The 576,716-nt window shown below is 40.0% G+C and overlaps 1 protein-coding gene, 5 long non-coding RNA genes and 2 pseudogenes across 12 annotated transcripts, besides 13 other annotated features; 4 read left to right on the plus strand and 4 right to left on the minus strand.

Annotated features, from left to right (window-relative positions):
* Positions 79-272: a silencer, noted in NCBI's record as "fragment chr5:72895316-72895509 (GRCh37/hg19 assembly coordinates)". NCBI's record gives its function as "represses an EF-1alpha promoter that drives an FKBP-Casp9 reporter gene in an ReSE screen in K562 erythroleukemia cells {active_cell/tissue: K562}" and the evidence as "EXISTENCE:reporter gene assay evidence [ECO:0000049][PMID:32094911]".
* Positions 26,493-26,582: a silencer, noted in NCBI's record as "silent region_16091". NCBI's record gives its function as "represses an Ori minimal core promoter by ATAC-STARR-seq in GM12878 lymphoblastoid cells {active_cell/tissue: GM12878}" and the evidence as "EXISTENCE:reporter gene assay evidence [ECO:0000049][PMID:35858748]".
* On the plus strand, positions 26,784-342,578 carry ARHGEF28 (Rho guanine nucleotide exchange factor 28). 5 transcript variants are annotated; one of them, NM_001080479.3, is made up of 37 exons: positions 26,784-26,910; positions 85,429-85,472; positions 150,425-150,572; positions 153,497-153,790; positions 174,443-174,626; positions 177,104-177,284; positions 181,264-181,333; positions 194,990-195,042; positions 195,919-195,979; positions 232,926-233,047; positions 241,068-241,348; positions 246,856-247,063; positions 249,564-249,675; positions 253,238-253,280; positions 258,244-258,367; positions 258,675-258,807; positions 265,405-265,460; positions 266,553-266,601; positions 268,464-268,608; positions 268,688-268,815; positions 270,657-270,797; positions 273,587-273,834; positions 283,060-283,182; positions 284,355-284,472; positions 286,438-286,692; positions 288,191-288,267; positions 292,640-292,818; positions 293,785-293,876; positions 294,981-295,163; positions 298,550-298,681; positions 301,772-301,872; positions 304,810-304,848; positions 304,946-304,993; positions 310,000-310,485; positions 311,863-312,163; positions 323,675-323,752; positions 341,432-342,578. In NM_001080479.3, the coding sequence occupies exons 2-37, from the start codon at positions 85,440-85,442 to the stop codon at positions 341,599-341,601; spliced, it is 5,196 nt and encodes a 1,731-aa protein (NP_001073948.2). In that variant the 5' UTR covers positions 26,784-26,910; positions 85,429-85,439; the 3' UTR covers positions 341,602-342,578. The 5 variants fall into 5 exon arrangements, with proteins under 5 accessions (NP_001073948.2, NP_001171164.1, NP_001375005.1 ...); NM_001177693.2 differs by lacking the exon at positions 323,675-323,752; NM_001388076.1 differs by lacking the exons at positions 153,497-153,790; positions 323,675-323,752.
* On the minus strand, positions 43,086-48,836 carry LOC107986423 (uncharacterized). Its single transcript, XR_001742743.2, has 3 exons — positions 48,764-48,836; positions 46,777-46,928; positions 43,086-43,341 (listed from the first exon to the last, which is right to left on the minus strand). It is a non-coding gene; the product is annotated as an uncharacterized LOC107986423 (long non-coding RNA).
* Positions 94,070-94,694: an enhancer, noted in NCBI's record as "OCT4-NANOG hESC enhancer chr5:72989307-72989931 (GRCh37/hg19 assembly coordinates)". NCBI's record gives its function as "activates a minimal SCP1, AML or CMV promoter by ChIP-STARR-seq in primed H9 embryonic stem cells {active_cell/tissue: H9 hESC(primed)}" and the evidence as "EXISTENCE:reporter gene assay evidence [ECO:0000049][PMID:30033119]".
* Positions 147,757-148,338: an enhancer, noted in NCBI's record as "NANOG hESC enhancer chr5:73042994-73043575 (GRCh37/hg19 assembly coordinates)". NCBI's record gives its function as "activates a minimal SCP1, AML or CMV promoter by ChIP-STARR-seq in naive H9 embryonic stem cells {active_cell/tissue: H9 hESC(naive)}" and the evidence as "EXISTENCE:reporter gene assay evidence [ECO:0000049][PMID:30033119]".
* Positions 149,112-149,406: a silencer, noted in NCBI's record as "tiled region #14272; HepG2 Repressive non-DNase unmatched - State 15:Elon, and K562 Repressive non-DNase unmatched - State 22:ReprW". NCBI's record gives its function as "represses a minimal TATA promoter and a strong SV40 promoter by Sharpr-MPRA in HepG2 and K562 cells {active_cell/tissue: HepG2 | K562}" and the evidence as "EXISTENCE:reporter gene assay evidence [ECO:0000049][PMID:27701403]".
* Positions 150,512-150,806: a silencer, noted in NCBI's record as "tiled region #14554; K562 Repressive non-DNase unmatched - State 21:Repr". NCBI's record gives its function as "represses a minimal TATA promoter and a strong SV40 promoter by Sharpr-MPRA in K562 cells {active_cell/tissue: K562}" and the evidence as "EXISTENCE:reporter gene assay evidence [ECO:0000049][PMID:27701403]".
* Positions 196,629-197,828: an enhancer, noted in NCBI's record as "BRD4-independent group 4 enhancer chr5:73091866-73093065 (GRCh37/hg19 assembly coordinates)". NCBI's record gives its function as "activates an origin of replication core promoter dependent on BRD2, P300/CBP, MED14 and CDK7 cofactors, and independent of BRD4, by STARR-seq in HCT116 cells {active_cell/tissue: HCT116}" and the evidence as "EXISTENCE:reporter gene assay evidence [ECO:0000049][PMID:35650434]".
* On the minus strand, positions 203,886-204,189 carry ATP5PFP4 (ATP5PF pseudogene 4; annotated as a pseudogene).
* Positions 228,600-228,661, minus strand: RNU7-196P (RNA, U7 small nuclear 196 pseudogene; annotated as a pseudogene).
* Positions 280,235-280,735: an enhancer, noted in NCBI's record as "H3K4me1 hESC enhancer chr5:73175472-73175972 (GRCh37/hg19 assembly coordinates)". NCBI's record gives its function as "activates a minimal SCP1, AML or CMV promoter by ChIP-STARR-seq in naive H9 embryonic stem cells {active_cell/tissue: H9 hESC(naive)}" and the evidence as "EXISTENCE:reporter gene assay evidence [ECO:0000049][PMID:30033119]".
* On the plus strand, positions 346,686-383,420 carry LOC105379034 (uncharacterized). 3 transcript variants are annotated; one of them, XR_001742745.1, is made up of 4 exons: positions 346,686-348,085; positions 369,161-369,243; positions 377,390-377,503; positions 382,953-383,420. It is a non-coding gene; the product is annotated as an uncharacterized LOC105379034 (long non-coding RNA). The 3 variants fall into 3 exon arrangements; XR_007058819.1 differs by lacking the exon at positions 346,686-348,085 and adding an exon at positions 368,205-368,268; XR_001742746.1 differs by lacking the exons at positions 346,686-348,085; positions 369,161-369,243 and adding an exon at positions 372,249-372,473.
* Positions 390,972-391,266: a silencer, noted in NCBI's record as "tiled region #15608; HepG2 Repressive non-DNase unmatched - State 23:Low, and K562 Repressive non-DNase unmatched - State 24:Quies". NCBI's record gives its function as "represses a minimal TATA promoter and a strong SV40 promoter by Sharpr-MPRA in HepG2 and K562 cells {active_cell/tissue: HepG2 | K562}" and the evidence as "EXISTENCE:reporter gene assay evidence [ECO:0000049][PMID:27701403]".
* Positions 433,205-436,365, plus strand: LOC124901003 (uncharacterized). The gene is made up of 3 exons (XR_007058820.1): positions 433,205-433,490; positions 435,799-435,906; positions 436,282-436,365. It is a non-coding gene; the product is annotated as an uncharacterized LOC124901003 (long non-coding RNA).
* Positions 434,851-503,716, minus strand: LINC02122 (long intergenic non-protein coding RNA 2122). Its single transcript, NR_183289.1, has 3 exons — positions 503,328-503,716; positions 484,635-484,755; positions 434,851-436,600 (listed from the first exon to the last, which is right to left on the minus strand). It is a non-coding gene; the product is annotated as a long intergenic non-protein coding RNA 2122 (long non-coding RNA).
* Positions 435,685-436,884: an enhancer, noted in NCBI's record as "CDK7 strongly-dependent group 2 enhancer chr5:73330922-73332121 (GRCh37/hg19 assembly coordinates)". NCBI's record gives its function as "activates an origin of replication core promoter dependent on BRD2, BRD4, P300/CBP, MED14 and CDK7 cofactors, with strong dependence on CDK7, by STARR-seq in HCT116 cells {active_cell/tissue: HCT116}" and the evidence as "EXISTENCE:reporter gene assay evidence [ECO:0000049][PMID:35650434]".
* LOC105379035 (uncharacterized) lies at positions 440,639-455,033 on the plus strand. The gene is made up of 3 exons (XR_948476.3): positions 440,639-440,965; positions 442,664-442,749; positions 454,282-455,033. It is a non-coding gene; the product is annotated as an uncharacterized LOC105379035 (long non-coding RNA).
* Positions 464,619-464,819: a silencer, noted in NCBI's record as "peak5281 fragment used in MPRA reporter construct". NCBI's record gives its function as "represses an SCP1 promoter by STARR-seq MPRAs in K562 erythroleukemia cells {active_cell/tissue: K562}" and the evidence as "EXISTENCE:reporter gene assay evidence [ECO:0000049][PMID:32103011]".
* Positions 470,440-470,940: an enhancer, noted in NCBI's record as "H3K27ac hESC enhancer chr5:73365677-73366177 (GRCh37/hg19 assembly coordinates)". NCBI's record gives its function as "activates a minimal SCP1, AML or CMV promoter by ChIP-STARR-seq in primed H9 embryonic stem cells {active_cell/tissue: H9 hESC(primed)}" and the evidence as "EXISTENCE:reporter gene assay evidence [ECO:0000049][PMID:30033119]".
* Positions 497,499-497,699: a silencer, noted in NCBI's record as "peak5282 fragment used in MPRA reporter construct". NCBI's record gives its function as "represses an SCP1 promoter by STARR-seq MPRAs in K562 erythroleukemia cells {active_cell/tissue: K562}" and the evidence as "EXISTENCE:reporter gene assay evidence [ECO:0000049][PMID:32103011]".
* Positions 503,717-576,716: the final 73,000 nt, after the last annotated feature.

Consider the following 576,716-nt stretch of genomic DNA (forward strand, 5'->3'; position numbering starts at 1 on the left):
CGGAAAAAAAAAGAAGAAAGAAGGAGTCAGTGGTCAACTGTGTCTAACATTGTTGAGAGCTGATAAGACAGGAAGAAATTATCAGGCCAAAATATACATAAATACTGAAACCTACAGAGGTAAAGAGAGCACTGGAGCCACTTTTACCTGGAACTTATTTGCCGATCTCAGCAAACTTGGACTTCAGTTTTGATGGTCTCATGGGGTAAAGGAGACAAATGCCCAGGGCTGGAGGAGGGTCGGTAGCCTAATGGGGAGCTTTATCAATAAGAGTGTATCTCCACTGGGCTACAGTCTCAGGGAAAGGATTAACTGGAAGTAAACCCACTCTGTGCCCTAACCCCTGACCTCCAGAATACTATGAAGTTTTTTGTTTGTTTGTTTGTTTGTTTGTTTGTTTGTTTGAGATGGAGTCTCACTCTGTCACCCAGGCTGGAGTGCAGTGGCACGATCTTGGCTCACTGCAACCTCCGCATCCCAGGTTCAAGTGAGTCTCCTGCCTCAGCCTCCCCCGAGTAGCTGGGATTACAGGCATGCACCACCACACCCAGCCAATTTTTGTATTTTTGGTAGAACAGGATTTCACCATGTTGGCCAGGCTGGTCTTGAACTCATGACCTCAGGTGATCTGCCCGCCTCAGCCTCCCAAAGTACTGGGATTACAGGCATGAGCCACCGAGCCTGACCAGAATTTTTTCTTAACTCACAGCATAGTAAGAGAATTTACAAACATCCCCGAGAGTTGTAATGATAATGCTCCTTTCTTGCAGATTTGCAGCACAAACTTGCATTATCTGGATAGTCTTAAAAGACCTTCACCACCCCTCTTCTTCAAAGCCCCCCAGACATAAGCCATAAATATTATTTAAAGCTGTTTGGCCTACTAACACCCCCAGACACTTGGAAGAAGCAAATGAAATGGGTAACAGTACCCTTAATCCTGGCCTCAGAGAATACCCACATAGTATGTGACTTTTCCAGATTAGTGTCTTTCACTTAGCAATATGTACTTAAGTTTTCTCCAGTGTTTTCATGGCTTGGTAGTTCATTTTTAAAAACTGCTAAATAATATTCCATTGTATGGATGCACCACAGTTTATTTATTCAACGATTGAAGGACATCTTGGTTGCTCCCAAGTTTTGGTAATTATGAATGAAGCTGTTATAAACATTTGTGTGCAGGATTTTTGTGGGCTTAAGTCTTCAACTCATTTGGATAAACATCAAGGAGCATGTTTGCTGAATCATATGGTAAAGGTATGTTTAGTTTTGTATAAAACTGCCAAACTGTCTTCCAAAGTGGAAGCATTTTGCATTCCCATCAACAACAAATGAGAGTTCTTGTTTCTTATTGTTGAGTTCTTTGTACATCTTAGGTACCAGTCTTTTATCAGATATTTGTTTTGGAAAGATTTTCTCCCAGTCAATAAGTTAACTTTTCATTCCTCTCCCAGTGTTTTTCACAGAACAGAAGTTTTTAATTTTAATGAAGTTCAACTTACTAATTTTTTCTTTCATGAAGTGTGCTTTTTGTGTTATATCTTAAAAAGATTTCCAAGCCCTGGGTTATCTAGATTTTCTCCTGTGTTTTTACCTACAAATTTTAAGTTTTGTACTTTACATTTAGGCCTATGATCCATTTTAAGTAAAATTTTGTGATAGGTATCAAGTCTGTGTCTAGATTTTTTTTTAACATGTGGATGTCCAGTGCAGTTGTTTCAACACCATTACACCATTTTTTAAAAAGACCATTCTTTCTTCATTGAATTGCCTTTGATCCTTTGTCAAAGATCAGATAATTATATTTGTGTGGGTTTATTTCTGAGTTTTCTATTCTGTTCCACTGATTTATTTGTCTGTCCTTTTGCCAATATGACACTGTCTTAATTATTGAAGCATTATATTAAGTCTTGAAGTAAGTAGTATTAGTCCTTCAACTTTGTTCTTCTCCTTCAATATTATGGTGGCTATTTTGAGTTTTTTGTTTTGACATAGGAACTTTAGAATAAGTTTGTCAATATACACAAAATGGGATTTTGATTGGAATTGCATTGACTCTATAGATTAAGTTGGAAAAAACTGACATCTTGACAATATTGAATCTTCCTTTCCATGTACATGGAATATCTCCATTTCTTTGGATTTTTAAATTTTCTGTCATCAGTTTCATAATTTCCTTCATATAGGTTTTACACATTTTTGGTAGATTTATACATATGTGTTTCATTTTTTGGTGCTAATGTCAATGGTATTGGTTCTTAATTTTAAATTTCAATTGCTAATTGCTGGTGTATAAAAGGCAGTTGACAGTTGTATATTAACTTTGTATCCTGCAAGCTTGCCATTATTGCTTATTAGTTCCAGGTGTTTGTTGTTGTTGATTCTTTGGGATTTTCTACATAGACAGTTGTGTCATCTTCAAACAAAGACAATTTTATTTCTTTCTTCCCCATCTCCACACTTTTAATTTCCTTTTCTTGTCTTATTGCATTAGCTAGAACTCCCAATGTTATGTTGAATAGGAGTCATAAGAGTAGACATTCTTGCCTTGTTCTTGATATTAGCAGAAAAAGATTATACATCACGACCAAGTGGAGTCTATCCCAAGAGAATGTAAAGTTGCTAGTGTAGGAAAATACAATTGACTTTTATATGGATCTTGTAACCTGCAATCTTGCTAAACTTGCTTATTAGTTCTAATAGTTTTCTAGGTAATTCCTTAGGATTTTCTCTATATAAGAGGATGCCAATTCAAAATACAGATAGTTTTGCTTCTTCCTTTATAATTCAAATGTATTTTATTTCTTTTTTTTGGCCTAATTGCTCTGGGTAGAACTCCCAGCACAATGTTTAATAGAAATGGCAAGAACAGACATCTTTGTTTTGTGCCTGATGTTGGGGGAAAAGCTTTTGTCTTTCACCATTAAGTATAATGTTAGCTTTGGGTTTTTCATTCATGTTGTATATCGGGTTGAAGGAGTTGCCTTCTACTCCTAGTTTGTTGAGTGTTTTTATAATAAAAGGATGTTGGATTTTGTCAAATGCTTTTTCTGCTTCTATAAAGATAATCATGTGGTATTAGCCCTTTATTTTATTAATGTAGTATATTATATTGATTGCTTAATGTTGAACCAACCTTACATTCCTGGGATACATCCCACTTGGTCATAGTATATAATCCTTTGGATATGTTGCTGGATATGGTTTGCTAGTATTTAGCTGAGGATTTTGCATCTATATTCATAAGGGAGATTGGTCTGTACTTTTCTTGTGATGCCTTTGTTGGCTTTTGGCTTCAGGATAATACTGGGTTCATTGACTGAGTTGGGAAATTTTACTTATTTGAATCAGTTTTTGGTCTCTTTCAACTTCATCTGTGCTTCACTATATCCTGAACAAATTTCCTAAAGTTTGTGATATGAGATTGTTTTAGCAGCAAGGATGGTTTTTTCCCTACTTTGTTTCTCACTGATTATTATTATTATTATTATTATTATTATTTTTTGTGATGGGGTCTTGCTCTGTCACCCAGCCTGGAGTGCAATGGCACAATCTCGGCTCACTGCAACCTCCACTTTGCGGGTTCAAGTGGTTCCCCTGCCTCACCCTCCCGAGTAGCTGGGATTACAGGCGTGCACCACCATGCCTGGCTAAATTTTGTATTTTTAGTAGAGATGGGATTTCACTGTGTTGGCCAGGCTGGTCTCAAACTCCTGACCTCAAGTGATCCACCTGCCTCAGCCTCCCAAAGTGCTGGGATTACAGGCGTGAGCCACCGCGCCCGGCCTCACTGATTATTTTGGTCAGTTTCAGGGATGGACAGTTCTGAAGTTGCCTGGCTTTATAGAGTATGCTTACCAGCATTGTCTTAGGTGTAGGAATAGAAGGAAGGAACACAAAAAGAAGTATAAAACTCCCCAATTAGCAGTAATCTATAGGAGCCACTCTCTGTCCTCTATTTTAATTCAATATGGACTTTTAATATCTCTAAACAGGTGAGTATGCTCCCCACTAAAGACCCATGTTAGCACTTGGAAATCTCCCACTTTATGTTTGTATGTTCTCGTCTCAAGAAAAGGTAATGTGGATTCGTTTGTAAAATATATCAGTAGCTTTGTCCCTCTCCTCAATCCATTGTGCCATTATCAAAAACAGGGTTAAGGATTCAATGGCTTCATGATATCAAAAAACAACCTTAAGTGGGAAAATGTGAGAGCTGAGTTATGGAGTGAAGAGTACATTAAATGAAAGTTCCTAGGGGTCATTGCTTTATAAAATTTCACAATGCATTGTTTCCTATGAAGGCACAGGAAATGAATATTACCCCTATTCTGCAAGAGGAGAAATTGAAGTACAGTTGTTGCTTGGACAACACAGGTTTGAACTAAATATATTAAAAATTTTTTTGGAGATTTGCAACAATTCAAAAACACTCGCAGATGAACCAAGTAGACTAGAAATACCAAAAAATTAAGATGAAGATATGTCATGGATGCATAAGATGTATGTATATACTAGTCTTTTAAAAGTCATTTGCTACTGTAAAATATATACAAATCTGTTATTCAAAGTTAAAATTTATCAAAACTTATACACACACCTACAGATGTTACATAGCACCACTCACACTAGAGAGAAATCTAAACAAATGTAAAGATGCAGTATTGAATTTTAATTGCATAAAATAGACTGTAGTACATACTGTACTACTGTAGTAATTTCATAGCCACTTCCTGTTGTTATTTCAGTGAGCTCAAGTGTTGCGAATATCTGCTTAAAACATCATGTGATGCTAATCGCCTCTGAGTGAGTAGCTCATCTCTCCAGTAAATTGCCATCTCTCTCGGTTCTCGCACATTTTTCGTCATGTTTAGTTTCAATATGGTAAACTTTGAATAACACCATGAGATCTATACAGAGTACCACTAGTGATGATGGAAGTGCTCCCAAGAAGCAGAGAAAAATCATGACATTACAATAAAAAGTTGAATTTCTTGATACAAACCATAGATTGAAGACTGCAGCTGCAGTTGCCGCCATTTTAGACAGATGATTCATCTTATAAACAGATGACGTAAACTTATGATATTGATAAATACAGTACTGTAAAAATATTTTGTCTTTCTTATGATTTTCTTAATAATATTTTTCTTTTTCTAGCCTTATTGTAAGAATACAGTATATAATATGTATAATATACAAAATATATGTCAATCGACTGTTTATATTATCAGTAAGGCTTCTGGTCAACAGTAGGCTATTTGTAGTTAAGTTTTTGGGGAGTCCAAAGTTGTATGCTGATTTTTGACTGCATGGGGGGGTGGGTGTCCCTAACCCCTGTGTTGTTCAAGGGTTGGCTGTAGTTAGTAGGGATACTCTGCTTTGGACTTAGATCACCAAGCTCCTGATGTAGTTTTATTTTATGATCTTTTCTTGTTTTGTTTTTTAAAATAATCTACCATTGCCTAAGTCAATAGGTTTCTAGTATCTTTACTACAAACTAGTAATGCTTGTTGCAGTTTCTTTTTTCTTTTTCTTCAAGTCATAATGATATGATGATTTCTGTCATTAAAAGATGATTCCATCAAGCTCTTGCGAAGAAACCTTAGATAACTGGTTGTCACTATAAATAAAACACTGTGCTATTGCTATAAGTAGGCCATGTTATCACTTATACATTTTCTTAGGAAACAGGACATGGAAGTCATTTGATAGAGGAACATTAATGTAATGTTCAGGTCTACTGATACAGGCTTTATATCAATAGTCCAAATAGTAACATGTATTAGTTTATCTCTGGATTTCTTTCTTAACAGCATAGGAGATAAGAATATGGATCTCCTGGATCCATTCTGGAAAAACAGGACTAAGGGCAATATTTCACATGTGAGCAGTGAGTTACTTTCCCAGTAGCTGACACGGGTTGAATTGGTAAGAGAAGTAAGCGGTGAGAAGACAGGAACCATATCAGCCTCACACACAGGGTGTGACACGCAGCAAAAATAAATGTTTGCTGCTTGGATGTTGATTCAGGGAGGGAGGAGGGCAAATGTCAGACCTGAGATGGGGTGAGCAGGGCTACCAGAGGGAGGTGGCTTGCTCTGTCTGGACCAAACAAGGAAATGAGTCTTTGATCTCTTGAGAATTAGACAAAAATGGAACTTTCAAGGATAGAGAAGGCTTTAGAACCTTAAAAGTTTCATTTTATTTTTATTTTGAAATCCTTTGGCACTTACAGAAAAGTTCCAAGAATAGTGAGGCTTCACTCCACCTCCCCTAATGTTAACAACTTACATAACCACAATACAATGATCAAAACCAGGAAATTAACATCGGTGTGCGCTATTAACTAAAACATACCGGTTTCACCAGTCCCTTCCTCCTGCACCCCGTCTCCTTTTTCTGTTTTAGGATCCAATCCAGGATGCTACATTGCATGTAGTTGTTCTGTCTTCTTATCTGCTACAATCTGTGATGGTTCCTGAGTCATTCCTCGTTCTTCAGCACCTTGTAACTTGTGATGAATATTGGTCAGCTATGTTGCAGAAAGTCTCCCAGTTTGGATTTGTCTGATGTTTTCTCATTATTTGATTTAGGTTACATGTTTCTGGCAAGAATACCACAGAAGCAATATTGTATCTCTTTCAGAATATCATATCAGGCCTTCCTGATGTTCATGTGTCTTTTTGCTAGTGATGTTAACTTTGATCACTTAAAGTATTGTTGGCCAGGTTTCTCCATCATTAAGTTATTATTATTTTTTTTGTAATTGAGAAATATCTTGGGGGAGATACTTGAGAGTATGTAAATATCATGTTTCTGCTTAAACTTTTGTTCACTAATTTTAGCACCCGCTAGTGGACCTTGCCTGTCACAATTAATACTAGGGGTTGAAATGAAGATTATCTTTTCCCTTCATGACTGGAATTCTTTGGTGATGACGAGTTGTCCCTTCTACCCCATTTATCCATGAGTATGGGCTCATGAATATTTATTTTGTTCTATGGGTTATAATCCAATACTGTTATTATGTCTTTTGTTGCTCCAGCTGTTCCAGCTTTGGTTATTGGGAGTTCCTTCAGGCTGGCTTCTGCATCCTTTCAACATTCCCCCATCCTTTTTCGAGCACTTCCTTGTTTGCTGGCACAAAATGTTCCTGGTTCATCTGATATTTTTGCTGCTCCAGCTCTGCAATCAAATACCTCTCCAAGAAGTTATTGGAGAGTGATAGAATGCAAGTTCTGAGCTCTAGGTGTGCTCATTGCTTCCAGGGTGTCATTACTCCCAGGCTCTTTTGTGTGTGAGTGTGTGTGTGTGTGTGTGTGTGTGTGGACAGAGCTGGAAAATATATATAAATGTATACTGGTACACACATATCTATGTTTATGGTTTGTTTTTTTTTTGAGACATTCTCGCTGTGTCACCCAGGCTAGAATGCAGTGGCATGATCTCAGCTCACTGCAACCTCTGCCCCCTGGGTTCTAGCCATTCTCCTGCCTCAGCCTCCTGAGTAGCTGAGATGAGAGGCATGCACCACCACACCTGGCTAATGTTTAGTAGAGACAGAGTTTCTCCATGTTGGCCAGGCTGGTCTTGAACTCCTGATCCGTCTGCCTCAGCCTCCCAAAGTGCCAGGATTACAGGTGTGAGCCACTGTGCCTGGTCCTATGTTTATGATTGTGTCTGTTTATCTGTGCACTGCTTCTTTCATACTGCTTCTTTCAATTTGATGCCATAGGGTTTATTCTACTTTACTTCTTTTTTTTTATCTGTAATTTCTTTCTCCAACAATGGGAAACATGGCTTTCATCTATAAATACTCACTTACTTGTTTAATCCTAGCATGCATATAAAAAATGTTGTAGAATAACCTATGCCCAGGTGAGATATAGATTTATTAATAAGTCTATGGCATTTGTGCACAGTTCTTTTTGTTTTAAGCCTTATAGTATCAAAAGCTTTTCAAAAGCACTTAGGCTAGTTTATTTCTTCCACAACCCCTGCAGTGTAGTTATATTTATTTGTAATATGATTCATTTTATCTGTTACTGTTTGTATTACACTTTGGGTTTCCTCCATATCCTGGTTGATTTTCATTCATTTTAAATTTTTTTGGAGTATGTGAAAGATCATTATGATTTTAAGAGTTAAAGCATCCACCTCATCCCTACTACCCTGTTCCCATTCTCCTCCTCTCCCCATCTTTTCACCTCTTTTTTGTCTGTCCTGTGTAGGTAATCAGTCTCTTTCGCTTCTGATTTACTTTCTGTTTTTCTTTTTCATAAATGAGCAGATACATGTGCATTTTTTTATCCCTTATTTTTTACATGAAAGGTAGCATACTATAGATATGCCCTCACACTTTCCTTTTTTCATTTAATGGTGTACCCTGGAAATAACTATATCAGTTCATACAGATCTAGCCCATTCCTTTTACAGCTGCTTCGTACTTCAGTGTGGAAGTACATAAATTTATTCAATGACCATCTTGTGTATGGTCATTTAGATTGTTTTCTTTTCTTTTCTTTCTTTTTTTTTCTTTTGAGAGAGAGTTTCGCTCTATACCCCAGGCTGGAGTGCAGTGGCACAATCTCAGCTCACTGCCTCTGCCTCGTGGGTTCAAGTGATTCTCTTGCCTCAGCCTCCCAAGTAGCTGGAATTACAGATGCCCGCCACCACGCCCGGCTAATTTTTGTATTTTTAGTAGAGACAGAGTTTTGCCATGTTGGCCAGGCTGGTCTCGAACTCCTGACCTCAGGTGATCTGCCCACCTTGGCCTCCCAAAGTGCTGGGGTTACAGGTGTGAGCCACCGCGCCTGGCCAAATTGTTTCAATATCTTGTGATTATTTTTAAAATGCTGCAATGTATAAGCTTGTGCATATGTACTTTTGGAGGTATAACTTAAGGGTAAATTTTTTTTTTTTTTTGAGATGGAGTTTCACTCTTGATGCCCAGGCTGGAGTGCAATGGCGTGATCTCGGCTCACCGCAACCCTTGCCTCCCGGGTTCAAGAGATTCTCCTGCCTCAGCCTCCTGGGTAGCTTGGATTACAGGCATGCACCACCACACCCGGCTAATTTTTTGTATTTTTAGTAGAGACGGGGTTTCTCCATACTGGTCAGGCTGATCTCGAACTCCCGACCTCAGGTGATACGCCTGCTTCGGCCTCCCAAAGTGGTGGGATTTACAGGCGTGAGCCACTGCGCCAGGCCAATTTTTTTTTTTTTTGAGAGGGAGTGTTGCTCTGTCTCCCAGTTAGCCAGGATGGTCTCGATCTCCTGACCTCATGATCTGCCCGCCCCGGCCTCCCAAAGTGCTGGGATTACAGGCGTGAGCCACTGTGCCTGGATTTTTTTTTTTTTTTTTTTTTGGAGACGGAGTCTCACTCTGTCGCCCAGGCTGGAGTAGAGTGGCGTGATCTTGGATTACTGCAACCTTTGCCTCCCAGGTTCAAGCGATTCTCCAGCCTCAGCCTCCTGAGTAGCTGGAATTACAGGCACCTGGCACCATGCCCGGCAAATTTTTGTATTTTTAGTAGAGACAGGGTTTCACCATGTTGGGCAGGCTGGTCTCGAACTCCTGACCTCAAGTGATCCACCCTCCTTGGCCTCCCAAACTGCTGGGATTACAGGTGTGAGCCATCACACCTGCCCAGGATACATTTTTTTAAATGAGATTGCTGGGATCTAAAGGTAAGTGCATATTTAGTTTGCTAGGTATTGCCAAATTTTCCTGCAGAAGGGCCGTACCAATTTGCATTTCTACCAGCAATATATGAGAGTATTCATTTCCCCAATGCCTTGCCAACACAATGTCAAGTCTTAAAATTTTTGTCAATCTGATTGAAGAGAAATAATATCTTAGTATTATTTTAATTTGAATTTCTCTATGAGTGAGTTTGAACGTTTATTTCATATATTTGTGGGCCAGTTTTATATCTTTTTAATGAGTTGTCTGTTCATATACTGTCTCCATTTTTTTCTTTCTGGAAAAATGTGTTTTGTCCCTCAATATTTTTTTTTTTAATTTTTTTTTTGAGACAGTCTTACTCTGTAGCCCAGGCTGGAGTGCAGTGGCATGATCTCAGCTCACTGCAATCTCCGCCTCCTGGGTTCAAGCGATTCTCCTGCCTCAGCCTCCTGAGTAGCTGGGATTATAGGCGCCAGCTACTATGCCCAGCTAATTTTTTGTATTTTTAGTAGAGATGGGGTTTCACCATGTTGTCCAGGCTTGTCTCGAACTCATAACCTTGTGATTTGCCCGCCTCGGCTTCCCAAAGTGCTGGGATTACAGGCGTGAGCCACCACACCCAGCCTTGTCCCTCAATTTTTAAGGGTTCTTTATTTAAAGGGATATTATATATCCTTTTTTTTCTCCCATGGTACATATTATAAATATTTTCTTCCAACTTGTCAGGTGTCTTGACTTTGGTTGTGGTGTTTTTGCTATATAAATTTTTATTTTTATGTAGTCAAATTTGTCAACCTCTTCTTTTGTTGCCTCTAGATTTTGAGTCATAGTTAGACTTAAAAACTCCATACCAAGATGAATACTCCCAGATTTTAAATTTTTTTAAGCTCTGAATATTTGATGAAGAAAATGTCTCCTCGAGTACCAATTTGCCTCTAAACAAATATTTATAAGGCAAGAATACCAAAATAAACCCACGTGAAGTTTTTGTTTTTGTTTTTAAGATGGAGTCTTCACTCTGCCACCCAGGGTGAAATGCAATGGTGCAATCATTGAAGGTTCAAGGCTCACTGCAGCCTTGAACTCCTGAGCTCAGGCAATCCTCCCGCCTTAGCCTCCCAAGTTGCTGGGACTACAGGTGTACATGACCAGACCAGCTCCCCCTGATAACCACAGGCAACCCCTCAATAAATATTGAGTGATTTAATGATGCAGAAGAGAATATTTTAAAGGATATTACAGTGGCTCACAGAATTTTCAGAGGAACCACACAATCAGATTAATGAGTCTGTACCTGCTTTCTCTTTAATTCATTTTTGTGAATAAGTAAATATATGCTGTGTGTGTTTGGGGAGATGGGTTGATTTGGCTGTAGGTCACTAATACTGCTTAAATTAGACTTGATATTTCCAGGATCTTATCACGTTCCATCTGGATAAATTGAGCTCCAACTATCAGATCAGGAGGAGGGTGACGGCTCTTTTCCATGTACTATTTCTCCTAGGATAGGGGACTGACTTTATGGGGATTCTATGATTACTATGGGAAAACATTTCTAGGGCATGCTCTCACCTCCAAATGTTGGCCCTTGCTGTTCCTGCTGTGTGAACACTGCCCCCATGTACACCAGGCATGCTCCTTTGTTCACATCTGCTCAAATGTCACCTTTTCATTTGGGTGAGATCTTTTCTGACCAAGCTATCTAAGATCGTAACTCCATGGCTCCCCTTGGCACTCCCCGTTTCCTTTCCCTACTTCTCCAGCATATTGTGTATTCATTTTACTTATTTGTAAAATAAATTTGCTTCTACTGCCTATATTAGTCCGTTTTCATGCTGCTGATACAGACCTACCCAAGACTGGGAAGAAAAAGAGGTTTAATTGGACTTACAGTTCCACATGGCTGGGAAGGCCTCAGATTCATGGCAGGAGGTGAAAGGCACTTCTTACATGGCGGTGGCAAGAGAAAATGAGGAAGATACAAAAGCGGAAACCCCTGATAAAACCATCAGATCTCATGAGACTTATTCACTACCGTGAGAACAGTATGGGGGAAACTGCCCCCATGATTCAAATTATCTCCCACCAGGTCCCTCTCACAACACATGGGAATTATGGAAGTACAATTCAAGATGAGATTTGGGTGGGGACTCGGCGAAACCATATTATTGTCCTTAGTATCTGCCCTGCTTCATTAGAATGTAAGCTCTCCAAGGACAGAAATTTTTGTTTTACTACTCCTGTATTGCCAGCACCAACAACAGTGCCTGGCACACTCAATAAATATTGAGTGAATTAATGATGCAAAATAGAATACTTTAAAGGATATGAAAGTGGCTCACAGAATCTCCAGAGGGACCACAGAATTAGGCTTGGAGTCTACAGAGCAGGTGCAATGCCCAGGTGATACCATCAAATCATCAGGTGAGCCCCACCACTGCCAGCACGGGAAGGGGGCCTGCAGCCTGTACTGTGGATGCTGGGCACTAGGACCCTCTGTCAGAGCCACTGGTGAGATCCTGGGGAGTTCTCATCGATAGAGTCTCTCCTGTCCTTGGCAGAATTGATCCCAAGAATCACAGTCTTTTTACCTCATTTTCTTTGGAATTAAATCCTTAAGTGAGTGCATCTGATTGGAAGAACTAGGTCACTTGCCAGAGTCCAGCTACAAGGGAGCTGGGAAGGTGAGTTTCTGGCTTTTACTTTGACTGAGAAAGTGGGTCTCAAAGGTGGAAAATTTCCAAACATAGGATGCTTGTCCAAAAGGGAGTAGTAGGCAGAGAAAAAAACCCAATGCACAGCCAATTTAAGTACCTATTACGACCAAACAGAGGTGTGAGCCAATGTCTCCAGTTAGCAAGTTAAGAAACAGACCACAGAAGGGTTCACAGTATCATGTGGTATATGGAGTGAGACTGAAAGGAAATGCTATGGACAAATTGGGTCAGGAGGAGAAGGATCTGTAAAGCTCCTTTCTAAAATTAGGGTTTTAGGCTGGGCGCAGTGGCTCATGCCTGTAATCCCAGCACTTTGAGGGGCTGAGGATGGTGGATCATTTGAGGTCAGGAGTTTGAGACCACCTGGCCAACATGGTGAAACCCTGTCTCTACTAAAAATGCAAAAATTAGCTGGGCGTGGTGGCGAGTGCCTTTAATCCTAGCTACTCAGGAGGCTGAGGCAGGAGAATCTCTTGAACCTGGGAGGCAGAGGTTGCAATGAGCCAAGATCGTGCCACTGCACTCCAGCTTCGGTGACAGAGTGAGACTCAGTCTCAAAAAAAAAAAAAATATATATATAAATAAATAATAGGGGTTTATTACTGACTTCTACTTCAGAACACAATCATCTCTTAATCTTAGGTCATGTGATACAATTGAATCAAGACAAATCATCCCATTAATAATAAGAATTAAGTGGTCACTAAACTTATGTATGCTATTGCTACCAGGAAATGCAAGTGACTGGCTTTGAGGTAGCCAAGAGCCCCCTGAAAATAAATCCACAATTTGGGGAATATGAGTGAGTGTGCATTATTTTGCGGTGAAGGTTGAGCGTTTTTAAGATTTTCAAGTGGGTTTGTGACTACACTCCTTCTCCCCACTGAAACCTTAATGCTTTAATGGAACCTAGTGGGCAAACAGGTCATTCTTTTTTCGTTACTCAAATCTGAAATACTGGGCTTGGCAACATTTACAGAGGAGGATAGAATAAACTTTCATTCAAGTTGATCATTTTAGTTGGAGGAAAACATGCCATACCATAGACCAAAGATGATAAGTTTCCCTTTTCTGTTGCCAAGTGCACAGGTTTGGATCAGCATTGTACCATGGGGTATGTTTAACTTATAGAGAAACGATTACGTTTTGATGCCAACAGAAAAGCAAATACCTGTTTGTTATGATTAATGATACTTTTGCGCTTGGAGCTTTAATCTTGCAATGTGGTGTTTACTTATTATGGTTTATACAATTTGTCATGCAGTCAGTATCAAAGGTGAAAGTCAAACTGCAGTATGTGAAGGGTTGTACAGAATACCATTTCCATTCTTTCTTAAACACTTTAAGCCAGTTTCTTACTGCAGCTTATGCTGTACAAAAGAGGAATGCCATGTTTTATACTAAGGAACCTTTTGAAGACTTTATCTCATATTTGTGATCTAAGTCATTTTAGTGGCACATTTCAACAGTGCCAAAATGACTGGCCAAACAAATAGATCTTGTCCCACATAAGTGCGATTGGGGTGTAAGAATGGTGGTAAGATTTGATTTTTAAATAGTAATCGTGGAGTACATCATGAGTGTTCTAGGGGATTAATAGAAATTATTTATAAAATTATTAATAGAAACTATAAGAGAATATTTGTTATTTATAAAGCCAAATGCAAAGTCTTACAGAAAAACTGTCAAGGGTAAATGTCATTGTGTGCTTTTTTCTCTCTTGGCTGATTTATCCCCTTGACTGCTTGTTGTGATTCCATTGGCAGCTTCTACTCACCTCCTTTATCTGTATCTCCTTGCACTTCACAAGACACAACTAATTCTGAAGACCTTAAATTTTAGAAGATAAAGACAAGGAAGTTTATATCTACAACCTTTATGTTGATGACAGCTGTGAAGGGTTTTCATCTGTCACATGTCTGTCTCCATCCAGAGCCCCCAGGAACCCCACTTCACCTGTTATAATAGGTTTCCCACCAATAAGTCCAGGTAGGGCAGAAAAAAGAGAATGTAAAGGTAATAAAGAGGACTTTCCTGTTAGAAAAGTTGAAGTTTGAATGGGAGCTTATCCTTTCCATATTAAGCAAGACTATTATGTTCCTGGCTCCTCAGCTATAGAAAAAATTAACATAATTATATTGAGGCAGAAGGTTGAAAGGGAAAATAGGAAAAGATAAAATAATATGAGTCTGTATTTTCTGGAGATAAAGTCTTAATAGGGCCTTTGGAAGATAGATGTCCCATCTTGCCCCAGACCCCAGGGATAAATTACTAAGCACTTCCTGTAAATTGAGGGATAGAAGTATCACTGAAGCCAACATTGTTTATTCAACAGTTTCTATGTTTCTTCCACAAGATCTTTCACCAGGCATCAGGGAATCAAAGATGACTGAAACGTGCTTTTGACCTTACTCAACCCTCTGCTGAGGGAGATGGAGGCAGAAACAGACTATCAGAATGCCACATGGTAAGTTTGTGATCAAGATATGCACAAAGTAGGAGGTAAGTATAAATAAAGATGCCTAACCCAGCTTGGCATGGGTGGGGGTGTTGGTGAAAGTTTTCTGGGAGGAGAGCCTGAGCTAAGGCTTAGGAGATCTGTAGAAAAACAGTGGGAACTGCAATACTGTTTTCAGAATTTATGCGGCTGAGCAGACCAAAGAGATGGGAGAGCTGGGGTTGGTGGTGAAACCAGGTGGATCAGGGTAGCAGTGGTTTGCACAGTGATTTGGGTTGGTTTGGCCACAAAAAATATGACTCCTGAGATCTTCTGACACTCACTGCATGAGGCCATAGAGGATATTGGTTAAGAATATGGGCTCGCCTGGGTGCGGTGGCTCATGCCTATAATCCCAGCACTTTGGGAGGCCGAGGTAGGAGGATCAATTGAGGTCAGGAGTTTGAGACCAGCCTGGGCAACGTGGTAAAACCCTATCTCTACAAAAGGTACAAAAATTAGCCGGGTGTGGTGGTACGTGCCTGTAGTCCCAGCTACTCAGTAGGCTGAGGTGGGAGGATCACGTGAGCCTGGGACGTGGTGGTTGCAGTGAGCCGAGATGGGGGGCCACCACTCTCCAGCCTGGGTGATAGAGCCAGAACATGTCTCAAATAAATAAATAAATAAAAAGAATATGGGCTGGGTTTGAATCTAGGCTTTAGCACCTGTTAGTTTCTTCCTTGACAAAAAGGAGACACCTCTAGTATCTAACAGTGTTGTTATGAGGATTAAAGGAATTATGTTAGAGCTTAGAAGTGTGCCTGGAATATGTTAAGCATAAGTACTGGTTGCCATTATTGTGATTCTGAGATTGTGATGCATAGTACAATTCCTCGCAGGACTGGGTGACTAAGACCAGTGGCCAATGAGAAAGTGGCTCCCTAGAAGCCATTGCCAAGAGTAGCTCTTCAGAAGGCAATTCAAGTTATGCTGTTATTTCCCAAGGGCAGAGTCAGGGAGGAGTCTAACAGAATTACCTGGGGAGCATTGTCTGGGATTCACCCTGGATCGGCTGAATCAATATCTCCAGGGGTGGGGCCCAGGCATGAGTAATGGGAAAAGGCTTCTGGTGATATGTCTTCCCAGGTCTCTGGCCTGACAATGTCACTGGTGCTGCCTAGCCTTGGGATATCAACTGGACAGGGGAATTCATTTAACATAGATGTGTGCTGAGAACAATATGCTGCTCTGTAGTTTTTTTAAATACACAGAAGAAATTGTCTTCCTTTCCACCCTGCAATTTAATGCTTCAATGTGCAAATGTCAAGAGATAGGGAGAGACAAAAGGGAAAATGATAGGAGCAACAGAAGAGTTTGCCACCAAAGGGGATAGTAGGGTGGAATGACCTGGGCTTAGAAATTTGACTTCGGAAAAGCAAGAGATGGTCTGAGGAAGAATTTGCAGCAGGCTTTGTGCATCTTGCATCACAACCACCCATGGAAGACACTGAGTAACATGGTTAGCTGCAAATGGGCTCCCAGGAGGAAGGGACGTGAGATGGGACTGGCCAGGCCTGAACGCATCTCCACATCTGGTACTGGGAGGGAATGTCCCATGTGGGTGTTTGGCAGGAAACGCTCTAAAACAAGCACTCTTGCCACAGCATAACTAAAGGTATCTTCATTAATATAAAACCTATTTATTAAACTATGAAACATGGAAAAAAAAAAAGCAACAATTGTTAGGTGTTTTGAATCTCAGAATTTAAAACGCCCCACAAGGAGAATTCTACAATGTCACTTGCCATCCTTGGGGGTGGTGTAGTTCCTATAATTTCCCACCTGGCTCTGGGGTAATACGATAGGCCAGTGACATTCATTCCACCAGCATGGGCTGGCCTGCATGCTGCTGTTTCTTAGAGCTCTCCTGAGGCCTGCCAGGTGACCTTCTCTTTGCTGAAATGACCCTTGCCAGGGCATTCAGTAGTGTGTTAAGACACTGGGGGTTCAGGTAAAGATACGTGAGACTTTTTTTTCTATTCCATAACGTTGTAAATAATTTTTAAGTTGCCTTTAATTTTTAAGAATTATAGAAGGAACACATTCACATTGTAAAAAACAAACAAACAAACAAACCTGCCCTTAATGACCTTGCAATCCAGCAGGGAAGATGTAATAATAACAAAAGGCCATTTCCTAAGTTTCTGCTGAGTAGTAGGCTCCAGTCTTCACCACAACCTCGGAAATGCCTCTAAGAGTCATACGATGTTCTTCATTTTAAGGGTGAGGAAGGTATGTTGTAGAGAGTTAAGGGAACTTGCCAAAGGAACATAGTCAAGCTAGCAAGTAGAAAGTTAGGTCTGTCTGATGGCAAAGTACTTGCTGCCTTTTCTACTCAATTACCTTGCCTTTTAACCAGCAAATGATAAGTAACTAAAGCATGATGTGATAACTGTTATTATAATAGTATCCCCAAAGTAATATGGGCATATGACTGAGAGGGGAGAAAGGCTGATTCTGGCACCATACACAGACTAGGAATCTACCCTGTATTGGTTCAAAAGTGGTGTATAGTTGAGAGTTAATACATCTCTCCAGAAAATTGAAAAAGGTCGTAGAAGGTTGAAAATGAGTGAATGGAGCAGGGCCAATCAATCAGCTACTTTTAGAAGAAAGTAGCTATTAGAGTTTTTCTTGTTTGTTTTTCAAGCTTGTTTCTTCTATGCTTTTTAAACTCTAAGTTTATTCATTTTTCTACTTTTTTTTTTTTGAGGTGGAGTCTCGCTCTGTTGCCCAGGCTGGAGTGCAGTGGTGCAATCTCGGCTCACTGCAACCTTTGCCTCCCAGGCTCCCAGGTTCAAGCAATTCTCCTGTCTCAGCCTCCCAAGTAGCTGGGATTACAGGTGCTCGCCACCATGCCCAACTAATTTTTTTTTTTTCTGTAGTTTTAGTAGAGACGGGGTTTCACCGTGTTGTCCAGGCTGGTCTTGAACTCCTGACCTCAAGTGATCTGCCCGCCTCGGCCTCCTAAAGTGCTGGGATTACAGGCGTGAGCCACCATGCCCGGCCCTTTTCTACCTATTTCTTCATAGATAATAAGTCATTTGCTAACTACCTATCCTCCTCTTTTAAACTTAAAATCTTTTGTCTGCCTTGTTTTCAAAACCTTCATAGTCTAACATAATTATTAGGCAGACATAGTGAACAGCCCTTTTTCTTTACTCCTAGAAATCCTGTATTAATAGGAGCAGCAATGCACTCAGCTTAAACAGCTACATGTTTCCAGCCCCCTGTAATGGATAGGGGTAGCCAATGAGATGTAAGTAGGAGTTGGGTGAGGCTTCCAGGGAAATCCTGTAAAGGAGGCTGACTGGACCGGGAGGTATGCCTCTTTTCCCTTGCTGTTTCCTCCTTTCTACTGTGTGGAGCATAGTTATGATGCCTGGTGCTTTAACAACTATCCTGCAATTATGAAGCTAACTTGAAAATGAAAGCCAGTACTAGAGATGGTAAAGCAGGAAGGTAAAAGGAACGTGAGGCCTTTCTGATAATGAAACTATGAACATAGCCCAGGACTGTTTACCTCTGGACTTCTTTGTCATAAAAGAAAAGCAAAACTCTCTCTTGTTTAAGCCATTGTTTCTTGAGTTCTCTGTTGTATGCAGCCAAACCTAATTTATACCAACGTGATTCCTCTAATCTGGATGGGTAACACTCTTCACCAGTGCATGAACGCTGCATGCTCATTAGAATCAGTGCATTCACTCTTGCTGGTTATCTGGCTTATAATGTTCTCCTTTCTGCCTTTGTAAAGCCTTACTGTCCTACAAAGTCCACTTCTTCCATGGAGCATCTTTGGCTTCTCCAGCCTTCATTGGCCTCTCTCCTTCCAACTTCCAGGCCTTAACATACCGCACAATTTGGCAGGAAGCCGTACCACCGAGCGCTGGTCACTATTGGCTCTCCGTGTGGGTCTGCCTTTCTGACTCTTCTGTAAGCTCCTGAAGGGCAGAGCCATGTCTTTTGCTGCTTGTATTCCTTATCTGGGTTCACGTCGTTCTCTAATCAAAAATTTTCTTTTCTTTTCACCTTGACCCTTGGTAATCTGCTGCTGATTCCCAGAGATACTATAAAAAGAAAAACTTTTTTTCTGTTCCCTAACATTGTAAATAATTTTTAAGTTGCCTTTAATTTTTAAGAATTATAGAAGAAACACATGCACATTGTAAAAAAAAAATATAGACATATGTAAATGCAAAGTTAAAGGGTTGTTCGTTAACCACCCTCTGCCCCAATCCTACTCCTCTCCTGAGATACCCACTGTTGACAGCTTCCTGAGTAGCTTTGTAGACCTGCTGCAATCCATTTGTAATCATACATTGATCTATAAACATTTTTTAATATAAAAATGGACTCCCAGTAAACATAATGTTCTGCAACTTGTTTTTCTCCCTCAGTAGCCTATCCTGGATATCTTTCCATGTTAGTACATCTAGAGCCGCACTATAATTTTTTAAAATTATACTTTAAGTTCTGGGGTACATGTGCACAACATGCAGGTTTGTTACATAGGTATACTCAGAGCCACACTATAATTTTTAAACAACACATAGTATAGGTGTTCCATAATTTATCTAACCAAATAACCATGTAAACAATTAGGTTGTTTTCAATTTTTGGTGTTACAAAAATATTGCATTGAGCATAGTTGTATATGTATCCTCATGCCCTTACATACATCTTTAGGATAAATTATTAGAAGCAGACCTATGTTCCCCTGAATTCTGAGCTCAATAATATTATATCTTTAATAATTTATTTCACTCTCTTCTCTCTCTTCTCCGGGAATTCTTTTTAGTGGGTTGTTGGCTATGTGAGATTAATCTTGAACACTTTCATTTGTGATTTCATATTTTCTGCGCATTTGTATTTTTAAAAACTTTCTGGGATATTTCCTCAACTTTATCTTTAACCTTCTGTTGAATGCTTAAAGTTTACTTTCTCATATTTTTAATTTCTCAGTACATTTTCTTGACCTCTGATTGTTCCCTTTTCATAGTGCCTTGTGCTTGTTTCATAAATATATTATTTTCTTGTATACCTCCGGAGTATATTAATGAAAACTTCTGCAAAGTTCTCTTTTTTCCCCTGCGTTATCTCTGTTTTCTTTTTTCTGTCATTTAATTCTATAGCTTAATTTTGGACTCCCAACTAGGCAATATGACTAGCTGTCCATCTTTGAGGGAGGAGTATCCAGGCGTCTGTGGTTTTTAAAATTCCCTGGGTTATTCTGAAACAGTTCCAGTTCCATATTTTGGCTATTAATGGTGCTGCAGTAAACATGGGAATGCAGATATCTCTTTGATATATCGATTTTCTTTCTTTTGGATATATACCCAGCAATGGGATTACAGGATCATATGGAAGTTCTATTTTTAGTTTTTTGAGGAACCTCCGTACTGCTCTCCATAGTGGTGGATATACAAATTTACATTCCCACCAATAGTGTATGAGGGTTCTCCTTTCTCCACATCCTCAGCTGCATCTGTTACTGCCTGTCTTTTTGATACAAGCCATTTTAACTGAGATGAGATGATACTGCCTTGTGGTTTTGATTTGTATTTCTCTGAAGGTTCCAAACTTAGTTCTTGGGTTATATGTTATGAGCAGTCAAATATATCTGAATGAATTTTAAAAAGACTTAGTTAAAATATTTATATATAATCTTTTTGAGGGGTGGGAAACTGATTCATACCAATTTTATTTATAGATTTTCCTGTCTTTTCCCTTCCTTTGCCCGCCCTTTGTAAATAGAAAAACAGGATCTTGATCCTCTTTAATGAATAATAGCTGTCCAAAGCTATACGTGCATTTTGCAGCTTCCAGATGACATCATGTTCAGAACATGAGAGCTTCATTCTCACCATCTGTCATGTCACCAGAAGTCTTAAATATAATTACAGCCCATGTGACAGTTGCACACCCATTATTTCCCACATGTATTATCAGTGACTAGTTGCAGCACCCTAATTAAAATGGTGTTAGTGTCTCAATTATCAACTCTGTTTTTTAAGGGTTTTTATTATATAACTATGAAAACTTGCTCTGGGCTGAGATTTAACATGTTTATGTCAGTGTTCAGCAGGTGTTAGAGGACTGGAGAAATCCTAGATTTTGAGTTGTTCTGCACACCTGAGCACTCTGGTGGTGCGCCTGGAAACAAAACTGCTGACTAATGGAAGATTTATAGACAAACCATGCATTTGGAACATTATCCAGCTGGCCTGCCTTGTACAGTTATGTCCTGGAGATCAAAAAGGGGCCTTTGAGTTGTTTTAAAATTTAAGAAGTTGGCTACAACTTGAGGATACCTGGAGCCATTTTGGCAAGAAAAAGCAGTGATCTAAATATTCACTTTCTGAGATGAAGATTGTTCTAGATCCTAAGAAAAACCTCTGCAGTTACTAGCCCTTCACAAGTCAAAAAGGTCTGGCTCTCTGAAAGGCCAGGAGATATAGCCAAAAGGTGATTTCCTAGAAATTTTGGTTTGGAAGGTTTAGAAAGGAGCAGAGTAACTGATTGTCTATGTAGCTGTGGATCGGTTGACAGGTGGAAAGAAAAAAATGTGTCTGGGCTAGAGTCTAAATACTTCCCAAACTACCCTTGTGTTTCAGGATGTTCAGGAAGGGTGGTTCCCTCTCTACCCAAAGCCCTTTGAAACAGGACTGTGCAACAGAACTTTCTCTGATGATGGAAATATTCTTGATCTGTGCTGTCCAATGGGAACATGTGGCTATTGAGCACTCAGTATGTGGCTACTGCAATGAGGAAATGAATTTTTCATTTTACTTAATTTTAATAAATTTAAATGCCACATGAGGCTAATAGTTACCATAGTGGATAGTGAAAGAGTCAGTAATTTTTGTTGGGGTTACTGCATTGAACAGTGACAATGGTGATGTCCTTTAGCTACAAATGGCCACATCTCAGTATTTAGGAACTGAATAGAATTGGTGTTTCCTATAAAATGGAATCTCTTTATTATATTTTCCTCTTTTCAGAGTGAATCCCCTGAGAAGTTCTTGAGGTATGGTCCTGGCTCTAGCGGGTAAAAAATTGCACCTAAAAGAAGGTCAGGCCTGGCGCAGTGCTCACACCTGTAATCCCAGCACTTTGGGAGTTGGAGGCAGAAGCGGGAGGACTGAGGATTGCTGGACGCCAGGAGTTTGAGACCAACCTGGGCAATATAGGGAGACCCCGTCTCAACAAAAATAAATAAATAGCCAGGTATGTGGCACATGCCTGTGGTCCCAGCTACTTGGGAGGCTGAGGTGGGAGGATTATTTGGGCCTGGGAATTGAGGCTGCAGTGAGGTGCAGCTGCACCACTTTATTCCAGCCTGAGTGACAGAGTGAGACCCTGTCTCAAAAAAAAAAAAAAAAGGTCAATATGCAAAGGAAGGGTCTCAATAATGTGAATCTCTAGAGACTGGCTCTGGAGGTGGAGTAAATCTCTAGTGATAGAATTTTAGACCCTAAGGAATCAGCTGAAAAGAAACAATGTTTTGTCAATGGAGCATCCCCAGTGTTTCCAAATTGCACACGTGGAAAGTGTTGAACTCTTCATAATTATTGGGCTGGCTCCACTCAAAAGGCGTATTTATAATTTCCCCAATATCTTCCTTTTGCTCATGTAAATACCAACATGAAAATATCAGCCACAATGAGTTCCATGTGCTTTCCTAAAAATACCTGAGACTAATATGGACTTCAAGAACATAGCTGCATTATGACTTTTGTAGGATCTGGGCACTTTTGCCTTCATACGCACCTTCCTCCAGAAAAATAAAAATGTAGATAAAAAGAAAAATTATATTTCACTATTGCATTGTTATAGATACAAATATATTAATATTATATGCTAAAACATTTTCTTTGACCTAAAAGTTCATTTTTCTCTTCTGATTTTAAAAGAAATTAAAATATTTTTTGGCCCCTATAAGTATTATAGACCCTAGGCACTGAGCTTGCTATACCTGACAGGTAAGTTGCCCCTTTAGGGAAGACCTCATACTGAAAACTGGCTAAAAACAACCTATTATTTTCTTCAAAGATTGCAAAATATTAATTTTTTGCATAGTTGGTGCTCAATAAATATCAGTTGATTAAAAATATTCAGAGATGTTAAGACTTCTCCTGTAACAAATCTGAATATTTCTCTCTAAATCTATTATTTCGCTCCTCAGAGTATGGTCCACAGACCAGTAGCCTCAGCCCCAACTCAAACTTATCAGAAATGAAGAATATCAGACTCCATCTGCTACTAAGTCAGAATTTGCATTTTAACAAGATCCCCAAGTGACTCATATGCAGATTACACGGAAGCCCTGCTCACCTGCAATTTAAACCTGATGGTTTAACATTGGAAATGGAAGAGCTGATTCCCCTTAACCACATATAATTGAGTGCGATCCTCACCCTCCTCCAGTGTCAATACATTCAGTTCCTTTAGTCCAGTGGTTCCCAACTTTGGTTGAACATTGGAATCACCTGGAGAGCTTTCAAAAAACGACCAATAACATGGGCCCAATTTTCTGGAGATTCCGAATGATTGATCAGGTGGGCGTTCTGGGAATCAAGATTGTTTTAAAGCTTCCCAGGTGATGCTAATGTGTAGCCAGAATGAGAACTACTGTGTGGATTTCCCCATGAGATCTGTCCCCTGGTTTTAATAATGTTGGCCTCTTTTCTCTGTGTTCTCCGACCTTCCTAGGCTGGACAACCAAGTTTATAATCCAGAAATAGTTTCTTGTCTTGGGGTCTGCCATGCCCTATTAATTATCTCAAAGCTCTGAAGTGTTCTCCTAATACAACCATACACTAAAAGATTAACTGCCACTATTTTCCACATCCTTATTATGTGTCCTGTAATCACTTTCAGTCACGTAATCCTCACAATGATAGTATATGCTGTTCTTATGCCCATTATACAGATGAGGAAATGGAGGCTTAGAAAGGTTGTATCTTCCCAAGATCATCCTATTTGTATTCCAGAGTTTGTTCACCTCCTATTAAATCTACCATTTTCTAGTATCTTGCTTTCACTTAAGAAACACTAGTAATTCCCTAACTCACGTGGCTAAACATCAGATTTACAATTATCCAATTTTTGAGAATTATTGACAAAGGAAATATAATGAAGGCCAGGAAATAATTAAATAGATAATATAATTAGCAGTGGTTATAATTCATTAAAGTTTGAAAATGGTGACATTTTTCTTCTTGCATAATGGATGTGATAGTTCAATTAAAAAACAAATACTAAATACTCCAGAAATGCCCTGTGTTGGGACTGTGAAGATTACAGGGGTAAGGAACAGGTTTTGTCCTTGAATTTCAAGTTGAAGGGAGGATAAGAGCCTACAGTTGTCCAACATGTGACAGTTAATATAATCAGGTGCTACACTGTGTAGTAAGGCCATTATGCTTTGCCAAAATTCAGAGGGTAGCAGAAACCAGGACAATGTAAGGATTTATGGAGGAGGTCTATCTGGAGTGAAGTATGTAAGGATGAATGGGGATTGAATCTCTAGAAAAGACAGAGCTGAGCTAGGACATTGGCATAATACTCACTAGGCAGTTAGAATTTCCCTAACTGAATGGCCAGCCTGGTTTCTTGCTGGCTGAATGTCCCTTGTCTGTAGAGAATATATAGTCTTTGAATTCAAAACAAATGCTGTCCCAGCCAAGCTTAGTGCCAGCAATGTCCTGAGTGACCTATATCTGGAGCAGTGAAATCAATCAGGTGCAAAGGGTTATTTACACAACTGATAGCTTCCTGCCTCAGATAGTCACGGCTTCTTTTAAGGTTGCTGAAGCAAACACTTTGCTTAATATTTGAACCTAGAGAAGTTGAAAGCCAAGTACGTATTTAAATATTGATCAAGCTCAGGGCTTGAGAGCAGGCAAGAAAACTGCAGCTAGCATTGTATGTCCTTGGGTGGTGAGAGTTTCACAATTACTAGTTTTGCTGGTTTCTTTTTAGTGGGGAAGGGGCTTGGGGGTAACTTCTTATAATATTTGTTCCTCTTTCCACATTTTTTTGTTTTTTAAAAAAAGATACATACCTGCCAGAATTAAAAAAAAAAAAAAAAGAAAAAGAGGGCTTCAGTACTAGTGATATGAAAAAGGACAATAACAACAAAGGCTTCTAACACATCACCATGTTTATTCACCAGAGTTTGGAAACCATTTTTGTCTGGCATGTTGATTCAGTTAATCTTCAGTTCAAGTGATTCTCCTGCCTCAGCCTCTCGAGTAGCTGGGATTACAGGCACGCACCAACACACCCAGCTAAATTGTGTGTTTTTGTGGAGACGGGGTTTCACCATGTTGTCCAGGCTGGTCTCGAGCTCCTGACCTCAGGTGATCCACCCGCCTCAGCCTCCCAAAGTGCTGGGATTACAGGTGTGAGCCACCACGCCCTGCTCAAAATTTTTTCTATTTTTGAAAAGAATATTATTGCTTTTATTTTTATCTTGTGTACCTTGACACTGGGCAGGATATATATATATATTTTTTTTTTCTTTTTTTTTTTTTGTGGCAGCGCCTGAGGCCAGGCCTTGAGTTCACAGCTCTGTGGGGCTGAGGGTGGAATCAGCTGGGATGACAGCCCAGGTCAGGAGTGCAATGCCAGTGTTGGGGTCCCTTTCCCAAGGCGGAATTGCAGCCTTTGCCTTGGAACAGGGCTAAGGCATTCAGACACACGATGGTCTTTCTCTTGCTAATCTCAGCCTTTCTCAGCATTCGTATCAGCAAGGTGGGCTGGGGAAGGTGGCGGCTGGAAGGGAGACAGAAAAGGCCCAGGCCCAGGAGAAGTGGTGGTGGCAGCCTGGGAGCTGGGCTCCATTCTGGCTTGGGATCTTGGTGGCCAGCTTCCTCGGGCCACACCTTTGTTATGGTTCTGTGCGTAGCCAGTCTTCAAAGGAAAAACAAAGCAGAGACTCAAGGTGATTTTATAAATTTTATTAGAAACTTTATATTTCAATACTAATTTCCTTACAAATAGTCTTAACTATAACACTTACTGCCACAGCAGTCTCAGATGGGCAATTTTACCTTTAAAGCTGCAATAATGGTCTTAAGTCTGTATATGAGAGCCTGGCTGATGAAGAGGCTTGGCTTCTGCTCTTGGGGCTGTCATCACATCTAAGAGGAAAACTGCTTTGGAGGATAAGGAAGTCCCTTCACATTGCTGTTCATTGTAAAAGTGGTTATGGTTTTCATACGTTTTTGAATTAAGACTTGCAGCCACTTGCGTGCATAAACGTGAAGGGAATCGCAGCTTGCAAAGCTCTCGGCCAGGGAACATGAGCTTCAAATAAGAGGGCAAATGCTGTTTTTAAAAATAATATTTCCTATTGTAATAGACCCGGGCCGTATTATGTCACGGGTGTGGTGGCTTTTGGCTGGGAACAGCCTGAGCCTCCCTCGGGCCTGGCACAACTCCTTTCGCGAGCGGGCAGCCCAGCGCCTCCCTCGGGAGGCGCCAAGGCGTGGGGGCGCCCGGGGCGCAACTGGCACTCCTGTGGCCCGCCAGGTCCGCGCCAGCCTCCGCGCCTCCGATCTCCGGAGGCCAACGGCCGCAGCCCCGCAGCGGGAGGGGGCTGGCGGAGACAGCGCGGTAGGGGCAGCTTCAGGTTTCCTCCTGGAGCCGGTGTCGGGCGCGGCCGGCGGGCGGGCCTCGCCATGTGATGCGGCCGCCGCGAGCCGGGCCGGGAGGTGGGCAGGCGGGGATCCAGTGGCAGCGGGGAGGCGCGGGGGGAGCGGGGGGAGCGGGGGCGGCACCCGCTGCTGGCGCAGCCAGCCGGGCCCGGGCGCGCGGCCGCGGCTCCACCCCCTAAACCTTGGCTTCAGCCCGGCCGCCGCCAGGCGTTGGCATCGCCGGGGAGAGCCTTCCGGACTCCGGGCGGCGGCTGGCTGGGGGCGCGTTCCGAGGCGCCCTCAGGCAGGGCGCGGGGGCAGAGCCTCGCCTGGGTTCTGGAGGCTGCGGGGCCATCGCTCCAGGTAAATGCTCTTTGGGACTCCATCGTCTGCGTTTCCCTGCAGCTCTGGGCGGAAAAGTTTGTCCACCTGAGTTCGCATCCGCAGGGCCACTTTCTCCAGGGTCCCCAGGGATGCGAGGGTCAGCAGAGGTGACCGGGGAACCGCTGCAGGCGCTGCGGCGCGAGGGCTGGGCGCCGCCTCCCGCTCCCTCGGGAGCGGCAACAAGTGGAGAGGGCGGCGCAGCCTCGTGCGGCGGCGGCAGCTGCGGAGCGCGGGGTCGCTCGGGCGCACTGAGAGCCGGGGGCTGGGCGGGTGAAAGCCCCGCCAGTGTCCTTCGGGAGACAGGGAAATAAACAGCACTCCTGCGGTGGAGAAGGGAGAACGTCGAGAGTTGGTGTCCGCCCTTCCCATCCATGCTTCAGCTCCGGGACTGAGGGTGCTTGGCAGGGCCAGGACCGCAGAATGCAGACGGAACGCAAGCTCAGGACACACGCACTACCACTTACTCGTGTGGAAGCATCTGCTGTGTTTCAAAAGGCATTTATGGTTACCTTGGTTGGGAAAGGTGGTCAGAATTATGTGGGACTCCTTACGCTTATTTTATGGATTTGTTTCCCCTTAAATACCCGGGGTGTATGTGGTGGTGCCCCAGCCTTCCCGTGCTTAGGTTTTCCGAATGACAGGCCGGTGTTTGGCCAAGAAAGCACCATTTGGGTCGAGGGCTGTATGGAAACTGGGTGCTCAGGCGGCCCTGGATACCCAGCTTTGGTTTCCCAGAGACCAGTTAGATTTCTAAGAAAGAATCCATCTCTATAGGCCCACAGCGTCCCCGCATTGGTTGGCTGGGTGGGCCGAGGAACAGTGGCAACATCTGTGTTTGTGCGGCTTCTCCCGCCTTGACCCCTGCCTGGGTATCCACACATCTCCTCACACCAGGAGTTATAGAGGTTCACCACGGACCACACCAATTGGGCAAAATCCAAAGAAAGTAAGATCTTTAATTTTCGTTTATAAAGAACTGATCATTTGGGGTTCCATGGGGCCCCTGGCTTTCTGAAGCGTTGTTATCTTGTGTTCCTAGGCCCTGAAGCTGTCAGGTGTAAGTGAAATCCTGTTTTCACTGCAAAAACAAATCAAGGACCTACCCTTGTTAGGTTCTGTGGCATCTACTTTGTACATGACAATCCAAGCGTAGTGATGACTTCTGGGAAACCTGGGAAGGTTTCTCTAGATCTGTCCTGGGTTTTTAGTTACACATTCCTAAAGCACATGGGTATTTGCCTAATCTTGATTAATAGCCAAAGTAACCCCTTTGGAGTATTTGCAGAAAAGAGATGAATATGGCAAAACCCTTTGGAATTTTTAATACAACATAGTATTTCAATGTAATGTTCTGATGTGGACTCTATATGTGATTATTGGGCTGATTAACTTTGATCAAATAGGAATTTGGCTAGCATCAGATCTTATAGCTAATGGTTAGGGAAACTGAGGCTCAGAGCTAGCTATAGAGTGTGTGACTCAGATGAATGTCTTGGGTAATGGGAGAATGGAGAACAGAGAATCAGTGTTTGTCCTGCTTTTGACTTTTTTTTTTTCCTTATCAAAACCACACAATCTGGCCAACTAAGAACAGGTTGTATAGCAGGCGTGTCATTAGACTTTCCTCTGAAGTACCCAACTGTCCTTTAAGCAGTTTATAAACACTTAAAGGTAAAGAAGAAAAATAGTAGTTAATAACTAAGTTTCTATGAAATGTCTCAGAAGCCTCACTTGGGTGGGTTTCATACTTTTTTTTTTTAATTATGTGAGTACTGCAGAAGAGTTTGGAATGTTTTCTTATTGTGTTCTTATAAGAAACTACACTTGTGGCTAAGACTTAAATTGGGCAGGAATTTCAGGTGAGCTCTGATACATGACCTCCTTTAGTATGCCCCGTGAGAAAAGACTATGTGTTCTAAGTAGGTATTAAAACAAATTGCAGCATATACTATTACTTCTATATTAAACATTCTGTACACCACTATATTGGTACCCAAGCTCCAACAAGTCCTGCCAGTTTATGACCAAGGACTGAATTCCAAGAAAAAAAGATTCATGATATAAATGTTGGAAAAGCCTCACCACTTGGGCATGGCTAGGATGGTACTGAACAGAGCCTAAATTACCTAGGCTGACTATAATTTTATTATGCTTTTATTTACTAATCAGATATGACAGATCTGGTTTGTGTAGGTTTTGTGTAATTGCATTTGTATTTATGTTGCTTTTAGTGAAGCAGAGTAGCTCTGGGATCCCCCCACCGGCCCCCGCCCATAACCTTAAATAAGATTTGTTATGAAGAGGTGGGTCAACCTGGGCAACTCCTACTGAGGATGTAAAAACAGTGTTACATTTGAAGTGCACCAAATTCAGGGAATTCTGCCATGCTAAAGTTGTGCTGTAAATATGCCACCCTGTCAGACTTGAGTCCACATCTCTACTTAGGCAAAGCTGGGCTTTGAGATATTTTTCTTGCTTAAGAAGTGTAGGTCAGGTCCTGTATCACAGAGCATTTTGCTCCATTTGTATGATACTCTGCCATTTTGTCCAGTCTCTGTGACCCTTAGTTCTTTTGTTATTATCATGGTATTGGAAGTTCTCGGAAGCCCAAGGCAGTGTCACTCTACTATTTTGCCATTTTGACAATCTCTATTATGGGGCTCTCTTTCTATGAACATGTTCTTCATTTACATTCATTCAACTAATATTTGTTGAAGTCTTACTATGTGCCCAGCACTGCTCTTTGCTTTGATTCTCTGATCTTTGGATTCCGTGTTGAAGGTGACACTTTTCTGGCTTTAGAGTTTTTAGGGTCTGTTGCATTTTCGGAGTAGACTTTTGCACACTCCACATTAAGACATTTGGCTGGCCAGGGTGGGGGTGGTGGCTCATGCACATAACCCCAACACTTTGAGAGGCTGAAGTGGGAGGATTGCTTGAGCCCAGGAGTTCAAGACCAGCCTGGGCAACATGGCAAAACCCTGTCTCTACAAAAAAAATACAAAAACTAGCCAGGCATGGTGGTGTGTGGTGTGTGCCTATAGTCCCAGCTACTTGAGAGGCAGAGTGGGGAGGATAGCTTGAGTTGGGGAAGTAGAGGCTGCAGTGAGCTGAGATGGTGCCACCACATTTCCAGTCTGGGTGACAGAAAAAGACTCTGTCTCAAAAAAAAAAAAAAATTAAAGACATTTGACTGGCAAAATAAGTCATGTAACTTATTTTTTTAATGTGATAGTGCATCTTCTTAATTGACTTCCATTTTTCCCTTGAAATTTGATCTCAGGCACAATAGTAATTTGCTTATTTGTAACATTATTGCTCCTGGACTTCTTCTCCTGGATAACCAAGATAATGAGATCTGACATCATTTTTTAATGAGAGAAAGTAAAAAAGTATATAATTGAATAGTGGGCATTTGTTCCAGTGATACTGGTTTTGAACACTTGTATAAAAATGTATTTTAATTTTCAGAGGTGTTTTCTCTTGTTTTAGTTTAATCTTTCCCTCAATTATAAATAACTCGAGGTCTGATTTCTGTAGAAAGTTAACATACAAGCGATGTTCTCTTAAGAGCAGATGAAAATGTGTCTATGAGTGAGGACCAACAGGCAGAAATCAGCAGTGGTGGCTTTGCTCTCCATAGTAGCCTGTTCAGAAGAGACCTTTCCAAAGCCAGCAGGCAAATAGCATTCTGCCTATTTCTAGTGGCAAGCTTTGTGTGACTGCTGTGCACATGATCATTGTGCCTTTAAAAAATATACACTTGAAATGTTAATATGCTTCAAATATATATAATAGACATTCCCTTAATAAATAGATGAAGCGTATATTGTATATATTAATGACATTTATGGTTTAGCTTTTCAATTCATTATCAAACACTAGTGACCATGCCCTTTCTGTTTAAGACTTACTCCTTTTCTTCCATCATTTTATAATTCAAGAAATTATATTTCATAAACTCTCATGAAGGGGGTTAGAATGTGGACTTTGGAGCCAGACTGTCTGGGTTAAATAGCCCCAACTTTGCCCTGGCTATGTGACCTCTCTCTACCTCAGGTTTTTCCATTTGTAAAATGCGGATAATAATAGTAACCTGCTTCAACTGTTGTGAGGACTCCGTGATTTAATTTACAGAGAACCCTCCTGGTAGTGCCTGACAGAGAGTAAGTTGTAGTTATAGCAAATGGAAAATAACCATTTAAAAAGGATAAAAGGGTAGCAGGTTTTTCAGCTTTCAGAAGGTAGTGAGATGTCAGTGTGACCCCAGGAGAAATTGCCCTAGGCTGGGAGTTGGAGGAAGGGATGGAGTCCTCTGGCTTTCCAGTTTTGTGACCTTGGGTGAATATTCCTACTGGAACCCTATCTGGTCCCAGTTTCCTCATCCAGTAAAATGGAAAGGATTAGACTGGATGACCTCTAAGAGCAACCCATTTTTTAACATTCTACTCAGTCTTGATGAATTGAATGTGAATGTGATGTATTTGTCAATTTGCTTTACTTGTCTTGGTCAACACTACTGGAAAGGTACTGTCTAAAAGGTTAGCATTGTGCCTGCAATAGGCATTTGAATAGATGATGAGCTGTCACTCTTATTCCTTATCTCTCCTTGACTACCAGACAGTCATCAGGTTTAAATGACTTGGAGTTATCTTCCTGGACTTAGTCCAAAGAGATTTCAGACATGCAAGTCCAGATTCCTTGTGTGGGCCATATGGCTGCCCTAGTCCTCTTCTTCTGAAGAACCCCTCATGTAGAAGAGGGGTGGTATAGCTCTGGAAAGAGGAAAGACAAGTGGGCTGACTGTTTAATTTTATGATAAAAATAATTTCTATCAGGCAAAGAAGTCTCATGAAGGACTTTTAAGTATGGTGAAAAGCAAGAGGTTTCATTGGGCTGGATGGTTCAGACAAAGTCCCTCGGGGGCTTATATTTTTGTCTTTTCCCACTAAGACCCTGATTTACTGTCTGTACATTGTCACTGGTTCTTTTTCAACAGTGCTTCTCCTTTTCTTGCTTCACCAGCCTCCTGGTTTGCTGTATGATCAGGTGTTAGAGTTCTGAAAGGTAGAGGATATTCAGTGATTAATGAGACTACTGACTATGGGTTCTTTACTTTGAGCCTCTAACCCAGGATTTCAAGCCCTGTTGTTCACTGGAACCACCTGGGTTCAGAATCTCTCAAGTGGACCTGGCATCATTTTCTAAAGAGGTGATTCTAATGTACAGCTGGGTTTGATAGCTACTTTCCTAATCTTTAGGTGTTTCTGGCTTCCTACATTGCACAGTGCCTAGGGAAAGGGTAACACCTGCTATTTCTCATGGTGTTACTGTTATGCTGTTGGTGTGTCAACTGCCTCCTGCTGTTTCTCCCTTGTGAACTCTCCAGTTCTGTTAGCCAGGACTAGTACTGCCTATGGAACATGTTGTGTGTTTCTGACTTCTTTGACTTTTTCCTAGTGGGCCCCTTTTCCTCCCTTGCCAACAAGTATTGCAGTCCTCAAAGCCCAGCTTAAACCACTTTCTGCCTGTAACCTTCAACTAACTTAGTAGCAACTGTGCTGCTTTCCCTTTTGAACTCCTACCACCCTCTCATTTTTTACTTACCACCTGTCCCTGGGTTCATTTTGTGTTCCTGTATATAAGTCTCAACTTTACATCGTGACTGTAGCCCATTAATGACAGGGACCCTGATTTAGGCTACTTTGTAGGGTGCTCAAAGTAGAATATACACGTGTTGGTCAGTTATTTAGTTATTTTGCTAACTGTCGTCTCAAGTCCTTCTTGTTTGCAGCACCACTGCAAGTACTAGTGGTGGTGTTTTCCTGGGTATCCGATGTGGATTGCGTTGGAAAACACTGGGGTACAGGGGGAGGAGGGCAAAGTTTGCTCAGGAATTAGACAGTTAGTCCTTCCCAGATGTAAATGGGAGACCTCATGGACCTCTCTGAGGAAACTGTATCAACCTGCATGGGGAAATGAATGAAATTCTTGATTAAAATCTGAGTCTTTGGATTGAAAGAAACCTAAAAGTTTTTCTCTAGTCTCCAGAAGGTGCACAATTCCCCTGCATGGCCTATCTCCAAATGGTTGACCAGTCTGTCCTTGAATACCTTCAGTGATGAGGACCTCATGACCATAAAGATAATCCATCTATTTGGAAAGCTTAGACTTTTAAAAACAATTCTCCCTTATCCTAAGTTTGTCACAGTTCTGCTATGTGGAGGCCATTCTGAACAATTTCTCTTATATGGTAGCCTCTAACATTTAAAAAAATTAATTATATATCCTACCTTCAAGTCTTCTTTTATTGAGGTTAGAAAATAAAAATCTGTTTCTTCAGCCCTTGTTAAGTGACATGATTTTGAATCCTTTCACAAACCTGAATATTGGACATATTCCAATTCACTATTTTCTTTTTAAAGTATAGTTCTTCCAGATGCTATCTGACGGTGTAGAGCAGCAGTCCCCAACCTTTTTGACACCAGGGATTCGTGTTGTAGAAGACAGTCTTTCAATGGACTTTGGTGAGGGGGATGGTTTCAGGATGATTCAAGTGCATTATGTTTATTGTACATTTTATATAATGAAATAATAATACAACTCACCATAATGTAGAATCAGTGGGAGCCCTGAGTTTGTTTTCCTGCAACTAGATGGTCCTACCTGGGGCTGATGGGAGACGGTGACAGATCATCAGGCATTAGAGTCTCATAAGAAGTCCCCAACCTAGATCCCTTGCATGCACAGCTCACAGTAGTGTTCGCATTCCTATGAGAATCTAATGTTGCCACTGCTCGGACGGGAGGTGGAGCTCAGGCAGTAAAGTGAACGATGGGGAGCAGCTGTAAATACAGATGAAGCTTCACTCTCTTGCGTACTGCTCAACTCCTGCTGTGTGACCTGGTTCCTAACAGGCCATGGACCTGTACTGGTCTTTGGCCCCAGGGGTTGGGGACCTCTGGTGTAGAGCACAGATCTGTCCCCCTTTCTTCTAGGGAAGAAGTGACACCTCATGGTTAAGATTAGCAGCTGCAGGTCAGAGAGACTTGGGGAGACTCATGGCCTGCTGCTTCTAGCTTGTCTTGGCCAAGTCACCTAAACTTTTAGCCTCAGTTTTTGTCTATTTCTCTCATAAGATTGTAAAAAGGACTCAATAAGATAGTCTATATAAAGTGTTTAGCACAGAACCTAAGAGAATAACTCCTCAATAAACAATACCTTTAATTTTTTTTTTTTTTTTTTTTTTTTGAGACAGAGTCTCGTTCCATCACCCAGGCTGGAGTGCAGTGGTGTGATCTCAGCTCACTGCAACCTCCGCCTCCTGGGTTCAAGCAATTCTCCCGTCTCAGCCTCCTAAATAGCTGGGATTAGGGGTGCATGCCACCATGCCCAGCTAATTTTTATATTTTTAGTAGAGACGGAGTTTCACCATGTTGGCCAGGCTGGTCTCGAACTCCTGATCTCAGGTGATCTACCCCCGTTGGCCTCCCAACGTGCTGGGGTTACAGGCATGAGCCACCATGCCTGGCCTAAAAGTATTTCTTAACTGTACTGTTGAGTTTCCACGTTCATAGTCATCTCAAAATTAGTTTCTTTTTATGTATGTTGCTATGGAGCCATATATCCTCATTCATGGAATTGTGCAATTGGGTTTTTAGTCTTATGAATAATCTTAATATTTATCTTTCTTGAATTTATTTTCCTGTATTTGACCATTTTTTCCTAGTCTTTTAGAGTGTTTATACATTTTTCATATTCACTACCCCTTTTAGTCTCAAGGTATCCATAGGTTTGATAAACATTTATTCAATGCCTGAGGAAACAATAAAAGTGTTATTTAGGCTGAAATCTAGGGCAGAGCCATTTGATGTGTCTATGCAAACTTCAGTTCAGGTTGATGTTTATCAATTTCAAGTAGGCTTGTTCAACTAATTACTACTTATTTGTATCAGCATCTGGTTCTTAATCCCCCATCTCCTCATAAAGATATATACTGTGTCTATTATATCTCTTTGTCTAACAGTCTGGTAAATTATCACCACATAATAAAATGGGGTTATTCTCAAGTGACTTATTCTTTGGGAGCACACACTGGCTCCAAAATGCCACTGCTTTTTCTTCGAGGTCCTCATACACCACACTTTTAATAATCTGCTCTAGAATCTTAATCTAGGATCAACATGAAATGCCTTCTGTCTATAATTTGTAGAATCTGCCGTTTTGAAAGTTGGAATGACATGTGCTTGTCTCCTGTATCGAATCCCTCTGTCATTGTCCACAGTTCCTGATGGATTATGGTTAGGAAATCTCATCAGATTCTTTACTATCCTGGCATGTCCAGCAGCCTGGAACTGATTCAGACCAGCTTGATGCTCTCTTACAATGGACTTTCTCACTTAGAGATGTTCTTTCTCTCCTTTTTAATTAAAAAATCATTCCTTTCTAAAAGGAGACAAAATACAAATAGACATGGAGGAAATCTCTTTTCTTGATCAGTCTTCTATGCTCTATCACCAGCCCCAAGCCAACCTATTCCTTTCTTGACATTCTGGTTTTAAAAATAGTTGAAATAAAAATTTTAGTATCCTTAGATTTTTAGGAAACCTCAGGTTATTTGGGCCTTTAGACTGTCTGATACAATTCTAAAGAGCATGACTCCCTCATGTTTGTTCTTGCAAAGGGCCAGGGAAGAGAGTAAAAAGAAAGCCATTCATGGGCCGGGTGCAGTGGCTCACGCTTGTAATCCCAGCACTTTGGGAGCCCGAGGCAGGTGGATCACCTGAGGTGGAGAGTGCGAGACCAGTCTGACCAACATGGATAAACCCCGTCTCTACTAAAAATACAAAATTATCCAGGCATGGTGGCACATGCCTATAGTCCCAGCTACTCGGGAGGCTAAGGCAGGAGAATCGCTTGAACCCAGGGGGCGGAGGTAGCAAGTGGGCCGAGATCGCGTCATTGCACTCCAGCCTGGGCAACAATAGTGAAACTCCATCTCAAAAAAAAGAAAGAAAGCCATTTTTTTTTTATCATTTATGTATGAGTGGAAAATAGCACACACCTAGGAATCAGGAGACCTGGCTTTAGTCTTGAGCTCATTGAAAGTAATCTCTTCATATCTCCAAGAATCAATGTCTTTTCCAAATAGAAGGACTTTGGTTGTTTCTATAAACTGTGATGATTTCTTTAGGTAGTGATTTCATTGGCTATTTATAAAGCTTGGTGGAGATGGAATTTGGATATGGTAGTGTAGTAGGGAAATTAAAGTCCAGGTTTATCACTCTGTGGAATAACCTGTCTCCTTTTTTATTATCAGAAACCCACATTTAGGTATAAGAATCAGCTCATCTAATGTAAGTGTTGTCTTTCACGGAGTTGTCAACTTTGCAACTTGTCAAAAACTTCAGGAATGGATTTCTGGAAGTTGCTTTTATAGCAGTTATCACAGCCCCTAGAGATGTAGCAGGATTCAGCTGGCCATTCCTATTCTTGGAGAAAAAGAACAATGCACAAAACGCATTGCCAATGCTTTAATAGGGTTTTAACTGACGGATTTTTAAGGGGGAGTGAAATAGAAGTATTTCTCTTAAGTTCTATGTTTCCTGACATATGTAACTGTTATATAAAATACATGTATATTGTTTCTTCTCCCATTTGATCACCAGAAATATTGATATCTTGCTCACTGACAATAAAACAGTATCAAGGACTCCTTGATGTTTAGTTAGAAAAGTTCCAACTTGGACAGAAATTTGTTTATTATGAGACAAAGGTCTTATGTCCTTTGATTTTTAGTCTTCTTGTAAAAATGTTTTAGTGTTAATAAAAAGGTGCTTAAGATTTCAACTATAGATAACTTAGGTTGTTACAATAAAAATGAACCCTCTAGGTTATCTTCTTCGTATCTACAGAAAGTCCCAAATTAACTTTTCACTTGGCATGCTTGTCTCACAATGGTAGGGCTGAGCTAGAGAAAATTCAACTTTACCAAGAACAGTTTAAAGAAACTACATCTTGACATGAATGTTAACAGTAATTTGGATATTGTTTATTAGAGGTTTTTTCGTATTAAAAATAAAGAGTAAGTTTTTTTCCCCTCTCACATTTATGGTAGGAAGCTTTATCTTCATCAGCTGTGTTGCACCTTTGTGGACAGCAGCAGAAGAAATTAGAAGTAGAGAGATGTTTGATGTTCAATTCATTGAAAAACAGTCTCTTTAGTGTGAGTTGGAAGTGATTGCTGGTGGTTCACACCATTCATCATAGTGGGGTAGTAGAGTGTGTGCAAGATGAAGGTTTTAAAAAGATTGTCAGTCTGAATGTAGCAAAGGTTGGACCAGAAGTAGATTTGGGTTGAAGTCTTAGCATTGCCACTGATATATAGGGTGGGTCATATCACCTTTCTCGGCTCTGGTGACCTCATCTGAAACCCAAGGGGCCAGGGTCAGACCATCTCCACGGTGTGTTCCATCTGTCAAGTTCTATGTTTCTGTGGAGGTAAGGATGGTGTCTTAAGCCTCCCTCACATTACGAGCATCACGCTTGGCTCCCAGAGTGCTTTCAGACACTTGACTGGCAACATCTAGATTGTTCAGGAAGTTGAGTTTGAAGATGGTGCTTCAGTGTTGCATCTTTATGGGGAGAAATGGTTGCAAATACTTTGAGATTACCCTGTCATGGCAGCTCATGTTATTGTTGTCAGAATACTTCATGAGCAGTGAGGTGGAATCAGCCAGTAATAATCAAGTAATTATTTTTAATTGAATTTTAGGATGAATGAAAATGGGTATTAATTTCATTTTAACATATTGAACTTAATGTACCTAACCCCAGTGAGGCTGGGTGGAGAATATGCTCTGAAATGTATGGCCTTTTTGATAACTATCAGTTTTTAGCTAAAATAAGAACTTATATAATGGTTCCATCCCCTCTCTCCCTTCCCCTAACCCCGCTCCCATCTTTCTCTACCTCTCCTCCTTCTCTCAAGAAACTTAGGGATTTTCCTTCTGTTTAGTCTCACAATTTTTTTCCTCAAAAAGAGATAGCAAATCTGTAAAACCTCTAGTATTTTATGTAGTTCCTACCTAGTGGTATGAAAGAAAACACACTTGTGCTTATAAAAAGGTAGTATTTTAAAGCATGACATCCTTCCACTTTTCACAGAGCCTCAAGATAAAGATATTTTATTATATTGGTGATTTGGACAATGGATTTATTCTATTTGGGATTTTACTTGCTGAGTGTAGGGGCTCTAAGCCCTCTTATCATTTAGGAGTTCTTTCCAAAGCTTTTTTACTTCAGGGAGTTTTGGGAGTGTTATTTGATTTTTTGAGCCTTTATTGAGTTGGGTTTAGCTAGTAATTGCTGTAAGGCAGACATATGCTGCATGCTGGAGGTTCAGAGATAAGAAGCTTAGAGGTAGCTCTTGAGGAGCTCTCAATGCTGACAAATTAGCTGCCATAAAAGCCAGTAAATACATTGTGATATGGAGAAGCAATGGACCAGCGTGCTCTCAGCAGCCTGAGCAAAGGCAATTTTCTGGGAGCCGTACCTGGTATAATAGAGATCAAAGTATTGTTTAGTTTTTTTTTTCTTCTTTCCTGTTATGGTGTTCTAAATGTAATGTATATTGTAAATATGCATCTGCTCCAGTGATGTTATAGAAACAAGTGAATTTAAGAAATTGATGTTTTAATTAAAATCTGTAATTGGAGTGATTATCTTTCAGACGTTAGAATGCAACCACAAACTGTAGCACTTGCTTTAAAACTATTATTTTTTGAACATACATAATTACTTGCTGCTAATAATTTTTTAAAACCCTTTCAAAGTTGGGCTTATAAATAAATATTTACTGTAGCTATTTGGTGGGAGGGAAACTCAAATATTATCAAACAGAAAAGATGATTCCTTTATATTCCAGTTTGTTTTATTGTGGCAATATGCTTGCCATGACTTTACATCTTAACTTTGTATGGAAAAACTTAGTTATACATGTGTGAATCTATTTTTATAACTGTAGATACTTGAGAATTGAAACAATTTTATAGAATCCTGGAAATGTTTGATAAAGGTCTTGATGTTGTTCTTGATATGTCAATAGCAAATTGATTCTAATGTTTCAATTGTTTGAGGAGAGGCCTCTAGTCCAGGGCCAAGTATCCTACAACTTTGAGTTACATTGAAGACCACAGCTTAAGCCAAAACTAAACTAGGGAAAGTAAATTATAGTGCATTATCTTGCCTTTGTGACGTTAAAGAATACTGTTGTGAATATAGTGAGTACATACTGGTTTTTATTTATTTTGGGGTACAGGGTGATTTGAACTGATTAGTACCTAAAATTAAAAAACATAAAATCCTTCTCTGCCACAGTTGAATACCACTGAACTTATGGAACATTTAAAATTGCACAGTATTTAGAAAATACTAATCGAATGAATCACCACCTCATGTGTTGTTTTGATAGGAAGTGTATCACGTCTCAATAATTTCCTTAACATTTTTTCCTGCCAGGTGCCTGTTTTCTTCTTGTTGTTAACTTTTTTCTATAGAATTCCAAATATGTGGTTGATTTCCCCACTGATATATTTGCACAGTTCTTTTTCCTTTTTTCCCTTCTTTAGAGTAGCTGGCGCTTGTAGCTAGTGTTTGTATGCAAATCTAAGGCTTCTTACAGGGAAGAGAGAATGAGCAGCTGTTTTGGAGGCTGATGTCCAGCCTAATGCCTTTTTCTGGTAGGAAGATCTTCATGGCCCTAGCACGTAGGATTTTTACAAAGTAGGTTTTCAAATGTACCATGTCTTAAGGCCAAACTTACATGAAGTATTGTTCATTCAGTCACCTCTTGAGAGATTAGGGAGGATTTTCATTTTCTATTACATATATATATATATATAATATATATACATCCTTTTTTTTACAATGAGCATGAGCTATCTTGAAATAAAACAAATTAGAAATCATCTTTTTCTAAATCAAAAAATTATACAGATATGTACAGAGAGACATTTGTAATTAGCTCAGTAACTTGTGCAGCTGTTGAGAACATTCATATGTTTGTTTTTGGATATTTGGGTCAGTATATTTTGGCTAGTAAAAAAATGTGTGTATGTATACATATATATGCACACCATAACTATAAATTTATATACATTTTACCATTTCTATAAATTTTATATTTTATTGATTTTATCAGTGAATTGTTAGCCATAGTCTCTTTATTGAACATAGGATTATTGCAGTTTGAGTACAAGTATACAATAGATAATTTCTAATAATGAAAAATAAGTGGTTTCTTCTACCAGAAGTCTTCCTTTGCTTGTAATGTAGGACTACATAGCATAGTAAGCCTTATATCACTAGACATTTAAAGTCATATAACTATAGTGTATCCCATGTAAAACTGAAGTCTATAAATAGATTTGAAGAAGACGTGTTGGGGGTTGACATTTATGCAATTAGAGGCATTCCTGCTATTCAGATTAGTGGTATGCTTTTTCACATTTGTGCTTTTTCATTTTCTTATTTAGAAATAACAAATTGTATAAAAATGAATACTGTGTATTGGCAAATCAATCAGTGGCTTTATAAATGTCAATACTGTAGTAAGTGTTGCTTTTTATATTCTTAACGCAGATGAATGTCTAAACCAGAATATGGTTAAAATGAGATGCACATACGGGAAATAGCTAGCATTCTTGAAAATGACAGGTATGGGACATTAGTACTATAATGTTGTGACCACTAGAATAGAGTAGAGGATGGTAAGCTAGGCCTGGGGTGGACATTTCTTATCTGGGCTCCTGCTCTTTGTCTCAACTCTCTTCCTTTGATTCTTCTCTGCTTTTCTCTTGAAGGGATCAGACAGGTACCTGGACATAATCCCATAAGTGCTACTGGTATTCCAGTCCTCAGTTTCCTCATCTGTCACCTTCTGTGATTCAATAAGCAATATATGAATAGTTGCATGTACAATGTGAAAAGCCCCTAAGAAAGTTAAACAGCCTTATTAAGTATCTTTCATACTTCTTACATCAGAATGCCATTTAGCTACCAGTTTGGCAGAGATATGATATTTATAGTGCCAAAGGAAGTTTAAGCTAGTGGAGGGCAAATGATCATATACTCTGTTTAAGCCAAACTTTCTTCTGTATTATTAATGTTAACAATTTTTTAAAAATTAAACAAAAAAGAAGAAATTATTATCTCTACAAGCCAGCCAGCTGAGGATTTATTAGCAAGTTTTGTCTAAAATACAGCTGTTCTTACTTAGAGTCTCAAAATTAAACTTGAGGAGGGTTTAAATCTAGCTTAATTTAGATGAGTGTTTTGCATTTCCAGTTTCCTCATCTATGAAATGGGAATAATACCAGCCCTTTAGATAAAACTGGGTAGTTTGCTGATGAAATGAAGTTATAGAAATTAACTTTGGAAACACTTTCAAAAGTTTAAATGATATTTAAATATAAAACCAAAAACTGTAGCTCCATTTGCAGAGAGTTATTTAGGACATAGATTTACTATTGCTGTAAATATGTGTGTGGAAAAGCAGGGAGTGTAATCAGTTGGTACTGTGCCAGTTCCTAAGTCTCTTTGTCAATTTAGCACTTCTGCGTTTAGTAACATGTAAGAAAAATGTGGAGCCAATTCAAATTAGGGGAAGAAAGCCTCAAAGAGGCTGTTGTGTAGAAGGAGGGACTAATGAGTGGCCATGTTCTGGTAGGAATCCCTGGTTCTGTACTCATGGTCACAAAGACACTGTTCTTACATTCTTCCATTGTTTAGCTAGAGGATAAGACCACTTGAGAAACAGCATTGTTTAACCACAAATCCCTCTTTCAGGAAAAATGAGTTACCACCAAAGAGATTTGTGTAAGTACATCTGTCATATATTGGTTTAAATGGTTTGTAAATGCTTGCCTTCCTCTTCCATGAGGAAAGACAGTTTCAGGGTCCCCAAGCATTAGTCTCTTCTAATCCTTCAAACCTGGTGACTAAAAGACTGTCTTCTCCTGGATTAGTGGGCATAATGAAAAAATAATGGCAGGGGAAAGGCTTTTTTTTTTTTTTTTGGCTCATTTCATCTGTATTTGGAGTCATGTTCATTTATAACAATAACACTCTTAAAAAAATTAGTTGCTTCTCCATATCAGAAATGTTTAGGGCCTAAGTACACTGACTGTCTTGGAGTCTTGAGTTTTTGTTGCCTCATTGAGAAGGATATGGCTTTTTAATATATTTTTAAAAATTATCGCATCTGGATCTTGTCTTCTGGGGATGAGTGGTATTCCTACCACAGAAGACAGGGATCTCTCATAATTAGCAAAGCCTCTGAACATATTTGCGCAGTTGTATAAATGGAGCTTACGAGGTTTAGTCAACCATCTAAGCAGTCCCTGCAGCATTTGAGGGCTGCGTTATAGGGAGTATCTGGTGACATTTTCATCAGGTATGGAAAGATCACTTTGTATCATTTGGAGTTTGGAGTTTGATATTAATAATGAAGAGGATGATGGCCATTTATCGATTGCTTTTCCTTGTTAGGCACTGTGCTTGGAGCCTCATGCTACTACCTCGAATTCCTGCAACAATGTTACTATTCCTGCTTTGCAGATAAGGGAACTAAGGAGCTGAGAGGTTAAGCAACCTGCTGCGGGGTTTGTAGCCTGTTTATTGATCCCTAGTTTGTGGGGCTCTAAGCCCTTGCTCTCATCACTTTCCTTTGCAGCCTCTATAGAAGGCTTGGAGCGGGGGAATCCTGCTTGTCCGCCTGTGAAAAAGACCAGAAGAGGTTATGTTCCACTCAATCCACTCAACTGATCTGAAATTTTTCCTGCCTCTACATTTGCAGATTTGTCTTTATAGTGAAACTAAATGCCTTAATTGTTTATACTTGTCACCGTCTATGTTAGATATCTGTCTGTGTTTGGGGATCTGATTTGCATAGTTTGTCATCCTAAATATTTCCAGGTGTAAAACAGGGTTTTGTTTTTGTTTTTTTAACTTTCCCCCTAGAGTTAATTGGCTATTTGGTTGGTCAATTATGACTTCTCCAAGTTCATAGTTGTTTTTTAGAGGAAAAGCTTCAGACTAGACACAATAGTCTTGACTCAGAATTCTGACCTCTCGATACCTGTGCTCTGTTCCCAGTGTGTTTAATGCATTCCAGGAGTCTGTTTGCATTTTAAATGCATTGCATTTTGAACTGAGGGTGACTTCTCATTCGGTCACTCCCAAGGATTACCCTGATTTTTTTTTTTGTTCTGTTCTACCACACTGAGCTTGTTCTTTATCGGCCTTGATTCCGTCTTCTTGGTTCTTTTCATTTTCCAGTGGTATCCCAAGGACAGTGGGCACACTCCTCTGCTCTCACTCCCAGGGTACAGACAGTAAGGGGTGTATTATCTGCAAAGAATTTAAAAACACTTTAAGACTGATTTTAGTTAGTTGGTTTTTACTATCATCATGCTCTAATATCTGTTCATGTGGCTGCTCCCTGAAAAAAAATCTGTTGGTTTAAGTTCTAAACAATTGCTGCAGTCACTGTTACATTTTAATATCTATGTAAACTTCAAACTTGTACATTTTAATGACTTATCCTTTAATACATGTTGTATTCGACATGAAATTTATGTCCATGACAGCTCCCAGTTATATAGTTGGGTCCCACACATGCTATGAGTATTTGTTCTGAGAGTAAATTCACAAAGGTTTGGCATAGTTCAAATTCACATCATGAACAAGTGTTTGATTTCTATAGTATTATTTAACAGTACATTTAAATGGTAGGTTTGAAATAAGCAATGGTAACACGGTGATGTTAAAGACCAAAACAAAGCTTAGGTTACTTTAAATCTGTCATTCTGTGTGACCACTTGGAGTTTTTGTGTTTAAAATGTTAAGCAGTGAAACAGAATGAGAGCTGTGAGTTATAATATTTTAGTTTCATAAGTGAACATTTTATACTTCAAATAATTTATTGAATTTGAATATCTTTTAAACTGAAATTCAATTTCTAAAAACTGAAAAATGAATGAAGAAAAGAAAACATTACATAACTAGTGCAATTTAGTGGTTGCCTTCATTATATTTTTGGAAGACATTTAATAGTTTTATTTATATTTGCTTTATTTTTTTATTGGCACAATTATATATAGTATGCAGTTCAATAAAGTAAAAATTTGGGCTGGGCATGGTGGCTCACGCCTGTAATCCTAGCACTCTGAGAGGCCAAGGCAGGCGGATCGCTTGAACACAGGAGTTCGAGACCAGCTTGGGCAACATGGCAAAACTCCATCTTTACAAAAAATGCAAAAATCAACCCAGCGTGGTGGTGTGCACCTGTAGTCCCAGCTACTCAGGAGGCTGAGATGTGAGGATCGCTTGCACCCAGGAGGCCAAGGCTGCAGTGAGCTGAGATTGTGCCACTGCACTCCAGCCTGGGAAAAAGGGTGAGGCCCTGTCTCAAAAAAAAAAAAAAAAAATTCACTGCATTCCTTTTCTGGTCACGATTACCATGCATTTTATTTTGAGATTATCACTGGAAATATCTTTGTCATCTAGATGTGGGGAATGTTAAATGACCTGCCTATTTGAGCATCAGATGCACTAGGTGTGCCACTGCTAGGACCACTCAGTATGTAGCTCTTGTGTCTCCCATGATGTATTATCTGCACAGTTAGTGAGAGTCTGTCTTATAGACAGCATCAGATGCACTAGGTGTGCCACTGCTAGGACCACTCAGTATGTAGCTCTTGTGTCTCCCATGATGTATTATCTGCACAGTTAGTGAGAGTCTGTCTTATAGACAGCATCAGATGCACTAGGTGTGCCACTGCTAGGACCACTCAGTATGTAGCTCTTGTGTCTCCCATGATGTATTATCTGCACAGTTAGTGAGAGTCTGTCTTATAGACAAGCATTTAAACTAGCAGACCCTGAGTTAATTTCTGTGGAATTCTTCCTCACCTATGTTCACCTATATTTCAGATTTTACCATTTCTCTGGGTTATTGTGATGATTTCCTGGCTATAGTCTGTGTTTCCATGCTCTCGTCTACCTGTTTGCATCCACCTCTGCTCCCCCAGCACCATCCATACTCCACTCTGCTGTCAGCACGAAGTTTCTAAAATGCAAACCTGAGCATGTCCGTTTTCCACTTTCAGTCCCTCACTAGCCCTGATAATCTTCAGTCCTCATGACCCTTCAGGCTCTGGCTCCTGTATTCCTCTCTGGCCCTGCCTCCTGCCAAATAGATCTCCCAGGAGCTCCTTGAACATACACTGCTGCCTGATTTTCTGCCTTTGCATTTACTTTCCTTTTGCTTATCATTTATTTTTCTCTTGCCTGTCTCCTCCCTGCACAAACCTGGCTAGCTTCTGTTGCTAGTCATTAGAACCACCTGGAGAGGTCTTTGAATTACAAATCCCTGGGCACTGAGACCAGTTGAATTAGAATCTCTGGCAGGTGGGAGCTGGGAATCTGTATTAAACTCCACTGATACAGTTTATTTTTTGCTTAGGAAGATTTTCTATGGAAATCATGGTTAATTATTGCTATTGCTTTCCTTCTATCCATTAGTTTGCTTCTCTGTACAAGAAAGAGATTTTAGTAGTTTTGCGGAGTTTCTTCTGTGTAAGAAAATAAAATTTGTATATCTTTTTATAGTTTTTAGAGGGCTCCTATTAACATTTCATTCAATCCTCAACAATTCTGGGAGGTAGGAAGGTAGGTCAGATTTGATCGTTTTAAATATCTGGAAATTGGAGTTCAGAGAATTTAAGCAACTTGGTTAGGGTCATTTAAAAAAATCAAATTATTAAGTTGTTTGTTTGTTTGTTTGTTTGTTTTTAGAGATATGGTCTTACTATTTGCCTAGGCTGGTCTCATACTCCTGAGCTTAAGCAATCCTTCCACCTCTGTCTTTCTAGTAGCTGGGACTGCAGACGTGTACTGTATCTGGCTTCTCAGGGTCATATTTTTAAAAAGTATTTACATAATTAGGTTGTTAGGGTTTCCAATCACTGGCATTTTTCAAAATTCAGAAATGATGAAATTTCTTCTCAGATTGTTTCCTAAAAAATAGCCAAAATGAGTATGTAAGTTCTGAGAAAATACCATACTCTGATAGTTTAGAGTAATAAGAAATTACTCACTATGAATTTCCATCTCCCTTGACTAATTTTAATTTTGAATAAAACTTAAATGGGATTATATCTTGATATGTCTGACCCTTCCTCAGAAAACATGATACTGAACTAGAGAAAATGAAGTATTGTAAGCTAGTTGGGATGTGTTATTATTACTAACAAAATTAATGCAGAGGTTAAGAAAGAACCATTTTGAACAAAAGTTTTAAATTCTTGTAATAGCTTTAACTCTTTTATTCTCCATTTCCCCTAGAGGTCTTGTGCATTTCTATTTTCCCACTTTTTTTTTTCTGAGAGCCTGGAGAGTTTCAGCAGTGTCTTTAAATTCTTGTGATTTTGATTAATTTCCCCTCCTTTCCTTTCCCCCCTCCTCCCCTTCCTCTTGGTTTGGATGTCCATATCTGTGGTCAGTGGGTAACTACATAAATGCCCACTTGAAATCTACATCTTTGATATGATTCTGGTACCATACTTAAGCACTGGGTGAGGGGAATCTGTTAATGACATGATTTGGCACAAAGGCTGACATCTTAGGCCCAGTGTCTGAAACTGCACCCCACTTCCCTGCTGCACCAGAAATGGCTCCCCCTCCTGCCTTCCCTGCCCTGGATGTTGGCACTCTCTTCTAAGCCAGATACCCAAAAGTCTGTTTTTACATCTCCCTCTTCTTTATTCCCTGGGATGATTTTACCTGTTGCACAGGCTTTAATTCTGACACATCCTCTTCATGCTGTATTGCTGCAACGCAGACCCTGATTATATAGTGTCTGGATTGGTGCTATTCTCCTTGACTTCAATCTGGCCTCCTGAAAATCTGTCTTCACTGGTGCCAGCATGATCCATCTGAAAAGAGATTTGGCTGTTCCCTCCTTGAGTAGGATCCTCAGTACCTCCCTATTCCTACACAAAAAAAGTTCAAGGTTCTCCAGCCACCAATCAAGATTTTCTAGGATTTGACCTGCTTTTTTGCAGCATGTTCCTTGGTGTTCCCGCTCTCCATCTTTCTGTGCTCCCTGTCTCCAAGCTCATGCTCCTGTCTGAGAGCTCACTGTACACATCATGTGGGTCCTTGGCTTTCTGCCTTTGCTCTGTTGTCTCCTCTGCCCCAAACACTCTTCATCTTGCTTCTGGCCCTTCGGATCAATATAACCACTCTCTTTCCCCTGGCTGACATCTGTTCTTTAAGATCTCCTTAAAAGTATTTGCTCTTTAGGAATCTTTCTTTTCTACTCTCCTGGGTTAACTAGAATATAATTTAGGTTCCTTTAAAGAGATTTAAACAGAGGCTTAAATAAGATAGGAATGTGTCTCTTAAGTAAAAGTCTAAGCAGTACACCTACTCATCTGGAGAGTAGAGTGGCTCATCTATGAGGCTATCTAGAGACCATGTTCCTTCTATTTTCTTGCCCCGCCATCACTAGGACATTATGCTTATTGGTGTGGTGGCAGCTGGCTCACCACCACTTGTCTGCGTCTTGCCAGTAAGAACAGAGAAGGACATTGTGGTGGGCATACCCCTTCCTTTGAAGAGCCCAACTCAGACATTGTATATACAGGTTGAGCATGACTAATCTAAATATCCAAAATCTGAAATGCTCTACAATCTGAAACTTTTTGAGGGCTAACATAATGCCACAAGAGGAAAATTCCACACCTGACCTCAAGTGATGAGTTGTAGTCAAAATGCAGTCAAAATTTAATTTTATGTATAAAATTATTAAAAATATTGTGTACAATTACCTTTAGGCTATGCATATAAGACATATGTGAAATGTAAATTTTATATTTAGACTTAGGTCCTATCCCCAAGATATCTCATTATGTATTTGAAAATATTCCAAAAATCTGAAAAAATTCAAAATCTGAACCACTTCTTGTCCCAAGCATTTTGGATAAGGAATACTCAATCTGTGTTAGTCTCATTAGCCAAAACATCACATACTCACACCTAACTTCAGGGAATGCTGAGTGATGTAGTCTTTAGCTTAGCGCTGTCCAATATTAATACAATGTAAGCCACATAATTTAAAATTTTCAAGTAGTCATATTAAAAAGTCAAAAGTGGTAGGTGAAAGTAATCCAGTATTTTTAACCTACTATATCTAAAATATTGTTATTTCAATATGTAGGACTAGCCACATTTCAAGAGCTCAGTAGCCACATGTGGCAAGTGGCTACCATATTGGACAGAACAGCTTTAGCTGGTTAGCCAGGCACCCTGCTAAAGTTGAGGGAGCCTGCCATAAAATGAAGGGGAGAATTGATATTGAGGGTCAACCAGTAGTCTCTGTCATATCTTCTCTTAATTACTCTCTACTCCTACCTGTCCCAATTTGATCCTACTACTTGATGTTGCCCAGGACATGTGCATGTAATGATCTGTTTTAGTCTGGATCAAACATCTGAAAGGCAAAGATTGCATCATCTTTTCTTGAGATCTTTGCCTGTTAATCAGTACATTGATACATTTTAGTTGAGTGAATGATTGAATTAATTGAGTGAAGCTTTTATAAAATTGCTCAGCTATTTTTGTTATTCTTAGGCAAATGTTTTGACTCTTATCCATCAAAAGTTGTAATATTTTAAGAATAAAAGCAAGTATATAAAAAAGTTCTAATATTATTCTTGGGGGGATGGATTTACTTTGATTCTATTTAGTATACTTGCCATTAACTTACATTCAGAGATGCTTTTGGTTGACATTCACATTGGAATATAATGGCAGGTCTCTGTTTCCACAAATCATGTTTCAGAAAACAATATGTCCAGTGTCTGGGAAATCCATATTTTCCATGAAATATTGAATGTTGCTTCTGTGGAGGGTGTTTCTGTACTATAAAAGATCAAGATCGAGTTGTTTATGTGGAACCCTTATACTGTCAGTTCCTGTTCTGTCCTTTGGGAAATATGCCATTTCTAGGAAATATTATTATAAATCTATTAATGTCAGAAGACAGAGGCAGAGGATAATATTTTACATGTGAAACAGTATTACCAGAAGTCAACAAGTCAGCAAAACTTATCAATGATTTCTGGAATTAAATGAATCATGAATGCAGATTCTCATTAAATGAAATGGAGGGCTGAATGTTCCCTAAACAAGGTAAATTCTAGAAGTTACAGGCTGTTTCTGTCTCTCACATGCCTGGCCTTGCATCATTGCAGTCAGGTGGCTACAGGAATACCTTTCCTGGGCTGGCCCCTGAGATATCACAGCCCTTCTCTCAAGAATGAAGAGCAGTGAGGTGAGGGCTAAGAGGAAGGATAAATGAATAGGACTGCACCTCTTCCTCCTCCTCTTCATTAACAGCTTCCCACACCACTCATCCTGTCTCTCATTCTCCCTGCAAACAGAAACTTCACTTCTCCTTTCCATGAATGGTTCTCGGGATGAATTTCCTAGGTTGGCCAACCTCTGGGGAGTAATCTCACTTCAATCAGGCAGTGCCATCTTTCAGGAAAATAAGATTTATAGCAGTCACTGCCATCACCATGATAATGGTGTTATAATGTGTGTATGTGCCAGGTTCTTGCTAAGGTCTTTATGTGTGTTACTCATTTATCCTTACAACTGTCTTATGAAATAGGCATTATTATGTATGATCCCCATTGTATAGATAAAGACAGATTAAGTAGCTTGCCTAGAGTCATAAGCTGAGTTGCTAAACAGATTGACCTGCACATCTGAATCTAAATCTTGGCTTTTTGAACATTAGATGGTCCTGCCTCCTAAATGTCACTCATGTGGCTTTTGATATATTTATTTGTGGTGGAGGGTGAGTAGGAAAGAGGTGGGGAGTGGAAGGGGGACAGGAGCCCTGGAAGGAGCACCTGATCCAGAATTGAAAGAGTCTAGGAGGGTTTGGATGAGGCTTTTTGGGAAAAAGCATGCCTTGTTGGTAGAGCAAGGAGGAGCCAGAAATATCAGACTCATTTGTATTCTGAGTATTGGAAAAACTTTCATTGTGGCCCTTTTTAAGATGAAGAAGCTGTAGCCATAAGGTGGTTTGACTGTCTTGTTCTATCAATCACGAAATTGGAGCTCAGAGACATGAGATTACTTGCCCAGGGGCATGCTCCTAGTGAGTAAAGTGAGTTCTGTGTACTTGAACCTACTCTTTGGTTCCATATTAATTTTATTTAGTTATACTGTTTTACCCTTATTTGTTATTTCTGTTGTATGTTGCCACTTGTTACCAGTGGGAAAAGAGTCTAAAAAATATCAGAAGGGAGTGTGTGCTTGCTTCAGGAGGAATAGCAGGGTAATGGAGAAACTGGGACAGAAATCTGTTCCTCCATTGCCCAAGTAGCCAGAGAAAAGACGGGCTGGCACAGTGAGTGGTGGCAAAGAAAGGAGGCTGGTGGGCGAGCCCTTCGTCCCTCTGCAATAAAGTGGGGACAGACCATTAAGGGGAGACCCTCAGAGTCCCTCTTCCCACACTGTGGCAACCTGTGCCCAAGTCCTTTTTCTCACCTGATTGGGTGTCCTGGTTTCCATAGCTCTGTGTATGTGGGGAGAGGGAGAAGTGTAATCCCACTGCCAGGGTTGTGTCAGGAGAAAGTATGTTCTTGGAATTCTTAAACAGGAACCCTGATTCTCCTGGGAAACACGGCTAAACATGCTGCTTAGGACAGTACTCATGGGACAGGATATGAGTTAAAGTGGCTCATGTAAGCTGGTCTACTGTAGTGTGTATGCTTGTTTTAGAGCTGCAAGTAATCCACTTATAGGCATTGGAATCTGGCCCGTTCATCACCTGAGAGATGTTTTCTTTCTTTCTTTTTTTTTTTTTTTTTTTTTTTTTTAGACGGAGTCTCATTCTGTCACCCAGGCTGGAGTGCAATGGCATGGTCTCAGCTCACTGCAACTTCCGCCTCTTGGGTTCAAGTGATTCTCCCTCTTCAGCCTCCTGAGTAGCTGGGACTACAGGCGCATGCCACCACACCCAGCTAATTTTTGTATTTTTAGTAAAGATGAGGTTTCACTGTGTTGGCCAGGCTGGTCTTGAACACCTGATCTCGTGATCTGCCAGCCTCGGCCTCACAAAGTGCTGGGATTACAGGTGTGAGCCACCGCGCCCAGCTGAGAGATGTTTTCTAATGATGGAAATTACCTGTATACATAGGCTTCTTCTTCCTTCTTCTTAATTTTTTTTTTTGACAATGTCTCACCCTATCACCCAGGCTGTTGCCCAGGCTGGAGTACAGTGGTGCAATCTCGGCTCACTGCAACCTTTGCCTCCCGGGTTCAAGCGATCCTCCCACCTCAGCCTCCTAAGTAGCTGGGACCACAGGCATGTGCCACCATGCCCAGCTCGTTTTTTGTATTTTTGGTAGAGACAGGGTTTTGTCATGTTGTCAGGCTGGTCTTGAACTCCTGGCCTCAAGTGATCCACCCACCTCAGCCTCCCAAAGTTATAAATACCTTCTGATGTATCCAAAGAAAAAGCTTTTGTAAACGTGTCCCAACAACTAGTGCTTGGAGGAATTAATAGTAGAAACTCTGAGAGACCAAAGTACTTTCAAAAGACAAATGCTACAATTAGTTCTTAGACATTTAGGAAAATTAGAATGGGGGCTTGAACTGGGTAAGATTTCGTGAGAACTCAGCTCTGACCTGTTTACATATGTGGGGTTTTAACAGTCACTGGGTTTGGTTGAGCCTAAGAAGAAGGGAATGGAAAATGCTCTTGGAGGTGTGGTCCAGGTCATGAGCTCTGGAGTGAGATAGACTTGGGCTTACTTACCAGCTCGACTGTGTTTTAGCTGGTGACATTGGACCCCAGTCTGTTTTCTCATTCATAAAGTGGGAATAGTAACATTATTTATGGATTGTTGTGCAGAATACTTACACTATGTTGAAGCAACTCCAGATTTTCCAGATAGCAATAATGGAGGGAAAATCATTGCATTAGAAGATCTTGTTTTGAAACCAAACATGTTGTTTTACTTAGATTGATTATTTAGGGAAAGCTGGTAGAGATTGTGGGGAATGTTAATATGTCTCCCAAGCTATTCTTGTTGCTTTTACTTTGTGAAGTGCTAACATATAGGGCCTGGTGTGTAGAAAACCTGCAGTCAATGACAGCTTGTTGTTATTTCTTGTGAACACAATTGAGATCATCTAGTGTATACACTGAAAATCTTTTATTTTTCACTTTTTACATTACTAATTTTTTTATGTTATTAAATGCCCTTTAAAAATGATCATATTCAGTGACTATATATACAATTATCTGTTTCTGTATTATTCTCATTGTGGGACTTTTAGGCTATTTCCAACATTTTTCTTATAACTCGTGAAGTATATCTTTGTCTGAACTTATGGCTCAATTCTTGCAAGGGGAGAGGCAATTCTGTTTTAACTATGGTTGTCAATGGCAAGTCTGAGTCAGAATCTGATGCCACAACCATCCTAGGCCCAGCTACCATGCTCTGTTGTTTGTCATTGACCTGTTTGTTTCTCAGGCTTCGGAGACCTGTGAAGTTACCTCATTTTGGTTCCGTTGGGCCTCAAGTGCAGAGTAAGTGCTTGTTAAAGGTTTGTGGAGATAAATTGAGGATAAAAGTTTTGGGGTTGCAAAGAGGTTTGAGAACTGCCAGTCCATGTTCTCCTTCTCTATGTTGTAACTATTTTTAAGTGCTAGGGAATGGGGTATATAAAAGACAATATGATCTCTTCCCTCACGAAGCTTATTATCTAGTTGAGAAGGTCACACTAGTGGAAAGTAAATAATTAGAGAAGTTAGTCAAGTCATATAATGGCAACTAAAAGTCTGATGAGGAGTTTAGAACTAGCAGAAAATTCTTACTGCTATAGACTCATCAGAGAGGGCTTCATGGAGGAAGTGAAGTGAGGCAGGTTTTAGGATTTAGCTATTCATAGAGAGAGAGGGTCTGTGGGATTTTGGGCAGGAGCACCAGCATGAGCAAAGGAGCAGGAGTGGGAATGAGTGTGGGACATGAGAGGGCACGGTATGCACATTTGGGGGAGCAGAAGGAAATAGCATTAGGGGCTAGGCAGGGTGGGGCCACATTCAGGAGGGCTGGAAGCCAAACAGTTGAGAAGCATAATAAGAAATAAAGAGTCTTTGTAGGTTTATGAGTGACATGAGGAAAGTGGTTGAACTGGAAATTCAAAGGTGGTGTCAGAAATATTGCTCCGAAAAGGTCATTTATAAGTACACAGATATTTGGCAGTAATAATATGTTATACATCTGGAATCCTTTAAAGCTTCCACAGATCTCACTTAATCCTTGTATGTCCAGGAGTGGCCAATGATTATTATCCCCAATTTACAGATGGGGAAACTGAGCTTTCAAGTGGTTGAGTGACCTCTCAGTATCACACAGTTAGAAAACGGGCAGATGGAGGAACCCAAATCTCCTCATTCCTGGACCATTGGTTTTTCAGTGATGCCTCAGGGTGCAAGGGACACATCTTCCATTGTTAAGGGAACTACTTCTTGGAAAGAAAGATGCCGTCAGTGTGTAGTTAATGTGTATCAGGTACTTTACATACATTTGGCATCATCAGCCTAATGGTCTTGTAGCTGTTGGTCAATAGCTCTATTTTACAGATAAGGAAACTGAGGCTTAAGGAGGTTAAACAACTTGCCCAGCGCCACACATCCAGTTAGAGGCAGAGTGAGGGGCCCTGCTCCAAGTGTGCATGACTGTTTCTTGCCTTGGTTCTTCCCACACCTGACACTTGGGCACACTGCAGCTACTTCTACTTCTTGCTTTGCTCAGCGATGTGAGGGGTTGATTTTCAGGTTACATATACAAAATTAAATTATTTTGGAATGAGTTCAAAGCAAGTGTCTTGGCTGAATATTACACCGTATTTTATGGAGGTGTCTGTATATCGAGTATATTGAGTGAATATTAGTAATTTCAAGAAACTAATTAGGAAAAGCAGAAGTTTGATCTCTGGTAGGAGTTTGAGGATATATGCTTATGCTTCTTCTAAGGCTCTCTTAACTTCGGGATGGAGATTCCTGTCCTCAGTGCAGCATGCAAGGTGCCTAGTGAGGAGACCCTTGCTTATGTCTCTCGTCTCAGCTTCTGCCTCCTTGTGTCTTGCACATAGCTACATGGAAGGAATATCAACTCCTGCACAGAGTTTCACATGTTCTCTGTGCTCCATGCATGTGCTGGAAGGTGCTGAAATGTGCCTCCTCTCTATAGCCCCTATCTGTCCTTCCCTTTAGCCTAGCTAACTGTGTTCATCCATCAAAACTAAGCACAACATCCAGTCTCCTCTGGGCTTCCCCTACAGCTCCTTTCCAGCCCTTGGACCAGGTTTGGCATTCCTGCCCTCTGTTCCCCCCCGTCATGGCACTTCTACTCTGTGTTTTCCAGGAAGATAGCACAGAGGTGGAAGTGTATATGTGGTATGCAGGGATACTCAATCGGCCACCCTGGGTAGAATGAGTTTGCATAGAAAAGGTGTATGAAAGAAAGGGGCCTCAGTCATAGAGTGCTTCAGCCATTTTGGGTGCAAACAACATAAATAGACTTTTTGGTGTCTAAATATCACCCTAACTTCTCTCCTTAAGTTAGGGTGCTTAAGTTATTATCTGCTTAAGAGTGGACCCCTGCTTAAGCATCCTAGTCATGTACCAGCCCCTGGCTGCACTGGGGCAGGGAGAGGGACAATGAAATCCCATTGGCTTCTGTAAGGACAATGGGATCCTACTTCCTGTCAGTGCTATTCACAATGGGGGATTTCCCCAGAAGGGAGATCCAGGTGCTAGCAGAAAAAAGGGAAGGATGCCAGACAACCAGAACCCCATAAATGTCTGCTCTGGAGAAACCAGGAAGGAAGCATGGCCTGAGGCACTCGAGGGGCTCTCAACACCAGCCTCAAATGGCAGGTACAGGGAGAGGCCTTTCCTCTCTAGGAGCCACTGAGAGATTGGCAGTAGGGGAGTGGGCTAGGCACCCAGAGCAGCATTTTTAGAAGCTGAATCTTTAGTCGTGGGCCTCATGGCCTGGAGAGAGCTGGGGCTGAAAGTCTGAAAGTGGGGGGACCAGTCAGGAGATTAGTGTCTGTGTGCAGTAAACACGGAACCAGAAATCTGGAATTCACCATGAGTCATTAGCAGATGGGGATTAGAACTCATTGACCTTGGGGAAGTCATCAGACTTTTCTTGCCTCAGGTGAACACAGTGGCATAATTATGCTGGCCCACCCAGTGAAATGCTGCCAGAATGAACTCAGTCATCTCTTTCATCCAGATACAGATTCATCATGGTGTCAGGTTTAGCTCATTGCTTGTTTCTACCCCTTGTGTGTCTGATCATTTTCTAGTTACCACTCCTTTTTTTTCTGAAATGAAAAGTCAAGGCATGTGAAAACCTGACGTTCACAGTAATCTAAGCACATCCTTGCTCTGTCAGGGAGAGATTCTGCCTCCAGATGGTGCATTCATCTGGTCTTTGGCATGTTCTGAGCCAGGATTTAGACAAAATGAAAGGTTGTTTGAATACTAATGTAAAATCTCATTGGGCAAGGAAAACTGTCTATTTGGATTATGAATAGAATCTGTACAGTGGCCTATTCACTTCAATGTTAATTGTCACCATTTAGTGGAGCTGGACAGCATTTAGAAAATGAGGAATAACGCCTTCAACAAAGCTCTTTTCATGGACAGCTTTTACAATGTGCTCAATTCTATGGCTCTTGAACAAAAGTCCATATTTTCTCCTTGGGTTTGTCATGCTCTGAGCTTGCACAACAACTAGGAGTTTGGCCTAACTATGGTTCACAGGTCAACATGTTTAACCTTTATGTGGAGACTTACAAGAGTGACAGCTTCTTGGTAGTTTTTAATGATTTTTGACCTGTTTAATATTGTGTTTTATCTTGAGAAATTATTTCTACATATCCTTACATTGGAACTGTACTTCACAGAGACCTTTAACACATTATCTCCTTTTATCTGCATAGGCCCATGCAAGAGAACTCCTGGTATCTTAGTCTAATTTCCAGTGGGGTTTGTAAGAAGAGGGTTAAAATTGCTCTGTCCTTAACACTAAGAATAGAATTTCATTGTCCCTTTATTTGAGTAGCTCATAGTATTTTATACACACTAATTCATTAACCCTCAACAAAGTTCTGTGTGTAGGCAGTGGAAAATATTCTTTTCCCTGTGGCAGTATTTACACATTGAGAAACCAAGTCACGAGGCACAGCAGGGTTGGGCTGGTCCACAGGGAGCCAGGGGTAATTTGGGCCGCCCAGTTCTTAGTCTAGCCCTCTTCCTTGACCATTAGAAAACCTGAACATGTTTTTCTTTGGAAAATAATCATGATTTCCAAAGAAAATAGCCCTGAAGGCCAAATTCTACCCGGAGAACTGAACTGTAAAAGGGAAGAGTTTGGGGGCGGTTTTCTCACAAAATGGTTGATGTGGTTTCATTTTCTTATGTTGTCACTAAGTGTTTTGTCTGCTGTAGCCAGGAACCAGATGGTCAACATGGCAGTATGTTTTTGTTTCTAAGAACCAGTTTTTGAATGTCCCCATCTTGTTTTGCTGCTGATACCTTTCCAAGTGTCAGATGAGCAAGGCAGCACCTGCTGTTCCAGCTCAGGCTCTGCAATAGGTGCCGAAAAGCCTCCCTTCTTCCCTTCTCAGATTTCAACATCCTTAAGGGCGAGAATGGTCTCTAATCTTCCTCCTTTTTACCTCTTTTCTTGTTCCTACGTGTGCTTTGGCAAGAGAGTACCTCAGTAAAGGATTTGGTGGGCAGAATAAAGCCCAGATCTGTATATCTTGGTATCCAGGAGGCAGCTCGCCACATGTGGACACCTCAAACTTACTGAGTTACTGATTTCCATCCAAAACAGAATTCCTGGTTTCCTTTCCCAAATCTGTACCATCTGTGTCATTCCCTATCTCTGCTAGTGGCAATTTCATTATTTTCTCAGACGTCAAACTTGGGAGATTTTTGTCTCTCTTTCTTTCATATCCCACTGCCAAATTGTCAGGAAATCCTATTGGCTCTCCCTTCAGAATATAGCCAGTTACTTCTCACCAGCACTTTGCTACCCTCAAATCTCAGACACCATCATCTCTTCCCTAGATTATGGCAACTGCATCTAAGCACATCCTCCTGCATCTACCCTTGATCCCTCTTAGTCTGCCTGTGACTATTGTCAGAATGATCCTGTTTGTGTGTCTGTCAGATTATGTCACTCAGCTCAGAACCCTCAAATGGATCCTCTGCATACTCAGAAGAAAAGTCAACGTCCTTAGGAGGACCTACAAGGCCTTGCATAATAGATCCTTCATTTTCCTCTGTGTCTTCATCTTCTATTACTCTCCACTTCACTCTGCTGCAGACATACTGGCCTTCTTGCTGCTCCTATAAAAAGAATGTTGGAGGCTGGGCGCGGTGGCTCATGCCTGTAATCTTAGCACTTTGGGAGGCCGAGGTGGGTGGATCACGAGGTCAGGAGATGGAGACCATCCTGGCTAACATGGTGAAATCCTGTCTCTACTAAAAAATATATAAAAAATTAGCCAGGCATGGTGGCGGGCACGTGTAGTCCCAGCTACTTGGGAGTCTGAGGCAGGAGAAAGGGGAGAACCTGGGAGGCAGAGTTTGCAGTGAGCCGAGATTGCGCCACTGCTCTCTAGCCTGGGTGACAGAGCAAGACTCCGTCCCAAAAAAAAAAAAAAAAAAAAAAGAATGTTGGACTCTTCAATTGCATGTTTCATATTTCTTAGCATCTCTTTCCCATTTTTCACCTTCTCTAGCTCTGTGCTATATTCTGGGTAATTTCCAAGATTCAAATTCCAATATATTACTGACATTTTCACTTTTCTTCTTTGCTTTTTAACTTGTCCAGTGAAATTTCATACACGATACTTTTATTTTTAGGAGTTCTGTCTGGTTCTTTGTCAAGTTGGCCTGTTCCTTTCTGATGCTTTGAGTTATTTTTTAACATCTTTATTTAAACATAGTTATTTTACAAAATATTCGATCAGTCTATCATTTGAAGTTCTAAAGGGCCTGTTGTTTGTACTGTCTTTTTCATGATGGATAGTTTTGTCAAGTGTTTCATAATATTGAATGGTGAGCCTATGTCCAATGAAACTTTAACTGGGGGAGTCCTGTAATTGTGAGTTAACCCCAAATGCATTACCAGTATGGAACCATTTTATATGTTAATTTTTCAGTTAAAGGGCTCCAGGGAACCCTTCTTTCCTCACTCATCAAAGACTTAGGCTGAGACCAGAAACATTTCTTGTTTTTTCCTTTGGCTACTGGTCATATTTTTCTATTATCATTATTTGAATAAAGACATGGCCCTTTGGGGGTACTGCCTTATTTAGTTCTAACTCCTTACCACACATGGGCAAGATGTCTCCCCTTCCCTCAGTAGCCATTAAACCCAATCTTCTGGGCTGCTGAGACCATTAAAACACTTCAGGCAAAGATTCTTCGTAGGACATCACTCTGTTTTTCAATGAGTCTTTATTTTATGACTTTGGGAGTGCTCCCTTGCTTTCTTGGGAGAGCGCAACTATGCATTTAAGTAATTCTGAAACAGAGTCCATCCAATGCTTCAAGCAATAAGGTTCTCATGTTATTCAATCCATTATTTGGGTAGAAAGGAAGTCCTTTTTTTAAAAAAAAAAAAAACTCAATTAACAAATCTTTATCAAGTCCTTCTGCAAGCTCACCCTGCCCACTCCTGGCAGGATTAGTCCCTCTCCTGTCACCCCATTTCTTCTCTTTACTCTAATGTTCATTACCTGGCATTGGCTGTTTCGCCCTGTGCTTCTTCTGATAGACTAAGAATTCCTGATGGCAGAGACCTGTCTTACTCACCTTAGAATTTCCAGTGCCAAGCACAGGGTAGAAGGGGAGGGTAACACTGAAAAGGGAGGATTTGAACACACCAGAGAAGAAGGGACTATTGTAGGCACACAGTCCCTCAGCTATTAGGAATGAATGGGATTCGGCCACAAGAGGAAGGAGAAGAGATGGATGGAGGGAATAGATGCAGAGCCAGAAAGGAAGAGTTTCAAAGGCCTAACCTGTGACCAGTTGATGAAAAATGTTGATTTCAAAGTAGAGAGTGATATCTTCTGTTCAGAGTGAGGTGGGATCTTAAGGATGGAGGAAAACTGAAAGCACCACTGTGGTTCTTTTAAAAAAAATATTGCAGTTAGGTGTAACTGAATTGGCAGAACATAACCTGGTGTGAGCTCATGACAGAGAATTGTACAGTGGATTTAGTCTAGCATTGGTATTATAGACTATCTAGCAATAAATCACTGATTATAATTGAGTTTTGCTAGGCACATTCCACATCTGGGGAATTTTGCATAGTATCTGTGTTTTACTAGGTGCTCTGTACATTCTCATCTGAAATGAGTTTTTCTTCACAAATGTGTAATATAAATGTATAGACCACATACCTAGACAGGTCTGTGATGCATGCAGGTACACACACACACACACACACACACACACACACACACACACACACCACACTCACAGGCAGGGGACTGTATATTTCTTGTAACTTGGCTAATAGGCCTGCTTGCCCCAAACTCTGTATACTGACTGCCTTCTGTGTTCCCATCTTTGAGTCAGTGTTCTGAATCAAGGTATAGGCTGCTGGTAGGAAAGATCAAGATTTTAAACTCATTACTACTCACTGTCATATTAACTTGGGTTATATCACTGAGTTAATTAACTATCACGTAGTACAGAATATGAACTTAAAGCACTAGTGAACAAGATAGGTAAAAGTTTGTTATGTCACTTTGGGAGGCCGAGGCAGACAGATCACGAGGTCAGGAGATCAAGACCATCCTGGCTAACACGGTGAAACCCCGTCTCTACTAAAAATACAAAAAATTAGCTGGGCATGGTGGCGGGCACCTGTAGCCCCAGCTACTTGGGAGGCTGAGGCAGGAGAATGGTGTGAACCCAGGAGGTGGAGGTTGCAGTGAGCCGAGATCGGCCACTGCACTCCAGCCTGGGTGACAGAGCAAGACTCCGTCTCAAAAAAAAAAAAAAAGTTTGTTATGTGTTTGTGAGTGCATGTACATGTGTATGTTGGTAGTGGGGTTAAGATGAACTAAAAGTTAGTCCTATTAATGTGATGAAAAAGTACTGATTAAGTAATGACCTTATACAGGCATATCTTGAAGATATTACAATTTCAGTTCCACATCACCACAATAAAGGAAATATTGCAATAAAATGAGTCACATGAGGTTTTTGGTTTTCCAGTGCATATAAAATTTATGTTTAAATTATACTGTAGTCTATTAGGAATACAATAGCACTATGTCTAAAAAATGTAAATACCTAATTAAAAATACTTTATTGCCAAAAAATGCTAAGGATCATCTGAGCCTTTAGTAAGTCAATTTTTTTTTTTCTGGTAGAGAGTCTTGCCTTGATGTTGATGGCTGCTGACTGATCAGTTTGGTGGTTGCTGAAGGTTGGGGTGGCTCTTTAAAATAAGACAGTCATGAAGTTTGCTGCATTGATTGACTCTTCCTTTCATGAAAGATTTCTCTGTAGCATGTGATGCTGTTTGAAATAGCATTTTATTCATGGTAATACTTCTTTCAAATCTGGAGTCAATCCTCTTAACTTTGCCTATGCCTTATAAACTAAGTTTATGTAATATTCTAAATTTTTTGTTGTCTTTTCAACAACGTTCACAGCATCTTCACTAGGAGTAGTTTCCATATCAAGAAACCACTTTCTTTGCTCATCCATAATAAGCAACTCTTCATCCACTCAAGTTTGATCATGAGATTGCAGCAGTTCAGTCCCATCTTATCGCTCCACTTCCAATTCTAATTCTCTTGCTGTTTCCATCATATCAGTAGTTATTTCCTTCACTGAAGCCTTGGACCCCTCAAACCCTCATCCACGTCATCCACGAGGGTTGGAATCAACTTCTTTCAAATTCCTGTTAATGTTGCTATCTTGACCTCCCATGAATCACAAATGTCCTTAATGACATCTAGAATGGTGAATTCTTTCCAGAGGATTTTCAGTTTACTTTGCTCAGATCCATCAGATTAATCATTATTTATGGCAACTGTACTTACAAAATGCATTTCTTAAATAATAAGACTTGAAAGTCAAAATTACTCGTTGATCCTTGGGCTGCAGAATTAATATTATGTTGACAGGCATAAAAACAACATTAATCTCCTTGTACATCTCCATCAGAGCTCTTGGGTTACCAGGTACATTGTCAGTGAGCAGTAATATTTTGAAAGAAATCTGTTTTCTGAGCAGTAGGTCTCAATAATGGCCTTAAGATATTCAGTAAACCATGCTGTAGGAAGATGTACTGTCATCCAGGCTTTGTTGTTCTGTTTATAGAGCACAAGCAGAGTAGATTTAGCATACTTCCTAAGGGCCCTAGGACTTTTGGAATGGTAAATGAGCATCGGCTTCAACTTCAAGTCACCAGCTGTATTAGTTCCTAATGAGAGAGTCAGCCTGTCCTTTGAAGCTTTTAAGCTAGGCATTGACACCTCCTCCTTACCTATGAAAGTCCTAGATTACATCTTTTTCCAAAAAAAGGTTGTTTTGTCCACACTGAAAATCTGTTGTTTACTGTAGCCACCTTCATCAATGATCTTAGCCAGATTGGCTGGATAACTTGCTGCAGAGTCTACATCAGAACTTGCTTCCCTTGCACTTTGATGTTCTGGAGATGGCTTCTTAAACCTCATGAACCAACCTCTGATAGTTTCCAACTTTTCTTTTGCAGCTTCTTTACCTCTCTTAGCCTTCATACAATGGAAGAGTTAGGGCTTTGCTCTGGATTAGGCTTTAGCTTAAGGGAATGTTGTATCTAGTTTGATCTTCTATCCACACCACTCAAACTTTCTCCGTATCAGCAATAAGGCTGTTTCACTTTCTTATCATTCGTGTGTTCCTGGAGAAGTACTTTTAATTTCTTTCAATAACTTTTCCTTCACATTCACACCTTGACTGTTTGGCACAAGAGGCCTGCTTTCAGCTATCTTGGCTTTTGATGTGCCTTTCTCACTAAGCTCAATAATTTCTTGCTTTTGATTTGAAGTGAGAGACATGCAACTCTTCCTTTCACCTGAACACTTAGAGGCCATTGTAGGGTTATTAATTGGCCTAATTTCAATATTGTGTCTCAGGGAATAGGAAAGGCCCAAGGAGAGAGGCAGAGAAGAGGGAATGGCCAGATGGTGGAGCAGACAGAACACACATAACATTTATTCAATTCACCATATTTTGTGGGTACAGTTTATGACACCCCAAAACAATGACAATAACATCAAAGATTACTGGTCATAGATCACCATGCCAGATATAATAATAGTGAAAAAGTTTGAAACATTGTGAGAATTTTCAAAATGTGACACAGAGACACGAAGCGAGCACATGCTATTGCAAAAATAGTGGGGATAGACTTGCTCAATGCAGGATTGCCACAAACTTTCAGTTTGTAAGAAACACAATATCTGCACAGAACACAAAAAAGCAAAATGCAGTAACTTGAAGCACAACAAGACATGCCTGTATTTGGTATGCACAAGCTTGCGTATCCTGTTGCTGCTAATGTTAGTTTCTTGGATTACATTTCTTTTCCAGAACAGGTAGAGAGTAGTTCAGTTCATGACATGTGAAGATCTGCTTTCATTTGGCGTTTACTGACTTACATTCTGTAAAACTTAGCATTTAGTTTCTAGTGTCTTTATAATAGTGCATTGGCCAAAATATTGAGCTTAGTGTTGCTTTAGGAAACACATTGATATGGGAGAGCCATAGGAAATATGATCTGAGAAGGGGACTTTTAGTTTTCTGAGGATTTGAGGATAAGTTAATACTGTGGAGAAGGAAAAAGCCCAAGTTCTTTCTGCCTCACAGCAAGCATGGCATTTTTTGGAGCACATCCAATATTAAGAGTTACACACTTGTCCAAGTGAAGATTGCCTGGAAAGAGAAAACCTTATTCTTTGGTTTCTCTTGGTGTGAAATATCAATAAGGAACTTATATATCACAAAATAAAACCATGTGCTGCAATGGAATCTATGCAGATTATACATTTTTAATTTTCTTCACAAAATATTTGAAATATTAGAATACAACTAATATGTCTTCATACCTTACTTAACATGGATTTTAATATAAAGTATGAGTTATCAATTAAATTATAATGTAAGCTAAAGTATTCAGGATTTTATCTGGTAGGTATCTTTTAAGACAGAAATTTATATACTACTTTCCTAGGGGATTACACTAAGGATTTTATTATGTAGTTAACTGGTATGACTTTCCTAGAATGTAGGAACCTGCCTGTGAGGAATACTCTTTCTGGAGAAGTTTTGGAGGGAGCTAACCTTTTCTCTTTGCTTTAAGGAAAAGGTACAGCTAAGTAACTGAAGCAAAATTAAAATCTGGCTAAATTTCTTTTTTAAAAAATTGTTATTATTTTGAGACAAGATCTCACTCTGCTGCCCAGGCTGGAGTGCAATGGCCCAATCTCGGTTAACTGCAACCTCCGCCTCCCAGGTTCAAGCGATTACCCTGCCTCAGCTTCCCAAGTAGCTGGGATTACAGGTGCACACCACCACACCTGGCTAATTTTTGTAATTTTTGTACAGACAAGGTTTTGCCGTGTTGGCCAGGCTGGTCTCGAACTCCTGATCTCAGATGATCCGCCCACCTCGGCCTCCCAAAGTGCTGGGATTACAAGCATGAGCTACCTTGCCCAGCCAAAATCTGACCAATTTTCAAAGAAGGATGTGGAACACTTCTTCAGTGTGCAGGACTGTTCCTGTTACAGGACATTTAATATCTGTGGGCACTAGGCACCGAGTGCTGGATCTGCTCTCTCCAGGACTGGTGTGCCCTCGTTTCTTTCCTCTGTCCTTGCAAGCAGGCACAGGTCTCCACTAACTTAAAGACCAACATAAAGCAAAAGCTCCCTTCATTTTATATCCATTGCACTTGAACTGGTAACTAGCAGCTTTCTGGTTTACAAAGACTATGGCCCTTTTCAGTCCTTGTCTTTCTTGGCCTCACCACAGTCCTCTGTAAGCTCCGAGCATTGTGCATTACTATTAAACTATTTGTTTAGCTCTCAATTGTTGGCAAACAGTTCATGTGTTTGGACTTGGCTGTCTGTAAACTTTTCAAGGGCAGGACCTTGTATTTCTTCATGCCCTTTGTAATATTCAGGACGATTTTTAAAAATAAATATTTGTTAGTTGAAGATTTCTTTGTAACTCATTGGAGTGTTGTAGGAAAGTTCTTTTTTGTTTTAACTTTGGATTTTAAATGCTGACTTTCACAAGTCTGTTTTGTATGTGAGAGAAATTTGTAGTTCTTGTTCTCAGCATATGTAGTTACGTTTGTGCAAGTTACAGGAGCCCTAGGGTAGAGGTGGATTTCAATCACAATAGCAATTTTTTGACTCACCTTTCACCAGTGAAACCATTTGATCTTCAGTTCTCACATTGTTTCTCCTTTCTTAAAACACCACTCATGAGTCCTTTTCCCAGTGCAGGCTTTTCTGATGACTTCAGCCAGAAAGCCCTGTCTTTTCCTGAACTCTCACAGCACTTAATGTTTAACTCGGTCATCCCCACATTTCCCTCCTTACTGCTCCACCTGCCTAGGTCATGCTACTTTTTCTACCAACACAGCTGTGGCCAAGGGGCCAACAACCTGTCAAATCATGGAACCAGTGGGTTCTTTTCAGTTCTTTTGTTTGTTTGCTTCATTTACCCTAAGACATTTGCCTTCTTGTCCATCTATTTATTGAAACTGTCTCCTTTCTTGGATTTTGTCATATACACCCCTTCTACATTTCTAACATAGCAATGGAGTTGGGTGATTGGGAGTGAGGGATCTGGATTCGAATCTTGTCTAGGTTTGAATCCTGGTTCTGTCACTTTCTTGTTGTGTGACCTTGGGCAAGGTGCTCAACCTCCCTGTGCCTCACTTTCCTTATATGTAAAATGGGGATAATAATAGTAGGTATAATATATGGTTGTAAAGATTAAATAAACTAAGAAGCACTCAGAACATTGCCTAGTATAATAGAGTGCTCAAAAATGTCAGCTCTGATTGTTGTTTCTTGGACTATTCTTTCTTGATGTCTTTTATGAGCTCCTCTTCCTCTAGTTTTCTCTTGGAGTTCTCCAAGTTTCTGTTCGAAAATAAGTAATTTTGGCCTTGCAAGTAGCAACTCCCTTGATTAACTCATTGATTCCCAATGGCCTTAACTACTATGTCAGATCAAAAATCTTTCTTTCCAGCCCAGACTTCTCTTTCTGAAGCTCCAGAACTGTGTTTTCAACCCTTCCTAGACACAAGTCATCACATTTCATTTTTTTCTTCTTCTCATATGCTTCTCCTTGGTCAATGGCACCATCCACCTAGTTTCCCATGCTAGGAACCAAGGAGTCACATTAATTCTGCCTAGTTCTTATTTCCCACTACTTCTAGTTCAGCACCAAGGCCTGTCCATTTTGTCTCCTAATATCTCTTGAATTTATCTTTCCCCTCTGTATGACATTGCTTTCACTCAGCCTCTCAGTGTCCTTTGCCTGAAGGATAGCAGTGGTCTCTTACTTGGTTTCCCTGACTTTGATCTTTCTCCTCTTCTAGTCCATCCTTCACCTTCTGCCAGAAGATCTTAAAAAAACAATTTGCCTCACATCCCTTCCCCACTTAAAAATCCACTTACTGGCTTGAAGTTCACAATACTTAGTAAAACATATCATTGAGGTACAGAAAAGGTTCCCATCCTTCTCTCCTACTACCATTCCCTTAGTCTATTTATTTATTTTTTTAGAGACAGGGTCTTGCTCTTGCTTCCAGGCTGGAGTGCAGTGGTGCAATCACAGCTTACTGCAGCTTCAAACTCCTGGGCTCAAGAGATCCTCCCACCTCAGCCTCCCAAGTAGTTGGGACTGCAGGCACCTATTATCACATCTGGCTAACTTGTTTTTGTCTTAGTCTGTTTTGTGCTGCTCTAATGGAGTAACACAGATGGGGTAATTTATAAAGAAAATAAATTTATTTGGTTCATGGTTCTGGAGGCTGAGAAGTTCTAGCTGGTGGGGCTGCATCATCTCATGGCAGAAGGGCAAGAGAGCATGAGAGAGGAAGAGGGGGCCAAACGTCCTTTTATAACAAACCCTCTCATGATAATAAACCCACACCCATGATAATGACATTAATCCATTCATGAGGGCAGAGTCCTCATGACCTAATCACCTCTTAAAGGCCCACCTCTCAATACTGTTGCATTGGGGATTAAGTTTCCAACAGGTGCTTTTCTGGAGGACACATTCAAACCATAGCATTCTGCCTCTGGACCCCCCAAATTCCTGTTCTTCTCACAATGTAAAATACATCCATTTTATCCCAATAGTCTTGAAAGTCTTAACTCATTCCAGCATCAACTCAAAAGTTCAAAGTACAAACTGTCATATAAATCAGAAATGGGGAAGATTCAAGGCATGATTCACCCTGAGGCAAGTTCCTTCCAGTTGTGAGCATGTGAAATCAAAAGAATATGTACTTCCAAAATATAATGATGGGACAGGTATAGGATAGACATTCCCTTTCCAAGAGGGAAAAGAAGGCAAGAAAAAAAGGGGTACCTGCTCCTGAGTAAGTCTAAAACCCAACAGGAAAAATAACATTTAGTCTTAAAGCCAGAGGATAATCTCCTTTGATTCCATGTCCCACACCTTTGGCACACTGGGGTGGGGGTTGGACCTCCAAGGTCTCAGGAAGCCCTGCCCTATATCTTTGTTGGGCTCACTCAACCCAGTAGCTCTGACAGGTTGGAGGCTTGTGCCTGCAGCTTGAGTTGCAAGCTGGTGGCCCTACAGTTCTGGGGTCTCAGGCGTTGCCTCACTGTCATGACTCTACTCGGAATTACCCTAGTGGAGGCTCTCTTTGGTGGCTCCATTCCTGTGACAAGTCTCTGTGTTGGTCCCCAGGCTGTCCCACGTGTCCTTTGAAATGTAGGTGGATGCTGCTGTGGCCCCACAGCTTCTGCATTCTGCACACCTGCAGAATTAACACCATGTGGATGCTGCCAAGATTTGCTGCCTGCACCTGTCAACTGTAGAATGATGAGGTTCATAAATTTGAAATGAAGAACTTTATTTCTCATAAAGGGTTGCAGCCAGCAGAGTGGCCATTCTGACAGACTGGAAAGGGAAGCCACCTGCCAGAAGCCCAAAACAGATACTTTGAGAGAGGGACAAAAAGAACAAAAGTGTATGCTAAGTGAGGTGGCTGAATATATATATTCAATAAGCTACAGGAGAAGTTATGAATATTTATGAAAGGAGAAACATGAGCATGCACAGTTGAGCTTCATGTCCCTTCAAGGGTCCCATGTTCAAAAACTGGCAGCCTTAGCATAATCCAAGGGTGGAGTTTTTGGCCCTCTGACCTCAAAAGCCGTAGCAGAGGGCACAGAAACCCTTACTGTGCATTCTCTGTAGACTGGTCAGAACCACTCCGTGGTTGGTGGTCTCTTAGGCAAAAAAGGAGGGGCAGCATCAGGTAGTTGGTTGATATCAGTGGTGGAGTCTTTTGAAAGAGCTGTAAAGCCTTGAGGAAAGAAAACCTCATTGTGGTTAGCGAGGGAGTGGGTGTTACAAGAGGTGTGTCTGAGCCTCCCTCCTATCGTGGCCAATAATTCAGTTTTCAAGGTTACTTTGGGGTCCCCTTTGCCAAGAGATGGTCTGTTCCATCAGTTGGGGGGCTTAGAATTTTATTTTTAGTTTACATACCTCCTGAAGTTTTGGCCTGAGCCACACTTGAGTCCCTTGAGCCATACCTGGTATAACTAAGGAGTGCTGCCATAGAATATGGAGAGCAAAGACTTGAGGACAACACTGGGAAACTAGCCCCAAGTTCCCAAGGATGCCCTGGTCCTTTCTTTTGACATATTTCCTTCTCCCAGGACTTGGCACTCTGGACCTGTGATGAAAGAAGGTGACAACAGTAATCTCCAAAGTGCCATCAGGGTCATTCTCCCATCATCTTGATGAATAGACTCTGGCTTCCTTCTATCCGTATTAATCTCTTAGCAAACAGTTGATTGGCCACACCTTTAGTATTCTTTCCTGGACAGCTTTTCTCTTCTTTACATGGCTGGGCTGAGAGTTTCCCAAACCTTTATGTTGTATGTTCCTTTTAATTATAAATTTCATTTAAAAATTGCCTTCTCTCATTTTATTATAAGTGGCCAAAGGAATATTATGCTGCTTGAATATTATGCAGCACTTTGAATATTATGCTGCTTAGATATTTCTTTTGACAGATATCCTAGTTCATTGCTATTAAATTCTGCCTTCCACAAAGTCTTAAGACATGGACATAAATTGAAAAGTTCTTTGCAACTTTATAACAAGGATGACATTTACTCCAGTTTTTAATACCTTGTTCCTCATTTCTGTTTGAAACCTCATCAGAATGGCCTTTACCATTCATATTTCTACCACATTCTGGTCATGGCACTTAAGGAATCCCTGAGAAGATTTATGCTCTCCATACGGCACTTGTCTTTTTCTGAGCCCTCACCAGCATTGCTTTGAATGCTCCACTTACGGCAATCTAGGCTTTTTCTAGCTTGCCCCTCCAAATTCTTTCAGCCTCCACCCATTACCTAGTTTCAAAGCTGCTTCATTTTCGGGTGTTTGTTATGGTCAGTCCCCATTCTCAGTACCAATTTCCTGTCTTAGTCTGTTTCGTGCTGCTGTAGCAGAATAACACAGATTGGGTAATTTATAAAGAAAATAAATGTATTTGGCTTATGGTTCTGTAGGCTGGGAAGTCCAAGATTGGGAGACCACATCTGCTGAGGGCCTTTGTGCCACACTATCCCATGGTGGAAGTTGGAATGGCAAGAGAGCATGACAGAGCAAGAGGGGGCCAAACCCACTTTTATAACAAACCCACTCTCATGATAACAAAATCACTCATCCAATAACCACATTAATCCATTCACAAGGGCAGAGACCTCTTAAAGGTTCCACTTGTCAATACTGTTGCACGGGGTTTAAGTTTCCAACCCATGCTTTTTGGGGAACACATTTGAACCACAGTAACCACCCATATACATTTTTCTCAATAGCCCTGGAAGTGGTTATAGCCCTATGAATAGGCTGCCTGAAAATGCAGACAAAAGAGAGAGGTGGTGTTGTCTCTGAGTAGTTAGATTTATTAACTTCTGAGTACTCTTACTTGGAAACCCTTCTAAGTAGCAGGAAGATTTTTCAAGTGCCTGTGTGTCCACAACTACTCTTTCTACCTCCACTTTTTTGTCTGTTCAGTCTATTCAGCAGTCTTTGGTTTAGTCTCATGAAAATATAACTTTAGGTGAGTTATTGCCCCACTTCAAACGCTTCAGTAAATTCTTGCTGCCTTTGGAAGGAGATTTTTAACCAGAAGAATGTTTTTTTTTCTCTCGATTCTCACAACCTTAAACTAAACCCATGATCTCCCAAAAGAAAACCAATCTCATGATTTAGCAATTTCTTTGTATTTGCCCATAAGTGGCATATCCTACCTTGTTCATTAGCTATATTCTGTAGGGTGGGTGTGAATTTTTTAATATATTTTAAAAATTCCAATTCATTCTTAAAGGATAAAGCTTTTCTGCCACACAAAATAATCCAAACAACATGTCACAAGCTGTGAAATAAGTTCTAAAAATGTTTTCAGTAGTAGCAAACTCATTGGAAAATGTAAATAATAATACTAAAAAAGAAAACACCACCTATAGTAGCCACCACAAAGGAGAGAAAACTAATAGGAGGCATACATTCTAGCATAATTTTTAATTGAAATTTTAATTGATGTAATTGTAGACCCACATGCAGTTGTAAGAAACAGTAGAGATACTTTGTATACTCTGCCCAATTCCCCCAATGGAAACATTTTATAAAACTATATTCAGACTTCTTGTAGTCTTAATATAACAACCAATCTAGACATTGACACATGTTATCAATTGTAAGAAACAATAGAGATACTTTGTATACTCTGCCTAGTTCCCACAATGGAAACATTTTATAAAGCTATATTCAGACGTGTTGTAGTCTTAATATAACAACGAATATAGACATTGACACAATTTTATCCATCTCATTCAACTTTACTAAGTTTTACTTTATTTATTTATTTATTTATTTAGAGACAGAGTCTCACTCTGTCATCCAGGCTGGAGTGCAGTGGCACAGCTAGCTGCAACCTCTGCCTCCCAGATTCAAGCAATTCTGGTGACTCAGCCTCCCGAGTAGCTGGGATTACAAGCATGCACCACCACACCCAGCTAATTTTTGTATTTTTAGTAGAGACAGGGTTTTGCCATGTTGGCCAGGCTGGTCTTGAACTCCTGACTTCAAGTGGTCCACCCGCTTTGGCCTCCCACAGTGCTGGGATTACAGGTGTGAGCCACGGTGCTAGGCCAGTTTTACTTATATTTTAGTATGTGTGTTTTAAAATTTCAATAACATTTTGTCATTTGTGTAAGTTCATGTATCTACAACCACAGCCAAGATACTGAACAGTTCCAAAACCACAAGGATCCCTCCTGTTACCCTTTTATAGTCAGAGCCATCTCCCTTCCCCCAGTGTGGTGTCTAACCTTTGGCAACCACTAATCTGCCACTGTCTTCCGTATCTATAAATTTTTCGTTTAAAAATATTATATATATGGAATTATACAGACTGTAACCTTTAGGATTGGCTTTTATCGCTCAGCATAATTTCCTGAAGTTTCATCCATGTTCTCGTATGTATCAATAGTTTGCTCCCTTTTATTGATATGTAGTATACATTGCTCTGGTTTCTGTATTATCTATAATACTGAAGTTTAACCATTAACCTGTTGAAAGACATTTGGGCTGATTCTAATTTTTGGCTATTACAAATAAGACTGCTATGAACAATCATGTACAGGTTTTTGTGTGAACACATTTTATTTCTCCAAGGAGAAAATGCCCTTTTGCACAGTTGCTGGTGGCAGTTGCATGTTCGGTTTTAAGAAACTGCTAAACTGCTTTCCAGAGTGGCTTTATTGTTTTGCATCTCTACCAGCAAAAAAACCAGTTTTTCCATATCTGCTATAGCATTTGGTGATGGCACTTTTTTTGTGTGTTAGCCATTTTGAATGGTATGCATTGATATCTCATTGTGATTTTAATTTCCATTTCCCCAATGGCTAATGATGTTGAAAATATTCATTTGCCATCTGTATATCCTTTTTAGTGAAATGTCTGTTCATGTCTTTTGTCAATTTTCTAATTGCATTGCTTGAGAGTTCTTTATATATTTTGCATACTAGCCCTTTGATGGATATGTGGTTTGCAAATATTTTCTCCCACTCTGGAGCATGTCTTTTCATCCTCCTTACATGGGCTTTCACAGAGCGAAATTTTGATGTCTGGCATGGTTTAAAAGAAGCATTCTTAGCCTTTTTTTTTCAGGTCTAACGGGCCCTTGAGAATCCGATGAAAACTGTAGAATCTTGACAGAAAAATATACATGCACAGAATAATTTGCATCTAATTTCATGGAATTCATGGCCTCTATAAAGTTTGTTGATGGACCATATGTTATGAACTCATGGCTTAATTAATGTTGCATTAATTTCCAGCAATCCCACATAAGACTCTAGGGAGAGTTACCCTCCCTCATCAAAGTAAAAAGTGGGAAACCCTGTAGCTTACAAAAGTAAGAGCAAGTTTCTCAGCCAGGCTTTATCTAGGACCTGACCCAAGTGTTCCTTTCACAGTAATACATTCCTTTACTTCTCTGGGAGACATTGCCAGATTGCTACCTTAAACGTTGATAGATTGAAGAGCTACTCCACAAGAAGCAATCTTTTCATACTGAACTCAGACTTTTAGGTATCAGCAAATGAATGAACTTTTGGGCTTTTGTACCCGCCAGTTCAGTTTTAGCAGCATGACTCTTGTCTATGTGATTTATTACTTTTCTTGCTCTACCTTTATAAAAATGAGGGGAAAATAAATAGAAATGAGATATTGATGAAGAAGCAAGGATCTGATAAATTTGATATGATCACATGCAGTTGTGAGAAACAATACAGCGATACTTAGGTGTGCCCAAGCAGAGAATTGTCAGTATCAGCTGGGTTTTCATTGAACTTGATTATATATATATATATATATATATATATATATATATATATATATATTTTTTTTTTTTTTTTTTTTTTTTTTTTTTTTTTTGAGACGGAATCTCGCTCTGTCACCCAGGCTGGAGTGCAGTGGCGCGATCTCAGCTCACTGCAACCTCCGCCTCCCGGTTTCAAGCGATTCTCCTGCCTCAGCCTCCAGAGTAGCTGGGATTACAGGCGTCTGCCACCACACCTGGCTAATTTTTTGTATTTTTAGTAGAGATGGGGTTTCACTATGTTGGTCAGGCTGGTCTTGAACTCCTGACCTCAGGTGATCCACCCGCCTTGGCCTCCCAAAGAACTTGATAATATATTTCATTGTGAGGGGAGGGCAAAAGTAAAGCACATGTAGGAAAAGCTAGAATATATGTTGTTGAAAATTCTGGCTAAAAGGAAATGTGTAATTAAGAGTGTTATTGCTGGGTCTCTGGCAAAAGGACTCCTGGCCCCTATAAGTCTATTCATTTTTGTCACAAATGTAGTATGTGTGTTTTAAGGATGGATTATGTATAAACATAGGAGGCTGATGACGTTTGCTCTTTCTGGTTCATAAACCTATTGCTTCAACCCCTCAAACTCCTTTGTGTTTCCTAAAGATAGCATGTCCTTATCTGTCTTCATACTGAACTCCGACTTTCCATTTACAGAACTTCTTTATCTGTTTATGCTTGCCTGACATTACCATGTTCTGCCAGTCCAGTGGTCTTCCTCCTTGCATCCTCTAGCTTCTCATGGATGTAGATCATATTATCCCAACTAGATTCTGAGCTCATCAATGATACAGTCAGCATTCTATATATTTTAATATCCTTCCCTAGATGGCCTGCATAGTGCTTTGCACATAGTAAGTGACAGTACATTGGGTTTTGGACATGAAAGACATACTTTAGAAATTTATTGCTAATGAGGAAATTGATACCTTGGTAGGTCGTATCTTGCCCATGATGCTTGAGTGATGATTGAGCTTTGCGTTGACATGAACAATACATTAAACAGACTCATAGCATAAGTAAGATTGTAAAGGTGATGTCTGATAGATTGAGAACAAGCTTTTAAAGGGCTTAATCACTTTGTGTGCAAATATATCCTGCGAAATACAAGTGAGTGTGACAGGTTTGGCGGAACATTTTGTTAGCAGCTAGCTTGTGCTCCTCTTTGTACTTTATAAACGTTAGGCTGCACAATTTCAGACTGACTGGCTCTCCTTCCTCCCTATCCCCACAACCACCATTAGTTTGAATTAATGAGATCTTAGTGAACAGTTACTTTGTTGTTTCCTTTCTAATCTTCAGACATCTCCCCACTGAGTTTACCAAATAATTCAACCCTTTCACTTAAAGCAGCTTAGACCTGCATAACTCAGGTAGATAACTGTAGTCTGAAACAGGTCTATAGACACTGTTGTGTGTTCAATAATAGGTTTATTTCAAATACTGTCTCCCTACCCATTTCCATTGTGCTGGCATTGAAGGTTTTTACTTAGACTTGGCCTTATCTCCCAGCTGTTTACTGTTCTTTTCCAGTTAGTATAACAGTTGTGAAATGCAATTATAAGCCTACATTCCTAGGTTAGTATAAGGAACTGTGAGTCAGCATTTCCTTCCAAATGCAGAAAGTTTCAAACTAACATGGCAAATAGAATTACCTCAATAGTTGTTGCTCTGTCCTTTGAATTTTCAAACTGTAGGGGGACCATTCAGCTCTATAAAATCAAATAAAATTCTGTGGAGCTTTATGTCTTACATTTATTTGGTACAATGTATTTGGAATTCCTGATCCCTGGAGGTTTCTCTGGGCCATCAGGTTTAGGCTGAGCTGGGTAGGCCTATTTCAGACCCTCCTGGCCCCAATTACCAGTTACTGCTGAGTCATTTTGGTCAGTTTAATATTTAGAGATTCTGAGTGATTTCATTTGAAATAAATATTCAAAGTCTTAAAAAATCCTTTTATATACTTAACATGTAATAATAATAATAATAGTTAATAGTTGCAACTAGCATTTAGTGTTTCTGGTAGACACTAAGTTTTTTCTCTTTTTACCCTATCAAATCTCTTAATCGTCACAACAGTCTTTGGGATAGGTACTATGATTAATTCTACTTGACAGACGAGGAACTGGCCAAGGAAAGTAAAATAGTGAACCTAAAGTCATGCAATTAAGACATACTGTAGGCCGGGGCAGTGGTTCACACCTGTAATCCCAACACTGGGAGGCTGAGGTGGGAGGATTGCTTGAGCTCAGGAGTTCAAGACCAGCCTGGGCAACAGAGTGACACTCCATCTCTTTAAAAAAAAAAAAAAAAGGTGGGTGTGGTGGTATGCTCCTGCAGTTCCAGCTACTCAGAGGGCTGAGGTGGGAGGATCACTTGAACTGGGGAGGTCAAGGCTACAGTGAGCCTTGATTGTGCCACTGCTCTCCAGCCTGGGTGACAGAGTGAGACTCTGTTTCAAAACAAAAACAAAACCAAAAACAAAACATACCATAGCTGAGATTCAATGCAGCTTGTTCCCAAGCCTGTATTCCTAACTGTGAAGCTTTTGCTGTCTTTTAGCCAAGCAAATCACTGTCTTTCAGACCAGTTGTATGTTACAAAAGGACTTTGTGCTGAGGCTACAGAGAACATGGGATGGGATCAGACAGGCTGGATTTACATCTGCTAAGCCACTTCTAGCTGCTGGACCTCAGTCAAGTGCCACAACTTTGCTGAGCTTTTCTTTCCTCATATGTAAAGTGAGGACAGGAACATGCGAGGTCCCCTTATCTGAGGATAGCAGGTATGATATTGTGAAACATACACGGTATTTTGACTTCATTCTTTCTCCTGTTTCCTGGCATACAATGCCTAAACTCCTTAGAATCTCCCAAATGATGTATTTTTTATGCTAATGAGGTGACTGGTGGCTGGCAGCCCCTAGGTAGTTTCAGGATAGGCACTGGTCACAGGAAAGACTAAGGGAAGATTAGAGGATTGGGATTTTCAGCTCCACCCCCCAACCTCTGGGGAGAAGAGAGGGGCTGAAGACTAAACTGATCACAAATGGCCAATGATGCAATGAGTCATGCTTATGTAATGAAGCTTCCTTAAAAACCTAAAAGGACTGGGTTCTTGGAACTACTGGATGGCAGAACACGTGGAGGTTCCTGGAGGGTGGCACACCCAGGGGAGGGTAGGGAAGCTCCTTGCCCTTTTCCACATGCTTCACCCTATGCATTTCTTCATCTGTACCCTTCGTAATATCCTTTATAATAAACCAGTACATGTAAGTGTTTCCCTGAGTTCTGTGAGCCACACTAGGAAATTAGTCAAACCCAAGGAGAGGGTTGTGGGATCCCTGATTTATAGTCAGTTGGTCAGAGCACAGGTGAAACAACCTGAGACTTGCATTGGCATCAGAAATGTGGGACAGTCTTGTGGGACTGAGTCCTCAACCTGTGGGATCTGATGCTATCTCCAGGTAGTATGGGAATTGGAGGACACCCAGCTTGTGTCTGCTGCAGAATTGCTTGCTTGCTTCAACAAGCAAGGAAATTCCCCATCCCCCTGCTGAAGCATGTTGTGAGATTATAGTAGAAGAAACTGTTTTTTTTCTACTGAGTGGGTCACAGGGATGTCCCTTAATGTGAATCTCCTTAAAATGGAGACCAACATTTCATAGGAAGCAGTGGTGGAAAAAAGACTTGCCTGAGGTTCCATTGTGTGAAAATGAAAATAAAGTATGAAAATAAGCAGCCGGGTGTGGTGGCTCACGCCTGTAATCCCAGCACTTTGGGAGGCCCAGGCAGGCGGATCACAAGGTCAGGAGATTGAGACCAACCTGGCGAACACTGTGAAACTCTGTCTCTACTAAAAATACAAAAAAATTAGCTGGGCGTGGTGACGGGTGCCTGTGGTCCCAGCTACTTGGGAGGCTGAGGCAGGAGAATGGCATGAACCCAGGAGGTGGAGCTTGCAGTGAGCCAAGATCGCACCACTGCACTCCAGCCTGGGTGACAGAGCAAGACTCTGTCTCAAAAAAAAAAAAAAAAAAAAAAGAAAATAAGCATATTTATAAAGTTTATATTTCAATTCCTTGGCTAAAAAGGAACATAGGATCATGGTTAGTGGTACAGGCTGCATTTGAACACCATTTTCTAACTATGTAGTCTTATGCAATTTTCTAACTATGTAGTCTTATGCAAATTATATTTTTCAATTTTGTGGTAATTCTAGGAATGGATAGAACGTGAACCGTGTGTGTGTCTGTGTGTGTAGTATATGATTAATTAAGGAGGGGGGTGTGAAATTTTCTGATCAAATTGATTGACTCCGCACCATACAATCTACCAGTCACATTTGATTTTCTTTTCTTTTTTTTTTTTTTTTTTGAGACAGAGTTTTGCTCTTGTCACCCAGGCCAGAGTGCAATGGTGCGATCTCGGTTCACTGCAATCTCCTTCTCCTGGGTTCAAGTGATTCTCCTGCCTCAGCCTCCTGAGTAGCTGGGATTACAGGCCCCCACCACCACACCCAGCTAATGTTTTTTTTTTTTTTAGGCAGAGTTTTGCTCTTGTTGCCCAGGTTGGAGTGCAATGGTGTGATCTTGGCTCACTGCAACCTCTGCCTCCTGGGTTCAAGCAATTCTCCTGCCTCAGCCTCCCAAGTAGCTGGGATTACAGGCACCTGCCACCACACCCAGCTAATTTTTTGTATTATTTTAGTAGAGATGGGGCTTCGCCATGTTGGCCAGACTGGTCTCGAACTCCTGACCTCAGGTGATCCACCCGCCTCAGACTCCCAAAGTACTGGGATTACAGGCATGAACCAACATGCCAGGCCTCACATTTGATTTTCAAAGCATGATTGTGAGGGTCATTTTTATTAGAAATACCCAAAAACTTCTTCCATTTTCTCAAGGAGGGGGAAGGTGCTCTTATTTCTTTAATATGGACACTGTTATCTTTGAGACCTTTGTCTTATCATGATTTTCTTTTTAAGTTGTTAATGGGTCTCTGCCACATTCTCATTTAACTTGACAAGGGTTCATTTAACTTGATAAGGGTACATTTTGAAGATCTGCCTCTAAAAAGTGAGTCTTTTTCCCTAGTTGGCAAGCTCTAAGTATTTTTCCCAGTAGTTTTCCTTCAGGCTTTGTAGAATTAGGCATGGCCTATGGTGTGTGGCAAGCTTATCAAGTAAAATTCTCATCGAACGATAGCTTCATATATAATTTCAGCAGTTCTCATGATACTATTCTTTATTAAAAATGCCATGCTTTAAAAAATGTTCTAAATGTATTGTAAGTTGATTTGTCTTTTATTTACACCATTCAGTAACAACACCAAGACCAATGCAAACAAACAGTATACACAAAATCTGTTCTCTCTAAATATGGAATGATTAGAGAATAGATGCCAGCATTGAGTGGAGTGGAGGGGAATAGAGAATGATCGGGGAGGCAGTTGCTTGCGTAAGCTTTATTTTCTAATATAAGCGTTCAGTTCATTTTTTGAGTATTTTTATCTGTAGATAGCATTGGCTTCTTCATATAACCTTGTAATGGCAGGGACTTGGAAAGGAATCGTTAAGTAACAAGGACTTCCCATATATTCCTTTCAAGGCTGCTATGAGGATCATCTGAGATGATAATTGCGGAATATTGAGCAAGGTGCCTGAGTATTACCTGTTAATTAGTTTTGTAAAAGGCACACAAACCAATGTTTATCGACATATTCAAAGACAAAATTAAAGTGATAGGTTTTATAGTCATTCTGCCTTAGAATATTTTATTTAGATGAAAAATGTGAAAAATTCAGAATTTCATAAAGTCAAGAATTGATATTTTTCCATGTAAATGTTATATTTACTTTCCTCTTTTATTAAAAACATTTTTAGCCTGTTTAAAATAGTCTAATACTTTTTTTTAGAGTTAACAAACAATAAAAGATATTTGGATATTATGTATTCCCCGTAAGTCTATAATACTGTATCTTGATGTTCTTTTTATAAGAGCTTCCCCCATTTGGGGAACAAACTTAAAAATTCTGGCTGTGTACTAAGGCCCCAAGTCATCCCCTGGTGTCTGCCAGCAAATGTTTGGAAATACTTTGGTTTTTTTATGTCCCAAGAAACATTTCTGGAAAATGTGGTACAATTTTTTTAAGTACTTGACTATGAAAAACTTGGTAATTGCAGATGAAGAACTCAAACTTTCACAGATAGAATGAAATATAGAGGGTGGCATTTATATAGTGAAAAGTGACAGCACATCAAGGACTTAAGCAGTTGTAACTTGCCTAGCAAATACAAATTTGTTTTATTATCAAACTTGGTGTGAAAGGAGGCACAGCATGGTTTAGCCATGTGGCTCTGCAAGTGAGCATGGAACTCAGTGCTCTACTGTGAAAGAGGAATTAACTTGGGGAAAATCCAAATGAGAATATAAAATTTTAAAATATATTTCAGTTTGAAGTTTCCTGGTTTTATTGAGTATATATTTGCTCCAGCATATTTTTTTCTACAATTAGTCTATGAAATTCTATAGGGCTTTTAGAAGGATTAGGACTGAGGGTGAGTACTGTGGTGACTTTATTTTTTTTCAAGGAGTGAAAAGTGGTTGCTCTGAAAAACAAAATTAATTGCTGTTCAAATGGTTTTTAAATTTCTGTACTGAAAAATGGCAAATGGTAGAGTAATGAATAATGAAATACAAGTTATTGGCTATAAAGTGAAATGTAAATAACATTGTCTAGCCCTTGACATTTCACCTTTTGCTGAGATCATAGTATAATCCAAATTTGAGGGAGGCCTTTGATACAGCTGGTTTCTTCTTGACTGAAAAGTGCAAAGCGTTGGCATCTGGGTCCTTCGTGAAGCTGTGTGATTCTGGACTTTGGACTGTAGTCCACTGTAGCCTGCCTTCTCACTGTGTAAATACATAACTACATGGGCTCCCGTGAGCTTGCCACACGCCACAGGCTATGCCTAATTCTACAAAGCCTGAAGGAAAAATACTGTGAAAAATACTTATAGCTTGACAACTAGGGAAAAAGGCTCACTTTTTAGGTGCAGATCTTCAAAATGTACCCTTATCAAGTTAAAAAAAAAAGGGGGGGAGTTAGCATGTACCCTATTTAATGTATTTATTTATAGTCATTTATAAATCATATTACTGTAACAATGTATATATATTTTGACTAGGGACAGGGTCTGGCTCTGTTGCTCAGACTGAAGGGCAGTGGTGCAGTGGCACGATCATACCTCACTGTAGCCTACAACTCCTGGGTTTGGGAGATCCTCCTGCCTCAGCCTCCTGAGTAGCTAGGACTACAGGCATGCACCACCGTGCCCGGTTAATTTCAAAATTATTTTTGTAGAGATAGGGTCTTGCTATGTTGCCCAGGCTGATCTCAAACTCCATGACATGTTCTCTTTGGAAGATTAAATAAAAAAAGTTAGAAATCTCTTTCTCCAAAAATTTACAGAATGCCATGTGAGAGCTTTTGTAGGTAGCAAACTTTAAATGATTTTTTTGCAACAAAAGCAATGGAAACATGGACAGATACTCTTTCAAAATGTTGTTACTGGCTGGGCATGGTGGCTCATGCCTGTAATCCCGGCACTTTGGGAGGCCAAGGCAGGCAGATCACCTGAGGTCAGGAGTTCGAGACCAGCCTGGCCAACATGGCAAAATCCTGACTCTACTAAAAATACAAAAATTAGCTGGGTGTGGTGACACACACCTGTAATCCCAGCCATTTGGGAGGCTGAGGCAGGAGAATCATTTGAATCCAGGAGGCAAAGTTTGCAGTGAGCTGAGATCACGCCACTGCACTCCAGCCTGGGCCACAGAGCGAGACTCTGTCTCAAAAAAAAAAAAAAAAAAAAGTTCTTACTATGGCATGTACTATCTATATCTGTAATCTGTTTCTTTTGAAATACATTTTCTCTTTCACTTATTAAAATATCACTTTTTTTTCTGAAATGGCAGGTCAAAAAAAGAAAAAGAAAGTATTACTTTTTTCTTGAAGGAACAGGCTAATTGAAAAACCAGTAGGTTTATAGCACTTCTATTTTTGTAAGAGAAAATTATGTAGTACATGTTTAAGTTTGACAACTTTTTAAAGTACTTTGCCACAATATAACCAGCACGTCTCAATGTAGTATAGATTTTTATGGTTACTTCGCATCTCATTACATAAATTGCAAAGATTTGACCACATTGGAGTTCTTATTTCCACAAAATTAACCATGTTGATTGATTAATGTCCCATAGAATATTTTGTGCTTTTGGCTTCAAGTTCTTTGTTGCAGAACCTTGCTCATGAATGACAAAGTGAATGAGTCTTGTGTGTGGTGTTTTTAAAACTTCTTATAAGAGCAGCTGCCTTACCAGTGGTTGTACTTGAACAGTTTTCGATAGAACACTATTTTTTATTAAAAAAATAATTCACAGCTGGGCACCATGGCTCACACCTGTAATCCCAGCCCTTTGGGAGGCTGAAGTGTGTGGATCACCTGAGGTCAGGAGTTCAAGACCAGCCTGGTCAACATGGTGAAACCCCATCTGTACTAATAATACAAAAATTAGCTGGGCGTGGTGGTGGGCATCTGTAGTCCCAGCTACTCAGGAGGCTGAGGTAGGAGAATTTCTTGAACCTGGGAGGCAGAGCTTGCAGTGAGCTGAGATTGAGCCACTGTATTCCAGCCTGGGCAAGAGAGTAAGACTCCATCTCAAAAAAAAAAAAAAAAAAAAAAAAAAAAGGGATTCACTCTTCAGAATATGTCTCCATATTCTCACTTAAAATGATGGGTTTTGGATGGGAGGGGAGTGAGGGATAAAAGACGACACATTGGGTACAGTGTACACTGCTCGGGTGATAGGTGTACCCAAATCTCAGAAATCACCACTAAAGAACTTATCTATGTAACGAGACACCACCTGTTTCTCCAAAAACCTATTGAAGTAAAAAATAAAAATTAAAAAAAAATTTTGAGTATATTTTATCAGATAAAATCTAGCAAATACCACAAGTTGAGTTGTGAAAAACATCTGTACTTTTTTCTAAGTGTACAGCAAACTTCTTGCACAATTAAATTTGCTCTAATAGACTTGTTTCTTAAAATATTCAACAGTCTTCAATAGTTTTACTCATAAAGAAATTCCTTTTATCTTTTTTTTTCTTTAGAGATGGAGTTTTGCCATGTTGCCCAGGCTGGTCTCAAACTCCTGGGCTCAAGCGATCCACCTGCCTCGACCTCTCAAAGTGCTGGGATTACAGACATGAACCACCAAGCCTGGCCAAGGAATGCATTTTAGTTTGCTGCTTTATTTCTCTGTATTCTTTCAGCTATTTTTTTTTAGCTTCCACATTTCCTATAGTAATGCATTTTTTTTTTTTTTTTTGGCTATTAAGTGGAAATCCCAAAGTACTGGGATTATGTACAAAAATACATAAGGATCTTCTAATTTTATCATCAAGTTAAGCAAATTTTGTGAAAGACTGGAATTGTATAAGGCATGACTATAAACATAGATGACAAATTGCTAATATCTTGAAGTGCAGCAGACATTTAAGGTGAGGATCATAGTATATGCTAGTGGATATAAATTAATTTTTTAAATGCCTTCTTGATAATTTAGAATTTTGGAAGGATCAACTTGTTAATGTTCTTGGGTTGGCCATTATTTTTATTTTATGGGTGGCTGGTGAACAATTTATACTCGGAATAGGAGTCTCAGTTCTTTCATATTCTTGTTAGTATTATCTTTAATTTGAAGTTTCTGAGACTCTGGTTTGTAAAGTTAGTTTCATTAAAAATTGATGATTATAGGCTGGGCATGGTGGCTCACACCTGTAACCCTAGAACTTTGGGAGGCTGAGGCAGGCGGATCACTTGAGGTCAGGAGTTGGAGACAATCCTGGCCAACATAGTGAACCTTGTCTCTCCTAAAAAATACAAAAATTAGCTGGGCATGGTGGTGCATGCCTGTAATACCAGCTATTCGCTAGGCTAAGGCACAAGAATTGGTTGAACCTGGGAGGCAGAGTTTGCAGTGAGCCAAAATCATGCCACTGCGCTCTAGCCTGGGCAACAGAGCGAAACTCTGTCTCAAAAAAAAAAATTGATGATTATTTTCTGTAATCCCAGCACTGTGGGAGGCCAAGGCAGGAGGATCACTTGAGGCCAGGGGTTTGAGACCAGCCTAAACAACATAGCAAGACCCTATCTGTACAGAAAAATACAACTTAGCACGCCTATCATCTTAACCATGTGGGAGGCTGAAGCAAGAGGATTGCTTGAGCCCAGGATATCAAGGTTACAGTGAACTATGATTGTGCTGCTGCATTCCAGCCTGGATGACAGAGTGATACTGTTTCAAATAATAACAATAATAAATGGATTATTATAATCTATAAACCCATTTAAGTGGGTCCACATAAACTGCCATAGGGGCATGATATTTTAAATAAAATTGAGGGCTGAGAAGGGCCCTGTTGTCAAACCCTCTGCCTTGTAGGACCCTCACTCATCTCTCAAGATGTCTTAGGAAACATGACTTGGGACCTAGGAGGATGCTATCACCAGTGTGTATAGGAAGTATTAGTAGAACTTAAATGGTTTTATAAAAAGTACCTCAAAATAGAACTTTTCATATTCACTTTCTTGCCAAGTGTATCCTCTGGGGATTACTGTACTAAATATCACAATTCATTCTTTTTTTTTTTTTTTTGAGATTGAGTTTCACTCTTATTGCCCAGGCTGGAGTACAATGGCACAATCTGAGCTCATTGCAACCCCTGCCTCCTGGGTTCAAGCGATTCTCCTGCCTCAGCCTCCAGCTGAGATTACAGGTGCCTGCCACCCTGCCCAGCTAATTTTTGCATTTTAGTAGATATGGGGTTTCACCATATTGGTCAGGCTGGTCTTGAACTCCTGACCTGAGGTGATCCACCTGCCTCAGCCTCCCAAAGTGCTGGCATTACAGGTGTGAGCCACCATGCCCAGCCCCACAATTCATTCTTAAGAGAAGCCTCTAAAGTACTGCAGCAGAGCTCTGGCTGGGCATGGTGGCGCATGCCTGTAAGGCCAGCCACTCGGGAGGCTAAGGCACAAGAATCGCCTGAACCTGGGAGGCGGAGGTTGCAGAGCCAGGCTTGGCCTAAGGAGCAGAACCCAGGCCTCAAATGTGCAGTGGGAGGGAGGCAAGGGTGCAGGGACAAGTGAGTCTTCCTGTCTGCCCCATTTAGAATTCTCTTGCAGCCTGCTCCTCCATTTCTCCTAATCTTTCATTCTCTTTCATTCAGCTTGGAACTCCTTGAGGGCTGGACCACTTTCTGGTGGACCCAGAAGGCATGTCTTTATTATCTTTGTGTAATACCTGGCCCGCAGTTGGTGTTCAGTGAGTGATGCTGGGTTTTTTTTGTTTTTTTTCTAAGTAGGAAACAAGTTTCTAAGTGCTATTTGTTTACTTTTAAATTTTTAACTGTGGCAAAATAGACAACATAAAATTTACCATCTTAACCATTTTTAACATAGGCCAGTAGTGTTAAGTATATTCACATTGCTGTGAGACCATTACCGTTGTCCATCTCCAGAACACTTTCATCTATGCAAAACTGAAAGTCCATATCCAATAAAGAATAAAGTCCTCTGTGTCCCACCCCTGGCAACTACCAATCATTTTTTTTTCTGTTTCTCATGTCAAACTCATGTTTGATTACTCTAGGTACCTCATATAACTGGCATCATATAGTATTTTTCCTTTCTGTCTGAGTTCTTTCACTTAGGGTAATGTTGTCAAGGCTTGTCCAATTGTAGCATGTGTTGGAATTGTATTCCTTTTTAAGGCTGAATAACATTCCCCTGTAGGTGTATATCACATTTTGTTTATCCATCCATCTGTGCTGTTTTTAAAGGGGCAGGCACACCGAGAGGCAGATCCAGGTGCACACACCTGGCAGAGAGGTTGGTTAGCTTGACAGTGGGCTGCATCCTACCCATGTGTTCATGCAGCTGAACTCTCTGGCCCTCTGTGTAAGGGAGGCAATAGAACTATCTTGTCACTATGCTATTCTGCCTCACCTGGCCAAAAGTGGACTCTGACTTTGGAATCACCTGGAGCCAAGCGATGAACACAGGTGAAGCTTTCAACATGCTTATATTGACCTTTCTTGGCTTTCTGAAATATTTTTATTTTAGGAGCAGTCTATGGGATAGTGTCTGGGGTCATAGGGTTTCCATATGTGTGGAAACTAATATAAAATAATAAAGGTGGTGGGATATATATTTTTTCAAATTCAAATTGTTTTTATTTTGCCTCATGTAGACACTACATGTACTATAATTACTATGATTTTTAATTTTGATAATATATAGAAGGTTTACCATTTGAACCATTTTTTCAGGTACAACTCAGTGGAACTAAGTACATTCACATTGTTGTGCAACCATCACCCCCACCAGCCATCTCCAGAACTTCCTTATCTTCCCAAACTGAAACTCTATGGCCATTAAATAATAACTCTCCATTCTCCCCAACGTCCAGCTTCTGGTAATCTCTATTCTACTTTTTTCTATGAGTTGGACTATCTAGGTACCTCATATAAGTAGAATCATACAGTATTTGTCCTTTTGTGATTGGCTTGTTTTACTTAGCATAGTGTCTTTAAGGCTCATTCGTGTTATAACATGTACTAGCCTTTTGTTTCTTTTCAAGGCTGAATAATATTCCATTGCATGTGTATACCACATTTTGATTATCCATCCATCCGTCAATGGACATTTGGGTTTTTCTATCTTTTGGCTATTGTGAATCATGCTGCTATGAACATAGGTATAAAAATTTCTGTTTGAGTCCCTGCTTTCAATTCTTTGGGTATATACCTGGAAGTAGAATTGCTAAGTCATATGGTAATTCTACGTGTAATATTTTGAGGGGCCATCATATTGTGTTCTAGGGGAGGATATTTTATTTAGATAGCATCTTAGTCCTTTATTCTTTCATATTTTGTCTCTGCAGTTTTCCTATCTAATGAGTTTGCTTCTCCCTCCACAATATTGATAACTGGAGAGCTCTGCTGGTCGGTTCCATGGGGCCTCCTGCAATAACTTCTCTTGTTTATTATTTTCATTGCAGATGCGAAAGCCATGGAGTTGAGCTGCAGCGAAGCACCTCTTTACGTAAGTTGCTAAGCACGGGGCTTCAGGTCCAAGGGGCCCTTTCTTAACTCCAAACCATGTGACTGAAGTGGGGAGAAATGTTTTTCTTGCTATTGAGTTAAGGCTTTTTAAAAACAACACACTGAGCGTTACTGTCTAGTTCAAGTATTTGCATGGAGCGTTTTAAAACTGGTTGGCTCCTGTTTTAAACTCTGGATTTTATATTTCCCTCAGTATTTTTTTAAGTGTGTAATTTCTGGATTCAAACACTCAGTTCACTCATATGAGTGGTGTGTGAATATATTATTTTATGATAATATCCTGATAATAGTCAAGAACTTTTCTATGTGTGTCTTTTTGAGGGGAAGGTTTCATGATAATTGTGTCAGCTAAAAGTATGAAATAAGAATTCAAACAAAAAGTGTTGGGACATAAACAGAAGTGGGAGTTGGCGCTGGGGGGGACAGGAATGCCCAAGGAGATTTGTACTTAGATGTGCCATCTAGGCCCAGGAGGATGCCATTCTGAGAACAACTCCTGGGGGTAACAGGGAAGTGAACAGATTGTTTCCTCACACAGAAAATGGCAGATGGCCTCATCTTTCCTCCTTCCTTCTGATTTCAGACAAAACTTCCTTTCTTGGGAAGGAACTGTGTTGGTGTGAGGTGGGGCCTGGGCAGGTGGGCCTGGGTGTGTGAGGAGACTGGAGTTTAGAGCAAAATTTCAAGGAATTGAAACAAATTTTATTTTTTTTATTTTTTATTTATTTATTTATTTTGAGATGGAGTCTTACTCTGTCACCAGGCTGGAGGGCAGTGGCATGATCTAAGCTCACTGCAAACTCCGCCTCCCAGGTTCAAGCGATTCCCCTGCCTCAGCCTCCCAAGTAGCTGGGATTACAGGCACATGCCACCACGCCTGGCTAATTTTTTGTATTTTAGTAGAGATGGGGTTTCACCATGTTGGCCAAGATGGTCTTGATCTCCTGACCTCGTGATCCGAATGCCTCGGCCTCCCAAAGTGCTGGGATTACAGGCATGAGCCACCACACCCGGCTGGAATTGGAACAAATTTAATCAGAATCCTCAATTGATGAGAATAGATTCATCCACTTCCCACACTTCACTACCCAGCCAAGTGCCTACTCACTCACCCTCACTCCCTTCTACACATGACACATACTTCTCTGGAGGAAGACAGAGTCATAAACCAAATTGATTCCAGAATAGTAGAAAAGCTGCCCCTTGAGTTGCCCAGTGATCTCTAGTACTCTCTCTAGGTTGTGATTTTCAGGCCATAAAATGTGCCTGTAGACAGTTGGGTTTGGCCCAGACATGATTAAAGATTAAAAAAAAGGCTGGACTGAGGCTAAATTGTAAAGTACTCCCAAATCTTACTGCTGTTTTTTCTGTGTGTGCCTTCCTATTCCTCACTCATTCCACCCTCCTCCCCTACCTCAAAACAGACAAATCCACAAGCCTAATCGTGATAGAAGCCTTGTAGCTGACCGACCTCCTCATGTAGCTATTTTGACCATAGACTTACTAGATTGTGACCAGATTTGGGGAAAAACCAATACACATTGCCCAAGGAGAGAAGAGATTTAAATGAACCAAATAAAAACAAAAACAAGTTTTTCTTTTTTCTTTTTCTTTTCTTTTTTTTTTTTTTTCGAGACGGAGTCTGGCTCTGTCACCCAGGCTGGAGTGCAGTGGTGCGGTCTCGGCTCACTGCAAGCTCCGTCTCCCGGGTTCACGCTATTCTTCTGCCTCAGCCTCCTGAGTAGCTGGGATTACAGACACCGCCACCACGCCCGGCAAATTTTTTTTTGTATGTTTTTAGTACAGACAGGGTTTCACCGTGTTAGCCAGGATGGTCTCGATCTCCTGACCTCGTGATCTGCCTGCCTCGGCCTCCCACAGTGCTGGGATTACAGGCGTGAGCCACCGTGCCCAGCCAAAACCAAGTGTTTCTAGTTATTAAAAAAATGCTGATAAGAGTAAAATGAAAAGTACAGGAAAGTGTTAAGAAAATAAGTCATAATCTCACCCCCATGGATAATGTTATTATATTAAAATACTAATATATTTTATCATTTTTAAGGTGTAATTTTTCTTCTCATTTTAACATCTCTAAAATTGAGATGCTCTTACATTCACTGTGCTTCCTGGCAGATGTCATTACCTACACGTGTGTGACCTTGGTTACAGGGGTTCATATTGTTGTCATTTCAGTTTATTTATATACCTTGCTGGTGCTACATAAATTAATTGCTTTCAAAATGACTTCACCATGATCTAGCATTATAAGGCAAAGTTACTATGTAACTAGAAAGACTTGGAAATAACAGCATGTTACATGATAAAATCTATGTATAGATTAATTTAGAAAAGGTCTTTTAATAAATATAAAATTCTAGGTAATTAAAAATTACATCCTAGTTGGCATTTTTTCTAGTAGAATATTAAATGTATATTATAAATAATGATATCTTAGATAAAATATATGAAATATATTTAACATAACTGACACTACATATGATAGAGTATATAACATTTTTTAATTTAATTTAACATTTCTGGTCAATATTATTGCAAAATGAATTAAGCCAATCTAGCCACTTGGCCTCATCCAGCAAGAGGTCATTAGAGATATGTCATAATGAAAATGAGTCTTAAACCAAAATCTACCAAATGGGTAATGTCGTGCAGACAGAGCAGACTCAAAACTGTCCTACAATTTGTTTCTGTATTTTGGGGAAGAACCTGCTCTCTGCCCTTCTATCTTCAGAGGTTTGGTAAATATTCACTTCTAGTTTCTCTTAGTTTACTAAATTTTTGTTCATAAGCCCTTAATATTTTTTCTTATTTATATATATTTATTGTAAAATATTAGAAAGAGACCCAGCAAAAAGAAAAAATTAAAACCTCATGTTTAATCCCATGGTGAATGATAAGCTCTGTTGACATTTTGATACAGATTTTTCCAGAGTTTTATCTATATCTCTGTTGAATTTTATCAAGGGTCCTTTTGACATTTATTTAGATGATACAGTGTTTTCTCATTTGATAGTGATTTATTCAATCTCTTAATTTTGGTGACTTTATGTATGTACTTCAAGTAATCCTACTTAGTTATTTTGACTATTTCTTTTGGAAAAACAAAATAACTCTGGCAAGTGTGTAATAAAGATATCCTCTCCATTGGAATTTGTGAAGAATCCATTACATATTGGGAGGCTATATTAAAATTATAAAATAACACTATGCATAATTGTATGTTAATGCACTAGAAAATCTAATTACAACAGACTTTTAAAAATATATAAATTAATAAGATTTACCTCAAGGACAATTAGATTACGTAAGTGGAACAATAATCAGGAAGGAAAAAAATTGATTGAAATTATTCCCCAATTTCTACCCACCTCTCAAAAAAGGGCACCTCATTCAGATAGGTCTTATAGGTGATTTTTTATTCCTTTGCTTATAACCTGTTTTGATGGAATTCTTATAACATTTTTATGGCTAAAATTCTTCTTTGTCTCTATTTGTCGGGTCACTTTAGAGAATCTTTCCTGAAGATGATAGACATCTTTATACCTATAGAAAAATCTATGGATGTAAATATTTTCTTAAATTCCCCATGCATTTTGCTTGGATTGATAAAGAACATTTTTTATTTTTCTTTTTAAAGATTGTTTCTTCCACTATTGTTTTCCCCTTCTAGACAGAACAACTAATATCCAAAGATTGGATTGTTTTTTTCTTTTTGGGGAGAGAGGAGGGTTGCATTCTGGAAGGCTTTTTTTTGAGATGGAGTCTCACTCTGTCTCCAGGCTGGAGCACAGTGGCACAATCTTGGCTCACTGCAACCTCAGCCTCTGGGTAAGTGATTCTCCTGCCTCAGCCTCCTGAGTAGCTGGGACTACAGGTGCATGCCACCACGTTCAGCTAATTTTTTTGTATTTTTAGTAGAGACGGCATTTCACCATGTTGGCCAGGATGGCCTCGATATCTTGACCTTGTGATCCACCCACCTCGGCCTCCCAAAGTGCTGGGATTACAGGTGTGAGCCATCACACCAGGCCAATAATGTTTATCTTTGTTTTCCACTTAAGTTTTCAGTAGCATCAAGTTGTTTTGTTCCTTGCTTGCCAGCACAATTTTAGATTCTATCACTTTTAGTTTTTATGTAGCTTTGTCAAATCTTGGCCTTTTTATGCCCACGTAGTTTTATAGAGATAATCTTTTACATTTTATTATGAGCACAAAGCAAGAATTAAATTTTTGTTTTTCTGTACCTTTCAGGAATCTGTTTCAGAAGGAGGTGCAGTCTTTGGCTCTGTCTCTTGTGCTGTAGAATTTTTTTGGCTCATTTCTGTTTGCTCATTTTTAGGAAGGAGACTCTATTTTCTTCTTGGAGATATAGTAATATTCCTGAACTCAGCCACAGATTCAGTTAAATTTTTATTTGATTTATTTTTTTAAATTTATTTTGAGATGGGGCCTCACTGTTGCCCAGGCTGGAGTGCACTGGCATGATCTTAGCTCACTGCACCCTCGACCACCTGGGCCCTAGCAAGCCTCCTGCCTTAGCCTCCCCAGTAGCTGGGACTACAGGCACATGCCACCATGGTCAGCTTTAGTCTAATTTTTAAAAGAATCCATGGCAGTTCCCTGAGTTGCAGTTGCAGAAAAAGAGAAACACTACTAAGATCAGAGAAGAAGCAGGAATTGGCAAGACTGGCAGCCAAGAGCTTTATAATATCACTTTGTGGAACCTAGGGATATATATGAGCATTGCAAATCCAATTTTTAGTCTCTAAGCAGCTTCCTGCATTCGTGCTTGAAAAGAAACTGAAGGAGCAGCACTGGAAGGCTAGTCTGTTTATTCCAAGGAGAAAAAGAAAAAACAAAAAAAAAAAACACCAGAGGCCTGCAGTCTGGTTTGAAGTCTAGGCTTAGTTTTTAGACTGAATGGTACAATAGTATTAGGAGGTGTATTTTAAGCTGGAAAGAATTGTGGTGGTGAAGCTAATGAGAAGTGCAAAAGCCTGGAAAAGGGTAAGTTAGAATCAGTGGAACCTAAGGTGTTTATTTTTCTGGCTGAAAATTCTTCAGTTAACACCACTTGGGAGCTTAAAAGTTCTGTACTGGAAATTATAAAGATATTTTTATTTTGGTTTTATTTTTAAATTAATTATTTTAAGATTTCACGTTGCCGTGAGAAAGTAGATAATTTTATTTTTAGATTATTGCTCTTAGTCTTCTTTTTCCTAGTTTGTGTGTAAAAAGAGATAGGAAACGATGCAAGGACAGCTTAAGAGGAGAGATTTTGCTTACTGGGCATTTAATTAAACTTTGAGAGAGGAAGAGATTTTGCATTTACAAGCCAATTTGTGTTTTTGCTAATGAATGCTTTTTGATTACATTTTATATTGAGTTTTCTCTACATTTTGTAAATCAAGGAGAATTATAAAACAAATACCTATTCTACTTATTTATCCAAGAGCTCCTTTTTTTACATTAATTATATTTTATTTTTGTATAAAGTATAATTGGCTGTGTGTGGTGGCATATACCTGTAATGTCAGCACTTTGAGAGGCTGCTTAGTCCTCCCTAGATCAGCCTGGTCAACATTGTAAGACTCTGTCTTTACAAAAAAAAAAAAAAAAAAAAAAAAAAGCCACGTGTGGTGGCTCAAGCCTATAGTCCCAGCTACTTGGGAGGCTGAGGTGGGAGGATCACTTGAGCCAAGGAGTTCAAGGCTGCAGTGAGCTGTAATCACACCACTGCACTCCAGCCTGGGTGAGAGAGCAATACCCTATCTCAACAAAAACAAAAGCTGTTTGTAAAGTATAATTAATGCTAGTCTTTCTGAAATATCAGTTTAGTGCTGTGAATAAAACAGAAAAGTCTTGCTTGAGAAATTGTTGGTTCCGAAGATTTTTCCATTTTTCCTCAATTAAAATGGCTTTATTTAAAATGATTAAATAACACTTGCTTATTATAAAGAATATAATAGTAAGTAAAATTATTAAAAAGAAAGTGAAGATCAGTTGAAGTTCCACCTTTTTTTTTTGAGACAAATTCTCGCCGTGTCATCCAGGCTGGGGAGTGTAGTGCGATCTTGGCTCACTGCAGCCTCCACCTCCTGGGTTCAAGCAATCCTCCTGCCTCAGCTCCCAGAGTAGCTGGGACTAGAGGCATGAGCCACCACACCTGGCTAATTTTTGTATTTTTTGTAGAGATGGGGTCTTGCCATGTTGCCCAGGCTGGTCTCAAACTTCTGGGCTCAAGAGATCCACCCACCTTGGACTCCTAAAGTGATGAGATTATTGGCATGAGCCACTGTGCCCAGTGAAATTCTCCTTTTTAGAGAACTTTATTAGTATTTTGGTAAACACTAAAATTTGTTTGGCAAATGTGTACACACACACACACACACACACACTCATGATATTTCATAAGGAATTATACGGGAATGCTGTTTTTATTATAATGGACAGGACCCCATTTCCCCTCACCCCCATTTTATAATTCCCGTTCCTGTACTCTGAGCTAACCCTTAGAGTCATCTCCTGCAGGGGTTCTTAGCAGCATCAGCATCCCTAGGAACTTGCCAGAAATGCAAATTCTCAGACCTCATGCTGGACCTACTGAATCAGACACTCTGTGGATGGGGCCCAGCAATCTGTGTTTTAATAAAACTTTCAAGCGATTCTGCTGTGTGCTAAAGATTGAGAACCATGGACTTAGTGCAAACATTTTCATGTTCTTCTGTATTCATATATACATATACAAGCTTTAGTAGAAGGATCATATTATGTGGACTTCTGTATCTTTTCCAACTCAGTGATACTTTGTATAAACTCCTATAAGCCATCAGACATAGCTCAAACTCACTCTAATTAATGAATAGGTATGGGTCAAGCTCATTCCCTATTGATGGCCATTCACTTTGTTTCAGTTCTTGGCAATCATGAACAATTATTCACCAGACATCCTGTCCATATGTCCTTATATGTTGATACTTTCATCTCTATGGGATAGATTCCTAGGAGTAGAATTGCTGGATGAAGGGCATACATATTTTAAATTTTAGTGGATTGCTTTGCAAATGAGATCTAATAGTTGACATTTTATTCAGCAACTTTCAGAAATATTTAATGTCTATTTCTTTAGCTTTAATAACTGATAATTATGTAGCTGGGGATTATGTTCTCATTTTCATTGTGCAAAGAAAGGAGGGATGTTAAATTTTGTATGTTGATTAAGTTGGTGAAGGGTTAGAAGTGTCCTTTATTTCTCCCATTTCTCAAATTCTGACTAATATGAGCATCTATTAGTCAGAATTTGACTAATCCGTGGAGATTTTTTTTAACATCTGCAGAGGGTGCATGTGTGAGACTGTGTGTGTGGGCTCTTGCTCCCTTCCACCCTTCTGAGGTGCTGTGCAGACATGTTAATCATAGCCACTGACTGAGAAGAGTGTAATCACTTTTTTCTCTGGAGGCTGCAAATTGTATAACCATTTGGGCAGTGGGAGTTTTTTGCTTCAGTAGCTTGTTTCCAGCTGGATCTAAGATACTTCGCTATTCCCTTAGCATTTTATGTTTATATTATTCTTTTATTCTGAGTCACTGTCTCCTGCTGTGTTTGGTCCCAAGAATGTTGGTTGCTGCTGGGCTCATTGTGGGTGTTGAAGGTATAATCTGATGTCTAGAGGTAGTGGGGGAAACTCTATCCTATTCAGCCTTTTCTAATTTCTGGATGTTGGTATAGCTTCCATGAATACTTGGTGGAGCATGCTCCCCTTGGTCCCAGCCTTCTGCAGGGAGGGCCGGAGGACAGGGCCCAAGTTGTCTGGATGGACTCTTCCCCAGCTCAGGGAAGCAGCTTCTTATTGAGGTAGTAAGTGACTTGGTGGCTTTGTTCTGGGGTCACCCAGCAGGGGCCTTCTTCCGGATCCCTGCAGATTCCCTGTGGCTTTTGGGTCCTGTGGAAGGAAATCCTGTCCTCCAGACACTGCCCTTCTCTCTTGGTGGCCCTCCATCCCCCAGTGGGCTACCTATGACTGGCCTCATGCCCATCAACTCGAAATATTAGTCTATGAGGGCATCTTGGGGACCTTTGCCTGGGCACCCTCACTTTGCTGATGAGGAGATTAGTCTCCAAGAGGGAGATTGACTGGCTTGACTAAGTTAACTCAGCTGGTTTGACACTCTGGATTTTAAAATGCTCTATTAGAAGTCATAAGAATAATTTTTTTTGACTCAGAAAATTTGTTAGTGGCAGATCCCACAATAAGCCTGGGGTTTTCCGACCTTCACTGGTAACGACCTTCCCCACTGCTCTGCCACATCTCCATTTCCTCATTGACCAAGTACTCAAAGGCACCATTTTATCCTTTCCTGTCCTGCAACTGCCTTTGAGCTTTCTGACATGAATGGGGCTCCTTCATGGACCTTAAATTAAAGGGTCTCTCTTTTCTTTTATCTCACTAGAGGATGCTGCTGGTAACTATGTCTAGGCAAGCCCTGACCTTCTGAAGCTCATTTGCTCACAAGAAGCCAGACCTATTAATTGATGGTCATTTGCTCCATTCAGTTCTTCCCAGCTCAAAATAATAGAAATTTTCATTAGCTCAGGTGTCAGAGGGTGGTAGGTAAGGGTGTCTTTCAAAACAGGTTAGTACAGCTAAGTCTAGCTTAGCCAATGGAATCGGGCAGGGCTTTTGCCTGAATGCAACTTCTAGATCACGTGTTTACTTTGTGCAAATTTGTTTTTAGCGAATTATATTAACTTTACTTGTGTCTTTATTTAAAACACAGCAGCATGTGCATCTCAGAGGATTGCCACCTGCTGGGGTGTTTCTGCCATTGTCAGTTAATCTGTGCTCCCTGAAGTTGGTTTTCTTTGCTGGCTTTTGTTTTCTACTAACTTAACTTGACCTTTTCCTATCCTCTCTGAATGGCCTTGCTTTTATCTCTTTGCCTTGTCTCCTGTTTTCCTTCTGAGGGGGCAAACAAATTCCAAAGCAGCAGTTCTAGCCATAGAGCAAAGAGAGGACCATGGTAACTGTTTTACCCAGCCTGGCCAGCAGCCACGAGATGTCAGTTCCTGGGAAGTCTGAAGCTCCTTAGCTGCTGCAGGAGATTGCTTGGTAGTTCTGGCAGGAGCAGAGAGGAAAAGCTTCTCAGACTTTAGCAAAACCTTTGACTTACAAACATTTTACAAATCCTCCATTAGCTTCATCCCATTTCACATTTTGAAAGAAACAGTTCCCTCTTCTCTCAATACAATGCCACTTTATGGTGCCCCCTCCTACTGTCACAACTGAGATGATAAGCTTCTGGGGAAAGGCCCAAAGGTGAATATACAACTACAGAAGACCACAGGAAGAGTCAGCCTAGCACCCAGCTTTGAAGAAATTTCTTAGTGGGTGTGAGTTTCAGGTCCGTGGGTAAGTAAGTGCCAAGTGTGCTTAAAGTCTGATGCTGCCTCACTTCCTGTATTTCAGTGACAGCTCCCACAATTTGGGTGGTGTGCAGCCTGTATTTTTAATAAAGAACTTGAAGTAGCCGATATTTTTGTTCTGTTTGAGTTTTTAAAATGTTTTACCATCTAAGTAAGGATTTTAGGCATGATGGAAATGGGTTAGAGTTTTCTCTGGGAGAAGCCTCAGTAAAAGAAATAACGTGATCCAGGTAAAATGTTTTATTTCCATATTCCAGAAAGGCAGCCCTTATAGAAGATGTGATTTAGCTATACTACCTTCTCAGCAGTTCCTCCTGCTTACACCTGAGGAGGGTGTGCATGTTTTAAATAAGTGTCTCTAGCTCTTGCCTTCTTTTCCTCTCCATATCTTGATGCTGTTACTTTTATCAAAACGGATCTTATGAAGGTCACTAAGTTTGCTCTTGCTTAATCTAAGGTGTTTATTTTCTCAAGTCCCCATTTAGTGCCATGCACTGTAAGAGCAGAGAGTGAGAAACAAGGTCTCACGTCCCTGCTCTCGCAGAATGCACTTGGGAGTAGGAGACAGAAAGTAAGTAGGTAAACGAATAAACAAATAAGAATTTCAGATGGTAGTATGGGTTAGGACAATACAAGGCTATGACATGGCAGAGAATTGTGTGTGTGTGTCATTAGTCTCTCTGGGATCTCCTGGAGAGCAGTCTAGTAGAGGGATCAGAAAGCACGAAGGCCCTGGAGTGGAAATGAACTTTTTGTATTTGAGGGACAACAAAAGGCCAGCATGGCCCTTGCATTGTGAGGGAGGGGAGAGGAGAGGAGACAGGTCAGAGAGGTGGGAGGGGCCAGGTCATGCCCATAGGTTGGTGGGGGAGTTGCATGATTTGATTTATGTTTAAAAAGTGTACTTTCAATGTTCGTGAACTCTGCTGGTTCTTTTTCAAGTTATCTCTTTGTCTATTGTGCTTTCCTCTCCTCTGTTGTGTGGGTGTTCCCCAGGGCCCTCTGCTTTCCCCTCTTTTTCTCGCGAGCTCATCTATTCTTGTTATTTAGACCACCACTCCTCCTGAAAGACTCCCACATGTGGGCCCTCTCGTCTTGACCTCTGCCCAGGCCTCGTCTTCCATTTCCAGCTGGCCTGTTTGCTATTATCACTCAGTTAGCCAGGATTTGACTTTAAGTTCAGACTGTTATATTTTTTAAAAGTTTTCCAAGTTTTCCTCTAAGCAACTCCTCTTTCCAACTTCCTGATTTCTGTTACCATCCCACCACTCTCCCAGGTGTCCTGCTTTAAGTTGAGTTTTTGTAATTCCTCCAACCTTTGTCCTCTGTCTTGATCAGTCATCAAGACCTGCTGATGGCCATGGCTGTCCTCTCTCTCTCCTCAGCCATTGTTCTAATTCACCTTTGGATTATTGCCCCTGGCCTCTTCAGAGTTGCCATTTTCTCAGAACTGGTGAAGACTTTATCATGTCTTTCAAGTATTATTTCCCTACATTCATCTCGCAACTCGCAGCCATATCATTTATCTGTTCTAATCAGACAAGTCCTCTCTACCCTAGTGGACTTTCCTCATTCTCTTATTTCTAGGACATCACCCAAGCTGTTTTCGTTCCATATCCAGGAATGCCACTAAGGTAGGAATGGGATGCAATATGGTATGTTGGTTATGACCTTGGATAGCTATGCATTTGGCCGTGCATCCTCTCCTGAACGCAGATTGTTACCCTTCATTACATTGCAATACCTAGTGCAGTGCCCAACGCACTGTAGGCTTTCACTAAACGTTTGTGGATTGAGTTTCTGGAGAATCATTGAGGGGAGGCAAGCTTGCTCTCTGACCCTTTATAGGAGCATTCCAGGCAATGGCTGTGGTCATTAGGGGGAGGGTCCCATTGACAAAAGTGTTGATAATTAAAGATGATTTGGGGTCACATATGTAGGACTGCAGAAACCCTTTACGCCATAAGCTCCAGCCATACCCTTCTGCTCTCAGTTCTTCGTGAATGCCATGCTTCTTCCTGGCCAGGACCTTTGTATGTGCGGTTGTCTTCACCTAGCATACTCTTGCTTCCTTCCCCTTTGTATAATTGAATTCTTACTCATTTTCCAGATTTCAGCTCAAATGTCACATCCTTAATATAGTCCTCTAGACATTTTCTATTTTGAGAGAGTATTGTTGTTATTGTTTTGTTTAGTGTCCCTTCTATTGTAAGCACCAATACAACAGAGACTCAAACATTCAATTAAAATTTGTAATTTGTCTTTATAAACGAATATTCATTTTCAATCTAATTTTGTTTTTATAATTTTATTCCTTTTCTGAAAGGAAATCCTTCCAATGGCATAATCTTCTAGTGGACAATTGTTTTTGTCCACTGATTTTCCAACACTAGTTTAGTGCTTGGCATGTATTACATAATAAATATTTGTTGAATTAGTACACAGTTCTAATTTAGTGCCATTCAATAAACAGCGGTTGAGGCTCCTCCTGGAGCACTCTTTAATTTTGTTGTTTGCTTATTTCTGTACTGTGAGTTTTCCCAGCAGGTATGTGACCATCACTATTTTGGGACTGGGACTGTCATTTGAGTTTTTGTATTCCAGCTGCACGAAGAGATAGAGAGATGGTCCAGCAGGAAGGTGCTGTCATCATAATCTTCAGTAAATTTGGAGGTTTGGGGAACATGTCTCAGAGTTTGAAACTTAACATTTTTAAGGTACTATATGGAATATGTAAACATTATGCAATAAAAAATTAAGGAAGTCTTTTCGAGGTAGACAATTCCTGGCTGAGAACTAGAACTTAACAGGAAGTTTTGTTAAAACTGTAGGGAATGAAAAGCTTACTTTATCAGACAGGAAGTTCCTGAAGAATCTCCTAACTCAGAAAAGATTATCTGTGAACGATGTCACATGAACTCTTTTTACCCCCTTCTTTAGCATTCTTTACTTAGTATCTCCCAGCACTTATAGTTACTGTAATTTGCATCTTTGAAAAAATCATTATGTTAATCTGTTTTCCATTACTTATAATAGAATACCTGAAACTGGGTAATTTATAAGAAACAAAATGTATATCTTATAGAACTAGAAGCTGGGAAGTCCAAAGTTGAGGGGGCACGTGTAGTGAGAGCTGCCTTGCTAGTAGGGACTCTCTGAAGAGTCCTGAGATGGCAGAGGCCATCTCACCTGAGGGGCTGAGTGTGCTCACACGATAGCTCAGGTCTCTCTCCCTCTTCTTACAGAGCCACCAGTCCCCCTCCCACAATAACCCATTAATCATGAATAGATTGACCTATTCATGAGGTCTCTGCCCTCATGATCCAATCACCTCTTAAAGGCCCTACCTCTCAATACAACCACATGCGGATTAAATTTCAACATGAGTTTCTGGAGGGGACATTCAAACCATAGCAACCATGAAGTTACTACCTTAGTTGATTAGAGCATCTCATGGTGCCCTACAACATGTTTTCACACATTAGCCATTTCATCAGAACCACACATCGTTTGGCAGTGGAGATGAACATGGTGATGTTAAGTGACTTGCCCCATGTGCATTTGTATGTGCATTAATTCACATGACAGATTTTAAGTTTCAAATACTAAGTGAAATACAGGCAGGGGCAGATGCAGGTTTTGTGAGGCCTGAAGATTATGCCATTGGAAGGATTCCCTTTCAGAAAAGGAATACAATTATAAAAATAAAATTAGATTGAAAGTGAGTATTCATTTATAACGATAAATAACAAATCTTAAAAAGCTGGCAAATTCCATAAACGTAACATTTCCAATTCAGATTCCTCTTATCCAGGTCCTGAAAATGCCCTCAGACATTCCAGTGCCACCCAACAGGAAGGAGAGTGTGTCCGAGGGGAAATTGAATGGAAAGAGAAAGCCAGCTTAACAAATTGTAGTTAAAATACCCCACCCCTTACCCTGCATAGAATACTTTTAATTTCTCTGTAACATCATCCACCAAGAACACTTTGGATAAACATCAAATTACAAGCTAATCTTGTGATATTCTATGTTGTTATTGTTGCTTTCCTCTGATGGAAATCTGGTGACCACCCCTGATTTGTACAGGTCAAATTTGATCCATTTTGAAAAGTCTCTTGCTACTGCAGATTAGAAGGAAATGACTGTATGACCATTTTGCTTAGGGTCTTCCCTAAGCATTGAAAGACGTCTTTGGGAGCCTTGAAGCTTCATTAGTGTGATATGGAAAATCTGCCTCTGGTTTCTGAGTTTTTTTTCAAAGATGGAGGAAACTGGCTGCCCTGCCCTTGAGAATTCGCTACTGGGGAGGCAATCGCATCATTACAGAAAGTGATTATGTGTGATAATTGTGATAAGTGTTGGATAAGAACATGCTGAGAATGCTCCTGAAGCCACAGGAGAGGCAAATGGACTGCAGAGCCTGTGTAGGAGCTGGGTTCACAATGGAGACTGGAATTAGCCGGGTCACAGGCAGGTGAAGGGTGGTCCAAGGAGAAGGCGTGGTCTGAGAGAGGGTGCCTGCACTGGTTGGCACCGGCTGACTGGAGGGGAGGGTTGCTGTGAGCCTGGGAGAGGAGGCTGGAGCCATCACACTTCTGGTGAGGGCAGTGCTGGCATTGGAACCCATGTCTTCAGCCTCTACCTGCATCACCACATTATATGATGGTCCTTGTGTTCTCCATGTACTTATACTTAATTTTGCGAACCCTTTTCTTTGAGTGTAGAGAAGAACATCAAGCTTTGCTTACAGATGGTGGAATTATTGGTGGCAGAAGAGGCAGCCCTAGTTTCTCCCCTAGAGCTGTGTGTGTGTGTGTATGTGTGTGTGTGTGTATGTGTGTTTGTGTGTGTGTGGTGGGGTGGGGAGTGCAATTTCTGAATAACCGTGAAGTTATGGTCATGAAAGGTGGCCCTGATGTGGGAATCTTTTGAGGTGCATGGCTAGCAAGGTTCCATGTTTCCCCAGGGACTTGTCTTCAGCCCTTCCTTCTTTTGTGCAGATCAATAATAAGGGGAATCGAGAGAGAGAGAGAAAGAGAACGAAAGAGAGCGGGGGGAGGGGAGAGAGGAGAGAGAGATTGATTTAGGGGAAAACTCTAAACAATTTAGGAAGAGTTGCAGGTATACACCATGTCAAAGACTTACGGTTGCCTTTTATAAAGTTGCCAAAGACTTTTGTGCCACCTTGGAATTAGAAATGACCAGGTTGTGGAGTAACATATACGGGAGGGCTCTCTTTGTGGGCCATCTGGGTGTAGAAAAGTGCTGAGCAGAGGCGTGCTGATGGGAGGGAATTTGAAAATCTGGGTTACTGAAACAATACATTTAAGCATCTAATATAACTATCGTTTAGATTATGGCTGTGGTTATTGAAAGTGACTGTGTAGGAAGAGGAAACAGCTTCTTGTATCCTTTTGAGAACAGACAACCATGAATCTACAGAAAACATAAAGTGATTAATGAAGTATTCATTTTCAGCAGATTATCTAATAAAGTTCCATCATTAAGGCATTAATCTATTTAAATTTACTTGACCAGTCATAAATTAGATTTAAAAAATGTGTGAGTCTCACCTGCCAACCTGACCATACTGCTTTCAAAAGTCTATTCTCATCAGTAGAATCTATTTTGATCACTTCTAGCCAATGAAAAATGTAAGCTTTTAGGAGAGAATGTTTCCTAGGACTCACCCACTCCCATTCAATGTTCTAATATGTAAAGAAAGTTACATATAAAATACTGGGATCAATCACAATGTCCATCTTTAGACAGTTGGTTAGATCAATTATCTGGTCTTTGAAAAGAATGATTGAGGTCTGAATGTGCTGAAGTGGAAAGATATCTATGAAATATGGTGGTTTTTTAAAAACACAAGTTGTAGGAGAATATGGGAACCCGTGTGTGTGTGTTTTTAAATGAAAAATACTTATATATTGACGGAACACTTCTAGAATGATACCCAAACTCCTGGAGTGGGGGTGGGGAATACCTTCTATATACACACTTTTCTACTGTTTGAATTTTTTACTATGAGCCCAAACTGTATAATCTGTTTTTAAATAGAGGAAAAAAGTTAAAAAGAATTTGTGAGTCTAGCAGGAATCACAGATTTTTTCCATTTAAAGTCATAAGAGAGAGGAGAGGATGGGGATAGGTTGGTCAGTGGGTACAAAGTTGCAATTATAGAGGAGGAATAAGTTCAGGTGTTCTATTGCACAGTTGGGTGACTATGGTTAACAGTAAAGTATCGTATATTACAAAAGAGCTGGAAGAGAAGCTTCTGAATATTCTCACCACAAAGATATGATAAGTGCAAGAGGTGATTGAGTACACGAAGTACATTGATTGGATCATTGTACAATATGTACATATCAAAATATCAAAGTGTCCCCTATAAATATGTATAATTACAATTTATTGATTAAAAATTAAATTCATCCCTGAGAGGTCTGAAAGAAAATTAAAAAAATAAAGTCACCATAAAATATTGTGTGAAAGGAATAGTGCATATTTTCGTAAGAAACTGAAAACACTTCCCGTGAGTTGAGACAAGAATATCCCAAGGGTTAGTGGAACAAAATGAGTTAAATAACTTTTTCAGTGGGAAGTCCAAGATTGGCTTTCATAATAATGCAGTTCTCTGTTTTTATTTTGAATTGTGACTTTTATTGTTCTTTACATCTTTACTGAATTCTTCATTAAGAATTTATTAATAAAGGTATTTTAGAAAAGTTACCTATACATAAAATCCTGTTTTAGCAGTACAGTGTCCTCTTTAATAAAACCCAGTGGTGAACACTTTTGATAAATACACTAAATTGTATGTTTGAAATCAGATTTTTAAATACTAGGTTTGTTTTGAAGTGGGAACACCTTATATGTCATTGTGTTTTTGAATTTTAAAAAGGTATTTATGCATGGATGGCAGGGGATTAAATGTGAAAATATATGATATTGTATCAAAACTTCTGACTGAACTCAATAGGGAGTTTTCCCCCAGGCAAAGGGGTAAAAAATAAGCCATATAAGGTGATATCTGACACATTGTCAGTGAGATTTCTATTGGTAACCGCCATTGTGCTCTTAGTGGAAGTTGGGATGATGGGAGGGGGCTACTAGCCATTAAATTGCATGTGGTCTTTAGTTAAAAATGGGGGTGCAGAATAATTTTTGAAGCATTTTTGATGGCTCAGAATTGCAAGTATCTTCAGCTTTCATCGATGAGTAGATAAACTATGGGACATACATATGCCCTCACTCCCCTCCCCCCACCATTCCTAACCCCTGACAACCATTAATCTGTTCTTGATCTCTATAATTTTGTCATTTCAAGAATGTTATATATGTGTGAAGTAATACAGCTTATGATCTTTTGGGACTGCCTTTTTAATCACTCAGCATAATGCCCTTAAGAAACAACCAGTTGTTGTGCGTATCGAGGGCTCATTCTTTTTTGTTGATGAGTCATATTCCATGATATAGGTGTCCAATTTGTTTAACCATTTCAGGTTTTTCCAGTTTGTTTAACCATTCCACTTTGTTTAACCATTCCAGGTTGTTTCCAGGTTTTGGCTCTTATGAATAAAACTGCTATGGACAATTGTATATAGGTTTTTGTCTGGACATAATTTTCATAACTTTTCAAATGTGGATGTTCTTGGGATAAACGTCCAGGAGTATGATTGCTGGGTCGTATAGTAAGTGTATGTTTAGTTTTTAAAGGAACTGACAAACAATTTTCCAGAATGGCTGTATCATTTTACATTCCAACCAGCATCATACAAGAGAGCCAATTTCTTTGCATCCTTTTGAGTATTTGGCATTACTGCTATTTTTTATTCTAGTTATTCTGATAGGTGTATAGTGATGTCTCATTATGGTCTCTGGTATAGATCGTTTTTCTTTTCAGAAATTCTGGTAAAATATAACATATCATGTATTTAATCAATCTTTAAGTGTATAGTTTTGGTGGCATTGAATACATTCATATTGTTGTGCTGCTGTTAGGACTATGCATCTGTAGAACTTTTCCATCTTCTCCAGCTGAAACTCGGTATCCTCTGAGTGATAACTCCTCATCCTTCCTTTTACCAAAGCCCCCGGCAACTATCATTCTACTCTTTGCCTCTATGAATTTTATTACTCTAGGAACATTAATGTACAAGTATCCGTTTGAGTCCCTGCTTTCAATTTTTTAGGTATATACCTAGAAGTAGAATTGCTGGATCATATGGTAATTCTGTGTTAGCTTTTTGGGGAACTGCCAAACTTTCCTACAGTGGCTGCACCATTTTACATTTTCAGCAGCAGTGCACAAGTGTCCTATTTTCTCCCCGTTTTTGCCAACACTTTTTATGTTCTGTTTTTTTAAATAATAGCCATCCTGCTGAGTATGAAGTGGTATGGTATAGATTTTGATAGAGATATTTGAAATGATTATGTAGCCCCTTTGGGAGTAGGGATTTCTGATTAGGGTCCTTCCCACCTTTCAAGTTGCAACCAATCTTCATCCTCCCTCAGAGTGAGATTAAAGTTGATTTATGCATCACTAAACTTGTAGGCATTCCCTGACATCTGAATGTGTTTGGATCCTGAGTTGAGATAGCAAGAGTTTATATGGTGAGTTTAGATAGCAAAGAATATCTAAATCTGTTTGGGTAGGAAAAGTGATAGATCAGATAACAATAGATTAATCTAAAAAGTTACCTGAATCCAATTGGAAAGCCAGAGTTCAGAGTGTGGAAGTTTAGAGAATGGAGGTTATCTCTATTTTAATGTCAGTTGGCACACAGACAATATAGTAGGGAAAGCTCAGTCAGTTTATGCAACTCTGTGTTCCATGGTTAAATTGATAGCACTTAGTCAAATTGCCTGAATGGTACTGAAGACAATAATAATTTCTATAATGCCTTGCAAATCCAAATCTAGATTTTTTTTCAGGGGTTGGGGTTCTCTGATTCTCAATGTATTGATTCTTTACTTTGATTCCTAGAAGGCAAGCTCTTAGGAGGTATGAAAAAGTAGGGTAGAATTTGGCTCCTTTTGGGGGTTTCCCGTGGGAACAGGACGGCACTCAGGTGGATCTCAGGCCCTGGGCCTGGCCAGACTCAGGAGTCCCGAGGAAGAGGAGGTCAGGTAGCCCACAGGAGTATTTAAATAAAATAAAAGTCTATTGTGGTCACCTGCTACCTTCAAGGAGTCCAGGAGGGAAGGTTATAGACTTTGCCTGCTTTCCTCTCTCTCTTTAATTCAGTTACTTGAAAGGCTTTAAAAATTTCTACTTATCCTTTCCCAGCATTGTGTGTGTGTGTGTGTGTGTGTGTGTTATGAGTTTTGTCTATCTTCGTATAGAAGTATAAACTCCACTCTTTTTTACAAGTCTTGGTTGGTATAGAAGATAATTTGTGACCAGGCGCAGTGGCTCATGCCTGTAATCCCAGCACTTTGGGAGGCCGAGGCGGGCAGATCACAAGGTCAGGAGTTTGAGACAAGCCTGGACAATATGGTGAAACCCCGTCTCTACTAAAAATACAAAAATGTGACGTGCGCCTGTAGTCCCAGCTATTTGGGAGGATGAGGCAGGAGAATCGCTTGAACACAGGAGGCAGAGGTTGCAGTGAGCCAAGATTGCACCACTGCACTTCAGCCTAGATGACAGAGTGAGACTCTGTCTAAAAAAAAAAAAAATTGTAAAAATAAAAGTCACTTAATGTGGATGGGAATATGGGGAGGGAATGGGGAAATGGCATTTAGGACATTTCCTGCTTTGACTAAGACAAGTTGCTGGGAGGTCTATGCTTCTCCCCAGATAGACTAGTGAATGTTACTATGTTGTCCTCATGATGTTAACAGCCCTTTGGGAATCTACTCACTTACCCAGGGTAGGTCAGTGAATTTTCTAAAATAACTAAAGGACATCATCTACCTGTTAGAAAGTAACTGCTTCAATCTTCTTATTTTCATAGGTTGTCACATGGAAAAGACCAAATAGCCTGTCTAACTGCAAACATGACCAGTGCAGAGGCAGGAAGCCTGGCTGTGAACCCACAGAGGATTATTATTACTATTATTTATTTATTTAATTTTAGTTTTTGAGATAGGGTCTCACTCTGTCACCCAGGCTGGAGTGCAGTGGAGCGACCTTGGCTTACTGTAACCTCTGTCTCCCATGTTGAAGTGATTCTCCTGCCTCAGCCTCCTGAGTAGCTGGCATTACAGGTGTGTGCCACCACACCTGGCTAATTTTTGTATTTTTAGTAGAAATGGGGTTTTGTCATGTTGGCCAGGCTGGTCTCAAACTCCTGACCTCAAGTGATCCACCTGCCTCAGCCTCCCAAAGTACTGGGATTACAGGCATGAGCCACCACACCCGCCCATTACTATTATTTTTTTAAATAAAGGCAGGAAAACATAAAATGTGTGCCCAGAAAGGCCACATTTTGCCTCATCATACAGTTGTTAAACCTCTTTGGTTGGGATTTGTGATTGGCCGTGATGGCCACCACGGTGTCATCACATCTGAGCAGAAGTCCCATAATAGTCAGGGCACTTTGGCTCACTGGGATGTTATCCTGGTGTGTTGTGATGTCTGCACTACTATTTGTCAATCTTTAACAGAGACAGGACCGGAAGGGGACAGGAGGTTCATGTACACAACTTGGAGAGGTAGATGGAACACTTTCATGTGCATGTTGAAAGAGTTAACATTTTGAGAACTGAGGTATTTAGACATTTTAGAACTATGATATTTCTACTTGTGTCCTGTGATCTCTTTTCTATAGGTGGCAATTAACCCCTTGATTTGCTCTGTCTGCGTAAAGCATTTAAAACAGAAGTGGAGGTGCTTTTGTCTATTGAAAGCCATTGGCACGTTGGGACAGAAGCAACCAAGGCAAGCAACCCAACCACTGAATCAGGCTTAAAAAACACTTTAAAGATACACACTTCACTGCCACCTCTTTGCGTTACACTCTTCCTCCTCTGTTCTAGCTCAGTTTCAACCTTCTTTACTCATCCATGGCTCTCACCTTCTCTGTTGATGCCTGCCCACTTTATACCTTCCACCTACTGTCTTTCTCTTTCTGGCTGTTTTTCTTTTTAAACTATGTGACATTTGATGTGAGCATCAAGCAGCACATGGCACATAATAAGCACTCAATACATGCTTATTGACTAGACTATTCATACTGTGATTAGCACTGTCCTTCTTGGTTTTTCCATAAATTAAGACCACCTGGTGGCCATTGTGTGCATGCCTCTGAAAGAGCTGGCCATGTGGATTTGTGTTTTGATTTAATGGGATGGGAAGGGGAGCTGGGGATAAGGGCAGCCTGCTGAAGGAGTCCTCATTTTAGAGTACTTGCTGTGGGCTAAGGGAAATCCAGTCTCTGGCTAGAGTTTTCAGAGATTGTGATTTCCTGGACTCTCCTAGGTGTTTGAAGGATATGTTTTCATAGACCATGTTGTCATCTCAAATGTTGACCCCCAATGATAGAAATGACCCTGGCAGTGAATGAAGTGACTTATTGGTAGGCAGGTGAGTGCAAACCAGTGACTCCCTGTCTACCGTCTGCTTAGACCCAGGTTTCAGAAGTGCTGAGCACGTGGCGGTGTTCAGCAACTACTGCGTTATTATGCTGGTACACTTAGCTGAACTCTGGTGGAATAAACTGTTTACCCAGAAGGGTGGAACTTCCAGCAGCCATCAAAGCTCTGAGTGGAGCTGAGCCAGAGAAGGGGCTTGCATTTTCACACCCTTGGGCCACACTCCTTCAGGCAGCCTTCTTGTCCGAAGGAACTGAAATAGCCCGGACAGGAAGCAGACAAAGTCTAGTTTGTTGTCCTTAGCCTCTAAGGTAGACTATTCAAATGAAGCCCATTAAAAATAAACCAAGAGAGACAGGAGAATCGCTTGAATCCGGGAGGCAGAGGTTGCAGTGAGCCGAGATCACACCGCTGCACTCCAGCCTGGGCGACAGAGCAAGACTCTGTCTCAAAACAACAACAACAAAAACAACAACAAAAACCAGAAACAAAACCACATTGACGATGATTTTGATTTCTCTGTGTTAAATATCCCATGGAGAAACATATAACATTGAAAAAAAAAAGAGTCTATTGAAGTTCATGTATCACAATTAGTTTGTTTTCTCACTTGAATATGAGCTCTGTGAGAGCAGAAACTTTGCTTCTGGTTTTTCCTGCCGATTTCTGGATACTGTGTCTGGCACAGGGTAGGCACTCAGTAAGTATTTATTGACTGAATGAATGAATGAAGCTTACATAAAAGAAAATGATACTTAGTTTTATATTTATAAATCTCAACTTTTAAGGAAGCTCTAGGTCAACTAAGAAAACTGGGAGAAAACATCCCAGTGTGTGCCCTGAATAAGACCAGAAGTCATTACTTAGGGGAGGTCAAGATGCTGCCAGCGGGGCAAACAACTTCCTTGGTAGGTGCCCTCTCTCCTCCTCCCCGCTTTCTTCTCTCCTCCCTTCCTGCTATGGCCACAGCATCAGCAAATATGATTATCTGAGGATGTGTATGAATAATGTATGACTTGAGTCCTTAACTTGCAGGGCTGTTTAGTGAATAGGGGTACCCTACCTTGTTCTAGACTAGTAGCCCTGTCCCTGTACAGCTTGGGCTCTGCAGAGCTGAGAGTGCTAGAATTGGGATCCTGGCCTGGTCACTTGAAATCTGCTGTTTTCTGGTCCATCTGAGTCTGACCTCCCTGCTGACCCCAGGTCCTCCCCTTGGACTGTGTGGCTGCCACCTTGCCCCCAGAAGTAAAGCATCACATGCTCTACCCTACGCGAGCAGCTGGCTAGAGTGGGACTTTATAATCAGTGTCCCCTAAGTCCTGGCTCTTCCTGGCTGGTCTCATAGCTGCCTGTGACCAGAGCAGAGAGGCAAATTCAGAAGTTTGGAATGTTTGGAAGGCACGTTTGTTTTGTGACGATAGTGATGGTGTCCGTATGTAAAGTGTGGAAGGAAATCCACCTGGCAGTAAGTGGATGGCTATGGTTTGGCCATCCAAAGCTTAGTGGGGATTCATATCTGCCTCTGTCCAGGAAATGGCATTCCTATCTCAGTCTCACATAGGAGAAAGGCTTGATAGAGTGGGCTAGCTGGGGAGTTCCAAAGAGCAGGCCTATAAATGGTCTTTTAGTACTGAATCTGAGCAGAAATTGGGGAATTTCCAGATATGCAGATGCAAATTATTATCCTATGTATTCTTGAATATAGCCATATGGTCAATTTAATTTAACTGTCCCTGACTAGTATGCAGAGGCAAGCTCATGGATTTCTATTTTTTTTTATTTGTAAAGTCATTTTTAACTTATGTGAATTTTTTATTGTCTTGGAAGAATCTCTCTCCATTAACCAAAGAAAGTCATTAGTTCTGTTCTAATTAAGCTAAATACAAAGAGAAAACCCAAAATGAACATAGTACCTATTAATGGCAAAATTTTTTGTACTTTCTAGTATGAAAAGTTATGTATATCTCTGGAAAATAGAAGTTGATGAGTAATCCTATCCTGGCTGGTATTACTGATTTTTTTTATTCCAGTCTAATACCACAAAGTTCATTCTAGTATTCACTCTTTGTTTATGACTTTTTCTCTGACAATGGGAAATTTGGCTATCATGATCTACAATATATTTACTATATTTTCAAGCCTAGTATACTTGTAGTTTTATATTGCTAACCTCTACCTTCTGAGAGAATATAGACCTGTCCCCTGTTAGAATATAGATTTACCAACTAGATAAAGAGTTTGTATATGGTTCTTTTTGTCTTACAGTCAAAACACTTTAGCTTTACTGTCAAAGTTTTTTTTTTTTAATTTCAGCTTTTATTTTAGGTTCACGGGTTATATATGCAGGTTTGTTACATGGGTATATTGCATGATGCTGAAGTTTGGGGCACAATTGATCTCGCTACCCAGACACTGAGCATAGTAGCCAATAGGTAGTTTTTCAGCCATTACCTCCCTCCCTTTCTCCCCACCTTAATAATCCCCAGTGTCTGTCATTCCCATCTTTGTGTCCATGTGTGTTCCAATATTTAGCTCCCACTTATACTTGGGGACATGCAGTATTTCATTTTCTGTTTCTGCATTAATTTGCTTAGGATAATGACCCCCAGCTGCATCCATGGCCCTACAAAGGACATGATTTGATTTCATTCTTTTTTATGGCTGAATAGTATTCCATGGTGTATATGTACTACATTTTCTTTATTCACTCTACCATTGATGGACATCTGGGTTGATTTCATTTCTTTGCTTTGTGAATAGTGCTCCAATAAACATACAAGTGCATGTATATCTTTTTGGTAGACCAATTAATTTCCCTTTGATTATATACTCAGCAATAAGATTGCTGGGTCAAATGGTAGTTCTGTTTCAATTTCTTTGGGAAATTTCCCAACTGCTTTCCACAGTGGTTGAACTAATTTATATTCCTACCCACAGTGTATAAGCATTCCCTTTTCTCTGCAGTCTTACCAGCATCTATTATTTTTTGACTTTTTAATAGTAGCCATTCTGACTGGTGTGAGATAATATCTCATCTCTCTAACGATTAGTGATGTTGAGCTTTTTTTCATGCCTTTTGGCCACTTGTCTGTCTTCTTTTGAGAAGTGTCTGTTCATGTCTTTTGCCCACTTTTGAATGGGGTTATTTGTTTTTGGCTTGTTGACCTAAAACAAGGCTGTATAGGTCAGCTCCTTTCTTTACAATCCTCTTTGGTATGCTTCTGTCATACGTTTGTAATACAGTTAGATTCATTGCTACAGTCTATGTTCCACTCTGGATTCTCCTGTAATCCTGGTTGATTTTTAAAATGTTACATACAGCAAAATTTACTTGTTGTGTTGTAGATTTCTGTGGAGTGTGGCAAATGTACAGTGTTGTATCCATCTCCACAGAACCATATAAAACACTTCCATCACCTATCAAATTTTCTCATGCTGCTCTCTTACAGTCAAACCCTGCTCCCACCTCTAATCCCTGGCAACCATTAATCTGTTTTTCCTTCCTATAGTTTTGCCTTTTCTAGAATGTAATATAAATAGAATCCTATAATACATTGTGATGGTTACTATGGCACTGAACAAAGGGGGATGAATGCAGAAATGAAGACAAAGCTTGTTCCTATTGAGCAAGGGCCCTGAGCTTCTAAAGCCCTTCATATTTATTGGGTAGAAAGAGCAGGGAGGAGGAGGTAACGGTTGGTCAGCTGCTTGATTTATCACAGGTTCACATGATTGCTAACAGGCTTCAGATGTGCCTTGTAGATAATCACAAGAAACACTGCACCTGGGGTATGACTGCCCTCAGCATTCCTTCTGGGCAGCAGATGCAGTTTGTCAGTTTGCCAACAACCTGCATTCATGAGCTGTTTGCTCATAGAGCCTCCAGTGGTATACTGAGTTGGTCATGACCCGCATTCTTTCGGCCTCCAACAATGCATAGCCTTTTGTATATGGCTTCTTATACTTAGCAAAATGCATTTCCGATTTGTTCCTGCTTTTGTGTGAAACAATAGTTTGTTCCTTTATATTGCTGAGTAGTATTCCATGGCATAGATGTACCACAGTTTGTTTAACCACTCATGTGTCGAAGGCCTGGTTTTTCATGCTTATGAATAATGCAGCTCCAGTTATTTGTGAATAGGTTTTTGTGTGAACATAGGTTTCAATTCACTTGGATAAATTACTAAGAGTAGTATTCCTGGGTCTTATAAGCTATGTTTAATTTTATAAAAAACTGCAAATCTGTTTTCCAAAGTAGCTGTTTTGTATTTCCACCAGAAACATGAGTGTTCCTCCAGTTGTCCCACATATTCACCAGCATGTTGTATTATCAGTTGTTTTATTTTAGCCCTTCTAAAAGGTATGTAGTAGTATCTTATTGTGGTTTTAATTTGCACTTCCCTAGTGAACAGTAATGCTGAGTATCTTTTCATATGCTTACTTGCTATTTATAGCTTTTCTTTGGTGAAGTGTCTGCTCAGATATTTTACTCCCTCTCCTTTTTTATTGGATTGTTTTCTTGTTGAGATGTAAGGGTCCTGGATACAGCTTCCTTTTCAGATATGTGATTTAAAATATTTTCTCCTAGTCTCTGGCTTATATTTTCAGTATTTTAATCATGGTTTTCACAGAGCAAAAGTTTTAAATTTTGATAAACTCAGTGCAGTCTATCAATTTTTCTTTTTGTAGGTCATACTTTTGGTGTATTTAAAAATGCTTTGCTAAACTCAAGGTCATGCAGAGTTTTAAAAAAATGTTTTCTTTTAGAAATCATGTGGTCTTACATTTTACATTTAGATCTGTGATACCTCTGAATTAATTTTTTTTAAGACAGAGTCTTTCTCTGTTGCCTAGGCTGGAGGGCAGTGGCATGATCTTGGCTCACTGAAGCCTCTGCCTCGCGGGTTCAAGTGATTCTACCACCTCAGCTTCCCAAGTAGCTAGGACTACAGGTGTGTACCACCCATGCCTGGCTACTTTTTGTAGTTTTAGTAGAGACAGGGTTTTATCATGTTGGCCAGGCTTGTCTCAAACTCCTAACCTCAAGTAATTTGCCCGCCTCAGCCTCCCAAAGTGCTGGGATTATAGCCACGAGCCACCGCTGTCGGCCTTAACAAATTTTAAATAAGTAGTTCAATTGTTCCAGCACAATTTGGTGAAAATATTGTCCTTTCTCCATTGAACTGCCTTTGTCACTTTGTCAAAAATCAGTTGACTAAGGCAACTGATTTTATTATTTTAACGTATTTTATTAATATATGTACATTTATAGGCTATGTACCGTGTTTTGTTGTTCCAGATTATATGCCATTTCACTGGTATTATACTGTATTAATTCTTATAGCTTTATTGTCTTGAAATTGAGCAGCGTTGGTCCTCCAACTTTCTTCTTTTTCAGAATTATTTGGACTATTCCTATTTTCCTTTTCACATAAATTTTATAATCAAGTTAACTATATATATGAATAAAGCTTCCTGAGATTTTGATTACAATTGTGTTATATCTATAGATCAAATTGGGAAAAACTAAAATCTTAAAAATATTGAGGCTTGTGGTCTATGAACATTGTATGTTCTCCATTAATTTAGGTCTTATTTTATTTCTTTCATCAGGGTTTTATTGTTTTTAGCATACAGATCTTACACATATTTTGTTAGATTTATACATAAACATTTTAATTTTTGGTGCTATCATGATGTTTGTTTCTAAAATTTCAAATTCCAGTTGTTCATTGCTAGTATATGGGAATACGGTTAACTTTTGTATTCTGTAATTTTGCCAACCTCACTTATTAGTTGTAAGAGCTTTTTTATTGGTGCTTTGAGATTTTTTTTACAGAGATGATAATCTCTGTATTTTTTTTGTAGATGATAATCATGTCATCTACAAATACAGTTTTATTTCTTTTATTCCTATCTTTGTGCCATTTTTTTCCATATTGAATAGAAGTTAGTGAGAAAGGACATACTTTTCTTGCTTTTGATCTTGGTGGGAAAGCATTTAGTCTCTCACTGTTAAGTATTAGTTCTAGGTTTGGGTTTTTTTTTCTGTTTATTAGGTTAAGAAATTTTCCTTCTAGTTTACTGAGAGTTTTACTTTTAAATTATGAACAAATGTTGAATTTTGTAATGCTTTTCCTGCATCTATTAGATGGCATGGTTTTTCTTCTTTAGTCTGCTAAGATGGTGAATTACATTGATTAATATTTGAATATTGAACGAGACATTTCTGGGATGAACCCCACTGGTTGTGATGTATTATCTTTTTAATGTATTGCTGGATTTAATTTGCTAATATTTTATTGATAAGTTTTATATTTATGTTCATGAGGACTACTGATCTGTAGTTCTCTTGTAAAATCTTTGTCAGGTTTTGGTATTAATATAATTCTATTTTATTTGAAGAAATGAATTCCATATAAGTAGACTAGGAACCCTTTGTCCTTGTGAATTGTGAGGGAATAAAATGGTAAATAATACTGTGATACTATACATAGTCTACCTTTTTTGACTGAGGTGAAATTGTAGAACTCTTGATCTCTGTTCATCTTTCTCTGCCTCTTGGTAGAGTGCATGCTTTCTTCTCCTCCATAAGTGGCTTGGTACCTACAGTGCTAGCACCAGTGCAGGCATATATCTTGTCGCTAAAGCTGTGCCAGCCTTCTGCAAAGGGTAGTGTTTAAAAATTCCAGAAAACTGAGACCCAATTTGCATAGAATTTTGCATGCATGTTAGCTAGTGAGGAGAAATGAAAAATAAGTATTTGGAACTGGCACAAAGTTCAGTGAACTTTTCCCTCGAAATTATCAGCATGCTTCTATTATACACAGAACAATAGAAAAGTCCTCATTAAACTAATAGAACAGAATCATATTCCCACTACTTGCATTCCAGGCTCATAACCTAGTTCATGAGTTGCCCTTCTTTTAATCTTGTTTGGAGGAAAAATGGAAGGAAATAAGTAAGTTGTATGATAATATAACTTTGTTCTGGGATTGGAGATCATTACTTTGTTTATCAATCTATTAAATGTAAATATTTAAATATAAATACAATGAGCATTAGTTGAGGGGGTTTCTTTATTCACCATTTATTGTGGTTTCCCCAAATGTAATTATATTTTCTTTCCCTTTCTCTTGCAGATGGGGTAAATTCACCCACCCTAAGGAAATGAAATAAAATTACTGTATGAAGACCAAATTTATATGAAAATGAAGTATTTGAGGCAGTCAATATTCTAATTGTGAAAAAATTTTAAGTTCCCCACAAAGGGTTTAAGTCAGTGTAGAAAATCTGTTTGTCAGTGGTCAGCCTGGTGGAACGTATTTCCCAAGTGAACTCCAATGACATATATCCTCAAATGCATGCAACCATTCTCCTAGGTCTTCTCTCTATTTTGCTTTCTTCATACTTGTTTTTCAACATTCTTATTTGTTTTTATTATGTTTCTCTATCTTTATCTCTTTTCTGTCTATTAGCTGGTATTGAGAATTCAGGGCTAAGTATTAAATCCAAGATGATGTCATTTTCTTGCAGTCACAACTTACCTTTACCTGTTGGAACGGGTGAGAGATGTACTTGATGGGGAGAGTGAGAGAGTTAAGAGGAAGATGGGCCATAGCATCTTTTCAGTCCTGTTTACTTCAATTCTGAACAGATAGAAGTTCTAGCAGAACTATTTAAGATGTAATCTTGACATGTTTGTGAATATTATCACCACTCAGAAGTCTGGAAACACAGAAACATGTTTTTTTGGTGGGGGGAGGGTAAGCGAGAAAGGTCACTAAAGGGTAGGCTATTCTGAATACATGTTATTTATGAAGTAGACTTTTTAAACTTAGGAATGACTATAGAATTTTGCATGGCAAATTAAATATTTTTTATGCACATCTTAAAGGAAGACATGGACTAACAATATATACAGCTTCTGGGTTGAAGTATCCTTTTCTCTTATTTTGGCATTATTGATGTTTTTCAGAGAGAGAGAGAAAGAGAGGAAATATTTGCAAAATTAAAAATTGCAAATAGATGTCTTTAAACAGAAATCATTAATTTATCATCAGGGAAAATGAAGGAAAGAAAGAGGCTAAACATATCTTGGATTTTAGACCTAAATAAGAGGAATGAGCTGGGTGGTACAGGTCAAGCTACATCTCTTGTATTAGCACTTAAACTGGGGACTTTAACCGCCCTGTGTCTTGGTTTTCTCCAGCGTAGAGTGAGGATAATGTGTAGCACTTGGCCATGTAAAGTGCCTGCATCAGTGACTGACAAATAGTTAATTATCGTTATTATCATCTTTGGGACCAGATAAGGAGAAGATCAAGGTCACTTGAAACTGATAGGAAGTATGAGGGCAGGATATAAAGAACAAAGAAATCAGTTTCTAGCTTTGAGTATTAAGATGTAGTGAGGTGGGGAATGCAAGACTGAGCTCTTTCTGTTGGAACTTTTTCGAGTTTTTGAATAAAAGGTTGAAGGTGTGAAGAAAAATAAAACTGGAACTGATCACGTGGTCCATCCCCGGGAGGCACTAAAGAATATCACCGGGTGTTGAAATGTGTCCAGTGATAATTCTTCTATCCTCAGAAGAGAATGCCCAGGAAAGTCCAAGGTCAAAGGAGAGAGCAAGCACAAGTGAAGATTATTCTGAGGACATCCTGTGTTTGCTTTACCACCAATACTATGGTATCTACATCAACACAATTTTTGGGCCATATGTCCCTATATCTCTGGGTGTATGACTCTGTGTGTATATATGCATATTTATTTATTTAGATAAACTTCTATGCAGTCATATGCACAAATCTTAAGAGTATACATGATAAATTTTTACAAATATGTACACCTGTGTCACCATCACCCAGAGCAAGACATACATTTCTAGCACCCCAACGGTCCCTTGTGCCCACTTCTGGTCATTACCCTCTCCAAAGATAAACACCATTTAGACTTGTATCATAAGAGATTAGTTTCTTGCAGTAAAAGGTGTGAATAGAATGGTTTTCTCCCTAGCGTGTGAGTGTTGAGAAAGTAAAACTTCAGCAAGACACGAAAATGTTTAACTTAGGAAAAAAAAGGTGAGATCTTTGATGATATCTTTATCAACAAATATATTATCACTCCTTAATACAAAGTGAATGCTAATTCATGAGGTTTATTCATTTCTTACCACCCTTGTGAAAACATTTCTCCCCTTGTATGAATCAGAGCTCTTAATTGCAAGCAACAGAACTCTGATTTAGGCAAAAAATAAAGTAATTGCGAGGTGGCTGGAAACCAAGCTCAGAAAAGAGATAGGAACAACAGAAAGTCACCGGACCCACAGTCAAAGCCTTGTCCTGTCCAAGGTGGAGTCTGGCTCTGGTGCTGTTGCTGCTGCTGAATTGTGCTGCTGACTCAATTGTGGTTGCCCCTGCCACTACCATGAATAAGCTCTAAGGACCCTGGGCCTTTTTGTCACTCACTGCAAATTCAAAGCCTAGCAGGAGACACAAGAGTTGAGCCTAGGTCATATGACTGCTAAGGACCAAGAGAGGAAATGTCCACTTCCGTATTATAAGGTAGGGTCTCTTCTGCCACTGAAACTCACACAATGGGTGATTCTCTAAAAATAGAAAGGAAGTTTGGATGCTGTTCAGAGAAAAAAAGAAAAACAAAACAACCCAAAAGGCAAATGTCTACAATACCTTAAAGTTTCTTTTATTAATGTTATTTAATTATTGCTATTTTGATGTTATTTTAGAGCCATAATTTACTGCCAAAATAGATTTTACCTATAGCTCATAGCACATCCAAAGTATAATTATGTGTTGGATAGAAGATGCCAGGTACCTGCAGAACAAAGTGCTACTATCGTGATACGCTGTTCACTTGCATATTTAACCATTCATGGAACTCCTAACAGTCATCTCTGAGGAGTTGTGCCTTGAATTTTCAAATAAAATTATTTCCATGTCATTTCTTTGCATCTGGCTTTGCAAAGAAGGCTTGCCTACAACTGAGAGGTGACATGTGCTAATCGGAGTTCCATCTTCACGCACTTACACGGGTATCAGCTACTGTCGTTCAGTTCAGCAGTTGCTCAAAGATGAGGCGTTATCAGTTTAATTTGTTACAAAAGGAAGGGAGGATAATCTCTTCTGATTAAAACTATAGGTTTGTTTTGGAATGAAGACCAATGTAAATTTAATTTACTTGTCCTTAAGAAGTTAAAAACTATCCAGGGAAGACTAATTTTTTTTTTATGACAAGCTGTAATGCACCGGCACCTTTATTTCCTAAATTAATGTTGTCACCTAACCAGTCATGATTCTGTTAGCTGAGAATTATTGTTTTTTGTGTTTTGATAGCAAATCTTGAGAATCAGATCAAAATTCTGTGCAGTGTCCATGCCAGCATGAAGGGTTTGGAATGTTGAGGGCCTGTTTGGAGACATTCTATTCTTTTTATTCAGGATATTTGTTTCTATTAACAGTAGGTTTCTTCACCTGTTACATAGCCTGTTGTGGCCTGGATTTTGCTTATGTTTGTTTTGACTTGAGTCAATTCAGAGGAAGATAATGCTTATTGCTAGTGCAGCCAGTGTCCTATTTAGGGCAGTAGTGTCCCATCCAACTAGTGTTTGCAGGATGACTCTGTGGCCCTAGGAGCGTCCTCATTGTGGGGAGAGTCTGAGCACCTGAGCTCAGGCCACTGTGTGTTTCAGTTTGCTTTGTTGTGGATACACCACTTATGTCACACCTAGCCAGCCCCAGCTACCGCAGACTCTTAGTTACCTTCTTTAGACTTTTTCAGAATGCTTGTTTTTCAGCATTGTCCGTAGTAATATCAGTGCTCAATGATGAAGGCAATTTGAAGGATTATTTGATGGCTTGGAGAAAATGTCTGTTTCAGCTAAACAAATTTTATTTAAAAATATTTAGTTAAACTAAATACTAGGAAAAGAAACTCTGGATTCTAAGGATTTGTGACTATTATAAAGTTCATGTTTAGCATGTAAGTCTTGTTACTAAGAGATGCTCTATGCCTCCTGTGCTTGGAATTTCTACTGGTTTCCCAGTATAAAAAGGATACTGCTGCTTTTAGATGTGACTTTTTAATATCCTTGAAATGTATTCTTTATTTGAATCATTGTAATTGCTGACCTTAGACAATTTCTTGAGACAGAGGATCCAGAATGAATTTTTTAGAATCCTGAAAAATCCACCCAAACAAATCCTTAGGTAGCTCAGGTTAATTAACAGAATGCGACTCCATAATTCCACAGTGATAGTTTGTAGCTATGGTCAACTTTGTAAATGCAGGCCTGTTGCTACTCTAACAAAACAAATTATTTAGTATGCTGGCTTTGTTCCCATTGTAGACTCAAGCCTGAGGCCTATTTGCCCCCTCTTCCTCCTCTCCGTTCCTTATCTCCTGACTGTCTTCCTGGGAATCTGCTTATTAAATTGTTCATGTCAGTTGGATGGTTACCCTCCTTTATTTCTCTCGTCTTTAACCTTGTCTTCTTCACATTGTAGCCAATCTCCCTATTCTCTTCCCTGTAGCTGCCACCATCTAGTCCTTTCTGGGAAATCCCTTTATATAATATGAATATAATATTTGCGAAAACTGTAATGATTACAATAACTTAAGTTTCAGGCAGTATAGCCACACCACCAATAATAATAATGTAGAAAGTGGTTGTGTTTTTATTTGTTACTGAAAGTTCATCATTTGTTACTACTTTCATTTATTCAGTAAAAAGTTAAAAGTGCCAACTGCATGTCAGGTATTGCACTAGGTGCTGGAAATACAACAAGAAGAGAGCTCATAGATAAGGTAGAAGAAAGGTAAATCATGATGATAGTGTATAAGCCTTTGAAAGAGTGTCATGTGTAAGTTTATTATTGTATCAATCAGAGCAATAATGAACTGTTGCTGTTGGACATGGAAATGATGCTATTACACTGAAAATAGTATTTATCAATATGGAATTTGTCTTTTTTTGTGTGTGTGTGTGACAGAGTTTCACTCTGTCACCAGGCTGGAGTGTGCTGGCGCGATCATCTTAGCTCACTGCAATCTCTGCCTCCTGAGTTCAAGTGATTCTCCTGCCTCAGCCTCCCAAGTAGCTGGGATTATAGGCACGCACCACCATGCCCAGCTAATTCTGATTTTTAGTAGAGATGGGGTTTCACTATGTTGGCTGGTCTCGAATTCCTGACCTCAAGGGATCCACCCACCTTGGCCTCCCAAAGTGCTGAGATTACAGGCATGAGCCACCACACTGGGCCAAAATTTGTTTTTGGTATGTATACTAGTTAGCAGGATTATAGACCTCCCAAAGTTATACTCAGGTATGAAGAAGAATGTAGTTTCTTCAGGTCTTTCTGAGAGCCATTTGATCCTCCTGATCCCCTGTCTGCTGGGTAGCAGAAGATGACAAAATGACTCTGCTCTAGGGATGTTGTCTGATGCAATGATCTAAATAATTTGTTTAGGTCTTGCATGCTCATTTACTTAGATAAAATACTCAGCCTCCTAACTATTTGACTTCTTACTCTGCACCTTTCCAGGATGGTTTCCAAATGTATGGGGACAGGGGAGTGTTGGAGGTGAGGGATTCCTTGGCTTCATGCAGTCCTCAGTGACTCATTCATCTTTGAGTGTCTGCTTGCATCTGTGTCTGCAGGCATAGACGGTACGTTGGTCTCTTTCAGCCATGTCTGGGCCCAGATGTGTTCCTGAGCTGACCTTGACCCCACTTCCTCTTAGTTCTTGCTGATGCTGTTTGGACCCCTCCAAATCTCTGTCACATTCTCCATACAGCCCATGGCCTAGGATGTCACTCGTGTAATCACTCTACTCCTGAGGGACATCTTTCTTCTCACCAGGCTGAGCCTGTTGCCACTCAACTCACTACTATCTTCATCCTCCCTAGGGGTGCACAGGGACTTCTGGTCCCATCCACACCGCACTAGAACTGAAGCTGGCTAGGGAAAGCTAAACACTATCCTTCCCTCACCCAGCCTCTCGGCATTGCTGTGTTTACTGTGCTCTGTTCATCTCCTGGGCTGACGCAAGAACAGCCTCCCCAAATCACAGAGAGTCAGCTGCCACTCACTCAGAAGTGTGTCATAATTTATCTGACAACCATTTCCTTCTCTGGGGCCAAAACCCAGAAAAGGAGATCAAGACTCAGCTGTTTTGCCTCCTGCCTCTCCTTGTAATTCCCTGGTTCCAGAAGCCAGTCAATGTTGGGCTTTCCCCCTCTTTTCTTCTCCTATCCTAAGGCAGCCATCTTCATCCCTAGCATTAATAAGAAGCTTTGTCTTCCACAAAAGCGACCATGATCAACCCCATCTCTGCTAAAAAGACAAAAAATTAGCTGGGCATGGTGGCAGGCACCTGTAGTCTCAGCTACTTGGGAGGCTGAGGCAGGAGAATGGCGTGAACCCGGGAGGCGGAGCTTGCAGTGAGCCGAGATCACGCCGCTGCACTTCAGCCTAGGCGACAGAGGGAGACTCCGTCTCAGAAAAAAAAAAAAAAAAAGACACCATGATTTGAATTTTTCAAACTCTGTTCTTCATAAGGCCTGCATTTCCAGCCCATTGTCTTGTTGTAAAAATCATACTTGGGATTTCAGAAACTGACATTTCTCTTTTCCTTTCTGCAGCAACAGTGCTAAAATGTTTCCTCTCCTCACTTCCAGCCCCAAGAGCCCCAAGGCAGGTGGATGTTTCAGGCTGACAAAAGAAAGCTCCCATACACAAAATGAGAAAGAAAAAAAGATGCACATCATGATTTTTCAAATGTGTTATAGTAGATGTCAGTGATTCATAAATAATCACTTCTGTACAAGTTTGAAAATATGTGCATAGCACTGTAGTATGTAAATATGCGCAAGGTGAATGCTTGCCATTCCACAGCAGGTGTCTGTTCCTGGAGGCAAGCCCTCGGTTGTGCCACTATAATGGATTACTAGTGTAATCGAGGCAAGGCAGTTTACATTCTTACACTGGGGATTTTATCTCTAACTAATTACTGGATATGACTAGTTGCCAGGTGTCATTAAAGGAAAGCTGCTGAATACCATGCAATGAAGAAAAACTATAGGCTGAAGAATGAGCAGGCACAGATTCCAATATTAATTCTGCTTGTTGCCGCAGAGGCGAATAGTAAAAATAAAAAATGAGTTCCTATAAAATACAAATGAGTTAATGTATATTAAGGTGCTTTGAGTATGGCAATTTTCCTAAGGAGTATTAGTTATAAATATTTAAAACAACATAGACATGTATTTCCAGTTGTGCCATTTTAGATTGTAGAGATGAATAATCATTGTATTTTACAGATGAGAAGGGTCAAATTACCCCATGAATAGACATGACAGGTGGTCCCTGGAGGAAGTATGGTCTTTCTCTTTAAATGAATGAATGACAGAACCTTGGAAAACTAAGGGACAGTTGAAAAAGAAGAAAAAGGAAGGGAAAATGGTAGTTTGACGGGAGGGAAGTGTAGAATTTTGACAAAGGAGTAGTCATCAAAAATAGCAGGCAGAGAGAGGTCAGGAGAGATTGGACTCAGCCTCTAAGACCTCAGTGGAGGCTTTGATCCAGGGATTTCAGAGGTGAGATGTCAGCCAGAGTGTGGCGGGTTAGAAGGGAAATAGGGAAAATGCAAGAGGAGGAAGGGGAATGACGGGTGGGATGGTAAAATTCGACAAGTTGGAAGGAGGCTCACAGATGGTGTTTGAAAAGAGAAATGTCCTCCTCTGAGCCTTGAAGAAAGGCGTGAAGGAGAGTCATGGGCTGGATGGACCAGAGCTGTGCATCCAGGTCTTCTAGCCTTGTTTATTGTTCTTCCTGCTGACCGATTGCTCCTTACAAATGGCACATAAACATGTATGTCTCAAAGTTGACATCCAAACAACCCCACAACAACCTAAAGTGCCAGCTCTGAGAAAAATCAAAGAAACATATACTTAGTGATTTTGCTGACCACATTAGGATCTGAAGAACCTTTGGGAGAATCTGAAAGATCCATGCCTGTTCAAAATAACGGCTTATATAACATATTGCTTCTCAAATTTCTTCATAGCAAAAGAAGTTCAAGCTCATTCCATTCATCATTAGTTTTAAAATAGAGGTTAGAGAATTTTGTTATTTTAATTCTAACTAAAGTCTTTGTTTTGAGAATCTGAAGAACAGGAAATTCTTGAATCTGGACATCTCTTTCCTTCTCTCTCTCTTTTTCTTCTCCCTTTGGCCTGGAAGAGCAGGGGAAGCCACAGAGGCTGCTCTCCACCATGTATGAGGAAGGATGGGGGCCTGGGAATAGGCTGGGTTGCATTGTCCTGCCATGGTGTCTGTGGGGACTCTGTAGTATGAATTTCTACTTCAGGGCTTTGGGGACACCTATTAGCTTCTTTCTTCAACCTTCTCGCTTTTACCATCTTCTTGAGTCACTGCCTACATGAACCCTCTAGTGAAACCCTTGAGAAGTAAAGTAAAAGCATTACCTACTTAGATCCTGTTGAATGTGCAAATAGGGAAAAATCTGAAACCTCTATAGTGCCTGGGTTTGGGCTACTGGTCAGTGACTTCAGGTATATTTTCCCCCCAGAAGCTGCCTCTGCTGTGATCACTGTTGAAGCCTCTGTTTTAAATGAACCTGAAATTGGCTTATTAGGCTAGCTGAATTTTTTTTTTCAGAATCAGGGTCTCACTCTGTCCCCCAGGCTGGAGTGCAGTGGTGTGATCATAGCTCACTGCAGCCTGGACCTCCTGGGCTCAAGGGATCCTCCCACCTTGGCCTCCCAAGTAGCTGGAATTACAGGTATGAGCCACCATGCCCAGCCCTAAACTAGCTGTTTTTGATTGAGAATTGCCCTAGAGGTTTTATTTATTTGTAAAATTAATGGTATCCTTGATTTTTGATCACATAACTAATAGTTGTCAGGCCAGTGCCCTTTGCATGGGAACTATTTAGGAATCTTGTTACCATCTGTCGGTATTCCCTTTGTTAGAGATGCTCTTGGTATAAAGGGCTCAGCAGCAGTTTTGTCATGAGCTCAGTGTTGGCCCCACCCTAATCTAGAAATTTCTTTGCAGGTTTAGGCACACAATATCTAATGAGTATATCTGGGAGCCTGTCAATTATGATCTTTTGCTGCTATTCAGTGGTAATTGAAAAATAATTAAGCAGTAGCACACAGATATATCTGACACATGTGACTTAGAGATAGAAAAGCTTGCTGCTATGCTAAACTATTTAATAGGCTAAGCAAAAAGATTCGTCGTGAATATGTAACAATAGCTTTTCCGAAGGAAGGGAGGGAAAGATAATTAATATTCTTGAACATCCATGACATAGCAGACACTGTGCTAGCTGTTTCATCAACCTTTTATTTAATTCCCATTACTTACCCAGTGTGCTAAGTATGATTTCCTCTCTCTAAAACTCAGAGAAATTATAAATGCTGTGTCCAAAGCTGCACAGCTATTTACCAGATGTCCTGGGACTACCAGAGTGTAAGGACTCAATAAATGTTTGTGCTATGGATGAATGGAATGTGAATGAAATGGCCTGCAGCCCAGGCAAGTTTTCACATTACCATTTGTCTCTCATCTCACCATGTGTTTCAAAACATAAAACGCTTTGTTTATCTTTTAGGAAGACCCACTTTTCTTTGAATGGGACATGAAAATAATGGGTGTGGATATTCTTACTCCTATTTATTGTTGAACATTTGGTTCCTGATTTAAACTTCAAAGTACGACTCCTATGAGAGTTTAATCTCCAGAAAATCCCTGATGAGAAACAGGCAGATAGATATCTATTTTATGATAAATCCTTATTCATTCAGAATTTCAGAGGCAATGAAGATGAAAAAGGCAAATGCATACATATCTCTCTCTATCCATATATATTAACAAATAAGGCTAACCATGTTTTAAAGTAGCCATTTTTTGTGATCTGTTTTAATGAACAGATTAGTATAGTACTGTAGTTTTTTATGTTTTAATTTAGACCGTCATCTTGAGGCCTTAAAATAATTTAATATCTTAATTAGCCAAAGCATTCCCTTTCAAGAACATTAGCTTGCTAGCCATCCTTTCTTATGTAGTATGAAGATATATTTTAGTCCATATTCTAATTTAATAAAGTTTTACATTATTTTCAAAGTGTCTCTGAAAGAGATTAATGTAATTGTGGTTCAGTAATTATTCCTGTCCCTGTTCTAGGTTAGTCTCCTCTCTTATCTTCTCCATAGAAAATGGGTATCACTGTTTTCCATTTGAAGGAAAAGAATTTTTTTTTTTCCTTTGTGATGGAGTCTTGCTCTGTCGCCAGGCTGGAGTGCAGTGGCACAATCTTGGCTCGCTGCAACCTCTGCCTCCCGGGTTCAAGCAATGCTCCTGCCTCAGCCTCCTGAGTACTGGGACTACAGCTGCGTGCCACCACGCCCAGCTAATTTTTGTATTTTTAGTAGAGACGGGGTTTCACCATGTTGGCCAGGTTGGTCTCAATCTCTTGACCTCATGATCTACCCTCCTTGGCCTCCCAAAGTGTTGGGATTACAGGCGTGAGCCACCACACCCAGCCCCAAGAATGTTTTTTAAGAAAAACAATTTCTTGCTTTATGAAAATCAGTTTCACATCTTTGGTCTAATTATGTTGTTTTAATTTTCAACAAAGATCAGTTAAGGTTTATTTGTATGCTTTTCTAAATGAAGGGGGAAGAAAAGAACAAAACAAAAAAACCAGTTCCCCCATTAAGCTCAAGAGGAAGTTTCTTGTTCTCAAATCCATTTAAGAGGATAAGCCATTCAAAATCTCCTCTGTCACCTCTCAGACATATTTTTCTAATATCACAAAGGCGTGGAGGGCATTCTAAGCCCTAAATTGAGCAAAATGAATTGGCCTTGTGACTATTTATCCATGCATTAATTGGTCTAGGAATGGTTCTAGCATGAGCATGAAGAAAACTAGAAGTATTCAACTACACCTAAATCCACTCTCTGGAGTAGATTCTGGGGTTTGCATTTGGGGGCAGTTCCCAAAAGTATCAGGCCTCTGTCTCTGTTCCCTTTTCTCTCAAGCTCCTTGGAATCCCTGGGTGGTTGTCCAGTGGTCCACAGAGGTACCTGTGCCAGGGTCTGCGGGGGCATCCCAGGCAGGCCTGAGCATCCTGAACCTTATTTCATCCATGCACCTCTGTTAAAAATTCTCATTCCTCTATTAAAATGTTGTGGGAATTAGACCAAAGGTTGATGAAACAGCTAGCACAGTGTCTGATTTGTCATGGGTGTTCAAGCAAAATTCTCAAATCTCTGTTTAAAATTCTCTATTAAAAATTAAGAATTCTGTGCCTACTAGGTAATAATTACATAATCTTAAAAATCAACCTCTTTTTTCCCTTAGGAAATATAGATACATTTTTGAGAAAGAATTGCCCAGAATCTAAATATAATCTGGACATGAATAGAATTTCAGTTCTAAATGCATGATTCTTTTGAAAAAGGCAGATACTATATGCAGTGTGAACGTGCATATAGTAAAATCCCCCCCTTTTTAGTGTACAGTTCTGACTGTTGACAAATACACAGAGTACTGCAACCAAATATGGAACATTAACATCACCCCAAAATTCCCTGTGCTGCCCCTTTGTTGTAGCCAGTGCTTCCTCTAACCTCAATCCCTGTCAACTGCTGTTCTTTTCCCTATAGCTGTAAAAGATAACATTTCCAAGATGTCATATAATTGGAATCCTATGTTATGTAGCCATTCAAGTCTGGCTTTTACCATTCAGCTTAAGTCATTTGAGATTCATCCATTCGTTTCATGTTTTAAAACTTTGTTCCTTTGTATTTCTTAGTAGTATTACATTGTGTGGAGGTAACACAGCTTATTCACTGAAGGATATCTGAGATGATTCCAGTTTTTGGTGATTACAAATAGAGCTGCCATAACCATCCATACACAGATTTCATGTGAATATAAGTTTATACAACACCTAAATAAATACCTGGGAGTAGAATTTCTAGGTCGTATGGTAAGTTTATATTTATCAAAGGGAGATTGTTAAATGTATTTCAGATTTTATTTTTCTTCTAATTATAAAAGTGATGTATGTTTGTTGTAGAAAACTTAAAAAATATAGAAAAGTACCAAAAAGGTTAAAAAAAACCCTTAATTCCATATGTATTTCATTGTCATCTGGGTATGTGCATAATCTATTTACCAATTGTTTGGTGTCCTATTTTTTGTTTCACAAATATTTTCTGTGTCATTAAATATTAAATAACTTCTGATAATACCTAAGAAGTACATTTAATGATAGGAGTATCATAAACCATGGCAGACTGATAGAGGAGATATTTTTGTACAGAGGAACTTAGAATCTTTGTGGTTGTTTGAACACACCTTCTCATATTTGCGTAGTCCTCTATTATATGAATTCATTTAGGAACAGTTAAAACTAATATGGCCAATTGCCTTGTATAGATACGCCCTTTAGGTTTGAGGCTTATAGGTATGAATAGAATGTTGGTCCACTGGACGTTATTTTTTCCCTTGGATAAACTCAATACCTCTTAACTGTTATTTAAATGGTGACTGTAAGAACATTATTGTCCTTTACTTTCATAAAATAATTTATACTAATCTTCTTAAGTGAAATTAAGGTTAGGGACTATCATGTTAAATAACCAGCTAATCACTAAAAATCTTTTTTATTTTCTTTTTAATGCTGCATTAGTGGTTCAAGTGAGGTCTCTGTTTTGAGAGAATCAGTAAGTTGGCTGTTTTCGTTGGTATTTGGGAAAGCTAGGGATATGCTTGGGGTGTGGTGTAATTCATTCACATGCCTGATTTGTAAAGCCAGGTCTATCTTCCTGATTTTCTGAAGAATAGGCTCATGACATTTGACTGGACAATGAGGAAGAGTAGAAAAAGGGTCTGAGAAGAGTTTAAAGATTTGGCTACTATTTTGGATGTCTGGAAACTTTTTCTTTACCTAAGTATCAACCCTTTATTCTTTCAGGGCTCAACTGCAAGACATACATTTCTGAATTAAGAGAGCATTAACAATAAAATTCCTGTCAGGGTCAATTGTTAAACTAGCAGTCAAGGTGACTGACTTGGGCAGTATGTAACTTGTGCAGTTTCCCCCTGTGTTGAGTGGTTTTAATCTAAATTTTCCTATTAGCCTGAGTTTGGTTGCAAAGACCATATCCCTAAAAGTTTAAACCAGGGGAGAAAGTGTGTGTGCATATGTGTGCCTGTGTGTGCACAAATACCCCTCAGTGAAAAGCTCACTGCCAGCCCAGAACAGAGTAGGGTTCAGTCTTCAAAATGACAAGGAAGTCCTTTGGAACTTCTGGGCACTGCACTCCCTGTCTGCCAGGTATGACTAGCCAAACTGCAAACAAAATTCAAGTTACATAGATACCAGTTTGCTGTCTTGTTTACTGACATGTTTTATCTAAAACCAAGCTGTAGCAGTTACAAAAAAATAATTTATTTTCAAAGAGTTGATTTAGAGCTTAGCTTTGGTTTTATTTTTGCTAGGGAAGCATTTAAAGAGAATCTAAAATATGCTATCCAGCTAACTAAGATATAGGGAGTTTTAACAGAAAATTGATTGGCCCACAAATAGGTAAATTAGTTCGGTGCAAAAGTGTATCAATACAGTATACGATGAACTTACTAAGCACAGTGTAAGTTGCTAGGAATAAGGCCATCCAGAATTCTATGCTGAATAGCGTTTCAGGGTGACTTTGTATTTTGGCAACATATCCCAGACAGTTAGTGGAAATGAGAGAACATGTTTTATTTAATTTGTACTTTGGTACCTTTTATGTGAACGAGGCATGTTTAAGCACTTAATGTTGTCACCAGCCTTTTAAAACTATCTTTTTTTCCCGCTGCCCAACTGTAGTTTCCCTTCAGTGTTGAGTGGTCGTAATCTAAACACATTAAGTTTTTGTCTTGTTCTTTCTGCAGAGATAGAAAGCTGGGTCTGAAAATAAAAGCAGAGCTTTTATACAAGGAGGTCAGTGTTTGTACTCAGAAAAGAAAGTATGTAAACCAGATTTCTAATGGTTTTTATAACTGTTCTGAATGACATTGGCATTTAGAGATTGGAAGCTTTTAAAATTCTTTGCTTAATATTTTTCCTCTGCAAATATTTTTCTTCATTACCTGTCCTCATGTCAGTTTTCTTCCTGTCATGATCATTACAAAGTCCATTTTGGTATCCATGTGAATTGGTATAATTGGAGCCGGTGAAATTCAGATTAGGCATCAGGAAGAACTTTCTGAAAAGCCAGAACTGTGGGAATACTAAGAAGATGGGCAAGTTTCTTCTTAGAAACATATAAAGAAACATTTTAAAAGTGATCTTCTTGGGGAGTTTGTCTCCTTGCTTAGACCTGAGGGGGTGAGTGAAATAATCTTTTGTGACCACTTTCACTTTGTGCTTTTGTGATTCTCTGAATATACATATCCACTGTAAGTTTGAATGATTTTTATCATGGAATCTTATGTGTAGCAATTCCCTCTAATGACAGGAATAGATGGTCATCTACTCTCCTTAAGCTCTTCTAATGGTGACAAGAACCCACTTTCCTGGATAAGGAAGAGAGTCCATATTTGGACAGTTCTACTTGCTATAAAATAATTTTTAACTGTGGCCTAAAATCTGCCTCTGGTAATTCTCTCCACTTGCTCTTGGTTCTGTCCCCCTGAGACATTGTGTAGTAACTCTGTTTTTTCTTGGATATCATCCTTTAAGACTTTGAGAACAGCTGTCATATCCTCTCGTTAAGTGTCCTCTTTGCCAGAATAAATCCCTGATTTCAAAAGCCTTTCTTCTCATAGTGTGGCCCTCAACATCCAGTTAAAATGCAGTGCCTCTAATTGAACAGAATCCCTCAGCAGGCCATGGCCAATGCAGAGGACCATGGGGTCATCACCTTCCCTGTTCTGCCTACTGTCCTTCAGTCTCAGGTAGTCTGAGTTCATTTTGGGTGACTGTATCAAACTGCTGCCCCATCCTGAGCTTACTGCTGTCTGAAATCTCTAGGTCCTTTCCACGTCAATGCTATTTATCTGGTCCTCTTGCATCCTGTGTTGTGCTGCTGAGTTTTCTTTAACTTAAGTACAGCATTTTCATTGTTAGTTGGTGAAGTTCGTCTTGTTAGTGTTGGTCCTGTTGAGGTCTTTCTGAGACTTGATTCATCCTGACTGACCCTTCCAACTTTGCTTCTACCATTGGTAAATTTGATAATGATATCTATGCTGTCATTGAAGCCATAAGTAAACATGTAGAACAAAGTAGAGCATTGCTTGTCTTGTGGAAAGCCTTCTTATTTTTAAAATGATAATTTCTTTGTTTCATCCCAATGTAGTAAAGAAATGGTCAGGCTAGTGGCTGATTAAATGGGTCACAACTGGTGGCTTCCCTTTGTTGTGCCCCTACAGACCTTCACTCAAATTCTTAGCCTTGCAAGTCTGAAAACAAGTTTTCTTTCAAGTCAGATGTGCTATCTAAATCAAGTGTTGGAAATTGCTTTGTAAAAAGGGTTTAAATTATGAAATATTGGAATCATAGAGAATAGTACAGCAAGTAATATAACAAAGCCCTCTTTTAACTTATCACCTATAGTTAAGACAAGTCGAAAGGTTAATGTTTTTCCTTCTCGTCCAGAAAGCTAAAGAATGTTGTCAGCCACAGAGAGATGTTGTGGCACCCTGTACTAAATACACGGTACTGAATGTTCTGGCCAAAGAGAAAACGTTTCTCATTGGAGAACCCTGATGAGATCAGCCATTGAGAGTGCTGCCAAACGACTCCAGGTTGAGTAGGTTCTGCAAATCATGTTGCTTTCTGTGGCTGCTCTTTCCAACATATATCTTGTGTTCCAAAGGAGCAGTTTTGGTGCAGGATAGTTGACCATAGGTGTGTGAACTTGCCCCAAGAAACAAAGGAAGACTACGGTGCTGGCATTAAAATGTGAGCTTTATAGCAGTTCAAGGGACAATCAAGAAAATAAATAACAAAGAAAAGCAGAAAATGGCAGAAAGCCCTGGATATGATAAGAGGCCTCATAAATATCACTGCAGTCTGAAGGGACTGACCCACAGTTGTGGATAGCTAGAGGCAATTCTTGGCTTCAAGGGATTTCAAGAACCTGTAAGGATTGCCAGTGTGTGTAGCTGCATCGCTGTGAGGACTTGGCTGTGAGAGTTTAAGAGACTGCCTGGCTCAGCCTCCTGACAAGCTGTGTGATCTTAGGCAAGTTATTTAAGTGCTCCCTGCCTCAGTTTCCTCATTTGTCAAATGAGGATTATAATAGACACCTACCTCAAAGGACTGTTGTGGGATTAAACTGATCAACTGAAAGCTGTTAGAACTGAGATTGACAGGTTGGCTAGGTGATGATATGTGTTGCTCTAATCATGAGGATGACCATGTATAGTGCTGATTTTATTTTTAAGAACATATCCTCTGGGCTAAAGGAATGCTGCCTTAGGGGGAGCTGCAGTATTTACTCTATCTCCTGTGAAACAGAGTGAAACATTCATGTTTGCTGGCTGGATCTTGCCCCAAGGACAATGCTAAATAAATATTGAACAATTCTCATTCTTTAGATTTTCTGTTTCTAAAAGTCATTTAGATGGCCATACTTTTGTTTGTATTCTTCATCACAACATCACCCTTTATTTAAATACACAGAATGTGTTAGATTTCTCAAGTTTATTTAGTCACCGATCACATTTCAGGCGGGCAGCTTCTTTTGATATTATGGAGGCAGATACATATCTTTCCTCGATAAGGTGGGTAGTAAGTAGCTAATTTTACTCAAATTGTATAGACTATTTTTGTTAGTGTTAGAGAGTAGAACTTCACAAGTTGGGAGTTTGTCTTTTTGGCGCCTTTAAATACCTATGAACCAGTTACACACTAACTATTGTTTTAATCTTGAAATAAGAGCAAGGAGTAGATAGTAGATAGGCCTGAATTCGAGTCCCAGCTGTGACCTTCCAATTTGTACTATCTCACTTTCCCATTTATAAGGTGGGAATAACAAAACCTAGCTTGCAGTGTTGTGAGATTTAAACGTATTGCCAAATAGTGGTTTCCAGAGTTATTCAGTGAATATATCGCCATCTAATTCTGATCTAAAAACAGTTTTTCTAAGGTTCAAGTTTAAATGTAAAGCATTAACATGCATATTACTTATAGTTTGTGGTTAAGTTTATAGCTTATAGTTCTGTTTATAAATTTATAAAATGAATTTAATGAAATCTACTCAACTTATCCTCAAATGTAGAGTTTTTTAAATAGTAAACTGTCCCAGTCAGATATGTTGTATATATCTGTGACCCGCAGAGAAGTAGTTGGGGGTAAAAATGCTTCTTCCCCTGTTAAGAGGTGCTCGCAAGGCTAGGAGAATGACTGGTGATGGCCATGTAGGTGGTTAGATAGGTAGGGATGTCCTACTTATCTTGTTGGATTCCAGTGTTGCCTTGCATCGGTAGGCACCTTTAAGGCAAAATAAAGGAAAATATATTTCAGTAGACTGCTGACTTGATCATGTATGCAACCTATAATCAATATAGGTTCAAACTGTCCACCATAAGGAGGATTTTTTTTTTTTTTTTTTTTGTCAGGGTTTCATCTGTTGCCCAGGCTTGAGTGCAGTAGCACGATCACAGCTCGCTGCAGCCTCAGCCTTCCTGGGCTCAGGTGATCCTCCTACCTCAGGCCCCCGAGTAGTTGGGACTACAGGTGTGTGCCACCATGCCTGGCTAATTTTTGTATATTTTTGTAGAGACAAGGTTTTGCCATGTTGCACAGGTTGGAACTGTTTTGAAGGTTGATATTTTTAATGGTTTAAAATTTTAGATTTGAAAATGAAAAATTTATTCTCTAGTTTATCCTAAAAATTAAGTAGCTGTTTAGAATCTTTTGGTTTTTTACTTGCTCTGTGTTGAGTCTTTAATTAAACAGTTGAAAACTAACATCTTAGATGTCTTTGGGACAGTATGTACTGAGCTAGATTTTTTTTTTGCAATGATCAGATGAAATTCTTTAATTTTTTCTTCTTCTCTGCCTTTAAGCTAAAAAAAAAAAACCCTCTAATCTCTTATGCAGAAAAGTAGAAAATTCTTGATGTTCTCTGTGACAAGAATAATCCATTTTTAGTAACTGTGCTCAACCTAATTTAGCATGTGGGACTTCAATGGGAATGCGTTAGTTTCTGTGATTGTTGGGAAGATGTTTTTATTGACTTGGTAGTTATGTGTGCTTTCATTATGTGGTCAAAAGGTTTGGAGTTGTATAGTTTGGAAGGAGGGTATAACCAGTTAAAAAAACAAAATGCGGATCTGTGTCTATCTTGTCAGGAATGAGATAACTTAAGGGGTTGCTGTAACTTAAGGATTTCTTCAGTTAGACATATACCTTGAAAAACTCAAATCATCATAAGTTTTGGAAGCATGCCTTTGCTTGGCTATTAAAAAATTTGTTCAAAGAGAAGGGGTCTTATGTAATACATAGTGGCCATTTGGTTTTAAGGAAAGAATTGGGATACTGTGGCACAGTCATCAGGATATTTGACAAGTTACTGTGTCATAATGTACTTCCAGGGAAGACCCATAATTACTGTGTGGCCAGCAAACTTCTCTTTTAGTTGTTTTTGAAGGGATAGGGTGGTCATGGAATGAGAATTGCTTTCCTTTCTGCTAGGTAAATTTTAAAGTCATGTGTCTCTGGAAAGCTTTTTGTATTCATTACATGTGCTGGGGTTTTGGGTGATTTCAAGAGGCCCAGAGTAGACAGCATAATATTAATATAATCTACAGTGTCAGAAGTATGGTAAATTGTTAGAAATGGCATTTAAAATGATACAGTTTTTCTTTATTATGTAAACAGTTATTTATCAATGAAGCTGTTTTCTCCTAGCTCTTCTCATTTCTGAATTAAGGGACACTTGTAGAAGTACATCTAGCACTACATTTGGGGTAAAATTGTTGAGATTGAGAGGGAGAGGGTAGTGTGTGTGTGGTCAGCATAGCCTCCCCCAGTATCCACATCCCCCACCAGGAATATCACAATTTAGTGAACTTTTTTTTTTTTTTTTTTTAACAATTGATGAACTAACATTGACACATCATCATCATCGAAAATCTGTAGTTTACATTAGGGTTCACTCCTGATGTTGTATATTCTATAGGTTTGCACAAATGTATAATGATAAAGTATCCACCTTTATGGTATTACATAGAGTGTTTTCACTGCCCTGAGAATCCTCTGTGCTCTGCCTATTCATCCCTCCCCCACCTACCAACCCTTGGCAACCACTGGGTTTTTAACCATCTCCATTGTTTTGCCCTTTCCAGAATGTCATAGAGTTGGCATCATGTAGTATGTAACTTGTTCAGATCAGCTTTTTTTTTTTCACTCAGTGACATGCATTTAAGGTTCCTTCATGTCTTTTCATGACTTGATAGCTCATTTCTTTTTAATGCTGAATGCTAACGCTAATACCATCAACTGGATGTACCACAATTTATTTATCATTTGCCTACTGAAAGACATCTTGGTTGTTTCCAAGTTTTGGCAATTCTGAATAGAGCTGCTGTAAACATCCATGTGCAGGTTTTTGTATGATGTAAGTTTTTAGTTCCTTTTGGTAAATATTGAGGGTTATTCTACTATTTTTAATTCTCTGTATAGCACTTATCTGATATTTTCTTACTTTATCTTTCCAACAGAAGGCTCTAGACCATGAGAACAGGGATTTGCTCGGTTTATTGCTGCATCCCTTGTTCCTAGAACAGTGTTTTGAATATATTTTAATAAGGGCTTAATATATGTTTGATGAATTAATGTATAAAGCTACATTTTACTAAGAAAAAAGTGGTATATGAAAGCATAGCGGAAACACACAAACAGTAGGAAATGATTCTTTTGGTTTACAAAAATGTTCTCCCATTCTAGTTAATTAACTTTGAGTCCTTTTTGTGCATAAGAATATTTGAGGGAAATTTGAGAGGAAATAATTACTTTATATCCTGCTTTATTCATTTTTAGCTTTTTAAAAATTTTTTATTTCAATAGGTTTTGGGGAACAGGTGGTGTTTAGTTACATGAATAAGTTCTTTAGTGGTGATTTCTGAGGTTTTGGTGCACCCATCACCCAAGCAGTGTACACTTTACCCAATGTGTAGTCTTTTATCTCTCACCTGCCTCTCACCCTTTCCCAAGTCCCCAAAGTCCATTGTATCATTTTTATGCTTTTGTATATCCTGTGTTATTCCTAAAATAAATTGGAGTAGTTTAACAATGAAAAATAAAAAGACTAAACACATAATAGGGTCTTACTCCATGCCAGGCAGAGGCATTCATTATTACATTTGACTGTCACTAAAATCTAAAGGACTATATTTAATTCCATTTTCAGATGAGGAAAGGAAATTAAGTTACAGAAATTAAGCCAGTTGTTTAAAGCTAAACAGTGATAAGTGATAGAGTCAGGCTTGGGATCCAGGCCAACTGACTCCAGATCCAGGGCTGGCTGACTTAACCATGATGCTCTCTGGCCTTCATTATGTGGGAGGGTCTGTTAGTACATTCTTGCATTGCTATCAAGAAATATCTAAGACCGATTACACTAAAATCTCAGAAATCACCACTAAAGAACTTATCCATGTAACTAAAACCCACCTGTACCCCGAAAACTATTGAAAGAAAAAATAATTTAAAAGGAATGATGGAATTAGAAAATCATCATTTGACAACTATTACAGCAATAATTCATTAAGGCAAGAAAAATCAGATTTTTCTTGAAATTAAGAAATGAGATGAGGCGTGAAAAAGAAGAAATATCTCAGAGTGGGTAATATATAAAGAAAAGATGTGTAACTGGCTCACAGTTCTGTAAGCTGTACAGGAAGCATGGTGCTGGCATTTGCTTGGTTTCTGGGGAGGCCTCAGAAAACTTACAGTCATGGCAGAAGGTGAAGGGGGAGCACACAGTCACATGGCCAGAGCAGGAACAAGAGAGCAAAGGGGGACACGTTATACACTTTTAAATAAGATTTTGCAAGAACTCGCTATCACAAGAACAGCACCAAAAGGATGGTGCTAAACCATTCATGAAGGAGCTACCCCCATGATCCAATCACCTCCCACCAGGCCCCACCCCCAACACTGGGGATTATAATTGAACATGGGATTTGGGTAGGGACATGGATCTAAACTATATAAGAGGGTAAAAAAAAGGATGGAAGGGGCATAAATTGGTAAAATGAAGGCCTGTAGTGTTGGCAGAGAGAAAAGAGAAGAATAGGGAGGGACAGTTAAATACTACGAGACAGGTTGGGATGAGATGGCCTGAAATTCAGAGGGACATCATGGGCATGCCCAGAAGAGTGGGGCCTTCCAGGATAGCTGGGGTTGGGATGAGCAGAAGGGCCAGGGCAGCATGCTCACTGGTAATGAAAGGTATGAAATCCTGAGGATTTCACTTCAGGGTCTTTGGGGAGACAGAGGAGCAGGACACACTTCTAGGCAAATGTGCTGATAGAATTTGTGCATTAAAGAGGAAGGAAGATGATCCTGTGTCCTTGGAAGGCCACATAAAGGATAGACAAAGTGAGGAGTTAGCATATAGCACAGGTAACATTTCTCTGTGCCCTCATAAGCTAGTGCTTGTACCACTTTATATCCCAGAAAAAAATCAGATACACAACTGAGGTAGATTAAGATCCTGGAAAATGAGTGCTCTGTTGATCTTCTAAACAGATGGTAAGTAGCATCCAGTTCCAGAAGAATGCAAGAACTGATACCACTTTGCCAAATTAGAGTGAACTGTCTTCAGGATAAAAATACTTCTGTTTTTTCTTTTTCTTTTTTTTAAGTTGTGTTTTTGCAGTGGAGAGGGAAGACTATTTTGAAGTAGAGAGGACTTTCATTTATAAAATGGAGTCTTTCAAATGAGTGCTTACTACACCTTCTATTTTATTTCTCTGAATCCTGTTTCCAGCTTGGAGAACTTGAGGAGGGTCATTGTAACTTTGGTCAAATAATGTAGCCTTCTAAACAAAATATCCTCTTCTGTAAAATGAGGGTACTGATGCTGCGCTGCCGACCTCACTGTGCTGTTTTGAGAAAGTTGAGGAAACTGCCTGGCACTCATTAGATATTCAATAAATGTTTCTTCAATGAACAATACTGAATAACAAGAGTGATATTGATTTTAGTAATCTCTGAGTAGCTGGCTAATTTATTAATTTATTAAGTAATTAATAAATTAATACATTTATTAATTTTTATTAATTAAATTAAAATTAATTAAATTAAATTAAAATTTATTTATTTATTAAGTGTCAGAAGTGCTATGCAAGTGCCGATATATTTTATTTCATTTAGCAATGTTAAGAATTTCCTAAGATAGGCAGGCACTGTTTTTATTCCTGTTTTACAATTTAGTAGCAGAGGCAGCCAGGATTGGAGTCCAGGTCTGCTTGAATCTTTGAGGCCTTACACTTTTCACTAGAGCTTCAGGAGGTGGCTAGAGATCCAGACCAGTATCTCTGGTCTGCATGTACAGTCATTGAGCCAGACCCATGTTTTTCTAATCTCTAGGTTATTTTTGGTACTCTTAAAAATTCCAGAGCAGCAGGGTACTGAGAAAGAGACTGTAGCTCAAGGAAAGCCAATCTCGATAGCAGCCTTCCTGGCATAACTGCCTGTGTCTCCTAGACTGGTCTTTGTAAAATGCAAATCTGATTGTGTTACTCCCCTGCTCAAAACTCTTCCAGGAACTCTTTGTCTTCCAAGCCCTCCATGCGATGGCCTCTGCCTTCATGTCCAGCTTCTCCTCCTATCCTACTTTCTACTTCAGGAATCACAGCCTGGCGATAATAAACTGTCATTCTCCAAATGAGCCATTCTCTCACTGGTTTTCACGCCTTTATTTGGAATTCCCTTCCATTCACAGCATCCTTTCCATCTTCAGAGAGGCCTTTCCTGACCTGTTACTCCCTCTCCCATCCATACAGAGACTCTTGTGCTCACTTGTGTTTGTTTAAGCTCTTCTCTTCCTATTAGGCTGTGAGCTCCGTGAAGAAAGAAAGGATAGGTCTTGTCGTCTTCATACCATCTGTGCCTAACACAGTGCCTGACACACATCAGGTATTTATTGAATGAAGGAATAAGAGAAAATAATCTAAAAGAGGTCATAATATTCACAGTCCTTGAACATGGTCATTTCTTCGAAGTACTCAATGGATACTCATGTGTAACTTCTTAAGACTTCACTGTGGAGTTAGGTGTGAGGAAATGGTCACGGAGCCAATCAATGCACCGGGCTGTCTCTTGTTTTCGGCAGAGGCTTTGCTGTGGGGGACGCAGCACTGACCACAGTGGCAGGGCTTGCTGGGAGTTAAGAAGGAAGCATGGGTTTGACTCCTGCTTCTTCCTGACCCTCCAGATCACTGTATAATTATCAGGGCATTTACCTCTCGAAGTCTCTCTTTCCTCATCTATAAAATGAGGATGATGGTTTCTACCTTATAGGCCAATTGTAAGGAATTAATGAGATAATTCACTTAGAATGGTACTTGGTACATTCAAATGCACAGTACTGTTAATTAAAACACAAAGGGTCCTATCATGGCCATTTTTATCCTTATGTGTTCCTAAGCAACCACAATTAATAAACTGATAAATACTACTGTTTTTGCATTAAGGCTTTCTGTTAGGAAATGAGAAATTTCATATTTAATGTGAGTTAATACAGTGCCTGATGTCCCTTTATAACTGAGATTGCTTCAGTAACATCTATATGGTAGGAGTTTGATAACAGTAAAATATCTGCAAATAGGTACCTGCCATGGTAAGGTTTGTAAACAACGTCGAATTTTATGGGACCATTGAAAGTTGGTGAGGGGAGGGAGGGAGGGAGGTAGAAGAGGGAGAAAGAAACAGTGAGGGGCAAGAAAGGACAAGGTCAGAAAAAGGAGCTCCTTCGTTTTAAAGCCATGGCTGCTTCTGCCTAAAGTGGCTGGGAATGAGAAAGGAGTCCCCAAGTGTGCTCTCCTTTCTCCCTGCAGGGTTGTATGGAAGGATGGGCTCCCCAGAATGGGGATGTGCCATTAGTAGGATGTGAGTAGTGTGAAACCTCCCCACCCCCACTTTATGATGTGTTTCAATGAGACACATCCGAGGTGCTTCTTTGGCCCTCAGCTCTTGATTTAGATGCAGTGTTCCTTGTCAGCACCAAAGTTTAAATTCTTTTCTGCCTCCCTCTCCCCTCCTCCTTTTTACAAAAGTGTTTCCAGATTGCCATTCCTGGTGGGGTGAATCTTTCTCTCTCCTGCTCATTTTTATTTATCTATTTATTTTCCATCTTTCTCACGCTTTTCCTATTTCAACTAAGCTCCATGTTGCTTTGTTTTTCCAGCTCTTTCTCTGCTTGCCCCCGTCATCACTCCCCAGCCCACTGCCGTTGTTTTTGTTTCTCTCCCCACCGAGCCCTCTTCCTTCTTTTCTTTTCTTTTCTTTTCTTTTCTTTTCTTTTCTTTTCTTTTCTTTTCTTTTCTTTTCTTTTCTTTTCTTTTCTTTTCTTTTTTGTGATGGAGTTTTGCTCTTGTTGCCCAGGCTGGAGTGCAATGGTGTGATCTCAGCTCACTGCAACCTCTGCCTCCCGGGTTCACGCGATTCTTCTGCCTCAGCCTCCCAAGTAGCAGGGATTACAGGTGCACGCTGCCACCACGTCCAGCTAATTTTTTGTATTTTTTAGTAGAGAAGGGGTTTCACCATATTGGCCAGGCTGGTCTTGAACTGCTGACCTCAGGTGATCCGCCTGCCTCGGACTCTCAAAGTGTTGGGATTACAGGCGTGAGCCACCATGCCCAGCCCCTTGTGTCCTTTTCTTTCCCCTCTTCTGTAGGCTCTTGGAGCTGGGGCTGACTGACTGCTACCTGCTCTTTCCACGTGCCCTGCTTCTCTAGTTTCCATCAGGACTTCAAGTTTTCCATGCTATGACTGGGCTGGCCTTTTTCCTGCTTTTGCTTCGATTTGAGGAGAAGAGCTACAGGACCTGAAAGCGCTCTATGGTTTAACAAAGGTGACGGGAGCCCAGAAGAGAAGAGACAAGACAATGGAGGCTGGGGATGCTGTCGGGGTGGGTGCTGAGGAACTTTAGGGGGAGTTCATTGATTCTGATCCTGACTTCTTTTCATAAAGGCTCTTCCCAGTCCCTGGGGGAGGAATAGGATTCATCTGGGGGTCAGACTGTTGCTCTTCCCCACTAGTAGCTTGGGGGAGTGGGAAAGGTATTCGATGGAAGGTGACCACCAGGGATTTCTGGTCCAAGGTTAGCAGTGTGATGGAACCTAGATCAAGGTTATGGGTCTTCAGTTTGCTGTAATGTAAGGGGTTTGATCCAGATGAGCTCTAAGGCTTCTTTCAGATCTCTAAATTGTACATTTCTGAATCTCTACTTTTCTTACTAAGGATTCCCAGTATCTTACAATGAGCATTGCTTGGCAGAGTCTTTAGCACTCTTATTTAAGAGTGGCCTCGTGTGTGTGTGTGTGTGTGTGTGTGTGTGTGTGTGTATGTATGTGCATGTGTGTGTGTACGTACACCGAGGATAGATAGGTGGAAGGAATATTCTCGCACGGATGCTGGCCAGATGAGAGGGACAAGGGGAACTGTCTCCAGCTTTTATACCTTTGTACAAAGGAGAGGGACTGCCTGTGGAACACAAGGACTTGGTGGTCCACCATGAAATAAGAATGGATAGTTATGATCAGGTTATGCCCAGAGATAATCAATCCATGGAGACCTGGGGTTGTTTGTATTCCTGATAGTCTTCATTTTAGTTTGAGATGTTCAATGCTGTTACTTGGCCCACAATAACCTTCAGATGGCAGTTGATTTGACATAAATCTGTAGACCTCAAGTGCTAAATAATAACCATGTGAGGTTACTGTCTGTGTGGGTTCAAGGTGAATTTGAAGTTGACAAATTGTAGTCTTTACAGTGGTGCACATGTAAAGCTTGTTTGAGACATGAACCATAAAAAGGGCTTAGAGGAATATTTTCTTAGGCCATTAGTGACTTTGGTCACTAATAGAACTTAGTTGTCTTCCCATAAGACAGCAGAGGGTATCCTATAGTCCTTAGAGGGGCCTTAGAGACTCTTTCTTATTGGATAAAAGGAAACCTTTTTTTTTTCCAAACAAGTATTATGAGGAACATTAATATGTAATCTTGATAAAACTTTATTATTATAAATGTGTTCTTTAAGTTTATTGCATTTGTCAATTCGATGGAAAAATGACAACCTGGCACTTTAGGTCCTCTCCAATGTCTTAAAATTTGGTAAATAATAAATTTAAGTGGATGATAATCCTTTTAGATTTCATACTAATTGGAAACATATTTCCCAAATGAAATTTAAATGGAATGTTTATGAACTCCCAACATCCTCCCATTACAACTTAGGGTTCCCCTGATCTCAGTTTGAAAACCATTAATACAGAGAATAAAAATAAACTAAGCATAAATCCAAGGAGTTAGAAAAATAAACCAAAGCAAAAATATAAGAGAGAAATTAAAAAACAAACCTGGGGCTGGACACAGTGGCTCACACCTATAATCCTAACACTTCAGGAAGCTGAGGCGGGCGGATCGCTTGAGCCCAGGAGTTCAGGACCAGCCTGTGCAACAGGTGAAACCTTCTCTCTACCAAAAAATTAGCTGGGCATGGTGGTGTGTGCCTGTAGTTCCAGCTCCTCAGGAGACTGAGGTGGGAATATCACTTGTGCCCAGGAGGCCATGATTGTGGTGAGCTGAGATCATGCCACTGCACTCCAGTCTGGGGTACTGAACAAGGTCCTGTCTCTAATAATAATAATAATAAAAATAAATAAATAAATAAATAAATAAATAAATAAATAAAAATAAAAAATAAACCTGGGGCTGGATGTGATGGCTCATGTCTGTAATTCCAGCGCTTTGGGAGGTTGAGGTGGGGGGGTCATTTGAGGCCCAGGAGTACAATACCAGCCTGGGCAACATAGTGAGACTTTGTCTCTACCAAAAAAAAAAAAAAAATTTAGCTAGGTGTGGTGTGGTGGTGGTGCCTGCAGTCCTAGCTACTTAGGAGGCTGAGGTGGGAGGATCCCTTGAGCCTAGGAATTTGAGGCTGCAGTGAGCTATGATCATGTCACTGTACTCCAGCTTGGGTGATATAGTGAGAACCTATCTCAAAAAAAAAAAAAAAAAAAGAAGGAGAAGCGAAAAATGAACAGAAATCCCACGAAATCCAAATCCAGTTATGTTAGGTCCCCCATTTTAAAAAATATTGAAGCAATTAATCAATCTAGAATTATATACCAGATATTATAGATTCTAGACACTGAATATTAGATAGTTCTTTAAGTTCTTTAGCCTCATTCTTTCTCAGAGCAAATAAGCAAAACAGAAAAACAAACAAAACACACCATCTCTTAGTAGTGCTTGTTCCTCCTAAGCTGAAGCAATCCTTGTCGTCTTTGGATGTCTGATGCTTAGAGGGCTCTCACTGGGGAGCTGAACTCTGTCCCCTGTCCTTCCCTGTATTGTTTTGTGCTCTTCCCTTGGGGCCTGCAGAACATGTCTAATCCTATGTCTGCATGATAGACCCTCAGATATTTGCAGCGGTGACCATTTACCCATGAGTCGTCTCTTCTTTAGCAAAACAGTCCCAGTTCCTTCAATTGTTCTTCATATGACAGCATGCTTTTTGCATCCCTTTGGCATCCTTGTCCTTTTCCTCTGAACGTGTTGTCAGCTTTGTCTATATTTGTATTAAAGTATTCCATGGCCCAGGTGTGTCTGACAGGTATAAAGCAGAGCTGGACCATACTCACTCTTAATGGAGTTACTAAATTTTCATCAATATAGGGTAGGGCAGGCTGCTCCCTCAGTGATGCTAGTGGATTATTGATTAAAATCCCAACTTGTGTCTAACTGTTAAACTGCATTTTGCTTCCTTCTTGGTTTATGTAGTTGATGATTTGGGGGCCAGTATAGGGCTTTTATTCCTAAAGGATTATCAGAATAAGGCAAGAGTGATTACAATTTTTCTTATACCCAAGCCAGTACATTTCCCACTATGATCTGCTGCTTAAAGTGCCAGATACTTGTTTTCACTTACTAGGAGTTCTCTGTCTCCATGGAATTTGTAAGTTAGGGATTTGAAAAGGAAGCAAGCTAAGGGGCTTTATAAAGCCTGCTTCTGGTCTTGTGAGGAATCTGGAGTCATTTGCTGACCTCTGTCATGAATTGTCTTTTACTTAGTTCTGCTGTGTTATAGAAACAAAGGCAATTTCAATTTGATACTGGTGAATCATTCCATCAAGGGTGAAAGTCGTCTAGATTTTAAATTTATATGTGTGTGTGTGTGTGTGTGTGTGTGTGTGTGTGTGTGTGTGTGTATATATATATATATATATATATATATATATATATATATATATATATATATATATATGTATACTCACTCTGTTGCCCAGGCTGGAGTGCAATGACATGATCTTGGCTCACTGCAACCTCTGCCTCCTGGATTCAAGCGATTCTCTTTTCTCAGCCTCCCAAGTAGCTGGGATTATAGGTGTGCGCCACCAAGCCCAGCTAATTTTTTGTATTTTTAGTAGAGATGGGGTTTCACCATGTTGGCCAGGCTAGTCTCAAACTCCCGACCACGTGATCCACCTGCCTCAACCTTCCAAAATGCTGGGATTACAGGCATGAGCCACTGCACCTGGCCTGTGTGTTTATATTTTTTGAATTATTGTGTTTAATGCAGAGGTTTGAATAATGGGTATCTTTTACAAATATTAATATATGCATTTAATTATGTTAATTATTTCTTTGGGTAAGTTATTTTAATTGTGTAATTTAGATCTTTGATATCCTTGTCAATTTTTTGCTTACTTGTTCTATTAGCTATTGAAAGAGGCCTGTTAAAGTTTCCCACTGTGATTGTGGATTTGTCTATTCTATTGGATTTGTTAACTTTTGCTTTATATCTTTTGAAGATGTGTTATTAGGGGCATACAGAAGTAATATTATGATATTATCTTCTTCAACTGACTCTTTTTATGATGAAAGATTTCTCTTTCCCTAGTAATATGTGTTGCTTTAAAATCTGCTTTGTCTGATATTATTTTGTTTGTGCTAGCTTTTTCTTGGTTAGTTTTGCATGGATGTCTTTTTACTTTTAAGCTTTCTGTGTTATTTTTAAAGTATGTCTCTTGTTGGCAGTGTATAGGTATCGTTATTGTTTTTAGATTAAAAAAAATCCATACTGGCAGACTTGGTGTACTATTTGGAGTAGTCTATCTACATTTAATATAATTGCTGATATAGTTGGATGTATATCTACATATAGCTATTTGCTCTCTGTTTGGCATGCATGTTTTATTTTTATGTTTTTTGTTTCACCTGTCTTATTTTCTTTTTGATGAATCAACTATTTTTATTATTTAAGTTTCCTCTCTATAACTTATTAGTTATGCATTCTTTTGGTGGCTACTCTCAAGTCAAAATATGTATATTTAATATATTATAAATATGATAAAAGTACTTTCAGGCCGGGCGCAGTGGCTCACGCCTGTAATCCCAGCACTTTGGGAGGCCGAGGCGGGTGGATCATGAGGTCAGGAGATCGAGACCATCCTGGCTAACAAGGTGAAACCCCGTCTCTACTAAAAATACAAAAACTTAGCCGGGCGCGGTGGCGGGCGCCTGTAGTCCCAGCTACTCGGGAGGCTGAGGCAGGAGAATGGCGTGAACCCGGGAAGCAGAGCTTGCAGTGAGCCGAGATTGCGCCACTGCAGTCCGCAGTCCGGCCTGGGCGACAGAGCGAGACTCCGTCTCAAAAAAAAAAAAAAAAAAAAAGTACTTTCAGCAATTTCCTAATATTGCTAGGTACTTTAATTTCATCTACCTTTTACATTATTGTTGTCACACATTGTAGTTCTACAGATATTTTAAACTCCGTGACATTATAATATTTTGTAAAACATTTTCTTATATATTACACAAAATATGTAATTTTATAATTTTGTAAAATTGTTTGTATATTTGATTTAATTATATTTATTCACATATTTACCTACTCGCTATTCCTCATTCTTTCCTGCATTTCCATGTTTCTGTTTGAGATTATTTTATTTCTTCTTGAGTAACTTCCTTCAGTATTTCTTTCGGTGCTGGTCTGTTGGCACTGAATTCTCTCAGTATTAGTCTTAAACATTTTAATTTCAGTTTCATTTTAAAAGATATTTTTGTTAGATATGGAATTTTCTTTCATCCCTTTACAGATATTACCCAATTGTCTTTTGGCTTCCATTACTTCTCTGAGTGGTTCTCCTCTCTGGTATTTTGTTACATTTATGTCCTCATTGTTTCCATGACTTTTTATTTGCCAGCCCTTGTTATTCCTGGTTGTTTTCAGCCGGACTGTTGGCCTGCTGTGGTCTATTTTATCCTATCTGGAGATGGACACCTACTATAAAGGCTGTTTCTCAAAAAATGTGTTATAAGTCTTTTAAGTTATTTTAGTTAACCTTCTTTTAAAAAATTGGCATTCTGATATTTCCCCCTGGATTTAACCAATTTGTATTTACGTGAATGGGACAATACATTTGAATAATCTTGATATTTCAAATTATATAAAAGTCAGACGCTTTTAAACATGCTTCAAATCAGATCAGGGGTTCTTCAGTTTTTTGATTCACATGTTCTTTGTGTACTCTTCTCAGAATCTGTAACTGATAGACAGACTCCCCAAATAAATGCCCCAAACTGTTGCATACATTTTCCGGAGGATTAGGGTACATTTCCCCTCACCGTATCTATCTGTAGATTTCAGGATGGGAACTACATTAAGAACATAAAGGAAAGATTGAGTTAAATGAAAAGCTGTAGATAAGTCACTAAATATTCGTGCATTTGCTGTTTGTTCACTAACATGGTGGGGAGAAAATGTACTGAGCCTGGCACAGAAAGATGTAGATTTATTTCTGGCTCTGCTCCTCACTAGATCCAATATTTTCAGTGTTCTCTTTAATAAACAAGGTTCATAATAATACCTCCCAGGTATTATTGTGGGAATAAGACAAGAAAACACACAAGAAAGCACTGTATAAATTGTGGTGTGCTGTACACATAGATAATATGTATAAGTAGTTAGATATGTCAATATCTGTATTTGTATACATGTGCACACACATATAAGAAATAATATTTGCATCTCCACACTTCCTTTTAACGAAGTACTTCAGCTAAACACAGTAATTTGAATAAAATACTTTGTGCCCACGGTGCTTCCTTTGGTACCACATATGCTATTGTACTTGAGAAATTGTGAAGAGGATAACCTAACTTGGGGGTTGGGGCAGAAATCAAGAAACCTAATATTACACATCTGGCTCTGGGATCCTGAGCTAGTTAGCAGTAGTACCTATAGTTGTATTTACTTACCTATAAAATGGGATAATAACCATGCATGCTTTTTTTTTCTTTTAACTTTTCAAGGATCTTACAAAGTTCAGTACACTTGTTCTACAGGAAAGGCTCTGTATAGATTTTTTTTTCTTATTGTAAAGAAGACAAGTTTCAAATATTGAATACAAATCAAATTTGATAGTTCACTTAGCACTGTATTTTAGCATAATAGTTTTCATGGCATGTATTAGTAAACATTGATTATAATATTTAACAGTCAACTTATATTTACCTTTATTATGCTTCTTTCCCTAAATCATCCCATATAAAGGCTGTGTATAATACTAGAATCCATTGGAAGATAGTTTATGTCTTCCTGTCAAATAAAAAGGTGACAATTACCATTGAAAAGTATTTATTAACTTCCCATTTTTGCCTGTTACTATAAAAGCTAGAGTTCATAAACTTTTTTTGAATCTTTAGATGCCTTTGAGACTATGATGAAAGCCATAAAAAACCTTTCCTCAGAAAATGGACATATATACACACAAAAAACATTATTATGTTTTGCTAATAATTTTCAGAGGTCCTCAAACTGTCTGAAATCCATATTCAGATTCTTCCCTTGGTTAAGAAACCCCACTATAAAAAGATGTATCCTTTTTTCTAATTGTCATAATTTGAAAATACAGTATTTGTTCATTGCCCAGTCATGCCATATATTTAAGAAACCAGAGAGTTAAGGTGTTGTTCAGCAAATAGCATTGTTATTAACGAAGTGTAATTATATACAGATGCATTGTTTATAATGGGAGGGAAGAAAGGGAGGAAGGGAGAGAAAACATGAGTACAGGAATACCCAGTGATTAGGCTAATACAGCCACTCAATTACTCAAGGTATTAGAGACATAGATTAATGAAAAAATCTTTAGAACATGCAAACTGGTGTTGACAACCATTTCCACTTTAAATACCATCTGGAAAGGAATAGGAAAGTTGGATGAGATAGTTTAAGGTGGCAAAAACATTTGTTACCTTTTTGGTTCTCTGGGAAGAAATCCATAGATGTCACAGCATTTCAGCAGAAGGATTGGTCTTTGAAAATTATTGAGTTTTATGAGTAGAATTTCTCTAGAGGATGTTTGATGGTAAAAAATGTTAGTTTAATTTACCTGATTCTTTGTGTGTATTTATATTGAACTATGTTTAGTATGATTCTAGTCAGTTCAGCTTTTCTGCTCTACATTTGTGATTCCTGTTTTCCATGTGACTTGGCCTTCCAAGATTTTATGGGAGTACTGATGAGTATTTTTTATTTGGGCATGATTGGGTAAGAGGTGATATACCTTCACTATTTGACAGGGAAAGGGAATGATTCTGACACTGATTCCAACTGGTTCACTTGGGAAACTAAAAATTTTGACCTGCCAAAGGCAAAGTTTGTAGGTGAATTCATATGTGAAACAGAAGAGGGAAGACTAAATTTATTCAAATTGAGATTTGGTTTGGCCACCAGCAATGTTTACATTATTTTGCAATAGACTTTTATGAAAGTGAGCAATAAATTTCAGTGGCAATGGAAAAAGGTGAATTAAATCAGCGAGGAACTGTTTATGATCTGTTAACACAGGAAATACTTCCAAAGATAGTTTTGGCAAGGTTGGGGTGAAAATGATACTCTTAACCAGCACATGTGATAAAAGTTGATACAAAATTTTTGGAAAGAAGTTTGGCAATTTGTGACAACTTGTTCATATTTTTGGAAGCATTTCTAGAATTTTATTCTAAAATAACATCTCAAAGGATAAAAATTACTTAAAATGTTTATAAAGAGTTGTTTAAAATGTTAAAAAGTCAGAAGTACACTTAACGAACAGTAGATGAATATTTAAGTAATCATGCAATTGTGGAACATCAAACACTTGGTGGAATGCAATTAAAAAGGGTGCCAAAGATTGTAACAATGTAGAAAAATACTTTTGATAGAAGAGAAGAAACCACACAGTATGTATTAATGTATTATGCCATGAGTATAGCTGTGTAATAATTACCTGTGCATATGAATAAAGACTGGAAGAGAATAGGAAAAATGAAAAAAGGTTGATAGTTTAGGATCATGTCAATGCAGATGAAATCTAAATACCTTTAATTGCTATTATTTATTCAATAATGAAAACTTTTAAACAGTCTTCTAATTTTATGCTTTTATGGATTTTTATGTTAGATATTGAATTAATTAGAAATTTAATCATTTGGTAGAAGGCATGTTTTTGCTCCTAATGGATAGCTATTGTTCTAAAACTGTTTATTGAATTGTCCATTCTTTCCCTGCTGATTTGAAATGCCACCTATTATAACATAATTTCCATGGGTCCATGTGTCTGCCTCGGACTTTGAACTTGTCTGTCTCTATGCTACCATTACTCTGTTTAAATGACCCTGGTTTTATTGTATGTTTTGCTTTGTGGTAGAGCAAGCTTTGACAGCCCAAACATTCTCTCTCAAAAATATCATTTCGATTCTAGTGTATTTACTCCTCCAGATGAACTTTAGAATAAGCTTGTTGAGTTTCATTTGAAAAATGGGTTTTGACTGGAATACACTAAACTTGTTGATTAATTTGGGGAGATAATTTTGCCTAGCATGCTTCTTATTTTTTCCAGAAATTTCAGTGGCATATTTGAGTGTTTTTTATTTTGGATATAGTGAGTTTATAGAAAGGTGAGAACACATCTCTATTGTTTCTATGTAGAAGCAGAGTGATTCTGATATTTATGCCAACAAATTTATCTAGGAAAGTTTCTAGTTTTCAATTGCCTGAAACAAAGAATGTAATTGGATCCAGATGGGGAACTGAAAGAGATACTTTGGAATTCTGTACATTGGAATTTTGTCTTTGCCATATATGAAATCGGTGGCCTTTTTAGAAAAGTAGCAGATTTTCAGTGGACTCAGTGGTTAGAAAGATCCCACTCTTACCCAAAAAACTGCCACCTGTGGTTGGCTATTTAAGCTGTACTTGCATATTCTTTCAGAAGGCCGTTCTTCCTGCTGATCTCCTAAGTAGCTTTATCTAAATCCGTCTCCTTTGAGCTTTATCTGCCTTTTCTGAATGAAAATGTCCGTGTTATTTCATCTTCATATTTTCTTTCCTTGTCTTCCTCTCCTGCCCATCCATTTCTGTCTAAGTGGGTCTCTCTGTTGGTTTCTGTATCACCCCCTTCTTCTTCCATAGCATCTTTAACTGGGTCTTTCTGATGTTTTTCTGGTTACCATATAAGAGACTTTTTTTATTGCTGAATATCTTCTGAGTGTTAGGACTTCTGGGCATCTCTCTTTAATCTCCTTAATGGGCATGTCTTATTACTCACATGACTGTTGGTTATCCTTTCACTAGTGTAAAGCATGGCATGGTTCTTGGAAGGCAGGCGTGATGAATTACAAGACTGTAATGTTCAGGGTTGTATTGTGTTGGAAAGGGTTGCAATTAAACTCTCATAAGCTGTAGTCCTTGTCCACCCAACCGAATAAAATAGTAATATGATCGTTGTTTTGAATAGATGCAGATTAGATATCCTTGTGATCTGTGAAAATTTTTGATCTGTTTATATAATTTGTTTTTTTATTTAAAAAAAATCACGAACAGGTCAGGTCAGATTCTGCCTGTGGATAGTTAACAGTCTCTTTAGAAACCAGGAACATGACTAAAGCAAGCTGTTCTTCCTTTTTTAGGAAATGGAATTTTGTCTAAGTTTCCTCTCTCAGTCATGTTAGACATTTGTTGTTTTTTGCTTTTCAGATCTCCTTCCTGAACTTTTTTGGAAGCTATTGTATGGTAGATTTTTCTTGGCGTGTTGCTTTTCTATTGATTACGTTTATGTGTGCACATACACACGCATGCTCATATGCAGAAAAAGGGCAATTCAAAACTGCCAACCAGTGATTTTTTTTCAGAACTCTATACTTTGTATTTATACCATTTCATAATTTCCGATAACTGTGTGTGTGATACATTTTAAACCACTAGAAAAGCATAGTTGTTTGTTTATTGTAAAAAACTGAGATTAAATAACCATGTGACTACTAGAAAACCCTACACCGATTTTGTTTTTGATCCTGATTGGCTTAACTCTTAGTGTCCTGTGAAATATCTTGCTAATATTTGTCAGAGGCAAATTGATGTTAAGGAGTCTGTGTAGGCTTTTATCTGTTCACTTTCTCCTCTATCATAGGGTAAGGATATCTTGGCGAGCAGGTTTGTTTTTGTTGGACAAGCACACAAAAGCCCAGATGCTTCTCCACGCAGGGCCGAGCTCTGGAAGCCCTCCAAAGTGGGCGACCCTTTCCACCTCCAGGTTTCCATTTCCCCGCCACTCCCACAGGCTGGGCAGAATGCGCTCTCTCTCTGGAGGCCCCACTTTGTATTGCTTTTTGTGTTTTCGGTAGGGAGTAGCACAAATCCTTCAAAGCCTCTGGGGTCTGGAGATGACCTGGCAGTCCCTACCATAGCTGCTGTTCCCCTGGGTGCAACACGGCTGCTGTAGCCCCTCCGCAAAGCCTCAGGATGATGAAATACCCGAGAGCCCCAGCCTGCTGCCCCACTTCCTTTGACATTAGTCCTCAGAGGATGCCTCGGTGACCTGAGGTGGCAGCTCCTCTCCTTGGGACCAAGGCACTTTGCAGGGCTTTGTGCCAACCAGAAGCTCTTAAGAGAAAGTGTGAGGAAAGAGCACTTGGAAACCCCTCAGAGAAGAGAAATAGCAAATGGAAATAGCATAGCAAGGGGGAGGGAGTAGTCCTATTTATTTGGCAATGTTTGTAAATATTTAAGATTCTTACAGCTGACTATGGTCTAGCACAGGGTGAGGCCAGAGCTAAGAATAATTATCATGAACTTTTGTACTAATAATGGAATTTTGGATACAGGATAAAAATTAACTCAAGCCATGATGTTCAGCTGGTAGAAATTCAGAGTAGAAGACTGCTGGGTGTGGTGGCACATCCTTGTAGCCCCAGCTACCAGGGAGGCTGAAGTGGGAGGATTGCTTGCGCAGAGGAGTTTAAGACCAGCCTGGGCAACATAGTGAGACCCTGTCTCTAAAAATAATTTTTGAAAAGCAAACGGCAACGAAGTACCACACTCCTACATCTAGTACATTTTAAAGAAAGAAAAAATTCTTTCCTGTGCCCTGAAGTTCTTTAACTTTAAAAACAGAACAAACCAGCTCTGATACCCATACCTAAATACATCAGGAAGCATCTTCCCTAATGTCAAATGTGTTGTTGTTGGAAGGAAGCACTCATGCTATTTGAACTCAACCACATGAAGTGAACATAACAAATGACACTGTTATGGACCCAGGTCCTTTGTATTGTGCTTTCTTAGAGCCAGGACAAGGAAGTCTGACAATGCCCCGACTTATTCCTTTTTCAGGGGCAGATGATGATCTATGCGAAGTTTGACAAAAATGTGTATCTTCCTGAAGATGCTGAGTTTTACTTTACTTATGACGGATCTCATCAGCGACATGTCATGATTGCAGAGCGCATCGAGGATAACGTTCTCCAGTCCAGCGTCCCAGGTGAGGTGTCCTCTTTGTTGTGCAGCTGGGAAATTAGTCTGCAAATAACTTCCCTCCAGGGCTGTAGGCCAGGAAGAGAGCCAGGAAGAAAAAGAAAACAGTGCTGCAAGGTCAGGAGTGTGTGCGTGCCTGTGTGTGTATGTGTATATTAGGAAGAACACTCACATCTGAGATTCTTCCAGTTGTATCTGCTGCTTAATTAGGAGTCTTAACTTAGACCAGGCAGACCCATCCTATTGACTGCACCCAACTTTTATGGTTGGGTGTGCTTTGCATGCAGTCAACTGGAGGAAACACTGTCTATTGAGTATCACCTCCTAATCACCTCCTATAACCTCAGACTCATTGCCAGGGTTGGCTCAGGCAGAACTGACATTGACAAAGTTTGTCTTCTCTCTTCCTCATTCTTCTGTAAGCAGCCTGGCAGCCATGGGTCTGCCTCTCCTCTGCTTGCTCCGTTTGGTCACTGGGGTTCTTTCCTTGATGCCCTGTCCATCCAGAATCTTCCTTGGGGGATCTCCAGCTCCAGAACTTTCTCTCCCCATCATCAAAATGCTTACATTTGGAAACCTGTAATTTCCCCTGTTGTCTTCTTGATAGATGACAAATTAATATATCCTGTTCACATATTGTGACGAGCTAATAGCCCTTCTCAATATAGTTGTTTTATATTTTTATTGGTATGTGGGTTGTGCATTTAAGAGTCATCAGGCTTTAACCTAATGGTGGAATTAAAATGTCATTACCTACAGGACAGGGAGGGCATTTTAGAATTCTTTTTTATTGATTGGTTGGTTTTTCTTAACTGTGGGTCTTTCAGGCCCTTTTAATTTGTATCATAAAGAGACTCTTTAATTTTTATTAGAGTTAAGATTGAGATCATTTTTAAAGGAGCTTGTCCCTACCTGCTTCTGTAACATATCTGCTACACGTGGAAAGAAGGTAGCCAGTGAACATGCAAACAACACAGACACAGTGAGAATTGTAGAGAAGTGCAGATACCTCTTAGCTCTACCTGGTCTTGGTCACTGAATTAATCTGTTGTCCAATTTCTGAGACCATCGGCAATTTTAAGCACTTCTGTCTTTAGTCCAGTAATCTGCATCGTTAAAAGAAAGAAAAGACAGTCAAACCGAATTAATGGGCCAGTCATGGTGGCTCATGCCTGTAATCCCAGCACTACGGGAGGCCGAGGTAGGAGGATCACCTGAGGTCGGGAGTTTGAGACCAGCCTGGCCAACGTGGGGAAACCCCATCTCTATTACAAATATAAAAATTAGCTGGGCATGGTGGCCGGTGCCTTTAGTCCCAGCTACTTGGGAAGCTGAGGCTGGAGAATCACTTGAACCTGGGAGACAGAGGTTGCAGTGAGCTGAGATCATGTCACTGCACTCCAGCCTGGGAGACAGAGCGAGACTCTGTCTCAAAACGAAAACAAAAACCAAAACAAATCTAATTAACGGCACATAGTTACTTCAGCTGTTGGTTGCTTTCCCTCTGCCCTTTTGCTCTGGCTAATGTTTTCCCTACCTTTCGTTTTGCTCCCTTTTCTTGGTTTTCTCCTTTATCAAGCCCTTATAGAGAAAGGATAAAAAATAATAACTAAAGTGCCACTCCTATTTTCAAAACTTTTTATCTTTTTCTTTACTTGCATGTGGTGGCGACTCTCCTCCTCCTTCCTTAGGAGGAAGGTAATATAATCTTTTGTTTATATTGTGGTCTACTTAAAAGTGAGGTTTCTTATCTTCATTTTAACAGAATCTAGAGGCAGGTGACAGTTTCTATTTCTGAACCTTGAATTTCCCTGGTGACAGCTTTTACCAGGACAACCTTTCAAAATCTGTAAGACAGATTTATTTAATATTTCCTGGGTATGTGTAGTCTGGTGGGAGGTGGGTGCATTCTGTGCCCGTACCATGAGACCACTTTTAAGAGTCGATGACAAAGTGACACTAGTTCTCTTTCAGTAAACTTGGGATAGTCTTGTTCCTTGGAGCCCTAGCTGCAAAGCCTCTGGGAAAAGTCTTTGGTGAATAAGGCAGAGGAGGAATGATTGTACCTGTTAGCCATTTGACTGGGGGCAACAGGGTGCTATGAACCAGTGGTAGCTGAATAACTCTTCTCTGTCCAGTCATGATTATCATGATCATAGTGATTTGCTGCCACCAATTCCTGAAAAATCTGCCAAGGGCAGCATAAAAATGTACCTGGGTAAGAGCTTCCCAGCTCTGGCAAAATAAGAGAGTGGGGCAAAGAAGAGGAAGAGTGAAGGGAGGGACAAACAGCAGGATTTGGTGACACTCTCAGGAGAAATATTGAGAACACCTACAAGACAGAGACACTATTGTCAGAAGAGGGGGCAGTGAGCAACAACACACACACACACATAGATATGTATATATATATTTTCCCTTTTGTTTTCTCTTGGGTAGTCTTCACCCACCTTAACTCACATTCAAAGGAGCTCTATGGAATTAGGGCAAACTTGTGTAATTGTATGGTGCTATCTTATAAACTTATTGCTTAAATATGTAAAAATATGTGACTCAGGAGGAAATGGCAGAGTGGAAAAGAGCAAAGGACTTGAAGACAACAAACACAAATTCAGGGGTCAGGGTAGGAGTAAAAGGTTAAAGGAATGCTGAATAGCAGTGTTTGGTAACGATAGGAGAACAGATGCTCAAGTGTTCAGAGCTCGTAAAGGTAAGTTTTAAAATCAGGAGTAACTGAAAGAAGATGGAGTCAGCATTAGTTTGGCCCACATGCTTGGCAGTGTGTAAGGGTAATGGGCTGGCTTTCCTTTCTGCTTTGTTCTCCTGGAGCGTGTTGTCTGCTTAAGCTATGTGGTGGGGCTAGCACATTGGACCCCTGTGAGAGCATCTCCTACAGACTTGGGGTGAACTGTTCACTGTCTTGTTGTCCAGGCCATGGGCTTCAGGAGACGGTGACGGTATCTGTGTGCCTCTGCTCGGAAGGTTACTCTCCGGTGACCATGGGCTCTGGCTCAGTGACCTACGTGGACAACATGGCTTGCAGGCTGGCTCGTCTGCTGGTGACGCAGGCCAATCGCCTCACAGCCTGCAGCCACCAGACCCTGCTGACCCCATTTGCCTTGACGGCAGGAGCACTGCCTGCCTTGGATGAGGAGCTCGTGCTGGCTCTGACCCATCTGGAATTGCCTCTAGAGTGGACTGTGTTGGGAAGTTCTTCACTTGAAGGTGGGTCATCACCAGAAAATTCAGATATCCCCTCTGTGTGTCAAGTTCAGAATGTACCTTATGCTATACTGTGTGTTCCCCTCGGCAGGTTTTCCTGCCCACTTTTTACCTGAACCTTGCTCTGATGTGGAGGGGCTCCCTGAGGTCCTGAGCCACTCATCTCTGGGCTGGTTTATGTGACTCCGTGCCAGGAGGTGTGGGATAAATGGAAGAGCCTTGTCTCAAGTGGGGAAAGACTGTTTCTTTATGGTATGCTCTTGAGTCAGCTGCTCTGGGCTGTGGCTCCACTTCCCTTGGCAAGTTTTCTTGCTGTGGGAAGGGGACATTGCTGCCCCATTTCCAAATAGGTAGGCTCACTGGACAAGAAAGATCATGTCACCAACTCTGTGAAACACCTGGAAGACATGTGACCACATGGGAAACATAACCAATGAATTGACATCTTTGAAAGTGTCAGTGTCACTGAGAGCATTTGTGTTACATTTGTACTAGTTTTTGGAGTTCTAAAGACCAAATGGACTCTGAATACCAAGTATTTGGAATCTGCGTGTGAACAAGGCTATAGATGTTATATATAGGCCCTTACTAGACATGAGGCTAAACTGATCAATAGATGCTTTTTAAAAATGAAAAAATAAAATCTTTTTTTGAGAGATGGGGTCTCACTGTGTTGCTCAGGCTGAACTTGAACTTCTGACTTCAGTGATCCTTCTGCCTCAGTCTCCCAAAGTGCTGGGATTACAGGCATGAGCCCACGTGTCCAGCCAATAGCTGCTTTTTATTGGTGATTACAAGTTATATATAATTTTATTGGAAATACACAAATGTTGTTTTGTAATTTATTAAATACAACATATATTATTGCTTTTTTTTGCTATCCTTCCTGTGACCTTAGCTTTGTAGTCAGATGATGCTATTTTTGAGAGTTTCTGCTTCCTGGTAAATTCTAGTTGTAAGTTTCAGGTTGGCTTAAATTCGATCATGGATGAGATTAAATGCACTGCTCTGGGTAAAGGGGTGTGAATTTTGTAAACAGAATTATAAAGCCATAAGTCACAATCCAAAAGGATCTCTGTTTCTTTCCTTTAATCAGGGTCACACTAAAACTCTTCTGGGTACTTAAAGACGTCTCTTGTTTTTAAGACCTTGGATGAGGGAAGTCACAAGTCTAGTCCAGCACCGAGCCATGCCTGAATCCTGTGTGCTGTACTCTCCTGTGTGGTGGCTAATTGATACGTATGGCGTGGGCTCCCTGAGGGTGTGGGTGGTGTTTGTTCTGCTTGCTATTATCCCCAAGGATTCAGCAAGGAGATATGAAATATAAGGGGGAGTTGCAGTGATGATACTTGAAAGGTCTTGGGATACACCATTCATTCATTCATTCAACAAATACTTTTTAAAAATGAAGTATTAATAAAATATTTTTAATAAAGTATTTAATAAAGTAAATGTGCTGCACATTTTAAATTTCTACAATGAGTCATAGTAGTACCTGCTTCTTTAGCTGATGAGACAGGGTCATCTTGCTCTGTTGCCCAGGCTGGAGCGCAGTGGCACAATCATAGCTCACTGCAACCTCAAATTCTTGGGCTCATGTGATCCTACTGCCTCAGATTCCCGGGTATCTAAGATTATAGGTGTATGTCACATGCCTGGCTAATTAAAATTTTTATTTTTATTTTTATTTTATTTATTTATTTATTTATTTTTTTAGAGACAGAGTCTTGCTGTATTTCTCAGGCTTGTCTCAAACACCTGGCCTCAGGCGAGCCTCCCACCTCAGCCTCCCCAGTAGCTGGGATTATAGGCACCTGGCTCAACAAATATTTCTTAAACTCTTGCTATGTGCTAAGCCCTTATATACAAGGGAATTGCAATAGTAATACTTGATCGTCTGGAGATACACCCTTTCTATCTCACATATGTAAGTGATAGATGACATGTATGATCTACATTAATATAGATATAGTATATATAAATTTATATATCTATGATACATATTGTCTATATCTAAATATTATATACATATAATGTTTTCTGGCTAAGAAACTTCATCTTAAGCCTCTTGGATTTTTAAAAAGATTTCTAACTATAATATTGGAAGGTGTTTTTTTGGGGGGGTGTGGATCCATTTTGACAAAGACACAAAAGTTTCATGATTTCCCATGAGTAAAGGAAGAGCATCACAGCCTCACGCAGGGGCAGATGCAGGTTAGTCCCACAGCCCCTCCCCAGGCCAGCAAGTCTCTCAGCACAGCAGCTTGGTGCCTGCAGCGGTTTAATTTGTGCCTCTGAAAAATTACAAATTGTTGAAGGTCATGGAACCTCATAACTGCACATGAATAGCTTAAACTAAGGGTCTCCAAAATGGAATTCATGTTACCCGCATACTATATTTATTTTTTATGCCGATATTTAGAAATACATTCATACTCTCTAGTATTTAATCCGTGGATTGCAATAATAGAAGCATACAGTTTTCCATGCTGGGCATGCCTGCTCAAAGTTATTTTTGCTGGTAGAGATACATAAAAAAATAAGTTTGGAGAACGCTTGACAACTCATGTTGTCGAGGGCCATCCTATTGCCATTTTCATTGCTATTTGGGGATACATTCTTGTTTGCCAGGCTTTTAGCTGTCATGGCCTTTGATTTATCCATATTTTTATAACAGACAGATTTATGTCACCAGGAGGTCCTTTCTGACCCCTCTGCCAGTATTTATACATACTATATGTATTTTCATGAGAGAAAAACTGGAGTGGTTTCTTTTCATAGTAAAACACTTTTCTATTCTAGTGTCCTAGTTGTTAAGAATGTGTGCTGTGGAGGCAGGTTCAGATCCTGACCTTATTACCTCCTGGCTGTGAGACTTGGGCAAGGTATTTTAGTTCTGGTGCTGCACATTTTTAATTTCTACAATGAGGCATAGTAGTACCTGCTTCATTAGCTGGTTGTGATGATTTAATTAGATAATGTATGGCAAGACCTCTAGAAGAGTATCTAAACATATTAAGTTTTCAGTAAAAGGTGATGTTGGTATGTGCATGTGAATAAATTTTCATATATAGAGTGTATTGTATGTACTTATATGTGCATAGGTAGAAAGCAGATACAATTGGTTTGGACAAATGAAGCTGAAGGCAAAGTATAAAATCCTGGCATTGTAAGCAATTCTTTGAAAATTTCTAGGAATGTTTCTAGACTTTCTCTAAAGGCAGTTTGTAGTACTTGAGGTAAAACTGTCTGCAGCCTAGACTTGTAGTGTAGCTTCTCTACAACATCAATGTCAAGCGACAGGGTTAATGCTCATGTTTGAAGTCGAATTTTACTCTGAAGGTTATGACCATCTTATGAGATTTGATTCAGCCCACCATGTGTTTAAATCTCTGTATCTGCCTGTTCACACCTCAGTTCTGTTATGTATGTATGTAGGGGCTCATATATGGATATTGGCTAAGTTTAGATTGGTAGGTCTTAACAGATGTATTTATCAGTACATTTCTGTCAAAATTATTCCACGTTAAAAAAAACAAATTGGGCATTTAGATGAATAGATTCAAATATAAATTCTTCTGTGTCAGTTTTAATTTTGTACTTTAGAAATTGTATTAGATACTAGGTAGAAGGAAAACGTGGAGTTTTTATTGTATTTACTGAATCAAGTAGTTGGACATAAGTTAATCATTTTATAGTTGGGAATAAACAAGAGTATTTGGTGAAGGACTAACATTAATGCCCTAGATTAACTGGATTATATTAGATTTTTACAATGCACATGTATACTCTATGGATGTATTTTGACTCATTGCCTATTCATAACCATTTGGTGGGGTTCCACTAATCTTGAGCTGTTTTGGATTTGTTTTTTGTTGTATTTTTAATTTAATAGAGTTTTAATCTAAGCAGTTTAAAACCTCTTATGTGCTTATAGGTCTTTTTTAGTATACATATTTTATTTGTGTTGCTTGTCTTCAGGTAGATAAATTATAATAATGATGTGAAAAATAAACTGTGCCATCGGACCCACTGGACATTATAATGTATTAGTGGCAGTGGCATCACAGGTGGAAAACAATTTCTTTCCTAGTAATTTTTCTTCCAGTACTTGTCCAAAAATTATTTTAATGCTCAGTGTTCACTTTTATTAAAATTTTTTTGTGATTATTTATTTATGATTTCTTCAAATATAAATAGATCTTACCGAAGGAGTATTCATTGATTTCTGTAATGACTTTGTCTTGGAAGAGTGATCAAAACCCTGCTGTGACACATTACTGTATTCTTTGCATTTTATAATGAACTTCTCATTTTTTTCCCTTGTCAATCATTGAGAGTTATTAGGAAGGACTGGGAATCTGGAAAAAGGCCAGAGTCTGAGTAGAGCATGGATCTTGTAACAAAAAGCAGAGCCTTCTTTCAGCCCTGTATCTTACCCGTCATTAGTCACAATGCAACTTCATTATGTGTTTGAGGAAAGGAAATATCCCAGATTTTATTTAATTTTAGACCATAAATAAAATTGGATTTCTAGTTCATAAAATTAAGACCATTCCTTTTATGAAATAGCATTCATAATAGTGCCTTGTGCAGGGTCTCAGAAGCCCAAATTTGGAGTAAAGCATTGAATAGTAATATAATTATTCAACAGAATCTCACAATTTATTTTTATTTTTTTGTTTTGGGTTTCTTGCTTGTTTGTTTTTTGAGCAGAAATCTTTTCTCAGAGATTTGTATAATTTTGACAATTAGGTTAACTGGGATAACACATTCTAATGTTTTATGTGTTGATGCTCAGATGACTTTGGAGTTGAAAGCCCCCTCGACCTTCCTGCTCCATCAAACTACCTCCCTCCACTTGTGTTCCCAGTAGCTTGATATGGCTGGCAAGCACCAAGCTTGCCAACACCAGTGAGGGGCTGCCATGTGGGTAAAGAACCCAAGGGTACTACAAATGGTATCTCCAAAGACAGATGGCATCGTTCCTGTGAACACAGTAGCTTCTCTCCTAACCTATGGAGTAGGTCGAGCTTGTCCTGGTTAGGATTTCTAATTTAAGAGAAAAATAAAGCCCAGTTCCTTAAAAAAACAAAGAGGTCATATAAAGAATATTTCTCACATATGTTTACACTTACAAACTAATATATAACAATTTGGAAGACTCAAGATATTTTTTGCCAGAGTAAATTACTATTGTTTTCAAAAACGAACTTGGACTCTTCCAGTTGTCTAGGTAAAAGTAGTTCATGTGATCAAAGGTCTCCTAACAGGCAGAAGTTCTTCTGCTCATTATGGAACAGGTGCATTCTTTGTTATATCCATCATAAAAACATAACCAAACCTGTTTATTTTTTATTTTTATTTTTTTTTTGAGACGAAGTCTCACTCTGTTGCCCAGGCTGGAGTGCAGTGGGATGATATTGGTTCACTGTGACCTCTGCCTCCCGGATTCAAATGATTCTCCTGCCTCAGCCTCCTGAGTAGCTGGGATTACAGGTGTGTGCTACCACGCCTGGCTTATTTTTGTATTTTTAGAGATGGGGTTTCACTATGTTGGCCAGTCTGGTCTCGAACTCCTGACCTCAAGTGATTCACCCACCTCGGCCTCGCAAAGTGCCAAACCTGGTTTTGTAAAGGTACTAGCATGAATTGAATCTGCAGGGCAAAAATATTAAAGTGTTTAACAAAACAAAGTATTACCTGGCAGATTGCTTCGTCAGGTTTAAAGAGTTAAGCTTTTCTCCTGCCTTTGTGATTGGTTCTATGAGTGAAAGAAAATTTTAAGGTAACCCAATTGAACTTTTGGAACTCTTCTATAGGAATGTTTTGGACTTCAACACAGCTGATGTATTTAGAGGATCCAGCTTCTCATTCTGTGGGTCCATGGTTGGTTGGAGAGCTGTCCCCAAAGAAAACCAATTGGTGGAACTAGCAGGACCCACTGAGGGTGGCTTAAGAATTGAATATTTTCCAAAAGTCAGATTAAGAGTACACTCCTTAACTTGCAAATAACACCAATAGAGTTATAACAACCACAACAGATTTAAACTTGAATCCAGAAATTAGAGAAATGATTTGTTAGTTTCAAGGACAAATCCAAGTACAAGTCACAGCATAATGAGTAGTAAGTTAAAGGAAATATAGAAAACCTTGTCATGGCCCACACATGTAATGTATAGGTAAAGTAATGTGATGCTCTTACTATGGAGAAGGGTCGTTAGTATAACGCTCTGCTCTTGCCTGAATAGGGTCTTCATAAATTAGTTCCTTTTGAAGGAGAATGTTTGTTTTTCTATGCTTTACACATAATGGAAAGAAAAGGAAAAGAAATACAGAGGCCCGAAAGGACTTTAGAAGACGTTTATAAGAGTTAGGGTTATCTAGCAGTTCTTTTTTTCCCCTAAATTTATTATTATTTTTAATTCAATAGCTTTTTGGGGAACAGTAGATGTTTGGTCCAGCAGTTCTTAAAATGTGTCTTGATTGTTCGGTGTTCACTTAAGTTTAAAAAGCAGTTTTAATATTGCTTCTTATCTGCAGGAAAAGCCATTACATAGGAATTAACAGTTCATTACAAAAGAGTGGATGGGAACTACTCATTTTATGTGACAGCCACATCTTGCTTCAAGCCACATACCCTGAAACTTCTAGGCAACAAGAGAAGGGAATATGTGGCCTAGCAATGTTTGACAGAGAAAAATATCTGTTTCTCTTTCTTTGAATACAGAAAAGAGATCTGTAGCCAGTAGGAAGCAAGATTTGTTTAATGTTTGAAATGGAGCGTGGCTTGTGGTTTTATCTTTGAATACTGTCTGCTGGCTGTAGATATAGAAAGAAAATAGAGCAAGGCCCCAGAGCCTGGCACTGTGGGTTGGCCTGATGACTGCACTGTGTCCAGGTCTTACTAACCAGAGAAGGGCAAACTGATTTATAAGACTTACTTGCTGGCCCACAGATGAAGTAAAATGTCAGCTTTGTTACTCTGCCATAAAGCTCTGTACTGGACAGCAAGTTTGAAATAACATTAGCTGAAACACCAGTGGGTAGGAAACCCATAAAGGACAGATTTATTACAAAATACAAGAAATACAAGTTTCCAGTGTTTTTTTTTTTTTAAGTTTTGAAATCAATACATTATGGGTAACAACTGATTCAGGGGTTTTGTATGTTTCTCTTGGAAATCTTGACATTTTTCAAGGGGTTGTGTACACACTCAGTATTGCTGTCTAGCCTTCTGTCAATTCTGATAGTATCTAATGGGACAAACATCTCTACACCTTTTCTGACATTTCAAGCTGGTAGTATACTCCTTCTGTTGCTAAGGCAACCCACTGGATGAACACTAGGGGTGGAGAGAATGTTCTTTAGATCCTATGGCACTTGTTATGATGGTAAATCGATAAAATTGTTTTACAGTTCTCAGCTATATATATGTATATTATTTGTGAAGCTTTAAATCCTTAATTTTAAAATGTCTTCTTTGTCTTACATTCCTTTTGTAGTTTTTAATTTTTGAGGAATATGTTTTCTGGCAGTAAAGAATTTAATATAGAATTAAACTTCTAAGGAAAAGGACTCCTCTCCCCCCAATCATTTGAATTCATTTTTCAGTTTAAGTAGGTAAACTCTTATTGAACACATTCTCTGTTTAAGGTACTACATGTTAAATAAGAAACAGCAGCTTAACTCTTCCTTAAAAAATAAGCTTCCTACTTTTGTCTGGCAACAATGGCCCTTATACTGGAATAGAGAATTACGCACTTACTCCCACTTCTGGGAAATAGAACGTAGAGTTGGATTCCGGTCACTCTCTCTCCCTCAATTATAATTTTCAAGAACAAAAAATGTAAATGGAAGCAAACAGCCTACCCAATGTGCTTCCCAAAGGATTCGGGACTGTAGAAGGTTTTTGAAGTCCCATTCCTGGCTTACCTCCTCTGGGGCTTTTCTCCCCTTAAAACGTAGCAGGATGCATATAGCAGTTTTTGCTTGCACGCAGAGGATTAAAGCTGAATTTAAAAAATGACAGTAACCAAGGAATATCTTCATAACCTTGAAGGAGAAAGTTAAAATTTTGCTATTCTCATAGATTTCTTAATGGGATTTGAATGCTGGCAGTTGTCCTTGTACTATTTTATCTACAAACCAAATGAAATATTGGTTTGTAGATAAAACATTGGTTTTAAAACTACCAATGTTTGGAGGTTAAAATCCCCACGATTGAAAAAGTTGGGTAGGAGAGATCTGGGGAGGAGAGTGAGGCAGGGAGCCAGAAGAGATGGTACATTCTTAGGGAAATGAATAATTGTGCGTCCTGTTCCAAAGTCCCCCTTTACTTGGCCCAGTGTTGTTTAAGAGGCCTTGTCTTGACTCTCTCAAATATAAGCCTTGGTGTGGGGATGAAGCTGTATGGATAGAAACCTCAAAAAATCTTCTGTAATCCTACCCTAGGTCCCCATATACCTACTGTCCTTTTCCACACCTATAACTGTAGTTGCTTTTATTTTGCAAGTTTGACATGAGAATGTATGTGTACTGTGAGTGGCGACACATCAGGTCAATATCTGGAGGAGAGGAGAAGCATGAGTGACGGATGTGAGCCTGGGTCCTTAGAATTTGCTCAGCTCAAGTTCCTTCTGCTTATTTTTCCCTCACTCTCAATTTGTTGATTTTTTTTAAGATGGGGTGTCGCTGTATTGCCCAGGCTGGTCTCAGACTTCTGGGCTCAAGTGATTCTCTTTCCTCATCCTCCCTAGTAACTGGGACTATAGGTGTGTGCCACCACAACTGGGTAATTTTTTTTTTTTTTTTTAGAGATGAAGGTCTTGCTATATTTCTCAGGCTGGTCTCCAACTCCTGGGCTCAAACGATCCTCCTACCTCAGCCTCTGAGTAGCTGGGACTACAGGAATGAGCCACCACACCTGGCTGGTTCTATCTTTCCTTGCCCTCTTTAAAAAAATCTATTTTGAGGCTGAGTGTGGTGGCTCACACCTGTAATCCCAGCACTTTGGGAGGCTGAGGTGGGTGGATCACTTGAGGTCAGGAGTTCAAGACCAGACTGACCAATATGGTGAAACCGTGTCTTTACTAAAAATACAAAAATTAGCCAGGCGTGGTGGTGCATGCCTGTAATCCCAGCTACTTGGGAGGCTGAGGCAGGAGAATTGCATGAACCCAGGAGATGGAGGTTGCAGTGAGCCAAGATCACACCACTGCACTCCAACCTGGGTGACAAAGCAAGACTCCCTCTCAAAAAAAAAAAAAAAAAAAACAAAACAACAACAACAAAATCTATTTTGAGCTTTTTATTCTTGTATAAATTTTTCTTCACTACTCCCATCTTCCCATCTGCAGTTTATAATAGGAGATACAGGTATATAAGTATTACATGAGTCAATTCCTGATTTTTAAAAAGTAGTCCCCAATTCTTGTAGTATATGACTCTCCTATGTTTCTTGTCAACACATTTAATTTTTATAGTCTTGATTTTTTTTTGTTGTTGGCTTTAATGTATTTTTCCTTGACAAGTACATGAGATATATCACTGCAGTTGGGGCCAATTCAAGCCATCCTTTGTATAATGAGAGGCATAATAGTTAAGAACTTGAGTTTTGGAGGTGGAAAAATCTAGGTTCAAATCCTTCATGTTCCATATACTACTTAAGTGAGCCTAAGCAATTGCATAATTATGTCAAGGCTTAGTTTCTGCCCCTATAAAATAAGGATAGTAATAGTACATACATCATAGAATGGCTGTCAGGATTAAATGAGATAACGCATATAAAGTGCTGAATAAAGGTTAGCTCTTTATAGAAACAAGAAAGGTAAAATCCTTATCATAGTCACTGACACTGAGTAAGAATGAAAGAAGAAATGTTGGTGTGGTGGTTCATTTCTTTTTTTCATTCATGGATAATCGTTGTCCATCTGTATTCCTGGTTGACTTTTTTCCAACCTCCCCTTCCTCCCTCCAGATATGGCAGCATCTTTTATACTGATTTCCGGTTTGGTTTATCCCATTTACCTTCCTCTTCTAGTCTCACCAGAATATCCCTTGTTGATTGTGCCTTACAGGTGAAGGAAAGGATGAAATCATCCATTGAAGCTGTAGCTCATACCCAAAGAGTGTAATATTTCTAATATTTCTCAATCCGGGACTTTGGACACAAGACACTGGCTTCCAGTGCAAGGGCACTGAATGGACCCTGCCTGGCTGTAGGCGAATGGCCAGTTTCCTGGTTGTCTTTGAAGGCAGACTTCCAATGCAGACTTCAAAGGGCCATCTGCGAGGCATGATGAGTCCACACTTTTTCTGCTTGTCAATAATAAAATTAGACTGCAATGTATTTTCATTTGTCTCCCAAACAGAACAGGGTCCCTGGAGAGTCAAGTGGGAGGGCGTCTGAGAATTCTAGCTCATCTGGGGTATAAGGGGAGATCTTGCAGAAGAGTGCCTGCACACAGTTGGCTATCAGCAAATATCTGTTGAGTGAAATGAATGGTGGACTTGAATCATAGCCTTGAAGCAACATTAACAAATGAAAGAAAAATCGATAAAGGCTGGAAAGGAGGAGGTATGCCATAATTGCTACTTACAACACCTAATGACCGCCTGCTGCCCAAAGCATGGGATTACAGCACATTTGTCTTAATAGCACATCTGATGCAATTACAGTGCACGGTAAGCAGGCAGCTAGTTCCTTACAATTATGCCTTTAAATTGTGACCACAGGAAAATTGTTTTCAGACATACCACATATCTATTTAGTGACTGTTTATTGTAGTTTTTTTGTATTAAAAAGATCAGACAAATGTGTAAAACTGCTTAGTCCCCCCAATACTGGCTTTTATAGTTCTTGACAGCCCTGTCCCATTTGTTATTTTCATTACAGCCCCCTGGCAATCCCAGGTAGTAGGCTGGGCAGTTATCATGTCCGTTTTACAGATCAAGCAACTTGAAACTTGAGAATTAAATGGCTTTCCATTTCATTCTAGCTGTTAGCTGGAGGCTTGCTATGTGTTCAAATCCAGAGCTTTGAATCCTTGGTCTCCCCATCTTTGTACCATACAGTGTTGTATCTGGATTCTTAATATCTTATACTGGTGGCTATATGCATAATTTAGTTTGGAAATATCCTCAGAATGTGAAGGTCAAAAATTGAGTTGCCATCTTGAAATTCTGATGAAGACTTTTTAAAGTTGCAACTGATTTAGTATTCGTTCCACAAGCTAAAATAAAGTATATCTTGCCAATATGAGATGCAAAATCCAGGAAGTACATTCCAGTGTTATACAGCACTATGTGAATTTTCTGGAATGAATGTGTGTGTGATGGGTGTTTTCCCAAATTATTTTCAGGTGATTTTCAGCCGGAGGTGGTTGTAATATGAGTGTCTCGACTGTGCTGAAGCAGAAAACAAGTTTTAGGGAGGAAAAACCTGCCATTATGCTTGTTTCAGTCCTCCTCCTCTACCTTTTGGGCTTATGATCCAGCCATGCCAACCATGTTGGTCTTGCGCTCTGTGGAATGTCCTGATTTCATGTCTTTCTTATGAGTGTGTTTGTATTTGCAGTTCCTATCCTGGACTCACCAACCTCAGATCTCCTGTTTACAAAAGGCTGATTTGTTTATCTACATGCCAGAGCTCTGAGTAGGCTGTGTAAATGGAAGATGCTCTAAGGCACAACCCTTTTCTCATTCTTATTGAGAATCCTGAAAACATCTTAAAGATTGTGTATGATACCCATGCCAAATTCTCTCTTCTACTCTCTATGTAAATTTTTAATAATTTTTTTCATTGTACTTTTTGTTCATCATTTTTGGCATTTTATAAATATCTGTAAATTTTCATATCATGATACATGATGTAGGTTGAATTAATTTAACATGCAGATTTGTTTTCTTGTAGTCCAGACAGTTTCCTTACTTCTATTCACATTCTTTGTGTCTAGAACTACAAACAATGAAGTAAGCCTAGAGCTGTAGTTCATCACATAGTGATTTCATGGGCCAGATATTTATAGACAGTCCCTGATTTATGATGGTTTGATTTATGATTTTGATTTTATCATTGTGTGAAATGTGATGGTGTGAAAGCAATATACATTCAGTAGAAAGTGTACTTCAAATTTTGAATTTTGACCTTTTCCTGGGCTAGGCCATATGCAGTATGATACTCTTGTGATGCTGGACAGTAACGGTGAGCCACGGCTCCCAGTCAGCCAGCCACACAATCACAAGAGTAATCAGTCAATACTCCACAGTGCATTGTGTGGCCAGTGGTTTTTGGATATTGTGTTTTGTGTTTGGCCATCCCATCATATCTACAAAACACCTATTTTCAACTTACACTATTTTCTACTTATGACTGGTTTATTGAGATATAATTCCATCGTAAGTCAAAGAGTATCTGTATTTTATTCTGAACAAAAGTAAGCTAGCTGTATGCTTCTCAAGGGCAGGGACCACCACACTCATCTTTGTATCCACAGGGCCTGGCAGATAATAATGGTCTCATTCAATGTTTGTCTACTGAATGACTTAGATGAACAAATTGAGACCTGCATGAATACATATGTGGCTTTGGAAATCAGAATAAAACTTATTTTAATGAGTTGAATTTAATGTGAATCAAAAAAAAATTAGTCTTCTAAAAACGTATTGTGGGCTGGGCGCGGTGGCTCACGCCTGTAATCCCAGCACTTTGGGAGGCCGAGGTGGGCGGATCACAAGGTCAGGAGATCGAGACCATCTTGGCTAACATGGTGAAACCCCGTCTCTACTAAAAATACAAAAAATTAGCCAGGCGCAGTGGCGGGTGCCTGTAGTCCCAGCTACTCGGGAGCCTGAGGCAGGAGAATGGCGTGAACCTGGGAGGTGGAGCTTGCAGTGAGCTGAGACTGTGTGCCACTGCAATCCGGCCTGGGCTAAAGAGCAGGACTCCATCTCAAAAAAAAAAAAACAAAAAACAAAAAACAAAACAAAACAAAACAAAAACGTATTGTGTTGCATACATTTCAATGGCTCCACTCAGGTGTTGTGAAACATTACTTAGCCCTAAAAAATATAAGTACTTCTGAATTAACTTGTATTGAAAAATATTATTTGCTTTTAGATTATGGTATCCATCACATTTTTGCTTTAATATTTTGCTAAATGTTTAAGCTCTTTCCTGGTTTAGCAGTAAGTAATGTAGGTTAAAAATAACTTGTAAAACTCACAGAAAACTCTTTTTGTTGTTCTTTGGTAAAATCTTATACCTAATAGATCTTAATTAAGAGCTGACTGGGTAGGCTGTGTTATAAAAGGAAGATATAGGTTTGTATTTTGCTAACCACTTATTAATTTAAATTAGCAGATCCCAACTCTGGCTTTGCATTGGAATCACTTGAGAATATTTGGAAAAGTGTGATGACTTGGCCCTGCCCCAGAAGTTCTGATTTAATTTTTCTGGAGAGGGCCTTAAACATCAGTCTTATTAAAAAATAATAAAATAAGTTAAATAATTAACCAAGGTCTCCAGAACTCACAATCACTGCTAGAGGCAATGTAAGTTATTACCACCATTTTTGGAAAACACAGCAGCATTATCTAATACATTTAGAGAAACTAATATCTCATAGCAAATCTGTTCCATAGCAATTCCATTCCTACCTATAAACCCTAGCAAGAAAACATGCTGATATGGTTTGGCTGTGTCCCCACCCAAATCTCACCTTGAATTGTAACTCCCACAATTCCTACATGTCATGAGAGAAACTGGTGTGAGGTGATTGAATTATCGGGGTGGGTCTTTCCTGTACTATACTCATGATAGTGAATGAGTCTCATGAGATCTGATGGTTTTTAAAATAGGAGTTTCCCTGCACAAGCTCTCTCTCTTGCCGCCACCATGTAAGAAGTGCCTTTTGCCTTCTGCTGTGATTGTGAGGCCTCCCTAGCCACATGGAATTGTAAGTCCATTAAACCACTTTCTTTTGTAAATTGCCCAGTCTCAGGTATGTCTTTATCAGCAGCATGAAAATGGATTAATAGAGTAAATTGGTACCACTAGAGTGGGGTGCTGCTGAACAGATACCTGAAAATGTGGAAGCAACTTTGGAACTGGGTAACAGGCAGGGGTTGGAACAATTTGGAGGGCTCAGAAGAAGACAGGAAAATGTGCAAAAGTTTGGAACTTCCTAGAGACTTGTTGAATGGCTTTGCCCAAAATGATTATAGCAATATGGACAATAAATTCCAGGCTGAGGTAGTCTCTGATGGAAATGAGGAACTTGTTGAGAACTGGAGCGAAGGTTACGTTTTAGCAAAGAGACTGACAGCATTTTGCTCCTGTGCTAGAGATTCGTGGAATTTTGAACTTGAGAGCCATGATTTAGGGCATCTGGCGGAAGAAATTTCTAAGCAGCAAAGCCTTCAAGAAGTGACTTGGGTGCTGTTAAAGGCATTCAGTTTTATAAGGGAAGCAGAGCATAAAAGTTTGGAAAATTTTTGGCCTGACAATGCAATAGAAAAGAAAATCCCATTTTCTGAGGAGAAATTCAAGCTGGCTGCAGAAATTTGTATAAGTAATGAAGAACTGAATATTAATCCCCAAGACAATGGGGAAAATGTCTCCAGGGCATGTCAGAGGGCTTCATGGGAGCCCCTCCCATTATAGGCCCAGAGGCCTAGGAGGAAATGGTTTCATGGGCTGGGCCCAGGGTCCCCATGTTGTGCAGCCTAGGGACTTGGTGCTTGGCATCCCAGCTGCTCCAGCCGTAGCTGAAAGGAACCAACACAGAACTCGGGCCATGGCTTCTGAGGCTGCAAACCTCAAGCCTTGGCAGCCTCCACATGGTGTTGAACCTGCAAGTGCACAGAAGTCAAGAATTGAGGTTTGGGAACCTAGATTTCAAAGAATGTATGGAAATGCCTGTATGTCCATGGCAAAAGTTTGCTGCAGGGGTGGGGCTTTCATGGAGGACCTCTGCTAGGGTAGTGTGGATGGGAAATGTGAGGTGGGACCCCCCACACAGAGTTCCTACTGGGACACTGCCTAGTGGAGCTGTGAGAAGAGGGCCACAATCTTCCAGACCCCAGAATGGTAGATCCACTGACAGCTTGCGCTGTGTGCCTGGAAAAGCCACAGACACTCAATATCAGCCCATGAAAGCAGCTGGGAGGGAGGCTTTACCCTGCAAAGCCACAGGGGCAGAGCTGCCCAAGACCATGGGAAACCACCTCTTGCATCAGTGTGACCTGGATATGAGACATGGAGTCAAAGGAGATCATTTTTGGAGCTTTAAGATTTGACTGCTCCACTGAATTTCAGACTTGCGTAGGGCCTGTAGCCTCTTTGTTTTGGCCAATTTTTCCCATTTGGAGTGAGTGTATTTACCCAATGCCTGTAACCCCATTGTATCTAGGAAGTAACTAGCTTGCTTTTGATTTTACAGGCTCATAGGCAGAAGGGGCTTGCCTTGTCTCAGATGAGACTTTTGACTGTGGACTTTTGAGTTAATGCTGAAATGAGTTAAGACTTTGAGGGACCATTGGGAAGGCATGATTGGGTTTAAAATGTAATTTGGGAGGGGCCAGGGGAAGAATGATATGATTTGGCTGTGTCCTCACCCAAATCTCATCTTGAATTATAACTCCCACAATTCCCATGTATCATGGGAGGAACCTGGTAAGAGGTGATTGAATTATGGGGATGGGTCTTTCCTGCACTGTTCTCATGATAGTGAATGAGGCTCACGAGATCTGATAGTTTTCAAGATGGGAGTTTCCCTGCACAAGCTCCCTCTTGCCGCTGCCATGTAAGAAGTGCCTTTTGCCTTCCACCATGATTGTGAGGCCTCCCTAGCCATATGGAACTGTAAGTCCATTAAACCTCTTTCTTTTGTAAATTGCCCAGTCTCAGGTATGTCTTTATCAGCAGCATGAAAATGGACTAATACACACACAAATATCAGAAAAAATATTTTACCCTGTGTCTGTATGTGTATATATATATGTGTGTGTGTGAGAGAGAGAGGCAGAGGGAGACAGAGACAGAAAAACAGAGAGATACACTCATACCAATGGACCTCAGGAGTGCAAATACCCCTCCTCCTTTCCTAGTCACATTCTTCTCTTTTTCCTAACAGGTATTGTGCTGACTTTTATAGTAGCCATTTCCTTGCTTTTCTTTACAGTGTTACAACGTATGTATATATGCCTAAGTAATAATTTTAACTTTTACTCTTCTTGAACTTCATATTAATTGAAACATATCCTGTGTATTTTGTGACTTGATTTTTCCCTTTTGACATTATATTCATTACTTCCTTCTGTGTTAATCTGTAATTCATTTTGATTGTTAGAATATTGTTGTATGATTGCACTGCAATTTATTCCATTGATGAACATTAAGATTACTTTGAATTTTGACCATTTATATTTTTTGCATGGTTTCTTGCTAGGGTTTATAGGTAGGAATGGAATTGTTGTGGACTGGATTTGCGTTAGTTTCTCTGACTTTATTAGATAATGTTGCTGTGTTTTCCAAAGGGGTTGTAACAGTTTACATTTCCTCTAGCAGTGATTGTGAGTTCTGGAGACCTTGGTTAATTATTTAACCTATTTTATTATTTTTTAATAGACATTTTAAGAACAGGTTTAGGTTCATGGCAAAATTGAGTGGAAGATACAGATATTTCCCATATATTCCCTGCCCCTACACATGCACAGCCTCCCCTATTATCAATACGCCCCACAGAGTGGCACATTTGGTTATGATCGATTAGCCTACATTTGAGAGGTTAATTTATTCTTTAATCTTCCAAGCTAAGCCTTTGGCTAATTGAAAGGTATGGCCAGATCTTGTGTGGATATGGTAATGGTTCTAAATTGACCAGTAACAAAACCACTTTCCTTTAGTAACACTTAAACTGTCTGACCTTCCTTGCCCTTGTGCTTCAGATGCCTGGAAGCTTTGACCTGTGCTGTTTTTGCAGATAGTAACCATAGAGTTAGGACAGGATTGAATACTCTTAGGAACCTTGGATCTTTATTGTGACAGACTCATTTCATGGGCAAAGAAACTGATGCCCGGCAGAGTGAGAAGCACAAACTCCACACTCCCTTCCTATCTGGGGCAGTTGGACTCCTGTTATGCAGTAAGGAATGGCTTATTGAATGGCACAGCCTGTTCAGTTCCTTTTTGTGTCTTGGTTTTCATGCTCTCATGATGTTATAGGTCGTACCTTTTAATGTTTGCCATTACAGCAATTATTAGTAATTCTGCATTGGTTACATTAGTTCAAATAACTCCTGGCACCAACCAAACAGGAAGAGACATTTATTTAGTTTAAGAAATTATTTTAAACACTCCCACCTCTGCCAAATTGTATAACCTCTTTCCACAGTTTGTTTTGCTGGCTGCCGTTAAGAAATCTGAAACTCTATAACAGGCAGAATTATTTATATATGTCATGATGCTTCCTATTTCAAGCTGTTTGCCTCGCTCTGCACTCTGAACTTTCATACTGAATGAGAAAGCTCTCTCTTACAACATTTTGGTCAGTTTTTATTTGTTTTCTTTAAACATCAGAAGATTCTCTCTTCCCCTGCCTTACCTCCTCCCCGGGAAGTGGGTAGATTCTCAGAAAGAGAGGCAACAGTGAGCCATTCAGGCCTGCATGTTTACTGTTCTCTCTCATTGAACAAGATGTGAGGATGGAGCCAGAAGGAGAGAAGAGGGAGCTGGATTAGCAGAACAAGCTTGGAGAGCTCTCGTGGTAGAGGAAACAGATCTGCCCACACTCACACTGTTGGTCAGGTTGAATACAGTGAAATACACTCCAGGTTCAATGGTATTTAGGGCATTGCACCAGACATGGCAGAAAGTGTTACTTAAATTGATACCATGCTTTCCTTTACCAATGGTATAATTTGAAAAGGGAACACAAAAGGTTTAGATGTTCCCTTTTGATCATTTTTTTGGGAGGGGAAAGAAAATTACAATCCATACAACTATGGAATATTTCTCACTATATTCAGATTAGGAGATATGTCTTAGAAATTCCATCCGGGCTGGGTGCGGTGGCTCATGCCTGTAATCCCAGCACTTTGGGAGGCCAAGGCGAGTGGATCACCTGAGGTCAGGAGTTCAAGACCAGACTGGCATGGCCAACATGGTGAAAACCTGTGTCTACTAAAAATACAAAAATTAGCTGGGGGTGATGGCGCGCACCTGTAATCCTAGCTACTCAGGAGGCTGAGGCAGGAGAATCACTTGAAACTGGGAGGCAGAGGTTGCAGTGAGCCAAGATTGCACCACCGCACTCCAGCCTGGGCAACAGAGTGAGACTCCATCTCAAAAAAAAAAAAGGAGAGAAATTCCATCTTAGTATGCCTGGTTAATATCTCATGCTGACAGGTTTTCCTGTGTTGGGGAGTACACATGCACATATGTGTGCATATGTATATTTGTTACCTGATCTTAACAAGTCTATTCCTGGTTATTATTTAAAAAGGAAGAAAAATACAAATATTATCCAACATTTTAGATACCCTGCTGGGAATCTAAAAACAAAAACCTCACTTTTTATTCAAAGGAGTATAATGGTCAAAAGTTAAAGGATAAAATAGTCAAAGATAAGTTCTCTAATAGCTAACATAGTTTTTTAATTTTCATAAAGCTGAAGATATCAAGTATATTAAACAAATGTCTGGCAGGAGTGTATTGCCTTGTCTGTTTTTAGATATTTTGGTATTTTGAATGTTATTTTACTGAGGGGAAGTGTTCCATGTCACACAGATGATTGATAGAGTAAATATACTGGTAAGTTGGTGGCATTTCACTGTGATGAGTTCATTTACATATTTTAAGTATAATGCCTTACATTCATTGATCTAGCTATCTATATCTCTATAGATATAGATATATAAATAATTAAAAATGTAAACTAAGCCTTTTATTTGCATTCATTTATGGTGGAGTGTTTCCTTCTAATTGTTTCAAATTAGAGCTTTGTAGAAACCTGGCTTCCCAAGTATCATCATTACCACAGCCTGCAGGTAGGACAAAGCTGAGTTTATTGCCTACTATGGTATGGGAGAACACCACCTCCACAGGGCCTTAGAGGTGTCTTGAAGGGGGAGCTGTGAGGTGAGGTGAGAATTTATTGAGAACTTGAAGTTTGGCTTAATGAGGGTCTTTTTTTTGAGACAGGGCCTCACTTTGTGGCCCAGGTTGGCATGCAGTGGTGCAATCTCCACTCACTGCAACCTCTGCCTCCTGGGCTCAAGCGATCCTCCCACCTCAGCCTGCTGATTAGCTGGGACCACAGGCGAGTGCCACCATGCCTGTTTAATTTTTGTATTTTTTGTGGACAGTGGGTTTTACCACATTCACCAGGCTGGTCTTGAGCTCCTGGGCTCAAGTGATCCTCCCGCGTTGGCCTCCCAAAGTGCTGGGATTAAGGCATTAGCCACCACGCCTGGCCTTATAAGGGTTTTTAATGTTGGGGATGGTGGTGGGTGGGGCATGTTGGACAGGAAAGGAGCTTGATCAGGACTCGGGAAGGATCATAATGTAGTTAAGATTGCTTTTAGGGTTCAAACTGCCTTTTATTGGTTTCTACTGAACAGTTGGTTAGTCTTGTGGAAGGTTCCTATAATGAGCAATCATTCATTTGCCTGGGCAAGTGGCTCCTGGAATAGTAAAATTGTGCTAATGAAGATAATGGAATAGTAAGATAGCGTTAATATGGACAGGAAACTGTGGAGAAGTAGGTCATTTTGTTCTCAGTGTCCATTTTACAGTGAACAATTCAGTGTACAGACTATTCAAACTAAGTAATTTAAATACACACAAACCGTAGAGATTTTAACAGCCAATTGTCATTCAACTCCTCAAATGCTAAATGGCTTTCATTTGCCAGATACTGTGCTAGGTATTAGGAATAAAATACCTCAAGGACCCCTCCGCCTGGAAGATGACAACAGAGAGCGGCAAACACCACAGTGGAGCTGATGCACACGGACCGACCAAGGGCCCTCTGTGCAGGGGCCTTACAGGTCGAGCCTCCTGAGCAGAGCAACGGGGTGGCTTTGGCAATATTGACATAATCTCAGGGATTTAGTAGATGGGTAGAAGCACTGCTGTGAAGTTTGAGAATGACCCATATGAAGCCATTTCTCTTGCGGCTTCTTATCAGGGGAGGAGCGGCTCTGAGGACAAAGGGTGGAAACGGAAGTCCCTCTACAGTCTCAGCCTCTAAAAGCCTCCCTGCCTGAGCAGCAGGATCTCCTCAAGGAACTCTTTGCATATCAACAAGTGTCTGTTTCCAAAGGATGGTCCTTTCCTAGAACCTGCTTCCCTAGATGACTGCACTGCATGTCTAGTGAAAGATGACGTGAATGTGTAGTGCAATGGGTGGAAAGAACACTCTACCTGTGCTCAGCGGACCTGGCCCCAGCACCTACTGCCTACCTGGGCATTCACAAAAATCTTGAACTCTCCAAATTTGTAAAATGAGATACAGTGATTGGGTGCCATTGTTAATTTCTTCCAACTCTGACATTCTTATTATGTCTAAATACACTGTCCCTTTGATAAAATGTGTAAAACAAACTTTGTAAATGGAGGAACTAATATGGTATGTGTTTTTTCCTCTTCAGTATCTTCTCACAGAGAATCTCTTCTACACCTGGCTATGAGATGGGGCCTGGCTAAACTTTCCCAGTTCTTCTTGTGTCTCCCGGGGGGAGTCCAGGCCTTGGCTTTACCCAACGAAGAGGGTGCCACACCATTAGACTTAGCTTTACGTGAAGGACACTCCAAGCTGGTGGAAGACGTCACAAAGTGAGTTTAGCTACTTGATAGTCTCTCTCTTATTTGTATAAAGTCGGCCAAGCATTATAGAAAAATGGAAATAACCAAACCACAAGCTAATGTTGGTTTATGTTTTACTGTTAGCTCTCATGCATATATATAGATCATATAAACAGATATACTGGGATAATTGGTATTAATGTTTCATGAGGGTGAGATAGGAAAAAAGGTCTCAAAAGGCTCTGAAAGGAGTGATAATGAAAAAAAATTGGGGAAACACTAGCATTTAGATTTCAGCTTAAATGTCAACCCCTTCTGTGTTATTCTCTTTGATGATTATGATTAATTCAGAATGTTAAATAAGAGTAACATTATGACTAATTCACAATATTATAATTATATGTGTGGTCATTTGTTTCATATATATCTCTTAATCATTTGAGGTCTGGGACTATTTCTGTTTTACCCATTGCAATGCTCTAGTACAATGTCCAGCACATAATATTTGTTGAAAGGATATAAATCTTTTTTTGAATCAATGAATAACAGACAAATGCTATGGTATGATTTAGTCAATTTGGTGGTCATTATGGTCTAATGAAATAATGTAAAGGAAATAATTTGTAAACTATAATGTTCTCTGTGTTAATGAGGGTATCAACACTTCCAGTGAATAATGAGTGTATTGTTGGTTACTTAGAAAGGTTCAGGTCAGCCATTATTCTTAGCTTATGAAAGAAGGATTCATATATAGTGATTTTTTTGACTTAACGTGGTAAAAAACCAAAGTATAAATGGGAAAGTATGTTGAAAATTACAACATGCTACATAAATATTAACCATTGTTAGAGTAAATGCTACATAAATATTAAATATTATTAGAGTATTATTATGTGGCATGTTCAAATGGACTGGCTTTTCTTGTTTGGCTCATGGAACTCAATGTAATTAATTTATAGTTATGTAGTACATAAGTGGACATTAGAGTAGAAATCAGAGCTTTTGGTTTATTTTTGTTTCTCATTTGATCAAATGACCATCAGCCAAGGGGCAAGCCTATCTGGAGGGAATTGTCCTTTTCCTTGTTTTAACATGACCCCACTTCCTTGGCTAAAAAGGGCAAGGCAAGAACACTTCCTTTGACTCATTCATCGTGAACAATTCTGTGTTCTACTGAGGTCCTAGAGGCACACTTCATCTGTTGGTAGCTTTGTATCTTTTTACTGTGTCCAAGACGAGAAGATACGTGTTTTAAATGTTTCCAGGTCTAATAAATCCATTCATGGATGGGATTAGAAGTAGAGTGTAAGCTAAATTCTGGTGATATGATGATAGAGCTTCCATATTCTAAATTAACAACAGTGACCTTATTGCTCAGGTTCAGAGACCATTCATCTCAGTGGCTTGTTATTGGCATGGGGAGTTGTTTTCTGGAAACTTCTGGAGTCCTTGCCAGTAATGAGTGTCAAGAGTTTGGAGAGGTCCCCCAAGACTTAGAGTAAAACTGTTCTTTAAGGATCTCTTTTTGTCACTCCATCTGATGGAGATAACATTTCCTTCATTGGAAATATACTATATTTTTGTAAAGCAAACATTCATTAACAAAATTAGGTCATGTTAAAAGAGGAAAGGGGCATAGAGCTAGTTCTGTGAATTGAGGAATCTGGGAACAATCTGGTGGGATGTGACATGCTGAGGTATGCTGTAACCCAAGAACATTAATATTTCCCCTTGAGGTTTCTTTACTGTTACTATTACAGGACCTTATAAGCCATCCAGAATATTGCGATACTAACCATGAAGCCTGAATGTAATTTACAAATGTACAAATGTTCTCAGCCAAGATATAACAGAAAATAAGTGTATATTCAAGTCTTGAATATACATGACTCTCCAAAAAACACATAATTTGAATCAACACAACATTTAGGTTGGAAATGTCGTTCCTTTGTGTGTGAGTGTGTTCAGAAATACAACATGATCAAATTTGTGCATGTTTTAATTTGCATAAGAAAGAATTTACAACAGTGGTACCATGTGTTATGAATATCTCACTTATTTATGACATCCAAACCTCACCATGTTCCCTGGAGATCATATCTGTTTTCCACAGTAATCACCTAATAAACCACTGGCTGCCAGCTAATTTGTTCTACTACAGGTAGCCCCATTAAAGTGAGAGGCATCTTTTCAGATTAAAAGGAGAATGAAATGTTGAGGTAAAGTACTATGTTTAAAATTCAGTACTGTTTCATTCTTTATGTAAACCTTTAAAGTATGTAGTATATGTCAATGGTTTCCAATAGACTTCTTCTCTAGGTGGAAAAAGAAAGATGGCTTTATTAGTATCTGTTTTTATGATCTTATGTATTTATTGCACGTAGGTGACTTTCAAGGATCATTTTGCCAGTTGGATTTGTAAGATCAGGGGCAGTGATCCTAAGGGCTGGGATCCTGGGGCTGGTGTCTTTGAAGCTCTGTGTGGGTTTTGATTTGTGTTGTTTCAGTTTTCAGGGCAGATGGTCCCCAAGCTTCTCCCGAGTGCAGCTCAGTGAAGAAGCCTCCTTGCATTACATTCACTCATCGGAAACGCTGACCCTGACCCTGAACCACACAGCCGAGCATTTGTTGGAGGCAGATATTAAACTCTTCCGGAAATACTTTTGGGATAGAGCCTTTCTTGTCAAGGTTTGTACATAGTGATTCTAGCATGTGATAATGCATGCTTCAGAGAATGCAGGCATCAATTTCTTATTATGAGAACAGTGTTTTTTGGGGGTAGGACTTTTTTTAATGAAACCTTGGGGGACATGAAATTGGAAACTGCATTAGATCAGTAGAATGAAGATTATTATATATTTTATAGGAGTTTGTATAATATTTTCATTTTCTTTTCTGAGCCAGTCTTTTCCATAGTTGGGTTTTAATACTTTAATATTGGATATTTTCATTAATTTATTGATTGTATTATAATTATTATCTAAAGCAGTTACATTTAGGGCTATCTTACATGTATAATATCTACTTCTGGATTATCATATTGCTCAAATGTAGTTAAGCATTTGTTCCAGTGCAGAATCCAGTACAGAATCCAGTACAGATTCTGCTTGAATGGAAACAGGTAAAATCCTAGTTCTTTTCCAAAGAGGTTTTCACCTTCCCATCATGGTCCAAACCCCACCTTTGGGTGCTATCATAGCATGCCAGTCTCAGGGTTTAAAACATTTCAACTTTATCTCTCTTTTTTTTTTTGGTAGACTTTGAAAGAATATTAAGAATATTTCCATCTTTTAATTATGATTAATCAAGGTGTTATTTTGAGTAAGGCTTGAATAAGGCTTGAGTCAATCTAGTTGGCAGTGCTCCGGGGTCTATTGAACACACTAACCAGATCCTATGGCCTCCTGTGTTCTCAAGCACATTCCTTCACAAGACACAGGTCTCGTGACTATTTAGGCTTTACAGAGTAAAAAGTCAGCTTAGAAAACCAATATTATCATTGGCCACAGTTTCAGCTTTTGTAGAATATTTGCTTCACATAATTGAAATAATGAGTTAGCCAAAAACATTATGTATCAAACAAAGATTATTATTGGCTTACTCCATATAGAGTTTTATTTAATCAGTTAAAATAAAACATGGTCTTCAGAGTATGATCTTTCTCTCTTTGCTGGGTTTTAGGGAATTTGGTGTGTAATTTTCTGACATACAGCATCACATCCAGTATATACAGAATGAGGGTCTTCTTTTAAGGATGCTTGTCATTTAAAACTGCTCAAGCTGGCTGGGCGTGGTGGCTCACACCTGTAATCCTGGCACTTTGGCACTTTGGGTAGCCGAGGTGGGTGGATCATGAGGTCAGGAGATCGAGACCATCCTGGCCAACATGGTGAAACATCGTCTCTACTAAAAATACAAAAATTAGCTGGGCGCAGTGGCATGCGCCTGTAGTCCTAGCTACTTGGGAGGCTGAGGCAGGAGAATTGCTTGAACCCGGGAGGCGGAGGTTGCGGTGAGCCGAGATCGCACCACTGCGCTCCAGCCTGGTGACAGAGCGAGACTCCGTCTAAAAAAAAAAAAAAAATGCTACTCAAGCCTTCAGCCATCACTGTGGTTTCTCACCAAAGCACCAAGTGGTGGTTATTCTGGCTGGGCAGACGCTTGGTTTTGCCAGCATCAGTTCCATGGGGGCAGAGCTCAGCCAAGTGCTTTTCCTCAGAAGAGATGCTCAGACAGCGGCATGGCACTTGGTGACTATCCTGAAAAGAACAGAACAAACTCTATTGAACATTTGCTTCATTATAAAATCTTCTAAAGTCTTAGGCTAGATTTGTGATTTCTCATATACATTTGAGATAATACTGATGACCTTGGGGAAGATTTATGATGAGTAAATCTAGATACCTCAATAATTTATTGGAGTGGACTTTATAATCACAAAGGCCAAATGGAGATGGCTCTCCAGTTTCTATGAGATTTTCATCTTATGAAAAACACTTGATACAAGAATCAGTTAGAGTGGAATGGCCTTATGTTCCAAGTTTCCACATCCCTCTTTTTCCTTCCTTTCTTGAGGTGTATGGCTGATGTGAGCAGAGAGACCGAGAAGGAAGGGCTGAGAGATTCTTTATGGCTTCCGAAGACCTTAATTCTTACTTGCCTGACAAAGGGATTCTATTGTATTCTTATCTAAATTTTTTGTGATGCATATTACTTGGTTAGATATTATTTTAAATATAAGCAGGTGGTAATTATTTTATAGGTTGTCCACACTGAAGCTTTACAACTTTGGATGATAAATATTATGAGATTACATATAGATTTTGTATAAAAAGTATTCCTGCTTTATTGAATCTTATCTAAAAGTCTGTTTTTATATGACAGCTATAGATGGTGACTTTGATTTGAGTGACTGATCTGTACTCACTGAACTACAGCCCATACTCAGTCTTCTCCAAGGGGACATGTTTAGTCTCCGGGTTTGGGCATTGCTTAGTTATCTGTAGTCCTGTAGAACAATGACAGTAAAACCTTGCTGTGGAAACCTGAGTTTGCTTTACAATATATAAGAGCTCTCCAGGTGAACCCAGTCAGAAGCCATACTTTCAGAGTTGTAAAGGGTTCATACTTTCGCACTACATTTCAATTGACAGTGATGGCCTGACAGTTTCTAATAAATATTAAATGTTAAAATGGAAGGTGGTGCTAAATATCCAAACTGTAAAGACAGAATATTAGGAAATTAAATAATAGGCAAACTCGTAGCCGTATCTTTTAATCACTTTTTAGTTATTTCCTCATAACAATCCAAATGCTGATAATTTCACTCCACAGCTTGGCTAAAATTAATAAGCAGCTAGGAAATTTAAGTTTTTCAAGGTATATTCAAAATTACTTATAAGGATAAAAATTAAGTTTGAATATATTCTATTTTCAAGAGAAAATAGCGTTTCCTTATTTCAAGTTTTGTTGTGTAATCAGAAACCAGCATTGCCTTGATGTTCTTTTCTCACATAGCCTTGGCGACTCTCACTCTCTTCATTGAAAGACGGGGGGTCAGGGCTAAGGTTCAGCCCAAGTAGACACATGGGGCAGGTGGCTGGCTGTCTTAGACCTTGAGCCTGTGTGGTGACCCCTCCTCCATCCTTGGGTGCTTATGTGGCCATCTCATCACTACCCCTTAATATGGACCTGCCCTGGTCCAGCCACTCATTCCATGGTGGGCCTTAGAAGAGAACACAGTGTCCTGGAAGTGGGGCTGGGGTGAATTTACAGCCCATGGGGGGTGGGCAACCAGGCACTTGTTGCTCCCTGCCTGTTTGTGGTTTGCTAAATTGTATATATTTTTATATTCCTTTTACTCCAGCTGCAGGGCATTGTTCCTAAGTAGTCAAAGAATGAAGCACCCAATCCACGGGGCTTAATGACACGCCCAAGGGGATAAGGGACCTATGTCAGTTATGTGATTACCTGCCCAAGTATACTGATGATTGATTTTAGAACCTGTGCTGGGGGTGTCTTGGGCTGGCTTACTATTCAGCACATCAATGCATAATTCTGTGTTTCTTCACATTTTCACTGGCTGTGGGGAATCTGTCAAAAGGAAATTCGGATGGTCCCAAGAGGGCAACTTTTCGCTAAAGCCTTTTGGAAGGCTCATCAACTTAGTTTCACCCAGGGCCAGCCTGCACCAGCGTGTGCCAACCTGCAGCTCAGGGCCCATGGTCATCCTGGATCTTCCTTGTGATCACGGTCCTAGCCCCTCACCTGGTCCTCTGAGATTCCTGTGTCTTAGGATGTGGATTTGGTCTGCTCCAGGTGGCAGATGCACAGGCCAGAAGCCCTTCTTTCTGGCGTCAAGATTTTCGGTTCTCTTTCTGGTACATGCATGATATTCCTGAGAACCTTCTGCTTGGTGTGACCTGCAGAAGCAATAAAAGATTAGTGGCAGGGACTTTGGCCCCTGCCTTGGAGTTTCTCCTGACTTTGCTCGCCCTCCTGCTGGGGTGCTGGCTATATGTTCTCCCAGCGGCTTTCACCCACCCTCTATTTCCCAACCTCCTAGCTCTGAGATCATTGATAGTGACTTTTGCCTCTTTGTTGTATATCTGGAACCTCAAATGGTTTTCTGTGCTTTTTTGTTTTTTTTTTCCCCATTGTTTCCTAGGCCTTTGAGCCAGAAGCCAGGCCAGAGGAAAGAACAGCTATGCCCTCCAGCGGTGCAGAAACTGAAGAAGGTACGCATGCTCCTTTCCCACTTATGGCAGCCACAGAGTGCTCTGGACCAACAATCTAACCAGTCCGTTGAAGTGTGTGGTGAAGCCGGCCAGGAATCAAGGGGCTCAGAGGCAAGATCAGGGGTGTGGGATACAGCAAAGCCCCTGGGTCCTCGGACAGCATCAAATGAAGTATACTGTTTGTTTCCACTCTCCATTTAACTGGAATGTCCTGAGTGCTGTTTGCCGGGACCTGGGCCAGGTCCTCTCGCATTCCTGATCTTCAGGATGCTCTCTTGACATTCTGATTGTTCTCCTCATTCAGCTTGTTCATTCATTGAGTCCTTCATTCTATCATTTGTTCTTTAGTTTCTTCCACCTTTGTGGATCTCCTACTTTTTGCTAAGCAAGGATACTCTGGAAGTCATGAAGGAGTTTTTGTCATCACGAGGGTCGGGGGACACCACTGGCATTTAGAATTGAGGCATCAGGGCTGCTGGATGTTCATCAAGATACAGAACAGCCCTATGCAACTAAGAGTCGTCCTGTACAGCTGTTTACAGTCCTGATGGTGATTCAGAGACGGCATGTGTGATTCTGCTTGTGGTGGAAGTTCATAAAAGAAGATATATTTTTTATAATACATTGTTCCTACTCTATTCCACAACATGCCACATGGAATCATTCTGATGCCCCACTTGTGCATAATACCTAGCTCATATGCAGGAACATCATCATTCCTCATTTTCCTCAACTTGACAGTTTATCTATGCATGCAATTCTTACTTCATTTGAGGTTACTTCTGCTTTTCCATATGCAAATTAATTTTGGTCTTTTAGTAAGTTATGGTAATAAACAGAAGTTTTCATTCTAGGAAGCATATTTTTGCATATTCCTGTATTTCTTGTCTGGAACAGATCCTGATTTTGTGTTTTCAAAACCCGGTGGTTGCAAAAATCTAACCACATTATTGCGTCTCCTAGGGTATTTAGGGTAAAGGTTTTATGCATTGAAATACATATTATCTTCTTATCAGTTACTCTCCATTTGCTTCATATTTTAGTTAGGATATTATATTGATTTTTATTTTTAATTAGACATGAAGATAAGGTTATATGTATCTAGGGGGTAGAGTTATGTGATCTACTAACTCAATTTCAAGATAGTGAAGGAAGCAACACAAAATACCTGTTAATGTAAAGGGCATAGGTCTGATAGGGTTGAGAACCACCAAGCTTGATGCTGGGGCTAGGGAGGAAAAATATGACAAGGCGCTTGTTCCTAAGCCACCAATGTTAATAGCTGGTCAATACTTTTGATTCTGCTTTTAACTGGCCTCACAGAAGAGTTGGATTCTAGGTATTTGTCAGATACTATGATCTTAAACTCTTTACCTGCATGTTTGTTAAAAAAAAAAAAAAAAGTAGTCTTGGCTGGGCACGGTGGCTCACACCTGTAATCCCAGCACTTTGGGAGGCCGAGGTGGGTGGATCACCTGAGGTCGGGGGTTCGAGACCAGCCTGACCAACATGGCGAAACCCCGTCTTTACTAAAAATACAAAAATTAGCCAGGTGTGGTGGTGTGCACCTGTAATGCCAGCTACTCGGGAGGCTGAGACAAGAGAATTGCTTGAACCTGGGAGGCGAGGTTGCAGTGAGCTGAGATTGCGCCACTGCATTCCAGCCTGGGTGACACAGTGAGACTCCATCTCAAAAAACAAAACAAAACAAAACAAAACAAGATTAAAAAAACTAGTGTTAGAGAAGGCATATTTCTGGTGAGTTGCTGAGTCTGTGTGGCCCATCCCGACTGCATATGTTCCTGGGTTAAGCCCGAGCAGCTGAGCCTCCTCCTCAGACTGCACCTTCTTGGAGCCCAAGGGAATTGCCTTTACTATTCTCCCCTGTGGGTGACACTCGCTACTGGCTGTGTTGACGGAGCCACTCTTTACCCTGCTGCCCAAGAAGGTGGTGGGCACTTTGTGCTTTCTCCTTGAAGACCTGTAGGAGAAAGCTCTTTCTGGTTTTGTATTGGGAACACAGCTTCACCTGAGTGCCTGGCTCAGCTCACTTTTACTGCTGTACCTGTAGCCGATCAAGTTTCTTACTTCTAGCTTTCTGATAAACTTGGAGCTAAGTTTCTGGGCACTTGATTACAAGGGCCTATGGCAATGCTGACTGCATTTTTTATATTACCTTGTTGCTTATTTAAGCCTCTGCCCTTACTTTTTCTTTTTTAAAATCAACTTCTGATTTTAAAAAATCCTCTTGCAAATTTTTCCTCTCTTGTATTCTACCTTCAAATTAATTTAGAACACTGAGGTCTAAAGGAGTATTTTAATTCCAAGTTGTTCTTAAGGGGCTTACAGTTTGAGGTTGGGGCAGAAAAACAAGCTCTCATGGCACAGTGTGATAATTGCTACAGGAGTTATTTGCAAGTAGCTCTGTGTATTAGCATGCTGTAGACTGTGACAGTGGAGCAGTCAGGGAAAGCTTCCTGGAAGAAGTGGCCCTGGAGCTGTGATCTAATGGAGGGAAGGGAATTCTACATGCAATACAAAGTCCTGAGCCAAATGACGTACTGGGGAAAATGCAGCTCATTTTGAAGCCCTGGAATATAGTGTGTGTGTGTGTGTGTGTGTGTGTGTGTGTGTGTGTGTATGTGTGTGTGTGCGCGCTTCTGTATGGTGGTGGCAGTGATGCCAAGAACATAGGCTTAAGAAGTAGGCAGATTGGCATGGCTGTACGTGAAGCAAGTTGTTAGAATTCTACCCTGACAGCTCTGTAAAGTTCACTTTGGTGGGAGTATGGGGAATGGATGGGAGAGGCCTAGTGGAAGATGGGGACCAGCCATGGGGCTGCTGAAAGCAACGCAGAAGAGAATCTGCCCTACAGCAGTGTGACAAGATGGGAGAGTTGAGGACACATGAGTGAGGTCCTGAAAGTGTAGGATCTGATTGGCTGTCAGTGGTAAGGGAGAAGGACGGTGTCTCCATTCCTGGGGTGTAGCACTGGGTGGGATGGGCCTTCCAGGAAGCAGAATTGTGACAAAATATACGTTCAGTTTTAGACAAGTTGAATTTGACAGGTGTTTGGGGCAGCCAAGTTAATATACGTGGCTGCCAGTTTGACTGAAATTAACCAATAAGCACAAGAATTTGGACAGAAATCCAAGCCCTCTGACTCCAAATAATTAATGGGTATACTTTAGAGCCCTTGAATCTAGACAATGCTTTTGTATTTGTCTACCCTTGAAAGAGTACTAGAAACTGTATGCATATTCCAGCAGAGGGCAATATTCAACTAAAGTGGAAACATTCAATTAGTTTTTGTCCATTCATGAGTCTGGAGGAGACTCAACTGAAAGAACAAAACATTTTGAGCATAAGAGCTTCCTCTTAAAAAAAAAAAACCAAACAAACCCTAAAGCAAACTTCCTCTTTAAAATCTATTAGAAGATTCTTAGTAGATTATGCTTTTCTGTCCCCTCTGGGACAATGTGTAGTAGGGGGGAAACTCTAAGCTTATATCTGTAGCTGCTATTAATTAAAAGACTATAATAATTCTAGCCTGGACATTAACTTTGCTGTCTCTGTGAGTGTGATAAATGGTTTTATTATTGCCTACGATCCAGTTATGTTTCTATAGTTTTATGATTCTAGTTGTACTCCCAGAATAATGGCACATTATTTCAAATGAATGGCCAAAAAGTCTTCTTATTTTAATATGCTCCTATTAATAAGCTAATTATTAGTATTAATAAAAAACCTGGCTCCATATTTTCCCCTTGCCTTCTTATCCTTGTTTGATCTCTCTGTCCTAGGATTTCCTAAAGAGCATTGTACAGAACACTGATCTTGGAAGCTATTTTGAAAAATAAGGATTCTTTGGCCAAATAAGTAGAAAATGCTGTACAGTAGTTCCCTCTTATCTTTGGGGGATAAGTTCCAAGATCTCTAGTGGATACCTGCAACCCTGGATAACACTGAACCTTATATATACTATGTTTTTTTCTATACATACACACCTATGATAAAGTTTAATTTATAAATTAGGCATAGTAAAGGTTAACAATGATAATTAATAATAAAGTAGAACAATTATAACAATATGCAAGTATCACTACTCTTGTGCTTTGGGGTCATTAGTAAGTAAAATAAGGTTACTTGGACATAAGCACTGCCATACTGAAACCGTTGATCTGATAACTAAGAGCTACTGAGAGACTAATGGGCAGGTAGCATAGGCAGCATAAGGACACTGGACAATGAAATAATTCACTTTCCTGGTGGGAAGGAGTGAGATATCATGAGATTTCATCATACTACTCAAGAATGGTCTGCAATTTAAAAAAATGTAGGAATTATTTCTGGAATTTTCTATTTAGTATTTTTGGACCGAAGTCAACGGCAGGTAATCAAAACCATAGAACATGAAATCCCTGATGGCAGGGGCTACTGTATATGAAACTCCCACTTTTGAGATTTGGAATGCATTTAATGTTTTGTGGGCTCTAGTAAGTCAAGAAACCTATATAATCTTGTTTAACTTAGCAGTTCTCTAAATTAATGGATCACACGAGAGTCCTTTTTTCGCAGTTCTCAACCTCTCATAGAAACCGTCTGTGAAAGGTACTTTGAAAATGTTGTTCTTCCTCAACTCTGTGGCACCTCCCTCTCTGGATCTTATGTCCTCCATTTTCACTATCACCTGGGTTCCCGCCATCTGTTAGTCCAGTAATGCGCACACCAGAGAAGTGCAAGAAAGAATTTTTCAAACTGTTCACAGTGATCTTGAATATTCCAGATCATTCATGCCTCCCTCGACATCCCACTTCAATTCTTGATATCACATGGGAGGCTATTGCCTGCCTGGCATCTACTGGGCTATAACGCAACCTGAGAACAACTACAGTACCATTTGCCACTGTATGAATCCGCTTAAAAAATTATTTTGTAGTTCAAAAACGCTCTGCATTTGCTAACTGTCTTAACTTGGTGTCACTCATTTGTTACTTTGTTGGCTTCTCCCCATAAATTATCTTCCACATTTTCATTGACAAGGAAATAGGGATTGGAACATGTGTTACAATCACCAAGAAGAGAGGGCAAAATCATTTCCTTCAGGGTGGAGGCAGCCGCTCTCACCGGCTCAAAGTGGCTTCCCCTTTGTGATTCTGTGTGGGAGGCAGAAGAGGCTGTTGGTCCAAATGCAAGATTCAGGCTGGACAGGTGGACACGTGTCCTTAGGCCCATTTCCATATCCATCCATTCAGTAAATATGTATTGACTGCCCATCACTTTATACCAGCCACTGTTCTTGGCAGTAACCAAAAAAAAAAAAAAAAAAAAGGCAAAGAGAAAAAACCTTGCCCTCAAGTAGTTTGCTTGCATTTAATTTCACTCAAGCATTTGTTAGCACCTGCTACGTGCCAGGCATTGTTCTAGGCACTGGTCACAACCTGAGTTAAGTCTATACACTCATGGAGCACTCATACCTATGGTCATCGGGAGGGGCATTTCTGGGAGTCAGGAGTCAATCCTACGCACTTTATGCATGAGAAAGTGGCAGCACAGAAAAGTTATGTAACTTACCTGAGGTGACACTGGCCCAAGCCGTCAGAACTCAGGTGATCAGTCCACTCCCTTACCGACCACACTATAGACTCCCACTACCCCTATAGAGCAGAGGACTGATCTATTTAGCGTCTGGACTGCTCGTCTAGAGTTCTCTCAGCATTTGGGGGATAGAAAAAGCGCAAACATTGGAAACATTGCCTTGAAATGAGCTCTATTCCAAATGGTTCATCTCTCTCAAGTCCTTATGACCCGCAGGCACAGACATGTCTCGATGACACATGCCAGTAATAAGCTGACTTTGCTAAAATCCTCAGCTCTGCCGTGAACTGGCTTTTGAGCATAATGCAAGTGATTAGGCTGTTTGCTTTTGTGGAAAATGATGGGGTGGGGTGGAGGTGGCGGTGTCATTTAATACTTACTTCAGTGGGAAAATACAGATAAAGCACCTTGCCCAGTATTGAACATAGTGGATGTTTACTGAATGATGTCTAATCATGAGTGCAAGTTATATAACACACGCCTATGGTGGATTCAATGGTAAAGATACGTGTTTTGAGATACCAGGACCCAGCCATTCGTGTCGTGGTGACTAGAAGTGAGCAGATTTTTGCTTGAACATTCTGTAGACAAGGGTGCAGCACTTCCCTCTGTGATTTGGTTTGTGAAATGTAGAGAGAGTTGTGTGGTGGATTTTCCTTATTTGAATATCTCCTGTGAGATATTACTGGGAAAACAATAGGGCTCTTATCCACACAAAGTGTTGTTTCCAAGATTTTTCATTTGAGACACTCTAGCTCAAGGGCTTTTTAGGAGAACTGTTGCAGATGGTTTAGATATCAAGATATAGGTCCTTTAAGCCAGGACAGCTGGGACCTGGGTGTTGGGGACTTAAGACAGCAGTACTAGGCAGGCCGTTCTGCAGAGCTGATCATTCACTTGCATACACAGCTCTACCTTGACTCTCATGTGAAATATCTGGTCAAGCACTTGAAAATATTGTTTTCCTAGAAGTAGGGTATTTTTGGCATTTTCAACAAAAATCATACGCAGCCCTAGGAAATGATTTGTAACTGTTGCTTTCATTTAGTATTATTATCATTATTATTAAGTTCTGGGATACATGTGCAGAACGTGCAGGTTTGTTACATAGGTATACACGTGCCATGGTGGTTTGCTGCACCCCTCAACCCGTCATCTACATTAGGTATTTCTTCTAATGCTATCCATCCCCTACCCCCTACCCTCTGACAGACCCTGGTGTGTAACGTTCCCCTCCCTGTGTCCACTTTATTCAACTCCCACTTACGAGTGAGAACTTGTGGTGTTTGGTTTTCTGTTCCTGTGTTAGTTTGCTGAGAATGATGGTTTCCAGCTTCATCCATGTCCCTGCAAAGGACATGAACTCATACTCTTTTTTATGGCTGCATTTTACAGAGCAATTCAGCCTTTTCTGTATTTCCTTTAGTGACTGACTTTGCCAGTCCTCTTTCTTCTCCTTGTCACAGGAAAGAACAGTCTCCATCATTAAAGGGACCATGATATGGATAGGATATCATGATGATATGATACTCATTTTGTATATTATTATAAAAAATCAGTATTTTCTCACACAGAAATAAAAATTCTCCTCACCACTTAGTTTATCAAAGGATTAAAGAATCATAGTTTGACTTGGAAAGAACTTTAGAGATCATCTGGTTAAACCCACTGTATGTTTGAGCTCAAAACTCAGAGGTTCCCCAGAGCTCACCTAGATGCAACACATTTGGCTCATATCTGAGATACTTTATTCTAGCTGAGTCAGATAAGCAGCCTAGAGAGAAAAAAAAGTATTAAACTCAACTAAGTATTCTAATAGAATTGCAGTGATCTTTACTTGAAAATATAGCTAAAGGTTAGTTTCTTTCTTGAGTTAAAGTAGAATCTAAGTTTGGTAAAAATGGAATTTTGTTTATGTCTTTGAAAGATGACTTGCTTAATTTTATTCAAGCCATTGATTAACTTAGGAAAATTATGCCCTGGCTTCAATTTAAAAATGCAGTTAACCCTTGAAAAACTCAGATTAGGGGCACCAATCCCCTGCACAGTCAAAAATTCATGTGTAACTTTGACACTCCTCAAGCTTAACTACTCATAGCCCACTGATGACCAGAAGCCTTGTCAATAACATAAACCATTGATTAATATATATTTTGTATGTTACATGTATTATATACTATATTCGTATAATAAGGTAAGCTAGAGAAAAAAATGTTCTTAATAAAATCATAAGGAAGATAAAATACATTTACCATTTATTAAGTGGAACTGGACCACCACAAAGGTCTTCATCCTTGTTGTCTTCACATTGAGTAGGCTGAGGAGCAGGAGGATTAGGAAAGGGTGGTTTGTCTGCGTGTTTTATCAAATTGTCAAAAAATCTCCAAAAAAATTACCAATATATTTATTGGAAATAATCCATATAAAAGTGGACTCATGCAGTTCAAACCCGTCTTGTTTAAGGATCAACTGTATAATGATTTAGAGCTTCTGTGTAATTGATAATTGCAACCAAATTTTGGGGCTGAGGATACTTTCTCTCCATAATTGAATTCTTTGCTTTAGAGATTTCTATGGTGGGCAGGGGTGGGGGTTCAGGAGATGTAAAAATCTGTATCATAAAAATTTATCAAACATGGAGTTATATGATTCAACAATTATACTCCTAGGCATATACTTAAGAGTAATGAAAACATGTATCTACACAAAAACTTTTACTTGAAAGAATGTTCATTGCAGCATTATTAATAATAGACAAAAAGTGGAAACAACTCAGATATCCATCAGCTGAGGAATAGATAAACAAAACAAAGTAGATACCTCCTATCTATCTATCTACCTATCTATCTAATGGAATACTATTTGGCAGTAAAGAGGAATGAAGTACTAATACATGCTACGGCATGGGTGAATCTTGAAAACATTATGCTACATGAATCCAGTTTCAAAAGACTACATATTGTGCAATTCAATTTATATGAAATATCCAGAATAGGCAATTCTGTTGAGACTGAAAATAGATTAGTGGTTGCCTTGGGCTGGGGTGTGGAAGGAGGATGGTGAGGTGGTTGGGGAGAAATGTGGAGCGATTGCTAATGCGTGTGGGGTTTTCTCATTGGAGTGATGAAAATATCCTAAAATTGATTATGGTGATGGTTGCAGAACTCAATATACTAAAACCCATTGAAGTGTATACTCTAAATGGGTGAATTGTATAGTATATGAATTATACCTTAATAAAGCTGTCATAAAAACATATATGGGGGAGTATATACCAACATTTAATGGTAGTTATATTGATTTTTTTGTTTAGTTTTTTTTCCAAGTTTTTATTTATTTTATTTATTTTTTTGATACAAAAGACTTTATTGCAGCATGGGCTTCATGTTCACATTGGTTCTCCTTGCCCAGCAAGTCCCCCAGGAGCCTTGTGAGCAGCTCAGATAGATGCTGCACACACACTCAGTTTGTGTCACAGCTGAGGAACCCCAAACTAAGAAATCCCAAATCTTATAAGGAGACTGCTAGCAAGCCTGCCCAACCCTTGCACTGGAAGAGGCTGTTATCTTTACTACCCTGGTCTGAAAACAAATCTGCCTTCATCCCCAGGGGAAACACTATTTCTCGGTTTCAAGACTGTTGGCCACAAAACCATCCTTCAAAAGATAATCCGGTAGAAAAGTTTTCACAGTAAGAGTAGGCACACCATGGAGAATGGCCTGCAGCAGTCTGGTGTTGCAAGAGGGCTACTGTGGCTCCAAAATCATTTCTTCATTGAACTCTATTCAGACAAAAAGAGCAATGGAAAAAGATCCTTTTGCCCTGCAACTTTTTTTTTTTCTATTAGTGATAGAAGCCTTTTTTGGAGAGGTGCCAGGAAAGTTTCTATTAAGACTCTGGCCAGAATTGGATCATATGTTAACCTCCAGACAAAAAAAACTGTGTAAGAGGAGGGACTTCTCCACTGTCTTAAATAATTACTTTTGTCTTTAAAAAAAGAAACACAAGTAATTTAAATGAAAAAAAACCTGTATTTTAAAGAAGATGTCTTAAATTCTTTCTGAAACAATATAGAATAGAAATATAAAAATGATATGCCAAGGAGCACATTTTGGAGTTGCTTGAGGCCAAGGATTTCTTCCATCTTGGTTTCTTCTCCCCAGCTGCTGCTCAGTAGGGACCAGTGGAGCTTGTTGAATTGAGTGGAATGTTGGGCTCTCACTCACTGATAAGTCTCATTTTGATATTTCTGTAAATAAGTGCCTCATTGTTGCTCCCAGTCCATATTTATACCGAGCAGGCAAAATGAAAGTTCTTATTAGTAGTCCCACTTTTAGGAAAAAAAAAAAAAAAGGAATAACTGGGATATTGAAACAAACTTTCAAAGTGTGACAACAGTCTCTGAATTAAGAGTGGCAAGTAGTCTCTCAAGTGCCTTTGCCATTTTAATTCTCTGGCCATTGTGAATTGAATTTGTACACTAGGATAAAACATTGTAGCAACACATGCAGGTGCAGTAGTTAGTAGTGAAACAGCAATACTTACTAAGTGGAGAGGAAAAGGGTTGGCTTTTGGACTTACAGAGCTGGAAGGGTGGGAGGAAGTAAGGAGAAAAGGATTCATCTGTCTATGAATCTGGCAGTTCAGAAGTTGTGATAAAATAGCGCCAGTATTGGAAGTGTTTCAATTAGTTAATTCTAAAAAGTAAACAACTTTTCCTTCTCTGTCCTGATCCACAGCTTGTCTAACCATCCACCACATCTTGTCAGCTATGTATATTTTGGGCCACCAGATGTAGGTGGAGATGAGAAGCATTTATTCAGCACCTGTTAAGTGCAAAGCACCCAGCTTGGTGCTGGGGATACAAGGGTTGAGCGGAAATCGATCTGGTCCCAGCTCTCCCAGAATTTACAGCCTATTGAGAAAAAAAGATTCATTCAAAGACTATGAACTACCCACCATGTATGCCAGAGAGGCACAGAGGCTGCTATGAACACTACCATCAGGGTGTTTTTCTGACATTTGTGGGGGCAGGCAGAGCAAACTGAGAGCATGATCCTGGTTTTCCACCTGTGCTTTTGACACTACCCTGTAGATGTAAGCCAGTGGTGGACTTGGTTGTTAACAAGACAACACTGGTGGTCTGGCTGCGTCTGACCACGATTCTTCTGCCACATCCAAATGGTGATTAAAATCAGAATACTGAGCATCCTGTGTTTTTGGTTGTAAGCTTTTTTATTTGCTTAAGTCTAGACTCTGTGGTCTCATTTGCAAAATAAGACAGTAAGACATGTGCATAGAGGTGAGTTTTTTAGGCGAATCTGTTTCTTAATGAGACACTGGCATGAATCTTACAGCGACTTAACCCTGTTCACTGGTGCAGTGTCACTAGTAAACATAAGTCTTAGAGATTATCTCTTGTTCCATTATAGTTTGGCAATAACAAAAACCATGTTTATCAAGTTTGGCAAGTCTGATTTAGAGGAGTAATCCTTACTTCTGGGTGGGCTTGAGGGCAAGATTAATAGGCCTTTAAAACAGAATAGGTAGAGTTACTGATACCATTATCTGCTAAAGGTTGCTATAGCAATGAGTGGTTTGATTGCACTGTGTAATTGGTGGTACAGTGGGTTAGTGTAAAAGGATCCTACTAATTTAACAGAAACTCTCCTAGAGCAATTTAATTAATCCATTAGAATGAATGCCAAATTCTTTGAAAGCTCTAAGATATGGTTCTGTTTAGTTCTAGGTTAATTAAAGATACATTATTATCTGGAATCAGCACAGTATCACTAATATTTTTAAATGATTTTTGGATAAAGACTTTCTACATTTAAGTTATTTTTTAAATGATGAGGTACAATTTTTAATGAAGACATATATTTTAATATAGTTTGTGGTACTTGTTCTGAAGTGAAAAAAATTGCACTGGACTACACGGAAAAACGTAGGCATGGCAAGCTATAAAAACTAGTTCACTGGCCTTTTGAGAAGGGAAAGGAAGCTGGAACCTAAATGCACTACCAGGTGTGAACACATCCTCTGTAACTGCAAACTTCACTAACAGATGAGATTGCCTTTTCCATTAGCAATCTGGATAAAATGTGTACTGTTCTTCCGAATAAATGCTGTATGTACAGAATTCTTTAGGAATGCAATATAATGATCATTTAAGAGTTTATGGCTGAGATGACTTTAAAGGAATGAATGTCCTAAAACAGGCAAAGTAAAAGGGTGTGACTCTTGATGTCTGTGCAGATGTGTCTGTTGAAACTCTGGTCCAGGTTATCCTTCCCTTCTTTTTTTTTTTTTTTTTTTTAACGCCTTTGTGGTTTCTTTCCTACTTATCCCAATTTTTAGTGTTTGAGTATATGAGTTTCAAAACCAAACCAAATCCCTACTGTACACTTATAATGTGCCAAATACCATGGTAGGTGCTTCACATCAATTTTCTGCATCTATGTAGTGGGACAAAAATGCTAATTTTAACTATGTGTTTTGGACTTTGGCACTTGAAAGCAGGTCCTTGAAGGGTGAAATTAGCCCATTTTGACATTCCTACCTCTGGCAATGTTACTCTGCTGCCACCTGGAGGCCTTCTGTGGGATGTGCATTTAAAGGCCGGCAGGGATGCTGTGTACACAAGCTGCCTGGGCTGGGTGTCCACTATGATCTTGTCCTCATTCCCTGCTGAGATCAGTTGACATGACCACACAAAATTGGGGTTATTACTTTGTTCGCTGGTTATTTCCTTGTTGGTTTAATCATAGAAGCTAATATGCATTATAAATTCAAGAGCAATATACTATTGTGGCATGCAAATGTAGTATTACTTGCTTTCTGCAAAGCAAATTCAAAGTTATTGTTGTCCAGATTTTTAGAAACACAAGACAAGGATTGTTGGTTTCTCTGCTCCATCCTGATCTTATTACTTATAGCTCCATCCTTGTAATTTGTCATCTTTATTATGATTTGTCATGTAGAGCCATATAAATGAATACCTTATACATTTTCTAAGCATAAACATGGATGATAACTCCTAGCATTGTTGCCCAGAAGTGAGAAGAGCTTGAATAAATCCACCTGCAGATTTGGGGCATTAGATAAATTAATAGGAGTGACAAAACGGAATAGGGAAGGTCTAGGTAATGAACCTGCTGGAAAACTTCAGGCGTTTCCCCAGGATTAGCATAAAGCAGGGCTGTGGGGGAAGGGATGTGGAGATTCCAGAAAAGGAGTGAGACCCCACAATGTTGTATGTTAATGCAAATCTGGGGTAGAGACTTTCAGTCATATGTCCTTGCTAGGGATATCGAGTGCTTTAATTTTCCCCAGGCCCAAACCTGTTCTTGGTGGTTATTTCGACAATAGCGGCTCTTGTTTAAGGGCAACTGAGTATTTGGGAACAGAACCAATCAATTAAACCACAGATAAAAATGCTGCCTTGGGTGAACCTTTTTTTTTTTTTTTTCTTCATCCCAGTACATCCTGACCACTACTGTTTCCAGGAAACCCTTTATTCAGAAAGAGGACACCCGGTGTGCCCGGGGCTGAGGTTGGAGCTGAGGGCTATGCTGGTGTTCTTGACCTTCAGTGATGTGTAAGGAAAAGCCAGACCTCTTATATAATGAATTACGCTCTTTTAAAACATATTGAAATCTGTGGTATTTGAGGAAATAGACATGTGGGATTTCCTCAGGTGGGTACGAGTCACGTCCTTACAATCTGCTATTTTGAAGAACTTGCGGTAGTGAGCAGCCTTCCTTTGGAATCAAGGGCATTTATTTATTTAATGATAATTTTTTCCCCTTCAGGATTTCCTGTGAGAGCTCCTGGGCTTGTTTCCATCTTAGTCCACACAGATAATACCAGAGTATGGACAGTCGGGTTATTAGACACTCTGCTCTGTGGAGAGCTGATTTTTAAGAGGCCTAATCTAAAAACCTATCTCTGTGCAGAAGGCTCCTGGGCAACTCATTTACACTTGTCAGCTAGTAGTTGTTGTTCTTCTTAACAAAAGCTCCCATCAGCAGATCCTGATAATTATTTCTTTTGCAGAGATTAAGAATTCAGTGTCCAGCAGATCAGCAGCTGAAAAGGAAGATATAAAGGTAATGAATGACTCCCTGCTTCTTTCTTTGCACGTCTTTCCATAAAGTAGAAATGAAGATTTAGTGGTAATAAAAATGTTTAAAAAACACTAAAAAAAGGATGTGCCCCAAGTCACTTTCAGAATAATGTGAAATTCTGTTTTCTTTTTCTTTCTTTTTTTTTTTTTTTTGAGATGGAGCCTCGCTCTGTCACCCAGGCTGGAGTACAGTGGCACGATCTTGGCTCACTGCAACTTCTGCCTCCTGGGTTCAAATGATTCTCCTGCCTCACCCTCCTGAGTAGCTGGGACTATAGGCGCCCACCACCACGTCTGGCTAATTTTTGTATTTCTAGTAGAGATGGGGTTTTGCCATGTTGGCCAAGGTGGTCTCGAACTCGTGACCTCAGGTGATCTGCCCGCCTCGGTCTCCCCAAGTGCTGGGATTACAGGCATGAGCCACCGTGCCCAGCCCCATTTTCTTTATCAAATTCTTAATCCCTATTCTTTATAACCAAACCTAGCTATCTTTCTGAGTTGTAGTTGTATATGCAAGATGATTGAATACATTCTGCAAAACAAATTTCTACTTGAAGTTTGATGTTTATAGATATTTGACAACAATGTGATTACAAGAGTAAATGTGGGAGATGTCCTCTGAGAATAAAATAACCTGTGTACAGCTTTCAGGTGTGTTTCAGCTTGGGATAGATTCATTACTCACTTTTAGCTGTTAAATAATATTAAGTATAAGACTAGTTTTCTGTTTACATGTGATGATACTTGTAACATGTTTTCATTGATGCTTTCCAAGGTTGTTTTTCTAGTTCACAAAAATAAACATTAGTGTAGCATATATGTAATTTTTTAAAAATCCACCTGACTTTATCTCTTCCAGCGTGTCAAAAGCCTGGTGGTTCAACACAATGAACATGAAGACCAGCACAGCCTAGATTTGGGTATGAAATAACGCTTTTACCTATACTCGTAGGGGCATCCCAGATCCAGGTTTAGAGTGGACAAGAAGCAAGTAAATTTTAACATAAAATATTCCTTCCTGGTAACCTTATCTATTTCCTGAAACGCATCCAGATAAATTTTATTTGTAGGATCATTTGTAATACTATGACTCTAGAGGTTGAGACTCCATTTACAATCTAAAAAACAAGGCAATCAAAGCTTTTCCTGAACAGTTTTACTCTGAGCCAGAAGCTGGCTCTGGACTTGTCATATGTTCCCTTGTTATTTCTGTGAAGTAGGCACTACCAGTCTCAGGTTCAGGTGAAGCAGTTGAAGCACTGGTGGAGAGTAGATGGTGGAACCGAGACTCATAACTTCATTCCACCTGGCCCTAGAATCTCCAAGCTTACCAAAATCCCATTTTGATGCCCAGTGGGGTCCCCTTGGAGCTGAGCCTATGTGATCTACACTGCTGAGCTCAGGAAAAGACCAGATGTTTGTTCTGGGATTTGAGTCTGATGTGAGTGTCCTTTCAGAGGAACCAGGTGTTCCTCCACCCTTGGCAAGGTAGAGGTATTTCCTCCCTCTGACCTGGGAATTCTCATCTGATTACAATATTCTGTTTCACAACTCCCTGAGGACCCCTTCCTAAATCTCCTCCCAGGTACTCTCTATTTCTTCAAGGCTAATTTGGACCCCAGCCCTATCTCTTGAGTTACTTAGAGGTGAATAGAGCATAATGAAGCTAATGGGGTGTTTGAAGATACAGGCTGAGCTATCAGCAGAGGCTGAGTTTGGGCACCTGGATGTCTGTGAAGACCTCTGGGGCTGACAAGTGAGAGGCAGATGAGCACGAACCACTCCAGTTGGTTTCCTCTGGTTCTGTGAAGCTGAGGCATCTCACACACCTGGAAGGCACACATGGGCAGGACAGTCTTAGAAGTTGCAAGGGGTGAGGTGTTGCTGATGGTAGTGACTGAGGGCTCAAGCTGATGTGAAATCAGGAAAAGCTAAATCAATGCTCAGAGTGAGATTAATGGAGAAGGTGGGTAACCCACGGGGTCACCGTGAGCCTACACGTGCATGGGGCTCCCTGGAGGCTGAGGGAGTGTGGTTGGTATGCTGTGCCAACACACGACAGAGCAGTTACAACCATTCGGAAATCATGCTGTGTAGAGCAGAGCAAGGAGGAAGCACCCTTGGTGTTGGTTGATGGTGTTGCTAGTAGCTTGGCCACATGCCAGAGGTGGTTTCCAGGATCTTGCTGCATGTGGCCCTACTGAAATTGGAACAGAAATTTAGACCCACACTAAGCAATATACACGTCCTTAATATTTTTGCTATTTAAGGTAAGAGTAATGATTTACTTACAGAAGAGGGGAAGAGGAAGGCAAAAAGAGAGCAAACATCTCTGTATAGATGGCTGTTGTGGGCCACTGATGTCAGGGCCATTGCTGTTACTCACGCACACAGGATGTCTCAGCTACAAATTGCATCATGCTCCTGGGAATGTTAGCTTTGAAGAATGTTTGCTAAGATGAATTGCTGGGGGAGGGAGGTAGGCTACTAAAAGTATTAAACACTGAGACGATCTTAATTTCAGGTTTTAAAAACTCACTCTAGTTTCAAACTTGTAAACTTGTGAGCAAGAAGCATGTGCTACGGAAATTGTAGTAGTCTGACCTCGTCTGAGTGTTTTGTCAGTAACATCATTAAGTCTGTGAAGGATTTGAGAAAGATAAATGAGCACAACTTTAGTCCAGTGATTTATGAAAAGGACCATGATGAGTGTTTGTTGTGCTAGCATTTTCTTTTTGGTTCATTTAAACTTTTTGAATTAATAAAGTCCCCTGAGTTTTTGCAAAGGAAATTATAACAGATTTTCAAAGAACCTGAGAGAGAAGGGGACAGCAAGCTGTGAGCAATAGTCAGATGGTCAGACACAGTCTGGAATAGGAAATGGGCTCTCCCTGGAGGCCACTTCAACACTCTTTTGTTATTTGTTATCTGTTATTTTTTATTTTTTGAGATGGAGTTTTGCTCTGTTAGCCAGGCTGGCATGCAGTGGCGCCATCTTGGCTCACTGCAACTTCTGCCTCCTGGGTTCAAGCAATTCCCCTGCCTCAGCCTGCCGAGTAGCTGGGATTACAGGCACCCATCACCATGCCCAGGTAATTTTTGTATTTTTAGTAGAGTCGGGGTTTCGCCTTCAAACTCCTGACCTCAAGTGATCTGCCAGCCTCGGCCTCCTAAAGTGCTGGGATTACAGTCATGAGGCACCACATCTGGCCTCTTTTGTTATTTTATAAGTGCTTTATTCTGCCCAGTCTCTGAGGAAATGCTGATAAATGGTGTGGGATAAACACATGATAAATGCTGATAAATAGATATGTAAGTCTTTGCTGACTTGTATTATTCAGAATTGTGTGGTGTGGATGTGGCCTCATCAGTGACACAAGTGCTGTTCCAGTGGCACCCTCTGTGCTGATGGACACATTTTATAGCTGTTCTATCCAGTGTAGTAGCCTGTGGCCACCTACGTCTATTGAGCATGTGACATGTGACTGAGGAATCGGATTTTTAATTATCTAATTTTATTGTATTGGACAGGGCAGAACAGAGTAAGTTCCCTTTGTGGTGGTGTTTTCTTTCTCCTTCTAGAAGTGTTTTATGCATTTATTGTTTTCTATTTTTTTTAAGTTGTTGTGGTACATTGGAGATGTATATATTTTTAGGGTACGTGAGATGTTTTGGTACAGGCATGCAATATGAAATAAGCACATCATGGGGAATGGAGTATCCATCCCTTCAAGTATGTATCTTTTGAGTTTACAAACAATCCAGTTACACTCTTTAAGTTATTTTAAAATGTACAGATTAGGTTGAGTATAGTCACTCTATTGTGCTATCAAATAGTAGGTCTTATTCATTCTTTCCATTTTTTTTTGTACCCATCCTTTGTAATGTTTTATTGACCTTTCAGGGCATCAAGAATTAACACTTACCATTAGTTTATAAGCTGAAAATGATGGTTGGAGAAATGTCTTGGGTGAGTAACAACTGGCAAGCTCATCCAAGCCGGTGCCCCAGAACCAGCTCCGCAAGGAGCTGACATCTATGTCTAATGCAGGACTTATGGCCCCATTCTCTGCAGATGCTGTAAGGGGTCGGCATTTTGTCGAAGGGGAGAATCATCAGTTGAAGGGCTAAGATCTGCTTCTGTTGCTATCATAGTGCAGAGTGGGACTCCTTCATATTCTAGGCAGGTAGGATGGGGAAAAATGGCAAAGCATTTGAAGGAAACAGAAGAAAAGAAGGTAGATGAAATGAAATGGGTCAATACCAAAAATAAGAAAAAAAGGGTCTACTTGGCTCAAGTAAATGGCACTAAACGTGATTAAGAAATAGGATCTGGCCAGGCGTGGTGGCTCATGCATGGAATCCCAGCACTTTGGGAGGCCAAGGTGGGTGGAACACTTGAGGTCAGGAGTTTGAGACCAGGCTGGCCAACATGGTGAAACCCTGTTTCTACTAAAAATACCAAATTAGCCAGGCGTGGTGGCGCATGCCTGCAGTCCTGCTACTTGGGGGGCTGAGGCAGGACAATGGCTTGAACCTGGGAGGCAGAGGTTGCAGTGAGCCAAGATCGCACCGTTCATTGCACTCCAGCCTGAGCAACAGAGCGAGACTCCATCTCAAAAACAAATAGGAACTGCTTAAAGTTTTGATCCTATTTCTTAATCATATTTAATGCCATTTACTTGAGCCAAATGGACCCTTTGGGCAGCAGCAAATGTTGTGCCAAGGAGAAGGGGAGTGAACATCTTGCAGGAACAAGTGGACAGCCTGTGGGAAATGGAGTAGATGGGGAGTCTCAGCTGTAAAACTGGAATCCCAATTGCAAACAAAGATGCATAAACCATCACTGAATCAGCAAAGCTGCGAATGGCTTGATTAGACACTATCTTGCAAACTCTACTTTTAAGAGGTTGAATCTGAAAAAATAAAGCTATGTGGCTTTGGTTAGAAATTAAGATATCCAGTTAAATGTTAAGTTCCTCCTTGAGGACTGTGAAACCATAATGCCAGTGTCTCAGGGGGAATTACAGAAGCTCCTGGAACATGATGCTCCTGTTCTTTCATCGAATAATATGTCAAAGTGTGAGTGAGGTTGTGGGTGACAGACCAGATGTGGTGACACTCATACTGAAGCTGATTTTCCTGCAATAATATATCACTCATGGTCTGCATTAGATTAAAGAGGACATGAAATTTATTTGGCCAAAGCTGAATATCTTATGACTATTTGGATGGAAAAAATGAAGGGTTGGTGAAACTGACATGTCAAAACAAGAACTGTGTGAGCATGTTTTGACTTTCCCTATGAGGGAAGGTGATAGGGAGATAGAGACACTCCCTATAGGTGATAGGGGACATGAGGATAGCACTGGCTGGCATCCTCCTTTCTGCTTGGAGAGTCTCAGTACTTTGAAGCTCTAGGCATGAAGCGCTGCCTCATCTACTCTTCCAGGTCTGGCTGGTAGAGAGTGGGCTTGGCGCAAGTGCAAGAGAAGATATTAAGCATAGTATCTTGCAAAGTAAGCCTCTTGGAAAAAAATTATGTTAGTCTTCTATAATTATAGAAATAATAAATGTTCACAATAGAAAAATTGGGAATTTTAGAAAGAGTAGAAAAAGAAATCCCTATAATATCCCCACCCAAAGGCAGTTACTATTAAATTTGGGTATATTTCCTACCAGCATTTTTTCTCATGCATGCATTTCTTTTTTACGTAGCTGTGATCATGAAAACAAGATAATTCGTGTCCTGTGTTATTCATTTGACATATTCCATAAGTAAGCTCCATTATAGAAAGTAACTTAAAATGATGTTGTATGTTTGTTTTTGTTTGTTTATGTTTTAATAAAGCATGTGGATTACTTCTATAAGACGAAAGGGAAAATGTAGATCCTATGCACAAGTATTTATTTCCCTCCAAACCCCCTTTTTATAATATGTATTGTTGATTTTATAGAGTGACCTGATCAGTACATGTAGGGGCTCAAATCACAGCTATTCTTTAATACTTCGGGTTACTTCATTGCTATTATTGTTTGTTACTAATATGTAAGATGAGGAAAAGACAACCTTTTGGTGGGTGTTGGGACTGGGAGGGAGGGCATTGAGGACAGATGAACCAAAGCTGGATATGGAAGGAAACCCAACTTCATACCAAAAAAAACAAAACAAAACAGAAAAAAGAAAGAAAAAACCCGTCTAGAGGCCAGTTGGGAAAAGAAGGAAGCAGAAACAAACAATAGGATATGAGGTTCAGATTTCTTTACCAAGAAGACACAGATCTTTCATGACTGTAGACAAGACCGAGAGAGAAACAAAGCCTCCCCACCCCGAAAGTCCCCTGAAAGGAAAAACATTGGGAAAAGGGAACTGGTAGGAAATGACTGGAAGAACCAAAGAAACAGTCCTCCTAAACAGAATGTTAGGTGGTACGTAATACAGGTTTTCAGGATCTCCATTTGTGGGCATACTGGGAGAGTGCAGGCCTACATGTGCTAGTGGTGAGCTGGGGGGAAATGGTGCAGTCAATAAGTGCTAGTTTGGCAAACAACCAGATAATAGAACTAATTAGGTTAGTTTCTCTTCTTATATTAACCAAAAGTTCTTATATTAACTAAAAGTGCTATTATAAAGTAGCACTTGTAAGTCGCCTGTGGAAAAGAACGTTTTGAGATGTTTTTAAAGAGGATCTTGGCCGGGCGCGGGGGCTCACGCCTGTAATCCCAGCACTTTGGGAGGCCGAGGCAGGCGGATCACGAGGTCGGGAGATCGAGACCATCCTGGCTAACATGGTGAAACCCGGTCTCTACTAAAACTACAAAAAAATTAGCCAGGCGTGGTGGTAGGCGCCTGTAATCCCAGCTACTTGGGAGGCTGAGGCAGGAGAATGGCGTGAACCCGGGAGGCAGAGCTTGCAGTGAGCCGAGATCGCACCACTGCACTCCAGCCTGGGCAACAGAGCGAGACTCCATCTCAAAAAATAAAAAAAATAAAAAAATAAAAAATAAATGAAGAGGATCTTAAGCATGGCATCTTAGAAGCTGTGACCCCTGTGAGTGGAAGCTGACCCTCTTGGCTGTTATTTAATAACACATGTGTATCTAGACTGAAACCGCAAGAATGTTTCGTGAAACATGGGAGGGGGGGACCTTAGCAGAACTCTTCTGAAAAATACGTTTTCAATCCTAATTTTTGGCAGATCTCTCTCTACACCCCAGGCTACAGAGCTTCTGTGTAGTCCTTTCTTTTTTTCTTTTCTCTTTTTTTGGGGAGTTGGGGGGTTATCTCTTTACCACAAACTAAAGCTTCCCAGTGAATCATTTTGAAGTAAAGGGGCTGGAGACAGTGAAATATCCCAAGAAGACCACTGGGAAGGCAAAGTTATTTGTATAAATTCCAACTCAAATTTTATTCTTTTTGTTCAAGGAAATTTTCTTACTGTGGTTGTTGAGGTTTCAAAACCAAGGTTGAGAATCACGGTCAGAGATCCCTGAGGGAGCTCAGCAATGCTGAAATCACCCCTAACGTACTAGGTTTTCAGTAGTTTTGGGAATTAGAGAAATGGAGTTCTACTTTTATCTCAACTGATTACAAAAGGTATTAATGAAAGTCCATTTGTATTAGGTTCACAGATTTTCAATGATTATCACCAGTGAGATCACAGATCTGTGGGAAATAGGCAAACTTTGGGGGGAAAAAGTGTTGAAAGAATTTCCTAACCACTTCAATTTATGAGATGATTAAACCTTTAAAAGTTAATTATTTTTGAACATTAAGAAGAATCAAGTGACTGTAATTTGCTGTCACAGGGTCATTTGTTGGACTTTGAAGTGTACAGAATGGGATGAAGGGAGTGGGTTGATATTTACACTGATGTCTTAAGGGCATTATGAGGATGCCTGATGCTTGGCATTAGTACTAACCTACCTTTAGTACATTCTAAATTACCTTTTTCTTTCATTTTACAACTTTCTGAAGTGTAACAAGGGAGGGAAAAATGGCAGTACTTTCTCTGAACTCTAAATTTTCCTTCTCCAAAATAAGATCCTTGACCCCAAATAAACCAGCTTAGTGACTAAGCAGATTTCATGTATTCCATTCCTAAAGACTCCCTTAGTTTGATATTTCAATAAAATGATTAGATTATAAACTTCAAACAAATAGAAACTCTTAAGAAAGTGACAACAAATGTACAAAACATGAAACAGGTGAAAAATATGAAATATATTCTGGAAATGGTATCTATAAAGTTTGTTTTATAAAAAGTTAAAATAATACCACTAAGGGATTTCTTCCCCTTTTCTTGTGTTGAAACACTTCAGAATACCCATGTATATAGGCATTTACAAAAAAAAAAATTACATTTACAAAGGGATAATTGGCCAGCAAGCTCGATTGCTGTGTGTGTGTGTGTGTGTGTGTGTGTGTGTGTGTGTGTGTGTGTGTGTGTTGGTAGGCTTGTTTTATACTGAGTATCCAGTGGCTAATTCCTTGGAAGGGACTTTAGGGCAATTAAGATTCTGGTTAGCTTTTATGCCAGGCAGCACAAGTTCTAACAATTTATTGGTACAATTTACTTTACCTTTTAGAGTGGCTAATTTAAAGAACATTTTTATGAAACGTGGCTCCTTACTTGAAGCATGGGCAAGAAAGCCAACAGAATTTATTCCTTTTCCCCTGCAACATCACCAAATAATTGATTTGGAATGAGAATTAAAAGAACATTTGACAGTTATGAAATGTATACTTACTCTGATACTTCTGATTAGTTGTGCAACAAATTCATGACAAATTACCAGATTAATTTTTACTTTATTTCTTCAGGACTGGGGTTTTTCGATGGTTTCAAATTTAGAATCTTCGCATTTGAAATTAGATAACATATTCCTGTCTGCTTTCAGCAGAAGTTTACTCTCCAACTCTTGCTGGTGCTCTGGGCCAGTATCAGCAGGTCCTCCAGATGCCTGTGGCTTAGATTTGTAGTCCCTAATGTTGTCCACGAAGAGTTTCTGTATGGGACCAAGTTTCTTGTTAAATGCCACTGTGTGACACCAATGTTCTTCTGCAAAGGGAGTGAGACTACTGACCGAATGACAGAGGAGAACTTGAAGAGCCTCTGAAGAATCATGGGGACTCTATGTGCCTGAGCCACCACCTCTGCCACTGCTGTCAGAATCTATTCTTTACATTATGAGGCTTCACTGAAGATGTGTCGCTCAAGTATAGGGAGAAGTGATACAATCAGAGGTCAAATAGGAGGCCCACTAGGAAGCAGTCTGTTGATTCTTCATAATATTTAAAATAACAGAAAATCAGAATAAAGAGTTAAGTTGGGCTGGGTGCAGTGCCTCACGCCTGTAATCCCAGCACTTTGGGAGGCCAAGGTGGGAGGATCACCTGAGCTCACAAGTTCAAGACCAACCTGGGCAACATAGTGAGACCCTGTCTCTACAAAAATTTTAAAAAATTAGCCGGGCATGGTACATGCCTGTGGTCCTAGCTATTCAGGAGGCTGAGGTGGGAGGATGGCTTGAGCCCAGGAGTTCAAGGCTGCAGTGAGCAGTGGTTGCACCATTGCACTCCAGCCTGGATGACAGAGTGAGACCCTGTCAAAAAAAAAAAAAAAAAAAAAAAAAGAAAGAGTCAAGTTGATGGTGTCCAGAGCTTGAGGAAACTTGGAATGAGCTAGGTAGGTTCATCCAGGTTCTTGAGATTTGTCTGCCAATGAAATTTCAGCCCATCTAACAGATAGATTCATCTGCCACACAGGTGCCAAATGGAAACCTCTCAGGGAGTTCACTCTTGAGATCTTATTAACCCCATGGAGACACTGTTTTTTTTCCTGTGAATCAGAATTATTTTCAATATACTTTAACTAGTGTCCTCAGAGTTACATGGCAACTTCACAAAGTAAGAACTTAAGCAAAATCAATGGAGCTTAATGCAGGACTTGAATTCTACATATGTGAATGTGGATGCAAACATTGTTTTAGCATCGGTTCCACAAACATTTAGTGAATATAGATTCTATACTTGTTGCTCCCATTCTTTAAAATTTTTTTAAATAAATTTATCTTTTAAGAACAGTTATAGGCTTACATACTTTATTTCGATTCCTCACTTTTTACCTGATTTCCGTTTTCTATTCCAGGATCCCATTAGGATCAAGCTGCCGTTAATAAATACTAGTCAGGAATTTTGTAGAATGTCCCTTAATTGGGTTTTTTCTGATTTTTTTTTCATCATTACACTGAGAATTATGGGTTTTGGGAAGAAGACCCAAAGGTAAAGTGCTGTTTTCATCACACCATATAAAAGGTACATACTATCAATGTTCATTGTCACTGTTGATATTGACCTTGATCACCTGGCTGAGGTAGTGTTGGTCTGGTTTCTCCACTGTAAAGTTACTCTTCCTCACCTGCCTTTCCACACTATGTGTAGCCCACACATAAGGAAAAAGTGAGGAGTTAATCTGTATACTTGTGGGTGTGGTGTCTACATAAATTATTTGGAATTCTTCTACATGGGAAATTTGTCTGTTCCCCCCATTACTTATTCAATCATTTATGTATGCCTGTATAGAGTCATGGATATTTATTTTGCACTTTGGGTAATAATCAAATACTACTTTATTTGTTGTCAAAGTGTTCCAGTTTTGGTAGCTGGGAACTCTTTTAGTTGGCTCTTGTATCCTTTTTACATATCATCAACATTGTATATATCTTTTTTTTAGGGTGGTAAAGGTGTTCTTTGATTCTTGAATTGTAGGTACACAACACTATGCCTTTATCCAAATCCACAGAACATTAGAGTGCACCGAGTAAACCTTAATGTATGCAAATTTAAGAAAACCTTGAGGTTGGGGATGGGATGCAGAATGTGACAAAACAATCTAGCTGTATTAAAAATGTAAGAAATAACCTTACCAAAGGGAATTTTGGGTGTGGTGGAGAGAGGTGCAGATCTATTAACTTTGCAAATGAGTGGAGTCTATAAGAATAAAGGCAAAAGAAACTACAATAACCACTGTCCTTTGGTTGATACAGTTTTTCTCGCAGGCAAAAAGATAAAGAATTTTAATACCACTCTACATGTATTGCACAAATAAGTAAATGGATTGTGGCTAGTAGCTGCCACGTTTCTCCCTGTTGGAGTGGGTGCTTACAGATAAGCAGGGGGAAGAGGCTAGAGTGATCCATGTGGTAACAGATTAGAGTTGTAGATATCAGCATGCACTCATGTTCAGTTAACATAGATACACACGGTTGCATACAGAAATATTTGTAGATATATGTACATAGGTTAGGATACATTTATATATTTTCTTGATCTGGCAGTTAAGAGTGCCTAGAAGGAACCACACCCCAGAAGCATATATAGGACGAGCCTGCCCGTTTTTTCTTTTTAAGTGAGTTTTATCTATCATATTTTATGTGAATTTTAGCTTCAGATCTATGGAATTTATAGTTTATTAAACTCTTTGCTCATTTGTTTATTAAACATTTATTAAACTATTTGTTAAACTCTTTGCTCATTACAGTTTATTAAACTCTTTGCTCATTTGATACCTCATAGTTAACTTATTTACATGTGGATAACAATATAAAATAGTTAACTTATTTACATAGTTAACTATAGTTACCTCATAGTTACTATAGTTACCTCATAGTTACCTCATAGTTAACTTATTTACATGTGGATAGCAATACCTGTATATAGTATATATCGATATGTACTATATATCGATATATAGTACATATCAATATATACTATATATCGATATATAGTATATATAGATATATATACATAGATAGTATATATAGTATAGTATATATAGTATATATATACTCTATAGAGTATATATATACTATGTAGATATACTATCTATCTATATATACTATATATAGATATATAGATATATATACATATATAGATATATAGATATATACTATATATAGTATGTATATAGTATATATCTATATATAGTATGTATATAGTATATATCTATATATAGTATGTATATAGTATATATCTATATATAGTATGTATATAGTATATATCTATATATAGTATGTATATAGTATATATCTATATATAGTATGTATATAGTATATATCTATATATACTACACATCTATCTATATATAGTATATATCTATATATACAATCTATAGTATATATCGTATACATCTATATGTACCATATATACGATATATCGTATACATCTATATGTACCATATATACGATATATCGTATACATCTATATGTACCATATATACGATATATCGTATACATCTATATGTGCCATATATATGATATATCGTATACATCTATATGTGCCATATATACGATATATCGTATATATGGTATATATCGATATATACTATACATCTATATATTGTATATATTTATATATATACAATCTAAATATAAACAATATAAAATCTATATACAATATATAAATCTTTATATATACAATATTAAATCTATATAAAATATAGTCAGTTAAACTTTGCATTTTAAAATTATTAAGTCTGTGAACAAGTCTATGGCATGTAAGAGGTTTTTTTTTTTTTTTTTGAAGGTTTGGGAAAATTGGAATGTAACATTATCGGATGCTGCTCTCCTGAAGTCCGTGGGTTCTTCCTAATAGGAGGGATTTCTTTCTCCTTAGGCTATACCAGGAACTTCCCTATCCCTGCACCCCTGCTCTGTCCAGACTTGGGGCTCTTATTCTTGCTTCTGCCACCTCCAGGGCCCCTCACATCCACTATCTGTGTTGCCTATGCAAGATAAATCCAAAATTCCATATGATTTATTATTCAGAACAACTGAGCAAATTTTTCCTAATTCTTTCATTTCAGGTTATGCTCAGAAACTTCAGCATTTAAAACAAAAAGAGCTTCATCAAGGTTTCCTGTTGTTTGTCTGTTATTTTTCTTAAGATATTCATCTAGGTAGAACATATCTGTAGCAATATTAACCAAATGGTGGAAGCTTTGACAATGTAATTCTTTTTTTTTTTTTTGAGATGGAGTTTCACTCTTCTTGCCCAGGCTGGAGTGCAATGGTGTGATCTCAGATCACTGCAACTTCCACCTCCCAGGTTCAAGTGATTCTCCTGCCTCAGCCTCCATAGTAGCTGGGATTACAGGCACCTGCCACCATGCCCAGCTAATTTTTTGTATTTTTAGTAGAGATGGGGTTTCACTAAGTAGGCCAGGCTGGTCTCGAACTCCTGACCTCAGGCAATCCACCCGCCTCAGCCTTCCAAAGTTCTGGGATTACAGGCATGAGCCACCACGTCTGGCTCAACAATATAATTCTTTAACATGTGTTGCTTCAGTCAGGAAATCTATCATTAATATTTTAATATTTATATTTATTAATAATAGATTATAATTATTACTATTTTCCTGCCCTGAGGTGTTTTGAGTATTTTCTTGTTTTCTTATTATATGTAGACACATATCATATATCAGTAACTTCTTCTAGCTGGGCTTCTAGGTGATATTCATTTTTTTCCTCTTAGAGAATAGGGGATGTAAAGACCATATCAGAACCTCTGCAGGTGCACATAAATGTTTTTGTTCAAATAAATAAAGGTAATAATGGCAGATAAGAAATTCAAACATTTTGTTTTAAGCAAGATGGTATTATGGACAGTGGCATCATGTGATTCCAATTTTTGACAACAGTGGTTGTACCATGCTCCCGATTCATGTCTATTTTATGTGAATTCAATTTTATGGGCTCTGTAAAAAATAAAAAGTGCTGGGGGTTGGGGGAGGTAGGGAGGAAAATCAGAATTCACACCTCGGGGTGGCTGTACCCATCATTTCATTTTGAGAGAATAAAGTCCGTGAGTGAGTGGGACACTGCAGATGTGAATGTGCTGTTTCTACCATGCTTCTCAGAGTGACAGCGTCTTGGCACAAGGGTAAGAGCTTATAAAGATCTTCATTTTCTGTACAACATAGCCTCCCTGTGAAAGCCACCCATTTCACCGGGTGCCTGGCCATAGTTAGATCCACAGAAGGACTGTTTGTGTTGAGCTTGCTGAGAAATGACATGGTGGCTTCTAAGGGATTTTGAGGAAGGCTTTATCCATCCCTGATTTTCACCTTATGCTAGAAGTTAAGGCTGCATATGATGAAGCATATATTTAAGTTGTCACTGCACTGGCTCAGCTTATCCAGGAAAGGCTTATCCTAGCCTCAGAGGCCTTGCCTCCTTTTATCTGGATATTTTATGACTTTCCAGGAACAATGTCTAGTAGTATTAAAAACTGTGGTGTCTTGGTGGCTTAACAGTGGAGTAGAGAAGCAAAGCAAATCTTCCTCTTTGAGCTCCTTCCCTTCTTCTTCCTCCTTCTTCTCCTCCTCCTGCTGTTTCTGTCTTGGTATAGTTTTCTTGGAACTTCCTTGCACATTGCCATGTCTCAGTTTTAAAAATCAAATGATTACTCCTCAGGGTCAAAGTGAGACTATTTCAGTGGCTGGGAACCATGGCTTATGCCTGTAATCCCAGCACTTTGGTGGGCCGTGGCAGGCAGATCACTTGAGGTCATGAATTCAAGACCAGCCTGGCCATGGTGCATGTTTTGTAATCCCAGCTACTTGGGAAGCTGAGGAGACAGGAGAATCACTGGAGCCTGGATGGCGGAAGTAGTAGTGAGCCAAGATCATGTGACTGCACTCCAGCCTGGGTGATAGAGCAAGACTCTGTCTCAAAAAAAAAACAAAACACAAAAAACTGTTTCAGTGTCTATAACAGAAGAATAATATATGAAAGGGAAATTTTATTTACATTCAACATTTAAAGCTTGTTGAAAATTTACTTCTGTTAAGTTCTTCACTGTTATAATCTCACTGGATCCTCACAATAACCCTTTAAAGTATAGATATGATTCCATTCGCTATGAGACAACTAAGGCTCAGAAAATGGGAATGACTTGGTTAGGGCCACTAACTGACGGAGCCATTATTTGAACCCGGATATCTGTGTCTCCCAAACCCATGATTTTTCTTTTTAGCTTGTGGTGCACTAAAAATGTAAGACACAGTTCTTGCCCACAAAAAATTTTGGGTCCCCCTGGAGGATGAGAAAACTGTGCAAATACTGTAATTCAGATCAAAATGTAAATACTTCTTTGAGATTTACAAGGTTGAAAGGCAGGTTAATGTCTAAATGAAGATCAAGGAAAGTTTCCTTTCTGTGTGGGTCTTTTAGAAAGCTGAAACTTCAAGGCAGCAGTATCTTCTCTGAATAATTATAACCTCATGGAAGTTCTTTTCTAGGTGAAGAATTTTGTAATTAAAGGAGGCACATTCAGGCGAATGTATCTTCCATGAAAGCATTCATACTCTTACATGGTAATGGTTGTATGATATATGGTGAAAGGGTGGCCTGGGGGATATATCATTGAATTCTGCTGTCTGCAATTACAATCAGCCAGTAACAGTCACCTGTTGAATATGAATGAGATGTAAATAGCATCTTGAATTAATTTAAATGCAATTATATTGATAAACTACAGAAAAAAAACCCACTTCAATTACTATAGAAAACAAGGAGGATAAATGATCCACATTCAGAAGAAACGTGTTGGTGAGCAAGGAGGTAAGCTGGCCTAAAAATAAAAAGGGCTGTGCAAACACTATTTTTGACTTCACTTTCTAGTTGTATGTTAACTGTTCATGGCTAGTCAGTAGAAATCATTTTATTCTTTAGAAAACACTGATAAATGGTAAAGCAAATGAGTACATTGGAAAGTCTCTTCTTTTGATATCTGAGTTATTTTCACATATGTCAGTTGGGTGTCTCACATGTATTGGTTAGGTCGTTCAATACTGTTTCAGAATAATTTTGACATCAAGAATCACTTGATATGTAACTGGTCAACAAGGACTGCATTTGGAAGAATAAGATTAGGATGAATCTGTCTGGAATCTCAGCTAATAGAAATACTTTTTATGCAGTTTTTTTCATCTCTCTCTTTGTCTATATTGCCCTGAAGTTCTTCTGACCTGTCACTGGTAGTCACGGGAGGAACAGCCTATTCCAGTAACTTGCTGATGTGGGGTTTATCTACCTCCTAGTTGAGTGACTCTAAAACTTCAATAGGCATGAGAATTGCTTGGCATAGGGGTGGTGCTTGTTGTAAATTATTGCAGATTCCTGGGCCACCCTCAGAGAGATTGATTCAACACATCTGGGATGGGAATCTCATAATCTGCATTTAAAATGAACAGTTTTCCCTCAGGCCCCTTCCTCCATTCTGATGCCTCTGAGAAATTCTGCCCCCGATTCTGCTTTCTCTACATTTGTAGTCTTCTGAACGCTTTGTCACATTTCTGACCAACTTAATAAAACAAGTTAGGGAGCCCCTATAGATTGTATTACTTTTGTTCTGTTTGTAATTTAATAAGAAACATGTCTTTCTCTTTCCCATAGCATCAGTCAACTGTAAGAAGTATAGTATTCCTATACCTTTAGTTAAGGGGATGGTATAGTAGAGGTTTAGCATGTGTAGCAAGGAGCTACAAAACCCACTCCTACCAATTCAGGATGAGGACTTTAGTATTTCTAACCGCCTTGGAAATTTTGCATTTCAAAGGATTCTTTAATGGTAGCAAGTAGAGCTGAAGAAAAATAACAGTATCTCCTGATCCAACACTATTTTGGTTTGGTGATTGTCCACACTAGTGAAGGTCCCCTTTCCTTGGTCTACAGACAACTTAGAAGCAGCCAAAAGGCCATAGACCTATGCACACTCCCATCATTGTCTGCAGCCTCAGAACAATGGGTTTTCTCTACCCAGAAGTACTGTCCTTTTTACAACTGTTGTGCTAAATAAAATACAAATATATATTTTAAACACTTTATAATAGTTCTTGTAGATGTTTTTGTCAAAATATGTGTTTTTAATCAGTTGTCATGTAAAGGTTCTTCATCCACAGGGTAAAGGTCATTGACATGGCAGACCGACTATTGTAAATCATTCATTCTTTCAGCAATTGCCTACAGCGTCCTAGGCACCATTCTGTGCTCTAAAATCAAGAGTGAATGTAAATGCTCTTCCACAAGATTTGGTATATTTTCTAATTAAAGATCCATATGGACTAAAACTCTTTTACTGGATATAAGGGCTGAAAGTTACATATCCTTATAATTATACCCAGCTGGTTGAGAATAATACGTACTTATTCACCTAATTAAAAGCCACAGGCTTGGCATGGTGGCTCACGCCTGTAATCAGCACTTTGGGAGGCCAAGGTGGGTGGATCACGTGAGGTCAGGAGTTCGAGACCAGCCTGGCTGACGTAGAAATAACACATCTCTACTAAAAATACAAAAATTAGCCGGGTGTGGTGGTGCATGCCTGTAGACGCAACTACTCAGGAGGCTGAGGCAGGAGAATTGCTTGAACCCAGGAGGCAGAGGTTGCAATGAGCCGAGATCCTGCCACTGTACTCCAGCCTAGGCGACAGAGTGAGCCTGTCTCAAAAAAAAAAAAAAAAAAGCCACAAAATAGAAAATGTATCAGTATTTCTTTCCACTTAGTTGCAATGTTTGTAACTATACTCTAGTTGTATTTTGTTTTAGTTGTATGTTTATGTGACAAACTATATAAAAACACAGTAGTGATTTATGTAATTCTGATTTTGATTTAAATTTGAAATTAAGTGGTCTCTCCCCTTTCTCCTCTTCTCCCTGTATGCCTCACTCAACCCCTACCCAATCAGACAGGATTAGCTTCCATGGAGCAGGCTATGCAGCTATTTTCTTACACAGCGTGGCACAGTAGTACCGACAATTTAGGAAATAACTGAAGCAAAGAAATGAATGTTAATTAAGACACATACTGTCACCTTCTAAGTCTGCAGACTTAATGGATCCTCATATTGTATGTTTCCAATGTCGTTTAGTTTATTTGGACATCAGGTGACCTCACAAAACAAAACAAACATTTCTTGCTATTGTTTCTACTAAAAGAAATGCTTAAAAGAGACTGCCTGATAACATTTGGGATATCCTTTTTTTCCACTGCAGATCTCGGCTGTTGTGCTTGAGCTTATTTGGGGCATGGATATCTATGTGCCTATAGGAAGCGGAGAAGTGAGCCTGAGCAGTGCCACGATTTATGGGGAGGCAGTAATGAGCTTCTCCTGAATGCTAATTACTGGAGAATTGTTCAGGGAGACGGCAAGAACTGTTGGTTTGTGGTAAATTAGTCACCAGCTCTATTGAGGTGGACTGAAAGTTTAGATCGGAGCTATAAAGGCACCAAAATCCTGATGATTGACGGCCAGACTTGGTGACAGTACCAATATGGAAATACCCCAATTGTGCTAAACAGTGGTAGATAACTTTGTATAAATCTAATGAAATGAGTACAATCTATATAAAAGTTAAAACTTCCAACCACATTAGGATTAAAAGGGCGGTGAGACTGGATTGTTAAATGAATTATGAGAGCTGTTTTGGTTCTTAGATCCGAAAAGCTGCCCAAGCTGCCAATGGTATGAAAGAATAGTCTGCTCTGGAAAGAGCTCTTCCTGGAGTCTGCTGGCCTTCATTTGCCTGGGGATCAAGCTTTCTGGCTGTCCACACACATAAACCTCAACCTTTATCTAACACGGCACCGGGTAGCTCTTCTGAGAAGCAATATTCTCACTCCGAGCAAAACAAGCCTGCACTGGGAGGCTTTTCTTGAATCACAGGCAGCTCTCTTTCAATTCCCAGTTACCTTCCTCCTTCATTTCCATTTCCAGCAACCAGAAGAGGGGAGTTAATGATTCATTTGCTCCCAATGACCTTTTGAATAAGTGGACTGCAGTGTTTCAGCCACTCTTAGCTCCCCCACTTCTCCCTCCTTTACTTCCCTAGTTTGGCTTTAATATTTACAGCCTCCTTGTCGGTCTACACGCCTGAATGCCCGAAGGAAGCAAAACATTTATTGCCTTTCCCTCCCTGGTGTGCAGGAGCTATTTCATCCAATCTCATTCCTTCCCTTTACATCACATGGGGAGGCTTGCCTCCTGGCTGGGGACGCCCCGAGTTCTTCCTGAGTCTCTACTGTTTCATCTGTTGATTTCACCAAAACAAAAAGATGGATTCTGACTCCGACTCACCTTTTAACTACTCGTGGCCTTCCTTTCCCAAAATGAAGATTCGAAGAAGGACGTCCAAACAAGGTAGATTGCAGTATCTTTTCTTTCCTTCACGGGCAAAACCAGACATCCTATTCTTTCTTTTCCGTGTTTCTTTGCCAGACTGTTTTTCCAATGTAGCGCGTGTTTATACGTGCCTTTATAAAACACTCACTGTACAGATACATATAGGTTTCTGAGGCAAACCTACTAATTCTTCTTATGTTCCTTTCACTTTGAATCTACCTACCTTGGTGTTATTATGTATGTGCAATTCTCTTTAAAAAAAAAAAAAAAAAGAAGGGAGTTTAGTATAAGGTAAATGTTTTGGATTCACTTCTTCAGAATTACCTTGGAGTTACCTTGGCAATAAACAGTCCTGTTGATTTAAACATGTTCAGTCTTAGTGGGATTTGCAGAGAATACGCATGTGTTTCATACCCAGCTTCTGCATCTTTTGTTTTAGTTTTCAAGTGTATAGTAATTTAAAAAAATTTTTGTAATTAAGAAAATTTTTCTATTTTATACTATTTTATTGATTTTATAGATGTTATAAGGAAAGGAGTTGAAAAAAATACTTTCAACACAAAAGCCTGTGTATCTTCAGAGAATACAGTCACATTGTAAATAGTTTACTAAAAATAATGATCAAGTAAGTAAAATCCTTTACTGCTGAAGGAAGAAGAGCCATTTATCTGAGCGTGATTGATAATGGAATGGGTTTACATTACTTATTCTCTCTTACTTGCAATCCATTCTTGTTGTAGTGTGGGCCATGGAAACAAGGAGCAAGCTGGTGTTAGGGTGTAGAGGAAGTGCCCTGAGAAGCTGTTATCCCATCCTCGGCTGGGCTTAGCTGGCAGTGATTGTTGCCTTCTGAGGTTTAAAAAAATAAGATAGTGTGTAATCCTTCCCCGTTCTTGTCTTGTGCAGGGACGCGTGTGCTTATGTTTTCAATTCAAGGAGAAAAGGAACATTTTCATAAGCTTACAAGCAGAAAAGGTGTTTCTAAGCGGGTTGCCTCTGCAGTGCTGTCCTTCGGGAGCATACCTGTTCTAGGGAGCAGGATGGCTTACCCTGTCACCCTGTGCTTCTCCCAGAGGAGGATGGACGCTAGCAGTTGTCAGCAAACCAGCTTAGCTTCAAGCATCTTCTTTCTTCCTTCTGAAATACAATAGAAGTGTTTATTTGGCTTGTTTGCTCTTTAGCTTAGATCAAGGCCAACCCCAGGAATAAGATGCATTTACCGTCTAGGGCTAGTAGAAAGACTCAGCCTGAACACATTTTTCATGTTGCTCAGCTGCCATCCTTTAAATTCTATCATTGAAGACTTTAATAGCTTATATTCAATATACAATTTTAAGACATTAAAATTAATGTTTTAAAGATTAATTTTACTTTTTATCTAAGAAAATTGATTTTTCTATTTTATTGATTTTATAGATGTTATAAGGAACAGACTGAAAAAAATTTCAACACGAAAGCCTGTGTATCTTTGGTGGATACAGTCGTATATTAAAAGGCCATGATATATGTAACTTACTGTTAAATGATTCAGGGGGTATATATATATATATATATATGAGCACAAGCATGCGCTTATAAAAACAAGCTCGTACACAAATAGAAAATGCAGTCAAATGTTAACAATATGTAAATCTGGGTAAATAGTATATATTGCTATTTTTTTGTGCTGCTGTTATTCTTTCAGCTTTTTTAAAAAAAATAGTGGATATCCTTGAGCTTTTCTGTAAGTTTGAAATTATTCCTGAATAGTAAATAAAAAACCATGTAAATTGTTTTTGAGGGAGGAGATACACAAAGTCATTATTACTTTGGAGTGAATATTATCAGTTCTGGTATATTGAGAGCTTCTTGAGGATAGGTACCGTTCTGTAGAGTCTACCAAATCTCTGTGTCAATTCTAACCCAGTTAAATTTGGGTTGTAATCTGCTTTATTTAGTTTTGTATTTATGTGGCCCAGTGTTGTTGGGGCCTGGGCAGCCCAACACTGGAGAGACATGGGATTAATGATGAGGAGGCCAGTGGAGAACTTTGAGAATCCATTGGAGTTGTAGGGAATGCATTTATCATGCTCTCCTTTTAAATCCAAAGTTGAAGCATGGCCAGTACGAGCTGCAACAGAAAGTCATAGCATAGCTATGTATAAATTAAACATGACTCAAGTGAAAGCAGGTACCTGGGATATGGAGATGATTAACTATTTGCCACTGATAAAAGATGAGTGAAAATAAGGTTGGTAGCAGAGAGGTGGGGATTGTTAGACCATGTTTCACACTTGCGTTCTTTATTAAATCATGGTGATTTAGTTATGAAGAGCGGGTTTGGTCATGCTGTAATGCGAGCTGGACAGAGTCCCAGCATCACAGATCCTTAGAGCCTAAAGGGCCTTAGAGATGATCTGGTCCAATTCCCTCATTTGACAGATGAGGGGGTGTTATTCATATGTTCAACAAACATCTGGGGTGGGGGGTGCCAGGCACTGTTCTTGAGGGTATGGTGAAGTAATGACCCTCACAGATGCTGTCTCTGCTTACAGGGATCTTAACATGGGGACCCATCTCCCAGGACCCAGACATGCCCCCTCCATATAGTGGGAGAAATATAAGGGACTTGGTTTTTTATCCTGATGGCCAGTTTGTGAACTGTAGTCTCTTGTCGCTTACAGGATATCATAAGTATTTTTGTCAGTCTTTAAAACTGAGGTGGCTTGAATTTCTTAATCATTCTTCCCTTCCTTCTAATCACCACCAACATCATTCTCATATGTAGGTTCAAGTCACCTGAGAAATCATGAAAGTGGCTTTGAGAGCTTGGAATTACTGGCTTGTTGGCAAACCTCTCTTGAGTTAGGTCAGAAATAATGTCTGATATGCTCTCTTGCTCTTTCCTTGTCCTGAACACATATATGTTACTGGCTTGTGGAGGGAGTGATGTGAAAATTTAGAGCAAGGATTTGGTAACAAGAGGAAAATAACATTAGCAGAAACTCGCTAATACCATATTTCAATTCAAAAGTATATCTAGTACTTTCTTATCCTTATGCCTTCAGCGGGAAGGTAAGAGGATGTGACTTAGAAGCAGTGCCTTTGGAAATGACCCATGTCCAGAGCGGAGCATGATGAAAGCAGTTAAAACCAGGCTGCCCAAGATGTACTCCTAGGGTCTGCAAAAGTTGGCTTGTTCCTTGCATAGGCAGCCCCAGGACAGGCCATACTAGCGGCCCAGCAGTTAATGATTGGAGTGGGCCAGAATCCATTACTGTTCCACTTCAAGGGCTCCAGGAATGCCTGATTTTCTGTTTTTTTGTTTTGTTTTGTTTTTGTTTTTTTTAAATAGGAGATTCAATCAAGAAATGTATTGCTTATTAATCAACGATTGAAAAATACAGGAATTAGGCTTTACCCAAGGTTCTCATAATTGTCATTCAATCTTTAAAATGCATACTTTAGTATAAATCATTAGGCCCCAGGAAATGTTGAAATGTTTATTCCTTTATGCCTTTTATCCACTTGTGCAACTTCCCTCGTTCTCTCCTTCCCCAGCTCATATCATATGCTGCCTTTCCAGTGACACATAGTGTGAACATTTGTTTTCTTTTTGCTGGTGCAAAACCAGGCTACAATTGCCAAAGAAGGCAATGCATACCAGAAAGCTTGACAACCTTGGAGAGCTTAGATAGCACCATATTTTCTCTAATCATAATGAAAATAACTAATATTTATATGGTACCCTATTAATCATAACTACTCTTTACTAAGCTATAGTACATGCTTTACATCTATGATATCTGAGTCCCAAAATAACTCTGCAGTACAGATATTGTCTCTGTTTTATAGGTGAAGAAACTGAGGCTGAGTTTTACAGTTATTCCCAAAGTCATACCAGGAAACACAGGGAACAGTAACCATGGTAGAATAAAGAAGGAGAAGGGATGAAAGAATGACATATGAATAATGTGGTTTTTGCACATGTTGTCTTGTAGAAGACCTGTATGTTAGATGTGATTGTCATCTTCATTTATTAGTTGGGGTCTCCAAGGCTCAGAGAGGAGAAATGAGTTGCCACAAATTAGAGCTAATAAATGGCAGAGCCAGGCCAAGAACCAGGACACTCGAGAGTGTCCTTCCTGGTATGTTTCACCACCTCTTAGTAGCGGTAAGGGATGGTAAACTTCAATGGGTAGCTACCTTGGGTTCAAAAGGTGCCATTGTGCCTCCCCATCTTAGCTTCTCCCTCTCCTCTGTGTATCTTTACTAGGAGGAGAAGTGACAGGGAGAGACTCTGGAGGAGCAAGATGGTAGGGTTGTTTGTGCATCTTGATACCTTCCTCCTATACACAGATATAGTACTTAAACACATCATTGGATTGGGATTGGGAACAGATGCACAGACATCTGGAGCACAGGGTGGTTGGCTTAGGAGAGGAAGACAGAGGATAAATTGGGAAAAGAGGGGGCTGGGAGTGCTTTCCACTGTGGCCTGGAAAGTTTACAGGTTTGTCCCGGACAAAAAGATACAGTTAGAGAGATTAGGCATGCGGGGAATGGAGACCTAAGACCCTGAGACCATTGTTTTGGACTATTTCATGAGCTCATTTAATGTTTACAGGGCAGGTACCTAATCTGAAAAAATAATCCTTGACACAGTAAGTAGGCAGAGGTATGATGGCATTTTAGAAATGTTAATGATTTTTAAAGGTGAGATACTTTTATCTCATGGGCTTATTTGTCTTTTTTTCTTTCCCTTCCTCCCTTTTGTCAAGTTTCATCAGATGTACACATGCATGTGGATATGCAAGTGAGTATTCAGTCTAAAAACTCCCCAAATGATAGCTGAATACCATAGGATGAGTAAGTCACTAGAGAAATCCTTATTAAGGAAGGGAAACATTTTTCTAAAGGTGACATAACCTGCTAAGATTTCTTTGGCTCTCAATGAAGGGAGTGTTTAACCTCATACAGAGCAGTTTCAATTCCAGACTCTGCCTAGAGGCCTACTACCATTGTCAGCAGAGTAGAGGAGGCCCATTACAAACTCTTTGCCAAACAACATAGTTGCATACCCTCAAAGCTCCCTTTAGTTAAACAAATACTTTGCCAAATTTTTGAAAGTAAATTTTTCTTTATTTTTGGCTGCTCAAATTCTTGGACAAGGTATCATTCTCCATTAATCTCTGCAGGTGGAAGGGAGATAGTATTATAATTTACTATATTCTTGTTCAGGGGACTCCTCTCCATCACTTCTAGTTTTAGGGAAGGACAAATGATTATTTATTCTGATACATTAATTACGTAAGGTAGAAAGTGATTAAGTCCCATAGGAGAGATCAGGAAAAATTACTGTCAAAGTTCAAGGCAAAGAGGATAGTTCAAGTTGGGGGTATCATAAAAAGAATGTCATTTCAATAGCCTGTAAGCCTGTGGTGAGCTTGATGGGGTTTTAATGGCAGGATGTTCCTTCTAAGCAAATGGACAGAGTCAGATATACAGAGAATGTATCAAAGTGATAGAAAATAGCCTAGCCTTGTGGCCTGTTGATTCATGGCGATACAGAAATGCAGAGAGGTGCCAAATGTTGCGCTGGCCTGGATGGTTAGTTTTGCGTGCTTAGTACGTTTCTTCCCTTTGCTCTTTAGGAGGTGGTCCCTCCATTACTCTGGCCATAGGTCCAAATGACGCTGCCAACTTCTCACATAACTTTGCCTTGCTGAGTGCAGTGGGATGGGAACCCCACCCAGACTAGGCTGATCACAGCAATCCTCCTGCCTGGGTCACAATGATTGGCCTGGGTTGGGCACATGATTTAAGCATAGCCAATCGGAATCCTTCCTTGGGATTATTCAAACTGGAGGTTGGTGGGTGATGTCTTCTTTCTTGGATGGCAGTGTCTTCTTTCTTGGGTGGCAATGCTGGATAGATTGGAGTGAAAACCGTTAGCTGGAAGAAACCAGCCTGTAGTAGGAGGAAATACTGCAAACATGTAAAGAGAAGTAGATGAGTGAGAGGGTCCTGCCTGTGTTCTGGGCCCTTGTTGTTGCCCAGGTTCCTGCCTCTCAAGGCTTGGATGCTTAATTCTTTTAGTTTTGTGAGCCACCCTCACATGCCTTCCATACATCTCCCTCCCTCCCTCTTTTATTTTTGTTTTAGCAAAGTCAGGTAAATATTTCTCCCACTTTTAACTATTAATCTCCAACTTGCTGTTTAAGATGCAGCTTGAGTGTACTTTTTACCAGGAGGCATTCTCTGAATTCCCTTGGGGTTCAGCATTGTATCTCCTGTGTCACTCTGCCTTGCGTACGTTTTTAGGAAAGGCCCTCTCGTTACTGTATCACAGCTGTTATTAAACCTCTATACCCTAAGACACTGAATTCCTTGAAGGCGGCCAGCCCATTATCACATCTCCAGCACTTGGATCCCAGAAAGTAGGCAGTGAATATTGAAAGTGCCTCGTGGCACAAATTTACCCACACTACACCCAGATAGTCTTTATCTACAATTGATCTGATCATCTTCATGGGGTCCCACTCTATAGGCAGTGGGGCAGGGGAGGGGAAAGGATATATTTTAGCCTAATATAGAAAACTTGGTCTGATACAATAATGTAAATAGTCATTTTTGGTGACTGATGGGTATCTTTACGTAAAATATTCAGTGTCTCAAATTTCTTCCCTCTCCTACTCTTCCTTGTCAAGCTGTTGTTGAATGTGATTTCCTGGTGACAGTGGAGGTTAATGGGGGGTGGAGGTGGAGGGATGGAAAGTCCCAATCCTTCAATCTACACTGCACCTCCTGGGTCCTCCTAGGTTCTGCTGTGGCTTGACTGGCCTAGGCTCTTCCCTGAGGTATGAGTGCTTTATTACTGGGTGTTCTGGCATCTGTGATAAAGGTCAGCAGCTGGGATTGTGGTGCTAGTCAGGACCTGGTGATTCTCCTTCTGGCTTCACCCTGACTTGGCCCCACCCTGGCTCTTACCCTACAGAAACCTTGGACTCTCTTCCCCTGGCTGCTGACCTAGATGCTTCCCCCAGAAACGTCTGCCATCTGGTCTCTTCCTTCGCACTATGGTGGGCTTCATGGCAGGCCACAGGTGCTCAATTCAGGCCACTTCGTGTTCTTCTCAGAGGGCTTCGGGATTTATGGGATCCCATTCTCACCATGCAGGCACCTGAGAGTGGCCCAGGGAAGCTGAGCCTGGCCCTGCTGCTTGACCTTTTTCTTCCTGCAAGTGTGCTTGGTAATGGTTGTCCTCATGATGGTGAGGGGTAGCCTGCAAAGTGATCTACTGCAGAGTCCCAGATGGAAGCAGGAAAAACCCACCGACCCTCAGAGTAGCCCATAGCTTATTTCACACTGTTCTTCAGAGGCAGGGAAATCACTTGTCTCATCTACCTGGTCAGTGTCATCCCTGACAATCGAGAGTCCTGGTTATGAATGTTGACAAATCCCACATCCAGCTCTCATTCATCCCTACCTACCCGGTAGTATCTCGGAGTTGCTCAGGATAATGAAACAGGATTCAGGAATTAAGTAGGGCTTCTCAACCAGAAGAAACAGAACAATTTGGAGGAATGCCAGGTAGTACTTGGCTTTCATCATTCATTCAGCCATTCTTCCGTTTATTCATTCATTCAGAATGTTTCTATTGAGGACACATAAAAAATAAGGGAAAAAACATACATTTCCATGGAGAATTCTCTATTTTGCTAGCATAGTTTTTTGTCTATAGAACTCAATTACTTTTGAGGATATTTAGGGGAGCCGAAACACATATGGCTCTAGGGATAGGCACTGGAGAATAGAGCTCCTCATGAATTTGAAAGGAAGAAAATCATTTTTGTGTGCCAGTGTCTTTCCATTAGATTATAGGGGATCTGACTTATTCGTAGAGTTCTTTGTGATGATGACATATGGGGCATCTTCCTCATTAGTTTGTTTATATTTTTGGAGTCACTTGAAGTGGTCTTGTCAGAGTCCGCCGCTTCATTTGAGGTCTTTTGGTTTTATCATGGTGTTTTTATATATTAGGTTCTTCCCCTCTCGGTTTGCCAATTTTTCCTTGATGTGGACTAATTTGCTTTAGGCCTTGGAGAACTGCATCAAGAAGGAAGGGGCTTGTTGATTAAATCTAATCATGCCGAAGTCCACACACCACACATGACTGAATATCTGCTTGATTGCTTGAGGGAAGCAAGGGAAGAAAAAAAGTTATTTATACATTCAAGAGTCCTTTTTCCAAACATAAATGTAGGGAGTCTTGAAGGCTACTTTGTGCTACTACAATGCGGAGTGAGGACTTGGAAAGATTGGTTTTTGTTCTCAGAGGCCTGCAGTTTCCCCATCTTCTCCTGACTTCCCCCTATGTCTCTCCCCTATTATAAGGGAAAAGGCTTGTTTTCTTCTTCAATAATGTTGATTAGTTCCTTCAAAACAGTAGAATAGGACTCTTTTTAAGGATCTGGTTTTAGAGACCCAAAGTGTACTTGTTATTTACGAGGGGGTTTAAACTGTGCTTTTCCGGGGGGAAGGAGGAGCTGGAGAAACAGCTCTCACTCCCAGCACCTCTGGAATCCACTGGCTTTGTCCCCAGCTGTTTCTGTGGCTAACAGGACTGCCCTGAGAGGCCCGACCTCCTTCCAGGGACCACTTTTCTTTCTAAAGGATCCCAGGAAGGTTAGGTAAGTTATGAGGGTGAATTGGGTATTTGGATTGAGACTCTAGTGTGGTGAACAGAGGTTCCCTGGGTTCTCTCAGATATTCTTGCTACATATTAAAATCTACAGAGTTACTTTAGCTTACATATGACCCACAGGAAATTCCTGGGCTGAGGATAATTTTGGAATTTGGATGTATCCTCTCTGTAACCTCAGGTCCAACTCAGAAGAGTATGGCCAAGACTAATATCAGGAAAAATCCTAAGAGAACCTTAGAAGAGGAATGGGCGAGGAGATGAATGCTAGTTTACCTCTGGAAATGTCCTGCCCACCCCATTTTTTTTAGAGACAGAGTCTCACCCAGGCTGGAGTGCAGTGACAAGAACATAGCTCACTGCAGCTTCTAACTGCTGAGCTCAAGTGATCCTCCTGCCTCAGCCTCCTGAGTAGCTTGCGTATACAGACATGCACCACCACATGCAGCTAATTTGTTTCATTTTTTTTGTAGAAACAAGGTCTTGCTGTGTTGTCCAGGCTGGTCTCAAACTCCTGGGCTTAAGCATTCCTCCTACCTTGGCCTCCCAAAGTGCTGGGATTATAGGCATGAGCCACTGCACCCAGCTCAGAAATGTTCACTTTCATTCTGAGGGTAGTTTTTCTTTCTTTCTTCTGGGTAACACTAAGACCATTGGTGAAAAGGACTTTCTATAAACTTCAGAACTTGGTGAAGGTCCCTTTGAATGAGGAAATTTGGGAGATTGTATATGCAGCAGCTGGGCTTTGCTCTCTGTCAGGACCGTGTTTGCGTTCTGGTTCAACCACTTAATAACCTGGGCAGGTTAATCACTTTCCCTGGGCCTTAGCTTTCTTGTCTACAAAACAAATATAGTAATGACTCATGCAGTTATGGAGAGTAAGTTTGGCAGATGGTTAAAAACAATTCTGTATGCTCTTGGGTAAAACGTTTCCAGTTAATACATTTATACATATATTATCAGATATGGTCGACTTACTGATAACCTACCATTTTGCATAAAATTACACAGCTTTACTTAAGAGGCACATTTTAAAAATATGACTTTTTCAGATTCTTATTTTAGGTCTAAGGATGGTTATTCTTAAAAATCTAGAAATTACAGATAGTAAAGAGTTGAAAATAAAAACTGCTTATATTTTGTCACCTAGAAATAGCAGTTGACATCTTAGTTTATCTTTTAGGTCTTTGAGTCTTGAGTATCTTGAAAGTTGTTGTACTCTTAAACAAAATGAGATAATGTATCTACTGTTCTGTGAATGTTTTCTCAGCAAGACTCAGCAAACTGCCAGGGGTGAATAGGACAGGGCCAGGAAGTGGGCGAACATACCTAGGTACAAGTCACACTGTAACACATTAATGAAACTTCTTAATGGAAAAATACCAGACATTGCTCAAATACCATTTTCTTTGGTTCAAAATAGGATACTTGGTAACCCTAATTATTACATAAAGGACTTTGAACTACATAGCAGAGTGTCTGCAGAGAGCCACCATTGATTAGCTGTGTGCCCTTGGGAAGTTACTTAAATAGCACTGCAGTTTCCTCATCTGTCAAATGGAATTGTTTTGGGGATGAAATGTGTTAATAAATATTAATCATACAGTGCCTGGTTCAGAGTAAGCACCATAGTTATGTTAGCTACAATAGTAGTAGTGTCTGGTATAATTACCCAGTGTGTAGCAGGTGTTCCAGAGATGCTGACTGTGATAGCAGTTCATATTTTACATCTAATTCCTACTTTTTAATGTTTTTCTTCCTGATATCTTCTTCCCAGTACCTTTACTTTGCATATCTGCCTGATCATCCCATTATTTTGTTAGCAAAGGGGTAGCCTATCTGATATTTTAAGTAAAGGATTAAACAGTAATACTCTTGGGCTACTGCTACCAGAAGGCATAAGAGGTGCATGGTATTGTGGTGTTTTACACAATCTGTTTGTAGCTGAGACCCTAGTCGGGAAGTTACTTATCCTACCAGGAAGAGCAAAATAAAACTCTCATTCCCAGAGTGTGACAGATGACATAGGACAAAATACAGAGATAATAGAAAGAGCTCAGAGAAGAAGGAAAGCCTCCTGGCTGGGTCAGGGGACCTCCTGGGGAATAGACAATACTCACTGGGGTTTGAAGACTTTTTTTTTTTTTTTGAGATGGAGTCTCAGTCTGTTGCCCAGGCTGGAGTGCGGTAGCATGATCTCGGCTCACTGCAACCTCTGCCTCCCAGGTCAAGCGATTCTCCTGCCTCAGCTGCCTGAGTAGCTGGGATTACAGCATGCGCCATCACGCCCGGCTAATTTTTGTACTTTTAATAGAGACAGGGTTTTGCCGTGTTGTCCAGGGTGGTCTTGAACTCCTGACCTCAGGTGATTCACCCACCTTGGCCTCCCAAAGTGCTGGGATTATAGGTGTGAGCCACTGCGCCAGACCTGAAGATGTTTTTTTAAGAGTCGCTGATAGAGGCTGAGGGCTCCATCCTGGGCCCAGCAGGTTGCACAGTACCTGGTGATCAGTAGACACTCAGTAAGTGTTGAAAAAAAGAATGAATGAATGGGTGAATAAGTGAATGAAAGAAGACAGTGACACTCCCATCACAACGTGTAGCAAGGAGAGCCTATCACAAGAAAACCTCAGAATCTGAGAAAACATTACTAGATCTGAAGAGAATTTTCTGTTCTTGATGATAAATTATTTATCTCTTCAGTGAATATTCATTATCCACTGCCTGCCTGTATGGTTCTAGGTACTGGGGAGATGGTGAACAAAACTGTCTTTGCAGTTGCTGTTCTCATGGAGCATATGTTTTATTGGAAGGAAACAGATGACATACAACAAGCAAATAAATCCCTACTATGCTAGGTGATGGTAAGGGGCATGAGTGAAAATAAAGCAAGGGTTGGCGGTTGCCATTTCATATAAGATGATCAGGGAGAGCCTCTTTGGTAAGATGACACTGGGGCAGAGATGAGAAGAAAGTGAGAAAGCAAGGCATCTGCATATCCAGGGGAAGAGCCCTGCTGGAAGGTGGAGCAGCAAGTGCAAGTGGCCTGAGGCAAAAACAGCAAGGAGGCTTGTGGGGCTGGAGTAGAGTAGTGGGCAGGGCTTCCGAGAGGCTGGGAGAGAGTGGAGGAGGGGCAGGCAACGGGAGGCACTGTAGGTCATGGAAAACTCTGGCCTTCACTCAGAATGAGATGGGAAGCCATTGGAGAACGTTGCAGAGGCATGACGTGACTCGATTTCCTTTGTCTATCCTGTGGCGAAAAGGCTATGGAGGGCCAAGAGTAGGAGCAGAGAGACTACTGTTGTAACAGTTTAGGAAGAAGACCGTGGTGGCTTGCCTGGTGTTGCAGTGGAGGTGATGAGAAAGGTCAGATTCTGAATCCAGTTGTGAAAGAAAGAAAACAGTCAAGGGTGACTCCAAGGAAAGACAGAGTTGCCATTTTTTGGGAGGAGAAGCTGGGTGTTGGGGTGGGAATCAAGAGTTCAGCTTTGGACCTGTTGTGCTTGAAATGACTGCTAGAACAACTAGGAGGAGATATTGAGGGGATAGTGTGACTCAGGGGAGTGGTCTGGACATCTGGACTGGAGTTGAAAATGTGAGAGTCATCATCATATGATGGTGTGTGATGCCATGCTGTCAGATAACCAAGGGAAGAGTGGAGAGAGTGGAGTTTGAGGACTGACCCTAAAGTAGTACAACCTGCCAACATCCAGAAGATGAGGAGGAACCTGCTATAGGGCCTGAGAAGAAAAGGCCAGCAAGGTGGGAGGAGAACCTAGAGAGCCTGGTGTCCTGGAGGATAAGGACAGGAAATGATCAACTGTATTAAATACTGCTGTAGGTCACAGAAGGTGCGACTGAGAGCTGACTATAGGTTCTGTCATTTGAAGGTCTTTGGTGACCATGATGGGCACTGTTTCAGCAGAGTGTTAGGAATTGAACTCTAAAGTAAGGCTCACCCTTTTTATGGTGGTTAGTTATTCTCAGTGAACGTTTCTGCTGTTCATAAAGGTCTAGAGTTAAAACAAAATACAATGAATGAATGAAACCAATCTACTCAGCCACAGTTAAGAGATACTTGTACTGAGAGGCCTTCACCTGACTTTCGCGCTCTGGCATCCAGAGTGGGCCAAACCAGGTCAGCAGCAGGTTTGCAGAAAACTGCCTTAGCTGGGTTTGTTTATGTCTGGGCGTGGGTCTCTTACATAACCAGTCAAGTAGGCCACATTTTGCTTTAGCTACAAGGCTCTTAGCTTCTTAAGGGAGAGGTGGATTTTGTTGGAAATCAGTTGAAGAAGCCCTAGGCTGGGCCGTGTCATTAACTGTTTCCTGCTAGACTTGAAGTAGTTGTCAATGTCAGAAGGGAGGCATCTGCAACTGCCTCTCCCTCTCCCCCTTACTAGTTCCAATTCCCCTTCTTTCTATGGGTGGAATCTATTTACTTTCAATTGTCTCCCCTGTGTCACCTGATTAGAGCATTTAGTACAGGAAGGATGGGCTGATGAAAATTTTGACCTCACGGAGCCCTTGTGGAGTCACCTAGATCACATTACAAAGCAGTGAGAATAGGAGAGAGGAGAGCTGGGGATCCCCTTGGAGTTGCTGTTTATCCTCCAGGCACTTTGCAGTGAGAAGCTGGCCCGAGTCCACTTCATCATGTTAGGACATCTTAGTTTCTGAAATCTTGCCTTTGTTCTTGAGAAATGCTGTCTCTGATTGTCTAACTTTATCCTGCAGTTATAATCCCTCCCATTTCATGAGAGCTCATCCTTCAGTCCTTGGAGGTAAATCCTATAGGCAGTTTGATGGCTTTTCTTTCTCTTCACATTTTATGTTTTTCAGTTAACCATGTCCAGGATAGATTTTTCAAAATTTCTTAACACCAGCTAAGTCTGATATAAAAGTCACAACATTTTAAATGTGCTTCGTGAAGCAAATGGAATGTTTTGTGCATGCCAGTGGCCTTGGGTTGTTTTTGAATGTGTAACATTATAGCAGGGGTTGAAATTATTTTTAAAAAGAATCAGAACTAAAATTATGCAACCTCATTTACTTTTTAAATATTTAGGAAGCATAACTAATAAAGAATTTATAGGGTGCTTACTATGTCAGAGTCTGCTCTAATCACTTAAAATATTAACTCATTTAATTTTCAGAATAATTCTATGAGATGGATATATTATTGCCTTATTTTACAGATCAGGAAATGCAAGCACAGAGAGCTTAAGTAACTTGCCCCAGTCACACAGCTAATAGGTGGTGGAGTAGAGACTTGAACCCAGGCAGTTCAGGGCTCATGCTTTTAACCACTGCAACACACGAGTGTTTTTCACTAATTTAAAATCTGCAGCCATTTTTCTAAAATGGGAGTTGAGCTTTGGCTACTTTTATATTGTCTTTGAAATATATGCTTACCAAATATTAAAAATTATCAACAAAACTATAATGTTAATTTTTAGCTAAGAAAAACTTCCTATAAGACAGCATTAATTTAAAACAAGTAGCTGGTTCTTATTGCAAATTATTTCTATATGCTCATTGAAAAAGCAGTCCATTTTTGGGGTCAATAACTTTTTCACTTAATTTGTTACTGGAGTAGTTACATATAGAAGTGATAAAATCATATTTCTTGAAAATATTGAAAAGATACCTTTAAAAAAAGAAACTATTTTTGGGGACTTTCTGACCTAACCCAAAAAGCCTGCTAGACAAATTTGAAAAGGGCTGTAACACTTAAAAAAATGAAACTATTATAGCTTTTCCTTTGAATAGGCTGAAACATGGTAGAGCAATTAGCCACTTCAATATACGTAGCTGATGTTTACTTGAAAGTGTCCTTTAAGGCTTATTTTCCTTTCACGATCAGTCTTCTGCTGGTTTTAAGCCCATTATTTGCAGTGGCTAGTGTTGAAGTTAATAAAGGAGTGGTGGTCCTGTTAGTCTGCATCATTTTCTTGTTTGTGAGTCTGTGTTCACTTCTAGATCCTATTGTCTTGAGGCATCCTTTGACAAGCAGAGGCTATGTATGCCTCAGAAAAATACTCAAAAGGATGTTTGTGCCAATGTTATTAATGATTGCAGCAAGTGATTAAATCTACATGTCAGGTTCTAGGTGACAGAAGTAGAGAGGAGATTATGCTGGATTATGCTCTTGCACACCTATGTCCTTCACAAGACTTACTGTCTCGGTGGAGCCATTACCCGAGTGACAGGAAGATGACATGGGCTAAGCCACCTTTTCTTCCTTTCCTTTCCTTTTTCCTTTCTCCTTTCCTTTCTTTTTTCCTTTTTCCTTTTGTTTCTCCTTTCCTTTCCTTTTTCCTTTCCTTTCCTTTTCCTTTCTTTCTCTTTCTCTTTCTTTCTCTCTGTCTCTTTCTCTTTCTTTCTCTCTGTCTTTCTCTTTCTTTCTCTCTTCCTCTCTTTCTGTCCTTCCTTCCTTTCCTTCCTTTCCTTTCTTCCTTCCTTTCCTTCTTTTCCTTTTTCCTTTTTCTTCTTTGAGACAGGGTGTTACTTATTCTGTCGTCCAGGCTGGAGTGTAGTGGCGCTATCACAGCTCACTGCAGCCTCCACCTCCCAGGCTCAAGCAATCCTCTCACTTCAGCTTCCTGAGTAGCTGGGACTACAGGTGTGCACCACCACACCCATCTGATTTTTGTATTTTTAGTGGAGACAGGGTTTAGTCATGTTGCCCAGGCTGGTCTTGAACTCCTGGGCTCAAGTGATTCACCTGCCTCAGTTTCACAAATTGCTGGGATTACAGGTGTGTGAGCCACCGTACCTGGCATAGGCCACTTTTTGAAAGTATATGGTGAATTCTTCTAGGAATAGTCCATCTTGGAGATGTCCACAAACACAAAGATGACATTGAATCATAGAGTCATGCAGGTATTTTCTTTCAATCATTCTGTTGATTGAAGGAGAAAGTCTCAGTGTGGTACCCTTGCATCTTTAACATTTCTTGAATCCTTCAGAATCTCCCTTTGCAACAAAGAGTCAGAATCTAATTTCATTGTTTTGTTTGCATGATTTCAGTACATATAATTCCCTTCTTCTTTTTTTTGAGATGGAATCTCACTCTGTCGCCAAGGCTGGAGTGCAGTGGCGCAATCTCGGCTCACTGCAACCTCCATCTCTGGGTTCAAGCAATTCTCCTGCCTCAGCCTTCCGAGTAGCTGGGACTACAGGCGTGTGCCACCATGCCCGGCTAATTTTTTATAATTTTTAGTAGAGACAGGGTTTCATCATGTTAGCCAGGATGGTCTCGATCTCCTGACCTTGTGATCTGCCTACCTCAGCCTCCCAAAGTGCTGAGATTACAGGCGTGAGCCACCGCGCCTGGCCTTCCCTTCTACTTTTGACAGGAATAATATTGGCTTTCTATGTACAGTGGGGATAAGATTTTTCTTAATCTTAGGTATTTTTTAAATTAATTTTATTTAAAGAAAAAAGGCGAGTCCATTTAAAGATGGGTACTAAAGAATATAGGTGAATATATCCATGAAACAATATAGGTGATATGTAAATATGGCAAAATTGTGAATTTGGTAGAAGAATGAGAAAAGCTTGGGAAGTGTTGTTCTAATATCTAATATGGCTGATTTTGTAGAGACCCACAATCTCTTCTTTGAAATTCTTGGGACCAGATTTGTTTTGGAATTCCGAATTTTCAGATCTTTTTGGCCTGGTGTTCATACTGATATGATATGACTCCCATAGGAGACACTGGGGCAATGCTATCATCAAGTGTATTAATATTTCTGCAGCAAAATGTATGACATTGACACCAAGTAGAGCAAGTAAAGAATATGCATGGTCCAATGTGGGCTCAGGTCAGATTGTGCCACAGAATATGTTTTTGAACCAAACTTATGGGGAAAATTCTGATTTTCAGAGCTTTCTGGATTTCAGAATTGCAGTTAAGACAATGTAGACTGGCCGGGCGTGGTGGCTCATGCCTGTAATCCCAGCACTTTGGGAGGCCGAGGCGGCTGGATCACGAGGTCAGAAGGTCGAGACCATCCTGGCTAACACGGTGAAACCCCGTCTCTACTGAAAAATACAAAAAATTAACTGGGTGTGGTGGCGGGCACCTGTAGTCCTAGCAACTTAGGAGGCTGAGGCAGGAGAATGGCGTGAACCTGGGAGGTGGAGCTTGCAGTGAGCCGAGATTGCGCCACTGCACTCCAGCCTGGTGACAGAGCGAAACTCCATCTCAAAAAAAGAAAAAAAAAAAAAAAAAGAAAATGTTTTTCTTTAACATCGTATGTTTCCTCCAGAAGCTTAATGAATCTCACACTTCAGTGTTCTGTGTGGAGAAGAGATAGATTTAGAAGCAGAATCTGAAGCCAGGGCCATTTGACTTGTGAAACTACAATTCATACAACTTTGGAACTTTTATGATGTCCTCATTACCTTCCAAGAAAGAATGGATTTTTTTTTTGCTCATGGTACTTCAGCCCAACAGTTATTAATCTTTTTTTATTTCCTGATTCACCCCCATGGGCTTATCAGGTTTTATGTTATGACATAGATAAGACAGGCAGTGGGACATGTGACATTTCTAATGGACTAACAGCAGTACTATTCCTATGTACCTATTCAAGAAAATTTACGGGGATGTTAGTGAGGATGGCATTTACTATAGGTATAACATTGACTCTGCCCTGTGAAAGTCATTTAAACATACTGAAAATCTGTTATTACCATAACACACTATGATTAGTATTAATAACCTTGCACTTCACACTGAACATGGTTAAAAATTGCTATCCATAATAATTACAAATTTAATAGTAATTCTGACCAATAATATTTATTGAGCACTTTTTACCAGGCATGTGTCAAGTCTTTACATGTCTGAACGCACTTAATCCTCATAACCACACTATGAGGAAAGCATAATAGTAATCTGCTTTTATGGATGAGGAAACTTTGTGAAGATATCTAGAGGGCTAGTAAACTAGCCAAGGTCACAAGACACAAGGCGTTCTAGCTCGAATGTGTTTTATTGCCTTTGACTCTTCATTCTCTACAAACACAGTAACAGCTTAACTCTCTGGGACTCAATTTTAGGCAACCTCATCTATTTGGAACAAAGCTGAGACATGAAAGCAAGCATAAACATTTCCGTAACCAAAATAGAAGTAAAATTCTCCACGTGTGAGATTCTGCATGTTAGCAAGCAGTACCGAGCCAGAACTGCTAGGCTGTGTACTCTCTTGGGTCCTTTGATAGAGGGTCATTGAATCTGAGCATGTCAGTGGAAACTGAGGATCACAGTACAGTCACTAATACTTCTAAGTTATTAATAAAGGGAAATTAAGTTTAGTTATCAATAAAGGGAAATGTATAGTTTTTGTTTGTTTGTTTTGAGACGGAGTTTCACTCTTGTTGCCTAGTCTGGAGTGCAATGGCACGGTCTCGGCTCACCGCAACGTCCACCTCCCAGGTTCAAGTGCTTCTCCTTTGTCAGCCTCCTGAGTAGCTGGGATTACAGGCATGCGCCGCCATGCCCAGCTAATTTTGTATTTTTAGTAGAGATGGGGTTTCTCCATGTTGGTCAGGCTGGTCTCGAGCTCCCAACCTCAGGTGATCTGCCCGCCTTGGCTTCCCAAAGTGCTGGGATTACAGGCGTGAGACACCATGTCCGGCCTGAAGTTTAGTTACTAATAAAGGGAAATGAAGTTTAATTTAAAAATATAGTAGAAATCAAAAGCAAAGATTTAATTGATTTTACAAAGGCCTCTAATGATGGGGAAAATAACGCTTGAAGTGGGCAAATATTTATCTATCTAGAACTTTTCATCCTACGTAAAAATTCTAGATAGCTGAGGTTTGGATATAGATGAAAAATTACTTGCATGTAGATCTTAAAATCTAGCCAAAAGCCCTCTTAAAAAATGCACTTGACTTTTTTTCTTATGGTCTAAGAAGGTAAAGCTTGACTGTAAAATAAGCCCCTTCTCCTTTATTTGCCCTGTTTTCATTTTTGTACTCTAGATCGCTCCTTCGATATCCTAAAAAAATCCAAGCCGCCCTCGACATTGCTTGCTGCAGGCCGGCTTTCAGACATGCTGAATGGAGGTGATGAAGTCTACGCTAACTGTATGGTGATTGATCAGGTAAGGCCCAACTGACATTACAGGATGATTTCTACCTCTCTCCAAAACCTGGGTTTGTAAGAAATAGATTCAGCATTGTTGTGTTCCTTTGACAATTTTAGCCTAAGAGCAGCAAAGAGGATGCTGTTGTGGGGTCTCATTGTATGAGCATTTAAGCATTTAACTTAGGTGCTTACTTCAGAACACAAGACACCTTACTCAACCCAGAGGCACTGTCAGGGAGGGGTCTTGAGATACTGCCAAATGGGAAGAGTGTGAGAGCTCTTCTTCGGGGCCCAAGTAGGAAATGACAACTGTGCAACCAATGTCTCCTCTACAGCTTTTCAAAAAACAGTATGTATATGACCTGATTATGCAATATTTGTATTCAAATCCAGCAAATGTAATGAGCAGGTGCTTGGTCCCAGCACCATAGGAAACTGTCACATAAATTACTTGCTTAATCGATACAACGCATCTATTAACATGTAGTAAGATTGTAGAGCTTTCATATTAATACAGAATGGTATCATATTATAAAGAAGCTGGAATCCTTTGGAACTTTCCACCCAGTCCCTGATAGAGACTTTTGAGTTAAATCTCACAGAAGCAGATGGTTTGAATGTGCTGGCATCTTCTTGTCTTTTGTTCTTTTCTCTAGCTCAGTGATCTTCAAATTTTAGTATTTATAAAAATTATAGATCTGAAGATTTCTACACACTAATATATGGAGGATTTAAGGGATTTTCAAGGGTAGTTTTGATGACACAAAGTCTGCCTTATAAACTGACTTTAAAACTTAATCCCTATATAAGATCCACCCTATCTACTCACTGAGCAGTAAGACATTTAACCCTTTTATGTTGTTAGTATGCATGTATTTTACCCTATTTATAGATATATTCTGTGATCTAAACTTTTTTTTTTTCCATCTAGAGCTCAATTTCAGCCCTTCAGTAGCACATCTCTGCATTTTCCTTTTGTGTTACAAAGCACTGTTATATCAAATGCAGCACAGATTGGGATGGTAGTCATAATGACAGAGAAACCAATAAATCAGAATGGACTTCAGCTGTAAATAACTGGTATAGTTGTTTTGGTATAAACTAACTGAAGGTCAGTCCTAGTTATAGAAATCTAGAATGGGTCATGGAGTGTAGGACACAGTGGGAGTTCTGAGGAGATTTTCAAGACACAGGATGTGTTAGTCCCTTCCCACACTGCTATGAAGAAATACCTGAGACTGGGTAATTTCTAAAGAAAAGAGGTTTAATTGACTCACACTTCTGCATGGCTGAGGAGGCCTCAGGAAACTTAAAATAATGGCGGAAGATACCTCTTCACAGGGCAGCAGGAGAGAAAATGAGTGCTGAGTGAAGAGGGAAGCCCCTTATAAAACCATCAAATCTCGTGAGAACTCACTGTCATGAGAACAGCATGGGGAAAACCACCCCCCATGATTCAATTATCTCCACCTGGTCCTGCCCTTGACACATGGGAATTATTATAATTCAAAGTGAGATTTGGATGGGGACACAGTGCCAAACCATACCACAGGGTAATTGGACTTGGTGTGTTCTAGCCATGTTCTAGTATTTATTTATTTTTTTCCAGCTTTATTAAGGTATAATGAACAAATAGAAATTATATATATTTAAAGAATACAATGTAATGTTTTGATACATGTACATATTATGAGATAATTACCACAATCAAGCTAATTAAGCACATATATCATCTCACATATTTATTTTTGTAGTGAGAATACTTAAGATCTACAGCAAATTTCAAGTACAAAGTGCATTATTAACTATAGTCACCATGTTGTACATTAGGTCTCAAGAACTTATTCATTGTGTAACTGAAAGTTTGTACCCTTCGACTAACACTTCACCATTTCCCCCACCCTCCAACCCCTAGTAAGCACTCTTCTACTCACTGTTTCTATGAGTTTGACATTTTTACATTCCACATATAAGTCAGATCATGCAGTATTTGTTTTTCTGTGTTTGGCTTATTTTACTTAGCATAATGTCTTCCAGATTCATCCATGTTGTCACAAATGGCAGGATTTTTTTTCTTTTCTAGGGCTGAATAATATTCCTGTGTGTGTGTGTGTGTGTGTGTGTGTGTGTGCATGTGTGTGTTTGTGTGTGCAGGTATATGGAATCTGTCACATTTCAGTCAATGGTGGAATCCATATGCAAAGGTGATCCCATAAGATTATAATACCATATTTTTACTGTACTTTTTCTATATTTAGATATATAAGTACTTACCATTGTGTCCCAGTTGCCTACAGTATTCTGTATAGTAACATGCTGTATAGATTTGTAGCTTAGGAGAAATAGGCTATACCATATAGCCTAGGTGTGTAGAAGGCTATACTAGCAGGTTTGTGTTAGTACACTCTATGATGGTTGCACAATAGCAAGATAAACTAAGGATGCATTTCTCAGAACATATCTACATACTTAAGTGAGGAATGACTGTACTTATCCTTGGAGTCTCCAAAGTGATAGTCTTTTGTATGCTAGTGAGATGACTGGTGGCTGGCAGCCCCTAGGTAGTTTCAGGATGTGGGCTGGTCACCGGAAAGGCCAAGGCAGGGTTACAGGATTGGGATTTTCAGCTCCACCTACCAGCATCCACGGAAGGAGGAGGGGCTGAAGGTTAAATTGATCACTAATTACTAATAATTTAACCAATCATGCCTGCATAATGAAGCTTCCATAAAAACCCAAAAGGACGGGCCGGGCACGGTGGCTCACGCCTGTAATCCCAGCACTTTGGGAGGCCGAGACGGGCGGATCACGAGGTTAGGAGATTGAGACCATCCTGGCTAACATGGTGAAACCTGTCTCTACTAAAAATACAAAAAATTAGCAGGGCGTGGTGGCGGGTGCCTGTAGTCCCAGCTACTCGGGAGGCTGAGGCAGGAGAATGGCGTGAACCCGGGAGGCGGAGCTTGCAGTGAGCCGAGATTGTGCCACTGCACTCCAGCCTGGGTGACAGAGCAAGACTCTGTCTCAAAAAAAAAAAAAAACCCAAAAGGACTGGGTTCAAGAGATTCTGGATAGCTGAATACATGGGGGTTCCTGGAGGGTGGTGCACCTGTGGAGGGTGTGGAAACTCTGTGCCCCTTCCGGAGTTCCTTGCCCTAAGCATCTCTTCCATCTGACTGTTCTCTGTATCTTTTGTAATATTCACTATAATAAACCAGGAAATGTAAGTGTTTCCCTGAGTTCTGTGAGCTGCTCTAGCAAATTGATTGAACCTGAGGAGGGGCTGTGGGAACCCCATTTTATAGCTGGTTGATAAAACAATCTGGGGCTTGTGGTTGTCATTGGAAGTAGTGGGGAGTCTTGTGGGACTGAGCCCTGTGGGACCAGACTCCATCTCCAGGTCGATAGTGCCAGAATTGAATTGAACTGAATTAGAGGAAATTCAGTGGTGGATTGCTTCCTTGCTGCATGTCGGGGGAAAACCCCACACATTTAGTCACAGAAGAGTTCTGTGTTGATTGTTGAGTAAGAGAATAGAAAAAAAGACTGTTTTTATCCCTATATTTTCAGAAAATCATATGTGCCACATTTTCTTTATTCATCTGTTGTTGGACACTTAGGTTGATTCCATCTCTTGGCTACTGTGAATAGTGCTGCAGTGAACATGGGAGTGCAGACATCTCTTTGGGATAGTGATTCTGTTTCCTTTGGATATATACTCAGTGGTGGGATTGCTGGATCATATGGTAGTTGTATTTTAAATTTTTTTAGGAACTTTCATACTGTTTTCCACTGTGGCTGTGCTGATTTACATTCCCAACAGTGTATAAGAATTCCCCTTTCTCCACATCCTTGTCAGCTTTTTTTTTTTTTTTTTGTCTTTTTGGTAATAGCCATTCTAACAGGTGTGAGGTGGTATCTCATTGTAGTTTTGTTCATTTTTCTGATGATTAGTGACGTTGAGCACTTTTGCATATACCTATTGGCCATTTGTGTGTGTCATTTTTTGGGAAAATGTCTATTTAGGTACTTTATTTTTAAATCTGGTTATTTGTGGGTTTGTTTGTTTGTTTGTTTTTGCTATTGAGTTGCGTGAGTTCCTTACATATTTTGGGTATTAACTCCGTATCAGATGCATGGTTTGTAAATATCTTCTCCAATTCTATAAGTTGCTGTTTTATTTTGCTGTTTCCTTTGCTGTGCAGAGATTTTTTGGTTTGGTGTAGTCACACTTATTTATTTTGCTTTTCTTGCTTGTGCTTTTGGTGTCACATCCAAAAAATAATTGCCAAGACCAATGTCAAGGAGTTTTTCCTCTGTGCTTCCTCCTAGGAGTTTTATGGTCTCAGGTTTTATGTTAAAGCCTTTATTGCATTTTGAGTTGATATTTGTATATGTGGTAAGATAGGGATCCAGTTTCATTTTTTTTGCATGTAGCTATCCAGTTTTCCTAGTATCATTATTGAAGGATCTGTCTTTTCTCTGTTGTGTATTTTTAGCACATTTGTTGAAGATTAATTGACTGTATTTATGTGTGGGTTTATTTCTGGACTTTCTATTCTGTTCCATGTGCCCATGTGTCTGTTTTTATGTCAGTACCATAATGTTTTGATTACCATATCTTTGTAATATAATTTTAAGTTAGGCAGTGTGATGCTTCTGACTTTGTTCTTCTTGCTAAAGATTGCTTGAGCTCTTCTGGGTCTTTTGGGATTCCATTCAAATTTCAGGATTTTTTTTTCTATTTCTGTGAAAAATTGCCATTATAATTTTGATAGAGATTAAATAGAATCTGTAGTTCACTTTGGGTAGTATGGATATTTTGACAACATGAGTTCTTCCAATCCATGAACACAGGATATCTTTCATATGAATTCTTCTAATCCATGAACATAGGATATCTTTCCATTTATCTGTGTTGCTTCAATTTCTTTCATTTATGTTTTATAGTTTTCAGTGCATATATTTTTGTCATGTTTTGATTTTAATAGATTTATTCTGCTGCCATATTTTCTTAGCTGTTTAAATAAAATACTTCTTGAGCCCTTATTTTTTTTGTTCTGAGCCTTAGTGAATACTGTAACTATAGTATTTCCATTTACCTCAAGTAACTAAAATTGTAAATTACTCAATATTATGTGGGGAAAACTATATATATTATGCTTTTATATGTTCTCAGATACATTAAAAATGCAAAATTTACCAAACCAAAGATTTGGTAAATAAAAGGTTAGGATATAATTTTCTTTCGTTCTCTTTCTTTCTTTCTTCCTTCCTTCCTTCCTTTCTTTCTTTCGTTTTGTTTTTTTTTTTTTTGAGACAGAGTCTTCCTCTGTCATCCAGGTGGGAGTGCAATGGTGCCATCTTGGCTCACTGCAATCTCCACCCCCCAGGCTCAAGCAATTCTTGTGCCTTAGCCTCCAGAGTAGCTGGGATTACAGGTGTGCACCATGACACCCGGCTAATTTTGGTATTTTTAGAAGAGACAGTTTCGCCATGTTGGCCAGGCTGGTCTTGAAATCTTGGCCTCAAATGATCTGCCCACCTTGGCCTCCCAAGTACTGGGATTACAGGCATGAGCCACTACACCCGGCCAAGATATAATTTTTATTCTGGAATATTCTGGGTGAAAGAAGTATTGCTTTAATGATGTGAAGCCAAAAAGAAAAAAAAGTGAAGCATGCATTTAGAGAGAACTCAAACAAGTTAATTCAACAAACTGCAACATAGCAGATTGCCAAGTTGTGCATTGTAAACTGAGAAATAAAACTAAATCTGCAACAAAATCACAAAGTCCATTATATTAGCATAGTACTTTTTTTTTTATAGCCCCTATATCTATTTGAATAGCAAGGACAATGTAAGGAATACAAATTCTGCATATTTAAAATGCTTTCTGGCAATATCTGAAAATAATCTTATCTAATTTTCTTTATCTTCCTCAACCTGGCAAGGAAACCTAAAAACATTACTAGCTTATATTAATGTTTCCCATTAATTTTCAAGGTTATCAACCTTCCTGTTGAGAAAATTCACATGATGAAAGTTACTTTGAAAATTTCTGTCATATAAACTACTTAGAAAAACACATTTGTTTCATAATTTCAGTACAGAGAATCCCTGTATACCCTTTACTCAAATTCCTCAAATGGTAATATTTTACTACATTTTACATTGTCATTCCCTGAGTGGGTGGTTATGTGTGCATGCAAATAGTTAAATTATGTCTATAAATGTTTCTTAACCATGTAAGAATAAATGAAAAATATGGTGTTCCTTTACCTCTTAATCTTTCATGGTGTATTTTCCTAAAAACATGGATAGTTTCTTACGTAAGCACAGTACAGTTACCAAAATCATAAAATTATCATCGATACAATGCTATTAGCTATCTCCAGACCTTGTTCAATTTTAGCAAGTTGTCCCAATAATGTTCCCTGTGGCAAAAGAAAATTCCATTACATGTGTTGCATATAGTTGTTGTGTCTCTGTAGTCTCCTTTAATCTGGGACAGTTCCTCAGTCTTTGTGTTTTATGGCACTGATATTTTAAAAGAATACAGACCAGTATTTTTGTTCTTGTGTTTTGCTAAGAGTGTAGTGTCTTTCAGTTTTGGTTTATCTGATATTTCCTCATAATTGGATTCAGGTTAGGCATGTTTGGCAGGAATACTACGGAAGTGATGATGGGTGCTTCTCAGTGAGTTGTATCAGAAGGCATAGGACATCAATCTGTCCCATTACTGGTGATTTTATTAATATCTTTCATCTGCCAAGTTCCTTTTTCAGTAAAATTACTGTTTTTAAAAAATTATTAAGTACCATGTCAGGAGATATTTTAAGCCCTTGTAAATATCCTGTTGCTCATTAGACTTTCACCCATTAATTAAGCATTCATTAATGGTTTTTGCTTTAATAAATTATGATGATGCTCGATGATTTAGGATTCTAACATTTCCCCTTTTGCTTCTTTTTCCCCTTCACTGCTCTATCTCTAAATGGTGTTACTGTCTTCATTTTTACTGTCCTCACTCCAGACTTGATGCCTTTTGATGACCGCCACCTCAAATCATGAGTGCTTAAAAGTACGCCTTTCTTAGAGCAAGTGCTTTCATCAGCTAGGACTCTTTTTCATGCATGTGGGTTGAGCTTTCTCTTTCTGGGGAGGATTTTTAAGTAAGTCTTAGGCCCTCCAGAAGTTCCGTCCTTTCTCTGCCATTCAGAGTTTCCCGACTCCCCTTACCCTCCGCAGAGTCTTATAGCAGGAGCACGAGGCCTTACCTGCTGGATTTGCTGTTGATTTTATTATTTACAGGTAATTTGAAATTTGGGCATTTTCTTTCTTCTAATGATGCTATGTACGTGCACTTTATGTAGCTTTATTTGTTCTTTTTGTTTGGTGTTGCTTTTTGTGAGACTCAGCTTTATGTGACCACTATTACCTTGGTACCCAGATTCCTATGAGCTACTTTTTGAATGAAGCTGTATAGTCTTTAGTTTTCTCCTCAAGTATTTAAAACATTTCCCCCTCATTTTGAGTCAGTGGTTCATAAAATGTTAGAGGCATAATCAGCTTCTGGTTTTGTAATAAAGGAACAACCTTATAAAATACTCAGTTGGTCTTCCTTTATGTGAATTATAGGATAGCTGCCATGTGAACAAAAACATATAAAATAATTCTCTGTTTACATAAAACAAGAGTCTCACTCTGTAACCCAGGCTAGAGTGCACTGGCGCAATCGCTACTCATTGCAACGTCTGCCTCCCATTCAGGCCATTCTCCTGCTTCAGTCTCTGAGTAGCTGGGATTACAGGCGCCCGCCACCACACCCTGGCTAATTTTTGTATTTTTAGTAGAGATGGGGTTTCACCATGTTGGCCAGGCTAGTCTTGAACTCCTGACCTCAAGTGATCTGCCAGCCTCGGCCTCCTACCACGCCTGGCCAGAAGTTTTTAAATTGGGAAAATTTTATTAATTCTTAGCTAGGCCAATCTTACCTGCTTTTACTCAGGAAATGTTTTTCTTTCAACTTCCAGGTTGGTGATTTGGATATCAGCTATATTAATATAGAGGGAATCACTGCCACTACCAGCCCTGAATCCAGAGGTTGCACTCTGTGGCCTCAGAGCAGCAAACACACCCTTCCTACAGAAACCAGTCCCAGTGTGTACCCACTTAGTGAAAATGTCGAAGGGACAGCACACACTGAAGCCCAGCAGTCCTTCATGTCACCATCAAGTTCGTGTGCTTCCAACTTGAATCTTTCTTTTGGTTGGCATGGATTTGAAAAGGAACAAAGTCATCTAAAGAAAAGAAGGTAAGAGTCTATATTGTAGAGGAAAACTGTAGAACATCAAAGAACCTTATAGGTAGACTTCAAAAATTCTAGTTTTAAACTTTTTATTGTCTCTACCACTTTTATTTGCCCATCAAAATGTCCCCTTTTAGGTTCCTATATTCACTGATTTGAAAGTAAGACACTTAAGAAAACTGACTAAAATATGATAAAGGAAAACCACGATGAGATACCAGTTTATACTCACTTGACTGGCAAAAATTAAAAAATCTAACAATCCCATGTTTTGGTGAGAATGCATAACATGGAAATTCCTGCATAAAGATGATAGGAGAGAAAATTGTGTAACTTGGGAAAATAATTTGACATTATCTTGTAAAGTCAAATATGCATTTTCCTCTCGTGTACTAGGAGACCTATATGGAGTATTATTATAGCAGCAGGAAATAACCCAAATGTGGAATAAATAACTTATATATAGTTACACAATAGAATACTGTACAGTAATGAAAATGAATTAGCTACAATTACATCTGCATGCATAATAACATAGACCTTAGAAGCATGAAGGAACAAAAAAAGCCCCAAAATACTTGTTAGATTTCATTTTTATAGAATGCAAATTAAAAAATATATTATTATAGGGCACCTACATATGTGCATAAGCTATAAAGAAAAACAAGAGGCCTGGCGTGGTGGCTCACGCCTGTAATTCCAGCACTTTGGGAGGCCAAGGCAGGCAGAATGCTTGAACTCAGGAGCTCAAGACCAGCATGGGCAACATGGTAAAACCCCATCTCTACCAAAAATACAAAAATTATCTGGGCATGGTGGCACGCACATGTGGTCCTGATACTTGGCAGGTTGGGGTGGGAGGATCGCTTGAACCTGGGAGGCAGAAGTTGCAGTGAGCCAAGATGGCACCACTGAACTCCAACCTGGGTGACAGAGTGAGACCTGTCTCAAAAAGAAGAAAAAAAAAAAAAAAAGAGAGAAAAAGAAAAACAAAATAATGAAGGGGAAAAAATTCCTAAATTCAAAATAGTTGTTACATCTAGGGAAGGAAATAGGGAAATGGGAATGGAATGAATCATAACAGAGTTTCCATGGTAGATGGCCAGTATCCAAGTTTCAAGGTGGGTGGGCTCATGAGTGTTTGTTTTATTTAACATATGTTTGTATTTTATATTTTAACATAAAATTTATCTTATATTTATTTTACTTTCAGTTACCTTATATTTTCTTGCATATATAAAAACTCATTGAAATGATAGTTTCATTGCATCTGATATGATTACATATATTAGTGTGTGTGCACACATGTGTGTCCATATCTGTATATCTGTATCTGTCTATCTGATTGTCTATTTTCTTTTGGGAACAGGCCAATTTCCACTAATTTCATTTTATCCTGTTGATCACACTTTCCTTAGGGAGTAGCTTTTTTTTCCCCCATATCCTACCCATGTGATTATATGTTCATTTTCACGTATAAAATGAATCAAAGTGAACATAAAATGCACACACATATGTGACTATGTATATAAATATTTCTCTGTGAATGAACATGCACATAGGTGAATGAGTATTCAGCAGGGAGTTAATATAGAGGGGAGAGAAAGGTAGAGGAACCAGCAATCAGTAGGTGTCCATCACTGAGATACACCACAACATGCAATTTGAGGTTGTAAAACTTTAGCACATATTGGTACCAAGGGTTATGTGTGATGTGTAAATAATAAAAGACTTGCTTTAGATTTATACTTTGTGAATTATGGTTTTGTAGATGCTGGGTAGTCACTACTATAATTTGAAGTGATAGGCTAATTTGAACTGTCCACACGTCTGCTTGGGACAAGAGACTGCCAGTCCACACAAGATTCTATACAGTTTTGCAAAAATAAATTGAGCTATGTGTGATAAATGCATTCTAGTGGATCTTTAAGATCTGTCAAGTGGCCAGGTATGGTGGCTCACACCTGCAATCCCCGTACTTTGGGAGGCCGAGGCAGGTGGATCACCTGAGGTCAGGAGTTTGAGACCAGCCTAGGCGGCCAACACGGTGAAACTCCCGCTCTAGTAAAAATACAAAAATTAGCTGGGCATGGTGGCACACATCTCTAATCCCATCTACTCAGGGGAGGGGCTGAGGCAGGCTCATTGCCTGAATCCGGGAGGCACAGATTTCAGTGAGCAGAGATGGCACTACTGCACTCCAGCCTGGGGGACGGAGTGAGACTCTGTCTTTAAAAAAAAAAAAAAAAAAAGTCTGTCAGGTGTGTGAGCCCCCAGATCTCAAGAGATAAATAAGTTCTTTAGAAGTCTTCTAGGAATATAGCATGGAAAAGACACAAAATAGTCTGTCTGTTTTATTGATACTTATGCAGATACTTGCAGAGTATCGAAATTATACTTTCTGATCATGGTCTTGTCTTGGAAAGTTTAACATTTCACTGCTACAGATAGAATTTTTCCTCTGTAGAATATAATTTAGACAAAATATCTGTTTTGAGTACAGGTAATTAGAAGCTTCTGTGAAGATGTCACTGCTCAGGGGAAAGGGAGGAAGCCAGGAGAGGAAGGAGAAGCCATTCTACAGAAAAGCTTTCTGGCTGGTTCCACGAGCTGACTTCATCTCCTTTGCCCTCCCTCTCCTCTGAAAAATGTAGGAATGAAGGGAGAGAAGTCGCAATCCCTGGAAAGCCCTGGGGTGGCTGTGGGTCCCTTCCTTCAGTGGATGTCATGGTAGGAAGCACAGTTGATAACAAACTCAAAGTGAAATGCACTTAATTTGTTAATAAGCAGATAATAGCCCTAGAGGCTGGAAACCTCTAATGAAGGAGAAATTTGGGGGCACACAGTAAAAACTGGAGTTAATATAAGGACATAGCTGACTGGGACCTGAGTCCTAAGTTTTCTAGGGTTTAAAAGAATATTTTGGTGAAACTAAAATATGTATACTATGTAACCATTATGTTATATTATTTAAATGTAATAACTGTTTTGAGAAGCCACAAAGGGAAGATAAGTAATAAAAACATTAATTTAAAAATACTATACAGCAAAAAATTAAGCAGCAGACAAGTGTTTGTTTCATTCTAAAGCTTGTATTTTTCAAACCTTTTAAAAAAACTACAGAGCAAGAAATGCATGTCACACCATGAACGTCCCCTATCTCCCATAAAATTTAAGTGAAGTCTTATAAAATGATTTGTGCAACATATTCTGATATTTTCTATTCTATATATTTTTTAAAAAACTCTAGTTACAACCTAATGAATTGATTTCTTATCCCACTACTGGGAATTAGAAAAATAATATCGTAAAACAAGAACCTAGAGGTTATCCTGAAGAATATTGCCTGTGCCACCAATATCTTAGGTTAATAGCTTAAATAAAAGTAGTAGCCCCATTTGAATGAATAGAAACAATGTTTTATAGTATGCAAAATAAAATACTGATACTTCTAGGATGTATTCATAGTGATGATGAAATGCTGTCTGTAACTGGAAAGGCTTGTGTTAAAATCGGATATTATTGCGGGCTGCCAATCATTTGAAGAACTATTTTCCACTAGTACAGAGATCACAAGTTGAAAGACAAGTGCTGAGGTACAAGACATGGGCAAGCTTCAGCCCGCCTTGAAATCTCCTTCCGTCTCAGATTGTTGTACTAGGAAACCACGTAGCAACTTGAAATACCTGTAATTATTAGATTAGTTCAAAAACTAATCTGTGTTTGCATTAGAGGCATAGTAGAATAAGACCAGGACTCATACCATGTATTCAGTTAACTTACTGTGTCCATTAAATAGCCTATTTTTTTTTAAATAACCTAAACAGGTTAATTCAAAGTTTCATTTTCTGGTTCTTGTATTTCAAAATAAAAAAAAAAGCCTATGTTTTTTTTTTTTTTTAAATAACCTAAACAGGTTAATTCAAAGTTTCATTTTCTGGTTCTTGTATTTCAAAATCAAGACAGTTTCATTGTTTTGTTATTAAAATTATAACTCCAGAACTGTAACAACCAAAAAAAAAAAAAAAAACCACAAAACACACATTTGAAATGCTTCGTGCATTAACATGCACCCAGGAAAGCTGTTGGCCTCCAAGTTTGAGTCGTTTAAAACGTAATGTTATGGAATAGACCTGGGATGTAGAGGGTCAAATTCTTTCCTTTTAATTTCATGGTTTATTAAAGTTAAATGAGGAAAAAAGTTGTTGTCAAGCAGCATTACTACCTGGTTCTAAGGTAGAGTTTTCAAAGGAATCATTTTTTTTTTTTTTTTTTTTTTTTGAGACGGAGTCTTGCTCTTTTGCCCAGGCTGGAGTGCAGTGGTGTGATCTTGGCTCACTGCAAGCTCTGCCTCCTGGGTTCACGCCATTTTCCTGCCTTAGCATCCCAAGTAGCTGGGATTACAGGTGCCTGCCACAACAGCCGGCTAATTTTTTGTATTTTTAGTAGAGATGTAGTTTCACCGTGTTAGCCAGGATGGTCTCGATCTCTGACCTCATGATCCGCCCACCTTGGCCTCCCAAAGTGTTGGGATTACAGGCGTGAGCCACTGCGCCCAGCCTCAGAATCATCTTTTTTTAACCTCTAAAAATGATCATTTAGTATGACATGTTTGGGACATTGCACGACTCACTTCTGAACTGTGTCTTGACATGGTCCTGGGGCGGATGGGTGGGACCTTCACACATCTCTCCTTGGTGTGCCTCTGCCCTCCCGAGCTTCCCAGCTGAGGGACAGGGGAGAGAATGACACTTCTGCAGCTTAGTCACATGCAAATCCCCCCCAGAAGCTTCCCTGCAAACAGCCCAGTGACTCTGTTTCCACCAGCATTTAAAATATTTGATGGGTTACCATTTGGGACTTGCGATATCAATAATTATATTTACAAAACAGAAGTGGTGAGGTTAGTACTAACTCAAACCAGCTTTTGTTTCTTCAGGCATTTGAAATGTCTTTTGCCCCAGTCGTGGTGGCTCACTCCAGCAATCCCAGCACTTTGGGAGACTGAGGTGGGTGGATCCATTGAGCCCAGGAGTTTGAGACCAGCCTGGGCAACATGGCAAAAAACACAAAAATCACAAAAATTGGCCGGGCGTGGTGGCGCACGCCTGTAGTCCCAGCTACTCTGAAGGCTGAGGTGGGAGCATTGTTTGAGCCTGGGAGACAGAGGTTGTAGTGAACCAAGATTGTGTCACTGCACTCCAGCCTAGGCAACAAGAACAAAACTGTCTCAAAAAAAAAAAAAAAAAAAAAAAAGAAAGAAAGAAAGAAAATGAAAGAAAGAAATGGCTTTTGCTAGGTAGGAATGTTCATTCGGGGTAACATAAAATTTTGTTTAAAAAGAGATTTGGAGGGAGGAGAAAAAGGCTAATTAAATACTAGTTGGAAATTAAATGAATACCTATTGCACCCCCCCCGCCCCAGTGAAAGAATCTGGATTCAGAGAAGTAGAAACCAATGACGCTCTGTGTCCTTCCTTGCTTCTTTACTTACTTGCTGGCTTTGTGCTTTAGTTCTAGCCTTGATGCCTTGGACGCCGACAGTGAAGGGGAAGGGCATTCTGAGCCATCCCACATCTGTTACACTCCAGGGTCTCAGAGCTCCTCAAGAACTGGGATTCCTAGTGGGGATGAATTGGACTCTTTTGAGACTAACACTGAACCGGATTTTAATATCTCCAGGGCTGAATCCCTTCCTCTATCAAGTAATCTACAGTCGAAGGTATTCTTATTGCTATTAATTTGGTATATTGCAAGTGTGGAGAATATGTTGTCTGCATTTACCCATCTGTATCTGAAAGACATATTATATTTTATTCATACATATGAACTATTTTTTTGAGACCCATGTGATATCTGATTGAGTCTGTCTTTTTAATCTTTCCCACTCTGTTTTAATTTTTATAATCTTTACTCAAAATGGCTGATTTACATTTTCATTAATTCACCATGAGTACATACCATCTTTCTTTCACATACTTGGAAAATTTTATCATTTTACAATGATTTCTCCCATCATCTCTTAAGCAAAGGGAGAAAAACCGATAGTATTAAATGAGTTTAAGTGATCAAACTTGTTTTGCTCACGTAAATAATTGTATGGCCCTGATGATGAGGTAAATGATGTTAATAAGGTAGAAGTGATATTTATTGAGCATTTCTGGCTGCTTGAACTAATCCGGAATATCACAGATTTTGTCAACTTTTCCATAGGAGCCAGGTTTTATCTTGTTGGCTATTTCACATTGGAGTTTCATTTAGGTGTGCTTGTTTTTTTGTTATTTATTTACTTATTTATTTATTAAAAAACTAAATACATTGCTCTGAATGTAAGAAAGCCCTTTTGCGTTTGAACAGATTTTTTTTCCCTGTTTGATTTGTTATTTTCTACTTGTTTTCTTCTTAAGTTTACTTATTACTATAAAACAATGTGTGCTATGGCAAAACTTCTCTTTCTAACGTATGGTTGTTATGATAATACCTTCTTTTTGTAGCATGCCCTACAATATACAAAATATGTTTTATGTATGTACAAAATATATAATTGCCTCATAACTCACCTATTACATAAGTAGTGCTTTTATTTAATTTTATTTTTTGAGTAGATGAGATTCTGGAAGGGTTGGAGTTCTGTCCAGCTTTGTGTCACCAGCTTGGTGATAGACTCAGAACTCAATTCTGGGTCTTTTGAGCACAGATCCTGTATCCTTTACCCTCTGCTCTAAGACCTGCAGAGCTGCCGTAATCTTTTGCATCTGAAGGTCATGTGATATTTCTGGATAATGAGAAGTTTGTATGGTTGTTATGTAGATACTTCTTAGTTTTGCATGTTGAGTGGAACTGTGAAAAGTTCATCATTACTTGGATGAAAAATAATCCAGTCTCTTGAAACAGTTTCATGTTGCTCATTTTTAGGAAGAATCTGAACCATAAATATATCTGCCTTGCCTCTGTAATTAACCAGTATAACTTTTTGCCAAAGTTTTGGACAATTTTCAAAGTTCTATTGTCATGACAAATGGTTACCACGTATACATGACTCTGAAGAGGGCCCTTAGTGGCCAGCTCACTGTTTAGGGTTATAGGACAACTTGGGTTGGCCTTCTTGACGTCTAGGCCCGGTAGGTGCTCCCTAATAAGATAGGAGCCAAAGCCCAAGGGCCCTTTGAAGCAAGGTTAGGCTTCCATTTTTCAACTTTCCTCCAGGCTCCTTAACTAAACTAATGAAGTTAGGGTAACCATGTGTTTTTCCTTAGAGGAAACAAAAGAGACCAGTGCTCCTGAAGGTCAGTTTCTGATGGTTTAATTTTAGTAAAGAGTTTTGCATTATTTTCTTTTAGCCTTAACCTTAAGTGATATCTTAAAAATGCATGGGCAGGATCAGTCCTAAGGGCTTTATAGGATAGAAGTTGGGTACTATAAATGGCTTCAGTGGAGTTCTATTGCATATTCACTTAAATTTTCTGGAACATAAGAAAACTATGTTTTAATGATCTTGCCATCTTGCATTTTCATGTATGTTGCCAATATAATAATAGGAATAATAAGTAATTGGGACAACAGGAACAAAACCGGCAAGTCATTTTAAAGTAGTAATATTAAGGATGTATAAATTAGTGATATCCAAACATCCACCCCAGAAAGTGCTAGATGGAAGGTCTATCAAAAATTGAGTACAGATTGGAAGGATTTGTATATTAACTGGATATATTTTTCCCTAAATGTTGCAGCTAACATTATAAACTTAAATCATGGTTTGGAAGTCTAAAAATCTCTTATAATTGTAAGTGGCTATTCCACTATCCTCTAGTAATCCTTAAATATAGAAATCTCAGTTAATATAGAATTTTGTTAGAGGGCTACAGTAAAATAACAAAATAACTGACACCTCAGGTAAAAATAATAAACTCATTGTTGAATATACAAAGAAAAAGTCATTTGTCTTAAGTTTTCATTTTTAGCCAAGTTGGCTAGGATATCATAGTTGCATTCTATAGTATATACAGGAACTATTCCCCAAGCTGAAGGTTGCTGAAGTATTAAAATGGCAATAACATTTTAAAAATTGTGAGAGGAAAACAGAAACACATAATGAGATCATATCAGAAATGTTCAGGTTGAATCTCTTTTCAAAGGTGCAAATTTAGTAACATTTGAGGTGGTGAATATATATTTTCAGACCATGTATAAATTTTTAAACACTTTATTATAATCTCTTTTAGGAATCACTGCTTTCTGGAGTTCGCTCACGTTCTTATTCTTGCTCATCACCCAAAATTTCTTTAGGAAAAACTCGTTTGGTGCGTGAATTAACAGTATGCAGTTCAAGTGAAGGTAAGCATCATTTAACATTTGGCTTTGAAAACACTCTATTCCAGAACAGATTTTTCAGTTAGTATAAGTACATAAAATATTCAAGAACAGCAGACAAGAATTTTCCATTCTGTTTTCATAACTGGTTTTTCTAAGCCTGACAAAATTCTTTTCTTATTGGATAACAGCCAAATTTGATTTTGATCAGATTTGATTTTGATGAAATTACAAATACATGCACACCTCTCTGTTACTTTATTCTTTGAATAAAATGTTTTCCTCAAGGATAGTGTAAATTAGAATTGATTCCAGTTATATTATTATGAGGGCCTTAGAGGATTTTATTTGAGTAAATTATAAAAATTACTTTTGTCTCATATATACATTGCTAACATAATCCAACTCCTCAGAGCCAGAGTGTTGCAGAATGGATTTTCTTCTTTCTTTGTTTAGAAAGGGACTTTGGAGAGTTGAAATAACATATTTGTAACATGATTAAATATATCTCAACATTTTTTTGGTGGCAATGTAGGCAATTAGAAATATAACTTTTAGGCAATAAACTTAATTTAAATGTAGGATACATACAAAAAGGAGTGCAAATCATAAATATGCATCTTGAATTTTCAAGTGAATTCAGATCTATAAATGGAAAAATTATGTACAACTTAGAGCTCCCCTTGTATCCTCTCTAAGCCACTCCTCCCATTTTCACCTGCCCCCATTTTGAAATGTAATTATTTCATACTTTCTGTAATTAATATGTAATAATTGTATTAAAAAGCATATTTGAAAGTATTCATGCCAATGCATAATACATAGCATTATAATGAAATTTTTGTCAATGTCTTAGAGAATATCTTTATTGTCTATTATCCTTAAGGGACTTAAAAGATTCAGAAAGCAAGAGATGAACTTAAGTACTCTGAAGTACTACTCAAATATTTTCTTAAGATAAAATATTTAAAATAGGATTTATTTTATTCCCTCTCTTTTTTCTTATTCTTGCTTATTAAATTGTTATTTTGCATTTTTATGCCATGCAGAACAATACTGAAAACATAATCTTGGTGCTTGAAACAGCTATCCTAGAATAATGACATATATGCTAGATGTTCAATAAATATTTGTTGAATGAGTATGAGAAAAAGATAGATAAAACACAAAAGAAATGCTACCATGATTTTTGTTTTCCTTTTTCTGGGATGTACTGTTAGAAGAGAAGAGAGCAAGACTGATAATACATGTCAGTTTTTATTTTTGGATGGGGAGATGAAGAAAAGTTACAAGAGAAAGAAAGGATACAACTACCTTGAGAGGGCAGGATAAATAAGATGGATTGAATTTGTTCTGGATTTTTGTTTTTTACTTCATGGGTTCTTTCTAGGTCTCCAGGTCTCCCCAGCCTTAGTTTAGGTTGGTGTATTTTTAATAGCTCGACACCTTTTCACTGATAGTCCCAGCTGATGAATTAACCTCACATTGTTACTATTTGGAAAACATGTTTAAGTTTTCTGTGCTTCAAATTATGGCTTTGCCTTTAGATCTGTGGTCCTTGATCTATGAAGTCAGATATCTCTAGAGTTTGAAATTATTGACCACACAATTAAGAGGAAACTTATTGTTCACAAGGGAAAATAGCCCTAATTTACTTATTCTTTAATGATCAAGGAAGGGTGTCTTTACCTTACATGCAAGCCTGAAACCTTTGCATATGAGTTAGAATAAAAAGCTGATCTCAACTGCTTTGGTTTTCAGTAAACGAAACCTTATCTTTAGACGGTATATTTAAAGACAAGGCTACTTGAGTGAAGTTTGATACTATCCAGAAGGTAACAGTTAGAACCAGGCAATTTAGGTTGAGTCTACTCACTAAATATATGAAAATTCCAGTGGATAGACTTATATGGCTGCAAACATTTGGATTGATACCATTTAGGTCAGTCAATACCATAGGACTATGAAAAATAAATTAACCACTAATGAAGAAGGAATAATTTTATCTGTGTTTATGTAATCAAAGCACAAATGTGAAAGCTTGCCTAATGCAAAGATATATTCTAATGTTTCATTGTTTAGTCGGCTTGGATTAATCAAAAGTAAATTGAGGTTTGTGTTGCCATAAATCCTTTCTTGATGAGTTTTGAATAGTCCTAAAAATTTTCAGGTCTATTTGAACAGAGTCCAAGTCTCCTTATGTCCCAGAGGGAAGCTCCCATATGAGAGCTGTAATGCAGATATACAAACCTAGGATGCTTTCGGTCCTTTTTATTATTATTTGTGATGTTCTGTCTTCCTTGTCACTTCCAAAGAGTTACTTACTGTAATTTCTCATGCGTCTTTTTTTTTTTTTTGAGCCAAGAGTACGATGATGGCAACTTTATTTTTGATGTTTGTATACATAAAACAAAATCCAGTTTTATAATTCCCTTTGGTCTATTATAGATTTAGGCAGAAAGGAACATTGCCAATATTAAAATGATAACTACAGTCTCACCAAGGGGGACAAAGGGGTTCAGCATTTAAGAATTTGAGGAATGACGTAAACATACTTTTGAAAACGTTGTGAGCTGATGGATGGAATTTAATTGGATTTTGAACAGTTGGTGGCTTATTCTCTTGGTACTTCAGCCTATTTACCATAAGAATAGTGAGTTCTGCCTATGACTTAATTTGAGGAACACTTGATAATGGCTATAAAATAAAGGCTTCAAATTCTTCAAAGTAGATTTCCTATTACATACAAGATAGTATTAGGTGCAACATTTGATATTACCCATTTCAGGGGATATGTATTTGTTTTCCTCCTTATGTATCATTTCCCTTTGCAACCTAGTTATGCCTCTTCACTGTTCTGGATTGTGAGAGTGAAGGATTTGTCCCTGCCCTGTAGATGGTGTGCTCCACAGTGACTGCCCCCTCCTTCAGGCTCTCTCACTGTCTAAATCAGTGTCTCTACTCCACCCCTGTAGTAAGTATTTCAACTCTGGAAACAAGATGGCTCCAAGCTGCTTGCATGAACCTCCCTTCTGGCCCCCTCCACAAGTCCAATGAAAAAAATGGTCCTCCCTTTCCCATGAGCCACAGAGCACATCTCTGAACTTGCTGCTGCTAGGATTTTATGAGGACATTGCAGCTATATGAAAATTAACTCTTCTTATGCTGTCCTTCAAGACTTCATTTGAGCTTTGTTTAAAAGCAGTTATTTATTGGTTCTGTATGTTAGGGCATTAGTGTTATGAAGAATAGGGATGACTCTAGTGAAAAGTATCCAAAAAGATAGAGCTAATTTTCTGCACTTCTGAAAATGTTTGCTGTCCCTTGCTGATGCTAACTTAGTTCATGAAGTCATTAAATGTTGGCATATTTTGGCCATGTTTCTCCCTACCCTCTTTAAATTACAGAAAGTGATTTAAAAAAATCCAGAGCAATGCCTTACTTATATAAGGTAACTCATTTTCTCATTATTTTCTAGCTGGTAGTGTGTATAATGATACAATATGGTTGAGTATGCATTTCAGACTAACATATGACTGCCAGTTTGTGTGCCTTAGTTTTCATTTTATTGTTCTGTGTCTTGTAGAGCAAAGAGCTTACAGCTTATCGGAGCCACCAAGAGAAAACAGGTACTTTTAACTATTCCAATTTTCCTGAGGAACTGCATGATCCTTCTTTGGAAATGTCCACACATCATTTTTGCTATCTGTTCACTAGTTCATGAGAGGTTTCCATGTAACAAGCCTGCCTAAGACCCTTTGCTCCCTCTGGGATCTGTATCAGGATAGATCTGCCAGCCCTCCCCTTTCAGTCCTTGGCTGTGCAGGCCTCAGGATTGGGGACAGCATGTTCTGTCTGGGTATCTTCAAAGCCAAATACCCTCAAGGGGAGCAGTGTGAGGGGACCACCTGTTTTAGAAAGACAACATGTTTTCTCCAGCTCTATTCCACCATGACAAGGGGACTTACTTTAGTAACAGAACCCTGGGTGGTCAATGATAGAAAGTGCCTAAACATCCCTACTGTCTCTCTATGGATTTTTGCCTAGTAGCCCTTCAGCTGGAAACAAAGAATAAACAATGCAGAAGACTTTTAAGCATGATCAGTTTCCTGGTTGAGATGCAGATTTAACCTAAGCTTCTCTTTCTCCTAGAAGGTAAAACTGTTGTTGGAGTATAGCTTGGGAAGCAGACCAGTGTGCAAGCATGATTGTTGGTTTCTGTTGGTGTTGAATAACTAACTGCCCATGAGTCACACTGTGAAATAGCCCCAGGGTTGTATGCAAAACAAGTGCCAGAATGGCACACATGTTTGACTTTAAGAGACCATCTGAAAAGAGTGAAATGGTTTAATTTTGTTTGAGATTAATACTAAAACTTTGAAACGTTTTAAACGTTTTAGTATACGGATCAAGATGGGGTGTTTCGTTTTAAATCCTGGAATCAAAGTATTAATAAGAAAAAGCCTCCTTTGGATCATTTCTATTTTTTTTTTGAAACCAGAATAGAAACTTTCAAATGATACAAAAGAGGAAGATTAAGAATGCCCTTGAAAGATAGGATGATGATCAAGTTGACTTCGTGACAATGGCAATGAGGATGATGATAGCAAAAGCAGTAATTACTGACAAATATTGAACATTTGTATGTGCCTTGTACTGTTTTAAGCAGTTTACATTTATTATCTCATTTAAGCAATTTACTTCCTCATTCTGGAATTTGATCTTCATCTTGGTCATCATTTTGATTAACAGTCATCTTTTTAACAACTGGAAAAATAATGGATTGTTATCAAGAATTTTTTAAATTAAAAATATAAAAAATATTCATTTGTCATTAGGAGAGAGATTTAAGACCGAAGGAGCCAATGTTATACTTGGCTAAATAGTAGCCTATAAAATATTTTCACTTTGATGGCATCTTTATGAAGTTTCTTTTTATCTGGTTCTTCGTTCTCTGTCACTCTTGTTTTTGTTTTCTGTTCCTTTCTATTCTTTAATCTTTCTTGGTCCACATCCTGAAAGCATCTTACTCTCTCAGTCATATGCCTTGGTGTATCTAGTAGAGTGGATCTTTCATCTCACCCACTCTATTCCTGCTATCTTATCTTGTTGGATATGCCAATAAGATCCCAAGCCATACCTAATGCTTTGCTTTGGTCATGTTACAGGTATTTACCTGAGATGATGCCTTCTTTGATATTCTCTTATTTGTATTAATCACTTAGTTTCTAGAAAAGGGGACATCCATGTAAAAAATGAGCTCACTCTATACCTTGCAGGCTCATTTCAGCAGACACTCTGTTCTAATTTCTTAAAGATTATATGGCATGACTTGATTATTTTACTGCCACCATCTGTCTTAAATCTATTGTATGTATTTCCTCCTTCTCCTCCTCTTTCTTCAAATCTGAGGATCTGAGTGTTAACAGAAGTTCCACTGTGTCAATTTTCAATCTGCATAGCAGGAACTTCTTTCAGCCCTTTAGGCCCGGTGCGGTGGCTCATGCCTGTAATCCCAGCATTTTGGGAGGCAGAGGCGGGCGGATCATCTGAGGTCAGGAGTTTGAGACCAGCCTAGTCAACATGAGGAAACCCTGTTTCTACTAAAATATACAAAAATTAGCCAGGTGTGGTGGCAGGCGCCTGCAATCACAGCTACTCAGGAGGCTGAGGCAGAAGAATGGCTTGAACCTGGAACGCGGAGGTTGCAATGAGCCGAGATCGTGCCACAGCATCCTAGTCTGGGCGACAGAGCCAGACTCCATCTCAAAAAAAAACAAAAACCCAAAAACAACAACAACAACAAAAAAACACTTTAGATGCCAATTCTTTAAATAGATTAAGGGTTAAAATATTAAGAATCCATATTCTTAATATGTTTTAAATGTCTATTTACCTATTGAAAAGGCAGTACCATTAAAGGCTCTGAGAAGGGTTTGTAAAACTTTATTGTGAGTGATGCTATCGGTCATCAAACTAATAATAGAGATTAGACGTTCTTGTTCTGGGATGTTAAAAATAACTTAATCTTTCCAGATTCTTACAAATGTAAAAGCTATTTAAATTCTATTATGAAATTATTTGAAGGTTTTCTCTTCTCAATTATTTTCTAAAGTGCCTGATTTTGATATAGGTAAATATCACATAATTAAATTAGATATGAAATGAAGCAACCAACCTTCTACATTTGCCCAGAGGTTATACAGTATTACCCATCTTCATAATCTGATAGTGGATTATGACTATGATATTCACATTTCTACCAGGTTGGGTGATGGTTTAAGTTTTCATATTTCATAATTAATAATATTTTTAAAAAAGCATTTTTATGTTTACACTGTTATATCTCAGGTCTTATCAACCTCAGCTTAAAAAGTTGAAGTATCGGCTGGGCGTGGTGGCTCACGTTTTTAATCCCAGCACTTTGGGAGGCCGAGGTGGGTGAATCACCAGAGGTCAGGAGTTCCAGACCAGCCTGGCCAACATGGCAAAACCCCATCTCTACTAAAAATATGAAAATCAGCTGGGCCTGGTGGTGGGCGCCTGTAATTCCAGCTACTCAGGAGGCTGAGGCAGGTGAATCACTTGAACCTGGGAGCCTGAGGTTGCAGTGAGCCAAGATCACGCCATTGCACTCCAGCCTAGGCAACGAGAGCAAAACTCCATCTCAAAAAAAAAAAAAAGTTAAAGTGTCGTGTTGTAGAAGTATGAAGGATATATGATAAATTGTGCATTTGTAAGTTTTTAATCAATGTGGAAACTGTCGTTTTTTATATAGTCTTCTGTAACAAGGGAGTTGGGAGTAGAGTTGGGTAACCAATAATTAATTTTCTTTTATTTGCAATAGTTTAGTTGTGTTCCTGCTGGGAAGTACAAAAGGGGCTTCTTGACCTCAAAATCCACAGTGACCTAACCATTCTTTAATTCCGATATTAGGTCTCCTCATCACTCTTCTCTTCTCTTAGACGTTGGATAGCATTTGGTGGGGTCAAAAAAGGCCTTCTAAGAGAGGAGTCTTTTCAAACTCTCAAATGTATTTTTTCCCCCAATTTTGAAAGTGAGCCTTTTGAATATTATGGCACAAATTTTGCAAATTAGGATGTGTAAGACACCAGAGGTTTATGGGAAATTTCGGATTCTATTAACCAGTCAGTTATCCTAGGTAAAAATGACTAGAGGTAGCATGGAAGTAGAAAGGAAATTAAAAGGGTCTGAGATTCTTTCACTACTCTGTTGGCATAGGGTATGTTTAATTCTATTCACTTCCTTTTCCTTCTGCCTTTTAAAATGTTTTCTCTAAGCAGCAAACCCAATTTCATTTACTGTGCAGGCTTTAAGTAACAGGACATAACACTGTTCTGACTATACCTTTAGATCTACATGGTCAAGAGGCAGCTCTTAAGCCATGTATTTTTTTTTTCTAAATGCATTAATAGGTTTGAGCTCTAAAACCTAATATAGAGCTTAAATAACTTAAAGTTTTATTATAATATGTACCATATTAAAGTGTGGAAGGGGTCTTGGAAATAATTTAGTCTAAGCCTGATATTAATTACATAAGAACAATCAAAGTCCTAGAAAGTTGTCATTGAAAGCAATATTTTCACAAAATATAATGATATATATTTTGGTGTAAATCAGTGATTTTATTGCTTTTAAATACTTCCCAGAGATAAATGTGTTAGTTATCAGTATGGAAAGGTGAGAATTTTAGGGGGTAGGAGAGACTTTAGTTAGGAAATAATCACTATGGCAATCATCTACAGAAGTGTTACCTGGTTTGACATGATATTTAGGTTGATTTTTAATTTATTCTTTCCTCAGTAATAATAGAAATATAAGATTATCAGAGGAAGCTCTAGGGGGAATTGTAACTTTCATAGTCTGCATATGTTTTTTTCTAGAGAATAATTGTATTGTGGATTAGAAGAAAATAAACGGTGTTCAGGGTATTCATGGGTTGGGTACAGTTACCTCTACCTTGCTTCTTATTTTATGGAGTATCCATAGCCTCTCTCCTCCACAACCTAGAGAGTCTCAGATTGTACTGAGTGGGAGAGGCTGCACCGAGTGGCAGTCAGTCTGTTTCTCAGGCCGTATCAACAGAGGAAACACGTGTCTACTGAGTATTATCTCTGCGTTCCAAAAATAAATAAAATCCAGTTGCATATTGTTGGTTATTTGGCTTCTCTGTGCTCTGGGGAATTCTTACTAGCATAGTAAACAGGAAGTTGAGTGTTTTCAGGGTAAAATTATAAGTCTAAGGTTTATTTCCTCAATATTTTATTATGAAAATTTTCAAGTACACAGAAAAGTTGAGAGAATTATCTAGTGTATACCCACTTCCACCACCTATGTTCTATAATTGTTGACATTGTGAGATTGTTGCTCTAATCACATGTCTGTTCACTTATGCTATAGGGTGTATTTTTAATGAATTGTTTTTCTCTTTAGAACAGCCACTAAAACCTGAAAAAATACATACACATACATATATGTGTACACACACACACACACACACACATACACACACACGTATATGCTATTCTTCCTAAGTCATATGAGCCATGATAACAGATTCTGTTTTTGTAGAATTCAGGAAGAAGAATGGGATAAATACATCATACCTGCCAAATCAGAGTCTGAAAAATATAAAGTGAGTCGAACTTTCAGTTTCCTCATGAATAGGATGACTAGCCCTCGGAATAAATCAAAGGTAATTAAAGTGATTCACTTATTTTCTATAAAATATAGACATTTTAGTTTCTCAGCAGTTAGTATAATTTCCACTTTCCCTTTGAAATCACTTACCTTAGATTTTATTTACACATATTTCTTATGGAATATTGCTAAAGCCCAGAATATAACATTTAGGTGTTATGGTGTCCCTCTGTGTGCAGTCCTTATATTCTGATGGAAAATGTAGAGACTTTGCTCAGATGATTTCTATAAGAAAGTTGGCTCACAGCGTTTTCCTTTTCTCATTTTTCCCCACTTTCCTACTGCTGCTGCTGCATCTGAAGACAAAAAGCAAGGATGCCAAAGATAAAGAGAAGCTGAATCGACATCAGTTTGCCCCAGGAACATTCTCTGGGGTTCTGCAGTGTTTGGTTTGTGATAAAACACTCCTGGGGAAAGAGTCACTGCAGTGTTCTAGTAAGTTCTCAGGTCTATGTGCGCTGTCTTTGTTTTCATCTCCTGACAGTAACCTTGGGAAGAGGCTCATTGCTCAATACATTTACATAAACCTTTTCAGTGCCACACATATGACTGAACCGTTTACCAAGCAAGGACTGATACTGGTTAGAGTCAGTGTGTTTTGTCCATAACTGATAGCCTGTCTGAACCCCAGATTTGTATGCCTGTCTCCACTGGGATGTCTAAAGAGCGTCTCAGATGTTACATCTCCCCATTCTGTGCTCACCTAAAAGCTGATGCTCTCGGCCTTTAATGGCAACTTGATCATTCCAACCAGATGTTCATGCCAAAACTTTTGGAGTACATCTTTATACCTCCCATTTTCTCACATCCCACATCCAATCCATCAACAATCCTCTTGGCTCTATTTTCAGAAAACATATAAAACCAGGCACTTGTCACCCCTACCACTGATATCATTCTGGTCTAAAGCCACCATTTCTACAGCATTCCAACTGACTTCCTTGTGCTTTTACCCCTAAAGTCTGTTCTCAAAGCATTAGCCAGAGTGAGCTGGTAAAGGCATATATCACTGCGTTCAAAAAAATCTCCCAATGGCTTCCTATACCTCAAGTATAGACTGAAGTCCTTAAGTGCTTACAATGACAGCAAGTTCCCATGTGATCTGTCCTCCCCCTCCCTTACTCCCTCTGCTCCAGTCACACTGGCATCTTTGCTGTTTTTCGAACATGGCAGTCATGCTCCTGCCTTAGGGCCTTCTCTGGCTGTTCCTTCTGATTGCAACACTCTTTCCTCAGATACCCACACGGATCACTCAGACAACAGCTTCTCAGGCAGCCTTTCCTGATCTCCCAGTGCCTGGCTCATCCTTGCCCTCCTCCTGGCATTTTTTCCCATTATAATATTTACCACCATCTAACTTACTATACAGTTTGCATATGGGGGCTAGATTTTTGTCTGTTGAATTTGTTCTCTGCTATATGCAGAGTGGCTAGAACAATACCTTGTACATTGCAGGGGCTTAGTAAGTATTTGTTGAATGAAAGAATAATTCAGAGAAAAAGTAGTGAGGCGCAGGCAGGTGGAATAGATTTCATGGTATTTGTTGATCGCCAGAATTGTGGGAATATTTGGAAGGTGGGATGGGAGCACAAAGGGAACAGAGGAGCAGGGGAAGTTTACCTCTGAAGCTCCTCATAAACTTTGTTGAAAATGATTGAATTAAAAAATTTAGATGTATCTACAGCTGGACATCTGATCAAAATACAATCCACATATGACATTACAGGCAGATTGAATTTTCTTCTCACAGTTGACATTGTGTTTAATTATGCTGACTTTATTGCATGTTTGAATTTTGCTTTCCTTGAAAACTTGATTTCTTTCTTTTCCTGGATCTGAAGTAGCATCAGGCTGCTCAGATGTGGTTTAACTTCCTACATTTTTAGAGATTTGCTCCAAGTATCGTTTATGGGTTGTTTCTGGCCTGCCCACACTTCAGCGGTCAGTTCATTCGTGTGATGGGCATGTGTTTCCTAGGTTGTTGTTCCACCCTTGTGGGTGGACTTGTGGACTTGAGCCCTTCGATGCATCCCTGGCCACACCCAAGACCTTTCCCTCCCCTGTTTTAAGACAGACTCAAGTTGGGTAATCTTCACCCACTGCTTTTAAGCCTGTCTCTGCCATTTCTTCATTAACCATCTGCATTTTGACCTCTGTGCATACTGCTTAACAGAAGTTCTGCTTTTGATGGAAACTGAGAGTCACTTTCTAGTCAAGTCTGAGTCTTTCCTCATTGTTCAGACTCACTGGTTTCCTGTTTCCAGGTCGACATCTCTCCTTTCAGGGATGTTTCCTTCTTTTCCGTGGCACACTACTCTTCTGTTTTACCATCTGGGTTGTCTCCTTTTCCCTAATACTGGGTACGCGCAGAAATTAGTTCTTGGGCACTTGTTCATTTTTCCTTGATTGTTTCTAAGTATAGTCATCCAATCTTATGTCCAAAATATCATATTTAGACCCGTTACTCCTGTATTAATATCTTCTTTCCTCGCTTTGTATTTCCATATTCAGTTGCCCAGAGGCTGAGTACCCATGTAATTTATGGCCACTTTGGAGAATTATGGTAAAAACTACAGGTATAAACTAAGACTGTGGCAGGCACAGGGGCTCGTAGGGAGACCATATGTGGGAATCATCACTCAGAGATTTCATCGTCTTCGAAACCCAGTGTGTCTAAAACCGACCTCAAAGTCCACGCCCAGCAGGACATACTTGGCCTGGCATCACAAGCTTCAACCCTGGCTGCTTTAATTCCACTGCCCTCTTGTCCCTCCTGTCAATGTCACTCAGTCACTCTTTTCTTTCCCTTCTCACTGTTGCCACTCTGGGAGATTCTCATCACCGCCTTCTAGAATACTGGGAGGGAATTGTGCTAGTTTCTTCCTTTCCAGGTATGTTCATCTACAAGTTATGATCAGTACTTTTCCCACAGTAATCTTTGTAAAACACCACTTTCATCAGCCCACATAAACTTAAGGACCTCTCTTGTGTTTACTGGGCTAAGTCCAAGCTCTTCCCATGGGCATTTGGTTCCCTCATCTGGAACTGCTCATTAGACCCCTAGGCCCCCCTTCAGCCTCAGTTTACAGTCTGAGGCCCCACCAGTTCCGTTGCCCTTTCCTCCCACTGCGTGTGATTTCCTGCCTCTGCTATTTTGCCTGTGATCATCTCCTTCCTCTCAGTTTCCCCCACTCCTCTGCATAGATCCTGGTTTTTTACCTGCTCTTTGGAGGTCTTCCCTGACCACTGTGGTCCAAACTCCTGCCTATCACTTTCATATCCATTTAAAATTGGATTATTTACAGTCTCCTTGAGTTTTAACTATTAAAAGAAACAAAGTTATTTTAGGGCCCTAATCACACGATGACTCCCGTGTAGGTCCCGAGTCACTCATGCAGAGCTGGCGACCAGTAAAGCCTAGGGAGCCAGGGCTCACTGAAAGGGAAACTTTTGTAGTAAAGAATATGTTGGTTCATTGAGTTGAGTGGATGTGATGGAAATTGCTGAAAATATCTAGGATACATTTAGCTTTAAAAACAGTCATTTCTTAAAAAAGGAATAGTATTTATAGAAGTTATAAGGTTTAAGCAGAAACTTTTTATAATATTACCACTTAGAGAAAAAGACTATTAATATTTTAATGGAGTTCCTTATAACCATAAAAAACTATGGGAGCCTTGCTCTGTTGCCCAGGCTGGAGTCCAGTGGTGCAATCTCAGCTTACTGCAACCACCGCCTCCCAGGCTCAAGCGATTCTCCTGCCTCAGCCTCCTGAGTCGCTGGGACTATAGGCACATGCCACAACACCCAGCTATATGTGAGATTTTAATGCTGTTTCATTTGATGCTGACATCAAATGTATTTAACTATTTGTTTTTGAACATTTAATTTTTTCCTAATTTTTTAAACAAATAATTTGGCAATGAGCATTCCTTTGCACATATCATTGTCCACATATTTGGTGATTGCCTAAGATTAAATTCTAGAATCAGTATGAGTAGGTCAAAGTGTGTATTTGATTTCCTCTTTTACCCACAACTTTTTTTAGAAGTAATTTCAAAATTTACAGTTACTTTTTGGCGGGGGGAGAGGGTGGTTTAAACTTTGCTTATTCATATTAAGGTTTTTACATGGAGCAATACCAATATGATACATACAGTCTCTGCTGTTTTGGTTAAATAATCTTTTTCCATGGGTGCATTTTTGTTTTTAATTGTGAAGGTTAATATTCCTAATCTTAAAAACAAGATATGATATAAAACAACACATAGTATTGTGTAAGTATTCAAAATTCTTGGGTAATTTTCTTCTTGTTAAAGCCTGAGTTGCTAATTTTCCACAAAATTATATTTCTATAAAATTACCCTTGCTTATAAATAAGTTTCTTGGCTATTATGTTGATGTTACATTATCTGTTACACATAAATTTATATATCATACCTTCATTGCAGATTTAACCTTAATCAACATAAAATTATCCTTTTAACTTCATTAGATGCCTTTTGCATTTAGTTTTACTTTGTCTAAACTTAATACTCCTCCTGCTTTCCATTTGTTTGTATTTCTTTCAACTATTTTTGTGTTTTCGATTTGAGGTGCATGTCTTTAATTTAGCTAGAAGTAATCTGTAATGTAGCTGAAGGATGTTGTTTTATAACAGGGTTTTTAACATTTTACATTTAATTTTACTGCTACCAACATATCTTTTATAGGTCCTTGCTCTTTTCCTTGATGTCTAGTTTAGCTATTTAGACCATGTGTTGTTTGCTTTTGTCTTCTCCAGGGATTTGGCAAGATACTCTCTTTTAATGTCAACTAATAGTAGCTTTAAGGCTGTGGAAGGCTAATAATTTAATATCTTTTTATTTCCCTTATGTTTACTCTCCCCCGGCCCAGCCTCTGTTAATACACTGAATTAATTATTATTCTTTTCCTAAGATTATTATGTTTAATCTTTCAAGTATAATTTTCTATTTCAAAAAAAAGTTGACACTTTTATTCAGCTCTATCTCTACCTACAGTTTTTTAGATGTGGTTCTTTGTTTAGCTTGTTTTACTGCTCACTTTTGTTTCTTTAAAAAAAAAAAAAACTACAGTGAATCCTTCTTGAACTCCTAATTTTGATTCTGTCCTCAAAAGGCTAAAATAGGAGTGATCTGTTGATCTGAAACTTCATGTACCAAGGGACCTATTTTTTTTTTTCACACAAGAAAAACAACTTAGTTAAATAAATTCTTGGACCAAAGTCTTTTCCCTTCATTGCTTTGCCAACATTGCTGCAACAGATGTGAGCATTTATTATTAAAGTGGAAAAGTCTAGGGCCAACCTGACCCTATTCCTTTGTTGATAACCCTTGTCTTCTGCCTTATGCTTGAGGACTTTTCATTTTTTAATCATATGGATATTATGAGAATATGTCTATAGAGTAGGTGTCATTTAATTATTTTTCTTAGGAAACAGTGAGAACTTTTGATGTGTCCTTTTGGGCGCTTTTTCAGCTTTATAGAATTCTTGTCTATGGTGGCTTTGACTGTCACTGCTTCTGATCTAATTTTTCTGATCTCTTCCTTGGGTAAGTATGATTTCTGCTATCTATGTTCGTTGTATGACATCTATTTTATAATTATACGCTTCCTCTTCTCCATATTCTGGAGGGAGTCTTTCAAGTGTAATTTCATAGCTCGGCTTTGATGTCTGTGCCACACAGATTCTTCTCATTGTCTCTTTTCCTTCCTTGCGGTCCTTGCCTGTCTCATGAAGCTCCATTTTCCTCTCCTCCTGCAGGCCAAGTCTCACATCCTATTCTCCCTCCATGCACTTTCATTCTATTTTACTGAGGCCCCCGTCTTCTGTCTCTTATCAAGAACAATTTTCAAGTATCTAAAGTTTCTTTCCTATTTCTGGATCTAGTATTCAGTGGTTGCTTCTTCTGGTGGGTTGTTGGTGTAACTTTGTTCTGTGGTATCTTAGGGTATCTACATTTTCCCTATTATTTACTCACTCTGCAATGAGGAGAGGGCTGTCTGAATCTGATGCTTATCAGCCGGGCCAATGCATAGATTAGCCTTGGGCCCTGCTTGCTGGCCACTGGCGTGTTGACTGAAATGCCTCTTCAGACCTGCAGCCTGAGGACAGTTGTAGGGCGCAGCTTCCTGCCCAGTTCTTGTTGGGTCACTGGCATTTATGCAGTGTGGCTTTGATGGACCAACATGGGATCTTCCACTCCCACAGAAGGATTCATTCTGCATACATTTCTGATGCACCCAGGCTCCTCGGTCTATGCTACAGTGTGTGTGGGATGGTGATGTACAGGTGGGAGGGGAAAGGACCCAAAGACAACAGCTTGGCAGCAACCAGTGCCCACATAGTGCAGCTTTCCATGAGGACAGCCTCAGTGTCTGTGTTCATGGGCAGAAAGGGGCAGGGAAAGTATTCCCTTACATTCTTCCAGTGAGATGACATTGTTTTATGACATGTGCCCATTGTTTATGATATAAAACAATGGGCACAGGGCTAACATTTCTCATTTAATTAGACTACCTGAAACTTGTGGTTAGTAGGAATTCTTGCCAAGACCTCACAATACATTTTTTTCAGCATTGTTAAGAGTTTGTTTTCTTTCTTCTGGTTGTGGTAGGCATTTTACCCAGTGTGGGAGTGGGGAGTTACTACCAGCCAGGTGTCAGAAATCCCATGCAATGTAATGCATGTAATAGGAAGTGAGTTCTCAGGGAGACACAGAAGCATTGCAGAAGTGTATATCATTCATAACTTCAGATTTAGTAATTGATAAGATCCTGTGTATAAGGGGAGAAATATCTCCAAAGAGATTAAAATAATAGCATTCTGCTTGTGCTTGAGTGGTGAGGATACATGTGATTTAAATATTTGTCTTTCCTTCTTTAGTTTTCCAGATATTTGTAATGTTTATGTGTTTTTTTATAATGACCAGTGAAAGCATGATGTAGTCTTATTAATTTCAGACTAATTAAGTAAGATGGATGCTTTTGTATCTTTTCCCTTTATTTCAGACTGTAATGCAAATGTGCACAAAGGTTGTAAAGATGCTGCGCCTGCATGCACCAAGGTAATTGCTCAGTGATCTGTGAATATATATGTGGCATGGTTGCTTCATAGTATCTATTTGAGCTTTTACTCTTTTTTATTACCATCTAGATTTATTTCTAAAGCGATCATGATAGCGATAACATAACATATGCTCAAAGTGTATAGTTATTTGCTTAACTGTACACTGTTAGAAATAGAAGGAAAGCTCAAGTCCAGATATTTGTGTTATATGCTGTGGCTAGGTTAGGCTTTCTGTTGAGACCTGCTTGGTTTACCAGTGCAAGCCCTGGGTACCTGCAAATGAAGATCAGAGTAGTAAGTCACAAATGTCTGCAAGCCTCACAGTCACTGGAAGACCTGTGACTACACAGATTTCTGGGCCCCAATTCCAGAATTTCTGATTCCATAGATCTGAGGTAGGGCCTGAGAATGTGCATTTCTAACAAGTTTGCAGGTGATGATATTGCTGCTGGTCCTGAGACCTCAGTTTGAGAACCACTGGACTAGAAGAATGTTCTCTGTAGTTGGGAATGGGCTGGAGTAGATGAAGGTGTCTGTGATTCTATTCCTTTCTTTTCCACTCAGTAGTCATGTCACAGATGCATGTGAGTGAACATGATGATCCTTCAGGGGGAAATTTGCAGTTGCAAACCTCTGTGTCAATAGGAACACATATTGCGTCAGATCACAGAGTTGAGGGCTGTTTTGAAGGTGACATTTCAGTGCTACAGGTGGTTGTCTCCTATAGTCAGGAGGGATAGCAGGAGGTAGAAAGAAACAAGAAGGAGAAAGGCAGCATTGATAGGAACTTTCAGCCTGGGTCTGGACACATGAGCTGGAGACCTCTGGTTTCTGTTCCCCTGAGGCTTTTAATGAAGCCAGGAGTGTTCAGGAGGCGCATGTTCACAAGGCCCCTTCATTATAACTTGCACATTTTATTGTCACATTTGACTCTTCATTGCATTTAATGTCTTTTGCTTTGAATTCCTCTTGGAAATAAAATAACAAAAATGATATAGATAAGAATTCTGTTCTGTGTAACTATGTGGATATTCTTATAGTCTAATGATACTTTGATCTTACTTTATGTGTTTCTAATATTCTTTACCAGAAATTCCAAGAGAAATATAACAAGAACAAACCACAGACCATCCTTGGAAGTAAGTGATGTAGAAAACGACAAGAACTTTTAAAAATTTAATACATACTATACATTTTTCCATTATAAAAATATCTCCTTTTGTTTTCTCATTTATCCAGTTATTTCTTCTTTCATAACATATGCTTGGCATGATTTTTAGTTCTATAAAGTCGTCAAGAAGGCTATCAACTTCTAGGTCAACCTAAGAACTTTTGTGTTGTGTGTACCATATGATCTTTTATATTAGAGAGGGCTATAAGGAGAAGGTATTAACGTGTTGCTTCAATTCTAAGATGCTGTCTAGTGGAATATGCTCTGCTGATGTATTAATAATCCTTCAAGGAAAAGAGAAATACTACATGAAATGTACCTTACTTTGTTTTCCTAGCAGTAGCGTAGTATAGCAATATTGCAGTAATATATTTGTCTATACAGATACACACCACATTCTTCTTAAGAATCGCCATGTTTGATGGAAAAAGTCTTCAAATTTGGAGTCTGTAGATTCTTATCAGTTTCTGTTGTCCATTATTATAATTACCTGGTGTTTAATTAGCTGTGCTTGAGGCTGTGATCTCATTAGCTCCTTTAGAATGACCGTGAAATTTCAAGGCATACTGGAGTTTGGTTTGCATATTTTAAAATTTGGTGGCTCTGTTTTTCCTGAAGTGTATATTGCTGAAATTTAAGCAGTTTCTCTTTAAAATAATTGGTGCCCTCTGACAGTTCTTTACATTGCATACAAGAACCAATCACGCCAATGTCTCCTAAATTTGAAAATCTCTTGCTTTATTGTGAGAGATTTTGTGACGCCTTCTGCCTAAAGTTGTGTTGCTTGACATGTGGCAGGAATTTTAAGTGCATGGTAACTTTTCATTTCCATGTAACAAAGTGTGACTGATATTTTAAAACCACTTTAATCGGGACAATTATGCATGCAAATTTGTGGCAACATGCTATTGGGTGTAATGTTATATTAGGTTAAGTTGGTGCAGGTAGTAACAACTGTCACATCACTCTCTTGCCTTGACCCCAAAAGTCTCTTTGATGATGTCAGTTATAAGGGGCTTCTCATTTTCATAGGGTTAAATGTGAAAATAAATAGTATCTTAGAATTGATGAAATACCACATATTACTCCTCTTCACATGGGAGTCATAAGAACAAATTTAACTTATGCACGTGTAAAATGCTTTGTAATGTCTGGGATCTTCCTTTTGCTTGAGAATGTATATGCTACACAGCTATAATATGGGACCGAAATGTCTTCTGAGTCATTTATAGTACACATCAAATGTAAATGCATCTGTGCCCAGAATATTTTAGAACTGACCAGAAAAACACAGAAGCCCTATTTAGTTTTCCATGTGTGAGAGAGAATAGCCCAGCTTGGCTTGCAGGCTTCATTTGCCTGAGATCCTTATACCATGAAGAATAGGCTCTCCAGCATCATTCCATTCCATTGACGTGTTCTCTGTGTGTGGATGCTTGTTTATACACACAATATGCATTCAGTAACAGTACTAATAACACCTTGCAACTATTTAAAGCTGGCTGTAAGGAGTACAAGCAGTGATTTATGGGAAACCTGGCGCAGTATTTCCCCATTCCATTGTCTTGTTTGTTTGTGCAATCCCAAACACCCACAGTCTCCAAGTGGAGATGCGGAAGCAGGCCTGCAGCATGGGTGTCAGGAGGGTGTAAAATGAAAGGGACACTAGGAGCAAGTGTCAGGATCTAGCAGGGAGACTGGTTTTAAGGCAGAGCATGCATCAGATTACAAGTAGTCATTGCAGGGTTTAGCTTTCTGGCTTTTAAGTGACTACTTTTACTTGTAATTACTGACCTGGAAACCACATGAAGCATCTGTTCTGATTTCCAGATTCTTCATTTAGAGACATCCCACAGCCTGGTCTCTCCTTGCACCCTTCTTCCTCCGTGCCTGTTGGATTGCCGACTGGAAGGAGGGAGACTGTGGGACAGGTCCATCCATTGTCCAGAAGTGTTCCAGGCACCACCTTGGAAAGGTAAGGCTGAGTGTGTTTTTACATATTAATGGCTCAGAGAGCTTCTGGGGCTAACTTTGCTCCCCTCCCTCTCTCCTAGCTTCAGGAGGTCAGCCACATCCTTGGAGTCTGAGAGTGACCATAACAGCTGCAGAAGCAGGTCTCATTCTGATGAGCTGCTACAGTCCATGGGCTCTTCTCCCTCTACAGAGTCTTTCATAATGGAAGGTGAGGAGAAGACACACTTCCATTTATTTGTGTTTTTGTTAGCATTTGCCAAAATGACACTGTCTGAAGGAAATAAGATTGAAGCATTTTTTTTTTCTTTTTCAAAGAAGTCTGTTTCAGGGTGTCTCTTTGGTATAGGTTCTACTTTTTAAACGAATGAAAATTTAGCCCCAGAGGAGAAAACCAGAGAGTGACCAAGGAAATATGACGTAAATTTTAAATAGACATATTACTAAAAGAATGTCACAAGCATAACGAAGAGAAATGAATGAAATATATTGTGTGCTTATTATTAAAAATGTTTTATAGCTATTGATGAATTATAATAGGATCCTATATCAAAAACATACTTTAGTTAGTTAAGACTGGTCTTCTTTGGATCTCTGAGATACTTACCCCATCTGTTGCCTCCTAGGGGAATAAAAACATTTTGTTTTGTGATGGAGTCTCACTCTGTTGCCCAGGCTGGAGTGCAGTGGTATGATCTCGGCTCATTGCAACCTCGAGCTCCCAGGTTCAAGCGATTCTCCTGCCACAGCCTCCCAAGTAGCTAGGAGTACAGGTGCGCATCACCACCCCCAGCTAATTTTTGTATTGTTCGTAGAGATGGGGTTTCACCACATTGGCCAGGCTGGTCTTGAACTCCTGACCTCAGGTGATCCAACTGCCTCGGCCTCCCAAAGTGCCGGGATTACAGGCATGAGCCACTGTGCCCAGCCATTAAAGCATTTTTTAAAGCATATTTTATAGAGCAGGACTTAATCTAGGGAATTAGTTTTTGTATACAAGCAGCACCAGTAAGAAGGAAAACCAAATGGAAGGAGAGTAGTGACAAAAGAGAGGAGTGGATTCTGCCCCAGGAACCTGTTTTATTTTAATCTTAAGTCTTTAAATTCATTGTCATCTCATTTGTACTGCTTTGAGCTGGAACCTCTCTAATGAGTGCCATTTGGGTAAATAGGGTTTAGTTTTCCTGAGGAGTGTGTGTGTGGGGTGGAGGGGGGTGGGGAAGGGCATGTATGTATGTGTGGTTTGTTTGTAATTTCATCAGAAAAATCTGCACTCATTTGTGACTCAAGTACTTAGACGCTGCTTTGTGTCTTAGCAAGTCAAGGGCAAATCAAATGGATGAGTACATAATTCAGATTTTAGTAAACAGTACAAAATAACGCGGGGCAGAAGAAATTGGTGTGTTCCAGATTCTGTAGACACATTATGGACTCTGTAGGTTACCAAAAATAAAACTAAAATAGAGCAGGCCAAAACAAGCAAAAGAATCTTCAAATGTCTTTTTTCCTCCATATGAACACTCTTTTTAAATATTTGATTCTTTGCTGTCATGAAAGCTGTCTTAATTTGGACCATTTCATCAGTCCAGTTTTAAGATGTTTCAGTCTGGCTGGGCACGGTGGCTCAGGCCTGTAATCCCAGCACTTTGGGAGGCTGAGGCGGGTGGATCACTTGAGGTCAGGAGTTCAAGACCAGCCTGGCCAACATGGTGAAACCCCATCTCTACCAAAAATATAAAAACTAAGCTAGGTGTGGTGGCACATGCCTGTAATTCTTGCTACTTGGGAGGCTGAGGCAGGAGAATTGCTTGAACCCGGGAGGCGGAGGTTGCAGTGAGACGAGATCGCGCCATTGCACTCCAGCCTGGGCGACAGAGAGAAACTGTCTCAAAAAAAAACAGATGTTTCACTCCATGTTAATATGTTTTGGTTTAGTAGTTTCCATGTTCATAGCAGATTTATTTAGGGTGAGGAATCCATAGACAAATATACGAAGGTATATTTGTGCTGCATTATTGTACTTCTGGCTTTTCTTTTCTAAACACACATTAGATGTTGTGGATTCTTCTCTGTGGAGTGACCTCAGCAGTGATGCCCAGGAGTTTGAAGCAGAATCTTGGAGTCTTGTGGTGGATCCCTCATTTTGTAATAGGCAGGAGAAGGATGTCATCAAAAGACAGGATGTCATTTTTGGTAAGCGTTTCAAATATGCTCTTTGGGTTGAAGCAGTGCGGTTCAGAGAAAAGAACATGGAATTTGCAACTGTGCAGAGTTGGGTAAAATCCCAGTTCTATCATTTTCTATTTACCTGATCGCAGACAAATTATTTAGATCACCTAGACCTTAGTTTCTCCATCTGTAAAATGAGGATAATATTAAAAGTAATAGCAAAAACCACAATCGGTTTTGCAATAACCTAATAATACTCAGGTTTTAAATATTGTTTTGAGACTGCAATGAGGCATAATATGTACCTGGCACAGAGCAAATGTTATTTCCCATATTCCTTTCAAGTTTACTTAGGTTTGGCCTATACTCTTACCTCTTCTGTGTAAGAATTGCAGTGAACCTTCACATATTTTAATGTAGGGCTATTGCATATGGCCTTCCAGTTTGGCTGCATACACCAGCCATTCACAGAGACCAGGTGCAGTGTGAGTAGCTGCACCTGGGTTAGGGCAGGGTTTGACTACGTGCTGCCATCCTGAGTACAGAATTCAGCTGTGGTGAGATTGTATTTTGTCATGCTATTTGGGATGAAGGCATTCTGGATTGGAGAAAGTTAAATTATAGACTTGGAAAAAATGAAACTTCAAAAAATTTCAACTACAAAGTAGATTCCAAAATGTGGTTCCAAAGATACCCTACTTTAAAGATAACACTGGGTCTTTTCACTAATCCTGTGTATGCAAACATGGGCCCCAAAGTCCACGGGCAGTGAGGATACCTTGTCATCTGCATCAGGTGGTGGTTATGGACATCAGATGAGATGGTGTATGAGTGTGCTTAGAACTCTGTCAAAAGCTGTGTAGGTGCAAGTTACTTTGGAAAGGAAGATGCTGTCCCTCTTAGTATTTCTTAAGCAATTTATATTCTACTGTCAATTTTCTTCATCTACCTCTCAATTCTCAATTTCATATTATTAAAAGTATTCTAACCCATTGGGTTGAATTATTACATGGTCTTTTGTGTCAGAAAGGCTTGCATTCCAGGGCAAATTCTTTACCTTCTCTTCCTCACTGTTTCTCTTTAAAAGATAAGGAAAATCATTCCTATTTTCTGGGTCATAATGTATTAATGGGTTAAAAGATTAAATGAAATGATACAGGTAAGTGCTTAGCATAGAGTAGGCACTAAAAACATAGGAAATAATAATTCAAAGTTGGTAGATTTCCAATTAAAGAAATTTTTATTTTTGACAAAATATTAAAGCTATATTTAGACTTGCTGACTCTCCATGGCTGATATTTAAGGTTCTTTCCCAAAACTTGCGGTAAGTTTGGAAATACTCATTAATGTACAACTAGTACGTTTGGTGCACCTGTAAATTGTGAGTTGTTATTTTCTCTCCTGATGCGTTTTAAAAATTGAGGTATAATTCACCTGCTCAAAATTCACTCCTTTACAAGTACACAATCTAGTAGTTTTTAGTATATTCACGAAGTTGTGTAGCCATCAGGTCCTGTCTAATTTCAGAACATCTTCATCACTTCAAAAATCCTGTACATGTTACTAGTCACTCCCCATTTACCCCTTCCGCCAGCCTCTGGCAAACACTAGTCTACTTTCTGTCTCTACAGATTTGTCTATTCTAGACATTTTATGTGAATAGTACAATATGTGGTCTTTTGCGGCTGGCTTTTGTCACCTAGCATACTGTTTTTAAGGTTCATCCTAGTTGTAATATGTATGGGTACACCATTCCTTTTTATGGATGATGAATATCCTATTTTGTTTTCCTAATCATCAATTGATGGACATTTTGGGTTTTTCCACTTTTGGGGTCATAGAGTAGTAGCTTTACGTTTAATCACTTGAGAAACTGCCAGACTGTTTTCCAAAGCAGCTATACCATTTTGCATTCCCACCAGCAATGTATGAGGGTTCCAGTTTCTCCACATCCTCACCAATACCTGTTTGTTGCTTTTTTATTATAACTAGCCTAATATGTGTGAAGTGATGTGTCATTTTGGTTTTGATTTTCATTTCCCCAATAGCTAATGGAGTTGAGCATCTTTTCATGTTCTTATTGGCCATTTGTATATCCTTTTGGAGAAACATCTGTTCAAATCCTTTGACCATTTTTGAATTGGTTATTTATTTATTTATATTGTTGAGTTATAAGATTTTTAAAAATATACTAGATACAAGTTCCTTATCAGATAAATTATTTACAAATATTTTCTCCCATTCTGTGCGTTTTCTTTTCACTTTCTTGATGATGTCCTTTGATTGATTGTGATGCATTGTTTTCCTCTGGAGAAAGTGGAATTTTGGAGACAGATTCTGCCATAGAAAGGACCTATGGTTATCTGCATTGAAGAACTTTCTTTAGTTCCATTCATTTCACCAAATTAATTGTGCTCCTGCTCAATGCAAAAATCAAATAAAGAAAGGAAGAAAGAAAGCCAACAAACTAAGTTGTATTTCATAGGGCATTCAGGGTGGAATAAGACCTAGTTCCTAGCTGAAGGTATCTAAAGATGCTAGCTAGTTATATTATTGAGTTTCAGATACGTTAGATTCTTGTATATTGGACTTGACATATATGTCCTCTTTAATATCTGGATAAAAGAAAATGGTTTAATATTTTAGAGTGAATGAAATGTTTAATGTTGACTTTTATATTGGAATATTCTTGATATTCCTAAACATTTCTTTTTTATTTGCGTAACATATAGTGTTGAGTTACTAATTTAGTTTAATAGCGAAACTTGCTTTTTAAAGCTTGTTTAAGGCTTATGTGTGCTCACACATTTCAGAGCTAATGCAAACAGAGATGCATCACATCCAGACCCTGTTCATCATGTCTGAGATCTTCAGGAAAGGCATGAAAGAGGAGCTGCAGCTGGACCACAGCACCGTGGATAAAATTTTCCCCTGTTTAGATGAGTTGCTTGAAATCCACAGGCATTTCTTCTACAGTATGAAGGAACGAAGGCAGGAATCCTGTGCTGGCAGCGACAGGAATTTTGTGATCGACCGAATTGGAGATATTTTGGTACAACAGGTAAGAAGAGCTTAAAGTCCTTGACCTTTATGACGTAAGTGGGATTTGAATCAAAATCTGCCCTTTCATCAACAAGAGTAAAAAAAATGATATTTTGAAACATTCATAGTGACATTCTGAGGATGTGTTTACCATCGTTAGATTGTAACTCCCAGTAAGGCAGGGATTCTTGGCTATTTGATTACTGCTATATTTCAGCACCTGGAACAGTGCATGATATTATAAATATTTATTGAATGAATGGGCCACTTAAGGAAAAAAAAATCAGGAATTCACCTGAATGTCACGTTTTACAGTGGTCTGCAACACTTGGAAAGGCAGGGAGCTCCATCTGCAGTTGCTTTAGCATGGCTTTCCCTGGGTAGATGCTAGAATGCCATCTTCTCCAAATGTACTGTTTTTTGAAGCTGTTTCATCCTATCATTTACAGCGATGGAGTTCAGCTGTTGGTCTGTATGCAGAAAATGGGGGAGTTATGCTGAGTGGTATTCCATGCTATTGATATATCACTGTTTACTCATTCACTTGTTGAAGGATATCTTCTTGTTTCCAGTTTTTAGCTCTTATAAATAAAGCTGCTATGAACACTCAGGTGCAGATTTTGGTGCAAACCTAAGCTTTCATTTTTCTGGGATAAATGCCCAGGAATGCAATTTCTGGGTTGTATGGGAGTTGTATGTTCAGTTTTGTAAGAAACTGCTAACTGTTTTCCAGAGTGGTTGTACCATTTTACATTCTCATCAACACTGTACAAGTAATCCAGTTTCTCTACATCCTCACCAGCATCTGATATTGACACTATTTTTAATTTTGGCTATTTTAAGAGGTATAAAGTAATATCTCATTATGGTTCAAGTTGCACTTCCCTCATGGCTAATGATATTAAATATCTTTTCATGTGCTTATTTGCCATCTATATATCCCTTTCAGTGAAATTTCTGTTTATGTCTTTTGCTGATTTTCTAATTGGATTGTTTGTTTTCTTATTGATGAATATTAAGGTTTGTTTACATATTCTAGACATTGGTTCTTGTCATATATGTGATTGACAAACTTTCTCTAAATCTGTAACTTGTCTTCTCATTTTCTAATTTTGATGAAGTCTAGTTTATTTTTCCTTTTAAGAATTGTGCTATTAGTTTCAAGTTTTTTTATTTATTTTTATTTTTTTGTTATTATTATACTTTAAGTTTTAGGGTACATGTGCACAATGTGCAGGTTAGTTACATATGTATACATGTGCCAAGCTGGTGTGCTGCACCCTTTAACTCGTCATTTAGCATTAGGTATATCTCCTAATGCTATCCCTCCCCCCTCCCCCCTCCCCCCACCCCACAACAGTCCCCAGAGTGTGATGATCCCCTTCCAGTGTCCATGTGTTCTTATTGTTCAATTCCCATCTATGAGTGAGAACATGCGGTGTTTGGTTTTTTGTCCTTGCGATAGTTTGCTGAGAATGATGATTTCCAATTTCATCCATGTCCCTACAAAGGACATGAACTCATCATTTTTTATGGCTGCATAGTATTCCATGGTGTATATGTGCCACATTTTCTTAATCCAGTCTATCATCGTTGGACATTTGGGTTGGTTCCAAGTCTTTGGTATTGTGAATAATGCCACAATAAACATACGTGTGCATGTGTCTTTATAGCAGCATGATTTATAGTCCTTTGGGTATATATCCAGTGATGGGATGGCTGGGTCAGATGGTATTTGTAGTTCTAGATCCCTGAGGAATCGCCACACTGACTTCCACAATGGTTGAACTAGTTTACAGTCCCACCAACAGTGTAAAAGTGTTCCCATTTCTCCACATCCTCTCCAGCACCTGTTGTTTCCTGACTTTTTAATGATTGCCATTCTAACTGGTGTGAGATGGTATCTCATTGTGGTTTTGATTTGCATTTCTCTGATGGCCAGTGATGATGAGCATTTTTTCATGTGTCTTTTGGCTGCATAAATATCTTCTTTTGAGAAGTGTCTGTTCATATCCTTCACCCACTTTTTGATGGGGTTGTTTGTTTTTTTCTTGTAAATTTGTTTGAGTTCATTGTAGATTCTGGATATTAGCCCTTTGTCAGATGAGTAGGTTGCAAAAATTTTCTCCCATTTTGTAGGTTGCCTGTTCACTCTGATGGTAGTTTCTTTTGCTGTGCGGAAGCTCTTTAGTTTAATTAGATCCCATTTGTCAATTTTGGCTTTTGTTGCCATTGCTTTTGGTGTTTTAGACATGAAGTCCTTGCCCATGCCTATGTCCTGAATGGTATTGCCTAGGTTTTCTTCTAGGGTTTTTATGGTTTTAGGTCTAACATGTAAGTCTTTAATCCATCTTGAATTAATTTTTGTATAAGGTGTAAGGAAGGAATCCAGTTTCAGCTTTCTACATATGGCTAGCCAGTTTTCCCAGCACCATTTATTAAATAGGGAATCCTTTCCCCATTGCTTGTTTTTCTCAGGTTTGTCAAAGATCAGATAGTTGTAGATATGCGGCGTTATTTCTGAGGGCTCTGTTCTATTCCATTGATCTATATCTCTGTTTTGGTACCAGTACCATGCTGTTTTGGTTACTGTAGCCTTGTAGTATAGTTTGCAGTCAGGTAGTGTGATGCCTCCACCTTTGTTCTTTTGGCTTAGGATTGACTTGGCGATGCGGGCTCTTTTTTGGTTCCATATGAACTTTCAAGTAGTTTTTTCCAATTCTGTGAAGAAAGTCATTGCTAGCTTGATGGGGATGGCATTGAATCTATAAATTACCTTGGGCAGTATGGCCATTTTCACGATATTGATTCTTCCTACCCATGAGCATAGAATGTTCTTCCATTTGTTTGTATCCTCTTTTATTTCATTGAGCAGTGGTTTGTAGTTCTCCTTGAAGAGGTGCTTCACGTCCCTTGTAAGTTGGATTCCTAAGTATTTTATTCTCTTTGAAGCAATTGTGAATGGGAGTTCACTCATGATTTGGCTCTCTGTTTGTCTGTTATTGGTGTATAAGAATGCTTGTGATTTTTGTACATTGATTTTGTATCCTGAGACTTTGCTGAAGTTGCTTATCAGCTTAAGGAGATTTTGGGCTGAGACAATGGGGTTTTCTAGATATACAATGATGTCATCTGCAAACAGGGACAATTTGACTTCCTCTTTTCCTAATTGAATACCCTTTATTTCCTTCTCCTGCCTAATTGCCCTGGCCAGAACTTCCAACACTATGTTGAATAGGAGTGGTGAGAGAGGGCATCCCTGTCTTGTGCCAGTTTTCAAAGGGAATGCTTCCAGTTTTTGCACATTCAGTATGATATTGGCTGTGGGTTTGTCATAGATAGCTCTTATTATTTTGAGATACGTCCCATCAATACCTAATTTATTGAGAGTTTTTAGCATGAAGGGTTGTTGAATTTTGTCAAAGGCCTTTTCTGCATCTATTGAGATAATCGTGTGGTTTTTGTCTTTGGTTCTGTTTATATGCTGGATTACATTTATTGATTTGCGTATATTGAACCAGCCTTGCATCCCAGGGATGAAGCCCACTTGATCATGGTGCATAAGCTTTTTGATGTGCTGCTGGATTCGGTTTGCCAGTATTTTATTGAGGATTTTTGCATCAGTGTTCATCATGGATATTGGTCTAAAATTCTCTTTTTTGGTTGTGTCTCTGCCAGGCTTTGGTATCAGGATGATGCTGGCCTCATAAAATGAGTTAGGGAGGATTCCCTCTTTTTCTATTGATTGGAATAGTTTCAGAAGGAATGGTACCAGTTCCTCCTTGTACCTCTGGTAGAATTTGGCTGTGAATCCATCTGGTCCTGGACTCTTTTTGGTTGGTAAGCTATTGATTATTGCCCCAATTTCAGCTCCTGTTATTGGTCTATTCAGAGATTCAACTTCTTCCTGGTTTAGTCTTGGAAGAGTGTATGTGTCGAGGAATTTATCCATTTCTCCTAGATTTTCTAGTTTATTTGCATAGAGGTGTTTGTAGTATTCTCTGGTGGTAGTTTGTATTTCTGTGGGATCGGTGGTGATATCCCCTTTATCATTTTTTATTGCGTCTATTTGATTCTTCTCTCTTTTCTTCTTTATTAGTCTTGCTAGCGGTCTATCAATTTTGTTGATCCTTTCAAAAAACCAGCTCCTGGATTCATTAATTTTTTGAAGGGTTTTTTGCGTCTCTATTTCCTTCAGTTCTGCTCTGATTTTAGTTATTTCTTGCCTTCTGCTAGCTTTTGAATGTGTTTGCTCTTGCTTTTCTAGTTCTTTTAATTGTGATGTTAGGGTGTCAATTTTAGATCTTTCCTGCTTTCTCTTGTGGGCATTTAGTGCTATAAATTTCCCTCTACACACTGCTTTGAATGTGTCCCAGAGATTCTGGTATGTTGTGTCTTTGTTCTTGTTGGTTTCAAAGAACATCTTTATTTCTGCCTTCATTTCGTTATGTACCCAGTAGTCATTCAGGAGCAGGTTGTTCAGTTTCCATGTAGTTGAGTGGTTTTGAGTGAGTTTCTTAATCCTGAGTTCTAGTTTGATTGCACTGTGGTCTGAGAGACAGTTTGTTATAATTTCTGTTCTTTTACATTTTCTGAGGAGAGCTTTACTTCCAACTGTGTGGCCAATTTTGGAATAGGTGTGGTGTGGTGTGCTGAAAAAAATATATATTCTGTTGATTTGGGGTGGAGAGTTCTGTAGATGTCTATTAGGTCCACTTGGTGCAGAGCTGAGTTCAATTCCTGGGTATCCTTGTTAACTTTCTGTCTGGTTGATCTGTCTAATGCTGACAGTGGGGTGTTAAAGTCTCCCATTATTATTGTGTGGGAGTCTAAGTCTCTTTGTAGGTCACTCAAGACTTGCTTTATGAATCTGGGTGCTCCTGTATTGGGTGCATGTATATTTAGGATAGTTAGCTCTTCTTGTTGAATTGATCCCTTTACCATTATGTAATGGCCTTCTTTGTCTCTTTTGATCTTTGTTGGTTTAAAGTCTGTTTTATCCGAGATTAGGATTGCAACCCCTGCCTTTTTTTGTTTTCCATTTGCTTGGTAGATCTTCCTCCATCCTTTTATTTTGAGCCTATGTGTGTCTCTGCACGTGAGATGGGTTTCCTGAATACAGCACACTGATGAGTCTTGACTCTTTATCCAATTTGCCAGTCTGTGTCTTTTAATTGGAGCATTTAGTCCATTTACATTTAAAGTTAATACTGTTATGTGTGAATTTGATCCTGTCATTATGATGTTAGCTGGTTATTTGCCTCGTTAGTTGATGCAGTCTCTTCCTAGTCTCGATGGTCTTTACATTTTGGCATGATTTTGCAGCGGCTGGTACCGGTTGTTCCTTTCCATGTTTAGTGCTTCCTTCAGGAGCTCTTTTAGGGCAGGCCTGGTGGTGACAAAATCTCTCAGCATTTGCTTGTCTGTAAAGTATTTTATTTCTCCTTCACTTATGAAGCTTAGTTTGGCTGGATATGAAATTCTAGGTTGAAAATTCTTTTCTTTAAGAATGTTGAATATTGGCCCCCAGTCTCTTCTGGCTTGTAGAGTTTCTGCCGAGAGATCCGCTGTTAGTCTGATGGGCTTCCCTTTGTGGGTAACCCGACCTTTCTCTCTGGCTGCCCTTAACATTTTTTCCTTCATTTCAACTTTGGTGAATCTGACAATTATGTGTCTTGGAGTTGGTCTTCTCGAGGAGTACCTTTGTGGCGTTCTCTGTATTTCCTGAATCTCAGTGTTGGCCTGCCTTGCTAGATTGGGGAAGTTCTCCTGGATAATATCCTGCAGAGTGTTTTCCAACTTGGTTCCATTCTCCCCGTCACTTTCAGGTACACCAAGCAGACGCAGATTTGGTCTTTTCACATAGTCCCATATTTCTTGGAGGCTTTGTTCGTTTCTTTTTATTCTTTTTTCTCTAAACTTCCCTTCTTGCTTCATTTCATTCATTTCATCTTCCATCACTGATACCCTTCCTTCCAGCTGATCGCATCGGCTCCTGAGGCTTCTGCATTCTTCATGTAGTTCTCGAGCCTTGGCTTTCAGCTCCATCAGCTCCTTTAAACACTTCTCTGTATTGGTTATTCTAGTTATACATTCGTCTAAATTTTTTTCAAAGTTTTCAACTTCTTTGCCTTTGGTTTGAATTTCCTCCTGTGGCTCAGAGTAGTTTGATCATCTGGAGCCTTCTTCTCTCAACTCGTCAAAGTCATTCTCCGTCCAGCTTTGTTCCGTTGCTGGTGAGGAACTGCATTCCTTTGGAGGAGGAGAGGCGCTCTGCTTTTTAGAGTTTCCAGTTTTTCTGCTCTGTTTTTTCTCCATCTTTGTGGTTTTATCTACTTTTGGTCTTTGATGATGGTGATGTACAGATGGGTTTTTGGTGTGGACGTCCTTTCTGTTTGTTAGTTTTCCTTCTAACGGACAGGACCTTCAGCTGCAGGTCTGTTGGAGTTTGCTAGAGGTCCACTCCAGACCCTGTTTGCCTGGGTATCAGCAGCGGTGTCTGCAGAAATGTGGATTTTTGTGAACCGCGAATGCTGCTGTCTGATAGTTCCTCTGGAAGTTTTGTCTCAGAGGAGTACCTGGCCATGTGAGGTGTCAGTCTGCCCCTACTGGGGGGTGCCTCCCAGTTAGGCTGCTCGGGGGTCAGGGGTCAGGGACCCACTTGAGGAGGCAGTCTGCCCGTTCTCAGATCTCCAGCTGTGTGCTGGGAGAACCACTGCTGTCTTCAAAGCTGTCAGACAAGGACATTTAAGTCTGCAGAGTTACTGCTGTCTTTTTGTTTGTCTGTGCCCTGCCCCCAGCGGTGGAGCCTACAGAGGCAGGCAGGCCTCCTTGAGCTGTGGTGGGCTCTACCCACTTGGAGCTTCCCCGCTGCTTTGTTTACCTAAGCGAGCCTGGGCAATGGCGGGCGCCCCTCCCCCAGCCTCGCTGCAGACTTGCAGTTTGTTCTCAGACTGCTGTGCTAGCAATCAGCGAGACTCCGTGGGTGTAGGACCCTCCGAGCCAGGTGTGGGATATAATATCCTGGTGCGCCGTTTCCTAAGCCCGTCGGAAAAGCGCAGTATTCTGGTGGGAGTGACCCAATTTTCCAGGTGCCGTCTGTCACCCCTTTCCTTGACCAGGAAAGGGAACTCCCTGACCCCTTGCACTTCCCAAGTGAGGCAATGCCTCGCCCTGCTTCAGCTCACGCATGGTGTGCTGCACCCACTGTCCTGCGCCCACTGTCTGGCACTCCCTAGTGAGATGAACCCGGTACCTCAGATGGAAATGCAGAAATCACCCGTCTTCTGCGTTGCTCACGCTAGGAGCTGTAGACCGGAGCTGTTCCTATTCGGCCATCTTGTAGTTTCAAGTTTAAGGATTCTTTGTCTAGCCCTAGGTCTCAAACATGTTCTCCTATTTTTAAAAAAGGATTTACAGTTTTTGCTGGGCATGGTGGCTCACGCCTGTAAGCCCAGCACTTTGGGAGGCCGAGGTGGATGGATCACTTGAGCTCAAGAGTTTGAGACCAGCCTGAGCATCATGATGAATCCCTGTCTCTACAAAAAATACAAAAATTAGCTTGGCGTGGTGGTATGCACTTGTAGTCCCAGCTATTTGTGGGCTGAGGTGGGCAGATCGCCTGAGCCTGGGAGGTTGAGGTTGCAGTGAGCCGAGATCCTTCTCCTGCACTCCAGCCTGGGTGGGCATCAGAAGTGGCACCCTGCCTCAAAAAAAAAAGTTGTACAGTTTGTTGTTTTACATTTAAGTGTGTGTTGTACTTTGAGTGTTTTTTTGTGCAGGTTATGAGACTTAGTAGGTTAAGTTCAGGTTTTTTTTTTTTTTGTCTATGGCTGTCCAATTGCTCCAGTGCCATTCGTTGAAAAGGCTATTTTTCCTCTAATTGCTTTTGCATTTTTGTCAAAAATCATGTGGGCATCTGGGTTACCATTTTGTTTCACTGATCTATGGATCTATCTTTCCATAGTCTTAGTAACTGTAGCTATATAATCTTAGAAGAATGAGTCCTTCCACTTTATTATTTTTTCCAAAATTGTTCTAGCTGTTCTAGTTCCTTTCCTTTTTCATATATATTCTAGAATAGTCTTATTTATATTTTTAAAAAGCATACTGGGATTTTGTTAAGAATTGTACTAAAACTGTATATCAGTTTGAAGAAAATTGACATCTTTACTATTTTGAGTCTTCTAATCCATGAACATCATATAGCACTTCATTTATTTAGATTTTTGTCATCTTTCACTGGCATTGTATAGTTTTTACTATGAGTCATATATGTGTTTTGTTAGATTTGTACCCAGGTGATTTTTTTGAATGATTGTAAGTGGTTTAAGAATTATCATTTGAGGCTTATTGGCCCCACACATTCATATAAGCAAAGATGAAAAGACCAGAGGTCGTGATGTAAATTTTAAGTACTTTTAAGAGGGTGGGTGTGTTCCGGTTTCCATTACAATGCTCTTCAAGGGGACGTGTGCATGTAAGGCCATCACAGTCTAAAAAAATGGCATTCAAGTCATTCAACTAGTTCTCTTCACAGCACCTTATGATTCTAAGTTGATTTCTATGTGGATTTTCTACAGATGTTTTTCTACAGGTAAGGCTTATTGAAACATCCAGCCCACATCTCTACTTTTCTTCATTAGCTAATAAACAGGCATTCTGGTTATTCACTGGTGTCTTTCATCTTGGCTAATGATAGCCTGCCCTTGATCTATTTGTAATGTGTGAACAAAAAATCAAATTCCCTACTAAGGACTCAGTCTATGGACATGGTCATTAGCCAGTGTAAATGCCAAATGGGTGATTTTTTTGGGGGGGAGGTTAGCCAAAGTAAATGTCAAATGAGTGATTTTTTTTGGGGGGCCAGACCTTCCTGAAGGCCCCTAAATGTTGCCATATACTTTTCTTTCAATCTATAAAAGTATTAAAACTATAAATTGAAATTATAAATTTGTATTATAACTAAGATGAGAATAAAATAGATCAAATGTTTTTCATTTGGCTATTTGATAATTATATTAGTTCAATATAATATCACATTATGTTGACCCTTACCACTCAACAACTTTCTTTTATTTTAATTTAAAAAATGTCTGAGGAGATAAGTGATTGTGTTCAGAAATTCCATGATATTTATTTTTTATTTGCAAATACTATTTTGAAATAGATGAAAATTGCATATTTTTTGTGTGTTTAGAACTTACTAAATTTACAAACCATTATTTAAATGTTATTCTTCCAGTTTTCAGAAGAAAATGCAAGTAAAATGAAGAAAATATATGGAGAATTCTGTTGCCATCATAAAGAAGCTGTTAACCTCTTTAAAGAACTCCAGCAGAATAAAAAGTTTCAGAATTTTATTAAGGCAAGTATTTTAAAACTTTATTACAAAGTGATAAATCAGCATGGAGAAATAGTTTATGCTTGTTTCTTAATGATTTAAACAAATTTCTTAGCTAATGATGCTTTTCAGGGGAAGAAGAAGGGAGGTGGAATGTTTGTGACAAAGGTGGAAAGTCTCTTTTTCTGTATTAGTAAAATATTGCCCCCAAATCATTTCCTTTTGTATATTTGTGAGGTCATGTCTTCCAACCTTCTGAGAATATTTGTAACATACTGGGAAGCTGTTTCATGCCAAGTTATATATCAGAAAAATCAAAGTGAAAATAAACACAGAATCTACTCCACTTCTGAATTAGCTTGAAGCAGATTCATGACATCATATAATTTCATCTGTAATAGTTTTCTCCAGATGAAAAAGTTAAAAATTATGACATTATTATACAAATAAAGTAACAATAGTTTTTGATATCTTAAAATTTCACTGATTATCTCATAAAATTGGATTACTTAAATCAGAATCTGACCAAGGTTCACTTATTGTATGAGGTGGTTATATCTCTTAAATCTCTTTTCATTTGAATGTTATCCCACCCCTTTTTTCTTCTTCTGATTTATTTGTTGAAGAAATTTGTCTTATAAAGTTTCCTGGATTCTAAATTTTTATCTGCCATGTTAAGAATGCTACCAGATTCTCTTCCCTTTTTTACCACATAAATGTGTGTTGAGGACTTGAATACTATGAGGAATACTTTGATATTTTTAGAAAAAAAGTTGTCCTGATTAGAGGGAACTCTAAGAGTTATAATGAATAATAACAAATGTGGAGGAAGACCTGTTGGGAAAACAAATGGTAAACTGCAAACTGATGTTCAAAGTTGACTTTGATTTATGATTATTTTTCAAAAATTTTGCTATTCATAAATCGAGGCACTTAGAAGTATTGGAACTTCTTTTGAAATTAACTACAAATACATCAGTAACTTGAAACTTCTTAAAATCATGGAGAGTTGGGGTACTGAAATTTATGACAAAGTATGCAATTTAAATTAGTGATAATGCATCGTTTTAATTGATAGCAATGAATGTTAAGTCTGCATAAAATTGTACTGTTGCAGATTCTTTGTATTGTTACATTCACACCTGAAAAGTAAATACAGGTAGAATTTGTGTACATAAAAGTATATATTTTTTAAGCTCCGAAATAGTAATCTTTTGGCTCGACGCCGAGGAATTCCAGAATGCATTCTGTTGGTCACTCAGCGTATTACAAAATACCCTGTCTTGGTGGAAAGGATATTGCAGTACACAAAGGGTAAGTTGTGACTTCTGGGATAAAAATTTGCCCCTCTTATTAGTTTTAAACACAGTTGAGGTGTTCTAAACAGCCATCAGTGTTTGTGGTCTCTGATTCATAAAGAGTTTCACGACGGAGAAACTGTTAAAGCCTTAGAATTTGGATTAGTTTTTAGAAATTATCTTTTATAATGCAGCATGGGTAAATAGTCTGAATTTCTACAGGTAGCCCAAACCAAGCTGGCTTCTTCTTACTTTGAACCTGCCTTTCTTCTCTTTATTTTCCCCACCACTGGGCTTTCTTAATACCTCCTCTTCCTCATTTTCCTATTACCTTCACAACAGTCTGATGAAACATGCTATTGATCCTATCACAAAATGTCAACTCTCCCAAGCAATCTGTTATTAAGTTGAGAGGGATTATAAGAAGGATCTATTTTTGACCCTGTCAATTCATCAAGTTCCAGGGAGTAACATATGGGCATCTTTTAAGAAGCTATGAATGCACATGGCTGGTCTGTAAGCTCCTTGTGGGATCTATAAGACCTGTGTCTGTCTGGTTTACAGCTGAATCTTCAATGTCTAGTGCAATGGCTGGTACAGAATAGATGATCAATAAATAAAAACATATCAATGCAATGAATGAATAAATAAAATGGTCTAATCCTCAAGCTAACATATTGATCTTGAGTAAAGATTATTATTAGGGTGGTAGTGTGTTATGTTAAAAAGGGCTTGGGTTTGGAATTTTGTACACTTGTGTTGCATTGTATATACTCAGCTCTGCCACTCATTCATTGGGCAAATTATTAACTGAGCCTCAGTTATCTCCACTACGAAATGACATGAAACATTACCTTTCAGTTCCAGTTGCCTTAATAAACATCAACTAGGTGGTCTTTATCACCAAATATCAATGCTGCTCCAGAAACTCCTTCAGAGTATTTTCATAAGATAATCTAGAGACAAGAGCAGGTAGCCAGTATTTTAAAGAATAACAACTGAAATCAATAATTATTTGCTCTTGGTATGAGCATGGCTGATTTGTCCGTTAGCACAGCACTTGGGTACCATGAAAATATTTTCTTTTCCCATCAGAAGAAGAAAATTCATTTTTTCTTCTGATGGTAAAAGAAATTAAAATATTTAATTTTAAATAAAATGGTCAAAGAAAATTGTTTAATTATAATAGTAATATATTCATATTTATGCTAATGCAGTTATAAAATATAATTTTGAATGTTAATTTTATGGAGGAAGGGATCAAGGAATATAAATGAATCTGAGGCTCATTCACATAACCCTGTGGCTCTGTTTCTGAAAGCATTGCTGGCTTTGCCCCACAGCTGGCTTAAGTTTTAAGAAACTTGGCATGGAGATTATTGATTACCTATGTCTAAGAAGGTGGAAGGAAGGCCTAAGTTAGTATATAACACATTTCCTGCCCTAGGGAGAAGGTCAGACCCATCCCTAGAACTCAGACATCTTACTGTCAGCGGAAGGACTATGTGTCAGCTGAAGCACATTTAATCATGCAAACCTTTCATAATAAAATATTTTAACATTTTTTTGGTGGGGGGGTGGTACAGAGTGGTATTATAGGATTTAATTTTTTTTTTTTTTTTCTTCGAGACAGAGTCTCACTCTGTCTCGTAGGCTGGAGTGGAGTGGTACAGTCTTGGTTCCCTGCAACCTCTACCTCCCAGGCTCAAACTCTCCTCCCACCTAAGCCTCTTGAGTAGCTGGGACAAAAGGCACATGCCACTATGCCTGGCTAATTTTTGTATCTTTTTTGGTAGAAACAGGGTTTTGCCATGTTGCCCAGGCTAGGAATTTAAGTTTAATCCAACATTTTTCTTATGGGATTTTTATTGTTTAGATGATACATTTAACTATATTTTAAAACTAAAGAAGAAGTTTTCTTCCTTAGTACTCTGGTTTATTGTATAGTATTTTTGTTTGTTTGTTTCTTTTTCCCACGCAGAAAGAACTGAGGAACATAAAGACTTACGCAAAGCGCTTTGCTTAATTAAAGACATGATTGCAACAGTGGATTTAAAAGTCAATGAATATGAGAAAAACCAAAAATGGCTTGAGATCCTAAATAAGATTGAAAACAAAACATACACGAAGCTCAAAAATGGACATGTGTTTAGGAAGCAGGCACTGATGAGTGAAGAAAGGACTCTGTTATATGATGGCCTTGTTTACTGGAAAACTGCTACAGGTCGTTTCAAAGGTACTGTGGCTCTACCAGACCAATTTCTCCCTTCATACACATTATTCATTTAACAGAGGACAGATTTTCAAAAGAAAAACAGTTCAGAATTGCAGGCACACATGCGCAAACCCTGGGTCAGTTGAAAGATTGATTTGTGAATTTCAATAGGCAAATTTGGCCAATGATACAAATCTTTGGTGGGAGTTTGCTGCCCAAGCTAAAACCTTTATACATGTTTTATGAATTTGCAAGTTTGTGATGTCTGAAATCAAATGAACTGAGAGTTCTGCTAATTGTTGACACAGAAAAATTATTCTGGTAACTGTGGTGTGTTGAAAGCAAGGCAGTACACCTACACACCTAGGGTCTGTTGCATGTCAACACAGCCTAGGGCTGTCAGACAATGGAGGGGAGAAATAAAAAGAACTCTGAATGTCATCTTTGTTACTGACTAATAGAATATATCCACACACCTGCTGACGTGGTTTAAGCTTTTCCTCAGTGCTACTGTTTGCTAACTGGCATGAACTTGACTCTGTTCAGGAGTCTAAAGCAGATAATTCCATTTTTTAAGGACTCATTATGTAGCTATCACACTGCCTAATCCAGGCTTTCTCACCCTGGCCACACACTAGAATCACCTCTGGAGCTGGAAAACATTACGAATGCTCATGTCTCCTCCCAGAGATTCTGATTTTTATCACTGTGAGGATGAAACCAAAGCCCATGGGATGTTTAAAGGCTCCCCAAGTGAGACTACTCTGCAGCCAGGGCTAAGAACCACTGTTTCTAACAGTTCATCTTAATAACATCCATAGGTAGGCAGTGAGAGGAAGAGGTTGTTAAATTCTAGCTACTCAAAAATTATTACCCATTGGAGGATGATCAAGTTTGGATGGAGGTTGCAACTAATATCTGAAATGGGATTTGTTGATCAACAACTAGCAATGTTGTATTGAAAAAAATATTAACCACAACCTGTAGATTCTATTGCTCGAAGTCATTTGCTGTTTATCCATTTAATAGAATCAGTTTGGTAACTTTGTGTTAGACTATTCAGTGGGTGCAATGAAGATGAGTTCTTGTGAACAATGTGTAAGGGAAGTATGGAATCTTAAACCTTGCTCAGATCTAGATGAAACAAAATAGCAGGCCTATATAATTTGAGGTAGAAGCTGCCCTTTTACATTTTTAATTCAGCACTTTTCCTGCCGAAGGTAAGAGTTTGCTCCATTTTATTAAAGCTTCCTTTTTTAATGGATATTTTTCTTCTGTTTTGAAAGTGACTACATTAAACTTTGCTGGAGATTTACCTATACCTACAGCCACACACAAACATGCACACTTAAAGACAGCTTTCTATTAAGTTATTAATAGCATATATCTTTGGCTATCATAATACAGGTATTTTTATAAAACTTTCATACTTAGACTAAATCTTAGTCTTTTGATTTTTATTCAGTTTATTTGAACTGTGGTTTGCTTCATTAATACTAGTAATGTTTTTTCTTTAAAGATATCCTAGCTCTACTTCTAACTGATGTGCTGCTCTTTTTACAAGAAAAAGACCAGAAATACATCTTTGCAGCCGTTGTAAGTATATGACTGTGTGATGTATTTAAAAAATAGGTTTAACCACACATTTTCTTGAAAAATACCTAAAATTCCTAGTGAAATATAATAGTCACAGGGAAGTATATGCTTCTGTTATGTTTCCATTATTACTTGTGATTGCAGTGTTTAGAGACAAGCATCTCATTAGGTTAAATTAGCATAGTAAGTGTTGCGTCATCACAACCAGGGCTGGTACTCAGCTGGTTCAGCAGTGTAGCCAACTGTGAGAATATTGCAGTCCTTCAGTAGTGGTTGGTGAACAGGCATTGCCCTGAGCCTCCCAAATGTCCCCACGCCATCTAGCTATCTTGGTCTTTCCTCCAGACTCCTCTCTTCCCCGCCCCTTCGGCCCCCAAACCCCTTCCCTTAGATCCAGCAACTAAAATGTGAATGCTGGGCACAGCCAATCTCTTCCAGCACCTGGCTTTCTCCATGCCCATTGGCCCTGCTCTCCCACTTACTAACCCCGTGACTGCCATCGTGTGCCTTCTGCCAGACAAGGGATACCATCCTGATGCCTAATGTTGACAGAAGATTCTTTCTTATTTTTACTATAGTAGCTTCTAAAGACAGTGTATGAAACTATTTTTGTAGTGTGTTAGAGTAATCTAATTGCTAGCATATAGATAATAAGAAGGCTTGAAGAAGTCTCTATGTTCCCAATCAATTTGAACTGTATTACAAATTTCATGAAAACCTATTGGTTTGTCCAGCAGCTTCTCAATGCTGTTACCTGAGATGCTTGAGATTCTCTTAAAGAACCTGAGAAATAAGTGGGAAGGTGGGGACCATTTTGTTTAACCTGTGGGATGGTGAGGGCCATGTAGGAACAGGAAACAAATTCACATCTTTATAGAAACCAATGCTTCTTTAAAACCAAAGACCTAAAAGAAAAGCAAATTCTGCTTCTTGGATGATATTACCGGACAGATGTCCTGCTGACTGATCATGAAGTAGATAATATAAATACAACTACCTTGTTTTTTAGGACGAGGTAGCATATGGATTCAGATCCTGTAATGCTCAACTTAGAGCGCGCCTGGAAATATGATTCTTTCCCTCTTGTCTCATATGACCTCCTGAGGCATTATCTGTGCTACCCATAGACAACATTTACCATTAAGTGAGGTATTAGGAATGCAATCCACCAAATGGCAGAATGAAGACAGTTACAACCTAGCTCTTCTTGGTGGAATGTGTTTGGCTATACTGATACTATTTCTTAAATGTGTTAACCTGACATGTAACTGCATTCATAAATGACAGCTAAGCCCTTGGTGGTATCAGAGAGCAAAAGAGAAAGCATCATTTTATCCTTGAAGAGTCAGGTGCACCCTACTGTTCATACACTCCTGAGTTACATCTATCTGACAATAGCCCATGTGTCACAAATATCTTATAGTTAACACTGTAGGAAATTGAAGCATTTGGCTAGGGATATACAGATATCTGGATTTCCTAGCTCCCATCCTAGAATTTTAGAAAGTTTTCCTCAAGCTAGTACAAGTGAGATTCTCCACTCCTTGTGCCCTTTAGAAAACACTTCTTCCCTAGGTGCTTGTCTTGCTGCATGTTACAGAAAACGTGATGAATTTGGAAGTAGCCAGAAGATAAGCAGTTAAAGTAGCAAGAGGATGGAGTAGTGGGTCCCTACAAGACAGTTTTGCTTTGTTTTTGTTTTTATAAAGGACTCAGCTGGAAATTGGGGCAGAGCCCAAACCTACAAAATGTGTTAAGAAAAAGTAGATGTGTTCACTAAGTCTTAGAATACTGAGTCTAGGAGGAATCTCTTGAACATCAAAGAAGGCAAATTCAAAAGGAGCAAACAACCAAGACAGTGAACATGTGGACCTGCAGGCTGAAGTTCCAAATAGGAAGCAGCTTTAAAATCTCTTTATCACAATGCAATCCCTGGATAATAGAATCAGCACAAAATGGATACGGTGTAACAATACAGCTAAGCATGGCAGCTCCTTTCATCTTCTCCTACATTAGAGGTCTTCAACTCCTAATGCCTGTAGGCATTGGGCAGAAATGTGATTGAGTGAATGTGATAGGGTCAGAAGCAATGAGACAATAGAAAGTTGTAGGGACTGTAGTGAAAAGTGAGTCTGTGCCCTGTCTCAAAGATGTCAGGGATTACTTGGCTATAGCCAGTGTTTTAAAATGAGAATATGGGCCCAGGATTGCTCATCTTCTGCTTTCCCCAAGAACCCAGAAATGTAAAGTTTTTAAAAAGTGAAATCCTCTAGTATTTAAATGCTGAGAACTGATTTTTAAACTTTGTTTGTTAAATGCCGTGGCACAAATAAAACATCTCTGCAAGCTGGGTTAGCCCTTTGCATTACTAGTGTTTGACATCTACCTCCAAGGCAGACATGGTACTTCCATTCCTGGAGAGTTAATTTGAATGTTTGTTCATCTCCAGTGTTTGTGCGTGGTTAGTATGAATACCGATGGACAGGTTCCCATGCCCCCTGGTCTGATGGTGATCGAATGAATGCTACTTTCCTTGCACTTACCTGTTCTTCACTTTGAAAAGATCTTACCCTGCCACCTCCCCTCCCCTGCAACACTAACCAACTGGTTCAAATAATTGCACTCTTGCTCATGTCTTAAGCAAGTAAACCTACTCTGCCTTTTTACATACAGAGGCTGTTTACCTTGTCAGCTGAGGAAGCTATAAAGTACATTGCACATTGCATCAGGGAAACAGATAAGGGAGTAGGTCCATAATAGAATAAGCCAGATTAACAATGCTCCAAGGATCTCCCTAATTAGAGAGGGCAGTATTCCAACAACTCTGCCATGGGGCTGCTTTTGCTTCCATTTTCAGAGGCTGAGCACAGGCTGTATAGACTAGTGGTCTTGTCCCATTATATTTTTACTCTCATGCTACTCTGAGAAGCGTGGGGTGAGGAGGTACTCTGGGTCACCATGGCACACAGCCTCTGATATGGCCAAGCTGTATGATGCTGGGAAAGCCGACAAGCCAGCACCAAGGAGTCAGCAGTGAGGGAACAGTGGCATGTTCTGGATAAAGGCGTCGCTCAGTCCATGATGGTGAAGCAAAACCACACACTGCAACCAGCTCTGTAAACACTGGTGGAAGCCACAGACCAAAGAAGAATTCTTCATATTATCCCCCAAACTGTTCATCTTGAAGTCATTCTTTTGGCCATTCTTTCAACTACATCTACCTACCAAGCATCATCAGTGTGCTGTTCCTCTTTGAATCCCCAGTGTTTAGAAAAAGACATTGGAGGATCACAGTAGATGTTGGTAGAAGAGGTGGTTTAATCATGGCGTACATGCCAAATTTTAGACTTTCTTCCTATTACCCTGTGGTGGACTTATGTGAAACTAGTCCTACCAACATTTATTGAGTGCCTACTCTATGCTTGGCTATGTGCTAGGTGCATGAAGATGAATGAGACCCATTCCCACCCACCAAGGGCTCATCTGCTTGGTGAGAAGAGGCAAGAACTTGTAGACCATTTTGTTGCTGTGACCCACATGACAGTAGCAAAAAGGATTGGTTACGCCTGGGGAATCAAAGGTCTTGCCACTTATTCGTATCTTTTGTAGTCACTTTTATAGTCCATGGGCTGGGCTTCTGAGTTTCTGGGCTTCTGTTCCGTCACCTTATTGAAAGAGTATTGCAAGTCTAATGGACTTTTTAGGGCCTCCCTCCTTCTCAGTCTCTTTGACATTTGACATAGTTTCCTATCTCATGCTCTCTTAGAAAAACTTCTCCTGCCTTGACTATGGCATTTTGATATTTTTCTTCTCTGATTGTTCTGTCTTTTAAAAAGTTCAGTTTTTAAACAACCAATTCCTTTTTTTTTTCTTTTTTTGAGATGGAGTCTTGCTCTGTTGCCCAGGCTGGAGTGCGCTCACTGCAACCTCTGCCTCCCAGGTTCAAGCAATTCTCATGCCTCAGCCTCCCAAGCAGCTGAGACTACAGGCGCACACCAGCACATCTGGCTAATTTTTGTGTTTTTAGTATAGATGGGGTTTCACCACATTGGCCAGGCTGGTCTTGAACTGCTGACCTCAAGTGATTCACCTGCCTCGGCCTCCCAAAGTGCTGGGATTACAGGAGGGAGCCGTTGGGCCCGGCCTAAACCACCAATTCTTAAGGATGAGCATGCCTATAATTCCTCTTTTTCCATCCTCTCTTTTCCATACCGTCTCCATTGGAGATTGTATCAACTTCTACAGCTCTTTTGAAAAGATTGGAAGTGGAGAAAGGTTTACCTAGTACTCTTGCTTCCTTTAGCTCATGTTTTACGGAGCCTTACTTTAGCTAGGATGCTGTTTCATCTGCTCACCTTCCTATTTTATGTAGGATCAGAAGCCATCAGTTATTTCCCTTCAAAAGCTTATTGCTAGAGAAGTTGCTAATGAGGAGAGAGGAATGTTTCTGATCAGTGCTTCATCTGCTGGTCCTGAGATGTATGAAATTCACACCAATTCCAAGGAGGAACGCAATAACTGGATGAGACGGATCCAGCAGGCTGTAGAAAGGTAACATTTCCTTCCGTCCATAATCTATGGAACAGAGTTGTTCAACTGGGGAAAATATTCTAACCATGTCTTCCTGCATGAAAACTTTGCCTCTGCCAGAATGGTCTGCCCCCTGCCCCCTGCACCTGCCTGCGATAGCCCCCCATCTGCAGCTTTCTCCTCCACGCCTCCCTGCATGTAATGCCTGCACCTCCCTCTGCCTGTGTGCACCCTGCCGGGCGTTGATGCAGCTCGGGCCTCCCCTCCTCCATGAGGACCCCTTCAGTCCTGGTGATCTCTTTCTTGCCTGAAATTCTTTAACACCTGCTCACTAAAGCATTTACTTGATGCTTCTTATATACTGCCTTGTAGCTATTATCTTTTTTATGTACATATGTGTGTGTTTATTTAATTAGATTGGAAGCTCCTCGAGGGCAGGGTTCATGTCTTATGTTTCTCTGTGTGCCTAGTGCTGAGAAATCATTCAATAAATGTTTCTGAATTGGTGGATCTAAGTATTCTAAGTCAATTTATTCCTCATTACTTGTGCAAGGACAGTTTTTATAATTGGGAGCACAAGGGTGGGGGTGATCATTCTCAACAGTAGTTTGATTAGTTAGATCCTGAAGTTATATAAAATTTCTCTACCTCTACTGCACCCCATCTGCCCTGGCACCCCACTTCTATCCTTTACAATTCTTATACTTTATTCCCATTATGGGTGTGTGTGGTGAGTGTATGTTTGTGTTCACTGGAATATTTGAGTCATCCCACACCACCGATTTTGAGAGCCATGTAATGTTATGCAAGATTCTTTGTATTCTCAAGAAAACCAAGTCTCTGGCCAGGGGGGATGATGCATTCCCTTTATGCTGAAATTTTCTCCTTTATGAATAAATCTATTGCCAAGTTCCCATGTTTTTCTAATGAATCTACAGATACTTGCATTTGGTTTCAGTTGTGTCTCTTGACTATTGTCTTTTAAAGTTGTCCTGAAGAAAAAGGGGGAAGGACAAGTGAATCTGATGAAGACAAGAGGAAAGCTGAAGCCAGAGTGGCCAAAATTCAGCAATGTCAAGGTACAGTGCAGGCACTTCTGGCTCCCTGGTCGTGGTGTTCTCCTGGGTGTTGGGAAAGCCTGAGTGTCATGAACAGGAGGTTATAACTACATGATTCATCCTGTGCACCTGAGGCCCACCTGGACCACCCTCCCGAGAAACTTACACTAGAAATGCTCAAATAAGATGACATTCTCTTCACTTCCACCTTAGTGATTAAAATGGATGTAAAAAATGCACATAACATATATGAAACAACAGCTGTGGGCAGTGTGGTGCAGATGAATGTTGGAATTATTTGTCTCATGGTTTAATTTTAGGTCTCAGCACTGTCATGTCAATGACTTTGGACAAGGAACCCAACAGATCTTGTCCCCAGTTTGCAAGTGTGTGAAAGAAGGAGATTAGACTAGCTCAGTGATTCTCTACTCTGGTTGGACACTGGAATCAGTTGAGAGGTCTTTAAAAATACGGATGCCTGGGCCTCACCCTCCACCGATTGAATCCGAATCTGTGGCAGGTGGGATGTAGACTTTGGGGTTTTCAGCTCTCCCAAGGTGACTTTGAAGCACAGAGGGGACTGAGAATTCCTGGATTCAATGCTAGTTAAGGTCCCTTTGAGCTTTAAGAATTCTGTAACATGTTGAAATCTGAGGACAATGATGCATGCAAAGATGGGCAAAGAAATTGGATGTTTAGAAACAAAAACTTAAACCAGTATGTTTGGTTTAGCCTGTGCCGTTCCAGGCATTTGTATTGTTCACTCATCATGGACAGGGCCGCCTCAATTTTCATTCCTAAGCTTAATGTTTAGTCTTAATAGAAAACAGCCTGAACAAACAAAGAATAGCTTTGCAAATTTTCTGGAAGTAGGGGACTGAGAAAGGAACCTTATTTACAGAAAAGACAATGGAAGCTGAGAAAGTTGTTAAGTCACTTGCTGGAGGCCACAGTCACTAAGTGGCATGGTCAGGACTGAGACCTGCATCTGCCCCACTCATCAACCTGGGTTTTCTCTTGGAGGTCTTACTGCTTGCTAATTAGCAACATCTTTTTCGTGGACTTTCACATTAGTGGTTGTATTCATGTTAGTGATAATCTTCTATGGTAAATACTATTTCATAGAAATACTCACTAACCAAGACCAACAAATTTGTGCGTATTTGGAGGAGAAGCTGCATATCTATGCTGAACTTGGAGAACTGAGCGGATTTGAGGACGTCCATCTAGAGCCCCACCTCCTTATTAAACCTGACCCAGGCGAGCCTCCCCAGGCAGCCTCATTACTGGCAGCAGCACTGAAAGAAGGTAAACTGCTGTGAGAAGGGTTTGGGTCGACACGTTCAGAAAATGTTTATTGAACACCTGCTAAGTGCCATGCACTGTGGTCTTGGTGCTGAGGATACAGCAGAACAAGACAAGGTCCTTACTCGGCTGGAACTTATATTTCTAGAAATAGCCAAATATAAAGAAAGAAATATGTCAGGTTGTATCAAGTGCTATGAAGAAAAATAAGCAGGATAAGGGAGAGAGAGGGTGATGGAGTTGGGATCGCTCTGTTTTAGATAGGGTGGCCAGGGAAGGCCTCTTTGATATAATGATATGTAAGTGGACATGAAGGAAGAAAGCTAAGTGGTATCTTGAGGGAGAGTCTTCCAGGCGTAGGGAATGGCCGGCACAAAGGTCCTGGTGCATGGAAGTGCCAGGCTCGCCTGAGGAGCAGGCAGGGGGACAGCACAGGCTGAGGGAAGGGAGGGTGGGGTGAGCAGTGCAGGCGATGAGTCCAGGGTTCACTAGGTCTCAGGTTGCATGGCGGGAGAGAAGGACTTGGAATTTCATCCTGAGTGGGATGGGAAGCATTAGAGAATTTTGAGTGGAGGAGGGACTTGACTTGTGGTTTGAAAGGTACCTCCTGACTGCTGTGTGGAGAATAGACTTAAGAGGGTGAAGTGCAGATGTTGGTAATAACAATGGGAGATGGTGGCCGAGGTTGGGTGAAGGGCAAGGTCATTGGAGATGAGAAAGTCCAGAGGATGAGAGGCCAGGGTGGTGGAAGGACTAAGTTTATAGAATTGAAAATACTGAGAATTTTGACAGGATTAGCGCTAGTGGGAGGGGGAGAACTTGTGCTGTGTGCTAACTCATTCAGGGAAGGCAAACGAGTGGCTGAAGGTCTATAGAGGAAAGGCAACAATGAGCGGTAGTGAGTGGTTGTAACCTGAGGGCAGCGGCTTCAAGGCAGAAAGGAGTTGAAGGGAGAGATGGAGATAATGGTCTGAAGTGACAGTGGGACAAAGGGCTTGGGAGATAAACCAGCCACCTCCTGAGAGAGTAGCAGGAAATGCTGTTGTACAGAAGAAGGGCTGGTAAATTACAGACCACGGACTACACACATCCCACAACCTGCTTTCGTAAGTTTAGTTTTACCGGAACTTAGCCACATCTGCTTGTTTATGTGTTGCCTCTGGCTACTTTTTCCTACAGTGGCAGAGATGAGCAGTTTTGACAGACTGTTTAGTCCACAAAACCTAAACTATTAACTGGCTCTTTGCAGAAAATGTTTGCCAGCCTCTGGTTTAGAATTTCAGAATATTAGCTCTGGAAGAGAATTTAGAAATCTTAGAATCAGCCATCTTTATTTCCCAGTTGAGGAAACTGAGGTCTTGAGAAGGGCATAGAGGTCTGAAGTAGGGTTCACTGATAGAACCCCTCATCCATCTGTTTATCAGATATCCATTGAGCATCTATCTTGTACTGTTGCTGGTGCTAGGGAGGCAGTAATGCTTTTGTAAAACTTTTAGTGAGGAAAGACAGACAATACTTACGGAAAAAAGAGAACTTTGGATAGTTATCTATCCCAAAGATAATGGGATTGTGGTAAGATGAAGGCTTTACTTCAGAGAGATTAGCCTAAAGACCTCTTTTTGAGATGAGGATTGAGAAATGAGAAGCCAGCTGTCTCAAAAGCTTGGGGAGGATCATCTTGGGCAGAGAGAAGGAAGTGCAAAGCCCCTGAGGCTGCAGTGAGCTTCACGTGTTTAAGGAAAGAAGGGAGGCCAGAGTAGCAGATGTCAGCGGGGGTCACCGTTAGATGAGGTGGTGTGGGCCAGGCAGACTGGGATCAGATCATTGTAGGCTGTGTTTAAATAATTTTAGAAGAGGATGTTATTCCAAATATGATGGAAAGCACTGGAAGCTTTTAATCATGGGTGTGGCATGATCTTATTTATGTCTTAAAACACTGGCTGCTGAATGGACAAGAGATTAGGAGACAAATCTGCCTGGAGACCTGTTAGGATGTGATCACAGAAGTTAAGATGAGCCTTGGTCTAGACCAGTGCCATTGACAATGGGAGCAGAGAGAAGAGGCCGAGGCAAGATATATTTTAGAAATAAAGTCAAGAAGAAACTTCCAAGTGGGTTGACAAGAAGCAGTGACCTCCCTCATTGTCTTTGATAAAGGCTTGATGAAATAAATCGCCCACTCTCAGTATCAGCCAGTGGCTTTAACTTTCTCCCCCACCAAAACTTTCACTAACGCTGGGTTGTACGCCCATCTGCTTCCATTCCCCTGGCACACCGTGACAGAGGTGCCGGGGCAGCGGCGGACCCAGCTGCTTAGAACCCAGAGCAATGGAGGTGCTGCGTGAGCCGCAGTTGGATAATCCACCCTGGGTCACTGACCATCCAGCCCCATTTGCAGCCGAAAGATGGAGCAGGAGTTCTTATCAGAGTGAGGGAGTTATCTTCCGACAAAAAGCCAGTTCAGTAGTGCACCTTGAATCGTCTTCCTGGGACTTCACTCTGCTGGACAGCTTTTCCTCCTTCCTTTCTTTTCTTCTGTCTCTTCCTCTTGAAACCCATCCATCCTTCCAGGTCCTGCTCAGTTTTCACCTCCTGTAAAAACATATTCCGAATCCTAATAGATAATAGAATGCTCTTCCTCCTCCATGCTGCAGTAGCATTTATAATGCTCTAATAATGCTGATGGAGATGAGTGCTGATCACATGCTTCTGTATGGTCTAGTGGGTTGTGTATGTCTCTTTCCTCCTCCAATCTGTAAACTCCCCTCTTAGTTGTCAAATGCCCAATATCCCCTAGAACAGGTGCTTATTTAAAATACAGATCCTGTTTTCTCCTCCAGAGAATCAAATCCAGTAAGTCTGGAGCCAAAGACTGGGAATCTGTATTTCTAAAGATAAGTGTAGGGAAATACTCTTTTGAGGAATAGCTAATATTTCTGGGCAACAGGTTTTAAAATTTTAATGCCTGGTATATTTATACTAACTGAATGACAGGAAGTTTTTAGGCATACCAGTTTACTGAAAGTTGCATTTGAGATATTTTAATATAATGGTTTATAGTTTTCTATTGAGTTAATTCTCTGTCGTAAAATGATGCTAAAAGTATTGGTCTAGATTGAAGATCTGCAAACTTTTCCTATAAAGGGCCAGATACTAAGTATTTTGGGTTTTGTAAATCACACAGTCTCTGGGGTGTGTGTGTGTGGTGTGCGCGCGTGCGTAGGCACATGCCCATGTTTTGACAACCTTTAAAAATGTAAAAATCATTTTTAGCCCCTGGGTCCTATAAAAACAGGGACAGGCCAAATGCGATTTGCCAATTCCTGGTCTAGATTAAATATATACCTATCTTTGTTTTTTAGATTTATTTTTGTTTTTCTCCATCTTAGCTGAGAGCCTACAAGTTGCAGTGAAGGCCTCACAGATGGGCGCCGTGAGTCAATCATGTGAGGACAGTTGTGGAGACTCTGTCTTGGCGGACACACTCAGTTCTCATGATGTACCAGGATCACCGACTGCCTGTAAGTGAAAATGCAGGCCTTGGCAATGAGCCTGAGCACAGTCCCTGGAGCTTACAGTGGTCACGTAAAGTAAAGGCAATGACTGTCTCTGGTTGAAGGGGACTTGATATATTTTTTTAAATTAGAAAAAAACTGAGAATAAATATGCTAGCCTAAATGAATATCATAGGCATATAATAATGACACTGGGGTTTCAAGTATGAGGATCTAAAGAGTAGTTGGTGGGTTATACTGCTCTGTTTGCCGGCCAAATATCGGACCTTCCCCAACCCCTACCCTGCCTCATTTTTGATATGATTTATTCATTACAGTTTTGAAAGAACTTTTTAACTTTTCAGGTTTTTTAAAAAAGGAGTCCCTGCGGTCAATTACAGAACAAGCCCTTAAACCTAATCTCATGTGCATCAACTGAGAAAACAACTCAGAAAACCAGAAATATACACACGGCTCCCTCCGTCTCCCTCCTTTCTCTCTCCCTCTCTCTTTCTCTCTCTCTCACACACACGAAGTTTGGTGGTATGGTTAAAGCAGAAGTGCCAGAAAATTCTTGATCTGTGCCATCCTACACTTTAGTTCATGTCAGAATTCATTTATGAAAACATTGTTTCAAAACATTTTAAATATAAAAAAAAATAGAATGTAGAGATTTGGTTTAGGTAATTTCCCCGAACCTAGCTATCCTGTTATATGTATAGTTGTAGGCTACTTAGTTCCATAAAGGTTTCTAAGATAAGAGCATAAAGAGTATACTTTTCATCCTGTGCAGGTGGTAACAACCTTACTTCCACAAGGTCTTATGTGCGTAAGATAAAATGGATAAAATGTCTTCAGTAGTTAGAGATCAGAAGATTAAATTGAACTCAAGATTGGAAGATTAAATTGAACTCAGAACTTCTTTAACAACATCCCTTGATTAATTAAGATATATAGATGCAGTATAGCTTTTTAATTCTATACTTCTTTTTTTTTTCTTTTTTAAACATCAGCACCACTAATTATCTTCCTCTCTCAAGTTCTGCTTTATCTAATCCTGAGTTTCTAGTTTCAGAATGCGCACGTATGTTTTTCATTTTGACACAGCCCAGATTCATCAGGGGAGTTGTACTGCCCTGGGTGATTTCCTTTTAAAAGAAGAACCTCATTATGCCATTGAGGAGTCTCTGTCTAAAAATACGTGCAGGGATCTGCTGAGGGATCTGCTGCTCTCAGCCTCGCCCCAGGGACAGCTGGAGAGGCTCCCCTCTGCAGCTGCCCGAGCCCGCGGTCGTGCCTTCCCTCCCTTCAGGCCAGGCAGTGAAGGTCTCCTTGTCTGTATCCACATCTCTCATGACTGGGGAGAGTTTCAAAGGGACACCCGTGGCATTTGCCAGAACCATTGAGAGGCTCTTTAGAGGGGTCTGATGTCGGGATTCAGGTAGAGGAAGTACCGAAGCTGGCTGGTGGGGTCCTGTACCCCAAGGCCTCTTCAGTTCTGGGTCAGACTGGAACATGGTGCTATGAGAGTTTGATTCTCTTTATAAAGTTGTTCAAGGCACAAGGCTAGTTCTAAATGAAGGTCTACAACTGTGACTGAATGGGTCGGTTCTGCAAATGACTTGGAGAACTGGGCTCTTCTTCATCAGGCTTATGTCAGCCTGAGGTTATAAGCCAAGCAGACAGCTCTATTTTCAGTCTTCAGTATACATGATGAGTATCTTCTACTTCTAGGAAAGTTCTGTTCACTGGAGACCCTCTGGCCCACCCTGAAATTGGATACAGGGACAGGGACCTGATCTGTGTTTTATTCTTCTGCCTTGTCATCAGCTTCTTTCCCATTTGATTTTCCTAATTTCTATGAGGGAGTGAGAAACAGAGTGGTGAATTCTTTAGTGATGCCTTTGGCCACTCTTTAAGAGTTAGGAATAGCACCCAATAGTAGAACCATTTTTCAAATGACAGAGAAACCTATAAAATGTCCCTCATTGTAAGTGAATAAGTGCTGATCAGCTTGAACAAAATGGACTTGTTTTTAGCTGATCTCATCTGAAGCCGTTTCCGTTTAGACAAAAACTTCTTTGTATTAGAAGAGGTCTTTGAAATCCTAGAGGACTCTCATTTTCCAAAGACATAAGTATTTTTATTAAAGAAAAAAGCATTTCCTATATTGGAAATAAAGTTTTAAAAAGACACAATAAAAATTATACAAACAAACAGTGTCATAAAGTGAATATCGATTTTGTCAGGGTCTGGATTGGACATGGTTCTAATAAAACACTGTTTTGGGCTTTGAAAATTCTAGTTTTAATCAGTGCAAGGTGGGCACAGTTTAAGTTTTAACTGAGTTCACATGGGTAAAGAAATAAAATCCTGCCAACAGAGATTTAATGGATGAAGTGAAATCTGTATTTGGTACTTAAAAATATTTCGGGACTAGTTTCTATGTTTTCATAGTTTAAATACATAGTATTTGTAAATCTAAAGCATAACAAGAAATGTGAGAAAAACAACACATTTAGAAATTGTTAAAAAATAAGTTATTCAGAGATAGGGACAGGTTCTTGGTTTGTATGACTATGAGACCGTGAAGTATTAGCCATCTCCGCCTTCCTAGAAAGATGTCTCCCTCCTGCTTCGGACTCCTCCTTCCTCCTAAACCTTGTTTATCGTCTGCTGCTCTTGCACTGGCCACAAGAGAGACTTTTTACAGACTTAAGTCTGCCAAGAGACCTTGCTTTTGTTCTACAGCACCTGTTTTAAATTTCACCCTTCCCAGGAGGCATTTTCCTATTAAGTGAGAGTGAGATGTAGATTCTACCCTCTGTAACACAAACGACACACGAACACTTCAGTGCAAGAAAGAAAAGTACAAAGATGGTGATACTTTGTGCGGTTCGTCAGTTGCTGTCTGTTAGCGTGTAAGCCCCATGTGGGCAGGGACCACATGCATTGCTCTGCGCTCATCCAAGCACCTCATCTAAGAATACTCAATATGTATTATTTTGTGGTGTTTCCTATTTTGAAATATGTGTTGGCCGTGTACAGAAGAACCCGGTGGGCTGGCCGATGTTTGACGCTGTCCTTTTTGTTTCTGTCTCGATGGCGTGCTTCCAGCATTAGTCACAGGAGGGAGAGAAGGAAGAGGCTGTTCGGATGTGGATCCCGGGATCCAGGGTGTGGTAACCGACTTGGCCGTCTCTGATGCAGGGGAGAAGGTATTGTGAACTGATTTGTTAGTAAACGGCAGCGGTTACTGTGTATAATAAAATAGCCTCAGGTTCTGGTCTGTCACGGCAGTCAGTGGGGCAAAGGTGCTTTTCTGAATTGTTCTCAATTGATTTAAATATTCATATTTAAACTTTCTAACTTATTTCTTCTTCAAATGTGCTTGCACTGCCTGTGTCATGTAGGTGTAAACAAAGCAACGATTGAAAAGTTATTAAAAAGATTAAAAACTCTCCTGTGTATATGTGTGTCTGTGCTCTCTGACTTCTGGTCTTTCTGCCCTGCAAACCTTTGCTTCTCACCCACTATGTCTGGCAGCTCTGGCACCCGGGGGCCCTTTTGCAACCAGATGGCGCCAAAGTAATTGAAACACCTTTTACTTTGGAATATTCTTGCTTCTTTCACCTTCCTTGACCCTCCTCTCCTTGCAGAGTTGATTTCCTGTCACCACCCACATTTCACCTACTTTTTTTGTGGTTAATTTTTAATTAATCTGACCAGTTTTTGCTTGGGGCACAGCGATTCCCAAAGGGAATCCTCTTTTTTGACTTACTGCTATAGACATAGATATTAACTCTCTCTTTAAGAATTAAATACATAAAACTTCCTATTAATGTCTACTGAAAGTGAGATGTCAGAAATAGGGAAGGAATAAAATATGATTCTGGGAGGTGGCTAGTTGGCCTCTTCCTGCTTGTCAGGGCTCCAGAGTTTAGCTTTATCTAAAATTGAATTAGGTACATTAATAGGTGCCAATATGTGTCAATGTGAAAAAATGGCAAATGTCAGATCTTCTCACATATACAACATATTTTACATATTATATACTTTTTGTGTATATTACATAAGACTGAGAAATCAAGTCAAGGACTTTTAAAATCCAGAGAAAAGACAGCTGTGACTGAGTGTTCTTTTTTAAACTTCAGAGGCCAAAATGAGCATAGGAATGTAATATTTTACTCCTTCTGATTGTAAGCTTTCTAATGTATTGCTTCTTAAAATGTTCCTGCTTTTCATCACTTTTAAGTGTGAAGTTTGTGGTGTCCAACTGTGTTAATAGAAAAGAGAGAGTGAATTGGACAGTAATAATTTAATCTTGAACGCAAAGTTGGGTGGCTCCTACCCCTAAAGTCTCCCTCTTCCACTCCAATTCAGCTACAGGTAGATAATTGAGGTTAAGTGTCTGGGTTCTTCTTTGGATTAAGCTATCTGCAAAATTTTTTGCTTAATAAGGCATTTTGAAAGATTAATACATTAATAAACCCAGGTAAAGGGCAGGATCACTTGAAATCAAACTTTTAAAAGGTGTATAATGGATATTTTGTCATTAGCTTCCTCTACAAGGTAAGGTTAGAACAAATTTCTGAAAGAATATTAAAAAATGAAATCTGACTCAAATGCAGAAATAATGGATAAATCGCCAACTGCAGTTTTAAACATTTACCACAAGGTGGCAGAACAACTCCATTAAAAACGCGAAATTTCCTGTCTTGTGTCAAACCTAGTGGCTTTTGGGCATAAGTAACCGCGGGTAGCACAGTCCAACTCATTTCTATGGTTCTAATTTTTATAGACTATAAAAACTCTGTGCCATATGGTCTTACTACAGAAGCAGTGGAGTGTGGATGGGCCACGACAGAGCCAGAAGAGCAGCGAGAACGCCAACCATCCCTCTAGGGCGGGGGTTCTTAGAGCCTGTTCTCTCCCATAGGGTTTGGCACAGATCTAATGTCTTTAAGCTTCATCTCCATTTTCAGCCTCTGTCTTTTCTCTATCAGAGGGGCTGCTTACGAGTGAAATCTTTAATTGGCAGTCCAAGGGAAGCGGAGGTCTGGCTAGCTCATCCTGGCATCATCAGCCTAAACTAATTGAATTTAACAAGTTCAAAATTACCCGAGGACATGACCATGGCTGGCTGCTTTTTATGGCTTAAAATTAGATGAGACAGTAGGCCCTTGAGGACAGGGCATCTGATGGTCTCCCATAGCGTAAGGTGTGAAGTTTACAGTGGGTGATCGATATTTATTTATTGAATGGCGTGCCATCGAGTTCAACTGGGAGTCATTCACTTGTTGAGTGTCCGTGCTATGTCAAGCATCATTCTTATAATATGGAGCACATGGACAAAGTCTCGCTACTCACTGGTTTGCATCCTAGGGAGAGAAGGCCGACAATAAATGAATAAACAAGTGTTCAATTATGGAGGCTGCAAACCATCACTATCCACGTGTGCCCTTAATGTGTGCTGTGGAAGAGACAAAGAACAAGGCATAGACCCTCTCCCTAAAGAACAGACGGTCTCCTGTGGCTGGTTCGTGGCCTCTGCTGCTAGTACTTCTACTATGGCAGTCACTGGTCTGGTGATCTCTGACTGTGGTGGGATCTAGAGCAGCCCAGCTACGCGCGCCACTATGGCCACCGTCTGAGTCTGGTTTCTTTTCCCAACTGCTGTATATGTTGATATCGTGAATCTCAAACATTGAGAAAAGGAGTTAAGGCCAGACATGATATTCTTTCTTTAACTTTCAATCTGTCCTCTAGAATATAAGAGGTCAGCCTGACCCAAAAGACAACTTCAGTCTGGGCACAGAGAACTCAATTCACATTGTGGTTTGCACAAGGTAAATGTTGTTACTTGAGTTTTCAGGGTGTCCTTACTGTCATCCCTTGTTGTTTTAAGGGGTGATTGGGTGAAAATTGCCATCCATCTCAAACATCGACTTTGCGTGAAGGACGCTCTTGTTGTCAAGTGTTTGTTTGATTCTATAGGCTTTTATTTCTGGGAGGAAACTGAGTCAGTATAGATAAGGTAATCAAGTTTAGAGATAGCAAAGTGATTTACCCAAGGTCATACATTTTGGGACACTGCAGGGCAGCTTTTCAGAAGTAGAATGGTTATTCATTTTCTTGTTTTTTATGTATTTTAGGTGGAATGTAGAAATTTTCCAGGTTCTTCACAATCAGAGGTGAGCTGCTGCACATACCTTAAATGTATCACCAGCCTTTATTTGTGGATAATGAAAGCTTTTTCAAGAATTTGACACTTACAATTTTGTTTTTCAGATTATACAAGCCATACAGAATTTAACCCGTCTCTTATACAGCCTTCAGGTAACTATCCTCCTCTAATCTTTGACCTTGTGAATGGTTCTCTTAATGCAATTCTCTTTGATGATTCCCAGACTTTAAAAATGAGAACAAGTGAGAGGTAGGGAATGATCTTAAAAGAATGACAACCTTCTAAGTGTGATGTGTTGGACTCACATGGTTTTGTAATCAGAGGCAACACCATGACTACATTTTATACCATTCTTCTCTGAAATCATAAAACAGTTCATATCTTTAAAAAATATTGATGAATATGATCTGGCTTGACATTTACAATGAAACTCTTAGGTGAGTGTAGCATGACTTCACATTTTCTGATGAAAACCTAAATTCACACCTAAAATTCTTTGACTTCTCCATGTGGCCATCAGCCTTTAGAGCAGTTAAGTAATCCATATGTTGCTTTACTCTTTTGTTTGTTCATCCACTCAACATTTATTAATTTATTAATGTTGAGGGGATGAACACACAGTGCCTGTCTCTGTGCTGACTGTGCTGAGGGCTGAGCACACAAAGGCAAATTAGCCACACAGCCTGCTCTCAAATAGCTTACTGCCTTTCAAGGAAGAGCAGACATAAAAAAGAAATCATGCTTGCATTTAGGATTAAATGGTTGGATGATCCCTTAGGCTGGGGTCCCCAAACCCCAGGGTGCAGAGTGTTACCTGTCTGGGCTGCACAGCAGGAGGTGAGCTGGGGGCAAGCGAGCAGTACCACCTGAACTCCGCCTCCTGTGAGATCAGTGGCAGCATTAGATTCTTATAGGAGCGTGAACCCTATTGTGAACTGTGCATGCAATCTAGGGATCTAGGTTGCCCCCTCCTTATGAGAATCTAATGCTTGATGATCTGAGGTGGTACGCTTTCATCCTGAAACCATTCTCACCACATCCCAGCCCATCCATTAAAAAAAAAAAAAAAACTGTCTTCCACAAAACAGGTCCCTGATGTCAAAAAGGTTGGAGACCACTACCTTAGACCATGCAAAGAAAGAGGCTCAGTGTGTCCGATGGCTTAATTTACTCATTAAAATGTATCTCGAAAGGATATACATGCAATGTTTGGATTGTTGAAAAATTTGTAGAAAAATTTGAGAATACAAGTAAATGAAAGAAAATGATTTCTGATTCTACAAAGAGAATTAAAATTATCATGTTGGTGTATAAGGCTCCAGATTTTAGAATTGTTCTCTGTGCACTCTTCTGTAACATGTAACTTTCTCTGTCATCAACTATTATTCTATTGCATACTTTTTAATGATTATATATTAAATTCAACTCTGTGGGGTTTATTCAATCCCTTATTGTTTACACTTTTGTATTATTAACAACACTGTAGAGGACATCCTTGTGTACTCATCTCTTTGAATACATCTGACTATTTCCTTAGGGTAAATGAGAAGAATTATTTTGTTTAGGTTTTCAATAGACTTTGCCAAAATAATCAAATCAACCACCATTCTCTCTTTTTCTTCCATTTGAAGATGGATTAGGGTATCTGATTATTTTATTTGTACTTCTTTGATTACTACTGAGACAAAACATTTTTCCCTCACTGGTTTATTATTCATTCATGCTTCATATCTTGTTGAATTTAAAAGAAAATAAAATGAAGCCTAAGTTTTCAGCAGAAAATATAAAGGCATGCTGCATTCGATGTTTTGTTATTTAGACTTCGACTCTATCAAGACTTCTTTCTCTTATGACCTTTTATTCTTGCTCTAGGACCAACATCTGAATTGTTAAAGCCTTGGATTACATTTGAGTATATGACAGTGCTCATCTTATTTATTTTTCTATGCATATTTATATATCCTTCCACAAGAGCTTTTATTTTTTTATTTATTTATTTTTTTGAGACAGGGTCTGGCTCTGTTACCCAGGCTGGAGTGCAGTGGCACGATCTCAACTCACTGCAACCTCTGTCTCCCAGGCTGAAGCCATTCTGCCACCTCAGCCTCCCAAGGAGCTGAGACTATAGGCGTGTGCCACCAAGCCTGGCTAGTTTTTCTATTTCACCATGTTGCCCAGGCTGCAGTCTAACTCCTGGGCTCAAAGTGATCTACCTGCCTTGGCCTCCCAAAGTTCTGGGATTACAGGCATGAGTCACTGCACCCAGCCCCACAAGAGCTCTTAAACAAGTTTCTTATCTCTTGCCAACATCATTAAGTTAAAATTTCATTATATTTTTGAAATAAATTGGAGAGAATCAACACCTTTACCATAATCACTTACTTGTCTTATAAAAGAACATCGGTCAGTCATCTCTTATTCTATGATTTGCTGGAGAGCTTTGTAATTGTCTTCATATGGTATGATATGCGTGTATATGTATTTTTTTCACTAAGTTTATTCATATGTCTCTTTGCTGCTATTGTGAATAATTTTTTTTTTCATTTTGTGTCCCCAGTGGTTGTTGCTAATATAAATAAAGGTATTGATTTTGGGGTACTTATATTGTAACTGGTAAACTCATTGAACTTTATTTTTCATTTTAATAGTTTTTCCATTGATATTTTGAAGTATTCCAGGTAGAAAATAAAAATTAGAAAATAATGATATTATGGCTATTTGTCAATAATTACATGAATTTCATTTTCTTGGCTTACTGCTTAGGCTAGGACTTTTGAAAATGTGTTAAATCACAGTGGTAATAGCAAGCTCTTTGTCTTGTTCAAGATTTAGTGAGAATGCTTTTAGTGTCTTAGGTTAGATGTGAGGTTCTGGAGTTGATGTTCTTAGCAATCAATGTATCATGTAAGACAACTAATCTTTCTTTTAAATGTCAGCTGGGAAGGGATACAGTTTGAGCACCAGCCATTAACTTGGGGGATGAAAACATTGAGCATCCTGGCTAGTGTTGCCGGATGAAAACACTCACAAGGTCATGTGTCTTCTTTTCAACCCTGAATGCAGCCCTGTGTAGATTCAAGGTTCGGAAAAGCTGGATCACCTGAATGACCTAATTTTTGCAACACATTAGGTTAAACCAACATGGGAAATATCAAAGTCTACAGTGAATTATTTTAATCTGAGCTGGTCCAAGGCCATGGGCTTTGAAAGATTTCTGTTCATGGCACAGTCGTCTTTTTTGAAGCTGAATGTCTTATATGTGACTGAAGTTTTTACATAAACAATTTTGAATCAGGTGGAATGAAATTTGATCCCTATATCAGGAAAATAGAGTTAGAAATGAGGCATAGACAGGGCTAAAAGGAAAAGACACAGATATTCTAGCAAAGTAAAGTTAAGAGAGTGAATTGGGAATTTCCCTAAACTTGAAAAGCAAGTGCTGTTCTCTGTCCTAAATATAAATGTAAACTTTAAGTGTGAAGATTATTCATTTAGCTTTAAATGAATATTTAAATTTAGATGAATATCCGATCTTCAGATTCCAGCTCTATGCAAGGGAAAAGAATGGCCTTATCCCAAATGTTAGATAGACATGAAGAATACCTCACAGAAGCACTTAATTACTGTAGCTGTAACTCTTACGTGAGAGTTATTGTCTGTGGTAGTTTTGACATATAAAGTATGGGATTTTTGTTTGTCTTACCATACTGGTCCCTAAAGATTTATTAGAATTAAGTGGTGATGTATAGTCTACAATTTTCTTTAGCCAGATCAACAGAGTCCTGAGTGGCTTATTGTGTGCTAATTATTTCATATTTAAAGATCATAGTAATTAATACCTATTCTGGATGATAATCATTGTTTTATTTATAACAACTCCCAAAAGCCACTAAATATTCATGTGTCTGAAATTTTAAAGATTAGTTTCCAAATTTAAAAATATGAATTTTTGTTCAAAAGGCCCCAGTGAATACATTTTTGAGTCGTATTCCAAGACAAGTATGAATTTAAAATATACCTTAGTTCTTTAACTTTCAAAAGTATAGGAAACTGCTGAGCTGACAAAGAACATATGGTCAAATCCCCATCTTCCCAACATCTGTTATATGGACAGTTTAAAAAATTCTTAGGAAGGAAAAATGTGAATTTATCCCTAGGAGAGAAATGATTTCTCATATGGGGTCAAAACATACACACATACTCAGTATGTGTCCATTTTCAATTTGTCCCTTCTGTACTGCTTTGCACTCTAAATGGGAACTTTTAAAATTAAAAGCTTCCAAGGGCATTCACAGAGATCTCTTTGGTTTTGTGGAATCCTTCCAAATCTTGGTAATTATTTCCTGTGATGTTGCCAAACTTTTCATAGGCAGATACCGTAACTCAAAATGTTTTTTTAATCTGGTTGGTAATGTCCTCTGGGCTTTAGAGTATCTATTTTCCCTTAATCATTTCAGCCTCCTGTTAGCGATCTATTAAACAAATAAATTTCAGCTTAGTTTTTTGTGCATGACCTTCCTGCTATAATACAAAGATATAACAGTAATGAGACTAGCTTTAGCCACTTACATATCTCCTAAAAATGGTATTAACTGCTATTCTTAGGCATTATGTTATAAAAACATTATTTACCTAAAGTCTCCAAATAGTTGTTTTTTATTTTTATGTCTTCATAATGCAATGTAGCTCAAGTAATTTCTGGTTTGGGACTCAAAGGAAGGATACTACTAGGTTTATGTGGATTCTTAAGTTCTCATGAATGATTGACTAGGGAGAGACCTCAGCAAGAGAGTGAGATGTAGGACAGGAATGCACAGCCTTGTGAATTTATGTGCCGAGTTCGTATTCAGAAGACTCGCTTAACTATCACCCAACCACCAGCAGCAAACTACCTTCCCACAGGAGAGGATGATATTGCTTTTGGGCTTTGTTTCTTTTCTCTATAAATTCACAGGTCCTACCCCTAGGACAGATGTAGACACACCTCTCTGGAACGCCAAAAACCTTGCCTTTGGAGGTAACTTAGAAAAAGGCCAGAAATATTAAGAGAAGTGAATTCGGGCCTGCGTTTTGTGTTTCGAGGTAGTTCCAACCGAAAGGGTAAACAATAACCATGGAACCTTGTGTTCAGTGATTTTTCCTCTGTCTGCTCTGACAGGCCGCCTTGACCATTCAGGACAGCCACATTGAGATCCACAGGCTGGTTCTCCAGCAGCAGGAGGGCCTGTCTCTCGGCCACTCTATCCTCCGAGGCGGCCCCTTGCAGGACCAGAAGTCTCGCGACGCGGACAGGCAGCATGAGGAGCTGGCCAATGTGCACCAGCTTCAGCACCAGCTCCAGCAGGAGCAGCGGCGCTGGCTGCGCAGGTGTGAGCAGCAGCAGCGGGCGCAGGCGACCAGGGAGAGCTGGCTGCAGGAGCGGGAGCGGGAGTGCCAGTCGCAGGAGGAGCTGCTGCTGCGGAGCCGGGGCGAGCTGGACCTCCAGCTCCAGGAGTACCAGCACAGCCTGGAGCGGCTGAGGGAGGGCCAGCGCCTGGTGGAGAGGGAGCAGGCGAGGATGCGGGCCCAGCAGAGCCTGCTGGGCCACTGGAAGCACGGCCGGCAGAGGAGCCTGCCCGCGGTGCTCCTTCCGGGTGGCCCCGAGGTATGGACCTTCTGCGGTGCTGTGAGGCAGCCTCTCAAAGACAGGGGTGGGCCTGGGGGCTCCTAGGACACTAACCAAACATCTGTCATTTTGGATTTGTGTAAGAAGACCTCATGAGGATTTTTCAATTTGTAGGTAGCCAAAGCTGGAAGCTTTCAGAGATAACGCATATCCATTTTGACTTAAAATATGGACAGTGCGGGCCAGGCGCGGTGGCTCATGCCTGTAATCCCAGAACTTTGGGAGGCCGAGGCGGGAAGATCACCTGAGGTTGGGAGTTCGAGACCAGCCTGGCCAACATGGTGAAACCCCGTGTCTACTAAAAATACAAAAATTAGCTGGGCTTGGTGGCGGGCCTCTGTAATCCCAGCTACTCAGGAGGCTGAGGCAGGAGAATCACTTGAACCCATGAGGCGGAGGTTGCAGTGAGCCGAGATCACGCCATTGCACTCCAGCCTGGGTGACAAAAGTAAAACACCATCTCAAAAAAAAAAAAAAAAAAAAAAAAAGGACAATGTGAGGGCCCAAGTCCTATGGGATCACTGCACTCTGCCTGAGATGCCCTTACCCTAAGGAACAAACACAGAATCAAGTTGTCCTAGAAAGGCCAGGGTGGGTTTGTCCTGGAGGCACACTCACTGCGAGCGTGCTCTTTTTCCAGTATTTGAAGGACTCTCTTTATATGATCTGTCTTAAGAGTTCTATTAGATGTAGCTTTTAGAAGATCAATTAACTATGAATATATACTATAGGCACTGAATTTAGCAAGTATAGTACTATTCTGTTATGCTGAGCTTCTTCTCTCTTTGTAAATTTGATATAGTAAATTCAAAATCCATTTCACTAATAAGAGTTATTTATTTGTGTCTTTTCTAATCATGCTTGAGAATCCTATTCGTCCCAGAAATTTATTTTCCTGTGTTATGTGCATGTATGTTTTTTTACTGATAGTGCCTAAAGTTGTAGAAGTTGATAAGCTTACAAGATCTCTGTTGCAATCTGTTTTTCCTTTTAAGTTGGCTAAATTATGTTTATTGCAAACTCCTCATGTATATATGGATATGTTTTCAACTTTTTTATTTAGCAAAAGTAAAAACTGCTGCTTTCTCTGATTAAAATAAAGTGGAAACACTTTAATGTCATAGAGTGCCACTTTTTTTGTTGTTGTTGTTAAAGATATGCCATGCATAGCAAATTGAAGTTTTTGGTACTAGCTCATTAAAAGAGTATGGGAGAGGGGAGGGAGAAAAGAAGTGGTAATCTTGACCTCACTTTTACTGAAATCTTGATTCCTAAGATTCTCTCAGGAATAAATACTTTATGAAACTTGTATAAGTTAGAAAAATTATTGTACTTTTCCTCTGTTTCTTTACACAGGTAATGGAACTTAATCGATCTGAGAGTTTATGTCATGAAAACTCATTCTTCATCAATGAAGCTTTAGTACAAATGTCATTTAACACTTTCAACAAACTGAATCCATCAGTTATCCATCAGGATGCCACTTACCCTACAACTCAATCTCATTCTGACTTGGTGAGGACTAGTGAACATCAAGTAGACCTCAAGGTGGACCCTTCTCAGCCTTCGAATGTCAGTCACAAACTGTGGACAGCCGCTGGTTCCGGCCATCAGATACTTCCTTTCCATGAAAGCAGCAAGGATTCTTGTAAAAATGGTAATTAACACTTTAAACATCATCTGTATAGTTTGAACAAGAAGTTGTCCCTCTGAATGGTTGGCTCTTGTGTAGAGTGAATCAAAGTCCTCCCTAGCATGGGAATAAATCGGTACTGATGAGCTGGAGTTTGTGGCATTCACTTTTCTTTGGGGAAGTCTGGGGACAGCCTTTGCTTGTAAGTTACCTAGACAAGTGAGACCATGGTCATAGGGCTTAGAGAATGCTCACAACATGTGAGAACCAGACAGGATTTTTAGATGTGTGGGTTAAAATAATAATGTCCTCTTAAAAGTAAAGCAACTTGATATTTACTCCCCACTATTGTGGACCCCACTACATCCTGAAACACCTATGTTGACACTCAGAAATAATAACAGATACCAACAGGGTTGGTAGTGGGACTTTATCAGGGCAATTTCCTGTAACGTTAGTGAAATCTTCTGTACTGCTATTAAACACCCAAAATGAAACTGTTAACATCATTTGTCATTGTAAAAAAAAAAAAAAGTGTTGTCTCTCCATAAGTACCTCATAATAACACAATTTGCTAATCCCATTAAAGCATTTGCCAAGTATAAATGAAAGGCAGCTCGTGTTACCAGCTCCACATGAATCCGAATGATTTAAATCTATGTCTATTATAAATTGTTTTCTGGGGGATATGAGGTAGGGAATGAGAAGAACTTGAAACCTCTCTACCGAAAAACAGATGGCATGCAATAGAATAAACAAATGGCTGGCCACATGGATGTGAAATAAATCACCCACAGCAAAATGTTTCAGAAACATAAAACAAGCAGTAGTATAGAAGTCTTCAGAACTGGATACAGATTTGTTTCTATGCTTAATATATATTCTTAGTTTGTCAGTTGGAGGATAATTTTTCAGCAACAAAAAGGTTTGAAGGTATTTGGCTTCTCCCAATTCAAGAGTAATAATTCTGATACTGCTTATAAGTTGATTTATTACTGATCCAAAAGATGTTGATTCTTAATAGTGGCTAATTCTTTACATTACTTAAGTCACCGTGGTAACATTCTTCTTTCTTGTCAGCATATAGGAGAGAATGAAATAGTTTTTTAAAGTATTATTTCAGATATTCTTTAGGTAAAGAAAAAATATGATGGAATCGTTCAGATTAAATAAAAGGTCAAGCCAAATTTTGAAAAATGTAACTTCTTTAATATATTATCTTACAACTTTACTACAATAGAGAGCAGATTGCAGAATTCTTTTTCTAAGCACATGTTGCTTTGCTGTGTTGGTTCATTAATCTGCTATTTACAGTGCTTCATGTGGTTTTGTCAGCATGGTTTTACATACTGGCTTTGGTATAATTCCGAAACTCAGTTTGAGTTAAACCACATTCAGCTTTTGTTTAAAAGAAGCATGTCTCTTACTTTTTGTGTATCTCCCATCTTTTTCTATTGACTTGTGCTTCAAAGTAAAACTTTTTAAACCATTTGGCAGCATACTTGCAGTAGATAGAAAATGTACTAAGGAAATAAACAGTGATTATATACAAAACCAGTCTATCCACATGTAAGGAATTAGAGCCAAAGGAAATGCTGAGAAATGTACTTACGCTTAAGAAATTGTATGTCCAGAGTAGGCCAAGGACGCTCAGGACATTGACAGGAGAGAAGAAAGTCAACTGTGGCTTAAATCTCTCAGGAACATCCTGGTTTATATAAGTAGGGATTACATCAGAAATGCTGTGTGTACTGTTCACCACTGGAGTTTTGCAGCTAGTCAAAAAACCTTATTTATGTTTACTTCATGATAAGCAATTTCTACAGGGGAGAAAAGAAAGTCAGAGAATAGGCGGTGATAAGAAAGTGGATTGAGAATAGGATATATACACTTAAAAGAGTGGTCAAGGCTAGATAAAATTATTCAAACCCTCCAGAGCTTTCACAGCTTTTATCATTGACAGTAACACAACATCAGCCACTGGTGATGGCCTTAGCTAGGCTCCGTGGGCGCTTGCCACACATGATCTTGGGGGACAGTGACTGCGGGGGGCCGGACAGGAAGAAGCAGGCTCCAGGGTGTGCTGGGTGGTAACAGCTGATGTGCCAGAACCAAGGACCAGGCAGTGTTGTTGTCCCCTCTTCTGTGTTTTGCTGCTGAATCTGGGTGAGTGGCCATCAGTGACCACTACTGAGGATCTCCATAGTTCACTGTAATCTGGCTAACATAATTTGCCTATAATGTTGTGGGCTGGTATTTTAGCTAAATGTGTACTTAACCATGATTTCATTCAGGCTTCAGTCACTCTTTCATTGTTAGGCCATAACGTCTGCCGTTCCAGGTAACATCTTAAAGAATGGTTTGCCCTTTTGCCTAGTCTGGTACTGTGGATAGATGATCAGCTCAGATCAGTGAAAATGTGAATTTCTGGAACAGTAAGGCTGATGGGAAAAATTGTATATAAAAACAATTCTCCAATGTGTTTAGATACCACCTAGATAGGAATTTCTGTTGGTTTTTTCAGTACAGCCTCAGCAGACATTTTTGTGCTCTAATTGTGATTGGTTTCTGAATTGCTCTACCCCCACCCCTGCCACCAGTAATTATATGACACATCAAATTTCAGGCACTGTGCTAAGGTTTTACATGGGGAAACTCATTTAATACTCACAACAACCCACTGAGATGGTTCTGTCCTTTGAGAGGGGCAGCTGGGATACAGAAAGGTCAAGTAACTTGTCCAGATCACATAGCTAGTAAATTGAACCTGGGAATTGAACCTGGGAAGATTGGCTTTAGAGCCCATGCTGTCAATCATTACACTATACATTCTGAATTGCTTTTTTTTTTTTTTTTTTTTTTTGAGAAGGAGTCTCTCTTTGTCGCCCAGGCTGGAGTGCAGTGGTAATATCTTGGCTCACTGCAACCTCCACCTCCCGAGTTCAGGTGATTCTCCTGCCTCAGCCTCCTGAGTAGCTGGGATTACAGGTGCCCGCCATCACACCTGGCTGATTTTTGTATTTTCAGTAGAGACGGAGTTTCGCCAAGTTGTCCAGGCTGGTCTCGAACTCCTGACCTCAAGTAATCCACTGGCCTTGGCCTCCCAAAGTGTTGGGATTACAGGCTTAAGGCACCACACCCGGGCTAAATTATTAATTTCTAGAAAGCTGTTTTGAGCTGTACTTTTTTTGAGATTGAGAGTCTCACTCTGTCGCCCAGGTTGGAGTTCAGTGGCGTGATTTTCAATCACTGCAACCTCCACCTCCTGGGCTCCATCCACCTCCTGGACTCACTGCAACCTCCCACTTCAGCCTCCTGAGTAGATGGGACTACAGACTTGCACTATGCCCAGCTAATTTTTGGCTTTTTTGTAGAGACGGGGTTTCCCCATATTGCCCAGGCGGGTCTTGAACTCCTGGACTGAAGCGATTGGCTGTTTCAGCCTCCCAAAGTGCTGGGATTATAGGCATGAGCCACAGTGCCCAGCCATGAGTTGTACTTTTTAAAGAAGTTGGTTTAGATATAGAACTAATCTAATCCTTTTGTAATGCCTAGTGGGATGTTCATGATTAAGGACCAGGTTTTTGTTTTTATTGGTTTTTTTTTCTCCCCTCCTTCCCTTTTTAATAGTAACATTTGGAAAATATTTCTAAATGTTTTGGATTACTGTGGCCAACTCTTGCATGGGGCCTGAACATTTTCAGTATCATAAATACTCTTTAGCTTTACTTTTTTCTCATAAGGGATATTTTCTTAAAAATATTTTGTTTCTCCAATGTTGCCTAATAATAAACCCATGTTATCTGTAAATATTTTTTAAGATAGAACTTTAAAGAACTTTACTTTCCAGTTTTGGAAGTTATTTCATGAACAAAATTCTTGGATGTTCAAACATTAAATCCAAATTGATATTTTATTTGTAGTGGAAGAGATGGTTGGCTTAAGAACTTTTTCTGTACTCCTCTATGGGACACCAGCCAAGACTACAGAATATTTGAATTTCCTTAAACAATAGTCTCTGTGGGACAATTGCTATGTAATCGGCCCTATGAGATGCTCAACAGCATTACTCTGAAAGGCAAAAACAAAGAAACAACAATAAAAAAACCCAACATTTTATTCTTGTGGCTTTTTTTCTCCTAGCTTTAACATTTTAGAACTATATATTGAATGCATCTATATGTTATTTGCCTTTTTCATTAACAGAGGAAACATCTTATGGTATAAAAATCTGAAATCCTAATCTCCCTTTTCAGTTGTATTTTTCTGTATGCCTCAATATTTGCAGGTTTCCCAAAAGTTCTCTTCAGTTCAGTTAAAGCATTATGATTTTGTTATGCATAGGCTAAAATGTAAGTCAAGCCAAATTTTATGTTAATAATATAGATACTGGGAAAAAAGTAACTTGATTAAGTTTGAGTTCTCTTTCCTTTTACTACATATTAGAATTTGGTGCCAAGGAAACTATTTTCAAAATTCAAAGCATTGTATTTAGAATACCTCATCTTGATAATTTTTTTTTAAAAGACAGCTGTGTTAAACTTTGACAAGTTTTTTATGTAAGGGAAGAAAATAGAAAATTTCCAAATGAAAACCTATGCCATACTTAGTATTTAAATAAGTCTTAAGAAGTGAGAGGATGATAATTTCTCATGTTTTAAAATATTTCATAATTCAGAAATTGACACCTTACTTGTGTAATCTATATGGAAAGAAGCTTTGCCCAAAGAACTTTAGGCAATTTTCCTGGAAATTGAAACTGGTATTAGACACCATAAACTTCTATGATGTGAGTGTATTTGAAGAGGGGGAATGTATTTGTTGACTAGGGCTGCCATAACAAAGTACCACAGGCTAGGGGGCTTAGACAACAGAAATTTATTTCTTCAGTTCTGGAGGCTAGAATTAGGGATCAAGGTGTTGGCAGCGTTGGTTTCTTCCGAGGCCTCTCTCCTTGACTTGCGGATGAGATGGCCACCTTCTTCCTGCGTCTTCACCTGGTCTTCCCCCTGTGCCTGTCTGTGCCCCAATCTCTCTTTATATCAGTGATATTGGATTAGGGCCCACCATAATGACCTCAATTAACTTTATTCTTTAAAGCTGTATCTACAAATACATTCTGAGCTACTGGGGGTTAGGACCTTAACATGTGAATTTTGGGGGGACACAGTTCAGCTCTTAACAGGGGACAAAATGATGATTTTTCTCCCTACCATAGTTTTAGGTGTCATGAAAGCCTTAATTTAATATTAAAAAGCCTGAATTTTATATATACCAAAGTTGAACTATAACAACATTGTTAGTTTTTTGACTTGGTAAGGGAAGTGAATTGAACTTTGTAAAGAAAATAATAATTACATAATAATAAAATTGTGATGAATATTTATATCTGTATATTGATAGATATTGAAGTCTGTTATCAAGCCTAGTTCAACACATAGAAATTAAGGCAGGAATATTGAATCCATTTCCTATTTAGTGAAACTAGAGCAGAAAATATTGAGTCTATAGGTTTATTTCCTACTTATAGTTTTATTTCCATGCCTAGGCCTTAACTAAGGGGCTTTGGGAATTGTGAGTGCTCTGATTGGGAGGGACATTACGTGCCTTTATTTGGGATTGATTAAATGAAAACAAAGCTGAAGGGCTGAAGACATTAATTACAATATCAAATTATTATTCAGAGATATATATAGGAGTCTGAGGAAATCATCTGGCAACTCTTTCTTCTAGAATCGTGACTATCACATTAGGTTATGTTTTAAAGGAAACTATAATATTGCTTGCTCTTGGTAATCTATATCATGACAAAAATATAAAGTACTGGGCTCAAGGGCTTAATTTTCATCTTTCTCATCGACAAGTGGAGATGATTGACTTTAGCCTTTTGCAGATTTTATACAAGGAAAAGGAAAGATGACATTCGCTTGTAGAGCCTGGTGAGCCAGGAGTGCTTACTGCCAACTTCCTGATTGCATATTTCTCTGGGGGCAGGTTGGCTATGTGAGCCAACTGGGCCAGGGCCATCCCGCCTCAGCACACAGAGCCTAAGACACAGCAGGAGAGCAAAACCAGCAGGTGGGTGGATTCAGAGGCAGCCAGCCAGCCATGCGGGTGTCTGTTCATCTCTACCCTGGGTTCCAGTTTAATTTGGACAAGCTGCTGAAGTGTGGGAGTCCACATGGTGTGAATGCTCCAGAGAGCATCAGAGGTTAGGCCTGGCCCTGGCCATCCTGAGCTTTAAAAATGAAAAAAATAATACATGCACACATATACACACACACACATGGTCTATGGGCTACATGTTTGACCTCTCTAGTATGATGTGGCTTTACTCTCAAAGAGACTAAGGCTTGGGTTTGGAGGGGAAATTTGTATACCAAACATAACTGAAGGATGAGGCTTGCTGCCTTCAGTCACAGTGACTGATGGGGTAATGATCCGGCTTCAGCAAAGGAAAGGAAGCATCACTCTCTCCATGTATCAGAATCTGGGGACTGTCTTCTCCCCATCCAGCTATGCAGATTTTGTTTTTAAGGTTTGCTTAAAATGTGGAATGTTCGGCTGAGTACCATTGATTTATGTTTGCCTAAGAAGAATGTGACCATCTGTCTTAGGGGGTGGCACGCTTTTCCTTAAAGGGTCCTATAGTAAATATTTTAGTTTTTGCAAGCCATCGGATCTTTGTTACAACTAGTCAACTCTGTCATTGTAGCTTGCAAAGCAGCCATAGACAATATGTAAATAATAAGTTTAGCTGTGTTCCAGTGAACTTTCTAAAAACAGGTGGCTGTAGTTTGCCTACCCCAGAGGCTGGTTTCCAAACTTTCTTTTCCTCCACTTAAGTGAGGAGTGACAATTACACTCCTCCTTGTTTGGAATGTTCACCTTTGGGTGAATTAATAGTGCAATATTATATGGCATTTCATGCCATTCAAAAGCAGATTTGAATTCATGATCTCATTTGCTCTTTATAATGATTTTGTGAAATGATGGTTACTGTCTCTGTAAAGAGACAACTTTTCTCTTTCGCTTTTTGTTCAGTCTCTGAAAACATAAATTCAGGAAGAGATAGCTGAATATACTAGATGGAGTTTAAGGCCAGAGGCTTAAAACTTGGAGAAACCCTTCTCCCCAACTCCAGCTCCCCAAATTCTGTGATGGTATTGAGGAGGGCCACCCTCTGACTGTGCAGCTAATGAGAAGTAAGATACATGGATAGGAATTTGTTGCTAGAATCATGCTTCCCTTAGCTGGCTATGCATCAGAGTTTGCTGTGGTGAACAAAAAAAAATACAGGTTCCTCTATTCAGAGATTGTGATTTGAATCAGGGCTTGGCTGGAGCCTGCAAACTTGTGTATCTAACATTCTTCTTAGTTGATTCTGAAGCAGCCAGCCTGACGCATGTCCCCGGATTGCTGGCCTGGGATACTGGACTTGATATAAGAGAACTTTGCTTCAAACCCTGGACTCTGGCTCCTACTGCCGTGGGATCCCTAAGTCTTAGTTTCCCCATCTGTACAAATGGGAAGGAAGTGTTAACATAATTATTTTAAAAAATGCCTGGCCTGTCCCGGGGATCCAGTGAGCATCAGCTTCCTTCCTACATTCTGGAAATAATGTATTCCGATTGTGATTCAGGGGTCGCCTGCCAACAAAGTGAAAGTGTTTCCTAAACGTTGTTAGAAAGCCAATAGTTTAAAATATAAAATAATTAGCTGTAAATTGGGAAATTTTTCACTCAGATTGGAAATACATTAGAATAAAAAGGGTAACTATCTTTCCATATCAATCTCAGAGGAGGTGTTTGTCAGTGGATCACCAGAATTGTTTTGGGGATGAAGCTCTGATAGCACAGCGTTTTGCTTCTTCCTTTTGTTCCTCTGTCTACTGGAACAAGTTACGTAAGTCAACCACATTTTTAGAACCAGATATAAACACCCAAATGTCAGATACTCTGACAACATGACTGAACATCACCTCCATTTGGGATGGAAAGCTTCCTATCTACAGACCATCCAACACTTGTTGGTTACATTATGCAAATATACCCCCAGGAAGACTTCTAATTGTACTTTGGTTTCTGGAGTGGGCTCTCCTACTAGAAAGAAAATGTCAAAAGCAGCCTACAGGAATATTCTAGTGTAAACTATTTGTCATTTTAAGTCTAAAGATTCTGTTCTAGTTTATCACCTTAATCTCTTTTTGAGTTTGGTTATCCTGAATCAATTTGTACTTGTTAGTTCTGGAGAAACTGATAAAAGTCATGGTTCAGCATCGCCAGAAAGCATCTCTTGTTAGCACTTATAATTTGAATTATATGGGGTAATAATTTATGTAATGTCTGTCCCACTAGAGAGGAAGCTTCATGTGGGTAGAGCATTACATATTTCTCTCTTGTTAACTGCTCTATCACCAGCAGCAAGTAGTGTTTGATATATGATGAAGATTTGATAAACATTTATGAAATGAATGGAGGAGTCCAGGTCCACACTCATTAGCAGAAATGAAAGCAACCATGAGCTGAAGCCACACAGTTGACTCTTTTACTGAGGCACTGAAAGAAGTTGAGGTATCAGAGAAATGGGGTGTGTGATGGTGGTTATCACAGGCAGGATAGATGAGTGTCTCCGGCTAGCTAACTGGATCAAGTGTTTGTTTTAAACTTTTTGTAATATGGTGCATGTTAGATAGCATTCTTAAAATGTTGGGGTAACTGTAAGATTGTTTGCCTTTAATATCTTACTGGATTCCTAGTAGTAGACTTAAAAAATTACAAACTTTTCTTCTGCCTCATTAGTATTGGAGTAAATTTATCAATGTATAGTACTATATGTATCAGTTTGGCATAGGTACTTTTTGTTCAGTTCTAGAGATCATCTTTTTTTTATTTTACTTTAAGTTCTTGGATACGTGTGCAGAACATGCAGGTTTGTTGCATAGGTATACATGTGCCATGGTAATTTGCTGTACCTATCAACCCGTCATCTAGGTTTTTTTTTTTTTTTTTTTTTTGAGACGGAGTCTCACTCTTTCGCCCAAGCTGGACTGCAGTGGCGCTATCCCGGCTCACTGCAAGCTCCGCCTCTTGGGTTCATGCCATTCTCCTGCCTCAGCCGTCATCTAGGTTTTAAGCCCCTCATGCATCAGGTATTTGCCCTAATGGAGAGCATCTCTTTACATGAGTTATTTTTCCGTTAGAATATTGTATACATATAGCCCCCATATGGCCATGCATAGGAGATGAGAACTTAAAAAGTTAAAATGTGTTTCCCATAAAATGCTTTATGGTACCCTGAGCTTTAGAAATGAATCCAGTGCTGTCGCTGTAGGAAGATGACACATTTACGATTTAATTGTTATATCAATAACAATTAGTCAGCTTATCTGTTCACTGGGGTATTTCTTTTTTAACCATAAAGTAGCTTGAATACCATGACATCAAGCATGGGTGGCCAGTTCAACATCAATGAAACACTTTCTTAAACTCTTTTTTTCTTCTGCTAAATCCTACTTAACAGTTCAGTGCATCTCCCCAGGCAAAAACAATTAGTATTTGTTTAGTTAAATATGCTCCTAGAATGTGAACCAATTTCCCTGGCATGGCCTTCTAGGTATCAGCCTTAAAATGTTGCCTGAAACATCAAATATTTATTATAGCAAACTTAAAATGAAGTGTGGTTGAATCTTAAGAAATAGATCCCTTTGCTTTACCCCATACTGACTGAAACATACTTGTGTTCTTAGTGGGTCACTTTTCAGACACAGCTAAGGAGGAAGAGTTGTTCTGCTCAGACCTTTGACCAGATGATAAATAAGCCTGGGCCTTAGTTTTGATCTGTGGAGATGTTAATTTGCCACGATAAATCACTGTTGAGTTTCCTTGAATAAGGGGCCACAGTATCCATTCTCTTTCTGGATAAGATATTAATTCAGTTTAATTTGAAATGTTAATGCTTGGTTTGAAGATTTACCTAAGGAAAAATGTAGGCTTCCAAAGGGTGTAGTTATGCAGGATAGGTTTCTGAGCCTTTTGCTGAACAATTTCATAGTAAGGCTGTTCAAATTTAATTATTTTCACAGTGACTCTTTTCCATACTCTTTTTGTACAAGTTTTATTACACTATGGCTTTTTCTTTCTAAAACATAACATGGTGAATGTTTGTATTAAATACAGAATATTTGGATCATCCACTAGAAATTCGGGAGACTCTGCTTCTCTGATGAATTGAGGCTGTTTTTAAGGAATGGTGCTGTAAGGCTTTGGAAGAACCGTTTACAAGCAAAACATTGGCAGAGTTTTAATTTTATTTAATGACCTGCTTCCTACCAGTGATCTCGGCACCCTGTGCAATGATTTGCAATCAATTAATCATACAGAATGAATGTTGTAACACTGCAATAAGGGCATTGCACTCTAAGAGTCTCATAAATCCACCAGAAACAAAAAAACAGGAATTGCATGCTCAAAGACTTCCTCATGCAAAACCCCAGATGAAAAGGTGATTTTATGTTCTGTTTTCTAAAGTGTCCTCAGAAGCCTTAAGACTTTCTTGTGGATTCTGAGTTTTGAAGTTTCCATTTCTCAAAGACTGTTTGGCCCTTTACTGGGCTGTCATCATAGGATTCTATAAGTTTTCGCCTCATTCGGTTTAGTCACTGATCATTTAGATGGGGAATTCTTGATTCTGAATTACCAAGAGAAGCCCATGGCTTTGTGTTTTCCTCTGAATTTAGGGCAGTCACTTTCAACTGCAAGAGGCCATATTTTGGGGAGCCTTTGTAGAAATGATTCAGAAAGGAGACATGTTTCCATCCTGGGAATACACTGACATTTGCTAGAGGCAGATGGCAGAAGATAGGATAGCGTGACATCAGAAGTCAAGGAGCCTTCACATACTTGGCTTTGCCGAAAGCTTCTGGAATCTGCGTGTTCAGGATCTTAAGCTTGTGTGCTTGTCATTTCAGATGTGCCCTTGCAGTTAACTGTTTAACTATGATGGATTTTTTTTTCTAATTTTAGCATAGTAAATATAGAGCTATTAAACATTCTTAAAATTATATAAGCCTAAACCCTTGGATGTGTGTATATTGTGTTGTCTTTATTCATTTTCATATGGTTCTGTTTTTGGAATGTTCTTATAACAAGAACATGGAAGTTTAATATATATTCCATCTGACTAAAACTGAACCCTCTTTAAAGAAACTAAAGGTTTTCAAAGCTGTTTTACTTCCAATGAGTAGTTTAAACTTCTAGTTCATGATGGATTTATTCCTATCAAAAAGTTGTACTATTTTTGATTACTTGTTAATGTATCCAGATTGGCATGTTAGACACAAGTAGAGCACATCCTGTATTTTTAGATGCTTGATGCTTCTGTTCAGCATAAGCCCTGAAAAATACCAAGTTTTGCAAATGCAAAGTACTTTTCATTGGCATGGAAATTGGAGGGAAAAAACACAATGAATATTTTGGCCAAAATGTGATGGTCTGTTAGTCAGCATCTGGTAATGCGGCCATATTTTGCATTCAGGCTCCAGTATGACAAAGTGCAGTTGTACGTTGACATCTCCCCCGGGACTGTGGACTGGAACCACATCTACTTTGAAAGGTAATACTGCAAGGGGGGTGCTTAGCCTTCTTTTAGGGTACTCCACTCAACTACCTACATAATTTGGTTTTTAAAATGTTTTGGTTTATGCTAAACAAGCAGTCTGAGATAAAGCATGGTAAAAAAAAATCAAATACTAAATTTGTCTTTATGAGCTCCCTTTCTCTGATGAGCTGGCTATGAGTCCGTTACCTTCATGAATATGGAGCAAAAAGCCTAAATCTGAACTCTGTCGGCTGGAAGCGAACAAAGTACTGGGAAAAATTACATCAAAGTATGCTACTGGTAGAAGTTATCGTTGGTCTTGGCAAGACTACAGAGGGTTTTTTTCAAATGCTGCTGCCCAGTAAATTAAAATATTTTCTCTTTGTATTTGTCAGGTAAGAGATACAGATATATAGGTAAGATGAATATATTTGTCAGGTTCAATCTCTTGCCTACTATGATAGCCAGTCCCTTCACCCCCTCTACCATAGGATAGACACACAATTGAATTCTTCTTTGTCTAAAACAAGGTGGGCTTAAGGTAAAACATTGATCTTCTCAAACAAACTTACAGGACTTCTGGTGGTGACTATTTTCAGTTTCTTTAGAGAGACTGTTGGCTAACTTTGAGGATGTATGGTTCAGGAAAGTTTCAGAAAATATGTTGCATGAAGGGATAATTAAATGACTGAGTTAACACTAACCCAGAAAAAAACACTAGGGTTGAAACAAACCCTAGCTTCTTCTGGTCAAAAATGATGTTGCTTAGCAATAGACTCTAAAATGCTTTATCCAATTTATTTTATTTATTGAGACATAATTTACATAGAGTGAAATGCTTAGCAATATCATTTTTGACCAGAATGACCAAGAACTGAATCAGACCAGACATGTTCCTGTGAGGAACTGCCATTCAGGATGAAAAAATAATGAATCCAACCCCCATTGCCTGCAGCCAAGTTTCGGTAAATGTTGACTGAAAACACACTTTTCCAATGTAATGAGCCTTATGTACATTTATTGATACTTCACTATTAAGTGAGGGACCTGAGTGAAGAAAAGAATGGATGAACACATCAAGTGCACTTTATTTATACTGAACAATGGAGATGACAGGCTGGCATAGTGATTAAGATGGAAGGCTTGGGAATTATGCCTAGGTTCAGATTCCAGCTCAGTCATTTATTATCTATGAAATTTTAAGCAGGTGTTTAAACTTACTTGGTGTCTCAGTTTCCTCATCTCTACAGTTGGATTTCTGATAGTATCTACTTTGGAGGTGGTATGATGATTACATAAAACAATGTGTGTACAACTCTTAGACCTTTGTGAGCACTTAATAAACACTACTGTTATCACTGTTACTATTATATCTTGTGGTGAGAAAGGAGTACATGATTAGGAAGTGCATTTGGTGCATTCGAGCCACTGGGCTGCTTCTAAAGTGGTTGCTCTGGGGACCAGAGAGACTTGTTATGCCTCATTTGGGTATCACATGAATCAGCACACCTCAAAAATTATTCCACAGTTTGGATGTTAGTATTAGGTATTATATAAGAATTTCCCATAATCAAATAATATTGAGAAATGCTGATTTTTGGGAAGGCACAACTTTTCCCAAACTTCTACTGTGCTCCTGTGCACTGTGAATCTGCAGAATTGGCCCTTCCCAAACCCTTTCAACCACAGCATCCTCCTTTGGAGGCCAGCATCTTGCAAGACTACTTATTCCTTGAAATACACTGTGGAAAAAACACTGATGTCAGGGGATATTGAAATAAACTCACTGCATGCGGCATACCCTTCAAAGACATTTTTCCTCCCTTTGGAACAGTTGAAATTCAAATGACATATCCTAGCATGATTTGCCACATGGGTTGTGTTTTGAAACCCAAATCTAACACAACAAATTTCAGATAGAGCTTTGTTTAGCCCCCAGGCCAGTTTTTGGTCCCGTGGATAAGGGTTGGTATCCAGACCTCTTAGAGCTTTTCTGCATCAGCTTTCCAGGGCTTATTCAAACCCTCCATGTGCTGGAAGTCCCTCACCCTTTATGAGGCACAGGAGGCGATACGCTTGCATCTCGATCTCTCAGCCTCGGCTCATGCTGTTCTCTCCTTTCTCATCCTGTGTTCCAGCCATAGGAATTCTGTTCATTGTGTGGAAGGCTACGCACCCCCACATCCCCAACCTTTTGTACATGTGTTTCCTCTATCGAGAATATTCTCTCCTCCACCTTTTACTCTCAACCTGATGACCCCATACTTAATCTTTCAGGACTTGGCTCCAGGGCCACGTGCTTCCACAGTATTTTCTCACTTGTTTGCTTTATGCAGTTTATTTATTGAGACATAATTTACATAGGGGGAAATGCTCAGATACTGTCTACTGTCCAGTCAGTTTTGTGGGAAGAATATCAAGGCACAGAGCACTCTGTCACCCTAGAAAGTTCCCATATGCCCCTTTCCAGTCAACCCCTCCCCTTCAAAGCAGCGACTCCTCTGCAATCCATCACCATGGGTGAATTTCGCTGATTCTAGAATGGAATGGAATGGAACACTTTGTGCCTTTTGGGGCCTAGCTTTTTTCACTCAGCATATTATTTTTGAGAGGCAACCATGTTGTTGCATGAGCCCATAGTTGGTTCCCTTGTATTATGTTTCATTGATGAATATTCCAAAGTTTACTTATCCCTTCCTTGTTGATGGACATCTGGCTTATTTCTAATTTTTGGCCAGTCTGAATAAAGCTGCTATAAACATTCTTGTACAGGATTTTGTGAATTATGTTTATATTTCTCTTGGATTAATACTTAGGAGAATTGCTGCTAGGATAGGTGTCTGTTTAACTTTCAAGAAACTGTGCAACAGCTTTATACTGTGAAATAGTGATTGTCCTGACTACAAACCTCCATGGTGCTGAGACCAGGTTTTGTTCAACGTGATTTTCCTGGTGTCCAGCCCAGGGCAGGGCACATGCTAGACATTCAGTGTTTATTGAAGAATGAATGAATAAGAAGTTCAAATCAGTTTTCATTCTGACATCTCTACTACTAACTGAGAAAAAATGAATGCTCTGTCCATCAAGGAGATGGAAATTTTATTGGCTAAATGTGGGCTGATTATAGGCAGGCAAAAACAAGAGAGACATAGCTTCCTTCTTACTGTGCTCTTGGACTTGCCTCTCTCGTTTCAGGGTGGCAGCATGTGCAGGTAAAATCAGGTGTGCAAGTTGACACAGGCCATAGAAGGGTCCTGATCACCAGTATAGCTGAGCTCACCTCCTGCAGTTAAATCTCCCAACACTCCCATTCAAGACCCTCCCAAACCTCCTTTTTCATCCCCCCCTACCCTTTGGTTCACCTGCACAAATACATGTTTCAGCCAAACTTGACAACTCTCCCTACTTTGTGACATCTTGCATTCTCTCCCCTTTGCAATGGCCACAGACTCCACCCAGAAGGCCTGCCACATGCAGCCACAGCCATCTCTTTCTGTGGACACCCTGGGCAGCTTTCAAGGCTCAGTTCATGTGCTTTCTCCTCTCTGAAGTGTTCCTTGGCCACCACATCTGGAAGCTTGCTCTCTTTGGAGAGTCTTTGAGATGGTGTCCACCTGTGGACAATGTTCATTAGCCACTTAGCAGGATATTCTGCTTTTATTCTACTTGTCTGTGTATTTCTGCTCTGTGAGGTAATAGGCTTCTTAAGGGACACGTATGTAGTGGCCCTCAGCAGTCTGATAGGAGCTGAGGCTGCTGGCCACTAAGTAGCTGATGCTAGTCTTCATGATCCTTGCTCTTGATGGCCGATTCCATTAAAGAGGAGTTAATTACATGGTAATGCCATAGCTCCTTCTTAAGAGGAGGCTTTAGTACAAACTTGGGAATTCATGTCACCTGGTGGACAATTGAAAGGCAGCTGCTTTCTTGGCCAGGTGCAGTGGCTCATGCCTATAACCTCAACACTTTGGGAGGCTGATGTGGAAGGATTGCTTGAGCCCAGGAGTTCAAGACCAGCTTGGGCAACATAGCGAGAGCCCATCACTAAAAAAAAAAATAAAAATAAAAAATAAAAAACTTAGCCAGGCATGGCGGAGTGCACCTATAGTCTTAGCTACTTGGGGGGCTGAGGCAGGAGGATCACATGAGCCTGGGAGGCTGCAGTAAGCTGTGGTCATACCACTGCACTCCAGTTTTTGTGACAAAACAAGACTGTCTTAAAAAAACCTTTCTTTAGGATCCAGTGCTAGTCACAGGTCAGATGTTGTCAGGAAGCACAGATATCAAAAGCTAGATTATTGCTATATATCATTTGTATGCACTAAACAATTTAAAGTCATCTCCCATAGGGAAAGATGGCTCCAAGGAGTAAAGGAATAGAGCAATTTATCATGAGACTGGGTCTTAGTAGGTTGCCCAGGCTGGCCTGAGACTCCTGGGTTCAAGTGATCCCCCTGCCTCAGCCTCCTCAGTAGCTGGGACTATAGGCACGAGCCACAACATCTGGCTTTATGTTCTCTTTTGATTGCTGTTTTGGTACTTTAAGGGCCTAATTTTTCTTCTGTTTTACAAACTGCCTAATTTTATAATTGTATAATTCCTAAAAATGTTTAAGTTTAATTTCTAGAAATATGGAAGAGGGACCTTTATTCTTATAACAAACTTAAATGTAAAAAGAACACCTGAGGGTATTCATATCTGCACTAAACGAAACACAGTCTATATGTTAGGTTGTACTTTTAAGATTATAATCATTTACGAGTGACAAACGCAAGGCTGTGGCTGTGGTTCGGAAAGATGTTTCAGGGTTTGGTTTCTTAGCAGATGTCATTTCAAACAAATAAGAATTAAAAAAATAATGTTTTTCATTTTTAAAAGGAAAAAAGTTTTATGTTTTCCTGAATACTGTGAATATCAATTTCTCAAACCAGAATAGGTATGTAAGTTCTTTGACATCTCATAATTTTGTAGTTGATAAAGAGGAAAAAACAATCATTTGTAGACCTTAGAAGTACCCCCAGCACTTCGGGAGGCCGAGGCCAGCAGCTCATTTGAGGTCAGGCTTTCGAGAGCCTGACCAACATGGTAAAACCCCGTCTCTACTAAAAATACAAAAATTAGCCAGGCATGGTGGCAGGTGCCTTTAATCCCAGCTACGTGGGAGGCTGAGGCAGGAGAATGGCTTGAACCCGGGAGGTGGAGGTTGCAGTGAGCTGAGATCGCGCCACTGCACTCCAGCCTGGGTGACATAGTCCTACTCTTTCTCAAAAAACAACAACAGCAAAAAAATTAAAAATTAAAAAGAATTGGTTGCCAATTTTTAAGAAGTCTGGTAATAACATAATTATTAAGAAGCAGGTAGAACTAATTAGCTTGGGTGTGTTAGGTTTAATTGCTTGCCTTCTTCTCTGGCTCAAAGAAAAACATTGCATCTTGTATGCTTAAGAATTTTAACAGCTGTTTTTCCCTCTACTGAACCAGTAAGAAGTAAATGCAGCATTAAAATTCCTAGGTTGATTTCCTGCCTTACTCAGCTGGCAGAGAAATGAATTTGATTTTTCTTCTCTCAGCAAAATGAGAGGCATAACTCTTTTAGTGTGGGTAGGGTTGTGAGGCAGGCCGCTCCCCAGAAAGTTGGCTTTTTTGCCAAGGTACTTAGAAGTCCCTGGTCTCTAGAGCCTTAAGAGGAATTCAGAGTCATGAGAATACTACCCCATTCTTGAGGTTGATGACCTGTATGTCATTTAATTCAGCGCGCTCAGAAAAAGTTCTGACTTCTTTTTATTTATTTATTTATTTATTTTGAGACGGAGTCTCGCTCTGTCACCCATGCTGGAGTGTAGCGGTGTGATCTCAGCTCACTGCAAGATCCGCCTCCCAGGTTCATGCCATTCTCCTGCCTCAGCCTCCTGAGAAAAGTTCCTACTTCTTAACAGAGACTCCAAGATTGACTATCTTAATTTGTTTTGATTATTTACAAATTGACTTTGACATATTTCTTGTCTACCTGATTGTATTATGGACAATTTTAAACATATACAAAATTATAATATAATAGCCACTCATGTTCTGATCACTCAACTTCAGAAAATCAGGAACTTATGCCTAATTGTGTTTCTTCTAGACTCCTACCCCCAATACATACTGTATTATTTTGAAGCGGATCTTAAACAGTATCTATAAGTATTTATTCATCCATAAGCATTTCAGTATTTGTCTCTAAAAGATAAGGCTCTCTTTTTAAAATCATTATCACACCTAAGAAAAAGTTAATAATTCCATAATATCAACATATAGTCATATGTTTAGATTGCCAGTTGTTTCACAAATGTTATGTGTGTGTATACTTTTCACAGTTTATTTTTGACTCAGGATCCAAATAAAACCACACAATTGTGTGCAGTAGTTTAATACATTCTTTAATATGAAAGTTTTAATCGTGAATATTTTTAAAGTATAGAAATTATGTATTAGGCATGCAATTAACAAATGTTTCCATTTTGCCATATTTATTTCAGATCTTCGCCTTTTTGCTTTTTTAGAGAAATAAAATGTTACAGATATTGCTAAAGGCCCTTACCCATATCTTTTCCTTTGTTTTTCCTACTTAGGGTTAGCAAATATCTTAAAGTTGGTGGATATGATTTCCACAGTATGTGTCTGTGTTACCGCTACATTTTTATAATGCTACATATTTATATCTAAAAACAAAATATCATAATTTTTTGTTTTTAACGCTTATATAGCTATTTAAATATATATGTACTTTCTGCAACTTGGTTTTTTTCATATTCATACATGCGACACAAATTGCTCATTTTAAACTGCTATATTTCACTTTAATGAAAAAATTTTAGTATATTTATTACTAAGGAGCATTTACGGGATCTTACCAATTTTTTCCTATTAGAAGTGGAGAGCAGTAAACATCTTTTTATGCACATCTCCTTAGTCACATGAATGAGAGTTTATTTCAAGTATAACACCTAGAAGTGGTAAGGATGTCTTCACTGTTGCCAGCGATGATTGATTTTGCTCCAAAGTTGTTGTACAATATAACTATCAGCAGCAAGATATGAGAACTCCAGTTCCCCCAGATCTTACCCAGCTCATAGCATTGTTAGGCTTCTAAAATTTGCCCATATGCTGGGCATGAAATGGTAACTTGTTCTTTCATACTTTTCTGATTACCAATGAGATTTAATATCATTTCATTTTTATTGGCTGTTTAGGTTCCTCCTTCTGTGAATTTCCTGTTCATAAAAGTTTTTTCTGACTCACAGCAGATTTTGGAGTTTCAAATGTGTTCACTCTTAATTATATAGACAAGTTAATTCTTTTGGGATAGCTTTAATAGATTTTGTACTTTGAGTGGTTTTCAGAGAAATCATGTTTACAATGACACGTGAACACTTTAAGATTCGAAAAGGACATTCGTGAGAACTAAGCTCTTTCTAGGTGGAGAAAACTCAACTGCAAGTGCAGAAACTACTCAAAATGTGATTGACTATGCTGTTCCATCCTACTGAGACTAACCATCTGCCTTGTTTTTTATTTGCATACCTTCTCCCTTACTCCTTGCTATGTTTTCCTCCAAAGCTCCTATGCCTCTCTCAACTTATCAGTGTTATTTTACACATACTCAATATAGTCAACATCTATCCGCTTCATTTTCTTTCCTGGAAGTTTTGCCTTTAGGGTCCTCTGTACTTCTGTTCCAATATGGACTTGTTGCTCTCCAGGCCTGCTCTGCGTGGTCACCCAGGGCCATCCCTTCTCTCTCCTGTGTTGAAACCTCTGTGCCCTCAGTCTCATGCTTCCCCTTTATAGTATTTTCCTTTATTTGGTTGGACATATCTCCAGGCCCTCCCTAAGAAAAAGTCTGATTAAAGGAAATTTTTTCCAGATTAGCTGAAATGTCCTTCTCATTTTATTTTTGCTACTCTGACACTTGTTTTTTAAATAATTTGTCTGGGCTTAGAATTCTAGAATACAAAACTATTTTCCTCCAGCCTGTTGCCAAGGGTTTGACTCCACTTTCCAGGGTTGCTATTGAGAAGTCTGATGCCTTTCCGATTCTGGGTTCTTTGTTTGTAACCTGTTCTTACTTTCTGGATAATTTTAGAATTGTCTTTTTTGTCCCCTTATCTGAATTTTATCACATGTTTCAGTGAGGTCTTTCGTTAAAGTCATTTTTACTGGTTATTTATTAGACTCTTTCACTTTAGAGGTATATTTCCCTCAGTTCTGGGAGATATTCTATTTTTTAAAAAAATAATTGCTTCTCTTCAGTTTTTTCTTACTGTAACTGTTGCTGGTTGGAAATTGGACCTTTTATATCCTCTGATTTTTCTGTTTGTTTCATTTTCCATCCATTTCCATTTCTTCACATTTTTGTTCTATTTTCTGGGGGCTTTTTTGTTGTTCTTTAACTCCTACTATTCCATTGATTGTTTAAAAAATACTAGCTAGCATACTGAAAATTTTCAAGATATTTTTCCTGTTACAGCTGCTATTTTATGGAATCTTGTTTTGTGGCTGAAATGTCTCTTAAATAGTTCTTTGAAGATAGTAACTATGGTTTTTGGAAGTTTTCTTCAGCTTTCTGTGTTCCTGAGTTGTGTTGTTTTCTCCAAGTTAGATTTGTCTCTATTTTAGACTCCTGCTTTCCTATTTCATAGTTTACCTACCATTTTGGATTGGCGTGGGATTGAATCAAATAAGAGATGTATACAAAATATGTAGAACAATGCCTGGCATTTAGTAAGTACTCCATACATTATGTTGTTTTTGTAATTTTAAAGGTTTTCCACAGCCTGGCTGTTTACATTTATAGATCACCTTGAAATACCTTAAAAACAAACGTAAATGGTGAAGCTTTTGGTGTTAAAATGTAAAAGGTTAGTGTTCTAAGAAACTTGAAATATTTCAGTTCAAGCATATGTGTACCTTCATCTATTTTTATCAGTATTGAGAAGTGGCCCAAGTATTATGTTGGAAATAACAGAGAAACTACTAAAGTTTGTAAACTACTAAAGTTTGATATGTATCATGATAAATTAGAGAAAATTCTAGTTTTTCTCATAATAACAGTTCTGTCCCTCACTTCATTCTGACATACTTTTTCATGGCGTAAAGAGCTTGAAGTTACCGCGTTAGCCTAGGAATTGCTAATAATTTACAGCCTGTTTCATCTGTGACACAGCCTATAATTTGGGTAAATCTATGGGAGTGAATGTCATTCTGAGTGTCATGGTGGGAAAAAGTCGAGGGCTGACTGCTATCTAGTTCAAGTGCCCAAGTTTACAAATAAGGAAATGGAAGTTCCAGGTAAAGTTATTACCCAAGGTCAAATAATGCTAGTGGCCAACCAGGAGAAGCCCTGCAATGTAATCCTATCTTGACTACATTTTCAGTTTGTTTTTGCTAAGAAGACAAGGATTAGGCTAAATTTAATTTTAATATCCTTTCTAAACATAAGAATTCCAAATTAGTGATTTCTCATGACTCTAATTATATTAGAATTTTCAAATTAAGTATTCACTAATTCATTTATTCATTTGACAATATATGTTGAAACCTACTACTATTATGACCTGACATTTACTTCGGTAGTTTTGGACTAGTTATACTACTTTTATTTCCTATTTCTTTTTTTTTTTTTTTTTTTTTTTTTTGAGACAGAGTTTCGCTCTGTCGCCCAGGCTGGAGTGCAGTGGCGCGATCTCGGCTCACTGCAAGCTGCGCCTCCCGGGTTCACGCCATTCTCCTGCCTCAGCCTCCCGTGTAGCTGGGACTACAGGCGCGCGCCACCATGCCCGGCTAATTTTTTTTGTATTTTTAGTAGAGACGGGGTTTCACCGTGTTAGCCCGGATGGTCTCGATCTCCTGACCTCGTGATCCGCCCGTCTCGGCCTCCCAAAGTGCTGGGATTACAGGCGTGAGCCACCGTGCCCGGCCTATTTCCTATTTCTTACATATTACTTTTTAAGCTTTAAATGAACTCAAATTTAAAAGACTGGAGAATAGAAATCCAAATTCCAAGAAAACGTTAACTCATTTCAAAGGACAGATACACTGAAGCTATAAAATGAAATATTTCCTGAATTCTGTTTTACATAGGAGATGTTATTAGATTTTCTAGGCAAGAGCAAAGCCCATACCTGAATCTATCTTCTTTTTAATGGGTAGCTATAAGCTCAAATGAACCTTATCCATTTTATAGCGTAGGTTCACACAATTTGTGTATCTTTCTAAATAGATATAAATCCATACATGCCCTAGCCAATGACTTGTCATACAGTTGCATTAAAATTGATCTAAACATAGTTGGCATCCAGAAGAGGCTTCTAATTTATTGCCCCAGTGTTCCATTTATATCAGATATATAGAAGCTAGACTGTTGGAATAACAGAACCCTTTATAATATTGTAGTCCAAATATATGGAAGCCTATAGACTTTTAAAATGTTATAGAACTTTTCAAACCTATTCAAAAGTAGAGAGAATTGTTTAGTGAACCCCATCTGCCCACAGCCAGTCTTAATTCAGTGCCTTTTCTCTCTTCTCTTGCATTGGGCTCTCTTAAAGCAAATCCGGGACATCCTATCATTTCATCCAGAAATACTTCAATACCTTTGTCTAAAAGATAAGGACTCTTTTTTTTCTGTAACATAACCACAATATGATCATCACATCTAAAAAAAAATTAACAGTTGTTACTTAAAATCATGCTGTCAGTATTTGAATTTCTCTGGATTGTCTCATAAATGTTTTTTTTTTTTTCCCCCTCAGTTTGTTTGAATTGGAATCCAAATAATTTCATATATTGCATTTGGTTGGTGTGTCTCTTAAGTCTCTTTTAATCTAAAGTTCTGTTGCCGCCTTTAAAAAATTTTACAATTGTTAAAAAGTCTGGGTTGTGTTTTTTGTTTGTTTTTATTTTATTAAATGCCTCTTGAGTCATAAGAACTGTGTTGTTTATCTGTGGAAAAGACAGGTTCAATTATTTTCTGAAATATTCCCCACATTCTGGATTTTCCTGATTGCATTCCCATCGCGTCATTTGAAATATTCTTCTGCCCCTATATTTCCTGTAAATTGGTAACTGGGAATACAGATTTGATTAGATGCAGGCTTTATTTTTTGACATGAAAATAATATACATAGATGGTGTTGTAAATTGCATCTCATCACGTGGCACACAATGTCTGTTTCTCTTTTTGTGTTATTAAAATTGATCCTTGGGTCCAGATGTTGTCAGCTTGATCTGTTGTAAAGTTTCACATCAGCTTTTTTCCTAATGATTTTAATAGCCATTGATAATTATTGCCTGGGTGTAATATAGATGTTACATGCAGAATTTAGAAGCTTCTGAATTTGGAAAAGCTCACCTATTTCCACCTTCTCACTCCTGATTTGTTCTGGCATCTTGACCATTTATTGTCTCTTTCTTAATCTTTAATAGACTTCTAATTCTTGAATGAACTATTCTCCAGCTATGTTACATGGAACACAACGCTGTCGGGTACACTGTGAGAAAAGGCTCCCTGAGTTTGGGGGATGCTGCATACTGGTTTTTGCTCTGAGAGATTTATAATACACATGAGCCTATTAAAGTTCTGAGGGATCTGTTGATTAACAAACTTGATTTACCCGGAATTTCATCAGTTTATTTGACCACTACATTCTTTTATCGTCAATATCTATTGGCATCCTGTTTAGAGAAACATACTTTGAAATGCATCTCAAGGAAGAGGGAAATGTAGAATTGTTTGCCCCATACTCCCACGGGGCTTGTGATGTGAAGGCCATGGCTCCCTAACAGTGGCCTTCTTCTTGAGGGAAGGAAGAGCATGAGAGTGAATCAAAGTTCAGACAGCAGAGAGGACTGATGTACTGTATCATATCTCCTGTTAATATAATCTCATCTTCATTGTATGGATTGTTTTCATTTCTGTTTCTTCTCAGCATTGCTTATATAGCCCATATTGACTATTCCAAATATGTTAAGTACTGATTAAAGTTCAACTCCCACAATCACAACTTAAAAAATTGTAACACAATTTGCTCTTACTTCACAAATTTGTACATGTGTTATACATGCCACATACATACACAAACACATGCCCACCCCACAGCACACTTCAGTTGTTTTATTTCAGGTGCAGTATTGGCATATGAAGAATAGAAAAGGGAATTATAATACTAATTTAGAGTGTTTGCTTCAGATATAAACTCCAGACTGGTTGTCATGCCAGGGGCTCACATCCTATTTGTGGCTCACTATGGAAAAAAATTGAGTTGCACAAAATTATTAGGGACACAGACCAATTTTTATTTGCTCTGAAGATACCTCAAGCTCTGTATGATAAATGTTTTCCATTAGAAGAAAAAATGTTGTGCATTAATGCTCCTGAGAAACCATAGGGATTGCCAGTAATGCCATCAGGAAATGATTTTTTAAATGTTTCAGAGGGTAAATATGAATCAACCACTAAACAGGGAATATAACTTATATTACAGAGTTGGAACAGTAATGATAAAGCCCCCCGCCTTTTTTTAAGTAGAGTTATTCTAGGAAAGTGTGAATTTTTGATTTAGGAACATGCACAAGGGATATAGTAATAAGAAGTACAAGTCAGACACATGATTAAAATAAACAAGAATAGAGCCAAGGCTCAGAAGATACGCAGTTCTGTTTTGTGACCTTTGATGGGGAGGATGGAATGGGATAAGACAGGGAGAGAACTGAACAGCGCGTCATCAGTGCTCTCAATGGCAGACTAAACATGCTTTGTGCAGCCCTGGGCTTCTGGGTGCCTGGCCATGGGGTGCACTGGTGAGCTAAATTCAGACCTTGACAGTGGATGTTTATGAGGAAAGAGATACTGGTGCATTTAGATTTAAATAAAACTTTCATTTAACAATGATCACGATCATGATGCTTTTCTATTCAGCAGGAAATTCAGAAAAAGGCAAAGCCTACATTAATTACTTTTAAACTGTAAGACAACGCTTTTCTACTTGTCACAGACCTATTCTTTATGACAAGTTACTCTTAAGTTTGCTGTTCGTAGGAGGGCAGATCAACTGCGGAGTTTGATTATGGACAATGTCTTCTGCTCATTAGTTAACTTTGCAAATACTATCTTTTGAGGATTGTGTGTGGGCTCACTTCAAATATATGTTCTTAGGAAGACTGAAGATATAGTGCTGGGACAAGTGTGGCAATTACCTTAAAAACATGATTTTGAAATGCTGCATACTGCATTTCAACGCTTCATACCTGCGTCAGATAATGAACTTGGTTGTGTTTCTCAAGTATAAAGCAATTGAAAAATGCATTTTTTGTACCTCAGGAATATTATTTGGTGAATCACTGAGCCCAAATACAACTGTAAAATTTCACACATAACATGAGAAGTGTAAGAGGCCTTAATGATGATTTCAGTTCAATCCTTCATGAGCTGAAGCCCAGAGAGGGGCAATGACTTGCCTGAGATTACATTTTACCTTGTGATGTAAAAGATTTTATTCACATCACAGTTTAGGAGGCACTTGGTTCATTTTATTATTTTTACTTTTATTTTTATTTTTTGTAGAGACAGGGTCTCACTATGTTGCCCAGGCTGGTCTCAAACTCCTGGCCTGAAGTGATCCTCCTGCCTTGGCTCCGCAAAGTGCTGAGATTACAGGCGTGAACTACCATGCCCAGCCACTTTGTTCATTTTAAATATGACACATAGTTGCATTTTATGCACTGAGATGATAGTCTGGTCTTGAAAATAGCCAACTAGTCAGTTGGCTCAAAAGAATGATGATAATGGTGAGCCAATGGAGGGAAGGCTGATTTCTCTTCACTGTTAGAAATGTCAGTATTGGGTAAACAGAGAAAAGTGTGAAAAATGATAAATGCAAGTTCCAACCAGCAGGTTGCACCTAAGGGCTAAATATTGGGAGATTTAGGAAACTTTCTCTGGATATCAGTGCTGTCTGCAGGTGTGTCTCTTGACAGTCTATTTCCTGTCCCACATGCCCACAAAGAAAAGGAATGGTGCCAGCCAAAATGTGGATACCTGTAATTTTTTGAAACCATGTTAGGAGACTAACTTAGACCCCCCACGGTGGTCCTCATAATGTGAGTATCGAAGTTTCCTGCAGAGGCTGAAATTTTAGTTTGTGAACAAAAGCTCAGTAATGTAGCAGAAAAAACTCTCAATCAAGATCCCACTTTTCTACTTGGTTTAGTCAGGCTTTGGGGCTTTTATGTGTTTTAGCTTATTTGCTCTAAAGGTTAATAATGCTCGCTCTGTTTAGTTTCCAGAGATAATGTTAGGGATCAAATTATTTCTTTTATGTCAAGAGGCAAAATTGTGTTGAGATACTTGGCTGAAATGTTTTTTTGTAGTTTGAGTTTTGTTTCATTATAATAATATTCGTTTTTAGTTGACCAAATTATGATTGTATTGCTATTTCCTTGCTTATTAGAAATATGTTATTACATTTTTATGTCCATCGATTTACAGGCAATTCGATCACAAATGAAACTGGGTGATTACTTTTATATAGCAAGAATTCTGCTTTCTGAGTCAGTGAGGTTTAATATTAACAAATGTTTTTTCAGTTTAGGGTTCTATATGATGATCATATTCTCTAGGGTAAAAAGTGTGGAAAAAGGTGGCTGGCCTTGAGAAATATACAATTGCTGTGCTGGTTCTTTCAGAGTTGAAATGGAGTAACAAAATCAGAAATCACCAAACGGTTTCTAATTTCAAAGACAGACTGTCTGACCTTGCCTACATAGTTCAGGTAGAAACCAAGAAGGAACATGGAGAAGGAAATTGAGTTCCCGTCCAGGTGACATACAACCACAACCACCTCCAGTAATACATCTGGAATTACAACATGGGCTGTTCACCTTAGGGCACAACAAGCTCTCACCTAGGAATGTGTTTCTCCTGTATTTTTATTCTTATTTGAAAAAGTTCTGATTAAACTTCTACACTACACCACACACACACACACACACACACACACACACACACACACAACTCCCCATCCCCATCCCCGTTCATTCTTGGTTCTGTATCTTCTTGAAGTAGAGCATACAATGTAACTTAAAAAAGAGTTATTTCTGATATATATTCAATTTGGCTGTTTTGAACAAGTCTTCTCTTGAAGCCATTAAGGGGATTTTCCATGTACCTCAAAATATCACTATTTTGAATTTTTTGCTCCATGTTTCACACCCCAGATGAAGAAAACCTACATAGATTAAGGGCTTCCAGTGTGTCCGGCATTGTCAGATGTGTCAGCAATGACCTCCCAGCTGCCTCATTCACTGGATGATTTTTCATCCTCAATGTAGTAATTTTTGTGCTCTGGCTGGCCCTTCTGTTGGTAAGGAGGCAGGACTGTTGTGGCTTTGGTGACCTGTTCAGTCTGCCAGTGTCTGCTCGATGGAAATTTGGGGGCATTTTTTTGAAGTTGTATAAAATTAAACATCAGCAATTTAGCTGTGCATATTTGTATTTAGAGGTGAAATAGCTTCAGTCTATGGCTGGGAAAAGGAATTGGAAGTGTGACTGCGTGTTGTGACCACAGGCATGCTTTGTCTCCCAGTGTGGTAAAATAGGATTCAGAGCATTCCAGGTTGATTTGTAATGTTGCCCTGACAAGGAAATCATTGCCTGGGAATATTTTTGTTCGCCCGATTAAGGGAGGTTCCTAGTTCTATAACAATTGCTGTGTCAGTTTTGAGAAGCTTAACATTAATATGTCTTTTTTTTTTTTTTTTGCCTTTGCTTTCTTCTTTTTTTTGGCAAGTGACTCTTCAAAATGTAGTATGTAAGGGAGGGAAAGTATTAAACATTGAGGATCTCTTAATTCAGAAAAGATGGCCAAGCCATTTTCAGCACAAAGAGAAATGAGAAGCACGAGAGTCTTGATCATTAGAGCAAGGAGTCATCACGTGGCTGCCATCCTCTGAGCGTAGATCCAGATCACTTCCTAGCTGCATGATGTGGGTCAGAATTTCACTAGCCTGAGCCTCGGTTTCCCAGCCTGTAAATTGTGGGTTTTAGCATTTTGAGACTTAGAGAGAGATGACGAATGTAAAAGACCTGGGACAACTCCTGTGCTCTGTAAATGGTGGCAGTTAGAGGCACCTTCTGCAGGTATGCTTTCAGTTGTTAGTGAGTTCCTGGAATTTGAGGTACAGCATTTAGGATCAGGGGCAGTAGAATCAAGCTTTGTGCCTATTGGCATCTAAAGGGTCAGGGATGGGCTAAGCCTTTGAGCAGAGCTGTGGTTGCAGCCTCACCCCCATGCCTCCCTACCTCTCTTCCTCCCCTCCCCTGCCTTGAGGGTCCTCCTTTGCTTCAGAGGCACAGTCCAGCCTTGGTGCAGCTCCTCCAGGGACCTTCATCGGCTCCTGTGGCCCTGGCTGCTCCTCCTCCATTGACCCACCTCCTACTGGAAGATGGGATGAAATGAGGTGTGGCAAGGCCACCATGTCCCCAAAGATGGAGCCTTCTGGGAAGAGTTTTCCTTTCATTCCTGCCAAGCCTTGCTTACTGCCTTCTCTAGCAACCAAAGATCCTTGTCAGGAGGGCAAAGGCCACAAGCATTTGTGTCATTGGAATGTCTGCACGTGTGTATATCCATCTAAATAATAGAGGCTTTGAAGAAAATGTGGCGAGGGTTACAATGGCCTCTTTTTTTTCTTTATGTTCTTTAAATTTTTTTTTAATTTTAATTTTTATAAGTTTGTAGTAGGTGTATGTGGCCTCTTCTTAATGACTGAAAAATAAGCAGGTGGGCCTCAGAGCTATTTGCCCTCCTTTCCCACCTGGACTTCCATTCCTACTCAGGTTTTTGTTCTAACACAAGCTGGTTATTTGTAATTTTGCCATATGGCTGAGCCTGAGGGTGAGTGGTCAGTGGAACAAGTGCAGGGAAAATGGTTTGCAGCAAGTGTCTTTCTTCAAATCAAGCCTCCCTTTTGTCTCTCCTTGAAAATATAATATTAGAGGATTTTATCAGAAAAAGGGAGAATACACAGTGTCCTGCTGTTGCTAGGTAACCAGAAAACATCAAACCCAGTCAGAGCTGAAACTGGCTTGATTTTCCCTAGGAACCTGGCTGCTCTTGCTGAGTACTTTGTGTAGTATTAACAGATCTGTGATTAACAGCATAATGGTGAGGCTGGAGGGTCTCCTTCATTCTTTCACTTTTTACCCCCACCCCTTGACCACATCAGTAAAGTGCCAAATATGTTATTTGAGCCTTGAAGTCAATTCTTGACTGACAGATATTCTGAGGGAAGGTGCTCTGCAGATGCAAATATAGTTGATTTACACATAGCTGGAGTATATACTGTATTTCCATGACTTTCACCCATTTTAAAAAATAAATGGGCATCCCTTTTTCAGCAATAGCAGCGGTTTAAGATCCCATGAACAGTAACCCATATTTAGTCACAGGAGACATTTGTGCACACAATCGAACATATCTTAATGATATTGATGAATGATTTTGACACCTATTATGTTCCTTTCTCATTGGGCTTGGCCATTCTGTGGCTGACTATATGGGCACTGCATTTCCTAATCTTAGAGAGCTCTAACGCCAAGACATCTGCCTTGTACATCTCAGGTGGCCTCCTGTAACCTGTGCTGTCTGTTTCTTGCAGATTTGGACACCTCCCACACTGAGTCCCCAACCCCCCATGACTCAAATTCACACCGCCCTCAACTGCAGGCGTTTATAACAGAAGCAAAGCTAAATCTACCGACAAGGACAATGACCAGACAAGATGGGGAAACTGGAGATGGAGCCAAAGAAAATATTGTTTACCTCTAATTGTGTTGTCATTTTTCCAAACAAAACAAAACACTGGCACTTTTGGGAGAAACTTTTTGTCTCCATTCCTTATGTATGTGTGATTGTCTGTGTCCAAATTGCTTTAAGAATAATATTTAATATTTCCTGGAAGCTCATTTTTTTGGCATGAGTCTAATTAAATTATTGAAAGCCACCCTGTTTGTATAATCTTTAACTTATCAAATCTAATTTCAGATTTCTGGAGGAGAAACTAACTTGAATAAGCAGGACTATTTTAAAAGTTGTTTTGACGCTAGAGTAAAATTCCATGTCACATTTTCTACCCAATCATCTGGATTTCAAGATTCCTTTTAAGATCTCAATGAAGCAATTTGGATTTAAAGAGTGGTATTCACAAGGGGTGAACTTTCACAGTCAGGGCAGTTGCCTCAGTGCCCACATAGGCAGAGGAGGATGTGGGAAAGGGTTTTTCTCAGCTAGTTTTTGTGTGCTCATTTCTTCTGGGAGCATTAAAAGTGGTGATCTGTTACAGTCACTATTCAACTGGGCACGTGTTGTGATTGGTCAGTCACTGAGCCAGGGATACAGTCCGGACTTGCTTAGTACCTAAGCCTAATGCTGGTGGGGTTTCAAGACATGGTTCAGCATCATCTTTTAACAAGGCCCAGAGGCCCAGAGCCCCCATCAAGTCATTTTGATGTAAATAGTGAACTTTGTTAGAGCCCTCACTTCTATCAATCAGCTGTCCTGTCCCTGCCAGCACCTGGAGCACCAACTACCACTCCCTGGAAAGAACCCTTCCCTGCAGTTTTTTAAGGACAAAACTGCCCACTCCTCATTAAGTTTGCTGCCTGGATACACTTTTCCACAAAGGAAAACTGGCATATCCTGCCTTCCGAGTAGTATGGGTCTCTGTGTGAGAAACCAGGAGATATTTTCATCTTGTTCGGAAATACTTGTATGTATTTTGGTGTCAATAAATATCTTGTACCTCATTATTTTACTTTGTAATTTTAACATTATGTGTAGGACCATAGTAAAACATTCATTTCACACAGACATCTAATCTCACCTCGTGAAAAGTGAAAATAAAGGAAAACTATTAGATTCATCCAAAAATGCAACACCTACTGGGAGTGAGATGTGATAGGAACAGAAAAAAAAAAAAAAAAATCACCCGGATCTCAATAGTTTTTTCTCCCTACTTAAAGTTGTTAAGTTGGATATCTACATTGTGTTTTTACTTAGGCAAGTCCAATCCTAATTTTTTTAAAAGCCCCTTTTGGGGGCAGTCTTTTTCTGACTTTAGCTGGCTATTTTTGTAACAATTACATTAAAAATTCGGTGACTGATCTTTTCACAGAATGGATATAACTTATTAAACTTCTATTCAATCACTTCACCTCTAAGCTGAACTCTTCAATTACAACATGTATCTCCCATTCCTAAAGACATCTAGAAATATCTGTCTTTCCTCTTTCTTCAATAAAGTCTAGTCCAGGATCCTATATCTCTTGAATGAAAAGCATGCAGATATTTCAGTCTAAATCCTTTCTCCAATAACTATAAATATCTTTCCTTTCTTCATGAAATTATATATAGAAATAGTGAAAATATGTTAAGATGTTCAAAATCCTCATGGGGTTCTTTCTTTCTTTAAAAATGTGTGAGCTCTGGATTTTCAAGACCTGCAAAACAGGTCTGCATGCAGTTCCTCTGGGAAAGCCAGAGCATTTTTTAAGTACCTATATTCATAGGTTCCTCTGGGCAATTCTCTTATTTAATATGATGACTTTTCAATGGCATATAACTACATTTCAAAGCTTTCTTGATGATAAGTTCTTCCTTTTCACCATGTCCCCACTATGTAATGAGCTCAGATCCTGCTATGGTCTGAATGTCTTAATGTTTATATCCCCCCCAGGTTTGTATGTTGAAAACCTAATCACCAATGCATTGATTATTAGGTGGACCTTTAGGGGGTGAGTAGAGCATAAGGATGGGGCCCTCATGAATGGGATTAGTGCCCTTATAAAAGCGGCACTAGAGAGCTCTCTTGCCCCTTTGCCATGTGGAGGATGCAGCAAGAGGACACCTTCTATGAACCAGGAAGTTGGCCCTCACCAGACATGGAATCTGCTGGTGCCTTGACCTTGGACTTCCTGGCCTCCAAACTGTGAGAAATAATAAGTTTCTATTGTGTGTAATACACCAAGTTTATGGTCTTTTGTTATAGTAGCCCAAACAGACTAAGGTCTCAAGACAGAGTCACAGAGTGACTCTAGCACAAATTTACTAATCTTAAGAGATGACCACCCTATTTTTCAGGATCATAAATGGGTTTCCCCAAAAGGACCTATTTTTCTCACCAAGTTAAGAGCTTAAAGGAAACACTCATTCCTTTAGAGATCTGTCCTAGAAAGAAAAGCAATATTTTTGCTCTGTCCCTTCCAGGCTGCATGAATTTATTCATCATTTCATTTAGAGTCCAAGCTACTCTGCATTTCATCAGGACTACATAATTCCTGGAATCGTGCAACACTTCCCAGCCCACTCACAGTTGAAGCCCTATTCATTAAGAAAAGGGTAACAGCCCTTGGCACAGAGGACTTGCTGTGTGTGTGAGTTATGTAAGGTGAAGAATGTGAGCATAATTACATCATGGGGTGACAAAGAAGTGGAGAGGAATATGTATTTCTTCCTGTGACCTAGGAATACATGAGCTACTTTCAAACTGAGAACCAACCTGAGATTGTTAATGTCCAACCTCTGTATCTCTCTCATTGAGAGGCAGCAGAGCATAGAAATTGAAAGTATGGATTCTGGATCCACATCTGCCACTAACTCGTTGTGTGTCCTTGGCATGTTACTTCACCTCGCTCTGTTTCCATTTCCTTATTTATAAAACAGGGATGACTACCTTATGGAATCGTTGCAAGAATTAAATTATTAATATATGCAATATGCTTAGAATAGAGCTTGGGATATACTAATCACTTAATATATGCTAGCCATTATTATCATATTATTTTAAAAATCTGTTAATAATTGCTCAGCCTAGTCCCAGTCTTTAGGCAGATTTCTTCCGCATAGCCAGAAAAAGTGAATAGAAAATTCAAGTGTCTGGAGATTGCTAGACGTAAGACTGGGGAAAGTTAGGTAAGTTGAAAGTTAGCTTTCAACTTATTTGCATTTCTAAATCTCCTCTTAACTCATGTATTCAGTAAACATTTATTGACGGTCCGCTAAAGGCCAAGCAATCTGTGTGGGACAAAATAAAGATTAATAAGTATGCAAGCTATTGGAGAAGACTAACACATGAACAGATGATCCTAAAGTAGAGAGGTGCCAATAATTATATAGAGAAGTACAAGTTGCTATAGGAGCTCACAGGAAGAGCACATTGGGGCCTAGTAATACGTGAAATGGAGGGAGTTGTTCTAAAGAAGAAGATGCTTGAGGCTGGAAGGATAAAGAGCAGGAGTAGGGAAAGACATTCTAAGCAAGGAAAATGCTATGGTTTGAATATGTCCTCAAATTTCATTTGTTGGAAACTTAATCCCAGAATTTTTAATTGATTGAAGGTGAGGTCTTTGGGAGGTAATTAGGATTAGATAAGGTCAGAGTGAGGCCCCCATGATGGGATTGGTTACTTTCTAAGAAGAGGAAGAGAGACCTGAGCTGACATGCATGCTCTTGCCCTCTTGCCATATGATACATTCTGCCATGTTATGACAAAGCAAAGAAGGCCCCAGATGCCAACACCATGCTCTTGGACTTCCCAGCCTCTAGAACTGTAAGATTGTAACATTTTGAAATAAATTACCCAGTCTCAGATATTCAGTTATCATAACAGAAAATGGACTAAGACAGAGGGAAACCTGAGCCAAAGTCTGGAGGTTTGAAACAAAAGACATGAGAGACTGTGGCATACGTTTGGAGATACCCAGAATGATTTCCTCCCCTCTAGATTAAGGTGTCCAATGAGAATGTCCATCTATCTCTGCCTCTTTCAAGCACTCTATATAAGAAGTGGGGAAATGTGGAAGTCCACCCCTGCCCTCGTTGGAACTGATCAGGTTCCAGGCTATGGAGCAATAGCGGACTCCTTCCTGGGATGCTATGCTCTTAAAGTGTAACCAAATGCCCTCTCATCCCCTCACCTTTCCACATCCACCTCTTCCATAAAGCAATGTAGGTTCTGGTCAAATGGGGAATTGGATATCTTCCTATTTGATCCCACGCCACAAGAAACTAAGAGTAAAAGGGGTCCTGGGATCACCTGAAGATGCTTATTGGAACAGAGGGGACCAAGAGGATGCCTAAGTGTACCGCTAAGGGGTGGATTGATGACTTGCATGATAACCCACAAGGCAAGATTGTAAGTGGAGAAAAAAAGAGACAGGCTCATGTACCTCTTCTGCTTTATTTTTTACCCAACCCTGATGCTACCCATAGCTCCCTGTTTTAATCTACCACCTAGGGCTGAGTGGAGCATGGAAAAGAAAAAAAGGAGGGGAACACATGGAAGATTCCAGAATTATCTTGATTGACATGCAGAGTTTGCTCTTTTCTTTCCTGACTGCCTCTCATGCACAGATGTCCCTCTACCAATGTGAGACAGGCAGCAAAAAAATATGGAAAAGCCAAACAGACTTGGGCCCTACTTACTGGATCTCCCCCAGGGCCACAGGGTTGCACACCACCAGGGGGCACTATTCATGCTCTGGAGCACACATACGCGTAGATTCCAACGTGAGTGGAAACTTATGGAGTTGTACAATCCTGCAACCTTGCTTCTGAGCTAGGTTTGCTTACCTATGAAATGAGGATAATAATAGCTATGTCCGGATCACCTGAAGTCAGGAGTTCGAGACCAGCCTGGCCAACATGGCGAAACCCCGTCTCTACTAAAAATACAAAAATTAGCCAGGCATGGTGGCAGGTGCCTGTAGTCCCAGCTACTCGAGAGGCTGAGGCAGGAGAATTGCTTGAACCTGGGAGGCGGAGGTTACAGTGGGCCGAGATCGTGTCACTGCACTCCAGCCTGGGGGACAAGAGCGAGACTTCGTCTCAAAATAAATAAATAAATAAATAAATAAAAAATAATAACAATAGCCATGTCTTGCAGGGCTGTTGTGAACTACTTGAAGAAGCCCAGTGCAGTAAACGGCATACAGTCAGCACTCTAAAAATGAGAGCAGTTGTTATATGCTGGGGATAGGGGTAGAAAGAAGGCAGGCTTGGGCATGCTCAAGAATCGAAGTAGCTAGGGCATCGCTACTTTGGTTTTGTCCAGCTCATTTTCCCGTGCTGAGAGATGTCGAAGATCAAAGCCTGTTAGGATGCTGGGCTCAGAGTAAGAGCTTCATGCTACTTATTGGATGAGAGGATGAACAAGAGTCTTTGGAAATCAGAGATCAAAGGGTCGTCAGAACTAGAACTAGAACTCTGATCCATTACATTTCTTTGCCTCTGGCTGGTGAGTTCAAAGCAGTCAGCTCGAGTTGATGATTGAACATCGTTTTGGGTGAAGTAACAAGGGACCATGGTTCAGTGGTTCTGTAGAAGCTTCATGGCTGAGAAACTTCAACATGCCATTATTTGAATCCTAGTTGTCTACTCTTTGAATGGCAGAAAGTCAAAGGTTTTAGATACTACCAGCAGCTATGGGTCTCATAACAATTGCCCAAGGAGAAAGAATGAACTTGGTACGAACACAGGATTATATTTTCTTTGCTAATTTCACTAGATTCTATAGTTACATTAGAGAACTGTTCCTTATTTCTGGAAGAGCCCCAATTTCCACCTTCCCCTTTTTTATGCATAGGTCTGGCAATAAATTTAACTTGGCTCTGTCTCCAGGCAATCCAGGGTTAAACTGTCTCCTAGGGCACACAATTTCAGTCCCTAGGGAAAGTATGAAAAACCTTCTCTTCTTGTTCAGAAGCTCAATTGAGTGTCTCCATTTTATTTCATAAATGAGATCTGATTTGTCTCCTAACATGTATTTTTACTTACTCAAGAGTGTGTCTAAGTTCTTTTCTTTCTCTCCTGAGCTGGTTTTGGGTTGTTTGCCTATTCATAGAAGGAAACAGTGAGGGAGAAAGCAGCTAGAACTCTGATGAATGGTTTACTTCTTGTTAGCAACCCAAGTTAAACATTTAATGATGGAAGCGGGTATGGGCTGAAATGCCATTTGGGGGTAAATGCCTGGCTTCATTTTTTCATGCTCTCTTTACCACTACTCGCCCCAGCCCCTCACACCCTGTATAATGTCTGAGCAGGTTTTCTGCATAGTTGCCAGTGCTTATTTTTACAATCTCTAACATAACAGCTTCAAATATAAACACAAACATAGCCAGCATGAACGACAGCATCTGCATTGGCCACGGAGCTAAAACAGGCTCTTAGAAATGTGCTTGACATTTCCCGTGGCAGCTTCACAGCCTCCTTGGAAAGCCTTGGTCCACCTCTCTGCTGCTGACAAGCTCTGATTTGGGTAAGATGCTGGCAGGTGCCAGCAAAGGACAATAGGCTTTTAATTAAGGTCTGTAGAGCCATAGCTCAGGAAACACACCTCCTGAAGAGTTTTTTTTTTTTTTTTTTTTTTTTTTAAAAACACTTGCGTTTCTTCTTGCTACCCTACGAACAGTAACTGTGTGCTCCATCGAGGCAACTGTGGTCGTTAATCTTCCGTAGCACAGGAATTGCTAGTAACATAAAGGTAGTAATGGGATTATGTTTTCTTTTCTTTTTTTTTTTTGCAATAGCTTAGAAAATTAATGTTAACTTCTGTTCCTAGTTTGGGGCAGTTTTTACTATGATGAAGCTGAATGTGATCATACAACTCCATCTTTCCATCCAAACTCCCTCCATGCAAATTTCTTATTATATCTGACACAGAATTAATGTAAACATTTTTGTAATGGCCATATTTTGAGTCACTCACTTAGAGGAAGGTTTTCTAATGTGGAATCTGAGCCTGTTAAGCATCGTTGCTATGGAGACTATGAGAGTTGGATTAATTAAGGCTTGAACAGATGTGAAGTGTGCAGAATGCACTATTTTCTGTTAGTAATTAAAGAGGGTATGTGTGTACGTGAGAGAGAAAGAAAAATAGAGACAATCCGAGACAAAGCAGTCAGACGTGCTTGGCACCGGACATGTGACATTTTCTTCAGTAGAACTAACTGCTGATAACTCTGCTGACACTACTCTATTTTCTCCTCCACCCATGCCAGACAGAATAATTGCTTGAAATGGCCAAGCAGTCCAACCTTTCTTTCTTTTTTGGTCTGATTTATGATAGGCCCAGGAATATACAAAAACATGTTCTTGGATCAGTGAGTTCAAACGACCCATCTCTCTGAACACTCGAAAGTCAAACTGGACTGTGTAAATGGTTTTTAAGCTGCCTGGCAGGAAGGCCAAGTTTGCAGACTGGAGCTCTATTAGTTGTCCAGCCCCCTGGTAGTATTGTCATCAGCGAATTGATAGCCAAGAGAGACACTGGCTGCGCAACTGCCAAGGAGAAATTGTCATGGGAATGCCTTTAAGACTGGAAAGTGAATGAAACATCAGTCTGGTTTGAGTTTAATTTGGAGAATATTTGTTTCAGTTTGAACTAAATCTTTTGCTTTTTAAAACACTGTATTTCTATTTTCTCTTAAGTAATATAGTAACATGAGGTTTAGGTCTGAATTCAGCAGATTAGGTTCCATTGGAATCCTGCTTAGTGGCCCCAGTGAGTGGTGTCCCCATATAGCCTCCTGGTTGGCAGGAAGTAGTTAATGGCTTAAAAATGTCTAAAGGCTTTTCTGCTGGGTTGGCAGCAGTTTTGCTTGAACTGGTAGCTTTTGAAGCATGATCATTTTTTGTTTGTCTCGCAGCTGTGGAGGTGGGGTTGTCTGAATCAAAAAGCATCACAGAGGTACTTTGTTTCCTGGTGGACTGTGTCCTGGTGGCCCAAATTTGGCCTCTTCCCACCCACAGACTATGCAGGATGAGTTAGAAAGTAATGATGCAATGGGGAATTGCGTGGCCTGGGAGGTCAAGTGTTTGTGTATGTGTGTGTGTGGTGGTGTGTGCAAGAGCACACTCTCAACTAAAGCATGTGTCTCGTCAAACTCCTACACCTCTAAGGAGTCAGGCACATCCACAGACATAAGTTTTCCCAGTCTTGCCATGTCTCTACATGTCACTAATTACAGCCTGATTCTGTGAGGGTTTCAGTCTATGAATGGGGCAGTTTAAAACAAAACAAAACAAACAAACAAACAAAAAACAACTAGGTGAAGGCTGCAGGCAGCACTCTTCCATCTTAGAAATCAGACATCTTTTGGTTGTGCTATTAAGAGCCATAGAGACAGGGAAACAGGGACAAATTGGATCAATGTGAATTTATCACTATCTGGGGAGAAAACTTAAGTCTGCATCTTCATTTCCGCATTGTCCTCTACAACTGCGACCTAAAGTTCACTCACCCTTAAACATGACTGTTAAATCTGTTGTATATTCCATGTTTCTTGTCATTTGAGGATTATGTCCATTTATCTCATCGGAGAAAGCATTTAGTGAGGCTACAGAAAGTAGTATTTGCCATTTGAATCAACTGTGATTGATTTTTACATCTCTGGGTATTAATAAGAAAAGTGACTTATTAAATATAATTCTGTTTGCCTTTTCTTTCTCCCCACCACATATAGATACAGGAGAAAGTATATTCTGGGTACTTTGTGAACTGAAAAGGAAATTGGGGTGAGAGAAAAAACAACAGCAGTGGTTCAATGCCTTTGAAGGGACATCTGTTAAATGCTTTAGGAAAAGAGCAACAATGGAAAGCTTGAAACCAATAAAACCAGAGCCAGCACAGGGAGTTAATTCAAGAAGAAAATCCACTTTCCCTCTAAATCATCAAATTTCGAGAAGTGTTTTATATTTGGCAGACATTAGTATGTATTCTCTGTGTGTGTGTGCCTTCATCCATACTTGTTTGTATACGCACACTGTTTGAAGTCACTTCAGTATACTTAAACAAACTACCATTTTCCTTCCATTTTGTCCTTCCATATGTTAGTATGAGGCCAAAAGTACCCAATTGCCCAGTTGCTATCATGCTGTAGACATGATCCACCATTTCGCTGTCTTAGTCTTTTGGCTGTTAAAACAAAATACCATAGACTGGGTAGCTTATAGAGGACAGAATTTATTGTTCATAGTTCTGGAGGCTGAGAAGCCCAAGCTAAAGGCTCTGGCAGATTCAGTGTCTGGTGAGGGCTCCTCTTCTGGTTTATAGATGGCTCCTTCTAGCTGAGTCCTTACGTGGTGGAAGAAGCAAGGCAGCTCTCTGAGGCTTCTTTTATAAGGGCACTAATCCCAGTCCCTTCTCTGTGTAGCATTTCTTCTTCCCAGGTTTGGAGCAGGACCTCTCTAGAATAAGGGTCTTCAAAGGAGAAGAGAAAAGGAAGACAGTGGCCTTTCTAGGTTTTATGGCTTGCTTTGGGAGAGAGGGACTCGAGTTTCTATGACTCACCTTTGGGGAAGAGGAATTCTGGTTTCTATGATTTGCTTGGGGAAGAAAGAGCGACAGGAGACAGGAGGGTGGGGGAAGGTCAGAAGATCTTGCTTTTGAGGCCCTTCCAGTCTCTTTCAGTTCAAAGTACTCAACACACCAAGGTGTCATACTTTGGGGTATCATGTTCTGCACTCCAAGATCACAATAACTGGGAAGAATTACTAGCATTAAGTGAACAGGAGAAGCAGGAAAGCTAAAGGTCCTGTGGTGAGTAGGACAGTCCTGTCCAAGATCAGTTGCCAAACCGCAAAAGCCCATTGAAAAACATGGATCAAATTTCAGCTTTTAGAATATTTTTCACAGTGTGAATTCAAAAGTGAGAAGTCATTTAGAAATCCTTATACATTCTGAAAAGTGGCTATTTGTAGATGCCAGTAATATGGAACATCTTGATTTTGAACCAGAGCAAGACTTTTAGGAAGAGTATCATTGAAATTCAAAGAGGAGCCTTAGTTCAAGAATTCTTAGAAAAATAATTTCCTTAACATTGCCAACCTCATTGTGATAGACAGGGCAACACAAAGCCAAAGTTAACGAGGCTCTGACATTTTTAAAGAACATATTCTAACTTTAGCTGACATTTAAATTAGAAAGCCCAGCAGTGTAGCGGGGAGCTGATTGATTTGGAAAGCATGGATCCAAGATAATGAGGGCTCTGCCATGCTCTTCCTAGTGATGGGTAATAAATGAGCTCTTCCTGGCCAAAAGCAAAGGAGATGAGGCAGTTCCTGCATTTGAACTGCAGGCATTTGCACTGCATTGAGACGAAAAGTCATTCAGATACTGCTTTTCTTCTGCTCACTATAGCAATATTTTCATATTAGCCTTCATAATGAGCAGGAAAAAGACCCTGGTAGAAAAGACCCTGGTAGGCATTTCATGTGTCAGAAACACTAATGGTTGTTTTCTTTAATTTCCCAATGTGCTTGAGACATACTAGCCTTATAGACAGCCAACAAAAATGGATTCTAGAAGTAGATTGGTCCTGCCTTGACCTGCCAAACGTGGGAGGTTTGAAAAACTCAGATCAGAAAACTAAACCACCCACCCTCCTTTGGAAATCGATCACCTGTTTTGGGAAGAGGCTGACTCTACTTTGCTGTGAGGCATGATAGAGGCAGAAGGCTGTGAGTGGGAAGAAGCCATCACTGAGAGCCAGCCTCAGGCCCTTCTCAGTTGCCATAAAACCCTTGTGCTTCAGCTTTCCTCATCCATAAAATGGTCTCATCGTAAAGTTCACCCTCTCACTGAAGATTAATGAAGTGACACTTGTAAAGGATTTTAACTCAAAGGATCAACTCCAAGTACTTTAAATTCTTTGGAATGAAATTATTCCAGGGAATATTTATCTGGAAGCCAGATTGACAGGGGCCTTCTGGAAGCCCAGTCAACATCAACACGACAAAAGAACCGTTAGTTTCGGGCCGAGCACGGTGGCTCACGCCTGTAATCCCAGCACTTTGGGAGGCCGAGGCGGGTGGATCACGAGGTCAGGAGATCGAGACCATCCTGGCTAACACAGTGAAACCCCGTCTCTACTAAAAATACAAAAAATTAGCCGGGCGTGGTGGCGGGTGCCTGTAATCCCAGCTACTGGGGAGGCTGAGGCAGGAGAATGGCGTGAACCCGGGAGGCGGAGCTTGCAGTGAGCAGAGATTGCGCCACTGCACTCCAGCATGGGCGACAGAGCGAAACTCCGTCTCAAAACAAAAAACAAACAAACAAAAAAAACCAGTTTCCTTTCAGGAAAAGTAGATGCTCATTTTATTTGTTAAAGGGAGAGAAAAGCACAAGTCTGCCCTAGAAGTCATATCAATAGGCACAAAATTTGATTGACAATGAGGTTAGTCCTCTTAATCAGGCTCCATTCATTGGTCTAAATTCACTTCAGTTCGGACTCTTGTTAAGAAGGCATTGACTCACAAAGTCGAGGGTGGAATAAGATACTGTGCCGCCATATTGTATCCCAGTACTTCCCTTGAGAGGGTATGCTACTCTTGAACTTGTAAAACAATCATTCCCTTAGAAACCTAAAATATCAACAATGGCAAAAAGGAGTGAAGCAAAACAGTCCCTTTGGTCCTTAAATGTGGTTTATATTATCCTAATCGGACATTTTCTAAACAGATCTATGTGAAATAACTCTTAGGGTATTTATCTTAATTTGCTCCTTGGAGAAATATTTAATAATCATTTTTTAGGTACTTCTTAAGTTGATTGCTATTAAACTGCTGAAAATAAACTCTCCTTTTTGATTTTTCCTCTGGGATCCATCAGGAGATTGACTTTCAGGCAGCTTAATGAAAGACAAGGGTCCATCAGCATTGTTTAAGGAACTGTAGGAACTGTGCTAATTGCCAGAGGCTCTGAGCACTGGCTGCCAGCCTTGTGTAGCCCACTGGGCACAGCCATCCCACCCTTGGCTCCAACCCTGACTGCAAAGCAAGAAAGGGCTTTAGTGGGCTGGGTAATTCTAACAACTGCCAGTGACAAGTCTGCTGATGGACTCATCTGGGCAACATCACATTACGAATTAGCATCTAGAAATGGCTGGCATAATTCCAGCGGGCAGAGCTTCATTGCTGGCCTTGCTCATGAACAGGGTTAGGGTTTATGCTGCCAATGTAGATATTTTGCCTCCAAAACGTTCAACAGGGTTTGTATTGAAGCTCCAAAGTACTCCTCCAGGAGGAGCAGTCTGAAGGTGTTCACTAAGCATGGGAGTGGTGCAGGGAGTGCATAGGGGGCAAAAGTGATTTAAGGTTAACTCATCCAGAATTCATTAGATAGGTGTTCATCCACTGGAATCTGCCAGAGAGAATCCTAGCCTCTGAAAAAGAAATTTGTCCACATCATTTTCTCTACTTCACAGAAATAGCTTAAATAGAATGCCGTAGAGCCAGGAGCCTCAACAGACCTAAAGTGAATATAGAAGGCAACACAAAGTAGTGGTTATGAGCCCAGATTCTAGAGCCTGACCGCCTGGATTTCAGGCCCAGTGCTACTACTTACTACCTGTAAGTCCTTAAGTTGGAATCTAGCCTTTCTGTGCCTCCATTTTTCATCTGTTAGCTGGGAATAATAATATTATCTTCCTCAGTTATGGGCTGAAGGTTTGTGTCCCCCTCGCCCACTCATATGTTGAAACCCTAACCCCCAGCCCCAGTGTGATGGTATTTGGAGGTAGGGCCTTTGGGAGGAAATTAAGTTAAATAAGGTTATGCGAGTGGGGCCCTCAGGATAGGATTAATGCCCTTATAAAAAAGGAGGAGACGCAGGCTGTCTCTCTGTGCTCCACGCCATGTGAGGATACAACAAGAAGTCGGCAGTCTGCAATCAGAAAGAAAGCCCTCATCACAGCCCGACTAGCCTGGCACCCTGATCTCAGATTTCCAGCCTCCAGAACTGTGAGAAAATAAATTTCTGTTGTTTATAAGCCACACAGTCTATGGTGCTTTGTTATGGCAGCCCAGACGGACTGACACCACCTCGTAAGGCTATTTTGAGGTACATGTAAAGCTCTTGGAGAATGCATAGCAAGCCCTCAGGACCCTTCCATCATTTTATCAATAGCTGTTATTTGGAGCTGACTTCCTGATACTTCATTTGAACAAAGGCATTCACCATCCCCACTACTCCCTTGATATAACTTATTTATATAAGTTCTTTTATCTGAGAAATTAAAAGTAGATTTCAGACCCTTTGTTCATTCTCACAATATCATCCAGAAGTAGATAAGCAAACAGGTATAAGCCACTTTCCCACAGTAGAAAAAGAAGGTTTTTCTAATTAATCATTGTCAAAGATAGGAAAATGATGCTGCATGTTCTTAGATCATCATTAGCTGGTTGGTTCTCTGGTCTTTCACCATCTGTCTGTCTTCGCCAGAACACCAGGAACTTCGTGACTTCCCCTGGGAACTGCTGATGGTGAATTTGCCACCCCTCCAGAAGGGATGGTAAAGGGAAGGAGGAATGAAAAGGTCCTCAAGTTGTCATCACTTGAGTGATGCATAAGTATAATGGTTTTTGTTTTTCTACTCAGGAACTTCTGCTACAGTCACCACAAAACCCAAAGAACAAAAAGGAATGGAATTTGCTGTTGTTTTGGTGAAAGCTACCTCTCAGGCAAGATGCTAATTTTAGGAGAAATGATCTGACTGTTCCAGTGTAGTACATGTAATCAAGAAGGGTGAGACACTGGCTATTAGTATAAGACACAACAAAACCAATTTGGTTTCAATCCATTTCCCTGGGCCAAGATTAATTATATTCCCTAGACTAGACTTGGAGAGAAAGGAGTCATTTCCCAGGAGTGGAGGCTTCTGGCTGTCTCTATTTGGGTATCGTAGGAATTCCTATCGGTTCTGTCTTCTGACCCAGTGGATTCTCAGTTACAATTTGTTGAACCCAGTGTGATATGTTATTGCATAAGGCAGAAAAATCCCCTGAATCTCTGCAGGTAGATTAGAGACTAAATGGGTCCAGCTCTAATTTTCTTCCCACGCTTGAACTTGTTCCCACAGATTCCACAAAGACCACTCTGAATCCATAGATTATTTCATATCAAAAGATAAAAGGATATCAGAATCTTGATTGACTCATTAATTGACCCCCAATACCTTTTCTTAAGCCAGTGATTCCAATAGAATGATCCCCTTTTGTTATAGGGTCCAAATATCTCATTCCCTTTGCCCAAAATGCAATTGCCCCGTGGCCCTTGTTAGTTCCCCACACTATGCCCATGTTCTGATGGTGTTTACTTAGCTACTTTCGCAGCTTCCATGTTACCACTGTGGTTTGTTTTTGCAGTGTGGCTTACTCTACTCTAGCTGAGCTGATAAACTCTGGTGATCTCAATGCAAAGAATGAGCCACACATGGCAACTTGGGGGCCTGGAAGACACAGAGCCAGAAAGATGAAAGAGGAGTGGGCCTTTGATTTGAGCTGAAGAAAGTTGGCATGTTAGTGCAGTTTTTTCTATGAGATGATATAACCTGTTTCCCAGTAGCGACATGCCATCTGGCTGCAGTGCGGTTGGTATCACTCAGCTTCCCACTGGGAAAAGCAGCAGGCAGACCAGGCTCAGCCAGACGCCTCCAGACATTTCAGCCTCAACTGCACCCAATGTGTGCCTTGCTGGCTCTTTGCACCAAGTTCTGAAAACCATCTGCATGTAGAAGAAATGTACTCTCTCTGCTTCTGTGTGATACTTCTGCTGAAGCCAATTTACATTCTCCTTCAGAAGAGCCATTTTATGTCCCAGAAACTTAATGAGCTTTTTTTTTTTAAAAAAAATTAAGAACAAGCTGTTTTATTTTGAATGAGAAACTCTCCTTCTGCCAAGAATTCTTTATCAACCTAAAACTCAGAAACCACAAGCAAAGTAAGAGTTGTTCCAAGACCAAGCCAAACTGCCTTCCAGATTTACCTGAAATGAAACATTTGGCCACCCAACAAAACAAGCCAATGGCAGGGTAAATCCAGGACCACCAGAATGGAGGGTAGGAGCATGTGCTTAACGTTCTCCTTCCTACATAAGGGTTGGTGTGTCTTCATACTGGAGCTGGAATTAGTGGACGGATCTAGGTTGGAATTGAGATCTGGCCAGCATGCAGGGACCACCATTCATCAGGCACTCATGATCTACCATGCACTATGCTAGCACTTCACAGGCAATATGTCTCTGCAGGTACTATTTGTATCCCAAATTTACAGATAAGCAGGCTGAGGTTCAGAGAAGTTGAGTAATTTGCTGAAGGTCATTCAGTGGTGAAGCTAGGATTCAACCAATGACTGGTAGACTCCAAAGCCCATGCATGGTTTTAAGCATATGCTCCACTGTACTTAGAGGCAGATAAAACAACTATGATGGGCCTTGTACTACAGAATACCAAATGTGTTATGTATGTCAAAGATTACCTGCTAAGGGAGAATTCAGAGTGTTTTACTGTCAAATTCAGTTCTAAGATGTTTATTATTCCTGCAAATCCAGGATAACAATACCTAGTATTTATTGAGCATTTACCAGGTATAAGACATTATACCAAGCACTGTAAAATACATTAATTCATCTAATCACCAATGAATGGTAGGTATTATTATTATTATTATTATTATTTTTGAGACGGAGTCTCGCTCTGTTGCCCAGGCTGGAGTGCAGTGGCGCGATCTCGGCTCACTGCAAGCTCCACCTCCTGGGTTCATGCCATTCTCCTGCCTCAGCCTCCCAAGTAGCTGGGACTACAGGTGCCCGCCACCACGCCCAGCTAATTTTTTGTATTTTTTAGAGATGGGGTTTCACTGTGTTAGCCAGGATGGTCTAGATCTCCTGACCTCGTGATCCACCCACCTCGGCCTCCCAAAGTGCTGGGATTACAGGCGTAAGCCACCGTACCTGGCCAATGGTGGGTATTATTTTCTTCATGTTACAGGAAAGAAAACCGAGGCTTGGAGAAGTGATGTAACCTGTCCAAGGTCAGGTAAAATTAGGTTGAACCATGTGAAATTGCCATTTTGTAGATCAAAACCAATCAAGTTAATCAATAGTACCTAGCAATATTGGAAGTTGAGTCAAGGTCTGACCCCTAACTAGCAAAGGAATAGTCTTTAGAGTGCAAAATTGGATTCAAGTGTCCTGAATGTTGATTGGAAAACAATGCCCCAGATCAGAGAGGAATGACAGACTGTCAGAAGCCATTCATGGTGGCTTTACAGCATGTGGACTGTCACATGCTTCTAGAATGAACAGACGTGGAAGATGGTGGGAATGCTGTCTCAGCGGTAGATGCTAGACTCAGCCCTTGGAGAATGCACCACACACCCCTTCTCCTGTCTTCTTGTTGCTTTGCACATGACCCCTACTTCCCTTTAGCTCCTGTTCCCTTCAGGACTCCCTGATTCCTGCCCTTGGATTCACCTCACACTCATGCATCTCCTGTCCTGACTTGTTTGGACGGAGCTCTTCCTTTGGATAGGCCCCCAGCATTCTGTTGCTCCGTGTGACTCATCTCCTCTTCTGGTTCCCACCTCTCACATCACTCTGGGTCTACGTACTTTTGCTCTTGATTTAACCTTCTGGGGCTTCTGGCTCCTGCTCCCAGGCTCAGCCCTGCCTGGGCCCAGCCCTTGATGTTCCCTCAGTTCCCAGTTTTCCACACCAGCCACTCTTCTGTGCTAGGCTCCAGCTGATCTGACTTCCCTCCCTTTCCCCCAATCAACTGTGTGGGCTGGGACACAACAAGCTTTGAAGGTTTTGGTGATAAGTTTGGAGGAGGTGGGAAACTTAGCTAGTTCTGTTTGGTTCCCACAAGTAGGGAGGAGTCTTCAGAGAGTGGGCAACTCTGGCAAAGGCCATGAGAAGCTGATGGCTATTTATGATTTCAGGAGAAGGATAGCTGTGATAAAAGGGTCTGATAGTAAATGGGAAGGGAGAGAGAAAAAAGGCAGGGATTAAGTGTTGTTGGCTACCCAAGTATGCAAATCACCTAACAGCTTAGTTCTGTCAACCTAAATAACAGGGAGTGGCTCTCTAATAGAAAAAGATATTTATTTGGGAATAGAGCAGTTTCATGGGAATATGTGTGGTACAGCAAATGACATGCATATTCAGGCAGGTAAAGGAAGACAAAGGTTTTTAAAGGAAAAAAATAAGGAGGGTTGCGCAATTGTTTTAAAATAATTATCTTTGGCTGCAAAGATCAATAACAAGGGTGACACCAGTCTGAGGCTGGACGGGCAGTTGATGAGCAGATGTCCTTGCAGAAGTATTTTTTTTTGTGTGTGTAAGGTTGTGATGGCTGTTGGTCAAGGCTGTGGTTTGTGCAGTCTTTTTGTGATAATTTTTGTTATCAGGCATAAAAGCATGAGAACCCTCTTTTCATGACCTTCCCCAGCTCTATTTGTCAGTGTTTTTTTCCCTTCTCACATTAGTGACTCCATTTTGATTTTGATAACTTTCACAGTTCCCAGAGGAAACTATCAACCAGGCAAAAGAAACAAGCATGTTATGTACCTAAAGACAGAGATGAAAGAAAGAGGAAGCTGATGCCCACGGTTCAACTAAAAAGGAAAATGTATTAGGTGTTCCTCTTTCCCTAAGCAAAAGAGGTGACTGGGGATGGAACAGATGGGATGCAGAAAGAGAGATCAACTGTTTTGTCACCTCTTTCCTTATGGCACATTTTTCCTCCTGGCCAGCCAAAGAATTTGGCTTCATCTGCATGGGCCACCTAATTAAAAAGATGGACATTTTAAAGAAGATTTGGTAATGGGAACTCAAGGGAAGGTGATGCTGAAGGATTTTAATTGCAAGAAACCAATCAACTTTATGGGAAAATAAAAATGATTACGATAGACACATTTGAGATGATTGGCAGGTGGATAAGAAGAAACCACTAATTGGTGTTTTAACCTACCTAGGACTTATTTAAGACCTGGCAGCTCTCGGACTAGGCAATTGATCTTATGTATGTTTAAAGGCAACTGCAATGAGGAAAGTCCTTTCCCTAGAGTTCAATCATTCTTTCCCTCTCTAAGGTATAACTACATGGATGGGTTGTAGTCACACTACTTGGGCATGGCAGTGAAAGCAGACTTAGGGTATAATGAGACACTAGACATTTTGATTGGGAGGTATAGGGGGCCAGAGGGCAGCAAAGACAGGAATCTGAGTGTGGCCTTGCAAGTCTCAGAGAGTTGGAGCCCTTTCACTCCTAAACTGAAACCCTTTTTGGACGGGACCACTTCCTCCAACCAGGACTTAGAGGGTTTTCTTGAGCCCGACACCATGGAAGAGGTTGTAGGGGTGACGTGGTTACTTTGATGGGTGTAAGAATGTCCATTAGTGAATGGGTTTTGGAGTCAGATGCCTGGATTCAAATCCCAATTCTACCACTTTGTATCACTTAAGCAAGTCTCTTTAGCTACTTTTTTGTTTCCTTAACAATAAAAATAGGAAGGTCATAGCTACCTCATAGGATTAGGTAAGAGCATGTGTGTATGTAAAATGCTTGGCATAGGGCTTCATTTATACAAAATACTGAAAAAATAAGTGATGTAATAATGATGATGATGAAAATGATGATAATGATGCTAATTCTGAGTTTGAGAGTCAGAGTTGACAGGGAAAAAAGGTGCTTCAGTTTTCAACTTCAGAAATTGTCTTACTTTTTTTTTTTTTTTTTTTTTTTTTTTTTTGAGATGGAGTCTTGTTCTGTCACCCAGGCTGGAGTGCGGTGGTGCGATCTCAGCTCACTGCAACCTCTGCCTCAGCCTCCGGAGTAGCTGGGATTACAGGCGTGCACCACCACGCCTGGCTAATTTTTGTATTTTTAGTAGAGATGGGGTTTCACCACCTTGGCCAGGCTGGTCTTGAACTCCTGACCTCGTGATCCACCCGCCTCAGCCTCCCAAAGTGCTGGGATTACAGGCGTGAGCCACCATGCACGGCCGATTTCTTTTTTATGTTTAACTTTGCTCTCCAGATGCTTTCCGAAAACCTTAGTTTTCCTGCAGACATTGGACCTGAGTGTGGACTCATACATGCGAACAAGATGTTCATTTCCTCTTTTTTTCATACTGCCTCCAGCCTCCAGAGAAGTGTTCTTTCCCTTGCTATCTGTCCCACTTCCGGTGCAGGTGGTCCTGCCTGACCTAACCACAAACACCTGAGAGAAGACACATGCTAAAGGCCAAACCCTTTTTCCATTTGACTTGGAGGAGAAAGCACCCTCTCTATCAAAGTGACATGAGAAGAATTGACTGCAGAGTAGCTCTGTATTACTTCCGGCTGGGGTATCAAGCACCACATAATGCATACCCTTATAGATGACAGGGTTATTGAACAGAAGAGTAATTTAGAAGGGCCTGATTTTGAGACTGCTACTTGATACTTCTTTAATGGAAAATAATTAGTGTCCATTTACTGGAAGTGATGTACCTCGGTACTGTGGTTCAATTGGACCACACTGATTAAAACATGCTTGAGTGTTCCATATGCTTGTGGTTAATGAGCAATATGTTTTGGTTGTTCTGTTTTCTGTCTTGTAATGTCCAGCCTTGCCTCTGTTGCATGTGAGAGGAAGGGGGTTTGGAGTGCTTTGGAGGCAGTTCATTTTGAAATCAAATTGACTCACAGAGTTAGTGTGGGTCAGTAAATATCCTTGAGCATGTTTATTTCATTTTGTGTTCAGGTATGGCAATATTTACAGTTTGACTCAAATGGATTATAATTAAAAAGAATGGTTATCTCTCTGAACACTGATTGTTTCCTCATGTTTTTACAAATTGAACATATACACATAACTTTACGAGATACAATACAGTCACACCTCTCCAGCATTATTGGGGAATTAAGCCATGCATGATAAGAATATTCCAGATAACTGAAACTTATTCCCTTTGAGTAAATATGTATTTATTTTAGTCATTTAAATGAAAATCTTTTTTGAAATGTGTAACATAGTTCTCTGACATCCTGAACAACAATTTTCAACACAAGTTAGCCTTTTTTTTGATAAGTCAGAGCGAGCGTTAAACCGTCATCCTTATACCGGTCCAGGTTTGGCCAACGTGTTACCAAGGTTTTGTCGCTAGATGGCTCTGGGTAGTGAGGCCTTTGGAATTCTTGGTTCTGATTTTTAGAATATTTTTTCTATCCTTCATTGCTGTCATTCTGTTGGTGTAACTTCTTGCTGCTATCAGTAGGCCTACTTCTACGATTTCTCCTTAAACTAGTCATTTCTACTCAACTTTGAATGAAGAGACCAGTACCCAATCTTAGTGGACTTTAAGTAAGGTGAGAGTAAAGAGTCTCTGAATGAGATTTTCTTAGGAATAAAATAGGCACATTTCAGTATGTGGATGTTGTGAGACCCATTTTGAATATTGTAGTGTCCTTTTGATGTTTCCCCAAAGTTTTTTAGATAGGGAAATTTACAAGACATCTGAATTCTGGGTAATTGAGAGATGTTGCTGTGATCTTAAAAAACTAACCTATCTCTTTAGATTAGTTTGCCTGTGTGTCCATAAGCTCCAGTAGTGAATGGTGAAAGTCTTCCTAATCATTCTAACCCACATGAATCCCTTCCCTGATTCCTTAAGGTTAGCATTTTGATCTCTCCCACACAGTTAGTGGCTTATTATATGCAGTAGACCCCTGAAATTCACCAGAGATACATTCTAAAGCCTTAGCAAATCTGCAAAATTGCAAAAATTCTGACAACATAATAGTATCCTTCATGCAATGCAATAAAGTGTTGTAGAAAAATTTAAGTGCTCCTTCAGTCTCTTAATGACGTGTATAAATATAGGACTTAAGTTACTTATAAAGCTGGTTGACTGTCTTTTTAGGGCCACTTCTTACAAAGAAATGCAATTTTATAATTTCTCCAACATTACTGCATGGAACCTGAAAAAGGGGAGCAAAATCCAGTTTTGAGGTGGACGTCACAGATTGCACAAGGAATTTTTCAAGAGAAGACAGAAATATGGACATTGGTGATAGGTCCTATCTTTATAAATTTATTGGCAACCAATTTTTAAATTTTTAAATACTCTGAGTTGACAATGTATAAGATAATCTATACATGTATGCCTGGACAATTTGGCTGGTTGTAAGTCTATATCTTCAATCATGATTCATGAGAACTCATTCAAAGTGTGCACTGGAGAACACTAAGGATGTATCATACTAATGTATGTTATTAGTTTATCTATGAAATCTTACCTCTACAAGTCAATTGTAGGCAACATGAAAGAAACAGGCTACATTTTTCAACTTCCTTTGGATGTCCTCTGTGTGGTTGAATACATAGCAGATTTGTCGTGTCTGTTGGGTCTTTGTAGGAGATTTTCGAAGAAATATAATATCATGGTACCCAACGCTGATACACATTTATTACAGAGGGCATAACACCATGAGAAACACAAAAGAGTGTAGGAGAAACAAAAAGGAATTAGAAGAAACTGCAGCAATCCCTGTAGTCTCATGGAAGGGAGCACACTCACATGACCTCGCAACCTGAGGGAAGCGGCAACCACAGCCTGTAAACACGGGAAAGAGTGATGCACAAACTGCACGCTTACAACCTGGGGGAATGGGAAGATGTGTTATTACTCAGGGAAACCTTCATGCAGGGGGTGAATCTTAAACCAGGTCTTAAATGGAAGGAGGGCCCACCAAGTTAGAGGAAAACTACTACTCAGAGTCAAAATGTAGCGACTTTTGAGGACTGAGAATCCTCTCTCCGAAGAGAACCTGAAACTTGACTGTCTTTCCTTAGACACAGTGAAAAATCATCTCTGCGTAAATTGTTTATTTGTATACACAAAGCATGTTTCATGACAGGTTAGGTGACAGTGGAAAATGTGAACGCTGAGAATATGCCAGATATGTTTGTTAAGCATGAAAGTGATTTCTATGATAATGAATGCATGCTTACCGAGCTGAGAAAATTTCAAGTGAGATGAATTACCAAGTACCTCGGTGCATTTAACAACCCTGGGATGTTATCAGGGCTGGGAAGTTAATTTAATGCTGCACATCAAACATCCAGCCAAGCACCCAAAGAATGTGGAACGAAAGCTAAGGGAGCCACACATCTTTAAAAAAATCCCGAAACTTGACCAACAACATGTGCTTGCTCAATTCCTCAAGTTTCAGCAGGCTGGGAGCCAAATTTTCTGAATTCATTTCATACCTGTGATAGCTTCCCAAACTAATAGTTTTTGTTTTTGTTTGGTACACAGTAGTCATGGATGATATTATGACAAGAATAATAAGGTGGGGTGAAAGCCAGAAATGGACATGGCAGCTGTTGGAAGGCAGAAGTGGAGTTCAGCCGACTTCATAGGCCTTAGCTCAGAATGATGGGCTGGTAGGAGAACAGCAAATGAGGTTCTAGGAGGTGCACAGCTCTGTGCTGGGTGCTATGAAAAGGCCCAAAGAAATGCAGGTTGTCTGTGTTTGCCCCCAAGGAGCCTACAACGTGGGCACTTTAAACATTAAGAGGATTAGGTAGAGAGGCAGACCCCTACTTTCATCTCCCAATCCCATCACTGACATGTATGACATTGGGGATGGTACTTAACTTCTTTGAACTTCAGCGCCTTCATACATAGAATGGGGTTAGCACATCTTAACTGAAAGGTTCTGCAGGGCTCAATGAGATAAGGTGAGCAAAAGAGCTTAGTAGAGTTTCCTGGCACAGTCCACATACGTTGTGTTGGCTCACGTCTTTGTGGCTGTGACAACTCGGCATCATACAAAAGACTGAATTAGAAATAGTTCCCACATGATGGCCTTATTGTCCAGGCAGGCAGATATAAATCACAATATCTGGCCTAAATTGTACCCTTGAATTGTATTGTGAGGGTGGTCCCGAAGAAGACGCTCTGGTAGGTACAAAGTAGGGTATGGCCTCATGTGGCTTTGTGTTCTTGGAGCTTAGTGCTGTGTAAAATGCATTAACAGATGGCTTCCCTGGGAATTTAGAATAGAATTTAGTAGGAGGGACATCACCAGAGCCCCCAAATCTGAGCCCTAAAAGTTTGAAGCTGCACTTTATTGTAAAAGTCATTCAGTCTAAACAGCTTATTTTATGGAAGAAGAAATCTGCTTGCCTCTATCCATGCTACTCAGAGAAGCGACTGCTAGGAGGAATGGAGCTTGGGGAGGGGTTGGCTTGTGTTGTTGCTCTTGTTCCTGCCACTGCTCGGTCAATGCAGTTCCTGTTCCCACTGAAGGCAGAGCAGAGGAATTAGTAGAAAGTGTGCTTCTTGCAGGAGCTGAGCTGTTCCCCAGGGGGTAGTATGGTTGTCCCTCTAGCCTGCGATGATTTTGATATAATTCTGCCTAGAGGTGGAGGGATGAACCAAGATGACTTTCCTAGGATGCTGCTGGTAATACTGAGGCCCAGGATTTTAAACACACACACACACACAGAGAGAGAGAGAGAGAGAGAGAGAGAGACAGAGAGAGAGAGAGAGAGAGAGAACCCTCTTTAAGAGGGATGGGGGAGAATGAGCAAGCTTGGCATTTCCCTTGGGATAGAGAAGCACATGAAACGAGTTATCTTATTTGAGTCTATGCCTAGCTACCTTGTGCTTTCTAGAAAACAATTATGCCAGTAAATTTCATTAATTTTATGTCTTTGGGTAATTCGCTGACTGTAATTGGCTTTGAGAGTGTAGTGATTGCACAGCCTCTGTGGGTAACACACAAATAAAAACAATGTGATGAAATGTAATTGAATGATGACTCCAATTTTTAATAACCCCCAGAACATGAGTGCTCTGGGAGTGCAGATATTGATGATAGTTACAAGATCAAATATCACCCCAAAATGAATGAAGCACCATGGTGATGACAAATGGAGGCCATCACATTTGCCCAGAAATAACAATAAAAACAACAATAACAGAGGCTTATATCTGCCAAGAGCCAGGTACCATTCTAAAATTTTTGTGAACTAACTCATTGAAACTTCATAACCATCGTGTGAAGTAGGTGGTGTTGTAATCTCCATTTGGTAAATTTGGAATCTAAGGCAGAGACAGATTTAAAAAAAAAAAAAAAACTTATCCAAGTTCACACAGCTAGTGCACAGTGAAGCCAGCCAGAGAAGAATTCCTTCCCCCACAACCCCACGATGCTCACTCATTGGATATGTTCGCTTCCTTCCTGCTCTCTTAATCATCTGGGTTTTCATTTAGTTTTTATCATTTTGCATACACATCTCATGTATTAGGTTGAATCATATGAAATCAATGTTTTCACAGATCAAAAATCATTGACTATTAGTAGTAGTCTCATACGGTTTGACCTAATATTCCACGATTCAGGGATTATTTCTATTAATTAAGACAATCGGCATTTTATTCCCCTGAACAGTCTATTGAGGAGAAATGCATGTGACCAAAGTAATCCACGCAGGATGAATCTCAGGCCTCATGCCTGGAATGTTAGGATGGAAGTTGTTATGCAGAGACATAAGGTCCAGAACTCCTGGAGCTGCATCAATAATAGCTTAAAAATGAAACCTGTCCACGAAGTTTCCATATCTACCCATAGCCTTGAGAGTCACAAATGTAGAGTCAGGACTGCGGATAAGCCACACCTGGTCACTGGTCTCTCTACATTTTCACTTAGATGAGCCAATCAGTCTTCTTCATTTAAGGCCATTGAGTTGGTTTTTTTCTTATTCCCAATCACATATCAGCCATTCTTGAGTGAAGAGAGACAAAAGGGGATTTTAACTTTGCAATGGACATGAATGATAGAGATGGCAGAAACATCTGGTGACATTTACATCCAGGTCCTCTGACTCTTCAGCCAACAAGCCACATAATGCTGTGACAAGGACAAGCCTGTCTTCACCACACAACCTGCTTTCCTCTTTTTCCTGCAACTCTTTCAACTTCATCTTCACCATCTCTAAAGGAACAACTGCATGGCAAGGAAGCACAGTGAAGTGGAGTATGCCTTCTTACTGGTATCAAGTTCCTTCTCAAGTAAGAGAGAAGAGTGTAGGCAAAAAATCTGGAAGGCTATATAAGACAGTGAAGTTTTACCCCTGAAGAGGGCTTATCCAAGAGAAGTAGGAAGTGGGGAGTACAAGGTAGTATCCTGGTCTTTGTTACGAGCTTACCTTGAAATTTATATAGTAGGCTATTTCTGAGTAGTATTTTTCCATATGGAATTAGCAACCACCCATATTTTTCTCCAATAAATGGGGATGTTCTGAGGATTGAGGATAACATCAGTGCTCTATTTGCTCCATAAAAGGATAATGAGTAGGATATTGGTTGCCTACCCAATATTTATCCCATCCTTTCTATACTTTCCTAACAGAATCTGAATTTTGTACAGAAATCAATAGCAGCCATGAGTAAGAATGCTCAGAGTGTACCCTGGGTAGGGCCTTTATATGAGCTAAAGGAAACCAAAGCCAATTTCTAAGATGGAAATGATTGTCCCAATTGCCTAAGGGCATTGCTTTGGTGGTAACTCATGATTGCTCTGTCTAGGAATATAGAGATTGTGTATTTCAGTGGTAATATGAGTAATGTTCTTTGATCATAAGTGATTTAATTATAGTCTCAGGGACCTCAGAATATAAAGGAGAGCCTTTCAATGTTATTCCACTGAAAGAGCGTTAGCAACCACATGCCATTCAAAATGGGACTCGTTCCCGGAGAGATGTTATTTCTGGTCATGAGTGGGGATGGCAAATTAGGGAAAAAAATATCCTGGAATTTATTGACCTAAATTCATTTACAACCAATCAGATCCCAGAAGGCTAAGGGTTTAAGCCAGGAAACAAAAGGGCTGAGCCTCTTGAAATGCTGGTTTCCACTCTTCCTTTGCAACAGGACCCCCCACAGTGGCAAATACATGTTTCTTTCCTGTGAGGTAGGCAGCACCAATGTTTGACTTCAGGTTACTAAACTCACTGGCTTTCCTATCTATTCACCCTTTGGAAATCTCCTCCCAGGACTCAACAGAGGCTGAAGACATTGTCATCAGTTGTGGATCTGGGGGTGAAGGAAGTGAGATCTGAGCAGGTCAAGGATGGTCTGTGGAGCAAGTGGCAAACACTGGTCATGGCTCTTGGCATTGGGGAATGCTCTAGATCCCTTGAGATGCATGCAGGGCCATGAGGCACTGGTCCTTGTGGTAAGGTGGGACAGCCTGGAGGTAAGGATGGAGGAGAGAGAGTACATGGTGTGCAGGAGCCTTCTTGGGGGATGCAGGCTGCCTCCTGCAGTACACATGGGAGTTTTTGCAGGCAGTTCATGTAGAAATGAACTTCAAGGGAAGCCTTTCAAGGTAAAAAGAAATTCAGTTTGCTGTCTGTTATGGTTTGGGTCTGTGTTCCTGCCCAAATCTCATGTCAAATTGTAATCCCCAATATTGGAGGTGGAGCCTGGTGGGAGGTGATTGGATCACGGAGGCAGAAATCCCCTTTGGTGCTGTTCTCATGACAGTGAGTCAGTTATCATGAGATCTGATTGTTTAAAAGTATGTAGCACCTCCCCCTTCTCTCTCTTCCTCCTACTCTAGCCATGTAAGACGTGCCTGCTTCTCCTTCATCTTCTGCCATAATTGTAAGTTTCCTGAGGCCTCCCCAGCCATGCTTCCTGCAGAGCCTGCGGAACCATGAGCCAATTAAACCTCTTTTCTTTATAAGTTACCCAGTGTCAGGTATTTCTTTATAGCAGTGCAAGAACAGATGAATACACCATCTGGGAAGATAGTAATGGAGCCCGGGAAGCCTCATCCACTTGGCCTTAGAGACAGTGGGAAGTGGTTATACATCTCAGAAATTTTGAAAGCATTATCTGACTTTCATCATCTCTTGAAATTTTTCCAGAATCAGGAAAATAGTCTCCATAAACACTGATTCTATGTTCTGGAGAACTAGGAAAATGAGAAAATAAAATGAAACTTACAGTTTAATTGTGTGAAAGTCAGATCAGTTACAGTCATGTATGTGAGCTGCTCACCACTGAGGTCTCACGACAAGGATTCATGAAGAGGGTCATGAATAGTACTTGACGGCATAAGACTGTGATACTTGATTCCAGCCAAAATGCTGATATTTATGTGCTCAACATGTGTTACTTATATGTCAGGGAGATTTGTCTGTAATGTAAATTCTTTTTAGAGAGCACTGATGGGGAGGCTTTGGTGCCTTACATGTCAAGGTGGGCTAAATTTCCTAACAAGACATTGGGCCCATCCTTGGGTCTGGGCCAGGCACCAGAAGCAGGCTCTGCAGTAAGCATTTACTCTCTCAGCCTCTGCTAGGATTGAAATCACCAAGAACCCAGAGGTGGCTGGGAAACCATCACATCACCATTTCACCAATGACAGCGACAACTGGCTTTTCCCTAGGGATTACTCTGTCCCTGATACTGTGCAAGAGATTTATGCGTGTTGTCTTATTTAGTTCTCACAATTACTATATGAAATAAATTTCTTATTTCTATTTTACAGATGAAGAAAAGGAGGCTCAGAGAGTTTAAGAAACTTACCCTCCTCACACCATGGATAACAGGCAGAGCCAAAAGCAAATGCAGGTCAGTGTGACCCTACACTCAAAGCCTGGGACTCACCCTGCAACAGGCTGGGTGAGGAGCCTTAGGGGCACCTGAGCTTTTGAAGCCACTCTGATGGTAAGTCTTGTCTGAATGCCGAACTGGATTCTTCATGTGACATTTAGAACCCAGCTTGAATCAGATGAAAGGGAGTCTCCTAAAATTCACACACAAGACAAAGGAGGCCTTGCAGCTGAATTTCCACAAAGCCCTGGATGGGGCTGCATCCAAATGTTCTGCATTCCAAATATTCCCTTCTTGCCACGGTGCGGTTTTGGAGTGGGCGGCCTCTTTTCCTGGAGGCTTGTAGGCACATCTTCCTGCAGAATGAGGTGTCACTATCTCCAAAACAGGGTGAAGCATCTTTGAGCTATCTCCAGTTTCTGTTGGGAGGCTTTGAACCTCTCTACAGGAATTGTGTTTCCCCAGTCAGCGATCGGTCACCCGATCGAGAGTTGCCAATAAGATAAGAAACTGCTATCAAGTTTCACCCTTGAAAGTTCTTCCTTCCTTTTCTCACTCTAGGATTAATTCATCTTGAATTTCAAGATAGGGAAAGGTGGGGGTCTTGAAATTTATAGGGATGCATCCCAGAGCAATTTCCAGTGTTTAGCCATAAATATTTTCAAGAGAGATAAAAGCAGTTACTCTAACACTAACTCCCCTGTACAGACTGGCCCCTGGGAGCAGAGAAGTGCAGCCAGCAAGGGAGTGTGGGAAGACTAACCCAACGGGACAGCCACTTATCTTTCCTGTTTGCCCCAGGGAGGGAGGTTGGTGGTGGGGGCTGGCTGCTGTTAGAAGTGCTGAGCATCCCCCACCCCTCCCAATTTGTATTTAATCTCCCTAGCCCTGTATGTTTTTTTCATTGCCAGACCCAGATCTACGACAACAGTTTCCATTTCTTCCCATCTCCCAAGCAGTGAGCAACAAAGGAAAGACATTCTAAGAGCCCATGAAACGTTTTTTTTTTTTATTGAAACCCTGTTCTCCAGAGAGAGATTGAGGAGGCGATTTAAGCAACCTTATTACAAAATAAAAATGTATCCTCCTACTCCATGGCAGGAAATGTGAGAAAGAGAGACAAGCCCATAAAAAAGCACCAAAAAAAAAAAAAAAAAAGTTTGCACAAGGACTAGAACAAAGGAGAGACATTAAATAATTATGTGCAGAAGAAACAAAAACAACATGAGACTCAAAAAGGATCGTTAAAAAAAACAATTTACACAATATTGCCTTAGGCAGGAACTTCTTTGAGATATTATGCATTATATTTCAAATTTTCTAATTAAAAAGATTAATCAAGCTGTGCATAATAGCTGGGATGGGAATCCCTTATCTTTAACAGTATAGTTTATAAGAGCATTCCTGATTTTGTACGGTTGACAGTATTATGAAGGCATTTGACAATACTATCAGAAAGATTTCAGGTGCCTCAAGTTTTGTTTGCAGCTTCATAATTTATCATTATTTAATGGCACCCAAATAAATCTGCTCATTAATGAAGCAGATTAGAAAATAGACACAATTCCGCTTGGTGGCACACACTTGTAGGCCCTGCTACTTGGGAGGCTGAGGCGAGAAGATGGCTTGAGGCCAGCCTGGTCAACACAGTGAGTCTACTATCTCTATTAAAAAAGAAAAAGAAAGAGCAAACAGACACAACATAATACAGCTACATTTCTAGACTATCTAATTCTTCTCACCCACGGCCCCAGTTGGATTGAATAGTCTGCTAAAATTAAAGTGAACAGCAAACACCGAGCTCTGTTTTAGGAAACCTTTTTTGTGTTTTGCTCAGCATTGACATTGGTTATTGATGCCTAATCTTCAATAGATCTTGTAGGCATTCTAGAACTCATGGAGTTAGTGGTTTTTTCCATAGAATAACCATCTCTGTATTTTCACATACAGATGGTTGGGGATTCTGCCCTAGAGTGGGCTAGGACAGGAGGAAATACTTGGAATATCAGGTGCAGCCATGTAAGCAGCTCATTAGAAGGGCTCATTTACTTTCCAGTAGACATTTCTCTCACTGGGGCTGGTTTCCTTCTTTGGCTCTGGGAGTACTGCCAAGTCACTTTTCCCTCCTGGGAGGAGAGGGGGTCAAGGGTGGATTGGGGAGACAGCCTCTCCTTCCTCTTGTGTGCCCACCTGCTGGAAATAGAAATTGTGTCTCTTAGTTTCAAATGGTGTTGCCCACGAGAAGCAGTCATGGGGCAGGCAGAGTACAAAGCTTTCCCCCTTGCTCTGTTGTTGGGGATTGGCAGGGAGTGGGGAGGGAGGAAGGATTAGTAGGCTGGGGTTGGGAAGGGGTAGATGTCTGAGGGTTTCCTCTGTGGAAAGAGGTGAGCAGGGTGGACCTTAGGGAGGGCGACAGGTCTCATCTACTTAATATCTTGTCTCATCTCCTCCTCCTAACCTCTGCAAGGGGCAGGGGGTGGGGAAGGGGAGTCCCAGTTGATTCCCTGCAAAATATGCCTGCAAATGAGGCAGCTGACTGGGAGCATCCATACTATTTAGATACAGAACCCACATGGCTGTGAATTCCCCAAATCTCAAGCACATTGTAGAATAGTCACAGAATCTGAGCAATACCTGACTATCTAAATGGCCCAATTTCTCTCTTAAGAAGCTTTTAGGAGAAATAAGGTCACATAAAAATCAAGGTAGCAAGCAGTATTATTCCTCCAGGCATCTTTGAGTCAGAAAGAGCCTGAATTTTAAAAATAAAAACTGCTGTCTTGCTTAATATATTCTCTCCTCTAATAAGCCACCAAGCAGCCATTGTACTCTCCCAAGCCAGTGGACATATATCTTGCTAAGACACATGTGTCCACAGTCAGGATATTGTCTAGGAAACCTGAGCCTGCAGCCTGCGCAGGAGCCGCCATCACTGCATTAATTCCTTCCAGAAGAATAGAAACCCAGGCTCAAGGCAGCAGCACAGGGTCCCCGAAGGACACATTGCCATTTATTTTCGGTGTGATTATTTTCCATTACACACTTGCAAGGGGTGTTTTTGAATGCTATCTTACTTTCTTTTCATGTCCCTTCATTTACTGCACCCCTAGAGACAGTCAAAATCTCCAGGCCACACTCTGCAATAAAAACTCAGCAAGTTTAGAGGATACAGCATGAAGCTTCCCAGACGGCCAGAAGTTCTGCTGACGGTACTAAAATTCAGGAGCCTCATCTAGCATCCCAGGCAGGTGTGTCTATTCAGTGAATAGGAAGCTGGAAATGTTTCCTTCGAGGATGGCTTCTCTTCTTCCCGTGGGCTAAGAGTTGGTGTATTTTCCTTCTGGACTGCCTTGATCCCTGACTTGGTCAATTCTGAATGTCAGACCAGTTTCTGGGGGCTCTGTTTGCATTCTGGAGGTTACGGTCCTCAGGTTCTTTTGTACTATGATGGGCTGGGGATAAGTCCCTTCAGCAGGGGTGGAAGGCCCTTTATGAACTGTGGTCTATGATCAGAATCTTGTTCCACTCAGAGCTTTTCTCAACTGCCCCTGAGTGCATGATGACAGAAAACAGTCATAATCAGTCCTTGGTCTCTAAGTGCAAGGAACCCTCTAAATGTATTCATAGCAAAACAGTATGTTTCACCACCGAAATATACTCATAGAGCTGATTTCAGATGAAGTGGCCCAGAAGTTTACTCCTTGTAGCCTCGTGTGTTGCTGAGGAGTCTCCCCTATTTCTTCAGAGTCTTGCTCTGTCGCCCAGGCTGGAGTGCAATGGCAGGATCTCGGCTCACTGCAACTTCCGCCTCCCAGGTTTAAGTGATTCTCCTGCCTCAGCCTCCCGAGTAGCTGGGGCTACAGGTGTGCATCACCACGTCCAGCTAATTTTTGTAGTTTTAGTAGAGACGGGGTTTCACCATGTTGGTCAGGATGGTCTTGAACTCCTGACCTCATGATCCGCCCACCTCAGCCTCCCAAAGTGCTGGGATTACAGGCATGAGCCACTGCACCCGGCCTCTCCCCTATTTCTATACATTTCTGAACTGTGTCAAGATCACTTTGGTGCATTTTGGGAAATGCCTCAGTTGCATCAAAATCAATGGTTCTCCAAAGCATCAGAATCACCTGGAGGGCTTGTTAAACATGGCTCACTTGGCCCCTCCCCCGGAGCTTCTGATTAAGTAGGTCTTAGGTGGGACTCAAGAATTTGCATTTATGACTAGTTCCTGGATATGCTGGGTCAGAGTGTGTGTCCTCTGTCTTAATCCGTTTTGGGCTGCCATTAAAAAAATACTGTAGCCTGGGTAGCTTATAAACAACAGAGATTGGTTTTTCACAGTTCTACAGTCTGGGAAGTCTAAAATCAAGGTGCTAAAAGATTTGATGTCTGGTGAGGGCTTGCTTCCTCAAAAATTTCTGTCTTCTTATTATAACCTCACATGGCAGAAGGGGCAAGGGATCTCTCTTGGAATCTCTTTTATAAGGGCACTAATCGAGTTCATGAGGGCTCCACACTCATGACCTAATCACCTCCCAAAGGCCCCACCTCCTAATACCATCACCTTGAGGGTTAGGATTTCAACATATAAGTTTTGGAGTGATGCAAACAGTCAGCCCATAGCAAGCCCCAAATTCATGTCCTTCCCGGGACCTCATAATAAAAACTTATTTGGGAATAGAATTGTTGCTGATGTAATTAGTTAAGATGAGGTCATACTAGAATAGGGTGGGCCCTTAATCCAATTTGCCTGGCATCCTAATAAGGAGAGACCCACAGACAGGGACACAGAGGAGAATGCCATGTGACAACAAAAGCAGAGAGGGGAGTGATGTGTCTACAAACCAAGTAGGCCAACGATTTCTGGCAATGGCACAAACTAAGCGGAAGGCATGGCACAGATCCTTCCTTGGTGCCTTCAGAGAGAATGTGCCCCTGCTGACATCTTGGTCTTGGACTTTTAGCCTCCAGAACTGTTAGAGAATACACCTTTGTTGTTTTAAGCCGCCAGCTTGTGGTAATTTGTTATGGGCAGCCCTAGGACATGAGTACAGGAGATGCTGATATTGGTGGTCCTGATAAAGCACTTTAAGAACCACTCATGGAAATTAATTAGATTATTTCCTTCTTCTTCAACTCCTCTCTCTCCTTACAGTGTCCATGATGAATTTTCTTTCCAAAATAATTTCTACTTGCATCTGCCAGCGCCTTCTTAATTCCCTAAGAAGAATTTTCACCAGCTCCTGGTTCCTTAATACTTCCCTGATTCTTGTTCCTGATCTTTTTAACCCCATGTAATCCATGGGGGCCCTTTCCAGCTATGTTGTGGTAAAATGAGATCTCTGATTCCTCTATCCTGATAGGGAATTGTTACTTCATGTGGTTGGATTTCACACACTCTAGGAAGAGAAAGACACAGGTAGCAGGAAACCGTTGTAAGAGCCATCAGGGAACTGGAGAGACAGGGTGGGAGTGAGGGGATTTTGGCTTCAGGAAGACAAGCATTAAGAGGGATTTATCTGCCTTCAAATATATGAAGTGTTACTGTGCATAAGATGCAGACAGCATGCTTTCCATCTCCTCTGAGAATGAGCCAAAGGCAGGCAGGCTTAGGGAGAAGAACTTTGAGTGGACAGAAAGAATTTTCTGAGGTTGAAGGTTTTAAGTCACTGGAATGTCAAGGGAGAATTTTAAGTAAGAGTAGACACCTCTTTATTAAATTTGATTTAGATGGGGCCCTTTGTGGAGCCAGGCAAATGAACAAGATAGACTTTGGAGGTACTGTCTGCTTTCTGAGTCTGCAAACTTGCAAAAGCAGGAAAAATGTCCATTTGGGAAAAAAATTAGCTCAAAGGAAAGAAACACTTCTCTGTTGATATATTTGTGATCTTAGATAGGGAATCAGCCTGCATTTTTTCTTTTATATTTTTAATTGAATACCTATAAAGACACCCTTTTGTGTTAAGGAGTGAGATTGGTTAGAAGCTTTGGTTTTTAATCCCTCTGGTATTATCTAGGCTTTATTTTTATTTTTATTTTTGAGACAGAGTCTTGCACTGCTGCCCAGGCTGGAGTGCAGTGGCGCAATCTTGGCTCACTGCAACCTCTGCCTCCCGGGTTCAAGTGATTCCCCTGCTTCAGCCTCCTGAGTAGCTAGGATTACAGGCGCCCGCCACCACGCCCAGCTAATTTTTTGTATTTTTAATAGAGACAGGGTTTCACCATGTTGGCCAGACTGGTCTCAAACTCCTGACCTCATGATCTGACCACCTCGGCCTTCCAAAGTGCTGGGACTACAGGCATGAGCCACTGCACCTGGCCTTATCTAGGCTTTTCAAATACAATTTTTTTCACCTGCAGGATGACAAAAGTAGTACATATTTGTTTTCTATTGCAACATAACCAATCACAAACTTAGCAGCTTAAAATAGCATAGTTATTCTCTCACAGTTTGCATAGGCCAAGAGTCTAGACATGACTTCTGGATCCTGTCCTCAGGATCTCACAAGGCTGCCATCAGAGTGCCCGTGGCCTGTGTTTCTTTCTGGAGTTTGGGATCGTTTTCCAAGCTTTCATGATTATCAGCTGACTTCAGTTCCTTTCAGCTGGAGGACTGAGGTCCCTACTCAGTTGCTGGCTGCCAGCTGGGGAATGCTGTCAGCATCTGGATTCCTCGCAATTCCTGGGCCTTCTCACAACATAGCTGCTCATTTCTTCAAGGCCAGTGGGAGAATCTCTCCCTCTGTAATAAGACCATGAGAGTGACCTCCCACCACCTTCTTCATACTCCCTGTTGGCTAGAAGCCAGTTACAGTTTCTGCCTGCGCTGAAGGGGAGGGGCTGATAGATGGCTGTCACTCGTTGGGGCCATCCTAGAATGCTGCCTGGCATGGGTGGTTGGGAAGGATGCCCAGCTGCCAGGGAGGGCTGCATCCAAAGGCTTCTACTTTATCTGGGATTCATCTGCTTAAATAAATTTAAATGCAGAAATGGAATTCCAAATGGAATACAGAAAGTGTGAATGATCCCAGCTTTACACTCTAGTTGTGCCCTAAAGCTCCATTAGGCAGTCAATTGTTGGAAGTTAAGTACTTTAATGAAGGACTTTCTTTTTCTAGGTAATATAGTATAGAAGGTAGACCTTAGAGCCAGACTGCCTGGGTTCAAATCCTGGCTGATACTTGCCCTGTGCAGTTTTGGGCAAGTCATTCAGCATCTCTGTGCCGTTTTCCTCATGTATTAACATAAATGGTGTTCATAACAGCACTTACTTCATGGAGTGGTAGTGAGGATGAAATTAGTTAATATGCATGAAGAGCTTAGAATAATGCCTGGCTCCTCATAAACACTGTCTATGCGCTATGATCTGGGTTAGGACAGCAGGCATCACATGCCATCCTTATGCACGACATTCCCATGGGCATGCTTAGGATTCTGGGCATTTCTTGGCTTGTAGCTATGGCTCTGTTCCTTTCTCTTCCACTCAGGGAAGCATTTCAGAATGCTAAAAAAGAAAGTGACATTACTCTAGGGGTAAGTCTGAACGAGGACTGATTTTTTAAAATTAAATGATCTATAAATTTCAGTTCTCCTAAGTAGTAATAATAATGACAGCTGAATTTGAGCATTTACTGTATGTTTTCCAACATACATACATTCATAGACTTTCCAGTCTATGAAATGCTGTGATGTGAGCATCTCATTTGGTCTTCACGACACCTCATAAGTAGGTACTATTATCCCCTTTTTATAGAGTTGGAGCCTGAGGCTTATTTCCTTAACCCAGCTGGTCAGTGGTGAAGCCTTAGATGGAAAAACGTGAAGCAGCTATACTCTGGAACCCTCTGTCTTATGAGCTATTCTGTAACATTTTCCCATCTTACTACTGGCAACTCACCTTTCAACTCATGTGCTGTAAAATTACAGTCAACAAATGCTGACATAAATGACACAAAAGGGGAGAAAAACTGTGGGTTCTTATTTGTTTGCTTAGTTGAGGGGGGCATGGTAATTGTAGACAGAGGGAAACAATTCAGGGTATATACATACTAGAGGAGCACCCACTAGGTTTCAGGCACTGTGCAGTGTTTCTCACTCACCATTGTCTCACTGGATCCTCAGAAATACTGTGGAAGCCTATTATTTTATTACCTTCTTTCTGCAGATGAAGACGTTGATGCTCAAAAGTCGCTAATGAGAAGCTGAGCCAAGAGTCAGATCCAAAGTCCTTCCAGCTCTGAAGCCTGCATTGTTTCCAACGCATGATGTTGTCTGAATGGTGAGCAATGGAAGACAGAAGATACTAACATGGTAGAAATTATCCTGAGTGGGGAGAGAGAAGGCCCTGGGGTGCTGCGAGTGTCCTGGGCAGGCAGCAGGGAGCCCCTTTAGCCCTGACTAGCTTGGTTGCATTTCTGATGGGTTTGACATCAACAGGCTCTGCTGAGTCCCAATTTGGCTAGGTACCACCACTTGTAGCACAGGGCAGATCACTCCAATGCCTGCAGCATTCATTTCTCAATTTTCAAATAAAACTAGCTTTGTTTGAAGGACAAAGTGAGATGATTTTTGACAGCACTGGGTAGATGCAATAACACTTTGCACTTTTCATTTAAACAGATACTTTAAATGTGAAGGTAGAAAGGAGAGAAAAAAGATTAGCTGTGGGTGGAGAGGGGGAGATGCTGTTGATGAGAAGCAAGCACTATCCATGAGATATTATTATGAGCCTTTGCAGAAGAACACAATCCAATCCTGGAGCCTTAGACGTCACTCCAGAATGCCATTGGAACATTTTCTCAGTTCACTTTTAGAACTTAGACAATAAGTGAGTAAACAGAAAACTTCCTGATAAACAGAAGTATTTTAAACACTTAATGGAGAAAAGAGCTCAGTGATTGGCAATGAGAGGGTCACATTGTTAGTTTCCAAGGGCAAAAGCTGAACAAAATGGATTAGGAATCATGCCTGATTCAATTTCTGGCTCAACAACTTAGCTATAAAATTGGGCAGAGTCTCCTCGAGCCTCTGTTTTCTCAGTTCTAAGGTGGAGATAACAACAATCTTGTAAGGTATTTGAAGTGATTAAATTAGGCAGTGCTATGGTTTTGCTCTTTGCCCCTTCCAAAACGCATGTTGAAACTTAATCCCAATGTGGCAGTAGTGAGAGGTAGGGCCTTTAGGAGGTGACTGGGCTATGAGAGCTCTGCCCTCATTTGTGGATCAATGTATTCCCGGGTTAATGGGTTATCATGAGAGTGGGACTTGTGGCTTTGTAAGAAGAAGAAGAGACACCTGAGCAAAGATGCTTAGCCCCCTTGCCATGTGATGTCCTGCACCTCCTCGGGACTCTGCAGAGAGCCCCCGCCAGCAAGAAGGCTCTCACCAGATGAAGTCATTCAACCTTGAACTTCTCAACCTCCATAACTCTAAGAAATACATTTCTTTTTCTTTTTAAATAAATTATCCAGTTTCAAGTATTCCGTTACAAGCAACAGAAAACAGACTAAGACAGGAAGTGATTCAATTAGCACAGTGCATGGCACCTATAAAACGCTCATTAGTGATACCTGCTGCCGCTGTTTCTACTCTTCTGCTGAATTACTATTAAAATAAGAATGAAGCCCGAAACAAAAACATGGTCACTTTAGAGTAATACTATTTAGAGAAGTTTTTCTGATTTGAGTCCCATCCTTGGATTCCAACATGCAGGAGACTAAGGAGTGGTGGGACCAGGCAGAAAGAAACATGCCCCAGATGTTTTGCTCAGATATTCTGGCATTGGAAACAGTGTGGTATGAAAAGATAATTTTGAGCTTCAGGAATAACTGGGTAATGACTTTAGAAGAGAATCTATGTGCCATCTCTCAGGTGCAATGGAGGTTAACAACGACAACAGCAGCCGTGGAAGTGGGGTGGAGATGGAGGTGGAGGGTATCCTTTTCTCTACATATGTCAACGGGCCTGCAAGAGGATTTGGCAGTGTGCTCAGGGGTTTAGGGCACAGATTCTGGAAGCAGGTTTGGTATATAGGGCCTTAGATAACTCATGTAGGATTTCTTTTGCCTTAACTTTCTCCTCTCTAAAATGAGGAGAAGAGGGTTGTACTACTGCTAACCACACAGACTTCTGTAGTGATTCAACAAGGCAGCACACATATGAAGGCCTTAGCAATGCTAGACACACAGGAAGGCCTCAAAAATATTAACTCATATTATAGCTAACCCTATTATTCAAAGGTAACAGATTCAGCAAAACTAAAATAGGAAAATAAAAAACTAGAGGGTATTAAATCTAGGTCTAGAATTGTGATTCCACTTCTTGAGTGTCCCTGCCAACCTGTCTTTCTTGGAGCTAAGAATTCTCTTCACATTCAGTCATGCATATCTGTCCATATTGTCATTGAAACACATATTATTGTAAAAGTATATCCAGAAAAGGTATTTTTAAGGTGCCCACATTTTCTATCTCCTGGCAGTGGAAGGACTTTGACTTCAGGGAAAATTTTAGGACACTGGGAAGGTCAATTACTCTTTTAAGATCATAATATCCTTACAAAAGGGTCCCATATGACCAACCAAGAATCACAGTATATGAAGCACATTCACCTAGAGATGAAAACTATTCATTTCTGACTCTTGTAGACTCCTAAGTGTTCTAAATATGATGTATAGCTGAAAACAAAGTTTAAAAGCTGATTTCAGAAGAAACCATTAAGCATATCCTGAAAGAAATCAGTTGATTTTACCTATTTGGGAAAACCTTTCAGCACAGAGAAGCGTAAAACAGAATGGTTGTCCTTTTGCAAAAAGCTCGTTTTGCAGGAGTCAGAAGGAGAAGCAGAAAGGCGGGTCTGCCAATGGCTTGAGATAAGTCTTTGGGAAAACTGCAGGCAGCCTGAACCTCATAAAGAGCTTATCCAGAAAGAGACATGAATATGATTATCCCTGGCTTTCAAGAGAGTGCAATAAACCAAGCTGGAAGATTGGTTTCTTTCTCTTCAGGCATGAGAGTGAAAGGCATTACCCCTTCCCCATGTCTCCCCACCTTTCCACTGCCCACCCCAATTTGAGCAGGCACAAGATTGCCTATGAAAAGTGCCATCAAAGCTTCAAAGACTCACTAGAGACCACCAGTTTCTGACCTCTGGTCAAACAACTCCAATGTGTGATGTGCCTGTTTCCCACGGACTATCCACGTTCCCAGCTGGGTTTGTGGATAGTGGAATTGGGTTTGTCTCAACTCCACACTCGTCAGATGGTTGTCTCATAGGAAAAACCAGCCAAGGGATATATATTTTGGGAGGCTGTTCTCCCAGAGGGTTAAGGCCATACAACCAGGCTCCCAAAACAGTTTAAGAAGAAAGTCACCCTGGAGTGGTACTGTTGGATTACTAATACATCTACTGCTACCCAATGGCACTCTTTTTTTTTTTTTTTTTTGAGATGGAGTCCCGCTCTGTCTCCATACAACCAGGCTCCCAAAACAGTTTAAGAAGAAAGTCACCCTAGAGTGGTATTGTTGGATTACTAATACATCTACTGCTACCCAATGGCACTCTTTTTTTTTTTTTTTTTTTTTTTGAGATGGAGTCCTGCTCTGTCTCCCAGGCTGGAGTGCAGTGGCATGATCTCGGCTCACTGTAGCCTCCATTTCCCAGGTTCAAGCAATTCTCCTGCCTCAGCCTCCCGAGTAGCTAGGACTACACACCCGGCTATTTTTTTTTTTTTTTTTTTTGTATTTTTAGTAGAGATGGGGTTTCGCCATGTTGGCCAAGCTGTTCTTGATCTCCTGATCTCGTGATCTGCCTGCCTTGGCCTCCCAAAGTGTTGGGATTACAGGCATGAGCCACTGCACTCAGCCTTTTTTTTTTTTTTAAATTTAAAGCCATAGTAGTCCTTAAGAAACCTCCCATTTAGAAAAAATGTTGAAAAGGTGGAGAGGGACTAGAACACAAAGGACTCATGGAGGGACTGGGAAGGACACATCTGAAACAGTAATTCACAGCATGAAGGTGCCAGGCCAGGTCTGGAAAAGATGCCCAGTCCAGAGTGAGAGAGCAGCACACAGCAGGCCCCCAAATAGTTCAGCTCCAGTGGCCATGCCCTCCACCAGCAGCCAGCTCATAAGGCTTTCTCTGTCCCTTCTCTTCCTCCTTTTATCCCTGGCTCCCATCCTACCCAACCCTACTGGAAAGATGAATAAAAAAAGTTAAAAAGGAAAAAGAAAAGGTATATTTATTAGAAATGTGTTCGGCTGTGAGTAACTAAAAGCCCACTTTATGGTGGCTTAAAGAGGGGTCCATTTTTCTCAAAGCATAACAAGTTTGGATATTTCCTGACTTTTGTCAGTGGCTTGGTCCTGGCTAAGGTCTTTGTGATTCCCTTGGCTTTCCTGACATGTCTCATGGTCACAAAGTGGCTGCTGTAGTTCTAGCTATCAAGTCTGTCTTCAAGGCACAGGAAATGGGAAGGGGATAGGGAGGGACCTGTCCCTACTTGCAACATAGCAAAACTTTCCATAAGTGGCCAGATTTCTGCTTATGTCACACAGTTCAGTACAAAATCCCATCACTTTCTCGGCCACCAGCAAGGCTGGGAAAATGGTGGCAAGGTAGAAGAGAATGGATATTGGATTCAATCAGTCAGTAATGTTTACCAAAAGAGGCAATGCAGAATCTATTAAAAATGAGAGATCTCCCCCAAGAGATTTCTGGGCTGCACCCTGGTTGATTCTGATAATCATCCAGACTAGGGAGCCACTGGCCTATGTAAAAATCTCTGCATCCCCAACAACCTAGTTGGGGATTAATCCTATAGACAGTGAGTACTTGAAAATTAGAACATCTGACCTTCTTAATCTTTCCTGGAAGGAAGGAGACTAAAATGAAGTGAGCCAGTGGTGTGCATACGCTGTTCTGCAAGGTGATAACATCTAGGGACCGGAGAAAGAGCCTTTATCCTTTTACAGGAGGCTGTAAGATAATAGAAACCAAGCTTGTTAACCAATAAATAGACGAGAAGCCTTGGGACAAAGGCCTTCTTTTTGGTAAAAATCAGAAGTGAGCAGGAAGGACTCACCCTGAAATTCTCAAACGTGGAGAATTGGAGAGTGAGTTGTCTCAGGGTGCACATAGCTGGACGGTAGTCTCCATCTTAGGGCAGATGGTAACAGTCCTTCTCTCTTCATGCGGCTCCTATATGCCGAGTGCAGGCACTTCACTTGGTTATAAGAAGCTTTAAGCTGCAACCAGATGCTTCCCTTTTCCCTTCCCTACCACTGGAACAGATGGAGTTAAGCTCTAGGCTGATTTCTTGCCCAGAGCACATGGTCCTCTCCTTCTTGTTTCTGCTGATGAGAGCTTAGTTACCAAAGATCTGAGCTCTAAGCCCTCCTCAAAAGCAACAGCTCAGGGAGGTGCTGACCAAAGCCTGTGGTTCAAATTTTAATACAGTGTCTTCGGGGGAGCTGGGAGGACCTATATTCAAATGAACTGAGGACTTCAGTTGCCTCTTGTTCAAGATGAAGAATCCCGTTGGCTCAGAAGGGGAACCCCAACTTTCAAAGCCATTTTTCCCCACGTATATTGATTTTTCCATAGTGTCAACTGTCATTTACCAGGTAGGCACCCGCCTGCTTCATTGTCCCTTGGGTGAGTGAAGACATCACCACTTGTTAATTGCTCACCAGGCACTGGACCAAACTCAACACATTAATTTTCTTACTAGGCTCAGTGATGGCTTGGCTGAAGAAGACTTCATGATCACTCCCATTTTGAAGATCAGCACATTGAGGTTCAGAGTGGTGAAATGACTTGAAGTTCCTGTGGAGAGTAAATGGGAAACATCAGAGGAATGATTTGAACCCTGGTCTGTCCACCTTCAGTGCCCATATTTTGTCCTCCATGCTTTGAAGCACAAATCATGATTCAGGTGAAGAAAGATATTTTAAGAGCTATGAAGATTGCTGGTATTCTCAACAACAAGAGCTCTGTGGTCACATGTGAGTCTAGTTTGGGTTGTTGCTTTTCAAACTTATTTGATTACAAAACTATAGATGTCAATTATTTTGCAAAATGCTTAGTGCTGGAGATGATGAGTGCCTAGATGTAAGCATCTGCTGCTGGGTTTTGCTTTCAGAAGACACAGAGAAAAATACAAATTTATCAAACCTATTAGCCTAAGATTATTGTTATCATGAAGCATTTTTGTTTATAAAAGTATTTCCTTTAATAAGCATAAGCATTAGCAGCCCCATTCACCAACTGTCAACTTGGTGCCTACTCAGAGCAGTGCTTCTACACCCCGCCACCTCCTGCCAGCTGCTGGGGTCCCTGCTCCCTGCTCAGGAGCTCACTGTGGAATGGATCTGAAGGTGCAGCCTGGGCATTGAGAGTTTCAAAAGCTCCCCACATGGTCCTAACATGCAGCCAGAATTCAGAACTATTGATTTAGATTGGTAGGGAGACTAGGAGAGTAGGGAAGAAGAAATCCATAGTCTAAAGGGTTAAGGAAGCTCTTAGAGTGACCAACCCATTCCAGTTTGCCAGGGATTGTTCTGAATTGAAAACTGAAAATCCTGTGTTTTGTGAAACCCCTCAGTCCCAGGCAAACCAGGGTGGCTGGTGACCCATGGTACATTTCCGGGTGTTAGGTAAAGACAAAGGCTCTCAAATGACAATCTTTGTCTATGGGAAATAGACAAAACCTCTCTTTACACAACACTTTAAAACCACATGGTTCTTACATGGAAATAAACAATCTCATTCCATTTGAATTCTAGCGAAACAAATGTATACCTCTGCTCTTGTGATCTGTGTCCCCTTCACATTGCACTGTGGTGCAGGGCATAGCTAACATCCATACAGATTCTAGCACCAATCTGATTGGTGGATTTATTACAGGGCCCTGTTATTTGAGAAAAGACTTGGCTGATAGCACTGTTGTTTTTCTTCTGTTGCCTTTTGCTAAATCCCAACACCTGAAGATTATCAGGCCTCTTTGAAGCGTCCTGTGATTCCAATTCCAATCAATTTACAAGGGATGTGAGATAAATCTGAACTTACCCAAATTAATGTGTAACTTTGAGAAGCACCCCACCCCCTTGCAAGCATCTTGACTGGATTTCATGGAATCTCATTTGATTCTGACTTCCCACGGGCTCCTGAATCCAGCCATGGAAAGAGGGAGGCAGTCATTCCTGCTCACTGAGCATGTTTGGCAGCTTTGTAGTAAACACCAAGGAGACTGGCCTCTGCTCTGACATGTCTCAGGTACTGAATCCATCAAACTACAGGTTTCTGGTAGGCTCTGCCTGCCCAGTCTAGGGCTGGTTTTTGGAAAGCCTGGATATTGGAAAGTAACCTGCATTTACAGATCAGAATGGCTCCCCTGGACATCAACATGATGCCCTGCAAAAAATTCCACGTTTGGAAACACGTGACAGAGGAATTCCAGGGTGCTCCCTGGTGAGCCACCCCATGCATTGAGGGCTCTCTCTAGGCTAGCCATCATGCCAGGCCAGCACAGACATGACCGCTCTTCACCCTCACAAGAAAGGTGAGAAGTAGATAGTACTACCCTTGTTTTCCAGATGAGGAAGCAGGCTTGATGAGTATAACCTAGTAAGTGACAGAGATGAGAGACAAGAGGATCAGATCTGCCTGTCACCAGGGCTACCGCCATGGACCCCAGGGTCACACCCTCTGAAAGCATCAGGGAGAAAAGGCAGGAAATGCAGCACATATAACAGATAACATTGAGATAGGAAAAGAATTTTAAAATGTCAAGAGTATAGCATAACGATTAAATGCCTGGGCTTGGAACCAAACTTCTTACATTGGACTCTTGTTTCCACTTATCTGTAAAATGGGTTTAAGTGAGTTGATATAGTTAGAAGAGTATTAAGACCAGTAAGCACTCTCTGTGGTAGTTGCATTCTTCTTATTCTTATTGCCCTCGTTGTTATTATTATGATGGCTTTCTTAAGTGTCTTTGATGAGGACACACCTTGAGCTCCTTGGGCTATGATACCACCAGGATTCGGAGGATCTTGGAAGAAGAAGCAGGGCACACTGTGTTTCCCAACACATCATGGCACACTTGCTTTTTTTTTTTTTGAAAAAGGGAAAAAGATCCCAGAGTCCCCAAGTCCCAAGCTCTGCTAATTCTCATTCAAGAAACATTGACGACAGGGCTGTGTTCAATGCTCACAGTTGATGCTGAATAATTTGCAACTGGACAACGTTTTCCACCCCATTCCTGGGTCCAGGTTCACTTTCTATTCAGCAGAGCCATGGTGGATTATGAAGAAACACACTGATTACAGACTTAAATAGGCCACCTTGAGCCATCTGGGTCTATTTTCTCCGTTTCAGGAATCCCTCCACCAGAGATTCTCTACTAGCATTTGAATAACCCCAGTGCTGGGGCACTCCCTATCTTGAGACAAAGTCTGTGTGACTCCCCACTAGCTGTGTTACAAATTCTTTCTCTGAGCTCATCTGAAATTTGCTTCCTTCTAACAACATCTACAAATGGACACTCATCCTACCTTCTTGTCAACGTGGAGTACCACCCCACCCTCTCCCACAAGAGGGAGATATCACCTAAACACACAGTTTAGGTAGTTGGCAATTTATTCCTTTCCAAAATCTGTTTTCTGAGAGAAAATGCTCCAATCCTTGAAGACTAGTCTTAGTATTATGCTGGAAACAATGTACTTTCTGTGTGGATTGTTTTTTGGACCCAAACAATCAGCATTGCTTAACAGTTTTGTGCAAACATGTTCTAGTGGGCTTAAGTATGAGATTTGGTCATTTCAGCCCAAGGCCAGACTGGCCAAGTTTCAGGCTTACAATTGAATCACTAGTTCTTAATCAACTTTATCACCTGCCTTGTTTTGTTTCCTATATATGGAATATTTTCTCTCTTCTGATATCAGTGGACCTGATCAGCTTTGACTATTTCTATTTTCAGGGTAGAATGTTTATTTCCAGTCCAATGCCTGTGTCTGAAACATAGAGAAGATTCTCTGTGTAGGAATCTGCAGGGCCACTGCTTTCTAGGGCTGGAATTAGTTATGAGAAGACATTTGCTATGTTTTTAAAAACGGGCTATCCCACGTTCACACTAATAACAACCTTCCACTCTAGTCAGTTCCGTTTTGGAGTTCAAAGTGCTCTATAGTCATAGCCTAATTATATCATTTTTATTATGCAGGTTAAGTATGAGTGCTGTGCTATATTATTATCCGCACTTTATGGAGAGGAAACTGCAGGGAAGCCCTCAGCATGGGAAAGAAAGAGGAGCTGGAAATCTGGACCCATACTCTTGCTCTGGCTGCTCCTCACCTTGGCCGTGTCCTCCTCCCATTCCCTACCATGTCACCCATTCTTCAAGTCCACTTCATGGGATCTGAAGTCACCAATCTGCCTGTCACCACGGCTACCGCCATGGACCCCAAGGGCACACCCTCTGAAAGCATCAGGGAGAAAAGGCTGGAAATGCAGCACATATAACACATAACATTGAGATAGAAAAAGAATTTTAAAATGTCAGGAGTATAATGTCAAGTCCCACTTCATGGGACTTGAAGAATGGCTCTAGAAGAGACTATTTAGAAGAAAAGAAAAGTCACAGATCTTAAAATCCTATACATGTGTACAGTTATATTTGTATATACATATTAATACACAAAAAAAGTCTGGAAGAAGACAAATCAAACATCTTCCTCAACTTTATAGAGATTTTTCTCTTCCAACCGCTTGCATTCCATATGACTGAAGATTCGGTTCAGGCCTTTGCTTTCTAGGTAGGTGTTTTGGGGCATTTTGATTCATCACAATTTATTTCAGTTGTTTATATTTTATCCCTCAGATATGGAAAAGAAGTTCCTTAAGCCAAAGGGCTATGTAATTTATTTCTTTTGTGGCCCAAATAGCTCTTGTAATATAGTGGGGAGAGGGTACATAGTGTTGGTTCAACAAAATCTTAGATCTCTTCCTATGATGTAGATGACAGGATATGCCACACAGGAATGATGGATGATTCATGCCTAGAATGTGGGCCTGGAAAGAAAAAGACTCAACCATTCAACCAAATAACACAATAATTGAGTATTCACCATATGCAGGACATTGAGTTGTGATGTGAGGAGGATGCAAAGAAAGGCAGGATTCTGCCTCTGCCTTCAGGAATTTCCAGTCTCTTAGTCTGTTTGGGCTGCTATAACAAAATATCATAAAGTGGGTGGCTTGTAAACAACAGGCATTTGTTGCTTACAGTTCTAGAGGCTGGGAAGTCCAAGATCAAGGCATCAGCAGATTGAATGTCTGGTGAGGGCCTGTTCCTATCTTCTTGCTATCTCTTCACATGGTAGAAGAGACAAACAAGCTCCCTTGAGCTTTACACAAAGGCACTAATCTCATTCATGAGGCTGCACTCTCATGACCATGTCACCTCCTAAAAGCTCCACCTCTTAATACGCTTAATGCTATTGCATGGGTAATTAGGTTTCAACGTATGAGGTTGAGGGGGACACAAACACTCAGACCATAGCACTCACTGAAGGGGTAAGAACCATATTGTGGAGTGATTGATAGCATAGGATTCGCAGCATGGAGATGTGGCTTTGAATTCCTGCTCTGCCACTTATATGTGGCCTTGAGCAGGTTGTCTAAACTGTTTGAGCTTGTGAATTTTCTTTTGTACATTGAGGATAATAATAATGTACGGATGACAAATGAGTTGTCTACAAAAGCATTTGGCACAGTGGCTCCTACAGGGTTATGAATCAATAAATAGTAGCTATTTTAACATTATTATTAGATAGCTGGTGATTCTAGGTAAAGTCAAAAAATGGCTCAGAAAAAAGATATGTGGGAGTTCAAAAGAATGGCCAGGGAGCCACATGATGAAGGAAGAAACTCTAATTAACCTTGAAAGATAACAGTTGGGTTTTGAAAAATAGGAAGGGGAGAAGGTCTAGGGAAATGTGTGATTCAAGCTCGGAGTGGCAAAAAGGATGGGCTTGGATGGATGAAATAGAAGGTTCTCATGGAGAAATTCTGGTAGACAATAGTAAGAAAAATGATAGCCATGCTACTGCTATGAATCATGGTAAGTTCTTTCCTTTAATAACATGATGACATAAGAATTATCATGGCCATTTTAAAGATTAGGAAGCTGAAGTTTTGAGACAAGCTGCAAAGTTAGTTGGAAACAAATACAGAGGACTTGGTTAGTGTTGGTGAGGATGGGTCCTCTCATACGCTGTTGGTAGAGGATAAATTGGACACAGGCTTTTGAGAGCGCTTAGACAGCATTTAGTAAAATTGCTAATTTTACATCAAAGTATTGATCCTGGAGAAATACTTGCATATGTAATCAAAAAGGCATAAAGAAGGATGTTCACTGAACACTCCAAAAACTTGGATATGACTCATATGTCTACAAATGATAGAGCACTTAAGTACTAAGTACTGGCATGTCCATATTGTGGTAGGTTACTTAATACTTTAGTGTAACATGACTGACATATAACAAGCCATATACATACACACACACACACACACACACTCACACTTTTTTTTTTTTTTTTTAGACAGAGTTTCGCTCTTTCACCCAGGCTGGAGTGAAGTGGTGCAATCTCGGCTCACTGCAACCTCTGCCCCCTGGGTTCAAGCGATCCTCCAGCCTCAGCCTCCCAAATAGCTGTGATTATATGCACCCACCACCATGCCTAGCTAATTTTTGTATTTTTAGTAGAGACAGGGGTTTCACCATGTTGGTCAGGCTGTTCTTGAACTCCTGACCTCAGGTGACCTGTACATACATATTAATACACAAAAAAAGTCTGGAACAAGACAAATCAAACATTTAACAGTTATTATCTTTGAGGAGGGAGGCATATATTAGGGAGAGCATATATTAAGGAGGATTTGAATTTTAGTCTACATACTTTTGTATTGTTTACAAAGAAAATACATTTAGCTACTACTCAAATTCAGTAACTAAGATTAAAAAATATATATGCTACATCAGTATTGTAACACACTATATGGTCATTAATATGTTAAGATATGTTGTAAGATACACTTTTTGATTTGGAAATTTTCCCATTAAGTAGAAAAAAACCCACCAAATTTCAGAGAAATATGAACAGTATGTATATTGCTTTATAAAAGTTATCACATGTATAGCACACACATACAGATGTTAGGGAAAAACACACACTAAATGGTATTTTTGAATGGCGAGATGATAGTGCCTTTTCTTTTCCTCTTTATACTTGTGACAGTTAACTTTTTCCATAGTAATGACGTGTAACAAACCACTCCAAAACCCAGTGCCTTAAAACAACAGTCATTTTTTTTCTCATTCACGACCATATGTCTATGGGGTCAGCTGTTTTAAGTTGAGCTCAGCTCAGCTAAGATTGGCTTCCAACTGTAGTTTGGGTCCAGGTCTGCTCTCTGTATCCCATCTTCCTTAGACCAGAGGGCTAAGCAGGGTATGTTCTTTTGGCAATAACAGAAGTGCAAAGGGGCGAGTGGGAACCTGTGTTATCTCTTAAGGTTTGATTAGAGGTTATTACGCTGCCCTTTCTGTTCCCATGTCCTAAATCAGTGGGGGAGAAAAATAGACTATTTCTAGTGGAAGGGTCTGCAAAGCCACATGGCAAAGGGCATGGATATAGGAAGTGGTGAAATTTGGAAACTATCATGTAATCTACCACAACTTAAATGTGTTTTCTAATTTACCTCACTGTGCATGTATGTTACTTGTGGAATAATAATCTTATTATTTAATGTGTGGTTCCTCATGTTACCAAAAAGCGGTCCTGATCCAGACCCCCAGAGTGTTCTTGGATCTTGTGCAAGAAAGAATTCAGGTCAAGTCCATAGAATAAAGTGAAAGCAAGTTTATTAGAAAAGTAAAAGAATAAAAAAAATGGCTACTCCATAGACAGAGGAGCCCAGAGGGCTGCTGGTTGCCCATATTTACGGTTATTTCTTGATAATATGCTAAACAAGGAGTGGATTATTCATGCCTCCCCTTTTTAGACCATATAGGGTAACTTCCTGACTTTGCCGTGGCATTTGTAAACTGTCATGGTGCCGGTAGGAGTGTAGCAGTGAGGGTCACCCATCTTGGTTTTGGTGGGTTTTAGCCAGCTTCTTTACTGCAAGCTGTTTTATCAGCAAGGTCTTTATGACCTACATTTTGTGCTGACCTCCTATCTCATCCTGTGACTTAGAATGCCTAACTGTCTGTGAATGTAACCCAGTAGGTCTCAGCCTTATTTTACCCAGCCCCTACTCAAGATGGAGTTGCTCTGGTTCAAATGCCTCTGACTCTCATAAAGATGAGTAGTAAAATAAAGAGTCAGGAGCAGTGGTGCTTTGCTTAGTCCTTCTCTGGCTTAGATCTACAGGATATTTACTGGCTATGTGGATTATCTCTAATCTCATCCTGCCAGTTTCTACCAGTATCCTCAGGACACTCCCAGGAAGAACTTGCCTTCTGATTTGAGCAATCTTGCGGGCCTTATCTTTCTTATCAAATTTCCCGAGTAAGGAGAGTTCCTGTACCTTGAGAGAATGACATGGAATGCTGCATGATTTTACAAGGAATATAAAACTAAGAGCAAGAGAGGCTGCCAGTCACGGTATTCTAAGATGTGCAGACACCAAAGTCACCAGAAGCCCTTTTGTACTGTTCTACAAATCTCAAATGGGGCAATGAAGCGTACATCCAACTGGGTTAGCAATGGTAAGCAAGCAAGGCAGCCAATATGTCCTTATCTCAAGGAACCCAGCAGTGGCAATAATTCACTACCTTAGGACCTTTCTTCTGACTTTTCCCAACCAAAGTCTTATCACAACCAAAGCATCAAATCACAGTCATGAGAGATTATTTCAATGCTGCCCACCTTGCATGACTGTGTACCCTGACAACAAAAAGACAATGATACTTCTGGAGAATGTGCTTGGGAAGGAAATCACTCCCTTCTCCCTGCTGACTCCCCTCTGTCTTCCCCAAGCTAAACTTCTGGTTTCAATACTGTGGTTCGTTCTCCTGAGAAAAGCTAATAGACCTTTTCAGGTATGCAGTAAATCTTCCAATAGTGTATTTTAAAGCCCTTAAAGGAAAGACATTTAACCCTTTCTCTGGGCTGCTGGAGTGTGTGTGTGTGTGTGTGTGTGTGTGTTTGTGTGTGTCAAAATTTTTCCTGATGCAAATATTTATGGACTTTTTAACCTTCATTCTCATCTTAGTTATGCCTTGCCCAAACTCTTTTAACTGCTTTAATCTTTCTCATAAATCACTCTATGCCTCTTCCTTTTTCACTGTAATCTATCAACCTCCTTCTTGTTTCTCAGGTGCCCAGAGTGGAAGTCACAATTGTCCAGATCTGCCCCCAGATTCTGTCTGGGTCTCACATAGTTTAGTCTGAATTAGATATAAATCTGAAAGCTTAAGGAACACAGGATTTTTTGCTACTACTTTAAACACATTCAAGTGCCCACTTAACTCAAAATGGACAACATTTCCATTGCAGTGGTCAAGCAGCAAAGAAAATACCCTCCAGGCTTTTCCAAACAGAAGCTTCACTAGGTTTTAACATCTGGGGAACTTGACTGCAGTGGGCTGGACTATGAGGGGATTTGTCCCTGTGGTGAGTGGGGGAGAGGGCAAATGACAAACGTACCACATTTTTCAGTTTGTCCCATGAGCTGCCCATTGGTGATTTAATCACACATTTCATGCAAGTTCACATCTCATTAACTGCATGTCAATAGCTTAAAATCTTTATGAGAGGGTACCATTTACCCCTTCCCTTTACCCCGCATCCTTTCTGCCTCCCATAGCTAAGCTTCTGGTTCAGTTCCCCTCAGAGGAGTTCCTAGGTCCTTTCGGAGTGCAAGCCATGCCTGTCCTAACTACCCCTCATCCCTTTACGGGTGGTATAAGCCATGACCTGGGGGTGTTTTTCTAAGCTGGGGATGAGGTCCTCAGACTCCGTCTGCGGCCCTGCTCAGTTCTGAGTAATATACCTTTCAGAGCAGTTCAAGATGGCGGAAGAGAGCGAGAGGAAGCAATGGGCTATCGCAGCCTTACTGCTAGCCTGACAAGAAGCCATTAGGGGACCTTCCAAAGTGGGAAGTGATTCTGAATGAAGTGACAAGAATGAATGAGCCACACCTGAGCCAATGTTTCTTAACAAAACACAGAGAGCTAAAATGATGTCTGGAATTTGAAAAAAGAATTGAGAAATAATATCTAGGAGAGGCTAATATTTTAGCAAGTACATTCTGAACTCTGAAATGGGTCACCTAGAGAAAGTTCTTTGATTCTCTGATATTGGAAGACAACATTTTGGGGGGTTTCAACTTCTTTCTCATGATAGATCATGTCAATGAAGTGACCTTGGAAAGCTATTTAATTATTTATATTTTAGTTAAAGCTAAGGCAAAGTTCTATAATGAGAAAAATGCAAACATTTGTTCTTATTATTTGAAGAGGAAGCATTTTTTTTTTAAACAACCAAGTGGTAATTTTACTAAGAAGGGCCATCTTTCTGGGCAGAAATTATGGAAGTAGGCATACCACGCAGGCTGGAGAGTGGAACACATCAGTATTATTGAAATGGGAGAGCTCCCTGACCCCCTCGCAAGACGTGAGACAGGGATGTGGCTCGTTTATTTGAGCTGTGCTCAAACCCCTTATGGGAGGGGGAGCACACAGATGGGCAGGTGCAGGAGCTGGGGTGAGTGTTTTGGGGCTCCAGCCCTACGGTAGTGTCTAGGGATGTGTTACAATTAATGCTCTTTTAGCAGTTGTTGTCCACAGATAGGTAAGTGTTAAACCAGCTCAGTGGAGAGTCAGGGTGACAGCTATTTACACCCTGCCCTCTTGGTACCCGGCTCCTTGTCTGGCATCCAGGAAGTATCAGGTCACTCGAACTTGAAGGATGGTGAATGCAGGGATTTTATTGAGTGATGGAGGTGGCTCTCAGCAGGATGGATAAGGAGCTGGAAAGAGGATGGTGTGGGAAGATGATCTTCCCCTGGAGTTTGGCCATCCCACAGTCGAACTCCTCTCAACGTTCAGACACCCTTTCTCTTCTTTTTCTCTGCCATGCCGCTCTGCGGCTCTTCTGATCTTCTGTTTGTGGAGCCTGGGGTTTGGGGTTGATATGGGTACAGGATAGGGGAGTATGAAAACAGGAATGCCTGTTCCCATTTAGGGCCAAGGGTTTCCAGGCTTGAGGGGAGTGGGGGCCTTTGCTGGGGAACTGCCCTCTTCTACCCAGTATTTCTCTGCCTCCTGTCTATATCATTGTTGGAGATGCCATAACTAAAAGGCTGGCAAAATTGAGATTTCAGAGGGACAAGAAATAGACAGGGTTTACAATATCGTTGAAGGATTGAGGTCTTATGGATAAATAGAGGGGAAAGTCTGCTGATCCCTTCCAATGTTCCATACCAGATTTCCTGGAGGAGCGATATATATTTATTTCTGAGTCCCATCTTTAGTCCTGCAATAATTTTTAGCATTTGTGTGAGGTTGATTTCAGGCAAGGGAAGACTTGGGCAAGTTATAGTACAGCATCTCTGAAAGTGTGTTTTGAGGAATGCAAATACTATAGAATATCATTAAATATAATAGAGTCTGTGGTCAAATGAACTTCAAAACATTGATTTAAACTGTGTTAAAAAGCTTTCCTTGCTGCATGTCTTCTCAGAGCCTTTGAAATGCTGAGGTTCATTGTAAATCTCCAGGTAGAAGTGGAGCTGGGAGGAGGAGCTTGAGTAAATAGAGTATAGTGCATGTATGATTCCAACATTTCTCTTACCATAAAACCTCCTTCTGCTCTTCTTCCCTGGAAAATCTTTTAGAAGTTGTGTTTCATGTAATACTCTGTTGTCTACATGGTCAAAGTGGAAAAAGCCCATGACTGGGTATTAGATTTTCAGGGCTCCAGTTCTGGTTGTTTAATTTTGGGCATTTATTTAACCTCTCTGGGCCTTGGGTTTCTCATCTGCAATATGCGAAAATTAGTCCTAATAGTTCCAGAATCCTGTGCTTCCTGTATGAGTGCTTCACCACTTTCTGCCGTATCAGGGAACCTGCCCCAATAATCATGTAGGTTCTTTTCTATTTTTCCTAAGTGTCAGCCAGCTTGAGAAATAAAGGGACAGAGTACAAAAGAGAGAAATTTTAAAGCTGGGCATCTGGGGGAGACATCACACATTGGTAGGATCTGTGATGCCCCACAAGCCACAAAACCCAGCAAGTTTTTATTAGGGATTTTTAAGAGGGGAGGGAGTGTGTGAATAGGTGTGGGTGACAGACATCAAGTACTTAACAGGGTAATAGAATATCACAAGGCAAGTGGAGGCAGGGCAAGATCACAGGACCACAGGACCACAGGACTGAGGCAAAATTAAAATTGCTAATGAAGTTTCGGGCACCATTGTCATTGATAACATCTTATCAGGAGACAGGGTTTTGAGATCAACTGGTCTGACCAAAATTTATTAGGCGGGAATTTCCTCTTCCTAATAAGCCTGGGAGTGCTATGGGAGACTGGAGTTTATTTCATCTCTGCAGCCTCGACCATAAGAGACGACCCACGCCCTCGGGGGGCCAGTTCAGAGACCCACCCCCAGGTGCACATTCTCTTTCTCAGGGATGTTCCATGCTGAGAAAAAGAATTCAGCGATATTTCTCCCATTTGGTTTTGAAAGAAGAGAAATATGGCTCTGTTCCGCCCGGCTCACCGGCAGTCAGAGTTTAAGGTTATCTCTCTTATTCCCTGAACAATTGCTGTTATCCTGTTCTTTTTTCAAGGTGCTCAGATTTCATATTGCTCAAACACACATGCTGTACAATTTGTGCAGTTAATGCAATTATCACATGGTCCTGAGGCAACATACACCCTCCTTGGCTGACAGGATTAAGAGATTAAAGACAGGCATAAGAAATCACAAGGGTATTGACTGGGGAAGTGATAACTGTCCATGAAATCTTCAAAACTTATGTTTAGAGATTGTAGTAAAGACAGGCATAAGAAATTATAAAAGTATTAATTTAGGGAACTAATAAGTGTCCATAAAATCTTCACAATCCACATTCTTCTGCCATGGCTTCAGCTGGTCCCTCCGTTTGGGGTCCCTGACTTCCCGCAACACTGCCCCAAAATGTGTCCTGAGGACTCCTTTTTGAGTGTCAACCCACCACTAGTGCAGGACCTGCCCAAGATGAACAAATGATAACTCACTCCCATTTCTATGGCTCACCTATGTCTTGATAGAAAGAACCAAGTGCTTTTGTATATAACCATTACACCACTAGCCAAACCTTCCCAGAAGGGAAATTTCTACTGTTGAATGTTCTCTGCACAGATTACTGTCAGAGAACATGAATCACACCTTGAACTTCAAGTCCATGGCAAAATTCATTATATTTTCCACTGCGGCAAAGAGAATTGTATGTGGAGGAAGACACAGTCATTTGCCCTGGAGTCATTTGTTGGAATGATAAAGAAACTCTTTCAGAGCAGACAGAGCCTCATACCATACTCTCCTGTAGGAGGCTTTGCAGTGTCCTTGCTGTCCTGCAGGGAGAAACCATTACCAGCATGAGTGAGCCAAGCTAAGTCCAAGGTGAACTGAAAGACAAAATTTCTCGAATTTCTTATTCATTCACTCAACTCTTTATTAAGCACTGATTAGGTTCCAGGTCTCTAACATACTATCCTCCTCCTCCTCTTCATCATGATGAAAGGGCTCCTTTAATGTATTCTTACCAGAAACAGGTATCACATTATAAAACTCTTTGCTAATTTTGGAAGTGAAAAATGCTAGTTTACTATGGTTTTAATTTGAACTTCTGATACTTGACATTTTATAATTTTAAACTTATTATATTTTCTATGATTTTTCCACTTATATGTTAGGATCTTAGAATGTTTTGAATAAACAAATGCCAGGAAAATAATAATCCATGAGTATGCAGCATAGAAAATATCTAATAATGCATGAGTAGTGTAAAAACTGACACAGATAAGGCATGCAGTGTATGTAAGCAACACTAAGTGCCCTACGATGCCAGGCCCAGCCCCTGGTCTTCTCTCTGCCTGGCCATTGTTCTGGCTGTAACATCTTTACCTCGTGCCAGCTGCCCTTCCACTTCTATGAGCCCCTCATGACCTCTCAGAGTGGTTGGTCTTCCAGAGTCTGCTGGGGTACAAGACTCATTTTTATTTATAAATTTTTGTAGAGATGGGGGTCTTCCTATGTTGCACAGCCTGGTCTCGAACTCCTGGGCTCAAGCAATCTTCCTGCCTCACCCTCCCAAAGTGCTGGGATTTCAGGTGTGAGGCACTGTGCCTGGCCCAAGACTCCTGTTGAACAAAATATTTTGTTTCTGTAAGGGCGAGAGACACCTATTACCCAACACCTTTATTTAGGTATTAAGGATTTTTTTTTTAACTTATTTGTCTTCTTTTCCTCTTGTTTTCACATGAATTTGGAATCCTTATGGGAGAGGAGCAACATAAACAGCCCATCTGTTGGGCAGAGCAGGAGCTCATGCTTGAATGACTGCTTCCCAAAGAAACCAAAATCCTCAGCAAACTTTGAAGCCAACCTCTTGGCATCAGTTTATTTTTTCCACATCCTTTGTGTCCCATGCGGCCTACACTCCAGGGAGGTGGCACAAGGCTTACACAGCAGCAGGCAATGTGGAGAATCTCTGTGGTTCTGTGGCTCAGGGGATCTGGGCGAATGGCTACTTTCATAATAGTGACATTCTCACCTGCTTGAGCCTTCTCCCATCAGCCTAGTTTTTTCTCCTGCTTGAAAATGATTTGGGTTTTAATGAGCCCCCAGCTGGCCTAAAGGCAAACAGGCCTCCCAGTTTCTTTCTCTCCCTGCTCTCAGCATTAACCAGTTAATCATTAGGCAGGGACCTTTTTCAAGGCAAGTCTTTTACTTAGAGGTTTGATTTTTCCAAGTAAGAACATGATGTTTTTCTGCCTCAAGAGTCTTAAGAAGCTCTTCTCAGAGTAGCCTTATTTCACAAATGTGTGTCAGGTTTTAGGGTTTGGTAATGACTCTAGATTTTATTTAGCTTTTAACCTGTGACTATCAATGAAATAGAACCATTCTCCTTTCCCTCTCTCACCTTAGCATGAATTTATTGAAGGCTTGACTGCCTCCTAATGATGGAACAGCAATACTTATAATGATTTCTGTGCAACTCTATGATAGCTGACACATCCATTTGATAACGGATACAGAAAATTCTAATATTAAATGTGTGATGAAAGTCTGGTTTGTTAGAGATGCAACATGCAGTCTGCATTAGATTGAACAGCTGGTCCCCAAGTTGTTGTCCTTTTATTATTCAAGTTGACCCAGCTTTGTTTATGCTCCTTCATCTTTCTTCTAATCACTCATGACTACAGATAAGAAATGGCAGAAGTTTGATAAAAGAAGTTGAGGTTTGGGCCTATGGCCCATACTTTTTTTTTTCCTTTAAAATTTATTTCATTTAAAGCTGTGTTAGTCAACTCATGGACCCAGAAGTAGTTGCCTTTGGAACAACGTCATGATCTTAGTTCACAGTGGCAGGGGGCCATGGATGAAAAGGTGGATGAATGGAAAGAGGCAGAGGGTCCAGAGAGCTGCTCATCAGGGTCATCTTTGCCAGTCCCATGCCCTTGGCTGCCATGCTATATACCAGTTATGTGTCCCCTAACAAGTACAGCAAGTCCCCCCTGCTAATGTCTTTGATAGGTTCTTGGAAGCTGTGATGTTAAGCAAAATGACAGATAAGGAAACCAATTTTACCATAGATGAATTGATATAAATAAGAATTAAGTTACTGCGGCATATTTATGTTCACAAAAACGACCAAATTTCAAAAGGAAAACCAAAACACTTCTAATGCTAAATATTGAAATAAATGTGAGCCATACATACATTTAAGAAAGATGAATGCAAACAGGTAAGATCATCATTTACTCGATTTTTCCAGTTCAGAGTCACGGGTGGCTCTGAGCTTATCCCAGAAGCTTAGAGCACAGGGTAGGAACCAGCCCTCCCTCCCCTCAACATAAGCACACACGCATACTCAGACTGGGACCCGTAGACACGCCAACAGCTTTAGGGTGTGGGAGGAAACTGGAGTACCTGGAGAAAACCCACACAGACAGCGGCCCCAGCTGGGAAGCGGTGTTTGTTTCCTCTTTTTTACTTTCTCCTCAAGGTTATAATAAAATGACATTTGAGGATCTGCTGTACCACATTTTCCTCTTCATTATAATGGAAATAATTATACCTACTTCATATGGTTGTGGAAGGATTCAATGAGTGAAATGAGTGAATACCTGTGAAAAACTCAGAACATCTGGTATATAGGGATTCAGTGATGTTAGTCATTGTTATTATGGCTGCTGTTGTTACAACAATGATGATGATCAGAAGCAGCTCCAGTAAACTGTGAATGGAAGCCTCTGGTTGCCCCAAAGGAATGGAGGAGATTAAATGAAATGGTGATTAATGGTGCCATGAACTACTGGTTTCTGAATAGCTGACCAGCTGCAGAAGAAAACATATTGCTTATCCTCCTTTTGGCCTTCATCTCCTAGCTGATAAAATACATTTAAAGTATGTGTACCTCTGATCCTCTCCCTGGTTTTCTATAAAAACAAAATAAAATACTTTTTGCGAAGCACTCTGGAAAGGGAAATGCAAGGTATTATTATTGTGGTTTTCTTTTCAGCCATGAGGATGCTCAGACTTTTATTCCCTACCACTAACACGGGTGAAATAGTCTCTTTTCTTTCTCTTACTGCGATTTTACAAAAAAGTGGCTTTAAAACGTTTGGAAGTGAAAGAACTACTTTTAGAGCTTATTGTGTTAAGCTAGATCATTCAGCCATTAGCTCATCAACACAGTTTGTGTCCAGAGATGTGTCAACATAGGGGAACACTAAGCAGCAGTGAGAGCACAGCACAAAGGAACGTATGAGATCTTTGTCCAAACAATAGCAGAAAACACAGTGAGCAATGAAAATGACCTGCCTAGAAAAAAAGTAACCCATGGACACAAAATATTGCAACAGCTGCCTGGGGAACTCAGATAACCTCTCTGGAATAGGTAAAAGAAAATTGCAATTCACTGTAAACCTATGCAGCAGCCCCGTTTTTTTATCTCCTTAATCACACTTGTGAAAATTTGTTGGATATTATCTATGCTCTAAGCACTCTCATAAGGAGTCTACAATAATATCTTATGTCTTTTAATCCTGATTAAAAACCCAAGGGATAGCTATCATTATTATTTTCATTTTACAGTTGAGCAAAGAGAAGCCCCGAAAGGTTAAGTAACTTTCTGAAGATGATAGCCAGTAAGTGGCAGAGCCAGAATTTAATCAGGATCTGTGTGACTCTAAAGCTCACTTTTGTAACCATGATGCCATAATACCTCCCACATTAATGTGTGGCGAGTCCCATTGTCCTCTAGGATACCTGTCTGAGAAAGATAATAAAAAATGTGTTCCTTCAAAAAGAGGTCATTGACCATAAGAGAGATAGGGAAACATCACATCTTATCCTACATTTGTTCCAGATTTGTTTGGTTTTGAGTTTGTGAATTGATGCCTTTAAGGAATAGATATTTATAAAGGAAAAATATACCCTGGGTTCAGTATTGCCATGGTAAGTGAGCTAAGACACGAGTCTGCAAAGAGCTATGCATCAGTGCTCCTCAGCAAACCATAAATAATAATGGCAACTAATAAAATCCAATTCATGTGCACCAATGTGATTACTTGAGCGTTAGCCTTTCCAGGGAGAGACCAGCACATCTGTTGCTGTAACTCAAAAGAAATTGGACTCCTGGTATTTCTAGTGAGCAGTTCTGGATGGATACTTCTTAAGAAGTCTGGACTAATCTTACATATTTTGGCGAATATGCAATTGACAGATAATTTACTTCCCATTCATCAATACCCTCAATGAAGGAAAATGTTGGAGTGATTAATATAATGACTTAATGGGGGAGAGGAGAATAAAAGTCAATCTGGAAACTTGGTATTTGGATAATTTATGGGCAGTATGGCATGAAAAAGCCTGCATCAGTGTGAGCAAGTACAAGTTATGTGCTTCAATAAGGAACTTTTAAATAAACATGAAGTCCTAGCAATCTTGAACTTCAGAATTAATCTCATCTGAACCAATAAGGGACTCAGTTTGAAAAAAGAAAATCTAGGGCAGAATGCCTAGCTCAGTAGGCAGTATGAGGAGGGAAGAGCTTTTGGAGAAATTAAAAACCTCTCTTAGTAGCATTTTTATTTTTAAGCTTAAACATAAGAGAACCAGAGTTTTTCACATGTAATCACTGAAAATTTCAAGTGATAGTAAATTTTATAGTAAAAAGGGCTTTAAAATGTATCTAGTTCAAACTTCTCATTCAGCAAGTAGAAGAAGTAAGATCACAGAGAGTCAGATAGACTTGTATATAGTTACATATCCAGCCAGCCTTCATCTCTCTTTACAAGATTTAAAAAACATTTGTTATAACTTTATAATCTTTCTGACTATAAAAGTGACAAATGTTCGCTGGAGCAAAATGAGGAAAATAGAACCCAAAATAGCAAAATGGAAAAAAAAGTACTCATAATTCTACCATTCAAATCCTCATTCCATTAATATTTTGGTATATTTCCTCTCATGCTTCTTTTCTATACATTTATAATGAATTTGTATTTCACAATAACGGGGCCATATACTATAAAACTTTTAAAAACTGATTTTGCTTCAGAGATTTTTAATAAATTAAAAATGGCTGTATTGCTTTTTATGACTATCAAGGTAATTACATATTTAGTGTAAAACATCCACATAATACAGAAATTATAAAGAAAATGAAAATGACCTGGAACTCCACCATCCAAAGATAGCAACTGAAAATGATTTATTTTCTTCCAGAGTTTTTTCTGTGGTGCACTTGTAACCCAAAGTCCCTCTGCCTAATCCATTTGTAGGATCACATGAGGTCTCTTAAAAATTAGTGTCTTTGCTCACACTTCCCTGCTAGTTGAAGACTGTGGGATGGATCTCCAGTGCTGCCTCAACTTCTCCAACAGTCATCTGGGAGAATCTGAGGTAGCCCAGGATCCCACATACTCACCCTCTCCTGTTCTGCACTGTGGATGTGCCCTGGCCACAGCTACTTGAGAGAGTCGTGTGATCATCCCTCCAGGGAGCATGAGTGCTCTGTGAGAGGAGCCCTGCTTCCCTGCCCAGTAGGCTGTCTCCTGGGATCTTGAGTCTGCAAAATATTCTTGGTGTCAAGAGCCTCCTTAGCCCTCCATGTAGCCTGCTCAGAAGGGAGTGTGATGCCTCCCATTCTGCCCCATGCCTCTGTAGGTTATGCCTTCCCATCTTTTTGTGGGGTTAGGTGCTTAAGAACAGCTTCTCCTATCCCTCCTGTCCCAAAGCAAATAACCTCAGGCAAAGTAATAACTGAGAATATACCTGCCTTAATTTAGCTTGGACTGTGATCCATCTTGAATTTTTAGATATTTTGGGTAAATTTTTGGATGTGCTTGAGTTTCAAGTTTTTGCATATGTATATCCAATGATTTCAGCATATTTATTGAAAATGCAATTCTTTCTTCACTGAATTGCCTTTGCACCTTTGTCAGAAATCATTGCCTGTTTTGTGGGTGTCTATTTCTGAACTCTGTATCTACCCCCTTGATAGTTTATCTATCTGGACCCCAATCCCACATTGCCATGATTGGTATAACTTTATAATAAAGCCTTGAAATCAGGTAGTGTTTGTTCTCCAACTTCATTCTTTCTCAAAGTTGTTTAGGTTATTTTAAGTCCTTTGTATTTCTATGCAAATTTGAGAGTCAGTTTGTTAATTTTTATTAAAAATAGTACTGGGATTTTGATTTGGATTATGTTGAATCTATAGACCAATTTGGGGAGCACTGATATGCTAATATTAGGTTGGTGGAAAAGCAACTGCACCTTTTGCTATTACTTTTAATGATATGTCTTTTCATTTATTTAGATCCTTTAAAATTTACCTTAGCAATATTTTGTAGTTTTTTGTGTTTAGGTTATTCACATCTTTTGTTGGATTTATTTCCAAGTATTTCATATTTTTGATGCTATTTTAAGTGGTAAAGTTTTTAAATTTTGATGTCTGATTTTTCATTTTTAATATAAAGAAATACAATTGCTTTTTTGTATGTTGTTCTTATCTCTAACCTTGTTAAATGCACTTGTTAGTTCAAGTAGGTCTTGTGCAGATCCACTGGATATTCTATGCGGACAATTATTTCATCCATGAATAAAGACAGCATTGCTTCCCTTTTAATACATATGTCTTTTTTTTTTTTTTTACTTGACTTATTGCACTGGCTCGGGTCTCCAGTACAATGTGTACTTGAAGTGATGAGGGCAAAACCACTGTCTTATTTCTGATCTTAGGGGGATCTTCTTTCACTATTAAATATGATATTAGTTGTAGGGTTTCTGTAGATGTCCCTTATCAGTTTGAGGAAATTTCCTTCGATTCCTACTTTGCTAAGAGGTTTTTTTTGTTTGTTTGTTTGTTTGTTTTTAAATCAGGAATGGATGTTGGATTTTGTCAAATGCTTTTCATTTCTTTATTAAGATGATCAAATTTATTCTTATTTTTTAGTTTGTTAATATGATGAATTAGTCAGGGTTCTCCAGAGAAATAGAATGAACCAGATACATACGTCTAGATTAATGTGAGGGGATTCGATATGGGAATTGGCTTATGCAATTATGGAGGCTGAGAAGTCCCTCAACTGGCCATCTGCAAGGTGGAGAACCATGGAAGTCAGTGGTATAGCTCAGTCCAAGTCTGAAGGCCTGAGAAACAGGAAAGCCCATGCTATAACTCTCAGAATGAGGCCAAATGCCTGAGGAACAGAGGGTTCCAAATCCTGGAGTCTAAGGCCGGAGTACCTGAGTTCTGATGTCCAAGGAAGAAGAAACTCCAGAAGAATGAATTTGCTTTTCCTCTGCCTTTTTGTCCTATCTGGGCCCTCAACATACTGGATGGTGCCTGCTCACAATGCGTGAGGGTGGATTTTCCTCAGTCAGTCTACTGATTCTAACGTCGGTCTCTTCTGGAAACACCCTCTCAGACACACCCAGCTATAACGCTTTCCCAGCTATCTGAGTATGAATATCCCTTAACACAATCAAGTTGATACCTACAATAAACTACCACATAGGGCAAATTATTGATTTTTGAATGTTAAACCTATCATGCATTCCTGGATAAATCTTACTTGGTCATGATGTATTCTCCTTTATATATATTCTTGGAATAACTTACTAAAATTTTGTTTAGAATTTTTTGTATCTATGTTCACAAGAGATACTGTTCTTTAGTTTTCTTGCCATACCTCTGTGTGATTTTAGTATTAGGATAATGCTGGTTTTGAAGAATGAGTTCCTTTCTCTTCGGCTTTCTGGAGCAGTTTATGCAGGGTGGATATTTCTTCATAAATGTTTGCTCTAGTACCAGTGAAACCACTTGGGCATAGAAATTTTCTCGGTGGGAAAAATTTTAAAGTACAAATTAAATTTCTTTAATGGATATAGGGCTATTCAGGTTATCTATTTCCTCTTGAATGAGTTTTGGTCATTTGTGTCTTTCAAGAAATTTTTACATTTTATCCAAGTTGTCAGATTTGTAGACATAAAGTTGTAATATTTCCTTATCCTTTCAATATTTATATAATCTGTGGTGATATCACCTCCCTCATTCCTGATATTGGTAATATGTGTCTTCTCTCCTTTTTTCCTATTCCATCTGGCTAGAAGTTTATCAATTTTATAAATCTCAAAGAACCAGTTTTTGGTTTTATTGACTTAATTTTTTTCCTGTTTTCTATTTTATTGATTTCTACTGTAATCTTTATTATTTCCATTCTTTTGGTTACTTTGGGTTTCATTTTCTCTTCTATTTCTAACTTCTTAAAGGGAGAGCTAAGATAATAGATTTATGAACTTTCTTCTTGGGCCTGGCCTATGTTGCTCAGGCTGGTCTTGAAGTCCTGAGCTCAAGGGATCCTCCCATCTCAGCCTCCCAAGTAGCTGGAACTACAGGCGTGTGCCGCTACAGCTTAACTTTCTTCGTTTCAGATAAAGGCACTTAGTGCAATACATTTCTCTCAAGTACTGCTTTAGCAATATCCTCCAAATTTTTATATTTTTAAAATCATTCAATTCAAAATAATTTCTAATTTCTTTAAAATTGTATTATGTAAAACATACAGCTTACTTGTACATCTGTTATGAACCTCAACTTCATGTTTAAAATATGTTATTTACTTTCTAAATATTTGAGAACTTTTCAGAGCTCTTTCTGCGATTGATATCCAATTTAACTCCATTGTAGTCAGAGTACATATTTTGTATAACTTAAGTCATTTTAAATTTATTGAGGCTTATTTTATGACTTAGAATATATTGTCTATCTTGATAAATGTTCTGTGTATAAATAACTAGGCAAAGCATAAGTCAAAGTGTTCTATAAATGTCAATAAGTTGGTTAATATTGTTAAAATATTCTGTATTTTTATCGAATTTTTAATGCACTTGTCCCATCAATTATTAAGAGGATGTTAAAACCTCTGACCATAATTGTGGACTTGTTTAATTCTCCTTGTAGTTCTATCAGTTTTTTTCTTCATGTCATTTAAAGCTCTGTTATTAGGTGCATAAACTTTTGGGATTATTTCTTTTCATGAAATGATCTCTTTATAATCATACAATGACTTTCTTGATCCTTGGTGATATTCTTTGCTCTGAAATCTACTTCATAAATATAATATAGCCCACCCCAGCTTTCTTTTTATTAGTGTTATGACACGTCTTTTTTTCCCATGTTTTTAGTCTTAACCTCTTTGTGCTTTTATATTTGAAGTGTGTTTCCTATAGGCAGTGCAGAGTTGGGTCTTGCTCTTTTATTCTAATCTAACACTCTGCCTTGTAATTGTAATATTCAGACCACTTACATTTAAAATGGTTACTTATATTTTTGTGTTTAAATTGATCATCATGCTATTGCTTTTCATTTCTTCAATCTGTTCTTCATTCCCCTTTTCCTCATTGTTATATCTTATTTTATATTATTTATTTTGTATTAAATATCATAAATGATTCTATTTTGTATCCCCTGTTGACTTAGTAGTTATACATTTTTTTAAAAATTTAAGTGGTTGCTTTAAAATCCAGTGGTTGCTTTAGGGTGTATAGCATACATCTTTAATTTATCACACTCTACTTTCAAATGATATCATATGACTTCACATACAGTATGAGAACCTAACAATGGCATACTTCCATTTCTTCACTCTCAACTACTGTGGTATTCTTCTCATACCATGTGCTTGTACATACATTATAAACACCACACTTTATTGTTATTTTTGTTTAAGCAATGAGTTATCAAAGACACTTAATTCATAATAAAACGGTTTATATATTTGCCCAAGTAGTTTTGGTTCTCTTGTTTGTGGGATATCTGATATAATTTTTCTTCTAATATAAAAGGATTGACATCCTTTAATATTTCTCCCAGTTGGGGTTTGATGGTGATGAATGATTTTGGCTTTTGTACATCTAAAAAAGTATTTATTTTAACTCAGCAATTAAAAATTTTTTTACTGGGTGTGGAATTCATTTTGGCAACTTTGTTTGTTTTAGTACTTAAAGACATTGCTCCACTGTTCTGTTTTCCTATAAGAAATCTGATGTCATCTTTACTTTTGTTGCTCTGTATATAATGTGTCCTTTTTCTCTTGCTGATTTGAAGTTTTTTTTCAAGATTTTCATTATTTGTGCTTGATTCTTGCCCTTGGTGTTTGTTGGGCTTCTTGAAATTTGGGGGTTATAATGTTCATTAGATTCGGTAAAATTTTGGCCATTATTTCTATGAACATTTTTTGTCATTTCCCTCCCTCCTGACTCCCACTTTGGGGACTCTGATTATACATATATTAGGTTACTTGAAGTTGTCACACAGCTTTCTGATGCTTTGTTAATTTTTTAAAAAACCATTTTCTCTTACTATTTTATCTTGCTATATCTTCAAATTCACTAATTTTTTCTTCTGCAGTATCAAATCTGTCACAATACCATCTGCTGTATTTTTTCAAATCAGATATTGAAAATTTTATCTTTAGAAGTATGATTTAGATCTTTAAAAAATCTTCTATGTCCCTACTTGAATATATGGAATACAGTTATAAATGCTTTCATGTCCTTGTCTGATAATTCTAACATCTGTGTCCATTCTGGGTCAGTTTTGATTGATCATTCTCATTATGGATCACATTTTCTTGCTTCTTTGCATGACTTTTTTATGATATTCTGGACATTTTAAATTGTCTTGCTGGATACTATATATTTTTGTATTCCTATCAATATTCATGGACTTTGTTCTGTGATGCAGTTAACTTAGTAGGAAACAATTGGATCCTTTTTAGTCTTAATTTTAAGATTTGTTATGCAAGACCTGAGTAGTGCTTAGTCTAGGGCTTATTTTCGATTGCTGAGGCAAGATCCTTCTGTGTATCTATTTAATCAATTGTGAAGTTTTAAAAATCTGTCTGTGGGAACATGCTCTATATCCAGCCCTGTGCAGTGTTTGTTTTTTTTTAAAAAAAATGTCAACATTTATTTTAGGTTCAGGGGGTACATGTGCAGCTCTGTTACATGAGTATATTGTGTGATGCTGAGGTTTGGGGTATAAATGATCCCATCACCTAGGTAGTGAGCATGGTACCCAGTAGGTAGTTTTTCAGCCTTTGCCCCCATTTCTCCCTCCTCCCTCCAGTAGTCCTCAGTGTCTATTGTTCCCATCTTTATGTCCATGCGTACCCAATGTTTAGCTCCCACATATAAGTGAGAACCTGTGGTGTCTGGGTTTCTGTTCCTGCATTTCTGTTCACTTAGGATAATGGCCTCCAGCTGCATCTGTGTTGCTGTAAAGGACATAATTTAATTTTGTATGGCTGTGTAGTATTCCATGGTGCATATGTACCACATCTTCTTTATCCAAATCACCGTTGATAAGCATTAGGTTGGCTCCATGTCTTTGCTATCGTGAATAGTGTGTGGCAGGAGTTCTAACCTCTAATCCTATTAGGTGGTTCTTTCTCCAGCCTTTGGTGGTTTCCTCACATGTATTTTCTGATCAATACTCAGCTGAATACTCAAGGAAGACTTTCTGCAGATCTCTCTGTGAAGCTCTTACCTTTCCCGTACTTTGTTCAGAGAACTCTAGTTTAATTTGAATTTCTGACACTCTCAGCTCCACATCCTAAACTCTAGGAAGCCTCTGGACTCCACTTGAGTTTCCCCTCCCTGTATTGTGGTCTGGAAATTCTCAAGGCAATAAAGCTAAGCAATTGTAAGGTTCACCTCACTTGTTTCCTGTCTTTTAGCGGTAATTATATTTCATTCCTTGCAGTCTATTGTCTTGAAAATCACTATTTAACATATTTTTTCTTTTTCTTTTTTGTAATTTCAGGCAGGCAGGAGAGTAAATCTAGTACCTTTTACTTCATCTTGGCTGGAAAGCAGAAGGCACACGAACACTTTAAAGGTTTTTAATACATAGAGCAAAATTGATGTTCAGTAACATCAGATAATAAATGACAGATGTTGAACCCAAGGTTATTTATCTTAATGGCTATCATTTTATTAAATATGTGTCAATTTGATAAGTAGCAAACATTATTTTTTAATATGCCATTCTTTTAATGACCAGTGAAATATAATGTACTTTCACCTCTTTATCTGCCATTTCTATTTCCTCTTTGGTGGTATTGACTGTTCATCATCTTTGCCATATTTTCATTAAGTTTCAAGGAGTAGTATCAGAGTCAGCACCAAGGGCAGAGAGGCCAGTCAAACCCTTCAGATTCCTGTTCCTGCTCTGTGTGCAGATAGAGGCTGTGGAACAGGAGGAGGGATGAAGTAGGATGGAGAAGATAATCTAAGGTGCTCTGAAAGCCAGAGAGAGCCTATTACCTAACCCAGAACATCAACTAACTAGTTCTTTGTTAGCAGCAAGGGAGATGTAATTAAAGTCTAGGAACTAAACTCTTTACAGTTTCTTCCAACAATGCGCTGCCTGTGTGTGTTTGCAGGTGGTACCAGTGATCTGGATTTACTGGCAACCTTGTGGAAGTGACTGGGGGGGTTTGGCAAATAGAACTGTGTTGGTGTGCTTGGGCCAAATAAAACTCTATTTCAAATAAAGTTATGTTCATTCTTTGGCCCATTTCATTTGGAAAAAACGGCAGTTTAGTAAATTGCCCTCATCATCCTGCTTGAGAAACATACAGATAAAGGTAAGTAGAGACAGGGTTATCTGAAATTCCAGGTTCACTTCAGCAAACTGAAAGGTTGTTTGTTTTTTAAATGGACTACATATCTTTGATTATATGACTCTAATATAGTATGTGCAAGAATATTTTATATTATGTCAATTTCCAAAATGAATAAATATTTTAAAATGAAACTGACACTTTAACTTGGCAGACCAAGTTATAATAATTTGCAGACTGTCCAATGTCAATCTTCTCAAAAATCCTTAAATAAGAAACCTACATACCAAATTACAGGGTTGGAATAATACAAAATATATGTATGTAAGCATATTCACACATATACCAGGGCCATTGTTAGTTTGTGCATTTACTGTAAAGAATTAGGAGCTGGTCACGGGTATTCCAGTGATTCATTTGTATATTAGTCTGCTCAGGCTGCTGTAGCAAAATACCACAGATAGGGTGGCTTAAACAACAGAAATTGATTTTCTCACATTTCTGCATCCTAGAAGTCCAAGATCAAGGTGCCATCAGGGTCGGTTCTCCAAAGGCCTCTCTCCCTGGCTGGTAGATGGCCGCCTTCTTGGTGCACATGGCCTTTTCCCTGTGTGCACACCTGCTGGGTGCCTCTTCCTCTTCTAAGGACACTAGTCTTGTTGGATTAGTGCCCCACCCATATGACCTTACTTAACCTTAATTGTCTCTTAAAAGGCCCTATCTCAAATACAGTCACACTGGGGGTTAGAGCTTCAACATATAAATTTTGGGAGGAAACAACGCAGTCCATAACAATCTGCAAGGGTGTTCCTGTGCTTCAAGGGGAGGAAGGGAAATATAGAATTTAGGCTTAGTTTCAGTTTCCTGATGGTTTTAGGAAGAACATTGTTAAGAAGGTATGAACGTCTTGCTATTATAGACCCTGAATTTAGCAGTGGTGGTCAGTCTGGGAAGAGTATCATATTTGGGAACAAGATAATTCACCAAGGCACAGGAAACATCACTGAACCAGGGTCTACCTCTAGAGATACTACAGAATATTACCAAGGTTTTATTTCCTTTTTAAAGGCAAATAGGAAGCTTTAAATGATGTACACGGGTTTCCTAATTTTTGAATCCTTTTGGTTTGAAGGCTTACTTGAAAAACAAAAGTCAGGCCAGGCACAGAGGCTCACACCTGTAATCCTAGCATTTGGGAAGCCAAAGTCAGCGGACTGCTTGAGCTCAGGAGTTCAAGACCAGCCTGGACAACATGGTGAAACCCCATCTCTACAAAAAAAGAAAAAAAATACAAAAGTTACGCAGGTGTGGTAGTGTGTGCCTGTAGTCCCAGCTACTTGGGAGCCTGAGGTGGGAGGATCACTTTAGCTCAGGAGACAGAGATTGCAGTGAGCCGAGATTGTGCCACTGCACTCCAGCCTGGGCAACAGAGCCAGACCCTGTCTCAAAAAAAAAAAAAAAAAAAAGACAAAAGTCATCATAGCATAGACATATCCACCAGAAAATGAACAACTTAAGAATTAGTGACCACTCAAACATCACTTCCTGCTGAACATTAGTACCTAGCCAATGGTGTGCTCAAGCTGGCTCAGAGGGATTTTCAGAGTCAACATACAGATCTTTTCCCAACTCCCAATTCAGTGACATCACACTGGAAGCTTGACGTTGGCCACAGTGGAGTATTTACACTATGGCAGTTGGCCAACAGTATAAGTCAGAGCTTTTGACTTTCTGATAATTTTTTTTTAATTACCAGAAAATCACTGGATTTCTTCATGCCCATTGGCTCATTATTATTGCTGGACCACTTACTATTGATTGTTGAAAACACCTAAAATAAAATAAAAATTCAGTGTAAAAAAGGCAAAGTGAAACTATATACTCTATAAAATTTTGTAAAAGATTGAAAATTGTAAGACATTGATGAAAGTGATATTGAGCTGCTGTTCAAAACACACATAGCCATTGACAAATAAAGATACCAGAGAATTTTGTAAGTTACCAACTAAAGAAGGAAAATTGGCCAAATACACACTTGAATGTAATGTATTACATATAAAAATATGAAGAGGCCCTACTGAAAACTTGTGAAACTGTCAATATTTTTTCAAAAGTATTCCTTTTACTTATAGCACAATAATCCAACCTGAAATTACAATGTCCTCATTGATGCTATTAGAGATTTTTTTGAAAAATTTTCACCCTCCATTTCTAAAAATAGTACCTAATTATATATATTATCTAAATTTGTATTATAAAAGAACTTACTTTAATAATTTTAATTTCCTTTTAACATAAAAGTTAGGTTAATGTTTTCTTTGTCATGTAGATTTTAAGTGATTTAAAGGATTCTTTCCAAGTTTCAATTTTGCTCAGATAACAAAACACTGGAAATGTTTATTAAGCATCCATCCATCCAACCATCCATCTATCCATCCATCCATCCATCCAAAGGCAGAGTGAAACTCTATCCATTTATTCATCAAACGTTAACCGAGTATCTGCTACGTTTTAGGTACTGTAACAGTGTTTGGGAATACTGAGATGAGTAAGATAGTGTTCTTGCCGTTAAAAGTTCATTCTAGTAGGAAGACATATGTATAATTAAATTACAGTATAACTAGAGAGGAGGTGACAGTAAGAGCACATACACAGTCAGAGAAGTTTGATAGTGAGGAGAGTGATGAACTTTATGTGATAGAGCTAGGAAGGACCTGAGATAATGGAAGGCTGAATTCCAGCACCACCCCCGTGGAAAGCCCTTCTTTAATCCTTAGTCTGGTTTAGCTGTCCCTCATCTATGCTGTGATGGCAACCTATTGCAGTTGTAGCCTTATGTATCTGTCTATCTAAACTAAGTACACCTTGAGGACAGAGACAGTTTTTATATCCCTTGAATGTAGCAAAACTCTGCTACATGCTTGGTGCTCAGTTAAGATATAAAAAAATGAATGAATAAATGAAGGAAGAAGGGCATTGGAGACAATGTTACTTAGGAGGAGTGTCTTAGTCTTGGCTGCTATAACAAAATACCATAGACTGGATGGCTTAAACAACAAATATTTATTTCTCACAGTTCTGGAGGCTGGGGAGTCTAAAACCAAGGTGCTGACAGATTTGATGTCTGGCAAAGGCCTTATTCCTGGGTTGCAGATGGCTACCTTCTTGTTGTTTCCTCACATGGCAGAGAGAGAGAGAGAGAGAGAGAGAGAGAGAGAGAGAGATCTTGGCTCTTCCTGTAAGGGTACTAGTCCCTCATAACTGCATCTAAACCTAATTACCTTCCAAAGGCCCCAGCTCCAAATACCATCACTTTAGAGATAAGGGCTTCAACGTATGAATTTGGGGAGGACACACATATTCAGTCCATAGCAAGGAGTTTGAAGAATAAATTGAATTTACCCAGAAGGTCTCGGAATTCAGGGTGGAGAATGAAGGCAGAGAGATTAGCATTCAAATATAAGGAACCATAAAACCAGCATACAGTGTGGCAAGTTTAGGAAACTGAGTTGTTTTTGCTATTTTTGAAGTTTGGGGCAACAGAACTGTTAGGGAGAGGCAGGACCCGTGTTCCTTAGCTTTCATGTTTTACATAATTTTTTTCTTTGCAGGGAATGAAAGTTATTCAAGGCTTTCAAGCAGAGACCTTGAATATGTCTCTATGTTTTGGAAACATCATTCTCTGGGCAAAGCAGAGAATGGTTTGGAAATAGAGAATCTAGTCCAAGAGGCAGGAACACCACTTTGGAAACTATTGCAATAGTCCAAGGGAAGGATAATGAAAATTTGAACGAAGGGATTTTTTTTGGTGGGGGTAGGGGGAGTTGAATTATTGCTTGTAGATCAGCACAGAGTGGAAAAAGGGAAGCTGGGGGTAAACATTGCCCCCCTGTGAGAGAGAGGAATCATTTCTTAATGCATGTTTGGCCTGGACTCAAATCTTTGAAACAATAGCAACAACAGTGGCTGCCACTTACTGAAGACTTACTAAGGGCCAGGGACTGTTGAAGATCTTTATACACATTAGCACATTTGATACTCATAAGTAAGGACAGGGCTGAGATTTCAAGCATCCCCCTTTCCTCTGAACGCAGTCGTATTGTGAAGGTTTGTCCAAGTACGTGCAGCTTGTGGAGCTCTCTGGTTGTTTCCCATGAGTTTCTTTTTCTCCCCTGTCTAGACTGATGTTTCTTAATAACAGGAGCTGTGTCCTAATCTTCTTATGATAGCTCCTAAACTGAAGTAGATACTTATATTTTGTCAGTTAGGATGTAACAATGCAAACATGTAATTTAGATGCCCCCGAGACTGATTTATTCCCACAGGAAGGAAGCAAGGATGACCATAAATTTTCTGAAGCTAGGGCACTCCAGATTTCTCCTCAAATCCATCCTGTTTGGATTCCAACATTTGGCTCCATCATTCTATCAATACTTATTAAATCAGGGATCTGTGGCAGGAGGCCAGAGAACACCTGATGGCTGAGATCCTCTCTTTCAAATTTTTATGCTTTATTGAATAGAAGATCCCTATAAACTGTCTCTCGAGGGAAGCACTTTCTCATCCTCTTTCCCCATGTACACAAGCAAGAATCTGTCCTCCTGAACACGAGTCTAACTTATGGGAGCTGAGAGATCCAGGGCTGGATCCACAACAGGCCGACCACGCCTGGCCCCCAGCAACATGGCACTGCCCAAATCACCTACGTGCCTGTCAGGAGCAGTCAGGGGTGCATGGCTGTGGTGGGTAGGAAGGAGCAGAAGTTCCAGGTATGTAAAAGCCTAACTAGTAATATCCATGTCTCATCAACATTGTAGTAATAATACCAATTATATTTTTTAAAGAATAAATTAGTGTCCAAGAGAAATTGCCCCACATCCAGCCACATTATGCTGGAGGATGGTGAGAGATGCTTTTCACCACGTGTCTTGGTGTGGGCATTCCTGCCCCTTACTCCTCTTTACAGTAACTCAAACATCTCTGCACCTCCTATAGGCTTTTATACACAACCTCCTTCCAAAGGTGAAAGCCCCAGTTTCCCACTCCTCCACACACAGACCTGGAGACCTGGAGTTTCCATCCCTCCTGTTGTCCCCTCTGCCCCCAACTGGCCTGTCTGAAAATGCCCAGGGACTACTTTAGTTCCCAGGCAAGACGGGGCAATTCTAGTTTCCCTAAATCATTTTGTGATTTCTATTTTGCCTAGTGATATTTTATACAGGAGTACTTCTTTAAAAGGCATTTTGAGGTCTTTAAAGACTAATTATGAGTGCATTGGGAAGTGCACTGTGATGAAAGGAAGTCTTACAGGCTGAGGGTAAAACGTTTTGCATGACTCAGTGGGGCCCTTGGGCATATTTCAGTGGGTTTCATGGGCTTCTCACAATACATAGTTGTCTGAAAAGGGGAGGCTTTGCCCAGGTGATAATTACATAGACGGCAAGTGTGGTAAAAACCAGCTCTGGAAAAGCCTCTCATGGGAGATTCTGGCTAGGACAGCTATAATTTTGTGCCTATTCTCTCTGACCCTGGGGACTTTCAACTGGATTAGCCAAAGGCATTCCCTGTTGATTCCAGCCTTTGAGGGCCCTCATCACACACCTCCACTCCCCTGCCCTCTCTGCCCCACTGCAGTCCTGGCTGGGCCTCCTTGATTCAGCAAGCCCCACAAATTGCTAATGGGATCAGGGCTGGAAGACCCAGATTTTGAACAAAGCTAGGTCAAGCCCTGGCATGTGTGTTTTGGTATATGGCATTTGTTCCTGAAATGGCCAGCTATCTAAGCAGGAGAGGCATGGATCTGGAGCTGGGGAAACTTGGTCCTGGCTCTTCAATCATGACCTATGGGACCTTCAGCCCATCACTTCTCCTCCCTGGGTTATGGTTTCTTCAGCTTTAAAGTGAGAGAATTTTACCAGGACTCTGCGATCTCTTTCAGCTTTTAAAATGTGTAATGTTTTCAACTCTGGGCACACATCAAATTCAAACCCAGGCAGCTTTCCAAACACGCCGAGGGCCGGGCCACATCTCCAGAGACTCTGAATTGGGCTGGTGTAGCACCTAGGTCCAGGGACAGATCCAGGTCCATGGGGCCTAAGGAGCATACAGTTTGAGGGCCTGGTTAAGAAGAACAAAATAATATCTTACTTTTACAACTTTTACAAAAGTATGACTTTGTGAACACATCACTGTGGTCCCTTCTATCCTGGAGCCTTGGGAATAGTTTGTGCAAATGAGTGACCCTGAAGGTTCACTTCATTGTTTGAGAGTAAGTCTAGGGATGCCCCGGCATCAGTATGTTGTAAACGTTCCCCACATGATTTCACCACGCACAGTTGCCATGTGAGAACCACTGGGGTAGACAGGTTTTCAATCCAAAGGTTGGTACTCCAGAGTATGAAAGTACATGGTAACCTGTGCATCTCTGCCTAGAATGTCTTTGTTTGGAAATTTCTCTTCCAGGCATCTCTCTCCTAATTGATTCCCACTCACCACTAAGGCTCACATTGGAGATCACCTCCTCTGGGCAGCCTTTCCTAATTCTCTATAGTTAGTTACTCCCTTGTATTTGTCTCAGATTCATGCATATCTCTGACCTAGCTCTTCCTATGCTCTAATTATTTCTTTGTACTTCTTCCTCCCCGACTAACCTGTAAGCTCCTTAGGCATCTTGGCATCCCCAGGACCTAGCACAGTAACCAGCACATGAGACCTTTATGAAAAATATGAAAAAAACAAATTGGAAAGTATTCTTATTTTTACATAGAAGACTCTCTTCATCCCCCACTCCACCTACATGATATTTTCCAGCCTCTTCTTTCAATAACAAATAAAGATGCCACCCTTAACATCCATTCAGATTCTCCTTGTTTACAAAGGTAAGCTCTCAAACTCCCTACCAATGCCATCCACCAGTTTATTGGGCACAACTAGATGAATTGTTGGATGACTTTGTTGCTGGGCAGGAGGACATCAGCACAGAATGTGGTGTGTCACACAGGGTCCTGGCAAGAACCAGGGGGACCAGAAGGCACATTGAGCTGAGATTTTTGTTTTGTTTTGTTTGTTTTTTTGAGAAAGAGTGTCGCTCTATCATCTAGGCTGGAGTGCGGTGGCATGATCTTGGCTTACTGCAACCTCTGCCTCCCACGTTCAAGTGATTCTCCTGCCTCAGCTTCCTGAGTAGCTGGGACTATGGGCGCATGCCACCATACCCGGATAACTTTTGTATTTCTAGTAGAGACAGGGTTTCACCATGTTGGCTAGGTTGGTCTTGAACTCCTGACCCCAGGTAATCCACCTGTTTTTCCCTCCTAAAGTGCTGGGATTACAGGGGTGAGCCACTGTGCCTGGCCTCAGCTGAGATTTTTAAGACAACTTAAGGTAAGAACCATTTCCCCTCCACCTTCCTGCTGGTGCCTCCCTCTGACCAAAACCAACTGGCAGCCAGAAGAGGAATGAGGCCCAGTAATACACAAACATAAGGATCAGATACCCCGACCCCAGCTCAGAGTTGGGTTGATATAGGTGGATAATGGATCTGGGGAGGGAAGATTAGACAGAAAAACCAGCAGAAAATGGATGATGTTATATTGCCAGAAGCAGGGGAAGTAATTGGATGTTGTCTATATCTGCAATTAGTAGATGTCATTTAAAGTGGCTCTGCTGTACTTTTTACTTTAAGTGAAAAACTTACCAAACCTTAGGTGGGAAACTTGCCAAACTAGCTTAAAAGTAAAGATAGATAGCAAAAATATTTCTATGTAATCAGCTGCTATGTTCTAGAAAAGAAAAGAACCAGCCTGTAGGAGTTTTGACTCCCACCTTCCTGTTCTTGCCCTTCATTTTTGAAAGGCAATTATTCTTGTTTCTACTGGAATCTCATTTTCTCCCCAGGCCCCACAGCTGTTGGCACTGACTTCTTTCCCTACCACCTCCCATGTCATACCAGAGATGTCTAAGGTATTCTCCTTCCCAACGTAAAAGGCAGAGCTTGCTTATCTGGACATAACTTATACCTTAGCTCTCTGGTCCTGTGCATGGCTATTTACCCCCATGGACCATAAAATTAGGATCCATTGGTCCCCTCCTCAGTCTGAAACTCCACTGCTTTTTTTTTTTTTTTTTTTTTTTTGAGATGGAGTCTCACTCTGTTGCCCAGACTGGAATGCAATGGCGTGATCTCAGCTCACTGCAACCTCTGCCTTCCAGGTTCAAGTAATTCTCCTGCCTCAGCCTCCCGAGTAGCTGGGAGTAGACACCTGCCACCATGCCCACCTAATTTTTGTATTTTAGTAGATATATGGTTTCCCCATATTGGCCAGCCTGGTCTTGAACTCCTGACCTCAAATGATCCTCCTGTCTCGGCCTCCCAATCCTTGTTGGGATTACAGGCATGAGCCACCATGCCTGGCCCCCATTGCCAATCTTGAAGGAAAAGAGGAACAGCACCTGCCGGTGTTGTGCACCCCAGAGAGGTGGGGCTAAAGGATGACTCACTCTTGGCCCCTGGTACTGAGGACTGCAGGTGTCTGCAATCCTGGAGGAGGCCAGTAGGGGCGTCCCACCTCACACTCCCATTTTATCCTCATCTGCTCCTACTTAACAGGTCCTCTGCCTGCTCCTGCTCACCCTACTGACCTGTCTCCCTCACACAGGGAGTCCCCAGAAGCAGAGAGAGGAGCGTCCTCTCAGAGGACTTGCCAGGAAGCTTTCTTCTGCCTGGAGTCCACCGTTTTCCCTCAATCTGGCTGCCCACCACCTTTCTTTCTCTGCTTCTCTCACTCTCATATTCCCGCAGATGGGAGATGACAGTGTAAGGGGGAGGTGAATGGGATTCTTTTGTTTCTCTGGTCCTTAAAGTCTATAGGGGAGAGTTTCAGAATAAGGATGTGACTGATCCTAATCACTTTTGAATTTTCTAGTCTCTTAGGCTTGTGGTTAAGACTGGGATCTGGGATGGGGAACCACATTTGTCAAGGACGTAATAGTTTTCTCCTCAGCTTTCTAGAAAGAATGAGGGATTTTAATGGAGCTAGAGCAAGAGCTCAGCAGAGCTAGGGAGAAACAAAGAATTATCTTGGCTAAGACTGAGGGTAGCTTCAGGAAGGGCTGAGGTACCTGGGCATGTAAGGCTGTGTCTGCCTGGAGAGGTCATCAGAGGGGCTCCTGTGGGAGGAGTCAGAGGGGGCCAGGTGTTGTTCCGTGCCTGAGCCTGCAGGTGTGGGAGTGGAGCCAGGAGCCTTTGGGCCTGAGGCTGCAAAGACGTTTCCTTCCTACTTCTTCTGGGGATTATGAGTCACTGAGTTGCAGATAGGGGATGACTCCAAAGGACTAGGGAGTCACTAATACAAGTGTCCTGTTAGGTTGGGATTTCCTTGAGGGCAGGGTTCATGGTGTCTTCCTTGTAACTTAGCCCCCAGAACAACACCTGATACTCAGTAGGTGCTGAAAGGATGGTTGCTGAGTGAATGAATGAATGAAGACAGTTGATATTTCTGTTAACTTTCTCTTTAAGCATGGTGGTAAAAGCACTCACCAGCTGGAACTTTTCTTTCTAGATTATGTGTGGGAGTAACTGCCAAGTAGAGTAATCCCCTTGTCCCCTCCTCATCTTCAGTGCCTTCTCCTCTTCCCCCAGACAATAGAAAGGTAACTTGGGACTAGGTTTGGGGCCCAAGCCAGCTTTCTGAGCTCCCAGTTCCAAACACGTGTCTATTCCCTGGTGCCCTGGAACACCTGTGCCTGAGAAAAGCCCATGGGAGAACCGTGAGTCTGACTTTTCTTTTTATTCAGCTCTCAAGTCCAAGGCTGTAAAACCTGGGCCAGAGCTCTAGACAGGGGTGTGCCCTTGGTGCTTTGGGATCCAGCAAGGAGAGCCTTCCAGACCACAGGCTTTGTCCAAAATCAATCACTCTTTATCTGGGGCACAATTGTGAATAGCCATCCCCATGCCAAAACTGGAGATTGCCAGGGCTTAAAAGGCCAATTAACATAACCCCAGGAGTTCTGAGTGCATTGCCATAAAAACCAACGGCCCTGCTGCCTACTCCAATTCAGAGGCATCTTGACTCACAGGGCGCATGACTCAGACTGCTCCAGGCAGATTTTAATAGGTTCTAGGAACATCTCCTCTCACTACTGTCTGAGGACAGGAGGCTCTGCTCAGGTGATAATTGCCTTGAACTCGAGTCTACTGAAAACTGGCAAGAAAATGCTGTTGTAGCCAGGGAGTTTTTAGTGCTTGAGAAGGCCAAAAGCAAAGCCAGGGATCATAGAGACACAGTAAAACCTGGTTTAACCACTGGGCTGGGAAATTGCATGGTCTCAGGAGACCACAGAGACTCCGCAGTCTTCCATGAAAAGTCCAGACGTACTTAGTAGGCAGGAAACCATAGACGGGATTTAGTGTGATAGTTCCAAGTGGGACCTATAGTCTCAGACTTCTGGCTGCACCATCATAGGGAAGCTCCTAGCTTCTATGAGCCTCAGTTTACTCATCTTTAAAATGGAAGTAATCGTAGGTTGTTGGGAGGGTTAAACAAAAACAGCATAGTGTCTGGTAGGCAATAAATGTCTGATACATTAACTTTCTTCCTCTGCACTCAGTAGGGAGCCAAGATGAAGTCAAAGGTTGGTCAGGACACTCTTCCTGGACATTTATATTAGATAAAATATTGTCCTCTCTTCCCACCACTGACATCGAATCTAACAAAGAAAGAGAAATAAAATATATAAACTGCAATTGGAGGGTTGATTCTTTTATTGATGAGTAGCAAATTCTCTGCAGAACCCACAATACTTAAGCAGTACTCCAGGGCCACATGAAGATACTGTTGGTGACTACTCAACAAGCTTGCATTAAGCGCCTATGAAAAACAACCATATGGCTTAGACCTGCCCTCGGGAAGTTCACAGTCTAGGTGGGAAGACACATTCAAACACATAATGTGGCTCTAGGGCAAAGGCTTGAATGCAGTCATGGTTAGTTAAACAAGCCTGTCTCAGAATCATCTGGCAAACTTGTTAAAACACAAGTCCTAGACTCCATCCCCACTGATACTGGGTCAGGGATCATGCCCATGATCTTACATTTCTAGCAAACTCCAGTGATGCTGTTCTGCTATTTTATGGCTGTTTGAGTAGCATCGTTATATTAGAAGTCAAAGTAATGGGATTATTTATAGAGGAGGGAAAGAGTAATTTCTTGCAGTAGGGAGGATGTTATCTGGAGTGACTTTATGGAGGAAGTACTGTAGTTTTTAATCAAAGCCTAGAAGTCTGGGTAGGATTTCAGCAGGCAGCAACTATAAGTGTCTTCACATAAATAAAATACTAACAAGTCAGGAAACAATGCAGAAATGCAGAATATATTCAGCAAGCAGAATAGCAGGGTGCATAAGTTGTGGAAGGCAGAGTGACAGAAAGCAATGCTGGTCACTGGTTTCTAGAAGACCTTGAGTCTACTGACTGGGTGCTGAGGCAGAGGAGGTCAAGCTTATTTTGTAACTGACAGGGATCATGAAATATTTTTGAACATGGGAAGAATGTCATCAGTTCAATGACCTAATGCTTCATGTCTGAGTGTGAGATGGATTGGAGGAAGTGATGAGGAATGGGAAGACGATTTGGTCCACAGACTTATTAAAGTCTTTAAGTGATAAAGAGGTCATCTGGAAGCCTAACCTAGGCCAGTGGGAGTAGTAAGAAGGCATTAGACAGGAAGAGAAAGTGGAAGACATATCATCAGAATTTTAAAATTAAATTACACATGGTAGATGAGAGAGAGGAACAAGTCAAAAATGACCCTAAGGAGCAGAGACTGAGTACTGATGCCAGCAGAAGAGAAAGGAATTTTAGGGAAAGAAAGGATTCAACAAGGAAGATAGTGAGCTTGGTTTTGTACCTATCGAATTTGAGGTGCCTACAAGTTATCTAGTAGCTTGCATTGCAAGCCGAGGTTCAGTAGAGAGGCTGAGGCTGTGCAGACATTAAATATTTTTCATTATCTGAGTGTGTCATGCGGAAGTGATTATGGAACCCAGGAGAGTAGATGACTTCATCAGGGAGTACACACAGAGTGAGGAGAAGATGAAGGCAACTGAACCTTAGGGAGTGTCTACATGTAACTGGTTGGTGGAAGAGCCTGCAGAGAAGACTCAGCAAGAATGGTCTGGGAGGCCCTGGGGAGGCAGCTGAATGCTGTGTTCAGAACAACAAGGGAGAAGACTTTGGCAGGGAGTGATTCGAAGAGTTAACTGCGACAGAAGCTGAGAAGGAGGAAAGAGAAGCCATTGGATGTGTGGCTCGGGACGTTCAGGGGTGCACTTTCCATGGCGGGGCAGGATCCAGGCTTCAGGGAGTCAGTAAGTAAACTGGGGTGAGGAAGTAGAGGAAGCGAGTGGTCAGTGGTGACAGAAAGAAAATGGGACAGTAACTCGAGAGGGAGACAAGGTCATGGGAGGATTTGGTTGTTTTTTCAGGGTCTGGAGATGTGCATGTGTGTAGGCCAAGGGGAAGGAGCCCGTGGGAAGGGAAGGATTAAAGAGGTAGTAAGAAAGAGAGGAGGGGAGTGAGGCTGCGAGTCTGGGAAGGGTGGAGAGGCTGGGACGGAAAGCTCTGGGGCTGAAGGGCCACTTCAGTATGAGGTCCTTTGGGTGTTCTGGCAACGAAACTGACTTGGACAAGGTCCAAGCAAGACTCTCCTTTCACTAAAGCAAACAGCATGGTGGCACTAACACTTCTCTGAGAAGCTCAAATACAGAGATGTCTCTTTTTCCCCCCAAGACCGGTCTTTCCACTTTCAAGCATTCAAAAAGGTCCAAAAGTTAAATTAGAGTTTCAATATTCTAATTTTCCAACAAATTTATTTCCTTCATGGGTTAGCCAAATCAAGGAGTCTTTTCCCTCACCTGGGTCCCCAAATTTAATTAGCCAACTTCCTCCTTCCCTTCTGAGAGTCAGAAAATAGACTTTTTTTCTCTCCTTCCCCTCCTGGCTTTTGCTTATCTAAGCTAGGGTCCCCATGAGAGCTTTCAGCTGCTTTATTTCAGCTGGTCCCTCATAGCCACACTGACTCTGGTTAACCTTCTCTAGCTTCTCTGGGACCACTTTTAGGAAAGTTTGCTAGGTATTCTGACCTACTAATAGGTCCCTTAAGGGGAAGTCCACACCATCACAGTAGATCTTACTACCTAACACCTAGTGAAATCCTAGGCTTTGCTGAGCTCAGCCAAGACACCACAGGAAACACATGGTCTGGGGTTCCCAGAGAGATTGTCTATATCTCAAAGAATAATGCTAAACAGACAGAATACAAAACTGTCTGGAATAGAAGGCTTTGGGGTTTTAAAGAGCCCACTTTTTGTTTTTTCTAAAAATTTGTTTGGGAGGGATTAGCTTTGTGACTAAGCATAGGAAATAGATGAAATGTGTTTCCTAGATTTCATCTTATTCTTAGGTAGTATTATGGCATTATTAATCTCACCATGGCATTGTTCCACATGCTAATGCTTTTTAAAAAGCATGTCATTAGTTTGAGTGACAGAAACATGTTCTGCACCCTTCATAGATATTCAATATCTCTGTTCTTAAAACATTTTCTTAAACATCAAGTTCTGTTCCATAACATTTACAGAAACACAGCACTGAAAATTGTAACTGTCTCATCTTTCATGGTAAATTGAAGATTTCAGGAGAAAGAAAATGACCAAACACGATTATAAAAATGGCAAGTGGGACATAAACTTCTGCTCTAAGGCATAGTTTCAAATTTTTTTTTATTATACTTTAAGTTCTGGGATACATGTGCAGAACGTGTAGGTTTGTTACATAGGTATACACATGCCATGGTGGTTTGCTGCACCCATCACCCTGTCATCTACATTAGGTATTTCTCCTAATGTTATCCCTCCCCTAGCCCCCCACCCCACTGACAGGCCCCTGTGTGTGATGTTCCCCTCCCCAGATCCATGTGTTCTCATTGTTCAACTCTCACCTATGAGTGAGAACATGCGGTGTTTGGTTTTCTGTTCTTGTGTTAGTTTGCTGAGAATGATGGTTTCCAGCTTCACCCATGTCCCTGCAAAGGACATGAACTCATCCTTTTAATGGCTGCATAGTATTCCATGATGTATATGTGCCACATTTTCTTTATCCAGGCTATCATTGATAGGCAGTTGGGCTGGTTCCAAGTCTTTGCTATTGTGAACAGTGCCACAATAAATGTACATGTGCATGTATCTTTATAGAATGATTTATAATCCTTTGGGTATATAGCCAGTAATGGGATTGCTGGGTCAAACGGTATTGCTGGTTCTAGATCCCTGAGGAATCGCCACACTGTCCTCCACAATGGTTGAACTAATTTACACTGCCACCAACAGTGTAAAAGGGTTCCTATTTCTCCACATCTTCTCCAGCACCTGTTGTTTCCTGACTTTTTAATGAGGGGCATTCTAACTGGTGTGAGATGGTATCTCATTGTGGTTTTGATTTGCATTTCTCTAATGACCAGCGATTATGAGGTTTTTTTTCATGTGTTTATTGGCCACATAAATGTCTTCTTTTGAGAAGTGTCTGTTCATATATCCTTCGCTTACTTTTTGATGGGGTTGTTTTTTTCTTGTAAATTTGTATAAGTTCTTTGTAGATTCTGGATATTAGCCCTTTGTCAGATGGATAGATTGCAAAAATTTTCTCCCATTCTGTAGGTTGCCTGATCACTCTGATGATAGTTTCTTTTGCTGTGCAGAAGCTCTTTAGTTTAATTAGATCCTATTTTTCAAGTTTGGCTTTTGTTGCCATTTCTTTTTGTGTTTTAGTCATGAAGTCTTTGCTCATGCCTATGTCCTGGATGGTATTGCCTAGGTTTTCTTCTAGGATTTTTATGGTTTTATGTTTTATGTTTAAGTCTTTAATCCATCTTAATTTTTGTATAAGGTGTAAGGAAGGGGTCCAGTTTCAGTTTTCTGCATATGGCTAGCCAGTTTTCCCAACACCACTTATTAAATAGGGAATCCTTTCCCCATTGTTTGCTTTTGTCAGGTTTGTCAAAGATCAGATGGTTGTAGATGTGTGGTGTTATTTCTGAGGCTTCCGTTCTGTTCCATTTGTCTATATATCTATTTTGGTACCAGTACCATGCTGTTTTTTGTTACCATAGCCTTGTAGTATAGTTTGAAGTCAAGTAGTGTGATGCCTCCAGCTTTGTTCTTTTTGCTTAGGATTGCCTTGACTATACAGGCTCCTTTTTGGTTCCATATGAATGTTAAAGTAGTTTTTTCTAATTCTGTGAAGAAAGTCAATGGTAGCTTGTTGGGGATAGCATTGAATCTATAAATTACTTTGGGCAGCATGGCCATTTTCATGATATTGATTCTTCCTATCCATGAGCATGGAATGTTTTTCCATTTGTTTGTGTCCTCTTTTATTTCATTGAGCAGTGGTTTGTAGTTCTCCTTGAAGAGGTTCTTCACATCTCTTGTAATTTGTATTCCTAGGTATTTTATTCTCTTAGCAATTGTGAATTGGAGTTCACTCATGATTTGGCTGTTTGTCTATTATTGGTATATAGGAATGCTTCTGATTTTTGCACATTGATTTTGTATCCTGAGACTTTGCTGAAGTTGCTTATCAGCTTAAGGAGTTTTTGGGCTGAGACGATGAGGTTTTCCAAATATACAATCATATCATCTGCAAACAGAGACAATTTGACTTCCTCTCTTCCTATCTGAATATGCTTTCTTTCTTTCTCTTGCCTGATTGCCCTCACCAGAACTTTCAATACTATGTTGAATGGAGTGGTGAGAGAGGGCATCCTTGTCTTGTGCTGGTCTTCAAAGGGAATGCTTCCAGCTTTTGCCCATTCAGTGTGATATTGGCTGTGGGTTTGTCATAAATAGCTCTTATCATTTTGAGATACATTCCATGAATACCTAGTTTGAGAGTTTTTAACATGAAGGGTTATTGAATTTCATCAAACGCCTTTTCTGCATCTATTGAGATAATCATGTGATTTTTGTCCGTGGTTCTGTTTATGTGATGGATTTACGTTTATTGATTTGTGCCTGTTAAACCAGCCTTGCATCCCAGGGATGAAGCCGATTCGATAGTAGCGGATAAGCTTTTTGATGTGCTGCTGGATTCAAACTGAAGCCGGCAAACCGAATCAAAACATTTTTATAACACGAATATGAAGAGTTTATTTCCTACTGTCTTTAATTTTTGTTTCAGCCTTTAAAATAATATTCATGGAAATTTGTGAGAATATGGATTTAATAAAATATAGAGAATAAACTGTGCTTTAAAATTAGAAATGGAGTAATATATATTATTGCATTTTTTGGTGTAATTGTGTTGCTATCAAGTCTTTATTCTATTTTCAAAAGTATTCGTCTGTCAATCCTTATGTTGCAGTAATAAAAAAATTTAATATCTGCTCGTGAAATATAATAATCATTTTGCCTGAGTGGATGTAACCACTAACCAAAGTGACCCGGTGAGCATGTAAGGAAAAGAGTTTGCCCGTTTATGCTGCTTCACATCTTCCAGTGTGAAGAGCAGGTTCATATGGAGGCTACACACAGATGCTAGAGTCAGACTGGTTTAAATCACAGCTCTGTGTGACCTTCATCAATATACTTGCTAACCCGCTGTCTCGGATTCCTCTTCTGTAATATGGGGATTATAAAATAGTAATCTACCTGAAACGGTGTGGCGACTAAATAATTTAATGTTGGCAGAGTGCTGCAACAGACGCTGAGGCTACTCCATGCAAATACCCATCCCTACCTGCTGAGGGTTTGGGCCACTAAAGACTCAGACCTGACCAGGCATGGTGGCTCACACCTGCAATCCCAGCACTTTGGGAGGCTGAAGTGGGCAGATCACTTGAGGTCAGGAGTTTGAGACTAGCCTGGGCAACATGGAGAAGCCCCGTCTCTGCTAAAAATACAAAAATTAGCCAGTTGTGGTGGCGCACACCTGTAGTCCCAGCTACTCAGGAGGCTGAGGCAGGAGAATCACTTGAACCCAGGAGGTGGAGGTTGCAGTGAGCCAAGATCACGCCACTGCACTCCAGCCTGGGCAACAGAGCAAGACTTCATGTCAAAAAAAAAAAAAAAAAGAAAAAGAAAAAGAAAAAGAAAAAGAAAAGAAAAGAAAAGAAAAGAAAAGAAAAGAAAAGAAAAGAAAAGAAAAGAAATATTCACACCTGCACCCTTCTCAAGAGGCTTGCCCCTGGCTGACAGGTACTCTCTTGAGGGGGTGCTTGTTATGCACTCTCCCAGCACCCACTACTGCAAGTGGCCCATAACTAATGACCTACTGGTTCAGGGTTATAAGAGCCAGCACCCCTGCTTCTGGAGGACTAAACGCTGTGGTACAATCCACTAGTCAGAACTCCCATAGGATCAGGCTGGGGCTAGACTTCTAAAGCCATTCTTTGTTTATCTTCTTTCCCTGCCCTGCTCTCACGCCTTTCCTGGTTTTCCCTCCATAAATTATTCCTTCCTTTGCACAGAATCCCTGGCTCAGGCTCTGCTGGGGAACTGGACCTGAGACCAGTACTTCAAATAGTGCTTGGCACTATGTTAGCAATTATTAAGGATTAAAACAATCAAATTATTTGGTCTAAGTCAGATGTATAAATTGGAGACTTTATTGTTTAGAATGGAGTGACTTGCACGTTCGTCATCAGAGCTGATAAATAACTGCTTCCACATCAGCTTGTCTTTATAATTATTTTTCTTTCAATGGGAATGCTTAAAGAAAGCCCATTTCAGAGTTGTCAGGGAACAGTTTGAACAAGGACAGAGGGTGTCCAGCACAACTGGGGAATGCGAGGCCTGACTCCATAGCCGATGAGCAGGCAGGGTTACAGGTGTCCTAGGTTTCAGAGTCTTGGAACAGAGCAGGAGAAGGGGCAAAGCAGCAGGTACTGGGAGGAGCTATGGTTCAGCTCTCCCTCATTTCTTGACAGACAGGAAGAGGTTTGTACCCTGGGGTACTTTAGCTGCTTGAAGTAACCAGGTCTTAGGCATTGTTTTGTTCAAATCAAGATACAGGAAACTTCTCTCAATATTGAAAAAAGAGAGAAAAGGCAACGGGGAAAAAAAAGGAGGGAAAGGATGGGAGCTTTAGCTATCAGAAAGAGAAGACTCTTCCTGTGTAGCACGGGAGAGAAGGGAATTATCTAGATTTAGGAGAGTGGACAGAGGCAGAACTCAGACAAATTTAACTGCTAAAATGCTCATGTGTGCTACAAGGGCAGGAAGTATCCCCCTGGGAATGTGTTACTGTTGAGGAGAAAGGCCATCAGCAAACCTAAAGGGGCCATGTTGCAGGAGCAAAGCCCCCACAAAGGAACTAAGCTGCAAGCCCTTAGGTGGCAGTATATGCCAGAAGGGACAGCCAAAACAGGCAGCTGGGCCTAGGAATTTTATCTTCAAAAATCCAAATGCAGTCTTGAAGAAGTTATCTCCCATCTCCTATCTCAAGATGGAAAATCAAAGCCACCATGCATCAGTTTGCAGCTGTGTAACGCCCATTTGGTCAATAGCCACCTCTGGCTTTGTTTCCTGGAAGCTGTGCAATCATCACCGCTATCATTTAGGGCTGATAATTTTGAGACACCTGTGTCCAGATAAAAATCTGGTCTCCTGGGATTTAGAACCAGACATTGATTTTCTTTACTACCAGGATCACTCACAGGATAAAGTAAGACAATGGCCAGGAGGGAAGATGGGTTCATCTGGATATTAGGCACTAAGGTTGGCTGCATCACTGCGATGGAAGATACAGGAGAGGCACTTCTAAGGGTCTCAAGTCCATTCTGACAAGCCTTCTTGGTAAAATTCCAGGCCAAAAGAGGAGGCAGGAGGATTCTCTGGAGCTCTGGCTAGTATTTAGCAAGGCCCATCTTCCTAGGCCTTGAGTTCACTGCCTTGGAGTGACACACCATGTTTTGGAAGAGGTTTTAAGGTTAACCGTGCACTTTTTCACATTATTTTGGTCAGCCCTCAAAATAATGATGTTATTTCTTCTTTTTTATTTAAAATGAGAAAACTGAGACTCAGAAAATTTAACACCGTTAGGAAGTGGCAAAGTAAGCATTTCGACCCTGGCCATTGGCTTAAGAGTCTGGTGTTCTTCATCAGAGAAAAAAAGCACAGCCCTATTGTGAATATGTTCTCAGAGAATGTATCTTTTAGCATAGGACTTGTCATTTTCATCTTTTGATTTATTCCTTGAATACTATTTGCATGTTTGAAAATCCAAAACGGGTAAAACACTCCATACCATCCTTGTCCCTCATCTGCCATGCTCTTTCTTTCCAGCGCCATGGTAACCACTATTCTTAGTTTCTTCCATAGTCTCTTTATGTTCTATCAGGAAGCATGAGCTTCTTTTCTTCTTACTTCTTTTACACAAAAGTTACCATGTTATAAACAATGTTTAATACCTTCCTTTTTTCAATTAACTATATATCCTAGAGCTCTTTCTGTATCATTTTATAGGAAGCTTTCTCATTCTTCTTTATAGTTTATAGTATTCTCTTGTATGGATGTTCTATAATTTATTGAATCAGTTCTCTATTGATAAAAACTTGGGTTGTTTCCTATTTTTTACTACAAAACGCTCCAAGGAACAACCTTGTACATTCATCCTTTAGTACATATACAAGTATATCTGTAGGTTACTTTTCTGAAAGAAGAATCGCTGTAGAAAAATGTTTATGTATTTATAATTTTTGTGGATAGTCATCAGAAATTGATAAAGCCAAAAACTAAACACAAAGCCATTTCATCCCTCATACCAGGGTTTAATAATTGGTTTACCAAGGACACACCCAACTAATGAGGACTCCAGCTCAGTTCCTTTATGAATTGAGTAAATACTGAGTTGGCCCCAAGGCCATTCTTCAGAGCAGATTCTTCCAGGGCTCTTATCTTTGACTTTGGGTTCTCTCTCATTTTTTTTTTTCTTTCGGTAGATGCTCTAAGGCAAGAAAATTGGAGACTTTTTTGAAATTCTTCCTCTTGTCCTTCAGATACATCATACTGGAAAACAGCTGAGACAAGCATATCTCTGCAACTGGCCTTAGTGAAACAGAAAAATCACAGGCTCTGGGGTCAGAAAGACCTAAATTTGAATATTGGTTTTCTCACTTTTTAAATGCATGATCTTGGGTGGGAATTTTAACCTCTCCAAGTCATGCTTCTTTCATGTGGGGAAGAGAAAAAAAATACTTGAACCTATCAAAAATGGTGTGGTGAGGTTAAAGATAATGTGTGAAAAACACACTAAGGACTCAATGGATATTTTCTGTTATTTTGTAAAATTGTCCTAAAATACATGCTTATAAATTCTTTTATATCAGTGTCGCTGGGGGCCTAGGACCAGCCTCTACCTGCATCTACATGAATGACTCATAACCTCAGCTTCCAAACCATCTCATTATTGACGGTTTGCCTCTTGGTAAGCAGTTGAGGAGTGGTTTTCCACATCCCGCTGATGACACAGTGTTCCTCATGATATGGCTGCATTAGGCTCCAACCACACTTGTAACATCAAAGCACCCTGGCTCATCAATTAGTCAGGAAGCAATTTTTCACCATTTGGTCCAGCACCTAAGCTGGCTCTTAAAAAGCACCAAGGTTTATCTAGGGTCAGATGGCTTAGAAATCCTACAAATAGGGCCACCCACAGCCACATAGTTTTGTGACAGGTGTCTGGACTCACAAGAAGCAAAGACCCACAGAACACAGAGCAGACATTTTCAGCTCTGATCTGAGAGCTGCTGTTTCCAAGTCTGCAGATTTATCATTTTATTATTTCTTGACACCCAAATGAGCACACGAAGCTCTGTGTCCTCCTGGTGAAGGAAAGAGGCTCTTTGAAACAGACAACTCTGGTGATGGCAGTAATGCGATGATGGATTATCTTTATGTTTCCTCATTCCCTGAATCCATTAAAAGAGGGGAGTTGAATTCTATCTTATCAAGATCCTCTTTCCTTAATTACTTTTTAAATGACTGAAATGAAAATTTGCAAACAAGGCACGTGTTAGGTATTCCTCTCATCTTCAGCCTATCCCTGACACCGTCCCAACTTCTGCCTTTCAAAGTAATCCAGCAGCAAAGATGTTCTAAAGTGTGAGTCACTCACAGATTGTTCAGGGGGCTGAAGGAAAATCTGCTAATGGGATTTGCAGTTCTACACCAGAAAATAATGAGATAGGAAATGGGCAATGTGTACGTGATTCTTCCATGTCATTCAGAATAATGAGATCTTGGAGCAGCTTCTTCCTGAATTGAAATCATTGACAATGTATTTGCATATTCATTTTTGGATACTTTGATTTAAAAGTCAGTTATGGAAGAAGTCAGTCTAACATCTGAGAATTGTAGGTACTTGAAAAGAAAAGAAAAATTCTATCCTACGATTATCTCTTTCCTCAATGTTTCTTAGGACCTTGAAGAAGAGGTTGAGGGAACACAAACATTTGGGTTATATTTTTAAAACTTAAAAATAAAGATTTGTGGAGAGAATATTGACCTATAACATTTGCAGCTTTTGCCTTTTATTATCAAGGGTTTGTTAAAGCCCATCGTATCATCATGAAGATTTGAGTAGAAATGTTCTTATGCCTGTACTGTGCAATACAGTAGCCACTAGCCACATGTGCTATTTGAATTTAAATTAATTAAAATTAAACCAGATTAAAACATTAGGTCCTTGGTAGCACTAACCACATTTCTAGTGTGCCTGGTGGATGATACAACTCCTGGGTGTAGAAAGTGGCAGGCGTTTGTGTGAATGAATGAAATCTCCCAGGCTGAATGTGATGGAGGCTTCTACAATGATTAATCAACTAAGCAGCCTCTTTTTCCTCCTTAATAACTTGGAGTTTTACTCGTCCTTCCTCCATAACATCTCTCTCTAACCATGGCTAGCTGTGGAGAAAGAGGCTTGCAAATTAAAGTTCATGCATTCATGGTTCAAGACCTAGTTAAGCATAAGTGGGTTATCTGTAGTAATCAATCCTTCTGAATCACCAAGTTTATCCAAATTTCTTGATTCAGAAAAAAATCAAGTCACATCACCAATGGAGTGGCTTTGGGAGATTATGTTCTCCCTAAAAAGAAAAATGCATCAGTTTTGCATATTGATGTTATTCAATTTACAAGCATAGGCAAATATAGCACCATTTGAAATAACACAAGATTTGGGTTAGATATATGCAAAAACAAGCAAGCAAACAAAACTTAATAGTCCACGTTTTCTGATTATGAGTTCATTCTCAAGTCTTGATGATTTAAGTCAACCTCACCCTTGATGCAAAGCAATAATTATGGGTTTTGTTGGTAAAATCAAGTCATCATTCAATATTCATGTGCTCTTTCAGAGAAATCTCTTAGGCAGTTAATGTTATTTCTCCCTCCCTCTCTATCCTTCCTCCCAACCCCACCAACCATCAGCATTGTTATTCCAGCAGATACAATCAAAATGTACACCACCAAAGGAAGTCTTAGAAGAACAAAAAAGGCTTAAGGCTTAAACATGAATATCAATGTGAATCATTCTATGAGCTTCGTCTGGGGGGACAAAAGAGGTAGAACAGACTTATTTGATGTATATAAAATGATTAACTTTTACGGGACTTATTCCCTACCAGGCACTGTTCCATATACTCCGTACGTACCAACTATCACAGCAGCCCCCTTTCTCTGATGAAGAAACTGAGATAGGGAGAGGTTAAACAATTGCACTCAAGTTACCATAACCAAGCTACAAAAAAGGCAGTTTAGGACCACTGACTGTACTCTTAACCTTGAGGCCAAATGCTGTGTCTACTTAAGTACCTGGGCTGGGGCTGCCTCCTTTGTCCCGAGTACAGCCTGATAGAATGGGCTGGCTTCTGGAGCTATGGGAGGGCCTCAAAATACAGTCAGCCCTGTGGCATGTATCACTGACTTATCTGGAAGGTATAAGGTAAGCTGAGGAACCACTGCGATACTCACTTCCAGTCTCCCCCCACCGGGGCTGCTTTTGTTGGTCAGATGTGGAAGGGAAAGCTACCTTCTCTACCGCCTTTGATCAGACCTAGGCCACAGTGTGAAGAGGAGAGTGTGCCTGCTTCTTAGAGAAAGCTAGGAGACGAATGTTCCCAGTCCTGCTAGCACACTCTTTGCAGGCTCTTTGGTGGGCTTGGGATAACCCAGCACTCCTGAAGGCTACAGGGTGTGCTTTGTCTCCTAGACACAGAAAACTCTTTGGCAGCGTCTTAGCCTGGGTCCACAGTGCCCCTTGGGTAAGATGAGGGTAAACAGGCTCCAAGGTCCAAAACATGTCTGCTATTAAGCCCCATATTAATTTAATTAATTAAAACCTAAGATATAGTTGAGAAAGAAAAGCAAAAGACTTTCCTTTGTAGGAGCACCAAGTTAACCTATTGCTAGTCGCCTCTTGGGCACACAAATGAAAGCACAATGCCATAAACAGCAGTCCAGTCAGGACGCTTGGTCAGCTCATCATCCAGCTTCTTTATGGTGGGGAGCTGCTATGAATGGCAGAGCAGCCCTGGGGTGGTATGTGGCTGGGAATTGACTCCCCTACCCTTTATCTGCAGCAGAGTAACTGACAGAAGGTAGGGTTACGGGGCCAGATAGAAGGGGAGATTCCTTTCCCTGTGCTGCCTGGGTGGTCTTTTTGTCCCTATCTTCCTGGAAAAGATGATTAGATACAGTTCTGGGGTGGGAAGGAACCCACCCGCATTGTTGCTTTGCAGATAAGAAAACTGAAACTTGAAGTGGTAAAATGACATGCCCAAGGTCAGTTAAATGTCAGAGATTATGATCATTGATGTCATCCAAAGAAAACTCCAATTTTCTTCCAAGCTATGAAGTGGAACCAATTTGTAATACAGCTTTCTCAAAGGGCTGAAATCCTATTTCTTAAAGCCTCAGTTTATGTTGTTCATGCATTGAGCACTTGGGACAGAGGGAATTGAGGCAGAGGAAATTTTTTTATTATTATTTATAATAGAAACTCCACTGTCTAAAGGGATTTGAGGTGGCTTGTAATGAAAGGCAGACATATCATAAAGCTGTAAAAATATTTTAAAAGGAGAAAAAAAGTTGAAGGTTAGGAAAAAAATCTGTATCAAACCCCTAAGTTAAAGGCAGCCAAGGGGAACAGTATGAGTAACTCAATTCTCACTGCCTGTTGAAAGGAAGCGTAGTAATGCTTAGCTACAACATTCTTGGAGAAAAGTTAGTTGGTTAGCTTACTATTATTCTCTACTAATTCTGGAGGGTCTTTTTAAAAATTTTAATTTATTCAGGGATAGGGCTCTGGGCCAGATTGATGCTCTGATTCTTAATGACATAATGGATAGCCCCAGAAGCAGGTGCCAGAAGGCATTACTATCATGGCTTCACTATTACTCTGAGACACTATTTTTATTGTGCACTATTTTAACCCCATATTAATGACTGTAGATTTTACCTGGGCACATGTATTGTCACCTAATTATTTAGTTGTCTTTTTACAGACTGTCAAGGTCTTTACTTCTTAACACAAGGACATGCCAAGGCAGTACTGCAAGACAGGGAGACCTCGTCAGAATTCATTCATCTGAGTTCAACAGCATGTATTGAGTACCCACTGCATGCCCCAACCTTGCTAAGGAGCAAGGGATAAAAATGTGAGCTGAGCCTGATTTACAGGCAAAGATTCAATGATTTATAATACAATATGATGACATCATATGATAACAGTGATCAGAATGATGTGTTTTAGGAATGCAATAGAAAAAGGACAGATTCTGCCCAGAGACATTGGAGGTAGGTTACCAGGGGAGGTAATGTTTTATTCATTCTTTTAACAAATATTGAGTATATATTTTCTTCCAGATACTATGTTGGGTGCTGAGATTATCAAAGCAGTCATGTTCTCTATTTTCATGGAACTTGAAGTAATAGCCTATTTATACATGGAGAAAAAGACTCATAGTGTATTGCAGAGAAAAAAGTATTGCAGAGAAAAAAAGAGCTCTATGAGCAAAGATGAGAGGGACATGCAAGCTAAAGGGTGACCAGATAATGTGTGGGGCATGAGGACACTTGAACTGTATCACATACACAATGGGGAGACGGCAAAGGTCTTAGGGAGTGGCATGATCATATTTGTACTTTAAGAGTTAGCCACAAAGATTTAATTACATAAAAAATAAAACCATAAAAGTACTAGAAAAAAACATAGGTAAGTATATACTTTTAACTTGGGGAAAAGCTTTCAACATATGGCATCGAAAAGTTAAAACCACACAGAAAAGAGGGATAGATTTGAATATATAAAGATTTAAAAGTAAACCACAAAACCACTAAAGTTAAAAGGATAAAAGTTTTAAAAAAAGTAAAAAGGACAAATTGGGGGATATTCAATAGCCTTGATATAGAAATGACTCATACATACAAACAAGAAAAAGAAAATGCCTTATAGAACAAAAATAAGATATTTGCAAAAGGAGATATTCAAAAGTTTCCCCCAAAAAACAACAGATGAAAAATGTTCAAACTCACTAGTAATCTAAACAAATTAAAATAGGTAGCTATCATTCTTTACTTACCAGATTAAACAAAGATTTAAAAAGAATACAGTAATGCCAGCGTTAGTGAAGGACTAGAAGAACAGACTCTTAAGTACTACCTGTATATGAGTGGTTTAGAAGACCAATTTGTAACAAATGTCAGAATTCTTAAAAATTAATAGATATACTGATTTAACAAATTTACTTTTAGGAATATATCCTAAGGAAGTTGGCCAACTCACAAAAAAATTTTTTTCCAAATGGCTCATTTCAATGTTGTTTGTAATAGCTAAACAAAATACAAAAAAACACAACAACACAAACAACAACAAAAACCCACAAAACAATGTAGATGCCTAACCCTGAAACAAAGGATTGGTTAAAAAATACAAAGGCACTGCCACCCACTCAGACGCTATGTAGCCATTAAAAATAATATGAATCTATACTTACTGACATGGAAATTTACCCATAATATATTGTTAACAAAGAATAGAAGGTTACAGAGAATTATAGCAGGATATCATTTTTGAAAATAGTTATTTTATGTACATAAAAAATCCAGTAGGAAAGACAAAATATTGTATCATTTTTCTGATTGTAGTTTTTTTCATTCTGCTTTTTATTTTCTCATTTTTCTACATCAAACATGGATTAATACAAAAATAATTCAATCATTATAACACATTAAAGGTGATTAGCCTCAGGCACAAAAGATGAAGGGCATTCAGGAGGCATTTGCCATAAACCAGGAAAGAAATGAGAAAGGCTTGTGCTGGACTCCAGTGGTTTCCAGTCCTAGCTGTACTTTAGAAATACCTAGGGAGGTATTAAAAAGTACTCATTTCAGGCACAACACAGACTAATTAATTTAGAGTCTCTGGGATGGTACCTTGACACTGGTATGTTTTAACGTCTGCCCCCTGCCTTGCCCCAAGTGACTCTAAAATGTGCAGGTGGAGATAAGTCCACTACTCTAAGGCAGTGGCAGTTGGAAAGGAGAAGAAGAGGATTTGGACCTGAATTACGTTCCAGGGGTGGGATCCCTAAAAAGGATATAAATCTTAGGACATGAATTTGGCTTTAGTGGGTTTCCTTCCATTCTATATAGCTCTCAAGGTCAAGTGCATTGCTGAGGAATGGACAATAGCCTCTGCTGATCCCTCTGATCTAAGCTGCTGCTGGCACGGCAGCATTGGAGGCTACATCCATTCTCAGCACATTTGGAGTGCAATGATGCTGCAGGAACAAATCGCCCACCTTCCAAATGCCCTGTGAGTGAGTCAGTGCTCAGCAGCATTGGCAAGGCGGAGCGCTGTAACGGCAAAGAAAGGATGACATCTCATATACATGTGTGAACAGGACTGTTTACTCATAGGATGATTATTTTAAAGGAGACGTTTGGTTTTTTAAGGTCCGTAGAAGTTTGTTTCATCGCTAATCGCAGCGGGTGTAGGTGTTAGCTAACATACCGGTAACTGAATGTTCTTAGCAATACTGCAATAGCTTCCCTTAAGGTTTAAAAATTACAATTTGATTTTAATTGCCACCTCTCTTAATAGGTGTTACTCAAACAGGAAGGAAAATGCCACATACTCTTACCAGTTCTTGATGCCAGAGATTACTAAAGCAATTTGGAAAGATATCGAAAAGGTGTTGAGAAAATACAGGTGAATTTTAATACATGATGTGTATTGACATTTTTACTCTAGGTAGCAACAGAGAGACTTCTGTATTGCTGGGGAGGAATTATATGAGATTTTGGCTACGGAGACAGGATTTCTCACTTCTTATTGGCTGAAAAAAAAATAAATGAAGCCATTAGAAGCAGTATTGAAATATTAATCATACCTTCCAAAATTAAACACTCTTTTAAAAATAAAAGTTACACAATCTGTCTTTCACTTCATCTTTGACTTTCATCCCAACACTGGTGGGAGGAAATAAGCTCTGGTTAAAATCAAGACTGAAAGTGACTTTGACTTTGCAGAGAACAGTGTCAAGGCGAAGAACTTGACTGTATCTTCTCTCCCACTTGGGGTCAGTGTTTAGGCACATGAGAGAAGATGAGGAACCAGGACAGGAAATGGCAGCGTTTCCACCAAAGGTCAAGGGGAACATTAATGGGCTACATTCCAGACCCAAGGCTGACGATCTTCTTCAAAGGAGTCAGTGGTGGAAACACAGACTCAGAGCCACTCCCAAAAGGTACGATGAGGTCAGGATCATTGAAGAGAGGCAGTGCACAGGGGGCGTTCGGGTGAGCATCTCTAAAGTTACCTTTCTGGTTGGTCTTTGACATCAAAGTGCGTAAGTCTGCCTTTCATGGGCAGGTAGAAATGCTGTGCAGGTGAAAACAGGCCTCTGGCAAGATAAGAACAGAAATCTTTGAGCTTCAAATTACAGATCTTTATGTTTCACTGAAACTTGTCTTTACAGGGGTGTCAGTCTCCACTGTGACTGACCACAAAACCCTGCAGGAAAGAGGCTGTGGGTTTTCCTGCGTGGTCCCCAGACCCTAATATGCCCATGTGGCTGCCTAATACACATCTCTATTTAAAATGTTCAGAATCTGTGTACTTGGTAAGTAAATTTCAAACAATACCCTTCCTCTCTTCCGCTCCCTGTCTCCAGACCCCCATTTTCCCTCCCTGAAGATAACCACTGCTAGTGCATTTTTAGACTTCCTACCGGAGATAGATATTCTTCTTGCTCCGTTTCTCTCTCTCTCTCCACACGCACACACACTCACACACACACACACATAAATACATATACACACGTAAACATAACATATACATATTTTTACATAGATAGAACTTCACACACTGCTCTGTACCTTGTCTTGTTCCCTCATGTTCACTTATCAATAAATTCTGGAGATCATTCCACGCCATTCCATACAGGACTGATTCAATCTGTGCATGAATGCATAGCACTCCACTGCAGAGGTGAACCACAATCTGTTCAACCAGGCCTCTCTAACTGATGGAATTTAGAGTTTTTCCAGTCTTTGTCAATGCTGCACTAAATGTCTTTGTATAACTATTTTTATGTCTGTGGAAGTATTTCTGAAAGATTAATTCCTGGATATAAAATTTCTGAGTACATGTACTTTAAGTTCTGATTGATATTGACATATTTTCCTTCAAATATCGAGCCAATTCATACTCTATCAAGAATATATGAGGCCTTGAGAATATTAAGTGAAAGAAGGCCACAAAAGACCACAGAATATATGATTCCTATATCATGAAATATCTAGCATAGGCAAATCCATACAGAAATCGATTAATGGTCACCAGGGGTTGGGGGAAGGAAGGAGCTAAAGAGTAAGTGGTATTGGGTGCAGGATTTCATTTCGGTGTGACGAAAATGTTCTGAATTCAGATAGTGGTGATGCTCCTACATCTATAAATATGCTAAACCCCACTGAATTTTATACTTTAAACGGATGAATTTATGATATGTGAATTCTATCTCGATAAAGCTCTTATTTTAAAAAATGCATGAGAGTACCTGTGCCTTCCACTCCCCTATTGACAGTGTATGTTCACACTTTTTCATCACCATTCTAATTACAACATCTTGCTTCATTCCTTCTAAAGGAGGACTAAGCAGGAAAGAAATAGATTGAACGGGCCAACCAGGTATTTTAGGATTTGGGCTGTCAACTTTATAGTCTAACAGCAATGGAAATGTCTAAGATGGAAACAATCAAAACAGTCAAGTTGTCAACAATTGCCAATGAATTCAGCAGCCTAAATGAAACAAGCAAGGAATGAGACTTAAGAATTTAAAAAAGGGATGAAGGACCCAGTTCTTCCAGCCTAAAGGATTTTGAAATCTCCGTTTGCTTAACCAAGGACATGAATGCCACAACTCCTGAATGCAGAACTTAATCCAGCAGCGTGCCTCCAGTAGAAAATAAGCTGAAGTTCAATGTATTCTCTATGAAGAAGGTATGGGAGCTGAGTAAAACATTTTTGTACACCATTCTAGAGCTACTGATAGGCTGAAAAAATTAACCATTGCTTGCCCCTCTTAAAACTCATATTTTCATTGAGATGGGTTTCCTTTGGATTCCATTTCGCCCCTTTTCACCTCTCACCTCCAAGATTAACCCTGCTAAATACTTCTTTTTCTATGATGTCTTATATTTCAAACTGCTTGTGCCTTGTGGGATTAAAAGCTAAATACTCTTTAACAAGAGTAATCCCCTAAGTGGACATGTTTCTGAGATTGTTAGGCATTTGATCACAAGTGAAAGATGAGAATGCAGCGGGAAGGTATGAAAGCACAGAGAGTAGAGAGGTTCAGGATTTTCACCTTAGTAATAATTGATTGCAAAGGGGCTCTCCAAGCCAATATTTGCATGAAAATAGGCCCATTCTTAATTCTCAAGAATAAGCTCATTTTTCTCCCTTCCATTGAGAAGCAATATGACCCCAAGGAAATACATCCCAGCAAGTGAGGCCTTGACACACTTGACCTTTCCCAGTTTTTGACTCAGCTTATGTGGCTTTAATAATAACAGCTAGCACTTACAAATAATGCATTTAATATGTGGCAGCCACTGTTCTAGGCACTCTATATATACTGGCTCATTTAAGACCCAACAATCTTGTGAGGAAAACACTATTTGTCCTGCTGCTATGGACTGAATTGTGCCTCCCCACCCCTGCAGAAATCATATGTTGATGCCTTAACCCCCAGTGTAGTGGTATTTGTGGATGGGCCTTTGGGGAGGCAACTGGGTTTAGATAAAGCCATGAGGGTGGGGTCCTCATAATGGGATTAGGGCCCCCCTAAGAAGCGGCTCCAGACAACTTGCTTCCCTCTCCTGTCACTGCCATGTGAGGACACAGGGAAAAGGCAGAAGAATTTCTGAAAGTCAGAAGAATTTCTCACCGGGGAACCAAGTTGGCTATCACCTTGATTTTGGACTTCCCAGTCTCCAGAACAGTGAGATATAATTATTCACTGTTTAAGGCACTCAGTCTATGGTATATTGTTGTGGTAGCCCAAGCTGACTAATGTAAACCAAAATTAAAATTCTAAGGCCCCTCAACCATCTGAATGAACCCTTCCTCCTGGCCAAGGACATTCCAAAATTAACCTGAAGAACAAGTTCAGGCTATGATGGGAAGGGGGAGCTGGACATGCCTCATTATACCCTCCTCCCTTTTGGAATTACTGGTAGAACGGACTCTAAGTTTGATAAGAAACATTTACAATTTATTCTCTCTGAAGTCTGCTACCTGGAGGCTTCATCTGTATGACAAAACCCTGGTCTCTATGACCTCTTATTGTACCCAGACATTCCTTTCTATTGATAATAACTCTTTCAACCAATTGCCAATTGGAAAATCTAATCTACCTATGACCTGGAAGCTCCCACTTCAAGTCATGCTGCCTTTCTGGACTGAACCAATGTACATCTTACATGTATGGATTGATGTCTCATATCTCCTTAAAATGTATAAAGCTGAGCTGTACCCCACCACCTTGGGCACATGTCAGGATCTCCTGAGGATGTGTCATGAGTGTGTCCTTAACCTTGGCAAAAATCAACTTTCTAAACTGATTCAGACCTGTCTCAGGTACTTTTGGTTTACATTAATATGAGTGCTACCTCATAGAGGAGCAAATCGAGACCCAGGGAGGCTATGTCATAGCTTACCTAGGGAGAACTAGAAGATGATGAAGGCAGGAGTCAAACTCACATAGTCTCACTCCAGAGTCTGTATTGCTCATTACTATGGTCAAATGCCTGCAATGAAGGCAATAGCTTGTGTATTCTGGCCTCCTCTTCTGCCATCCTGAAACTCCAAATTATGCCATCATGTGGACTCACAAAAGATTGTGTTCAGGCTTCCACTGTATGTCTCATGTGTTTTGGAGTTTGTGCCCTCTACTCATCTGGGAGCCTGGTAATGGCTGGGACTTTTTTTCATTTCCACTCCCTCAGTTCTTAGTGCAGTGCCTGGGTAGGTGTTTACTAAATCTTGTTAAGTGAATATGTGTAAAGACGAAACAGCCTAATCTCACAAAGTTTTACAAATAAGAATAAATCATGTGAGTTCTTTGCAAAGAAGAATATTGCAGTATGACAGGCTGATTTGGTAATAACTCAGCTAGCAGAGACCTGCTTAAACAGTTACCCAAGCCCGAGAAGGAGCAATTTTGTGCTGTCTTATGATAGTCTGAATGGACTTAGGGGGATACCAGTTTTCTGTTTTGCTCTTGGCCCCTTGCTCATAAAAAGTACTACTGCAGGTTGGGCTGCTGCAGAAGCAGGCTCTGAGATAGAATCTAGTGTGCAGGATATTTATAAGGAGGGTCCTTGGGATCTATGCATTCCACAGGAAGAGACTAAGGCAGAACTGGGTAGAGGAAGAAGTTGAAATGTGGTGCAGGCCCAGTGACGGCCTGGCTGAGCTCATGAGAGCTCTTGAGCTAGAATGGTCTTGCTAGAGTTGAGCCAGATGGCAAGGTCTTCTTACTCCAAAGCTATTAGTCACTAGATATGGGCTGCCCAGGAGGGGCTTGATCATGAGCAAGGCAGCTTGCCTGAAGGGATGGCAGCTGAAGGCTGTCTGTTGACAGACTTCCAGCAGCTGGGACAACAAGCTCTTATTTCAGGGAGGTCTGGGTGGTGTATCTCAGTGTCCCACACATGAACATTACTTTGGAATGAGTGTTTCCACAGCACAGGAGCCCAGCATGGTGAGTATTCTCATTATTACAGAATATTACTTTCATCTCTTGAGCCGGATTTTCTTTTATGACTCTTGGCAGATGCCCAAAGATCCTATGTCTGTGTAGCATCTTTTTGAAAGGTTTTTTCATACATAATATCTCTTATATGAGATTCCTTTCTAAGAACACTCTACCTCCCAGAGTCTGGCTTTAAATTTGTTTTCTCATGTTTCCTTCATATCTCAGAAGAAAAAGTTCCCTCCCCCTTTCTCAGGTTAATTTTTCTTCTATTACTTTGACTTGCCCCTTCTTGATCTCCTACAAAACCTAGTTCTTTCAGTGAGTCTCAAGTCCCCTCAATGTCTTTCCTCCCCTATGCAGGGTAAGCCCTAGAATATTATTGTATGGGAAATCGGGTCTTAGTAAGAGAGTAAACACAATGATGTGTGGGCATAGAAGCAGGGAGGCCAGGAATGAGATGCAGCTCTGCTAATGAAATACAATTTAACACACTATAAGCAGGGATTCTTCTAGGAAGTTTTGATGAATAATTCTTAGTTGCTTATTCCTCTGACGAGCCCCTGAGGGTTGTATCAGTGGAAGGTCTCATGGTGAAGTAGGAGGAATGTGGTTTTTGGAGTTATTCAGGACTGATTTTGACTTATAGCCAAGTCAACTTGCTAGCTGTGTAACCCCTCAGTTTAATCAGTTTAGTTACCTTCTCTTAGCTTTAGTTTCCTCATCTGGAACACATGGCTTATGAAGTCCTCCCTCAAAGGGTTGCTGTGAAGGGGACACTCAATGAGATGACACAGGTGAAGACTTGCATAGCATCTGGCACGTGGTATACTCTGTCACGCACACGCTGCTTCCCCACTGAGGCAGTTGCACTGGGAGTCCAGCTGGCCAGGTGCCACCTCTCCTCTGGCTCATTCACGCATGTGGGCCCCACTACTTTTTGATTTTACATTTAAACCCAGTGCTCTGAATTCCTGTCTTGCCTTTATTGGTGAGATATCTCCATCTCAGTTACAGCTGAGCAGGTGTATTATGAGCTGAGTGAATGCAAGATTGAACAAATAAAAAATACAACATGTAAGTGAACTCAAAAAAGGCTTTTGGAGTACCCTGTAGTTCAAATGGTTTGTGCTTATTCCATTCACAGATGGCACATTCTATCTGCAATGACTACCAAGCTAAGTATGGCAAGATGGTTTCTTAGTATGATAAGAGACTAATAGGACCCTACTTCTCATTTGTTAACCCCTCACAGTGTACCAATATTAAACAAGGTATTTTAAAAAGATCTGTTCCTGTCTTTGTGGTTAATTTTTAAGAGTTAAAATTCTTCTTGTTCTATGAGCCCCTGAAAATTCATTTTAAATCAACAGGCAAAGAGCCAGCTACGAGGAAGGGCAGAGCAAAAATAAACTTTATCCAGCAGTCATGTCTTAGGGAAAGAATTGGACAAACCTCTTCCTTGTTTCAGTAGAAACTTCAATACGTGTAACAGAATTAAGGAACAGCTAGATTGATGCTTGTAGAGGCAAAAAGATATAGAGAGTATATATATTTAATCAGACTAATCAAGCACACATCTGTAAGTGAATTTAAAAAATGACTTTGCTTTGAGGAAGTTGACTCTCATTTTGGTTTGTTTCATGATTGACTGAATTATTCTCTGTCTTGCATGTCACCTTATTTGACTTGACACTAATCTGACAGAGGGATGTACAGGAAAATCTGCAGGCCTGGGTGTCAGCCCTGAGTCAGGACTCTGACTCTGTTGCTTCTTAGCTGTGGGACCATGGGTAAGTTACTCAATCCTCTGACCTTCAGTTCCTTCAATAGTAAAATGAGGTTTTAATACTTACTTCTACTATAGTGTGTATAAAATGTAATACATATAAAGTGCCAGGAGTGAAGTAGGTATTAAAAATGCTATAGTTCCTCTCTCCTTGCCTGCTAATTTCCAAAATATCCTATGGCTTTTAGTCATATGATAAATTTTGGTTGCTACCATTTTTCCCTATTAGGCACTATTTACTGATACAGAATACTCTATACTTAGTGCTGTTGTCATAAGCAAGTCTCTAGACAAAGAGAGGAAATTGCTGAGGCAGTTTAGCTTGACAGGTTGACAGAGCCAGGCTCTGACACTTATCAAATGTTTGACCTTGGGCAATTAGTTAAACATTCTGTGCCTCAGTTTCCTCCTCTCTAATATGTGGATATTAAACCTCATTCCTAGGTTTGTGTTGAGGATTAAACGAGTTAATCTATTTGAAGCCATTAGCATGGTGCCTAGCAATCGTAGGAACAATGTTGATGTCAGCTATTGAAACTGCTGCCCCTCGTTGCTATGTTTGTGGCTGCCTTCCTACTCACAGCTCTCATCTTCAGGAACTGCTTCCACCCACTAATCGCCTCCCCCAGCGATGTTTGCATTACATAAATGGTGTATCCATCCAAGCCCCAACTGTTTAGATCAGGAGTGGACGTCTCATCTGAGCTGGAAAAATCAGAACCCTCTCTTTGGTTTGGGAACAGCGAGTAATTGAGAGCAGCCAGCTGTGGGCTGTGGAGCTGGAAGGTTGCATAGACTCAGGTCTGAGGCTATTATCTGGTCCTTGATGGATGAATGGAGAAAGCTTTCTGCTAAGAGAATCAGGAAAGTGGGGACAGATATAAGAGAAAACCAGAGAGGAGAAAGTTTATGGCCCGTAAGAAATGATGAGAGGTCCTGGGAAGATGAATTTTCCAGTTCCTGAGACCAGGCTGTGCTGAGCACTCTGCACTTACACTCTTGAGATGCCCACATTCTTACATGATGACGCTCCAATTCCCAACCCCTTCCCGACCGGCTTAGGCAACTCTCTCTTCTGTGCAGGCAAAGAAGCTGTGATGAAAACACTGAACTTCAGCAGGAAGTGATCTACATCCTTGGTCTACAAATGTTTTTGCTCACATAGTTGCAGAATTTTTAGGAACTATGTACCCCTACACATTTTCAAGTCGATATCTAAAATTTTTATCTTAAGTTTAAATGTCATAGCCCATAGAATCTAATAGTCCATTGATTGCAAGATATATTTCTTTCACAGTATTATGAACAGATAAGAAAAAATAAATGCTTACCATTTTTATAAGATACACCCCAATTTAACAGATGTTAAAATGAAAAATATGTCCCTTGGAATCACTGAAATGTGAACATTAAGGATATAATCCTTATACATTATAAATATTGACATTAAAAAAAGCCTGCTACATTATTCTTTTAACTGTGTCCAAAGAATCTAAATACTATAAAGATTTAATATTCACATGATCCAGTTAGAAAATATACTAGATGAGCATGATGTACTCTGACATTTGGAAAATTTAAATCTTTTTCCCCCTTGAATCTAGATTTTCAACCTATTACCACACAAGATTTAATCTAAATGTATATAAGGTATTTATGTAAAAATATAGTAGTCTTTAAACCTTTTACTTATTCCCCTATCATACATTTTTTGTATACATACAAGAAAAATATGCATATGAACTGGAAATTTGCTTTATTCTCTGTATTCATAAGGCTGTAAATCTGCACTATCCCAATATGGTAGCCACTAGCACCTGTTGCTATCTAAATCTAAATGAACAAAAATGAAAAAGTTAAAAACTTAGTTTCCCCATATTAGTCACAAGAGCCCGATAGCCACAGTGGCTAGTCAGTAGTTGATGCGTGGATACAGATAGAAAACGTTAGTATTGATGCAGGACATTCTATTGAACAGAGCTGCTCTAAAGGTTAAAAATTTCTTTCAGATACACTTATTATTTTACTTCTTATAGGCATTCAATTGATCAAAACAACCTAAACATATAACATAATTTTATAAATAATGTAATTGACACAAAGAGAAAACATTTTAAGGATTTGTGGCTTCTCATCAAATAAATGGAGCAGAATTTTTGTTTTGTTTTTTAAGTAGTTTCATGTGTTGTGTGACTTATTTCTAGAATAAGATAGAGGCCAACATCAATTTTATTTCTATTTTTTAGTTTTATAAATGGAAACACTGAGAAATTTTCTTTCTTTCTTTTTTTTTGGAGATGGGAGTCTCGCTCTGTCACCCAGGCTGGAGTGCAATGGCACCATCTTGGCTCACTGCACCCTCCATCTCCCAGGTTCAAGCGATTCTCCTGCCTCAGTCTCCCAAGTAGCTGGGATTACAGGCTTGCACCATCATGCCCGGCTAATTTTTGTATTTTCAGTAGAGACGAGGTTTCACCATGTTGGCCAGGCTGGTCTTGAACTCCTTACCTCAGGTGATCTGTCTGCCTTGGCCTCCCAAAGTGCTGGGATTACAGGCATGAGCCACTGCACCTGAGAAGTTTTCTTCATACAAATAAGGAGATAATGAAGAACTTTATCACATTTCACTTCTTTGAACTTTTCCTGAGCCAAAAAAAAAAAAAATCACATAATGATCTATCATCAAAATTTATATTTAAGGATAATTTAGCTGACAACTTTATTAGGTACTTCAGTTCTGTTCAAATCAAGGATTGGAAACCACTTTGCTTGCAAAATAATTTGGCATTATAGCCATCTGCTGTCTCAATTTCTGGTAAGTCCCGTATATCAAAAACATACCAAGATTTATTAAATGATCATCAGTTGAACTTTTTGAGACAGGTCCTCCCTTTGTTGCCTAGGCTGAAGTGCAGTGGCATAGTTATAATTCATTACAGCCTTGAATTCCTGTGGTCAAGTGATCCTTTCCCCTCAGCCTTCCAAGTAGCTAGGGCTACAGGCGCATGCCACCACACCCAGCCAATTGTTTTAAATTTATATTTTATTTTTAGTAGAGATGAGGTCTCACGATGTTGCCCGGCTGGTCTCTTGAACTCCTGGGCTCAAGCTATCCTTTTTTTGGCCTCCCAAAGTGCTGGGATTACAGATGTGAGCCATCGAGTCATCATACCTGGCCTAAACTTTTATTCTTTCACTTAGAGGCACTCTATTTCACTATATATATCTATATATATATTTTAAGTTAGGAATATATTACTGGTTTTATTATATTTTTGCCAATACTACCTTTTTGTGCTAAATGTTCTTTTCTTATGCTTTAAATACATATTTTTTTTTCCAGAAGCCGAAGCTACAAACTCATTTAATTATGGGAAATGTTGGTCATGAACTCTAATTGGCAAAGTCCAAATTAACATTCCAACAAATTAGCCAAATTAGAATTACTTCCTGTCAAAAAAAGTATGACTTCAATTTTCAACAAACATGTTAATATGTTTTATCAAATATTATAAGATCTAAAGAGAAATTATGAAATGCATCTTGTAAGACAAGTCAGGTCAAGATTAAAATGATGACAAATATAATTAGCTCATTTTTATAATGTAAATACAGAATTATAAATATGTCTTTTAAAAAAAAAAAAAAAAAAGAATCTCGCTTTGTTGCCCAGGCTGGAGTGCAGTGGCATGATCTCGGCTCACTGCAACCTCCACCTCCTGGGTTCAAGCGATTCTTCTGCCTCAGTCTCCTGAGTAGCTGGGATTACAGGGGCCTGCCACCACACACAGCTAATTTTTGTATTTTTAGTAGAGATGGGGTTTCACTATATTGGCCAGGCTGGTCTTGAACTCCTGACCTCATGATCCGCCCACCTTGGCCTCCCAAAGTGCTGGGATTACAGGCCATGAGCCACCACGCCCAGCTTTATGCTGTTCTAATTGATAATAATGCAAGGTAATTTGTAGGTAAGATAATAAGTTATATATGACACAAGGAGTTCCAAAAATTTATTGGTAATTGTCATAACTTTTGGTAAACTTATGTGCATGTGTGTCTCAAACTCTGACTTTTAGGAGAAAAGGTAGAATCATGTATCAAAAAATAGCTGTATTAATTTCATTAGACATTCACCCTTATATTTAATGAGAGAGAAAAGTATATACCAGTAAAAGCTAATTATTTGGCAGCTAGCATATAATTAATTTTTTGGAAATATGAGATAGAAAATATTTAACATTAGATGAAATAAGACAAAAATTGACCATAGTTGGGATATATAGCTCATGATATAATTTGATAAAATACATTTTAGATATCTTACTAAGCATATACATCCAATGTAAAAAAATTATTAAAATTATCCAAGAGTTTTCTAGTGTATTTTGAAGATCATAGTAATGCAGAAAATACTCCATTTACATTTGAAAGAATAAACACAGAAGTCTATACTATTTTGACTATTTGTGTTTTTCTTTTTAGGGTCGTGACATTCCAGGGAAGACTTTGAGAATAGCTGATTATTATAACTTTTATTTAAATATGGGATGGGGGAAAAGCTCTTTCTGGAGTTCAGTATTTTTCTGTGCTCTTTGGTTTGGGGCCCTGGGACTCTTCCTTGGAAATAAGGTATTCTGACCATAGCTGGGGGACAGAAGAAGAAAAGTAATAAAAAGTCATTATTCTATCAAACTGTTCCACCATAGATCTGAGTTTAGAACATCCAGGTGTGGGCCAAAATGCCCCTAGAGCTGGGGAAGACTGGAGTCCTAGGGGTTTCTGGTGCCCAAAGAATGTATCCCCTTTGTTTGGTGCTCTGGGAAAGCCTTATCACTGCTACTAGGATCCAGAGTAAGATTCGAGATGTGTGAGCAGTTGGCCTCTCTTTTATACAGACCAAAGGGCTTTGGGAGATACAGGCATGTTCTCATTCTTGGAGCAAGTTAAATTTTAGGAAAAAGTACAGGCAGAAGTTGAAGATCTGGAAAAAAAATATTCTCTAAGAACTACATGTGATCATGTAGCTTTTGGGAAGTGTATCTGTCTGAAAATACTAGTCCACATGTGCATTTCCAAAAAAATGAGATTTTTCTTTTTTTTACAAACTATATTATTAAAACTGTTAGGACAGCATTGAAGGGACTTTCAAAAAAGGAAAAAATTACAACTTCACAGGCCTTAAACAACTATTCACATTGTCTCCTGGGCTTCCATCATTCATGTACACACTTCTGAATAATGATGGTCTTAGAAATCTGAGATTTTGTATTCTGATTTTCCTATTGTCTTTTTGACATAATGCTGAGAAATATTCCAAGTTGTACTCAGAGCACATAAAACCACTATCAATGATAGTCCATGTGTCTATGCTAATAAGACCTTGTATTTGTTTTGTATCATAGCTGTAACAAATTATCACAAAATTAGTGGTTTAAAACACCACACATTTTTTATCTTATAGTTCTGAAGATCAGAAGTCCGAAAATCAAGGTGTCAGCAGGACTGTGTTCCTTCTGGAGGCTCTAGGGGAGAATCGTTTTTCAGCTTCTAGAAGCCACTTGCATTCCTTAGCTCATGGCACCTCCTTTCATTGTCAAAGCCAGTAGGGCACCATTTTCAAATCTCTCTTCGATCCATCTGATTCTTCTATCTGCCTCTTTTTTATTCATAAGAACCCTTGTGACTGCATTGATTTCACCTGGATAGTCCAGGCTCCTCTCCCCATCTCAAAGCCAGCTGATTAGCAACCTTAATTCCATCTACAGTCCTGTAGCCTAACATACTGAAAGGTTCCAAGGATTAGAACACAGACATCTTTGGGAAGCCATTATCTACCTCCTACAAACCCTAAAATCAGCTTAAGTGTCACTAAATTCCCCTTTTATTTCTGGGAAAATAAAAGAGGACCATTTGGTGTTGTTATCATTCCATGTTGTTTGCCTGCCAACAATGCACTGAGCTGTACACAGAAACATAATTTAGGAGCAGTCTTTGCTCAATGTGCTAAAAAAATATGATTATTGTTAGTATTTTCATTATTTAACATTTATTGAGCACCAACCATGCACTAAGTACTCTTCAAAACATACAATTAGTCATGGTTGATGCCCAAAGGGCTTACTATTTCAAATTAGAAAGACACATCTAAAATTAGATGCTAACATTTACAAATAACAATGCTTTGTGAAAGAACTGAATATCCCAGACAATTCAAATATAGTGCTTCATATTATGTGTTCTCCAAACTCATCTGTATTCCCATGAGACCTAGAAACGTATACTCACCAGAAACTTTATGTAGACAGGAAAGAAATTATTGTATACATGCTACTTATAAGCAATGTTTTAAAAGTTTGGGACAGCTGCATTGTGCTCTTATTTCAGATCTTGTGAGGGATTAGATCTTGTGAGCGATAGTCTTTTTGTGTTCTATGGTTAATAGGACTCAGCTAGAAGCAGAAAATATCTCATAAACGATGCACAGTATAAAATTTAATTGCTACTGGAGAAAGAAATTTTCAAAAACTGCTGTTATGAATGACAAGCCAAGCTCCTACAGACCCATGATCATTTGGGAGACCGTTTCACATTGTACCTCAAGAGCCAGGAAGCCATTTCTACAGTTTAGAAAATTGACCCAACCTTCATGTTAATGCCTTATGTTGGCTGGTTGAAGTATAAACATGTATGTACTACTTGCTCTGAGTTTACACTGCTTCTAATGAGTTTCCCTGGCAGTAACATGTTCCATGTACTATTTACAGGGAAGAGGATTGGCAGGGGGGAATTCAGTTTATGCACTTGCCCTTTTTTTGGAAAATGGAAATATATTTACAATAGCATTTAATATGCTGTTGTAGTTTCTTTGATGAATTCTAGGGACAAAATCACCTCATTAATTTAATGATGAACAACTGAGACTCTGGTAAGGTGAATTAAGGTCATAAAACTAATTGACATCAGAGCCAGAACTAGAATCATATCACCTGTGACCCTCAGTGGACGTTTTACCATTTCACCTGATGCTCACTGTCTGCCTCTTACCCTGACTCTCCCTAGGTCTCCTCCTCCCTCCACCGCTATATACCCTTTGCCTATAACTCTTTAGGAGAAGAGAGTTTCAGTAATGCCATGTGTCTGTTATCATTGTTTTTTTCCCAGATGTTTTGTTCTAAGTTGTCAAGTAGACTGTGGAAACATCAACCCACAGCTGCAAGAAATAGCCCAAGTCATAATGTTCCCCAAGAACAATGAGTGACATGACTGTCCCCAGTCACAATGGTTGATGAAGATTTGAGCTTGCCCGGATGAGCCAGCCAGTTAGCACTCTGGGCACAGGCATGGGTGGAGGCCTCAGCCTGTTCTCACTCCAGAGGATGGGGCTGCCATGTTAAGCAGCTCCACCAGAACAGGCCATCAACGTGTATTTTTGGTGTGTGGATGTGTGGGACAGATTGTTATCTAAATTAAATAACTTAGTGTTCATCCAACCATCTTTCCAGAATGAGAGTAGCAGATGGAAAGGCTGGAATGTGGCTCTTTGTTTCTAGGGACCAGTGCCCTTGTTGAAAGGACTCTCCAGAACCAGTTTCAATCTTTCTATGCTTTCACCACAGGCTGAGCATGAACTCCACCTTATCAAGTCAACCTTTAATTTCCTCAAATGTAAAATATAGGTGATTTTGTATCTACCTAATAGTTCCATGAGAGAATACAGGAAAAGCATCTATAAAAAAGATCAGACATATATTAGTGTTCAATAAATGATCCTATTCTTATTATTATTCCTGTGATATATATCAAATAGAGCAACTCATTAAGTGCCTGGTCCGTAGAGGGAGCAATACAGGGCAATGACTAAGATATAGGCTTTGTCTTCAAGAAGCTCTCAGTCAAGCTGCAGAGGCTCTATTATAAAAGATAAAGATCATTTGGAAACACATTAGAAGAAGCTGTCAAAGTAGGTGGTAAATATCTGGGGAGGTAGGAGGAAAGAAAGGATCAAGCAAGGAAAAGAACCAATGGCCTACAGAGAGATGGTATCTCGTATGCATCTCCAATGCCTAAAACAGCTCATGATCCTCTAAGAGTTTAGTGGCATGTAGATTCTCAATTGCATAATTTTTTTTTTTACTGTGAGCCAAGTGGAACAACTAGGTCTAGTTTTATTAACTTACTATGTCATGGAGAATGAAGGAAAATCACTTTGTACCATGTCCCCACTGCCTATAAGTCAGGTCTAAAATAGGTTTTTGAAGAAGGTAGGTAGTTCCAGGCAGTCACTAAACATATTTTGCTGGATCCTCTAAGGAAATTTTGTTAACTGACAAAAATATAATTTGGGTCACATAGGCAATTCCAAATTTTCTACTAGCCACATCAAAAAAAGGAAAAACAAGCAGGTGAAATAAAATCTAATAATACATTTTATTTAACTCAATACATTTTAAGAATATTATAATTTTAACATGTAATCAATACAAAAACTATCAATGAGATTTTGCTTTTTTTGTACTAAGTCTTTGAAATCCAGTGAGCAAACTACACTTACAGCATCTCTCAATTTATACTAGCCACATTTTAAGGGTTCAATAACCGTATGTAACTAGTGGCTACCATATTGGACAAGTGCAAATCTAAAAGTCTTAGTGAAATTAGAGATTAAAAGAAAAACATACTTGAAAATATTTCAGAAAATAAATTCAGATACATAGGTTGGAGGATGCTGTACAGCACACGGTTTTCTGATGGCAGAGTGCACTGAGTTTGTTTCAGTAACCGCTGCTCCGACAACTTTTAAAGAATAAGGGCAAACACAAATCCAGTCTGAGGACTTGCTTGACATGGTGATTAATTAAGACATATGGGTGAGCATAAAGCAAGATTTCCTCCTACAATCCGTCTTCTACTGACCTTCATTAAGGACAAAGAACATTTTAATGGATGAAGCCTTCACCTTTAATAAGCCTTTACTCTGTTATTTCCTATGGAACCATGCATTAGATTAACAAAACAATGGTAGCTGGCTAATGACAGAGCTGTGGTCAGAACCCCAGGGATAGCCTATGTCACTATTAGCGCCTCAAGGCAAAATGTCACTTGGGCCACCTCTTCCAATCCAATCAAGAAGACTTTGACCTATAATTGCATTCAGAGAGTTCAAGAGCTCAAGAGGTTACAGATGGGGTGAGCGGGCCCATGCTTTGCATCATCAGATCAGCTTGAGGAAAGAATGTATGAGAGCATAAACAGGGACCAATATGGGCAAGGGGAAGGCATATTTGTTTCCTGTTTGCAAATGATATTTGGAAACAAAACAAATATTCCTGTTTATCATTGACTACTTAGGAGAGGTATATTTGTTTATTGTTTATATACATTTTTATTTTGGAATAATTTTAGATTTACAAAAAAGTTCCAAAGATAATGCAGAGAAACACTGTACCTTTCATCCAATTTCCCTTTACATAGGAAGTGTCATACATATGTCAAAACCAAGAAATCAACATTGGTAACATTACTACTAACTAAATTCCAGCTTTTATATTGCATTTGTTTTTTTCTATCTGCAGCTTTAAATCTCAGTAGGAAGAATTGTATAAAACAATAAGATATCAAAGCAATTTTAAACAGATAACCTCTATCTTGTAGAGAGTAGGGATAGAGATGAAAGATAGCATGAGGCAAAGTGGTGATATTAATCCAGCAACTTACTTTTCCTACCATGGATTTTTAGATGAACTTTGATCATTCTGATGCAGATCAAAGGGTACCTCCTCTGCGAAGACTTCCCTGGTCTGACACCAAAAATGCTGATATTGGAGTTGTCAGCCGAAAGAAAGGGACCAGAATATTCTCAAGGAGCAATTTTTAAAGCTTCCCCTCCCCTACTCCTTGCTACCTTCCAACTCATGTTACTGAATGTGCTTCCAGAAAGCATCTCTGAAGGTTTTATGCATGAAGAGTTTGTGCTGGGTCTTTTGCCTTTTGAATGATAGGAATTGCTGAAGCTATATATCCCTGAAAATGTCCAGTTTAGGAATCATCAGGGATAACACATCTTAGCACATTTAGGTAAAGCTATTCATATTCAAAAATGAGTTTGGGGGGAATTGGGCTTACTCAGTTTACCTCTGACCAAATTTAACAAATAGGAGGAGCTGCCACAAATTTGGCACTGAGCTGGCTATGGCTTCACTGAGGATCACTCCTTTCTGAACACTGACACTCTAAATGATACTGTAGATGTTTCTCTCTACTAAACTCTAAGTTCCTGATGATAGGGACCGTGAGAAATGTGTCCTAGTCTTTCTTAACCTTGGACCCTCATTGCCTGAAACAATCCCTAGAATTTAACAGATGCTCAATAAATGTTCTTGGGCCAAAAATGGACAAATATCTATTGCATGGATAGATGGTTGAATGAATGCATAACTGATGAGTAATTCCTCATCTCTGCCTTTAGGGGCTTACTCTCTGGAAAGAGATAGCGAGAAACACCCAGGTGATTATATTGCACGGTGGAATGAGGTAGTAAGTGCTGAGAGAGGTGAACATGCTAAAGAAAATGCTGTTTAGGTTCCAAGAAGGTGAGAACTACAGCCCCTTGGAAAATAAGCAGAGGTAAGCTGTACTTGAGATTGTCCAGGAAGGATGCATAGGATGTTGTAATCAGGGGTAGGATGGGAAATAAATAAGAACATTCCTGTCTGAGGGAACAGAGCACACTAACCCAGCAAGGTGGGAAATAAGGAACGCTTAGCATTTAGTTTAGAAAGCTTATGTGGCATGTGGAAGTAAGGGAAAATAAATGAAATTCATACGCTGAATTTCCACATTATGCATATCCTTGAATGCCTCTGTTTGCCAATTTGGAAGCGATGACAGACACAGATAAATCATGAAGAGAAGCTGTCTTGGGATGGAGGTAAGTGTGTTCAAGTACATCTTCCAAGAACATATTAGGTCTGAGAAAAATATTAGAACTGCAGGAAAGAAAAAAGCATTGTGATAATATGATGATACCGTTTAGTCATTAAGTTCTATGGTGACAAACCAGAGCTTTCCTATGTTTGTAATGTAGGAGGCTATGCTGTGATTAAATCATTATCTGTCCAGCCAATAAAATACAAAGAAAGCCAGTAAAGCAATTTTGTTAAAGAAGCAATTGAAGGGCCGGGCACGGTGGCTCATACCTGTAATCCCAGCATTTTGGGACGCTGAGGTGGGCGGACTGCCTGAGCTCAGGAGTTCAAGACCAGCCTGGACAACACGGTGAAACCCTGTCTCTCCTAAAATACAAAAAAAATTTGCCAGACATGACGGCATGCGCCTGTAATCCCAGCTACTTGAAGGCTGAGGCAGGAGAATCATTTAACCCTGGGAAGTGGAGGTTGCAGTGAGCCAGAATCTCCCCACTGCACTTCAGACTGGGCGACAGAGCAAGACTCGATCTCTAAAAAAAACAAACAACAACAAGCAATTGAAATAGCAGTTTTTGAACCTAATACTTTTTCTCTCCATGTTCCTTTAACAGTTGCATGATCAAGCTGACTTGAGGGTTCTGAACAGAAGCTGACCAGTCTACTGCACATTGTAAAGAAGTTAAAAAGCTGGATTGAATTGCAAAATGTACTACTCAAGGAGTCCAAAGAATAAAATATGAGCAGCTTGTGGGGGTAAAGCATTCGTAGGTATAGTATAGAAAAGGTCCATGAGCATCATGTCAGTGTCTTTTAACTTTCCATTGCAGTGGAATAATCCTTTATGCGTTTATGAAAATCTTTGGAAAAGAAGCCACGTCACTGGGTGGTTCCTACTTATTTTCCTCTCCAGGGGCCTTTGCTGCTCTTGCTGGGTGCCTCAGTTGCTAGCTTTGTGAGTAGTAATGCCCCACTGTTCCCAGCTCCTTGCTTGCTGGGTGTGAGGACAGAGGCTATCATAGCAATAATTGCTGGATGTTCTGTGTTTGCACATCTGTGGTGGCCTTCTGAATTGAGTTTCGTGCCAGAGCCAGGCAGCGCCTCCCTACCCCACCCTCCCACTGCCCCTTTATTTTCTGTGTCACACCATTAAAAGAAATGAGATTATGGCACAAATCATCATTCATATGACTCTAGCATAGAAGGTTAGCGAGATATTGCAGAGATAATTCCATAGCCACCATGGCCCCTGACAATAATTACAATGTGGCCACAGGGGATTACCTTCTAATAGGCTTTTGTTCACTCAATTCAGAGTCTGTTGTGTGCTAGAGTTTGGATAATTAAAGTTGTGTCTCAGAAGCCACATGTGGTAGCTCATAATTATGTAGTCGAGTCTAACAGAAAACTGAGGTGACTGACACCCGGCCAGAGTGAAGAACAGGGGTCCTTGGTGACAACGAAGAAAGAAACCAGTCCCCTCATTTGGGGACAGGGGATTGGTGTTCACTCCATAGCATCAACTGCTTTATTTATTTTAAACAAAAATGACTAATTATAGCCCTTTCTGGTCCAATCCCTCACTCTCCACGGGGACTTTTCCTAACCCTTTCCTATTGCTCCAACAAAAGAATGGTAGCTGGTCTGAGCAATGAAGAAAATATACATGGCTTATTTAAACAGCATAATGGTTTAATTATTTAATCATTTGCATGTTGAGTGATTTGCATAAAAGCAGGAAAAGGCCCATGTTGGAATTTGGCCTGTATCTCCCCCTGTTCCTCACTGGAGAAAAGATTCTGAAACTTGGCCTCGTTGAAGCCCTTGAATTTTAGAAAAAAAATGTGAACTTTGAAAAACTTAGATTTGTTATTTCAAGGATGCAATATTTGAAAAGAAAACAAATCCAAAGACTATATCCCATTGGGCCATATTTCTCAAGTCAGTCGATGGCTGTCAAAGAAGCAAAGTAGTTAATTTTCCCTGTAAAGTATGCCCTTGAAAAGCCATTCTCCTAAGTATAGGCAGAATGCTTTGCTAAGTGGGTGCCTTTTCAGCATTCTAAGACTGGGTCCCACATTTTCTAACGATTCATTGTGAAAGAGATGGCTATTTTACCATTCTGCTTAAAATCTGAAACTTTAGTTCAGCACATCTCTTATCTTAAATCCTTGGAATGTTTAGAAGATTCTTGCAACGCACTTCTAAAAGGCTCTGAATTTCTGAGCCTTAAAAGTAAAATTCTGCTTTGTTCCAACATAAGACATTTTTCCTCCAAGTTTTGCCAGGTAGAGAACAAACCCCTTCATTTTTTTCAACACTGTTGTCTCTTTTAAAGCACAGCAAATTTATTCTTCACCCAATGTGGAAACAACAATTGATATTCAAAACGCTACCCTTTCCTAAGGCTTTGCCTTCATGAAAATGAAACATATTTCGTACTGAGCACCATATGGTGTTTGTGAAGAGTGGACACGCAGATGCCTCCTAATTAAAGCATTAAAGTTTGTCATGAGAAATGGCAGCACAGATGATTTTGGCTGGGCGTGTGGGAGGGGGTAGGCAGGAAGGGGTCCCAGAGAGTGGATGAAGTGGTAGGCTGACTCCCAGTTTTTTCAAACACACGCTCTGATTGGTCCTCAGGGAGCAGATAATGGCAAGAGGCAGTTAATTTGAAGATAATTGAGAGATCTCTTTCCTGTCTTCACACAATAAAAAAAGGTGTCGGGCCTCAGCTGGCAGTTGCACTCTGGCAGGAAGAAAAGGGCTCGAATTGGTCTGTGAAAGCTGCCACCTCCTTTTCACTTCTCACACAAAGCTGGGAAACCCCTTTCCTATCCTACACCCCTCCTTCCCCCATGCCCCCAGCCGTGCACCCATGTTTATTGTTTCAACACATCAGACCATAAATAAGTTTCCAGAGGGAGAGAATATTGGAGGACAAGGGAAGTTCTATTCTTCTGGAAAACATGAGCTGTGCCTCTATAAACACTACCTCCCAGACAGGCTGAAGAGAAGCATCCCCTCAGATGGGGGTTTACTGTGAGATGATGAACTGGTTTTTTGAGCCACTTTTTCCCCTTTCTCAGCATCTCTGGTACTATGTGCCAAGCTGTTCTCGAACCCATGCAGTCTAGAAACCCGGAGGGACTTTCTCAGGTTAAGGGGAACATTCATCTGCCCACCTCTGTGTAGATGGTAGATAGAAGCTCTTGAGGTGTCATGTGGTAGGAACGGTCTTAAGCTGGGTTCACACTTGCCTCAGCAAGTCACACTGCAAAAGGGAAGAGGTAATCACATGTGAGGGGCTTTTGGTTTGTTTGTTTTTTAAGGAAACTCTCCCTCTGGCCTGCTAAACTTCCCAGCTCCTTTTTTATATTATAGCGCAGCTTGCTTATAAATTCTAGGAAAATCTTAAGTCGGCACTTAAAATAATCTTTTTTAAAAAACACACCCACGTGAAGAATTACTGGAAATTAGGATTACATAAGTGTGAAGAATGTTGCTTTTTCCCTCAGAACTGGGAAACTTAATGTTGACAGGCTAAGGGAAACTTTAAAAAGTGAAAAGAGCTACAGTCATCAGTTTATTCCTTGTCAGTAAAGCCCCGAGAAAATGGATTTGATGGAGTGGGCAGAAAGGCAACATAAAGAGTGGCAGGGGCAATGCTGAATGAGAAAGCCATTCCAGGAAGCTAAATCAGCTAAGGAACAGGATGGTTTGGGGGTAATTAAAGGTAGCTACACAACTGGGTTTGCTAATCTGATTGAAAAAATTTTTCTGAAGTATATTTTTCAGTCATTCTGGTAAGTTAGGTCAAGTAAGTTTTTCTTCTCTCTGAGCAGTAGAGACTGTGATGGCCTCTCCACCAGAGGGCTGCCTTCCAGTAAGTTCCTGGGGAGTACCTTGGAGGTATGAGTCTTGGCCTGTGTTGGCATTTCTGTGTTGTAATTACACAGAATGGGCAGAATGGGAAACCTAATAAAGTGCTGGGACCATTGAAATAAAGAATAAGACTAAAGTTAGAAACTTCTGTTTATCTAATGTTATCATAAAGAAAGCAGAGAGATAAACTCCAAACTTAGAAAAGAGATTTCCAATACATAAACCAACAAGAGTTTAGTATCGAGAATAAAGGATAAAGGTAGGAAATCAATGAGAGAAATATAGCCCAGGAAAAAATCTGGGTAAATGACAGAAATAGACACCTTAGGGTAAAGGAAATGCAAGTGATTAACATATACTTGAAAAATGTATATATAACTGATTAGTAGGCAGGAAATGCAAATTAAAACCCAAATGAGATCCTATTTTGCATCTAAGAGATTGGGAAACAATTGGGAAGTTTGATAATATCTAGTGCTGATGAGGATACAGACAAAGGAATTTCTTATCTGCTCTGGAGCATGTGTATGCATTGGTTCTACAACACCGGGAAATGATTTGGCATTATTAACTAACCCATAACTCTATTGCCGGACATATCCCTTAGGTAACTCCTGGCACATCTACAAGAATGGTCATTTAACACACTAAGACCAAAAATACTATCTGAACAGTTCAAAGGCCATTAATAAGCAAGTCTGTGAATACATTGTGACACTGGAGTACTATACAGCATGAAAAATGAATGAGTTAGGACTATGCACATTATGTAGAATCTCACAAATAATACTGTGGGAAAAATTTTTTTACAAGATTTCATACAGTATGATGCCATTTTCCTAAGCCTAAATCAAACAACTTAAATAATATCTTACTTAAAGATACAGTAGATTCTCATTATTTGTAGTGGTTATATTCTATGAAGTTGCTGCAAACACTGAATTAGCAAAATACTGAAATCTACAACTATATCTCTGTCTATATTTATAAACGCACAGAGTTGGCCCTCTGTATCCATGAGTTCCACATCCCCAGGTTGTACAATCTACAGATTCAACCAACTGAGGACTGAAAATATTTTTAAAAAGTAAAAAATACAACATAAAAGTACATATTTTAAAATACAACTATTTACATAGCACTTGTGTTGTATTAGGTATTATAAGTAACCTAGAGATGATTTAAAGTATATAAAAGCACATGCATAGGTTATATGTAACCACACCACTTTTATACCAGGGACTTAGTCATCTGTGGGGAAGTCCTGGAAGCAATCCTCCATGGATACGGGGAACGAGGGATGACTATACGTGCTCGCATATATCTCACATAGATTATAATCTTAAATCTTAAAAACAGCTCTTCCTGGTAGGTTCTATTTTCCTTATTTTACAAAAAAGAAGATGAGGTTCAGAAGTAAGTGAGTTATCTGAGGCCCCCACTAACAGGTGCGCACCATGCATCTGCCCCAGAATTGAAGCCCTCTTACACAGCACTGCACTGCTCCCGATCTCTATCCTCATCCACTCTTCATAGGAGCTGAAACAAGAAGCCAGAGCATCCCCTTTTTTGAACGCAACTGGGAATGGGAGCCTCACTGGAAACCAGTGAGTGACTCAAATTTTTCATCACTTTGTGCATGTCTGCAAATGACTGCAAATGTGCTGTATTGATTTAGGTGTTACAAATATATTTTAGCTAGTAAGTGAATTTGCAAATACAGAATCTGAGTAATGAGGAGGAACTGTACACAAATATGTGCTAAAACAAAGGTCTGGCTTGGGGGTTAGATGGTGGATTAGAGTCTTACTCCTGTTTCACAATCCCCACTCTCTATCCCTCTCTCTGTATAATGTATGCACATAAACTTGTGTAAGTATATTATCTATAATTGTATATAGATTGTGTATATTATACATATTTGTGTTTGTGTGAGTGTGTATTAGAGAGAAGCAATTCTTTGAAGTCCAGTCACAGTATTTATATTTTACCATTTTAAAACCAAGGTGGCTGTCATCCTGCCAGGGCTGAGGAATGTAAAGGCGGTGTAAAATGAGCCCGCCTCAGGTTCAAGAATCCTCCTTTCTGGTAAGATAACAAATATTGGGATTATTCACATTTAAAAATAATTTAAAAAATTCACAGGATATCCAGAAGTTGAAGAACCTTGCCTTGCAAATTTCACTTTTAAGAGCCTGATATAGTTAGAATTTTGTCAATAATATTCTGGAGTACGTTTCATTATCTATTGAGGTAACTTTCAAAATCGGACAACCAATAAAGTGGTTCTAAGTATTTTGAAATAAGAAAGTGTTCCTTCAGTATTTTTATTTTTTTGAGATGGAGTCTTGCTCTGTTGCCCATGCTGGAGTGCAGTGGCACGATCTTGGCTCACTGCAACCTCCATCTCCTGGGTTCAAGCAATTCTCCTGCCTCAGCCTCCTGAGTAGCTGGGACTACAGGCGTGCACCACCACACCTGGCTACTGTTTGTATTTTTAGTAGAGACAGTTTCACCATGTTGGTCAGGCTGGTCTCAAACTCCTGACCTCAGGCAATCTGCCCGCCTTGGCCTCCCAAAGTGCTGGGATTACAGGCATGAGCCACTGCGCCAGGTCTCCTTCAATCTTTTTTATGTATTTGTAGAATATTTTTAAAAATGGGTTAATGCATCAAAATGTAAAATATGATCCAAATTCCAGGATCATATGTATATACACACACACGCACACACACACAAGTTATCCAAGACTTCTCAGGCCTCACACAAACGTTAAAAACTCAGATTGCACTGGCTCTTTTCCCTACTAATCACCTAGGATACCCAGGTTTCCCCAATATTACCTAAATGCCACTTGGAATCCCCAAGGAGTGTCCAACATGTGCTCACACTCTTGGAGGAGGCTGATGGCCTGCAGGCATCACTGTAGCTTGGGGAGCCCTACTTGGAGTCCTATGTGGTCATAGGTGGCAGGGAGGGAGAACACTGCACTTCTCTGGGATTGTCCCCTGCTAGAGCCTCTGAGTCATGTTTCTGGTGCCCATATCCTACAGAGTTGTTGGAAATCTGTAGCTTTTTCTCTTCATAGGACCTAAAGGTGCACCCAGGGGCTTGAGCTGGGGACAGATTTGTGTGATTGACATGATTCTGGACTCAGGATCACCCAGGTCCCACTAAGGTTTTGTTACCAGATGAGTTAATCGCATCTGGTTCCTTTGTCCCTAAGAGATCTCCCTTAAGATCCAAGAAAACTCTTCAAGACTGGTCCTTCAAACTATCTCAGTAAACAAACACAATATTACATATTTTGACTGTCTACCAGACTGCTGGACATGTCTAGTTATGTCTGAAACTTAGTTGTGAGAACTTTCCAGCCATAAGCCATCTCCTAATAAGCAGAGGTGTGTGTATGTGTGTGTGTGTTCACACGAAAACACAGAGGATATCACTTAGTACTGTGACACCCCTCTCTCAACCTTTTAAATTTTCCCTCTAGTTTCCACCATGTATTACATTTATGAGAAAAATATAATGACCACATACTCCCCAAGAAAATTACAAAGCCCCAGATACAAATAGTTTTCCCTCTCATTACTGTGAAAATAAAGTAAATTATAATTTTCACTTGTTTTTGAGAGGATATTTTAAAACCCATTTCCCATTATCATTAGAATTTGTAGATGATGTGGAACCACCGAATAGTCAATGTGCCTGCAAATGTCAATAGACCTTTCTATAGATCAGCAATTATTAGTTATAAAATAAAATGGAAGTGTATCCCACACTCAATAGCAGTAAAAGACACAAAATGACTAGAAACCCTCAACAAGAAATGTGTGAAACCTAAATGAAATAATACTTTCTTGAGAGAGAAAATAATTGAATATCCCAGGTACTTGATGGCTGAATGGCAATATTGCCTGTCAAAATTATGTCAGTTATTCACAAGTTAACGTGTAGTCATATGACAAGTATGACTAACACCCTAGTGAAGATTTTTGGAAGAAACTGACAAAGTTATTTTAAACTGATCTGCAGGTATAAAAATAGCTAAAAAATGTGGAAAATGAGGACCATTTCTGGCTCCTGTTAAGATGGTGGATTCTCATGGCCTCCTGCCACCCTGCCCAGTAGCAACCCTAGAAAAACTATTGGAAGTAAGAAGAAAGCATGGAACTAAGTGAAAGCAAGACCCCTGTCGGGAGTGAAACCTGTGTGTGTGTGTGTGTGTGTGTGTGTGTGTGTCTTTGTATGTGTGTCTGTGTCTCTGCGTGTGTCTCTGAATGTGCGTGTGTCCTTGTGTGTGTCTGTCTCTATATGTGTGTGTTTCTGTATGTGTCTGTGTGTCTGCATATCTCTATATGTGTGTGGCTGTGTGTCTGTGTGTATGTCTGTATGTGTCTCTGTCTATGTGCTTCTTTGTGTCTCTGAATGTGTGTCTTTGTGTGTCTGTCTATGTGACTGTGTGTCATACAATGTGTCTGAATGTCTGAATGTGTGCCTGTGTGTCTTTGGTGAGTCTGTATGTGTCTGTGTGCATGTGCCTCTGTGTATGTGTGTGCCTGTCTGTGTATGTGTGCCTCTCTGTGTATGTGTGTGCGTCTCTGTGTGTGTGTGTGTGTGTGTGTGTGTAGGTCTGGGGTAGGTGAGATGGTTGCAGGCTGGACACAGAGCAACCAGTGGAAATTGAGAGAGGACAGGTTGGAGAAACAAAATTCTGCTTTCCCATGTGGCCTCTGTATAAACCTTCCCTACCCTAATGCCCTAGAAACAACCTCCACAGCTCAGGGCACTGATGTCCTGGTTATATCAGGGCAGCCACAGCCCTGCTGGGAGGAGCAGTTGATGAAGGACGTTCATGCTTCTCTCCTTTTTTCATATCTCAAAATTTGGTGAATTTCTATATTAAAAAATTTGCCTTCTAACAATGTTACTTCCAAGAGTTTAAAGGAACACAGATAAAGCAGGTCATTGTATACACAGCTTAAAATACATTTATTGGAAAATAAAAATGGTTAAAAGCAACACTTAGCTAAGGATTTAACTCACAAGGTACAGAAAAAGCAATAGAACATTCAAAGAAACAAGAAAAAAAAGATAAATATATAATGTGTAAAATAGTGCATGTATCTGTACCCACACCTGCAAATGACACAGAGGTTAACTAAGTCCAAAGTTATTTCTTTAAAAATATTTGCAATATAGATAGGTTTCTAGAGTGAATAAATCAAGAAAAAATATGCAAGTAAACCAAGTACAGAATGAAAAGGGAGAAATTTCTACAGAAAGCACAAGTTTTTTAAAAAAACAAAATGACTAAATTTGAACTTAGTGAAATGCATAAATTTTTGAAAATATGCCAAAATCAGTATAATAGAAAACTTGCATGAACCAATAAGTATGAAAGAATGAAATATTAAAGTATTAAGAAATGACAGTAAAGCACTTTTCTTTCAGAATCCCCAGTCCAGAGAGCTACACAGTTGATTGCTATTGTATTTTTTAAAACTCAGTTAATTGATGACTTACATAAGTTGTTCCAGCAAGTATTTGCAAAGTACAAAAAATACAAAAAGAACAAAAGTTTTCTAATCTAAACAAAGGTATATATTAATCATAGATTTTTTATTCTGCAATCTTTAATTGAATTTTTATATTGAAATAATTTTAGACACAGAAAGTTTACAAAAACAGAACTGCTTATACTCTTTAGCTAGCTTTCTCAAATGTTAAAAATCTTGCATAATCGTAGTACAATTATAAAAACTAAAACATCCATACAATGCTACTAACTAACCTAAAGATTAAGGGGGACATTATATGTCTTGTTACTGATGTTAACCTTAATCATTTGGAGATGTCTCCCAGATGTCTCCACTGTAAAGCTGCTATCTTTCCCTTTGTAATTAGTAAAGTATTGGGGGAAGATACTTTGAGGTTATGCAAATACTGTTTCTCCTTAAAGTTTTGCCCACTAGTTTTAGCATTCATCGGTTGATCTTGCCTGCAGTAATGATTACTGTGGTATTCTAATGGTGATATTCTATTTCCCTCATTTCTTCTAATATTTATTAGAATTCTAGTTTTTTTAAAAGCCATCTTTTTTCTTCCATGAATTAATTACTTAATATCAGCATGGCCTCATGGACATTTATTTTATTCCATGGGTTATAATCCAATACTGCTGTTAAATATTTTGTTGCTCAAGTTGTTTCAGTTTTGGCCACTGCGGTCTCTTTCAGTTTGGCTCCTGTGCCCTCTGCAACAATGCCCCTATCCTTTCTCCAGAACTTTTATTTTCTGGCATTACAAGATGCTAAAGGCTTTTCTTACATTTTCCCTACTCCAGCTTGTTTTATAAGCCTAATATAATCTTGGTTCCAACAGCAGATAAGAACAACATGGAAAAAGAAACATAGACCTATTTAACTTGTGAATATAGACGCAAAAAAATTCCAAATAAGATAGAAATCCAGCCATGCATAAAAAGTAACATTGTAATCAAGTGTTGTTAATACAAGGAATGCAAGAATGCTTGGCATGAAAAACTCAAATAGTGGTATCATGTAATCCAGCAATCCCACTTCCGGGTACGTATCCAAAAGAAGTGAAATCAGGATCTCAATCTGTTCTCCCATGATCATGGTGGCACTATTCACAATAGCCAAGATACAGAAACAACCCAAGTGTCCACAGACAGATGAATGGATAAAGAAAACATGGTGTATACATATAACGGGAATACTATTCAGTCTTAAAAAAGAAAGTAATCCTGAATTTGTGATGACGTGAATGAATCTGGGGGACATTGCGCTAAGTGAAATGAACCAGTCATTATGCTAAGTGAAATGAACAGAAGGAAAAATGCTGCCTGGTTCCACTCACATGAGTTATCTAAGATAGGCACACTCATAGATGCAAAGGATACAATATGTATGACCAGGAAGTACATAGGAAAGTGTTTAATGTCATTAATCGTAGGGAAATGCAAGTTAAAACCACAATGACATACCATACACCCACTGGAATGTCTACAGTTTTAAAAGACTGACAATGCCAAATGTCAACAAGGCTGTGGAACGCCCCACACATTTATACAATGCTGGTGGCAGCGATGAATCAAGGGTGAGGGGGAGGAAGTGGTCATCCAGAGCAAAGGTTGTTAGGAGGTGGGTGCATTGCCTTCAGAGAATTTAAAAACAATAATAAACCTGATTATAAGTCAGTCTGCTTTTTATTATCAACATATGCTGGCAATTCTAAACAACATTAGTGATAAAATCCTTCTCCCTGAAAAATATCTTTTTGTTGGTCTAAGAGCTAAACAGTTTTTGAGGTTACTCTGGAATTTTAATAATGTATATGTAAGCATCAGATTAGCACATTTTATTATCTGTCCTTTGATAATCACTGTATATTGCACAGAAGTCCAGTTACTCCCAGTTATACAGCCAGTCCCTACACATTCAGATTCAGCTACATGTGTTTAGAGAATGAGCCTCTTATGGTTTGGAATCTTTTCAGCTGCCTTCAGAGCACAATTTTAGTCTGCAGCCCACTACATATGCCTGCATTTAAACAGTAGATTGAAATAAACAATGAAAGCACTGTGAGTGTAAAGTCAAAATAACAGAACTTTAGTTACTTTAATTCTGTCATTCTATGTGACCACTTGCAATTTTCATTTGCTTAAAATTTAAAACAGAAGTAGAGTGCAAACTGCAAGGTTTTATGTTTCTGTTTAGATATGTAAAAAATTTTATTCCTGCATGAATATATTTGAGTGACATTTTAAAAATTGAACTTTGTTCAATTAACTGGTCATTTAAACTTAAGAATGAATCAGTAAAATAATGATCATCACTGATTACTACATGAATGCTACTGAAAATAATTTTGTTATATAGAAGAAAAGAATGCTAAAAATTATCTACTTCAAGTGTTAAATACTCTAGATACACCACTATCCAGTGGGTATATAAAATGATACGATCACGTTTAAAAAGGTTTGAAGATTTCTTTAAACATACATCTACCTACCCTTGGCCCAGTAATTCTATTCCTAGGTTTTTATCCAAGAGAAATGAAAACAGGTCTACAAAAGTTTGTGCAAGAATGAACATAGCTTTACTCACAATAGCAAAAAACTGGAAGCAACCCAAATGTTCAATAACTGGAGAATGGCTAAACAAATTGTAGTAGCCATAAATGAAATGCTTTTCATCAATAAAAGAATAAACCACTGAAATATGCAATGTGACTAAATCTCAGCCATTATTAGGCTAAGTGAAAGAATACAGAAAAGAGAGATAAGTACGGGGATATTCATTATTCATTAAGCTATTCTGTTTTCTTTGTATATTTAAAAAAATTCCCATATTGAAAATTAAAACATGTATATAAAACAACAGTGCATGAATATGTGTTTTACAAGAGCACATATAAAGAAAAGTATAGATATCAAGTACGTTAAAATTGTTGCTTATGGGGGAAGTAGGAGATTTAAGTGTGGGAAGATGGAGGTACTACAGAACAAAATAGTAAAATGAGATTCTCCTTAAACAAAACAACAATAGCGTGTGGTGAACTATGGAGGAAGATGATCCCAGTCCTCTAAACCCAATGTCTCTCCTCCTGCAACCACCCCCCCCAAAAAAATAGTGGGGTATTTATCTTAAAATAGGTTAAATATATATCATAGAGCTATAACTGTTAAAGCAGTATGGCATTGATTCAAAATTAGAGCTATAGATCAATGACTGACAAGAGATAGTTCAAAAACAGGCCCCAGTATACTCCAGAATTTAATATTTGACAAAGGTGCCATCTTCAATCAATTGGGGAGGAAGTGGTCCTGGAATAACTGAATGGCTATTGTGGGGAGGGTGGCCAAATTTAGAGACTCAGCTCATATCAAATACAAAGAAATATATTATACTTTTCAAACATCTGGATTGCCATATTTAAAAGTGATAGAAAAATAAGAAAATATTACAGATTTTCTTGCAAAAAAGGTTAAAATATCTTCATGTCAAAAACAGCATAAAGAGAACTAATTTGAATACAATAAACTGAAAGAAATATTTGGAGCTTTAAACAAATTTAGAGGGGTCACACAATTTGATAGTCAAAACACCAACATTCCAAAAACCAATAGGTAAAGGAAATGGAACAGAAAACTCGCAAAGGAGGAAAAACGATTGGAAAGCTCAGTAGTAATAAAATAAATGGAACTTAAAACAAGTGTTACCATTTTTTAATTTATTAAATTCACTTTTATAAATAAGAATATTAAAAGAGCACAGTAAGGTGGGCATTTCCCTGCCCCACTCTAAGTGAAGATTAGCAGCCCAATTTTATAAGATAATTTTACATATAAGTAAGAAGAAATAAAAGGAAATACATAAATAAAACATCGTACCATGCTCTCTTCTTTTTCTCATTATTCAATTTGTAGCAACTCTAAGGAAACAACCCAAACTGTAGTAAAGTTTCTATGTGTAACAAGTACATTGTAGTTACAACCTAAATATCTGTCAATAAAGAAGTATGGATATAAATTTGTTCACCCTATGATAAGATATTATGTAGCTGTTAAATTTCATGAATACTTTTAAAATTAAAATTTGATAAATACACGTATTTTAAAAATTCAATTGTATTCAAAGTCTCATAGCAAACCTCAGCAACTTCATGCTCCATCCTTCCTCCCTCCCAGTTTATGCCACCCCCAGAGGCAGACATTTACAACTCTCCTGAGTCTCTACTATCAGAAACATTCATATTTCTAAACCAAGAGTGCCTTCTCTTGGTTTGTTAATCTGAGGCTTAATTCTTGTCTTCCTATTATGCTAAACAAAGATTTAGCTCTCTTTAATCTTTTTTCCCATGACATCCCCTTAATTCTCTGAATAATTATGTCACAATTATTCATTTAAGTAAAAGATAATGTTTACATTATTACTGTGTAAATATTGTTTGTTAGTAAACCAAATAAGAAAGGTTTACATTTCCTTATTTGTGGAATGTTTTTCTAATTATTGCATTGACATTATTTTGCTAAATTTTCTATGTGCCTGTTGATATACTTAAAAAATGAAATTCTAGGCCGAGCCTGGTAGCTTATGCCTGTAATGCCAGCATTTTGGGAGGCCCAGGTGGGAGGATCTCTTAAGGTCAGGAGTTGGAGACTAGCCTAGGCAACATAGTGAGACCACATCTTTACATAAAATTGTTAAAAATTAGCCAGGCATGGTGGTGTAGTCTAGCTACACCACCAGACTAAGGCCTGTAGTCTTAGCTGCTTGGAGCACTGGGGCTAGAGGAGTGCTGGAGCCCAGGAGTTCAAGGCTGCAGTGTGTAATGATTGTGCCACTGCACTTCACCTTGGATGATAGAGCAAGATCTCATCTCTTAAACAACAACAACAACAAAAAACAGATCTTAATTATCTTCCAAACAGCCCAAATATTAGATACCAGTTCATTTTTCCCTGGGAGACCCCTTCCCTGTCACCCTGTCCTTCACCTGCCTGCTCTGTGCCCAGGGCCCTCTCAGCCTGAGGGGCAGCTGTCCACCTGGCACTTCCCTTTGCCAGGGCCTCGTGTTAGGTCCCTTAGAGATCCCATTTTCTTTTTTCTCGATTAGTCCTTCACATTGGTAAAGAACAACCTCTAGCAGTTCCTAAGAAAGGGTGCATGGAAGGTAAGTATTTGGAAGCAATGTGTGTCTAAAAATGTTTATTCCATTCTCATGGTTATAGAATATGTAGAAAATAATTTCTTCTCAGAATTTTGAAATCCTTCCTCAATATAGTCTACCTCCCGATATTGATGTTGTGAAATTTGGTGTAAATATCATTCCTGATCTGTTCTGATCTGTTCCCCTTCTCCATGGGTGCTTTTTTCTTTTCGTTCCCAGTGTTCTCAAGTTTCATAACAATATTTTTGGCCTGGGTGTGTTTGCCTTCATTGTGCTGGAAATTTTATGAGCCTCTTAAATCTGGTGACTCATTTTTTTCATTACTTCTTTAAAAATTTCCCCCCGTTTTCCTGTTTTTCCTGGAAGTTTACTTAGTTAAGCATTGGACTTATTTGATGCTCTAACTTTCTTGTCTTTTCTCTGTCCTCTACTTATTTGCCTTTTAATTCTACTTTCTGGGAGAGTCTCCTGACTTTATGGTAGAATGCTTCTGTTGAATTTCACATTCAGCCTTCATGTTTCTGATTTCCAAGACCTTCTGTTCTTGATTGCTCTTATCCCTTACTTCCTTACACCTTACTTCCTATTTGTGTTTGCAGATGCCATATCTTCTCAAAGTGAAAAAATATATTTGCATTTAAACTGCTAGGCTTGGAAGTGACACCAATCACTCTGCTCACATTCCAGTGGGAAGAACCAGTCATTATGGCCTCACCTAGATGTAGGAGGTTGGACAATGTACTCTAGTGGAGTGTCCAGGAAGAGAGAACATTAGCAGCGTCTTCCACAGAGGATTTCCCTGGTTAGATTACCTTTGGTTTTCTGTTCATTTTTAAGAGCTAACTACTAAAAACTTTGTTGAAAGCCCCGTGTGTATATGCTAGACATGTCATTCCTTAACTGGAGATTACGTGGTAACAAGATGGCTTTTTTTGTTGTTGGGGGACCCTCAAATATCAGTATCTGAAGTTTTTTTCTCCAGGGACATTTTTTATTTGTTTTTGCAGGGGGCTGGGGAGTATATATTTAGTTGTTAGCGTTTCGAAGCAGAAGGAACAGAGCTAGGGAGGGTTTGTCTAATTCATACCTAAAATTTCACTTAATTCTTCTGAATTTATGTCCAGGTTTCTTTCTCCTCCTCCCCTTCTGTGTTTGGTTTCTCTGAGTCCAGATTTTCTCTGGTTCAATTTATTTAGAGACTAAACTTCAGGTTTCCTGCGGGAGAGGAGGGGGCTGAGAATCCAGCTAGTTCCACGTTAAGACATGAACCAATCCTCCTGCATTTGGTTCTGCATCTCATTCCACCCCTCAGTAATACCTGCTGCCACCAAGTCCTGGGCCTTCCTGAGTTCTGTAGGGTGAAATAGTCATTCTTGGCCTATCTATCACTGCAGACCTTGGGGTTGTGGCCTCTGCTCTGAAAAATCATAACATTGCTTCTCCATGAGCTCCTAAAAAATTATTGCAGAGTCTTACTTGCTCTTGTCTTTCTCTCATTCTTTGTCCCTGTAATTGTATATGTTTTAAACTCCTTTACTCTCATCTTAAATGGATTTTAGAAAGGAGAAGATATGAACAAATGTGGTCAATATGTCATATCCAATGAGAAGCTTGTAAGTAATTTCATAATCCTCAGTATAAAAAAGACATACAAACTGTATAAATAGTGCGATCCCAAGCAGGTTAAAATGTATAGAAAAAATATAGGAAGGAATACATAAAATGTGAATTTTTTATTACTTATGTCTGACTGATGGAATAATAGTAATTTTTAGTTTTCCTTAAATCTTTATTTATTGATTTATTTTATTGATTTTTTTTCTTTTTTGAGATGGAGTCTCACTCTGTTGCCCAGGCTGGAGTGCAGTGGCACAATCTCTGCTTGCTGTAACCTCTGCCTCCTGGGTTCATGCGATTCTCCTGCCTCAGCCTCCTGTGTAGCTGGGACTACAGGCGTGTGCCACCACGCTCGGATAATTTTTTGTACTTTTAGTAGAGACAGGGTTTCAACCGTGTTAGCCAGGATGGTCTCAATCTCCTGACCTCGTGATCTGCCCGGCTGGGCCTCCAAAAGTGCTGGGATTACAAGCGTGAGCCACCATGCACGGCCATCTCAACTCTTTTATTTCTAAGTATTCTTGCTGAGCATGATTGACTTTACTATTACTATTATTTTTGAGACAAGGTCTGGTTCTGTCACCCAGGCTGGAGTGCAGTGGTGCAATCTTAGCTTACTGCAGCCTCAAACTCCTGGGCTTAAGTGATCCTCAGCTAAGCCTCCTGAGTAACTGGGACAACAAGCGTACACTCATGCTGGCTAACTTAAAAAAAATTTTACAGAAACAAGGTCTCGCTGTGTTGCCCAAGCTGGTCTCAAACTCCTGGCCTCAAGGCATGCTCCTGCCTCAGCCTCCCAAGTCACTGGGATTAGAGATGCAAGCCACCATGCCCAGCTTGAGTATGACTTACTTTTGTAATCAAAATAAACTAAATATTTTTTAAAAATACTCTTTAAAGTAGAGAAAATATTAAGAGGCAATTAGGAGATTATCTCAGTTGGAAGTGTTTTTCTCTAGGCATAGCATGTACAATTGAAATGGATCTTGTGGATTCTATCACCAATGGATAAGTAGACACACATAATGCTAACATTGTATGTTTGCTGTGTGTCAAACACTTTACTCAGTATTTCATTTAATGGTTATAATGATTCCAGAGGTAGGCATTATTTTCTTCCCCATTTATAGATGAGGAAACTAAGGCGCAGATGTAGGAAGTACATGGTCCCATGCTGGTATATGAAGAGCCAGGTTTTGGACCTACTAAGTTTAATTCTAAGGAGACACCCTTAATCATTATATTATAGTCTCTTACCACATTTGTATGTGTTTGCATATGTTCTTAGCTAATTCTTTAAAATAATTGTGCTTATATCTATACATATATTTGTTTAGTGAAGAATATGCATAGGCTCTTGAACAAGTTATAAAGTGAGGACAAGAATAGAGGTCAGTAGGGCATCTCTCTGAGAACTGTGATAATATATACCAGAGGTGGCTACACAACTACCTGATTCGGAATCCTCATCTCTTTTTCTTTCCTCTGTACTTTTCCATACCAATAAATAGTCTCCCACCCTTGGCACAGGGGAGCACTGGGCTTCTGAGTGCATTCAGAAAACAAGCAACACTTACACCTGTTTAGCCTCATGTTTCCTAACAGCTTTAGAAGTACAATATGGCCCTAGGTCTTTGTTTCAGTACAGTAGGTGGAGGGGGCTTCTTGCCAGCCAGAAAGCGTTAAAAGTTCATGGCAGCTGCCTAGAAACCACTGCAATGTTTCCCATAAGAGATGAATAAGCTAGTTTAGACTCCCATGTATTTCCAGGAATGTAGGAGTGTTCGATCTATTGTTCTTTCCATTCTATTGTTTCAGAGCTCTAATTAAATAATGCCACATATAAGATTCCCCAACGCCCTAAGAAAATATATAATTTGAATTATTTGGGACGGCCTAATTGTTTTTTTCTCCCCCCCCCGCCCCCCCAAGACAGGGTCTCGCTTTGTCACTCAGGCTGGAGTGCCGTGACACGATCATAGCTCACTGCAGCATCTGACTCCTGGGCTCAAGCAATCCTCTCACCTCAGCCTCTTGAGTAGCTGGGACTACAGCCATGTGACACCACGCCTGGCTTATATTAACTTTTTGTAGAGATGGGGATCTCATTATGTTTGCCCAGGCTGGTCTTGAATTCCAGGCCTCAAGTGATCCCCCGGCCTTGGCCTCCCAAAGCACTGGGATTACAGGTGCGAGATACCACATCCTGCCCTAACTTTCTCTAAAAAGTTTTTAAGACTTTCTTATTTGTAGGCAGTAACTCCTGGTATATAGATGATATTCCAAATACGAATGTATTCCTGATGGTCACCTTGGGGCCACATGCTTGGTTCTAACTGGCAAAGATTTATCATTATGTACAGTTTTTGTCCATATATTTTTCCTTTGCTTTGTGAAATAGGGTATGCTCTCAGACTAATTCTTTTTTCCCTTTATATAAGAACATTGTTGAGATTCACATGCCATACAATTTTCCCACTTAAAGTGTACAATTCAGTGCTTTTTAGCATATTCAGAGTTGTGTGACCATCCCCACAATCAATTTTAGAACATTTTCATTACTTTAAAAAGAAACGCCAGAGCAAAGCAAGTGCTGTGATCATACTTTCTAAGAACATTCTCCAGTCAAAAGATCCAGGGGTCCTTAGAAAAATGGGTGATTTTAGGACTGGGGCAGGAAATATGTGAGATTGAGCCTGGGGCATCTTGTAGTACCAGAAAGAACAGAAGTGCTTAATAAAACAAACAAACAACAACAAAACTTACTAAACCCTACATTCACAGAGGCATATCACAGGGATCCAGGAGCCAACTGAAACAGCTCCCAAAGGCCAAAGCTGGAAAAATTAGAGCAATAAAATAAAGCAGTGTTGGATCATAATACAAAGTATTAAATATCCACGAGTCCATACTGATATAAATGACTGAATAAGTGGGGCAGAAAAGACAAATTACCCTTACAAAAGAATTTTCCATAATTTATACTTTTAAAGTTATCTCTTTATTAATATTCTCTATTTGATGAGACATTGTCATACCTACATTTACTTTTAAAAGCATGGTTTCCTGTAGTGTATTGAAGCCTTTCTTCTGTTAAATTCAACATCTCCCTCTCACAGGCAGTTTCTGTTGCTTGCTTTGCTCCCTGTGTATGGTTCATACTTTTTTTTCTCCATGTCTCAAATTTTTGATGAAAATTGGACATTTTAGGTAATATACTGTAGCAACTTTGGATACTAATCTCCTTCCCTTCTTTGGGGCTTGTTTTTGATGTTGTCTGCTTATTTCTTTGGCTGGTCCATTTTAGTGAAATCTATTTCCCGCTAAATGTGAAGCTTATAATGTTATTTCTTAGAGGGTAGAGACTTGGTCACACATAGGGTAAGCCTAGGATGACAGTAGGTTAAGCAGGGCTCTGTCTTTTTTCCTGATCTGTGAAAATATCTGTTTTATTTGGTATCCCACTCAGCTGACAGTTTCTTCTAGTTGCTGGCTAACTGCACTATTGTTTTTGAGCATGCCTGGGACATAAATTGCCCCACAGTCTGATCCTATTATTAGTATATCTAGTCCCCTTGGGACAGTTTTAAGGTTTGTTCTAACCCTAGGAGGGCTTTGCTTAACTACCTCTTTCCCTTCTTCTCTCTGGTAAACTTAGGCCTACAGTTTAGTTGGCTGCTCTCATAGAGCTACCAACTGGTTTTTAATTGCTTGCCACCAAAATATCGATTGTTTTCCCAAGTTCAATCCTTAGGCTTGAACTTCTCACTCTGCTTCAAATAAACTCAGTTTCTTTGGGGAGAACTTCAGAGGTGTCTGTTTTTGTGGTCTCCCTTATCTCTTGGGTAAAATCTCTGAGCTCTCTGAACTCTCTGAGCTACTGCTCCAGAAATAGGATGAGGGTGATACCCCTGCCTTATAAGCAGAGTGTGGGTCAGGGGCAGGGGCAGTGGCCTCTAGTCTTCTTAGCTTGCCCTTCCCAGCATGGAATCTCCATCCTATGAGCAAGCTGAAGCCAGAGAAATTAGGGCTCCAGTATCCTTGGATTGCCATGCCTGAAGCAGAACCTCTGCCTTATGAGTGGGGGTTGTGGGAAGGAAGAGAGCAAATTCTTGGCTGTATTTACCAGAAATTTAATCTCTAACTTGGAGCTAAAAGAGATAAGAAATGCTGGTGGCTACTGCCTCTTGGTGAAATACTGTATCCCTTGAGTTGGAGCTGAGGGAGAAGGGAGCTGTTTCTTCTTGGCTACACCCACCCAGAGTGGAGCTTAGAGAGTGGACTTGTGGCTGAAGTGCCGCAGACTCTTGTTTAATGTTTCTTAATTTGCTGTGTGACCTGACGACAATTTCCAGAGAGTTTAAATGGTTGCTTTAAAAATAGTTTTCACTAGTTCAGGTTGTTTTGCTAGGGTATGGTTCCACGGAGCTTCTCACTCCACCATCCTCAAAGTGGAACTCATTTTATTTTCTTGCTCTTAGTCTAAAGCATAGCTTATTTTCATGAACTTTGTTGTTTGTCTACCTGATATGAATCGAGATTTTCTAGAGATCAGTCTCTCAGGAGAGTGAAATGCGGCAAACTTCCCAACAGAGACAAGTGGAAGGAAATGTGAGTTTTGGCTGGGCCATGTCTACCCAGGTCGTTCTGATTTATCTGCACAACATCCCCAATGTGCCATGGTCAGTGATTCCGATACAGACAGGAGGCAGGGAAATACCTGGGTAGAAGAGGGCAGTTCCCTGGCAAAGACCCACCCTTAAGCCTGGAAACTGTGGCACTAAATTAGAACAGTTATCCCTGTTTTCCCACCCAAAAGTTGCTTTTTCCAAAACCACCCTAGTCTGCCACACCGCGATCCTGTACCCATAAAAACCCCAAACTCCACTGGCAAAGGAGCAGTGTGGTGTGGCAGAGAAGGAGAGAAGACGTGTCTGAATGTCAAGAGGAATTTGGCTGGGGACAGTTGGAGAGGAATTCGGCTGGGGACAGCTGAACTCCAGGGGAAGATTATCTTTCCACTCCATCTTCTTTCCAAATCCCTATCCTGCCGAGAGCCACACCTCCATCACTCAAAATCTTCGTATCCTTCAAGTCCATGTGACCTGATTCTTCCTGAATGCTGGACAAGAACCTGGGTACCAAGAGGGCAGGGTATAAACGGCTGTCACCCTGACTCTTCATTGAGCTGGTTAACACTTAGCTCTCTGTGGACAGTAACTGCTAAAGGAACATTAATTGTAACATACCCCTAGAGGCTGCCATGGGGCCAGAGCCTAAAAGCACTTGCCCCAGCTCCTGCACCCACTCACTTGCATCCTCCCCTTCCCACAAGGGGTTTGAGAGAAGGGTGGCTGGGTAAATGAGCCACACCCCTGCTGCAAGTCCTGTGAGGGGTTCAAGGGAACTCTCCCGTCTCAATTGGATCTCCAAGGAATGAGGAGTAGTAAGGCAGGGAATTCAGTGACATAAACCCATTGGCCTGAGGCCACACATCAAAGAGCCCTCCTCTACTCCCTCAAAATTAGCCAAACAAAAAATCCAGTTGAATCCTCTGTCACAAACTGTAAAACATGGGATGATTTTATGTAGTACAGGACTTTTTTATTGCTTATTTATAGGTTTACTAGAAGAATAGAACTTATAAAATATATACATAGATTTATATAGAGAGTGCTTCTTAGCATATAGAAACGTTAAAAATCCATGACAGGTGGCAATAATTTCATGGTTTCCCTTTTAAAAACAAACCAACCAACTGGTTTAGAGTCCTGTATATGTGCAGGAGTGTAGAATGTGACACTGTGGTTCCATTTTATGGTTTCAGTGCTCTAATTGAAAAGTGTCACATCCATACTTTATTATTCTCCAAACATCTAAAAGAGTAGAGATTGCAAATTTGAAAGATGACATGCACAAACTCATACACACACATACAAAGCCCATTAAAATTGTAATTCCACAATACTGTTGCTGCAACAAGGCTAAAGTAGCTATTTTCTTTCTTCAAAGTAAGTCCATTTAAAAGTGATCCAGAGACATATCAAGAAGTGTAAAGGTGGTATGAAAATGATTGGATTTTGAAAAAAGGTATAAATGTCAAGTAAGAATTTTACATACCAAATCTGTTTAGATAAAAAAATTAATCAAATTGGTTGTTTGACTACGAGCATAAGAAGGAGTATTCAGAATTCTTTCTCCTAATTAGTTACACTGGACAGCTTAAAAAATAGGGGCCTCAAACAGACAAAAGGGGAAAATAATGGTTCCTCTTCTTCCACCCACACAGCTTTCTCATTTGTAGCTTCAGGTACATCTAATCTTTTCCTTTTCCTTCTTGTTAAGGCACTATCAGGATTAGCTTGAATGAGCAGACGGCCTCAGTTAACTTAAAAGCGGAGCATCTGCAGGCCCCTGCTGAATTATACAGTCAGCAGGACAGAGGTTAATTAGGAGCCGACCAGCAGAGTCACAGTTCAGATGGACCTGAAGCTTCCAGTCAACTGCTGATAATAGCATAATTTCCAAGTTTAAGAGCAATACTTCCAGGGAAGGCTTGTGATCGCTTTTCGGGGCCAGTTATTACCTAGACCATTTATGTATATAAACTCAAAGCATTGTTTTGTTTTGTTTTCATCTCTTTTGTTTCAAAGTGTTGCTCCTAAAGTTGTTTTAAGATTTATAAATTTGTCAGATCAGGCTGTGATAGAAATAGTTGTTATTTCAGCCCTAGACATCTTAGGGCTGCCTCGTGCACGATTTCCCCATGACATAGATTTAACATTTGTATTTCACACTGCTGATGTGTTTCTTCTTAGTCAATCTTGCCCCCTCTTCCTGCCCTTCTGAGAGAGGATCAAGTTTCAGGGAAATGGACACACTCAGCACAATCCCCCCACCTCCTGCATTAAAAGAAAAAAAGATTTTTCTGAAAACCAAGCTTAAGCAAACATCAGGAACTTACTTCTCCCCCAACCTTCCATTTAATGCCAACTGTCCTTATTCACTTTTATCTTGCTTAACCAGTTTTGCCAGTGAACTTCTAAGTGACAGCATTCACCAACATGAGTTTTCTCTTTCTTGCCTCTTGTTGCCTTTGTTAGAACAGCTTAAGAATTAGGCACAATAAGGACACAGAATGGAGAAATCAAAGAAACAATGGGTCTGGAAATTTCTTGAGAAGAAAGGATTGACCACAATTATCATGAGATATACTTGTGGTAATAATCTATCACATGTAGGATGCATCCTATGGGCTGCCTCAGATTCTCCTGGCTTCACCTGTCCCCTGGGCCAGCAGCTGAGAGGAAGGATTCTATGTAGAACCTCATGGTTCCCCCTGTGTTGTCTTCAGCTCTTCCCTCACTTCTGATCTCATAAAAGGCCACTTCTTATGGTACAGGGTCTGCTTCCCCCAGAGGTCTGCTGCCAAAAGGGGCCAGGTGACCAACCCAGAACTACAAGAGGATTAACTTCCATGGGGTTCATTTTGGTAAATGGGAATGAGGAGACAAGAGGGAATCGGCAGGCTTTCTCTCCATTTGTCCCTCTGATGCATTGTTCTGAGGTATGGTTTTCCATACAAGCTTGTCCAGAGACATCCTGCACCTATCAAACAACTGGCTTTGTCACTTTGTGCCTTATTGTGACACAGTGGCCAAAGCCATCACTCACACATCCTTGCATTGGCTTCTTGTTTCCATTCTTTACTTCCCTTCCTCTCTGATATGGTCACACTTTGTGTCCCCACCCAAATCTTTTCTTGAATTGTAATCCCCAGGTATTGAGGGAGGGACCTGGTGGGAGGTGGTTGGATCATAGGAGCAGTTTCCCCCATGCTGTTCTTGTGATAGGGAGTGAGTTCTCATAACAGCTGATGGTTTTATAAGGGGCTCTTCTCCCTTTGCTCACTCTCTCTCCTGTTGCCACGTAAGACAGCCCTGCTTCCTCTTCCACCATGATTGTAAGTTTCCTGAGGCCTCCCCAGCCACACAGAACTGTGAGTCAGTTAAATCTCTTTTGAGTCAATTAAACCTCTTTTCTTTGTCAATTACCCAGTCTCAGGCAGTTCTTTATAGCAGTGTGAAAAAAGACTAACACACTCTTACTCTTGCTTTCCTGTGATAATACTTCCTACAAAGCACTCAACTTTTGCTTAGGCTTGTCCCTCTCCTTCCCCCAGGGAATCCCTGTTAAAATATATCCTGAAATTTCCTAGACAATTCCAAGTCATAGTTCTTTTTATCTCTATAGATGTTTTTGTTTGCTGAAGTATGTAATACAAGCTTGTCCAACATATGGCCCATGGCCCAGGACAGCTTTGAATGTGGCCCAACACAAATTCATAAACTTTCTTAAAACATTAGGAGTTTTTTTTGTTTGCTTTTGTTTTTTAGCTCATTAGCTATTATTAGTGTATTTTATGTGTGGCCCAAGACAATTCTTTCAATATGGCTCAGGAAAGGCAAGAGATTGGATACCCCTGATGTAATCCCTTCTCCTCCCCACTTCCCTTAGAAAATCCCAGAAATGGGATGTAGAAGACAGTAGTGGTCCTTTAATTCAAATCTTAAATTTCTGTCTTTGCTGCCTTGAGTTTAATTCATTTCCATCCCCTGCTTTTGTGTTTTCTTTCTTCTCTGTCTGGCAAAATTAGACTTATCCTTCAAAGCCCAGGTAAATGTAATCTACTGAGTGAAGGCTTGCTTACCACATCTGCCCATGCCTCCCATGGGAGTCTGTGCCATCTCAAGCCTGGCATCACAGAGCCTACATCTGTGCTTCCTAGAGTCCTGGCATTGTGTTTTTGTTGGTTGGAGCCAACCTGACCATGAGTTGCCGCTTCCTCATCGAGTCATACTCATTGTGTTTTTTTTAGATCTCCAGAACTAGCCCATAGAAGATTTCAAGTACTGTTTGCTAAATGAAGGTGATCTGGGTTCTCCTTTTTGCATCCCTCATTGTTGCATCTACCCCAGTCCAAATAGGCCTCCTCACCCTGGCCAGGACAGTGACCATGGCCATGGCCTCACTGCTGTCAGTCTCCTTCAGACAATGCAACCTGCATAAAACCACCAGGCTGCTCTTTTTAAAAATTGCATCCTCTCACCACTAGACCCCAAGGGCCTATAGGAAAGAGGCAGTACAGCAGAGAAAGAATGTAAATGCACAAAGCATAGACAGCAATAACACTTACATATTAGGTACATCGTATCTGACATCAGTGCCTCTGTCTGGTGCACAAGCTCCTGTTCAGCCTAACTCCTGTGCTCTGCTACCCCATACAAACTCTCTATTTTGGTCAGGCTTGGCTCCTTATCCCCTGCCTAAGCCTACCCAACTGTCCCCTCCATTGGAACAACTCTTACCTCCTCTGTACCTGTCCAAATCCTGTCCATCTCTCAATCTCTCATCCTCATAGATGCTTGAGGAGTTGATGTAACCAGGGAGATGCTCCCCTATCTCAACTTTTATGGCAAGGATGTACCACCCAGTTTCTCTGCCTTGAGATCTGACTGCCTTAGCCTTTTCCCATTTTTTTCTTCAATAAGACTAAGCTCTCCAAGAGCAGGACTATGTTTGATACTTCATTAATCTTCCTAGTGCCCAGGCAAGTAAAGATTCAACAAATATTAGTTGACTGATTCATAGCAATAGAAATTAGCCTAACCAAACCTGGCAGAAGATGTTAATGACAAACTACAGCCTATAATTTAGAGGTTATTGTTAGATTTTAAATTTTTTAAAAAGGCATTTTCTGTTATTTTCACTTACGTCAGCATCTAAGGAGAAAAATATGACATAATTTTCTGTATGTCTAGGAAGAGAAATATACTATATGTTATACTAGTTCATTAAAGCATTCTTCCACTCTCTTTCATAACATATGCTATGAATCTTCATAGCAGTCAGGGTACATTTTTTTTCCAATTAATTTTTCTTTTTTGCTTTACTGGCAGTCAGTTTTACTAATAGTCATTTTTCTAAGTCAAATGCTTTAATTAAAGTTGGAATGAAAAATCTGATTAAAATCTAAATTGGCTCAAGGAGCTGTGATCTTTTGGTCTGCTCTTTGCTGTTATATAATTTATGCCCCAAATAGTTACATTAGGACTTTCAGTACATTGTTCTTACCTAAGGCATTTAGAAAGGTCTGGAGCTTTGAGCCAAATAATCCTAATTTAGAAGTTATTGCATACCCAACGTCAAGAATTTCAAGACTAGCGATAGGTTAAGGAGTGAATTTCTAGAATGATTTCATTTTTCAGCAATTCCGAAAGACAGGCACATGATTTATTTTCTGTTGGTTGCCTTTCCCATTCTAACCTGTTATTTAAATAAATTCAGTACTCAGCCTAAAATTCATTCTTGGTGATAGATGCTCTGCCACACTCCAGAAGAAACCAATTAATTTTGAATATATAAATGAGTAGTCAGTACAGGGGGAAAAAAAAAACAAAAAACAAAACAAGACTGATGTGGCTTATTTGGGCTTTTTCTATTTTCCAAAAATTATTCTGATGATAACATGTTTAAAAGGTAGGATCTGAAAACCCAGAAAAAGCAATGTTGCGTGTCTAAAAACAAAAAACCCAAACCCTGAACTACAGAGTAAGCTGATAAATCTGATTCTCACTTAGTGTCTCAGGTGGATAAATTAATAATTTCATAAAAAATGTATGAGACCATCAGGGACATTTGAATTACAACAAAGCCCGACAGAACAAAGCTAAGGAAAATGGGAAGCATTTATGAGAAGACATTGAAGTTACTCAAGTGTGTTGTTTTTCGGGCTCAGCTTGTAGGGGTCACTGGGGTAGTGGGTCCTATTGCTGTTCTCTACAGATTGAAATTGGCTGCCGTGGGCAAAGGTCACCCCACGGTATCAATTACTTGCTGCTACCTGGAAATTTTAATTTCATGCCCTGCAGTAGATCTGCTTTCTTCTCTAGTATGAATGGCAACTGTCTCCGATTGGTGACAAGAATAACTCATTTCCTCAGGGTCATTACACTCTAGAAACTTCTCCATTCAGAAAGTCGATTGCAGATTGCTGGCACAACCAGATCTGCTGCACAAATATGCTGAGTGAATAGACTAGAAACTGTTTCCTCTCTTAACCTTTTTTAAGATATGGTTTTGGTTTCTCCTTTGTAGTGGGGTCAGTCTAAACTCTGAAGAACTGATATTTAGGTCAACATAGACTTTCTCTGTGGAATTCCTCAAAGAAAAAGATGACTAGAGATGTTAGCAAACATAAAAAGTCAGTATTTTTAAACAGTAGGGAATCTGGTTGAAGGAAAATTTGTAGTGGGCTTATTTTTGCCTGGAAATACTGTTAAGGGTATATTAATAATCTCTTCCTTGCCTAAATTGTAGCCTTTGGAAAGATGAGGTGAAACCTATTTTGACAATGAGATTAATATTGCACTAGGAAGCTGATAGAAATATTTAGAACAAAAAGAACAAACCCTTTCCATTTGGTCTGCTCCATTATTGGCCTGGCTTTGAGTTAGAATAATGAGAATCAAAACTGCCAGAAATACATGTTAGTAAGTGACCAAAGGAAACACTGTTAAAACACCTCATTTTTGTTACTTTTGTTCCCTTGGCCTTGGTTCTAATTTCAGAATGTTCCTAACAGTTTCATCAGCATTGCAAAAGAAAGAATAAACTTATAGCTCAATTAAATAGCAATGGACATTCCAGAGTATCTAAAATTTTTAAATAAGCAGAAATGATAAATTTGAGTTATTAAATGATGTTTCTTCCAGAACCTGTGTTTGAGGATGTTTGCACACACACACAACATACATAACACCCTAACTATGTAGTTGTGCTTGCCCGTAATAGTAAGTGGGAAACACAAAATAGAACTCACATGGAATTTCTTCCTCTGCAAATCACCAATCACCTTGCCCATTCTCATGAATACAATCAAATCTGTCCAGGCCATAAAGGCATGTAAAGGCAAGAGAGAATCTCCGCATTTTAGGTGTTGGGCATCTCATTATGTAAGGAAATGAACGATGGGGGAAGTGAGGGAAGATTATGAGGTGGGTGAGAATTGCTTCCTCTCTGGCCATTAGTTTTCAGAACAATGGCCCAACTGAGAAGGGCTGTTGTCAGAGGGAGCAGCAAATATTACCTGCTGAGGGTCAGGGGTCTTCAAGTTATTCCATCCTTTTTGATACAAAAGGCCATGCTTTACGCCTCCTTCTCCCCATGTTACGAAATAAATGAACTAATTATGTGTTGCTTTAGACTAATTAACCACTATTATGGCCTATTTAAATGATTTTTTAAATGCAAGTAAAAAAATGCAAAACAAAACCAAGTTGTAAAAGGCCTTTAAGAAAATGAAGAGAGATAAAAATGTTGAATCTTGGTTCTTTAGACCTACACATAGAAAAAGAAAGTAAAAGGTTTTCTAGTGCAGCTCTCTCATTATGCAAAATGAGAAAATGGGATTCAAAAAGCAAAATGACCTGCTCCAGGTCACACAGCTTCTTAGAGCCAGACATTTTATGAAAAATCCTTGTTTCTTAAATCTGGGGCAATTTGAGCTCAAAATAAGTGATCATAGTATACTCTAACCAGGTGAATAAAATAAAACTCTCGATTCCATACCATACTGATATAAGCAGATAAACAAATTGGTAAGAAGGAAAAGCCCTTCTTTAACTTGAATGCCAATTAATAGAGAAAAAAATGATAGATTTATGAAACTATCAGTGGATACTAAAACTGGAGAATTAAAGTTTTAATGAGAAATAGGATATCTGCATAGTCTAAAAGGTGACAAGGGTAGCAGCAAGTTTCCTGCTGGCATCCCAGACAGTCATCCCACTGTACCACAGGCTCTGTGCCACATGTCAGGGAGTCCTCTAGGCATGGTTACTCCTGTTTCTATAGGGCCTGTAGGGCCTTTGCTCCATGATGCTAACGGAGCTTTCCAATTAATATCCTCTTTTGAGTCAGAAAGATGTGTTGACTGCATGCCCTCCCTGATGGGTCTTAATTCCTGCCAGATAAATAGACATACTTTGTTTGAATAGACCAGTATTCTAGCTTCCCAGGGCCCTTTACTGAACTTCACTACTGCTGGAGGCATGTGGAAGGCAAGAGTACAGTCTATATAGAAATGTCATATGGCCTAAAGAGTTTAAGAAAAGCTATTCTTGGGAGATGTACTGTTCTACATTCATGCTACAAAATTCCAAATGGCAAAATTAACATGACCAGAAAATGAACTGTCGTTCACATTTTTCTGCATACTCTGGGTAAGACTTGCATTTGTGATCATCATTAATGATGCCCAGTAACAACATTTGAGAGTGTCGCCAAAAGCCAGTATTTACAAACTGCTTGATGAATGATGCAGTGTCATGGAGAAAGAGGTAACCGATATTAAATCAACACCTCTAGGGAACTGCAGAGGCAAGCAGATCTACATTGTTTCAATACAAACAGGTTCCAAAGTCACAGCACTGTCAGTAATAACAGCAGTGCTACCTCTTTCTTGTGGTGGCAGACATGAAATTAGCCAGAAACAGTGCATTTGACAATAAAGAACATAAAAAGATAGTTTAGTTCCTGGACTTGAGCAGGATGAGATGGTATCTGGATACTCTCAAGAATCTTCACCTGCACTTATTGAATGATAAGCAAATGCGTAAGGGCCTCTTTTCTACTTTTTTCCAAATCTCCATTAATAAATCACAGCATATCACATGAACCTATGAATGCTTAAAAATATGTTAAAATCAAATTGTTTATACAGATAGGTGCTCTGTGCAGTCTAGTGGAAGGGTGGAATGGGGGAGCTGGCTGTGGTGATATCTTACTTTGATAATGATAGCTTAAGAAGGGTTACAAAATGAATTCTTGAGAATTTGTAGTACCTCTCTGGGCCTTGGGTTTCTCACATAGCTGATGTATATAGCTAGAAGGCTAATTTATTATTTTCCACTTAGAAATATCATTGTCAAGCCCAAGCCTGCATACAGATTGGCTGGCCAAAGCACTCTTTCCTTATAGACAAGGGCCAGGGAAGCAAAGTTATGGGATCAGAAATAGGGGAGTTTATTCTACAATGGGAATGTTTAATGTCATCCTCAGGAATTGGCAGCCAGATGTGTGTAAACACATTGGGATTCTAGCTTGGCCTTCAAAGGACATCTTCTCTCCCAAGCAGTGCTAAATGGGGCAGCACTAGCCTTCGATCTGAGATCATCAAGCATGGCGGACAGCTATCCTTCTCCCGGCCTGAGTGTCCCTTGTGTATCTACATTAACATTTTCAAATTGACTGCCTTGCAGGGCAAGATCTGAGTCATGTGGACATTGTGTATTTCCATTTGAATTCTTATATCTGATCCTTTCTCTCACCAGGGGCAAGATCTTACAAATTCTTCATTTCCAAGTTCTTGGGAGTGGCTCATGGCTGTCTTGCCAATGAGGGTTCACTTGTGCTACAAAGGATGTGAGTCTGTTAAAGCCTAAGTTATTGTCTGTTATGTCTTTATTAGAGAAAGAATGAGAGGAACTGAAGTTTGTGTCTCAGCTTGGAAAGTCAGTTTCCCCTGATCACCAGTCATCTCCCTGATTTTCATCCCTCCCAGCCAGGTAGGCAGATCCTGCCTCACATGCTGTATTAAGGGCACATTCCTTTAGGATAACATTTATTTTTCATTATGCTTATTTTACAATTCTACCTCCTCTAAATCATGAGTTCATGAGAGTAGGGACCATGTTTTACTAACCTTGGATTTCCCAGAGCCCATATAGTGTTGCAGCCAAGGTCCTGATCTCTGGAATCAGACTGTCTAATGTGGGATCCCTGCTCCTGTGTTTCTTCCAACTTCTCTCAGCCTGTTTTCTCACCTGTAAAACGGGGGATATTAATAGTAACTGCCTTGTAGGTTGTTGAGAAGGGTTGGAGATGTCGTATGTAAGATGTTTAGCACAGTAGCTGCCATTTGACACACATTAAATATTAGTATTTAGTTAGTAGTAGTTGGTGCATGAGACACAGTTACTCAAAGAAATGGGTACTGAGGCCGGGTGTTCATGCCTGTAATCCTAGCACTTTGGGAGCCCAAGGTGGGTGGATCACCTGAGGTCAGGAGTTCGAGACGAACCTGGCCAAGATGGCAAAACCCCGTCTCTACTAAAAATACAAAAAATTAGCTGGTGGCAGCCACCTCTAATCCCAGCTACTCGGGAGGCTGAGGCAGGAGAATTGCTTGAACCCGGGAGTTGGAGGTTGCAGTGAGCCAAGACCACGCCATTGCACTCCAGCCTGGGTGACAGAGCAAGACTGTCTCAAAAAAAGAAATGGGTACTGAGTAAATGGATGAGATGGATGAGAGATGCAGCCAAGCCTGTGAATGGAAGTCACAACTAGAGCTCCAAAACCACAAAATGGGTCCCTATCATAGCCCATTGTCACTGAAAGGCATTTAATAAATGTGGTTGCAGTAGGAGGAGAAATTCTGGTGACTACAACAGATAGGTAAGTCAATCTCCAGGCTTCCTGAGGTTTTCAGCATCTCAATTTTTGCTCAAAGGGACCTTTCCTGGGAAGTCTCATGGAGAAGACTCAGCTCCATTGCATTACAGAATTAATGTGTGAGGAAGGGATATTGTGGAATTCAACCCATCTCACTTCAGGAAAGATTTAGGCGCAGAGTGTTAAGGATGATATTCTTCCGAGGTTTCCCTGCCATCCCTATGAAAAAGTTAGGCGACAGTTGATTGGAGGCAGGACTAGAGGCATACAGTGAGGTGTGTCTTCAACGTAAGGCCAAAGGCTAGCTGCCACATTTTAAGGCCCTTTTCAGGGGGAAGGTTCTTAAAAGGGCTGCCTCAGCACACAGGCACTGGCATATGTCACCGTGGCAGGTAGACACATATTAAAACAAACCTCACAAACACAATTCAAAACACACCGAGTCTGTAAGGACTGGTTCCTTACATGAGCTCATGAGTTCATCCCCTTGTCAAGAAGAATCGACTCTCTAGGTAGAAGGCAAAACACTTGATCCTCTCCAGAAGGCCACGAGAATTTAACTTCTTTCCCTTTCAGAACTGATAAGATCTCACATCACCACGTCAGTCTGGCTCACAGGAGGAGTGAGACCTGGCTCTGCTAAGAAGCTGGTAGTTGTTAGTGGGAGCTTGAGACCCACAAACAAAGGGATTTTCAACTACCTGGCTGTACTTACATTTGGTTTTACTTCAGGCTTTCACACTCCATGCTTACCTCACTGACTTGTTATGTAGACCAAATGAGATGTGTGTAACAGTGGGTTTAAACACAACATCTCTACGCAGATATGATCTTTTCCCATTGTTAAGGGCACTGTTAACACAATGCCCTCAAAGAGCTTTTGGTTTGAATCCATTTATAATCTGTATATTCATAAGCTTTGAGTGTGTGTGTGATTCTGATAAATAGAGTCAGCTTGGGTGAGAGCTCTTTCCCAAGGGAGAGCGCAGAATGGAATAGGGCACTAGAGGCAGGAGCTTGGAGCTACCTGTGTAACTCAGATCTCCCCAGTCCTTCCAAGCCTAAGGGTACATAAACAGTAGTTTACTCCAATTCCACCACCTCTTGTTCCCACTTGTCCAGGAAGGGCTCTGTTAAGTGCTCCTTCAATATTTTGGTCTGTGTCAATGGGTGTTACCACTCTGCCACCTCCTACTGGGCACCTTCATTTTCCCCTGCCAGGTCACGCCCTCTACCCCACAAGCATGCTTAGTGGCACCGCATATTGTCTTGTGCTTCATTCTGTGTCCCACTGGGTTGGAGTGCTCTCACAGCAGGACTGCCTGAGTCCCTTTATTTTCCAGAGTTGAGGAGAAAAACTTCTTCATTTTTATTTCCTGGTCACATTGTTCTCCCACACTGAGTCCAGTAGGGCCTCCACTAGGAGCAATGCTCAGGGCTGTGCCTAGAATTGTTCTTCCCTCTTGACGGCTAGGACTTTTCTTCAGCTGCCACGGGCTGTACCTGGCTTCTTTTCTCAGAAGGCTTCTCCTTCTCTCAGGCAACTCCTTCTACCTCTCAAGGGCTGTGCTACCCTGTCCCACTCATTTTTTCAGATATCCTAGGGCATCTGTGGAGACTTTACTTCCTTCTTCCCTTGCCCCACTGCCCCAGCCTTTCCTAATATTCATTCATTCCACAGACTTCTTTGAAGAATATTTGAACTATATGAAATATTTTTCAAGCTGTCAAATAAAATTGTGTTTTAACTCCAAGCAGTGCTGAAAACATCCCACAACTTAAAACCCTGTAACCCTAGAAGAAATTGCCTTATGGAAGATGGAGGGACGTGGTTCAGTGATAATTTTATCACCTAAATTTCAGTTTTAAGAGATGATTTAAACCTGAACACTGAGACATATTTAAAGGGTTTTATTAAAAATATTTACTTAAAAATTATACCTTAGTGGAACTTTTCCTCCCCTCTCTTCATCCTCCCTTCCCTAGTTCTCTGGAGGTAAGTTCTGGGTGGAATTGGAGGTCTACAGAAGTTGGACTGGAGTGTGGTTCTGGTGTTTGCTCGAGATAGTTGGGTGGGATGGGGAAGGAGATGAGCCCTCTATGCCTCTCTCTCTAACTTCCTCTATTCTCCAGCCCCTTAGCCTCTCTAGCTCTGTAGTGTAGCCTTAACCTATTCTGCCTGCAACATAGCTTCACTCAGTGTATAGTGGATGGAAAGATCCAGAAAGGGGAGAAAGAGGGCACCCAAGACAAATTTCCTTTATTATGAAAGTTTTTCCACATTTTCTCCTCTAATCAGAGAGCAGATTACAAATTGACCCCATAGCCCCTTGTGCTGCTTGAAGAGTCTGACCTGAGAATGAGAAGGAAGGGCGGGCAAAGTCATGCCTCCCTGTCGCAGTCAATCCTTTCTTTTGCAATTCTCTCCTCCCCTCCCCTCTGGTCATCCCTCCATTTCAACATTTGTAGGTCCCTGAAGCAACTTATAGCAGTGCGAATCAACACCTTCCAGGAGAGTCCTTGGTCTTTGTGGCTTACTGAAATCAGAATACCAGAATTCCTGTGCCCAGGCACAGGTAAGTGGAGATGGAAGTTATTGTGGGAATTAAGAGGTCATTTTTGGCCTCAGGTGCTTTCAGAGAGAGGTCTGGAGGAGCTGCTGTAGGTTACATTGGAAAAGGATGGCGTGAGGGACCTGCGTCTTGAGAAGTCTTTTATGAGCCTCCCAATTCTGGGTTAGGTGTCTCTCCTACCTGCCTCCACAGGGCTTCCTTCTTAGCTTTAGTACTTATCCCCCTGTTGGCTCTTGTATGACTCTTGCATGACATAGTAAGCATCCCAAGCAGTACAGTATCCCCAGCCCTCGGTCCTAGCTCAATATAGGTTGCTTGTCACCCAGCCTATAATCCCAGCACTTTGGGATGCGCCAAGGTGGACAGGCTGCTTAAGCTCATGAGCTTAAGACCAGCCTGGGAAATATAGTGAGACCTTGTCTCCACAAAAAAAAAAAAATTTTTTTTTTTTTTGAGGCAGAGTCTCGCTCTGTCGCCCAGGCTGGAGTGCAGTGGCACAATCTTGACTCACTGCAAGCTCTGCCTCCTGGGTTCACGCCATTCTCCTGCCTCATCCTCCCGAGTAGCTGGGATTAGAGGCACCTGCCACCTCGCCCAGATAATTTTTTGTATTTTTAGTAGAGACGGGGTTTCACAGTGTTAGCCAGGATGGTCTTGATCTCCTGACCTCGTGATCTGCCCACCTCAGCCTCCCAAAGTGCTGGGATTACAGGTGTGAGCCACCGTGCATGGCCAAAAAAATTTTTTAAACTAGCAGGGTGTGGTGGCACATGCCTGTAGTCCCAGCTACTTGGAAGGCTGAGGCATGAGGATCACTGGAGCCCAGAAGGCAGAGGCTGTAGAGAGCCGAGATCGTGCCACTGCACTCCAGCCTGGGCAACAGAACAAGACCTAGTCTAAAAACTTTGCTTGTCTATGAATGAAGTGGGCTGCCAGATTGGAAAGGTCACAGGACTCAGGCTTAAAGACCTACAGATTTTTTGCTCTATCGTTTACTAACAGGGCTGAGCACTTAGTCTCTCTAACCCTCAGTTTTTTTCAGTAGCAGAATGGGTTCAATTTATCTAATTCTACTAATAGGATCATGGAGAATGAGATTAACAGATGTAAAAGGGCTTTATAGACTGTATGTTGCTAGTCACATGTAAGATATTATCCAGATAAAGCTTGAGCAAAGAAAGTATGATTTTGGCCATTTTATATAAAGCAAGTGTCTTAGTCTGTTATAACAAAATGCCACAGACCATGTGGCTTAAAAACAATATTTATTACTTACAGTTCTGGAGTGGAGTGGCTTCATAGAGCAGCCTAAATAACAATCTGTATCTCTTGCTTTCACTAACACTAATTCTGTTTTTTGTCTCTGATTTTTTTTTTTTTTAAATGAAACTCTAAGGTGATTCCATTCTTCACAGAATTTGCACTGGTTCCAGCCAAATGTCCCAGACACCTTTTCTACTTGGGGCATTTTCAATCATGCAGATGGTGTAAATTCAAACCTCAAAACCAAAGAATGACAAGCACAAGGCTGCAAATTTTCCAGAAAGTCCTTTTTTCACCACTCAAAATTCATATAGAGTCATTCATGTTTTCCTGTCATCTCCCTTTTTCAATACACCATTTTCCCCTTTAATCTGTGCTTTGACTTCAAAAGTCCCAGGTTTTGACAGATCTCAGTTTCACCTCCCCACCTGGCACAGACCCTGTCTCCTGCATAGTTGTTAAAACCCAAGGGCACCCAAATCATACGACACCCTCAGGACAGACTGGCCTCAACACCTGCTTCCCACTCAGGTTTCTATTTCCCTTTCCATCTTCGGTGCCTTGGGATTTCCCCAACTTTCTTGTTTGTTGCATTTTCCCTAGCATTTCCAAATATTTTGTAGTAGGAATGTTTTTCAGAATAGGTAGTCTGCCGTATCAGTAGAAACTGAACCCCCTACCGATATTTTTACACAAGTAATGTCTAATAACAATTAACATGAGAAGCGGAAAAGAAAAAAAGAGTCTGCCACCAGAACAAGTAGTAGCCCTGCTCTTCAAACCAAAAGTAAATTACGTATAACTACTAGGTTTTTTTTATGAGTTCAAGGGATGGAGCATCTAAAATAAGAAATGGTCCAAGACATCCATGGATATAGGGATGATAGCATCACTGCCAGGGTTGGCTCATGACCCCTGGCCAATGAGAAAGTGTCTCCAGAGGCCAGCAGGAGAGTCTGCTTCTGCCTGCTCCCAGCCCTGCCTCCCTGACCTGCTCCCCATCATCCAGTTTCCAAAGAGGAGAACCCTGAATTCCTTGCCCTGGGGAAGAGCTCTGCCATAGCTTTGAGTGACTCAAAGGACAGGCTCTGCAAAACATAAGTATAGGTTGAAATGCTAAGTTTTTCTGCCACTGTTTTCTTGAAACAGCTCAAGAAAGGACTCAGAGAAATTGGCTCTTGCTACAGGACACACAAATTGAATACTTGAGTCAATCATCCAGTGATTTGTCACAATGCTGAACAAACACCAGAGCCTTTGCTAAACATAAGGAGACAGAGAATGTTCTTGATAGAATCACATCCATTTGTCGATCCCAGGTATATTCCTAAACAAGATGATGGTCTAACTTTGGGGGGCTTGGTGGCAATGTGGAGGTGTGGATGGTGAGGAATGGGAGCCACTCTTGCTTATTGTCCTCCCTGATCTTCAGGCCAATGACTGAGGTGTGCCTACCCTCCCTTCATCCTGCACTTAGTCATACATGAAGCTTGCTTGTCTCAGTAGATCCCATTGGATTTTCATCTTTGTTATTAAATCAGGGCCACATTTGACATGCTTATTTTATAACGACCATCTTATGACATGTAGGTCCTTTGGCTGAGGGAGAAGTGCCTCCACAAATTTAATTACCCTCAGGTGAGCAGCACTGGGTGCTTGTCACATCAGAACACCCCAACAATTGGGAACAAATCTGTATTTATCCTAGAGACGAGACACTTTGAGCCTCAAAGGATAATACTCTCAGAGTTTACTTTCTCCCCTTATTCCCTTTTGGGCTACCAAGGTTTTTAGTCACTGCTGAAGCTATTTTGTATTTTAAATCCACAGTCCTTTCATTTTAAAACTGCAAGGTTTTTTATCGTGTCTCACCCCTACATTCAAGGCCCAGAAGGGCCTGGTGCTGTACCCAGAATCACATTGCTCACCTGGGGCAGAGTCTCCAATTCCTAGAGCAGTTTCAGTCCCCCATGTCCTCAGCGTTTCCCAGAAGATAGTAATGGATGACATGAATCTGGCAAACAGCTGGGAATTACTGCCCTCCAAAGTGGTGGAAGGAGTGGCTCTGAGGGCCTGTCTTGGCCGACGTAGATTTGGTATCAATACCTGCTGAGTACAGAGGCCAAACAGACTGCACCTGGGCTCTGCCTGTAACTCTCCAACCTAACTCATGCCACGCCTGGTGAGGAGTTAAAGAAACAAATCCTTGTTTTTTATTTTCTTCATAGGATCAAATCGCTCAGGGTACTTGTAAGGAGTGGACCATTATTTTACAGGTGTGTAATGCTTCCACCTCTTGCATCCTTCCCTCTTCCAAAGGCTGTCATAGCAACAAGGCCCATCTCTGCAGGTGTCAGGAGACCTTCACATTAACTTTCCTTGGACAAGTAACATCAGAACAAATTCTCCTTTGAACTTAGGTCAGAGAAATCTCTAAACCTCATGGAAAGTATGAAATGCAAACCAACTGTATGAATTAGTCTTTGAGCCCATTATGATACTGGGAACTTATTCTTTTTTAAGAATTTCAAATTATTTCAGTTTTTTTAAATTTTGTTTTTGAGATAGGGTCTTACTATGTTGCTCACACTGACCTGGAACTCCTGGACTCAAGCAATCCTTCCACCTCAGCCTCTTGAGTAGCTGGGATTACAGGTGTATGCCACTACACCCAGCTAAAATTATTTTGTTTCTAATTGACACATAATAATTGTAACTATTTATGGGATACAGTGTGATGCTTCAATACATACATACATTGTGTAATGATCAAATCATAGTATTTAGCATATCCATCACCTCAAACATTTATCAATTCTTTGTGCTGAGAACATTTGGAATTCTCTCTTCTAGCTATTTTAAAATATACAGTATATTATTGTTACTACAGTCACCCATCTGTGCTACAGAACACCAGAATTTATTTCTCCTATCTAACCGTAATTTTGTACTTGATCAATCTCTTCCCGTCGTCCCCTCCCTACTACCCTCCCAAGCTCTGGTAACCACTATTCTAGTCTGTATTTCTATGAGATCAAATTTTTAAGATTCCATGAATGGCATTTTATGGTATTTGTCTTTCTGTGCCTGTGCCTGACTTCTTTCATTTAACATAATGAGGTTCATCCATGTTGCTGCAAAAGACAGGATTTCATTATTTTTATGGCTAAATAGTATTCCATACTATAGATAGACCACATATTTTTATCCATCCATCTGTTGATGGATGCTGAGGTTGATTCCATATCTTGGCTATTGTAAATAGTGCTGCAATAAACTTGGGAGTGCAGATGTCTCTTTGACATGTTGATTTCCTTTCCTTTGGATAAATATCCAATAGTAGGATCACTGGATTATATGGTAGCTATATTATAATTTTTTTTTTAGGACCCTCCATAGTTTTCCATAATGACTATACTAATTAACATTGCCATCAACAGGGTATTAAGAGGAACTCCTCTTTTTTTTGTTTTGAGATGAAGTCTTGTTCTGTCACCCAGGCTGGAGTGCGGTGGCTTGATCTCAGCTCACTACAACCTCCACCTCCCAGGTTCAAGAGATTCCTGTGCCTCAGCCTCCTGAGTAGCTGTGATTACAAGCAAGTGCCACCATACCTGGCTAATTTTTGTATTTTTAGTAGAGATGGGGTTTCACCATGTTAGCCAGGCTGGTCTCAAACTCCTGGCCTCAAGTGATCTGCCTACCTCAGCCTCCCAAAGTGCTGGAATTACAGGCATGAAACACTATGTCTGGCCATCTTTCTTTATCTTTCTCTGGAAAGAGGAAATTCTCAATTTTAGAGAAAGCTCTGTTGTGAATATTTGGCAGTTTTGCCTTTCCAGCCACTGAACTACACCTCCAGGCCACCCCAAGGTATGTTGAAGGTAAGGCTTGCCTCAAATGGTTCCTCTCTCACTAACCTGGCCCCTGGCAAGTGAGGTTGGATGCCAATGCCCTGGATTTTTAAACTTGAAGCAGGTGATACAGGGAACTATGGGATACTTAAAGGTGAATTCTGGCAGTACCAGCAACATCTTAATATTGCTTACTGGTGGGGATTTCAGGGGCAGCTGCAGCGCCATCCAGACCCTTCTGTGGCATGACCTTGGCTGTGTTTCCAGCACCTGGACTCCGTTGGCACCTGGACATCGCCCAATCTTAGTTCTCCATGCACATTCTTGGTTTTGCAAGTTATTCCGTCTCCTTCCAATAACTTCCTTTTCTGCTTAAATTAACTAGAAATAGTTTCTGTTGTTTGCAACCATGGATCCTGACTAGCCCTGCCTCCTTAAAGTTGTTTCAATGGATGAGTGACTATTTAACAAGTGAGCTATGCTCATGGCATCTTATTAAAAGGGACTGAAAGTAGGAGAGCTTCTTGATTGAAGCTTGAAGGACTTTCACTTCTCCAGCTGCTGGCAGTGGGGAACAGGAAAGGAGGTCATTGAAAGCCAGTAGGAGGTGGTGGTCTATGTTAAATCACCCATGTGACTTTGCTACAGCTCCCACACCCTCAGCTTAAAACCAGGTACTGACAGGCATCCTGTGGATTTATTTTTCCAGCTCTGCCCTACCTGTTTTTCTGGCTCTCCTTTCCAGCCCAAAGTCAGGCCCCACAGCTGGATGAAATAAAATGGTTATATTGGGAGGCCTTAAAATTAGCATGGTTCAATATGTCTTAAAGTTGGGGCCATTCCCTGGGTAAAGAATGGAGGTTTTCTCACTTTCTCTGCTGCAGCTGCTGGGGATAAAAGTCAGGAGCTCTCTGCTCCAAGGGCTCTCCCAACCAGGTCCGACTCTCTCCCCACTACTTTCCAAATTCATTCGCTGCTACATTCACCATGTACCACAGCGAAAGACAACCCCACTCCATCAATGGCACATTATCATGTGGCTTTCCATTTTTCCTAATCACCTTATTCCTTTGCTCTTCCAAAGTTGAGGATAAATTATTTAACAAGTCTCTAGGGTTGACTTTTATGAGAACTTAAAGCCAGTGCCCATCTGCTATAGGTTAGGGTGAGCCAAATGCTGAAAGTTAATCCTTCTTGTTCCACTCTGGAAAATACCCAGCCATGCACACACACACGTGTGCACACGTGAGCAGTCACAGACCCCCACACCCTACAACAGCACCTCCCAAACCACATGGCCCAAGTAGTAAAACATCAAGGCTTGAATCACCATACTCAGGCCAATAAAAACTTAACTTTGCACTCTCATATAGTTGAGCTTGTGCTTGCAAAATTCCCTGCATGTGCCTGGCTCTGTGATTGAAACACTGTCATGCATTTCAGACAAGGGAATAGGTAATATTTAAACATTAATATACATCTATGCCTTTCTGACACATGCATTGAATGTGTGGAGTATCAGAGATGAAAAGTATACAATATACACACACATCATATTGTATAATTGTATAATTTATTAATTTCATCACATTTAGTTTAAGAGGCAGAGATCAGCTAATGCAACAGTTTTCAATCTTTTTCAATAGAAGTGGGTTTGAAACTTGGTCCAGCCACATTCTTACTGGATGGCCTTTCTAAGCCAAAGTTCAATTTTCTTAAATCTGTAAAACAGGGATTAAAAATAGTATGTACCTTACAGTATTACTGTGACGACTAAATGAAATCTTAGCACAAAGCCTGGCAGACAGCCAATGCTATTACTGGCTAAGATCATGGTAGCTATTATTATTATTATTCACCCCTGAATGGATTCTATTTTGCAGCAGTTTGTCCACAAAACTGCATTTATGAATTAGTCATGAATTTACTCTCGCTGACTTTTAGTATTCAGAAACATTAATATCACCCCATCAGAACTTCTCACCGGAAACATCAGTTGTTATAACTTCAATAAAAGATAAAGACCATTTCTAATTAAGTTTAACCTGAGTAGTCTTATTGTCAATGAGTTATAAATATTAGAATTTTAATAAGATTTGTGATACTTTTATGTAGAACTGGCTTAATGCAATTTCATGTTTCAGAAGAGGAAACAGATGTCCAGAGAGGGGACCATGCCTCAGGCCACAAAGCAGCAACACAAACTCAGGTCTCGAACCATGAGGCCCCCCTCTTCAGTCTACTTTGGCTTGTATTTATATCCAACTAAGGGCATACGGAAGGTCTGGTATATTTTACGGGCCATGTCCTTAATCAGGAACCATGCTGAAAACCTATTGGATTATGTGTCTAGAAACTTACCTCATCCTAACCCTAGCCTTTTTTTGGAAACTGCTCTCCCCATCCCCCACCATGGCTCCTGGTGGCCACGTTTGTAAGATATGAATCAACCCCGGCCACAGTCACTGGGCCCAGATTGGGCCCAATAGTCACTGGGCCAGGTTGGGCCAATAGGAATATTTCTTAGGAAGACGGAATGAAGTGGAGAGAGATCTAGTCTTCTCCAGGTGGATAAACATCATTATTGGTTATATTTTCAAAAGGTGTGTCCAGGGAAGCAGAGGAAGCCAAGGTGTAAAAAGAGAAGAAACAAGACCCATTATGACTAGAGATAGGAGAGTCAGATTCCTCATGGCTGTCTCTCTCAGATTCCAGTTTATTTTGAGATCCACTGCATGCTTGCCCTTGGGTTTTTGGAAGCACTGTTGAGTAAATTCTTTCCTGGCTTAAGCTAACATGAGTCTTTTCTCAACTAAGGATTTGAGAAATGGGGTTGTATTCCAGAATGCTGGAGCAGTAAGCAGTCCACACTATATTGCCTACTAGAACCTCATACCTATGGCGAGAGATTTTTCTTGTCCATCTGTAGTGATCCTTTCATTGCTTCAAATCTCTTGAAGGTGTGGCATGCCTCTGGCCATGGTCTCTGAAGACCAGGTCTACAATTGTTCAGACCGCCAACTGCTGTGATATTTTGCTTGTAAAATGTCTAATGATTCTTACCAGACTGTTCTGTTCTTTCCACTTCTACCACCTATTGCCTTGAAAGCAACTTGGGCTTCCACAAAACTTGCATTTCACTGTCTAGTAGAATACTCTTTGCTTCAATGTGGCAGCTATGGCTCCAGAATTTGTGCCTCTTTTGTCACTCTTGTGGGAATCAGAACTCTTCCCCCAGAACACAAAATGAAGGACTAGAGAGAGGTCACAGTGGAGGGAACCACACACATTACAGAACACTATCAACTCTGGAGCTGATGTGGAGGGCACACTCACTGTGAGAGCACATCTAAGTTTGAGCTGGGGCTTCTGCCTAGTTGTAGAGCTTACTCAGAGCTCAGGGAAAATATAGCTCATCAATTGCTGAACCGGGTAGTTAAGCATAAATATGTACATAGGTGTATGTGTATAGAAACGTTTTAAAGAGAATATTTCAGAGGCAAATATTTTAACAAATCAGCCCTCTGCAACACATCGGGAATGTATGCATTTGCAATCTAAAACATGTTTACTTACGCAGGAACTAAGCTTGTTAAAAACTATGAGAAACATTTGGACTCATCCATTCAGCAAATATTTTGTGGTTATGTACTATGTGCTATTTAGCTATGTACAAAATGAATAAAGTTCCTCGCCATTGTGAAACTTCTATCTCCTAGGCATGAAAGCTCAAATGGAAATATTAACAATGGCAAATAGTAATGAAAAGTGCTGTCTATTCAGCACCCCTTATTTCAAACTATTGTGCTAATACAGTTTTTATATGTTATTTCTTATGTTCCACCAGAAGATACACTTCATAAGTGAAGGAACAGTCTTTGTATTCATCATTCTGTGTCCAATGCCTCACCCATATTTGGTCTCAGTAAATATTTGTTGACTAAATAAATGATCCCTCCATAAATTCTGAGTTTGGTATTATTATGCCCATTTAACAGGTGGTAAATTGAGGATCAGAGAGGTTAATAATTTGGCCCAAATCACACAGCAAAAAGAGCTAGGATTTAAACCTAGAGTGTTTTCCAATACACCAAAATATTACTTTTGCATATATTTGTTGGAATAAAGTGTTTTGGAGCTCATGTCACTCTATAATAAGTTGGGTCTGTAGGGATGAATTACAGCACTTGCAGTCCCTGGAATACTATTCTGTGCCAACAAGAGAATGCAATCTCTGATCAAAATGTTAACTTTATGTTACTTACATATCCCAGGCTTCACCAGCCCAGCTAGCGACTAACAATGAGCTATGGTTAACATTAATAACCCAAAGCCCCTGTTTTTGCCTGTCTGCAGGCTCTTTAGCATATCTTTCCTTAAATAAAACCAACCACCCACTCCTCTTACCCCATCTCCACCATACACACACAAATACTTCTTGAAGTTGTTGAAGATCAGCCTACATAGATCTCAAGCCCACTTGTGAGTTGGTCAATAGCCACCATGAGATATCCACAGCTTTTATCTTCTACTGCAGCTTTGCTTTGTCAACCTCTACTGTGAAAGAAGCTGTTGAGGGTAACTACACTGTTACTGCTGTTAATAGTGCCTTCTGGAAAAATAAGGATGATGCCTCTCAGCTCTCCCAAAGCTTCCATCCCTGAGATGGAGCTGGATTCTGTGAAGAACCCAGGAGAATGGCCCAATAACACATGTGTAACCTGCTCCTGAAGCAACACTCATGCATCCTGAGTCTCACAGTGTCTCTCCTTCATGCCAAGCCAAAATGCTCTCTATATGCCCAAATCCAGGGACAGGAAGCCTGGGGGAGTGCAGAGATTCTCAAACATGTTCAGGTAGCAGAAGACCAGGAAGCATGGCTTCCCATGAGCTCTGGAAAGCCATGAGTCATTGATGTTTTAAACTAAAAATAACTAAGTACTATGGTTTTGCTAAATGATTATCCTGACCAATATTAACAGAAAACAGAGTTTAAGCACATGCCCACAAATACACAAACTCCTTACTGAGGAAATTCAACTCATTAACTAATTAACACTGTATATGCGTAAGTGAGAGAGAGACACAGATTGGGAAAATGTCCATGTTATTGTACTTTAACTGCATGGCAAGCACAGGCCATGAAGCACCACTGTTCTGAAAAACACTTGAAAAGGGCTGAGCCCAAGAGTTATTCAGGTGATTTGGGGAGTGTTATTTGCATCTCAGAGTCTATACGATGCCATTCCTCCGAACCTGACATCCTAATCTGTAAGATAAAGTGGTTACACTTGATGTTCTATTGGTCTTCATCCTGCTTTAGCTGTCTGAGACTCCCATTGAAATTAGTAGGCCAGGGTATAGAAAGTTTTGGGGTAAAAGAACATGCTTCAGGGAGAAAAAGCCAAGAGAGGAGGTTTATTGGGTGGTAAGAAGTTTATGATACAGCTCAGAACCTCACTGTCGTCTAATATCTACAAGGGTGGCACTGTAATTATAAGGAATTTTACAGGGAACATTCCCAGCCAGGAATAATATAATTTTAGTCTTTTACCCATACTTCTTAGTGCCTATGCACATGAACTTATTGAGCCCTGTAGACTCCCAGAATGGGTCATAAGTATCATTGTGTCTTTCAGGCAATAAAAGGAGTGTTACCTCTGGGCTCCCAGAGTTACCCACCAACTCAGTGGTCCTCCAGGGGTGGTCTTGGCTCCCCCGGTGGTCTTCAATGGATTTCCAGTGGCCTCTGAGTTACCCTCCTGGAGCAGTCATGCTTGTCAATAGCATTGTCTCTGCTTATGCTCCAGGAGGGGTTTAGAACTCACTTGTGCTGTGCCTTCTGAGAGTTTGCCAGATTTTAACACCATTCTTTTTGTTTCCCTCAGGACATCGTCCATGCCCACCCTGTCCTTCATTTTTACAATGTTAAATTATTGAAGGTGTTAGATGGCCTGAGTGTTGTCTGGTTCTGGCAAGGTAGCTCTTTCCTCCAAAGTGTTAGATTCTCTGCTTCATCCTGGCTTTTGGCTAACATAATACCCTGTAATGCTGAATTTCATACCTTCAAGTGGGCATGGCATTGTTCAGAAGTGTTAGCATAGAAGTCATCTCCTGTTAGAATAACAGTTGTTTTTCTCATCCAAAGGGAAATGTTGGTTGTCAAGATATCACTCAGACCATGCTACTTTCCTGCCTCATAAAAGGCCAAGAAAGGAAACCATGAGAAAATAGAGAAATTATTTGTAGGTCAAGGTTTGTTATTCAACATTAAGGTTTCAGTTTAGTGGAGAGACAGGAAGGAAAAGAACATACACAAGCCCACCCAAACAGTTTATTAATGTCCACATTTTTTTCTTGTTATTGGCTGTTATTTCAAAGGCTCTTGAGTGGATACAGAGTCGTATATTTTTCTAAAGTAGTAACTGTTTGCAAAATTTTATGTTTTATATTGAAGCTCCTATCTATTGGCTCAATTTTTCAATAAAAGAAACTTTAAACCACAACAACCTGAGATCCCTGGAACATTTTAAAACATATTTTGTTTGTTTGACAATAAAATTTCACATCTGGGCTGACAAGCCTTGTGCCAAGTTTCAACCTAATGCAATGTCAAATGGATGAGCTATTACATTCAAGCAAGCAAGAAAACTCAGGCTTCTGATGGTTTCTTGATAGCCCTTTGCCCACAACCTGCTGCTATAATGACAGTGTAGCTCTGCTGAGTGACCAATGAACTCAAATTCCTGCTAGAGACCCTCTTTCTTGGAAAGAAACATTGCATTTTAAATTTACTCTTCATTAAGAGATTATTAGGCAGAGCCCAAGTATCTGGCCTTTTCCATTTATATCATCTGTGCCAATAAATGCTCTCATAAGCCTAGTTGTAAGACTCTAGTTAAACGTGATTTGGCTTATTCAAACTAGTCCTCCTTCAGAGGCTACTGCTTCTTTACTAATTACTTCCTGTTCTCTTTCCTCTGCATAGCAACAGTACTTTATTCAAAACAGAATGTAAGTGGTCTGTAACAAACAAACCCCCCAAATGTGTATGGGCTCATATGTGATCAAGGTTTATTATTTCTTGCTTATATAAAGTTCAAAATATGCTCTCCATCAGCAGCCTGCTCTGCATCAGCATGTGAGGCAGGGGCCCAGGGTCCTTCCCCTGTGACTCTGCCATCTATCTCACGTGAACTTTCTGTATCCACCCAGCATAGGGGAAACAGCACAGCAAATCACATCCAGAGGTATTAAGGACCAGGAGTGGGGTGTCATGTATCACTTCTGTTCACATTCTTTTAGTCAAGACCAAACTGAACCACAAAGAAGTCTAGGAAATGTAGCCCAGCTCTGTGCCCAGGAGGAAATGGGATTGGTGAATCATGATCTGGCCCCACCCCAGCTCTAACCATAACATCAAATGTTATAGCATTCTGAACCCCCACTCCCACCCCACCACAGAGAGTATAGGGGCCTCCAGCCCAGGGACTATCATAGAATCATATCTACCCTTAGATCTGGATCCTGTTCTCTGGGTGAAAAAATGGGTGGATTTCAGCCAGAAAAGGAATACTCTAGACATATTTTATAAATCTTGGACCTCTTTATTATGAGAACAGACTATGAGGCAGAGCAGATGTAGCTGTTAAGGCCGTCTTTTGCAAAATTGAAGAAATTGTCTTTTCTAGTTATAAAAATAATATGCGTTCATTGTAAAAATTCAGAAAAATGCTGAAAACATTTTAAGGAAGATAAAAATCAACAATAATCTTTCTCCAAGATATGCTAAAGAATGTTTATATACACTGATATATTTCTTATGTACATATAATTTGAATTAATTTGTGTCTGCAAAACAGATCATACTGTGTGATATATACTATTTTGCAATCTGCTTTTTCACTTAACAAGATATGTTATGAACATCAATACATGTAAATAAATATAGATCTGCATCATAATTTTTGGCTACATATTATTTGATCATATGGACATGTGTGAGAATCATATAATACATTTAGCTTAGCTGAACAAGTGCAGACTTATTCAGTGAGACCTGGGATTATGTCTATCAGTTTATCCCCACAGCATGCCAAGATATCTTGCTTGTTAAATGAAATTCATAAGAGGCCATGGTTTTGGACTAGCCTCCTGTGCTAGGCTCCCGCAAATCAGACCAAACGGGAATGGAGTCACTCATGCTAGGTGCCACCTGATCCAACTGAGCTCTGAAACAGGCCAGTTTTTAAAAAAAAAAAGAAAAAAGAAAGAAAAAGAAAGGCCAGGAGAGTCATAGCAACCAATCTCAAGGGGCCCAGTTCACTTCAGCCGGCAAGCTAAAGAAGTCCCCTGGGTTTAAACTATACAAGGAAAATAACTTTGAAACAACCAGTCTGCTTTTCCTTTCACTGTTTCTGCTTTCTTCTGCCTTTTTCTGTCTGTAAAGCCCACCTCCTCTACTCAGCTCATGGGAACACTCATTTTATAGAATGTGGTGTTGCCCGATTCTAGAATTGCAAATAAAAGCCAATTAAGATATTTAAAGCAAATTTGTTATACTTTTGTCTTTTAGTATGCTCATGATAGATTCTCAACAGGGCTCAATCAAGCAGACCTTTGCAAAACTGGGGGTGCCTCTCAGGCTTTGGTGCGTATGCACATCACACGGGGATTTTGTTAAAATGCCGATTATGATATAGAAGGTCTAGGTGGGCCATGAGATTCCAGAATTTCAACAAGCTTCCCAGGAGATGCTCAAGCTGATAGACACTAATGTCTATCATTATTCAGCAAAAAGTCCGAAATGGCTTTTTGCACTTTATGAGTATAAAAAACCCCTTGAGGGCTAAATAATTGATTGGAAAAACAAATCTATGGAGTGCATGTATTTATTTGGTTGAAAGATGGCCTGAAGAGCTTTTTATAAATCTATGACCCTACTGGACCAGCAAGGATTTAGACTAGTCAACTAGGGGGGATTTTGCCACCCAAGGGACATTTGGCAAAAATCTAGAGAAATTTTTGATTATTATGATTGTGTATGTGTGTGAGAAAGAAAGGGAGAGGGAGATACTGGCATCTAGTGGGTACAAGCCAGGGATGCTGCCAAACATCCTACAATGCACAGAGAAACCTCCACAACAAATAATTATCTGGCCCAAATTGTCAATAGTGCCACTGTCAAGAAACTGATCTAAACTAGATTTTTTTTCAGATAATATCTCTCATCTGAACCATAGAACACAGAAAATTATTTTTTTGACTATTTTCTCAATTCTCTGAATTCTAAGTAACTGGTAGTAATCTAAATGCCTAAGAGACAGCTAATTCATTACATACAATGGATGCTTTCGGGAATTCCAGCTTAATTCTTGTCCAGAGCTCTTATTTAAAGCTGGTTGTGGCCAGGCATGGTGGCTCATGGCTATAATCCCAGCACTTTAGGAGGCTGAGGTGGGTGATCACCTGAGCTCAGGAGTTCAAGACTAGCCTGCATGACATGGCAAAACCCTGTCTCTACAAAAAAAATAAAAATAAAATAAAATAAATAATATATATATGCCAGGTGTGATGGCGTGCACCTATGGTCCCAGCTATTTGGGAAGCTCAGGTGAGAGGATTGCTTGAGCCTGGGAGGTCAAGGCTGCAGTTAGCCAAGATCGTACCACTGCACTCCAGCCTAGTGGCTCAAGGGAAGTCAAAACCTCATTGTTTCGTTTTTCTCTCTGCCTCCTTGTTTCCCTCCCTATCTCTTTCTCCCTCCCCCCCTCTACTTCCCTCCCTCCCCCCCTCCCCTTCCTTCATGAGTAGAGGGATCTGAAATGACTTTTTACACTTTATGAGTATAAAAAACCCCTTGAGGGCTAAATAATTGATTGAAAAAACAAATCTATGGAGTGCATGGATTTGTTTGGTTGAGAGAGTCTGAAGAGCTTTTTATAAGTCTGTGACCCTACTGGAGCAGTCTTAATGCAGAGCTGTAGCCAATAAAGCAAGTCCAGCCAAAGGTATTCAAGATCTGTACTTGAGTTTCTTGAACACCACAAAAGGGGTAATAGAACACGACAACATTTCAATACAAAGAAAATGTAAACATTTTGTTTTCTTCATTTTCTCGTATATATAGCTGTTCCCTCCCTTTCTTGATTGAAATACCACTCAATTCCTCCACCAGCCTTATCTAGTCTCAGACCTTTTATATTTCTCCCCAGTTACTCCCAATTCTGTGTCATAAAGGATCAAAAAACCAACCTTGCTGAGAAGAATCTTCCTTCTTTTTATTAGGTAGCAAGTGTAAGACTCAGGATTCCAAGAAATAAGCATCAGCCAGGAGGATTTTCAATAAACTCTTCTAGGTTACATTTCTACTCAAGATACCATTAGGTAAAACTGTTCAGTCTTCTGCTGATGAGACACCTTTTCTTGAATAATTTTGAAGTTCCAAACAGATCTGGAGACCCCAAGAAATAGGTCCACTTAAGGCCACGCTCCATGGACATAACATCCCTATGACTTCTCTCTCTACAAGGTAATCAGCCTTCATCATCAAAAGTGAAAATGACATTGATGAGATGCAATTCATGCTGGAGAATAGGGTCTGGAGGCAGGGCCAGTTTGCACCGACTTCCTAGAAATGAATCAAAAGGAAAACTCCAACTTCCCATGCTTAAGTAACAAAAAAACAGAGGCTACTCCCTTTGCAACCCGCACCCCTTTCTGCATCGCAGATGAGAAATGGCAAGTACCTCTGATTGGTCCCCTTCCTACAACCAATCAGACATCTGCATAGGGTATTACTTGGTAACTTCACTTCAGTCTGACTCGTCACCTTCCACAACCCATTAGACTGGTTGTGGGCCACTCCTTTATTTACATAGGGTGTAAACCAACTAACTACTGGGAAACCTCTAAAGGGTATTTAAACCCCAGAACGTTCTATAACCAGTGCTCTGGAGCCGCTGGCGCCTACTCCCACCCTGTGGGGTATACTTTCGTTTCCACAAGTCTGTGCTTTTGTTGCTTCATTCTTTGGTTGCTTTGTTTAATTTGTCCAATTCTTGGTTCAAAACGCCAAGAACTGGGACAAGTTGTAGTCAAGACCCTCCACCAATAACACAATTACGATTCTTCCTTTCCTATTTGGCAGAGTCAGACTTCCTCTTTTCATAAACAGAAATACGAAGTAGCCAGCAGGCCAAAATTGTCAAAACAAAGAGTGAGAGGTAAAGAGTGAAGAACGCCTGGTGATTTCCTTGTTTCACCTTCTTCCAAGCCTTGCTGTGCCATGTGCTCCTGGTGGCAGGTTACCCAGGAAGGAAGCATTGTAACTTTGTGGCTGACCAGGCAGGATGGTCACACGGCTCCTGACGCAGGCCCAGACGTATTCACGAATCACTCCATAGTGATTCTGATGTGCTGCCAGAGTTGAGAACTAAAGATTAAAGCCCTTGGCTAGTCAGGAGGATTCCATTCCTCCCCAACATGGGCTGTACCCTCATTTAACCAATGCCTTGCCAGCCCATGTTAGATGGATGTGATGGTTAATTGTATGTGTCACCTTGACTGAATTATAGGTGCCCATATTAAACCGTATTTCTGGGTATGTCTGTGAGGGTGTTTCCATATGAGTTTAGCATTTGCATCAGTGGACTCAGTAAATTGCTCTTCCCAAAGTGCATGGACACCATCCATTCGACCGAGTGCCCGAGTAGAACAAAAGTCAGAGAAGGGAGAAATTTGACCTTTTTTTCTCCCAGCCCGCCTGCTTGGGTGGGACATCTCATCTTTTCCTGCCCTCTGACTGGGATTTATACCATCTGCTCTCTTGGTTTCCTGGCCTTCGGACTGAATCTGAATTATACCACCAACTTTCCCAAATCTCCAGCTAGCAAAACAGCAGACAGTGGGACTTCTTAGCCTCCACAATCATGTGAGCCAGTTCCTCGTAATAGCTCTGTGTGTGTGTGTGTGTGTGTGTGTGTGTGTGTGTGTGTGTGTGTGTGTGTAAGGTCTCCTATTGATTCTGTTTCTCTGGAGAACCCTAATACAATGGACATCCTGTCTCTTCTAAGAAAACGGTGAGCCACATGCACCCCACAACACACACACACACCTTCCTTTGGTTTCCAGTTGTCTGGCATTTACCTTGGAGCAGAGCTTAAGTCTTTACAGTTGCGTAATTTAGGAGCACACACAAAAATGATGTTAGCAGAGAATATTTGCTAAGCAAATTAACAGTGCAAATAAGATTAGAGGGAGGTAAGGAGTATGTTTAAATGTTGAAATGCTTGAGGACAAACTGTGCTCAATCATCTTAAAACCATCCATTAATATGTAAGTAATTTAAAATTAATTGCAAATGCCTTTGCATTTAATTGCAGGCTATGCATTGTTGGAATGTGTGTGTGTGTGTGTGTGTGTATGTCTGTGTAATTGCTAATATATTTAGATTTCTAAAAGGTATATATATATTGTTAAAATAAGTAAATGACTGCTTTCCAACTGTTCTATGATTCACACATTTATATCACAAACATCCTCAACATACCAGTTTGTATCTATGGATTTGAATGAAATGGCATGACCACTACGGCCCGTATTTTGGAAACAGCAAGCCCCCGACTGTTCTTACAGCACCTTGCAAGATCCCCCACATACATATGGAACTTCCCAAAGAGTAATTTTCATCCATCTGTGAGTCACCTTAGGGGCACTGCCTGTCACTGCCTCTGCTATCCAAGTTCGGCCCCAAAGGGCCTCTGCTGCCTGTCCCACCACGGCCCTGACCTCCAGCACCTGCCTTGGCCTCTGCTGTTTTGCAGCTGCAGTCTCCTGCAGATTCTGTCTCCCTGAACCACATTCTTCCCTTTGACCTGGACCCCTTCCAAAGGGCGTCTTCCTGGCCCAGGTTCAGCTAATTCACTCTGGCCAACAGCACTATCAGTCACCACAAGACCCTGACAGCCTCACAGTCTCGTGTAAATTAGAAAGGAAAATATTCACTGCTTCTATGTCACCTTCAGATGGGTATGTCCCACAGCATGGTTCCTTGGGCCTCAGATTATTACCAGGTTGATTGTAACACCTGTCAGTTCACACTCCCAGCCCCTATTCTTCAAGGAATGGAGAAATGCCACCAAGGCAGCAGGGATGTGAAGATTCCATATCCAGATACCATGCTGTGTGTTCCAGAAATACCAACTCCACTCCAAACAGCAGGCTGACTCTGTGGCTGAGTCTGGCTGGCCAGGCCATATTTATCTTTTTAATTCCATATATTGAATTTTCCCTTCAGGAATCTACTCTTTCTCCCCTCTACCCATGGACCGCCCCCCCTCCCCCAACCACCTCAACCTTTCTAAACATGTTTGCACACATTTGAATCTCATTGAGGACATGGTTCAGGCAGGAACTTACCTCCAGTTTAATCCATTGCTGCCAGTAGATTTGGGAGTAGGAGTGGGGTGGGATGGGGGCAGAAAAGGGTGAGGTATTGATATTCAGCACTTTTCATGATCAAATACAGACACTAAAAATGAATTCATATAAGCATTTTCCTTAATCTACATCAGTGAGGAAACAAACTTCAGAAGTTCACTCATTTCTTCCCCTCATCAACTTTTAAGTTCCAGGGTACATGTGCAGGATGTGTGGGTTTGTTAGAGGTAAATGAGTCCCATGGTGATTTGCCCCACAAATCAATCCATCGCTTAGGTATTAAGCCCAACATCCATTAGATATTTTTCCTTATGTTCTCCCTCCCCTTGCCCCAGTGTGTGTTGTTCCCCTTTTGTGTCCATGTGTTCTCATCGTTCAGCTCCCACTTATAAGTGAGAACATGTGGCATTTGGTTTTCTGTTCATGTGTTAGTTTGTTGGGGATAATGCCTTCCAGCTCCATCCATGTCCCTGCAAAGGACATGATCTCATTCCTTTCTATGGCTGCATGGTATTCCATGGTGTATATGTACCACATTTTCTTTGTCCAATCTATTGTTGATGGGCATTTGGGTTGATTCCATGTTTTTGCTATTGTGAATAGTGCTGCAATGAACATATGTGTGCATCTTTATAATAGAATGATTTATATTCCTTTGGGTATATACCAGTAATGGGATTGCTGGGTCAAATGGTATTTCTGCTTCTAGACCTTTGAGGAATCATCACACTGTCTTCCACAATGGTTGAACTAATTTACACTCCCACCAACAGTGTAAAAGCATTCCTTTTTCTCTGCTACCTCACCAGCATTTGTTTCTTGACGTTTTAATAATTGCCATTCTGACTGGCGTGAGATGGTGTCTCCTTTTGGTTTTGATTTGCATTTCTCCAATGATCAGTGACGTTGAGTTTTTTTTTTTCATATGTTTGTTGGCTGTATGAATGTCATTCAGAAGTTCATTCTACAGTACTCATAGACTTCTACACTAGGAGCATGAGAGAAAATCCAAGTGTATTGGGGTAACATTTTGAAAAATTAAGGTATATATTTTCCATTACATATAGAGATAATTTTTAAGTTGCAAATTAATGAAAAAGGACATTCATGTGAGGTTATTGTTCAGAATAATTTAAAAGACCAGAGAATGAATAATACAGTACATTAAATAATACAACAACACATTCGTGTGGATCTTTTTAAAAGCTCTTTATTCCACATTTACTCCAATTTCCCAAATCTTGATTTAGACAGCATCCCAAGAGAGCTACGAAAAATAATTAGTAGTAGACTAGAACATTGTAATTTAAGTACCACCTTGTCCCACTAGCTCCAAGGAAAGCGTCTCTTGGAATGTTTAGAGATCTAGGAAAAGAGTTGCCTAGACTTTGTCTTTGATACTTTGGGTTTGCCAGCTACTGTCTTGCCCTTAAGATTTATCTTCTTCTGTGGTTTCAACTAACACTCCTACAAAAATGATGCTCAAATCTGCCTCTTCAGCCTTGATCTCTGCTAAACCTTGGATATACAACTCTAGGCCACACCTGACAGTCCTTCCACCTTCATCTAGAGCTCAGTGACTGATACCATATTCACTCATTTCCTTCCCACCATATTCACTCATTTCCCTCCCCCAAACCAAGTCTGTCTCCAGACTTGTCCATTTTCAATCAATCATTCTATTTTGTAATTTTAGTTACTGTAAGAAACTTAGTAAATATTTTTTCAAAGGACTGGGAGGCTTTCAAAAAGAGTTGTTTATTCCCTAGTACTGAGGTGGAAGTGTTTCTACCTCTCTTATTGCTCTTCTGAGGGAAGGAACAAGGCAGAATTATAAGCAGAAGATTATGATGGATGTGGAAAAAAGCTTGAAGGAAGGCAGCTACTATCTGTTGGCTGAGATGGTGAGTGGGCAAGGACTCCAGCACCAGATGCCAATTTGAGGTGAGGCCAGCGGCCTAAAGCCACTGCTCCCACATTCCCAGCATCCCAGGGAGCAGGTTGCTGGGTATGGTACCTCTCCTGGATGTGGTACAGGGTCTCCACTCAGCATGGCCACATGAAGATGGGTACTAAGAATACAGTGATGTCACCAAGCACAGCTGTTGCAATGTCTGCCTTAGAGTTTTGATCACAGCCTGGCTTAGGTTTTGTACTGTTACTGGCTGGGCCTGAGCACATTCTGTGCTTTCTGGCCTTTTCCACACCATGCTCTGCTTTCCCCACCCATTTACTCCACAGCTGCTGCTGCTGCTCATAGCCTATTCTCCATGGTCACTTTTCATGCCAATGTCAAGAGCAAGAATGTGGACTGACAGCTGATATTGACTGGTTCTTTGTCTTCTTGTTGAATTAAACATATTAGAGGGGAGTTGAACTATCCCAACTTTTCCTTTTACATTATTCTTCCAATTTCCAAATTTCCCTTAGTGGCTGAGAACAGAGACTCTCTAGCCAGGCTATCTGGGTTCAAATCCTGTCCCCACATTTTTATGAGCTATTTGGTGTTGGCCAAATTACTTAATTTCTCTGTGCCTCAGTTTCCTCATCTATTAAAAAGGGATAAATAGTTCTTATCTCAAGGGGTTATTGGGGGAATTAAATGATTTAATATATTTAAGGAACTTAGAATAGTGCCTAGCCTTTAACAAGTGCTAGCTATTACAGTTTTTATTACAGAGAAGGTATTCACTTCACAGTAGTGATCCATACCACAGTTGAAATGCTAGCCTTTCTAAGAGTTATAGCCTTATATATATCTAAGGGAGATAGCCTTTCTATCTTCATTAATTTCTATCTTTCATTAATAAAAATAGGTGACATTTATATAGCTAAATTGTAACATGTTACAATTGTAAGGCAGTACACATTCACTATCTCACTAAATCCTGTGAAATAGACAAAATGGAGGCTTTTATTTTACCTAGTGTATAAGCTTTAATAACTTGTCTGAGATCAGAGTTTATAAGTAGTTGAGTTAAAACTTATATTAAAGGCTTTTGACTCCAAATTCTGTACTCTACCTTATTAAGCTGCCTCAAATTTTTATTGATCTATTCAATCAATATTTGTCGTGTGTGGACGGATCTGTGATGAAGGAATAGCTGCCAACAGCAAGACTAAAGGTGGACAAACTGACTTACAGCCATCTGCCCAAGAGTTGTATTCTTCATAGTATAACATTTAATTGGTAAGTTGAATAATCGATTGGATCAGCTCACTAGTTAAAAGAAACTTTTTAAAGAGAGTGACCTCCTAAATCAGTCAGGGTTTGGTCAGAAAGTCAGAAAATTATTCTAGATGTTTTAGCAGGAAGGAATTTAATTCAGGGAATTATGTGCCTATTAGGAAACACGTAATTATGTGCAGTTAGAAGGATTGGGGGAAGTATAAGTCTCAAAGAGCCTCTGCAGCCTTTGAGGAAATTATTAAATGCCTCTGGCAGTTCGAGAACAGGCAGATCATAGGAACTCACCTGGAAGCCACTGCAAACCTCACTTACATCTTCCACAAATCCACCTATTGCTGCCTGAAGGGGAGTCATGATGGCTTGTTCTCTTCTGCCATCTAAATCTCACATCAGTGCCTTTCATTGGATGAATGTGAACCAGAGCTCTGCTGGCAAAGATGTCTGGGAAATGTAGTTTCTCAGCATCCGGTTATGTGAAACAAGGGAATAGGCTTAGAAGGACAAGGACGTTACTGAGTATTGATAAACACTAGTGCTTTTCCCATTGATTTGTAAAATGCCTAGTGATGGGGGCAATTCTCTTCCTCAAGTGCAGGAGGCTGAACCTCATTTAACCGAGACAGGTGTCACCATTAGCTAGTCCCATCACAGTAAAAGTCTGAAAATTTTCCCTTTGCTGCTGTCTTAATGGCAATAAAACTGCCAGAAGGTATGGCTTTTACAATACTCTCCATATATTGGGCCCATATAAAGGAGAATGTTCCAGTTTCAGAAGATCTTGGGGACTTGGGTTGTCATTTGTGTTTCATGATAAATATGTAGGTGATTTGCAAGTAGTAGTCAGGGAAAAGCCCTCACATTGTTCATGGCTCATGTGGCTCTTCAGCATTGGTGGTGGGTCATCTTCCCTTGAATGGCGCACATATTTCACAGTCAGAAACAAGCACCTGATTCCCATGTAGTTCTTGTGAATCTCCCTCTCCGTGCTGACTCTTCTCCCTATATAGTGCTTCCCTCAGAACAATCTCCCAGTCTTTGGCTGCATGTGCCCCCAGTCCAACTCTCCTCCCTCTTCCCACCCACAGTCCAGTAAGCCTTTAGGGCTAAGGGCCTCCCTTTACCTTCTTTCTAATTCCAACCTAACACACCATTCAATTTCCTTTCAGTTCTCAAAGGCATTTCCTCTTGAGAAAACCTGATTCTAACAAATAAAAAAAGTTGGTTTTCAAAACAACTGTTCTGGTAAAGGCTGCAAGAGCTTACTTTGTAAGACCAAAACTGCACATTCAAATATTTTTCTTTAGAGATATTTCTAGAATCAGATCCACATATATACAGTTACTTGATGTATGAGAGGCACAATAAGAAAAGGATCTTTTTTATGTCATGTAGAAATAATTAGATAGCCATATAAAAAAATTAACCTTAACCCTGACCTCACATTATCCTTAAATATTAATTCAGGATGGACAATAGCCTTGAATGTGAAATAAGTATTCTCAAAGAAAACATGGAAGAGTTATCTGTATAACCATGGGACAGGCAACAATTTTTAAAAATTGGGACACAAAGAACCTGCCATAAAATATAAAGCTAATAATAAATTGGATTTCATTAAAATTAAGAACTTATGTTCATCAAAAGGCACAAGTAAAAAGGCAAGCTGCAGACTGGAAAAATATTTTTTTACAGTATATATGCTTATTGAAAGATCGACATTCATGATATATAAAGAACTCCTATGAATCAATAAGAATAAGAAAACAATGAATATAAAGAGATATTCTTGGACAGGTACTGCATAAAACAATATATATAAATATGTATATAAAATAAATATAAATATATATAAATATATAAAATATATATAAATATAAATATATATCTCTATATAAAAATATCTATATCTATATCTATATATAAATATATATATAGATATCTATATCTATATATAAATATATATATAGATATCTATATCTATATATAAATATATATATAGATATCTATATCTATATATAAATATATATATAGATATCTATATCTATATATAAATATATATAGATATCTATATCTATATATAAATATATATAGATATCTATATCTATATATAAATATATATAGATATCTATATCTATATATAAATATATATATAGATATCTATGTATAAATATATATATAGATATCTATGTATAAATATATATATAGATATCTATATCTATCTATATATATATAAGGTTAAGTAACCATACGGAAATTGTTCAACATTAGTCACCAGGATAGTATAAATTAAAACCACAATGAAATACTATTATTACACACTTGCCAGGACACTACAATTTTAAAAAGATAGACAAAACCAATTTTTGGAAAGGTTGGGAGCAACTGAACGCTCACATTATCACTGGTGGGAGCAGAAAATAGTACAATCACTTTGGAAAACTGCTTGGAACATCTACTTGAACTAAACATACATTGTTTTCCTAGACTTATGCCGAAGAGATATAAAACATTTACATCCAACAAAAACATTCACAAAAATGCCCACAGAAGTTTTATTCTTAAGAGTCAGAAACTGGAAATAACTTAAATATCCATCAACAGTACAATGGATAAATAGTGACATTTATACAATGAAATACTACACATCAATAAAAACATGAACTACTGCTCCAAACAGATAAATCTAAAAGACATTACGTCGAATGAAAGAAACCAATAAAAAAAAAGTACATCCTGTAAGATTGTATTTATATGAAGTTCAGGAACAGACAAGTTACTCTGCAGTGATAGATGTTAGGATAGAAGTTACTCTCAAGAGTGGCTGGGTGTTGACTGGGAAGGGGCCAAGTGAGCCTTCTGGAGTTTGTGGGAATGTTTATATCTTGATCTGGGTGGTGGTTGTATGGGTATATACATTTGCAAAAATCCACTGAATCATGTGCTTGAGATTAGTGCACTCACTGTAGGCATGTCATACCTCAATTTAATAAGAGGGCAAAAGAGCTGATTTGGGAAATTTAAAGAGAAATAAATTTTTGTCTCTTTTTTTCTAACAATTTAAATTTTTCTCCAAAGAATGCATATACCTCTGACTGATTTAGGAAAAGGGCCGCAAACAAGAGATTCTGGAAAGAAAAGAGCACATATTTGCTTTTTCTTGCTATATATAGAGAGACATATGTATCAGGATAGGTGGTAGAAGGGCAAACATAGAAAACACCACCCTAGCCAGGTTGCCCTGAATGGCCCCAGTGTCTAGCATAGTGCTTTATGCACACAATAGCAAATAAACATTTGCTAATTATCCAACTGAGTGTTTATAAGCAGACTGAGTGTTTATAAGCCCCATTAAAGCCTAGGAAACAAGCACAATGGAGTCAAGGTGCACATATTTCACATGCTACCCTAGAATGGCCTTCTCTCCTTGATGCTGGGCTAGCCCACACTAGACCATGCTCCCCAAGCTTCCAGTTGGTCAGCATAGCCCTCCTTATGGAGAGGATGGGCTCACCTGATTGTTGCCTCTGGAGCCTGGGAAAGTCGCTTCAATGTCAACTTCCTGGCATGCCTCCCACTGCTCCTCTGGCTTTGCTTGGTGGCCTCTGAGTAAACTAGACAGGCTACATCTGAACAATTCCATCATCAGCAGACATGCTTATCTCAGTCTAGCCATAGACTTAAAAGTACCTGCACTTTACATTTTGAAAAATCCATCCTGTGTCTACAGAAATGAACATCCCCTCCCATGAACTCCTAATAAATATCTGGAAGATCTCAAGAAGTGAACCTTGGCTGACCCACTTGTGCACATCTTTAAAATCCCTCCCTTCCGCACTTTCTGTGGAGCCAGGCGAAGGGTCTGAAAACCCTTGAACACTTTTGTGAACTGTAAATTCAGGGAACTGTTAGTTTGGGGATTTGAGGAACAGATTTCAGGAAGTAGCAAGGAATAATCATGTTTGGGGTCATTTCATCATTGTCCATTCCCAAGGGTTTACATATGTTCTTTGTCTGTATCCCTACAGATCTGCATTTCCTGTTGGAAGGAAAGGAACCAAAGTCAGTATTCAATTTGCAAATGACATTAATCAAAATTGTATTTTAAGTGACAGCTCTTGGTAATGTGGGGATAGCTCCAGCTCTCACAGAAGATCTATTTTGTCTGCTTGAATATGAGCATACAGCAATGCATGTCCTCTCTGCATAAAAAATCATCTCATAAATATATATTTCTTTCCCATATGGCACATCTTTTCAGGCCTCGTTATATGTGCATTCAGAGGAACAGCTAGCAGTAGCTGAGCTGTATGACCAAGTTCATTCTATTTTAAGAATCTAAGACTTTGACCTCAGCTCAGAGCCATACTTCAAACAGATAGATTCTATGTCTTATGATGAAAAAATGGGAGTTCTTTACTTGATGAATTTATTTCATCATTTCTCTGGGATGGAGTAAATGAAGACAGTGATAATTAGAGAAAGTTTTTTTTTTTTTAATCTGTGTAGAATTCACAGAATCTGCAAGTTTGGGGTTACAGTGCAGAAGTCACAGACTCTGCAAGTTCTGAGTTATAGCTTAGAAGTAGAATCCTTTGGTGTTTGAACTTTTATTTTGGTCAAAATATGACTACAGGGGAAAAGGATTAGAACATTTTTTGAAAGACTTCCAAAAGCATCTTAGACATCAAAAGGGTTATATGAAACATTTTAATGATTTAGTGTAAATGAACCAGAAATTGATATATTGTATTTCCTTTAGATATACACAGGGCTTAAAATTGAAGGGAAAATGCTTACATATATGGTTTCTGATTTTATTGAATCAAAAATGTTTCTAAGACTGATTCTATGCAGGATAGAATTAAAGCAGAGTAGCTTGCTTTTCCTAAGGAAATAGTAATTTGGTATATTTTTAACTCATGAGTTCTATATCATTCCATATCCACATTGTTTAAATATAAATCATCTCTACTCATTGAAAATGCTTAGGCTACCATGGTAACAATACGTTTCATTTTCTTCACACTAAATAGCAACTTACAGCAAGTCTGAAAAAGACAGAGTGAAACGTGGGTGTCAGCAGAAATTACAAGGACATGTTAAGGTGGAGGTTGCAAGCTGGTGGCCCATGGGCTGAATCTATTCTATACTCATGTTTTATTTGGCCCATAGAGCATTTAAAATGTTCTTGAATTATTTACTAGCATTTAATATTCAGGTGATTTGATTAAGAAGATTCCTAGCTTTTTGATCAGTGGACAATCTGGTTACAGTAAACCAGATTGCTGCCTGGACCTGAGGTCAGGCTGCCTCTTCAGATGAACATGAACTCTCTGGTTCTGTAGTTTGCCACAGCCCCTCCTCAGTGGCTTCAGTTGGTTAACATCACCTGCCTGGTCCCTCTGGCCTTGGAGTGTGTGATCCATACTGAAGAAGAGAAGTAGAATGCAATGCTCTCTGAAAACTGCATCCTTCTTAAGAAAAATATAGAGCATTCCCTGCTCTATGCTCTTCAAATGAAAAATCAACTCCAGATTATTCAAAGTTTGAATAATCCTCAAATGCGAATTCTTTGCTTTGTACCTCCGCTCCATCCCAGATCTCCCAGCTTGTTCATAGACCCTTCATCAGAGGGGCAGAAGAATCTCAGGGAGCCACATCTCTGGCAAATATTTTAGTTATTGACACAGCTGCTGAAAAGAGCTGGCCTTTGAAAATAAAAATAAATTAAGGAATTGACTATTACAATTAATTCTTTAAGTTGTATCCTCAGCCGCTGAGTATGGGAAGCTACATATTTCACTGAGCTATTTAATTATTGCCTGGAATCTTTGGTAGACATGAAACAGCAGTTAGTTCAGTTGGCCCAGGTTTTTGGTTAAAACTTTGTCCTGAGGAGGGCAAGATAATGAGATCAAGTATGGCATGGCCCAGTCACATATTAATGACCACAGAAAATACCCTAATATCAAGCCAACTAACTTGCACAAGTAAATTGTTTATCACAAGGAAAGAGCATAAAAAATGTACCTGAATTATTAGGAAAACCCATCATCATGAGTAAATGACTAAAAACATAGTTGTAAGCAGAAAGATGTCATCTTATTACAGGGTTATTTATACTTGCTTTATAACCTTGATTTGAATAAAATGGCCAAGGCTATGCAATATGTCCAGTTTTATAACTCATAAGACAGCCACTTATTACATCCTAGAATCAGCTCACAATATAGGAATCCTACAACCACAGAGTTAGGATTAAACATGGCATTGGTTTTAGTAGAACTCAGTGCTAAAAACAAAATTTGATGTCCAGAGTTTGCCAGGATTTACCTTCCTGGCATGAACTAGAATCTGTGTTTGGTTACAAATTCCTTTCTAATTTAAACCGATGCAGACAAAACTCACTGTCACCACAACTATGCGAGGATAAAATTATCTATTCTACTTGTACTTATCTTTGACCTTTCTTGGGTTCAAATCTTGCCACTATTTCTCCTCAAAAAATTCCCTATAATAGCCCCTTCCTCTCCATTGTGCCGAGCTCAGCTATGGGGCAGTCCTTGGTGTTCCTTCTCAATGACAGTCTTAGGGGCATGGCAAAGAGATTGGCATGGAAGTTAGTCTTTGAGAAGATCAGAAGTTGTGACTTGCTGTCATAGTTGAGGAGGACATCTATTTGCTTCCCATTCTAGGTTTATTCAACAAACATTTATTGACTATGTACTCCAGACCAGATATAATTCCCAAGAGAAGACACTTAAATGATTCAGTTCTTTTTCAATATCTACAGTGATGGAAAATGGAATCTTCACTCTGCAACTCTTGCTAGCATATTATCTTCCACATTATATAGTTTCTCATGTCTAGTAAGAAATGTTTGCACTTATTTATCTTATTTATTGACTTAACAGTACTAATTTTTTTCTGTTTCTGAAGCTATTTCACAAGAGCATATCATAGATAGTAATCAAATAACTCTTGGATGCTCCTTTATTTGCTTTCAAATGAGTTGAATCAATTTAGTAGAATATTTTTGATGGGTATTTTGTCCCCAAAATGGAGAAAAAAAGGTCGTTTTTTGTTATTTTCCACGTGAAAAAAATTAACATTAAAACATGTATCTTCTGCTAAGGGTCACAAACACTTGGTTCCATTTTGAAATGCAAATTTGCTACCAATTTGTCACTACCAATTTGTGATGTGTCATCAGGGCCTGTATTTCAAGAATGGCATTTTCATTGCCAGCTCTCCCAGACTATCTCAGTAATCACCACAGTTACGCAGAGTTGCAGAAGGATCTATGGAAGACAAGAGGTTCCTACCAGCTGAGGAGTCAGATAAGAAAGTGCTATGCCACTGTAATGGTATCCCCAGCATGGAGATATCACAGCATCATGCTGCTCTAGGTGACTCACACTCTTCAGTAATTCAGTTTTCTAGGGCCTGACTTTAATGAGGCTCTTTGTGTATCCATAGGACTTCCCAACAAAGATGTCTTTCAGGGCCCCACTATAACTCAGCTGCACAATGGAAAGAGAAAATTATAAGAAGTCTTGGACACTGGAAATTTAGACACAAGAAAACCCAAGAGAACATGAGAGAAGAAAATTCTTCCACTTTTCTCTCAGGATGAATGCTTGGTGACTTTGAGAATCAGTACATTGTAATGGGATCCAGTGTACTATGAGATCATAGTGAAAGCCAATTGCTAATGATTTTAGTTAAAGATGAACCTCACAGAGACATGGAATACTTAAAGATCTCACAGAGACATGGAATACTCAAAGATGTTGAAACATGAGTGGAGAAATGTGTTTTTTAATTTGGGCCCCAAATTAATAGTCATTTATACCTATTTTCATGAACGTATCTTCTGCTAGAAGTCACATAAGTACACTTGAGACGAATGTTCAAGTAAGAAACCCCAGCAGTAATTTCCATACCACACAGCATAAATAGGAAGCACATCATGAGCATACTGGAGCTTTGCAGTCTGCATCCCCAGCTTAACCCTGTGCAACAGGCTGGCCAGCTACCAAGGACTAAACTTAATTTTTACCCTTGAGTATAAATTAGTCCAGCACAGGACTCCAGACCTGCGGGACTCCAGAGCTTAGCTCAGACTCAGCTTGCCTGAGCCCCACCATGCACTGCAGCCAGGTCTCTTAAGCCCACCAGCTAATTAAGCTAACTTCCTGAAGGGAGAATTTCAAATGTATGGGAGTTGACATCAGTTAAATACTACTGAGGTGGTAGGCAAGGAAAGGGCCATATCAACTCTTGAAATCTCATATCATTTCTAATTTTATAAATCTATTAGTAATTCCTACAGGACTGTAAGGCAAGTCTAAGACACGGAAGTTACATTAAAGCTTTATCTTTTGTTGGAAAAGGCTGTCATATAAAAACATTTTGATTCAGTAAAAAATATTCAACCTAAAACTACTTCAGAAGCATTAGGCCAGCCCATGCTGAGTATAATTAGATTATTCATTTTGAGAGGAAGCTAAAACACCATTCTGATATTGTCATCTTTTTTGCTTAGTGAGAAATTTAGGAGAATTATAGCTGGAACAGAAAAAAATGATATGGATGAGAACCTCAGTAACAAATGAGGCACCTTAAAAATAACCTGAGACATTATTAGGAAATACTAAAGGGTTCGCAACAAAGTAGGAGTTAGGGGTTTGGGAAAAACAGCAAGTACTCTCCATTGTTACAACTGCACACTGGTTATCACATGAAAAGTGAGGATGGCTCTTGGTTCTCATAAGGAAGTAAGAATACATGACCACAATGTTAAAACTGATCAGCAAGAAATCAGAGATCTCTTGTCAACGGGAGTGGAGAATTAAGTGGCAGCCTATAGAAGCCCCATAGGTGTCATTCCAAATAACATTACATTAGCTGGGAAAAGAACCCAATAAGCCCCTCTACAGAGATGCTGTAAAGAGAGAAGCCTGGGCACTGAAAGGTAAGGTTAAATATAGCTTACATTTGACAGATTAGAGAAAGGGACAAACCAGTAAATTGAGATGACAAAAAGACAAATTGCACAATGTTAATGAAAAAGAATCAAAGTTACAGCAGAGCAGCAGTTGGTGGAGCTCTGAAGAAAGATTAGAGATTTATGGTGAATGATCAGCTGAAGATATATGAACAATGTTGGCTGCCCTGGCAGATGCTGTACGAAAGATACAGTGGGGTGGATTGTAGCATGGTTGTGCAGGTCTCACCTGAGGGTAAGCTGATGAAAGTAATTGACACTGAAAAAGTTTAAAGTACTGAGGCACAGAGAAAATATGAAATATATGGTTATATCCGGGCCAGAGGAAAGAATTATGTAAGTGGGTTTTTGCAATTCCCCCCACCCTGTCAATATTATCTATAGATAGATGCATTATTTTTCCAATGTATGCACATGGAAGCATGATGATATCAAGAATGATAAAGGATCTGAGATTTTACCCAACTTGCAAAATGATAATTTAGCCTGCCACAGTTTCATGGATGCTGCCCGAGGACATGAGACTCCTGGTTCAGAGACAAAAGACATTTTGTTACTTCTATAAATAGCTATAGCTTGAGTATCATTTTCCTGCGTCAGTTCCCTAAGCCCTAAGTCCCACAGGGGTGAGGTAATGAGGGCCAGGTGACACGTGCACATGCAGTAAATTGTTTTTCAGGAGAGGAATTGTCAAGATTCCTCTTGAAGGAAGGAAACTTGAGTCCTCATAGTGGTCTACAAACAAATCTGCACCTTGCTCCAGAGGGAACACTGTATCTTCAGGGCTTGATTGTTATACCATCACTCTTGAAATAGTCCCTAAAAAAAGTTGCCAATTCTTTTACCTACAAGATGTTCAGGAACACAACAGACCAATGATGGTCTCTCAACAGATTTTATATATATATATATATATATATATATATATATATATATATATATATATATATATATATATATATATATATATGGATTCACTGACTACATAGAAATTTTTCATAAGTCTAATTTTTCCATCAGTGAATATAGAAAAGTACAACTGCTAACTTTTATTTCCATCCATGATATTCTTAGAAACTTATGTCACCCTGTGAGGTGGGCAAGTGTATTGGGCACACTAGTGACTGCTTTGTAAGGCTTGCCATACCCAACATCCCCTTTTAAGCTGAAACTGACTCATCCTTAGCCCCTGCCTTTGATAAGCAGTGTCCTGATCCATAACGACCAACAAGAAACTCTTTCTAGAAACATTGGCAATTAGCCAAGAGAAATCAACTAAGACCCCCTACAAAATTGGGGCTACCAAGTGCTCAAGAAATAGGCTGGGGAGAAGTGAAAGGAGAAAGATGCAGATACTCAAAAGGCTTTTATGAGGAAGGCCGTGTAGTACATGTGAAAGAAATGAAGGGAGTAGCAAGTCCGTGGAGCTACTGCAGACACCCACAGATCTCTTGCTTCAGATCCAGTAAAGAATGTCTTCTCAGCAACTTCCCCGTTTACTTTCTTTCCTTTTAAAAACAATTTATTATAAACAATTTTTATTATAGTTTATGTACAGAAAAGTGTAAAAATCACTTTCACAGATGGAACTCACCCCTGTATCCAGCACCCAACCCTCCAGAATCCTCTATCCTATTCCTTTCCTTTTTGCTAACTCCCACCTTTCAGGTCACTATCCTGTCTCCAGCAACATAGATATGTTTTGCCTATTAGCACGTACTCTTCGGTTACTAGATTTCTCTGTCTCAATATTAAGTTTGTGGGATGCATTCACATTGTCGCATGTAGCCTTGGATTATTTGTTCTAATTGCTGTGTAGCATTCCATTTATGAACATGCCACAGTTTATTCTTTATCCATTCTACTACTGGATGGTCATTTGGATACTCTTCAACTGGGGGTTATTGATAGTGTTGCTATGAGTATTGTAGTACACGTCTTCTGATAAACATGTGAGTGAGTATCTGTTGAAGTCCATCCATACAGGTGGAATGGCTGGGTCATGTGGTATGCGTATCTTCAGCTTTTACAGATGCTGCCAAAACTATTTTCAAAGTGATTGTAGCAATTTGCGCTCCGCAGAAGTGTATGAGAGTTCTGGCAGTTCCACATCCTTGTCAACACTTGATGTTTTCCATCTTTTTTATATTAGCCATCCTAGCAGCTATAAACAGCTATTAGTGAGTGTTAAACTCAGTATGCTTTAAATGTGAAACCGTTTTATCTTTCTAGCCCCTGCTCTCAACCACGCTGTCAAATCCTATTTTCCCATCACTTAATAATATGGTGGGGGAAAAAAATCTCAATTTTTGGGTTTTTCCATTATTAAAGTGTATTTGGGCTCAGTTTATAATATCAGTCTCTGATTCAGGGCTCATTCCCTCTTCCAGTCCAGACTAGACCTGTGGCTTTAAGAGCCTTAGAATGGAGAGGCACCCATTTACAGACCACCCTCTTCTCCCTTGTCTGGTTCTAGTTCTAGTTTGGGGGCAGGGAAGGAGTTTTTTTGAAAAGTCTTGCTAATTAGTTGTGTAAGGTCACAGTCATCTCCGGTTGGTGTGGCTGTTTCTCTGGCTACAACTGGTGTGGTATAATGGGGAATATTTCTTTTCTTTGTCCCCAGTTCCTGGCAGTTTCACAAATCCTTGGAATTTCCTGAGTGATAGGATATCTGTTATGCTAATGAGGTGACACTGATGGATCCCTAGATAGCTTTGGGATAAGAGATCTGGTCACCAGAGAGACCAACCGCATGGCTACGGAAATGGAACTTTAGACCACCTGACCTCCAGGGAAGGTGAGAGGAGCTAGAGATTGAGTTAAATCACTTGGCCAATGACTTAAGCAATTATGTCTAGTAATGAAACTCCAATAAGAAATCTGGACACCGATGCATAGTGGAGCTTCCTAATTGGTAAACACACATTAATGTGCCCAACATAAATAGGTATAGCTAGGGTATCATCATGTGCCTGGAGGGTGATATGTCCTGACTATACTTTCTCTCAGAATTTACCCTGTGTGTATCCTTTCTAATAAGACTGTAATGGTAAGTACGACCCTTTAGTTCTGTGAGACATTCTAGTAAGTTATCAAACCTGAGAGTGTTGTGAGAACCTAATATGTAACTAGTTGATAAAAAATGTGAGTGGCCTGGGGACCCCATGTGCAGCTGACATCTGAAGTAAGTCTTCTTGGGGACCGTATCCTCAAACCTGTGGATTCTGATACTAACTCCAGGTGGTTAGCATCGGAACTGAATTGCAGTGCATCCCAGTTGGGGTAGAAATGGAAGAACAGGTTTGTCACAGTTGTCTCCATGGTCAGTGTCTAGAGGCTGGCTCTGTCGTGGAGTTGCACAGTGAATTCTACAGAAGACTGGGAGGACTTTTTGTGACATGAAAGGCCTAGCTCCAGCCTGGCCACTTTCAGCTCTCAGCACGACTGGTCTCATTAGCACTTTGCTGCTGGAATGCCCTGGACAGCAGGCAATCCTCTTAGATAGGAGACTGAAAATACGGGTCAAGTCCAGCTCCCTTCTGCTGTGTGTCCCTGAGACCCCCAGGAACCTCACATGACAGGGGGAGGGTAAAGAGCTTCACCAATGCCCCCTCCTCCCACCTGGCATCGCTCTCCAAGTCTTTTTGTCCTGTTATGATGGCATGAAGGTGGGGTATCCAGCCCCCTCAGTAAGTAAATGTCCCATCTGGGATATGAAATGCCAGCTACCCCTTCCTGTAGGTACACCAAAGACTCTAAAAATGATTCTCTTGGGGCTCTCTCCTACTCCCCACTTAAGAAATTCATTCCCCCTGTTAAACACTCATGCCTTATAAAATGTAGGTTCCCAGCAAACTCTCTCTTCCCAGTCTGTTTTATGGGCCAGGGAGGGATTCTTGACTGGTGTTAATAGGACTTGCCCTGCCAGCTATTGGTAAAACCTGCAGGGAGATGCCTATCTCTCACTAGAATGTACGACATTCACTTAGAACCTCTAGTTTTCAGCTTTAAGCTTCTGCCACTTTTCCTGGACCAAGAGTCCTTTTATGAATTCACAAACACTGAACAGGCCAGATCAATCAGCAAATATATTTTAAGCAACTATTTTATGCACTAGGCTATGGAATGGAAATGGAAATGAATCACAGGATTAGTGGTGAGGGACCTCAGTAGATTAAGGGAGGTTAAATATCTGTAATAAGAGATAGAGTTGGAAATTGTAGATGAGAGAGAGAATTGGTCCTCACAGGGGACCAGATGTGGTTCTATGTTGGCAGTTTATAGTTTCCTTTCCCCACTTCCCTCATTGTAGAAGCACTAATTACAGGCAGGGGAAGGTGAACTGTGCATAACTAAATTGGATTATATTTATTGTTTCCACAGGAACCACACCATGCGGGGAATGTTTGTTCAGGGAATATGCTGTGTTTGTGTTCATTTCATCCAATTGTCCACAAGAGTGATTGAATTTTGTGTTCTATAACTTTAATACCATGAAATATGCTTGAAGTATATTGGTTCTAAACAGGATATGAATTTCAAAACTCCTGAGCTATCCCTTTGCACTGTCCTCCCTTGTACTTGTGTTGTCAATATTTTGTTAAGTTTATCTTCCCTCTTGCCCTTCCATTCAGCTTTTAAAAAATATAAAAATGTGAAGGCCATCTTCAAAGCCCTGCTGTTGGATCTGAGGCCTTTGCTTTTCTGGCTTGTGGTCGTTACCCTGATAAGGAGAATAATTGATGGTGCTGAAAGGGGATGGGACAGCAAGCAGTAGAATGTCCTGGTTGGGAGCTCAGGCTTAACCTGAGCTCACATTCAGGTGCCACCACTTAGCAGCTCTGTTACCTGGGGAAGTTGCTTACACTTCCTGCACCTCCATTTTATTATTTGTATAATGGCAATAAAAATACTACCTCCCTAACAGGACTTTTGGGAGGATTAGATGAGAAAATGCTTGTAAATCCCTTAGGACAGTGTCTGACCCATAATAGGGCTTAATAAATATGCCATGTTATTCTGAAGAATGGGGTAGGGTGGGGAGAAGGAATGTTCTTAGTAAATGTGTACAGAGTCACTATGAATTTTATAAGCGCTATAGCATTTTTTTGCGGACTGTGCTGTCTCCAGGAGGGATCTATAGCTTTTCATTAGGTTGGAGGGCCTTCTCAGTGAAGAAGGAAATTATCTCATCAGGGTTCATGTTCTGTGGTTGCAGTGCCTGCTGATGTTGATTTAGCTCACTTACAAAGCCACACACCATGAAGTAGCGTTCATCGCCCTCTGCATTAGCTTATTAATCCTCGGGTTATTCCTCTATGGTTGAAGGGCATATTTGCTTTCCAGTGGAGGCACCAGGAGGTAAAATAATGTGCCCCAACTGGGACGGAAAGAGACTGGTTGAACCAGCTCTGTTTCTCCCTCAGCCCACCATGGTTGGAGGTCCCATTTGCACTGAGGACTTTTTAATCCCTAAAATTGATGACTTAATTGTAGGTGTTTTATTTGCTAAGTGAGAAAGAGGCAGTGGGGGATTATAGAGTATAAACTTGACCAGTAATCACTTTGGATTTGAGTCCCTTTCCTGCCCTCTCTGCTATTCAACTGGGTGCAATTAATCACATTTCATTCCCACATCTATACAATGCAAGATCAGATGTGAGCAATCCTCAAGTCCCCTTCCAGTGCAAACGCTGCATGTATTCAAGATTTCGGAGAAGGGAGACTACTATTAATGACCCTAGTATCTTATTAAAGTAGAAGAGATTTTAATGTTAGCACTTTCTGCTTTATAACTAAGTAACATGTAGCAAGTTTTGCCCCTTCAGCAAGTTAGTCAAGCTCTGCTCTGGGCATCTTCGGACCCAAAGGAAGCACAAGGCAAGTGATCAGAGGGTGTCCTGACTGCACCAAGGCTGAGGATCCTGCCCTGGGCCCACCCTGACCCTCTTGGCTTTTTCCTGATGCTGTGGGTGGGGCTGCTTCATGCAGAGCTTCCTGGCAGCTGCTGTTTTTGGAACCTGTTTCTATGGGTTGCCAAAGACAGTGAGCTCATGGCATGGCTGTCTGGCCCAGCATTCGGCTCCAGGATCTCCTTTCTGCGAAGGCCCCTCTCCGTTCTCCTCCCAGGCAAATGTACAGCTGGCTTTGGTTGCATCTAACTGTAGTATGATCACTCAACTTTTCTCCGAAAATGTCAGGGGCTCAGTGCTACCCTCCTCAGCATAGATAGGTGCACCCTGACAATGTCTGTGGTTGTCTCTGAGTTGCTCATGGTAATATGCCACTGTCTCTCATGAGTCTATCATATAAGGGAGAAGCCCAAGGAAGCCAGTGATTCGCAAGTCTGTATCCATTGTCCCAAAATGCTACTTTCCCTGGGCTTTGGCTTTGGGTTTCTGGGGAGAAGTCCTGGGATCATTCTTTAGATTTTAGATTTTAGAACCTGGGTCCTTTTCCCTCATAGCTCATTGCAAAAGGAAGGTACATTCTAATTTCCCTGACCTCCTGACAGCCATCTTTTCTGTGAGACCATATACTTGGCTCTTCAGGCCAGAAAGATCCGTTTCTGATGGGGAAAGAGAATGGGGATAATAGTACTAAGAGCTACTATTTGTTTGAGCATCGTGTAGATTGAGCACTTTATGGGTCAAGCACTCCTAATAATGTTATCGCCATCTTAGAGATATTGGGCCTGGAGAAATGACCTTGGGGCCACAAAGCTTGTAAGTAGGAAAACTGGAATTTAAATTAGGCTGAGTCTAGCTCCAAAGCCAAGGAGGAAGCTACCAATGACAGGGGCTGATGCTTACAGGGCAGCAAGCCTCTGTAGCCCAGGAAACCACAGGGACTCTTGTTGTATAAACTATCAGTGCTCTTACAGAGATTGCCGCAGTGCCCTCTCCTGCGTCTGTCCACTTACTCAGGCAGTTGTCTCTGAAAGCGCTCACCAAGCTCCTGTTTGAGGTGATCTGAGGGTGGTGAGCCCTGCCCAGTGCTGGAGAATGAAAGAGGCCTGCAAATAAAGCTTCTGCTCTTCGGTAGGAAGTGCTCCTTCATCATCCAAAGTGGTCCCCACCACAAGCTGCAGGGAAACCCTGCAGAGCTGGAGCCAAATGTTCTACAGAAGTACCAGATTTGTGGCACCCACTCTGGTCCAACCTCCACTTCCCAATGTTAGATTATTGCATATATTGTATATATTCCATATACATGTGTATATATAATAAAGTGTGTATATTCTAAGTATGGAGCTTGAGGACTTTTTTTCCCCACAAATTGAACACACTTGTACTAACCAGCATCCAGCCTGAGAAACAAAACATTAACACTACTCAGAAGCCCCTCTGTGCTCCCCATCCACAAAAATGATCACTATCTTGACTTCCATCACCATAATTAGCTTTGGTTGTTCTTATGCTTTCTAAGTACACTGTAATAAAGTAAGCTAATACCTATGTGTGCTTCTGATTTCTGTACACACTATCGTATTTGTGGAAGGCATCCAAGGTATTGCACCGAGCTGTATATCATTCATTCTCCTTGCTATCAGTCTCCTTGCTGTTTGTGTGAAAATAGAAATTTTTATTTATCCATTCTTCAGCTGATGCACACAAGGGTTTCCATTTTGTGGTACTATGAGTAGTCATATACCTTCATTTTAAAAATGTTTTTGATGAAGTGTCACCCTAGGTGCTGAGTAATTAGGACTTGAGAATGATTGCCTCTGTCCTGGATTAAGTTGGACTTAGCTAGGGGACATTCCTGGATGCTTCGAGTTAGCAGGTAAAGTCAGTGAGTCCTAGGAAGCCTATGATGCCAACTTTATTTCACATAACTACTGTCCGCATTGAGAAGCCTAGGTGGGAAGGAATATGGGTCAGCTCATGCCATGAGATGCTACTAAAAACTCATGGGAGCACTGTGTCTTCTGGGGGCCAAGAATCGTGTTGGTCTCTGCCCCACAGGGAAGTCTACATTACAACCAGAAGTCTTCGAGACAATTAGGAACAGTATAATTAATGGCCTAGATCACTCAAATTTCATGACACAGTCGGAAGACGGGAATCTTGGGGTCTGTAGATTACATTTTGAGGTAAAACTCTATAACCACAAATTCAATGTTGTTCTCTACAGTAAACATTTCAGGGAAGTCTTGGCTGAAGGCAACCTTGAATGGCCAGCATTTTAAACTATATGTTTTAAGTCATGGCATGGTTTGTAAGTAAGAACCATGTACAAATGATGTTCTAAAGGTCATTAGTCTGGAAAATATCCAGTTGCATACCTGGTCATGTTCAGAAAACCAAAGGAAACCGACTGAACTGGAGAACCTGATAGTAACAGAGTATCAGGAAGAGCACTATAAACACCCAGGCCCCAGGAAGCCTAATCATATCTGAATCATACAGGTAACTATGTGAAACAGAACTACAGATTCAAAACTATTGCAATCTAATAAGTTTCCTCTTTCATTGCTCTTTACCTCTTTCCAAAAATTGGTAATAAAAAATTTCTGACCTAATGGCATTAAAGATTTGCTGATTCTTAAGTAACACATGATCATTTTAGAAAAATTGGATTATCAGAAGTTCATGGAGGAAAATAAACACCCAGAATCCCATCATTCACACTTAGCCCGTGTTAACATTTTGTATGTTTTTTCTACCTATATTTATCTTTGTTTCACTTAGCCTAACTGGGTTCATACTGTATGCCAGCAGTTCAAATCCTCTTAAGTTTTATGTCGTGAAGATTTTCACATGTTTAAATAGACTTCGAAAGCATTACTTTACTTTTATCTATTAGTGTATCAGATGCATGTGTCCAATTTGTTTAACTTCCTCCTACCCCATTTTATAGATATTATCTACCTTGCTGCATTGCTGGGCTCTACCTTATCAGTTAGATTCTCCCCCAAGTTATAATTTAAACATATGCAAATTATCCTCATTAGTAAATACAGAGTACAGCTATATGCTTCTTTCCTGTTTTTCTCCTGTGGGAGGCAAATTGTGATTTATGGCCTTTTCTTTAGCAAACATGTCTGTTCACAATTGTGTTAATGTTCTCAGTCGAGAAGCCTAGGAATTTACTACCCAGAATCATGTCTGCCAGGAGGGAGCTCAGGGGACTGGAATCCTTAGGGGCTGGAGGCACTGCCTCAGTTCTCCTCTCCACACTCAAGCCTGTGCATCTCTCACAGAAGACCAAACACAGCCACATTCTGTGTGCAATTGACAGTGTGGCATAGCCTTAAGTGCACTGAATGATCCTGCAATATTAACCATCTGAGCCTCTTTCCCCAAGCCAATTGCCCCTCTCACCCAATATCCAGGGAGTCCACTTCCTTCCTACATCCCACAGACCAAACATGTGAAACTGATATCCAGCTTACAGTGAGTTCCAGGGAGGCACAGGCAGGTTATCGGAGCCAGCAGCTACCCTGAGAGAGGAAGGAAACTGACTTCATAGGAAGGTGGAGTGGGGCTCCCTCCAGGATCAGAGAGGGGGGTCCAACTCGGCTCCAGCAGCCTGTGCTATTCACGGGCCAGGACACAATTGCCTAGAGGATACAGCCTAGTCCTGGTGAAGTCTGAATGACCTCCATTAATCCATCTAGGGCTTTATAGTTGTTCAGTTCCCTCAGAGACACTGTCACATTCAGGGAGGGCAAGACTCAGAAGTCACTCATTGTATACACTCACGCACACATGCCCCAGCCTGGCAAAGATGTGGTCCTTGACCTTCAGACAGGCAGAATGCAGTAAGAGCTCGACTACTCCTCCCAGCAGAAGTGAATAGTCTCCAGGTGTCTGTGTCCTTTCCTCAGTGCACAAAGCCACATCAGCTCAGCCAGGGCTACTTTTCCCCCCTTGCTTCCCTTCCAGTTGCCTCTTTCAGCTAGGTTAGCATTGGCCTCTTCTTACCCTCCCTGCAGGATTGCTCCTGTTTGTGCAGGAACATTCCTGCCACCTGGAGTCATCTCTCTGTATCTTTCCTCTTTGTTTCATTTCTGTTCACGGCAGAACGCCACAATTTTCTCTTTCTGTTAATAAAAATTAAGCAATCAATTTCCTTCCCCTCCATTACACCTAATTCCCTCTGTAACTCAATTATTATTGCAACTCTGGCAAGTGCTTCCCGAGGCAGATGGCAGGAAAGACACGTTGCCAAAATAAAGGGCATTGTGTGCAGAGGAATATTGTTTACATGGAGGTGATGACACTTCCCTTCCAAGGATAGGTTATTTTTCTAAAATCAAATTCATATAACTATTAATGTAATAAGTTTATTCAAATGTTGCCAAGGTTAATATAAGCACATGTAACAAAGTATAGGAACCACTAAAAATGCTTCCTATATATTCCTTTTTCAGGGGTTATGGCAAGTTAGGATAAATCTATTACACGAGTTTTTATTCACAATAAATGCAATAAATGCACTGCCTTTTGAGTTCTAAAATACCTGATTTATAAAGGTGTTCCAGGTTCTTGTATTGTCATAGTGCAGAGCAATGGAGGAAGATTGAGAGTATGGTCCTTTGCATTTAAACTGGGACCCAGTGTCATGACGAACTCCAGTTGATGGATTGATTGCCAATGACTGCCTAAGCTGGGGTGGGAGACAGATGAGAGAAGAGGACCAGAGTCCTAATATTCCTGACTCCTGGGGACAGCCAGAAAGAGGGTAAGGGGTATCATCCCCAGGTAGTCTTCCTGCCCAAAGGTGAGGCTCTGCAGAGCTTCACTGGGCTATTTCTGTACTGTATTGGATAGGACTATAAAATGGAGAGGCTGTTTTCCATAGGACGGCTATAAAACCAGTCTTATTTCATGATTTCATTACCTTTATAACACTTTCTGCTTTGTTTACAGAACTACCTTCATTTCTCCTTATTCTTGCCATCCTGTGTCACAGATTCTAGCAATTTGGTTCTCCCAGAAAACAGGGTGGTTGTTGAACTATGGATCTCAGAACCAAGACTTGCCATTGTAGGGGTTTGATACCACAAGTCTCTGCATTTGAGAAAACCTGGACATCTGCATCCATTAATTTCCAGAGTAGATGTGAGCTTATCAGGACACATGAAACTGGAGTGTCTGGCCAGGATTTTCCTTCTCTTTCTGAAATAAGTTGGATAAGAATTACATAAGTGATTAATAGAAATGTGAAAAGAGTGTTTCCTTTGTACAATACTTTTACAACATTTCGATACAGCAGGAAAATGTTGTTGATAACCCAGAAGATATAAGCATAAAGAAAATAAAATTATCTATAATCCCACTCCATGCAGATAATGGCCTTTACTATTTTATTGAATCTCAACTGGTTTTTAAATGTATATATACTCTTTAAAAATGGAATTAGCCATGTGTTTTCTATAGAAATCTGCTTTTTTTCCCTTCAGTACTGTTAATATTATTTCCATTTTATCAAATATACTTCTGCCATCATTTTAATGACTACAAAGTACTCTGTTACATGGATATGCCATAATTTTAAATAGTTCCCCTAATGGTTTACATTTAGAGCTTTTCTGAAGGCTAATTATCCACATAGTGATTAACTTTCTTATTGCTAAGACTTTGCATATATCAATTATTACCTTAAGACAAATTACCAGAGGTGAAACTGCTTAGTCAAAGATTCAAAATTTCAAAGGTTTTGATAAATTGCCAAACTGACCTTCTGAAAGGCTGGCTATATGATGCTTTGTAAATTATAATTTTTCAAGGCTACATAATTTGATTTTTATTTTCCATATCTGAAAAGGCACTATATGTACGTGTTTTGCATATATTCTATTCAGCCATGCAGTTAGACATCCTAGGCATTAATGTTCTTAAAAGCGAACATTTTTATCCATTTTTTTTAATTTAACTCAGACTATTTCTTCTCTAGGAGTAGTATCCCTTTTAGTGCAGCATTTTTGAAGCTCAGTCATTTTGAAAAGTATTCCCCATTTATATAACTATTATCATACTTAGCATTACAAATCAGTGGCCCTAGGCTTGCGATGGGATTCAGATGTCTGTTCACTTAGAGTCATTTTCATAATTTATTTGAAGAATTTTGCTCAATATTCATAAAGCCAAATGTTCAAATAGTTTATTTGCCAGGCTATTATGGCCTTGTCATTGTATGAGAGGCCCCTGCATCTGAGGCAGGACCACGGCGGCGCCCCAGCTCCGTGGAGCACAATACAGGTAACGTAGCTTTGGCTCCACTCCCAAAACTACAGCACACAGATGGTGGAGAACAAAAGGCCAGCGTGGTCCACCACGTTTCAGCTGTTCTCCCAGACTCATCCAACCCTCCCGGGTCTGCTCCCTGTCCCCATCTTCACTCCCCTCCGGAGAGCACCTCTGCTGCTCTTGGGCTGACAAAAGGCCATGCTCAAAATATCCCCAAATATTGGTCCAATATGACAAAGCTGAAAGGAGAGCAATTTAATGTCACTCAGTCCCTCTCATTAAATGTTGTCTTCACCCTCCCTCTTCGAATGTCAGAAATAAAGTCCATCTAGGTGCCAACAAATCCTTCTGATAGAGCGGTTGCTATAGCAACTTTATAGCGATGAATTCAACAGCAAACCATTCAGTCAGAAGGTGCTGGCTGGAAAGCGGCCCCGCGTGGTGCAGCACCTTCTTTTGAAACTAGATTGTTCTCTGTGACCTGGCATCTATTTTCTATTTCTGGGTTTCAGACACAATCCTTTGTTAAGTTATTTGATTTACTGTGGAATTAAGACTCCCAGAGGGCAGAAGAAGAGGTGGGGTGGAGAATAGCTGAAAGACTGGAAAAATATGACAAATACAGAAGGAAGATTTTTAAAGAGGGAGCAGGAGGGGGAAAAAAGCTTAAATAGAATCAATTCACTTCGAACCAGGTGCAGAAGACTAATGTGAATTCTGTGTTCTGTGAGAGGGTAAAACAAAATCAGCTCTATCCAATGTTGGGCTAGTTTAAAATAAACCTCATGCTATTATTAATATAATCCCTGCTTTGTAAGCCATGACATTTAACCAGGTAATTAAATAATAATTGAATAAGTCTGCAAAGCATAAAACCAGGCAGAAAGGCACATTCCCCTGAGGCGATTTTTATCAAATATTGACTTACTCTTCAATATTAATGATGGGGATTTAATGTTATATTTTATATTTACATACTGACTTTGTTTGAAAGACCCTTTGTAATTTATAGGTTCTTAAATTACACATGTGACTTGAATTAAAAGCACAAAAGAAAAATCCAAGGGAGGGGAATGTGCAAATTTAAGGTGTGGGGTGGGACGCAAACCTTCACTGCAGTTCTTGCAGCTGTTGGGGTCTGTCACTATCATGGTCTTCATATACTTGTTGTAAGTAACTATTCCTACTCTGCAAAGACACTCACTCCTTGCTGGGCAGAAGTGAAGCTCTTTTTTGAGCCGATTTTTTTTTTTTTTTTTTTTTTTTGGCTACCCTCTCTGGGAGCACTAGATAGAGATGAGTATTGTATCCCAAATCTAGTGGTATTGAAACATGTCTTTGTTGTTTTACTTTCATCATACTCAACCCTAAGAGAAGAATATGGTCAATATTCATGTAGAAACCATACTTGCATTGTTACACAGTTATATTGTAGGTTGAATATAGAAAGATATGCGTTCATAAAAAGCAAAATGCAATCTGAGAATTGGCTTTATGGAATTTAGAAGAATATTGAGTATTTTATTGTTTTTCTTAAACTGTGAGCTACATATCCTTTACACCAGTAAAATTTAAAGTTATATACATATGCACATATTTTTTTCTTGGGAGAGCCGATTGTAAACCATTTACCAGCACACCACTAGATTTGAGAGTGCTCTCTTTGCTGAATGAATCCGATTATGGCTTTCCAATACTGGAAGCATATTCTGCCAGTGTTTTGTGCCATCCACAATGTTAACGACTACAGACATAACTTGCTTTTAAGCTTCACTCACATTAGAATTAAGGACGTGATGAAAAATGTTAAACAATCAACAATAAATTAAGCCCTTATTAATGTCTTATAAAATCTCTAGTCTCATCTTGGCAAGCCACCAATAACACCACTAAACAGAGTTAAGAGGTGAGCAGTAGCACACAGTTATATAGTATTTTTGCCATGCAGATACAAAAGAAATAACCTCAAGAATATAGAGAATAGTAAAATAATTAGAAGATGAGTTTTAAGTATTTGAGCTTTGTTCTTAGTATGACTTAACTGTTTAATTATAGTAATTACTGTGTTACAGAAATTTTCAGACGTTCTCACAGAATTTCTGAAAATTTAAAAATTGGCTTTTGGGAGGTGGTAAGAACAGGCTTTATCTCACCAGTGCACCCTGACCCTTCCTGTGTTTACCTCTGCTGAAGCCTGTGTCCAGGGCTCTGCCAAAGCTGCTCATACTGTTGGTATCCTCTGCCACCTTGCACTCTGGTGTCCTCCACCAATAAGCACAGCAACACCTACAGGGAATCAGCCACCTACTCTGTGCCATGTACCTTGAATGCCCAGCCGGCCTTTGGGGCTGTGGCCCTGGGTAGCCTCTCAGCTGTCCTATGCGTGAATCTCCACGTCCTGCAAAAGTGCTGCTCCCCATGCAATGTGCACCCCAGTTCTTCCCGCCCTGCCCCTTCTGCCTGATTCAAGGCCTTGCTCTACTCTTCCTTAATTCCTTCCTACTGGCTATGTCAGCTCTGTCCTCTCAACAATCAGGGAATTGAATATAATCCCTAATTATTTTTTCTGCTTTGGCTCAGAATGGAATCTGGTGTTTTCTCAATTCCTTTCCAGGGCATCCTTTAACTTCCTTGGGGGACTCATTGTCACAGTGCAGTGTCCCTGTCCCCCCTGCCCCCTGTTTTCAATTCAGGACACACTACTTAACCACTTTCAGATGACATGATTAGAGGTAGCTGGCTCAGTTTTCTTCCAGGTATGTAATTCAGCGATATACCAAAGACTCCCTTCTCTGTGTGTGTTGCAGAGGAAGAAAAAGGCAGGAGACACTCATCCCTATATTAGGCCAAACTCTTTTGGTTACAAATAACTGGCTTAAGCAAAAAGACAAAAGGGATGTATTGGTTCATATTTAGGATACTCCGAAGTGAAGATGGCTTCAGGTAAAGCTGGATTCAAGGGTTCAGATGAAAATCATGTAGTGATTTGTCTTCTCTTTCTCTCGTTTTCCATCTTTCTTTTGTCTGTTGGCCTCGTTCTTTCCTCCTGCAACTGAGCTTTCCAATGGGACCAAGGAAGGTGCATAAGCAGCAACTCTAGGCTGACATGGTCTCACTCAGCAACCACAGTGGTGAGACAGCATCTATCTTTCCATGCACAGAAACCAGAGGACTTGCTCTGGCACTGCATGGGTCATGTGCCCAAGCCAGCCCAATCGCCTGTGCTCTAGTGGACCCAGGGTCTAGCAGGGGAAGAGAGTGGGTGGAGCAAGATGCTGTCAGTACTCCAACATCATCCCCTTACTCTTTCCTGTTTTCGTGCTCACCTGCCACACATCCAAGTGTCAGCCCCATGTCTCTTTGCCTAAGGGCTCTGCTGTCTGGCCTGTTTGCAAGATTGGCCAGAAGTGCCTGGGATCAGCCCTCCACCAGGGAGTTGGTGTATAAAGACCCCAACTTTCTTGGCCCTCGTCTGGGCTAGCGATAGCCTCATGCTTTACATTGCTCCCCTGGCTTCCCCAGCAGGTTTGAGCTCCTTGCTCACAGTGGTAACCAGCTTCAAGACACAGCCTTTACTGGATTTCTTCCTACTCCCGTCAGGTCTCCACTCTTCCCAGTGTCTGCTTGCACTCAAATCCTTGTCTCAGGGTTTGCTTCTGGGAAATCTCAAACTAGACGAGAAAGAACCCAAGTTCAGCCCCTCCAGGGCCATATGGAGTGGTGTGAGGCACTTCCCTTGAGGAAAGAAGGCACTGGGCAGAGTAAGGGAACAGAGGCCTACAATCTCTGCAGCCATCCTTATGGTCCTGGCACCAAGGCCCTTCTCTCTCTCTCCCGCTTTCAGTTAGGGGACAGGATCCCACTTCCAAGATGCCCACAATCACTTTTATTTTCCAGTATTCCAGGTTCCTAGACAAATGGCTTCCAATCAGTCCCCACTCTCCCCTCCCTACCACGGAAATACTGAAGCCTGGAGAGGCTGCTCCACTCACCCACGGGGGTCCTCTAGGCTCACCCATTCTTTCACTCCAATTTCGGACAAATAAATGCTTGATTTTTCAGATTTTCCAAGGGATATTTTTAGGATATATATAGGCAAAACTCATATCAAACTGCTATTTAGGAAATGTGTTTCTTAGTACTGTGCTTCCCCTCACATTGCCCTGCGACTGACTCTTTGAGATATTCCTAAACTGTTAGTAAACCAAGACTTATTGGTAAACTGAGGACAATACTCACATATTTGCCCCTCTGTGTTCTGTAACAGAACCTAGGGGGGTTTTTAGATGTTAATGTCTGCTTGTTCTTTCCAGGGATTCAAAATAATTCATTCCAGGGATTCAAAATAATTCATATTTTTATTTTTGAGACAGTCTCGCTCTGTCATCCAGGCTGGAGTGCAGTGGCGCAATCTCGGCTCACTGCAAGCTCCTGCCTCAGCCTCCTGACTAGCTGGGACTGCAGGTGCCCGCCACCATGTCTGGCTAATTTTTGTGTTTTTAGTAGAGCAGGATGGTCTCGATCTCCTGACCTCATGATCTGCCTGCCTCGGCCTCCCGAAGTGTTGGGATTACAGGCGTGAGCCACTGCGCCCAACCAGATTTTTTTAACATAAAAATTTTTCTATTAAAATTTTCTTTCAAGTATCATTAGCATTCATCAGAGAAAGCAAAGCCCAAAGCAAAAAATCAAAACCAGCTCAACCTATAATTTAACATTGAGAAATTTCCTCCATTTCCAGACCTCTGGCTTTTGATAGCACATGATATCCCACATTGGTTCAAAGAAATTCAGGAACTTGCTCCATACATGCGATGTTCAGAGAAACCTTCAGTCCCTTGTAGGACACAGCACTGTTCACACCTCTTAGAGGTCAGCCATATTACATAGGGCCACACTGTACAAAATACTAAGGGTGTGTCAGGGGGTGTGACCCTTTTCACTATATACAAGTCAATGATGTAACAGGTACTATATGTGCCTTTGGTAATATAACTTTTTAATTAGCTATATCTGCTGTCTTTGGGCAAGTTGTATTTTACATTGTGAATGTAAAAATTTAAACTTAGGTTTTAAAACATTTACAAACATTTTTGGAAAATACTTCAAATATTTTGCATTTTTCTGTGCCTTGGAAAGAGGATGGTGAAAGCATTTTGACTTATTCAGTTTGATGTCTTGATTTAGGGTTTTGATAAATAGCCATCATCACCACCATTATCTAAGCTATAAGAATGATGTTATCAAGCACTTTCAAAGTAGAGTTGTTTCATGTTCCCTTAAGCTGTTAGACTACTGTGCTCTGTGAGGTCCCCCTCTTTCTGCTTCCTCTCCCTCTTTTTTCTATGGTTCTCTAGCTGACTGTCCCTAAAAGCCAATGTTTTCCTTTGCTCTCATTAACTAACAGCAGATAGTACTTAGCACCCACTCTGTGACCAACACTAATGTAAGTCCTGGGACTTTGGCAGTGGACAAAGAGAGCAAGTCTTTGCCCTTATGGAGTTTACATTCTGGCAGTTGATGCCTACTTATCTTCTTTAGCTCCTCTCTTTTCCTTGTCCTCATATTCCAAACCAATGAAACAAGTAGAATTATGTTTACAGCATAAGCTCTGAACAAGGGCACAGGGTCTCATCCACGATTCATTTTTTATAAATTTCAGTGCATGCAGCATGTAATATGAATTTTTAGGTACTGAGAACTCTTCAGTTCTTTCTGGTTTCTCATTAGTGTGCTGGATGGTTCAATTTGTGGGACACTAGCCTTTGGATAAGTAGTGTCATTTAATTTGATTCACATAATACTTTGAAACAGACACTTCCCTTTCTGGCCCAATGGAAAAGACAGTGGCACGTGACATAAAAGGGTCTTATGAATTTTTGCTTAATATTCAGAAGAACTTTGTAGAATATATGATAAGAAGTGCAAATTGGGGCTGGCTTTGCTGGTGCACTCAGTTGGTTTGGCATTGAGCAGATTCCAAGGTGGAATCATAATGTCCCCAACAGCTATCTTGCAGCCCACCCCGACTATGCTTGTGCTGCAGCTTAGAGAAGAGAATCAGGCCCCAAGATCAAACTGTACTCTTTAGATTGTCCCATTTTGGGGAACAGCCTGGCAGCTGCCACCTGGTCAATCCCTCCATATTTGGCGCCTGGAACAAGGCAGCCTGCCAACCTGCCACCTGAGAGCTGTTTTTCATTGCTGACTTGGTCACTGATTTTTTTAAATTCCACTTGTTTTTCTTATATGTTCAAGTTTGGCCAAAAGGAAAAAATAGTCTTCAGTTATCCAAGTGATCATGCTGTGTACATACATAGGAAAGAAAACCTGAACTTTTTCTGGCTGCCTTACTGACTGCTGTAAATTGTCCTCCAGCATGCACAGAGTGGAGCCAGAATTTCCAAAGAAGGACTCCAACCAGGAAAATCTGGATGTGCCTTGCTTTTCAGAGAACTGCCCTCTGCTTTTTAGGCACCCCCCTGCCAACTCCACATCCATGGAAAAAATTTGACTTATTATGGTTGTTTTAAAAGAGACATTGTTGACTTCAGACAGAAGCTAGACTGCAATCTAAGGACCCAGAAGTGAGCAGAACTTCTAAGAAGTGAGTCAAAAGTAAAGCAGCCCATATACCGTCAGTGACAAAGTCAAAAAATAAAAGCCTCTTAAAAATATTTTTTGAAGTCATACATGACATTCTATGTCTCCAAACCATTTACCTGTAAGTAACTTTTAAAAATCTCCCCCAAGAAAGTATGCAGTTGAATCCTACAATATGAGGAATTTGAGGCTTTAATTATGGGAAGATAAATGTAGGGAAGGGGATCATAGGATTCTATTTTCCTCCCTCAGCACCTAAGCTACTGAGAGGCACTCAACTACTTCAGTCAAGAGGGATGCAAAGACCCCCCAAGCTAGCTTTTGAATCCATAAGACTTCTTGGTAGCGCAATATATGAAGCTTTTCCATGAGGGCTTAGGAAGAGAAAGGGACCCATGTTTCATAAACTTCTCTGCAAACACAATTAAGTTGCCAAAGACAAGCATCAGTTCTGAGTTAAGACAACAAATCTTTCATCTAGGTCTACCATACATAGCATGGCAGGAAAGGGGTCTCCTACCCAACTAACAGTTTGAGGACGGTCCAGTAGTCTTTGCGCATGGGGTGCTCACCTTAAGTTCTTAGGTCCAAAGTGAGGTCAGTGAGATAGATGGGAGTCCCCGCTTGCCTTACAGGAGCACATAGGTTAGGGTGAGGTGGAAAAACTTTACTCTCAGGTTTCGAAATGTGATTTTCCTGAAGCAGGTTAAAATACAGCTTTGCTAAGTCACATTGTAATTACATAGAATACTAAAATTTACACATAAAAATTCTTATGTGACTTGAAGTAATGTCTTATCAAGAAATTGTATTTCTATTTATGTGATTAATGAGTACTGATAGTTGTCTCAGTTTTAGTTATTGTTGCCTTTGAATATCTCGGCTTTCACTATGTTAATTGTATGTTTCATATTTCCAAGATGTTGGAACTCTTTATGGCTTCAAATACATGTTTTTCAGAAAGATACAATGCTAAAAGGTTCCTAATTGTAGAGAGAATTCATATTTAAATTTTCTTCCCCTTTGGAGTATGAATTTTGTTTCTAAGCACAAGGTAAATGCTAAAGCCTTCTTTTAAAATTGTTTTACCCTATAGGTGCATGTCTAACTCAAATAGAATCTCTAACATGATCCCCATGTGCTGCTTATTGATTCTCTTGGCATAACCTAACAGTGATATTTCTGAAACCAAATCATTTGGCAGGAATTTGGCAATTGTTTCTACTGAGGAAGAAGTGAAGAGGGTATGTACTAAAGAATCTAATTTCTTTGAGCACTGGTTGAAGCCAAACCCAATTCTAGATCAAAGTTTTGTTTGGAATCTGTTATATAATGAGCTTTCTAGAACAGATAAATTAGATAATTATTAGAGTGATAGTGTAAATAAAGTTTTGCCAACCAAAATATCAAAACCTTTTAACCTTCCAATGCTAGAACTGAGAATTTCGGAGCTTCAGTCCCTTCCTAGCACTGAAAAAAGCAAGCGCGGAAAGCAGATTCTAGGTTGGCTTATGGACAAGAGTCTTCTGTTAAGAAACGTTATGGCACACCTCAGTTTATGACTGTATTTTCAAGGTTAGGAACCCACACATGTAAGGAAAACCTGTAATTAGTCCAGTGACTTGGTGGATTGTGGTAGATGCAATCATTGCCAGTAAGGGAGGATTGCAGACCAAGAGCAAAAGAGCTGGTCATCCATTGCTGCACCTTCTCATTCTTGCTTTCGATTTTGTAAAGTCTCCTCTGCCTTGATCACCACACCCTCCCCTCCCCACGTATACTCAACATACACATTCACTCCATTTTTACCCATCTGTGCAAAGATGTAAAATCCAAATGCTTTAAAAAGATTAGAAAATCTCTGAAATGCATAATAAAAGTGCTTAGCTATATTAACAAATGAATAGGACACCTTGTGAGAAAAACACGGCTGGCATAGGACTGTCATTACATCCCTCACCATCACAATTTTGCACCTGCTCATCTGCTCAGGCAGTACTTCTGGCAGTTGGCAACGCACTTGGGTGCAATTTGAAAGACCTACAAAAGTTCCAAGCAGCCTTCCAAACATCATGGTGCCTTTTTGATTATTCTCCCATCTATTCCTATGGTTTAAATGCAGTCTTATTTCTTTTCCCATATTGCCAAATGCTTACTTCTATCAGTCTCCATTTAAAAGTTAGACATGAATAGATTTTACAGTGTGCATAAGTGAGAAGACATTCCAGGCTGTGCAAAGAGACAGGGTTAGACAACTGAAGGGAGTAACGTATAATCCAATGGGGCCATGACTTGAGAACAGTGTAGGAGGGTTGTTACCAACTGGTTCGTAGTGGGTCTGTTTGGATTTGAATACCACCTCCATCATTGTGGCTTTGTGACCTTTCCATCAAAACAGGATTTGTATTAAATTCAAAAAACACAGTACTGCCTACAATTTACAGGGCTCAAGCCAAAATGAAAATGTGGACTTTGCTCAAAAAACAGGAGAAAGTGTCACTAAAAAAGGTACTAAGATAGAAATTTTTTTCTTCTGCTGTTCTGAGCATGGGATACTGCTGGTGCTGGGTGACCACAGACTCTTACACTCTCACAGGTTCCCTGAGGACCCCTCCTTGTGACTTGGTGCATGCATGTGGACCACGGGCTGCTGAGCTCTCCCTCCTGCAAGGCACTAGCTGGAGATAGGGAAACTGGGTCACGCAGCTCCTCTTCTCATGATCCTTCTGTCCAACCCATGGCAGATACGTGATCCCCTAGGGATTGCAACCTCTTGAAAGCGACTCAGTACATGGATCGGGGTGGGTAAGAAACTCTCCCCAGCAGAGCCACCTGTTGCTCATTGGTTTGCCAGTCCAGTATGGGGACAATTGCTACCATGCCCCCAAGACACCATGGGGCACCTGTGCCTGATCCCCACCCTCCTTGTGCTAAGTCCCTCGTCAAGGGGCAGAGGGCCTCAGTGTTTGCTGTATGGGAGCTCAGAAGGAGCAGGGTTTGGTGCAGAGAAAGAGTGGGAGACTGAACGATGTTTGAGCTAAGTCTCTTAGACCCTAGTGCATGCATGCTGCTTCGTCCCATTGGATGGCACTTTAACGCAAATTCAGATATAAAATTGGGGATTTTAAAGAAATGCGAGCATTAAACTTCAAGTGCAAGGCTCTTCTGAGGATGGATACTGCATAACTACACTGGTCACTCACCCATGAAGCCAGCCCTGAAAAGGAATAATACATAAAAATCTCTTTATACAATGCCAGAGGCAGTCAGTAGTCAATAAATACATACTGCTAGCATTGTTATTAACTAGACGATCTGCATGGAATAGAACATAACATGTTCCAGTCATGTGTATGGATGTGGATATGTTGGTGTCTGAGCAAGCAATTATAACAATCCTCAGTCCTAGGAGGGTTGTGACTCAACTTCCAAGAGGACTCTTGACCAATTCTAGAACTGTGTGTAGCCCCATGCGGACTTAGCAACAAGTCAACTGAGGTACCAGCAATTGCTTTGGCATGACTTGGAAATGCCAAAGAAGCCACACACACACACACACACACACACACACACACGTATATGTTAGGTAGAGAAAAGTGAGTTTTTCCAAGTCAGCAGCTAAAGGCAGTTCCAGCTCAGCTCACCATTAAAAAAACAGTGATAGGAAGAAGATCTAGTAAATCATGGGATTGCGCAAAGCCTTTTCTATCTCATCTCGTTCATGTCTGCAACTTTTCTTCTGTGTTGCTAGGCAAATTGACTTTGAATTGCCAGTCTCCAAGACAAACATCCTTTGGGTAAAGAATCATCTTGGGAGTAAATGTCAAAATTTGCTGGAAGCTAAGTGAGCCCAGGTGAGGTGCCAGCTATGCACCAAAGCCCCTAACTTCGAGGGCCTGCTTTGGAGGAGTCATGTTTTCCATAAGCCCGTGAAAATGAGTTTACACACTTTCTAAGCACAACTCCTTAGATGCTGTCTAAACAATGTTCACTTTAAAAGCTTGATCACTCCTTGCTACACGCAGACACACACCATCACAACTATTCTGGTTCTGTTTGCACAGGCTTTTTAAATATTTGGCCCAGGAAACCTAGGGTATCAAGTGATTGCCTCAGTTTGACAGAAGGATCTTTCACATCCAGAAGTCAGGATAGGCATAAAAGAAGCTGCCAGAGAAGAAAACCTTGAAACATCAGGAATTTCCCTTTGAAAATACATAGGAAAGGGTATCTAATGGGAGGGAAGGCCTATTGTTTCCCCACTGAATGATTCATTAAAAATAACTGTCCCTATAAACACTCTTCAGAGAGCTGACTTTTTCATGCTTAAGTTCAGTTAAAATTTCCCTTATGACTAAGAGGTCAAAAATATTCTAGGCCAGGCACGGTGGCTCATATGCCTGTAATCTCAGAACTTCGGGAGGCTGAGGCAGGCAGATCACAAGGTGAGGAGATGGAGACCATCCTGGCTAACACGGTGAAACCCCGTATCTACTAAAAATACCAAAAAAAATAGCCAGGCTTGGTGGCACATGCCTGTAGTCCCAGCTACTGGGAGGCTGAGGCAAGAGAATCACTTGAATCAGGGAGGCGGAGGTTGCAGTGAGCCAAGATGATGCCTGGGAGACAGAGGGAGACTCCATCTCAAAAAAAAAAAAAAAGATTCTGGTCTGCAAATGCAAAAGGTTGCACACAAGTAATTCTGTAGTTTTCTGAACTGAATAACTAACCACCATAACTATAGTTGAGTGATATCTGCTATATGTCAGGTACTGTCTTAAGCCCTTTATAGGAATTAATCCACAATCTCATAACCAGATACGGAAGTTATTATAGCTTTGAGTAACTCGCCCAAGGTAATGTCGTAGCAAAGATTTGAGCCCTCCAGTCTGTCTTAGAGTACACAACTATGAGGCTTAAGTTTAAGTCAATGATAGTGAAAGGGTTTCATTTAAAGACTCAGCCTAAAGGAGGTACAGTAAGTCTTCAATGTTGTTGACTGGTTCTTAGAAACTGGGACTTTATGCAAAACAACATAAGGAAATCAATTTTACCATAGGTTAATTGATAATAAACAAGAGTTAAATTCCTGTGATATATTTCTGGTCACAAAAACATCGAACTTTGAAATAGAGACCAAAGCACTTCTAATTTTAAATTTTGAGATAAAGGTGACTTATACATATAAGAAAAATTAATAAAACAAAATAGTTACCTAATTATTTCAGTTTGGGTCACAGGTGGCAGGACCCTATCCTGGCAGCTGAAGGTGCAAGGTGGGAACTAACCTGGAAAAACCACTACCATCCTATCTCAGGGCACACTCACACCCACAGCACACAGATGGGGATAATTTAGACACCAATTCGCCTCATGGGCTCAGCTTTAGGATGTGGATGGAAACCAGAGTACCCAGAGAAAACTCAGACATGGGGAGAACATGCAAACTCCACAGACAGTGGCCCTAGCTGGGAATCAATTATTTTTTCTCATCAACCTAAGGAAACGATATTGAACAAGAAGTTATTGGAGCTGCTGCATTTTTAAGGAGTGCAGTGGCGCAGTCTCAGCTCACTGTAAACTCTGCCTCCCGGGTTCACGCCATTCTCCTGCCTCAGCCTCCAGAGTAGCTGGGACTACAGGCACCCGCCACCACGCCCAGCTAATTTTTTGTATCTTTAGTAGAGACAGGGTTTCACTGTGTTAGCCAGGATAGTCTCAATCTCCTGATCTTGTGATCCGCCCGCCACGGCCTCCCAAAGTGCTGGGATTACAGGTGTGAGCCACCACGCCTGGCCCATTCAAATTACTAAGATTGAAGTTGGGTGTAAAACTAGAGAAATCTTGGATGACTCCCAGGTTTTTGATCTGAGCAATTAAAAGGTTGAAGTTGCCATGGATTGGAAAGGGGAAAATCATGGAAGAGGTAGGCTTTGCGGGAGACTCTCGGGAGCTCAGGGTTGAGCATATTAACACTGAATTCCTATTAGCCATCTAAGCAGGGAGGTCAATTAGATTCTGGAGGTGAGAGGACAGGACTTGCCTAGAGATGTAAGATACAGTTTTCAGCATGTACAAGTATTTAAAACAGTGAAAGTGCATAATGTCACTGAATTGAACAACGTTAGGAAAGTTTAGGTAGTGCTACTCAAAATACAAACCACTGATCAACATCAGCATGGCCTGAGAACTTGTTAGATATGCAATTCTTGGGCCCTCTACACCTACTGAATCAGAAACACCTGGAGTGACGCCCTGACCCTTGTTGTAATAAGCCCTCCAGGTGTTTCTTTTACTAAATTTTGAGAACCACTGGTATAGAAATTACGGTGATAGGAAGAATCTGATAAGGATCAGCCAGGAGGGAAGAGGAAAACCAGAGGGTGTGGCATATTGGAAACCAAGCCAGAAAAGTGTTCAAAGCAGAGGAGAGTTGATCTGCTGTGTCACATGCTCCTGAAAACTGTCCATTAGAGTTACACATTGTCTACAGCCTGGAAGTCGCTTCTGTCACTTGTAGTTGAACCTTGGTAGAGTTGTTTGTGGACCAAGCCTGATGAGGTGAGTTTGAGAGAAGTGGTAGGGTGGAGAGAAGTTAGAGATCACAAAAATAAGTCTTGTTGGAGTTTTGCCTCAAAGGTAAAGAAATGAATAAGAGCTAGAGAGGTAAAAGGAGTTAAGAAAAAAACTTTTTTTCCTCCCTGCCCTTTCCTCCCTCCCTTCCTTTATCCCCTCTCCTTTCTTCTTTTCTTTATTTCTCCCTCCTCCCTCCCCCACCCGCCACTTTAAAAAAAAAAAGAAAAAAAAAAGAAGAGAGCTACAACAGTATATCTTCATGACGTTGGAGCTGATCTGCTGCAGAAGGCAAAGGCAAGAGCTCAAGAGAGAAGGGAGGGTGCACGAAGAGCAATATTGCTGAGCAGGGCGCCTATAAATAGGAGTCGCCCAGGGCGGGGCCAGCTCTATGGAGCATGCGTGGGCTTCTTCCCCCTTCATAAGCCGGAAGGAGGATTAGGAGCGCCGGAAGCAGTAGGCAGAGGCTGGTGGGTGCGTTCGACGCTGAGATGAGAAGCAAATTAGGGAGTTATACTCGGCTTTCTTTCCTTTGCTGGGTTGTCTAGGAAGCAAGGTCACCAACTGAGGGTGAGGAGCATGCAAGGACCATAGGGGAATCGGACGACTGCCAAGCAGCAGAAGGGCCCTCTAAGGGCATTCAGTTTTGAGATTTAGCAAGCATCAATCAAAGTAGTGATTTTTTTTTTCTTTTTCTCAAAGAAGCCTTTCAAAAAAAAATTAGATGCACTGTCTCTCTCTCTCACTCTCTCACATACACACACACACACTCATATGCAGAAGAGAAGAAACATCAGAAAGCCACTGTGAAAAAACTATCCTGAAGCAAACGTGGGCTCTGAATTGCCGTAGCATGGGAAGAAAGGAAGGCTTTTGGTTGAAAGCATGACCTGAAAGGTGACATTTGAGCATGTTCCCCAGATGGGCGCGAGAAAGGAGACAAAGGCAGGATATGTATATACTGCCTGTCAGCTACACAATGGACTTGGGCAAGGAGTAGATCTCAGCATGTGTGGTTTGGGGAGTAAGGGTCGGTAAGAAGAAGGAGGTGGAGACACAGGCAGGGGTAACCGAGGTAAAGGAGAGGTCGAGAAGTAGAATGGGGCATGACTGGAGGAGATGAAGCAGGGCTGGGCTGTAGACGCAGATGTTTCCACCTGAGCCCGTTCTCCAATTCCCAGCTGTGTGTCCTTGGTCAGCTCACTCGGTTTCTGAGTCTCATATCCCTCTAAAATATCACATCAGAGAGCATAGCATACAGTAAGTACTCAGAAAAAGCTATTAATACTATTTGAAGCAATAGAACTAAGGATAAATAAGGGAACCAAGAAGAGTTAAAAATGACAAGCTGAAGGAAAAAGAAGGATAAAGCAGATAATTATTAAGGTGAGGAGGAAAAGTAAAATAGAAGACAAAATGAAAAAGTAAGGAGGAGAGAAAAAGAATTATATGGACGGTGGGCCAGGCGTGGTGGCTCACGCCTGTAATTCCAGCACTTTGGGAGGCCGAGGCAAGTAGATCATGAGGTCAGTTCGGGATCAGCCTGGCCAAACACGGTAAAGCCCCGTCTCTACTAAAAACACAAAAATTAGCTGGGCATGGCGGCAGGCACCTGTAATCACAGCTACTAGGGGGGCTGAGGCAGGAGAATCATTTGAACCCGGGAGGCGGAGGTTGCAGTGAGCCGAGATCACGCCATTGCACTCCAGCCTGGGCTACAGGGCGAGACTCAGTCTCCAAAAAAACAAAACAGAAAAAGAATTATGTGGACAATGAGACTGAGAAACACACAAATAGGAAAACAGAGAAAGGAGAAATGGAAGGTGCAAATGCAGTACACAACTTTATAATCTCAAAATATAAACCCAATCATATTTTTGATAAAACATGAAGGTTCTTAGAGCATCGTGTCTTTTCAGAATGTTTCAATAATGTACAGATTTGAATACCAGGCAATGTAAATATCATTAGCAAAACATTGAATTTTAGGAAATTCCAGGTTTTGATTGATAGTTTTGGCATTCTAAGATGACCACATCAGGGTCCAGTAAGTCATTTGATGGCATGTTTATAATGTTTTCTATTTTTAAAGGCCTTTTATGCAATTTCTTGGGCAATGATCAAAACACCCTGAGTGTAGGATGAGGCCCATTCACATTAGCAAGGTTCTGTTAGTCCTTTTCAGAAGAGGAAAAGGTTTGGAACATTCACCTCACGTGCGGTGCTCCAGAAAATCAGCCACGCCCTAGATGTCAAATTAGGAGGAATCTGAGGGGGCTGTGCCGGCTTTGTTTTGGAACTCCTTTCAGAACCGAATGGGCAGGTTTGTGCTTTTAACTGATGGAGCCCTAAGGGAGCCAGGACGAAGGTTTTTCCAACCTCAGCACTTTGCCTCATATGCTTTTTACCATGACCTGTGTGCTGTTTAGAAATTTTCTAAAGCTAGTAATAAGTATGCTAGAAATGTGGACATGCAGGGAAGGTGAATTTCTGCGACCTTTCTGAACCTATCTGAACTTCATTTGCATTTCGATCCCCCATCCCCTTTCCCAGGATTGCGGCTAAGTCCCAGCTGATGACGTAATTCTAAGGTGTTGGGGAGGGGAGAAATGAGTCCGAGCCCTGCCTGCCGCCTTTGCCGGCTGACATTCCGAGATGTATATTGTTCCATCCAAACATCTGACATCCAGGCAAACAGCCCAGGGACAAGGGCAGGGGCCCCACCTCCCTGAGATTCTCAGACTTGGCTGGGACCTGCCCAGTGGTGGGGAAGGCCCCGCCACAGTGACCCACTGGACTACCATCTTCCTTCCCTTCTGACTGTCCTTTCCCTCAGTCTGGATAACTTTCCCTAGTCCAGGGTAAGGGATGGTGTCAGAGGGAAGGGAAAATAATTCTAACGAATTACATAGTTATGCAAATATTTTATTTGTCTTAGGCCTAGGCTTCTGGACGGGAGATGCCAAGAGTTTGATTCTCTTGTCATCCATGCTTGGGTAGCAGTATCCCTTCCTGGGGGTGATAGAGACGAAATTCCCAGGTGTTCAAATTGTTGCTGAGGTGGGGGTGAGTGTGGGGGAGCAGGGAGCAACTACCCCAAGGTTGTTACTGCACGGTTGCCCCACTACATGGGCATGGATGCCTCATTCTAAAATTGTTTCACCCTGAATGGTAAAACCAACACAATGCTCAGCAGGCTGTGATGCTGGCACTGGGATGCCTGCACATCGATGGTGAAGGGCCCAGATGCCCTCTAGGACAGTAGGATGGTGCTGATGACAGGCGTTTGAGGCAAGAGCCCCAAGCAAAGAGTGGAACATATTCTCGCATGAATTCTGGAATCCTGCTCAAAGCAAATTTTCCAGTCCTGGGGAAATTTGTTTTTAAGTTGCCATGTGATGGAGTCTACCTTGGAGGCCCCATCTCACTTGGCACCATCCCACTCCAAAGAGGCCTTACTTGAAAATCTCATTTTTCTTACAGCAGATGCTGGGTTTCAGTCCAGATGCCTTAGACATGTTTTTAATGTATATGCAGTGCTGGGGCTGGGATGGAAATAGAGCCAAAAAGTGGTGGGAGAGTGTATGAAAGCCTCCCCCTTCTCCTGCCTGGCTCTTTGAACATATTTGTTTTCTCCAAGAAAATTGGCTGGAGGTAGCAAAGGCTACAAAAGTTAAGCCTGTAAGGAGCTAAGGCTAGCAATCTGGACTCATGATAGCTTCCCAGTGGAAGATACTCCTGGGGATCTTAGCAGGACTCTTCCATCTCTGGGACGGTGGACAGCTTTGTTTGGAACAGCAGCTTTCAAACTTTAATCAGCTAGGGAGTTTATCAATAATGCAGATTTTCAAGCCTCTCCCCCTCAAGATAGTCTGGTTTCTTGTATCTGGATTGGGGTCCAATAATTAGCATTTTTAGTAAGTTCCCCAATGTGATTCTGATACAAATGTTCCCAGATCACAAGCTGAGAAGCACAGTGGGTGGGACCTCTTTGGTGGCTCTTCATGACGCCAGCTATAAAGATGCCTGGGTTTCTATGAAGCCACCTGGCTATTCCCCTCCTGTAGCTAATCCCTAAGCCCCAGAACTCAGCTATTCTCTACAGCCAGGTGAATCCAGACGCCTCCTGTACCTGCCCACCTATTTTCCATTAACAGTGAAATAGCACTTGGGCAATTGTGAATAACATTGAGTCCACAAGACATCTCAAAACAGGCATCTAGAAGCCAATGTAAATAAATAATGGAAAAGAAACATTTGGGCTTGCTTTTGCAACTCTGAAACACTTGATTGTCAGTCTCACACAGTTTAAGACTTGCTTATATACTGCCTGGTCTGTTTGTTCTTGTGTGTCTTCATCTTCCAAATAAAATGTAACTTCTTGGGAAGAAGCCTCAAACTTTTCTCTTATTTCCCCTACAGCATCTACTACAAAATTGGTATTCAACATAGGATGACAGTTTCTGACTTATAATCAGGTTACTTTCAAAGGTTCATTTTTCAGCCAGTTATTTGGATTTTGTTTCTCATTAGGACAACGTTATAAAGTGTAGTTATGTTCCCAGACCAGCCCCCAAATGTCTATTTAATTGGCAACATAGCTGAGTAGTACTACAAGACCTGAAATCATCTACAATAGTGCTTTTATGGGGAAATGCATTGCAGATTCCAACTGAAGATGCCAGGAGATCATTTTTCTGACCTTGGTTCCAGGACAGGCCTTGACCCATGTATAGTTAGAACTGTCCTCCTGCCTCCACACACACACACACATACATATATTAGACTGGCTGTCTTGAGGTGCATGTTCCAAAGTTGGGGAAGGGGTGGCACAAGTTCCTGTTGGGAGACTGGACAGGGATACAGGGCAAGGTGTGCTCCTGCCAGAGTCAGGGCAAAGGGTCTGGAAGAAAGCACATACCAGGGATTTAAGTGGGGAAGTGGTACTGGTGGGAGACTGAAGGGATCCAGAGGGCACAAACTCTCTTGGCTGCAGTTGCAGAGACCAGCTGGGGCTGTCTTGGCAGTCACAGCAGTGGCAGCACAAGCTGTAATGGCCACATTGGCTGGGGTCCCATCATAAGCCTGCAGATATGTTTTGGGGTAGTGGCATTTTAGTTATTAATTGCTGGGTAACAAACCACTCTAAAATGTAGTGGCTTAAAAAAGCAACCATTTTATTTGCTAATGATTGTGTAATGTGGGCTTGCCAGTGGCCATTGTGTGGCTGCAATCAGCTGGTGGAGAGTTTGGGGGTCTGTATTTTTGTGGAATGCCGGGACTACTGGGTTCTCTCTTCATGTAGTCATGGGACTTCTCTATATGGCCTCTCCAGTGGAGTAGCCAGACTTCTTACATGGCAACTCAAGAGAGCAAAGAAGCAAAAATAAACTTCTAGGACTCTGTAAAGGTAGGCTGACCACTGGCACAGTTTCACTTCTGGTTTCAGTGGTCCCAGGACAGCCCAGATTCACGGGAAGGGGCTTCACAAAAGCATGAATTCCAGGAGGCATGGTCCAGTAGGGGCCACCAAGCCAACACATACCGTTTTTGGTGTTCTGTGAGAGGCCCTGAGGCCAAGAGTATTTTGTTAAGAGTATTTCCATTATGACCACCACAACCAGATTGCTAACGTTCCTAGAAAAAGCCTCTAAATAATTTACTTCTCACATCTTTTCATGTCTAAAAGTAAGTCATCTTTCTGCAGAATCCATCCTGTCACTTTTTCCTTCACATTTTCTCACTCCATTTTTTTTTCATCAACACAGCTACCTACTTTACATAGGCAGCGTTCTCAGTCATAATGTCACAACACCTTGGTAAATTACAGTGGATTTTGAGGTGTGTCAAGATAATAGCACATAAATCCCTAAAGTTTGCAAGTAGTTTATTCTTAAAAAGCCAACTAATATAGGTACGAGGTTAGCCCTGTAATAATATTCCTCTTTGATTTATGTATTTACCCGAGGAGTAGAGAGAGGGGTGGAGTTGGTGATAGTGCTTTGGAAATCGGTGTGTAACCCTGGTATGGCAGAGGCAGACCTGGCTGCTTCCCCAATCTCCTCTTCCCTCTAGCAAAACTTCTGTTTGATTTGTGGTGGCAATGTGCCCAGCCTCCTCTCCATCTAAGTATGGCAATATGACTAAGTTCTGGCTAATGAAATAGAGGAAATAGTGTCTGAGACTTCTAGAAAGGTTGCTTAAAGAAAGCAGACTTAACTGGGAAGGGAGCCTTTGTGGCTCACTTTGGATTTCTTCCTCCTGTTGCCTGTACTATGGATGTAATGATTGGTTCACCAGCAGCCATTTGGGATCACAAAGTGACTTTAGGTTAGAAATCAGACTCAAAGATGGTAGGTATAGAGATAGATGGATTAGTAATGACCATGGAGCTTTGTTCCAACCCTGGACTCTAGAAATAGAGATCAAGATCAAGGTGGACATAGAGAGGTTCTTTTTGTTTAAGCCATTATTTTGGATTTCCTGTTATAATCAACCCTATCTTCTGTACTTGGTCATACCCATGAGGATATATAGCCTATTGTGAATTCCATTGCTGTGAATATTGCAGCAGAAAAAATGGTTAAGAACCAATGGTCAAGGCTGTGGAGAATTTTCACCGGGACTCTCTCTCAATCTCTGTGTTCATCAGCCCTCTTGTCAATCCTTAATGGATTGAGGAAGTATTGTTCTGCTTGGACTATAATGATGCTGTTCTTTGTCTCAAGGGCTTCCCATCCATTTCCTAAAGATCTTTCTTATCTGCACTCTTTCATTTGTTTTTTTCTTGTGTATCCGCATTGACTAACATAGCACCTGACACAGTGTAAGTTTAATAAATAGTTGTTAAATGAATGAACAAACTTATCTTCCCTGTGTCTATGCACAGAATCTAGAATGCCTTTTACCTTTCCTGTTCACTACCACATTTCTATTTTGGCTGTATAGCTTATGTTCACCAAGCCCAGGACTGAGCCAGATAAGCTTGGTAACCAAACTCCCATTAGTACCCATGAGCAATACTTGCCAAGTAGATGGTGTGTTTGTTTCATGTTTAAGACATTGCTTTACTTGGGTTCTGTAAGAGGAAGGAACAGAGTCCCACTAGAAGAGGAGGGATCATTCATTGCAAACCAGTCACTCTCCTAATAAAAGCAGAGATGAGTACGTGATTTTAGTCAGGACAGGGATGGGGAAATAAGGAATAGAAGTGACTGAAGAGATGACTACTCAGGGGAAGAGGCATCTCTCAGCCTTGACGTTGAGGAGACAAGGCCATGGGGAGGTAGTTCCCATAAAGCAGGAAATCAAGTGGCAGCTTCTCTATGGAGGTTTAAGCTGAAAAGCAAGAAAACTTGGGTACCATGGGATCTAGGGCCCACCTAGGTAGGCATCTCTAGTGGGGCCATTCACCTGGTATTTTCCATTCTTCTCACATAACTTCGTTGTAGTAGCAAAGTAGGTTCTCAACCTTGGTATCTCTTATATTTATTCCTATAGATTTTTTTTTCTTGTTTACAATTAAACCATTTTATTTCAATTATTTGAATTATGAAGGTACATATTTAACATAATCCAAATAATAAAAGTGACAGTCCCTTACCTCTGCTTTAATTTTTAACTGAAGACTTTATGAAGATGATAAAAGGGCTTGATGAGAATGATTACGCCCATATTCTGAAGTAAGAGCTAATGCAACTTTCAAATATTAACTGCATGCAATTAATAAGAAGGTATACCCTAAGCTTTATAGCATTCCTGATTCCCTTCTCATGGAGGCCCCAGAGACAGCCTTTAACCTGTGGGGCTAAGGGAGCCATCCCTCTATTGGTCCAGTCTAGAGCCTGTTGAATGTTCCATGGTAATCTTGCCTCAAACACTGTTATCCATGTTTAGGTGTCTGCTGCTTGCTTCAATGTATTCATTATTAAATTTTACTTTTTGGCTTATAATTTGCCCAAATGCAGGTTTCGAAGATGATGTCTTTATGAATTGATTTCTATGGAAGATCCTGCTTTCCTCTAATATCTTCTGCAAAATATTGTCTGTCACTCTGGGATAAGGTAGCTCTCTGTTTCTCTAACTCGAAGGCTTATGATGATTATCTTTGCAAAAATCAGCATCCTCTGTCCCGGTACCATTTGCAAGCTCGTGGGAGGAGTTCTTTAAATACTCATTGGTTGGAAAGAGGTTCTTTCTGATTGAACTTTAAAACAAAAAGGGAGAAATGCATTCCTGAGATCCAACCTGGTGGGCAAAGGTGTAGAAAACATGAGCAGCCTTTTAACCCACCCATAAGGAAGATCTCCATGTAGTGCCAAAACCAGGAAAGTGTGTGTTGTGTGTGTGTGTGTGGTGTGTGTGGTGTGTGTTTTGTGTATGTTATAACCGTTGTTCCATTTAAGCTTGCAATAGCCACCACTGCTCCTTATACCACATCATGTATGACCCTTTTCCCTGTTCATGATATTAATGTTTTCTGTAGATGCTTGCTTTGTTTATATTTGACTAAACATGGTTTGGCTGGTAGTGCATATTTCTCTAATGTCCATCCTAGTGAGTGCTATCTCAAGTCTTAAGTTTTTAGAAATATAACTCCCTGCTAATTTGACTATTATATAGCACAGAGCTCCATGTAAACATGGTGTTAAAAATCAATTTTGATGATGATAATTTATCAAAAACTTTAGAGAATGATACTGATATGCCTTTGAACAAGGTTGAGGTTTTGGTATAGCCCCACTGCTGGAGTGTCTTCCTTCAAAAGATGTAGGCATTTTAAAACCAGATGGAAGCACAGTATAAAAAGCATTTGGTCACACTTTCCAAGGGATTAACTGAACTAAAAAAGCATAAACATCTCACACAGATTGGCGATGCTGGTGCCGATGACAATGATCTCAACCTTTTACTTTAAGGAATCTTAAACGTTTTTGGAAATAAACATATCTGGACTAGAAGCCAACCGTATAAATAAGAACTAGCCTCTATTGCTCCTGTCTGAAAAGAAATCTGAAGGGGTTGGTTGAGATTTGTTGCACTTGTCTTAAATAAGTTGAATATCCTCAGCCTTTCCTTTCTCTTACCTTTATTGTTTATTTGATTTTTTTTTTCATAGGAGTCTGCATCATTGCTCCAACATGGGTAAAAAAATAGCCTTCAGGTCTAAACATATTTACTTCTCAGAGCTTGTATTACAGTTAGAGCTGGAAAATGAATGCCAAACATAAATTCCTGCATGCAAAATGCTTCCCCATCTACATGGGCTTGACAATGACCAAGTCTGGGACTCAGGATGGTGGAGGCTCGTTTAGGCTGTAACCTCCATGAGGTTGCACTGGTTATGCTTTGAACTTTGACTGTAACCCACAAAGTGATACTTTTCTTTGTGTCTTGTTGAGTTTTGGAAATCTTTCAAAGTTACCATAAAATATTTAAGACACAAATAGAAAACTCTCAACTATTCCTGCATATCATTAGCGTGAGAGTGTGGAATCGTTTTCGCAATGTTGACACTGTCCATTTTTCCGTGTACTTAAAAATGTTTATTTTTAGTTTCTTTTCGTCTGCTTTTCAAAGAGTACCTGGCTTTCAAATATCATTTTCTCCAGGGAGTCTTTAATATTCCAAACACTCTGAAGAAACATTCCATGGTCATTAAGGCTGTCAGAGGAAAAAAACAACACTTGTAGTGTCTCATCATCTTCACCAAGTTGTCACTTTCTTAAGGAAACCAGTCTCAAAGTGACCCACTACATATTTTAGTATGTTGACTTTTTGAAGGAACAAGGATATTCATCATTTAATTATCCCCAGGGACCACTGTTTGACAAGACATTTTTAAAAGGAAAATCGGTGTTTTCAGAGTCAATTCTGCAACCTTAAACATGATGTAGTCAGCATCAAATACCCTCTAGAGATGAAAGGTGACCTCATCAGCAGCACACTGAGATTTAAGCTCAGCATATTTTTCCAGAAAATATGGATCTTGCTCTTGGCTTTCTAGTGGTGATCTAATTTTCATGGCTATGTTAAAAAGAAAACACACAATAAAAGGATTTGAAGAGCTCTGCTTGTTTCATGTTGGAAAAGCACTGTAATTTATAGTCATGTACTTAATCAAAATGCTTTATCTTAGTGTTAGGAACTCTAAGTTTCATTTCAAAGGGATATCTAAAGATCACCACCAAATGGAAAAGCCAGGATTATCTGGGTAAATTCCAGACATGTTCTTCTGCTGGAGGAAATCACAGCACAACTGCTTTCTAATGCTTGTCCTGGTGGATAAGGCCGAAGGCCATGTTCCAGAATGTTGAATTCTAGAGCAATGGTTCTGAAACTTGAGGATGCTTCAAAATCACCTGTGGGAGGGGGGAGGCTATTAAAACACAGATTGCTGAGCTACCCCTGGAGTTTCTGATTCAGTAGATTTTGAATGCATCCTGAGAATTGAATTTCTGCTAATGCTGTTGACTCAGGGGCCACACTTTGAGAACCACTGGCCTAAAGTTTGGGCAGGAGATGTTCATCAGTGGTTCAAATAAAACAGACTGGGAGGTGTCAGAACATAGAATTAAATGTACCAAGGGAATGAGGGGACACAAATTGAGGCAGGGAGGTCAGGCTTATAGTGAGATTGAGCAGAGAACCTTGAAAAGAAGCAAACAAGAAGTTGGCACTGGGATATCACATCTGCCAAAGCACCTCAGTCCAGTGATGAGAGAATACAGAGGTAAGATTCTCCACAGGCCAGATGGATATTTAGCATTAAGATAGTAGCTGTCAAGGTTCACTTCACTCAGCTGGGGTTCAGGGATGGCTCCAAACCTGTGGTGACAACTGATAAGAGTATTGTGGGGCCCTAGTCCTCAAAAGGACTTGGAGAAACCAAGAAGATGGCAACAGGTATTCAATGTGTCTGTTAAGGTAACTCTTGCTGCTGCAACAGATGCAAGAGAACCCCCAAGTCACAATGACTGAGTTTATCTCTTGCTCACATACATTTCAAACCAAGTATTCTTGATTAATAAGCACCTCTTTTTAAGGGGTGACTCAGTTACCCAGTGACCGAGGCTCCTTTCATCTTGTGGCTCTCCCATCATCAAGTGTAACTTACAAGAGGAAAGCATGGAGGATCACATGTAGGAGGTTTTTAATGGACCAGGGCTGGAAGGGACTCTTATCACTTCTGCCTAAAATCCACTGATCAGGAATTGACCACGTGACCACATTTACTCAGCAAATCTACTTGTGTCCACCAGCTAAGTGTCCAGGAGGAAGAAGAAACAGGTTTGCTGGCCAGCTAGCAAATCTCTGCCACATTCAGATAAGAGCAGTAAGGTGGAATTATAGTTACTAAAATTGATCACAAGAGGAAGTTTTGCCCACCAACCAGTGATGCACTGGATGCGCTAGCTGGGGATGTTAGCTCATCATTGCATGGATCCTGTAGGTGGGGAGCAAAGAGGGTTGCAGGGCTGCAAGACAAGGACCAGACATGGATTAACAGCTTTTCCTGAATATGCTTGAAGAAGGTTGCATTCTTTCTCTGAAAACCTCTCATCTAAAAATAACACATTGAGGAACTCAATAATGTCCTACAGCTATAAAAGAAGATGTGTGTTTTTTCCATCTTACATCTTTTGAATGAATCCATCCAAAATATCATGGAATAGAGTTCATGTTACTAGTGCAGGTACACATTTCTTGCTTTGAATGTATTTTTAAAATTGTATTGTTTGGAAATATCAATTGAGAAACATTACTGCCAATTTTCCTCTCTTTAACACATTTAGAGAAGATCTTCAATGATAACACAATTGCACATGAAAGGTTTTCAACAAATGAAAAGACTGAAGACTATTCACTTTGGGGAAAATGAAGACAGAGTGGGAATATAATCACATAAAAAATAGGGAAATATCTTAATTAGTGTCCCAATTCCCCTTTTCACCACTGCTCAGGAGAAGTAGCCCACTCCCCACTTCAATTTGCCTTGAAAAACAATATAAAATCTGGGAGTCTGATCTCAAAAAGCATGCAAATCACAGAAAGGTTCTAAAAAGTTTTAAAAGGCTCAATCCTTTTAAAAAAGTAATCTTGCCATTTTGAAATAATTAGGGATGATTCCATGCCATGCCTGCTATGGGGTGATAGTGTGATCCACAGGCCAAGTCAGTGGGGTTAGCAGGGTCATGGTTGAATCCATGGTGATGTCATAGCAATCTTACTGATTGCTCATGAACTTTCGTTGCTTTTCTTTTTAATTTTTTAGTCATTGGTTGCTTATTAGTTGCAGCTGTTTTTGCTTGGGGATGGAGTAATAATTGGTTTAAAGTACTAATTTATATCATTGTGCAAAAATCTTACATAAAAACATCTTTATAAAATCATAGTGTGTTTTTGATCTTATGCTCCCTAAACACAAGGAATATCCTTAATAACAATTAATTCAGACCTCATCATTTTGAATAAGCAGTCTTCTGCAACACAGTCTGCCAGCCATATCCGTAGGTTCTGCATCCACAGGTTCAACCACAGATCAAAAATATTTTTTAAAAATAGGCCAGGTGCAATGGCTCATGCCTGTAATCCCAGCACTTTGGGAGGCCGAGGCAGGTGGATCACCTTAGGTCGGGAGTTCAAGACCAGCCTGGTCAACATGGCAAAACCCTGTCTCTACTAATAATACAAAAATTAACTGGGCATGGTGGCGCATGCCTGTAATCCCAGCTACTTAGGAGGCTGGGACAGGAGAATCACTCGAACCCAGGGGGTGGAGGTTGGAGTGAGCCGAGATCACGCCACTGCACTCCAGCCTGGGTAACAGAGCAAGACTCCATCTTAAATAAATAAAAATAAAAAAATACAAGTAAAGGCAGCTATTTGTGTAGCTTTTACATTGTATTAGGTATTATATGTAATCTAGAGATGACTTAAAGCATATGGGAAAAGGTGCATAGGTGATATGCCCATCATATACCATTTTATATAAGGGACTTGAGCATCCTCAGATTTTGGTATCTGCATGGGCATCGTGGAACCAATCCTCTGAAGATATCGAGGGACGACTGTACTTAAAAGTGAATATGTGAGAAAATAACCCTTCCGATTCTTTAAAGGAAGGAAAGGAGATGGCTCTTATACATCTTAACTATTCACATTAAGAAGTAAGTATGTGCTGGAGGGGAGAGGGATTAATATCTGGCCAGGATGGTGCTATCGACCCCAGCTGCACTTGAAAATCATCTAGGGAAGCTGTGAAAAATACCACTCCCTGGGGTTCCTCCACCCAATTACATCTGAATCTCTGGGGTGGGCTCAGCATTGGTATATTTTTAAAGCTCAGAGAACCACTGGCCTGGAAGATTCTCACTCACCTCCCTTTGTTTATGTGACCTATGACTGAAAGTGTAGGTGGGGAAATGCCCAAAATAGGGCAAGGAGAGCACTCTGGGAAAAGAAAGTGGGTGGGAAAGTGCTATTGCCTTTTTCTAGTCCTACAAACAGAAGGGCCTCGACCTAATCTGACCCGTACACAGTCCTACCAACTGGTTTGGGCCTCCCATTATCTCTTATTTTGTCATGAGGATCTCAAGGTTCTCAGATGCCAAGAATCAAGAGTCCAATTGTATTATGTGCATCCAAGCCTGCTGTAGTCATGGGACATGCCCTGTTTCCTCTCGGCATGTTTATCAAGCTGAGATGGCTGGCTCCAGACCCAGAGTTTTTTGCTGACCTTATACTCAGTGGCATTCATCCATTTATTTACTCTATAAATATATTCACTTGCCTATTCTAGGTATAGGCAACTTATTTGGCACCTGGCTTAACCTGTGTAGTGAAGTAACCAGATTCAAGGCCTCACACTGGAACCCTGTGGTTATGAGGCCACCTCACTCCTGAGCCTTGGTGATTGTTGCCATTGTCAGAGGCTGGCTCCTGGGGTGCAGCCTGCTTGCTGATGGGTAGTGACAAGCTCCCCAACACATCCATGCTCAAGCAGTGGAGGTTGCTAGTGACCAACACCCTGTATCAGGTTAATACCAACCAGTGCCACCTAGGGATTAGAATCTTTACAAGTTAAAGTAACAGCTAGAAAGCTCCTCTTTGATGCTAACCCCTTTTTCTGGGCCATGATTTCAAAGGAAAGACATGATTTGGCATAATGTTTTGTCATTGAGTCTCTGTTGGACCATGCAGAATAGCTTTCTTCAGGCAACTATTAACCATTTCTGTTGCTAAAGAGGTCTCCATCTGACAGACACAAAAAATAAATGAGGCTACATTTTGTAGCCTCTCAGAAGAAGAGCAATTCAAAATACTACCTTAGAGTGTGCCATAGGTAGATTATTTTATGCCCACAGATAATACTTACCTTTAAAAGTTTCTGGACCAAAGTTGCCTCAACTTTGTGGGAAATTTCAAACTTTAATAACCATTCAGGTAATTATTTACTCACAGTAAATTCTGGCCCTAAGTATATAAGTATATGAGATTTTTAGCCTAGAACCTGGGAAAGGTAGGGTAGTCCTACTTTCCAAATAAACTGCACATAATTCTATCTTATAAAAATGACATTTGCTGAAAAGTTCATATGTTGCAAAGTCATTAAAGCCTTACTTATTGGCATATTGTTTATTTCCTGCTCATTAACAAATCAAAAGTAAGAGGTAGAGCAGTGGATAGTTCTACTAGAATGTGCTGCCAGGTCCATTGGTTTTGAATAGCCCTAAATAATCTTCTGAATTGGGGCCAAGTGGGTGAATGTCCTAGCCCATCTCTGTTTTAATAACATGCAACCCTTTCTACAGGGGTGTTAATGGCTACAGGAGTGTGATATTACTGATCGGAAAGATGATGCCTCTGTAGATTTTCCATACCTGAACTACTCACAGATAGAATGGAGGGGAAAGAAGGAAGAACAATCTGAAAGGCACTTGCAAAACCTTGGGAATCAAAGCAAGGCGGTAGGAAAGCCTTTACCCTGGACTAACGGCAGACATTTGCAAGTGGGGGGTTTTACTTGAAAGGAAGGCTGAACTTGATGACAGGTGGATAGTGTATGGGAGCAGAGAATGGCAACATCTTTGGAAACCCAAAGCAGAGGTTGGGGATTGGGGACCTGCAGACAAAGGGTTGAAACAGAGAAGAGATAAATAATTGCCAAAGGAAAGGAGATGCTGAATGCAGACATTTCTTTAAAAAAATCAACAAAGATCAATACACATGACTCAGGCAGGTGAAACCAAAAGAAGGATCTCCAAAAGAATGAGCAGGTAGATGTAGATTCTGGGGCAGCTGTTAAAACGGAATCAGTAAAGTTCATCTTGCCAAGCTGTAAAACTACTTGAACTGTGTGGGTTCTGGCCTGAATACAAGGTTTCTGTACAGACACAAGAGGACCTTCAGGTTGAAAGAAAATGAAATTATAAATGGAGATCAGGCATATTTTTGGACATCAAATGGTTCTTACAAAATGGCATTTTGATTAGTTAAGTATAAATGAATCAAACACATGAACAAAATTTCTCTTGAAACATGTACACATTTTTAAAGAACTTCTGTAAAGCTGTTGTGTAAAAAGTTTCTGTACAACAAAGGAAACTATCAACAAAATAAAAAGGCAGCCTGTGAATTGGGAGAAAATATTTGTGAAGCATATAGCTTGTAAGAGGTTAATATCCAAAATATGTAAGAAACTTACACAGCTCAACAGCAAGAAAAACCCCCGAATAACCCTATTTTTAAACATGAGCAAAGGACCTGAATAGGTATTTCTCCAAAGAAGGCATAAAAATGGCCAAAAGGTATGTGGAAAGGTGCTCAGCATCACTAATTATCAGAGAAATACAAATCAAAACTGCAGTGAGATATCATCTCATATCTGTAAGGATGGCTTTATCAAAAACACAAGAAATAGCAAGTGTTGATGAGGATGTGGAGAGAAGGGAAACCCTAGTACACTGTTGGTGGAGATGTAGGTTGGTGTAGCTGTTGTGGCAAATAGTATGCAGGTTCCTAAAAAAATTAATAGAACTACCATATGACCCAGCAATTCTTCTGGGTACATACCCAAAGGAAATGAAATCACCACCAAATAAAGATACCTGCACTCCCATGTTCACTGCAGCACTATTCACAATAGCCAAGAAATGGAAGCAACCTAAGTGTCCATCGATGGATGAATGGATAAAAAAAATTCTGGTGTGTGTGTGTGTGTGTGTGTGTGTGTGTGTGTGTGTGAGAGAGAGAGAGAGAGAGAGAGAGAGAGAGAGAGACAGAGAGAGAATATTTTTCAGCCTTTAAAAAGGAGATCTTGCCATTTGCAATAACATGGATGAAACTACAGGACATTATGCCAAGTGAAGTAAGCTAGACCCAAAACAAAAAAAATACTGTATGATGTCACTCATATATGGAATCTTAAGCCACTAAAGGCATAGAAACAAGGAGTGAAACAGGAGTTACCAGAGTTGAAGGGAAATGGGAACATGTAGATCAAAATGTGCAAAGTGGCAGTTATGAAAGGTAAATGAATCTAGAGATTTAATGTACAGCATGAAGGTTACAGTTAATAATATTGTATTGTAGTCTTGGAATTTGCCAAGAGAGTAGATTTTAGGTACTTACCACAAATAACAACAGAAAAAAGAAAGATAACTATATGAGATGATAGGTGTGTTGATTTGCTTGACTGTAGTAATCGCTACAGTCTTATAAGTATACTTATATCAAAGCACATTGTACACCTTAAATATATATAACAAATACTTTTACAAATGAAAAAGAAATAAGTGAAAGTGCTCATATAATACATTTGGAAATCTGATAAATGGATGAGGTGGAAAACGGAGTTTGAGATGTTCTGCTCAACCCAAATGACTAGTTGGGATCTCACAGTCCTCCCTTGTTATTTTCATGGTAGGATTTCTATCCTGTCTCTGTGTCCAGTTTTGGTGTCTCCTCTTAACTAAATGACTCCAACGTCAGTCTGAAAAGTTCCCCAAAACCTTTCATTATAGGTGTCTACTAAAAATACTATTTCTTAATCTGAGATTAGAACAAGTGCATTGCCTTAATCGGTGCCCATTTAATATCTAAAAATTTGTAGCTTTCCTTGTATCTCTTGGAAACAGCACCTTTGATAAACTGCTCTTGTCCAATCCTTCTGTGACATATTAATTACGTGAATGTCTTTGAGTCATGCTTCTGATGGCAGAGACAGAGATGCCCAAGAACCTGAGAGCTGCACATCTCAGCCTGCTGCTGAGAAGGGGGTGCCGAGACTTAGTGTTCATTTTCCCCAAATGCCATGTGAAATTTCTGGTCCTGGTGATCTGGGCAGAACTAGGGACTTTAAATATCAAGCACCCCTTTTGCTACTGTACACTGAGTCCTGAGGGGAAAACAACACTTCACCAAAAGTTCTTAGACAAGTGCCATCCAATAGAAATATGAGTCACAAATGTGAGCTATATTTTCTAGTAGCAAGTGAAATGAATTTTAGTAGTATATTTTGTTTAACATAATATGTCAAATATTACCATTTCAACATTTAAGTGATAGTAAACATTTATCCTGAGATTTTACATTTTTAAGTTGGTACTAAGTCTTTGAAATCCTGTGTATATTTTACAGTTAGAGCCCCACATTTCGACTTCCCATTATCCATATATTGAACAGCCTAGCCCTGGACCTAGATTTTAACACTGGCCTTGAGGTTGCATCACTGATGATGAGAGAAAGAATAAGATGTTGAATTAAAGAGAATGATGAAGCTGGGGAAAGAGGAATCCATCTCTTTAAAAGGAGTGTTACTCAGAGTGAAATCTATGAACCTCATGTGTCAAAATCACCCGAGAGGTATGTTAAAAATGCATAATTCTGTGTTTGACCCTACCTCTACCTAATTATAACCTCTGAGGTTGGGACTTAGGAATCTGAGTTTTCTAGGATAATTCTCTTGCACACTCACCACTCTAATGTCTAGAAGAGAAATCATGAACATGGGCCATTTGCTATTCACAGAGTAGCTGTATTTTCTTCATCCTTAATGGGGTTTTTAAATGTTTGAGTTGCTGTTTTAAAATCAGGATCATACACACACACTTTTAAATCAGCTCAAAAAAGTCAGAAAATCTATAAAGCTAGTGCCTGCATTTCCCACATGGCAACAATGGGCTAGAGGTGAGCAGTTGGGCATTCTCTAGATAGAACAAGAGCTGACCAGTTTGTGATGGGCCCAACCTGGCCCACTTCACTCCTCCATATTGCAGGCTAGCTGCCATAGACTGTTCCAAATATTTTAAACATTTTTACAGGAATTTTAGATTTACAGAAAAATTGCAAAGATAATTCAGATATTTCCCATATACTCTTTACTCAGCTCCCCTAATGTTAACATCTTACATAGCCATAGTGTATTTGCCAAAACTAAGCAATTAACACCAGTATAATACTATTAACTAAACTACAGACTTTATTCTGATTTTACCATTTCTACCTTAAAAGCACCTTTTCTATTCTAGCATCCAATCTAAGATTCCATGTTGCATTTAGCTCCGTAGCCTTTTGAGTTTGATTGCTGGTGAAGAGCAGCAGACCTAAGCTGGCTACTTCATGTCCCTGCCTTTTTTTTTTTTTAACCTTCCCCAGGTCCTGTCAGGCTCATCAGGAGGAGGTGATTCCTCTCAAGCAGTATGCAACCCCAGACACACTTTAATTCAACAGCTGCACTGGCTGTGCAATAATAGCTGCAGCTGCAAATTGAAGAACAGTCTTCACACATCCAGTGTGGACAGAACTCTTCATTACAGGGATCTTTTAGCACACCTGCACTCACTAATGGCAATGCCAGTAGCACCATCTTCTAATAAGTCAGACAGCATTATGATTTATCTATGAAGACTATTATATTACTATAGTGTTCAGATGGGACATGAGCTGCTGGATTTGCGGCCACACAACTTTGTATGCATGCGCTTTCTCCAAAGGACTACCTAACCCAATGGCTTTTTGGTACATGAAATGCTTAAATACATTGCATCTAAATCTCCCATCCCAAGAAGTGAAATTTAGACATATAGAACTTTCACTTTCCTTTCTGGCTCTGTTTAACATGTAAATATTCTTTCAGTCCATTAGGACTAAACCTCTTGAGAAAGTGCCTTTATTTCTTGGCCACCTTTCCTTGAGCAGAATTCCAATTTTGCAGTGCCTGGAACCACTAACTAGAATATATGCTGATTTGCCTTAACTGCAAGAACAAATCCAATTAATAAGTCCACAAGGAATAGGGTTGGAACTGAGCCATTTTTCCAGGTGGAAACATCTTTCTGTTAGACATGCTTCTTGTACTATTCATCCCCGGTCCTCTGATTGTCCAGATAATCCACGGCCTGATTGGGGGGATTTGGAGTCTAATAAATTCATCTTCACAAACTCTGGGGATCAATGACTGACATATTCAAAGACTTTTCTTTCTAATCTTTATTATTTCCAAGGCTGTCGCCCTCTGACTCTAACACCTGAAATAATTTAATGAACAATTTAAAACAGAATCTTTTTGCATGTAGTGAAGTTCTGGAAAGGTTAGCTAGTTCAGAGAGCATAAAAGTGAAGGTTCAAATAAATCAAAATAACTCAAGAGGTTGGGTTTCTATGGTTGAGCCATAAAGTGTCTCCTATCTTAAGCATCTGATACTGCAAACATACACAGTCACTAAACTTCCTGGATCACTGTCTAGCAGTTTCATCACTGTTTTCTTGTATCATAAAAAAGATGAGACTTCCTAAAAATGCATGCACTGTTTATAGACAACTCTTCTATTTATTTATTTATTTATTTTTATTAGAGATGGGTTCTTGCTCTGATGCCCAGGCTAGAGTGCAGTGGTGAAATCATAGCTCACTGCAGCCTCAAACTCCTGGGTTTAAGTAATTCTCCCTCTTTAGCCTCTGGAGTAGCTGGGACTACAGGGGCACACCACCATGCCTTGCTAAAAATCACTCTTCTTTTTAAAAGAATTTCAGCTCACTTCCAGTGTATTTGTTGGTACCCGGTATCCCTGGAAGGTCAGCTCTACTTTATACAAGACCAGGAAATTGCCTTAGAAAGCAATAGTTCATATTTGTAGAAGACTCTCAGATTTTCAAAATCATTTCAAACTATCATTTCATTCTATTCTCTCAGTAGCCTTGGAGGAAATGATAAGATGTAGGGTAAGAATGATCATGATCTGTCAGATGGAGAAACTTCACTCTTATGAGACATCAACTTTCCTAATACATCTTCCCAGCAACAGGCTGGAAATAGAAAAACTGTCTCAAGACTTCTGTGCCCTATTTTCTCTAATGGTGCACCCACTGTGGGCTCCCAGGGCCTTTGTGAGTTCTCCCTTTTCCTGGCAAAATGCTTCACTTTTTGGGACATTTAAATGGGCACATTTAAAAGTGTTGCCCATCTTAACTGCCATTTGTGTCTTGCTGGAATTCAGAGCTTCAGAATGAAGCTCCCACTGTAGGATTCACAGCCAGCCAGTAAGTAGAAGAGGAAATGGTGAGAACAAAGTCTTCTGACTCCACTGAAATCACGTTGGTGGGGGCTTTTGGTTTCTTTTTCTTTTTGTTTGTTGTTTTTGATTGTGTTTTGAGTTTGGGAACAACAGAAAGGGCTTCTCTTCAATGCAAGGCATCAGGATAATGCTGGCCTGGGGCAGACATACTGATTTTCTATCTTTTAGAACTGGATTCCGGTGGGCTCAACTTCTAAAACCAGAGTCAGTGACAAGTCTTGATTAATAAAGTTCTTAGATTTGTGAAATAAAGAAAACTGATTATCCAAGGAATTTGTCAATTCCAAGTTAGCATTTGCCTTTGTTTTATTGCTAGCTGGACAAAGTCATTATGCTACTGGCAAAATAACTAAATAAAATCATTTTTAAATTATCTGATAGAATGAAAAGTTAGTGGTACTACCCTGATCCCAAAAATATGCTTCCTAAGCCAAATAGTCAAACAGTATTGAAATTAAAAGAGAAAGAGGAAGAAAGTGCCAGAACTTGAATATATTTTCTGTCACATTTAACTCATTATTAGAGGAATCCTCCAATGTCTGCTTGGCTTCCTCTCCCTAAGGGTTTCCCACGGGTCCTCAATTTCCCAACACCTCCCAGCACCTGGGGTCCCACTTACCCCTCCTTTTCCCAGCAGTGTCCTAGGGACCTTGAGAGTAGAGCTAGTACCATGCATTTAATCCAGAAGCTAGTGACCCTCATGTGGTTTGCATGTATTCATAATGACATGCTCTGAGTGTGTCAGCCAGTACCATCTGGGGTGCCTGGAGCAGTGTCTGGGAGCCTGTGACAACTCAATCTCAGGCCAGAGGATGGGAAAACATATTGGATGATTGCAATTCCCTTTTAGGCCGGGAGACTCTCTGGCATTAAGATGTCCACATCTGCTAAACCCATTACAAAGTCTCTGTTCTTCATGAGTATTACAATAAGAATAGCCATTAATCTGGCTAAATCACGGTTCCTTTCTGGCATGATCCAATCTGTTCCTAAAAACATGTTGGGGTGTGTTAGTCTCTAGTTACAGCTCCTGGCCAGTCTTCTGGCTGCTTATGCTGGAAGAGTCGAGCCAGGCCACTTGGTACTGAATTGACAGTCCCTGAAAAAGGCCAAGACCTGATGTCACCCTGGGGACTATTTGCTGGGGAAAAGTACATGTATCCAGAACTCAATGCATCTGGCCCTCACAGCACTTAATCTCTGTATTAGTGCTTCTCAGTCTTTAGAATGTGTAAAAATTACCTGGAGAATTTGTTAAAACACCATTCATGAGCCCAAGCCCATGGATTCAGATTCAGTGGGGTCTGGAGAGGGGCCTGGGAATTTGGTGACCGTACTTTAAGTAGCATTTTTCTATCCTGTTGCAATGCAAAGTGTGGTCCTCATCCCAACAGCATTGCCATCACCTGGGAATCTCTTGGAACTATAAGTACTAGGACCCCACTTAGACCCATTAAATCTGAATCTATATCTTAACAGGCATTCTTTGCACTTTAAAGATTGAGGCACACAAATCTATATCACTCATTCACTGTCTAAAACAGAGCAGCAAATCATGGACTTGGAGGGACCCTTAGGAGTTCAAGTGCTTTAGGTCATTGCCTACAAAATGATACGTTATTAATTCTATATTGCTTTTTATTAACTTTCTATGGATATCTGTGTCTTTCACCTAAATTGTAATAACCTCAAAAGGCAGTGGCCACGTCTTAAAATTCTTGCACAAAATATCCTGCATATAGTAGGCACATATCAAATATTCATTGGTTGATTGGTTGGTTGTGAAAATATTCCAAAAATATCTCATAAAATGAAGGGATGGTCCCTGTTTCATTCATAAAGAAAGGTGTATCACCAGTTGTGGTCTGTGCTTATTTTTAAATTTACAAAACACTGTTTTAAATTTACAAATTTACAAAACACTGTTTTAAATTTACAAATTTACAAAGCAGAAAGCTGGGGAATAATCTAAAATTGCAGCATCTGAACTCTCATTGGCATAGTCCCCCTGTTCTGAGAGTTTGTTCCTCATTGTTTTATAAGGAAGTTATCAACGGTAAATAAGGACTATACTAGGCTGGGAAGCTATTGTTCCTTTCCATCTCGTTCAGTGCTGTATTTGGAAAGTTTTGCTTTAAGGAATGATGAAAGTAATCATGGGGAGAGGGGAATAAAACCTTCAACAGGAAATGGATCATATCAGGCCTTGAAACCACTGTGGGAAGCTGGTATTCTTCTCTAAGAGCACAACAAGGCCCTGATAGATCTCAAGCAGGGGGAGTCATTATCTGATTCAGACTCAGGATATATGTTGTTGTTGTTGTTGTTGTTGTTTTAATCCATAGGCTTCACTCATTAACTGGATGTAGGATAGGGCTGGGTGAGCAGGGGCTGAGAAATAGAACTTGAGAATAATTTCTTGATTTTTGGAAGATTATAGTGCTATTGCCAAGGTTGGGAAGGTAAAAGCAATATTGGGGGTGGAATCAAATGTTATGTGTCAGATGCCATGAGACATGTACATAAAGAGGTGGGCTTGGCAGTTAGATACCAAAATCTGGAGATGAAGGAAAATCATGGCTAGAATTTGAATTCTGTAGCCTCTCAGATGCCATGTTGTCCTCAACTTTAAGTTGCAGGCAAAGGGCCATTTGTTTCTAGTGACATTGAGCCATTTTCAATATTATGTTCAGTATTCTGTGGAAATACCAAAGCTCTGCATTTCTGAAGAGCCATGAAGTTGATAGTCCCATTGCTTGGGAGTTGCTAAGAAGTGAACAGAAATGGACTCTGAGCATACAAGGTTCTTGGATCCTAGCTATTCTTATTTATTTATTTTTAAAAATTGAGATAGAGTCTTGCTCCATCACCCAGGCTGGAGTGCGGTGGCACCATCTCGGCTCACTGCAACCTCTGTCTCCCAGGTTCAAGTGATCTTCTTGCCTCAGCCTCCCAAGTAGCTGGGACTACAGGTACATGCCACCACGCCCCGCTAATTTTTGTGTTTTTAGTAGAGACGGGGTTTCACCACCTTGACCAGGTTGCTCTCGAACTCCTGGCCTCAACTGATACGCCCGCCTCAGCCTCCCAAAGTGCTGGGATTACAGGCATGAGCCACCACACCTGGCCTAGATCCTATTTATTCTTAATTTAGGTTTAGCCCTCGTAAGTGTGATTATTCACTGCCCCAGACCAAAGCAAAGGAGAATTATTTTGCTTAACTGTGGCTTGTTTGCTGTTTGACTCTCCCGCCAGCAGGTATGCTCCATGCGAGTAGGCCCTCTGTACTGTGGTCTCCATCTAATTGTCTTTTCTGTATATAGAAGCAAGCCCTGCCACACAGTGAATGCTCACAACGTACTCCCTGAATAAAAGGCTGAGGGTGGGAAATGGTTCCTAGAGACAAACACAAGATAGTCACAAGTAAAAACCTGACATTTAGGGAAGAATTAGAAAAGTTGTAAAGGCTCAATAAATCTAAGGCCCTGAGACCATTTACTTAGGAATTTTCCCAGTGCAGCTCATAACTCAACAGGCCCTGATGTCATTGTTTATCTGTAGCACAATAAAATTATTCATGCTCACGGTGAGGACTCTGAGTCACCAAAAAGAAGATAAAATATGTTTAGTCACTAGATGTAAAAATGGCAAGAAATACAAAATCACATCTTTAAAATCATTTCATCTAAAGTGGTCAAGATGAATATTTTGGACCTGAAGTCTTAGGATAATCCTAGAACACATACATGGAAAATCTCATCACCCATCGATGCTATCTGCACAAATGAGGCAAAACTGCATTATTCTTCACAAATGATTACTGTCTGCAATCTACAGTCAGTTTCATTTTGTGATGAGTATATGCTTCTAATTACCTATAATATTCATCTGAACATTACCAGAATTTTTTTCTGGAAGAATTACAGACTCTTGTTACATGCTAACTAGGACATTTTCCTGCCGTACAGAGTTACCTCTGCAAACAGAATGCTGAAAGTATCTGCCAGATAGTAAACAAACGTGAAACACCACATGAGGACAGGTAAGCAAAGGAATGAAAGCCACGTGTGTGATTATCTTCTGGAAAGCCTGTTGGCAGTGGACTGATTCTCAGAACCCTCTGGAGCAGAGGCTGTGTTCACGTAGATGCTCCCAGCATGGGAGCAATACCATGTATGCTGTACCTATCATAGGTGTTCAATAAGCATGTTTTTGAGAAAAGAGCATATATATTTCTTTCCCATTTCCCTTGGAAGGGTGAAGATTATAGTTGGAGTCTCAGACAGCTCCAGTCTTGTGAGCCTTATTGTATTTAAGGGATCAGAGTGGGTATTTAAAGGAGGTTATCTCTGAAGAAACTACTTAAAACTTTACCGGACATTATGGAAAGGTGTGTGATGAGTTTTGGAAGATTGTCTAAACTCCCAGGGTAGCACACAACTGAAATATGTTGAGTCTTCTTGAAAGATAGCATTTGTTCACTATGTTCTTTTCCTTCATTGCATTAATCACACACATGCACATACAACGCACACTTCCTTGTTTATTGGCTGTCATCTCTATTTGAACCTAAATTCCCTGGGGGCTGGGACCATGTCTTCTCCATGAATATGGGAGCTGTATACAGGCGCTGTGAGGTGAGATATGTATGGGTTTGAGGAGGAGTTGTTTATTTCTGTTGATCTGACCTCATGACAGTATTTGTAAGATAATTTGTATGTTTTTGATTCAGTAACAGCAAAAGCCATGTTTGTATATTACAGGGCAATTACACGACATTGGGATGTATTTTGACCACATCCCTGCCAGGCTGGCTTTTAGGTGCAAGCACCATCTAAAAACATGCATAATGTGCAGTTTAGAATGACTAGTTCTCTAGCCAAAAAGACTCACTTAAATCAAAAATAGAATCTAGAAAAGAAGTACAATTAAGGGGAAAAGATCTTTCAACTCCCAATAAAAGAGGCCCACTGAACCATGAGCTATAATCATAATGAAAGGTAATGATAATCTCCAGTAAAATTTTACAGAGGATTTCTGTGCTATCACCACACTAAAGCACATTCATGGAGCAGCTCATCTAACCTTTACAACCCCATGTGGAAGGTCCTATTCAGTCTTGACTTACAGTTGAGGAAACTGGAAGACCAGGAGATTAGCTAGGAGGCTCCTACAAGGGAGGTGACAGATGATGGTGGCTGGAAGAGGGGCTAGCAGATAGGGCGGTGAGGCTTAGAGAGGTCAGTGACTTGTCTAAAGTTAAAGGACAGGTGAGTGGTGGAGGCAGAGACTGCTCTGACCATACTCCCCATGCCGGGCCCAGGCTGGGCACATGGTGGGGCTCAATGGTTAGTATATCAAATGGGTCCATTTTCTCCAAGCATATTCCTACTCACCAAAGCTAATTAAAGTGAAATATGGGAATGCAGGCACTTAGCAGGGCAAAGAAAGTCTTTCGAGACTCCGTCTCAAAAAAAAATAAAAAATTAAAAATTAAAAAATTTAAAAAAATTTTAAAAAGTCTTTTCAATTCTTCTTGTAACAGCTGGGCCAAAATGTCAGTTTCTATGCTCATAAGAATATGGTTCTTTGAATATTAAAATACCACCAGATGCACAGACGTGTCTTTATGGCTACTCAGAGAATAGAAGTTTGATAAGACAGAGTCACCACACCCAGGAGGAGAAAAAAAGTCTGAAACTCTAAACTTTTGTGAAATTGGCTAAAAGCCAAATGTCAGCATTTTCACCTCTTTTCCCATATGGCAGGAGGCATTTCACACCACTTTCCATCATTTCAATAAATCTAGTAAATGATATGAGTACTCTGCATGCCAAGAGACATATAATATGTGTATCAAAATAGATGTCTAGGTCAGTTTGTGACAAGAACCAGATTTCAGCAACTGCAGAGAACAGATCTGGCCTGGCTTCGGTTCAGTGAATGAATGGGTGAGTGCTATCCAGGATCACTTTCTGCTTATTTTCTTTTCCTTTAGTTTTTAAATAATACTTCTCCTACGTTCACTTCTTCTCTAAAAAGCCTTGACCATCTCAATAGTTTCTTTTTATTGGCATCCCCATCACCACCTAAAGCCTTATGGGGCAAGTTCCAGCTGAGGATACAGGGCATTAGAACCAGGAATTCATTCATCCATTCAATATTTAGTGAGCTCCAGCTATATGCTCAGAGTTGTCTTAGGCACTGGGGATACTGTAGTGAACAAAAGTCCCTGTTCATAGGCCAGGTGCAGTGGCTCACACTTGTAATCACAGTACTTTGGGAGGCCAAGGCAGGAGGATGGCTTGAGGCCAGGAGTTCAAGACCAGCCTGGGCCACACAGTGAGACCCACATCTCTACAAAAAGTTTAAGAATTATGCAGGCATGGTGGCATCCACCTGTAGTCCCAATGACTCAGGAGGCTGAAGCAAAGAGTTCAAGCCTGCAGTGAGCTATGGTTACACCACAGCACTCCAGCCTGGGGTACACAGTGAGACCTGTCTCAAAAAAAAAAAAAAAAGAAGAAGAAAATAAAATCCCTGCTCACATAATAAAAATGCTGACAACAATCAAATGAACAAATTTCAACTGGATGCATGTCAGGTAGTGATCAATAATATAACAACTAAAGCAGGGCAGGACAGACAGCGATTGGGGTGTGAAAGGCCTCAGTGACAAGATGGCATTGCATCATGAGACTATGAGGAAAGAAGGGAGCACACTGTGAGAGAAGATTCAGTGTTCTCCCTAGAGAGCATGGCAAGTGCAAAGACCCTGGGGTCCAGGCTTGTTTTTGTTCAAAGACTAGCAAGGAAGCCATTGAGGTAAGAACAGAGTGCAAGATGAGAGGGTAGTGGGAGGTAAGCTCTGAGAGTTAGCTGGGCTGTGTGGGCCCTGATAAAGACTTTGGATTTCATTCTGAGTGAGATGGGAAGCTATTAGATTGTTGAACGGAAGAGTGAAATGGCTTGACATATTTTCAAAGTTTATTCTAGCTCCTTGTTGGAGACTTGACTGAGGGCAGCCAGGGTGGAGGCAGAAAGGCTTCTGCAAAGTCCCCCTAACAATGACAGAAACTGGGCTGTTTTGAACACAAGGACTACATAGTTGCTGATGGATGAGAGATTGAATGTGAGAAAAGTTAAGATAATTTCACATTTTGGGGGGAACTTTGGTTATAAACTTGGAAAAAAATATATTGTCTATGACAAAAAGATATGCACCCTCCAGCTGAAGACTCTTTTTGTGTCATATTTTGTGCAAACATATTTCAATACACTAATAGGATGAATGAATCCCAGAGCATGACGTAACAAGGCTCTCTCATCAGGTTGTTCTAGAACTTTCCTAGGAGACATGTCCCTTTCAAGTTTCCATCAAGTAATTATTAAAAATAAAAATGGGTGGCTCTTTCCTGGAGCCATTTTAAAGGAGTGACTCTGCCTTGAATGGCCCTGTTGTAACACTGTTCCTATAGAAAAGTCAGGGAAGGAAAAGTAAATTTTCAAAGAAATTTGCAAAATTGCCAGTTTGAGTGTCAATCAGGCAAGCTAAGCATTACAGAGAAGCTGCTTTTGTTTCTCTAGAAAATAGCACTATTTTTTGATGTGCAAAAAGGAGCAGAAGGAAGAAGAGGTGAAGACCTTTGCCAGTGCTTGTCTATGCCTTAAGTGAGTCTGCAGCTTTGAGGCTTGTTCATTTTAACTCAAGAAACCTTGAGCTCCTTAAAGGTGGGGACTGTATCATCATTATTCAGAGCAAACAGTTGTTCTAGGTGGCCTTGATTTTCCCGGTGGGTGACTGCATACACCCCTCCACACCCTTCTCCTCTAGGTGGTTACCACATGTTTTTAGTGCAGATCTAGACACCAGGAATATAGAGAGAAGAAAGAAGTGCCTGGCAACCACCGAGCCTTCCCTCACTCCAGCTGACCCCTGCTGCTGAGGATCAGGGATGAGAAGGTCCCTTGCCCTGCAGTTTCTCACTGTCCATACCTTCCAAAGATGACTGTGAATAGAACCTGAGAAACAGGTTCCAGAGGTCCCAGGGGCTGGACTTTGCTGCCTCCCCAAGTGAACAGAAAAACAAAGGTAAGGTTGCAGAGGCTGTCCCCAAGAGAGCTTAGTATTTTGGCCACAAGCCCCTTTCCCCTGATCCATTTTGTGCTTTGTCTTAGGAAGTGCAGACATGGATTGGGAAATGACGGAGCTTCAAAATGTCATGGGACACCCTTGGGAGATGAAGCTGGATATGGGAACAGTGGCTCTCTGGGATGTGCCATGTGCTGCTGACAGGGAATCAGGGTTGGTTCCACAGTCATGTTCTGGAACCATGTTTGACCACAGTGACTTGAGAAAGAGATGATGGTGGTTGAGTAGTTGGAGGTGGCTGAAGAGAGGATGACCAGAGCCAGCTGACAAAGGACTTCTGACAGTGTGACTGTCCTGGAGAACCTTTCAAGGCTACCTGTATCTCAGAGACCCTTGTCTTTACCCAAACAGGCACTAAGGAGATTCAAGAAAGTTTCATAACCCTTTGCCCAACATCTGAGTGAAAAAGCTCTAAGGATACCTAATCTCCCAGGTTCTATGCCTGATGTCTCCCTTCTGGATAACTTCCAAGTCTTTTTGTCTTCTGAGGTCACACCCTTAATGTTCAAATAAAATGGCTTTATCTTTCCCCGTCTAACATACTACGGCAGCCCAGACTACCCCACAGCCCCTTCCTTCTTTGTGCCAGTATTCTTTCTATTAACAGAAGGGGATTGGTGTCCTGCTTAGCCCCAAGATGGTTCACACCATGACCTGGTTCTCTGCTGTCTCCCGGATCTCAGGCACCATTTTCAGTTCCTGCAGCTGCTGCCTCAATTTGGTACCACTTTTGCCAACTGTGGACACTCCTCTTCCTTCCTCCCTGACAAGACCCCACTAAACATTAAATAAAGTATTATGAAAAGCAGACACATACTAAAGTTGTAGAGGGTCAGGGGGTAACAAAGAGAATTATAAAGCAGAAAAATTCAAGATGGAGAAAAGAGTCACACAAGGGCTTCCCTGTGAACCATGCCATGTTTTAGCTTGTCCTAAAGCCCTTTTCCTCCAAGAAACTTCTTTCTCTGTTTTGCTTTGTCACCTTCCCAGACCCCTCAGCTCACTCACTTAGGCTGCCACCTGAAAAAGCCGAGGTTCTGTTACTTTAGTGAGAAAAACAATTAAGCGCTCTCATTCAAGTTGGATCTAAGCTCTAGTCAAGGAGAGCTAGGCTGTTCATTACCCATAACCACAAAGGCTCATTAAGCTGTGGTGGACCTGGAGTGTCAGTGCTTGTCTTGCCAGACTCACAGTGTGAGCTCTTAACCACTGCCGCATACTGCTTTCTTTCCTTCCCCGCACTTTCCAGGCTCAGCAGGAAAATGGCAAGACAACAAAGGAATGTTAGGGGAGGAAATTCCCTCTTTCCCCATCTCTCTCCATAAGGCAGAAGTCGCCAGTGAGAACTAGCATTTCGACCAAGGAAACATACTTAAGCCTATACACACTCGTTAGGTCACTGTCTGGGTCTTTATTTGCCCTGACTCCAGCCATCGTCAAACTGAGGGTTCAGACTAGGTCTACTTCTGGACTTTCTTGTGTGAACTATTCAGAGCCCAGACATCTCCAGCTGAGCCTTTAAAGTTGTAGCATTGGCAGCCACCGGCACCGGTCACATTAATCCCGCCACTTTGTCCCATGAACTCTACTCTAAGAGGCGTATAGATATTTACCATGCACAGACTGAGCAAATGTTTACAGTGAACTTTTACACAGAACCCAGAGAAGCTCCCTAATCCATAGAAGTCTTCCAGCAGAAGCAAGCCCACAGAATTCAATGTATGCCCAGGCTGTAGCCTGCACGCTGAATGGCTCCTTTCAAAGGCCATGAGGCCTGGCTGCGGCAGGTAAGTGTCCACGTTTGTGGTCTTTGAGAGGTTTTCACAGTGAGGACCTTCGTTCAGACAAAGTACAATAATCTTTCATGATTCCCATAAATCAGGAAACTGAATATGTCAACGAGGGTTAGGTCGCTCTGGGGGCTCCCATCTGAAGCTTAAGAAACAGGAAAAAAAAGGCATGTTTGAGGCAGTAATAGAACTGGGAGGGGAGGAATGTTATGAATTTTGTTCTGAAAAATTCAGCTCAACAGTTCGAATAGGGCCAATATTTAGGCTACAATATTTGGCTGGATCTGTTACATAATTCATCTTCTCACAAACAGACCCAAATGATCTGACCCAGAGCCAGTTTATTTTTATGGAGTTAAATTAGTTGCTATTTATAAACTGAAGAGGTTCAAAAAGGCTATTTAAGGAGGGCATCACTACTTTTTCCACCAGTATGTTTGCCTTTCGATCCTTCTGGTTTGCTTTGGTTTGATTGTGGTTTCTGGGTAAAAGGGTGGGCACTATTTGTAAGCTTGGTGAAAATAACTTCAGCCAAGTATGTAGATCACTTATCCTTGAAATGGGAATGATAGGTTGGGAAACTGTGCACTGGACAGGAATGTGTGAGTTGGAGGCCTGAGTCAGCTGTGCAAGTACAGCTAAATGGTACCTGGATGTAGTTTTCAGTTAGTAGCCAAAAAAGTGAAGAGAACTTCATTTCACAGCATGGCCTGGATCTCCTTTCCATATTTCTTTCCCCAGTGGTACTAGATCTAAAGAAAGAGATGCCAAAGGAATTACTTGACCAAACCTATGCTATCTCAGACAGATGCCAACGCTGCACAAAGACCCACTCCTTAGGCTCCCAGCCAACTTTTCCAAAATGACCCATCCTTCCCTACTCTTCTCTATTAAACTCTATCTTCAGCAAACCAATATTGGTGACCTGAGGGAAGTATGTCAGAAAATCATAAAGTGTTCAGCTGAAAAATTTTAGAGATCATTTGTTAAGGAACCTCCTTTTACACAATGGATGGCAAGAGAGGTAGGAAGCTCATCTAAGGCCATATACAGAGTGTCAGTGTTAGGGCTAGAATTCAGCTCTCCAGATCAGTGGCCTTCCTCACATCTACCCAAGAGGACACAGCAAAAGATGAGGCATTGGTTTGAGAAGGTGGGAGCTGGAAGTGTCAGGCTTATCCCACCTTGCTGACATTAGACCCTCATCTTCCCATTCACCATTCCTGAGAAAGAAGGAAGCCCTGCCAAGATGATAACTTCCTCCTCCCCAAATCACCTATCCATCTTCAGTTAAAGACCAGTTTACAGATTTTTCTCTCCAGGATTCAGAGTTTTTGGAACATTTCTCCTTGCTCATGTCTCTTACAGTTTCTCTGCTCTCCTAGTTAGTGCCTAGTAACCAGAAATCACTTGTGTTTCTACCAAAATGGCTTATTTAATCTGCTCCATTTCTGATCTGGGCAGGTTCGTTCACCCCTTTTTAGGCAACCTAGTGGTCCTCTGCTCCCAGAAAGTCACCATATTGATGCCAAACTTAGTGTGGACATCCCATCAGCAGAGCTTTCTACAGCCCAGAACTCCAGGGCTCAAGTGATCCTCCCACCTTAGCCTCCCAAGTGGCTGGGACTAGAGGTGTGCCACAATGTCTTATTTATTTTTAAAAAATTTTACTAGAGATGGAGTCTTGCTATGTTGCCTGGCTGGTTTTGAACTCTTGGCCCCAAGTGATCCTCCTACCTTGGCCTTCTGAGTAGCTGGGACTACAGGTGTGTGCCACCATACCTGGTAGCAAAATACTTTATTTGTATCCAGATATTATCCCACCATCTAACAGGGTTCATCCAAATACTTGTAAACCACAGCACTCATGGAAGGAAATATGAGACAACTGATAACAGAAGAAAATAGCAAGTGCCCCTGTCACCATCTTCTTCCTAGGCTCCTTCTTTAGCTGCCATTAACGTGCTCTCCAGGTGCCAGCTCTGATCCTGGATCCGCTCTCCTGCTCTCTGCTCAGAATCCTCACATCTTCCTGCTTCCACCAGATAGGAATCCAAGAAGCTGCCTCATTTGTCCCCTCAGAAGTTGTACGTCAAGTTTACAAAATAGAAA

The sequence above is a fragment of the Homo sapiens genome, chromosome 5 (assembly GCF_000001405.40).
Source record: "Homo sapiens chromosome 5, GRCh38.p14 Primary Assembly".
NCBI classification, from domain to species: domain Eukaryota; kingdom Metazoa; phylum Chordata; class Mammalia; order Primates; family Hominidae; genus Homo; species Homo sapiens.

Coding starts and splice junctions, on each gene's coding strand:
- ARHGEF28 (NM_001080479.3), top strand. CDS start 85,440: ATGGAGTTGAGCTGCAGCGAAGCACCTCTTTAC. Junction 150,573..153,496: donor TCTCCAGTCCAGCGTCCCAG/GTGAGGTGTCCT, acceptor CTTGTTGTCCAG/GCCATGGGCTTCAGGAGACG. Junction 304,849..304,945: donor CAGGTTCTTCACAATCAGAG/GTGAGCTGCTGC, acceptor TTTGTTTTTCAG/ATTATACAAGCCATACAGAA.